Source organism: Schistocerca serialis, chromosome 6, assembly GCF_023864345.2.
Source record: "Schistocerca serialis cubense isolate TAMUIC-IGC-003099 chromosome 6, iqSchSeri2.2, whole genome shotgun sequence".
Taxonomy (NCBI): domain Eukaryota; kingdom Metazoa; phylum Arthropoda; class Insecta; order Orthoptera; family Acrididae; genus Schistocerca; species Schistocerca serialis.
This window is the reverse complement of record NC_064643.1, coordinates 646204576-646781291: the sequence shown is the minus strand read 5'-3', so window position 1 is coordinate 646781291 and position 576716 is coordinate 646204576. Positions and strand designations below refer to the sequence as shown.

General features: G+C 41.5%; 2 protein-coding genes across 2 annotated transcripts; one reads left to right on the top strand and one right to left on the bottom strand.

Annotated features, from left to right (window-relative positions):
- Positions 1-227059: 227059 nt before the first annotated feature.
- On the top strand, positions 227060-232762 carry LOC126485011 (spermatogenesis-associated protein 17). Its single transcript, XM_050108616.1, has 3 exons — positions 227060-227093; positions 227166-227789; positions 232689-232762. Exons 1-3 carry the CDS (start codon positions 227060-227062, stop codon positions 232760-232762), a joined length of 732 nt encoding a protein of 243 aa, XP_049964573.1.
- Positions 232763-293328: 60566 nt separating this feature from the next.
- On the bottom strand, positions 293329-563092 carry LOC126484625 (NFX1-type zinc finger-containing protein 1-like). The gene is made up of 15 exons (XM_050108209.1): positions 562939-563092; positions 518296-521872; positions 507079-507162; positions 492714-492985; positions 474845-474988; positions 450835-451024; positions 447621-447900; positions 440804-441125; positions 422451-422708; positions 410847-411075; positions 405672-405834; positions 369561-369672; positions 361691-361908; positions 345957-346228; positions 293329-295601 (listed from the first exon to the last, which is right to left on the bottom strand). Exons 2-15 carry the CDS (start codon positions 521834-521836, stop codon positions 294904-294906), a joined length of 6783 nt encoding a protein of 2260 aa, XP_049964166.1. The 5' UTR covers positions 521837-521872; positions 562939-563092; the 3' UTR covers positions 293329-294903.
- Between the last annotated feature and the right edge of the window lie 13624 nt (positions 563093-576716).

The following is a 576716-nucleotide window of genomic DNA, read 5'->3' as shown; positions in this document are numbered from 1 at the left end:
TAAAAGAACAGCCTAAGCAGGGAAGTAACTTCTGGAGTGGCAACTCCTTCTGTTTTGTCTGAATATTATGGCCTGAGCACCTGTGTGGCGTCATTTGATGCAAACAGAACAAGATTAGTTATTACTCATTTTAATGTTTAATATACATCTTGTAGCCGTGATCTCAGTGACGGCTGGGCACAGTGGAATCTGCTGTCCTCATCGGCAAACTCGAGGCTACCCAGGGTTTGCTGCATAAGCCCAAAGCACAAGCCCGGCAACTTGTGGCCTGGAAGATTGCCCGAACGCTGATCCATGGGCGCTTCTCATGTGTCAGATCCCCTGCGAAGGAGGGATGGCCGTGGTGCATGTGCGGCTGATTCACACACAGCCCTGAGAGTGTTCCTCTCTGGTCACAGCCCGCGTTATCGCATCAGATGGACATTGGTGTTAGGTGCTGTGATGTCTGATGTCATGATGTATGCTGATGCTGGCTTGACGATTTGGTGGGCCCTCTGGTCCGTACGATGACGAAGTATCAGAGCAGCTCGGGCTCTTACCTGGAGTGGTGTTGGTTGATGCAAGGGCGATACATCAGTGGCAGCTTCTATCCTGGACTCTGACGTCAGTTATCCATGCTTACAGAACTGCTGTCATTACGGCAGGTAGCGAGGGTATGACTGGCACAGTGTGACAATACAGGAACAATCTTACACAAAATGTTACAATAAAATAACCAGAGAATCGAGTGCAAACGACATGGATGCCAGCGATCCATCTGATTGACTATTTCTAAGCTAGCTAGTTGGGGTATATATATACTGAACTGAGGAGAGCCTTTGCAGTGCGATGCCATTCATGATGACCAAATCGGTCCAGTTTATTACGAGTGGTCAGTCGTTACTGCCTCTGCTACATTTGCTCGACCGGTTTGTTTCAGTACCATAACTGCTCCGTCAGGTCCCTGCGTTTTATCTAGTATATCTTACTTAATGTCATGAGGGCAACGATTCCAGTTCGATGTGCGCAGGTCTTACACATTTCCGCTCAGCTCGCTCGCACTCTGACACAGAAATGTCGATATCGCACTCTTGGTGACCGACTAACCATATTGAAACGTTTATGCCTTGCGGCTGCCTTATGCTCACACATCTCTGTGTTGAAGCAATGCTGTGCTGTGGGGACTTAGAAAATTTTCTACTCTCTCATTTCCTCTCATCTCAGTGGCGTAACACAGTATTAAGTGGGAAATATAGATATATACTTGTATCATAGCCCTCTACGTATCGCTTCTGTATGGACAGCAAAAATGAGATTGGACTTATTACACCACACACAGACCCATTTAAGGAGTCTTTCTTTCTGCGCTCAAATGGAATGACTAGATGGCCTAATATGTACCCTCGGACATGCACTTTACAGTGGTTTTCAAAGTATGGATGTAGATATTGTGTCAAAGGAAAGTCAAGCAATGGACTTAGCCATCAGTATTCTTTTCAGTTTGCCAGTACCGCTAATTATCCCAAAAAATTTCACATATCACACCGGTTTCTGCAAGTCGTTGCCATCGACTGATGCGCCATGAATAGTCCCACAAAGTTCGTCCAGAGCCACAGAAAGTACCGGGTGATCAAAAAGTCAGTATAAATTTGAAAATTGAATAAATCACGGAATAATGTAGATAGAAAGGTACAAATTGACACACATGCTTGGAATGACATGGGGTTTTATTAGAACAAAAAAAAAGTGCAAACGTTCAAAAAATGTCCGACAGGTGGCGCTTCATCTTATGAGAATAGCAATAATTGGCATAACAAAGTAAGACAAAGCAAAGATGATGTTCTTTACAGGAAATGTTCAATAGGTCCACCATCATTCCTCAACAATAGTTGTAGTCGAGGAATAGTGTTGTGACCAGCACTGTAAAGCATGTCCGGAGTTATGGTGAGGCATTGACGTCGGATGTTGTCTTTCAGCTTCCCTAGAGATCTCGGTCGATCACGATACACTTGCGACTTCAGGTAACCCCAAAGCCAATAATTGCACGGACTGAGGTCTGGGGTCCTGGGAGGCCAAGCATGACGAAAGTGGCGGCTGAACACACGATCATCACCAAACGACGCGCACAAGAGATCTTTCACGCGTCTAGCAATACTTTTTTTTTGGTTCTAATAAAATCCCATGTCATTCCAAGCAAATGTGTCAATTTTTACCTCTCTATCTACATTATTCCGTGGTTTATTAAGTTTTCAAATTTATACTGACTTTTTGATCACCCGGTATTTATGTATACATGAACAACATCACAGTGATTAATACAATTTTACCAAAATGTAGGTACAATTCACTGCAAAATATGATTTCATATCTTCAAATTACATCAGCAGGTTTTCTTGGACGTAGAATTGAAAAATTACTTCTGCATTGTAAAGCGAGCACAGGTGACACAAATAATGTTACTGATTGATTTCTGCACGCTACTCGACCCCGAGTTTTAACTTTCACATTGTGCGAGACAATGGTACAATTTTTCGAATTAACACAAAATATACAGAGCCGTGTGAATCGACTCGGTTGGGTATCGTACTCACGCCTCGCTTATGAAGCTCTCCTTGGAGACGAGTCCCTCGTGGGTAGTGGGCGGCGAATCGGAAGCTTTGGCTAGTCCCAGCGTCACCATGCCTGCGGAATAAACAGTTGTCTAATTTACTGTATTCTGAACACAAGATGGATGAACACTGCACACAAACCAACAAAACATTTACATGGAGCTTCCAAATCGGTTGTCGTCGACCGGATTCGCAAACAGCTTCTGGTTGGTTATGCAAACCCATTATCACCCATGTAGACGCTTCACCGTTTTTGAAACGTGCTTGAGTTGTCAGGTTCTTAACTTGCTTGCAGAAATGTCGGATAAGCTAGACAGAGTCAATTGGTGCAGAGTGAAGGAGAAGGAACATATTGGATGAGCCAAGAATTTATCCATTCCGTATATTTAACTGAAGTTAAATAGTCATTGTGCTGACGAAACTAGGAACCAGAACAGCTAATTTACAGATGCCGTTCGTCGAAATCAACTAACAATCGGTATTTGACAAAATCGATTCAGGTCTCAACTCGTAAGCGAAAACAGGTTTTCGACATTGAGTTTCAGCCTTCCGTAATTTACGTTGAATGTAACTACAGTACAAGACACCGACGCTATACCAGTGCTGAGGCAGGGAGTGGGATTAATCCTAGACGGGACCCAAAATCTGCACTACGGAACGTTCACCAATGGTACTTTTTGTCAGAGCCTTTTGTAGGAATGAGCTCTGATTGTTGTGGTGAACGAGTGGTCTACCAAAATGAAACTCGCTCCCTATCCGCCCAAAACAATTTGTTCCCCCGAGGATGGTGCGCACATGGAAGATTGTCTGTGCTACTCTACGTAAACGCGAGAGCTTTAATTTTTTCCTCGTAGTCACTGAACAAGACTGAATTGCTGTACCGATAGTGAAGCCCTTCTGCCTGCAGTACTAAACACAATTTTCAGCAGAGGCAATGCTACAGCCAGAACACCAGTTTCACCAGCAATACAGCAAGAGGCAAATCTAGAGCAATATCGACACACACAGTATGTAAGAAAACTTCTATTGACAAAAAGATATGTAGACCAGCACTGTTTGTGACTTAATTTATAACAGAAGAATACGTAGGAAGCACAAGCAAGAATACCTCACACACACATGAACGCCGACTCTGCTGTGCGTGAGATGTGCTTGTTTGTGTGAATGAATGGTGTGTGTTTCTCTTTCTTTTTCTGACGAAGGCTGCGGCTAAAAGCATACGTGTAAGCATCTTTTCACTGTGTCTGTCTGCAACTTAACATGCCATCTTAATGATAAGTAGCAATCTATTTTTCCTGTTTTGTTGACAAATAGAAGGTAACATCAGATACAGGGTAACCTAATGGAAAATTTCTTACAGGCAGATTTTTGTCAGATGTAGAGGATTTCTTATGAACTGGGATGGGATGTTTTCAGGATTATATGCTATCTGAATTGCCATACTATATGATAAGAGATATTTTTGTTTGTATATGCTTTTCAGTACACTATGTTCATGTGAATTGTGATAGATAATAACTATGTTCATGTCCTTCACGTTACGATTGTTTTGCTGTTCCTTGTTCTAACAACTTTTCTTGTCCAGTGAACAGGTCAATGACACTTTATTTCGCTATGGTCACTGTACACAAGCTTAACAGACTGAACATATTTAGTAGAAATTTGGTATACCAATGCTTATTTTAGTGTATCTTTCTAAGGCCTTATTGTTTCAACTTATACGTTATATGTGAGTTACATTGAGTGTGTCGTTCTTAGATGACAATTGCCGATAGGCAACTGCGAGCACATTTTAGCATTCTTGTATTTGACAGGAACACTAGTGACGTTTCAATACAATGTTTGTTTTACCAGGTTCAACAGCAATTTTGTGCATAAAACATTTGTTCCCTCCCTTTATCCATTTTCCTTATTAGTAGTTGAGTTCAAGAATTCTATAGGGAATAGTATTCAGATTTATAATTGCTGTAGATATTCAAGTACCTTACGGGTTTGCTGCCGGGTGACGCCGTCGACCATCGCCGATATTTCGACAGGAACACACCCTGCCATTCTCAAGGCAGAACTGCAAGGAGGAAGCAATGTGCAAGGGAATTTAATACGTCGGTTCACAGAGGAGAACCAAGGAAGATATCACACACAGAACAAGTAACCGCAGAGTCAACGCACAACCAAAGATAACCAACATCAGAAACATCGATAGTGACTATTAATCAACAGCTGAGGTAGCACTAATTCCGTCCCTCTGTCTTTTGATGAGAGACAGAGCCGGATTCCAAGCAGCATTTAAACAAATTTCACCATCTCTGTTTATAAGGTTGCTTGATAGTTTGATTTCAACAGCTTCCTTAATAACATTATCCCAAATAGCTGGACGTTCAAGCCAGAATATCCGTGTTGTTGTATTCCATAGGATGACTGGTGTCAAGGCAATGTTCTGCAATAGCGGATTTGCTCCGCTGTTGTAGGCGTGTGTGACGCGTCATCCTCTGCTTTGCGGCGTCATACGGATAAAGTATGGATGGGCATGTGGTCTGCACTCCGCTCTCCCGGCCGTTTTGCAAACTTTCCAGACCGTGAAGTACTACTCGCTCATGTAGCTCCTCCGCTGGTATCAAAAAGCTAAGTGCACCCCATACCAGTTCTCTATCAAGGAAAAATCCTTGGCAGTGCTGGAAATCGAACCTTGGCCCTCTGCATGGCAGCCACCTAAGCTGACACTCAGCTACAGAGGCTGTTTGAATAGCAATAACGGTTTTCCTAAATCGCTTAAGGGAAATGCCGAGGCAGTTCATTTGAAAAGCACAGGGTTGATTTCTTTTTCTGCACTTTCTCAGTCCGATTTTGTAATCTGACCTCCTTGTCTTCTGGAGCACCAAACAAAATCCGTGAGCTTAACTGTCCTCATGTGCTGGAAATATAAACATCAGCAGTGTCACAGACCCACTCTGTCAGACACTGAAGGGTGGTTAGGAATTTAACCAAAGACATTACCCCTCAATCTCGGAAGCCTAAGTGAGACTTCGATACATAAAATACGCAATGAAACTGAAACGCAAGCCGCTGAAGCAGCATCATATGAAAACACTTATACCATGTTGGAACCTACACGACACTAATTTATTTTTTGTATCATCAGAAAAAGTTTGTAATAAGTTCTCGGACACCAAACGCTAGTGTCCAGTAGAAGATCTTATAAAGCACAAATTTTGATGACAATCTGCATAATCTATTGCCAAATCAAATTACTTATTCTAAATTCATGAGAAAATCTAATTAAGCAATAACAAAAAAAAATGGTTCAAATGGCTCTGAGCACTATGGGAGTCAACTGCTGAGGTCATTAGACCCCTAGAACTTAGAACTAGTTAAACCTAACTAACCTAAGGACATCACAAACATCCATGCCCGAGGCAGGATTCGAACCTGCGACCGTAGCGGTCTTGCGGTTCCAGACTGCAGCGCCTTTAACCGCACGGCCACTTCGGCCGGCTAAGCAATAACAAAATAATAAAAAAAATTAGGGAAAGAATATCGCCCGCAAAAAATAAATCAAAAATCCTGGCTCTTCTATCTGCTTTACAAGTCTGAAAAATTCAACATATAAATAAAAGTAATAAAAATATTCAGTCCTAAACACAAAGTAAAAATTATTTAAAAAATACTTTCATGCTAAATAATCAACTAATGACGGAAGCTGGATAAACTATCGCAACCAAAAGATATAAAAGTAAGTTTAATAAAATATACGAATGAATAAACCCGCGTCCCAAAAATAAAAGCTATAGGTATGCTTGTGAAAACAGTTCTAGTACATTTAAGCAAAATTTGGTAATAATACCAACAGTACTATATTTACTACTGAAACCTAACCAAAATTCAGATTCGTCTGCAGCTACATCAAAAGGGGTATGATTTGTCTCTTCGAAACAAGAAGGAAAAGGCGAAGGAAAAGAAATAATAATAAATCAGGACAGAATTTGCTTCATATGTAATAGTTCGAGGAACAGGAAGCAAACAAGTAAAGAATAATTTGACTCTCTGATGAGGGGTAATCTGGAAACAAATAAATTAAGTGAATCACAAATATCAGCCATAGTGTACATTGCTGTGAATGGAATGCGATAACACAATATTCTTTACTTCAAAGCAAAATACATTGACGAGCTAAAAGATTATGACAGTTGCTCCCGCCGGCCGGTGTGGCCGAGCGGTTAAAGGCGCTGCAGTCTGGAACCGCCCGACCGCTACGGTCGCAGGTTCGATTCCTGCCCCGGGCATGGATGTGTATGATGTCCTTAGGTTAGTTACGTTTAAGTAGTTCTAAGTTCCAGGAGACTGATGACCTCAGATGTTAAGTCCCATAGTGCTCAGAGCCATTTGAACCATTTGAACAGTTGCCTCCCCTCAAGATTGAATATCATCCAATCATGTTCCGAGTCCGTGAGGCGGTAAGGAAAGAATATAAGCATATGAGACATGAATGGGGAATCATTATAGCGACGAAAGGGCCACAAAGGAGGAAACCCACTGACATATACGACTTTGGCACAGTGAAGACCGTTATCACCCAGTGCGTGGGAACGAGCATATATGACGTTTCGAGTTCGCAGTTCGCGTACTACTGTCTTGAGTGTCTATGGAAAGTGGCTGGATGGTGGTGAAACGTTTGGGCGACAAGGAGTTGGACTTCAAGCCTCATCACAGAACGTGGAGGCAGGAGATGCATTTCATCTGTAGACGGAGATCTGTGGTAGATCTGGCGACCGAGTACATTATTGGAGCCCGCCCGGCTAGCCGAGTGGTCCAACGCGCTGCTTCCGGGAACGGGAGGGCGTGCACGTCCCCGGCACGGATTCGGCAGGCGGATTAGTGTCAAGCTCCGGTATGCCGGTCAGCCTGTGGATGGTTTTTAAGGTGGTTTTCCATCTACCTCGGCGAATGTGGGCTGGTTCCCCTGATTCCGCCTCAGTTACACTGTGTCGGTGATTGCGGCGAAAATACTGTCTCCACGTACGCGTATAACATAATTACTCTACCACGCAAACATTTGGGGTCACATTCGTCTGGTATCTGGTATGAGACGTTCCCATAGGGGGGCCCGGGTCCACTGAGGGCCGAACCACACAATAACTGTGGGTCCGGTGTGGGGCGGCGGTGGGGTGGGTGGACTGCTGTGGCTTGTTGTGGGGTTGTGAACCACCGAGTGCTACGGCGGGACGAAGCCTCTCCATCGTTTCTAGGTCCCTGGTTTAATACAAACATGACACAATACGTATTACTGGAGGAGACATCAGTGTTTCGGAGCACACAGTTCATCGCATATTGTCGAATGTGGACCTCTGCTGCAGACGAGCCCTTTGCGGTTCCATGTTGATGCAACGACAACGTCAGTTACGACTGTAGTAAGCACGGGATCATCTAGATTGGACCAACGATCAGTGAAAACGTGTTGCCTGGTCGGGTATTACGCATCGATAGCACACTATCGGCGTTTTTAAGTTGGCAACTGAATTGTGACTTTCCGTCAGACGTCGATAGTGGTCGCAGGATCTGGTGGATCCGCTGGAGCACGTCCACTGAGCTGTGCCTCCAGCAGCTCCGTATACGAGTGCTCTATGCTGCCGCGATGTAGAATAGCCGGCGACAGCCACTCAGCCCACTTGCACCTGGAGCTCTTCGTATGATATCATCGTTCATGCTTATTTTAGGGAGCCTCATCCTTGTAGATATTGTGGCAGCTGCATTCTGATTCTTGTTGCCTTATTTCTAATGAGTCTTTGTATGCTTGGAGGAATACAAGTAAGTCTTCTATTTGCCATGTTGACTTGTTCGCTACTAATTTCCGCCGCTGTCCAGCTTTCCTACGACACAGTTGCCGCACCACTCTTAGCTCACCTCTCCTTACCATTGTATACAAAGTCATACACCACAGGATAAATCACGTTTCTTGTTACTCCGGGTCGACGATTGTGCCGAGGCGAACACTGGCTCTGGACGTGCACCATGTTGCGGACTCAGGTTGCTGAGTGGAATATTATGCTGTGGAGGACATTCACCTGGGCTCCCATCAGACCTGTGGTAGTTTTTTATGTCCACCCAACGGCGAAGACATCTTACAGCAGGATAACTTTCCTGTCACAAGGCCAGAATCGTGCTGCAGTGGTTCAAGGCGCGTGATAGTAAACTCACGTTGATGGGTCGGTCACCAGATTCACCCGGCTTGAAACTGGCAGAGCACATCTGGGATGTTATCGGACATCAGCTCCACACCCACAAACAACCAGCCCGTAATTTACTGCGTGATCTGCGCTTATAAATTTGGTGCCACATACCCACGTCAAATTCATGCCACGCAGAATCGCTGCTGCGTCGCATTCCAATAAGCTATCGAGGAGGTGGTCATAATGTTTGGCTCGTCAGTGTATAATCCCCGTACGCACGTGTGGCGTTCGGGTGAATAACTCGTGAGGAAGAGAGGCCGCAGAGGCGCACCTGTCCGGAACTGGTCGACGGTGAGCGCGCCGCGGCGCTCGCAGTCCAGCGTGTTGAACAGCGTCTCGACGTGCTGCTGGCCGAACAGCAGCGGAGGCGGGCCGCGACCCTTCCGGAACTCGTCCAGCCGCGACGCCAGCTGCTGGATGAACGACAGCGGCTGCTCTGCGAGCACACAACCACACACAGCCCCTCGCGACACTCTCGCTTACTAACTACTCCACACAGAAATCTGCCAGTAGAGTACAGCCTTCGTAGCTGAGATCACTACAGGTCCCCACAGACGATACTATTCGTAGGACTGATACCGGGGTCCACCACTGGGCTGACTCTACACGCGCTCTCATTCCATCGTAGGTCCTCTGTGGTTTACCTGAAATGGCCAACGATAAATTTTAGACTTTTTGTTACTGTACCGCTGATAATGTAATATCGACTTCAGGTTTTCATAGCATCGCCTCGAAAATGTCACAAATTGGTTAATGTGTTCACTTGTTTTGATGAATCAACGCAAATAACTTTCGTGTTATTGTGTCAGTTCACAAGAGAACATGCCGTACGTCCATGACATGGATCGAAACATCCGTATGCTACTGAAATGCATTGCCAGCTGAGTATCACAGAAGAAGTTTGAAAAACCCTTGCCATGCCTTTGTTTTAACCGCCAAATGTTGAGGTGGAACTTCACAAGAATCTTGAATGCCCTATATTGCAAGAAAATTGAAAATTTATGTTATTGCATGTTGTATGTATGTTAACCAGGGGCCTAGAAACGACAGAGAGGCTCCGTCCCCATCGCAGCCACAGAGGTCCACAACCCCACGACGGCTCCCGTAGTCCATTTCACGCCTCCGCCGCCCCACACCGAACCCATTGTTATTGTGCGGTTCGGTCCCCAGTGGACGCCCTTCCCCCGCAGGGAACGTCTCACACCAGACAAGTGTAACACCTATGTTTGCGTGGTAGAGTAACGGTGGTGTACGCGTACGTGGAGAACTTGTTTGCGTAGCAATCGCCGACATAGTGTAACTGAGGTGGAATAAGAGGAACCAGCCCGCATTCGCCGTGGCAGATGGAAAACCGCCTAAAAACCATCCACAGACTGGCCGGCTCACCGGACCTCGACACAAGTCCGCCGGGCGGATTCGTGCCGGGGACCAGGCGCTCCTTCCCGCCCGGAAAGCCGTGCGTTAGACCGCACCGCCAACCGGGCCAGCTATGTTATTGTTGTCGTGTTACTCACTAATAAGAATGTGGGTATTAAATGGGATATGCTATTTGTACGAGGGGCATTCAATAAGTAATGCAACACTTTTCTTTTGAAAGCAGGTTTTTTTTAATCAGGAATCCAAAACACCGAATTATTTTCCACTCTTTCGGCTACAGAACCCTGTTTTTCAACAAAATCTCCGTTCAATGCGTCGGCCTTATGGCACCTTACTGGGAGGGCCTGTTCCTTTATGCCCATATGGCACGACTGCACTGGTCAACGTCGGAGCCAAAGTCTTGCTGCATCAAGCGAGCGAGGTGTTTCACTGTGATCCGTCGATCAACTTAAATGAGGGTGTCCACAAGTTCCAACATTGCAGAAGTCACAGCTGTGTATGGCAGGCTGGTATGAGGGAAATCGGACAGATATGTGCGACGTTGTAGCGATGATGACAGACGCCTCACCCAATGACTCACCATGGTTTTGTTCATTGCCTGGTCTCCATGATTACATGCAAAGCTCTGGTTTTCCGGGAAAAAAAATCAATGACAGCTCTCTGCTCCGCTACCAGGCGCTATTTTGAAAGGCTACGAACAGGGCCGCCACCTGTCAGAACTTCATGAAACTACAGGGTCTGAAGCGGCAATATTCCACGACGGCCCGCTACAAATTCCGCGTTTTTCAACCGAAACTGGTTGAGGAAAGTAGTGTGTTGCATTTCTTATTGAACGCTCCTCGTACGTTTGGCTCAAGGCCAACATGAATTTGGCCAAATGTATAATACAACTCTTGAGTGCTTTAAGTAAAAAATCTTCAACTTAGGATGCAATACATCACATGAAAACGAAACTGATTTACATCGTTAAGACAGAGTCGTCTAACTTAACGAATGGTATTATTAGATGAACCCTAGAAAGAGAACTAAGGAAAGAGGCATCAGTAGGATGGAGAATGACAGATTTCCAAAAATGCTATTGAAATAAAAATCGACCAGATGAAGGAAAATAGGGAGATCCAAACCAGGGTTTAGAATAATGTCTGTTACGTATGTGTAACAGACAATGCCTAATACATGCAGATAAGGATGATTGTTGATGATGACCGCTCGACTGTTCTGGTCAGTTCTTTTGTTGTATGTGAACCAGCGAGGATGGCTACTGCTCTTTCACACAAATAAAAATATCGGTTTATGATAATTGTACTGTTTAGAAGAAAGAAAGGAAAGTTTGACAGAAACATCCATATCTGAAGAGGCTAAATTATACTCAAAAACATCTTTAAAAAGATGGCAAGCATAGTTTTATGATGGAACAAGAGAGTAGGTATAATGTAACATATAAATAATGTTGATCCAAAATGTGATGAAATCGATAATTTTTTATGGATAACACAAGACGAGACACTGAAACAGGTAACACATTTGTGAGAAAAGAGGTGACAATTGAAGAGAATTGGAAGCCACTTTAAGATACTTAGCTAGTGCAATTTACTGTCGAGATATGAAGTACTGTGTTCCAATACCACTGCTGGTGGTGGCATTACACTGAGGTGACAAAAATCAAGGGATACCTCTCAATGTCGTGCTGGACCTCCTTTTGCCCAGCACAGTGCAGCAACTCAACTTGGCATGGACTCAACATATTGTTCGAAGCCCCTGGCAGACATGTTGAGCTATGTTACCTCTAAACCCATCTGTAATTGCTTAATGTTACCAGCGCAGGATTTTGTGCACGAACTGACCTGTCGATTATGTCCCATAAATGATCCATGGGATTTATGTCAGGCGACCTGAGTGTCCAAACGATTCATTTCAATTGTCCAGAATGTTCTTCAAACCAATCACAAACAGTTGTGACCCGGTGACATGGCATATTGTCATCCGAAAAAGATTCATCATTGTATAGGAACATGAAGTCTGAAGTCCATGAATGGCTGCAAATAGTCTCCAAGTAGCCGAATTTAACCATGTCCAGTCAATGATCGGTACAGTTAGACCGCAGTTCATTTCATGTAAACATAGCCCCCACCATTAAGGACCTACCACGAACTTGCACAGTACCCTTTTGATAACTTGGGTCCATGGCTTCATGGGGTCTGCGCCATACTAGACCCCTACCATCAGCTCTTACCAACTGCAGTTCGAACTCATCTGACCAGGCCACAGATTTCCAATCCTCTAGGGTCCAACCAATATGGTCACAATCCCAGGTGAGGCGATGCAGGTAATGTCGTGCTGTTAAGCAGCGCACAAAATGCCATGGCCACTAAATGTGCAGTCGGCTGCGGACGCGTGGGGAGAGCGGCAGTGGTGGGAGGTCGCTCAGAGTGCTGTAGGGGAATTGCCGAGCGCTGGAGGGGAAAAAGTGCCGTTATAAATTGAAGACTACAAACACATTTTTTGTTAATATTAAATGGGCCCCTCCACGCCCACACTTGTATGGTGGCCATTCAGAAAGATCTACTGTCACCTCTGCTTTTGTTAGTGTCTAAAATGAATTCCATCAAAAATGCAGTGATATCTTTTCGCCTGGCTGTTAACTATTTGCAACTTTCAGAGAAACGTCATGAATGGCGAATTTTTGAGTAAAACCTACCCATTTCTCTGGTTGCAATGTCAAAATTTGCTTCTTTTGCAAAGCACAGTGGAGTTTACACTGTGTCCCCTCACTAACACGTCATGCAGATATAATTGCGAGAAAATTCTGAAACAGTGGTTTAATAAGTTTATTAAGTGAGGAAATGAGGAAAACTAAGGTCAGTAGCTTATGAAAAAGCACATCCTCGGTACAAAATAAATGCGTAATGTCTTCACTTATTTTTGTTCCAAAACCTGTAGCATTTCTCGTTTCACCAGTTATCGATGGGTCTTAAAAATAACTTTCTTTCACCGGAAATATCTAGTTATTGGAGTAACACAGTAGATAAAAATGTTTCAAATGGCTCTAAGCACTATGGGACTTAACATCTGAGGTCATCAGTCCCCTAGACTTAGAACTACTTAAACCGAACAAACCTAAGGACATCACACACGTCCATGCCTGAAGCAGGATTCGAACCTGCGACCGTAGCAGCAGCGCGGTTCCGGACTGAAGAGCCTAGAACCGCTCGGTCACAACGGCCGGCACTACAGTAGATAAAAACTATCATGTAATAACGATATGGTAAAATACTCTCCTCTTTTCGTGTTATCATTTCCCAAAATCTCATTTCGATATCTGAAACTGTTTATGTAATATGAGGAATGTCGTGGGTATTTCACAATGGCTTTATCTCTGGCGCGGCTCAATCGCAAATGAGTGTGCTATACCAGATCAATTTTCTCGAGATTGCTGACAGATGCCTCTACCCAAGTCTAAAGAAAAATTCAATACGTTAACTAAAAAAAATGGTTCAAATGTTTCTGAGCACTATGGGACTCAACTGCTGTGGTTATCAGTCCCCTAGAACTTAGAACTACTTAAACCTAACTAACCTAAGGACATCACACACATCCATGCCCGAGGCAGGATTCGAACCTGCGACCGTAGCAGTCGCACGGCTCCGGACTGCGCGCCTAGAACCGCGAGACCACCGCGGCCGGCAACACGTTAACTAAATTTCATACATATTACATAATATGCATGAAACGCAAAATCATAGCGACCTCTATTTTTCATTACACACTTTTCCGAATTTCGCGTAGTGTCTACTTTCACATAAATATCACAATAACTATGACCATTAACGAAATGATGTGCACATCATCATGAACCTGACAGCTAAAGCTATAAGTGAAGTAAAAATGAAATGCTTTTACCTAATAGTTTCTGTAAAATCGTTTGAAAAAGATTGCAGGGTGCGCGCCTCGATTCTGTAATCGTTGACAAGCTGAAAGGCTGGAAAACTCCTCGGCCTCCGCTTCTGAACAAACGACCCAGGGCTTTGGATGAAAACTGCTCACTGAGCACCGGCCAGCGACTCCTGTGCAAGCTATAGCAAAGGCACTCGCGTCGGTCGTCTGCTGTCATAGCCCATTAACACCAAATTTCGCCGCACTGTCCTAACGGATACATTCTTCGTACATCCCATATTGATTTCTGTGGTTACTTCACGCACCGTTGCTTGTCGTTTAGCACTGATAAGTCTACGCAAACGCCGCTGCTCTGGGTCGTTAAGTGAAAGGCGTCGGCCATTGCTTTATCTGTGGTGAGAGGTATTGCCTGATATTTGGTATTCTTGGCACAGCCTTGACACTGTGGATCTCGGAATATTGAATTCCTTAGCGATTTCCGAAATGGAAAGTCCCATTGTATAGCTCCAACTACCATTCCGTGTTCAAAGTCTGATAATTCTCGTCTTGTGGCCACAGTCACATCCGAAACGTTTTCACACGAAACACCTGAGTGCAAATGACAGCTCCACCAAGGCACAGCCCTTTTATATCTTGTTCACGCGCTACTACGGCCATCTGTTTATGTGCATCTCATGATCTTGGCACCTCAGTGAATTTTCTGCTTCTGGGACAACAAAAGCGTCCATCAACAGAGAGAAGTGGCGGGAAGTCAAGCCGACCGCTTTGGTTGGAAGGTCTGTTCAGGTTTGGTTGGGAGGTCTGGTCAGACTGACAACCTGATATTGGGATCCCTATTATTCAGTGCGGTAGCGTTCTCGCTTCCCGCGCCCGGGTTCGATTCCCGGCGGGGTCAGGGATTTTCTCTGCCTCGTGATGACGGTGTTGTGTGATGTTTGCTCAGAGCCATTTGAACCATTTTTGAGCCTATTATTCAGTCAGCATATTAGTCTAAGCGCATCACGATAACTTGACTTGACGCGTTGGAGCCGATGCGGGCTGTGAATCTTACCACCTGTATGGCTGCAATACATGGCTAAAAATCCGCAGATAACTGGATTTCACCACCAGTATTGTAATGACAAGCGAGTCTCTGGGTAACTGCTCACAAACTGTTCTTTCGCTAATTGATGATCTATACAAAAATTATATGACGATTAAGGTAGAAGTAGGAGGTTAATGTAGGTATTTATTTCTGTAGTTTCATGTTGACTCAGATGTATTCACGTGATATTTGAATAGTTGTTTTCACGTAAAACCGTGGCGCACACCCAAGACAGGAGGTCCGCGACAGCCAACCAACTCAACTGCCCCGCCCATCTTCTTCCGCTCAGTGTTCTACAGGAACATACGTCGCTGGTTACAAGGACTCTACGATCTTCACGTTACTTAATGTTAGACGTGATGTCATTAAAATTTTAAAAAGGGGATAAAACCAGAAAATTTTTTGTAAGAAAGATGGGGTAAAACAAAAAAGTAGGGAAGAGATATATTGTGAAAACGCCAATGTGTATTGTTTAATTTAATACAAGAAATTATTATAGGTTGTTTCCAGAGTACTATTTCAAGACATATAGTGTGGGGACTAGGGCGATGCTACTTCACCAAAAGTAACAGCAGTCGGAGTTACGGTGCGAGCTAAGAAGTGGTGGTTAGCTTTAGAAAACGAAGGTTAAACGTCTTAGACAAAAAAATGCTACCGTTGTAATTAAAAGTTTTCCGATAAATTATGAAAGAGTGACACTGATCTGCTTCTGTTGTCAACATAAATATATTTTGCTCTCATCAGCGATATTTTTCTGTTTTGCATAATGCCGGAAACGAAAAGTTGTAGGCCTATAATAAATGTACAGTAATTTATGAAATCAGTAAATATCTAGGAAATTGTTTTAAACCTTTTGTTTCTAACATTTGGCCTTTACTCAGGTGTTTAATGCGAAATTAGAAAGTGGAGGCTGCTCGAACTTTTAAATCACGTTGGTGTCGATAAGTGATTTTGGTCGATATACACTCCTGGAAATTGAAATAAGAACACCGTGAATTCATTGTCCCAGGAAGGGCAAACTTTATTGACACATTCCTGGGGTCAGATACATCACATGATCACACTGACAGAACCACAGGCACATAGACACAGGCAACAGAGCATGCACAATGTCGGCACTAGTACAGTGTATATCCACCTTTCGCAGCAATGCAGGCTGCTATTCTCCCATGGAGACGATCGTAGAGATGCTGGATGTAGTCCTGTGGAACGGCTTGCCATGCCATTTCCACCTGGCGCCTCAGTTGGACCAGCGTTCGTGCTGGACGTGCAGACCGCGTGAGACGACGCTTCATCCAGTCCCAAACATGCTCAATGGGGGACAGATCCGGAGATCTTGCTGGCCAGGGTAGTTGACTTACACCTTCTAGAGCACGTTGGGTGGCACGGGATACATGCGGACGTGCATTGTCCTGTTGGAACAGCAAGTTCTCTTGCCGGTCTAGGAATGGTAGAACGATGGGTTCGATGACGGTTTGGATGTACCGTGCACTATTCAGTGTCCCCTCGACGATCACCAGTGGTGTACGGCCAGTGTAGGAGATCGCTCCGGGTATTGGCCCTGTGTGCCTCGGTCGTATGCAGTCCTGATTGTGGCGCTCACCTGCACGGCGCCAAACACGCATACGACCATCATTGGCACCAAGGCAGAAGCGACTCTCATCGCTGAAGACGACACGTCTCCATTCGTCCCTCCATTCACGCCTGTCGCGACACCACTGGAGGCGGGCTGCATGATGTTGGGGCGTGAGCGGAAGACGGCCTAACGGTGTGCGGGACCGTAGACGGTTGCGAATGGTCCTCGCCGATACCCCAGGAGCAACAGTGTCCCTAATTTGCTGGGAAGTGGCGGTGCGGTCCCCTACGGCACTGTGTAGGATCCTACGGTCTTGGCGTGCATCCGTGCGTCGCTGCGGTCCGGTCCCAGGTCGACGGGCACGTGCACCTTCCGCCGACCACTGGTGACAACATCGATGTACTGTGGAGACCTCACGCCCCACGTGTTGAGCAATTCGGCGGTACGTCCACCCGGCCTCCCGCATGCCCACTATACGCCCTCGCTCAAAGTCCGTCAACTGCACAAACGGTTCACGTCCACGCTGTCGCGGCATGCTACCAGTGTTAAAGACTGCGATGGAGCTCCGTATGCCACGGCAAACTGGCTGACACTGACGGCGGCGGTGCACAAATGCTGCGCAGCTAGCGCCATTCGACGGCCAACACCGCGGTTCCTGGTGTGTCCGCTGTGCCGTGCGTGTGATCATTGCTTGTACAGCCCTCTCGCAGTGTCCGGAGCAAGTATGGTGGGTCTGACACACCGCTGTCAATGTGTTCTTTTTTCCATTTCCAGGAGTGTATCATCATCCTATACTAACGTAGCATTATCCTCACTGGTATAAACGTAATAATGTATGTACACGAGTAGGTAGGGCGTATTATTATTATTACTGTGTGTGGAGAGGTCTACACAAGGTGAAGGAGAAGATTAGTGTTTAACGTCCCGTCGACAACGAGGTCATTGGAGGCAGAGCACAAGCTCGGATTAGGGAGGGATGGAGAAGGAAGCGGCCGTGCTCTTTCGAAGGAACCATCCCGGTATTTACCTTAAGCGATTTAGGGAAATCACGAAAAACGTAAATCAGGATGGCCGGATGCGGGTTTGAACCGTCGACCTCCCGAATGCGACTTCAGTGTGGCTACACAAGTGAAATGGTTAACTTTCAAATAGAAATTTCTACTAGATTGTCGCCGACCACGAGTCATTACCAGAGATCAATATTAGTCGATCTGTCTGTCACTGAGAGTACGTAAAACTATAACAGTACACAATACGAAAATAATCTTTGTAAGCAACGCAATTTATTTTGAGACAAGTCTTCAGCTACCATAACTAATACATCATAAATTAAAAGCCAGTTATGCCCTCTATAAACTAAATCATGATAGTAAGAAGTGCCCATGCTGCAGATGGTGTACCTCATGCACAGACATAAAAACTTTAGCATTCTCAAAAGTGGAAACAATAACGGGTGAAAAAGTAGAAGCTGTGAAATTATTTCATTTCACATTTCCTAACAAAAAATGTTATAAATGAATGTAAATCCATTTACATTTGTTTCAGAAAATTGAAGACTTCTTGACGATAGCAAACATTAGGCTACCTAAGCATGTTTTGAGTTGTCAGGCGGGCCTTCTCCGATAACATAAGGAAATCTTGGAACATGAATTTTTTAACTAGTATGACACTTACCAGGCTCCTCCACCAGGAGATGGCCTATGAAGAAATGGAACAGCTCGTATATCTTCTTCTTCTTGAGATAATCTTCCGCATGAGCCTGGGCCTGAGACAGTGCCTGCCAATAAAGCAAAACGCTTTCATGAGGATAGCCAATCTCTCACAGAGAGAGTCAAAATTACGTGAGATACTACAAACAGCACTCTTACTGCACCAAGGTATTCGTGAAGACATGAAATCTTGTGGCGGTGATGTAGGCATACTATAATGGCTTGTGCGATGCCCAACATAGGGTTAGGTAGTCGACAGCACTTGAAAGTGGCGGAGAAAATTCGCGGGCTTAGTTCTTGCCGCAGTTCGCTTTGATGCTTTATTTATGAGACCAGTTATACCAGAGTGGTACGGGAATACCTTGTATTCTCTACTTATACTGAGTTTGTTCATCTGCTTGAGGATACCCTCTTATAACATGACCTTCGTGGAGTAACTACCGCCATAAAGTGACGTGTTATCAAAGGTAATGCATCTGCTCATAGGTGACGTTGTCTGCTACACCGAATTACTAAATGTGTTTAAAATATCTTGAAAAGGAAAAAAGAAAAGAGTAATGTGCCTATAAGTTTATCATATGAGCAAGATAATAAATTAAATTCGGTCTGAATTGACTGTAAGCACTATGAGCTGGATCTGTTATAGAACATTCAACCGTATTTGTGTATCCACACATGGTAAATTGCGAATTGAAAGTTCAGTAGGCTAGATGTATTTTCGTTCACGTCTAACCATAACACAACACACACTCTAGGGCAATCATTCACCTTTCGATGATACACAGGTTGTAATCACAGATCGAAGCTGAAAGTGCTGACTGTAAGGCACGAATAAGAGTTTAGAATAATTTACAATTTTACAAATACACTTGAGAATACTCAGACATCGCGCCCATGAAATTAAGCAATTGCATTCTACATGTAAAAAATGATTTAGAGTTCCATTAGGCAAGAATCGCGTGAGTATGGCCAGGACGTATACTGATAATTCATGATGGAAAACGTAAACTGTGGATATTTTACGATCTAGTATCAAAATAAAGTTTATCAATAACCGAAGCGTGCTGCCAGTAAATTTGTTTTGGTGTTCATGGTGTGTTGGCGATAGCACTCTTCAGTCTCAACCGGTTTGAACACGCTCCTGTAAAAATGCTTTCACGTTTTTTCACAGTAGGCAATTCACACAGCAATAGGATTTAAGATATTAGGCCTTAAGGGAAGCGTTGCTACGTCAACCAAAGCGCGTTTTGCTTTGCTATCGAGCACTGTCTCGCTACAAATCCAGACTGCAACCGGCCGTCTGGTGCCCGTCCATGCTGACGACGAAGACCTCATCACGAAAAACAGCGCCGGCCGGGATGACCGAGCGGTTCTATGCGCTACAGTCTGGAACCGCGCCACCGCTACGGTCGCAGGTTCGAATCCTGTCTCGGGCAAGGATGTGTGTGATGCCCTTAGGTTGTTGTTGTTGTTGTGGTCTTCAGTCCTGAGACTGGTTTGATGCAGCTCTCCATGCTACTCTATCCTGTGCAAGCTTTTTCATCTCCCAGTACCTACTGCAACCTACATCCTTCTGAATCTGCTTAGTGTATTCATCTCTTGGTCTCCCTCTACGATTTTTACCCTCCACGCTGCCCTCCAATACTAAATTGGTGATCCCTTGATGCCTCAGAACATGTCCTACCAACCGATCCCTTCTTCTGGTCAAGTTGTGCCACAAACTTCTCTTCTCCCCAATCCTATTCAATACTTCCTCATTAGTTATGTGATCTACCCATCTAATCTTCAGCATTCTTCTGTAGCACCACATTTCGAAAGCTTCTATTCTCTTCTTGTCCAAACTATTTATCGTCCATGTTTCACTTCCATACATGGCTACACTCCATACGAATACTTTCAGAAATGACTTCCTGACACTTAAATCAATACTGGATGTTAACAAGTTTCTCTTCTTCAGAAACGCTTTCCTTGCCATTGCCAGCCTACATTTTATATCCTCTCTACTTCGACCATCATCAGTTATTTTGCTCCCCAAATAGCAAAACTCCTTTACTACTTTAAGTGCCTCATTTCCTAATCTAATTCCCTCAGCATCACCCGACTTAATTAGACTACATTCCATTATCCTTGTTTTGCTTTTGTTGATGTTCATCTTATATCCTCCTTTCAAGACACTGTCCATTCCATTCAACTGCTCTTCCAAGTCCTTTGCTGTCTCTGACAGAATTACAATGTCATCGGCAAACCTCAAAGTTTTTATTTCTTCTCCATGAATTTTAATACCTACTCCGAATTTTTCTTTTGTTTCCTTTACTGCTTGCTCAATATACAGATTGAACAACATCGGGGAGAGGCTACAACCCTGTCTTACTCCCTTCCCAACCACTGCTTCCCTTTCATGTCCCTCGACTCTTATAACTGCCATCTGGTTTCTGTACAAATTGTAAATAGCCTTTCGCTCCCTGTATTTTACCCCTGCCACCTTTAGAATTTGAAAGAGAGTATTCAAGTCAACATTGTCAAAAGCTTTCTCTAAGTCTACAAATGCTAGAAACGTAGGTTTGCCTTTCCTTAATCTTTCTTCTAAGATAAGTCGTAAGGTCAGTATTGCCTCACGTGTTCCAGTGTTTCTACGGAATCCAAACTGATCTTCCCCGAGGTTGGCTTCTACTAGTTTTTCCATTCGTCTGTAAAGAATTCGTGTTAGTATTTTGCAGCTGTGACTTATTAAACTGATAGTTCGGTAATTTTCACATCTGTCAACACCTGCTTTCTTTGGGATTGGAATTATTATATTCTTCTTGAAGTCTGAGGGTATTTCGCCTGTTTCATACATCTTGCTCACCAGATGGTAGAGTTTTGTCAGGACTGGCTCCCCCACGGCCGTCAGTAGTTCCAATGGAATATTGTCTACTCCGGGGGCCTTGTTTCGACTCAGGTCTTTCAGTGCTCTGTCAAACTCTTCACGCAGTATCATATCTCCCATTTCATCTTCATCTACATCCTCTTCCATTTCCATAATATTGTCCTCAAGTACATCGCCCTTGTATAGACCCTCTATATACTCCTTCCACCTTTCTGCTTTCCCTTCTTTGCTTAGAACTGGGTTTCCATCTGAGCTCTTGATATTCATACAAGTCGTTCTCTTATCTCCAAAGGTCTCTTTAATTTTCCTATAGGCGGTATCTATCTTACCCCTAGTGAGATAGGCCTCTACATCCTTACATTTGTCCTCTAGCCATCCCTGCTTAGCCATTTTGCACTTCCTGTCGATCTCATTTTTGAGACGTTTGTATTCCTTTTTGCCTGTTTCACTTACTGCATTTTTATATTTTCTCCTTTCATCAAGTAAATTCAATATTTCTTCTGTTACCCAAGGATTTCTACTAGCCCTCGTCTTTTTACCTACTTGATCCTCTGCTGCCTTCACTACTTCATCCCTCAAAGCTACCCATTCTTCTTCTACTGTATTTATTTCCCCCATCCCTGTCAATTGCTCTCTTATGCTCTCCCTGAATCTCTGTACAACCTCTGGTTCTTTTAGTTTATCCAGGTCCCATCTCCTTAAATTCCCACCTTTTTGCAGTTTCTTCAGTTTTAATCTACAGGTCATAACCAATAGATTGTGGTCAGAGTCCACATCTGCCCCTGGAAATGTCTTACAATTTAAAACCTAGTTCCTAAATCTCTGTCTTACCATTATATAATCTATCTGATACCTTTTAGTATCTCCAGGGTTCTTCCATGTATACAACCTTCTTTCATGATTCTTAAACCAAGTGTTAGTTATGATTATGTTGTGCTCTGTGCAAAATTCGACCAGGCGGCTTCCTCTTTCATTTCTGTCCCCCAATCCATATTCACCTACTATGTTTCCTTCTCTCCCATTTCCTACACTCGAATTCCAGTCACCCATGACTATTAAATTTTCGTCTCCCTTCACAATCTGAATAATTTCTTTTATTTCATCATACATTTCTTCAATTTCTTCGTCATCTGCAGAGCTAGTTGGCATATAAACTTGTACTACTGTAGTAGGCGTGGGCTTCGTATCTATCTTGGCCACAATAATGCGTTCACTATGCTGTTTGTAGTAGCTTACCCGCATTCCTATTTTCCTATTCATTATTAAACCTACTCCTGCATTACCCCTATTTGATTTTGTGTTTATAACCCTGTAGTCACCTGACCAGAAGTCTTGTTCCTCCTGCCACCGAACTTCACTAATTCCCACTATATCTAACTTCAACCTATCGATTTCCCTTTTTAAATTTTCTAACCTACCTGCCCGATTAAGGGATCTGACATTCCACGCTCCGATCCGTAGAACGCCAGTTTTCTTTTTCCTGATAACGACATCCTCTTGAGTAGTCCCCGCCCGGAGATCCGAATGGGGGACTATTTTACCTCCGAAATATTTTACCCAAGAGGACGCCATCATCATGTAATCATACAGTAAAGCTGCATGCCCTCGGGAAAAATTACGGCTGTAGTTTCCCCTTGCTTTCAGCCGTTCGCAGTACCAGCACAGCAAGGCCGTTTTGGTTATTGTTACAAGGCCAGATCAGTCAATCATCCAGACTGTTGCCCTTGCAACTACTGAAAAGGCTGCTGCCCCTCTTCAGGAACCACACGTTTGTCTGGCCTCTCAACAGATACCCCTCCGTTGTGGTTGCACCTACGGTACGGCTATCTGTATCGCTGAGGCACGCAAGCCTCCCCACCAACGGCAAGGTCCATGGTTCATGGGGGGGGGGGGGGGTCCTTAGGTTAGTTAGGTTTAAGTAGTTCTAAGTTCTAGGGGACTGATGACCTCAGAAGTTGAATCCCATAGTGCACAGAGCCATTTCAACCAACGAACAACAGCTGAAAGCTAATTACCAGCGCTGGTGCACTATGTTCAGTATTCAAGTAATCAATAAGATGGGACTGAAAGCATGCTCCTCAGCTTGTACGTAATTTTTCGATATCAGTCCCCCTTGGTATCCTGATTTGAATAGTTTCTTATACGTCGTTTGTACCTATAGTCTACTAAAAAGTGAACTGACCTCTTTTGCATTATACAGTATTCTTGTTATGAAGGAGACTTCACTCAAACCAATCTTTAATAATACGTAAATAATTTAATCATAACGAAACACTCACTCCAGTTACAACTGTCTTGCATAGGGTGTCCGGAAACGAATAAAAGAATGAGTAAATCTAAAACTATTACTTTGAAGACCACAAAAACTCTGGCTGTTGGCATATGAACAGATGTTTATGTAATAATCAAATACGAAGCCAAATAAAGACCTTTCCTCGCTGCTATACGAGGGTAGATTTAAAAGTTCTCGGAATCCCCACGAGAGGGTTGGGTTGGGTTGTTTTGAGGGAGGAGACCATACAGCGGGGTTATGGGAGGAGACCATATAGCGATGTCATCGGGCTCATCGGATTAGGGAAGGACGGGGAAGGAAGTCGGCCGTGTCCTTTCAAAGGAACCATCCCGGCATTTGCCTGGAGCGATTTAGGGAAATCACGGAAGACCTAAATCAGGATGGCCGGACGCGGGATTGAACCGTCGTCTTCCCGAATGATTTTCCACGAGAGGTCAGCGCTAGCGCAACGAGTTGTTCACGTGAAATTCATTGGACTGTTGACTGTAAACACGTGCCACGTCACTGCTCTTGGAAGAGAGCTGTGGCAGTGACGTGGCTCTGTTGTTGTTCTCGTGTAGTGATTTGCGAAGATGGAAAAAAATCGAGATTCGATCAGTGATTAATTACTTCGTAAAGAAAGGTATGAAAGCAAAGGACATTCATGCAGATTTCCAGAATACACTGGGGGATTCTGTCCCTTCATATTCAACTGTTTCCAAGTGGACAAATGAATTTAAAGTTGGTAGAGAGAGCGTAGATGACGATCCGCGCAGTGGTCGTCCAAGATATGTCACTACATCAGAAGTCAATGCAAAAGTGCACAAAATGGTTCAAATGGCTATGAGCACTATGGGACTTAACATCTGTGGTCATCAGTCCCCTAGAACGTAGAACTACTTAAACCTAACTAACCTAAGGACATCACACACATCCATGCCCGAGGCAGGATTCGAACCTGCGACCGTAGCAGCCGCGCGGTTCCGGACTGCGCGCCTAGAACCGCTAGACCACCGCGGCCGGCTGCACAAAATGGTCATGGAGGATCGCCGATTGAAAGTGCGTGAAATTACTCACGCTTGCCAGATGTCATCTCAAAGGATATATTACATTTTAACTGACGAATTAGAAATGCAACCTGGGTGCCGCGATTCTTGACGCGCGCCCGCACACCCGCCTTATTCACCGTCAGCCTTCCATCTCTTCCCAAAACTGAAAATTTTTCTTGGTGGACGGAGATTCACTTCAAACGACGAATTGATAGCCGAAGTTGACAACTATTTTACAGGCCTGGAGACTAGGTTGAAAAATATAAAAAAATTCAGTGATGTAAGCACTTTTTTTCTATTCCGTTCCGAGAACTTTTCAAACCACCCTCGTACTTTTCAAAAGACGCTATTCAAGAGAATCACAGTGAAAATACGTCGGTTGTTGACAGGAAGCGTAATGATCGGCTGTAGGAAGAAAAACAATCCGAAAGAGAAAATTTCCACCAACAACATAGAAATTTCCCGCATGGTGGCGTACGCAATCATGGGTAACGTTGAAACCTCAAAATTCGATATTTGAAGTGGTGGTAATATGAGGAAACTATATTCAGCGATGGTGAAAAGTTTCAGGAAACCGTCCGGTAACTATTAGTGAACGTAGTTGTAAATGTAGAAAAGAAGCGAGTTCTCATTTCAGTGTCGTATCCATAGTACCATCATTAAATATCATGTATTATAGCTCACTTGCAAAGTAATGGACATGCACTCAGTTCCATCCTTCTAATTGCGTGGTTTCTAACTCATCGTACATAGTATCTCAAATACAAACGACACACAAACCATAATTTTCCATCCTGCTGCAGATGTGCCTCAAGTATTTGTCCTATCCCTACAACTTTGTATAGCAACGACCCGAAACCATTCTCTCTATATACGCACTCTAACACGCTGATGACAACGCCTTCCTTACCACCCGTCCTGCCCTCCTTGCCTCCCTGTGATCCCGCAAGCTCCACTTGAACAACTTTACTCGTGTAATCCAGCGGTACCTCTCTGTCAACTCTGCAAAAACTGAATCAATACTTACAAGAAAAGCCAAGCTATCGTTTCGACTGTGCAACCTCTCCCTTACAACGAACAACCGTCTAGACACACTAACTGAGGCGCTAAAATACCTTGCCGTTACACTTGATCAAAGCTAACCTTGAAACCCCGGCTACTAACGATTCAAAAGATAGCCCAGAATCGACTAAAACTATCAAAGCTACTAGCAAGTCAAACACGGAGACTAAATCTCACGACCGCCATTCAGACGTACAGGATCATTACCTAAACAATGCTCACCTGTGCAAATGTTGCATGACTCCAGCCTATCGCAAATTTTACTGTTGGGTGCGGACCCTAGATCGATATGCACTGTGCCCCACTTTCCACATCAGACAACATTCTCTCCGCCATATCCTGTACCAAATGAAAAGATCCCACACCTCCACAAACACAACGAAAACATTCCCTGTACTGCTTTTCTCGAAAACTGAAGCTCCGACACCCTAAGGTATCTGCAGACAGCTCTACATCAACATCGACGCAGATACTCCGCAAGCCACCGTGCGTGGCCTGGCGGAGGAGTTTTAAAATGGTTCAAATGGCTCTGAGCACTGTGGGACTTAACATCTGAGGTCTTCAGTCCCCTAGAACTTAGAACTACTTAAACCTAACTAACCTAAGTACATCACACACATCCATGCCCGAAGCAGGATTCGAACCTGCGAGCGTAGCGGTGGCGCGGTTCCAGACTGTAGCGCCTAGAACCGCTCGGCCACAACGGTCGGCAGGAGGCTTTCTCAAGAATTCTGTATTGTTGCAGCTCCTGTATCAATACATCACATCTTCTGTTAGTCGACAAACACAATACATCATTTCCCGAAGTAACTTAATCTCTTCCTGGCCGCAGACCATGAAACCATCCCTGAGTTCTATCCTACTTATCAGCAATAACTCATACAATACAGGCGTTATGAATTACATTAATACCAGTTATACTTCGTGGTACATTTTATACATTCGCAGAGTCGACACAGCCCCTACGTGTATCACAACTTCTAACGCTGGATACTTTGTGTCTGCCTCTCAACTGCACGGTCCTAACTGATTTGTTTGTCGTACGCCCCACATTGAATTCTGTTGTTATTGCACCCAATGTTACTTTTCTATTGGCACTGACAACTCTATGCAAATGCCGCTCCTCTCGGTCGTTAAGTGAAGGGCGTCTGCCACTGCGTTGTCCGTAGTGAGAGGTAATTCCTGAAATTTGCTGTTCTCGTCATCCTCTTCACACTGTGGATCTTGGAATATTGTGTTCCCTAAAGATTTCTCAAATGGAATGTCCCATGCGTCTAGCTCCAACTACTATTTGCGTTCAGATTCTGGTAATTCCCGTCGTGCGGTCATAATCACGACCGAAACCTTGTCAGATAAATCACCTGAGTACATATGTTAGATCCGCCAATGCACTGCCATTTTATACCTAGTACAGGCGATACTACCTCCATCTGTATATGTGCATATCGCTATCGCATGACTTTGTCGCCAAAATGTATTTACAAAGTGCTCACCAGCATTGTGTATAAACCGTTGACAGCGATGTGGAAGTCGTAGAACACCCTCAGCAGCACCAGTTGTGTTGATACTTCGAGTGGAGCGGTCTATTGCCCGACGAATATCTGTAGCAGTTTTGAAGCGAATGCCATGAAATGCTTCCTTCATCTAAGGAATCAAGTAGGGCTTAAATCCAGGGAGTGTGGTGGTGACACAGCGCTTTCCAGCACCACCGATCGAACAAATCTGTCAAATCTTTCGCCATACGCATCTGCGGATTGTCCTGCAAAATGATAGACTGGTCTTGCATAAAATGTCACCAACTCTCTTCTCTGAGCTCATCGTAGGCTGCGTTCCAAAAATGAACAGCCCCGTGGGGATAGTTCGCCTTATCGAAATCAGATAGATTACAAAATGACGTCGGCTACGCGGAGCGCCAAGTTTTCCAACGACAGGATAGCTTGTGACTACGTAAACTTTCCCGGCGCTCTCACAAAGTAAAGTAAAAGTGACAAAAGCAGGCAAAAAGCACAAAGATATGAATCGCTACGGCGAATGTACCTCTGCCAACCAAGTCATTTTTCCATTCTTGGTATCAGATAAAACAGGATTTCACGTTTTACTTAAAGGCTAGCCCTCGTCTTGATTTATATTATCCGCCAGACTCATTTCAATTGATTCCTTTAACACACCGTTCCAGTAGCGAGACGCAGTAGCAACTATCTGTCTCTCATAATACGTCATTCCGTGTCCCTCGGTTAGACAGAGTTCTACCGCCGCAGATTTCTCAGGTTGTAGTAATCATGTGATGCGATGGTGCTCAACATATCTGTCGTGAACGGTGCGAATCGTCTGGCAACTATACTGTGCGTTTTCCCCAGTGAGAAGGGAAACTGTAAACAATGGACTTCCTCAGTCTTCTGGGTTTGCTGCGGCCCGCCTTGAATTTCTATCCTGCGCTAACCTTTTCATCGCAGAGTAGTACCTGTACCCTACGTCCTCAATTATTTGTTGGATACATTCCAGTCTTTTTTCTCCACTACAGTTTTTACTCTCTTCAGTTCTATCTAGTGCCATGGATGTTTACCCTGATGTAACACATGTCCTGTCGTCCTGTCCTTCCTTATTGTCAATGTTCCCAGTATCTTACTTTCTCGCCGCTTCTACGGAGAACCTCCTCATTCTCTGCTTTATTAGTCCACCCAATTCTCAACTTTCTTCTACATAACTACATCTCAGACTCTTCGATTATCTTCTGTTCGGTTTTCCCACTGCTCATTATTCGCTACCATACAATGCTGTGCCTCCAACGTACATCCACAGATATTTCTTCCTCAAATTAAGGCCTATAGTTGACACTAGTAACCTCCCCTTGGCCAGGAATGCACTCTTTGGTTTAGTTTCCTTTTTGTGTACTCCTTGCTTCATTCAACATAGGTAATTTTGGCATCTTGAGGTTTCGGGTATACCGCCGGATATCAGCGTTGTTCTTGCACTATGCTTCGATAACGTGACTCGTTAGCATCATATGTTGCTGCCTGAGACTGCTCATCTAGGTCACTGATGACTGAAATGACGGTCCTGCACCCAGTACTAGCACAGGATGAACACCTGCGTGCTATTCCTGCTTATCTTCTCTGATTGATTTGTTGTGGTCTCTCTTAAAGAACGGTCACTATCTGATCTGAAATCTGAATGAAACAAAACAAACGGTGATGAGCATCCAGCTTAGGTGCTCATCGTTTTCTTCGTCTTTCTCCGCTTCTTAGACGTCCTTACGAGCTACCGCCGGAAAGGCTAGTCTGTGGTGGTGGTCTCTTCATTTTCTCGCTCAGAGTTGCAGAGAAACTTCTCCTCTTCTCGAAAAGTCTCCTCCGCAACGTTAACAATGTGCTCGCACACGGCCGGGGTAATAACGACCCTAGCGTCGATTATCTTGGAGGGTTACGGAGAGAGGAATTTGAGCAGTGTCTCTTAGTGCTCTTAGGTGAAAGGATAGGGATGATGGGGGAACGGGGGTCTATGTTGATGGGGAGGGATGAAAGGGTAAGGATTGAAATGATGGGGATAGGTTCCGTCCCGCAGCAATGCGGCAATATTATCTAGCAGTGGTCCCACACCGCCCTTGCCCGGAGAGGAAGGCAGGTGGGTGGTGGCTCTGCAGTTTGCAGCGACGACGAGCGGGCGGCTCTGAGATCAAGATAGGGCGACACCACATGTCGCTTTCCAGATGAAAGACTGACTTCGAGAAACCTTCGGTAACGACTGCATCATCTCTCGGCAGTTTCAAGGCGTGTAGCGTTCCAGGTCCCCTAGCCTCAATCCACGTGGCTTCTAGATGTGGGCGTATCTGAAAGATCGCGTCTATTGGGGATGTATCCGGACTCTTCCTGATGTGAAGGTTAGCATACGACGACATATTGCTCTGGTTACAATGGATATGTTGCGAGCAACTGTTACAGATGGAGCATGTTGCTGAGTCAGGAGACCACACTGAACACATGTTATAACTAATAAACATGCCAGAACTACCGTTATCTTGTGTTTGAACGTTCCTCTTCCTTTCATGCATCCACACCATAATCTGACCGCTACCAGCGCCATCTTGTCACCTGGTGGTAGAAAGTGGAACTATTTTTTTGGCAGCATAACCCCGAGAGCGCACAGATTGATGAACGCACCTACGATGTTCCAGCGTCCCGCGATGTATACATCCTGTACTACAGCACCGTCAGTTTAATTATAACCACCCTGTGTGTGCAATGAGTGAGAATTAAATGAAGTTTTATGGTGGGTGCGCCGGCCGGAGTGACCGTGCGGTTCTGGGCGCTACAGTCTGGAGCCGAGCGACCGCAACGGTCGCAGGCTCGAATCCTGCCTCGGGCATGGATGTGTGTGATGTCCTTAGGTTAGTTAGCTTTAATTAGTTCTAAGTTCTAGGCGACTGATGACCTTAGAAGTTCAGTCGCATAGTGCTCAGATCCATTTGAACCATTTTTATGGTGGGTGCATCTCATCCAGTGGTACTAGAACAATAGTGAGTTGAGGTACATGAATTTAAGGACTGTTGACCGCCAGTTTGGACCTTCCAGAGCTGGGCCAGATCAAACTGCTGCTATGGTTTGGCGTCAAGCGTGTTTATATCCACTGCTGACGTAACGATAACAGCAGTGGACGCTAACGTTACGTTGTTCTAACAGTCTCTATTTCTGTGAATTTAAACTGATTTAAACTGATGGTGGGTATTGATTTAGATAATGTAATAGGGGAAGATATAGTATCAGAAGCTACACTACTGGGCATTAAAATTGCTACACCACGAAGATGACGAGCTACAGACGCGAAATTTAACCGACAGGACGAAGAAGCTGTGATATGCTAATGATTAGCTTTTCAGAGCATTCACACAAGGTTGGCGCCGGCGGCTACACCTACAACGTGCTGACATGAGGAAAGTTTCAAACCGATTTCTCATACACAAACAGCAGTTGACCGGCGAGGCCTGGTGAAACGTTGTTGTGATACCTCGTGTAAGGAGGAGAAATGCGTACCATCACGTTTCCGACTTTGATAAAGGTCGGATTGTAGCCTATCGCGATTGCGGTTTATCGTATCGCGACATTGCTGCTCGCGTTGGTCGAGATCCAATGACTGTTAGCAGAATATGGAATCGGTGGGTTCAGGAGGGTAATACGGAACGCCGTGCTGAATCCCAACGGCCTCGTATCACTCGCAGTCGAGATGACAGGCATCTCATCCGCATGGCTGTAACGGATCGTGCAACCACGTCTCTATACCTGAGTCAACAGTTGGAGACGTTTGCAAGACAACAACCATCTGCACGAACAGTTCGACGACGTTCGCAGCAGCACTTACTATCAGCTTGGAGACCATGGCTGCGGTTACCCTTAACGCTGCATCACAGACAGGAGCTTATGCTATGGTGTACCCAACGACGAACCTAAGTGCACGAATGGCAGAACGTCATTTTATCGGATGAATACAGGTTCTGTTTACAGCATCACGATGGTCGCTTCCGTGTTTGGCGACATCGCGGTGAACGCACATTGGAAGCGTGTATTCGTCATCGCCATACTGTCGTATCACCCGGCGTGATGGTATGGGGTGCCATTGGTTACACGTCTCGGTCACCTCTTGTTCGCATTGACGGCACTTTGAACAGTGGACGTTACATTTCAGATGTGTTATGATCCGTGGCTCTACCCTTCATTCGATCCCTGCGAAACCCTACATTTCAGCAGGATAATGCACGACCGCATGTTGCAGGTCCTGTACGGGCGTTTCTGGATACAGAAAATGTTCGACTGCTGCGCTGGCCAGCACATTCTCCAGATCTCTTACTAACTGAAAACGTCTGGTCAATGGTGGCCGAGCAACTGGCTCGTCACAATACGCCAGTCACTACTCTTGATGAACTGTGGTATCGTGTTGAAGCTGCATGGGCAGCTATACCTGTACACGCCATCCAAGCTCTGTTTGACTCAATGCCCAGGCTATCAAGGTCGTTATTACGGCCAGAGGTGGTTGTTCTGGGTACTGATTTCGCAGGATCTATGCACCCAAACTGCGTGAAAATGTAATCACAAGTCAGTTCTAGTATAATATATCTGTCCAGTGAATACCCGTTCGCATTTCTTCTTGGTGTTGCAATTTTAATGGCCAGTAGTGTAGTAAGCAGACGCTCTCAGTGATAGAACCACAAATGCGCCTACTACTGAAAAACTAACCATAGATGTGGATAAATTGATACGAGATAGTAGGTAATAACTACTGCAAACTAAGATGAAAGAAAACACTGTATAAAATTTAACACTACTGAACTGTAGCGTTCTTACAGCTCGTTTTGTGTACCATGTGATAGGCTTTACATAATAAACGATAACAGAAAAATGTACAGAGCCGTTTACTGCGTCTCGTGTTACACTGCTTAATTTAGAAGCTTAGACGTAGCGACGAAAGGATGGGAGACGTCTGGAAAGTGCCAGGAGTCAGCGGTGTGACTAGGCTTCTCATTAAGGAATTCAGGACAAGGCTTGTCGGGGAAATGGAGTCGCCAAGTAACGTGACGGGTCAACATCAAAGCGCGAAAAGACGCTTCACAAGAATTCAGCACAAGATGTTCTAAATTCTGCACCGAGGCACGAGAAAAAACAGCTCAGAGAGTGAGTCATCTTTAGAGGTAACATGCACGCGATGGAAGTGAAGAACTCGAGGCGCGGCATCGTGAATGTGGCTGTTTCCATCCACTCGATGATCGTCACTGCAAAGTCAGAGTAAGACTGCAGAGTAGTGAAGAATGTCCACCGTCCCGTGCGTTACCCACGTTTCTGCATTTATTCCTTCTAGATACCGTTTTCTGTAACTGAAATTTAGTGACGAAACTCCGCTACTCTCGTGACTAGACAAATCCAATATTGTTACTGTACACGTGCATCGTATCGTCGTCGTTCCCGAACTGTTTCAGTGGTACCGTTTTAAAATTGTCTTGTAGTTTCATTCGATGAGGGGTGCCACTACAATATTTTCATCCTGAAAATGCTCATATGAAGGCGAACCTACGCATTAAGCGTAATGCATACACAGACCCAATACTGAACTGGGAGACGAAATGGACTACAACGGTCAAATCGATACATCGTAGCAACGACCACTGACCTTGGCGTACCGACCACCCTGGCTCTTGTTTAAGTTGGCAAATACTGGCCTGATTCTATGTTGTAGCGCAAGACACACTACACATAAACAGAGTACTTAATACACATACGCAATTTGCAGGAAGAGGTCACACAAGATTTTCGAAAGAACTGTGTTAACGTGACTGTGAATACTGGGGTATAGAGCCATATATTGAGAATGTAGGGAAAAGTGACGTAAGTTCCAAATTTGCCCCTCTTCGTTCATAACAGCCAAGACGTGCTTCAGCACAAATAAAATGGTTCAAATGGCTCTGAGCACTATGCGACTTAACTTCTGAGGTCATCAGTCGCCTAGATCTTAGAACTAATTAAACCTAACTAACCTAAGGACATCACACACATCCATGTCCGAGGCAGGATTCGAACCTGCGACCGTAGCTGCCACGCGGTTCCAGACTGAAGCGCCTAGAACCGCACGGCCACACCGGCCGGCCAGCACAGATTTTAAGAATGGAATAAGTAATTTTTTTACGGGAACGATGTACTTTTGTAATGGCATTCGAACGTTGAAACCATGTGTACAGTGATACAAAACTACTTAATGTTGGAGTTGAAATATTCGGAATCGGCTTTTGCGGTGTCAGTTCCGCCAATGGGGGCTATCACACAAAGTTCTACGTTGTATCTAGCCTTTCGACCGCTTACTTCTTTCCACAAAATCTATCACTTTAACAAGAGTATGATCTGAAATACTTTTGATAAACCCCTTCTGATACGTTAGAAGCTAGCATATAGTTCCATTTACAACAATCGCAAGTTTGTATTTTCGTAGTACAAAGTATGGCCAAGAAGAAAACCTTTTAAGTAAGTAACGTAGCCCTGTCTTCTTGCTGCATGTAAGACAGAGCGTGCCATGTGTGTCCCACTTCGCTGTGTTTACATCGCAGTAGCCGATTCCACCACACTTAACATTCAATGAAGGGCGCCTGAAATAGTATGCAGACCGAATACATACTAAGCTAATAAACTCCGTCTGAACAGGCCTTGGAAGGCCCGACGGTACCGACCAGCCGTCGTGTCATCCTCAGCCCACAGGCTCACTGTATGCGGATATGGAGGGGCATGTGGTCAGCACACCGCTCTCCCGGCCGTATGTCAGTTTACGAGACCGGAGCCGCGTCTGAACTACTGCAGTGCTTCCTCACTGCAGCGAAGAAGGATGGGCTGCCGTGCCCTTTCAAACAAAACAACCCGGCATTCGTCATAAGCGACTTATGGAAAGAGAGAAACATAAATCTGCGTAGCCTGATGGGAATCTGAACTTCCGTCCTCCCGAATAAGAGAGCAATGTCCCACTATCGTGGCGCCTCGCAAGCTCAGTTTATTTGGAATACTGTAATTGGGCCCCTAAATAGTCTACTACGTATCTCTGTGCAGTAGAAGTAGTTCCAGACGACCACCGACCGCAGTTTCTTAATGCAAAATGACATTTTTAGGCAGTCGACAAGTTGGGATCTTCTGTGAAGAATCTCAGTTACGACTCATAAAAAAGAGACCTCGCGGACAACAGCACCCGACATTATCTTGCTGCTGTGGAATGTGGTTGAGTTCAAATATTATATAAGTGATTTCTGGCGTTCCCCAAGATGGTGTTATAGGCCCTTTGCTGTTCCTGATCTATATAAACGATTTTGGAGACAATCTGAGCAGCCGTCTTCGGTTGTCTGCAGATGACACTGTTGTTTATCGACTAATAAAGTCATCAGAAGATCAAAACAAAGTGCAAAATGATTTAGAAAAGATATCTGAATGGAGCGAAAAGTGGCAGTTGACCCTAAATAACGAAAAGTGTGAGGTCATCCACATGAGTGCTAAAAGGAACTCGTTAAACTTCGGTTACGCGATAAATCAGTCTAATCTAAAAGCCGTAAATTCAACTAAATACCTAGGTATTACAATTACGAACAACCTAAATTGGAAGGAATACATAGAAAATGTTGTGGGTGTAATGGTACTTGAATTACGTAACCATTACGGCACCTAACCTCAACCTCTCGATACCAGCAATATTCTACTGTGTTTCTGTAAAATAGTTAACATATTTCTGTGACAACATTCAGATTTGATTTCATTAATGTAGAGGTACTTCGATACATCGATATGTATATATAGCAATGATATTATTTTTTGTGTATTCTTTCTTTTGTCACTATGATCATTGACGTACTTGTAACTCCGTTTTTTGGGCGCGTAAGCGGTTATTAGAGTCAAGCTTTGGTCGTCATGTTAAAAAGACGCAAATTGTAGTCAGTTTATGAAATGTGAACTTTAACAGTGAGGAAGATATTTTCAAGTATGTTTTATATTGTGAAGTGATGTTTTGGAACGAGTTACGTGATATTGCAACAAAAGTAATAAAAAAGAAGTGTAACTTAAATTCGTAGTGCTGATTACTTTTTTACATCACCATTGTCCTAACTTGGAAAGGTTTAATCTTCAAGAATGGTTTATGAAACACATCTATAAACTTTTGAATATCGCAGAATAACACCTAGGCCTCTTTGCACCCGAACTTGGAATCATCACTACCTAGATTTTCGACGATTGAGCCATGAGTTCACAACGAGACTAGCGTGGGAAACACGAATAGATGAGTGCCTAGTTTAGCCATTATTTCAAGAAATGACTACTAACTGTGCTCTAATGACACCTGCCACATAATATAACTTTGTTGTTGCCCGAAAATGCAATATTTAGCAGCGTGAGCAACACTACAATCATAATTAATTTTTGACCTTTATTGTGGTAGGGTTGTCAGATATGGAAGGCTAACAAAAGACTGCGTTTTATTGGCAGGACACTTAGAAAATGTAACAGACCTACTAAGGAGACTGCCTACACTACGCTAGTCCGTCCTCTTTTAGAATACTGCTGCGCTGTATGGTATCCTTACCAGATAGGACTGACGGAGTACATCGAAAAATTCAAAGAAAGGCAGCACGTTTTGTATTATCGCGAAATATGGCAGAGAGTGTCACAGAAATGATACAGGATTTGGGCTGGACATCATTAAAAGAAAGGCGTTTTTCGTTGCGACGAAATCTTCTCATGAAATTCCAATCACCAACTTTCTCCTTCGAAAGCGAAAATATTTTGTTGACACCGACCTACATAGGTAGAAACAATCACCAAGATAAAATAAGGGAAATCAGAACTCGCACAGAAAGATATAGGTGTTCATTCTTTCCGCGCACTATACGAGACTGGAATAATGTATAATTGTGAAGGTGGTTCGATGAACCCTCTGCCAGGCACTTAAATGAGATTTGCAGAGTATCCATGTAGATGTAGATTTTTCTAAATATTTTGGAAACGTTAGGGTAATTGGAAGTCATTTCGTTCTTAACATGTAACCTCGATTTTAATTCCGAAAGACGTGTTAAAACTCAGACACAATTGCTAATCCTTCCTTTAAAGCCACTTGTAAAGCCACTAATTTTCCTCATGTTTAAGCTGTCATTACCTACACGGAGACATGCAGTTCTCGTATTTGTCATTTGTTGTCATTAGTACAGTTGGGCTAACTGACAACTTCTGCACAGCACATTTACTTACTTACGAAATTTGTCGACAACCAATCATAACTTGCAAACAACAATAACATTTATAAATATAATACTATAATGCGAAATGACTTACACTGTCCATCACACAGCCTTAGCGTGGCAAAGGTATGAATTAGGTATTAAGCCATAAATATCTTTTAACACTTACCCTGGACATAAAGAATCTAGTAGAATACAATGAATTTCAAACGCAAACTTAAATCATATCTGCTGGACAACCCCTTGCTTGACAACTCTTACGTCTCGACAGAGGGTGAGCATTAATAAAACCAACAAACTGGGTTCCTGACTGGAAATGGGGGAAATATTGTCCTATGAACATGTGTCCGGAAATGCATTGTTGCCACGGTAGATGGCACCGACGAATGAACGTTCCTCTGACCATGTGCCGTGTGTTGCTTGTGTGTTGCAGACTGTGTCATTGACGTAGCGTAGTGTAAGCAGCAAAATGATCCGGTATTTATGACGGGAACAAGCCGAGATGATTTCTGTGAACGGCCAAGCAGATGGAAGCGGTTGAGAGGCAGCACGGCTATACCAAAACAAGCACCCTTGCAGACACCAACGACATCACACAATATTTCAAGCCCTTTAGGGCGTTTCTGTCATCGTGGATTCTTTCAGACAGGTGAAAGTGCAGGGAGGTGGCGGACTGCGCGTTCACCATATTTGGAGGACCAGATTCTACAGGATATTGAGTAAAGAAATTACGGAAACAGACTTGTGAAGGAGGGAGCATCATCACAGGTTAACGTAAGTACGAGATAAGCCATTGCAAATGTGAAACGCTGGTACATTAATAGCCGGTGTAACTCCCAGAATGTTAAATGTAAGGATGCAAAGGTGCCTGCACTGTAGCGTACAGCTGCCAGATGTCAGTTGAGGGGTGGAGTTCCATGCTTGTCGCACGTAGTCGGTTAATACAGGGACGGTTAATTCTGTTTGTGGATGATACTGGAGTTGTTGTCCGATGATGTCTCGTATGTGCTCGATTGGAGATAGATCTAGTGATTGAGCAGGCCAAAGCAACACATCGATACTCTGTATAGCATGTTCTGTTACAACAGCGGTATGTGGGCGAGCGTTATCCTGTCGGAAAACATCCCCTGGAATGCTGTTCATGAATGGCAGCACAACAGGCCGAATCATCTGATTGATGTACAAATTTGGAGTCATGGTGCGTGGGATAGCCACGAGAGTGCTCCTGGGTCATACGAAATCGCATCATCTACATCTACATGGATACTCTGCAAATCATATTTAAGTGCTTGGCAGAGGGCATCCCAGACCATAACTCCAGGTGTAGGTTACGGGCTTTGCAGGACACAAATCCCGGACGAGAAACCTGTGGGCTTTCAAATAATAATAGTGCGGTGGCCCTCAACTATGTACCCTCCGACTCAGAGTTGAAATATTAAATGTTTTGGCTGGTTTCGTTGTCTAGGGGCTGGGATACGTAGTTGCCGCATTACAAGCCAAATACTGCTGAGTCTGCAGTATACAATATGAATATACACATGAATCGAATGGTCGAAGATTCCTATCACTTGACAATTGCGAATTTTGAATGTTATATAGAAATTTATAAATGAAAGATTGCAATTAAATAAATTCTGCAGGTACTATTTTAACGACTTTAAATGATGGGCACGTTTGCAGAAGTACCTTTAAGAATGCCCTTTATTACTGTAAAGCACTTATTGGTGTCGATGGTCCAGCAATTAAATAAAATATAAGTTGAATGACAGGGAAACAAAAGATTCCTACTTCACGTAATGAGTTACGAACAACAACATAGCTTGCAAGATATTCACTTCCAAACGCGTACTACGTCTTCACTGCAGAACCCACAGAAATCTCACAAGTACACAAGTCGGCACTACGAAAAATTACTCCCTCTCGCGACCACGCGCAAACTGCTCCTCTCCAAGTCTTTCCCGCGACCATGCCTCGTCGCGCCGTACCGTCCAGGACCCTCCGTGTCCTGGCCCGTCCTGTCCCTTGCGCCGCACTGTCCAGAACTGCCTTGTCCTCCCTCGATACGATGCACCTCCCCCACTTCCGTAGTGTCTCTCCACGTGTACTTTTTGGAACGATCGCTGTGATTGGCTACGGTGCTCCCGCCCTGTCTCCAAGCCAATGCACACTCACACACATAATGAAACACATTCTAAATACTGGATTTACATTTAAATACCTCCCCATGAACCATGGACCTTGCCGTTGGTGGGAAGGCTTGCGTGCCTCAACGATACAGATAGCCGTACCGTAGGTGCAACCACAACGGAGGAGTATCTATTGAGAGACCAGACTAACGTGTGGTTCCTGAACTGCCTGTCCAGAACTGCCTTGTCCTCCCTCGATACGATGCACCTCCCCCACTTCCATAGTGTCTCTCCACGTGTACTTTTTGGAACAATCGCTGTGATTGGCTACGGTGCTCCCGCCCTGTCTCCAAGCCAATGCACACTCACACACATAATGAAACACATTCTAAATACTGGATTTACATTTAAATACCTCCCCATGAACCATGGACCTTGCCGTTGGTGGGAAGGCTTGCGTGCCTCAACGATACAGATAGCCGTACCGTAGGTGCAACCACAACGGAGGAGTATCTATTGAGAGACCAGACTAACGTGTGGTTCCTGAACTGCCTGTCCAGAACTGCCTTGTCCTCCCTCGATACGATGCACCTCCCCCACTTCCATAGTGTCTCTCCACGTGTACTTTTTGGAACAATCGCTGTGATTGGCTACGGTGCTCCCGCCCTGTCTCCAAGCCAATGCACACTCACACACATAATGAAACACATTCTAAATACTGGATTTACATTTAAATACCTCCCCATGAACCATGGACCTTGCCGTTGGTGGGAAGGCTTGCGTGCCTCAACGATACAGATAGCCGTACCGTAGGTGCAACCACAACGGAGGAGTATCTATTGAGAGACCAGACTAACGTGTGGTTCCTGAACTGCCTGTCCAGAACTGCCTTGTCCTCCCTCGATACGATGCACCTCCCCCACTTCCATAGTGTCTCTCCACGTGTACTTTTTGGAACAATCGCTGTGATTGGCTACGGTGCTCCCGCCCTGTCTCCAAGCCAATGCACACTCACACACATAATGAAACACATTCTAAATACTGGATTTACATTTAAATACCTCCCCATGAACCATGGACCTTGCCGTTGGTGGGAAGGCTTGCGTGCCTCAACGATACAGATAGCCGTACCGTAGGTGCAACCACAACGGAGGAGTATCTATTGAGAGACCAGACTAACGTGTGGTTCCTGAACTGCCTGTCCAGAACTGCCTTGTCCTCCCTCGATACGATGCACCTCCCCCACTTCCATAGTGTCTCTCCACGTGTACTTTTTGGAACAATCGCTGTGATTGGCTACGGTGCTCCCGCCCTGTCTCCAAGCCAATGCACACTCACACACATAATGAAACACATTCTAAATACTGGATTTACATTTAAATACCTCCCCATGAACCATGGACCTTGCCGTTGGTGGGAAGGCTTGCGTGCCTCAACGATACAGATAGCCGTACCGTAGATGCAACCACAACGGAGGAGTATCTATTGAGAGACCAGACTAACGTGTGGTTCCTGAACTGCCTGTCCAGAACTGCCTTGACCTCCCTCGATACGATGCACCTCCCCCACTTCCATAGTGTCTCTCCACGTGTACTTTTTGGAACGATCGCTGTGATTGGCTACGGTGCTCCCGCCCTGTCTCCAAGCCAATGCACACTCACACACATAATGAAACACATTCTAAATACTGGATTTACATTTAAATACCTCCCCATGAACCATGGACCTTGCCGTTGGTGGGAAGGCTTGCGTGCCTCAACGATACAGATAGCCGTACCGTAGGTGCAACCACAACGGAGGAGTATCTATTGAGAGACCAGACTAACGTGTGGTTCCTGAACTGCCTGTCCAGAACTGCCTTGTCCTCCCTCGATACGATGCACCTCCCCCACTTCCATAGTGTCTCTCCACTTGTACTTTTTGGAACGATCGCTGTGATTGGCTACGGAGCTCCTGCCCTGTCTCCAAGCCAATGCACACTCACACACATAATGAAACACATTCTAAATACTGGATTTACATTTAAATACCTCCCCATGAACCATGGACCTTGCCGTTGGTGGGAAGGCTTGCGTGCCTCAACGATACAGATAGCCGTACCGTAGGTGCAACCACAACGGAGGAGTATCTATTGAGAGACCAGGCTACCGTGTGGTTCCTGAACTGCCTGTCCAGAACTGCCTTGTCCTCCCTCGATACGATGCACCTCCCCCACTTCCATAGTGTCTCTCCACGTGTACTTTTTGGAACGATCGCTGTGATTGGCTACGGTGCTCCCGCCCTGTCTCCAAGCCAATGCACACTCACACACATAATGAAACACATTCTAAATACTGGATTTACATTTAAATACCTCCCCATGAACCATGGACCTTGCCGTTGGTGGGAAGGCTTGCGTGCCTCAACGATACAGATAGCCGTACCGTAGGTGCAACCACAATGGAGGAGTATCTATTGAGAGACCAGACTAACGTGTGGTTCCTGAACTGCCTGTCCAGAACTGCCTTGTCCTCCCTCGATACGATGCACCTCCCCCACTTCCATAGTGTCTCTCCACGTGTACTTTTTGGAACGATCGCTGTGATTGGCTACGGTGCTCCCGCCCTGTCTCCAAGCCAATGCACACTCACACACATAATGAAACACATTCTAAATACTGGATTTACATTTAAATACCTCCCCATGAACCATGGACCTTGCCGTTGGTGGGAAGGCTTGCGTGCCTCAACGATACAGATAGCCGTACCGTAGGTGCAACCACAACGGAGGAGTATCTATTTAGAGACCAGACTAACGTGTGGTTCCTGAAGAGGGGCAGTAGCCTTTTCAGTAGTTGCAGGGCAACAGTCTGGATGATTGACTGACCTGGCCTTGCAAGCTGGCTGAAAGCAAGGAGAAACTACAGCCGTAATTTTTCCCGAGGGCATGCAGCATTACTGTATGGCTAAATGATGATGGCGTCCTCTTGGGTAAAATATTCCGGAGGTAAAATAGTCCCCCATTCGGATCTCCGGGCGGGGAATACACAAGAGGACGTCGTTATCAGGAGAAAGAAAACTGGCGTTCTACGGATCGGAGCGTGGAATGTCAGATCCCTTAATCGGGCAGGGAGGTTATAAAATTTAAAAAGGGAAATGGATAGGTTGAAGTTAGATATAGTGGGAATTAGTGATGTTCGGTGGCAGGAGGAGCAAGACTTTTGGTCAGGTGAATACAGGGTTATAAATACAAAATCAAATAGGGGTAATGCAGGAGTAGGTTTAATAATGAATAAAAAATAGGAGTGTGGGTAAGCTACTAAAAACAGCATAGTGAACGCATTGTTGTGGCCAAGATAGACACGAAGCCCATGCCTACTACAGTAGTACAAGTTTATATGCCAACTAGCTCTGCAGATGATGAAGAAATTGATTAAATGTATGATGAGATAAAAGAAATTATTCAGGTAGTGAAGGGAGACGAAAATTTAATAGTCATGGGTGACTGGAATTCGACAGTAGGAAATGGAAGAGAAGGAAACGTAGTAGGTGAATGTGGATTGAGGCTAAGAAATGCAAGAGCAAGCCGCCTGGTAGAATTTTGCACGGAGCATAACTTAATCACAGCTAACACTTGGTTCAAGAATCATAAAAGAACGTTGTATACATGGAAGAACCCTGCAGACACTAGAAGGTTTCAGATAGATTATATAATGGGAAGACAGAGATTTAGGAACCAGGTTTTAAATTGTAAGCCTTTCCAGGGGCAGATGTGGATTCTGACCACAATCTATTGGTTATGAACTGTCGATTAAAACTGAATAAACTGCAAAAAGGTAGGAATTGAAGGAGATGGGATCTGGATAAACTGAAAGGAATGGAGGAAAGAAATACAGTAGAAGAAGAATGGGTAGCTTTGAGGAATGAAATAGTGAAGGCAGCAGAGGATCAAGTAGGTAAAAACACTAGGGCTAGTAGAACTCCTTGGGTAACAGTAGAGATACTGAATTTAATTGATGAAAGGAGAATATACAAAAATGCAGTAAGTGAAGCAGGCAAAAAGGAATACAAACGTCTCAAAAATGAGATGGACAGGAAGTGCAAAATGGCTAAGCAGGGATGGCTAGACGACAAATGTAAGGATGTAGAGGCTTATTTCACTAGGGGTAAAATAGATACTGCCTATAGGAAAATTAAAGAGACCTTTGGAGAAAAGAGAACCACTTGCATGAATATCAAGAGCTCAGATGGAACCCCAGTTCTAAGCAAAGAAGGGAAAGCAGAAAGGTGGAACGAGTATATAGAGGGTCTATAGAGGGGCGATGTTCTTGAGGACAATATTATGGAAATGGAAGAGGAGGTAGATGAAGATGAAAAGGAAGATGTGATACTGCGTGAAGAGTTTGACAGAGCACTGAAAGACCTGAGTCGAAACAAGGCCCCGGGAGTATACAACATTCCATCAGAAATACTGATAGCCTTGGGAGAGCCAGCCCTTACAGAACTCTACCATCTGGTGAGCAAGATGTATGAGACAGGTGAAATACCCTCAGACTTCAAGAAGAATATAATAATTCCAATCCCAAAGAAAGCAGGTGTTGACAGATGTGAAAATTACCGAACTATCAGTTTAATAAGTCATAGCTGCAATATACTAACACGAATTCTTTACAGACGAATGGAAAAACTGGTAGAAGCCGACCTCGGGGAAGATCAGTTTGGATACCGCAGAAATGTTGGCACACGTGAGGCGATACAGACCCTACGACTTACCTTAGAACAAAGATTAAGGAAAGACAAACCTACGTTTCTAGCAATTGTAGACTTAGGGAAAGCTTTTGACAATGTCGACTGGAATACTCTCTTTCAAATTCTGAAGGAGGCAGGGGGTAAAATACAGGGAGCGAAAGGCTATTTACAATTTGTACAGAAACCAGATGGCAGTTATAAGAGTCGAGGGGTATGAAAGGGAAGCAGCGGTTGGGAAGGGAGTGAGACAGGGTTGTAGCCTCTCCCCGATGTTATTCAATCTGTATATTGAGCAAGCAGTAAAGGAAACAAAATAAAAGTTCGGAGTAGGTATTAAAATCCATGGAGAAGAAATAAAAACTTTGAGATTCGCCGATAACATTGTAATTCTGTCAGAGACAGCAAAGGATTTGGAAGAGATGTTGAACGGAATCGACAGTGTCTTGAAAGGAGGGTATAAGATGAACATCAACAAAAGCAAAACAAGAATAATGGAATATAGTCGAATTAAGTCGGGTGGGGGAATTAGATTAGGAAATGAGACACTTAAAGTAGTAAAGGAGTTTTGCTATTTGGGGAGCAAAATAACTGATGATGGTCGAAGTAGAGACGATATAAAATATAGACTGGCAATGGCAAGGAAAGCGTTTCTGAAGAAGAGAAGTTTGTTAACATCGGGTATAGATTTAAGTGTGAGGAAGTCATTTCTGAAAGTATTTGTATGAAGTGTAGCCATGTATGGAAATGAAACATGGATGATAAATAGTTTGGATAAGAAGAGAATAGAAGCTTTCGAAATGTGGTGCTACAGAAGAATGCTGAAAATTAGATGGGTAGATCACATAACTAATGAGGAGGTATTGAATAGAATTGGTGAGAAGAGGAGTTCGTGGCACAACTTGACAAGAAGAAGGGACCGGTTGGTAGGACATGTTCTGAGGCATCAAGGGATCTCCAATTTAGCATTGGAGGGTAGCGTGGAGGGTAAAAATCGTAGAGGGAGACCAAGAGATGAATACACTAAGCAGATTCAGAAGGATGTAGGTTGCAGTAAGTACTGGGAGATGAAGTAGCTTGCACAGGATAGAGTAGCATGGAGAGCTGCATCAAACCAGTCTCAGGACTGAAGACCACAACAACAACAACATTTAAATAACTCGGAATTAAATAAATATTCCTACAGCTGGACCATAAACACGCTCTAACACATATAATTAAATACATAAACAAATTAATAAACACATATCAAAGGAATAGAAACAAAAGTTAGGCCAGTAGCCTAGAGTCTCTGTGCTTTCTAAAACACAGTAAATATTTGACCAATTTCTTCATGAATGGTATATATCGAATATAAACAAAGACATAGACGAATAAATATATTTATAAGCATGCTGCTACCGTATTTTCGTGTAAATGTGGAGAACGTATGGCCTGACGCGATCGATAGTAATCGGCCACTTTAGGCTCCAATAACTCATTTACTACTCAAGTTACATGCCTGTAATTTAAACCAATTTAGGTTTACACTAATAGCTTTCTAAAGACACATCGATCGAGAAAATCGGATGAACCGTTTAGATTTTGGAAATTCGTAGCTGGGTGTTATTTGCATAATTTATCGTCAGATACTAAACTTTGAACTAATAAAGAATTAATAAAGATATTGAAAATCTGATTACACCATCAGAATCGTCGTGCAAATGATGGTAATGTACCGGCCGCGGTGGTATAGCGGTTCTGGCGCTGCAGTCCGGAACCGCGGGACTGCCACGGTCGCAGGTTCGAATCCTGCCTCGGGCATGGGTGTGTGTGATGTCCTTAAGTTAATTAGGTTTAAGTAGTTCTAAGTTCTAGGGGACTTATGACCTAAGATGTTGAGTCCCATAGTGCTCAGAGTCATTTTTGATGGTAATGTACATGTTTCTTTTTGAGGCATCATGATTCATCTGGCTACTATTAATTTCTATACAAACTGTGAAATGTCTGCCATGATGGTTTGACAAAGTCCGCCGTCTTTGGCACTCTCTGCATACAAGTCTCTTACATCGACACAGCGTCACCCCGGCTGACGTTCGGCACCACGCAGCGGCCGACAAGCCGCGGCCCGCCGAGAGGCCCCAGCGCGGCCACGCCAACTCCGAACTTAGAATATTTTCAGGGCGCCACAACTCGCCCGTTACCTCACAAGGTCCAGTGTGTCTAGCACACTGACTGGTTGGTTGCAGGCGCTCACCTGGCCTCCTCCTAAACAACACAGTCATCACTGGTACCAAATGAGAACCGCTTACACGAGAAGGCACAACAGACCCCACTCTGCCCTGCATGATCTCTCGTTTGACATCACTGAAGTCGCAAATGGCGGTGGTTTGGGGTCCCTGGAATGTACGAGACAGGGAGCCTGGCTTAGAACTGTCCTTGAAGTAACCGGTTTGTAACATTTCGTTGTGTCACTGTGACCCCAACAGCTTCTCGAACTGCTACTGTAGACGTAGTGCAGTACGCCACAGCCAGAAGCCGAACACATCGGTCTCGGTAGTTCCATGTGGCCGCTCGGTGCCCGATCTTCTTGCGACCGTACCTTCCCGTGACCATTGCTGACAGCAATCATGTACAATGGCTACATTCCTGCTAAGTCTTTCTGCAATATCACGGAAGGTACATCCACCTTCCTGTAGCCCTATTACACGACCTCGTTCAAACTCATTGAGCTGATGATAATAGTGGCTTCGTCATCTCAAAGGTAGTCTTGATAAAAATCAACTCAATACGTCCAGTCTCAAAGGTAACTAACACCCATGACAGGAGGTAGTATTGGTAGAAGAAAAGTTCCTGTCTCCGAAAACCAATACCTGTTCAGATATGGGCCAATCTATCGTCTCATTCTTATCTGCCTGTTATGTAGAAGAAGACAGTCTAGGTTAAGAGGACCAGCTTTGCTCACGAAGCTTCAACGAAGCTTACAGTTTACAGCACTACACCCAGAACTGTGTGTGACGCACTGGTTCTGAGTTGAGTAGAAGGGCTGACTCAGAGACTACGAGGTTCTGTGAAAGCTAGGCCGGACTTCCTGGACTTGCGCCGAAGGGTTGCGAACTGCACGATCCTCCTAATGGGTCAGGAATGCACTGCGCATCAGAGGCTGATTTTCAGGCAGCTGACTGTGTGCGCGGTGCACACAAGCTATTTTCTTTTCTTTTTTTGTGTAGATTATATGACTCTCAGTCCAGTTCAGATGACGAGAGCTAGGAGGGGCCTGGAAGCATCAGCATACGATCCAAGGAAATACCTCCAACAAACGAGAGTATTAAAATCTTAGTGATTAACGTGCTAAGTATTCACAACGAGTGCCAGAGTTTGGAGCACTCATAAAAACTGTGGAGCTCACATAACACTAGGCAGAGAGAGTCGGTTAAATCCCGAAACCGATAGCAATGAGATTTTTGGGGAAATTTTGAACGTATATCGAAAGGATGGGCAAATGGGAAATGTAGGTGGTGTATGTGTCACATTAGGTCAGAAATTCAAATCCACTGAGGTACAAATTGAAACTGCATGAGTCGTTGGGTAAGACTCAACGGTGGCCATAAATGTAAGAGATTCGGATGCTTTTATTGACTACCTGAAAAAAAAAAACACAACAAACAGAGCTGACCTCTTAGTGGATGTCTGCATAGAAAATGGTATTAGTGCCCACAGTAATTACCAAAGTACAAAGGTAACTAAACCAAATAGACGGGTTTATATTTTCAGCAAACTACATAAAGAGGATATAGTGTCCATCGCACTAAGAAACTGGAAACATTTAGATTTGGAGAGGTGCGTGTAGAAAAACTTGGATCAGGTTTAGAAGAACAGTTGATCATGCATTTGCTATAGATGTACCTAACAGAACAGTTCATCATGGAAGGGGCTGTCCATGATATACAGTCACCGCAAACAAACTTCGAAAGAAACAGACTACTACATAATACGTATAAAATAGAGCAAAGGGCTATAGATACGGAAATGTTGAATCAAACGCGTTTGCCTGTGTTTGAAGCCTTCAGCGATTACCGCAGCAGAATATTGTAGATCTCTCATAAAACCCACAGAAATTCTAGACGTATATCAAAAGTCGGTACCACAAAAGTAAGTGTCCAGAACAGCGATGTCCAAAGCGGCGCCTCCAGGGCCGTGGTGTCCGTGATATGTTCTCCTGACGCTTTTCAGAAGTAAATTTCTATTCCGACGCTTTCTAACACGAAATCAAATTTCAGGACAAAATTGTTTTTAGTACAGTCAAAGCTGTACTCATTACTTTCCTGAACAAATATTAGACCTCAATTGTTCAGAACTGCAGACACAGTCATTTTAGTCCAACAGAAGCCTTGTTGCAAACATTGTTGTTTGTATCGATGGCTTATTCTTGTGCAGTGTTTTTGGACGCGTTGCTAACTCTGGCTCCTTTTTAGTACCACTTAGCTGGCAAACGAGTGACTTAACTGGGGTCCGGAGCCCGCATCTCGTGGTCGTGCGGTAGCGTACTCGCTTCCCACGCCCGGGTTCCCGGGTTCGATTCCCGGCGGGGTCAGGGATTTTCTCTGCCTCGTGATGGCTGGGTGTTGTGTGCTGTCCTTAGGTTAGTTAGGTTTAAGTAGTTCTAAGTTCTAGGGGACGTATGACCACAGCAGTTGAGTCCCATAGTGCTCAGAGCCATTTGAACCATTTTTTTGGGGTCCGGAAGTACAGCTTGTTTCACAATCATTTAGCTTTGTTTCTGGCTTTCGTTTTCTTGACTGTAGGAAAGCACTGAAATCCATGGTGATTAAAAAAAAATTAATTGCATTCATCTAAAATTTCAAAACGTGTATTAACATCCCCCGAAAAATATTATTAGAAGAATGAATTAAAAAGGACAACAAAGCAAACGAAAGCTACGTTGGTATAACAACGAAGTACAAACGGCATAGCTGAAATCGGTAAAGTATCATAACTTCATAATAATGAAGGAAGCTGTTCTAAGTAAAGCAGACTTTTTATTTATGCGGGATAATTCAGAAAAAAATAGGCCGGCGACTGAAATGAGGAAAGGACAGCGAACTTTTCTTCAGTGCAGTAATTTCCTAAGTGTCAGCCTAATTACAATGTACATATGATTTGCATGAAGCAATACTAAGTACAGGTTTCATGGGCACACATTAATGTTCTAATTAAGACCCATAGTATTGCACATCATCCGTTTTAAACTTTTGAAAATGCGAGTCTACTGTTATCAAGGATATGTAATTCAAATGATGTTATACTTTTACAGTGTACGTATTACCGTAATGTCCAGTAGATTCCAAATTAAGAAAATATAAAACAATTCTTGTTGCTGTCTACACTTGAGAAGCGATGTACCCAGTTTAGATATGAAATTTTATTATTTTTATATAATCTGACATTTAACAATAGCTGCTGACTTCATTATTTACTGTTACACAGTGTAATTACTGTAAAAACGAAACTGCACGATTACACACACACTTTTCAGAATGAAATTTTCACTCTGAAGTGGAGTGTGCGCTGATACGAAACTTCCTGGGAGATTAAAACTCTGTTCCCAACCGAGACTCGAACTCTGGACCTTTGGTTTTCGCAGGCAAGTGCTCTACCGACCTTCTTTTTTTCATTTTATTCGGTATTGTTCGTTGCGTTTAGTCTGGGCGGACGTCACAAGACATCCGTTGAAGTTAATCGTTGATTCCTTTAATCAGTTTTTTATTACAGAGGACGAGCTGTCCTCTGACCGAAGATGCCGAACTACCGTGCACCGATTGAGTTACCCAAGCACGGCTCACGACCCCTCCTCACAGCTTTAATTCCGCCAGTACCTCGTCTTCTACCTTCGAAATTTCACAGAAGCTCTTCTGTGAAGGCAGGAAGTAAGTATAGGGCGAAATAACACTTGGGCCGGCACGGTAGCTCAGCGTGTTCGGTCAGGGAGTTAGGGCAATACCAAACAAAATGACATTGAAAAGAGAGAGAGAACTCGCTGGCATCTGTAATTAAAAGAAAAAAAAACTGAGTGAAGGGATCAACAACGAACTTCAACGGATGTCATCTGACGTCCGCTACGACCAAATACAACGAACAATTACGAACAAAATGCATACAAAAGCCTGTAGAGCACTTGCCCGTGAAAGGCAATGGTCCTGAGTTCGACTCTCGGTTTCGCACACAGTTTTAATCTGCCAGGAAGGTTCACACCTACTTTTATTTGAGTTTTTTACTGGCTTCTTTCTGTAGACACATTTAGCTTATTTTACTTTGGAGAGTTGACGAAATTTTTTTTTGGCACTCTCCAGTTTTAAATCGGGAGCCAGTCATCCCATTTACATGGGGCTCCCAAAACCAAATTTCGTTAACCGATTTCCCAGTACAGCTTTTGGGTGGTAATGTAAATACTTCAAAATCGATTCAAGAAATCCTCTTCTGCTTGCCGGTTTTCAATAGCGCAGTCGATTTTCACAACCGGTTTTGAAACGCGCTCGGGCTGTCATGTTGCGTCTTGTTTTTCCAATTTTTCGGCTAATATGAAGGGAGTGGCTTTTTGAAGGATAAGTAGAAATATTAGACTGAAGCTGTTTACACCTCACGTAATTGAAGATAAATAGGGACTGTGCTGACTAAATCACAAACTGTGACAGCTGTTTTCCAGGTGCCATATTTAACTGTGCTAGCAAATCCGCTTCAGGCCTTCACATGTAAACGCGACAGCGAGGAATGGTTTTCGAAATTAGGCTTTCGTTTTCCGGAAGATGTGTTGCATGTAAACGTAGTGTGTGAGCGTACATTCAGTGACATGTCTTGTGCGTGATCGATTATTCTTAATGGCTAAAACACAAGAAAGTCGCAGTTTTAACAGTGGTTCGGAGGAGCACTATTGTTTTGTCGAATTCAGAGGAAAACCCATTTTATTGTCTAATAGTAAAGTGTCTGAGCCCAAGAGAAGAAAAGAAGAACGTCATTTTTCGACAAATCACACAAACTACTTTCCTGTTAATTCTGGATTACGAAAACGTGAAGTTAAAGATTAAAAATCTAAATTAACATAGCAGCAAAGTGTGTTTACAGAGCCAGCTTAACAAAGTACTAACGTAACAAAGGCATCTTACAAAGTCTTATATTTTAGCGATACAGGTAAAAACATATCAGTGGCGGGGAAAGTAGTTTAATAAGCAATGATCAGTGCAGTGGAATCTCTGTTCGATGGTCACAAAGATTAATCTAAACGTACGTTTTCTATAAAATGACTATTTGTCATACCAAACTGTTACTAGCTGTGGTGAATAAATATCTAAAAAATGCAGAATCGCAGTTATATCACGATCAGCAATGATGTGTATATTTTTCGCTCCAGTTTGATGAAAGCACTGGTATTTCCGATACTGGACCGTCGTGTTCATTTTTTAGCGTGGTCTGTCATGATTTCACGGTTAAGGAATTTGTTAAAGTGTTCCAATTTCATGAACGTACTATCGGAGAAGATGTATTTAACGCATTCCTAAAATTTACGAATGGTGGCAACATTCCACTCCATGAACTTGTTGCTGCAACAGATGGGGCGTCTTTATTGACTACAAAGATTAATTGGTTTCTTGCTCTTGCTGCTCAAGATGATTCAGTTCCAAAATGCCTTTCTTATCGCCATATTATGCACCAGGAAGCTACATGTGCAAAGGTACTGAAGTCATGAAAATTGCAACTAGTCTAGTAAATTACATCCTATCGTCTTCTACGCGTCATCGATTGTTCGGAAATCTTTTGACTATTTCAGACTAACTGAGTACCCAGCGTTTTCTGGGTATTTATTAATTCAGGTTTTCTATTAGTCCATCTCCTCCTTGCCCTTTTCTCTGTCCTTCCCCTCCTCCCTCCCTCTACGGCAGTCTACTCCATCCCCCTCTAGTTTAGTCTCTCTTCCTCTTTCTCTCTATCTAATGCTCTCTATCTAAAGCCTTTTCAGTAGCCTTTTCAGTAGTTGCAGGGGCAACAGTCTGGATGATTGACTGATCTGGCCTTGGAACACTAACCAAAACGGCCTTGCTGTGCTGGTACTGCGAACGGCTGAAACCAAGGGGAAACTACAGCCGTAATTTTTCCCAAGGGCATGCAGCTTTACTGTATGGTTAAATGATGATGGCGTCCTCTTGGGTAAAATATTCCGGAGGTAAAATAGTCCCCCATTCGGATCTCTGGGCGGGGACTACTCAAGAGGACGTTGTTATCAGGAGAAAGAAAACTGGCGTTCTACGGATCGGAGCATGGAACGTCAGATCCCTTAATCGGGCAGGTAGGTTAGAAAATTTAAAAAGGGAAATGGATAGGTTGAAGTGAGGTATAGTGGGAATTAGTGAAGTTCGGTGGCAGGAGGAACAAGACTTTTGGTCAGGTGATTACAGGGTTATAAATACAAAATCAAATAGGGATAATGCAGGAGTACGTTTAATAATGAATAAAAAAAAGTAGGAGCGCAGGTAAGCTACTACAAACAGCATAGTGAACGCATTATTGTGGCCAAGATAGACACGAAGCCCACGCCTACTAAAGTAGTACAAGTTTATATGCCAACTAGCTCTGCAGATGATGAAGAAATGTATGATGAGATAAAAGAAATTATTCAGGTAGTGAACGAAGACGAAAATTTAATAGTGATGGGTGACTGGAATTCGAGAGTAGGAAAAGGAGAGAAGGAAACATAGTGGGTGAATATGGATTGGGGGAGAGAATGAAAGACGAAGCCGTCTGGTAGAATTTTGCACAGAGCATAACTTAATCATAGCTAACACTTGGTTCAAGAATCATAAAAGAAGGTTGTATACATGGAAGAATCCTGGAGATACTAGAAGGTATCAGGTAGATTATATAATGGTAAGACAGAGATTTAGGAACCAGGTTTTAAATTGCAAGACATTGCCAGAGGCAGATGTGGACTCTGACCACAATCTATTGGTTATGAACTGTAGATTGAAACTGAAGAAACTGCAAAAATGTGGCAATTTAAGGAGATGGGACCTGGATAAACTGACTAAACCAGAGGTTGTACAGAGTTTCAGGGAGAGCACAAGGGAACAATTGACAGGAATGGGGGAAAGAAATACAGTAGAAGAAGAATGGGTAGCTATGAGGGATGTAGTGAAGGCAGCGGAGGATCAAGTAGGTAGAAAGACGAGGGCTAGTAGAAATCCTTGGATAACAGAAGAAATATTGAATTTAATTGATGAAAGGAGAAAATATAAAAATGCAGTAAATGAAGAAGGCAAAAATGAATACAAACGTCTCAAAAATGAGATGGACAGGAAGTGCAAAATGGCTAAGCAGGGATGGCTAGAGGACAAATGTAAGGATGTAGAGGCTTACCTCACTAAGGGTAAGATAGATACTGCCTACAGGAAAATTAAAGAGACCTTTGGAGAAAAGAGAGCCACTTGTGTGAATATCCAGGGCGATGTACTTGAGGACAATATTATGGAAATGGAAGAGGATTTAGATGAACATGAAATGGGAGATACGATACTGCGTGAAGAGTTTGACAGAGCACTGAAAGACCTGAGTCGAAACAAGGCCCCAGGAGTAGACAACATTCCATTAGAACTACTAACGGCCTTGGGAGAGCCAGTCCTGACAAAACTCTACCATCTGGTGAGCAAGACGTATGAGACAGGTGAAATATCCTCAGACTTCAAGAAGAATATTATAATTCCAATTCCAAAGAAAGCAGGTGTTGACAGATGTGAAAATTACCGAACTATCAGATTAATAAGTCATAGCTGCAAAATACTAACGCGAATTCCATACAGACGAATGGAAAAACTGGTAGAAGCCGACCTCGGGGAAGATCAGTTTGGATTCCGCAGAAATGTTGGCACACGTGAGGCGATACTGACCCTACGACTTACCTTAGAAAATAGATTAAGGAAAGGCAAACCTACATTTCTGGCATTTGTACACTTAGAGAAAGCTTTTGGCAATGTTGACTGGAATACTCTCTTTCAAATTCTAAAGGTGGCAGGGATAAAATACAGGGAGCGAAAAGCTATTTACAATTTGTACAGAAACCAGATGGCAGTTATAAGAGTCGAGGGGCATGTAAGGGAAGCAGCAGTTGGGAAGCGAGTGAGACAGGGTTGTAGCCTGTCCCCGATGTTATTCAATCCGTATATTGAGCAAGCAGTAAAGGAAACAAAAGAAAAATTCGGAGGGGGTATTAAAGTCCATGGAGAAGAAATAAAAACGTTGAGGTTCGCCGATGACATTGTAATTCTGTCAGAGAAAGCAAAGGACTTGGAAGAGCAGTTGAACGGAATGGACAGAGTCTTGAAAGGAGGATATAAGATGAACAGCAACAAAAGCAAAACGAGGATAATGTAATGTAGTCGAATTAAGTCAGGTGATGCTGAGGGAATTAGATTAGTAAATGAGACACTTAAAGTAGTAAAGGTGTTTTGCTATTTGGGGAGCAAAATAACTGATGATGGTCGAAGTAGAGAGGATATAAAATGTAGACCTGCAATGGCAAGGAAAGCATTTCTGAAGAAGAGAAATTTGTTAACATCGGGTATAGATTTAAGTGTAAGGAAGTCATTTCTGAAAGTATTTGTATGGAGTGTAGCCATGTATGGAAGTGAAACATGGACGATAAATAGTTTGGACAAAAAGGGAATAGAAGCTTTCGAATTGTGGTGCTACAGAAGAATGCTGAAAATTAGATGGGTAGATCACATAACTAATGAGGAGGTATTGAATAGATTTGGGGAGAAGAGGAGTTCGTGGCACAACTTGACAAGAAGAAGGGACCGATTGGTAGGACATGTTCTGAGGCATCAAGGGACCTAAAATTTAGCATTGGAGGGCAGCGTGGAGGGTAAAAATCGTAGAGGGAGATCAAGAGATGAATACACTAAGCAGATTCAGAAGGATGTAGGTTGCAGTAAGTACTGGGAGATGAAGAAGCTTGCACAGGATAGAGTAGCATGGAGAGCTGCATCAAACCAGTCTCTGGACTGAAGACAACAACAACAACAAAATGCTGCCCCTCTCTCTGTCCATCTCCTCCTTCTCTGCATTTCGCAGAGCGAAGAAACATAGTATCCTATGACACATCTGGAATCTGGCAGCTCATACAAATATAAAGTTTAAACGGTGCACGTAGAAGCCTGATAGTACTGGGAAATAACAACCAATCTGACGGACAGTTAAAGGTTTATTAACCGTTTACCATGGTTTCGACAAATATAAATATGTCTTCTTCAGAAGGAAAATGGACGTGACGTCCTTCGCTTGCTACTTTGGGTTGGCTGGTTGGTTGATGTAAGAGGGGGGGGGGGGGCGGGGGGAGGGGGAAGAGGGGGGGAGCGGGAAGGTAGCAAACTGCTTCGTCATCGGTTCCTTGTTCCTATAAACAAGTCCACGAGGGAAGGAATAAAAGAAACAAGACTTATCGCACCAAACGTGGAGAAAACAAAAACCACAACAACTCAGAAGGACAATAAATACCAGAATGTATAAAATAAGAAAAGAAAACCACAGAGAAACGCAAGATACGGGCAGAAGGGATTAAAACAGTAGAGACGACCGTGGCTGACTGATCACAAGAAAAGGATAAGCCAGTCACTCTGCAACACATCACAACCTTCAGCCTAAAGGCACGAGGGTAGAGAACATAGATGGTTCAAGGACATGCGCTAAAAATTAGATGGAACGATAACCCCACCTCCCCCCTTACGTGTATAACGAAATCTAAATCAGCCGATGAAGAGTTGTCAGCTAAAGCTAATGGTAACGAGTATGGTAACTGAAAATTCCGTCACAAGACAGCTGAAGCAGGACAGTGCAACAGAATGAGGGCCACCGTCAACCAGCCGCTGCACCGACACTGGGGTGGGTCTTCACGGCGGGAGAAGATAGCCGTGGGACAGCGAAGCGTGGCCGAGGCGGAGCCGGCAGAGGACCACACAGTCCCTGCGAGATGCCCGCATGGAGGGCTTCCACACATCCGTAGTCCCCCTGTATTGACCGACCAAGTGCAACAGGCATGGAACACTCCACTCCATAAACTGACATCCGGCACCTGCGCAATATAATGTAGGGACGATTGGGAGCTTGCATTCAACATTCTGGCGGTTATACCGGTTATTAATGTACCATTATTTCACATTTGCAATGACTTATCTCGCACTTATATTAACATGTGATTTTGCAATGTTTATCACTTACATATGTTGTCCAGACAAATACATTCCCCAAACTTGATTACTCTGCATTAATTATTTTTTCGGTGTTGCGTTTCTTTCTGTCTGTGTAGATCGATTCTCTCGAATGCATTCACGTAAAGAATCGTACAGCTTTATTACAGTCCCAATACCGGCGTCAACACTTTGCAACAACTTATTTGTGTTTCACTGTGACTGAACTGGTCCATATGTGTACTATTGGGAGTTGAGTTTCCTTCACTTCATCTACAATATCGCTGGCCAAAATCTGTCATTATCACAGTTTCCAGACTCTGTAGACTTTCCAGTCGCCTCGCATTTAAGGGATGCCTTTTCATTTTCATCAACCTAAATAACATCCAAAGCTGATATTATTTCTATCCAGTTAACATTGAGACTACAGCAGGAGTCGTGACGCCCTCAGCGGCATGTTTCCGCAGGTCTTTGTGCGGAAACCGATTTGTTTAATTTTGACCCAGCGAGTCGTCGATGCAGAGAAGAAAACGTACATTTGTTGCAACAGACGGAAAAAAGCCGTTTTGATGACAACACTCTTCTACAAACGATCCTACTACGTTAAAGTACTAAGCTGCGCGCGGTATATAAACAGCAAGAGCACGGGGACCAGAGTAAAAGCCATATTGCTTGTACTGTCATATGATTGCATAAATGAATGTCCAAATCTTGTTTACTTGATAAATTTAGTAATGAGTCAGCCAATTCTTCTGTTTCGTGCCATGAATTTGGGATAAAACAGACAACTCTTTCAAAACGAAATCCATCTTTTGATAAATGCATTATAACAAAAGATAGCTGACTCGCGTGGGTAATATCAGGGATAGACTCTAATATGGTGGAAAAATATTCAGGTTCCTTCATCTCATCTGTAATGTACTTCACCACTCTTTCTTCACAATTTTGAAAAGGAAGAAATGATTAGCTACCTTTTCCGTTGTTATGATGAAGTTCTGCATGTTTAGCTAGAAAAGGATCGAATTCTGCTATTAGCTGTGGTGCCATCTCGAAACTTCCGCAGTGTGTTGACCCAAATTCATAGTCCTGAAAGAACGGCGTCTTTCGTTAATGAAAGTAGTCGTGATTTATAGATTTCTCACGCAATTGCTTTTCGTTATGGATGAGTCAGTTGTATTTACAGCGAAATTTCTCCTTCAGAAAATGACTGACCGTAAATCAACTATAAGATTTTTTGCAATCATTGGGCGTTATTGCAGAATCTTGCAACTGCAGTGTTTGTGGAAATTATATGGTTTTGACAAAGGTTTCATTATCACGCACGTCCGACGAATACATGTGGAGGTGCAGAAATAATAATATATGGAGATCCATATGCAGGGGGACATGGTTCGAAAGATCGAGGCTGAATTTAGAAGTAATAGTCATGTTAACCTACCACTTTTGCTATCAATATTCTTGCAAATATGTCATACAAGAAGCAGGGGTTTCGTGTGGCACTGTAGTTGACTGGTTTTCATATTGCAGAGAAGTCTGCGGGGAATTTATTAAGTATAGTTGATCACTGGGGGGGGGGGGGGGGGCGACGTTATACACTCCCGGAAATGGAAAAAAGAACACATTGACACCGGTGTGTCAGACCCACCATACTTGCTCCGGACACTGCGAGAGGGCTGTACAAGCAATGATCACACGCACGGCACAGCGGACACACCAGGAACCGCGGTGTTGGCCGTCGAATGGCGCTAGCTGCGCAGCATTTGTGCACCGCCGCCGTCAGTGTCAGGCAGTTTGCCGTGGCATACGGAGCTCCATCGCAGTCTTTAACACTGGTAGCATGCCGCGACAGCGTGGACGTGAACCGTATGTGCAGTTGACGGACTTTGAGCGAGGGCGTATAGTGGGCATGCGGGAGGCAGGGTGGACGTACCGCCGAATTGCTCAACACGTGGGGCGTGAGGTCTCCACAGTACATCGATGTTGTCGCCAGTGGTCGGCGGGAGGTGCACGTGCCCGTCGACCTGGGACCGGACCGCAGCGACGCACGGATGCACGCCAAGACCGTAGGATCCTACGCAGTGCCGTAGGGGACCGCACCGCCACTTCCCAGCAAATTAGGGACACTGTTGCTCCTGGGGTATCGGCGAGGACCATTCGCAACCGTCTCCATGAAGCTAGGCTACGGTCCCGCACACCGTTAGGCCGTCTTCCGCTCACGCCCCAACATCGTGCAGCCCGCCTCCAGTGGTGTCGCGACAGGCGTGAATGGAGGGACGAATGGAGACGTGTCGTCTTCAGCGATGAGAGTCGCTTCTGCCTTGGTGCCAATGATGGTCGTATGCGCGTTTGGCGCCGTGCAGGTGAGCGCCACAATCAGGACTGCATACGACCGAGGCACACAGGGCCAACACCCGGCATCATGGTGTGGGGAGCGATCTCCTACACAGGCCGTACACCACTGGTGATCGTCGAGGGGACACTGAATAGTGCACGGTACATCCAAACCGTCATCGAACCCATCGTTCTACCATTCCTAGACCGGCAAGGGAACTTGCTGTTCCAACAGGACAATGCACGTCCGCATGTATCCCGTGCCACCCAACGTGCTCTAGAAGGTGTAAGTCAACTACCCTGGCCAGCAAGATCTCCGGATCTGTCCCCCATTGAGCATGTTTGGGACTGGATGAAGCGTCGTCTCACGCGGTCTGCACGTCCAGCACGAACGCTGGTCCAACTGAGGCGCCAGGTGGAAATGGCATGGCAAGCCGTTCCACAGGACTACATCCAGCATCTCTACGATCGTCTCCATGGGAGAATAGCAGCCTGCATTGCTGCGAAAGGTGGATATACACTGTACTAGTGCCGACATTGTGCATGCTCTGTTGCCTGTGTCTATGTGCCTGTGGTTCTGTCAGTGTGATCATGTGAAGTATCTGACCCCAGGAATGTGTCAATAAAGTTTCCCCTTCCTGGGACAATGAATTCACGGTGTTCTTATTTCAATTTCCAGGAGTGTAGTTGAAGTACATGAGTCACATTTTGGAAAGAGAAAGTACGAAAGCGGGCATGAAGTTGTTGGGCTTTGGGTTTCTGTATAAGTAGTTTCTGGAAGGATTGTGCAGATGTATTTAGGGTCGTGCAAAATCGTACAAAGGAAGTGTTGACATCTTTAATAGAAGAATATGTGGAAGAAGGTTCCGTAGTCATGTCGGATGGGTTTGCTTCGTACAAGAGGTTGGGTGAAGGGGGTCATCATCATTTGGCGTGAATCACAATATTAAAAGTTTACAAGACGGGGCATGTACCAGTACTATCGAGGGGTATTGGGGAGCTGTAAAATCTGTTGTCGGGCGGGAAAAGAGAAGGATTTCAGTGTTGCAAAGGCCTTTTGGATGAATAGTGTTGGAGGAAGAGTATTCCTAAAGGGTATTGTGTATTTCTTGCATTTATGAAAACAGTCAGCAAAATGTACAAGCCTCGTTTTGTTAGTTAGGTGTTCGTGGGTCTGATACTTTTTTCTTGTTTTACGTTGCGTTTTTTTTATGATGCTGTACTGCGCGACTGCTACTTTTTTGGTTTCTCTGGGGGGAGGTTTTTCTGTCGTTTAATATTTTGTGGTTACAATGGTGGACCGATGGGGGTTGATATGTCTTTGCCGGGGGGGGGGTTGTGTGATTGACTCGTGATATCATATTTTTATTATTTTAAAATATTACGTCTGGTTGAGGGCGGGTGGGGGTGGTAGGGAAGAACTAATTTGGGTGGAAACTCTTTCGTGCCTTGCAGTTTGTGTTTCTTATTAACTTTTTTCAGTAGTTGCAGGAGCAACGGTCTGGATGATTGATTATTCTGGCCTTGTAACACTAACCAAAACGGCTGTGCTGTGCTGGTACTACGAACGGCTGAAAGCAAGGGGAAACTACAGCCATAGTTTTTCCCGAGGGCATGCAACTTTGTATGGTTAAATGATGATGGCGTCCTCTTGGGTAAATTATTTCGGAGGTAAAATAGTCCCCTATTCGGATCTCCGGGAGGGAACTACTCTGGAGGACGTCATTGTCAGTAGAAAGAAAACTGGCGTTCTACGGATTTGCTCAGAGCTTAGCTTAATCATACCTAACAGTTGGTTCAAGAATCATGAAAGAAGGTTGTATACATGGAAGAGGGCTGGAGATACTGGGAAGTTTCAGATAGATTATATAATGGTAAGACAGAGATTTAGGAACCAGGTTTTACATTGTAAGACATTTCCAGGGGCAGATGCGGACTCCGACCACAATCTATTGTTTATGAACAATAGATTAAAACTGAATAAACTGCAAAAAGGTAGGAATTTAAGGAGATGGGACCTGGATAAACTGACTAAACCAGCGGTTGTAGGGAGTTTCAGAGAGAGCATTTGGGGACGATTGACAAAAATGGGGGAAAGAAATACAGTAGAAGTAGAATGGGTAACTTTGAGAGATGAAATAGTGAAAGCAGCAGAGGATCAAGTAGGTAAAAAGACGAGAGCCAGTAGAAATCCTTGTGTAACAGAAGATATATTGAACTTAATTAATGAAAGGAGAACATATAAAAATGCAGTAAATGAAGCAGGCAGAAAGGAATACAAACGCCTCAAAAATGAGATTGACAGTAAGTGAAAATGGCTAAGCAAGGATGATTAGAGGGCAAATGTCAGGATGCAGAGGCATCAGTTTAATAAGTCATGGCTGCAATATACTCACACGAATTCTTTACAGACGAATGGAAAAACTGGTAGAAGCCGACCTCGGGAAAGATCAGTTTGAATTCCGTAGAAATGTTGGAACACGTGAGGCAATACTGACCGTATGACTAATCTTAGAAGATTGATTAAGGAAAGGCAAACCAACGTTTCTAGCATTTGTAGACTTAGTGAAAGCTTTTGACAGTGTTGACTGGAATACTCTCTTTCAAATTCTGAAGGTGGCAGGGGTCAAATACAGGGAACGAAAGGCTATTAACAATTCCTACAGAAACCGGATTGCAGTTATAAGAGTCGAGGGGCATGAAAGAGAAGCAGTGTTTGGGAAGGGAGCGAGACAGGATTGTAGACTATCCCCGATGTTATACAATCTGTATATTGAGCAAGCAGTAAAGGAAACAAAAGAAAAACTCGGAGTAGGAATTAAAAGCCATGGAGACGAAATAAAAATTTGAGGTTCGCCGATGACATTGTAATTCTGTCAGAGACAGCAAAGGACTTGGAAGAGCAGTTGAAAGGAATGGACAGTGTCTTGAAAGGACGATATAAGACGAACATCAACAAAAGCAAAACGAGGATAATGGAATGTAGTCGAGTTAAGTCGGGTGATGCTGAGGGAATTAGATTAGGAAATGAGACACTTAAAGTAGTAAAGGAGTTTTGTTATATGGGAAGCAAAATAACTGATGATGGTCGAAGTAGAGAGGATATAAAATGTAGACTGGCAATGGCAAGGAAAGCGTTTCTGAAGAAGAGAAATTTAACATCGAGTATAGATTTAAGGATCTGGAAGTCGTTTCTGAAAGTATTTGTATGGAGTGTAGTCATGTATGGAAGCGAAACAAGGACGATAAATAGTTTAGACAAGAAGAGAATAGTAGCTTTCGAAATTTGGTGTTACAGAAGAATGCTGAAAATTAGATGGGGAGATCACATAACTAATGAGGAGGTATTTAATAGAATTGGGTAGAAGAGGAGTTTGTGGCACAATTTGACCAGAAGAAGGGATCGGTTGGTAGGACATGTTCTGAGGCATCAAGGGATCACCAATTTAGTACTGGATGGCAGCGTGGAGGGTAAAAATCGTAGAGGGAGACCAAGAGATGAATACACTAAGCAGATTCAGAAGGATTTAGGCTGCAGTAGGTACTGGGAGATGAAGAAGCTTGCACAGGATAGAGTAGCAAGGAGAGCTGCATCAAACCAGTCTCAGGACTCAAGATCACAACAACAACTAGAAATGACTTCCTATATAGATTACTTCTAGTTACCGATTCCAAATATCCGATGGTTCATTACTTAGATAGTTTTTGCAGTACGTGTGGAAAATATAATACAATATCTGCACTCGTAATTCCTCTCTTAAGTTTTGCGAAAAAGTTAGTAATTTTGGAGACAGTAACTAGACTGACTTATATATGAGATCAATTCCATTTACCGATTCCATCTATCCGAAAGTTCATTACTCTGATCTTTATTTTTCCAGTAGTTATCTCAAATGTGATGACATTTTTCAGCTCGTAATTGCTCTCTGACTTACCGCGAAGCAGCTACAAGCAACATTTGTTAATTTTTAATGGATTTCCTGGTTTGTTTAGGATTTACGGTGTTCGTTTCTCCATATTTTAACCGCGAAGCAGCTACAAGCAATATTTGTTAATTTTTAATGGATTTCCTGGTTTGTTTAGGATTTACGGTGTTTGTTTCTCCATATTTTACGTTATTAACTCTTATTTCTTATAACTCGCTTTATTTCACCGTCGTTCTGTTCTACTTTTAATTTCTCCCCGCCCCAAACCCCAACTATCCTGCGCTTCTCCCGTTTGATTCAATAATCAATAATAGAATTTTGGAATAGGACGATTTCATCATGCGCTATACTGTAATACAGTTTATGGTCCTCTGTGCTCCTCCACTCGCATAAATTATGATAATAATTCTAATTAGACACCAATTCTGTACACTCCTGTCCTTATTTATTTCAGTTATCTTCAACTCCTTTACATGTAATTAGTGCGTAAATAATAATCGCGTCAAATGTATTATTTTAACGCATACTATATTCGTTTGTTTACGAGTATGATCAGTTCCCTTCACAGATTGCCGATATGCAGCATCTTTGCCATACGTATGACGTCATTGGTCAAAGCCGACGGCTGGAATCGGACACTATGTTCAGCTGAATTTTCATCGGGGCTGACCGTTTTTCCAGTCATTAAATCCCTCATTAGGTTTTGCAAACAATAAACATGGGGCACAAAACACATTACCCTTGCTCTGAGACCATACTAAAAATAGTCTTTGTTGTATCTCATGATCCTCATCGTTATGAAAATCAAACTTTTAATTACTTCGGAATGTAAATATATTGCCTGCAAGAACTACTGAAATCACAATCCATATTCTCTGTCACATGGTCTTGCTTAGCAATACAATCGCCAAGGAGTTCATTTATTATCCAGTTCTCCGCATCGCCGTCAGAACCTTAACCACTATCGCCGTTCGCTTTATATGCGTCATTTGCGTCAACTGAAATGATTGTTTCTGCGCTATTATTATTGTTTTAAGATCAGGAACGCCTGAATCCAATAAACCGCACCCTGCACTATTTCCGATACCGCTCACCAGTAAATCACCACATTTTTAGATTCTGATGTTTCTACACTCGAGCTCGGGCTAGAACTAGCTGGCTGTTTTTTTTTTTTTTTTTTTTTTTTTTTTGAAATAGCACACCGGTTTTTGCACTCTTTCTTAGTTTCCTCTTTTTTTTATTGCCTTTTCTTTCGTGAGTTGCCGGTACCGAGAACCATTTACTTTTCTCTAACTGTCACTGACTTTAATTAGTACTAAAATATATACCACAAAATATTAAACAACTGCTCTGTTTCAAATTAAACTTAACTGCCAGCCAAGCGAGCCGCTGTTCGAATAGCGGGTGGTCTTTCTTTTCTTTGCATATTGAATTTTAAGTTTGAATAAGTATTGTTGATTAGTGATAGGACACTGTCAAGAACGTCTCCCATAAAAAAACTTAACTGCGAGCAACGATGTTTGCATTCGTAACGTATTTCACATAAGAAGGCACGAAACTGAATAAAGTGAATAACGGTCACATTTTCACGACGTAACGTCATTACTAAAACTAAAGCTGTCCTTGTTCCACTGTCCGACCAGACCGTTCATGAAATTTGAGCTGATTGTTGCCAATGTTATTCATATCCATTTCATTGTCAGTAAAGAACGTATTCTCTTTTCAAGAATTGTAAATAAAATGTTTTAAAAAATAGTAATAACTTATAAGCCACGTCTTAAAGTCCGCTGCCCCGTAAAATCGGCAGCCCTAGGCAACTGCCTAGTCTGCCAGGCCCAAATATGCCACTGACTGATATGTGTAAATACGCATCTGATTGGGTGTGTCATAACATTTCGGTTGTCCCCGTGTTATAACTTGCCTGTTATAACAGAATGCCGTTTTAAGGCAAAGGCGTAATCAAGATTTCTCATTCTGGGTGCTATTTGTTGTAATTAAATGTCAGTTAATGATACATTGTCTGTAAAAGCCTTAAGAAAATTTTGTGCGAATAGTTTTAAAGCGTTTAGCTCTACGCTGTCGTCCTGTGATCAGAAACATGTCATTGTACAATCGAAGAAAATACGTTAGTAGCTAGGTACATACCATTTTATTTTTCATCTTCACTTTCCTAACACATCTGGGAGTTTCTTATTTGTGTAACAGAAGTATGTTACGCAGTATTGGATATTATTTTTATGTAAGAGTGTGCTATCTGAGAAAAGAGTTCCTTCTGTTTGTGACTAAACTCCGATTAAAGAAACAAAAGATGAAAATTGCTGCGAGTGAAACAACCAGCAGTGACATTTATATTTCTTCTTGTCACAAACATTTGATCGTTTCTTCCGAATATGTCGCGATTTCGGAGGGCGTCCTTAGGTATGAATTCCAGGGTACAGCTTTAAATGTTGAGAGTAAAACGAGAAGCAATGGTATATGTATTCTTGTCTCTCATATATATTTGGCTGTTTATTTTCGAATATGTCGTGATTTCCGATGCTGTGGTTAGGTAAGAACCTAAAAGAAAAACTTAAATTGCTGCAAATAAAACGAGCAGTAGACATATTTATAGTCTTGCTTTTCACCATACTTAGCTGCGATCGATCCCTTGCCAGCGCATCGTGAATTTGTCGGTCAAGGCAAAGATAGCACCACATTGCCGTAACGTGAAGGCTTTCCGATTTCAGCCGAATGACAGACGTACTTCCAATTTTTAGTCAATCGTTCATACTTCATAGAGAACACTGAAATCAATCGCACGAAACATGGAAGAAAGGCAGAGGCCTCTATCTAGGATTTTACCGAGAAATGTGAAGTGGGTGTAGTGATATGTGGAAGCAAATGTTCCTCAAGGGACGCCCTAGACTGTACATGACTACTAAATCCAGTTCCATCGCAGCATAAATATGAAGCACCACGCCGAACTGTCTCTGAAAGAGCTTCGAAATCAAAAGGAGCATAACGCAAACAGGAGACAAGTATTTTTTTTTCGGCCCAGATCCTCATCAATAAAAATGACCACGTACAATACACTTAGGATCCCCACCACGGCGGACTGAAGACATCGAAACAATTCAGAGCCATGCTGCTAAATTTGTTAACAGTAGAATCGATCAACACGTGATTATTACGAAAATATTTTATGAATTCAAATTGGATTTCTGAAATGAGAAGACGTTCTTTTGGAAACGTTATTGAGGAAGTTTAGAGAACTGCCATTTGCGACAAACTGTAGAAATATCCTACTGTCAACAAACTGCATTTCGCATAAACAACGCGAGGACAAGGGAAGACAAATAAGGGCTCTTACGAAAGCATGTAGACGCGAAGTCAGCGTAATTGTATTAATCTCACAATCCTCACAGTACTTACCGCGTTTTCTCCCGATGTTGTAAGATCCATATTGCAGTAGAACTGTATAAATGATCTCAACTAGGAATAATTTATCAGAAACTGTTGCCGCGAATTAAAATTTTGCCTACGATGGCGTTGTTAATCGAACTGTGACACCCAAAGAAGTTCCACTTCCCCTGTAGCAACAATAACAGCCAGAGGAAATAAATTGTATCTCTGTCTCTGTCTTTTGACTTTCGCATTACTTTCAGCAATTCTGGATATAAACTTGAATCCACGCCGTGAAGTACACGGCAGTTTGTACAGTCACAATTATGGTTTTCACATTTTTATGTTAATTTCCATTCTTGCACTCCTAGTTTCTATTTCATATAGACTTTCGCCTAAGGTATATTTTCATATCGTAGGAATGTATGTTCATACCAACAAGAACTGCTCAAAATAGTGAATTTAAAATAATATTAATAATTAGTTTTACTGTTGCTAAAAGACGAAAATGTATTAGAAATGGTGACTAACAGCCAGGAAGAAAGGTTAGTGATGCCAGTAGGCAGAAAAAGTACTCAGTCCTGTTTGAAATGTAGTGTTTAGTGTACAACTTACTCTCAACACAAAGAGTTTAGAATTCCAAGTTTTTGTCGGAATTCATTCTGATCGAAAATACACTACTGGCCATTAAAATTGCTACACCACGAATATGACGTGCTACAGACGCGAAATTTAACCAACAGGAAGAAGATGCTGTGATATGAAAATGATTAGCTTTTCAGAGCATTCGCACAAGTTTGGCGACGGTGGCGACACCTACAACGTGCTAACATGAGGAAAGTTTCCAACCGATTTCTCATACACAAACAGCAGTTGACCGGCGTTGCCTGGTAAAACGTTGTTGTGAAGCCTCGTGTAAGGAGGAGAAATGCGTACCATCACGTTTCCGACTTTGATAAAGGTCGGATTGTAGACTATCGCGATTGCGGTTTATCGTATCGCGACGTTGCTGCTGGCGTTGGTCGAGATCCAATGACTGTTAGCAGAATATAGAATCGGTGGGTTCAGGAGGGTCATACGGAACGCCGTGCTGGATCCCAACGGCCTCGTATCACTAGCAGTCGAGCTGACAGGCATCTTATCCGCATGGCTGTAACGGATCGTGCAGCCACATCTCGATACCTGAGTCAACACTTGGGGACGTTTGCTAGACAACAACCATCAACACGAACAGTTCGACGACGTTTGTAACAGCATGGACTATCAGCTCGGAGACCATGGCTGTGGTTACCCTTGACGCTGCATCACAGACAGGAGCGCCTGCGATGGTGTACTCAACGACGAACCTCGCTGCACGAATGGCAAAATGTCATTTTTTCGGATGAATCCAGGTTCTGTTTACAGCATCATGATGGCCGCATCCGTGTTTGGCGACATCGCGGTGAACGCACATTGGAAGCGTGTATTCGTCATCATCATACTGGCGTATCACCCGGCGTCATGCTATGGGGTGCCATTGGTTACACGTCTCGGTCACCTCTTGTTCGCATTGACGGCACTTTGAACAGTAGACGTTACATTTCAGATGTGTTACGACCCGTGGCTCTACCCTTCATTCGATCCCTGCGAAACCCTACATTTCAGCAGGATAATGCTCGACCGCTTGTTGCAGGTCCTGTACGGGCCTTTCTGGACACAGAAAATGTTCGACTGCTGCCCTGGCCAGCACATTCTCCAGATCTCTCACCAATTGGAAATGTTTGGTCAGTGGTGGCCGAGCAACTGGCTCGTCACAATACGCCAGTCACTACTCTTGATGAACTGTGGTATCCTGTTGGACGTGCATGGGCAACTGTACCTGTACACGCCATCCAAGCTCTGTTTGACTCAATGCCCAGGCGTATGAAGGCCGTTAATACGGCCAGAGGTGGTTGTTCTGGGTACTGATTTCTCAGGATCTATGCACCCAAATTGCGTGAAAATGTAATCACATGTCAGTTCTAGTATAATATATTTGTCCAATGAATACCCGTTTATCATCTGCATTTCTTCTTGGTGTAACAATTTTAATGGCCAGTAATGTATTTGTAATTAAAGATGAGTAAACTCCAGTGGTGGAACCATTATTACCTTACGTTCTGATTTGTTACATATGTACGCAAATATTACGTGCTGTTTCTAAATCATTCGGTGAGCATTGGGTTCCCTAGTTCTGTATCGGTGGAAGCCCCAACACTTGGGGCCACGAATGTTTTGTGTTCAGTCGCTGATAACTTCAGCAAACCAATATTGTTTTGTTGTTTTTGTTTTGTTAGCACTGTATTAGCCATTGCGCTGTGAATGTTAGTGCAATGTGTCACTGGATAAAGAAGACGGAGTCTTGTTCCGTTCCCTCTCTTCCGAAGCTGTATCTGATTTTAAGCTAGTAGAAACATGCAGATTTTGGTCGTCTGGCTTCTGCAGGGCTACAGTTGTTATAGAAAATTAACGATATACATATTATCTGTGTGGTAGCATATAACACTTCTGACAACTTCATCCAAAATTCTTGAAAAAATAGTGTATTCAAGAGTAGCTTCGCATATTTGTAAAAATGAAGTACTAACAAAATGCCACTTTGGCCTTCAGAAAGGCTTTCCAACAAAATGTGCTATACATGCTATATCAAATATTAAACGCTCTGAACAGCCTAGATTATCCACTATCACTTGTTGTGGTCTCTCAAATGCTTTTGACTGTGAAAATCGTGAAATTCTTCCAGATAAGCATAAGTATTGTGGTATGGGTGGGGGCAGTGCACAGATGGTTTGATCCATATTTAACTGGAAGACTGCAGAAAGTTCTCTAACTGGGGAGGTATCAAGATCAGTGTCCCATAGGGTTCACTCTTGGGTCACTTATTGTTCTTAATATATATTAATGATTGCCATTCTGTATTCATGAAGCTGAAGAAATTGTAAATGATGTCTTTCACAAAATTATTGAGTAGTTCTCTGCAAATGGACTCTCACTAAATTTTGAGAAAGCACATTGTATACAGTTCTGTACCGTAAATGGCGTACCACCATAGACAAATATAGACTCTGAACAGAACTCTGTTGCCAAGACAGAATATTCAAAATTTCTGGGTGTTTGCATTCATGAGAAATTGAAATGGAAGAACTACAGTAGTGATCTGCTGAAGCACTTGAGTTCATCAATTTATGCTATTAAGGTTATTGCAAATTAGCTTACTATGCCTATTTTCATCCACTGCTTTAATATGGCATCAAAATTTGGGGAAATTCATCATTATGAGAAAAAGTACACATTGCACAAAAGTGTGTAATCAGAATAATAACTGGAGCCCACTCAAGATCAGCTTGTAGACGTTTATTTAAGGGACTAGGGAGATTTACAGTACTTTCACAATAAATATATTAACTTATGAAATTTGTTATTAATAACCCATCCCAGTTCAAAAATAGTAGCATACTGCATAGCTACAAAACTAGAAAAAAGATGATCTTCAATATTCTGAGTTAAATCTGAACAGAAAGGGAAGCATTATTCTGCCCCAAGTCTTTGGTCATTTACCAAATAGCATTAACCAATTAGCATTTAAAAATAAATTAGAAGAATTTCTGAATGACAACTCCTTCCACTCTATAGATGAATTTTTAAATATGAAGCAGTAATTATTACTTTGTATAAAGAAACCTTACGTTAAACTGACATGTTTACATCATTATGAAATGTATTCGTGATCTATGGAATATGTCTAATGACGCCTCGCTTGGTGTAAGGAGCATAAACGTTAGACGATCGAACCGTGGAAAAACATTGTGTGGAGTGACGAATCACGGTACACAATGTGCCGATCTGATTGCAGAGTGTGGGTATCGTGAATACCCGGTGAACGTCATCTGCCAGCGTGTGTAGTGCCAACAGTAAAATTCGGAAGCGGTGGTATTATGGTGTGGTCATTTTTTTTTTTTTTGCGTGGCACTATGGCAGCACAGGCTTACATTGGCGTTTTTAGCACCTTCTTGCTTCCCACTGTTGAAGAACAATTCCGGGATGGCGATTGCATCTTTCAACACGATCGAGCATCTGTTCATAATGCACAGCCTTTGGCGGAGCGGTTACACGACAATAACATCCCTGTAATGGGCTGCCCTGCATCGAGTCCTGACCCGAATCTTATAGAACACCTTTGGGATGTTTTGGACGCCGACTTCGTGCCAGGCCTCGCCGACCGACATCGTTACCTTTCCCAGTGCAGCACTCCGTGAAAAATGGGCTGCCATTCCCAAAGAAACCTTCCAGCGCCTGACTGAACGTATGTCTGAGAGTGGAAGCTGTCATAGAGGCTAACGGTGGGCCCACACCGTATTGAATTCGAGCATTACCGATGGAGGGCGCGACGTACTTGTAATTCATTTTCAGCTAGGTGTCCGAATAATTTTGATCACGGAGTGTAATATGGTGCTCACAATAAGACAGCGCGTTTCCATTGTCGAATGTTATTGGAACAACAATTCGTGGAAAACGCGTGGGGAACGTTTATGCAGGAGTTTAAGATTGGAAGTGTTTTGGCAAAACGTTCAGCAAAGTCTACAATGCAAAACATAGAAACAAGACGAAGTGAAAATGGGCTCTATAGCGAATAAAAGTCGTAACTATCTGAAAAGAATTAGAATATCAGAAAACATGGCTCTAGTGAAAGAAAACCTGGAACAAAGACCAACAAAGAGTCAGCCTCTTTTATCTGTGCAAGTGGGAATTAAGAGGGCGTAATGTTGAAACATTGTCAAAAATGGTCTGCCATCTGTATCCTTACAAGGGAACCTCCCCATCGCACCCCCCTCAGATATAGTTATAAGTTGGTACAGTGGATACGCCTTGAAAAACTGAACACAGATCAATCGAGAAAAGAAGAAGAAATTGTGTGGAACTATAAAAAAAAAATTAGTAAAATATACAAACTGAGTAGTCCACGCGAGGATAGGCAACATCAAGGACCCTGGGACTGCAGGAGCGCCGTGGTCTCGTGGTCGGCGAGAGCAGCTACGGAACAGAAGGTCCCAGGTTCAAGTCTTTCCTCGAGTGAAAAGTTTAATTTTTTATTTTCAGTATATGTGACAAACTCTTATGTTTTCATCACTTTTTTGGGAGTGATTATCACATCCACAAGAAAACCTAAATCGGGCAAGGTAGAAGAATCTTTTTACCCATTCGCTAAGTGTACAAGTTACGTGGGTCGACAACATTTTCCCGTCATGTGACGCACATGCCGTCACCAGTGTCGTATAGAATATATCAGACGTGTTTTCCTGTGGAGGAATCGGTTGACCTATGACCTTGCGATCAAATGTTTTCGGTTCCCATTGGAGAGGCGCGCCCTTTCGTCTACTAATCGCACGGTTTTGCGGTGCGGTCGGAAAACACAGACACTAAACTTATTACAGTGAACAGAGACGTCAATGAACGAACGGACAGATCATAACTTTGCGAAAATAAAATTTTTGTCGAGGGAAGACTTGAACCAAGGACTTCTCACTCCGCAGCTACTCACGCTAGCCACGGGACCACGGCGCTTCTGAGCTCGTAACCTCCTTGATGTTCCCTATCTTGCGCATGGACTACTCAGTTTGTATATTTTACTAATTTTTTTCGTAGTTCCACACGACTTCTTCCTGTTTTCTCCATTGATCTGTGTTCAGTTTTTCAAGGCCTATCCACTGTGCCAACTTATAACTAAATCTGAGGGGGTGCGATGGGGAGGTTCCCTTGTTAGAAATTTACTGTTGTGCGTGAGTTAAGGCGTCCCATTAAACTTCCACGCGTAGAGTTCTCCTGGTAGTTTCTGAATGAGGTGTAATCAGGACTTCTGGATCCTCATTTTCTTGTTTCTTCAGATGAGGCCTGGTTCAGCCTGTCAGAGTGAGTGAACTAATAGAACATGCGCCATTACACATCAGAAAATTCCCATCAGTGCTCTGAAGAGCCGCTGCATTATCTCAAGGCTGGTGCTTGGTGTGCAATATCTGATATCAAAACACGATTTTTTCACGAAATTGTTAAAGCTTGCCGGTATGTATAGAAACTGTTTGTCCACGTGTGAATCAACTAACAGAAGATGAATTTTCAGCAACAGATCACACCGAGTTGACAACCTTGCCACTACTGCATGAGGGCGCTCCGTGAGCAGAGGACAACCAGCAGAGGCGGTGGAATCTCCTGCCAACCTAGATCGTCTGATCTCTCTCCCTGTGATTTTTACCTTAGGGCAAATTGAAGGGTCCGTGTTACCCAGTGGCTGTCACACACTGAAAGAGCTACAGCAGAAAACTGAGAACACAACTGCTGCTATACTTCAGACCACATGTTGTTACGAGTGTAGGTAGACTGGCTGGGTTCTGGGACAGAGTAGGTCACCGATGACGCCATTGATGATATCGTCAATGAGTCATCTGATTTCTTCACTCTCCCCCATCCACACCTCCGACAGACTGATGGGAAATTTAAAAATAGCTGGGGTTTTTCCACATTCCTATCACATCACTGTGGAAGTGTGGCTGTTGTCGTAAGTGTAAACTGACAGCAAATTAAAAAATCTAAGATGGCATATTGTTGGGCTGAAATTCAAGGTGGCTGACCTGAAATACTGGGAGAGGCTCTACGATGTCAGACTCCAAGACGGCGATCCCAGACAGCTGACCTGATACACTGGGGGAGTCTCTGTGACATCAGATTTCCCGGGGTTTCCCCCTGGGATAAGGGCCTATGGTTCTGGAACAAGGTGCAAAAGCATCTCCTTCTCCCCCTGTGCCAGTTATAGAACAGCATGTGTTTGTTTTCTCCTCCTGCAGGTCCAGGCCTATCAAAGAATATCAGTCTGCTGATTTATTTAACTTGTTTTCCTAAGCTACTGTTCACTCAGAGGAGTATGGTTACTTATAGAACTCCTGCTCACAGATACAACATCAAGAATTAAGTTTCAAGGCGAAATTTCTGAACCATTCAAAATCAAAACAGGAGTTCGACAAGGTGACGGACTGTCCCCAATTCTCTTTAACTTGGTTTTAGATAAAGTAGTAAAAACATGGGAAAACACATTAAAAAACAGAGGCACAAAGGGTATAAGCATGGGCCAAGGAAAGAACAAATTTGAAGTAAAATGTTTAGCCTTTGCGGATGATATGGCATTGATAACTGAAAAACGAACAGACGCAACAGTTATGCTTGATATGTTACACGAGATTGCTGAAAAGACTGGGCTAAAAATATCCTACGAAAAAACCGAGTATATAGAACACAAACATAATACAGAAAAGTTTATGAAAACAAAGTATGGAAAAATTAAAAGAGTTGATAGATCCAAATATCTGGGGGAGTGGATCCAAGCCAATGGACTGGATAACACAACAAATAAAGAAAGAATAAAAAAGTTGGAATTTGCATATAAATTAACACAAAACTATTACAATAAGAAATCAATATCCATACAAGCAAAGATTAAACATTATAATTCAGTTATTAGGACACAAGCAACATATGGATCAGAGTGCCTAACATTGAATAAGAAAGGCGAATTAAGAGAACTAGAAAAAAGAGAGAGAAAAATATTAAGAAAAATTCTAGGTCCTGAGAAAAATAAGGAAAACAGTTGAATTAAAAGGAGAAATGAAGACCTATACAAAAACACAGAAAAGATCACAGATACAATGAGGAAGAGACGGCTAAAATTTTATGGACATTTAAAAAGAATGGAAGAAACACGAATTACAAAGAAAATTTTTAATTACGTTAGTAAGCTGAAAAACACCGTAGGATGGATAGAAGCACTAAAGAAAGACGCCAACAAAATAGGTGCTACAGAAGAAATAATACGTGACAGGAATAACTTTAGGCTACTTATAGAAAACGCAAACTATGAAGAAGATGCGCCAAAACCTCGACCCAAGAGAGTGTGGACAGATGAGCAGAGACGAGCAGTTGGCGAGAAAATGAAGAAGTACTGGGAAGAACGGAAGAAAAAGAAACACCATAAGTCTTACGTTGTATACGGTCCATAGCTGGCCAAATTCATAATTAAAAAAAAAAAAAAAAAAAAAAAAAAAGAATTCATGCATACTGCTTCTCCTAAGTCCAGTTCCTCAAAGTTGGAACTTTCCAGTTTATACCTTTAACATCAAACTGGAAGGGAAAGAGCCGTGCAGACACGTTGCTATCTCTGCAGCCCCCACGCCACCTCCGCCACCGCATTTAGTTAAGCTACGTAACGTACCAGAGAGCCCTATCTGATGCTAGGGACGATTTACACAGAAGGTAGTTCAGCATGGTAATTACAGCAGTGGCGCACACAGGAACTGCTCGAATACGCAGCAATTAGCCTGCCTGTACGCTATACATTGCCGGGTCATTCACCGAGCGAGGTGGCGCAGTGGTTAGACACTGGACTCGCATTCGGGAGGATGACGGTTCAATCCCGCGTCTGGCCATCCTGATTTAGGTTTTCCGTGGTTTCCCTAAATCGCCCCAGGCAAATATTGGGATAGTTCCTTTGAAAGGGCACGGCCGACTTCCTTCCCCGTCCTACCCTAATCCAATGAGACACATGACCTCGCAGTTTGGTCTCTTCCCCCAAACAACTCAAACCCCAACCAGGGTCATTGACTTTCATGTCGGTTTCCAGATTTCAGGCATATCTGCAATGCTACCAGCAGCGATCGAAATTCCATCGATAAGGTCTTCTACTGTTTACACAATGGTTTCATACAGTAGCTATTTTATGTGCCCCCACAGGAAAACATACTGACACATGAGGTCAGGTGACCTGGGTAAACGCGATACAGGGTCACCTTGGCCTATCCTTCGATTCTCGAAGATGGTTTCCAGATGATTCCTCACATCGATACCGGAATAGGCTGGCGCCCCTTCATACTGGAAGTACATGCTTTCTGTTTTAACATTCAGAGATACATCCAACCAGCCTAGCCAACTACCTCTCCACAGAGGAGTTTTGAATGTCAACACACATTCCCACTCAGCGATACTGAAGCAACAGATTAAGGCAGTACCACTGAAAAAATTTTCCCCAACGTTACAAGTACATGATGCACTATGAAAAACTTATACAAATGGGATAGTAAATCGGTAGATGTGATGTACATTTTGGGTCAGGAACTAACGGTTAGTACTGCTGAGTAACTAATTTACCAAACAGTACTCCATATGAGTGAAGTAGTTGTATCTTTACCTGTAGTTACTCATATTTCAGGTACTTGGGCTGTGCACAGCTCTGCTTAAAAAGAAAAACTCGATATAGTCACAGCACCAAGCCGCACACGACAGCTTTTATGCCCCACAGCTAATTCGCTGCATATCATAACCTGTAGCTGTGATCCTGTAGTCAAATAGGCTATCCATTGGCTAGAATTTAGAGTAAATAAATCACACAGAAAAACGAAATAAAAGTTAAATGAATAATTTAATGCCGGCCGAAGTGGCCGTGCGGTTAAAGGCGCTGCAGTCTGGAACCGCAAGACCGCTACGGTCGCAGGTTCGAATCCTGCCTCGGGCATGGATGTTTGTGATGTCCTTAGGTTAGTTAGGTTTAACTAGTTCTAAGTTCTAGGGGACTAATGACCTCAGAAGTTGAGTCCCATAGTGCTCAGAGCCATTTGAACCAGCCAATAATTTAATAACAAGGGTTCTATTCAAACGTCTGTAATTGATGTAACGACAGAGAATTGTGCTGAATTATCTTTATTCAGTAAAGGACACCTCAAATAAACAGGAAGTGGTCCTACAACATTCAGTTAACATTCAGACAGAAAACACGAGTACCCTTATCAAATGCAGTAAAGTCACGTTGAGAGCATCACGAGAATGGTAGCAAAATCCCCAGACTAAATAATCATCAAAAATATGCAAAAACTAATTCTGTTTCACAATTACAATACATTAAATATTCACCAGATCAAAACAGTTCGGAGTTCAACACAATAGTTCACAACTTAACACACATGATACAAAGATAAATAACTCGTTCTCTGTCTCTCCTCAGTTCCGTAATACAAGTAGAAAAAAGTTAGAGTCCTACTATGGAGGACATTCAGACCTATCAAAATATAAAGTTCCTTCAGAAGTTAAAGTGTGGTAGCGACCATTCATCTCCCAGAACCAAACACCTCTATGATTGAATATCCCTCGTTACTACAGGCAGGGCTACCTCCTTCGAGCACCCGACACAAAGTGTCCAGAATCGCCGCTCTCTTGAGCTCTTCACTTGAAGAGTCTCAGTCTCCACTTGACTCTAATAGTGTTCCGCTGCTGTCCGCTTTTCCATTGGCTGAAGGCCGTCCCCACCAAAAATACGTCATTCTTACGTTCTACAAACATGATTTGACTCATCAAACTAAACTCACGCTAAACTAATATATTACAACAATATTTAAGGAAAATAAATATTATAAAGATCGGTCACACTCAGACCGTTCACAACTACGAATAAAGGATTGCTCGTAAGTTCAAATGGTTCAAATGGCTCTGAGCACTATGGGACTTAACATCTGAGGTCATCAGTCCCCTAGAACTTAGAACTACTTAAACCTAACTAACCTAAGGACATCACACACATCCATGCCCAAGGCAGGATTCGAACCTGCGACCGTAGCGGTCGCGCGGTTCCAGACTGAAGCGCCTTGAACCACTCGGCCACACTGGCCAGCCGATTGCTCGTAAGTAATTAAGCTAGTATGCGCTCACGTTAAACGACAATGAATTGTCTTTAAACATTATTTAAACGATTATTCATGTCTTCTTGACAGAAGCGTATTTTGGTTTACTTTTCAGTTATGGTGTCTGCTAATGCATACGATTTGCCACTTTCAAAGTATCTCAGTTTTTACTGTAGTACTTTCAATCCACATTTAAATAAAGTTACTGGCAAAATGGAAAACTGTTCATTAAAGCTGGCCGGGGTGGCCGAGCGGCTGTAGGCGCTTCAGTCCGGAACCGCGCAACTGCTACAGTCGCAGCTTCGAATCCTGCCTCGGGCACGGATGTGTGTGATGTCCTTAGGTTAGTTAGGTTTAAGTAGTTCTAAGCTCTAGGGGACTGATGACCTCAGAAGTTAAGTCCCATAGTCTCAGAGCCTTTTTTTGTTCATTAAATAAATACACAAGAAAGACAAAACATAAGGTATTCATGTTGTGTTCATTTGCTGTGAAGTTGTGGCAGATTCGTTGTTCTGACAAACACTTGCGTAATGAAACAGATATCAAAGACGTCATAAATCAATGAATACAATAGATACTGATCCACAGATTACAGGGATTATAGCTCTAGTGCAATTCTATCCTCTGAGATACCTTATGTTGAAATCAGTTTCGAAGGTCATTCGTTCACTGTGAAGTATTAACTTCAGTAGTTTTAAAGGTACTGGAAAATTGTTGTGTCATTCGATACACTTCATTTATCTGAGAGCGCTGATGTATTCAGATATGCATTAATATGTAACTGTGATTTATTGTCGAAGACTAGATATCCATTATTTAGCCATCTTTAAGATTGCCTGACAGTTCAATTTTCTTGGAGCATTGTCTGTCCTCCAAAGCGATTGTCCGTCGCCAAAATTCCCTGTTCTAGGATTAACCCACATCTGGTACTGTGCTGACGCAACCGGTTCGCATGGAGCGCCTAGCCCTGAGCCCTTCAGCCTGCTGGCGTTCAGCTTCATGTCAAGTTACCTTTCCTCATAGCAGTTCTGGGCGGCTGATCAGCTCTCCTACATATTACGAGGGTCACTCCAAAAGAAAGGCACGCTATTTTTTTAAAAAATCCATCGTTTATTCTACATGTTTGAAAGTTTTGCAGTGTGTAGATACATCCTTTAGGAACAATATTTTCATTTATCCACATAATTTCCATCCCTCTCAACTGCCTTACGCCATCTTGCAACCAGCGCATGTATACCCGCACAGTAAAATTCTGGACCAACCTGTTGGAGCCGCTGTTTGGCAGAGTGCACAAGGGAGTCATCATCTTCAAACCTTGTTCCTCGAAGAGAGTCTTTCAGTTTCCCAAAGAGATGATAGTCACATGAAGCCAAGTCATGACTGTGAGGTGGGTGTTTCAGTGTTGTCCATCCGAGTTTTGTGATCGCTTCCATGGTTTTTCACTGACATGTGGTCATGCATTGTCATGCAACAGCAAAACACCCTGCTTTTGCCGATGTGGTCGAACACTACTCAGTCGAGCTTGAAGTTTCTTCAGTGCCATCACATACGCATCAGAATTTATGGTGGTTCCACTTGTCATGATGCCCACAAGCAAGAGTCCTTCGGAATCTAAAAACACCGTAGCCATAACTTTTCCAGCAGAACGTGTGGTTTTGAATTTTTTTTTTCTTGGGTGAATTTGCGTGGTGCCACTCCATTGATTGCCTCTTCGTCCGTGGTGAAAAATGATGGAGCCATGTTTCATCACCTGTCACAATTCTTCCAAGAAATTCATCCCCACCACTGTCGTACTGTTCCAAAAGTTCGCTGCATACCGTTTTTCTTGTTTCTTTGTGAGCCACTGTCAACATCCTGGTAACCCATCTGGCATAAACATTTTTTAACGCCAACACTTTCAGTATTCTGCAAGCACTTCCTTCCCCTATCCCAACGTAGCGTGACAATTCGTTCACTGTGATGTGTCTGTCAGCAGCCACCAATTGGTTAACACACTGCCTATTTTCTGGAGTGTGTGCCGCTGCGAGGACAATCCTCAATATTGCTGTGCCCGCTTTCATCACGTAACCTGCTTGTCCATCGACTAACTCTACTGTGATCGACAGCAGCATCTCCATACACCTTTTTCAACCTCTTGTGCATGTTTCCCACTGTCTCGTTTTCACAGCACAGGAATTCTATGAGAGCACGTTGCTTCTGACGAACGTCAAGTGTAGCAGCCATCCTGAAGACATGCTGTGACGGCGCCACTCACGGGAACAGGTTGAACTAAGTTTGAAAACAAGCGGGAAGGATGTATCTACACACTGTAAAACTTTCACACATGCAGAATGAAAACTGTATTTTTACAAAAAATAGTGTGCATTTCTTTTGGAGTGACCCTCGTAGTAATGTTACACACCTCAACTTAATATAGCACATTAGGTCGCTAATTTTGAACATTTAGTCGCACCAAATTTGACATACTTCATGATAAATAAATATATAACAGTTATGACTAGAATACCCTGCATGTATGTCAGAACAACAGTGTAAGTGTTTTTGTGATGGTGTTTGAAATAGCATTTACCTCCTGGGATTTGTCATAACATCTTTTCAACACACATTTATTATATCTAACACAAATTACAGAAATTATGGCATATTAATTAAATGCCCAAGTAAACACACTGTTTTTATGTAAGTTTCGAGTCAGCTCGATCCTTGAGAAGTTTTCATCGCTTTTGCGTTCATTTGATAGCACTTTTTTGCTTTGACCACATCGTAGCATTTCACCATCACCAACACAACACACGATCGGTGTTCTGGCGTCGAAGTTTGGATGTTTCACAATCCAGCCGCTTCTGCAGAATTTCTTAACCCCTGACCATGGACTGCGCTGAGACATGCGTCAACCCGCCATTACCGTCAGTGCTGAAGGATGATAGCCGCGTCCGCAGCTCGTGGTCGTGAGGTAGCGTTGTCGCCAGGGTTCCCGGGTTCGGTTCCCGGCGGGGTCAGGGATTTTCTCTGCCTCGTAATGACTGGGTGTTGTGTGATGTCCTTAGGTTAGTTAGGTTTAAGTAGTTCAAAGTTCTAGGGGACTGATAACCATAGATGTTAAGTCCCATAGTGCTCAGAGCCATTTGAACCATTTTTGATGATAGCCGCCGAAATGCGACTGTGGTATAGTTACCAATCATCACACCGCTTGCCGAATCCCCATAGATCAGGCATTAAACGCCTTCCTCAGTAGAATCGATACAAGCGAAAACTGACTTATTGCGACAGTTCAAACAATCTGTCCGTGCTCCCACTAGGAAACAAGTCGTTCGTGTTATGAAATTCGTTGGGCAACTAACACTTTATCATTTCTCTGCAAATTTACCGCCTCTAATTAGAAACTTTAGAAGTAATGCTGTCCTGTGCGGGTATCGCCCATTTCACTTTACTTTCAGCTCCGCAGATAACTGCATTCTAATTTCACCACTATCCTCTTTGCACAATAAAACGCTTATCCCTAAAATTATTCTCTTAAACGTATTACGAACTTGTCTCCAAAACTTCACATTTATGAATCCATTCAGAGCCCTTCCAAAATAGTGTACATTACATAATCAACCTAAGTAATATACCCCCAAAAACTTAGTTTATACTTTGCCTGTAACTACATGTTCTACTCCCACAAGCAATTTAAACATTAATGTGATCTCATGACGTCCACGCACTAAATTTTATCCGAACAATACTAGCAAATAAACTACATTTATTACATGGCAAGCCTATCCAAAATACTGCAAGTTATACACATAAATAATCCACTGAAATTTTCCCCCTAATGTTACATACAGAGAGTTCATATTTCCTCTTTCGTAAATCATGAAACTTATTCACGGTCTTCCGATCTCCTCACAGAATGATTTTTGCGGCCGATATTAGCTCACTCCTTGCAGTAAGTTGTGTTTCCATACGTCTCATGTACAACTTAGATTCGCCAAAAACAGAAATATCCCCTCATAATTCTTAAAACTACACATCAAAATAGCTTGTTTACATATTATATTTATACAAACCCCTTCTTCATTCGCAAGGTGCTGCTCTACCACTGTTGCCTCTTATAGCATTCTTCTCGCCAGTGAGGTTACCTTTTCAATCTCACCCTTTTTGCATTTTTTGAACTAAACAAACTCGAGGTCGCTTTCCTCGTTCATCGACGGACTCTTACTTTTACAGACAAAATTTGTGACTACCACTGAAACACCGCTATTAGATTCGAGAAACGCTTACTTACTTTCTTCATGAACATCCTTCATTTCACTCAGAGGATGCACATCCTGCAGTTGACCCCTCTTTAAACAATTCTCCCTCAACATATAATTTTTAACGGCCCTTCCTTTTTCTTCCACATTTATGGCACACATTATAATTTCAGAACAACCCTCAATTTCATTCTGCGTTACTAAATTTTCTTATATACCTCCAACTCATCTGCAAAATTTAAATCGCGCTCAAAATCCTTTGCCTTATCATCCTCGTTAGCATCAAATATATTGTTCTTTATCTCTGAAATAACGAGCAATAACTGCAACTTTCAGATGGCTCTAAGCACTGTGGGACCTAACATATGAGGTCATCAGTCCCCTAGACCTAGAACTACTTAAACCTAACTAACCTAAGGACATCACACACATCCATGCCCGAGGCAGGATTCGAACCTGCGACCGTAGCAGTCGCGTGATTTCGGACTGAAGTGCCTAGAAACGCTCGGCCACCGCGGCCGACCGGGCTGCAACTTTCTCACAATTTAAAACTACATCTTCCTTACACAAAACCTCACATACTCACTTGTTTCCGCCGAATCACTACAAACTTTATCACAGTTAACTCCATTAAAATCCGCCGAAAACTCATAAGATTCACCACTTGAAACAACCGTTACAACCGTCGATACATTATAGAAATCTCCTCAAAGAACTTCTTTAACCTCCACCGACACACCACACAAAATGCCACTACTGCATCGCACATCAGAATTCGCAGTACACTAGAATTCCGTCAGATTCGGAACTTCTTCTGCATATGTAAAATTTTCACTCCTCTCATCTTTCTCCGACACGTTGCCTTCTGATCCACTACGTAACTTATTACGAGTACTTTCACATTCATCCTTCCACATAAAATCATAATTCATGCTTTCATCAAGAACTATTGCTTCACTTCCATCAACACAAATAAACACACAAACTCCTTCTTCCGTGATATCTATATCAGTAGCCTCAACTTTCGCAGCTTCAACCTCTAACACATCACCTTTACTTCCATTTAACAACACATCACCCAGTTCTTCCGATTCATGATGAAATTCATCACTAGCTCACAAGACTATTGCTGTTCCGTTCACAAACGACCGCCGATACACCACAAAATTCATCTCCAGCTGAAGAGACTATTGCTTCGCCGCCTTCACCGATATCTTCACGTATTTCCGTCGATAAAACGTCTACATTAATTTCACCTACGTGAATAGGGATGGACCAGTCTGCGATTTTCCGATATCAGTGATTTCTGTGAGTGCTACTTTTCGGTAATTGCGATTCGTAACAGCGATTTGTCGTAGTTAAGAAACGCAGTTATCGATGTCACAACTCGTATCCATCCTCTTTCTCTGCTATTTTTGCTATTCCTGCGATTAGCGCGATTTCTGCAACTTACGTGATTTCTGTGATTTCCGTGCTTTACGCGACTTCTGCGATTTATCACTGTAGATGTTACACAGTGGCTAGTCACACGGCAGAAGTGAACTGTGCCAATGCAACCGAAAAATATATTCTCACCTGTATGAAATAGTATCATTAATATTTCCAACCATTCTTCCTCAGTTGTTATACAGCTCACCCACAGACGAAATTTCATCTCAACAAAACAATCAGTAGTAAGTACCTATGTTTTACCTATGTTCTTTCTTTGGCTTTTTTTATATTAATGGAACAAGTGTGAAAATATTGGCAGTGTGATGTTGAGAATCATAACGCAAATTACCGCACAGTACCATTAGAGTTCACGTTTAGAATACGGATTCTAATCAAGTTGTTACGTTCACAAGTATCTGAACCACATTGTCAGTCACTCGATATGGCGATAATTCAAAATATCTGTGACAGCAGAGCTGGAAAAGTTGCCACAGCGTCTATACACCGTCTTCGTCAGATGTCAGGTTAGTTTCTAAGTTTGTAAATGAACGCAGGGGGAAAGTGTGAAACCTCGCCACATTCAACTGCTTTCATTGCCAGAAATATTAGCAGTTGTACAATATGAATTATATTGCTAGTAATTAGCAGCAGTATAAAGTTTAATAATCCTCTTGACTTTCCAGACGCAGTTCCCATTTCGATTACTGGCTGCTCTACATTCCCATCCACATCTAGAAGCCATAATCGTGAAGATTCAGAACGACTCTTGAAGAATTCGCAGCATAAAAGAGTCACATAAGTGTGAAAAATGAATATTGGTGCAGTGTCATTGAAGTTATTATGTGATTTGAAAGGAATGAAAAATAAATGTGAACTACACTGTGAGTGAATTAAGATAATGGCAATTCTGATCTTCTTCAGTGCGGATGCTCTTACATTGCGCAAACTCTTACGGGAATCGGTAGATTGACTACCGCGAGTAGTGAGTATTGTGGGGACTACAAATATAGTGTGTAGCCAGTAAGTTGGAAGTGTGGGTCTCACAGGGAGCGTGCCAGAGGTAAGTCCCTGCAGTCGCACTACCCTCTGTGTCCTCCGTGGCTGAATCGGGTAGAGCGTCTGCCATGCAAGCAGGAGATCCCGGGTTCGAGTCCCGGTCGGGGCACACATTTTCAACTGTCCCCGTTGATATTTATCAGCGCCAGTAAGCAGCTAATGGTTTGGATTTCATTGTAATTTCATTCTTCGAGAGCTGCAAGGTCACGAATGGTATCGGAGAGCGGACATGTCCGAAAGAACAGATAACATCTTCACATATTCACGTACTTTTTTAATGTGCTCAACAAAGGTGCTTGGGTGGCACTGTGAGTGTTGCTGAATTAGGGGTCTTAGAGGGATCCTTTTACCGTTTTACATGCAATGTATCCGCAGTTGCGAATACGGGCAGCCAGCAGCTTTATAATGGAATGACAGCAATGAAACTTTGCGCCGGACCAGAACTTGAACCCAGATTTCCCACTCATCCCGATCAGTCACCTTACCATTTGGCTATCCGTGCACGACTCACGGCCGTACCCAAACTTCCACATATCGCCAATGATGTGTTTACAGCCTGTATTCATACATCCATTATTTATGCTTCCGTACAGGGGAGCCATTTTACTTGACAGTCGCTTGCCAAATATCGGCGGATAAATACGATATTACATTGCTTGTGTTGTTCGGTCGGACTTGCCTGGATCTGGCTACACCTGGCAAGCGACTTTTAAGTAAAATGTCTCCCCTGTACAGGAACATACATAATGGATGTGCGAGTACAGGTAGTCGACACATGGTTGACGACATAGGAAAGTTTGAATCTGGTCGTGAGTCACATGTCAATGTTGCTCCTGCGGGGTGGTCTGGGGCGGCTTGCCACGGTTCACGCGGCTCCCCTCCCCCTCTTCGGAGGTTCGAGTACTCCCTCGGGCATGAGTGTGTGTGTTGTCCTTAGCGTAAGTTAGATTAAGTAGTGTGTAAGCCTATGGACCGATGACCTCAGCAGTTTGGTCCCATAGGAACTTACCAGAAATTTCCAAATTTCCCTCCGTGATCACGCCACAGCAGTGTGCGAAACAGGCAGGCTTAAAAGTCATAAACACTCTTTGCTGCTTAGGATCACGTTCAGATTTCGTCGAATGGCTTTGAAGGGTCCCTGGTGGTTCTACCCAGTGTACTAGAGCTAAAACTGCCGTCGCATTACAGTCCTAAAGGGTCAGATCACGTTTAAGGGAACACTGTGCGTGAAATTCGTTGAAATTTGACATGTTCTGTTTTTTACTCCTTAATGTAACTTTCCTGAACATTTTGATATGTAATACATTAAAACCAGACAATTGTGAGAGCTTCAAATAATAAATTGAATGTTGACGTGTGACTGTCAAATTTCGCGGCTACGCATATACTGCCACAGTTGAGCAGTCAGATCTTGGGAACCACACTACTTGAGCGTGTAGGACATGTCAAGAAAAGGATGGGAACACGTCTGCGTAACCTAAAAACGAAGCTGGGTAACAGAAAACTGTCTGATGGCAAGACAATAAACTGTGCTGGAAGACTAACGGACAAAGTAATTGGTGAATTACTGGAGTATTATGGGGAAGGCATGAGAGATAACTGTGACAATTTAGAGAAGATGAAAAGAGCTGTATGGAGCACTTTATTTCATCGAATATCAACCGATGAAAAGCCATGTCATGCTTTGTGTCCACCTCCACTAAACACTTGGCGTAAATATAGGCAAGTTGAATTTTCTGGCATCCTGCAACATTTTACACATAAACATTCTCTTCCTTAGGTAGTAATGGAGGCAATCAAACCTATTTACAGAGATCTGGCAAATCCTGAGCTACTAAAGACGTGTTTACATGGGAAGACCCAGAATGTGAATGGGTCCTTCAATAATGTTGTGTGGTGCCGTGTGCCTAAAAATGTATTTGTTGCCCTTATCAATCTAAAGTTAGCAGTGTCTGATGCTGTAATAACTTTTAATGGTGGGAACTATGAAAGACTTATGGTTCTGGAGAAGTTAGAGGTAATATTTGGACAGAACACAGCTAAAGAACTGCGGGAACTGGATGAGCTTCGTGTACGTGAAGCAGAGTTAGTTGCACAGCAAATGACAAAAGACGCAAGAAAGAAAAGGAGGAGGCAAGCATTGGGCTGTTGTGACACTGAATAAGACACAGACTATGGACCAGGGCAACTCTAGTGCATAAAAGACGCAGAAATGTAAGTCTGTATAAGAATTTGTAATAAAAAAAGTTTAAACCTCAATATCTCTGAACTACATTTTTGCAATAAATGACCCGTTTTCTAAAAAAGTACTGATGGTACGGACCTGAAATTTTCACAACATGCCAAGTGTGAGATTCAACTCATATGGAACTGACTAATTAACATGTCGTGAGTTGTTTTGTTTTATGTTCATTTATTTACAAAATTCTGTCAAAAGGGTTAGTATTTGAAAAAAAAGATAACATGTCCCCCAATACAATTTTAGTAATAGTTCTAGTTCACTGTACATACACTACTGGCCATTAAAATTGCTGCACCACGAAGATGACGTGCTACAGACGCGAAATTTAACCGACAGGAAGAAGATGCTGTGATATGCAAATGATTAACTTTTCAGTGTATTCACACAAGGCTGGCGCCGGTGGCGACGCCTACAACGTGCTGACATGAGAAAAGTTTCCAACCGATTTCTCATACACAAACAGCAGTTGACCGGCGTTGCCTGGTGAAACCTTGTCGTGATGCCTCTTGTAAGGAGGAGAAATGCGTATCATTACGTTTCCGACTTTGATAAAGGTCGGATCGTAGCCTACCGCGATTGCGGTTTATCGTATCGCGACATTGCTGCTGGCGTTGGTCGAGATCCAATGACTGTTAGCAGAATATGGAATCGATGGGTTCCGGAGGGTAATACGGAACACCGTGCTGGATCCCAACGGCCTCGTATCACTAGCTGTCGATATGACAGGCATCTTATCCGCATGGCTGTAACGGATCGTGCAGCCACGTCTCAATCCCTGAGTCAACAGATGGGGACGTTTGCAAGACAACAACCATCTGCACGAACAGTTCGACGACGTTTGCAACTGCATGGACTATCAGCTCGGAGACCATGGCTGCGGTTACCCTTAACGCTGCATCACAGACAGGAGCGCCTGCGATGGTGTACTCAACGACGAACCTCGCTGCACGAATGGCAAAACGTCATTTTTTCGGATGAATCCAGGTTCTGTTTACAGCATCGTGATGGTCGCATCCGTGTTTGGCGACATCGCGGTGAACGCACGTTGGAAGCGTGTATTCGTCATCATCATACTGGCGTATCACCCGGCGTCATGGTATGGGGTGCCATTGGTCACACGTCTCGGTCACCTCTTGTTCGCATTGACGGCACTTTGAACTGTGGACGTTACATTTCAGATGTGTTACGACCCGTGGCTCTACCCTTCATTCGATCCCTGCGAAACCCTACATTTCAGCAGGATAATGCACGACCGCATGTTGCAGGTCCTGTTCGGGCCTTTCTGGATACAAACAATGTTAGATTGCTGCCCTGGCCAGCACATTCTCCAGATCTCTCACCAGTTGAATACGTCTAGTCAACGGTGGCCGAGCAACTGGCTCGTCACAATACGCCAGTCACTAGTCTTGATGAACTGTGGTATCGTGTTGTAGCAGCATGGGTAGCTGTACCTGTACACGCCACCCAAGGTTTGTTTGACTCAATGCCCAGGCGTATCAAGGCCGCTATTACGGCCAGAGGTGGTTGTTCTGGGTAGTGATTTCTCAGGATCTATGCACCGAAATTGCGTGAAAATGTAATCACATGTCAGTTCTAGTATAATATATTTGTCCAATGAATACCCGTTTATCATCTGCATTTCTTCTTGGTGTAGCAATTTTAATGGCCAGTAGTGTAGAAAGGTGCATTCAATAATTATGGAAAATTGTCAGTTGGTGTCTTAAAAAGTTCCCATGATAATGGGTCACAAAATTCGATGATTTAACATTGGCGGCATAGGACATACAATGTCCCCTTAACGGAGTTGTAGCTCCACGATGTCGTTAGAGTAAGGATGAATCGTTAGCAGTGCCAACCGTTTCCGACAGCGTCGTCCTATAGCTCATTGCACTGCTAACTGTCATTTTCGACTACTAAATGTGTGGTAATCAACGCCCCAAGGGGACGTGTGGTTTCATTGACGGCCTTCATGTCAACTGTTGATGGCCCTTCGTGCCGACTCTGAGCGGCAGTGTTTTCCTCGGCATCCCACAAGAAAACCGCGTGATTTCGAGACTGAGTGTCGCGGTACCGACCAGCATCGCAGAGGAGTCAAAAGAAGGTTTGAAATGTTGATACGTCCACGATGGCGTTGGGCAGAATTGTAGCGAAATTTGGTGCCAATGTGACATCATTAATCAACATTACAGCTCACATGAACTTCTGAGATGTAGCCTTTTTTCGCATGTGTCTACACCTTGCTGTATGAAGCGTCGACCAGCCCGAGGCTGACGTCATAGGAAGTCAGGTTTTTGCTTCGTCACTGACGAAGATTGTAGGCACTTTTGAGCGAAATCTCAAACTTTCGCATCGCAGCGGAGGACAGTCACGAGGTTTCGAAAAAATGGTACATTTTTTACACAATGTATGTGCCCCGGTACCCAGAAGAATGTGTTATTTTCTTGCCTGTACAGTGTAAGGAATCCTGGAACATGCGTACGTCCACAGAATAACTCAGTCATTACGAAAAGTATTGGGCATTCATGTTTAGTTTTACGAGGCGAGTGCTGGGACGGTTCCTCGGAAATGTCCGCCGCCGATTTCCTTCTCCACACAGGGCCATCTGAACTTGTCTCTAATCATGAGATGAGGCGTTAGAGCCATATCTTCCTTCCTGCTGTTGGTCTATTATAATTGCTTGGATGTTTGTTACTCAACCGATTCACTATCTGATATAGTTAGTTAGGTAGTTACGTCTTCCATTGATCAATCTCACGGTAATCATTATGATGTGAAACGTGTCAAGTGCATAAGAAATGCACACATGAATCAAGGTTCTTTTTTTTAAGCTTGAAGTTTTTATTACTACAGCATTCCCTTAAAAGTCACAAAATGCATATATTACACCTATAGATTTATTTATTCCTATTCAAGAAGGAGTTGTCAAGGAGATACGATTTCAATTTATTTTTGGAACTATTACTGCTGTCTGACATTTTATTTCATCACGTAATTTATCGAAAAATTTTACAGCAGCATATCCTATCCCTTTCTGTACCAAAGACAGGTTAAGTAGAGGATAGTGTGAGTCTTTCTTCTGGTATTATAATCATGAATGTCACTGTTGTTTATTAACTCGTTCATGTTGTCGAGAACAAATTTCATTACTGAGTAAATGTAATCTGAGGCTGTTGTAAGTTCTTAACCTTTTAAACAGATATGTACAAGATCTGCGACTATGAACCCCACATATTATTCTAATCACTTTGTTTTGTGCAGTGAATACTTTTTGCCCAAGTCTTGAGTTACCCAAAAATATTATTCCGTATGACATCAGAGTGAAAGTATGCAAAGTATGTTAGCTTCCTAGTTTCTATATCCTCGAAATTGGCAAATATTCTGATTGCAAAAGTTGCTGAACCTAATCGCTTTAGGAGATCCAAAATATGAATTTTCCAATTAAGATTCTCGTCTATACGTACACCCAAAAATTTAGTATGTTCCGCCCTGGCTACTGACTTCTGTTGATGTGTTACATTTATTGAAGACTCTGTAATCCATGCAGCAGAAAATTAGATGTACTGTGTTTTTTTTAATCTTTTTTCAAAGTTCAGAGCAAGCCCATTCGCAGAAAACCAATTAATAACTTTTCAAAGATACTATTTGTATAATTTTCTATGGGAGTTTCTTTTACTGGATTAATAATGATGCTTTGTATCATCAGCAAACAGTGCCAGTTTAGCTTCTTGTTTCAGATAAGAAAGGAGATCATTAACATACATCAAGAACAGAAGGGGACCCATGATCGAACCCTGTGGAACACCTAATGTAATTTTACCCCAGTTAGATGAGGTGGGAAACTTCCTTAAATCACGTAAACCGGATAAAGGAACTTTTTGCTTCCTGCTCTGTAGATATGACTTAAAGCATTCATATACTGTTCCATTTGTATCCTAGAATTGTAATTTAAGTAACATAATGTCATGTTTCACACAATCAGACACTTTGGATAAGTCACAGAAAATTCCTATTGATGACATTTTCCTATTTAAAGACTCCATTATGTGGGCAGTGAAATTGTATATTGCTGTTTCAGTGGAACAGCATTTTTAAAATCTGAACTGTGATTTACTAAGTATCTCATTTCTATTGAGATAGATAATCACTCTTGAGTACATTCCTTCTCGAAAGTTTTCGTAAATGCTGTAAGCAAGGATGCTGGCCGATAATTATTGACGTCTGTGGTGTCCCTATTCTTGTAGAGAGGCTTGACAGTGGCATCTTTTAACCTGTCTTCGAAAATACATTAGTTAGTGATTCATTACGTATGTGACTCAGATTTACACGCGCTCTGCAAGACGCACTGTAGTAGCTGCTGTAGTGGAAACCATCGCGACTGACAAATTTTCAAGAGCATTTATTCAAATGACAGAATCAGTTAGGTTTTTTTTTTGACACTGTTTCTGGTTTTGGCAGTTAGTCCGTCGTATTTATAACATGAGATGTGGCAGCAGCATTTCCGTACCTGAGTTATTAAAAAAATGTAGGAGAAAACAGTCGATAAACTACACAAGTTTTCTGTTCGGCCATCGAGAAGCAACCGTCTTTGTGATGTGACTAATGCTACTTGACTAGAAAGTTAACACAAATTGTATTGATCTGCATCTGTCGTGACAACTTTCGCATTTTACATACATATCAATTAATTTGCAAAGAGTTGAAATCTGACGAACGTTTTTCGCATTTAGTAAGTAGGTGACACATTCTACTTTCTGATCAACAGCCCAGATGATAGATGTGAATAACGAAACACAGCTCGGAATTGCGGCAGCAGCGTTGCAAGTCTCGAAGATGATCGATACTGCAGAACGTAAGATAAGAAGCGCCCTGAACCTAGCTTCAACTTAAAATCTTGACTTGTTTTGTTCGTTGTTGTAATCTTAAGCTTCCTTGTATTTGTCGCATTTTTCTACAATATACCACATAACTTACCCACTCCATAATTTACTGGCACTTGTGCATAAAATGCGCCAAGTAAGTACGTTCAAATCTTAAATATTATTACCTGTTGTAAAGTTAAAGACGGATAAAGAAAAGCAGGGAAAAAATAATGGAAAAGACTATAATATAAATCAGTAATTTGCTGAACGACGTAGCTACAAATCTGATTTTTTTCGGAACACTGACAATGATATTGGAGTACTGTGAAGCCATTTCGCAATAATGCAGCATCATAATTGGTTACAGCAGCCACTCGATAAAACGATTAAGTGTAATACAAAACATGAATAATGACGACTGTCCCTCCCTATTCCATAGACTGGTGGCATCTGAGCCGTAACACAACCAGGCGAAATGCCCGTACAGTTTGCTCTTCAAAGCATTAAGCCCCAGATCACGTAAGAAACAGATTGACCGTCCTTACGGCGGAACAGGCAACCGTAAAAATAGTTTTCCCGTCGGTCAACAGATGTCACAGGCGACGTTACAATGCTAACTGACCTGTCCATGTCGCGGAATTGGCAACGCTGTATTTTCGGTGACGTGAATGACGCTGATTTGCGTTCGGCTAGAGCGCTGCGCGTGAAATGCATTCGTCACACTGCTGACTGTAGCTCATGATCGGCTGTGGTTTTTCCCGAGTTTTCAGTCTAAGAATGTAGATTAGCTCCTGTAATTCTACAAACCAAGTTTATTTCTCACAATCATATGCGAAATGAAATAAATGAAAAGTAACACACAAACATTTCTCGCGAGTTACTGTTTAAATGCAGACTGTATTGCAGTCGCAAGTGTTTTACACTCGCCTTCCGTGCGGTCGATTTCCTCTTTGCTATACAGCTCTTCTGATACGGATTATGGTGGTAAAAAAGATCTCCACGTGCAGGTTAACACTAGAAAGTTTTCAAAATCCGCACTCGGTTATGATGCGAATTAAGGCTGGACATATTTCAGTGACAGTCATTTCAAATTTAAATTCTTTTACTTTGCATGTACCTTATCGTAAATGATATAAGAGTGGCACAAAACGATGAATTTTAGATTGTTGTTGAAAGGGGCTGCAAACGCGGTAATACACAAGTGAAAGCGTGGTTTTCGACCATATTTTGGCGATGTCAACTTTGAAGAGCCACAGACGGCAAACCATACTTATGTTAAAAATTTACTTTGTACAGTTTAAAGATAACCCGCAAATATTCGCAACAGACACAGTTATTACTGGGGATATCCGCACTCGCGCAGACCTGTTACTATAAGTAGTGTTGTTTTCAAGTCAAAGCTGTGAGAGGATTATTAGTGCAGAGATTAAAAAAAATTAAAATAGGCAGCGCCTATAGTTTGCATGTTATGCTCGTTCTCTTCTATTCTCCTCCCTTCATTCCAGTATAAACGCTTGTTCACAAGTATAAACGAATGGCAGTGAACATTGGCGAATTATCTATGAATACTCGTTTGCACGAGTGTAAACGATGTTTTACACTCGTTCGTTCTAGTATATACCAGGATTTAGAGGGACCGATGATCTAGCAGTTAGATGACGGCTATTATACATTTATTTCACTGTTGCGATTTCAGCTCTAGGGCCATTTTCAAGTACCAAGGGAAAGGTCTTGTAAGGTAATGCTTCTTAAATTGTTTACCAAATGTTGCCACACTATGCTCTGCATTTTGTAATCCATATGTTATATTGGTTTCAGTTTTCACATTGCACACAAAAATGCCTCTACACCCAAAATTACGATAGTGAAGTGAATGAACAGTTTTAAAAAAATCCAAATCGCAGCAAAGTTTTCATTTAAAAATTATATGATATGATTCTTGTACAGGAAGGGCTGCCACGTTATATCGAATATAACATCGACAAAATTTGAATAGGATCGAATGCTTATGGCTCTTTATTAATTCTTACTCGTAACTGATTTATTGATTTACCTGAATTTAAAATCCACTCGCGTAACCTTTCTTTATCTTTGACGGGAAATCTGAACATTTTTAGTTGAGGATTTGTTCGGCGACTCCTTCCACGGTTGATATACTCGTAGGTCCTCGGTATGTCAGAAACAGCTGTACTTCACAGACGCCAAATAGTGGAAAGCTGCACACATTTGGCCAATGTTGCCACATATTTCACAGAACGGAGTGCCATCTAGTGGTTGATTCCAGAAGTAAGGGTGTGACGCTGTTGCCGCCTGGTGGCCGTTCCCTGACAAGGGTTGCCTGCTAGACCAAGCGATCGGGCAATCTGTTTCTTACGTGATCTGGGATTAAGCCTAGGCTGACCAGATTTTAGAGCGAACAAAACTGGGACAGTTGTGTTTACAGTTAACTTCACACTACATTTATGCTCACCTTTCTTGTCAGTTATGGTGATATTTTGAAAATGATAATGTCCCTGCTTAATGTCAAGCGCCGGCATGAAGATCCAGAACGTAACCGCACAGTAGGCTGTGAGAAGACGCCAGCCAATAGTACGCTGACTAGGACCGCACCACGACAGGAGCGGCCCCTATCCGAATAGGATATAAGCGCCGCTCCTGATAGCCCCGGCCGGACACTAGTAGACCAGGACTAGAAGAGAGCACTACAATAGCCGTAACTTATGAACTTGTGTGACCTGTTACTAATTGTTTACATGAATATTGTATAAATTGAATGACATTGATTATTTGCATGTCGCCAGTTGCTTGCAACGAGTCCTTGTACATCAAAGTTAAGTATTGTCAGTTCAGTTACTGTAATAAACTCCATTAATATGATTTGATTGAATGTTGTCTAGCTATCCGAGAAAACAGCTTCCTAGGACACCAGAGATAACACGCCTGTGGAGCAGCTGAGAACCTCAAGGTAAAATTGTACTTTCATTTTATGAATTTGAAAGGAAAATGTAGGTATATTACAAATCAATAAAGTTGTTGTTGTTATGGTCTTCAGTCCTGAGACTGGTTTGGTACAGCTCTCCATGCTACTCTATCCTGTGCAAGCTTCTTCATCTCCCAGTACCTACCGCAACCTACATCCTTCTGAATGTGCTTAGTGTATTCATTTCTTGGTCTCCCTCTACGATTTTTACCCTCCACGCTGCCCTCCAATACTAAATTGGTGATCCCTCGATGTCTCAGAACATGTCCTACCAACCGATCCCTTCTTCTAGTCAAGTTGTACTACAAACTCCTCTTCTCCCCAATTCTATTCAGTACCTCCTCATTAGTTATGTGATCTACCCATCTAATCTTCAGCATTCTTCTGTAGCACCACATTTCTAAGGCTTCTATTCTCTTCTTGTCCAAACTATTTATCGTTCATGTTTCACTTCCATACATGGCTACACTCCATACAAATACTTTCAGAAACGACTTCCTGACACTTAAATCTATACTCGATGTTAACAAATTTCTCTTCTTCAGAAACGCTTTCCTTGTCATTGCCAGTCTACATTTTATATCCTCTCTACTTCGACCATCATCAGTTATTTTGCTCCCCAAATAGCAAAACTACTTTACTACTTTAAGTGTCCCATTTCCTAATCTAATTCCCTCAGCACCACCCGACTTAATTCGACTACATTCCATTATCCTCTTTTTGTTTTTGTTGATGTTCATCTTATATCCTTCTTTCAAGACACTGTCCATTCCGTTCAACTGCTTTTCGAAGTCCTTTGCTGTCTCTGACAGAATTACAATGTCATCGGCGAACCTCAAAGTTTTTATTTCTTCTCCACGGATTTTAATACCTACTCCGAATTTTTCTTTTGTTTCCTTTACTGCTTGCTCAATATACAGATTGAATAACATCGGGGAGAGGCTACACCCCTGTCTCACTCCCTTCCTAACCACTGCTTCTCTTTCATGTCCCTCGGCTCTTATAACTGCCATCTGGTTTCTGTACAAATTGTAAACAGTCTTTCGCTCCCTGTATTTTACATCCTTCAGAATTTGAAAGAGAGTAACGTTCTTTTCTTTAAAAATAAAAAAAGATTGATAAATTCGTTACAATTGCCTGGATGTATTTTCTGCAATGCTTACTTACTATTTTGAATAGGCATACTTTGTTAATCTTGAAAACTGTGTAATGTTATCAATCAGTAATCAGATACAAAGTATACATATCATCTTAAGATTTACCTTTGCTATATTTATCAGAAGAATGAATTGACTGTAGCAGTTTCTTGTTAGAAAGTAGGTAATCATAAAATTCGGTGCAAGATAGATTGAAATGAGTTTTCACAATAACAATAGCTGTCATTGTATCAGAACTAGCACTACCATTTTCATCATGCCAGCACATGCTAATCAAACTAAAAATCTTTTTTACTGCAGCATTTGTACCTACAAGATGAAACGCAAAGTTAACCATTTTCTCTACATTTTCCAAAGAAACATTACAATCTGCACAATTTTTAAATGCTGTAGTCCATCTTTCTTCTAGAGGCACTTTTTTCCTTACTCAGTCACTGATGTGCTGATCCATTATGTTCTTAACATGTTCAAATTCATCGAATAATGAATTGTCATTGTAATTTATTAGCTATTACTGTGAGAACACGAAGGTACAAACGCATTATCAACAAATGCTTCACTTTCGGTTCTAGCACTACAATATTCAGGCCTGCAAAAAAGCTTATGAATCAAAGGAGTACAGTCGTTTGACGGTAAGCTATGTCTGTGACAAACAGCATGACACACAAACGTGCCCTCTTCAGCAGCCTGTCTTAATTCTGGCTTTCCTGGAGTGTTTCTGTTAAAAAAAAGAATTCATCTCTCTGCTACTTGCAGATGCCGATGACGCTTCTTTGTGCCTCTTCTTTTGGAGATGATCATGCATGTCACTTCTATTGCAGCGACCCATTGAAGGACCGAACTGCATAACGTACATTCAGCTCTATCGTTTGTCACTTTCTTTAATAGCCAGGAATTCTTTTTGTAACGTTTCATTAAATGAAAACTTCCACATTGGTATTTTCACCTGACGCCGCCCTTTCTAAGTTGAATCTTCACATTCAGTGAATGACAATAGTGGGTAGTAACTTTGACAGCACAGTTGATCATCCGCCAACTTTCACTTCTAAATCAGAACTGTTGTCAGCTTTTCGAAAAATCGATAGACTTGAAATTTTGTCACTGCCAACAATGCGCAGCCCTTTTGTTTGACTGCAGACTATTAAGGTAAGCCTGCATACATGCCAAAAATTATTCAATAAGCACTGCTAACAAACTCCTCATCGCTCACGTTCAAAAAATTAACTTCCAGTCCCCTTCAGAGAAATAGTTTAAGTGATGCTCCTTTATACCTCCCTTGGTTTTGGTTTTACTTGTCTCGAGGGCCGTAAAGTGGCATGTCGGCAAGTTAGGAGCGGGGATGGGTAATACCTGCTTTTTTTCTTTAGGTATAAGACGAATTAAAGAAGTGCTGCATATACTGTGAAAAACAGATATTTCTATAACGTTTAACTTCTAGGAAATTTGTTTTTCACACATATTTAATTAAATGAGAAATTTTATTGCACGCAGTATGTTTCTCGATTAAAAACCGAATGATTTTGTCGAGACACCGAGACATTAATGTTAAAGACGAAAGTGTCTTGGCAAAATCGGGACGTCTGGTCAGCCTAATTAAGCCAGGTTCATTCCATATATCGAATGGAAATTAAGACTCCAGTGAAAAAAAGTGTACACTACACACGGCACTTTTATACGGGATCAGTCAGTGCTGGTGATGTAATGGCTCTGAAACTTTGCAGAATGCTTTGCGCCATAGCGAAGTCGCGTGACCTAGGAGGCATTCTGTTTTGGCGACAAAAATCCTGTTCGGCGCGTCGTCTGAATGCTCACTCCAGAGATATCTCAGCTCTGTGCCCGAGTCCTTGACAATCGACACTAGCAAAGCTGACTGTGGGATACCAGCAATAAACATTTGCTTCTTCTGATGATGGTTCATCTGCATGATAAATGTACAGTTCACACCTACCTACTTGGAAGAAGATAAAGGATCATTTTCAACTACATTGAAGATTGTTGAGGGATCTATTGATAAGTTATCCGAGGTCTCCGGTCACTCGTTACAGAATAAAATGCAGTTATGATTTATTCAGTTTCTTACCCTAATTACATTTGTCTCCGTGAAAATGCTTTCACCCCGTAATAAGCAGTCAGGGGCCTAAGTATAGTCATGGCATCCCCCTTCCCTTTCCAACACGGCTAACATCGTCTGTCACAGCCAGTCCCCCCCCCCCCTCCCCACCCATACACACACGTTTCTCCATTACCCTGGGAAGTGTCCTCCAACTTGAGCCAAAAAGAGCGAAATACGTAAGAAAAATTTTGAAAGAAAAATCTATTTTATTTTAAATACTTCGGTAAAGAGAAATATAATCCTAAAAATTTTCTCCCTGTTTACCCACACATGAAACAACTATTCGTTGTTGCATCACTGCACATAACAAATACTGCACGCTACCCAAAGTAGCTTTTAATTAAATACAAAGCCAACTTGTTACTTTCAGAATAGAAACATAAACAACTAATTAATAAAAAAACCGAATGATGTCACCAAAACTCAAATGATATCTAAAGCTGTACTAAAAGGCGAAACAGAAATGGAGAATTTCAGACATATTCATAAGCTTGAATATAAAAAACAAAAACTTAGACTGTTAACCAAATTTAATGTTTTAGTTAAGTGACAACCAACAGCCCTTAAAGGAATTGAAAAAAAATGCATTCTTAACCATCGGCTGTTTATTTTACGAACCTATAAATCTACTGGCTTCGGTCATGGTCCATCTTCAAAGAACATAAATTACAAATAAATCAGTTAAAAGCATATTTCATGTCCCTTTTACGCGGTACAGCATCAGTCTGCCATAGTGAAAATCCACAGCCAACAGTCAAATACAGCACTTGCAGCAGGAAGGAACACTCTTCACAGTGACTAATGTGTGTGGACATTAATCACTGTGAAGCATGTTTGATACTGCTATTCTGTATTTCACTATTGATTGTTGTTTTTCATTATGACAGCTTTGAGGATTTGTGAGCCTAAAAGGAACATGAAATATTCTTTTACCTGATCTGTTTTCACCTTACATCCTGTGAAGGTGGTCCATGACCACAACCAGTAGACACACAGGTTTTTAAAATAAGCAGCCGATGGTTAAAATGCATTTTTTCAAATGCTAACGAAATATAATTGCTTAGTGACCTAAATTCTTGTCTTAGTTGATTGAGATTTTCCTCGTTCTCGTTTGTGCCAAATATTAGACTACATTAGAAAAATCAGTATTTCCTACTCTTTCATTTTCTACACAACTTACACAGTATCTCTTCATCTCTACTCTGCGAACCACTGTGAACTACATGACACAGGATGCTTTTTCTGAACCGTAAGTTTTAAGTCCTCCCCAACACCCCAACCGTGAACCGCGGATTTTGCCGCGTGGGCTTACTTGGAGGCCTCAATGAAATAGATAGCTGCACCGTAGGTGTAACCGCAACAGAGGGGCATAGACCAGAGAAACATGTGGTTCCTGAAGAGGGGCAGAAACCTTTTCAGTAGTTGGAGGGACAACAGCCTGCATGATTCACTGATCTGGACTTGTAACGTCATCCAAAACAAACTTGCTGTACTGGTACTGCAAACGGCAAAAAACAGGGAACTACAGCAGTTATTCTTCCCAAGGGCATGAAGCTCTACTGTATGGTTAAATGATGATGGCGTCCTCTTGCGTAAAATATTCCGGAGGTAGTATGGCCCCACATGCAGACCCTCGGGCAGGGACTACTCACGAGGATGTATTCATCAGGATAAACAACACTGGCATTCAATGAATCAGAATGCAGAATGGTAGGTCCCTTAATTGGGAAGGTAGATTATAAATTTTAAAAAGGGTAACAGATGGGTTGATGTTAGATATAGAGGGAATTAGCGAAGCTAAGGGAGACGAAAATTTAAGTGACAGGGGGCTGGATTTCGGTAGTAGATAGTAGCGAAACAAAGAGAAGGAAAAATAGTAGGTGAATATGGGTTGGAGGAAAGAAACGGAAGAGGAAGCCTCCTGGTAGCATTTTGCACTGAGCATAATTTAATCATAGTTAAGAAAGCAGAGGCACACAGCAATTAGGAAGAAAGGAACCCAAGGAAAAATTTGGGGAAGCAATTAAAGTTAATGGAGTAGAAATGAAAACTGAGTTTTGTCAATGATATTGTAATTCAGTCAGAGACTGCGAAGGACTTGGAACAGGAGTTGAATGGAGTGGAATGGACAGATTAGATTAGATTAGTACGTGTTCCATAGATCATGAATACGACACTTCGTAATGATGTGGAACGTGTCAGCTTAATAAAAGGTGTCTATACAAGATATTACATTACACAAAATATTACATGACACTTAATTTTTTTGGTGGGGGGTGGGGAAATTACCCACTTACTACATCCAAAAGTTCATCTAATGAGTAGAAGGAGTTGCTATTCATAAATTCTTTTAATTTCCTTTTAAATGCTATATGGCTATCTGTCAGACTTTTGATGCTATTAGGTAAGAGACCAAATACTTTTGTGGCAGCATAATTGACCCCATTCTGAGCCAAAGTTAGATGTAATCTTGAGTAGTGAAGATCATCCTTTCTCCTAGTGTTGTAGCCATGTACACTGCTATTACTTTTGAATTCGTTCGAATCGTTAATAACAAATTTCATAAGTGAATATATATACACTCCTGGAAATGGAAAAAAGAACACATTGACACCGGTGTGTCAGACCCACCATACTTGCTCCGGACACTGCGAGAGAGCTGTACAAGCAATGATCACACGCACGGCACAGCGGACACACCAGGAACCACGGTGTTGGCCGTCGAATGGCGCTAGCTGCGCAGCATTTGTGCACCGCCACCGTCAGTATCAGCCAGTTTGCCGTGGCATACGGAGCTCCATCGCAGTCTTTAACACTGGTAGCATACCGCGACAGCGTGGACGTGAACCGTATGTGCAGTTGACGGACTTTGAGCGAGGGCGTATAGTGGGCATGCGGGAGGCCGGGTGGACGTACCGCCAAATTGCTCAACACGTGGGGCGTGAGGTCTCCACAGTACATCGATGTTGTCGCCAGTGGTCGGCGGAAGGTGCACGTGCCCGTCGACCTGGGACCGGACCGCAGCGACGCACGGACGCACGCCAAGACCGTAGGATCCTACGCAGTGCCGTAGGGGACCGCACCGCCACTTCCCAGCAAATTAGGGACACTGTTGCTCCTGGGGTATCGGCGAGGACCATTCGCAACCGTCTCCATGAAGCTGGGCTACGGTCCCGCACACCGTTAGGCCGTCTTCCGCTCACGCCCCAACATCGTGCAGCCCGCCTCCACTGGTGTCGCGACAGGCGTGAATGGAGGGACGAATGGAGACGTGTCGTCTTCAGCGATGAGAGTCGCTTCTGCCTTGGTGCCAATGATGGTCGTATGCGCGTTTGGCGCCGTGCAGGTGAGCGCCACAACCAGGACTGCATACGACCGAGGCACACAGGGCCAACACCCGGCATCATGGTTTGGGGAGCGATCTCCTACACTGGCCGTACACCACTGGTGATCGTCGAGGGGACACTGAATAGTGCACGGTACATCCAAACCGTCATCGAACCCATCGTTCTACCATTCCTAGACCGGCAAGGGAACTTGCTGTTCCAACAGGACAATGCACGTCCGCATGTATCCCGTGCCACCCAACGTGCTCTAGAAAGTGTAAGTCAACTACCCTGGCCAGCAAGATCTCTGGATCTGTCCCCCATTGAGCATGTTTGGGACTGGATGAAGCGTCGTCTCACGCGGTCTGCACGTCCAGCACGAACGCTGGTCCAACTGAGGCGCCAGGTGGAAATGGCATGGCAAGCCGTTCCACAGGACTACATCCAGCATCTCTACGATCGTCTCCATGGGAGAATAGCAGCCTGCATTGCTGCGAAAGGTGGACATACACTGTACTAGTGCCGACATTGTGCATGCTCTGTTGCCTGTGTCTATGTGCCTGTGGTTCTGTCAGTGTGATCATGTGATGTATCTGACCCCAGAAATGAGTCAATAAAGTTTCCCCTTCCTGGGACAATGAATTCACGGTGTTCTTATTTCAATTTCCAGGAGTGTATATTGTGAGGCTACAGTGAAGATCCCTAGCTCTTTAAAATAAGTGTCTGCAGGATGATCTTGGATGAGCTCCAGCAATTATTCTTATTACACGCTTTTGTGCAATGAACACTCTTTTGCTCAATGATGAGTTACCCCAGAATATGATGCCATACGAAAGCAGAGAATGAAAATGGGCGTGGTAAGCTAATTTACTGAGATGTATATCGCCAAAATTTGCAATGACCCTAATAGCGTAAGTAGCTGAACTCTTGAAAGGTGGATATAAGTTGAACCTCAACACAAGCAAAATAAGGATAATGGAATATGGTCGCATTAAATCACATGATGCTGGGGAAAGCTGGTTAGAAAACGAGACACTAAAGGTAGTAGATGAGTTTTGTTTTATAGGGTAGCAAAATAACTGATGATGGTCGAAGTAGAGAGGATATAGAATGGAAATAGGAAATGGCAAGAAAAGCATTTCTGAAGAAAATCGATTTGTTAACATTGAAAATAGACTTAAATATTAGGAAGTCTTTCTGAAGGTATTTGTCTGGAGTGTAGTCTTGCTTGGAAGTGGAACATTCAGACAAGCAGCAGACAATACAAGCTTCCGAAGTGTGGCGCTGCAGAAGAATGCCGAATATTAAATGGGTAAATCATGTAACTAATGAGAAGGCACAGAATAGAATTGGGGAGAAAAGAAGTTTGTTGCACAATTTCGCTAAAAGAAGGGGTAGATTAAAAGGACACGTTCTTAGACATCAAAGGTTCGCTAATTTGGTATTGGAGGGAAATGTGGGGAGTCAAAATTGTAGAGATGCCAAGAGATGAATATAGGGTGCATCAAAAAAAAAATCATGCGATTTGGCATGTCTATGTTTCTGAAACTAATGAACATATACAATGAATCTTGTTTTTTGATAAACAGAGAACTCAGAAAGTTTTTTTCATACAGTTTCGTAGGTGTTCATTACGCCCCCTTGAGATGCACGGCGTATGCCAGTGCAGTATTCAAATCGGTCCCACACTTTAGCGAGCATGTCTTGAGTTACAGCTTCCACAGCTGCTGTAATGCGCTGTCTCAGCTCATTCATTGTTGGTAATGGAGGCACATAAACGGAGTCTTTTATAAACCCCCACAAGAAACAATCATGTACAATCAGGTCCGGTGACCTTGGAGGCTAGTAATGTAAGGCTCAATCATTTGGTCCAATGCGACCGATCCATCGTTCAGTAGTCCTTTGATTTAAAAATTCCCGCACTTCCAGATGCTAGTGTGGCGGTGCCCCATCCTTTCGGTAAATGAAGTCGTTCGAATTAGTCTCGAACTGTGGGAAAAGAAAATTCTCAAGCATATCGAGATATGTGCTTCCTGTAACTGTTTTCTTGACACAAAAAAACTGCACAAAACACATTAAATTTTGGAGACTCCCTGTCATGTTGTACAGCTTCATGTGGTTGTTCTGTACGCCACATGCTCACATTATGATGGTTCGCCTTTCTATTTAAATGGAATGTTGCCTCATCACTAAACACTAAGCGTGGAAGAAAACTGTCATTCTCCATCTTCCCAAGAACGAAATTACAGAACTCCACATGTTGTTGTTTGTCAGCTTTATGAAGAGCTTGCAGTAGCGGAATTTTGTATGGATTCGTGTATAAACGTCGACGCAACACACGAGAAACGGACATGGGGGGGGGGGGGGCATGTTGAACTGTCGAGGTGGATGCATTCGACGTCTGTGTCAGACACTCGGGGACGGCCCGGCGATTTGCCTTTACACAAACAATCTGTTTCTCGAAATTGTTCATGCCTTCGTCTATTGCTAGGTGCAGGAGAAGGATGCACACCATACCTGGTACGAAAGCCACACTGAACAGTTATTACCGACCCGCACTGCGAAAAAAAGAATGCAAAGCGCTGTCTGTTGCCCCGACACCGTATTTACTAGAACTGAAGTGGGCATACACCGGTGCACCTAGCGGGAATCCTGTAAAACTCGAGAGTTCGCTCTTTCCAACAGTGCGTTGTTCACGCACATAACTCAAATAACATAATAGCTATGATTTTTTAAAAAAATCGGATGATTCTTTTTGATACATCCTGTATAGTAAGCAGGTTCAAAAGAATTATTTGGAGAGGAAGCAGCTTGCACAGGATAGAGTAGAATGGAGAGCTGCATCAAACCCGTCTTCGCAATGAGGACCACAGTAACAACATTTGCACTTAAACTCCATTTGCGGATGGAGCGCGGGAAGAACAAATACTTCTGTGCGATTTGTTTCCATAATTTTGTCCGCACGATCTCTACGAGATAGACATGTGGGGGTGATGAATATTCGAGGTTTATACGCTAAGAAATGACTCTTTGAGTTTTTCGTGAACGTTCTTGACACACGTAGGGCGAATTGCTTAGGGTCCTGCCACGAAAGATTTTTCAACATTCCCGTTACAGTCTCTGACCAGTGACCATTCGCGCCGTTTTGCTGTTACTGATAATATTTCCAAGTCGTATAACCATTCTTGCCTCATTGTAGAACATAAATATTTTTAAAAAAGTATTCTTAGCTTGAAACAGCAGCGGGTTCTTTAGATACAGAGGATGGCTTTAAATAAAGTTCAAATCAATATCACCTGTGCTGAGAATGAAGAGAAACATCATGAGAACATGTCGCTGAAAACTCTGCAACATCTTTGTCGCAGAGGGTCGTCAGGAAAAAGGGGCAGATAGCCACGTATGCGTCTATAGCGTACATCACCCCTCAAAACCAGGTACTCAGTTGGGAATTGCATGAAGACTTTGCATTCTTACATTAGATAAAATTCGTTTGTCAGGTAGTTTACACTTAATGCCCCATCTTTTACGAGTGTGAAAGCTCCGTGAAGTAGTTTGTCGTATGATCCTTTGACGATAGCTAATTCTGACAGCAGCCGAGCGATATAACGGTAATAATACACCAGTCTCCCTTTCCGGAAGACGGCGATTCGTCCGCCCATTCACAGTTAAGAGTTTTTCAACGATTTCGCCACAAATCGCTTCAGCCAAATGCTAGGATGGTTCCTTTGGAAAGGATAAGACCGGTTTTCTTCCTGGAACTGAGTTTGCGCTCCGTTTCTAACGACCTCATCGTGGAGGAGGCGTTAAAACCTAACTGTCGTCTTTGTCACAGCGCCGTTCCTATGAAGTCATATGCAACTGAAACGTACATAATCTTAGACTGCAAAACCTTAGGCGGCGTATTAATCCTTTCCTAGTGGTTTATATTGAATCTTGAAAGGGAAAAATGATGTTTCTTGGACCTATTGCTGCACTTCGTTCGTTACACTTCTTACTCTTAGGAAATACGTTTGTCAGAATCATAAGGACGTCAATGAATCTCTCAGTATATAGACGGTTTCTTATCTGCAAGCTCAACACGCTGGATTTGGAGCCTTTGGCGTTATCTTGAGAGTGTTCACGGCACAAATTTATTAATCCTGCCGCTGTAGCATACTGTGCCAAAAAATACGTAGACATTCTCAACTGTTTCGAAATACTGGATAGGTTCATGATTAGCCTCTGTCGCGACAGCGTCTTTAAGGACTGAATGTAAATAGTGATTTGATCCCTATTTTGCATATCATTTGTACGCAACTCATGACGAATGCTCCGTCACAGTCTTGGTCTTTTTCACATCTAGACCCTTTCGTTCTGTGTAATCAGTTACATGATGTTCATATCCTAATGCAGACAGACCTTTGAGGTCAATGGTTGGCATATCTTTAGTTTAGACTCATTTACAAAAAATGGTTCAAATGGCTCTGAGCACTATGGGACTTAACATCTATGGTCATCAGTCCCCTAGAACTTAGAACTACTTAAACCTAACTAACCTAAGGACATCACACAGTGAGAGGCACCCACATGCCTTGCTCATACTGTGGCATCAAGCAGTCAGGCCTGCAAGATGAGTGGTCTGCCAAGCGAGTGGATTCATTCTTATTTATCGAGTAACATGAACTCTCGTACTCACAATTAAGTTACAAATTATCCTCCTGTATGAATAATACGCAACGGAAACGCACATCTGCACACATTGTAAATTCGGGACATCATGACAACATACAATTCGAAGGAAAAGTCCACCAATCTTTTTCTTTTCACTATCTTATTTATTCCGATAAATTTTATAACCTAAACACACAAATTCTATAACCTACAACAATAACACATGAGAAATTCCTCCCAGTGGGCATGGCTTTACATTGGTGAATCTCTATATTATGGTCTCGTAATTATTTAACGCTACAGTGCACTTTCTGGATAGGATGGTGGATCTTTTATTATTTCTCACACTTCGACTCTCACAATCATCATCACGAAACTTTCCTCCAGACCGAGCAGTACAAAAGGATCACGCATAACCCACTAATCTTTTGAAACTACCTCGCTACTCTCCCATGCAAACCACACATACCCAAATTACATGACATACACCACACTACAATATGAAATACTACACAGGGAATAGTCACAACATTATCACTTTCAGCTTTCCCACTTCAATTAACATTTATCCCAGTTTCACACGACACTGCCCCACTTCGTAATTCTACTTTCCTACTATGAACTCTGGAGATATTTGCACGTCTTCCTGTGCAATGCAAGCCAAGTGGCGTCGCTGGATAGACGGCCGACTCACCTTGCTTCTCTCTGAGTTTGAATCTAGCGTCACACAGAATCATATCACGCAAAGTAATATTAAGAACGTATTCATCACACACGCGAGTCCTCAACTGATACCATGGACGAGTACTTCTCTTTATCCTTTGTCTCATACACAGATTGAGACTCACACAGTACTCACCACGTGGAAGTACTCACCTCTAATTTCAAGTCCTGCACACGCTATTTCTTAAATATTTCAACTTATTGTACACACGCTAGTAATTCAGCTTATCTTAAGCACACGGAAGTATTTCAACTTATTGCTACACGTGGTTTCATTGTGACCGTTGGTCACTTCCGAAGATTACTACAATCCCATTAATATTACCTGCCTGACATTTAATTCTCCCCACAAAAGTTCCTGAAATAGAGAAATTATTATATCAAACTACTCTTAATTATTCCACATGCATACCATGTCTCCACTCTTATGTGTTTACGGAGCACAACTAAAACAGGTCTTAACAGCACAAGATCCACCGGCAGAGTGCTGAAACATGGGCGTTCTCCAGGTCATCTCGCACCTCTGTCGAGGTGGGGGAAGACCATGCTACCGTATTGGTCAGCCACATTTCAGGCGCTCAAAGCTCCGGTAAGTTTCATCTCTTTGGTTCCACCAAAGGTGGCCAAAGGATCGTCTCAAAGATGATCATATATTCACATTCACTACCTGCGGTTAGCAGACAACCATACGTTCATTCATTTCACAGATCTCACCAAACTGGATGTAGGGATTTATTTTGTGGGAGTGCACATGTGATCAATTAAATAAATAAATTGTCATTCTTTCCCACACTGGTATCCGGCTTCGCTGTATTAATTGAAATTGAGTTATTTTACAAAAAAAAGTGTTGTTCTGACAAAAATAAATGAAGTATGTTGTACCTATTTTCGATGTCGGGCGGTACTGTACCCTTTCAACAACACCCAGTCATCACGAGGCCGACAAAATCCCTGACCCCGCCGGGAATCGAACCCGGGAACCCGTGCGTGGGAAGCGAGAACGCTACCACACGACCACGAGCTGCGGACGACTCATTTACAAAACGGACTTTCGTTATAACATAGCGAAAGACTTCCCTTGACTGATCGATTTTACTACAGTTTCCACTTTTCCTTTCCATTCTCATTTTTCTTCGTTTATTCCTACTTTTTCTTTTTTAAGTTTTGGAGAGGCTTTATCGCCGGGGGCATCGCCTTTGTCGTCCCAACCTAGTTACGCCACTAATCTAGTCGCTAGACAGTATCCTTACTGTGTGGTGGTCGCGTTCCGCGTATCCTCGTAAGGACAGACGTAGGGAAAAATGCATTCTTGTACTGAAACATATATATCTCTAAAAATATTACAGCTAAAATAGTAAAACATGAGACTAGTAAGTGCAAAGTAATGTTCGGTATTCTGTGCAATTTTTGTTTGAAAGTGTGCATCGACATACATTTTATAAGGATTTGAATTTTTAATTACCATTGTTTTTACAATTTGCCTTTTTTCTCAAACTAATCAAGCAGTAAAACTGGAGTTTCACAGTTTACACCTGCATAAGAGGCTAATTAAACGTATGCAACAGATTTTTGTTTAAGGTCATTGTCGCTTTGAAATTAAATTTTCAGTTTTGTGTTACCAAGGACTTCACCATTTTTCTCAAATTTTAAAGGGGAACTTTTCTCCAAGAAAAGATAAAGGAAAAGTGCTACACTGGACTGTTCAGTGATTCTTAAGAATTGTGCCAAATTTCAAGATGTTAGCTTTTATAGTCCCTGAGAAAAGGTACATTATAGCTCAAAAAAGTCAGTTTACTGCATTTCGCATTTAAAGTTTTTATTTCAATTTTTGACGATATTGCTATATCTCAAGTGACTGATGCTGTCAATCTCCATAACCTTTTAATCGTCTTCCTGGAGTAATCTCTTCCCCTGCTTCTTTTGCGTAGCCAACTTTTGCATCCTTTTTTCTGCTGGCTGAGCTTTGTCCATTCGCGCTTCATCCATTCATCTGAGTGTCATCAGTGTGAATACTTCTGGATGGAAGCCTAGTCTCTGCAGGCACTTAATCCTACGCATATTTCTACTATTGAACACTAGACGGACACCACATGATGCTATCTTCACAACAGCTGAGGACACAAATACTGTTTTTGGACTAAGCGTCCATAGAAGGCCATTTTAGCTCTCGTTTGTGTTTTCCCATGTACACATTTATTCGACAGTTCAGGATTGGCTAGGTGCCTGCAAATTAGTTTTACAACATCTTAAACAGGAAGTGGCAAACTCGTCTTTGTACGCAGCATCATCAATTCCTTCATTAAATTTCTTCTTCGATGAACTCAATGACTTTGTGAAAAATTGTTCTTACACTTAGGAGCAGCTTCATTAACACTGTTACTTAAATTATCTGTACCTTTTACACGTGAAATTTGACGTTTCCTCACTTTTTTTGAATATGCTTTCACTGTTACGACCCATTTCGAGCAAAACTGGATGATATATGCAAAACTAAAGCCTGAAATAAGTTTGTAGCACGTCCTATTTTTTTTAAAAAAAAGCATGTTGTAAACTAAGGAACAAGCAAAGGTAATCTTTCTCACAGCCATCTAGACTCATTTGCAGTTTGTTTCGATTGTGTGAACGAAAAATTAACGCAAAAAAATTCTACCGTAAAGAAGGTGTGGATCACAACATAGGAAGAGGGGCGTGGCAGGCGCAGACGCTCCAACAAACTTTTTTAAAACAAATTTCTAACCAGAATTCGATTGTGAAACTTTGCGATGTTTTTGTTAAGGAATCAATCTAACAAATTACGCATTTTTTTCGCAATTTGGCCCTACATCTGTCCTTAATCAATCTATCGCGATGTTACGCAGTTCTCAATAATGTTGTGTCCCTGTAGCGGCAGGAAACGTTAGCGACAGCCCCGGACATTTGCACAAGCCCCGCCCATTTACCCCCCTCCACACCTACCCCCCACCACACCAACCAAGAGCGCATCAATATGATCTTTGGTAGTCCTCGTCGGTGTCGTGTTTTTGTTCGTCGTTTTTTGTTTTGCCGCGGTTGTTGATACTAGCAGTGTTGTGCTGTTAGTACTTCTTAGCAGTTTGTGTAATTCTGACAAAATGAAACATAGATATGCACTCTCAATAAAGTTATCATACACAAGGTACCTAATCCTGACTGTTATGCCCAACTGCTGTCAAAACTGATACCTATCAGACATTAAAGTACGATAAGATGTGTTGGAATGACACTGACGAAATTATGTACATATGTTTAACAATAGGCAGCTCTAAAGCTCTCAAACACTGAAGAAGAACTCAAAGTAATCTCGTATCTGCTATAAGCAAGCAGTCATAAGAACTCACAAGTAAAAATTCACCCATTACACAGGCAAATATTAATGAAGAATGTCACTGTATAAATATCTGACTGCTTGCATTACGCACTTCTACATTATCCCACTCTTATATTCTTTAGTCTTAATGAGGTAATCAGAAACAAACCAAGACATCGACTTTTCCTTGTTTATGCACAACATTGACTTTAGACAATCGAGATAATGGACAGCATCCTTGGCGATACTACCAATTAATATTTCCCACCAGAATTTCTTACACTACGCGATGTGACGGAAATTTGCGCTCACTGCAGTTAATAAATATATTTTTTGATCTAGTGCAGATGAAAGCTCATGAAATAAAAAAGACAGTGTGGATACCATTTTTATTTTTCTTTCTTATTGATGATTTTTCAACTCGCATATTCAATTAACATATTTCTAATTCTTTTCACAATGGTACCGGAAAAACTGTATTTCGTACTAACTACTGATTTCCTCCCTTGTTGTGACTGGCATATCTGTGATACTTTGATGTTGGAACATGAGGCAGATCATGGGCGTAGCTTAGGATATGGATTGGTGTGGAGGGGGGGGGGGGGGCGATTGGGCGGGACTTGTGCACCGTCCGGGGCTGTCGCTAATGTTACGTTGTAGCGGCCATCGCCGTTGTTCAGCAACAATTTGAGACGAGGCCACCGGCGGTCGTCATGAATGTGTCTCTCCCCACTCATCACAGTCTTACGGACACAGTATATTGCAGTAAAAACGTGGAGCACCAATAACAGTCAGAAGGTAAGCTGGCAACAAACATTTGAGTTTCTTCAACCCCCGCACCCAAACCAGGCGTCAAATCGATTGCACCTCCTGTGGAAGCAAAACATAAATTTTCACAGCTGTACGTGTTTAATGAACTGCACTTATATTCAGAGTAATCTGAGTTACAAACGAGTCCTCCAAAATGTTTATGTAGGTTTGTCTAAAACAGTTTGTGTTGGAAGAGCAAGAATTTTATAAATCTTGTAATTACAGGAACATCAGAATACTATCAATTATACATCGTCCTACGAAATTTCCGTTCCGAGTAATTTCTGTTTTCGCTCGTATAGACTGTTCGACAAGTCGAGAGTGGCAACATGGTTTTTTGCAACACATTTTTTCCATGCACATATCATAAGAAATAATACGCTTTTACAAAAATTTCTGACAGTTATAGTCGAATTTCAAACATTAAGCTGTCTTTTGGTCAAAAAACTAATTACCTTTTTAAATCATAGATGTCTTATAAGCGGAATAATATGCGATTTGAAACTGTTGTTTATACTTACGTGTAATTAAATAAGGTGCTCAGGAGTCGCCGTTGTGCCAGTGCAGTTCGTGTCCTCGTTCCCAGTACAGTGCTCCCTCATTTTCTTGGCTTCTTGTCTCGCTACTACTGAAACGGTGGATGTCACTGGAATTAGAAGTGGTAGTATATTGATTCTTCTTGCCGCCAGATTTACTGATCAAATGATGCTGAGTGCAGTAGACCTAACACAGTAGTCGTAACTGTTTAATACTGAATTTCATTTCAGTGATAAGTAATGTACAGCAGTGACTGTCATTTGTACATGATACACAGTGGTTGAGCCCGCAGTTTTGTGCTTCCTCATCTGATACAGATATTAGTCGTCCACTCTAGGAAGACTGTCAGAGCAGTGGCTGACTGGAAGAGCTGTGTGGACAGAAGTCGAAAGAGTGTGTATGACTTTGGAGTGATATTCACTTTTTTTCGGTCGCTACCAATCAGCTTTCAGTACTCTGTGCAAAGAGTGTCTTCGTTAAACGTATCAATAAATTTTAACCTTTCCAAATTCCATTACATATAATACTTCTCTAACCTTCACCTCTACGCGTTACGACTGTTTTAGTTTACGAGAACACAGATACACTGAACTCAGAGTCGTCTGCTAGTTAAAGTTGTCTAAATGATTCGGATTTCAGAGTGAGATGCAAAAGCAACTTTGATTATTTCTAGTATGGGAAAATACAGCGATTGACTGATAGATTTTGGTAGTCTTTCGTATCACGTTTCAATTTTTTCTGTACCAGCCTAATTACGCCCTGTACCCGGTCTCTTGTAGGTGCCCATGTACAGATGCAAACACAGATACTATACTAAAGAGCCAAAGGACCTGGTACACCTGCCTAATATCGTGTTGGGACCCCGCGGGAGCAGCAACAGGACGTGGCATGGACTCGACTAATGTCTGAGGCAGTGCTGAAGGGCATTGACACCATGAATCCCGCAGCGCTGTCCATAAACCCTGAGGAGTGAAGATCTCTTCTGAACAGCACGTTGCAAGGCATCCCAGATATGCCGGATAATGTTCATGTCTGGGGAGTTTGGTGGCCAGCGGAAGTGTTTAAACTCTGAAGAGTGTTCCTGGAGCCACTCTATAGTAATTCTGGTCGTGTGGGGTGTCGCATTGTCCTGCTGGAATTGCCAAAGTCCGTCGGAATGCACAATGGACAAGAGTGGATGTAGGTGATGAGACAGGATGCTTACGTACGTGTCGTATCTACACGTATCAGGGGTCCCGTATCACTCCAACTGCACACACCTCACATCATTACAGAGCCTCCACCAGCTTGAACAGTCCGCTGCTGACATGCGGCGTCCATGGATTATGAGGTTGTCTCCACATTCATACACGTCCATCAGCTCGGTACAATTTGAAGCAGGACTCGTCCGACCAGGCAACATGTTTCCAGTCACCAATAGTCCAATGTCGGTGCTGACGGGCCCAGACGATGCGTAAAGCATTGTGTCGTGCAGTCATCAAGGGTACACTAGTGGACCTTCCGCTCCGAAAGCCCATATCGATGATGTTTCGTTGAATGATTCGCACACTGACACTTGTTGATGGCCCAGCATTCAAATCTGCAGCAATTTGCGGAAGGGTTACACATCTGTCATGTTGAAGGATTCTCTCCAGTTGTCGTAGGTCCCGTTCTTGCAGGATGTTCAAATGGTTCAAATGGCTCTGAGCACTATGGGACTTAACATCTATGGTCATCAGTCCCCTAGAACTTAGAACTACTTAAACCTAACTAACCTAAGGACAGCACACAACACCCAGCCATCACGAGGCAGAGAAAATCCCTGACCCCGCCGGGAATCGAACCCGGGAACCCGGGCGTGGGAAGCGAGAACGCTACCGCACGACCACGAGATGCGGGCTGCAGGATGTTTTTCCGGTCGCAACGACGTCGGAGATTTGATGTTTTACCGGATTCGTGATATTCACGGTACGCTCGTGAAATAGTCGTACGGAAAAATCTCCACTTCATCGCTACCTTAGAGATGCTGTATCCCTTCACTCTTGCGCTGAATTTGCGGGAGGGTTACACATCTGTCATGTTGAAGGATTCTCTTCAGTTGTCGTAGGTCCCGTTCTTGCAGGATGTTTTTCCGGTCGCAACGACGTCGGAGATTTGATGTTTTACCGGATTCGTGATATTCACGGTACGCTCGTGAAATAGTCGTACGGAAAAATCCCCACTTCATCGATACCTTAGAGATGCTGTATCCCTTCGCTCTTGCGCTGAATTTGCAGAAGGGTTACACATCTGTCATGTTGAAGGATTCTCTTCAGTTGTCGTAGGTCCCGTTCTTGCAGGATGTTTTTCCTGTCGCAACGACGTCGGAGATTTGATGTTTTACCGGATTCGTGATATTCACGGTACGCTCGTGAAATAGTCGTACGGAAAAATCCTCACTTCATCGCTACCTTAGAGATGCTGTATCCCCTCGCTCTTGCGCTTAATGTAACACCAAGTTCAAACTCACTTAAAGTTTGAAAACATTTAATTGTAGCAGCACTAAGCGATCTAAGAACTGCGCCAGACACTTGTTGTCTTGTATAGGCATAGCCGACAGCATTGCCGTCTTCTGCCTGTATTTGAATGCGCGTGCCTGTATGAGTTTCTTTGGCGCTTCAGTGTAGAATACTCGGCAGGTCTCACAATGTGTAGGCGCGCCACTGACGTCAGAATGAACCTGGCCAGCACTCAGCTGCTCGCAATAATTGTTATAACGTATTGCGTTGTAATTGCGTTTACGAGCGAAACCAAAATTGTTTATGGCAGTGTAAATTTACGTGACGGGCGATTGAGTTTAGAATTATGGCATAATTATCAGTGTATTGAGTAAGCTTTTAAGAGAAAAATAATGGTTTGCTGCGCTCGATCGCCGGTTGTACTAACCACAGCAGACAACTAAATAAGTTAGAAATCAAGTATCATATATTTCCTAAAAAGTATGAAACGAAACGAAAGTAAATAAATGCTTGTAAACCTGCAGATTTCTTTTGAGTTTAAAATTCTCGTCACCTATTCGGATTTTGAAAGGGATTTGAAAAGTGAACTGTTGAATATTGCTTCGAAACACAAAATGAAGACTGATGCTGTTCCAAGTCTACATGTACCATCCTCCGGTACTGATTTAGGGGGTAGTAATGAACCTAATAATGTGGGAAATATTCGGGCACAAAAACGAAGCTATCGAAAAAAGTAGAATGTTTCACCAACTAATGGTGAAATTTCTACTAGACAAAACATGAACCGTGAAAAGAAATACTGCTGTAAGTGCGACAATGAGTGCTTACGTCGACAATTAGACATTATGGAAACAGAAATAAAAGACCTTAGGGAAAACAACGGAGATGTGCAGGATCGTCTCTCTCGATGCGGGGCTGAGTTACATGAAATTAAAAAATGTGATTCAGGGCTCCTTTTCTGACCGTCAACAACAATTGGTTCTGAAAGGACAATGGGCTAACGGGTCATCTGAAGATATTGCAAAGGCGGCGACTTTACGTTGCCTATCTTATAAAGTGTTATATTTTGTCAGAGGCGTATTGAAATATCCTCTTCCTAGTGAAGTTACTATTAAAAACAAGACAGGGAATTTAGCGATCCACCAGGTTTTATGGATTTAAGCCTTAGTGTTATGAAAACTCAAAGCTATTAACAAAATTTTAAAAAGACGTAGTTGGGAGGCTTTCCACTAATATATTAAAAAACTAGAATCCAGCCTAGATTGCGAAAAATGCACCTAGTGTTAACCTAGGTTTCGGCGTAGATAACTACACCTCCTTCAGAACCATAAAACCCACAAGTGCCTAAGAAGACCATAGCTATACATTTATGCAGTTTATGGCGGGTCATGGCCCATCGAACATAGGCCGGAGTGAGGTGGAGCGTACACCATTAAGTAGTGGTTTTGGCTTTGTACATACGTACTGTTTGTGTTTTCCTTTTTTGCGTTTATAAATGTGTAGCTATGGTGTTCTTTTAATCATTGATAAAGGTCTTCTTAGGCACTTGGGGGTTTTATTGTTCTGAAGAAGGTGTAGTGATCTACGCCGAAACCTAGGTTAACACTAGGTGCTTCTTTCGCAATCGAGGCGAGTTTCTAGTTTTTTAATATATTAACCAACGATTGCTGACGCGTTGCGATGCTGAAGGTTCTTTCCACTAATATTTCACTGACCATAGAGAAAACAGTTGAACTAATATCACTGTAAGAGTAATACATTAAAATCTGGAAATCTCGAGTACCTGCGTATAAGCCAGACGTGTGTGTGTGTGCATATAAGCTTAAATGCAGTGCGGCGTGGCGGGAGGGTTCAAGGCGACGTCAGAGTTCACAGACCGCCTGCGAGTGTACTCCAGCATCCGTGGAGCAAAAGTTCTGTGATGTGGGTGCAATCGCCACGCAACAGCTCAGCATAGCTCCGTTGTGCCACTGTTCCAGTGGCTTCAGTGAAGACATACATGAGGAGCATATTGGCCAACCCTTCCCGAGTAAACCGGTCCATAATAATTGTGTATTGCTCTTAACGTACAACTATCACTTCCGGGAAAACAAACCCGACGGAAAACTGAGCAATACTGGATGCGAGCATGAGCGTGAAAAGTAAAGTGGGCAGTACTGTTAGATGGTAAGATTAGATGCGATGTACTCTCTGTTCCGTAGGTCCAAAGCGAGGAGATTCTCAAGTCGGCAGAATGTGTCGTAAAACAAGGATATATAACGCCCTCTTCTTTTTTAAAAAAATAAAAAAGGGGTGGGTGGGGGCATGCTAACGTCTCCTCCACAGCCCCAAGTGAAATGGTCCTTACGGGTGTGGGAAAGTCAAAAAATGTATGTCAACAAAAAGTGTCATGAGTGAAGTTTGTTTCCAGACAGCACAAGAAGCGCATACCGTCGACGTCTGCACTATTGGATACATATTTTCAGTCAATAGTTGGATACTTTCAGTCAATACAGGTACAAAGATAAATGGAGGCTAAAATATCAAACGAAATGCAATTACTATGCTATGAGGCACCGTAAACCACACATTTCTTTTGAAGTCAGATACCAGTTTTCATAGATTTAGCTTTAAAAATGTTTTAATGTAAGCAAATATTTTCAAAAACACTGAAACACGTATTTTTTTACTTCCAATTGGGAATATTTCCAACTGGGAAGCCAAATACAAATTTTCTTAAATTTAGCTTTAAAAATGCTTTCATTATAAAATATTTTCGTAAAAATTTTCATCCTCTCTTACACTTCCTTTGGTGCTGAATTTTCAAATTGACTGAATTACTCTTTTATATTATATGAAGGGTTAATCATCTAAAACTAGCACCGCAGATATTGCGGAAATAGAAACTGCTATTGATGTACGGTTTTCACACAATGGATTGGAGTCAGGGGCTCGTATTGCTAGCCAATAAACAGATTGTAATAATTCTTAGAAAGTATATTTTTTGTGGAAACACACACTTTTTAAATTAGAACAATGCCTATTAACATTAGCACACTAAAGGTAGAGTAAATAAGAATGTCAGCGGTCTTTGTTTGCAGGATTCTAGTCCGCGTCGTTTAAGAGATATCGTATTTTGAAAGTTTCCACACCGACACTTGCTGCTGCCATTCAACCCGCGTAGTTGCTAGGTTCAAATGGTTCAAATGGCTCTGAGCACTATGGGACTTAACTACTGAGGTCATCAGTCCCCTAGAACTTAGAACTACTTAAACCTAACTAACCTAAGGACATCACACACATCCATGACCGTGGCAGGATTCGAACCTGCGACCGTAGCGGTCACGCGGTTCCAAACTGACGCGCTTAGAACCGCTCGGCCACAGCGGCCGGCTAGTTGCCAGGCACGATGTTATGTTTGCTTGCAGTGTGCTTGTGTGCTTCTTCATTGCATTGTGACTTACTAGTCAGTGTATGACAGCTCAAGCAGTAGGTTGTGAGTTGACTATGAGATGTACCGATGCAGAAGAAGCCAACATGCTCATGGTGCATGGGGAGTGTGGGAAGAATGCAGTCGTTCTTGTACGCCATATGCGGCAAGCTATCCCAATAGACATTAACCATCTCGCCAATTTTAATCTTCGTTGATCCGTTATGGACCATGGGACAACCTCTGGCATGTATTTCTTGATGCAATAATTTACCAACAGTCTGTGTCGCCTGGCCACCAAGGGCTGTTGCATAACGATTTGATTCACGGATCCAGTTACATGGCTTCTTCCGTGTATAGCGATTTTACGACTATGATGTGCGGGGCCTGAAGATGGCATCAATGTAATGCTGAAACTGGTAGCACGTAAGAAGTTCATAAAATAAATTTCTACAATACATACGGCTGTTGTTAAATTATTGCATCAAGAAATCTCGGCAATTGGTTATCAACCTTTTCAACCAGTTACGTGAAAGCGGTAGTGTAGCACCTAGACAACGTAACAGAGTCCCGTGTTTCATAGATGAAATGCCGAATGCGCACAAGTATTGCAGCCTCGTAACAGACCATCATCTACGGATGCCACAAGACGTTTCTCTGCAGACTAGGAAGAACCTGTAGTTGCGAAACGATGCCTACAGTATAAGATCAAGAGCCGCTCCAGATTTCAAGTTTCTGTCCTTAGCGATTTGGGCTGGGCTATGATGAGGCAGTCAGTCGGTGAGTCAGGACGTACTGACTACAAAATGTCTGTTTTTTAGAAACGCTTTTCTTGCTGCTTCCAATGTGTATTTTATATTCTGTGTAATTCGGTCACCGTCAGTTAATTTGCTGTTCAGATAAAAAAAGTCACCTACTACTTTTACTGTAGCATTTCCTAATTTAATTCCACCACAATCATCAGATTTCATTTGACTATATTCCACTGCCCTTGTTTTACTTTTGCCGATGCTCACCTTATAGTCTCATTTTAAGACAACTGATCTTCCTAGCCACAGTTAAAATTCCAGTCTCATCAGCAAACCTCAGATTTTTAATTTGTTCTCCCTGCACTTCAATTCCCTTTGCAAATTTCTCCTTGGTATCTTTTACAGCTTGCTGAGAATACGGACTGAATAACATCGTGAATCGTTACAACCCTGTGTCACTCCATCCTCAGATACTGCTTTCCTTTCGTGTCTTTCGGCCCTTATAAAGCAGAATAGCTTACAAACACTCTAAGACAAGAAACAAAAGTCGCACTGCGACGGAATTATCCGAATGGGACTTAAATCGGTACACGTGATGTACATGTACAGACGAACAAATGATTACAAATTCAGAAAAATTGAATGATATGTTCAGCAGAAAGAGATTCACAAACTGAGCAGGTCAATAGCGCGTTGGTCCACCTCTGGCCCTTACGCAGACAGTTATTCGGCTTTGCGTTGATTGACAGAGTTGTTGGATGTCCTCTAGCGGGGTACTGAGTCAAATTCTGTCCAGTTGGCGCATTGAATCGTCATAATCTCGAGATGGTTGGAGAGCCCTGCCCATGATGCCCCAAACGTTCTCAATTGGGGAGACATCCAGCGACATTGTTGGTCAAAGTAGAGTTTCTTAAGCGACGAAGATAAGCAATAGAAGCTCTCGCCGTGCAAGGGCGGGCTTTATCTCGCTGAAATCTAAGCCCAGGATGACTTACCATGAAAAACAACAAAATGGGGCGTGAATATCGTCGACGTCTTATAAGGATGCTACGGATGACAACCAAAGAGGTCCTGCTATGAATATGAGTGGCCCCAGAACATCAGATTGTCGGGCCGTATGGTGGGCGACAGTCAGATTAGTATCCTACTGCTGTCCAGGGCGTTTCCAGACATGTCCTTCCTGGTCATAGGGGCTAAAAGGCTCTGAGCACTATGGGACTGAACATCTATGGTCATCAGTCCCCTAGAACTTAGAACTACTTAAACCTAACTAACCTAAGGACAGCACACAACACCCAGCCATCACGAGGCAGAGAAAATCCCTGACCCCGCCGGGTATCGAACCCGGGAACCCGGGCGTTAGGGGCTAAATTCGAAGTGGAACTCATCACCGAAGACAATTCGACTCCATTCAATGAAATCCATGACGTGTCTGGAGACGCTCTGGACAGCGGTGGGATACAAACCTGTCACTCGCCAGCCTTATGGTCTGACAACCAGAACTGATGGTTTGTGGTGCCATTTCATTTCACAGCAGGACACCTTTGGTTGTCATCCGAAGGCACCCCTACAGAACTTCGATACGTCGACAACTCTTTCCGTTCCATTTTGTTGTCCTTCATGTGAAGCCATCCTGGGCTTATATTTCAGCAGGACAATGCAGTCCCACCCGCACATGGAGACAGTTTCTACTGCTTGTCTTCGTGCTTGCCAAATGCTACGTTGCCCAGCAATGTCGACGGATCTCTCCCCAACTGAGAACGTTCTTAGATTTGATTTGATTCAGTTTTCGTTCCATAGACCCAAAAAAAGAGATGATTCTCGTGGGTGTGGAACATGCCAGAAAGTATAACATAAAAACATAAAACATTTGAATATAATACTTACTACCCTAATCATTTGTCAGCAGATAGTCGAAATAGGATCATACAGTGCAGTAAACTGGAACAGCTAATATTTACAGAATTAACACGCTGTCAGAATGAAACACTGTTATGCACTATTAATACATTTATCATACACAAAATACCTAATCTTGACTGTTGTGACCAAGTGTTGTCAAAACTGAAATCTAACAGACATTTTTACTTAAGCTAGCGTAACAGTCTCTGTTAAGATACTCATCTATGGAGTAGAAGGAGTTGCCTATCAAAAAGTCTTTCAAACTCTGTTTAAAGCGCACTTTATCTGAAACCAAGTTTTTAGTGGTTTCTGACAATTTATTGAAAATGTGTGTCCCTGAATTCGGTATCCGCATCCAGTGACGCCTATGAACTGAGGATGATATAGCGGCCGCTCAGTACCGTTGGCTCTTAATGGCCTGTTCGGGAGGAGTTTAGCTTTTTTTTAGTTTAGTGTTCCTGAATATTGGACCCCTTTTTGGACCAACGCAAGTGATTTTAGGTCTTTATGTAGATTGTTCTTATTCCTAGTATTGATACTATGCATTGAGCTGTTGGTTGGAAATATTTACTGGTCTGGAATGCTACCTGCAACAAATTTCACTAAGGAATAAATATACTGAGAAGCAGCGGTTAGAATACAAAGTTCCTTGAACAGGTTTCTACAAGATGTTTTTGAATTTACGCCACAAATGATTCTTATCACACGCTTTTGCACCACAAAACCTTTTGCTCGATTTGATGAGTGGCCCCAGAACATGATCCCATATGGCATAATAGAATGAAAGTAAGCAAAGTATGCAAGTTTTTTTATATTTATATTTATATCACCTACATCTGACATTATTCTCACGGCAAATAGACTTGTTTAGGCGCTTAAGCAGTTCTGTGGTATGCCCTTCCCAACTGAATGTATTATCGAGTTTTAATCTCAGAAATTTAACACAGTCAACCTCTTCGATCTGCATGTCTTCATATGTTATACTCAAGCTGGAAGGCAATCTCTTACAGGTTGCGAACTGCATATAGTGGGTCTTCTCAAAGTTTAATGACAGTGAATGAGCTTTAAACCACTTATTAATGTAAGTGAAAATTTGATTAGCAGCTATTTATAAATCTGTACTTGACTTGCTACTTATCGCAATGTTTGTATCATCTGCAAACAAAACAAACTTAGCATCTGGCAATGTAACAGGCAAAACGTCATTAATGTACACAAGAAAAAGCAATGGACCCAAGATGGAACCTGGAGGAACACACATGTAATTAATTCCCAGTTAGATGTAGACTGACTGCTTACTGCACAGGTATTTCGCAATGACTCCCTTTGTTTCCTGTTAGATATATAAGACTCAAATCATTACGCAACATTGGCGGTGACACATAATATTCTAAGTTACTTAAGAGAATGGTGTGGTTCACACAGTCAAAGGCTTTTGACAGGTCACAGATAATGCCAGTAGACTCTAATTTATTATCTAATGAATTAAGTACATTCTCACCGTAAGTGTAAATAGCTTTCTCTATATCAGAACCTCTAAGAAATATATATTATTTGCTGTCACATATATTATATATTATTTGTATTCCTCTCGAAAAAATCATCCAATTTTTCTGAAACTGTTTGTATATAAATGTACAGTCCATTACCGATTTCCGTCCACCTTTAAAATTTCAGAGAGGGTCTAAACGTTTTTCTAAATCTACAAATGCTAGGAACGTAAGTTTACCTGTCTTCAGCCTATTTTCTGAGATACGACGTAGGGTCAGTAGTGCCTCGCGCGTTCGTACATTTCTCTGGAACCCAAACTGACCTTCCCCAAGGTCGGATTCTAGCAGTTTTTCCATGATTTTTTAAATTGATGGTTGAGTAGCATTCCATAGTATTCACATCTGTCAGTACCCGCCTTCATTGGAATTGGAGTACACCGTACTCTTGTACGTCCACACTGAATACTGTTCAGTTGTATGGGACATGCGTCAGACTAGCAGGGGACACCGAGCGCGTCTGTAGAACGCCGGGTGGAAATGGCCAAGGCTTAGAAAATGTCGAAGCAGTAAATAAAATAATTCTTCAGCTCCCTACCTCAATATCCTGTAGAGATCGCGCATATAAACCTACGCTACTAAAATCTAGCAAAGAGGCGTGCAAGCAGTCCGTGGATTCGAGCAGAAGGAAATATCCTCTGTACGTAATTCACAGTGATTCGGAGAGTGCAGATGTAGGATCCAGCAGGTAAGAAATGCAAACAACACAGTACCGCCGCAGCGGTTTCCTCTAGATTACTGCGCTGATAGTGACTTAACCCATCAGTTATCTCCTTGTGACGGCTCCCTGCCTCGTGACCCGTCTGCTGATCCTCGAGACGCGTGACGGGTGTCTGCAGCGTTACACACTCGTTTATTGACACTCACCTCCGCTCTGCATCCACGTGAGTTATGCCGCACCTAGTGTAACAGTGCACACGACGGCGATAAATCCCTGCTTCATCTCCAGACACGTCATCTGCAAATATGTAGTCAGCAATTTTTTTATACACGATGTCTTTCCTCTTCTATAAAAGAGTTCTAGATCTTACTGTACATTAGAATGCTGCTCAGACATTAATTCAATGATCAATGTGGAGAAACATGCCGGCCGGAGTGGCCGTGCGGTTCTGGGCGCTACAGTCTGGAGCCGAGCGACCGCAACAGTCGCAGGTTCGAATCCTGCCTCGGGCATGGATGTGTGTGATGTCCTTAGGTTAGTTAGGTTTAATTAGTTCTAAGTTCTAGGCGACTGATGACCTTAGAAGTTAAGTCGCATAGTGCTCAGAGCCATTTGAGCCATTTTTTTGGAGAAACATCTATTGAAATTGTAATCGAGCGGAGTACTGTGGCAGTGGACCTATTCTTCGCATCATAAATTTAAGTGTCAGGAAGTCGTTTCTGAAAGTATTTGTCTGGAGTGTAGCCTTGTATGGAAGAGAAACGTGGACGATAAATAGTTTAAACAAGAAGAGAATAGAAGCTTTCGAAATATGGTACTACAGAAGAATACTGAAGATTAAATGGGTAGATCACGTAACTAATGAGGAGGTATTGAATAGAATTGGAGAGAAGAAAAATTTGTGGCACAACTTGAATAGAAGAAGGGATCGGGTGGTGGGGCATATTCTGAGACATCAAGGGATCACCAATTTAGTATTGGAGGGAGACGAAGAGATGAATAGACTAAACAGATTCAGAAGGATGTAGGTCGCAGTAGGTACTGGGAGATGAAGAAGCTTGCACAGGATAGAGTAGCATGGAAGGCTGCATCAAACCAGTCTCTGGACTGAAGACCACAACAACAACAAATGGTTCAAATGGCTCTGAGCACTATGGGACTTAACTTCTGAGGTCATCTCTCCCCTAGAACTTAGAACTACTTAAACCTAACCAACCTAAGGACATCACACCCATCCATGCCCGAGGCAGGATTCGAACCTGCGACCGTAGCAGTCGCGCGGTTCCAGACTGTAGCGCCTAGAACCGCTCGGTCACCACGGCCGGCAATAACAACAACTTCATTACAGCGGTATATTGCCGCTCCTTAGGCAAGGCCATTATTTAACTTCCCATTTTCCACAGAAAACATGCACAGATGAGATTTTGCTAGAGAAAATTGTTATCATGTAATGTTATTATGTTGAAACGCAGAACGAAGTGGAAATATTTCAAATATTTTTCACCACAAACAGTGTCGCTTTTTGCAAAGCACTTTTTTTTTTAATCGCGCTGTGGATTTGGAGTGTGCGAATATTTCATCACACACTTTCTGTGTAGAGGTCGAACTCTGCCCACAATTACTATGTTCTTATACCCTAAATGTGTTTGAAAGGTTTAAAGAGAAAGCCCACTTTTATTTGGATGGGTTCGTCAATAAGCAAAATTGGCGCATTTGGGGGACTGAGAATGCGCATTTCGCGATCGAGGAGTCTCTTCACCCTCAACGGGGGGCTGTTTGGTGCGCAATGTCCAGTCACGGAATAATCGGTGCGATATTCCTTGGCGGCAGGATGACTACCGAACGGTACGTGAAGGTTTTGGAAGATGATTTCATCCCCATTATCCTTAGTGACACTGATTTTGACAAGATTTGGTTCAAGCAAGACGGAGCTCGACACCATCGAAGCAAGAGAATGTTTGATGTCCTGGAGGAGCCCTTTGAGGACCGCATTCTGGCTCTGGATTACCCAAAGGTCACTGCCATGGGCCTCAATTGGTCGCTATACTCTCCGTATCTGAACGCATGCGACTCTTTTTTGTGGGGCTACATTAAAGACTAGGTGTACAGCAATAACCCCAAAACCACTGCAGGGCACAGAACAGCCATTCAGGTCATCGGCAGCATCGATGTTCCGACACTTAAGCGGGTCGTGCAGAATTTCGTTATTCGTCTGCGCCACGTCATCGCGAAGGATGGTAGGCATATCGAACATGTCATAACCTAAATTCGAATGTCTGTAGTGAATTTTTCATGTTGAATAAAGTGTGTGCACGCCGTAGTTTGTAACTGATTTACGTGTTTTTTGCGTATAGTTCAATAATTGTCACCCCATACTCATTTTACAAATATGATGGAAATGTTACGATAATTACAGTGAAGTTTGTAATGTGTTTGTCGATTGTTCTCCAGGCATCCAATCACCATCTTCACAACGTATTCGCAAATGACGTTAAAGATTTGAAGAGATTTGGGGGGGGGGGGGCAGGCAGAGCTTCCTCTTTTAGCTAGGTAGAAGTCTGTCACTACAGAAGAGAATGTTATTGCGCAATGTTTTGTGTAATTACCGACAAAATAAAAGCGTCCAGGGAGTATGGAACAGCAGGAAAGAGCCTACAAAGGATTCAGAAAAAGTTGAAACTGAGACCCTATAAGCCTTCTTTACTTCAAGGCCTGATTGAAGATGATATGAACAACCATATGGAAGTTGCGCACAATCCGACAAGAAGCTGGTCTCAAGTTTTGCAAAAGCATTCTGTGCAGCGACGAAGCGACTTTTAAGGTGAATGGCAGGGTAAACAAACGCAGCTGTGTGTACTGGGCTTCCACGAATCTCGACGTGGTAATGGAGACAAAGTTAAGCTCTCGTGGCCTGTATGGGTATGGATTATCGGCGATGGGCAGTCGGGCCGTATTTTTTTCATAGCACTGCCAATTCTGAAAATTATATACATATGCTTCGACAAGTGTTGTTAGAGCTGGAAAATAGTCCACTTTTTGAGCATCTGCAACTGATGAAGTAAATGTCAATATGGCAAAAAATGGGATTATCGTGAGAGACTTTCTAAATGAAAACTTTGATAACTGGATTGGCAGAGGGAGTACTACTGAATGGCCTCCAATTTCCCCAGATATCACATATATGGACTTTTGAGTCTAGGATGTACTAAAATATGAAGTTTATTCTGTCAACATTCGTGACACTGAGCATTTGAATTATAAATACATTCAGGATTTGAAAAATTACAATTCCGGAAGATTTGCGACAAAATTCGTAAATCTGTGTTGAAAAGATGCAATGTTTGCTTAGAACAGCGAGGAAACTACTTTGAGCGTCTTTTGTAGCTTCACTGAACTCTACACGTATTTCTGTGTAGATAATCAATTTGCATTTTCATTAGTTTAGTATTATTTCGTCAAAAGCATTTTTGACATCTGATTTATAGCCCTCCTTGAATTTTGACTAAAAGCTGAAATACATTGCTCCACACAAGATTTGCATCACTTGGACATAGAAAAAATCGTGTGCGGTCAGTCTGAAGCGGAGCAGAAAATAAAAGAAGAAGTCTTACGAAATTAGAAAAAGTCTGTTTTGTGACTAAACAAAGCATTTATTAAAATAAAGGGACTCTTTTCATAAGATGTACGTCTTCGCACATTCGTAAAATCAAAATCTCGTGATGGGTAACATTCAGTACCATGTTGCTCCGCTCTGTTGCGTGATAAAAGGCGTGGATACTCCTTGGCATGATCGCTACAAGGTGGTTTAGACGTCGGAGCTCATCTCAGTCCCAAACGCGACTGCGGTCTTCCAGGGTCGTCTGTTACGTGACACACTGAAATTTCAACTGTTCCCAAGCACAATGAGTTGCGTACGGGAAAGCACAGGCAACAGCCATCCATTCGACTGACTCCCATCTCCTGGAGGAAGACATTCACAAAGAGGATGTGGTCTGTTGGTGCGATATCGTCTTGAAAAACGAATTCGTCGCTGAAATGTTGACAGTAGAGCTGGAGAATCCTGTTGCGATTATCCACAGCCCTCAGCAACCCGCAGTAGTGATGAAAGACATCTGACACCTGTACAGGATGCCTGGCCAAAACTTGACTGACCCACTTTTATGCTGAGGTTCTGAGATTGCACACCTGGAACATGCACCAGTATGTGCCCAACTCCACACTCTTCTACCACTATTTTCTGGAGTCAGACAAATCCTGCACTAGTTGGTGAAGAGAACTCGATGCATTCTGGGTGTTACCTTACCCACTTTCTTCACAGAACACAGTGCCTGAGGATTTTCACTGTTGTTTATAACACAAGTCTAGGGGACAAATTTGTTTTGAGAAGACAGTTGAGTACTGTGTGGGTCGACACAGCCCTGGCAGTTGCCTACAAAAACCCGGTATGCAGGCTGTTGCCTGCTCCCTGGGTTACCTATGAGCCACACTCTCTAGGTAGCGTCCATCAGCTGATGTCACTTCAGTTTTTTTGTGTCGCACGTTGGTGGATGAATGCTCCAATGACGTCTCTTTGGTTTACACACATTCCACAGGCAACTTCTCATGTTGGCAATCCATCTTAGTGCAAAGTGTGATTGTATGTAAGTTCCTAGCTTCAAATGACCTTTCAAGCCATGTTGACAGCGGGAACAGCGCTCACACGGGCCAAGTTGTCCCGTTCACACAGCGCACTCTGCCGAATCTGAGACTCCAGGTGTTCCGGCGTAAGATCAAGCGCCGGCACATCGGCCTGGCACGTAACAGCAGAGAAGGCTGTGAGACTACCTCAGTCAATAGAACGCTGACTACGATCGCACCGCGACAGGAGCGGCACCTACACGAAGAGAATATCAAGGCCTAGCCGCGACTGCACTAGAAGACAGGCACTAGAGGACGAGCTGTGACTCGTGATCTGTATTAGTTGCTCACATGGAAATTGTATATATCGAAGAACATTGATTATTTGCATGTCGCCATTTGCTTGCGACCCATCTTTGTAAAAACGCAAAGTATTATCAGTTTAATTTACTGTAATAAACTCCATTAATAACATTTGCTTGAATGTTGTCTCGCTATCTGAGAAAACAGTTTCTTACAAGGGAACCTCCCCATCGCACCCCCCTCAGATTTAGTTATAAGTTGGCACAGTGGATAGGCCTTGAAAAACTGAACACAGATCAATCGAGAAAACAGGAAGAAGTTGTGTGGAGCTATGAAAAAAATTAGTAAAATACACAAACTAAGTAGTCTATTTGAAGATAGGCAACATCAAGGAGACTCTTGAGTCAATAAGCGTCGTGGTCCCGTAGCTAGCGAGAGCAGTTACGGAACGAGAGGTTCTAGGTTCAAGTCTTCCCTGGAGTGAAAAGTTTAATTTTTTATTTTCAGTTTATGTGACAAACTCTTATGTTGACGCGAAAATTTCTTTTGTGCTTTGCTGCCGCCTTCATTCTCTCTTGTCTTTACTTTCCAGGGGCGTTTACTTGCTTTAACAGTCTCTTTTGCTACTCAATGTTTTCAGGCGGGCGTTACAGAAATTTTCTTTGCTTTTGTACTTACTTTTCTTGCTTGCCTTGTCTCTTTCATGCATTTGTTTCCTCAAAATGTCAACTCCACCCAACCCACCCCCTGCCCAGGCGCCACAGCTGCCAGCGTTAGATGCAACACAGCTACTGCCGATGTTTCAGTTCCACAGCCCCATGAAGTGCCCTGGTAATTCCTGGAACAAAAGCACACATCCTGCCAGCGTTGTAATTTCAACGGCAAAACAATGGCACGACAGCATGCTTTCCAATTTCTGTATCATCGCTGAACCACCCCTCCACTACTTTGTATCATATACTACATTGCAAATGTAGATATACACTACTGGTCATTAAAATTGCTGCATCACGAAGATGACGTGCTACAGACGCGAAATTTAACCGACAGGAAGAAGATGCTGTGATATGCAAATGATTGGCTTTTCAGAGCATTCACACAAGTTTGGCGCCGGTGGCGACACCTACAACGTGCTGACATTAGGAAAGTTTCCAACCGATTTCTCATACATAAACAGCACTTGAGCGGCGTTGCCTGGTGATACCTCGTGTAAGCAGGAGAAATGCGTACCATCACGTTTCCGACTTTGATAAAGGTCGGATTGTAGCCTATCGCGATTGCGGTTAATCGTATCGCGACATTGCTGCTCGCGTTGGTCGAGATCCAATGACTCTTAGCAGAACATGGAATCGGTGGGCTCAGGAGGGTAATACGGAACGCCGTGCTGGATCGCAACGGCCTCGTATCACTAGCAGTCCAGCTGACAGGCATCTTATCCGCATGGCTGTAACGGATCGTGCAGCCACGTCTCGATCCCTGAGTCAACAGATGGGGACGTTTGCAAGACAACGATCTGCACGAACAGTTCGACGACGTTTGCAGCAGCATAGACTATCAGCACGGAGACCATGGCTGTGGTTACCCTTGACGCTGCATCACAGACAAGAGCGCCTGCGATGGAGTACTCAACGACGAACCTGGGTGCACGAATGGCAAAATGTCATTTTTTCGGATGAATACAGGTTCTGTTTACAGCATCCGTGTTTGGTGACATCGCGGTGAACCCACATTGGAAGCGTGTATTCGTCATCGCCATACTGGCGTATCACCCGGCGTGATGGTATGGGGTACCACTGGTTACACGTCTCGGTCACCTCTTGTTCGCATTGACGGCACTTTGAACAGTGGACGTTACATTTCAGATGTGTTACAACCCTTCATTCGATCCCTGCGAAACCCTACATTTCAGCAGGATAATGCACGACTGCATGTTGCAGATCCTGTACGGGCCTTTCTGGATACAGAAAATGTTCGACTGCTGCCCTGGCCAGCACATTCTCCATATCTCTCACGAATTGAAAACGTCTGGTCAATGGTGGCCGAGCAACTGGCTCGTCACAATACGCCAGTCACTACTCTTACTGCACGTTATTACGGCCAGAGGTGGGTGTTCTGGGTACTGATTTCTCAGGATCTCTGCACCCAAATTGTGTGAAAATATGATCAGATGTCAGTTCAAGTATAATATATTTGTCCAATGAATACCCGTTTATCATCTGCGCAGTTTTAACGACCAGTAGTGTATGACTGCAGTACATCCATTCATTGTTCTCCAACATATACACCAAAGTATACCAGACAGCGCCCTATACCGATCCAAGGGCGTACCCAGGATCTGAACTGGGGGAGGGGGAGTGGAGGGGAGGGGGGGAGGGGGGGCAGGTCATACTAGTCTCAGGAAACAAGGACGCGAGACAAGATACAGCACTTCTTATTAAATAAAACAGTAAACCAGTGAAAAACTGCATTTAGTAAACATTTTAAATACAAGAATGCACTTGTACAATCCGAGAAAACAAGCAGCATTTCTTGACAACATACAGCACTTCTTATTAAATAAAACAGTAAACTAGTGAAAAACTGCGAATATCTTCTAGGGTGGGGGGCAGCTACCCCCCCCCCCCCCCGCCCCCTCTGCCCCTCGCTGGGTACGCCCATGTACCGATCTACATGTTTCTAGCACTTTGATCCTAGCGTATAATTTACAATTATTACAATTACGATTGCCCATGTTTCCTTATGCAGTTGGGAGTCACAGAGCATTCTCGCATTCTTAGCGTAAAGTTTGAGATTGAAACATCTCCCCGCATTGTCTTTGATCAAACCTTCCTGCAACAGTGTCATGGGAAACAGAGTAAACGTACTGTAACTGTAGAATATGTGGTTGGAGGAGACTGGACGCATTCGAGTACAGTGCTATACTATACCGTCCAACCAGGAAAAAAAATAGTACATTTGCGCTAGGTGTTAACAAGTGTACTACATTTAGAAGCACTTTTAGAATAGGTGACGGGAAATGACATCATTATAGCATGAGCAGAAGCTAAAAAAAACCGATAAAATTACGGAAAACGGCGAGGAAAATGCATATAAATTGAGGGGAAAATACGCCAAAATGCTGGGAAAATTGAAGGGGCATTTGCATGTATTTTGCTTGGTGCAGGAAAATCCTTTACATGGGAACGAGTATGTCGCAGTAAGAAGAATACGAGAAAAGTTGGCATGGAAGCAACAGAAACAAGGGGGACTGTCGTTTTTCGTCGGCAGCGATAAGATGGCTGGAACAGATTGTTTTAACTTGGAGGACCGCCAAATGTAGAGTAATAAATTTGTATATGTCGGATCACAAGCCGAGGTGTGACCCCAAAGTTATCGGCAACTGCCTATTAGATTTTTGTGAAGCATCCTTAGCCAAAGAGCGTTGTATGAACAGCTGTGGGATCGCTTGTTTGACTCTGTGCAGGTTGTTTAGGTGTTTTAAACCTTAAAAAACAGCATTTACAACGTGTTTCTCTGTGCTCTCCACCAATCACAAACTTGCAGTGTCGACTAACAGATACCTTACAAACAGTTGCTGTATAGTCTTTAACAACATTCTGCGGTATGCCTATTCAGGTAATAGTGATACATGCAAGTTGACTACTGTCTTTGATGCTTTACTGGAAAAGAGAACCATCTGCCTCTAGCCTGAATTGTATCTGCGTTAAAGGATGACAGAAGGTGGATGGAGTGATCGCTTGAGATGGCTCTGTAACGAGGTGTGGGTTAATGGTAGACTGACGATGCTTTACAGGGAAAGGAGATGTTGCTGCGGTCATTTATCGCGTATTTAACCATTTTTTCCGTTGTTCAGTTGTGTGATATAACCTACGTTCGACTCGTATACAACAGCATGTTCTGTGTGTGACTTAGAGCACTATCTACCTGCTATCGTTAAAGGCAAACCTCTCCATACCACGGTCATCAGAGGACTTCCAACTCATTAGTGGTGAAACATGTCCATTGTTTGAAAACCTGTTGCAGTACCCTCCTCCAGGTGAACGAAAATTTATGCGATGTACTCCATTCCCCAGCTGTATCTTGTACATAAATCGGGTCTTCAGTTTCATACAGGTACAAATGGACTGTTTCTATACTTTTCATGTTCGTCCTATCCAAAGTGCAAAGTGCATGCACGTGGATCATCGGGGAGAGGGCAATTTTTAGTAGATTGGAGTATAAGATGGGCAATATTTTGGTAGAAAATCCAACAGCACATGGGTATGTCAGCAATATGACTGCATACATATTGAAAACAGTGGAAAAATGTGAAAAATAGCATAAAATCGATATAATTCAAGAAAAACCTAGTATAAGCACGAAAAATTGATGTGAAATACGTAAAAATTGTGGGAACTACTGTAACATTACGAGTCAAGATAGCTGTAACGGAACTTGAATAGCGTAAAGTTATCGTTAAAAACGCACGCCACGCGATTTGTTACGATTTGGTCGGTCATAATAGTAGTAACATGCTTTTGAATACAATTAAAATATGACGGCGATATCTGTTTAGTGTTATTGGAAATAATATGTAGTAAATTAATGAGTAAGATAGCCGATCCTATAAGAAGAGGTAAAATTGGGCATATTAAGGTGTTTTACTTTATATCGACTAAGCCGATGATACGGTGCCTTTTTTTTTGTCCGTTTACTCTTAGAAAAAAAAACAAGTAAAGAAGTGCTAATTGTGCGTTGTGAAAAATATAGGGGCGAATTTTAAATAGCTACAGTGTATAATCAGACTAACAAATGGACATTCAGTTACGAGAAATAGCGGATAGCGAAGTGTGGTCATTAAACTGAGCACACCTACAGGGCGGTCAATTCCGGGATAAGTCTATTCGCATCTCACGAGGGACGCGGTATTGAGACCGATTTTTTTTTTAATTATATCGTGGAGAGCGGGCTTCAATTTATAAAAAGGAGAAAAGCTGTATAATTATCATTGACTGTTGGTGTCAAGCAACCAACACTGTTCATCAAAGGGTTTCGGTGAATGAGTGGTGAATGCGAAATGAAACTGTGAACGAAGTTATGTTAAATAAAGCTGAAGAGACAAGACAGTTTGGTCGTATCTGTTATTATTCCATAAACTGTAACATTTCTTCTCGTTGTACGAAGCCTTTATAGACGATCGTTATGACAATTTGCTTTGAAGGGATCTCGTTACGAGTTAAGTTTTGGGGACCTGGTCAAGAGGGGATAGTTCGTAGATCCTAACTACTGCAGCTATTCTGGAATCAGGTGCTACCGTGACTGTTGTGTGTTGTCAATGGCTTAAGGTCATCATATCTCATGCTCTAAGATCGACGCGCCTTTCCTCTTGGTATAACGGTGTCTCACGGTAACAACGACAACGCCGAAGGCGAAGGAAGATACGGTAGACTACGATGAAATGTATAAAATCGCGAAAATGTAGTAAAATTACGGCAAGTGACTGAGAATACATAAAACTAGACAGAAATACCATGAAATGAGTACTGAGCAAAATCAACAAAACTGCGTGTTCTGGAGGAGGAGAGTAGATTGATGCTACATATACACACCTTAACAGTGGAGAGAGGAGGTATTCTAGAGACGTGGCGTCGAGGCGAAATAGCAATATAACCTGCACATGAGCAATATAATAGATAACATCGGACAATGACTTCAATGTGCAAGAGCAAGGTTAACAGTGGCGGTGGTGCACTGCGAGAAGACTGTTACATCTCTTCTGGCTATTGATCGTGGTGTTTATTATTTTCTTGTAATATGTCACTATTTCTTTGTATGCATTTCGGCTGCCCCCAATCATTTTACAGGACTGCTGTGAACATCTCATAATTTCCGAACTGTAATTGAGTTTGAACTTCGTAAACAGCAGGCGTCATACACCTCTGGAAAACTATGTAATGTTTGTGTTACAAATAATCGGCGTTTTCTTTGGTATGCAAGGTACCAGTTTTATCACTTTACAGTTTTTCACCGTAGTTTATCGTGGAGAAACTTGCAGGTAGAATGTATTAGGGGTATTCAAATGAAACCCGGTCACTAGTGTAAAGTAAAGGTAACGATTTTATTAACTCAAAATTGTAGTTATACACAGTATACATACTCAAAAATAGTCGTCAAAACAGTTGACTCATTCATCCCATTGCGACACTAGCCGGTCGATTTCATCCTTGAAGAAGCTAGTAGGCCGCTGTCGGATCCAGCCCTGGACCCAGTCACAAACCTCGTCGTCCGTTGCGAATCGATGTCCGCGAATAGCTTTTAGAGGTCCAAACACATTAAAGTCATACGGTGAAAGATCGGGACTGTATGGCGGATGTTCCAGCGTTTCCCACCGAACCTGCTGCAATGTCGTCTTCACCGCATTGGCCGTGTATGGGCGGGCATTACGAGGTGCATTCAAGTTCTAAGGCCTCCGATTTTTTTTCTCCGGACTGGAATGAGAAACATGCGCATTGTTTTAAAATGAGGCCACGTTCATTGTCTATGCGTCCCAGAGAAGGCAGCACCGTACGACAGATAGAATTTTACCGCCAGCGGCGAGAATGGGAACTGTTTTAAATACTTAAAATGGCGACGTTTTCCTTACTTGAAAAGCGTGCAATCATTCGTTTTCTGAATTTGCGTGGTGTGAAACCAATTGAAATTCATCGACAGTTGAAGGAGACATGTGGTGATGGAGTTATGGATGTGTCGAAAGTGCATTCGTGGGTGCGACAGTTTAATGAAGGCAGAGCATCGTGTGACAACAAACCGAAACAACCTCAGGCTCGCACAAGCCGGTCTGACGACATGATCGAGAAAGTGGAGAGAATTGTTTTGGGGGATCGCCGAATGACTGTTGAACAGATCGCCTCCAGAGTTGTCATTTCTGTGGGTTCTGTGCGCACAATCCTGCATGACGACCTGAAAATGCGAAAAGTGTCATCCAGGTGGGTGCCACGAATACTGACCAACGACCACACGGCTGCCCATGTGGCATGTTGTCAAGCAATGTTGACGCGCAACGACAGCATGAATGGGACTTTCTTTTCGTCGGTTGTGACAATGGATGAGACGTGGATGCCATTTTTCAATCCAGAAACAAAGCGCCAGTCAGCTCAATAGAAGCACACAGATTCACCGCCACCAAAAAAATTTCGGGTAACCGCCAATGCTGAAAAAATGATGGTGTCCATGTTCTGGGACAGCGAGGGCGTAATCCTTACCCATTGCGTTCCAAAGGACACTACGGTAACAGGTGCATCCTACGAAAATGTTTTGAAGAACAAATTCCTTCCTGCACTGCAACAAAAACGTCTGGGAAGGGCTGCGCGTGTGCTGTTTCGCCAAGACAACGCACCCGCACATCGAGCTAACGTTACGCAACAGTTTCTTCGTGATAACAACTTTGAAGTGATTCCTCATGCTCCCTACTCACCTGACCTGGCTCCTAGTGGCTTTTGGCTTTTTCCAACAATGAAAGACACTCTCCGTGGGCGCACATTCACCAGCCATGCTGCTATTGCCTCAGCGATTTTCCAGTGGTCAAAACAGACTCCTAAAGAAGCCTTCGCCGCTGCCATGGAATCATGGCGTCAGCGTTGTGAAAAATGTGTACGTCTGCAGGGCGATTACGTCGAGAAGTAACGCCAGTTTCATCGATTTCGGGTGAGCAGTTAATTAGAACTTGAATGCACCTCGTATCATGGAGGAGGATAACGCCATTGAGCAACATGTCTTGATCTTTCGACTTCATTGCTCGTCTAAGGTTCTGTAAAGTGGCTTTTAACGCTGGGCATTGATGGTGGTTCCCCCTTCCAGGAAATCGACAAGCAGTGGGCCCTTGTCAGCCCTTGTCACCAAAAAAGGACATCATGACCTTACCGGAACTGATGTGCACGGCCTTTGATTTCTTTGGAGGTGGTGAAGAAGTCACATGTTTCCACCGCTTGCTATGACGCTTGCTTTCCGGTTGAAAATGGTGACACCATATTTCGTCACCTGTGACAATACATTCCTCTTAATGATGACGATGCAGATGACTCAAACACAGCGCCATTGGAGTATTGCGCTGTTCGGCGGTCAGTTGGTGCGGAACCCACTGCGCACAGATTTTTCGAAAGCTTAAGTGTTGATGCATTATGGTGTGGACAGTGCCCACATTAATACCCAGTAACCGATGGATCTCGTCCACTGTGATTCTGCGGTTGCCCAAGACTGAAGCATTCACTTCCACAACCATTTCTGGTGTGACGGCATCATGAGCCTGTCCAGGACGAGCATCGCCTTGCAGTGACTCGCGCTCCTCAAGGAATCGTTCGCGCCATTCCAAAACACGTGAACGACTGACACTGTACTCACCATACACAGCCTTCATCTGCCGATACATTTCGCGGCCTCCGACTCCCTCCGCCGCCAAAAATCGAATCACTCCTCATTGTTCCTGCTTACTTGCCTGCATGTTCGGTAGTGGACAACAACTTGTGTGACCACTTTCACTTCAGCGTGAAACCACACTGGCGCTATGCAACATCAAACAGTGTGCAGGAGTCAGTCTCTGTACCAATAGGTGGCACCACCATAGCCGCAGTTACGTGGTGCCACCTTATGTTTAAGCCAAAGGTAGACGCACTGACCAGCTTTCATTTGAATGAACCTCATATGTCATGCACTGGGAATATATTTCCTACATTGGAATATTGACAGCGTTGCATTCCACATTACTAATAGGTCAGAAACCACATGGCTTTAACATTATAGCACGTTTAGGTGCAGAACCATGCAGCCTTCGGAGTGCATGTATTTATGTTCTACTGTCACTTCTGTCTTACCGATATCTTCTTGTTACTGACCCTAGACACCACAGTGAAATGCCCACTAAACCCGCTGGGCAGAACAGGTAATAGGATTGTGGAAAGGGCCAAGGGTTGAGGTCAGTTTCTGCTTCTAATTGTCATTTATTTTAATTTAATAACCTTTACAACCAAAGGGACTGTGCAAGCTGGTGGTGGTTCCCTAATGGTGTGGGATGTGTTTAAATGGAATGGACTGGATGGCCTCGTCAAAAATTTGGAAATTTGTGGTAAGTTCGTATGGGACCAAACTGCTGAGGCCATCGGTCCCTAGGCTTACACACTACTCAATGTAACTTAAACTAACTTACGCTAAAGACAACACACACACCCATGCCCGAGGGAGGACTCGAATTTCCGACGGGAAGAGCCGCGCAAACCGTGGCAAAGCGCCCTAGACCACACGGTTCTCATCAAAATGAACCGATAATTGACTCGAAATGGTTATGTTCGGATAACTGGTGACCATTTGCAGCCGTTCATGGACTTCATGTTCCCAAACAACGACAGAATTGTTCGTGACTGGTTTTAAGAATATTCTGGACAATTCGAGCGAGTGATTTGGTCGCCCAGATTGCCCAACATGGAACTAAATCTAGAGGTCAGTTCGTGCACTAAATTCTGCGCTGGCAACACTTTCGCAATTATAGACGGCTACAGAGGCAGGATGGCTCAGTATTTCCGTAGGCGACTCCCAACGACTTGTTGAATCCATGCCACATTGAATCGCTGCACTACACCGGGCAAAAGGAGGCCCAGCGCGATATTGGGAAGTATCCCACGACTTTTGCCACCTGTAATATTAGTAATTTTCGCCTCACAAACATTAATATACGCTCAATAGTAAACGCCTGATGGCCTAAAGTTATCGAACAATTGTAAAGTAAAAGAAATGAACCATCGCATAGCAGCGACAGAATCTATTATTCTTTATCTTTGCCATTCTTGCGCGGTGCCAGTAAATCGCTATGTACATGTATCGATTAATGGTATAAAAAAGAATTCTGTTGTTTCAAGACAAATGAGGCTTTTGGCGCCTCACCTTTTACTGTTTGTATTCCATGAGAGGCGGACGCGGACTTGCTGCGTTCCGCAACTGTATTTTACACTCTGTGTGAAAATATTGAGTGAAAATGCTAAATGTTATTTTTTTTTTTCAATCAGAAAGCATGTAGTTTCTGGTAACAGATTACGAACAGACAGCATCAAGAGGACATTTTGACTGTTATGTATAAAGTATTTAACCACAATGGTCATCTATTGTAATTTAATATGAATAGGTACGTAGCATTAAAAAAACGTGTGTTAAAGATAAGTGTGCTTATTTTAGTAAATTAACCTTGATGATTCCATCTCCTTATTTACCTGAATGATAATTATTTTGTGTTACTTCATCACCAGAAATTACGATCACGCTGATGGGCCGGACGCAGCATGAGGCAGAAGGAACATTATCGTTTTCCTGTTATTTCTGAACCAACTTTTTTGTGTAGTGTTGCATTTCTTTTAAAGTCTATAAATCTTCTGGTCCCTTAGTGTTGATCCGGGTATGACTACATCGCGACTATAAAAAAATACACAGAAATGATAGTGTTTCTTCCGAGTGATCTCAAATATATATATATATATATATATATATATATATATATATATATATATATATCAATATGCTGCTCTTATTCAGGTATTTAATGGTCAACGTATGTTATTATAATAGCGTAATAAATCCCTTATTCTGTTGCCAAGTGGCCCACCAAAATATTCACTTTTTCGACATTAAAAGAAAAGTAACAATTCTTTTTATTTTCGTCCCCCAAGAGCAACGCTACACACCTCAGTATATTTGTGGCAGTTCATGTATACACTGAACAGACACTAAAAAAAAGTGTGTTCAGGTATCCTTTACCAAGAGTTACAAGCAGAAAGTCGTATTATGTAGACATAGGCAGCACATCAGCTACTTCCATTTTTATCATAAACTGCGAATGAATTGTTAATTTTTTAATTTAAAAGTGCTGCCATAATTTCCGTTCTCTTTTGTTTCGTAAAAATAATAGACAGATCCTTCTGAAGCTAATGGAGTATTGTACTTCATTGCTGCCAAACTTCGTAAAATGTTTCCCGGCTGGAGTTGGTGCCGTTTTGCAGCACTACCGATGTTCTGCGACAATAACGAGAACCTACCATATAGACCAGGTGGGGGTAGGTAGGCCTCGCACACTGCAGGTAAACGAGTACCGTCTAATAGGCCACGCCAAACGGCAACAGCTACATGTTCGTCGCAGCACTGCTGTTCCAATTATGTAATGTGTTTGTTTCTCATTTCTGTCAGCGTTGTTAGTATTTAACAGCACGGGTCGCTTTTCCCATTTTCTGTAATAAAGCAATATTTCAAAGCAATGTAAATTTTAAGAATAAATATCATTCGATTTTTTAAAGTATTATTCAAAAACAAATTTTAACGCCGCTGCTATGGCTAATTTATATACAGGTTTTTTAACCTGATTATTTGTTAGAAAACGGTTGTAGTCGGGACCAAACAAATACCGAAAAATACGGTTATTCAGAACTAAAACACCAGTATCGGTTTTAACTGGTCGACTTTTCCTATCTCTGCAACGCACCCGCTGGCACAGCCACGGAACCTGTCGCCGTTCTCAACGATATCGACGGACATCCAGCCCGCATCAGCCTCACAGTCTTCGGAATCTTCAGCAGCGCCACTGTTGCCCCCACCTGTGCTGCTAGATGGACGTATCTCCAGTTTTTCCGCTGATGTTCGCCACGGCTCAGATGGCAAATGTCAGGATGCGGGTGCGCCATCGCACAGCATCGAATTCCATTTCCTACGTCGTTGCCCACTCTCACACGGTATGCGACCGACGGTGAGCTGTTTTAGGGGGAGGGGGAGGGGGAGGAACGCAGCATCGACGGTGTCTGTGTCGACCACACAAGGTGCGCTGCGCTCCGACCGTACTATTCTGCTGAAGATCCATCATTGAAGCCTTAACAGGCGTTGCAGGTTCTCTGGGACTCCAGGGAATTATGAAATTGTAGTAACTTTCGTATTTGTTGATCAGCAAGCATACCCTGTTCATTACTTTCCTATGGTCGAAAGAGACATCGCGTGCTAGGCGACTGCAGTCTGTTAACGAGGCAATGTAAACAACGAACTTACGAGTCCCCGGGACTCTGTGACGCAGTTAGTGTAATCTTTCTGGTTTAGTGAATATGTCCGCGAATCTCCGCGAATTCAGATAATGTTAAAGCTACAGATCCCGACTTTGATGAATGTGTACTAAAATGGATTGAGGAATGTGATGCTGACTGTTCAGATCAAGATGGCGATCCCGAGAGAAACAAAAATGGTTCAAATGGCTCTGAGCACTATGAAACTTAACATCTGAGGTCATCAGTCCCCTAGAACTTAGAACTACTTAAACCAAACTAATCTAAGGACATCACACACATCCATGCCCGAGGCAGGATTCGAACCTGCGACCGTAGCGGTCGCTCGGTTCCTCACTGAAGCGCCTAGAACCGCTCGGCCACACCGGCCGGCCGAGAGCAACATTAACATCGAAAATGCTGTTCCTAGTAATCACGAAACAGAAAGTGAACTTCCTGGCGATGAATTTTATGATGAATATGAGACGCAAGATACACAAAGTGAAGATGAAAATTATGTGCATTGCAAATCTACAAGACTTATAATATTTTACAGCTTTCCTACAGAAATAAATGTATGCTCTATTCCTATAGTTTATACCTTACCAATGTGTTTTCGATAAAAAAAAAAGTTTTTGTTTGTCAGTTTTTCTTGGAACATACACTACTGGCCATTAAAATTGCTACACCAAGAAGAAATGCACATGATAAACTGGTATTCATTGGACAAATATATTATACTAGAACTGACATGTGATTACATTTTCACACAGTTTGGGTGCATAGATCCTGTGAAATCAGTACCTAGAACAACCACCTCTGGCCGTAATAACGGCCTAGACACACCTGGGCATTGATTCAAACAGAGTTTCGATGGCCTATACAGGTACAGCTGCCCATGCAGCTTCAACACGATACCACAGTTTATCAAGAGTAGTGACTGGCGTATTGTGATGATCCAGTTGCTCGGACACCATTGACCAGACGTTTTCAGTTGGTTAGAGATCAGGAGAATGTGCTGGCCAGGGCAGCAGTCGAACATTTTCTGCATCCAGTAAAGGCCCGTACAGGACCTGCAACATGCGGTCGTGCATTATCCTGCTGAAATGTAGGGTTTCGCAGGGATGGAATGAAGGGCAGAGCCACGGGTCGTAACACATCTGAAATGTAACGTCCACTGTTGAAAGTGCCGTCAATGCGAACAAGAGGTGACCGAGACGTGTAACCAATGGCACCCCATACCATTACGCCGGGTGATACGCCAGTATGGCGATGACGAATACACGCTTCCAATGTGGGTTCACCGCGATGTCACTAAACACGGATGCCACCATCACGATGCTGTAAACAGAACCTGTATTCATCCGAAAAAATGACGTTTTGCCATTCGTGCACCCAGGTTCGTCGTTGAGTACACCATCGCAGGCGCTCCTGTCTGTGATGCAGAGTCAAGGGTAACGGCAGCAATAGTCTCCGAGCTGATAGTCTGTGCTGCTGCAAACGTCGTCGAACTGTTCGTGCAGATCGTTGTTGTCTTGCAAACGTCCCCATCACACTCAGGGATCGAGACGTGGCTCCACAATCCGTTACAGCCATGCGGATAAGATGCCTGTCATCTCGACTGCTAGTGATACGAGGCCGTTGGGATCCAGCACGGCGTTTCGTATTACCCTCCTGAACCCACCGATTCCATATTCTGCCAACAGTCATTGGATCTCGACCAACGCTAGCAGCAATGTCGTGGTACGCTAAACCGCAATCGCGATAGGGTACAATCCGACTTTATCAAGGTCGGAAACGTGATGGTACGCATTTCTCCTCCTTACACGAGGCATCACAACAACGTTTCACCAGGCAAGGCCGGTCAACTGCTGTTTGTGTATGAGAAATCGGTTGGAAACTTTCCTTATGTCAGCACGTTGTAGGTGTCGCCACCGGCGCCAACCTTGTGTGAATGCTCTGAAAAGCTATTCATTTGCATATGACAGCATCTTCTTCCGGTCCATTAGAGAAGACGAAGATCTCATAGTTTTACCGGCAGACAAAGGCAACGCAACGGTTCTTCTGTCACGTGATGACTATCTGGGAAAGATGGATCTCTTACTTGAAGACTCAGCATACAGAACATTGCAGGACGACCCAACTGAACGGATAAAACGGAAGACGCTTTCACTGCTGAAGAAGAGTTTTTTACCTGACGACGTTCTCAAAAAACTTCGTCCTGGTGCTGCCGTGCCACGGAGATTATACGGTCTACCCAAGATTCATAAGAAAGGGGTCCCGCTTCGTCCGATCGTGAGTAATTTGGGTGCTCCTACCTACAATCTAGCCAAGTATTTAGCATCTGTTCTTGGCCCTCACGTCGGTAAATGCGAACATCACATTTCCAATTCTATGGTGTTTATTCAGAGATTGAAGTCCTTGTCTCTTAGTCCCTCGGATTTACTTGTGAACTTTGATGTCGTGTCGCTTTTTACCCGGGTTCCTCTGGAAGAATCCTTGCAATTAATTGGTGAGAAACTGGATGAGGAAACAACCAGGCTTTGTCGCCACGTGCTGACGTCAACGTACTTTTTATTCAATGACAAATATTTTGAACAGACTGACGGAGTGGCTATGGGGAGCCCATTGTCCCCAATAGTCGCCAACCTTTTTATGGAAGATTTGGAGGACATGGCGCTGAAGACGGCGTCCTTAAAACCAACCTGTTTCTGGAGGTACGTTGACGATACGTTTATGGTGTGGCCTCATGGTAGAGAAGCTCTTGACCGCCTCCTAGATCATTTTAATTCCCTGCATCCTAGCATCAAGTTTACCATGGAGGTGGAAAGTGATGTGCAGACAATTCGGACCATTCAGGACAGATGTGTTGAGCGTCAGCGGCACACACGGCTGCTTCAACCTGAGAAATCTGCAGTGGCGGAGCACTGTCTCACCGAGGGACACAGAATGCTCTATGACGAGACACAAATGGTTGCCCCTGCATCTCGCTATTGGGACTGTGTTTTAAAAGAATCCATAGAGATTCGTTTATCTGACAATCTTATTAATAGAGACAAGGGTTATCTTTTAAGTAAGACTTGGGACCCGGTGTTACCTGACGTCAAAAAACAACGGTCTGCGTTTCGATCGTCGGAATAACAATTTTTTTAATTTTGGACAGCGATATCTCGAATTCGCCTATTTCCACCACTGGCGGCGCGGTATGTTTACTCCGCTAGAGGGCAGTTACGGCACCTTCTCGCGCACGCGTTGTGGGTCTTCTGCGGCCTATATAGGGGCCGCAGCTTGCACTGGGAACACTCGCTGAGTAGCAGTCGAGGGTTGAGCATCGCTCCTCTCACTCGCGTACTGTCAGCCATAGGCCCCCGCTAGTACGGGAGTACAAACAGAAGTGTTCTCCGGCTCTGTTTTTATTAAAACATTGACGGGCACTTGCGCCTAGGTCTTAGCACGGACGGCACTTGCAGAAAATTTTGCATGGCGTCGCCTGGCAGAGTTGTCGTGTCTTCTCGCCGTTGTGGAATGTCGAGCTTGGGTGGCGCCTTGGGGTCGCGGCGGTCTCTTTCCGCCGACGACACGAGGCGCGCTTTCTTGTTGCCGCGGGCCGCGCGGCCGGCCATCTCTAGCACCTCGGCTGCCGCAGAGTCAGTCTCTGCCCCCCCCCCCAAGAACAGGGAAAATGTAGGCCAGGACCTGGAAGCGGGCCGCGGAACCACAGAAATGTTTTCCGCCGCCCCCGTTCAGAACTCCGCGTCTGCCATCGTAATAGTAGGGTCAGCAATGCCACCGGAAAACCTAACGGTGACAACAAAAGTGGCAACTGACAATAACCTGGCAGCAAGCCCCCTTTCCGCTACCGACATGGCAAAACTACATAAAACGCAGACAGACAAATACATCGTCAGGACCTGCGATCCCGCCCCTCCCTCCCCTATCCTCAGCCCTCTCCTGCTTGCCAACGGCTGTGGCCTCCTTGCTGAACATATCCGCAGCCTAAATGGCAAGCAGAAGCCCAGTCAACCGACTAAGATCCTCCCCAAACCCGCAACTGCCACCCAACCCCCTACCCGATCCCAGTTCCTCAAATCCCCCCCCACTCAAGTCCACCACATCCAAACAAAGGCGTGTAAGGAAGGACAAGAAGGAGAATCACTCCAAGGGGAAAAAGCACTCCACCACCCCCATCCCAACCACTTCCACACCCTATGAGGAGCCAGTGCCCCCGACAGCACCTGTCGTCGTCCTAGGAGGGGACCAGGAAACACCGGCACTGGAAGGGAACCGCATAAACGGGCAGGATTCGGATGGTTTCGTGCTGGCGAGGAAAACCTTTCGCCAGCCGAGGCTCCCGCCGGCCCGGGGAGTGGAACCCACCCCGAATAGGTTCCAGGCGGTGGCCGATGAGCCAGAGGCACCACAAGACACAACAACACAAACAGAAAATCATGTCACCCACCACCTCCCTCCGATCGTCGCAGAGTTCACTCAGAACTACGAGGAACTCTACGAAATGTTAAAAACAGCAATCGGGGGAGGCAATTTCAAGGCGAAACCTGCTGGTGGTGACAAAATAAAAATAACATTACTTACACTCGAGCACTACACCACAATAAAAACACTTCTGAACAGCAAAAACATACCCCACTACACTTTCCCCACAACAAAAACACGCAATAAAAACATAGTCATCAGGGACCTACCAAGACGAGTGGCCCCCCAGGCGATCAAAACAGACCTGACTGCCCAGGGGTACATCGTCAAGGCGGTCCAACAGATGGGAAACATAGGGAGCAAATGGCCCCTGTATCAGGTGACACTGCCGGACGTCCCACAAAACAAAAGGGACATTAAGATGATCCTGGCGGTCCCTGTGACCACTGAACCACTGCGCCGCAAAAACAAGACGGTGCAGTGCTTCAGATGTCAGGGCCTCAACCACATTGCGGCACACTGCTCCATGGCAGTGAGGTGCAGAAAATGCGCCGAGGCCCATGACACACGAACGTGCAACATGAAACACACGGACCCGCAAATAAGGTGCGCGCTGTGTGGCAAAAACCACACAGCGGGTTACCAAGGTTGCGAGGTCCATAAAAGACACACACAGCAGGCAAAGGGCGCAAAGGCCGCCCCCCACACACGAAAAGAAAACTCCACGAACCCATCCAGACCAAAACACGACAACACACACAGACAAGGCCTGGGTAAAACCAAGGCCAGACACACCTAGGGCAACATATGCAGAAGTGGTTTCTCCCCCGAGGAACCATGAAAGCATTGCCCAACCACCACAACACCAGACACCAACACAAGAACAACATCGGGAAATACACAGCAAAAACGACCAGGTCCACCTTGACGGAGAAGGCCCTGGGAAACCCCAGACACACTTCCCCCCCATGGATCAGTTGTTAGGCGTAATGGTGCAGACCATGAACCTCGTCATGGAAATGATGAAGGAATTCAGGGAAGCCCAGAAGCAGAACACGCAGATCCTCGCTGCCCTTCAGGCAACAGTCCAGCAGTCGCTCCCCTCTGCGACTTCCTCAGTAGCATCAAAACCCCATCATGGATAGACGACCAAACATCCAAGGCCTGACTATGTGCGTCTTTAACGCAGACGGCATTGTCAATCAAGAGGTCGAGTTCAGAGAACTCATGAAGGAGTTCTCCATCGACATATGCATGATGGGGGAAACCCACCTAAAACCGGGAGTAAAAGCGACAGTTCCCAACTACATTAGCTACCGTAAAGACAGGCCAACCCAAGGCGGAGGAGTGGCCATATATGTAAAAAGAGGGATCCCCCACCACCAGGTATTCTTACCAGCTACCAACAAAATCGAAGCAGTGGCGGTGGAAGTAACCACTGCCACTGGACCCCTAACAATTGTTGCAGTCTACCGACCCCCACATGACCAGATTGATGAGGGAGACATAGCTGCTCTAGGGCAAATTGAAGGCAAACTCGTAATAGGGGGAGACTTCAATGCCAAACACCCTGACTGGAATTCTAGAGTAACCTCCAGAGCAGGCGCCAAGCTGCAACAACTAGCGCGCGCCCACCACTTCGAAACATGGGGTCCAGTCGAGCCCACACATTTTCCGAAAAACGGAAGCAGGCCCGATGTGTTAGACATAGCTCTCACTAGGAGGATCGCAGGATTTGTGACCGCAAGGACAATCAACAGAATGTCCTCCGACCACAACCCAGTGATTCTAGAAGTCGATGTGGGAGAATGGGTAGCACTCCCACGGTACCAGACGTCTTACAAACGAACAGACTGGGAGCGATACCAAGAAACTGTCGCCTCTGATATCGCTCGCGCTCCGCCACCTACTGCCGAAACAGTAGAACAAGCGCTACTAGACTTGACAGGCACCATCTTACAGGCAGCGGAAGAGGCCACCCCACCACAAAGGGATGGCCCTCCACCGCAAATACAGCTCCCGGAACACTTACTAGCTCAAATCCGTCACAAGAACAGAGTGGCAAAAGAGTGGAAGATCACCAGAAATCAGGCCACCAGGAGGCTGCTCAATCGTCTACAGAGAGAACTGAAGGTAGCGCTCAATGAGCACAGAAACCAGCAATGGCAAAACCGCCTCACAGCTCTCAAAGTAGACGATCATACACTTTGGCAAGCAACCAAACAATTCACAAAAAGACGCGCTAGGATGCCGCCACTGCACGGCGAGCGGGGATTGGTCTACAGCAATGCTGAGAAGGCCAACGCCCTCGCCGACTCCTTCGAGAAGCAGTTTCAAACGGCAGAACCCGAGGATGAAGAGCATGAAGAGGTAGTCAGTCGTCAGCTGGCTGTCTTCCTCAATGCTGAGGAGGACCCAGAGGACGAACCCATACTTTTTGCCCCCGAGGACGTGGCAAGAGTAATCAGGTCCCTCCCTACAAAAAAGGCGCCAGGGCACGACAGTGTCACAAACCAGTTAGTCAAAAAACTCCCACCCACAGCGATCACACACCTCGCGAACGTCCTCAACGAGATTACTCGTTCCCGTGAGTTCCCAGCTTGCTGGAAACATGCGGAAGTGGTCGCGATACACAAACCAGGAAAAGACCCTCTATTCCCGCAGCACTACAGGCCGATTAGCCTCTTGCCAACTCTCAGCAAGATCTATGAGCGCCTCCTGCTAAAACCCATGCAAGAACATATTACCAGAGAGCAAATTCTGCCGGATTTCCAATTTGGATTCCGGCAGAACCACTCTGCCCCACAACAGGTCATGAGAATGGTTGAAGCAGTCACAGAGGGCTTCAACCACAGAGGCTACTGCGGGATAGTGCTACTAGACGTAGCCAAAGCCTTTGATTCAGTATGGCATAGAGGGCTACTCTACAAGTTGTACTCACAAGGGTTTCCAGGGAGCATAGTTCAGCTAATCAAGAGCTACCTCACGAATAGGACTTTCTCCGTCAAAGTAGAAACTGCCACCTCCACCAGAAGGCGTATTCGTGCCGGGGTGCCACAGGGATCGGTCCTGGGGCCCGTATTGTACAGCTTGTACACTGCGGACACTCCAACGGCCCCCCTGGTGCACACCGCGCAGTACGCAGATGACACAGCCTTTTACACGAGAAATGCGAACAAGGACCTGGTCATTCGTAGGCTACAAAGGGTTTTAGATGACACAGAAACCTGGGCCCGTCGCTGGCGCATCACCATCAACTCGGAGAAGACGCAGGCAATGCTGATTACCCGCAGGCTCGGAAGGCGCGAACCTCCTCAACGTCCCCCCCTCCGCCTCCACCTAAATGGAACCCAACTCCCCTGGCGCAGAACCGCCAAGTACCTTGGTGTAACCTTGGACTCTCGTCTTACGTGGAAACCCCACATAGACGAGGTCCACAGGAAGGTCTGCGCCAGAATGTCCATCCTATACCCTGTCCTGAACACAAACAGCTCCCTTCCCTGCCCAGTAGCAGTAAACGTTTATCAGGCCCTGATCCGGCCAGTAATGGAGTATGCGTGCCCTGTCTGGGGATACGCGGCGAAGCAGCACCTGGACAAACTCCAGAGGCTGCAAAACCGCGCCCTCAGAAGGGCACTGCATCTACCTCTCGGATTCCCCACAGACGACCTGCACGCCGCAGCCGATATCCCACTCCTGAGAGAGCGTTTCCAGGATCTGGCAAGGGCCTTCTATGAAGGTACTTCCAGATCCGGAAATGCACTCATCCACTCCCTTGGTCGGTATGACATGTCCCGCGATAAACACAAGCGCCCTATGACGATCTTCGACGATTAAGTCGAAGAGAAAAATCCCAATACCCAATCCCTAATCCAGTTCCTTCCCATATATCACCAATCATCTCGCCTACCTCAGGCAAGTCCCAGATACACACACAACAATTCATCACATATCACAGACACCAAAAATATATAGAAAAATCACACACACATGTACACAGGGGAGTAAAAGCCAAAAGGCTACAAACTCCCCCTCACACTTCCCCAGAGAGGGGAAAGTATTAGATGAGTGCAGGCAGGCAGGCAGTTGCACTGGGAAGTCAGTTCCGGCGAGTTCGTGCACCAGCACTCTCACCTGAAGATGGCGGCCAGATGGACCGCGGATATATTGTCATGAAGACGTTATGATCCGGCTGCATACCCGAGAAGAATATTATCAATTATTACGCCGGGAAAGCCTTCGTAGCCACTATCGAACACTATTAAGGTAAATAATTGTTTGTTCTCTATCAAAATCATTCATTTGCTAACTATGCCTATCAGTAGTGAATGCCTTCAGTAGTTAGAATCTTTTATTTAGCTGGCAGTATTGGCGCTCGCTGTAATGCAGTAGTTCGAGTAACGAAGATTTTTGTGAGGTAAATGATTCGTGAAAGGTATAGGTTATTGTTAGTCAAGGCTATTCTTTTGTAGGGATTATTGAAAGTCAGATTGCGTTGCGCTAAAATATTGTGTGTCAGTTTAGTGATGATCAGAATAAGTAAAGAGAAAACTGTCTGAGTACGTTGAGTTTTGCTCAGCTGTTTGAAAATCAAATAACGTAGACTTTTACCAGCACAGTCTTTATTTACGTACAAAGGGGAAGTTTCAATTGTGTCCTCTGCTCAGACTCACCCAGTGCCCTTCAAAGTCTCTGTGCGCTGTACACCGCCCATCCCTTAGTGCAGTGGGTCCAGGAAAACCATCACTTGCTCACTCTTGGTGGAGCCAGTGTGATGTTTCTGTGGGTCCCTGGTCATGTCGATCTGCCAGGAATCGAGGCTGTTGACGCTGCTGCCAAGGCGGCAGTCCTCGTACCTCAAACCGCTAGTTCCTATATTCCTTCCGATGATCTCTATGTTGCCGTCTGTCAGGAGGTGGTGTCCCTTTGGCATCGCCAATTGTTCTCTCTTCACGGGAATAAGCTGCGGCTTATTAACCCTAGGACGCCCAAGCTTTTTTTTCTAACTTGGATGCCTAAGCGGGGGGTTCGGCGACCCCACGGTTATTTAATAAGTTTACTGACGAAAAATTACAACTTTCAAAATGGTTTATGTATTTTAACTAAGGCATCGGTTTATAAACGTTGTTAAGTGTTGTAAATATTGGATTGAGTGAATAAAAAATTGACATACTACAATACAAAATACAGATGTGTTCATGCTACTATGAGTCCTCAGCTTCAAAGCAAGAGACACATTTCACAATTTTTTCGGAATGTGTATTACACACATGTTTATGACACTGTCCACAATACTGTTTTGGTTTACTTAGATTGTTGCTTCTTTTTTTTTTTTTTTAGATTTTCTTACACAAATATGGCATCGACCTTTCCCTGCAGGAGGCTGACGTGCTTCTGTTGTCACTTCTTTGATTTTCTTTTGTAGAATAGTCTCCACTGATTGAACAATTCGGTTAGATAACCCTCTTGCTTTGGCACTTCTTTCTTCTACCTGCAATTTAACTAGTTCCATCCCAGCTTGCAGAAGATAAAGTTTCCGTTTGTCGTGTTTGTTTTCATTCCATCTTGGATGTTGCTGGATGAATATGGTGGTTGCATTGATAGCACAAATGTCGATGAGAGAGTAAAATATAGATAGAGGCCATCTCTTTGTTCCCCTCTTGCAGGTGTACATACGCGCCATTTGATCAATGGTATCAATTCCACCTTTAGTGGAATTATAATATGCATTTATCTCGGTTTTATTCTTCTCTCCTCCAACAGTGTCTTTATCTTGGTGCATAGTTGACAACATCAGTAAGTTTTTACTTGGTTTCGTTTTTGCTGTGTAGGACACCAAAGTTACTGGAGGCCTACGTGTTGGGAATTGCACTAACTCACTGCAAGTTTACAAGATAAATAACAGCTGAGTGACATCAACAATCACTTCCTCTGAAAGTAAACCGATTGTTGTGAGTATCAAGAATACCAACCAACAAGAAACTAACTTGCATTGTTCACTACTAAGGGAAATTTTCTATAGCATGGAAGCCTGAGGGGGGGGGGGTTGGACCCATAGTAAGTTTATTTACTTTTTTCTTTCAAAGCAGGAATTTTCTATAAAATATATTGACACCAAAGTTTCATTAAATAGCCAGCAAACAATAACTCAAAGGGAATATGTAGTATAAAAGTTACTTGGGCAAAAGCAGGGGACATAAAAAAATTATGGGTTCAACGAACCACCCCCCCCCCCCTTAGGCGTCCTAGGGTTAAGCCTCTCCCAATGGCTTGAACAACCTCCTCTCGGCCCTTCCTCCAGGAGGAGGTAATTTTAACTAGACCGCGTATTGGGCACTGTTGTTTTAGCCATCGTCATTTGATAAGTGACGCTGCCCCACCACTTTGTACACATTGCGGCCAAGTTTTAACTGTCCGCCACTTCCTGACAGAATGCCCATTTTAACCGTTTACGCTCCAGCTTGGGTTTGCCTTCTGAGTTGTCGGCCGTTTTAGCAAATGACGCGCTGGCTGTCGACCGCGTTTTACTTTTTATCCGCCACAGCAATATGGCGAAGGCTATTTAATTTTTAGTTTTGGACCTCTGTTTCTGTATGGTGTCTTTTTTAACCCTTTCTCCAGGTCCATGTTTTTAGCTGTCTTCTCTTATGTCACTTCGGACTGATGTATAGTCGTTTCTTAACTCCTCTCTGTCTTCACGTTCTATAGTTTTGACTGGGGCGCGTATGACTCCAGTTGTTTTTTGTGTCCCAAAACAAAACAAAACCAAAAACGCCTGTTAAGAGTTAAAAACGTCGCCGGCAGGTTGCCCACGGCAAGCTATGGTGTCTGCAGGGCCCAACGTATTCTGATGGATGGATTCCACCAGAGGACGCCGTCTTCGCATCTATTTAACGCGTGCAAATGTATTCGTGTGCGCCTCTTTTTAAGGAGCCACACAACGAGTTCTGCCCTCAGATCTCGGAAGACTCGAAGTGAGACTATTACGAACATTGCACCACACTATTCAAAATCAAGGTCTGTGCAGCAACAAACATATGAGAGACATTGGTGGAACAGATACTCACAGTGATTCAAAGTTACGTATGTATTAATTTTCTGTTGTTGTGGTCTTCAGTCCAGAGACTGATTTGATGCAGCTCTCCATGCTACTCTATTCTGTGTAAGCTTCTTCATCTCCCAGTACCTACTGCAACCTACATCCTTCTGAATCTGCTTAGTGTATTCATCTCTTGGTCTCCCTCTACGATTTTTACCCTCCACGCTACCCTCCAATACTAAATTGGTGATCCCTTTATGCCTCAGAACGTGCCCTATCAACCGATCCCTTCTTGTAGTCAAGTTGTGCCACAAATTTCTCTTCTCCCCAATTCTGTTCAATACCTCCTCATTAGTTATGTGATCTAACCATCTAATCTTCAGCAGTCTTCTATAGCACCACATTTCGAAAGCTTCTATTCACTTCTTGTGCAAACTATTTATCGTCCACGTTTCACTTCCATATATGGCTACACTCCATTCAAATACTTTCAGAAACGACTTCTTGACACTTAAATCTGTACTCGATATTAACAAATTTCTCTTCTTCAGAAACACTTTCCTTGCCATTGCCAGTCTACATTTTATATCCTCTCTACTTCAACCATCATCAGTTATTTTACTCACTAAATAGCAAAACTCCTTTACTACTTTAAGTGTCTCATTTCCCAATCTAATTCCCTCAGCATCTCCCGACCTAATTCAACTACATTCCATTATCCTCGTTTTGCTTTTGTTGATGTTCATCCTATATCCTCCTTCCAAGACACTGTTCATTCCGTTCAACTGCTCTTCTAGGTCCTTTGCTGTCTCTGACAGAATTACATGTCATCAGCAAACCTCAAAGTTTTTACTTCTTCTCCATGGATTTTAATTCCTACTCTTTTTAATACCTATCTTACCCCTAGTGAGATAAGCCTCTACATCCTTACATTTGTCTTCTAGCCATCACTGCTTAGCCATTTTGCACTTTCTGTCGATCCTATTTTTGAGACGTTTGTATTTCATTTTGCCTGCTTCATTTATGGCATTTTTATATTTTCTCCTTTCATCAATTAAATTCAATAAATCTTCTGTTACACAAGGATTTCTACTAGCCCTCGTCTTTTTATCTGCTTGATTCTCTGATGCCTTCACTACTTCATCCCTCAAAGCTACCCATTCTTCTTCTATTGTATTTTTTTCCCACATTCCTGTCAATCGTTCCCTAATGCTTTTCCTGAAACTGTACATATTGTAAATAATTGTGTTGATGGTTTATTCATGTATTAAGTGCTCACAGTGATCGAAAGTTATGTATATATTAATATTCTGTAAATACTGTAAATAAATGTGTTGATATTTTATTCACTAATTATATGTTTGGAGTGTTCACGGCCTGTCCAGCTGCCTCTCACCAACTACAGACACAACATTATAAACTTACCGAAGGTAAAACAGTCCCCCATTCCATTGTCTAGGCGCGGAATATTCAGGAGGATGCCTAATCAGGAGAAACGAAACTGCCTTTCTATTGGTCGGTGCATGGAATTTTATATCTCTTGATCTGGTTAGCAGGGTAGAGAATCTAAAAACTGAAATGCATGGGCTGAAGTTAGGTATAGTGGTAGTTAGTGTAGTGGCAGCAAACACAAGACCTCTGGTCACATCAGTACATGGTGATCAACACAAGATCAAATAAGGGTAATGCAGAAGCAGGTCTAATAATGAATAAGAAAATCGGAATATAGGTAACCTATTATGATGAGCATAGTAAACACATTATAATAGCCAAGATAGACATGAAACCGACACCCACCATAGCAGTTCAAGTTTATATGTGTGCTATTCCCACGGCTGATGAAGAGATTGAAACAATGTATGATGAGATAGAAGAAATTATTCAAATAGTTAAGGGAGACGAATATTTAATAGCGATGTGGGGACGGGAATTCGATAGTAGGAAAAGGACGTAAACGAAAACGATAGGAGAATGTGGACTGAAAGAGGAAGCCATCTGGTTGCATTCTGCACCGAGCGCAGTTTAATCGCTACTAATACGTGGCTTAAAAATCATGATTGAAGTAAGGGTAAGGAAGACAACAGAAGAAGAACCGGCCGGCCGGAGTGGCCGAGCGGTTAAAGGCGCTACAGTCTGGAACCGCACGACCACTACGGTCGCAGGTTCGAATCCTGCCTCGGGCATGGATGTGTGTGATGTCCTTCGGTTAGTTAGGTTTAAGTAGTTCTAAGTTCTAGGGGACTTATGACCACAGCAGTTGAGTCCCATAGTGCTCAGAGCCATTTGAACCATTTTGAAGAAGAACGGATAGTCTTCAGGGATGAAATAATGAAAACAGCAGGTGATGGAATGAGCAAAAATGTAGTTCCAAGTAAAAATCATTGGATAACTCAAGAGATAATAAATTAATTGAAGAAAGAAAATATAACAATGCAGCAAACGAAACAGGCAAAAGTGAATGCATACATCTAAAAAAATGAGACTGATAGGAGGCGCAAACTGGCAAAGCAGGAATCATTAGACGAGAAATGCAAGGCTGTGGAAGCACGCACATGAATGGAAAGATGGATGGTGACTATAGGAAAATTAAAGAGGGGCAGCTTTATGAATGTCAAAAGCACAGGTGGCAAGTCAGCACTAAAGAAGGGAAGGCTGAAAAGTGGAAGGCATGCAAAGAGGTGCGTATTAAGGAAACATACTCGAAGATAATATTATATAAAGGGGAGTGGGAGTAGATGAAGATGAGATGGGAGATATGATGTTGGGAAGAGTTATACAGGACGCTGGCAGACCTAGGTCGAAAGAAGAGTGCTGGAGTACACGTCATTCCGTACAGTTATGGGATTCCTTGGGTGAGCCAGCCATGACAAAACTTTTCCACCTTGTATGCAAGATATGACAGACCAAACACCATCAGAATTCAAGAAGAATGCAACAATTTGTACACCAAAGAAGATAGATACTGACAGTTATGAATAATACCAAACCATCAATTTAATAAATCATGGTTTCAAAATACTGACACCAGTTATTTACAGGAAAATGGAAAAATTGGTAGAAGCCAACCTCAGGGAAGATAAGTTCGGGTTCCGAAGAAACGTAGGAACACACGGCGTCATGCTGACCCAAAATTTATGTTTGAAGATAGACAGAAGAAAGGCAGACCTACGTTTATAGCATTTGTAGACTTACACAAAACTTTTGATAATATGGACTGGAATAATGTTTAAAATTCTGAAGGTAGCAGCGATAAAATCCAGAGAGCAACAGGTTGTTCACAACTTGTAGAGGAACCAGAGTGGAGTTGTAAGAGTCCAATTCAAATCGTTCAAATGGTTCTAAGCTCTATGGTACTTTATATCGGAGGTCATCAGTCCCATAGACTTAGAACTACTTAATCCTAACGAACCTAAGGACATCACACACATCCATGCCCGAGGCAGGATTCGAACCTGCGACCGTAGCACCAACGCGGTTCCGGACTGAAGCGCCTATAACTGCTCGGCCACAGCGACCGGCCTGTAAGAGTCAAAGGACAGGAAAGTGGAAGCAGTAATTGAGATGGGAGTGACACAGGATTGTAGCGTATCCTCAATGTTATTCTGTCTGTACACTGAGCAAGTACTATAGGAAACCAAGGAGAAATTTGGAAGAGCAATTAAAGTTCAGGGAAAAGATATAAAAACTTTGCGGTTTGTCGATGACGTTGAAATCACGTAGGAGATGCAAAGGACTTTGAAGATCAGTTGAACTGAGTGGATAGTGTCTTGAAAAGAGGTTATGAAATGAATATCAACAAAATTAAAACAACGGTAACGTAATGTGCTCGAACGAAATCAAGTCGTGCTGAGGAAATTTTAAGAGGGAATGAGACACAAAAAGTAAACGATGATTTTTGCCATTCCAGCAGCAAAATATCTTATGATGGCGGAGGTAGAGAGGTTGAAAAGAGCAAGACAAGCGTTTCTGAAAAAGAGAAATTTGCTTACATCGAATATGAATTTAGGTATTAGGGAGACTATTGTGAAGGTATTTGTATGGAGGGTAATCTTGTATAGAAGTAAAACGTGGACGATAAACAGTTTAAACAAGAAGACAATGCAAGGTTTTGAAATATGGTTTTACCGAAGAAAGTTGGAAATTATTCGAATAGCTTATGAGAAGGTGCTAATAAAAGTGAGGAGAAAACAAAATATGGCGCAGCTTGACTAAAAGAAGGAATCGGTTGACAGGTCAGACCGTGAGGCATCCAGAATTTGTCAATTTGCTACTGGGGAGGGAAGGGTGAGGGTGGGGAGTAAAAATTGCAAAGAGAGATCAAGGTGTGACTACAGTGATCAGGTTCAAATGGGCGCAGGTAGTGGCAGTTACACAGAGGTGAAGAGGCCTGCACAGGATAGACTTCCCTTGTGAGCTGCATCAAACCAGTATTCGGGCTGATACCATTTTTTTTTTTTTTTTTTTTTTTTTTTTTAACAAAGGATGGGGCCCCTCCACGCCCGCACCAACGTGGTGACCAACACAAAAGTTCTATTGTCACCTCCGTATGCATGTTAGTTTTGAATCAAGGCGTCACAGGATGCAGGCTGTGATGTTATCCATGCGTCTGGGTAAGACTACTCATTAACATGGTCCATCAGGAGATAGAAGTGGTCGAAAGCGATCGAAGGGTAGCGGTTGTAAGAGCAGAGGAAAAAAAGTGCCAAGGCCAGTGCCAAGGGAAAAAAACCTCTGCGACAGTAGGAGGGGTAGTAAGGGCAGTAGCGGCTTGCTATCTGCGACAGTGCATGCAAGGTGTGGTTGTGTTAGTTCGAGGTATCGTGCATCGTTACCTTTGTCGTTGTTGGAGCTTGTTGCGGCGCTTGCTGCAGTTGCTGCGTCCCTGCAACAGTTCAAGGTCGTTGTGGATTAGTGGGCGATCGGTCATAGATCGGCTCACGGACTGTGTAGGGGGGTGTGTGTGGCTGGTTTGCGTGCTGTGTACAGTACGGTTTCCCTGCGGTTGCCTGTTTTTCGGCTAGTCGCACATCTGGGTTTCCAACAATAACTGTGTTGCAGGGGCTCGCCAGTACTGTCGTGTTAGCGTTCTATAGACCATAGATGTTCAGTTCCTAGCCAGTAATGTCTTTGGTCTGTTATGCTTCCATCTATGGTTGTGGTCGTAGTTACCCAGAGAAAGGATAAACGGGTTGCGCGAGTGTCTCGTGTTATTGTACAGTCGTGTGGAGAGTTTTTGGAATACCTGCAAGATAGTATCTAGCCGGTATTCCCGGTGAAGGTCCGCGATGCGTGTGTAGCGCGGAGCGTTGCTTATGATTTTGAGTACTTTGTTCTGTATGAGCTGCAGACGGCGCAGACGAGTTGGCGCAGCGTATCCCCAGACAGGGGCTGCGTACGTCATCAGGGGTCTAATAAGTGTCATGTACATGGACCTAGGCACCCTCCTGTTTAGTGTGCTACGCCTGTTAAGCATAGGGTAGAGTAGTTTGAGCCTCGCGTTAACTTTGTTGGTCACGTGTTGAATGTGGTCCCCCCAGAGTAGTTTCCTGTCCAGCCAGACACCGAGGTATTTGACCTTCTCGCGGAAACGTATTGGGCGTGTGTGTAGTGTTATTGGGTTGCAGTGCTGATGTTTGCGCAGTTGCTTCGGTCTTCTAGTGAACAGAACGGCCTCGCACTTGTCGACGTTTACTCTAACACGCCATTTCACCAGCCAAGGCTCCGCCGTTCTGAGTGCGGTCTGTAGTCGTGAGTTAATGTTAGACGGCTTCCAATCTTGCGCAAGGATGGCAGTGTCATCCGCGTAGATTGCTACCGTCGTGTTATGTGTAGCTGGGAGGTCGTTGATGTAGAGGTTAAACAGTAAGGGCCCTAGGATACTTCCTTGGGGTACTCCTGCCTGTATACCATGTCGTGTCGATTGTTTGCCCTGCACGTCGGTGTTGAAACTCCTGTCCGTGAGATATGAGTGTATGAGACGTACGAGCCCGTCGGGGAACCCTGCGTCACTGAGTTTGCGTATTAGGCCGTTGTGCCATAGACGATCGAAAGCCTTTTCGATGTCCAGGAACACCGCCCCAGTTGCCTTGCTTGAGTTGTATCCGTGTGTTACGTATTCAACGACGCGGAGGAGTTGTTGTGTTGTTGAGTGGTGATTCCTGAAACCGAATTGCTCCGGTCTCAGGGTGTCGTTTGTGATGCAGTGCCTGGTGAGTCGTTTTAATATTACCTTCTCAACGATCTTGCTGAGCGCGCTCAGTAGACTGATGGGTCGGTAATTTTGTGGGAGGGAGTGGTCTTTCCCCGGCTTCCTGAACATCAGGACCTTGGCCGTCTTCCAAAAGGCGGGGAAGTGTTGGTGTTTGAGTATGGCATTCGTAATGTGTGTTAGGTAGTCTACAGCTTTGTCCGTGAACTCCTGGAGGACACGGTTTTGAATGCCATCGTGACCAGGGGCCTTCCTAGCGGTGGTATGCATGATGGCCCATTTGATTTCTGCTGTACTAGCTTGTCGGATGTTGTTGCGCGCTGGTTGGGCCAAGATGCGTGTGACCTCCTGGTCCGTATCAAGTGTGAACGCTGGGTCTGAGGGATCCAGGTTCGGTGTGAATGACGCCGCGAGTGTGAGGGCCATCAGTTCCGCTTTTTCTTCCGCAGAATATGCTGGTCCGTCTGGCCCTTGTAACGTGGGGGTGTACAGTTTCTCCCTGGTGAAGTGTCGGGCTAGCTGCCACACGCCAGGCCGCGTGGTGTCTAGCCCTTCGAGTTTCTGGTCCCACTGTTGTGTCTTGAATGTTTGTATTTTTTCCCGGATTATACCCTGGAGCCTGTTAATGTGCCGTTTGAAGTGCTGGCGCCTGGTACGCTGCCAGTGTCTCCTGAGGCGGTTCCTCATTGAGATTAGGCCCAGGATTTCCTGGGGCAGGGCAGCACTGTGTTGTTGTGGCGTGCGGATTGGGCTGATACCATAACAACAGAAACATATAAATAGATGATCAAAAATCGCATGTCTCTCTCACAAGTCTATAAATAAATGTGAAAAACAGACGTACTCACAAACACACACACACACACATTATTTACATGAACACATACATAGTCACAGAAATAACAGTTGAAAGCAAAACCTGAGAAAGTTGGAAACACAGAAACGAACAACACTCTAGACACAGAAAACGGAAGTTAAAGTGCTATGTGTTGAAAACAGTGAAAAACTTTCAACCAATTTGTCACATGAGAGAAAGCTGTTTGGCTTAAAAATCATTTTATTATAAAAACGTCAATGAGATGTTTTAAATCTATAACCTATACGTGCAAACAAAAAAAATCGTGCAGTATTTGAGGACACCCACTGAAGACGCCTTGTAACTAAGGCGAAGCGCGTCTGCGTGCGCAAGATAAATGAAAAATAAGTTACTATGCAGCATGCAAGAGGCGTGCTTGCTATTAACGCAGATCTTATTAACACAGAGAAAGTTCGTTTCTTCAAAACGATTACACGCTGTACATAAAATATTACTGACGGGCTTCAAGAATCTGTGTGTTCACTTAGAAATGAAATTTCCATGCCATACATGAAGCAAAGTAATCTTTGTCATTCCTGTGCCCTTATTAAAACTTATCTCTCCGGCGCCAGCATGGAATTTCTGCTGCATTCCTGTTGTAATACCTCCTTAAGAAACTTAAAAAAAAATTAATACTAAGGATTGGTAACTCGAGCAACAAACATTTTCCTAAGATACACGTTGGCCTTTGCAAAGCCTCTGCGTCAGGATTAAATGGCCTCTCCTGTGACATGGTGATCAATCACTTGCAATTCCAAAGACAAGCCGCATACAAAGCCATTACACTGTAAATGTGTTTTGACGTAGTCTGTGAATCAGCCAGTCGCTTGACCTCGTTCTCAGAAAAACTGCACGTGGTTAGAAATTCAACAAGTAGCACATACGCAGTCGCGTTTTTTTAAATGCAATAACTAAGTTTAACTTGAAAGAATGTGTTAAGTTTGTCAACGACGCGAGTTTGGCTGTAACCAAAGACAACCGATACTAACGTGTTTTGTGCTGTTGGCACTATTTGTACTGATTCAGAAATACTTCCTTTGTTTTGAATGATTTCTTGATATGGCTTAAAATGCTTCATAGCTCTGACGTTTTTCTCTACATCGCGTTTCTCCAAGTAGTAACTAATACAAATGTGTTCTTAAATACGATTTAGAAACGCTAAATTGCACTTTTGAGGCGAGAGAGGATCCTACTGAAAGTAGTACCTGCCTTGTTTCAAAGAAATTTATATTATGAAGAAAATGTAAATAGAGCTTTGTATGTTGTTTTTTTTTTTTTAATGTGTGTGAAATCTTATGGGAGTTAACTGCTAACGTCATCAGTCCCTAAGCTTACACACTACTTAACCTAAATTATCCTAAGGACAAACACACACACCCATGCCCGAGGGAGGACTGGAACCTCCGTCGGGATCAGCCGCACAGTCCATAACTGCAGCGCCTTAGACCGCTCCTTTGTATGTTTGTAAGACGCAAAATGTTTTTCCACGTCGCGACTATTGGGATTTCAAGTAACAACTGCAGACCATGTAGCAAGTATGCGAAACAAAATAAATTTAAACTAAACGTCGTTTACTCTTAACTCCAATTTACTAAATACTTTTCAAACCTGCGTCCAGCCATACTGATTTAGATTTTTCGTGATTTCCCTAAATCGCTTCAGGCAAATTCTGGGATGGTTTCTTTCAAAGGGCACGGCCGACTTGCTTCCCTAATCGGATGGGACCAGTGACCATGCTGTTTGGTTCCCTCCCCCTAACCAACCAACCAACTAAACCCCTGTAAAATTTACAATTACAGTCGGACATGAAACAGGACATTTTATACTATTTTGGAAGTTTTTGAAATCTAATAATTGTACGTAACAAATGCGTAACCTATAAATTATGGCTTCCTTAGACTAAAATATGGAGTAGTAATCTTTACGATGGTCTAGTACGTGTATCAATGTGACATTTTCCCTTTAGTATTCTAAGGTTAAATAACTACTTTTTGTGGAAGAGGTATGCCTGTGTGTCTCACTCAGCGCCCATCTTGCATTCCATTGTTAATGTTGTTACTGGCTAGAAATTTGACGGTTCTGTTGGCTTGCTATCAGTGTGTGTTGGGTTCCAGGTTCAGACTCGGAATCACTCAGATCTGTGCTGAGACTGTTGACAAGGCTTACCACTGTCCACGTGGCTCGTTAGACACTTATGGCCCTAATAGGCTACTGTACCGTGGGTAGAGATGATGATGATGATGATGATGGTGTTGGTTTTTGGGGCACTCAACATCATGGTCATCAGCACCCGTGCATGTTCCATGTCTTTCCCTTTCCAGTCTCGGCACTTCCCGAATGATGATGAGGACAACACAAATACCCAGTCCCCGGGTGGAGAAAATCGCGACCGGGCCGGGAATCGAACCCGGGACCCCATGATCCAGAGACTGCAGACGTGGGTAGGGATGTCAAAGGCCCTGCCACCACGTGGGACAGGTGAAAAAATATTGGGAGTAGTCGACAGAGAGTATCTGATCAGTGGTTTCAGACATTTTGCGCCTCCATTTTACTACATGAAGACAGACAACAAGATCCTTAGAAACTCAATTGGCTCTGCTAATTTTTGTTTTGGGACATTAAATAGCAGAACTTCGGAATACGTTGTTTGGTTTATGGAGACGGACGAGTACACTCTCTGATCACAAATATTCGGACACACCTATGATATGCGGAGTTGACCACCAGATGTCACGAGAAGAGAGCCTGCCGGCATAAAGAGAAGCTTGTTTTCAATTGAAAAGCAGCAGCAGCAGAATCGTTCTATCAGGAGATGTCAGTGACTTCGAAGGTGGACTAGTAATTAGATGTCAACTGAATAACAAATACCTCAGGGATATTTTAGCTCTTCTAACGCCTCTCAAGTCGACTCTTGGTGATGAGAGTGCAAAGTGGAAAAGCAAAGGAGCAATCATAGTTAAACCAATATCAGACAGACCTCATTATACGGACAGTGACCGTCGAGCCCTGCGTAGGGTGGTTGTAAAAAAATCGTATTAAATCGAAAGGAATCACTCACGAGTTCCAAACTGCTACATTCAGTCAGTTAGCACAATCACTATGTGTACGGATTTAAAAAGGAATGGGGTACGTCGGTCGAAAAACTCCTCAAAAGCCGTACATGTCTGCAGTGGACGCTAAGCGACGACTGGAAACGAATGATTTGGGGTGAAGAATCACGCTACGCCCTGTGGCAATAGGATGGAAGGGTCTGGGTTTGGCAAACACCTGGAGAACGTCAGGTGGCGTCGTGTGTAGTGCCATTAGTGATGTGTGTAGGAGGTGGTGTTACGGAATGAGAGTGTTTTTCGTGGTTAGCTTGTGGTCACATTATTGTACGAAATACGGAAGGAAGTGGCCACGTATTACAGAAGTGCATCCATTGTTTGTAAAAGCACAAAAATGCACCCTATCATAAAGCAGCTTCTGTGAGGCGATGGATTGTGGACAATAACATTCAAGAAATGGACTTGTGTGCCCAGAGCCCCTATCTAAATCTAATGGAACACTTCGCTCAAACCCCAGCGTCCAGCATCACAGTCTGCTATGGTTACGGTTCTTGAGCAAGAATTAGCTCCCATTCCTCGACAGGCATCTCACTAAAAATGTCCCCCGTAGAGTCGAAGCTTTATTATTTTCAGCCATAATGGCTATATTTGTGAACCGTGACTGTGTGGGATAATTGTTGATTTCTAATTTCTAATGGATAGCTCTGAAGGATGAAGTAATGAAGGCAGCAGAGGATCAAGTAGGTAAAAAGACGAGGGCTAGTAGAAATCCTTGGGTAACATAAGAAATATTGAATTTAATTGATGAAAGGAGAAAATATAAAAACGCATTACATGAAGCAGGCAAAAGGGAATACAAACGTCTCAAAAACAAGATCGACAGAAAGTGCAAAATGGCTAAGCAGGGATGGCTAGAGGACAAATGTAAGGATGTAGAGGGTTATCTCACTAGGGGTAAGATAGATACTGCCTACAGGAAAATTAAAGAGACCTTTGGAGAATAGAGAACCACTTGTATGAATATCAAGAGCTCAGATGGAAACCCAGTTCTAAGCAAAGAAGGGAAAGCAGGAAGGTGGAGGGAGTATATAGAGGGCCTATACAAGGGCAATGTACTCGAGGACAATATTATGGAAATGGAAGAGGATGTAGATGAAGATGAAATGGGAGATACGGTACTGCATGAAGAGTTTGACAGAGCACTGAAAGACCTGAGTCGAAACAAGGCCCCAGGAGTAGACAACATTCCATTGGAACTACTGACAGCCTTGGGAGAGCCAGTCCTGACAAAACTCTACCGTCTGGTGATCAAGATGTATGAGACAGTCGAAATACCCTCAGACTTCAAGAAGAATATAATAATTCCAATCCCAAAGAAAGCAGGTGTTGACAGATGTGAAAATTACCGAACTATCGGTTTAATAAGTCACGGATGCAAAATATTAATCCGTGTTCTCTACAGACGAATGGAAAAACTGGTAGAAGCCGACCTCGGGGAAGATCAGTTTGGGTTCCGTGGAAATGTTGGAACACGTGAGGCAATACTGACCTTATGACTTATCTTAGAAGAAAGATTAAGGAAAGACAAACCTACGTTTCTAGCATTTGTAGACTTAGAGAAAGCTTTTGACAATCTTGATTGGAATACTCTCTTTCAAATTCTAAAGGTGGCAGGGATAAAATACAGGGAGCGAAAGGCTATTTACAATTTGTACAGAAACCAGATGGCAGTTATAAGAGTCAAGGGACATGAAAGGGAAGCAGTGGTTGGGAAGGGAGTGAGACAGGGTTGTAGCCTCTCCTTGATGCTATTCAATCTGTATATTGAGCAAGCAGTAAAGGACACAAAAGAAAAATTCGGAGTAGGTATTAAAGTCCATGGAGATGAAATAAAAACTTTGAGGTTCGCCGATGACATTGTAATTCTGTCAGAGACAGCAAAGGACTTGGAAGAGCAGTTGAACGGAATGGACAGTGTCTTGAAAGGAGGATATAAGATGAACATCAACGAAAGCAAAACGAGGATAATGGAATGTAGTCGAATTAAGTCGGGTGATGCTGTGGGAATTAGATTAGGAAATGAGACACTTAAAGTAGTAAAGGAGTTTTGCTATTTGGGGAGCAAAATAACTGATGATGGTCGAAGTAGAGAGGATATAAAATGTAGACTGGCAATGGCAAGGAAAGCGTTTCTGAAGAAGAGAAATTTGTTAACATCGAGTATAGGTTTAAGTGTCAGGAAGTCGTTTCTGAAAGTATTTGTATGGAGTGTAGCCATGTATGGAAGTGAAACATGGACGATAAATAGTTTGGACAAGAAGAGAATAGAAGGCTTCGAAATGTGGTGCTACAGAAGAATGCTGAAGATTAGATGGGTAGATCACATAACTAATGAGGAGGTATTGAATAGAATTGAGGAGAAGAGGAGTTTGTGGCACAACTTGACAAGAAGAAGGGACCGGTTGGTAGGACATGTTCTGAGGCACCAAGGGATCACAGGGTGTCTACGTGGACAAGGAAAAAAAATTCCCGGATTTTTCCCGGATTTCCCGGTTAAAAACAGACTTTCTCCCGGATGACAGTATATTTTCCCCTATCACTCCTTTGAATGGTTATGGTTTTGTACACGGGCGTACAATTTCCCGGCACTTTAGAAAATGAAGCTCAGAGAAAAAGACACGTTTTGGAAATATCTTTGATGTGCAGCAACATGTACGCTGCGTATTTTCGAATTACGAAAACATACATTAGAAAATCCACCAAACACTGTATGTTACTTTCTGAACCATTGAAACCGAGATTTGGATGCGCTTTTGTAAGCCGTTCGTAACTCATGTCACGTGATCTCGCCAGCCGATGACAGAGGATATTCAGAGCATAGGACACGTGATGTAGTCAGCCAGTAGCAACATCAGTGTTAAGTAGCGCGCCAAACAGGGTAAGTTAATAGTTTAAATTAATATACATAGTGTTGTTACAAGAAAAGAAAAGCTTTCACATGAAATATGGGTCTCAAGCTGCAAGAGAAGCTAAGCTTTCGCATATATTGTTGATCTTTTTTGCGCGTGTTACACTTTAAGAGATATTATACAAATGTGCCTGTAAAATTTTTAATAATGACATAAATGTCTGATCTTCAGGGTTCGAAATGCTTCTAAATGGCTCGTCATCAGACACCTGATTTTTAAATGAGAGTCAAACGCTTTGTGATTTAATAAATTCACGGTCCATTCTTGTACGTAGTTCAACTTACGTAAAACGATATTTACTTTGAAAGTAACGCTTTTCAAACCACCAATCGTAATATTTTCCCGCGACCTATTACAAATAGGTTCGTTTCAGCAGTTGCCAGAGAGCTCAGGTAACAGGCGACACCGAGCTTGGGTAGATATCATGGCGTAGGAAGCCCGTATGTACGTACGTGTAAAAGATCATCAATGAAAAATGATACTGCAAGAGCATCGGAATTTCGTGAACCATATTAAAATGTGCACATTTAAAGTGCATACTTAAAGGCACACTCGTAGTTCCAGATTCCCAATGAAGTACCGTAGACCCCGACCTGATATTAAGCTTTTAAGTGTGGTTTTCAGGATGTAAATTTTCTTGGAGCACCAGTACTGTATTATATCATGTTTGGTTCTTTATTATGGCATAATGCCATACGTGCAAGAAAATGAAAACGTGCACTTGAAATGCAGCGAACAGTTGAAACTACCCATTACTGTGGAATTAAACATTTCGTTTCACATACATTGACTGCCTCTGCGGAAAAGATTAGCAAAAGTCAAATTTCTTTAGCAAACAGACAAAAATAACTTCATTGTTCCGCAAGGCGATTAATGCTTGACTGTCAGAAAGGTGGAAATAAAATAAAATCTGAAACTAATGACATATTTCAGCCTTTAGTAATTATGTGAATGTGTTTTAATTCACTTGATAGCTCCCGGCCACGGATATCCGTTTTGTTTTCATTTGACGTGAGAGTAAACGAAGGGGAATCAGCAAAATCACTGAACGCAAACACGGGTCACGTGGAGACTACCCACTATAGCTCAGATTGCTCTGCGCATCAGCCCCGGATCTACGACATTTGCGAACCGGGTCAATACTAAAAAAAATCGAATTTTCAAAATATGTTCATCTTGCAGCGCACACCTTTCTGAAAAGTCTGAAACATAAATCGCATGTATTCGAGGAAATGTAAGACATATTATTTGGTCTTAAGTATGCCCAAGTGCAGTTCCATGCCTCTTCATAAAGCATTTTTCTACTGCACGTCCAAACTATATTCAGGAGAGTGGAAATTGAAATGTCCTGTGGTGCCTCTCCTGCTCCCAGTCGGCCGGTTTGGCAGCTTGCCTCTCTTAAAAAAAAAATCTCGCAATTAATAGCGGATGGGATTATTTGTAATCGAGAGAACAAGAACTCTTCGGAAAATCTGAACTCTTCATTGCCCATTAGTTAATGACTTGCTGTTTTGTGTGACATAAAATTAAATATAGGATATATAAAACCAATACTGACAAGAGATAAGCAAGAAATTACACATTTCTTCAAACCTTAACTCCTAGCATTTTTTTCTCTCTAATCTTGCTACAGCTTTACATGGCGTGTTTTCCTTTCTGTGAAAGAATCTTTTACCTCATCAAAGTTTGTCAAACGTTTTGCTGCATGGAAAATCGAAATGTAGTTATCTAATACTGAAAAAGCTGTTAATACAAATAATACCCAAGACTGCTGTGGTTTCTCGATCTGATTACGTCTATTTTGTCACTGTCTGCTAGATAAAACAAAATAGGCCTTTCTAATACGGCAGCAATTTTATAACACACCAAATAAACGAGACTGTTTTGGCACAAATGGTCATTTTTATAACACGACAGAATATAATCCAATAAGTATCAATATCAAATGCCTATTAGGTCTACTACAAGAAAAAGCTTTATGTTAGGAAATAGTTTCACGTTTCATTCATATGCGCCAGCTTCTCTAGCATGAGATCGAAAACTAGTATTACGAAATTTTTATATAAATTTGGAATCGTCTTATTCTTCCATAATTCGTGTGATGTCCTCGTTTCTTCTCCGTCCTCGTTCTAACAAACAATCCTGGCATCACCAATTCTGTAGCCGATTAACTTCACTAACCCTGCCAGAATCACTACTTTAGTTCTCCCACAATTATTCTCGGGTTAGGCGTTGTTACGTGTTCGTACAAGACGTTTTCGCGTTACTTCCATAATAGAACTTTAGCGGCTGGTAGCCGGGGACTGTACTACTGATCCTTACTAGTGTAGCGATCTGGCCAAACATTTTCTGTCAAAACTTCATTTTCTTGGACACACCGAGAAGATAATACATGAACTTTCTCACCTGTTATTCCTGTCAGTCGTTTATTTCCATTCTGATAGTATGAATCTATGGATTTCGCTAGTAATTATAACAACGCTGATCATTCGCACACCCAATCAGCCACATAATCAGACAGCGATTGCCATTCATCCATTCGGCTTTACTCCACTCAGCTCGTATAGCCCCGTCCCCTTTTGTCTGTGGAAAGTTTATTTCTAGATGCGACGAGGATTCTACTGACAGAGACATCACGTACACTATGCATGCATTCAAAAGTCAGCTTATGATTCATTCAGAAATCAACTTAAAATGCGTTCAAGTACCAACAGAGAAGCGTTTCAAAATCATATGACTAATTGATAGGCAAACGTGCGCTGGATGCTAGGTGCTTTGTGAAACAAGTTTTTTTTCCCTCAAGAATATGCATTAGGCGCCCCCTTTTCCCGGAAGTATCTAGCTGCTTGCTGCGACTGCTTGCACAGCCAACAGCCACATTCCTGTTGACCGAAGCGGGAGAATCTACTACTTAAACATGACTCTACTGCGCATGCTCATGAGCCCGCGCGTCAACTGCTAAAACTAATCGAGTGTAAACAGTTGCGACTTCACGCTCATTGGAGGCAATTTGTTGTTATGAAGCACTGCATAGTCTTCCTAAAGCCTTTGACACATTTTCAATCGGCAGACGCTTGCATGAGCACTTGTGTCGTCGTTGTATATGGCGCATTTCCTTTGCAATTTAAGTTATTTTCGTTTTTTTCTCTCGTTTATGTTTTATTGTTGAAGTATTATTCTGCAGTAGCGGTATACAGTAATATCCTTTGTTAGTGTGTCGGTTCTTACTAGTCAAAATTACAAAAATTTAACTGAAAACTAAAACAATGAAAAATTCCCGGAATTCTAAAAATATCCCGAGTTTTTCCCGGTTTTCTCCCGGATGAAAAAAATCCCCGGTTTTTCCCGGATCTCCCGGTTGTCCCGGGTCGTAGACACCCTGGATCACAAATTTAGCATTGGAAGACAGCGTGGAGAGTAAAAATCGTAGAGGGAGACCAAGAGATGAATACACTAAGCAGATTCAGAAGGAGACCAAGAGATGAATACACTAAGCAGATTCAGAAGGATGTAGGTTGCAGTAAGTACTGGGAGATGAAGCAGCTTGCACAGGATAGAGTAGCATGGAGAGCTGCATCAAACCAGTCTCAGGACTGAAGACAACAACAACAACAACAATTTCTGCTACCAGTCACTTTTTATTTTATGTTTAATCTAACATAATACAACGCGTTTCGAACATGTTCTGTTGATTTTCAGGCGTTTATACATACATATATACAGAGAAATGTTACTTAAAAAGAAAGTCTTAAACTAGATTTATCTAGAACTCTTTGTCCACTGTTTGTTACTGTAGCGGCTGGTGTGGCATTTGGGGGGGAGGGGGGAGGGAAGGGGGGCAGTGTATGGCTAGAAATCGAAATCAGTGATGTCTTCTGCTGGTTTTCATCCTTGTGGTTGACTATGTATGATATCACAGCCTGTATAGAATGCAGATAGATTTGCATCAGTTATGTGTTACGAAAATAGTGTGAAAGGCTTTTATATGACAATTGATCACTTACGATTTCATCATCTTGCTGCTTCACTTGCATCACTGATGTAATGGCGGAGCCTGGCGGACTGTAGCATGTGAGTCTGTATCGATTAACTGGGTTTTGTATCGATATTCTTGGTACTGACAGATTTGTAGTCAGTTATTTACATTGACATATCTTGAATCTATTAAGTTAGAACTGGCTTCGGACTGTTGAAGAATTTTGAGTTTTTGAATTTGGTTATTTCATTAAGAATGTTATCTCCATGCTTTGTATTATGTATGAAAATTTCCATTTCTTCCATGATATCCAATCTTTTACTTTTTCCTATTTTGTGTAAAATTTCGAGCTTGTCTTCGGTTTTCAAAGAGTGGCCTGTGTCTTTAATGTGAGTTGCTACTGCTGATTTGTTACATTTATCAAGCCTGTAGCAGTCTAAATGTTCTTTGATCGAGTTCTGAAATTTCTGCCTGTTTGGCCGATATAATATTTATTACATTGGCTGCAGGTAACATGTGTCTGATGGTATTAAATTAATTCTAATTTCGTTCTAGACGGCTGCAGGTCATCAATGGTGTCTGTTCTTTCGGACACACATTCCCCGAACTCTTACGGGACTTGGTAAGAATGTCTTCCACGAGTAGTGAGTGTGTTGAGGTGGGACACTACGAATGTAGTGTGTGGACATACAAGGTGAGAATGTGGGTCTCGCGGGAGGCGTGAGCGAGATAGTCCCTGCAGTCGCACTATCCTGTGTGCCCTCGGTGGCTCAGATTGATAGAGCGCCTGCCAACTAATCAGGAGATCCCGGGTTCGACTGCCGGTTGGGGCACACATTTTCACCTGTCCCCGTTGATATATATCAACGCCCGTCAGTAGTTGAAGGTATTAAATTAATTCTAATTTCGTTCTAGACGACTGCAGGTCATCGATGGTGTCTGTTCTTTCGGACATGCTCATATAAGTATACTATGACAAATGGTTCATCCAGCTGTACCCCACACACATTCACTACTTACAAATAAATTATCCAGCCACTCACACAATCAGGTGGGTCCCAGGCCCATCCCAACAGATGAACCATTTGTCGACATGATGTGGCAGCCTTACTTTCAGCTGCAGTGCAGATGAACCTTATGACCTTACAATCGAAAGGCGCACCATATGCAGAGCAGCGCCAGCGCCCTCTGGCAGGAACCTCCTGTTATCCTCAGTCTGAGAGCCTTTGAGGCTACATGGTTCACACTCTTAGCCAACCAACCCTTAGATGGCACCTGCATCTATGTGATATGCATACGTTTTTAATGTGAACTCTACAAACTCCACAATCTGTGAACCATTTGCTTCATCTTTTAAAAGGCCGATAACCTTCTTATTTTGATGTGTTATTCCATAAGGATTATCACCTGCATATCCAGACGTGTTGAATGCTTTGGGATTGTAACTAATTGCTTCATATGAACCTTCTTATTTTGAGGTGTTATTCCATAAGGATTATCACCTGCATATCCAGAAGTGTTGAATGCTTTGGGATTGTAACTAACTGCTTCATATGAACTGCAGCCTTTCACACAGTAGATGAAACTGTCTGTATCCATATAAAGTAATTTAGGATCAGGGAAGTTTGGCTTCGCAAACCCATAATGCAATCGGTACATGTGGAGTTTGGAGAGGGCCAGAATACACATACCAATGAATTCATGCTACATACCCTTCACGAAAATCTTTGCCAACCTCACAGCGACTAGTTATTCTCTGAAAATGGTGGCCTGCTTGAAATTTGGCCTGGAGATGTACTCTCTTGCGCCAAAGTGAACCCCAACGCCGTCAGGAAAATAAATGAATTTCGTGGTGTTCTCTAACATTTTCAACTTTTTTCACGAAAACTGAATTGGTCATTAATTTGTAAACATCTTTTTCTAAGTCACATGTCGCAATAGGCCTTCGCGGTGTTCACACGAACCTCCATCCAGTGATGCTGCTCGGAGGAGATGCTTCGGGTGATTTCAACACGCTCCATCTCCAAACTGAAAGATTACTGGAGGTCTCTGTACAACACAGTACACCTCCGCTTACTCCCCAGTGCTGTCATCACCTTTGGGACAGAGCCATTACGAGGGACTACGCGCTCTGGAGACAGTGGACAGCCACTACGCACATCATGTAATTGCGTGATATATGTCACTTCTGCCTTGCGGACATATCCCTCACCAGAATCAGCAGATACATTTTGGATCTTATCTTTCAATCTGACGTTTTCGTCTTTGGACAGCCATCAGAACGCACGAAATGGCAGTTTGTTGCAGGACATACCCATAGCGGTTGTTCACTTCCAAGTAATGGATGTAAGTTGAATTGTCTGATGGCCTGCACTCCTCCTAGCTCATTCGCGGGTTATTCGTCTTGATATAACTGTGCACACCCTAGCAAAATCCTCCGAAAATCCTACATTGGAAGAAGAGCAGCACGTCAAAATCGATCAACAGTTCGATGCGTACACTTCTTAACACTGCGTCGTAGGAAAGTCCTGACTCGATGTAATAGAAGACAGGATCCAGAGAGCATGTGCCCGGGCATACAGCCCAAAATTTTTCAAAAATGTCTGCGAGCATTTGTATACTAGCGTTCAAGTACTATATAGGATATACCGCTGCCAAACTTTCACCACGTGCTCACATTCTGGATCCATTATAGCAGTGTCTGTTAGTTTACTGGAGAATGTGCTTATGTCAGGTGAGTGGTTTCGAGGCATCTCTCCATCGAATCCAGGTATTCATAAGGAACTATCCCCTTCCTCGTTGCAAGCTGGATCATCAGGATATACGACTCCGGTGATGTGCATGTCTTCCTGTCGCATCGTTTCAGAAAATTTCTGCCGGCTGATGTGGCCGAGCGGTTCTAAGCTCTTCAGTCTGGAACTGCGCGACCGCTACGGTCCTAGGTTCGAATCCTGCCTCTGGCATGGATGTGTGTGATGTCCTTAGTTCTAGGGGACTGATGACCTCAGATGTTAAGTCCCATTGTGCTCAGAGCCATTTAAAATTTCAGAAAATTTCTGAAGAGACACATGCATGAAATATAGCGAATTCAGAAAGTGGAGAGTCATTTCCTGTGTGATTCGCTTGGAAAATGAAATATACTTTCCAACGGTGTCAGGAACGATACTGACATTATTATCTTTCCAGCCGAAATCACCCAAGTTCTCAACAAGAAACTGAGCATCGTACCCACTCAAATTATGGAAGAAGAGGGGTATGTGCCGTCGCAGTTTGTCTTTCAAGTTGCACGCGTAGTGAGCTGCCCTGTGGAACTTCCCTGTTAGATGGAGTGGTCTCTACGAGGAGTTTCCACTTTTCCATCCAATAACAGCCCACAAATATGGCACTCAACTGCTGCTCGTATAAGCCATCATTCTCCTGTGATTCGGTCATGGGAACGTTGCTGCGATAAATCCTATCAACCTCCCACGCAAGATTTTTGAGCTCGGGGAGCAGCCATCTCGCATCTGACCTGGAAATTTATCACTAAAATGATCTGAAAATATCGATAAAGTGGCATAAATATTAGGTGTAGCATCCACGGCTTCTTTGTCGGCCGTACCAGGCGCGCAGCAAGCCGTCTTTAGCAGTGTGGCTGCCTGTGACGGATTGCTCGAGGGGGCGGCGGGGAGGGAGGGGGCGCCCCACACACGCGCCATCACACGGCGCTAAATTCACCCCCCACCACTCGCGGCGACTCAGGTTGACCGGCACGTCATTTTAAGCAGTAGCAGTTCAGATCTCTGCCCAGACTCAATGAATCATTGAACTCGTCTCAACCTTACTACTGTAGATTGCAGTGAGGAAAATTACACTGACGTATATATATATATATATATATATAAGTCAGCACCAGAGAAGATCGCACAGGTGACGCCGCCTACTGGGCCAGGAGAGCCGTGTACTTGCTTATCGCTGCGTACAATACATTACACGTACTCTCTACGAATCTGAAGAAGTGCTACTAAATATTAATCGATCTTTTTTATACTTAGTGTACCAAATTCTATGGATAACAGAGCTACACTGCTAAAAATTCAAATCAATAACTTCAATACTTTCGGAGATATAAATTTTTACCTGAAACGCATAATAATCGTGCTGACATTGTGAAACTGAGTAGGGATTGTAATGTATTCATCTATAGTATCAATTGAAACGACAACCATGATGATGGGTTCATATAATCTATATTTCTGGAGTTTTCTTTAGTTTCATTGCCACAGATTTCTGACGTAATTAACAGTATACTGTAAAATTATTATTTCATTGTGTTTTGGCTGTGTGAGTCTTCTGGAGAGACTGAGAGATCGAATGGACGATGTACGTAGAGTGAGAATGTGATATTTTATTAAATCTGTGTAAATGTAAGCGTGAGAAAGTTGTTGTGTAATATGGGAATTTGTGACTATGTGCGAGTTAGTCTATTAGTAATTTATTTTGTGGAAAGGATCATATTTTGTGTTCATTAAATTTTATCTAGTTTCGGAATTACGTGATTTCTAGTCTAAATTACTTGTGGTAATCTGACTGGCTGACATTAGAAATACCGCGAATATAGAAGTGCTCCAGATGATGTGATTGGTTGCTTAATATACTAGCCAATAGGAATTCAGCATTTCCCGCGCGTTGGAGTAGGGTTTTGTGCCACATCTCTTTGAGTCGATACACTCGCTCGGGATCCGTCTTCTGGTTAACACCTATGTTAAATAGCGCTGATCAAATTTGCACCTAAATGAAGAAATCCGCGCGTTTGGTCGGTTCTCGTGTAGTTGATGAAAAGCAACTACAGTGCTGACTATTTTGAGCACGTTTGACCTTTCTGAGTAATTTATTTTAGGAGAAAACTCCGTGTGGCGTGGTTTGTGCAAGTTACGAGACATTATTGGGAACCCTTCTGTGCCACAAGACTACTGAACGACTTATTGTGTTAACTTGCAAGTAGTCGTGGGTCAGTGACTGTTTAGGACGTTTCAAATATCGGGTCGGACTAAAAATATTCTGGCTGCTTTTGAGTGTGAACTTGTTATAGAGACAGTCAGTAAAATTGCATAATTAGTGTCGGGATATTAAATGAGGACTTGATAGCCATTTTCTGTGTTTTAAAGACAATAAACCTGGTCACAGGAAAATTTTAGACATTTTTCAGACAAGTCATGCAAGAACCCCGAACGCCCGGTTGTTGAGCTTCCAGATGCTGCCCATGAACTGGAGTTATGTGGGCTTTGGTTGGTAGGTATTTAGCTGACTTACGTCAACGCTCCTTTCATCGGCTAAACCAGTATCTGCCGTCGCAGAGTGAAGGGCCACACAACCTGAAACCTGATCGTTCTAAGTTCATTCAGTGAGAGAGCAACCCGCCCCAACACACACTCTCCATCATGTAGATGTTTTAATGCTGAGGGGAAGGTGATGCAAAGACTACAGGGTGCGTCAAAAAAATGTATACACACTTTGAACTGTCATAGACAATTTATTTCCCGTTCTACAGGGTTAAATATCTGTGAGAAAGTAATGTTATGTTTCTTCAACAGGTGGCAGCAGTGGCAAGGAAGCAACTGCAACATGGCGGACGTGCGTTTGAGCTTTGAAGCGTGAGACGTGAACCGTGATTTAAGGGTAGCATAATTTGGTCGGATGAAGCCCAATTCAAACTCAATGGAACTGTCAATAGGCACAATTGTGTGCACTGGGCTGAAGATAACCCTCACATTACAGCTGAAAAGGCTGTGAATTTGCCTGGTGTAAATGTGTGGTGTGGTTTGTCTGCAAGGGGACTCATTGGACCTTTCCGTTTTGAAGGTACTGTTACTGGAGAAACGTACCTAACAATGCTTGCTGACTCCATATTCCCTGCCATTCGTGCATTATACGGTAATGATGAGTTTTATTTCCAACAAGATGGCCCCCCCGCTGCACTATCATAGGGACGTACGAGCATACCTGGATCACAATGTGCCAGGCCAGTGGATAGGACGCAGGGGACCAATCGAGTTTCCTGCACGCTCTCCAGACCTCACGCCATTGGATTTCTTCTTATGGGGCACAGTAAAAGATGAGGTGTACAAACGTAAACCACGTAACCTGGACACACTTTGGATTGAGATTCAGGCGGTGTGCGCAGAAATCTCATTGGACACTTTGGTACGATGTACGGAATCAGTGGTGACTCGTACTCAGAAATGTATTGATGCTGAAGGCCACCAGTTTGAACATTAATCACATTTGTAAAGTACATTTATTTTTCCAATTGGACTTTAAGCTTTCCATTTCCAGAAATTTAACATTGTAGAACGGGAAAATAAATTTTCTATGACGCTTCGAAGTGTGTATACATTTTTGACGCACCTTGTATTACTTGTATTACAACGAATCCACTAAATAAACTGCCTACACTACGCTTTTCCGTCCTCTGCTGGAGTACTACTGCGCATTATGGGATCCTTACCATACATGACTGACGGAAGACATCGAAAAAGTTCAAAGAAGTGCAGTTCGTTTTGAGCTGTCGCGAATTAAGAGAGAGAGTGTGTGTCACGGATATGATACGCGGTTTGAGGTGGCGGACATTAAAACAATGGCGTGTTTCGTTGTGGTGCGATCTTTTCACAAAATATCAATCTCCACCTTTCTCCTCCAGCTATCATTGCCGCTGGATTCCAGCCGGCGACCAAATTACAAGCTCTGTTTTTAACAATGGTTGCAATTTTTTAATACCTGAGGATAAGACGACACTGGCACTGTCGAATCTTGATATAGGCACCGTAAGTAAAACTTAAATGAAAATAAAAGGCGTAATTTGTGTCATAGCTATATGTTACATTGCAGTGTAGCTGAGAAAACAAAATTATCTCCAACGGAAATAAACATCAGCACAAATACGACAACACTAATAGCTCACTGACGTCTTTTTACGTCTATTGCCACAAGTCATTATCAGATTATAGCATTTAACTGATGAAGAAAGCAAGAGAAAAATACAGCAAGGGTAAAAAATTTAGCCACGGTACTAGCATTAATTTTGTCGTTGTTGTGTTACTATAGAACAGTGATCGCCAAACCGGTGTTAGCGAGCTGATAGAAGCGCGCGGGGACGTTTTCGATATGTCGGGGTGACGCTCAGGTTGGTTAACCTGGGTTGTTCCACTGAGCCCCAACCGCATTCGCGACATGAAGTGCTTGCTTCTTCTGCGCAATAGTTTGTCAAGAATACTACATCGTTAGTCTCATACTTGATCGTATACTCGTGAGGCTATGCACGTTATGTTTTTAGTATGTACGAGGGTGAGTCAAATGAAAACCTTAAATTTGTAATAACAAATCGAAATTTCGCTCCGTTATCCTGTAAGTTGGTAAGCGTGCTACAAACAGCGTGCAGAATGGCCTGTAGGTGGCAGCATAGTGCAGATGCACACATACCGTCGCAGTATTAGTATAAAGATGGCCGCCCCACTTGCGACTTGCACCAGGGAAGAACAGCGTTCTGTTATTCGGTTTTTGCTTAGCAAAGGTGTGAATCCTATTGAAATTCATCGACGAATGAAGGTTCAGCGCATGCAAGTGGACATTTAACGTGACCATGTACAAATGAAGCAAAATCTGAAAAATTGCATCATTATTAAAAAATTAAATACAGTACGGTACTTGGATGACGAAAAATGTAAAATAAAATTTCCGTTTCTATAGGCACAGTATTCTGGATTTCAGTACTTGTGAACAATGCGTAGCTCAAAACGGAAGAAAGATAAGAAAGATTACATGTCACCAAACTCCGGACGTTGCTAATAAGTTATAATAAAATGAAATGATGCTACCGGTTGACTGAGAGATGAAACTGCTAAATGTGTACACAGTTCTATTAAGGAGGATATCTGCGGTGAGCGTTCCGTTTCAGAAATTTAGCCTTCCTAGGGAAATCAGAAACGGCTACTGGCATGATAAAACACATTAGTCAAAGGGTTATTCCTTAAAAATTCTAATAACGGTTAACAGCTGTCAGGCGCTAGTATAAAGCAACACATTGTGTTATATTTCTTTTAATTTGCTGAAGGGGTGTTCGTTTGTACTGTACGACCAATGATCGGATCTAGTCGGTAGAAGTAGGGCGTCGTCGGCATTGGAACTTCTGCCAACATGTGTGACATAACAGTGGTTGGCGATAACGAGCGACTGTTGTACAGCAGCCTTCATTTAACTGGCTCCGTAAACTTTAAATCCGAACATTTTTAGGTTAGGCTTTACCGTGACTGTTACTGACATTAAATGAAACAACAAGTTTACTGTTACCAGTCACCGTTTTATTTTTTCCACGACGCGTTTCGAAGGTTTAAACCTCCATCATCGGGTAGATTTACATTAGTTAGTATTACATATGTGTGTATGTTGTGTTACGGCTTTGGAGGAACTTGTAGCACTGCCTAGTGGAAAAACAAGACACTATTTCAGAATATGGTTTTGGATTCACACTTTCACACAACTATTTTAAATTTAACAATAAAATCTACAAACAAACAGATGGTTTGGCAATGGGCTCAAATCTTTCCGGATTGTTAGCAGAAATATTTATAAGTAACCTAGAAGACAAAATCTTGAATTCCAATCACCACCTCCTCAACAATATCATCTACTACTACAGATATGTAGGTGATATCATAACTTTAATCAAAGGAACTAAAGATGACATCAGTGAGTTGAATCAGTTTTTCAACAACTCCCATGAAAGCATAAAATTCACAGTTGAACACCAAAAAGATGACAGTATAAATTTCCTAGACCTTACCATTACAATAAAGAATAACAGACATCAGTTTGAAATTTATTCGAAGCCTACCACAACACATACTACAATCCACAACTCCTCTTGCCACCCCGCAGCACACAAAATGGCAGTATACCGGTACATGATTAATAGAGCTAGAGCTATCCAGCTACCACTCTCAGAAGATAAATGTGATCAAGAAATTGAAATAATAAAACAAACAGATATTGAAAATGGCTATAACAGCTCCATAGTAGACACTCTAAAACACTCAATAATGGCAAAGCAATCACAACACAAAAAACAAAAAGAAAATAACATCTCCCATACAATCCCCTTTCTGGGTAACATTTCATACCAGATTGCTAATGTCTTCAAACGGAAAGGCATAAGTATATCCTTGACAACAGACAACAAGATTGGACAGAAGTTACCCCACAACATCGGCACACGAGACCCACTTCATCACACAGGTGTGTACAAAATTGAATGTTTGGACTGCGACTGCTTCTACATAGGCCAGACAGGCAGATCATTTGAGATAAGGTTCAAGGAACACATGGCAGCACTAAAAAACAAAAAGTACCACACATCAGCAATAGCTACCCACCTACATGAAACAAAACACCATGTTAACAACACAAGCATTAGCATCCTACACATCCAACCAAAAGGCAGGAAACTAGACGTCCTTGAAACACTCCAAATATACAAACACTCCAAATATACAAACACCAAATGAAACAACCAGAATCCATCTTAAATGACAAAAATGACAATATTTACAATAGTATCATCTCTGTTTTCAGCAACTGCCCACACTCTTAAAATACACACACACACACACACACACACACACACACACACACACACGTGTGTGTGTGCACACATCCTAATATTTACCATAAATATTGACAGCTGCCAAGAGTACAAGAGATTGACCTCATTCACAGATAATCCATCACACCAACAGCTTGTACCCCTTGTCAGCTTAAAACTGTATGTACATCAACTACTGGCACAAATGTATATTTATCTGCATACTTTATAACATTAACCAGTGTATTACCCCAACCTTTAGGCAGCTAATATATGCAACATGTAATCTTAAGACTCCTTGCCATGCAAATGTCTGCTCTCATATAATCACTCCTTCCTCTATCTCTATCTCTTTCTCTCTCTCTCTCTCTCTCTCTCTCTCTCTCTCTTTCTTCCTTCTAAGAGTGTCATCTATGTATGATTTTACTGCTGTTGCCAATATGATCATTGTAATTCAAGCCTGTAACATTTTACCTAATTGTTATTAGCAAGTATGAGGTTTAAGCCATTTTAACATTTCACCTGATTGCATAAACGAGTACGAATGTTTAGCTGTTTTAACCTTTCAAAATTGGATTTATGTACCACCTGAAGTACACACACATATATTTGACACCTCAAAACAAACACCTGCAGATGGTTTAAACGATTATTCTGTAATTATGTTGTTACGATGTATTTTCTTTGCACTTTGCGATTATGTCTTCTCTTCTGCTATATGAACCTTGCACCAAGCTGATTCCAGACGCCATATTTGTTTACAAATGTGGCAGTATACATGTGAAGTGTTACGACAGAAAAAGGAACCTGTGACCACTGGAGGTGGTAGAGTACCTCTAGTTTACTTATTAAAGTTTACCATTAGATATCAGTTTAATTTTTTGTCAAAAGTATCCAAAACCATATTCTGAAATAGTGTCTTGTTTCTCCACTAGCCAGTGCCACAAGTTCCTCCAAAGCCGTAACACAACATACACACATATGTAATACTAACTAATGTAAATCCACCCGATGATGGAGGTTTAAACCTTCGAAACGCGTCGTGGAAAAAATAAAACGGTGACTGGTAACAGTAAACTTGTTGTTTCATTTAATGGTTCCGTAAACACTACTGCAAATAAGCACCACATCTGAGCACGAATGTCTGCTGTGTAATGCATTTGCAAGAAACCCAAAGGAAGGAGAGAAGATTAGGATTTACGTTCCATCCTTAATGAGGTCATTAGATGATGATGATGATGATGATGATGATGATGATGATGCGTGGTTTGGGGAGCGCTCAACTGCGCGGTCATCAGCGCCCGTACATGTCCATTTTTTACACAATCCAGTCTAGCCAATGTCACGAATAATGATGGTGATGATAATGATGATGATGATGAAATGATAGGGACTACACAAACACCCAGTCCCCGGGATGAGAAAGTCCTCAACCCGGCCGAGAATCGAACCCGGGACCCTGTGACCCAGAGGCAGCAATGTTAGGCATGTTAGGCACTAGATCACAAGCTGTGGATGAGGCCATTAGAGACGGACCACAAACTCTGATTGTTTCAAGGATGTGGAAAGAAATCGGCTGTACACTTGCAAAGGAACCATTCCCGGATTTGCGTGAAGCACTTAGGGGAATGACGGAAAATTTAAATCAGGATGGTAGGACACGGATTTCTACATCTACATTTATACTCCGCAAGCCACCCAACGGTGTGTGGCGGAGGGCACTTTACGTGCCACTGTCATTACCTCCCTTTCCTGTTCCAGTCGCTTATGGTTCGCGGGAAGAACGACTGTCTGAAAGCCTCCGTGCGCGCTCTAATCTCTCTAATTTTACATTCGTGATCTCCTCGGGAGGTATAAGTAGGGGGAAGCAATATATTCGATACCTCATCCAGAAACGCACCCTCTCGAAACCTGGCGAGCAATCTACACCGCGATACAGAGCGCCTCTCTTGCAGAGTCTGCCACTTGAGTTTATTAAACATCTCCGTAACGCTATCACGGTTACCAAATAACCCTGTGACGAAACGCGCCGCTCTTCTTTGGATCTTCTCTATCTCCTCCGTCAAACCGATCTGGTACGGATCCCACACTGATGAGCAATACTCAAGTATAGGTCGAACGAGTGTTTCGTAAGCCACCTCCTTTGTTGATGGACCACATTTTCCAAGCACTCTCCCAATGAACCTCAACCTGGTAACCGCCTTACCAACAATTAATTTTATATGATCATTCCACTTCAAATCGCTCCGCACTCATACTCCCAGATATTTTACAGAAGTAACTGCTACCAGTGTTTGTTCCGCTATCATATAATCATACAATAAAGGATCCTTCATTCTATGTATTCGCAATACATTACATTTGTCTATGTTAAGGGACAGTTGCCACTCCCTGCACCAAGTGCCTATTTCGCAACAATTTTCTAATGCTGCAACTTCTCTGTATACTACAGCATCATCCGCGAAAAGCCGCATGGATTCGTCGTCCACCCGAATACGAGTCCAGTTTGTTAACCACTGTGCCCATGTTCATCTTCTGGCTTGGCATCATCTATATCCAAGCTATGCACGTGAATTGGGTTGCCCGGAGTCTGCCTCTCGAATTTTGGTAGGTCCCGGAGTTTCACAGGGAATGAGATGCTTTTGAGATTATAATTAACACAGGCATTTAATGTTCTGTATCTACCTGTAGGCACTGCATTTGTCGGGTAATTTCTATTGCCAGCCATAAGTCACCACGCAAAGCAGAATTAATCTCTCTTAGAAGTATTCTGGACATTAAAACTTTTATTGTTTTTTATTTTTATTTTTTATTTTTTTAGCGCCAATGTCTTCCAGAAGAGCAATGAAACTGGGTTCTACATTAAGTGAATCAAAATGGCTCTGAGCACTATGGGACTTAACATCTATGGTCATCAGTCCCCTAGAACTTAGAACTATTTAAACCTAACTAACCTAAGGACATCACACAACACCCAGTTATCACGAGGCAGGGAAAATCCCTGACCCCGCCGGGAATCGAACCCGGGCGTGGGAAGCGAGAACGCTACCGCACGACCACGAGCTGCGGACTAAGTGAATCAAAAATATACATGTGTACGTGAGTACTCGACAGAGTGCCTTAGCAAATCCCCTTTCCTGCATTTCAGAAAAAATGCGTCTAGTATGACACGCTTGGTAAATGCTACAGACCACTCTGCGATTAACTCGCCCCACAATATCACACCACTAGCCCACTAGCCTCCCGAATTTGGACGATGCTCCCTTCCCCAACTGCTTCACTGCCCTCCTTGGGGGGGGGGGGGGAGGGTGCTTGAGTTCACAGTACAGAACTGCCTTACACTTAATTACGGGAAGTCATCGGCCACTGACAGATCCAGGGAGATCCCTTTCCAAAATGGCTTCTCAGGCATTAAGGAAAGTCTCAGGACCTCGATATCCTGGATTAGTGTTGCCAATGCGAGCCTGTAAGATCCTGCCTCCAAAAGTGCTAGCAACCACAGACTAGTCCAGTGAGGGTGTGTGATTTATATGATAATCCATAACAGAGTGCGCTCTAGGCTTGCTGCAGTTGGGCCCAGAGCGATGTGGTGCTGTCCAGTGGCGATGACTGTGGTTATGTCCACGGTGCAGAGAGCATAGTTGCCTTGGCAAACAAGCTGGTGTCATCAGCCGATACCACACTGATGTTGACTGACATGGCTGCGCTTGTGTTTTCGGGCACAGTGAGGATCGTCAAACGACTGGGCTGGGCCAAAGACCTCATCACTTCATGTCAAGTCGCGGTGGTGATGGTGGTGTTCCAGGCGCGAGCCAGAATCCACACACATTGGCCACATCTGCAACTAGAAACGTATTTGTAAGTATCATGCATAAAAACGTTGTATGCAGGTATCTATGCTTAAAAGTATGTGTAAAAAACGTATTATTGCAGAATACAAAGAACTACTATTTCGGTATTTGTCACAGACTGCGGTCTGTAGTGTACAGTTATTCCACTGGGCTGCAGTTATCCACTCCCATCACAGAAACGTCGTTGTAAAACCCTCCTGGAAGCCGTCTGCCATCTGCGGCTGCATCAATGAACCCCACCAAATCGTCTAACGTACACTCATTCATTCTACATCTACAACTACGTGATTACTCTGCTATTCACAATAAAGTGCCTGGCAGAGGGTCCAATGAACCACCTTCAAGCTGTCTCTCTGCCGTTCCATTCTCGAACGGCACGCGGGAAAAACGAGCACTTAATTTTTTCTGTGCGAGCCGTGATTTATTTTATTTTATCATGATGATCATTTCTCCCTATGTAGGTGGGTGACAACAGAATGTTTTCGCAATCGGAGGAGAAAACTGGTGATTGAAATTTCATGAGAAGATCCCGTCGCAACGAAAAACACCTGTGTTTTAATGATTGCCACTCCAATTCACGTCATGTCTGTGACACTATCTCCCCTATTTCGCGATAATACAAAACGAGCTGCCCTTCTTTGTACATTTTCGATGTCATCCGTCAGTCCCACCTGATGCAGAGTGATGGCCCGCTCCTATCTGCAACAAAAGAAGAAGAAATTAACCATTATGTTGTAACTATAACGAACACAATCGTCTAAAATACATACCGGTAGGATCACTAGAGTCAAATCAGGAGCGCTTATTAGCTCCTTAAGAAACATCGTCATAACCGTTCCATTTCAGTGCTTCATCTCTGCCGATGCTAACGGCGCTGTTGTTGCTACTAAGAGGTTCTCCGATTGGAATGACTCTACATCACAAGCAGAACTTAAGAGCCGCCATACTGCATGGAATTAAACTTGTCAAGCTTGGAAATTGACCCCAAATAATGAAACGTGTAAGGTCATTCACATGAGTGCTAAAAGGAACTGCTGAAGACGAGTTCTTTACCTGACGACGTTCTCAAAAAACTTCGTCCTGGTGCTGCCGTGTCACCGAGACCGTACGGTCTACCCAAGATTCATAAGAAAGGGGTCCCGCTTCGTCCGATCGTGAGTAATTTGGGTGCTCCTACCTACAATCTAGCCAAGTATTTAGCATCTGTTCTTGGCCCTCACGTCGGTAAATGCGGACATCACATTCCCAATTCTATGGTGTTTATTCAGAGATTGAAGTCCTTGTCTCTTAGTCCCTGCGATTTGCTTGTGACCTTTGATGTCGTGTCGCTTTTTACCCGGGTTCCTCTGGAAGAATCCTTGCAATTAATTGGTGAGAAACTGGATGAGGAAACAACCAGGCTTTGTCGCCACGTGCTGACGTCAACGTACTTTTTATTCAATGACAAATATTTTGAACAGACTGACGGAGTGGCTATGGGGAGCCCATTGTCCCCAATAGTCGCCAACCTTTTTATGGAAGATTTGGAGGACATGGCGCTGAAGACGGCGTCCTTAAAACCAACCGTTTCTGGAGGTACGTTGATGATACGTTTATGGTGTGGCCTCATGGTAGAGAAGCTCTTGACCGCCTCCTAGATCATTTTAATTCCCTGCATCCTAGCATCAAGTTTACCATGGAGATGGAAAGTGATGGAAAGCTTCCGTTTCTGGATGTTCTGGTGTACAGAAAGGATGATGGGACACTGGGACACAGTGTTTATCGAAAGCCTACGCACACGGACCGTTACCTGCATGCTTCTAGCTGTCATCCATCATTCCAGCGTACGGGGGTTCTGCGGACGTTGGCGAGAAGAGCTTATGCCATTTCAGATGAAGAAAGCTTGACACAAGAATTTCTCCTTGACAATTCCTTCTGTTCCGTAGAAGAATTTCTATTGCTGTATTACTGTAATTTGTAAAAGGTAGTGGGTAGGAATTACTAACTCACATCTGTGCATCAGTTTCCTTTCGAAAAACAAGTAGAAGAACACCTTACAAATGTTCAGAGTGTAGCTGTGTATACAAATTAATTTGCGATGTGAATGTAACATGTCCCGTTCCATACATATCATTACAATCTATTGTGCAAAATCATCTATGGAACGTGTAACTATCTTTCTGAATTTTGACGGTCATCCGCCACCACGCCACTGTTTGGAAAACATCCACATGTTGCTCTTCTGAAGACGAAACGGTTTCGGAAACTCCGAGCAATTTCTCCTTGCCTTGAAAAGATGCTATTATTGCCAGTCTACATGAACATGTCATCACCTTTAGAGTACGTGGAGCTGTAGCTTCTGCTGCGGCTGTTGCTGATTTTTGCTGGACGACGACACACGACTTTTCACCAGCACCACTACTTTCGCTAGCTGAAGTTAAACCCATCTGTCTTTGGTGCACCAAGCAGATAAGCAGCAAATCATTGTTCCTTTTCTTCAAAATCCTTTTTTTGGTATCGGTTTCCAATGGATTGGGATTTAGTACTCTTCCCTCCTTCTGTTTTAGTTTTTTATCTGCACAAACCATGTAACCCGTTCCCCCTTTGGCGTCGAAGCATTAGGAAATTCTTATTTTCTTCGTCTTTCATAACGAGCCATGACAGAGAATCATCCGCAACTTCCAAAAATATTTGTTTTCTTTTTTCCTTATCTATAGTTCTAATTAAATGTTACTGCAAACCTCTCCATTCAACATAAAGTCTGAATAACATATCAGTGAAGTGGCCAGATATTGTAGTAGGAATTCATGCTTTCTGCCAAAAAAATTTGAAACTCTCTGAATCTCCAAGCTTCGCTTTCCTTTGCTGTAGGCTTTACAAGAGACTGTAAAGGAAAAGTTTAGAAATTACAGTTTCGAGGGTAGTTTGGCTCCATAATACAGGAATGTGTATGGAGTGAGCACTGTGATTCACAGTATAGAATTTTTGTCTCCAACATACATCGTCTATAGAGTCATGTAACTATGGTGCTGCCTAGGGTTTGCCCGTAAAAGCCATTAGATTACATCGATAATACAGACAGTTCCAGCTCAAAAGTATGAGCTGTTCTGTTACATGCGTTTCAAAGGCATCTTAACAATGTGCATTCGATATCGAAAGTGACTTGGTTTAAAGCTTTTCAGAGACAAAAATAAGAGCAGTGTCATTGTTTGCGATAAGTGTTACAGCTCACGTTTGGAAAATTCTTCTGCTGTAGGAAAATAAGAGGTAGCCATGGATAGTTTTTAGGTTTTGTACTCCACTTGATCGTATTGCCCAGTCTCTGCTTTAATAAATCATGCAGTGGTGTTATTGCGAAATGGCATCGTGTTATGCCAAAGTCAATGTGTACTAAAAAATGTCAAAGTTGGAGCTGTGAACTCCAGCAAATTACCGATTTATCCCATTTGGAAATATTATAAGGGATGAAATTCTTCTGTTTTTCCCTTCTGGAGCAACGTATTTAATCTTAGGTCATTTTATGGCAACTAAATTATAAATTGTAGATAATCATTCTCCATAACATGAGTACTGTACTAGCACTGCAGTTTCCTTTCTGACTACTTTGAAATATGCATAGTTGTTTGCAGATCTGTATAATCCGGAGTTAATGGCTCAGACAATTGTGTATAAATCTAATATACAACAGAAAATTGCTAGAAATATGTGTACATTCAGCGGATCCACTGTCAGCACGCTCCCACACTATCGAATTGATCTAAAACTTGTCTCGTAAATATACGACGATCCAGCCACATAAATTAGGCCTGCGATATCAATACACTTTCTCTCAATATTTTCAACACACGAAGTGGTTCTTCCTGATATATTAACTGCAATTAGATCTTTGGAGTTCTCATCTGTGAAGAGTAACTTTTCCTCCTTTAACGCATTTCGATTTGGACGCTTAACAGCAACGATTACTACACGTTGCTAATAAATAAACCTGTGAAAACAGAGACAATATGTAGATTATTAAAGTTTCGTTGTTAGTGCAAAATCTAAGGAAACATTGCCGTCCACAAATAAGCGATTACTTTTGTTTGACGTTGGCAAGACAAGCACATGCTGTGCTCACTCCACTGATATCCCTGCTCTGTGTGTGGCTCCAGCTGATTTACAGGCAACGCAGAAAAAGAAAGGCAACTTAGAAATGTTATCTTAATTTGTGGGATGGATAATCGGAAGAAGCTGATGGCATTTTACAAGTCTAGGAAGAATACATTATAAAAGTACGTTCGCACTAGAAGCACAAATTATTTGAAATAGCATTTGAATAATCATCCACGAAATAATCATTTTTGGTTACAAAATAATTGAACCAAGTACACTGCATAACAAAACTGCTGAAGGTATAAAAACTCCAAAATAATAATAATACCGTTAGTGTAAGTCTGATAAAAGTAAGAAACATCAGATAATAATTCGCATCCCATTTTTTTAATATTACATTAGCAATTGCAAACTGCATGCCAGTGCGCATAAGGATTGGGTATTAATTAAATTAATGTAACTTGCATTAATTTCTGTCATTAATGTATACAAGTGATTATCTGAAAAATTACTTTCTGGGTGAAAATTTCTGTACTTCGTGGCCTTTGGAGGACGCGTTGCAGCTATTTCGCTCAGCTAAAATTTTTTTTTTTTTTTTGTAACAGAATAGTGGAGTGGCATCTAAACTGTTGGAAAGTCCAAAAAATAAGGACCGCCCTAATGGGCATCCATGAGATGGATACTCACAGCGTATAGTGGTCGTGGATGAGTACGTTAATGGGACGTAATTGAGTTCACTGTCCCTTGATTTTTTAGTCCAGTTCCCTTTCTCGCAACACGACGGCTGTGGTGTGAGAAGAACATTGGCGGTGCGCACTGGCAGTCGCAGCTTAGCATCTCCACGTTGTCAGCTGGAACCTTATCTGGGACTTCTAAAGACGTGTCGAAAAATCCAGTGAGCAAAATGTCGCGGACAACTGTTGATTGATGAGAGGCTTCACCAAAGCCGGGATGTGTGGAGTTAACGCGCAGTGAGAGCAACAAACACACCGCGAACATGGCGTCGTTTCACGTGAACCGCAACACGTCAGCGGTGACACAGTCACTAATCGACTCTGGAAATTAGAAGATTTCGCTCTGGATTCTAGAAGGTTTCGCAGAGGATAGGCACGCGTACTGTCAATACTCCAACAGTGAAAGATTGCCTTATGTTGAACCCTATTTTACATTAGAACAGATACACTATTCATTAACAAAACTGCACAATACCTTGCTGACCATTAAAACTGCAACACTTGGCTGGGTAACAAATAAAGAAATTATACTTATCGAGCACATACAGTACAGTAGGAAGGAAACATTATTCAATTTATAGGTGATTTGGAAGCATACACGGCGCAAATTTAGTATTCGCAACTGTCAACTCTGGTAGCCATAATAGCACTAACCCAGTTGGTTATCGAGTCAAAATGAGCTTGCCTACCAGATATGGATGCGCCATTCCATGTTGCTTGCTGGTAGGTGCTGGCACTCCAGTCTCGCGGCAGTCTATGACAGTAAGTTTTCAGTGGCTAAGAGATGCGGAGAATGTACTGGCCAGAGCAGCCGTAGAATACCCTCCCCTGTATGAAGGTGGGTCAGGACAACACGAGCAGCCTGTGGTCTTGCATTAAGTTGTTGAAAGATCACATCAGAGACCCTTAATATAGGGCACAGCCACCGGCCTTGTAACACATCAGAAATGTAATTGCTGCGGTACACTGTACTGGCGATGTGAACCAGAGGTGATTGCGTTGTATACCCAATGACACTCCTTACCATCACACAAGATGATACAATGAATGAAATATGTAAGCGTTCGTTCTCCTTGGAGCCTTTACACTCGCCGGCCGGAGTGGCCGAGCGATTCTAGGAGCTACAGTCTGGAACCGCGCGACTGCTACGGTCGCAGGTTCGAATCCTGCCTCGGGCATGGATGTGTGTGATGTCCTTAGGTTAGTTAGCTTTAAGTAGTTCTAAGTTCTAGGGGACGGATGACCACAGCAGTTAAGTCCCATAGTGCTCAGAGCCATTTGAACCATTTGAACGTTTACACTCCTGACACTGTACAAAGAAGCGTTACTCATCTGTAAAGATGATGTGGTGCCACTCCTGCGTCCAGTATTATCGTTGGGCGCAACACTGTTGCCAAGTCTCTCTCTGTTGCTCCACCAAAGGAAGTCGCAACAGCGGTCACCGCATTGACAGAACATGGTGCTCCAGACGTCGTCGCAGTGTCCAGTTGACTTCGTAGCAATGAACTCATAGATGACAATGGATTAGTCATGTAAAGACACGATTTAACACAAGGAAAGCCGATTGGAACCACCTAGGGAATATTTGCTACTCTCCAGAACCGGTGGAAGTAGATGACAACTTTCTTTCTTTCACTTGCGCCTTCGTCCCGCAATGTTCGCAGGGTCGGCGTGGTTACAACGGATTTGGCAAGGTTAATTTAAAGGGGTGGCCAGATGCCCTTCCTGCCGCCACCCCATACCCCCCCCAGGATGTAATCAGTGTACCTCAGCTTCTGCATCTAGTGTAAACCATGAAATAGTGCGGAAGTGTTACAAATGTCTGTGTGTCGTGTAACTGAGGTGGGATGTTGGGACCAGCCCGGTATTCACCTAGTGGGATGTGGAAAACCGCCTAAAAACTACATCCAGGCTGCCCGGCACACTGGCCCACGACGTTAATCCCCGGGGCGGATTCGATCGGGGCCCAGTGCGGCTACCCAAGTCCAGGAAGCAGCGCATTAGCGCTCTCGGCTAACCTGGTGGGTTGGAAGTAGATGACAACGTGGACACAAAATCTCAAGGAACCCTTGAAAGGAGCAAAAACAGTCATAAGACAAACAGGCTGGATTTCACAAGTACGATGCAGTGATGGTCTCCAAAGACTGAGAACAACTCAGAAAGGCCAGAAGATTCCACGAGAAAGGCCGCACTGCGGAAGAAAGAGCTTGTAGACTGGGCAGATACAGATACCTTACGCAGTAATTTAAAGACAATCTGCGGCAGGCAAAAATAAAGAGCTGGAAACGATTCGCAGCACAGAACCTACATCTTGACCTATGGCGTAACCCATATAAAATCGTCTGTCAAAAGATAAAGTCTCTGACAATGTTATCAACTCTAAAACGAAAAGACAGCTCCATGAAAAAAAATTGGCATTAATATGCACAATTACTGGTGAACACTCTCTTTACAGAAGACATTGCAGAGGCCGAATTTGATGAACAAAGAGAATTGCGGATGAAAAGTAGGGAGATGGTATAGTTTTTCCATTTTCGGAAGAGGAGTTGAGGAAAGAGATCCTAAAACTGAAAAGGACTAAGTAACTTCATCCTGATGGCGTCGCTGCTGAAGTTCTACGTGTCTTTTATAGGCATACGTTTTTAGTGTGCCAATTCTATAACACATGTTCCTTTCATGTGTTCTTCTGACAAAAATAATGAAGTATGTTGTACCTATTTTCAACGTCGGGAGGTACTGTACCCTTTCAGAACGTCTGTTAATTCATTACACAGTGGTGCTGGCAAGCTACGCTCGTCGTCACTATTATTTCTCAGTTTACTTTGGAGCCTAGTGTTACGTTTTTCACACACCATTATTGTCAGAATATTTCACACGATAACACAGAAAAACACAATTTGAAGAGCAAAAATAAGAGAACACTTTAACATAGCACTGAAAATAATAGCTAGTTAATTGCAAGCGCAGCTGCGAAATACTTGGTGCAAATTAACATGCATGCCACAACAACAATGAAAGACTGCAACTACAAAGGAGATTCTCTTTACAATTACGCGCTAGCAATAAACAAAAGCTACACTAATTACACAAACTACAAGAAAAAATCAGAAGATTCCAGTGAGGTATCCTCGGCTAAGGGTCGACATATGAAACGTCCCCTTTGAACAATTGTACGTGACTGTGCTTAACCTGACACACAATATTTTTAGCGCAACGCAATCTGACTATCAAAGATCCCTGCAAAAGAATGTCCCTGAGTAACATTAACCTATACGTTTCACAAATCACTTACCTCACAAAAATCTTGGTTACTCGAACTACTGCAATACATCGAGCACCACTACTGCCAGCTAAATAAAAGATTCAAACTACGGAAGGCACTAACTACTGATAGGCATAGTTAGCAAATGAAAGATTTTAATAGAGAACAAACAATGTATTTACCTTAATAGTCATAATATATATAGCAGTTCATGACAAATTTCAAAACTCCGCCATCTCTCTCCCCACACCCACCACTGCTGGCGGCTCACCTCCAACTGCGCAACGCTACCGCGCTGTTAACATCCAGCTGCCGCTGCCCAACACTACAATGGCAGACAACAATGCAAACTAGCCACAGACTGCACACAGAACAGCCAGTGATTTTTATACAAAGGTGGCGTTACCAATAAAAAAACCTAAACAGCCTACTTACAACACTTTTATTTTAGTACAAAGATCGAATTTTCGTTTGTGGTCAGAGACTTTGATAAGCAACGTGTATGTGTTTTGTACTTGAAATCTTTTTGTATTTGGTAAATAATTTTATTTTCGTGTAAATACTGTATTTTCGAGATATCGAACTTTCATCTCTATGTGGAACCTTGTCCACAATTGTCTTTGATCATGTTTAGTTGTGTTTATATTTCGTATTTGCTGCATTGCGAAGTTCTGGTTGTGTATTACGTAAATATGCAGTTTAAGTGATACAACATTCCAATGATCTCTTCAGAATGCACCATTTTCAGTATTATATTCTTCCCCTCTAAAATGGAGCTTGGTGAGGTGAAATATTACTGAAAAACTCCTAAAAACATCAGGTGAAGAAAGTTCATCTTTATACCACAAGTAACATATTATAAAGTAGTCCTAAGATCTATTTTAAATGTGGAAATACTGTAAGCTACATTCTTTATGTACTTTGACAGACTTTTAGATGTGAAAATAACATTGTGACACTTGACTTCAACATTATTTTGGTGATGAAGTTTATGTATTTTTGACATGCATTTTAGATGTGGAATAACTGTGAGATATACCTTTTATGTATTTTTGTCATACACTTTAGATATGGAAATACTGTAAGTTACTTTTCCTCCTAAAATGGTGTTTGATGAGTTCATTTTTGTTCATAGCCTCATTTAGGCCTAGAATGAAATGTCAGTTACCTGCATAGCATATAATTTTACCCTCATATTTTTGTACAGGTACAGAACAATTTAGACATGGAACTAGCATTATGACACTTAATTTGAGAGTTCAGTCACACTGTAGTCGTCAGGTGAGATGTGGCAATAACATTGTAACACTTAACATAAATATTTTGTGCATTGCTGACCTATTTTTTCATACATTTTAGTCCTGGAAATAATGTCAGTTACACACTTCACATATTCTGACAGGCTTTTTAGCTGTGGAGTTAACAGTGTGACACATGATGTAAACATTGTATATGGTGGCAGACTGATCTGTAGTTTAGCCCAACGTCTAGGTTAGGTTGGGAAGTAACAGTTTGGTTGTGAGTTAGCAAAGCCAACGAATTTGAAAGGAAAAAAAAACCTAATTGTGATGACAGACTGATCTGTAGCTTAGCCCAAGGTCTACGTTAGGTTGCAACTTAACAGTTTAGTTGTAAGGTGGCGAAGCCTAATATTACAGAAAGGCTTAGTTGACAAGGGATTTATATGTTATGTATATTTTTTATAAAATTTAAACAAATAATCTAAACAATGCTGGTACATTAGTTAGTCTGGTAACTGCCAATACTACATATTGCTGAAGGGTCTATGTCAGGTTGTTTGTGGTGATGGTGGTGGCGGTGGTGATGGTGAAGAAAACTATTCTGATGCAGAATGTACTCGTGTGATTCGTTTTATTTTTCTTCCCCTTCTTCGACTTCATGTGCTTGCAAAGTAATTTGCATCATATTTTCTTCTAGATATGTATGGAACCATTTAGCAGGGTGTGAAGCTTATTGTCAGATCACAACAGAGGATTACTCTATTGAGAATACCATTTATACGTTCACTCACCAGATTTTACAAGCATTAAATAATAAAACAGCACCAAGTATTATTTTCTGCGACCTCTCTAAGGAATTTGACTGTGTGAGTCACAGTATTCTCCTACATAAATTGACATTTTATGGGATTAATGGCATAGCCAACAAGTGGATAACGTCATGTCTAACCAAATGAATGCAGAAACTTAGTAATTCAAGCTATATAGTCCAGGGATATCATTCTGACTGGGGAGAAATCACTTACGAGATTCCCCAAAGTTCAATCTTAGGTCCACTACTGTTCCTCATACATGTAAATGATCTTATGTCTAGTATACAACAAGCAGAATTAGTTCTCATTGTAGATGACCCTAGTATTTAATCAATCAAAGCATATGTGCAGAAACAGAAGAAATGGCAAACAGAGTTCTTAAAAGTATCATTGACTCGTTTTTTATGAATGGTCTCACCCACAATTTTAGAAACAAACAGTGTATTCAGTTCTGCACATCTAGCGGTACTACACCAGTGATAAGTATAATAAATAGAGTAAAAACTTCAATATCCTTAGGAGTCCATATTGATGAGAATGTTAATTGGAAAAAATACATTTTGGAACTCCAGAAACAACTTAGTTCAGTCGCTTTGCGCTTAGAATCATTGCATATCTTGAGAAGAGATATCACTAAGTTCACATGTTTTGAATATTTTCATTCAATAATGTCATATGGAATAATGTTCTGGGGTAACTCATTTCTAAGAAAGAAAGTCTTCATTGGGCAAAAATATGCTGTAAGAATAATATGTGATGCTCAAACACAATCATCTTGTAGACATCTATTTAAGGAGTTGGGCATTTTGACTACTGCTTCGCAGTATATTTATTCCCTCATGAAATTTGTTGTAAATAATCCACTACAGCTCAAAAGTAACAATAAGGTGCATAATTACAATACCAGAAGGAGAAAAAATTTTTGATCGCTTTCCCAGTGACATAAAAAGTTTTTAAATGAATTCTGGTCGAAAAGTAAGCAGGAACAGGTTACGCAAAGCATATTGATGATGCCAAATTGTAACGAAGGTGGTATAAGAGATCCAGTGGCGTGCTATCAGGAAATGCTGAGACTAAATAGGTATTTGGATGTGCCATACAAACCTGGGGAGTTCATAAGGATCTGTATAACGAAGTTGCCAATGAAATTGCACAGAGATATAGCGATAGCAGGCAGAGGCTAAGACGATTCTGCGTCATTTCAGCACTTGTTGCAAGAATTGGATAATGAGAGCAATATCGTGAACGGAGACACGACTCATAGGTCAGATAGTGTCGAGGATAGGAACGGCAGAAACTATCAGAATGACAGGAGAGCATGGAAACCAGACATTTCATTCTTGTCATAATGGATTGAAGGATAGGAGAAACTAATCCAACATATCAGCCCTTAGCATCTTCCCTTAAAACACATGCAGCTGGCACTGAAAATTGTCTATGTAGCAGACATACTCTACTGATATGTAGGAATGCAAATACCATACTTCTGATCAGAGAATAAAACACCAGTAATGGAATCTGTTAGGCTGGTATCTCAGAGCAAAATTTGCAAATTTTTATTTGGAACACTAAAGTAAAAGGACTGTTTCCTCAAAACAAACCAGTTGCTAAAATGTTATGTAATAATGCCAATGAGTCCAGTATAATTAGTGCAATTTGACTATTGCAGGTACTTAACACGTAATGTAAAAAGTAAACATTGTGATGTGTATGGAATAGGGTACGTTTATACTGCTGTTACAGGTAACATCAGTAATGTGATCGAAGTTTTTAAATTAGATGCCATCTGATCTATAGTATGTCATAGTCGTGGAGACAGTTATAATGAGATGCTGCGTATGGTTGTTCGGAATCTGGTGTTAGTGAATGAGACCACTAGCACCAAAGTTTCTAACACTTGGGCTGTCCCATCTCTCCCAGCTTGTATATTCTCTGCACACATTTGATTTTCATGTAAGCACAGATTCCTAACTAGCAAATTCTTTACGGTGTATAGTGGACCATAAAGAGTGAGGCGTATTGCCGATGAAAATGCTGTACTGATTGAGACGATCAAGGGAAAAACAATCGCGTGGGCTTCATCACATTTCTAACATCAAATTATGGAAAAGTGAAGGATAGATCGAAAGTAGGCAATTTATGGTAGATAGTCAGTGTATTTATTTGTGGTGTGTAACGTTGTGCAGGGTCAAATCGAACATAACAATTTTCAGGCGGGATGTCAGGAAGTATGACGGAATAGACTGGTCGAATGAGCCATGAACAGGAGTCGACAGAGTGGTGTATGTACGTGTTTTTTGTCATATGAATAAGGATCAAGCAGAAACGGCGTGATGATTAATGAGTGGATAAAGATGGTAGATAGAGAAGCGACGTGCTAAATAGTAGGGGATAAAGGTGATATATAAGGAGTGAAGCGACATGGAGCAGTGTGATTAATAAAGAGAGATTCGACGCGATAAAACAGTGGTAAATAAAGATGAGTAGAATTAATAATGTGGAGGTGTCTTAGATGTATGTTACAGAGAGGCCTGTGTATGCTGCAATAGAGATTGATGCCAATGGCGAAGGAAGACCAGGAAATGATGGAGTAATGGACGGATGGAGAGCCGAAATACGAATGAAGAGATGAGGACAACTGCACAACGTGAAAGGACATAAAGGGAGTATGAGATCCAGATGGTGAACGTTGTGGAATACTGACGTAAGATGTAATATAAGTGTAAATCTAATTCTTACCATAAGATATGCAATTTGGCAAAAATAATTTTTGTTGTTGTTGTTGTTGAAGCCTGGTACCAGTATAACTAATCAAAACAATACCAAGAAGGTGTACAGTTATTTAGCAGAATGAATAATTTGTGTATTTTTTGTTCTTAGATGAAATGTCGCAATTCTAAGTGATATTTAGCAGGAGGAATAATCGGTGAAGTGAATGCAGAGGTAAGCCGATGGAGAGAGGTGCCAGAGTGAAAGGACGAATTCAGAGACTGGAAAGCTATCTCCGAAACAGCTTCATGTGTTATGTGGTTGAGTATAAGGGAGCAAAGGTATGGAATGTTGTCGTGAGTGTGGTGGTGTTAAGGTTAGCTGACTTCTAGACCTATTCTGTTAGTGTATTAATGGATTGAATGAGAAGGAAAATGTGATGTCTGGTGAGTGAGAGTCGTAGAGTAGTGTGATCAATGCGCACACTCCTGTAAAGTGGATGCTACCGATCCATATTGTAGTTTTAGAATCAACAGTATCTAATATTTCCACTGTGATAGGGTGTTAGAGTAGCCTACTATTTGATATTGTAATTATGAGCAGTATAGATTGCTTATTACTCCTTTTGTTTTTTTTTACACTTTCATGTTTTGTATGAGGGACGACAGGTACAATGAATAGCACAAGTGTGGGCTGTATATAGAAAAGGGATAAATGTTGATGTTGTATGTGTAGAAAACTAGGGGGTATGATTTTCTGTTTTTTTAGAACAAAGATTCTTTTATTAGCAATGTATCTAATAGATCATACATGTAATCAATGAGTATTTAAATATATCCTTTTGTCTGTAATGTTGCGAGATGCACGGAAGGGCCTGACTGATTGGGTGTCGTAACGCCCATACCGCTAGCGGGCCGAGCTGACGTCGCCATGGCGACGGGCGACAGAGCCGCGGCACTCCCCACACCACTGTCGGTCGGGGTACACTCCACGCGCCCGATTCAGCAGGTCAACGGCCTGGGGCGACACGCATGTACCACTGGCCATTCATAAGTTCCGCCACCCTTACGACTGGGGAAAGTATCCCGCGGAGGCAACAGCGGGTGGTTTCTTCTGCTCAACGGCGCGTGCAGCGGCGCCACGGCAGAATGGACGACGCGCGGCAGAGCCCGGCGGGCATTTGTTACCAGCAACTATTAACTAGTACTGGACTTTGGAGCCGTGAAGCAAGATGACTGCCCGTATGTCTCCATAAGGTGGAAAGTGAAAGACTGCTGTTCCCACGTTGTGAGTGGTGGAAAAGATTTTGTTGTTTTGTTTTGTCTTGACCACTGAACGGTGGGATCCATAAACCTTTGGCAGTGACTGGTTAAGTGTGCTTTGTGAATTGCATGTGGGACGCTTGGTATACTTAAAGAGGACAGTTGTCGTTTGGTGACTAATTATTGTATGAACGCAAGAAACTAAAGTGGGACATTGACATTTGCGTCTGTAGTAGGACACATTTCTTTAATTGGTGCGGGAATAAGTGCTGTTTGTTGGAACTTACGACTTTTAATTACACCATGAACTGAAAGGACAGAACCGTGGGTAATAGTAGTTGTAGGGCCATTTCTGGACAACCAGATCCGTGTGGATGGTACGCTGAGAGTGACTATGACATTTGTGTTTAATGTGAGTTACAGTTTACTGTTCAGTGCGTGTTCAAAATGCCGATTTGAGTGACTTAAAGACTTTCGTCCGGGTAACCATGGGAGAGCTTTGACACCGAGACAGTGTTTCTAGGGAACCTGTCAGCAACTTTTTTGACCCCAAGAAAATCACAGAATGAAATGATTCCGTGTGACTCGCAAGATAGGGAATAATGTATTTGTACTTGTGATTGTGTAAATTTTTTTATGTGTTTCATTCCTGAAGGGACAGCAAGTGTATTGTATTTCATTAACATTTGTGTTTAGAATAGTTAGTGGTTTTTTTTTTTTGGTTTGTTCTGGGTTATCAAGTTCACGTAGCATGTTTATTAGAATATTTGGTACAATGATGCTTTAATTATTAGCCAGTGGCGTAATACTAACGTAGTGGCTCTTGTAGCATTGATCAGTAAGGTTGTCACAGGGGACAAGAGTTTGCATTGCACAACAAATATCGGATTAATTGATGCATTTTGATGTCGTGGACAGTAATGATCTTGTTGGTGTGTTGACTGAAGCCACTTATTTTATTATCACAGTGGTGATATTTCACATTAAAGTGTAACGAAGGCTAGTCGAAATGCAAGTTCTTGTCGTCTAAATGTGTGACAACAGAGAAATGAGCAGTAGAGTAAGATACGAGAGCTACTGGTGGATTCAAGCACTTTATGCTAAACTATTTACTGCGTGTATTGATCAAAGTTGATGGACTGACTGGCTCAGCAGCAGGTATTTGTACTGGTGGACAAGGATAAGGTTAAACTCACTGTCGAGTAATTGTGGCAATTGCTTAGGTGATGATAGTTAATGAGGTATGACATGATGTCTTAGACGAACTATATTACGTAACCACTATGTAACTTGCGGTATATTTCATTGTTTTTCTTCTCAGTTTTATTTCTCTGTAGGTTTGATGTATATTTTAGAGTAATGGTATGGACCCTGACATTCTACGTGTAACTAGTGTACAAAATTTTTTCTTTTGTTGATTTTGTTTTGTATTTAGACATTGCCGTGTAAAGATTATTACAACGCAATTTATGAATGTCAGATTACTTGTTCTGTGTTTGGACAGTGAGCTACTTAAAATTTCATGAGTACAATTAGTATTTTTTTTTATTTGTCATAGAATTAGTGAAGTTTGGATTACTCATAAAAATAACGAAGATCCCAGTAACTAAGCAAATTTTTATCTCAATATTATTTTTTATTTGTGTGATGTAATATTTTATTTGTCATGTGGATTGTTGCAAACTTGCATGTGTACGTTACTTCGGATTGTGGAGAGTACAATAATGGAACAACTGTGTCAATACTTTGGTAAAGTAACAGTATTTGGTCGTCTATTTGAGGTCACCAGGGGCTAAGGTCTCCTCCTGGTTATTTTGATGACTTCCTACGTTTGTTCTAATACAGCTTTCTTAAAAAAATGTTCGGAACTACCCTCGCATTGCAAGGATAGTACCGTGCCATTTTTTTCTGCATGGGTAGCCGGTGGTGAAAGGGTACAGTACCGCCCGACATTGAAAATAGGTACAACATACTTCATTATTTTTGTCAGAAGAACACATTTTTTTTGTAAAATAACTCAATTTCAATTAATACAGCGAAGCCGGATACCAGCGTGGGAAAGAATGACAATTTATTTATTTAATTGATCACATGTGCACTCCCACAAAGTAAATCCCTACATCCAGTTTGGTGAGATCTGTGAAATGAATGAATGTATGGTCGTCTGCTAACCGCAGATAGTGAATGTGAATATATGATCATCTTTGAGTCGATCCTTTGGCCACCTTTGGTGGGACCAAAGAGATGAAATTTACCAGAGCTTTGAGCGCCTGAAATGTGGCTGACCAATACGATAGCAAGGTGCTTCCCCCACCTCGACAGAGATGGGAGAGGACCTAGAGAACGGCCATGTTTCAGCACTCTGCCGCTGAATCTTGTGCTGTTAAGACCTGTTTTAGTTGTGCTTCGTAATGATGAAAGAGTGGAGACATGGTATGCATGTGGAATATTTAAGAGTAGTTTGAAATGATAATTTCTCTATTTCAGGAACTTTTGTGGGGAGAATTAAATGTCAGGCAGGTAATATTAAAGGGATTGTAGTAATCTTCAGAAGTGACCAACGGTCACAATGAAACCACGTGACTAGTAATAAGTTGAAATACTTCCGTCTGCTTAAGTTAAGCTGAATTACTAGCGTGTGTACAATAAGTTCAAATATTTAAGAAATAGCGTGTGTACCATAAGTTGAAATATTTAAGAAATGGCGTGTGCAGGACTTGAAATTAGAGACGAGTACTTCCACGTGGTGAGTACTGTGTGAGTCTCAATCTGTGTATGAGACACAGGATAAAGAGAAGTACTCGTCCATGGTATCAGTTGAGGACTCGCGTGTGTGATGAATATGTTCTTAATGTTACTTTGCGTGATATGATTCCGTGTGACGCTAGATTTAAACTCTGAGAGAGAATCAAGGTGAGTCGGCCGTCTATCCAGCAACGCCACTTGGCTTGCATTGCACAGGAAGACGTGGAAATATCTCCAGAGTTCATAGTAGGAAAGTAGAATTACGAAGTGGGGCTGTGTCGTGTGAAACTGGGATAAATATTAATTGAAGTGGGATAGCTGAAAGTGATAATGTTGTGACCATTCTCTGTGTAGTATTTCATGTTGTAGTGTGGTGTATGTCATGTAATTTGGGTATGTGTGGTTTGCATGGGAGAGTAGCGAGGTAGTTTCAAAAGATTAGTGGGTTATGCTTGTTCCTTCAGTACTGCTCGGTCTGGAGGAAAGTTTAGTGATGATGATTGTGAGAGTCGAAGTGTGAGGTATAATAAAAGATCCACCATCCTATCCAGAAAGTGCACTGTAGTGTTAAAAATACACTCCTGGAAATTGAAATAAGAACACCGTGAATTCATTGTCCCAGGAAGAGGAAACTTTATTGACACATTCCTGGGGTCAGATACATCACATGATCACACTGACAGAACCACAGGCACATAGACACAGGCAACAGAGCATGCACAATGTCGGCACTATTACAGTGTACATTCACCTTTCGCAGCAATGCAGGCTGCTATTCTCCCATGGAGACGATCGTAGAGATGCTGGATGTAGTCCTGTGGAACGGCTTGCCATGCCATTTCCACCTGGCGCCTCAGTTGGACCAGCGTTCGTGCTGGACGTGCAGACCGCGTGAGACGACGCTTCATCCAGTCCCAAACATGCTCAATGGGGGACAGATCCGGAGATCTTGCTGGCCGGGGTAGTTGACTTACACCTTCTAGAGCACGTTGGGTGGCACGGGATACATGCGGACGTGCATTGTCCTGTTGGAACAGCAAGTTCCCTTGCCGGTCTAGGAATGGTAGAACGATGGGTTCGATGACGGTTTGGATGTACCGTGCACTATTCAGTGTCCCCTCGACGATCACCAGTGGTGTACGGCCAGTGTAGGAGATCGCTCCCCACACCATGATGCCGGGTGTTGGCCCTGTGTGCCTCGGTCGTATGCAGTCCTGATTGTGGCGCTCACCTGCAAGGCGCCAAACATGCATACGACCATCATTGGCACCAAGGCAGAAGCGACTCTCATCGCTGAAGACGACACGTCTCCATTCGTCCCTCCATTCACGCCTGTCGCGACACCACTGGAGGCGGGCTGCACGATGTTGGGGCGTGAGCGGAAGACGGCCTAACGGTGTGCGGGACCGTAGCCCAGCTTCATGGAGACGGTTGCGAATGGTCCTCGCCGATACCCCAGGAGCAACAGTGTCCCTAATTTGCTGGGAAGTGGCGGTGCGGTCCCCTACGGCACTGCGTAGGATCCTACGGTCTTGGCGTGCATCCGTGCGTCGCTGCGGTCCGGTCCCAGGTCGACGGGCACGTGCACCTTCCGCCGACCACTGGCGACAACATCGATGTACTGTGGAGACCTCACGCCCCACGTGTTGAGCAATTCGGCGGTACGTCCACCCGGCCTCCCGCATGCCCACTATACGCCCTCGCTCAAAGTCCGTCAACTGCACATACGGTTCACGTCCACGCTGTCGCGGCATGCTACCAGTGTTAAAGACTGCGATGGAGCTCCGTATGCCACGGCAAACTGGCTGACACTGACGGCGGCGGTGCACAAATGCTGCGCAGCTAGCGACATTCGATGGCCAACACCGCGGTTCCTGGTGTGTCCGCTGTGCCGTGCGTGTGATCATTGCTTGTACAGCCCTCTCGCAGTGTCCGGAGCAAGTATGGTGGGTCCGACACACCGGTGTCAATGTGTTCTTTTTTCCATTTCCAGGAGTGTAATTACGAGACCATAATATAGAGATTCACCATTGTAAAGCCATGCCCACTGGGCGGAATTTCTCATGTGTTATTGTTGTAGGTTATAGAATTTGTGTGTTTAGGTTAGAGAATTTATCGGAATAAATCAGATAGTGAAAAGAAAAAGATTGGTAGACTTTTCCTTCGTGTGTGCGCCATTCATATTCAGTGCGGTGGCCACGTGTTGACAAAAGCCGTTAAATAAAAGACAAAAAGAAAATGTGGTATTGCCAGTGCGTAGTGTGCAGTCAGAGTTCTGTAAATTACTGATAGTCAGATATGTGTTTCCGTTGCGTATTAATGATATAGGAGGATAACTTGTAACTTAACTGTGAGTACTAGAGTTCATGTTACTCGATAAATAAGAATGAATCCACTCGCTTGGCAGACCACTCATCTTGCAGACCTGACTGCTTGATGCCACAGTATGAGCAAGGCACGTGGGTGCCTCTCAGTTCAAAGTAGTAATTTGGTAACTGTGCATAGGGAAATGGAGCGGGCTGCAAACAATGGTGTAAACAGTGAAACAGGTAGTGAACAGGGAAGCATTATCGATCGATCGCTCGGCAACAGCTCGCCTCAGGAATCCGAAATGACAGGACACAATTTTGCAAATACTGTAGATTCAGGTTTTGCGTCCTCACCGTTTTCTCAAATGAGTGAAGACACATTTTCCGCTTGTCAAAATGTGAATGTTGCCGGTGCAAATTCACTGCTGAAAAGCACTGAGGAACATGTTTCAGACACCAGTGCATTGTTATTACAATTAATGCAACAAATGGGACAAAAGCTTGAAAAGTTAGACGCAATGGAACAAATTCAGAGACAAACACAGCAACAGTTAGACACAGTGGAGCAAAATCTTAAAAAGTTAGACACAGTGGAACAAAATCTTAAAAAGTTAGACTCATTGGAACAAACTCTTGAACAAACACGTCAAGATTTAACTACTGAGTTACATAACATTGAATCGAAATGTCAAAAAGTCTGTAATGACGTAAAAACTCAAATTTGTGAGCATTTTCAACCTATTTTTTCGCGGCATGAAAATGCATTACAGAATCATGAAGCAGCCATAAAAGAACTGCAAACTATTGTTCATGAAAATCATGAGACCTTGCAAGCTAAATTTGACTCAGTTGCATCTACCGATTCGGTTACGCAGCTTGCAAAAACTCAGGAAAACTTAAAGGACACAGTAGATACTCTGAAACTTGGTTGAGAAAAACACACTGAGGAAATAAGTACACTATCGGAGAAAGTAGCCGAACTTTCGGATCAGTTCACTAACTTATCTGCAAAGGTAGATGATGATCTGAATGACACAAGACCTGCAGCCATCACTGACACTGAAGAGTATGAACAAATTAAGAAATTGAAACAAAATCAGAATCAAATTAATACGCAATACAAAAGAGAAATCCGGGAAGTACAAGATCAGTTGGCACAAGTAATACAAAAATTACAAGTTTCAGAGGACACTCGCGCTCCAACATGGGAAGAGGGACTTAGAAATACGGAAAAGACGCAAAATAATAACACAGGGCATTTCGGAAGTTATGAAAGAAACTGGCAATGTGCACCGAATTTTGAGATGGAACCGCCGACACGACCTAACAATGACCGATATCCGACTCGCCGACACGATGATTTTGACTATAAGCTGTTCATTACTACACGTAAATTCAAAACATTTAAGAATTCTGGCAACGACATTCATCCACAAGCATGGCTCCATCAATTCTCTCATTGTTTTCCTCCCAACTGGTCGTTAGAACACAGATTAGAATTTATGTGTGGCTACTTAGAGAATGAACCAGCTGTAAGAATGCGATCGGTCATTCACGATTGTCACAGTGAAGGAGAATTTTATCATGCCTTCCTCTCAGCGTATTGGTCTCAAGCTACACAAGACCGAGTAAAACATGGCATCATAATGATGAAACATTTCGAACAATCTGAATTTTCCAGTCTTGTGAAATATTTTGAAGACATGTTGCAAAAGAATCAGTATCTTTCAAACCCATACAGCCCCTCAGAACTCATCCGCATTTGCTTAATCAAATTACCTGAACATTTACGGCATATTATTTTAGCAGGACGTTGCAAAGAAGACATTGAGGCTCTTCAGGGACTGTTACAAGAACTGGAAATTGACACTGACAATCGCGGAAAGCGGAAACAGGAACACAACAATTACAGGTCATATCCGTCGCAATTCCACAATGAAAGAAATAATAACTGGACGCGAGAAGCCTATTCTCACAACACAAATCGTAAACAAAACAGACACCACCCATATGACAACCACTGGCAGAGTAATACCAGTTACAGAGAAAGATCGCATTTCCGTAGTAATGAATATGACAGAGATTACCATAGAAACAGACAATATGGGAACAAAAACAATTATTATCAAGGGAGACAGAATAACTTCAGACGCAACAGTTCAGCGCGCAGTTACGATTCAGGGAGAAATTCTCCACCACATGACCGACAGACAAGAAGCTACAGGAACTACCGACATGACGACAGACGATATAAACATAACGACAGACCTGAATTTGATCAGAACTGGCGGGATTCAAACAGAGCTGGGCCCTCTCGGCAAGGCGAATTTGTAGAAGTTCGGTCTCCTAATCCCAATAACAACGCGCGCCAACAAAGAGACAGACAATGACTCGCACCGCAGGCAGCCGCGCGCGCCGGCTGGCTCAGAGAAAAATTACATAGACGCTAACCTTGAGAAAAATTCCAGTATTCTTTACCGACGTATACCACATGATAATTGCGTTGAAGTTGAAACTCTGCGTACTAGGATGAGTAAAGGTTTACACCACATTTCACATGTAAAACCGTTTATTGAAAGATAATCTGCTTTTTAACTTTGTCTTTGCCATAAAACTTTTCACTTCACATTTCTAGTATGCTTTGTCAGACTTAAGAAACTGTAACATGCAACAATGTTTGAAGTTAAATATCCAGTCAAGAACCAAGAGAACTCATTTAAACAGAAATTACGAATGCATTGTTATTGTGAACAGATGACACAGTGTTATTGTGTGTGTGCATTCTTGCTTGTTTGTTGCATGATTACATAACGACTATAAGGCTCACATACTTAGAACATTTACCAGTACTGCTAATGAGATTTTAATGCAACATTTTGGTTTACTTGAAAATACATTATGGATTCAAGGTGCTTTCTGAGAGATACCAGATGACACAGTGGTTAGTTTATTTGACAGCTACACGACTGTATCACGACGCTACTAATGTGTGACACAATTTACCTTGTTGCTTTTGCGGTGTATCTGTTTTATATCTGCACAGTTTTTCTGAATTCTTCTGGAAAGTAAAACATATTTTAGTAGTAACTTTTGTGGTACAGCTACAAGGAGACAGCCTTTTCTGTAGCACAACAATATGCTACAGCACAGTACTTTCTTCATCACGGCAATAAGCGTAATAACTAAGATATCTATACTCAAAGCATTTCACTTTTGTTTATCATGAGGTAAGTACATTGGCTTCTGCAGAACTTAGCTTTCGGAGGACAATAACTACGACACTTCAACATAGATTATCATACAGCAAGACGCACATTTAGCGCTACAGGACATGTATTTGAGTGATTAATTTTGTACTTAAATCATTTATTTTTAAAGATATTTGAAGTACAATAATACAAAGGTTTTCCGTAATACATTTCATTCCATTGTTGTAATCTGTAACACCTGAGGGTATAATTACATTAATCCTCAGGGGGGTACACGCCTACTTTGTGTACCATGTGTTTGGCAAGCACAAGGAGCCCTAGCTAATATGGTATTTGCTTATACAACTTTACACATCAGTACCATATTTCTCTAACACATGAATTACACAGCTAGCTGATCATTTAACTGAGAGAGACAAACATTTTTTTACTACGTCAGTGACAGATGTTCACGCAAGTACACTGCTGGATAATTTCGTACTTATGAAATTGTATTTTGTCTGTACTTTGTGAAATGCTCATATTTTTCGGAACCATTGTGATACTATGTATTTGGTATGGGATCATGATTTTTGAAGTGCATTTGAGGCAGATGACACTTTTGACATGAGCAGTGAATTTTTTTAGGTTTTGACATTATTGCAAAAAGCTACGACGTTTTTGAGATTTGACTGAGGTGTTATGATGTTATTATTACGACGATGATGTGTTTTATGTTGTTGAGGAATGTTTATTATGCTACATATTTCTCATGATGAAATATCGAAGAAGTGTCGATGAATATGTATATGTATAATGAGGTAAGGAATAATGAGTAGTGGTTAGGGACTCTGATTTGTGGAACAGGATGTTGGCAACCAATAATCGTACTTTAAGAGTTATGAAATGTGTGTAAATGCTTGAATGTACCACAATGCCGACGAAAATTTTTTGGACACTGTTATATTTACAGGATTTTGTTTCTACACATTTGTAACGTAAATTTTCGACCGGTGAAATATTTTTATATGAGACTGTCACTGTGGCGGAAACTGCCGTCGTAAATATTTCAGCAAGAAAGGTAAGTGACCTTGGCGTAATGCGTTTTGGGCGCCCAGCTGAGAGGTAGACGTCTGACAAAAGAAAGCCATTAGGTGCAAAAAAAAAAAAAGGAGGCCAATATCCTCGCTATTGACATTCCTTTGTAGAAAGCATTGCAAATACGACATGCTCGAACTTGAAAACATATGATTACACTGTGGGGCTCTTAATTTATGATATTTACTGAAATGAAATGATGAGAAACATTTTATGTCTATTGTCTTGCTAGTTGAAAGATTGTTTACTGCATTATGAAATGCCATATGGCTAGTGAATGACGTTTGACGCCTTGCTTTGCCCATTTTGTTTAATATCTAGTTTCTAGTGGCACTGCAGCATTGGTTAAAATAAAATTTTGTAGATGTACTAATATTAATATTTTCTGTCTACAGATCGAGTAAATAATAATTTTTTCAAAAAAATGAGGGAGCACAAAAAAGACATTTACCTTCACAGGAACTGCATTCATAATTTTCTTTACAAGTACTTGGTAATTTATTTTTGTAGAAATAGTTGTGGTGCACCACTTTAATTACATAGACATTAAGATGTGAATAGACGTTTCCCTTACACGCATTGTTGTGTTTAGTGTACTATTTTTTCTGCTTGAGCTCTGTCATGCTTAGGTATATGTTATAGCATTCACTGCTGCTGTTTGCCAGGCATAGTGCTACTGAATTTTAATTTGTGTTACTCTGCAAAAGCCAGTTTACTACCGATTTATTTTTCTTGTTTGTTGCTCATTGCCTCATATTAGTTGTAATATTGCAATTGCTCTGCTAATTTATCCTGCTTGCTTTAGCATTTGTATTTTTTTTATCATTGCTGTTTGCGTTAATTGTTTTGTGCTGCTGCATTGCCTCGTCCCTTAGTTTAGCATCTGAGCTCAGTAGATTTAAGTTAGCTTAAGAGAGGGTAGACTATATAAGAGAATGAGTTGCGATGAATTGGAAGAAACGCATTGAGAAGATATAAGAAACAGATTTAGCAAAAATGAGTATTGTGCACTGAGAAATAATTATTTTGAAAGAAATATGAATAGAATACAGAAAGCAGGTATAGACAGGACTTTTTGGGAATAATGATGAATGAAGGGAGATCTCCAAGAAGTAAAGAAAGTTTTGTTTGCAAAATACTGCAGTAAAACAAACCCTGTCCTTTCCTTTTGTATTATTATGCTATGTGTTTGTGTACCCTTGTGTATTTCTTCTCTTCCTGTCTCTGTGTACTGTTTCATAGAAATTTTTTTCTGTTCTTGTACTAAGCTACATTCACTATGATGAGGAATACTGTTATCCTCAAATATAATTTGCATTTATAATATGTTATTTTCTTTGTAAAGATGTTTAGACATTATTTATTCTGTTCTGTTCTCATGTGTGAAGTTGATATTCCGAAAGTTATTCTGATCTTTCATCTATGTACTCATGTCATAATTCCTGTCACACTGATGTATATGTTTATTTCTGTTCTTTTGTAAAGCCCCTATTACTACGAATGTTATCTGTATTATTATGTTTTTAATGATGTATTTTGTACCTTTGTAATTGTATTCTTATGTTATAAAATTGTAATTGACACCAGTTCATCATATTATTAACTTGTAAGTTACATTTCACTGCACACGTTTCTGTTGGTCATAATATATGGACAATATGTGAGAAGTAGGGACTGTTAGTGTTTGCACGTGTGTTAATAATTCAGCAAGGGACTGGATAACAGCATTGCTGGTTCTAAGGACATTCCAAAAAGTTTTGTGAGTACACAAGTGGTGGTTTATGGACTTGCTGTATTGTCCGCAAGACTCTTCGATGGTGATTGTGCACCTGCACAGTCGCAACAGATGGTTGCTGGCCGTCTCTACATGGACTACAGTGGGTCTGCATCTTTGATGGCCCACCAATACCATTATTTCTACAAGGACTGCAGTGGGTCTGCACCTCTGGTGACCCACCAATACCACAATCTCTACCAGGACTACAGTGGGTCTACTCTGTGATGACCTACCTACCAATACTCTTCAAAACTTCGATTGACTCTGCTGTGGGTTTGCTCAGTTGTGGCCCATTACTTGTCTGCACGTCAAGAGTCAGCACTGTCTTTCCGTTGGAAGGAGAACACTACTTCTTCAAGACAGCATGGAAATCCACTACTTCTGTGTACATTTTCTTTTACTGCTCAGACTTTGAGAAAAACACTGTTATTTTACTGTGATGAATCAGGACTGTCTTTATAGACTGTGAGGAAATTTTAGCTTTTGACCAACATTGTATCAATAAGTGTGTGCATTTGATATCTTTGTTATTGTAATTATGAAAAATTTTATCAAATCATTATTGGCCACTGCCCAAAACGATTTGTAAAATTTTTTGTGGGGAGCATGGGGGCTATGTAAGTAGGCTGTTTAGGTTTTTTTATTGGTAACGCCACCTTTGTATAAAAATCACTGGCTGTGCTGTGTGCAGTCTGTGGCTAGTTTGCATTGTTGTCTGCCATTGTAGTGTTGGGCAGCGGCAGCTGGATGTTAACAGCGCGGTAGCGTTGCGCAGTTGGAGGTGAGCCGCCAGCAGTGGTGGATGTGGGGAGAGAGATGGCGGAGTTTTGAAATTTGTCATGAACTGCTATATATATTATGACTATTAAGGTAAATACAGTGTTTGTTCTCTATTAAAATCTTTCATTTGCTAACTATGCATATCAGTAGTTAGTGCCTTCCGTAGTTTGAATCTTTTATTTAGCTGGCAGTAGTGGTGCTCGATGTATTGCAGTAGTTCGAGTAACCAAGATTTTTGTGAGGTAAGTGATTTGTGAAACGTATAGGTTAATGTTACTCAGGGACATTCTTTTGCAGGGATCTTTGATAGTCAGATTGCGTTGCACTAAAAATATTGTGTGTCAGGTTAAGCACAGTCACGTACAATAGTTCAAAGGGGACGTTTCAGTGTGTCTGTTATCAAAATACATAAAGATTTCGATTAGAAAACACATGTGACACTACTGTCCTCACTTAATTTTGGTGTAACATTTTTTAAAAATACATATGGCTTACATATTGGCACTACTGATATAACTTGCTGTGTTGATACGCTTATTTCGATCTTTGTACCACTCTTTAAAGAAACAAAAAAGTGTTTGTATTATTTATCAAAATACTTAAAGTTTGTTGTGTAACATGACATCACTGCAGATCTTACATACGGCTTTAAGGGCACTTTTTAGCGAGAATAGTTGGATCTTTTCACCAAAGTAAACAAATTTATTCCTATGACTGATCTGTCGGTATTATTTTTTCAAAAACTCGTCTTTGCTTTGTTAAAACCGATATCAAAGTCAGCTAAACATTATAGTGACTCCTTCTGCTGACAATGCTAACTTATTCTGTGACACAGTGGAAAGAACATGACACTTTGATGAAATAACATATTGAGTGGTAGTAATTCATATTTGTAGAAGTAGGAAATGAGGGTTGCTATGCCTGCAGCTACTGACTTTCAATTACTTTTCAAAGTCATCTGAACATTATAGCAACTCCAAGCTATAGCATTAACTTTATCTTGTACTCATCTGCTGACAATGCTAACTTATGCTATCACATATTGGAGACTAAATGACAATTAGGTCTCCATACATCATCATTTTCCAGCAATATTGCAACACATTGCCCCCATACATTGGCATATTACAACAAAATTGTAACAAATTACCCTATACATGGACAAATCACAGCTAAATCGTGACATATTACAGTAAAATTGTAAAAACGTTCCCATGCTCACAATGTCACAGAAAAATTGTCCCTGTTATAGCAAAGCTGTAACGAAGTCCCCCATACACCGATTTGTTACGATAAATTTGTACCAAGTGATGTACACATCGCCATTTTACAACAGAATGCTCCATATATTACCATGTTATAGATAAGCATCAACTGCCATTATCCCTTGATCATGGTTACTACCATCATTACCCCTGATGCTACTGTCATGCAATGAAGGTCAGTTGACATATGGTGACTCCCATTACTCAAGGTATCATTGTGAGGAAACGATGTTCATTTGACATATGACAACTGCCATTACCCTGGATACTGCTGGGGCCATTATGGGCAGTTGACATGGTGACTGCCATTACTCCAGGTGCTGTTTAGGGACTATGATAGTCAATTGTCATTTGGTGACTGCCATTACCCCAGATATTACTGTAAGGCAATGATGGTCAGATGGCATATGGTGACTACCATTACTCTCAGATACCACTGTGGGGCAATGATGGCCAGTTAATGTATTGCATACATAACCTTTTAACTGCAAAACCACAATACATGTATTTGCTAATAATATTCATAGTAAATAATCCACTACATTTTGAGAAAACAGTATCTGTCTGGGCAATACTGTGTGCATACCAGGCGGGTATTATGGGCTGCTGCCTCTCCAGGAGGGCAGAGTGAACAGCTCACGCCATCATAACTGACTGAGCTGTTTAAAACACTAACCTCCCACAGCCTGGGCTATTTACATAGTAGCTCCACACAGCCTCCACAGTGTCCAGAGGCGCCAACCTCGCCATTAGGGAGCTTGCCTACCGTAGTAGAGAGTGCTGTAGTCTAGGCACCACTTTCTTATGCCACATCACATGCCCATTCAGTATCACACTGGTATCCGTCTGCTGCAGAGGGTTTAGGCTGCCACCAGACCATGCTGCAGGCTGTAACACTCTGGGCTTCACGCTAGTCATACAAGCAGCTCACCGAACAGTGTCACCATCCTTGCCATAAGCACCTGTTGCTGATGCTGTAGATGCTATGCAGGACACCATACACAACACCCAGGTGACACACCACAATGCATGTGTTCCCACTGGTAGCTAACATCTTTGAGCCATCACCTCCAGCATCCACTGATGCTTGACGCACTGGAAGTATCATTTTCCCACCGACAGTTATCATCATTGAGATACATCTCTGGCACCATTGATGCTCGCTGTCCTGGAAGTATTCCATAGTTGAAGGTACATTCCGAGTGCCAGGTCGGTTGGATCCTAGCCTTGATCATCCTTAGTTCCTTCTGCTCTGCCACCTGCTATGACTCATGGACTAAAATGTGTAGAACATCCCAAGCAACCGCAAGGAGTGATATTTCTGGCTGTACTTTAGTAGTGTGGACAGTTGTCCACAGACACTGTGTTTGAGATGTGTTTCTTATACCAATAATAAACAGTTGCACATTTAATTGGTAGTCCATACCACTGCTCGGCCATAGGCAAAACACATAGAGGCAAGTCTGTTTCTCAAGTGTGTTGAGGCGTGTTTAGTGTCAAAATGTGTACCGTTCTTATCTCCTTCACTCATCCAGCATATGTAGCTGGTGGCATTAAGACTCTTCTTCACATTACCTGATGGTGGTTCTGTGTTTGTTGGAGCTTAGTTCATTTTATTTGTTGGTAGAAGTTTGTAGACTAAACTGACAATGAAGATTATGTTTGGAGCTCGTCCAAAATTTTCGTCTGCTATATGCAAGACAGGTGGCATCGTTACTTGATTTCAGTACTGTGTATGTTGAGGAGATGTCATCGGTTGTGTTGCACTGATTTTGTAATTGCTCTTGTTACAGTCGATGCAGCACACCACCTAATTTCTCCTGCAGTGGTCCATACATCCAGTTACTGCCTGTCCTTGCCATGCCCACACTGTTGCCCACTCTCATGGGCCTTCGATAATGTCATGGAGCAATCGCTGGCGTTCCTAGTTCACCTAGAACAATATTTTAAGGCCTTCATGATATGTTAGGACGCCCATCATCAATCATTTCTCCTCTTCTTGTCCGGCACTACAGCGTACATTATCCTTCAATCCCTTAGCCCCAGGATATATATATATATATATATATATATATATATATATATATATATATATATATATATATCATTGGCCGTCCTCGCCTTAATTATATCTGTATGTGACGACTGTTCTTTTTGGACACGCCCGATCCGGGACAGATACACCAGTGTCTGACGTAACGAAAAGAGCAGTTTCTCGCACCCGCACAAGTAAGGAGCCTCAGGTGTTGTCTCTGTGAACGTCACCTCAGCGGGCAAGCTCCAGGGGGTTGGGAGGGGGGTGGGGGTGGTTGTGGTGATGGTGAGGGGTTCCAAGCTACTCTGTGTTTATGAGCAATCCCCAGCCCCGAGGCCGAGCAAAGGCCAGGGAAGGAACATCCCTACGTTCTGGAGAGTGGTTTGAACACATAACAATCTTATGCTTTCCTAAAGAAACACAGGCTGCAGAAAAATAAGAGCCTAGTGTCGGGCGCAGTTTCTTACTTTCGGAGGACCTCTGATGCGAGGCTAGTTGCTGGCGCAAAAACGCGCGGTTGGTAAAAATGTTTGTTACGCCACGAAGATGGAGTAAAGCAGTAGCTTTTTTGAGAAGTAAGGCCAACTCGTAAAGTCATTGGTGTTTCAATGTGGCGTGCTTTCTTCGTGGGATTTTTGTGCAACAAGGAATCACGACAATGCCTGGCTGAGTGTTCTTATTCAGTGATTGGTGGACGTTTACTATATGGTGGGAAGAAAATAGCAGACTGTGTGATCCAACTACAATATAGAAGAGTTGGTTGTGGGACGGTGACGCAGATGAATCGAAGATTTCATCAAGAGGCAAGGAGGCGTGGATCTGGTGCGCATCTTGGCCGCAGGTCACTGTCCAGAGTTCGTGTTGGGGGAAGCACGAACCTCGCTCGCCCTGCACCGCAGAGATACAGACATGGCTGCATCTTTCTGGACGTCTCACGCTGAATATTTATGGTGAGCATTATTAGCAGCACGAGCATCATAGGACAACCCTTGGCCTGCATTTGCTCAGGCCATTTCAGTTATCTGTGTCAAGTACAGCATTGCTTTAGTAGATCCACGCATTCCTCACTCTGTCAGGCCAACAGTCTTTGTATTTGTTGGAATAGAAGCTTGTGAGTCATTTTAGGAAGTCATTTGCTTCTAAAGGGCACGTTGTCATTGACCTTCATGTAACACTGAAAACCAGCAAGTTTATTTCGTGTCACTCGTTATAACAGATGAAGTTCTTTCATGATCAGATGCGTTTATTGTATGTGTCCAATTGAATAAATTAATGCGTTCATTTGAAATGCGTTTCTGTTAACACCTTCCATTAATATCAAATTTAGTAGTGTGCCATTCTCCACTTTAGGAACCCAAAATAGCCGGCCAGTGTAGCCGAGCGGTTCTAGGCGCTACAGTCTGGAACCGCGCGACCGCTACAGTCGCAGGTTCGAATCCTGCCTCGGGCATGGATGTGTGTGATGTCCTTAGGTTAGTTAGGTTTAAGTAGTTCTAAGTTCTAGGGGACTGATGACCTCAGCAGTTAAGTCCCATAGTGCTCAGAGCCATTTGAACCATTTTTGAAGCCAAAATATGGCATTAGTCAGCGTGTATGGCTCTTGATTAACTTACTCGGGTAGGGTAAACATTTTAAACACACAGGGGGTTTTGCAAGAAGTTTTATGCAATTAACAAATGTTATCCACTCAAGTGCAAATTAAAATTAATTTTTTGAATGGTTTATTCGTTATTCCTCTTCCGCATGTCTTTACAAATGACTCCAAAAAGTTTAGTTGTTCTACGATCGCTCGTTTTTCATGGGGGCCTTCTCAGTAGAGAAGTTTGATTAAAACCACCCTGTATAACTGAAAACGCTGAAAAGTATGCATGTGAAATCATTCAGACCCGGAGAGTGAATGAAAAGATTCATAACTGACGTAACCATCAGAGGTTTGTGTCAGTTGGCTATTAAGTGAAACGACCTATACCCAGAGAATGAGTGAAAAACATTCATATAGATGACGTCGTCACAGAGAATAGTTTCATTCGGTTGTTCATTCTACTGAAGGAAAAAAAAGCGATTAGCCAGGTGGTTCTTAATACCATTAAGGTGCACCATGATGTACAGGCAGGCCCGTATTTAAAAAATGTTATGCTCATGGGCCCAATAACTTTTTTCTCTCCCCCCCCCCCCTCCCCCCCCCCCCCCGCCCCCAACACCAAACTTAGTCAATTTTGAAAAACATTTAGCAACAAAATTATAAACACGTTATTTAAAAAAAGAAGTCTACAAAAAAGGATAATATTGTGTGGAATTATGGTAATTGATTATTACATCAACAACTTTTTTCTTGCCATATTATCAGCAAACACATTTACCACATTTTCAGAGTCCAGTTTCACAGTCAGATCATTTTTACTGCTAATACAGCCAAGTGATTCAAACGATCTTGAGGCTGAGAAGCACGCAAGTAGTTCTTAACCCTTCCAAGAACTGAGAAGGATCATTCAGCAGAGCAGTTCGTTGCTGGTGCGGTCAAATAAATTTGCAGAGCGATTCTGTGTTTGGATAAATATCAAAGAGATTTTTGTGAAAGGAAATTGTTGAATGGAGACACTGTGCACGCTATTACTTTATTTACTCACCCAGTCAGGGATCACTTTACTGTGCACCATGTAAACTATTTGAGGATTCATCTCAGTCCGCTACAGGTGGCTTTAGTGATTGGAAATACGCTAATCAAAGGGTAACTGAACATGAAAATTCCAGTGCACATCGCGATTGTGTTGTAAGTTTCAGGCAAAGGGGAAACACTCTATCCAGAGTTGATAAAAATTTATTACTCAGCTACAAGAAGAAGTAAAGTATTCGAGAAATTTACTACAGAGGGTGGTGGCTGTAGTGAAAAACTTTCCTCAGTGGGATTGCCATTTCGTGAAGATGAAGATCAGCTTGGTTCCTTAAGGAATGGCAATTTTATGTGTTTAGAGCTGATAGCAGAATTTCATCCATTCTTAGCAGCTCATACAGCTAAATATGAAAACCAGGGTGAAGGAAACACCTCATATTTATCATTTAGCACTTACGAAGAAATAATTAGCATTTTATTTAAGACTGGTAAAGAAGGACCATTCTCTATCCAGAACTCAAAAGGAAGCTTTTGAGAGGACACATTCTGTTCCAAAAGAATCCTCAATATCCCCTGAGTAAATACGCTGCAGCTGTTTTGCAGCCTTATAGACTTCATCAGGGTCCATTTTCATCCAACTGGATAAGAAAGAGAACTTTTCAGAAAACTCTTTGTAGACACCAAGACGATCATTGAGCTTTGCGGATAGTCTGTTCAATACAATTAAATAATTGGTCTTCAGTATGTCACCTTCAGATTTGTAAACCACTGTTTCATTTTCTGACTCAGAGTCTGAGTCGTCAAAGAGATTTTTTCGTTTCTTCGCACGTTTTTCTCGAGTTTCATGGACTTGCAGAAGATGTTGCGTGGTCAGGGTGGTCTCCAGTTTTCTCTCTGCCAACTTTTTGTACGCTTTAAAAGATTTAGTCATCTCATCTATGAAAGTCGGAAGTGAAGCATAAAGTTTCACTACTGCAGATATCTCAACTTCTCCTGACTGTAGTGCTGTACTCACTGCACTGAAACGTTCCAAAATACTCCCCCATATTGTTGCCATGAATGCAATATTTTTAGAGTTAAGTTGCTACAATATCCTTGTTGCTTCTTATTTAATAACATCTGTCTCGGTTTTCTCTTCAGAAATGCATTTTAGGGGTCTATTGACTGCATCTCAACTAGCATTTAAGCTTTTGCAGGCATCTTCTCGAGCTGACCATCTTGTAATGCAGAGAGACTTTATCAAACTCAAGCTTCCATCTTCGAAAATTGTCTGTAGATTTTTCCAGCGTTGTGCAGATGTCGAAAAAAATTGTAAATCGTTTGTAGCACGTCAAAAAATGTAGCCATTTTACAGCATGTGGCTACCCTTGATCCTTCCAGATTCAGGGAATGAGTGGAGCAGGGGATAAAAATTGCCAAATCATTGAATGGCTTGATTTGGGCTTGTGGGCTAGAGTAGATCCCTGCCACATTTGCAGCATTTTCGTAGTTTTGGTCACTCCATGGGAGTTGAGGAACATAAATACAGCATCTTCCAGTTCTTTCCCAATGTGTCCAGCATTTCTCATAAATTCCACAAACGGCTCTTGTGGTTGACCATCTTTATTTACGTATCGTACAATGAAACTTAACTCATAACAATGTGAAACATCAGGTGTAGAATACACAATAACGGAGAAATACTTTGCATCAACTATCTCCTGCATGATTTTTCTGTGACAGTCTTCCCCATAAGACTGATAATTTCTTCGTAAGTGCTAAATGATAAATACGAGGTGTTTCATTTACCCTGGTTTCCATATTTAGCTATATGACCTGCTAAGAATGGATCAAATTCAGCTGTCAGCTCTAAACACATCATCAAATTGCCATTCCTTAAGGAACCAAGCTGATCTTGCTGTGGAATTCTTCGTACGTTTGTTATCAATTTCAGATTGACGATCGTGAGCCTTTCACCACAATTGCTGCTGCACTGTGAATTATCTGTAGGTGTCAAGTTCGCAAGAGAGGAAGAATTTGCAGGTTGATAATCTAGTCCTTTGCTAACGAAAAACGTTTGTAACTTTGGCGTTTGATGTAATACTTCCTTTTCCCCCTTCCTCTTTCATTCAACTAATTTTCTGCGGCCTGCCCCACTGAGACGTTTCCTACCATCCATATTCACGATTACGTAATGTCAAAACTTCACCAGATTAATGAAACGGGGGGAAAATACACAAAAACAATAATAAAAGCACCAAACTGAAACTAAGCCACATCAACGCTACATATGATGCGCTTGTGCCTTGCCACACAGAAACCATGCATAGGCAGTGCTGTCAATTGCGTGATGTTGAGATCACACCCGTCTACCTATGATTTCCCCTCCAGATTCATTCGAGTTAAGGTATCACAAACAATCGAAACTGTTGCGCTCGTTTCGATTCCTTTGCAAACTCGAACGCTTTTTGCGTGTTTCGTAGTTTGGCCACCCATAGCGCTAACTGACACCTCTGCTTGCTTCAGAAAACTATGCTATGTGCATGCGCCATGATCTCTTTGTGGCACGGTTTTAAATGCTTTGGAACCACCAGAAGAACATCGTCTCGTCAGTAGGAGACAGTTTCGGCCATCCATTAGCCACAAATAAAATAGCAAATGATCCGTTAGAAACCACAGCAACTGGGGAAAAGGTGCAATCGAACGCATTAGAGCAGTCTAAACGGTTTCGAACTAACTCGAAAGAACCTAATAATAATTCCCGCAACCATTGCAATGTGTTTTTTTTTTCTGCACGCATAAATTTGTATGCTGAAAATTTTGCTGCCTGTAAGATTTTGCAGCCCCTAAGAATTTGCCGCCCGGGGCCATGTGGCCCATGTACAAATGCGGGACTGGGTGCAGACACTGCCCATTAGGTTGGTCTCTTGCACACTTCGTATAGGTGACAGGAAACGAACAGTGGTAAGCTACATGCCCTGCTTCATGGCAGTGGAAGTACTGAAAAAGACCTCACATTTGCTTCAGTTGTTTATTTGATTTAAAAAATCGACTGAACGAAAAAGCAATAGACTGGACCTTCGGTTGTTAAAACCAGTTGGTTGTCCCAATCACTATGGCGCATCTTGACATGTGGGCGCTGCCCACTGGGATGGTCACTCACACATTTTGCACAAGCACTGGGAAGCAAACAGTGGCAAGCTACATGGCCTTCCTCCTGGCAGTGGAAGTACTGTGGCAGACCTCACTTTTGTTTCAGCTTTCCCACTGTGACAGCGGTGGCAGACACCACCATCACTTGAAAGACTTCTCAGTTCTCTGGATTATCTGGGAGGACAACTAAGACAAACAGTGAATCTTGCTGGATCCTGGGAGATTTGACACCCGTCACAGTACGCACGCCAAATCCGACGTTTTCCTGTTCTTCACGTGGGTGATCTACATTCATGCTACAGGGGAAGCCATGAAAGACCGCTTTCCATAAGAAGTGTCAGCATGGGTTGTGCCGTGGTTGGCAAGCCGCTCGAGGTTGGCTCTACTTCCTCCTGCGAGCCATGGTACATCACTAGCGAGCGAGGTGTTTATCTAGCGAGCGCGAAGCACGATATGGAGGGTGACAGTTACGGACCAGAGTCGGCGGGCATGTTGTGGCTATCACGTCGGCGTGTGATTCGCGTCAGATAGACACGTGACTTTGGAACCCTGGCTAGCTTGTTGTATGCTAAGGCCACCACGATATCAACAGGTTTCCTAGCAGATGATTGTTCAGTGGATATACTGTGAAAATGCCTGTACTCCGGTGGTGCACTGTAGTAATACTGTTTTGCAGCTTGTGAAATAAGTGTAAAGTAGAAGCTTATGTGAAGATTGTACTCTGAAGGGTTGCAAAACTGTGTTTCCCGGAAGCGTAAAACTCCCATAAACTAGATGCATTGGACTTTCCATGATGTGTTGAAGTTTAATCTGTTTCAGCTCACGTATTTTACTGTGGTTTGTGCTTGTATCAAAAGGTCATGCCATTTTGGAACCAATGTAATGTGATGTGGCGACATTTAGCTAAACAGACCAATCTACCATTGACGAAATTCAAGAAGGCAATTACTAAAGGCACTTTCTTGATAAACTTCATCTAATCCTTCTTGAACTTCTGCATTGCTAAAGTGTGTCTATTTTAACAGTGTTTACGTTAATATATATTTGGACATCGATAACCTTCAGGAGTTGAAATTAGTGACCTGTTACAAACTTGGCTCTCAGGCAAGAGCTAACTGCAGTAGTTGATTGCTAAGATATCCATTTTTCTGCATTCTATCTCTGAAGGTAAATTTAAGGGGTTGTCTTCTTCTTCTACATGATCAGACCCAGTGGACCACACGCTGCTACAAGTTTCCTCCTCCATTGTATTCTGTCCATTGCTGCTATCCGCCCTCCGTCCACACATATTGATGTCTGGTTTAAATCTTCATGGAGGCCATCCCTCCAACACTTCTTAGGTCTCCCTGGGGGGTCTCTTTCCTGTAGCTGTGAAATCTAGGAGTTTCCAAGGCCATCTGTGATCTTCCATGGCTGGCCCACTGCATTCGTTTGGCTTTGACGGTTCCTGCTACCTTGGGCTGCTGGTATAGTTCCTCAAACTCTTGATTGTGTCTGATCGTCCATTCCCCAGTGTCTGCATCCAGAATCGGACTGAAGGTCTTCTGAAGCACTTTTCTCTGAAAAACGAGGAGCTTATGGAAGTCCTGTTTCCGGATACTCCATGTCTCACAGTCAAATAGAACAACAGGCTGGATCAGGGTTTTGTATAGTGGAATCTTGAACTGCCTGGAGAGATATTTGGAACGAAGCAGTTGTGCTAGGCCTTGGTAAGATCGGTTTCCTGCTCGTATTATGGCATTTATCTCTGCTTTACATGACGAGTTCTCAGTCAAAAGTGCCCCTAGGTATCTAAATTCATGCATTCTCTTGTACGACTGGTCTCCCACGTGCAGTGATTGTAGATGACCAGCAGTCTGACTTTGACCACGCATCATAACGAGGTACTCTGTCTTGGCTTCATTTATGTTTATCCCAAATTTGGTGGCAGCCTCCTTGAATGATCTGGTCATTTGCTCCAACTCCTCTTCAGGCCTAGGGAGCAAACAGATGTCGTCTGCACAGGCTAAGTATGTCAATCTCTTTCCTTCGATTTCAATCCCTTCGTTCTCTTGGAAGGTCTTGTGTACGATCTTCTCGAGGGCGAAGTTGAAATTAAGGAAATTTAATGGGTTGTGCTAAAGTACACCTCAGCTTGGAATTAAAAAATGTATTTTGCTTCATGTAAGGGATCATTTTCATCTGAAATGTATGTGCTCAGGTGGAGAACTGAGTGGAGTGTCATTATGAGCTGGGTGCTTGAGTACATAGCGTTCTCATGAACGTGATTTGTAATCATACTGAACATTGTGTGCTTGTGTAAACCTGTCTATTCTAGAAATTTGCTTAGGCATGTGACACCATAGCACATGCGGAATCATAGAGAATTGTGACGGCCATCTTGTACGGGTTTCAAACTGTGAAAGTTGACTATGTATTCAAAGTTCACATCCAGTTATGATTCTGGAATAATTGTATCAGTGTGCCTTTTATTGGTTAAGTTTGAAAATTTTATATTTATCTGTTTACAACAAATATGTCGTGTTTAAACTTGCACCCAAGCTCAATCAATCTTTGCGCCCTTTCCTAAGTGCCAGCATCCTGCCACAGAGTGTAGAACGGCAGGTGCCGCGCCGCCACCAAACTCGTAGACCTCTGAAAATCTTCCATGAAAGAAAGAGATTCTCTGATCAGGTCAGCTCCCACAGACTTCACTGTGATCACTGTAATCGTCCACTGCTCGAGGCGCTGCACGAACCCTCTGTAGTCGTCCTTCAGCTGAAGAACGACTGGCGGTGGCTTTGGTTTGGACGATTAACACTGGGCACTTCTCAGGACATGTCTCCTTCTTGGGCAGCAGTTGTGGTGTCCGGATGTCCAGTCTGTGTCTGGACACCCATCTCGACGTCCGACAGCGCCTGGAAGAGGCTGCCGGTTGCTGCTGGCGGGGCATTGGGCATCTGTGCCCTTGCAAAAAGTTACTGGCATCATAGTACCAAAGTGTTGGCTCTTAACTTTTCTAAGCACTCGTAATTTGCTTCCGTTCTTGCTTCTAATTTTTCCTTGTTGTTGTAGTTGTGGCCTTCAGTCCAGGGATTGGTTTGATGCAGCTCTCCATGCTACTCTATCCTGTGCAAGCCTCTTCATCTCCCAGTACCTACTGCAACCTACATGCTTCTGAATCTCCTTAGTGTATTCATCTCTTGGTCTCCCTCTACGATTTTTACCCTCCACGCTGCCCTCCAATGCTAAATTGGTGATCCCTTAATGCCTCAGAACATGTCCTACCAACCGATCCCTTCTTCTTGTCAAGTTGTGCCACAAACTACAATTCTTCCCAATTCTATTCAATACCTCCTCATTAGTTATGTGATCAACCGATCTAATCTTCAGCATTCTTCGGTAGCTCCACATTTCGAAAGCTTCTATTCTCTTCTTGTCCAAGCTATTTATCATCCACGTTTTACTTCCATACATCGCTACATACCATACAACTACTTTCAGAAACGACCCCCTGACACTTAAATCTATCCTCGATGTTAACAAATTTCTCTTCTTCAGAAACGCTTTCCTCGCCATTGCAGTCTGCATTTTATATCCTCTCTACTTCGACCATCATCAGTTATTTTGCTCCCCAAATAGCAAAACTCCTTTACTACTTTAAGTGTCTCATTTCCTAATCTAATTCCCTCAACATGACCCAATTTCATTCGACTACATTCCATTACCCACGTTTTGCTTTTGTTGATGTTCATCTTATATCCTCCTTTCAAGACACTGTCCATTCCGTTCAACGTTCCAGGTCCTTTGCTGTCTGTGACAGAATTACAATATCATCGGCGAACCTCAAAGTTTTTATTTCTTCTCCGTGGATTTTAATACCTACTCCGAATTTTTCTTGTGGTTCCTTTACTGCTTGCTCAATATACAGATTGAATAACATCGGGGATGGGCTACAACCCTGTCTCACTCCGTGCCCAACCACTGCTTCCCTTTCATGCACCTCCACTCTTATAACTAACATCTGGTTTCTGGACAAATTGTAAATAGCCTGTCGCTCCCTGTATTTTACCCCTGCCACCTACAGAATTTGAAAGAGAGTATTCCAGTCAACATTGTCAAAAGCTTTCTCTAAGTCTACAAATGCTAGAAACGTAGGTTTGCGTTTCCTTAATCTGTCTTGTAAGATAAGTCGTAGGGTCAGTATTGCCTCACGTGTTCCAGCATTTCTACAGACTCCAAACTGATCTTCCCCGAGGTCGGCTTCTACTAGTTTTTCCATTCGTCTGTAAAGAATTCGCTTTAGTATTTTGCAGCCGTGGCTTATGAAACTGATAATTCAGTAATATTCACACCTTTCAACACCAGCTTTCTTTGGGATTGGAGTTACTACATTCTTCTTGAAGTCTGAGGGTATTTCACCTGTCTCATACATCTTGCTCACCACATGGTAGACTTTTGTCAGGGCTGGCTCTCCCAAGGCTATCAGTAGTTCTAATGAAATGCTGTCTACACCCGGGGCCTTGTTTCGACTCAGGTCTTTCAGTGCTCTGTCAAACTCTTCACGCAGTATCATATCTCCCATTTCATCTTCATCTACATCCTCTTTCATTTCCATAATATTGTCCTCAAGAAAATCGCCCTTTTATAGACCTTCTATATACTCGTTCCACCTTTCTGCTTTCCCTTCTTTGCTTAGAACTGGGTTTCCATCTGAGCTCTTGACATTCATACAAGTGGTTCTCTTTTCTCCAAAGGTCTCTTTAATTTTCCTGTAGGCAGTATCTATCTTATCCATAGTGATATATACCTCAACATCCTTATATTTGTCCTCTAGCTATCCCTGCTTAGCCATTTTGCACTTCCTGTCGATCTCATTTTAGAGACGTTTGTATTCCTTTTTCCTTTTTGCCTGCTTCATTTACTGCATTTTTATATTTTCTCCTTTCATCAATTAAATTCAATATTTCTTCTGTTACCCAAGGATTTCTACTAGCCCTCGTCTTTTTACCTACTTGATCCTCTGCTGCCTTCACTATTTCATCTCTCAAAGCTACCCATTCTTCTTCTAGTGTATTTCTTTCCCCATTCCTGTCAATTGTTCCCTTATGCTCTCCCTGAAACTCTGTACAACCTCTGGTTTAGTCAGTTTATCCAGGTCCCATCTCCTTAAATTCCCCCCTTTTTGCAGTTTCTTCAGTTTTAATCTACAGTTCATAACCAATAGATTGTGGTCAGAGTCCACATCTGCCCCTGGAAATGTCTTACAATTTAAAACCTGGTTCCTAAATCTCTGTCTTACCATTAGTATAATCTATCTGATACCTTCTAGTATCTCCACGCTTCTTCCATGCATACAACCTTCTTTCATGATTCTTGAACCAAGTGTTAGCTATGATTGAGTTATGCTCTGTGCAAAATTCTACCAGGTGGCTTCCTCTTTCATTCCTTACCCCCATTCCATATTCACCTACTTTTTTTTCCTTCTCTTCCTTTTCCTACCATCGAATTCCAGTCACCCATGACTATTAAATTTTCGTCTCCCTGCACTATCTGAATAATTTCTTTTATCTCATCATACATTTCATCAATCTCTTCGCCATCTGCGGAGCTAGTTGGCATATAAACTTGTACTACTGTGTTAGGCGCGGGCTTCGTATCTATCTTGGCCACAATAATACGTTCACTATGCTGTTTGTGTTAGCTTAACCGCATTCTTATTTTTTATTCATTATTGAACCTACTCCTTCATTACCCCTATTTGATTTTGTATTTATAACCCTGTATTCACCTGACCAGAAGTCTTGTTCTCCTGCCACCGAACTTCACTAATTCCCACTATATCTAACTTTAACCTATCCATTTCCCTTTTTAAATTTTCTAACCTACCTGCCCGATTAAGGGATCTGACATTCCACGCTCCGATCCGTAGAACGCCAGTTTTGGTTCAAAAATGGTTCAAATGGCTCTGAGCACTATGGGACTTAACATCTGTGGACATCAGTCCCCTAGAACTCAGAACTACTTAAACGTAACCAACCTAAGGACATCACACAGATCCATGCCCGAGGCAGCATTCGAACCTGCGACCGTGGCGGTCACGCGGTTCCTGACTGCAGCGCCTAGAACCGCACGGCCACACCGGCCGGCAACGCCAGTTTTCTCTCTCCTGATAACGACGACGTCCTGAGTAGTCCCCGCCCGGAGATCAAAATAGGGGACTATTTTTCCTTAATGAATTTAATTTCTTCACTAACTGAAGCCCTTCCGCTTCTACTTGCATTTCCCTACATTTCGACAATAAGTGATCATATTGCTGTCGGGGAATACTATACTCGTTTCATTTAACACACTGTAAGGCTGGTAAATCCCTATGTACTTCCAATAATTCCCAAATGAACGTCCGTTCCGCTGATTTAGAACCCATTTCCACTTCACGAAACAACAAACGCTAGCTCCTCCAGCGATCCCATTCGGCTCCCCGTATACAATGGTGTGGTCTGCCTACATGGAAGTTAATTGCACACAAAGTGGCATTAGAATTTATGCAAATCTTGAACGACAGAATATGAATCTGTTGGCATTAACGTACGCAAGAAGTTGGAGAAGATGGACAGCACTCAAATTGTTTACGACGATTGTCGAGTCAGTGATCCACCTCCTCTTGGATGAGCGTTAGGCGCTCAAAGGCTGCGCCACGGTCCACGAACGGTTGCGTTGTTCATTGGCTAGCACCCTTGCCGCCTCTCGACACTTCCAGCTCCTTTCTGATAGCTGCGGATAGCGTTGCGGCGCATCGGGGAGCACCTGTGTATGGCACGCATCTGTCGCCTCCTTGTGGACGGTCCGCCACACCATTCGCTACATCGCGCCCGCCAGCACACTTCATCTCAGCTCAGAAAGACGGGACGGAACTGCGCGCCACAAAAATGTGACTACTGACTTTGGTGTGCCGTGTAGCCAGGCTTATACACTGGTCTCGGCAGAGAGCCTCGCTAAAGCGCGTTTTACTCGAGTGAATTTCTGGTGAAAATAGACTACTCGAAGTGTGTGTGCACCTTTCGTGTCTGCGTGTAAATCAGCAGCCAATCACGCGGTGAGTGTGTCTATGACGTCAATCAATCGGTAGATGTAACGTAAATGTACAGACTAACAAATGATTACAGTTTCAGAAAAAAATGGATGATTTGTTGACGAGAAAGAGCTTCACAACCTGAGCAAGTCAGTAACACGTTGTTCATCCTCTGGCTCTTATACAAGGAGTTACTCAGCTTCCATCCACATCTACATCCACCTGGATACTCTGCAAATGACATTCAAGTGCCTGGCAGACGGTTCATCGAACCACCTTCACAATTCTCTATTACTCCAATCTCGTATAGCGCAAGGAAAGAATGAACACCTACATCTTTCCGTACGAGCTCTGATTTCCCTTATTTTATTGTGGTGATCGTTCCTCCTTATATAGGTCGGTGTCAACAAAATATTTTCGCATTCGGAGGAGATAAATTGGTGATTGGAATTTCGTGAGAGGATTCCGTCGCAACGAGAAACGCCTTTCTTTTAATGTTTTCCAGCCTAAATCCTGTATCAGCGATGTACTCCGTCAGTCCTTTCTGGTAAGGATCCCACATTGCGCGGCAGTATTCTAAAAGAGGACGGACAAGCGTAGTATGTCTGTTACATTTTCTAAGTGTCCTGCCAATAAAACGCAGTCTTTGGTTAGCCTTCCCCACAACATTTCCTATGTGTTCCTTCCAATTTAAGTTGTTCGTAATTATAATACCTAGACATTTAGTTGAATTTACGGCTTTTAGATTAGACAGATTTATCGTGTAACCGAAGTTCAACGAGTTCCTTTTAGCACTCATGTGGATGACCTCACTCTTTTCGTTATTTAGGGTCAACTGCCACTTTTCTCACCATTCAGGTATCTTTTGTAAATCGTTCTACAGTTTGTTTTGATCTTCTGATGACTTTAGTAGTCGATAAACGACAGCGTCATCTACAAACAACCGAAGACGGCTGCTCAGATTGTCTCCAAAATCGTTTACATAGATAAGGAACAGCAGAGGGCCTATAACGCTACCTTGGGGAACGCCAGAAATCACTTCTGTTTTGACTTTCCGTCAATTACTACGAACTGTGACCTCTCTGACAGGAAATCACAAATCCGGTCACATAACTGAGACGATATGCCATAACTACGCAATTTTACTACGAGCCGCTTGTGTGGTACAGTGTCAAAAGCCTTCCGGAAATCTAGGAATACAGAATCGATCTGAAATCCCTTGTCAATAGCATTCAGCACTTCATGTGAATAAAGAGCTAGTTGTGTTGTTTTTCACAGGAACAATGTTTCCTAAGCCCATGTTGACTGTGTGTCAATAGACCGTTTCCTTAGAGGTAATTCATAATGTTCGAACACAATATATGTTCTAAAATCCTGCTGCATATCAACGTTAACAATATGGACCTGTAATTTAGTGGATTACTCCTATTACCTTTCTAGAATATTGGTGTGATCTGTGCAACTTTCCAGTCTTTGGGTACGGATCTTTCGTCGAGCGAACGGTTGTATATGATTGTTAAGTATGGAGCTAATGCATCAGCATACTCAGAAAGGAACCTAATTGGTATACAGTCTGGACCAGAAGACTTGCTTTTATTAAGTGATATCAGTTGCTTCACTATTCCGAGGATATTTACTTCTACGTTACTCATGTTGGCAGCTGTTGTCGATTCGAATTCTGGAATATTTACTTCGTCTTCTTTTGTGAAGGCATTTCGGAAGGCTGTGTTTAGTAACTCTGCTTTGGCAGCACTGTCTTCGGTAGTATCTCCATTGTTATCGCGCAGAGAAGGCATTGATTGTTTCTTGCCGCTAACATACTTCACATACGACCAGAATCTCTTTGGATTTTCTGCCAGGTTTCGAGACAAAGTTTCGTTGTGGGAACTGTTATAGGCGTCTCGCATTGAACTCCGCGCTAAGTTTCGAGCTTATGTAAAGGATCGTCAATCTTGGGGATTTTTCGTCTGTTTAAATTTGGCATGTTTGTTTCGTTGTTTCTGCAACAGTGTTCTAACCCGTTTTGTGTACCAAGGAGGATCAGTTCCGTCGTTTGTTAGTTTATTTGGTATAAACCTCTCAATTGCCGCCGATACTATTTCTTTGAATTTAAGCCACATCTGGTCTACACTTATATTATTAATTTGGAATGAGTGGAGATTATCTCTCAGGAAGGCGTCAAGCGAATTTTTATCTGCTTTTTTGAATAGGTATATTTTTCGCTTATTTTTAGAGGATTTGGGGATTACAATATTCAATCTCGCTACGACAACCCTGTGTTCACTAATCCCTATATCGGTTTTGATGCTGGTTATTAACTCAGGATTATTTGTTGCTAAGGGGTCAAGTGTGTTTTCACAACCTTTCACTATTCGCGTGGGTTCATGAACTAGCTGCTCGAAATAATTTTCAGAGAATGCGTCAATAACGCGTTGTTCATCCTCTGGCTCTTATACAAGGAGTTACTCAGGTTTGGACTGATTGATAAGACTTGTTGAATGTCCTCCTGAGGGACATCGTGCCAAATCGGTCAACTGGCACGTTAGATCCTCAAAATCCCGAGGTGGTCGGAAGGTCCTGTCCATAGTGCTCCAGACTTTATCAGTTGGGACAGATCCGGTGACCGAGCTGGCCAAGGTGTGATTTGGGAAGCACGAAGACGAGCAGTGGAAACTTTCGCCGTGTGCGGGCTGGTGTTACCTTGCTGAAATGTATGCCCCGGAGAGATTGCCATGGAGTACAACAAAACTGAGTGTAGAATATCGTACATGTGCCGCTGTGCTGTAAGGGTGACGCGGATGAGAACCAGATGGGCCTGCTGTGAAAAGAAGTGGCACCCCAGACACACTCCTGGTTGTCGGGCAGCACGGTGTGCAACAGTCAGGTTGGTATCCCACCGGTATCTGGGGCGTCTCCAGTCACTCTTCACTGTTCACCAGGGCTCAGTTCCAAGTAGCACTCATCACTGAAGTCAATGAGATTCCAGGCCGAAGACGTCTCTGGAGACCCCACAGACAGCGGTGGGATACCAACCTGACTGTCGCCTACAGTATGGCCCGACGACCAGGAGTGATGGACTGGGGTGCCATTTCTCTTCATAGCAGGATCCCCTTCGTTCTCATCCGCAGCACGCTTACTGCAAAGCGGTACGTCTAAGATATTCTGCACCCCATTTTGTTGCCCTTCATAGCAAGCCATCTTGGGCTTACGTTTCAAGAAGGTAATGGCCGTCCACACATGGCATGAGCTTCTACTGCTTGTCTTTGTGCTTGCCAAACCTACCATGGCCAGCATGGTCACTGAAACTATCTCCGACTGAGAACGTTTGGAGCTTAATGGGCAGGGTGCTGCAACCATCTTGGAAATTTGACGGTCTAACGCGCCATCTGGACAGAATTGGCACAATATCCCTCACTCTGTAAATCAGTGCCAAGACGAGTAAATGCTTGCATAAGGGCCAGAGATGAAACAACATGTTATTGACTTGCCAAGTTTGTGACGCCCTTTCTCTTCAATAAATCATCCAATTTTTATGAAGTTATACTCATTTGTTGGTTCTTAGATTGTTTTCAGAGCGTATATTACTTACCAGCAAGCAGTACGAATCAAAATTCCGGCTCCATGTGCAATCTGAAACTGCTAGAGTGCTACAATGATCTCTGCACAGCCAGTTAACAACAATTAAAAAACCACAGGCGCAGAACAATCAAGAATCACTTGTTCCGTTTTTCGATTAAGGTACTTTTGCATCTCTAAGAAATTATTTGCAGTTTACATTCACTGTTAAAACTTTCGCCTCTCTAAAGCGAAAATTGTCGGTCTGTGAAAACCGTTTATTGTTTTGAAAATAAAGTGCTAGTTTTTATTAACTGTGCATTATTTACTTGCAGATATCTGTTTTTTAATTACTTGAATAAAAGTGTCTATTTACCTTTAAAAATTCTTCATTTAGTTATGTGTAAAATAATCGACAAGTTTGTCGTGTTATCTAATAAAACGACGTTGCAGAAATTGAAGTAGAGAACTAAACGTCTTGAATTACCATCCAGTTGCAGGCAACGGAACGTGGCTGCCAAACGTTCACGTGGAGGTGAGCATGCAGCCAAACGATATCTTGTTTCGGTGTCATCGGCGTAATTAAGCTAAAATTATTCGAATGTGCCATTGTCCATCCATAAATCATTATTACAATCAGCAAGAGCATTTTCACGGAGGTGGTGACGTAATAGAGGCATATATCCATAACGATATCTAATCTCTCGTCGCCTTTTAAGCCATACCGCTATTCGTCTCTCTTTATGCTTTTATAAGCTCAAATAAACATATGCGGCACAAGCAGCAGCACGATCTTTAACTTTCTTGAGGACATGATATTCAAAACTACACACTTGCAAGCGTAGCACACGACTGTCAACGCCTATATTAGCTTGGCACGTGAAGAAAAAAGAAAACGGCACACTCCACGCGAAGATAGGCGTTACTGTGGCGGACACTACAGTCACACTTCGACACCTAGCCCTGGAAGTCTCCCCCCCCCCCCCCCCCATACCACGCCCACCGCTTGAGTACTCCAAGCGCGTGCTTTTAGAATTGATTCAAATGACTCAGAGCCCAATGCGACTTAACATCTGAGGTCATCAGTCCCCTAGAACTTAGAATTGCTTAAACCTAACAACCTAAGGACGTCACACACATCCATGCCCGAGGGTAGCGGTCGCGCTGTTCCAGACTGAAGCGCCTAGAACCACTCGGACACAGCGGCCGGCTTTAGAATTGGCAGTTCGCAGAGGGCGTGTATACGAAACTATTTGGTACGTTGCTTGCATAGTAGCGGTTCAGTCGTAAACAATATTTCAATCTCTACAAGCTTATTAGTGATCGACTGTACAATGTTCGTACACATAATACTTTATTCTACTTTCCTGGCGATTATTACTCATTATTATCTTAAGTGGAATCATTGTCACATTCCATTGCCGCTTATCTGTAAAAATAATCAGAGCTAGAATCCGATGTTTTCTTAATTCTTGTGGATCTTCAAATCTTCGCTAATGTAGGCCCAGATCTTTCTTTCGATGTTTCAAAAATGGCTCCAAGCACTATGGGACTTAACATATGATGTCATCGGTCCCCTAGACTTAGAACTACTTAAACCCAACTAACCTACGGACATCACACACATCCATACCCGAGGCAGGATTCGAACCTTCGACCGTAGCAGCAGCGCGGTTCCGGACTGAAGCGCCTAGAACCGCTCCGTCACAGCGGCCGGCCTTACGATGTTTCTCCCAATTTGTGTGCAGGTTATAAGTGTAGATCTTGGTTGCTGGAAGCTGCCTCTTTGGTTCATCTCTTGCTGCTGGTGTTTACCCGACTCGTAGTCTCTCGTACATGTTTTCTTTAGTTGCAATGGCTAAATGAAATGAGCCTCGCCATTTTTATTTTCCACCTATAACTCAACATGCTTGAAGGACTTGAACGTGGCTGGTTCTAACGTATCGTCCGGTAAGATGGCCCTGCTGCTAGCTATTTTGTATTCATCTCATAGTTCCGAAGCGAAATAAATTTACTTCAATTTTTGCTTACCTATAATAGCTTTCCTGGTTGTTTTATTTTGGCCCTTCATGAATATCTTTATATGATGCTATGTTTCATTACGTAAATTACAGTACTGCATACAGGGCAGTCTCAAAGATTATTTAATGTTTTATTCGTTGTAGAAGTCTTTGCAAACAACGTCAAATACAATATCTTTGAAATTTTTATTGTGATGTGTTGGAACACCACGTACATGGTGTGAGTGTATAGTCATACTGAAGTTGGCGTTCGCTACAGGCATCGTGATTAGAAGCACATTAAATTCTGAGATTTCATATACCTTGCACAAATTTTCTTCCTATTCGTAGTACGAATCGCAGTACATCGTTGCTTGAACATAATTTCAGCTACCGCAGTTTAGTACCGGTGCACTATGGCATCTGTTTTCCCTTACATTCAAGACGCAAGTACAATATATAAAGAGATCCAGAAGAGAGAAGATGAAGCTGAAGAAAACAGAAGAGCTGAATATGTTTCAGCTTTAACTATTCAAAAAACAGTGCGCGGATTCCTAGAAAGACAGCATATTCGTCGGTTAAATGCTGCTGCAGTAACTATTCAGAGACACTGGCGCGGGTATGTTGGCAGAAAATTGTATATGCATCTCCTCCAGAAAGCGGTAAACGATATGTACTGGCAGCATTACTGTACATCGGCAACACAAATACAGAAAATATGGCGAGGTTATGTTGTTCGAACACGAATCTTCAATTATTACGAGTTCAAAGCAAGAGTTAAAGAGGCGGTAGAAAAGGACGCAGAATTACTCGACAAGATGCAACAGAATAACGACAGATTCGAAACAGCGGTAATGGATGTGCTTGAGAATGAAGCTAAGCAGTGGGTGCTGTTTATTTTGTTTAAACTACATCATTTGGTGAGAACTACCAATCAACGCGGTATATATAGTAAAAATACAGGCACAGAACTATCGGCCATTGAGAAACAACTTAAAAGTCTTTCTTATACAAAATATGTGAAACTTTTACGTGCTCAGAGGAAACAAGCCAGTAAGATGATTTCATCTTCACTCGCCCTGAAGTATGGAATTGATTATGGCAAAGAAATTGAAAAGCTGCATAATACCAGCGTGATTCGTCAGGGTAAATACGAAGACCCCTCAAACAGAATTAAGTGTGTTCAACCTAAAGTTAACCGATTTTCTTTTCCACGCGTCAGATACAATGACAATCATCTAATTATGAAGCAAGCCCAATACCAACCTGCGAAGTTCAATCTCAGGGAAACTGATCCTGCCAAGAACGTGTGTGACAACGATTTCGTCAATATTTTACGTCCAATAGAATTATTTGATAAAATTAAGGTGTACGATAAAGATTCCTTTTGCCCCTTAACATGTGCTCTGGAAATTTTCTTAAAGAGATGTAATAATTCTTCTCCATGAAAGATACAAAACTGGAAACCTTAAGTCAGTTATGTGCTTTATTGTAGAATTAAGGCTAATGTATTGTCACAGTAGCACTACTGAATGGTGCAATTACGAGCATAAGTTTTTGGGAAGCCTGTATTTCTACCGAAACCTCTTGTCGTTCTACTTTGCGTCTGTGTCACCGAAGAGACACAGTTTCCTAGTTCATTATGAAATGAGTAAAGGATACCCTGGTGTGATGGTCATTTTGCCATGATTACTGTCGTTTTTTGTACCAGATCGTTAATGATTTACAGTTCAACAGAAACCTCTCATGTGAAAAAAGAAATTAAAAAATATGTATAAGAGGAAAATTACATGGCTATCATTACTGTACATCACTCATCATATGAAAAAATGACATTTAATACTCAGCTATCAATATTTTGCTATTCATACCTACTTGCTTTCTAACAAGCCTTTGTTATTACTAGTCACATAAAATTGTGCATCGCAAATGCTGGAAAAAATAAATTAAGGATATTTCACTATAAACGCAAAGATGTAAATCCAAAATAATTTGGGTCAACAGGAATATTAGATACTAGTCTTCGGTTTTGACCAGTGAAGTAATGTTAATGACAGCTGTGATGCGACATTTTGGTGCGTATTGTTACAGTTCGGTTGATAGCAAAGCCAACGAATATGGAAGCAAAACACCTCGTTGTGCCGACAAACTGATATGTAACTTAGCCCGTTTGAAAAAAATTGCCACCGATATCACTTTATAGTCGCCATGTTGTTTACGATATATGTTCCATGTTCCATACGCCACTGATCAAATCCGACGACAAGTAATATCAGTGCTGTGATGGGACATTTTGGTGCATATTGTCACAGTTCGGTTGACAGCGAAGACAACGAATATGAAAGCAAAACACCTCGTTGTGGTGACACACTGATGAAAAAAATTGCCACAATGTTTACGACACATGTCCCATGATTCATACGTCACTGGTCAAATCTGACAAGTAACGTTGTAATTCTGCACGTGAGACATTGGCAAAAAGACCTTAGTCAGAATAATGACTAGAAATGGTGTGGCTAGGCTCTGTGGTAGACCCCCGAACGTAAAAATGCTTGCTGTTTTTTTTATAGACCCATGAGCAAACTATTATGCGAAATAAATTATGTCCTGACAGTAGTTATGTCAGTTGTACATTCACTAATGTCACAAATACCGGTGATTAATAAATTTATACTCTTAATGAAGTCAGTGAAAAGAAATTCTGAATCACCACTTCGTTATACAGCTGACGGAAAGTAATAAATAAATTCAGTATATTTTCAAAGAAGCCATACCCTTTTTACGTTTACAGTGACAACTCATTGTGGCAACGGCGAATCACGTATTTTTTAAATTTTATTTTTACTTCAATTACTATTGGAACAAATTGGGAACCAGTCTAGTACAAAATCATGTTCATTTGGTCCCCTGTGAACATCCATGACGTCAAACAGAAATCATCAATAATTTTCTCGAAACTCACAAGCAGATTATTACTATGAACAACGTATTGTGAAAATCACAATTTAGGTTTCTAAAATGTACTTCATTCATTAGACAATAAATTAGAGGCTACTAAGTTTATTCATGATCTCTCAGATGTATTTGTTTGCGTAAATCACAATATCCTTTTACGTAAATTAGAATACTATGAAGTCCTAGCAGGTTCATCTATGTCCACATTCTGCAAACCTCTGAGAAGTGCATGACAGGGGGTACTTTCCGTTGTCTCACCTATTGCAGTTGCTAGCATTCCATTCGCGTATGAAGTGCTGAAAGAATGACTGCTTAAATACCTTTGAGCATGTTGGTGTAATCTTTTCTGTGCGTTCCCTACGAGAATGATTCATAGGGTCTGTACTAAATTCCTAGATTTTTCACTCTTCAGGCGATCGGAATTTTGTAAGTAAACTTTCATAGTATAATTGGTATCCATCTTAAAGCGTCTGTCAATCCAAGTTTTTCAGTATGTTGCGATGTTCTGCTATGAGTCAAAGAACCTGTGATTTCTTCGAATATGTTCAATACCATATATTCATCCTATTTGGTATGTGTCTAACACACTTGAACAAATTATAAGACGGGACCCGCATTGTAAGATTGCTGACCTTGTTGAAAGGTTGCCTCAGAAGTCTTATTCTTCTTCCAAAGCCCAATGTAGATTGTTGGGAACTCTGAATACTTTTTAAATGACTTTACGCAATACCATCAAAGTAGCCTTCCATTTTATACTTGTTTACTTTTGCAGTCCAAGTCGATTGTGATCGGCTTTTACATATAAAACTTGATACTTGTGTTAAGAGGCAAGTAAGCCACATAGACTTTAATGAATTTAAACTAAAGCGGCTGCTAGACGGTCAATACTTTTGACACCATTTCGAGGATGCGCTATGGTATTGAGAACATCATAAACCTTGGAAATATACTGCGCTGCCTCGAAATACTGTGGCAACAGCGACACATGGATATTTACGGTCTGCGCGCGTCTGCCACCATGAAGGTGGATTCACTGTATTTAATAATTCAGAAATAATCATAGAGAAACTGAACTGTTTCGTGTACTCAAAAACACTCGCTAGCACATAGGCTACATGTGTTGTAATGATTTTGAAAAAATATCGTTTAGATACCATTAATTATAAAATTATGAAAATTTGGTGTTTTGCTTTAATTCTCGCACTCAGTATTAACAGAAAACCTGTGAACTGTAACGGCACGAATTTAGAACCATCACGAAGGCATTTAAAACATTATACAGATTGTTTCCTTATATTGATCATGGATTTACGGATACGACATCCTCCGCATGCCCTCACTAGCCGAGATAAGAGATTTATTATTACCACGAGATTCTAGTGATTCTCGATGCAAATCTTTTCACTTCATTATTTGCGATTGATAAGCATAAGGGAAATAATTTACAGGTCATAGAACGAGAGTAAGGTGTGGATGAAGCACTCCTCAGGCAAGAAAATGGAAATTTTGCCATCTTGTATAGCAGAAACAGAATATATAGACTGTAGCATATGATCACTAGGACGGTCTGGGGACTGTTACGAAATCCCATGGTGCTACAAAAATATGAAACTGATTGTGAAACCCTGAATGTTCAAGCTATTAGCCGGCCGAAGTGGCCGTGCGGTTAAAGGCGCTGCAGTCTGGAACCGCAAGACCGCTACGGTCGCAGGTTCGAATCCTGCCTCGAGCATGGATGTTTGTGATGTCCTTAGGTTAGTTAGGTTTAACTAGTTCTAAGTTCTAGGGGACTAATGACCTCAGCAGTTGAGTCCCATAGTGCTCAGAGCCATTTGAACCATTTTTTTTTCAAGCTATTAGACCAAAATTGTATTGTGCTCTGTTACTTCAAAAGTTGTGAACTAGGATATCCATCGTACATCCGTGACCATGTGTGACAGTGCATTCGTATCAAAGACTCGGGCCGCATTTAACCTTGTCTAGATGAGAGGTATCGTCTTTGGGAGTTACTTAAAACACTTTTGAACTCTGAAGCCATCCTGCACCACAACAATGAACGTACACATAATAAAATGTGTTTCAAACTTTGAAACATTCTCCCAATTGGGTTTGCCAATAGGTAATAAACATATCGATCAATATTTACTATTACTTACAGGAAAATGGTAGGTGGTTTCTTGAAACATTTCCGTTTCTTATGTTAAATCATAATGTAAAAACGTCAGGTGTAAGTAGCAACAATGTAGACAAGTTTTTAAAAAGCTATAAAAATAATTTTGCTGTGAAATTATTTTATTATATTATTAATTACTGTAGTAGAATGAAGGACTGAACACTTCCGTCACATGCGGTGGCAGCTATGGCGCTTTAAATTGCTTCACACTATTGATGACTACAGAAAGCCACAGCCACCAACATTTCTTTTTTTTTTTTTTAATCTGATCAACAAATCCCTTTGAAACTTCCTTCTTTGAGCCTTCATTGCACTTGAGGGACACTACAATAAAATAAAATCACATTTGCATTGTCAAATTCTGAAAAATTATATAATGTGACTTTTTTCCTCGGCGATATTTATTCTCAATTCTCGAGCATTACTGTACTGTAGTCAACGCAACAGTGATCATCTTCATCAATACTTTTGAGTGAAAATGAAACATTTGTAGTTGTTCCAAAGTACCCCACTAATGGGCACAGAATTATGTTTAAAGAAAGAAATTTAAACAACCCTGAGGAGGTAACAAAGAATTATCAATGTGATATCATCAGAAACAGGATAGTCTATGCATATGTTTTCATGAAATTGCCAGGAATTTCATATGTTGGCTCGTAGAAAAAATTTTTCAAAGAAAAATTTTCAGGTCTAAAATCGTCAGCAACATAAACGATATGTACAGATGGTAACTTGATTCATTTATCTCAGTTTCTGGCTGAAGTTACTGTTAGTCGTATGTTGGTTCAGAATCATACACAAAACAGTTAGGTATATTACCCACACGACGATGGCAATATTAGAAACAAGATAACTGCATATCGTTTCAACTTCCCCCACTGTTTCAAGTAACCCTATTTTATGGAACTTATTTTTAGATCATATTGAAAAGAAGAAAAACCATTTCTTACTATTTGATCCTATAACAAAATCTGAAGTAAATTCTGAATGATCTGCACACACACGTAACGTCATTGGTTATGTAAGTACATAGATGCAATATTCACAACAAATATGTAAAGCGCATTCCCCGAGTTTTCTTACAGATTGAGCCAAAGTTCAGACACTTAACAATAAGTACTATAAGCGGAAATGTACCAGGTCATGCATAAAATCATGTAACAGGACATTTCGGCGTTGCCTCCGTTCTCACATCATTTCTTATAACAAGTGTGGAAACTGTCCGGACTTTTTGGGACAAAAACCGATAAAGATACGCCTAGTAACACTAAAATATTGCTGATTATACCACAATCCATGAAAAAGAAAAATTTACTTTGGTGTAAAAATGTTAGCTTTGTCATCCTTTGACTCTCTCTTTCATCCAAATAATTTCTGATTTGGCCTATCTTATTTCAAGCATGCACTTGTGTCTATGGAACTTTTCACATACTACCACACACACAAGTTTGAACACGTCAACATTCATTAGCAGACACAGGATTTTTTTTTGGTCAGGATGTCGGTCGGTTCTGTCGGATGATAGGATGTTTCATTACCCCTTTGTGGATCGGCGGTTAGTCGTTTGACCGAAAAGTCGCTTTATTTTGGATCGAAGCGGAGGTCATCCTCGCATCTACAAATGCGCCCTTGCTCACTCGTGCAGCATTACTGAGTAAACTATTTAATTCAGGACGAGTAGAATGTTCATGTGCAAGGTTACCTATGTCACACAGACAACAAGAAGCTTCCAGATGAATTTAGGATCCAAGGTATACATCGCCCTACTCACCGATGTAATGCTTCATTACGACACTGTCAGTAGCTACTTTCTTTTAAACAGAAACTGTCATATGTAACTAAAAGAGCAATTACACAAAGGCTCTTCTGATTATACCATCAATGATTCTGTGGGAAGTATCAGAATTGTGAGAGATATTGACGATTATCAAAACTCAATTTCCAGCTTCAAGGCCAGCCCCAATTCACGCGCGGTTATGTGTAAAAGAATTCTGGCGTTCGATCGGTGTCCTGCTAAGCGTGTGAAAGTGTGAACGATTTCCAACATTAAAAAAAAAAAAAAAAAAAAGGAACCTACATTTGTGAAGATACGTGTCATCGTTACTTACAAGCGAATAGTCAGACTTGTCATGCCGAAACATGTATTGCCTTTTTTTAGCACTGTTATTTAACTGTGCAAAAGATTCGTATGCAGAATTGTAGCTGCTGACATGGACTGGAAGTCACCGGAAAATATCACGAACATGGCTGTGTTTTCTGCTTGGCGCTTGCAGCGACGGCTGGCCACCCCTGGAAATGGCGAGTCGCGAGCGTTGTGCTCATGGTCAGGAAGTGCGGCCGGCTTATCGCGGCGTTCTCTAAAGAGGAACATCGCTGCACGGTTTTGGTGGAAAGGGGAAACGAATATTCGCTTCTGTGGCATGCACGTCCTTTTAATTTCTGGTACGTATTTCGAAACATACCGTCCTGAAACTGGTTAGAGATGTGAAAGATGTGCTGTACATGTTCATCTATGCTCCACAAGCCACTTTACGATGAACATTCAATCTCCCGTCACAGGTGATGGCGAACCCTGTAAACGTTTTGCTGCTTGCCATGGATATATACCACAGACGCCAAATGAAGCAATCAACAGAAAACACGCGTGAAGACTGTGTGTTGTGCGACATGGTTGTTAAACTTCTAGACGAGCATGTAAATGGCGCAGACTTGTGGCTAGAAACAACTGAAACACTCGATATTGCAGACTGTGAATCTACAGACGGCGAAGACACCGACGAAAGTTGCACTCATGAAGGCTCTTCGAGTGATAGTGCCACGTACCATCATCAATTATCTCCGAAAGTAACACCAGCAACTACAATTACCTAATCAGACAAAGAAAAAGCGGTGACGTATTGGTTGATCGAAAGTGGTAAGAAACGCCTACGTATCAGTACTGTTCAAAATAAGTATTCTGAACGTGAATTGTATAGATGGAAAAAGGAAGTCGCTGGACGACGTAAAAGTCGACTGGAAATTGCGACGGAGATAAATGCGCGACTTTTTGAGCCATTTACCGATGCCAGGCAACAGTCATGTAGTGTCAGCGATACAACTTTGGGTGATTGGGCATTAGATTGCCAACGCGATAGGCGCTAAATAATTTACAGCTTCTCAAAGTTGGATTAGTCGCTTCAAAAGATCACATAAAATTGTAGCAAGAAAAATAACAAAATTTGTATCGAGAAACAGGCCGGAAAATGAAGTGACACAAATCGAAATGATAGAAGCTTTTCTTACGAATGCAAAAAATAAGATCGCTAGTTTTAGTGAACCGTACGTGCACAATGCAGATCAGTCAGGTTTTCAAAAAGAAATGCGTGCGAAAAGAACACTGTCATTCAAAGGGGAAAAAGATATTGAGGCGATTGCGCAGTCCACGACTGCACTCACCCATTCATACACTAAAATGCCTATAATTAGTCTGGATGGTTCACTGCTGCCTAAACTATATGTGTGTGTCTTCAGGAACCAACTGGACAGAGAAAATTATTGTGTGCAGATCACTGCAATTTCCTGTCTATCACTGTGACAATATTGTCAAGCTGCAATCAGTAGTACATTATCAATTTTCCACCCCACGGTTTCAGAATTTGATTAAATATGCGTGGCACCCCTCGAAATATACTGATACTAGGCCTGATTCATTCCTAACACCAGCCCAGTTTTGTCTACGGACATCTAACAACGTCTATGATTCGCAGGGCTGTCATATGTCGTATTTGCTAGTATGTTCTTGGTGCACAGAAAAAGCTATGTTTTGAACATTGTATCAATATTTCGCATTTTTGCGATAATTACAAGAAATAAAATTTGGACGTCTTCTAAACCGTAGATTTATTTGTGTCTCTTTCATAGCTATTTGGAAAGAATGTTGTAGATAACATATCAGCCATATTTGTCAACGAATGTTTAATTATCATACGATCGCTTTCACTGGGGGGAATCAGCTCTCTGACTGCTGTGGCAAGAGAGCGGCGCGTAGCTAACGCCACCTTGTTCCTAGATGGCGTTGGTATAACGTAGCGAGAGAGGTCAGGGTTGTACAAGAGGCAGTTATAAGCGCGGAAACCATGCGACAATAATGTCTTACTTCATAAAATTGTTTACAGGCTTCCAGGTCATGTCAGCAGCTAAAATTCTGCATACAGACTTCTTGCAATGTTAACTCACAGTGGTAAAAAAAGCAACACAGGTTTCGAAATGACAAGTCTGACCATTCCCTTGTTAGTCCTTTTCATTTCAAAAGACCCAATTTTACAGTGATATACAAAATTTGAAGAAAAAGGGTGTTGTAAACACTTCCAGCGAACCGAGACGCTCTTGTCAGTTCTCCTCATGGAGCCTTATACCTCCATGGTTCTCCTCGTGCCAGAGGCAGACTGCCTCAGATCGGCGTGCGCACTGCAGCGCCACAGCGGCACGAACCCGAAGCGGTTAGCAGTCGACGCAGGCACTCTATTCTTCACAGAACCGAAAAGTGTGGTTAGAGTGTTTCAAATTTCGTTGACCACATGCTTACATGATTGCATGATAACGATAGGATATTGACTGTGTTCTGGAAACTGTCATAAATGTCACATTATGTCATTTTATTCTCATTCATAGCGATATCTTGTTTTGTATTTTACGTTTGGAATATGAGTTAGGAATGGAGTGCAGTACCACACAGTTCAAACAAAAATTCATGGAGGTACATTCAGTCATTGAAGGCAGTTTGAAGGCGTTTCGCTTCTTTTATTTGTGAAGATACTTCACAAATGAAAGACGCTTCACAAATAAAAGAAGCGAAACGCATATGGCAATAAGCGAACTGCCTTCAATTAGTTGCTTGGATGAAACATACCACTATGAACCTGAAAAATGTTTAAGAGAGTGTCAAAGAATAAGAAGATGCATAGAAGGTGGTTGTAACTCGCTCCTAGAGATCCAAATGATGAAGTAGCCTACTTCCCTATATGATACATCAACGATTTAGTTCTTAAAACAAAATTTAAAATACGCCTTTTCGAGAGCGTGTGGCGAGTGCAGCTATTGAAGTTCTTTGTAGTTTATATAACATGCATCTGATGAATCAAAATGTTTCATATACGGTGGTATAGTCCAGTGTGCGATTTGCAGGGGCGGATGAGGGGGATTTCCCCCCCTCTGCATCAGACCATCCCCTCCTCTGGTTTTAGTTTATGCATCCCAACCTGGGATGTTTATTTCCCACGCACTGGAGTAAAACTTGACATACAATTTAAATTTGTGGAGCCGAACACTGAAAGTTTTTAATAAGTCTTACTATTAATATGTTTCAGTTTTCTATCATCAGAATAAGTACAACTTTTCACAAATGTGCCTCTACTTTTTGAATTCCCCTCGTATAACTGTACCCGTATGTAAACGATTTTGTAAATAAGCTTTACCTATAATGTACATTTAAAGATATAACGAGGGATGGATTTTCTGATAGTGCATACGCATCAATAGTGAGTTTCGGCATTAACATCCATTTATAAATACACTCCTGGAAATGGAAAAAAGAACACATTGACACCGGTGTGTCAGACCCACCATACTTGCTCCGGACACTGCGAGAGGGCTGTACAAGCAATGATCACACGCACGGCACAGCGGACACACCAGGAACCACGGTGTTGGCCGTCGAATGGCGCTAGCTGCGCAGCATTTGTGCACCGCCGCCGTCAGTGTCAGCCAGTTTGCCGTGGCATACGGAGATCCATCGCAGTCTTTAACACTGGTAGCATGCCGCGACAGCGTGGACGTGAACCGTATGTGCAGTTGACGGACTTTGAGCGAGGGCGTATAGTGGGCATGCGGGAGGCCGGGTGGACGTACCGCCGAATTGCTCAACACGTGGGGCGTGAGGTCTCCACAGTACATCGATGTTGTCGCCAGTGGTCGGCGGAAGGTGCACGTGCCCGTCGACCTGGGACCGAACCGCAGCGACGCACGGATGCACGCCAAGACCGTAGGATCCTACGCAGTGCCGTAGGGGACCGCACCGCCACTTCCCAGCAAATTAGGCACACTGTTGCTCCTGGGGTATCGGCGAGGACCATTCGCAACCGTCTCCATGAAGCTGGGCTACGGTCCCGCACACCGTTAGGCCGTCTTCCGCTCACGCCCCAACATCGTGCAGCCCGCCTCCAGTGGTGTCGCGACAGGCGTGAATGGAGGGACTAATGGAGACGTGTCGTCTTCAGCGATGAGAGTCGCTTCTGCCTTGGTGCCAATGATGGTCGTATGCGTGTTTGGCGCCGTGCAGGTGAGCGCCACAATCAGGACTGCATACGACCGAGGCACACAGGGCCAACACCCGGCATCATGGTGTGGGGAGCGATCTCCTACACTGGCCGTACACCACTGGTGATCGTCGAGGGGACACTGAATAGTGCACGGTACATCCAAACCGTCATCGAACCCATCGTTCTACCATTCCTAGACCGGCAAGGGAACATGCTGTTCCAACAGGACAATGCACGTCCGCATGTATCCCGTGCCACCCAACGTGCTCTAGAAGGTGTAAGTCAACTACCCTGGCCAGCAAGATCTCCGGATCTGTCCCCCATTGAGCATGTTTGGGACTGGATGAAGCGTCGTCTCACGCGGTCTGCACGTCCAGCACGAACGCTGGTCCAACTGAGGCGCCAGGTGGAAATGGCATGGCAAGCCGTTCCACAAGACTACATCCAGCATCTCTACGATCGTCTCCATGGGAGAATAGCAGCCTGCATTGCTGCGAAAGGTGGATATACACTGTACTAGTGCCGACATTGTGCATGCTCTGTTGCCTGTGTCTATATGCCTGTGGTTCTGTCAGTGTGATCATGTGATGTATCTGACCCCAGGAATGTGTCAATAAAGTTTCCCCTTCCTGGGACAATGAATTCACGGTGTTCTTATTTCAATTTCCAGGAGTGTAGCTGTTTAACCATGCGTAACGCCACGGTCCAAGCTAGTAACATATATAATTCTATTAACCCCCTAATAAATCCCCCCCCCCCCCCCCCACTGGTAAAAGCACAAATCGCACCCTGGTATAGTCTAAAAATATTATGGCAGGTATCTCTCATCTCTGTCTATTATTGTTAAGGATTCGATCGCAGATAAATACTTGTGATAAGCAAGAGTATAAATACACTCGGAAATCGCTACATATTCAGAAAAAATGTTGTGTTATTTGTGACAAGAAAAAATATAAATGTCACTGTCAGTTGTTCCACGGACAGCGATTTCATCTTTCATTTCTTAAACGTATGGTAGTCACGAAATCGAAGATACTCATTACTGAGAAAGCGCGCTCTTATGTGTAAATAACAACGCATATTTCAGAAAAATACTTAACTTTGATAAGAAATGAAGTCTCAGAATGTGTTAGTAACTCGAAGAGGAAAAAGAATATCTTGACACCCAGCAGAGGGCAGACCTATGACCTTTGACACTGCAGTTCGTTGCCTTACCCACTTAACTACAACTCTTGCCCTAAGCGCCTTATTCCACATAATTCCAGTTGAGGCAGAGCTGACTTCGTTGCGAAATGATGCGGACGTAAGCCGTAAATGCATGAAATTTTGGAAGGTTTCCTCTATCAGACTTCACAAAATTCATTTCCATTGTTACTTAAAAGTTTTAAGCGCATTTCGATAATTAATATGTAAACCATTTGCAGAAAACAGTGCACGAAGTCACTAGTAATTTCAGCTAACACCCATGTGATATATGCAAGGAAAGCTGACATTTTTAAATTTAATAATTTTTAAACTCTTAATTACATATAAATAAAAGCTATTTTGTGAGAATATTAACCAAAACTGTTTTATGATGTTATAATCATTCACAGTAACAACAATACAAACCATATTTCTAACAAACGAAAACAGTCTATTATGAACTCATTTTCCACTTGGATGTGCACTGGTGATTCTTCAGTAACACAATCACTAATTTGAAGCTAAATAACAAATTATAGGTGTAAATAAATCACACCAAACCGAACGAGTGGGCCATACCGAAACCTAAAACCTCTCAGTACAGTCGAAAAATCGACGGGAGGACCGATCGGTAATGGGTCACAGAAGCTTACAGGTAAAGAAACGAAAATGTCGTCACTACTGAGGCTAACCTGCTGCACCGATCGGTATGAACGATACAGAATAGTGCCCCTGTTGTGCGTCTACAGTCTACAGCCCAGAACTCAATAACCCTAGCAAAAATAGAGAATGAATCAATCCAGAATTTTTTTTTATTTTCATTCCATCAAGATCTCAAATTTTCAGGCTAGTTCACTTAGGGCGTCTACTTGGCCTTCATAAAAGTAAGTTCAGTAAACAATCATGTTGTTGTTGTTGTGGTCTTCAGTCCTGAGACTGGTTTGATGCAGCTCTCCATGCTACTCTATCCTGTGCAAGCTTCTTCATCTCCCAGTACCTACTGCAACCTACATCCTTCTGAATCTGCTTAGTGTATTCATCTCTTGGTCTCCCTCTACGATTTTTACCCTCCACGCTGCCCTCCAATGCTAAATTTGTGATCCCTTGATGCCTCAAAACATGTCCTACCAACCGATCCCTTCTTCCAGTCAAGTTGTGCCAAACAATCATATCTTACCTAAAATAGAATCATTTTGGAATACTGTTGTAACTACTATTGCACGACTACTGTAATACTTAACTTATATATAAATGCATAGGTAGCAGCACTGGCGAATGCAATGTTTAAATTGCCAGGTCAATTTTGCTTAAATATTGCCTTGGAGGTTGTAGGTCTTACCACACCCACAAGTACGGAAATGATGGACGGTTTCAGATACACATATCACTAAACCTGTAGTCAGGAAGGGGGGGGGGGGGTGGAAAAACACTGATCAAAATCTATACACCCTACATTAAATTACCCAAGCAAAGTAGAACTAGGCTACAAATACAACTGAATGATGAAAGACGAAATGAGAAGCAAATGCACAAATTTAAGACAAGTGTGCAGAAAAGCGTGTAACAATGTTAAAAACAAAAGCAACAAATACAAAATACTAAATGTTTCTGTGAAACGCAGCATTTTCACATGAAGTCATAAAAAATTAAATGCTGCATGCAGAGCAAGAACGGTAGCGCAATATCCTTAATTAATACTTTAGAACAGCACAAAATATGTTTACACAAGATGCAAATTAGATTAGGCCTACATAAATAATACCTCAGCATCCAAATAGAAAGCAAGCACTTTTAAACAGCTTATTTGCTAAACTGTTGTAATACTATCTTAAACCTTGGAAGACAACTAACATAGTGCCCAGGTCAGTACTGTAATGTAAATGCTTTTCCGAACACGACAGTTCTAGAAAATTATCTCTAAACGAAGGTAAGCTGTCATTTGGCAGACCAAGATAATGAGGATATTGCCCAACGACTTCTCGATGCATGTATGCTCTACAGGCATCATAAGAACAGGTTATACGTATTTGTGACCGGGTCCATTTTAATTGTGTCTGAAAAGAAACTGGCGCATACATCTGCATAAGGCTCCAAGCATTTTTCTAATGCTGCACCAAAGTTGGTATCAAACCTGTCGCCTATGTGCCTACAGAAAGATATGCCTCTATCCAGCCATTCGTACTAAAAATCCTTTGTAACGAAAATTTCCTCAAAATGGAAGAAAAACTTCGCATGCAGATGTCCCCATGCATCCAGGACGTCATTTATAGGAACTTTCTGATGTTGCACAGCCAGTTGTATCTAACCTCAGTCGACGTGCTCCAAGGTCTAACCACCAAGTTGCTGTGAGCTAAGAAAAGACGTTTTAGGCTGCCATTGAACTCTACATTCACAGTACAGAACGGCATTAAACACGTATTGATACCACAAATATTTTGGAGGCAGATGCGGTTTTTCGTCAATTTTACACCCTGATGGAAAAGTGGAAACGGTGGTGTCATCACGTGCTACTCATCTGTGTGCGAAATTGTGCGAGATTTAGACCGTTGATTTATCTGAACAAATTATTATTTCTTTTTTCGCATTGCTCACAGGCCCACGCGTGGTCTGAAATTTGCCAAGCAGTATAGGACAGGGTGAAGTGGTTCAAACGGCTCTAAGCACTATGGGACTTAACATCTGAGGTCATCAGTCCCCTAGAACTTAGAACTACTTAAACCTAACTAACCTAAGGACATCACACACATCCACGCCCGAGTCAGGATACGAACCTGCGACCATAGCACCAGCGCGGTTCCGGACTGAAGCGCCTAGAACCGCTCGGCCACAGCGGCCGGCTATGACATGGTGAGTTTTATACATTCAGAATGAAACCATTGTTTACTCAACCTACAGTGAATCATCTTATGATACCCAGAGTCCGGCTGTTTACACAGACAGTACAGCCGAAAATCTACTGAATCAAATGGACGCACCTACTTCGAGCGCATGGAAAATTCAGCAAGATGTTCAAATGTCTAAAGCAATTAATAGTAAAGCATGCACTTTTTTTACCGTCCGCTTGTACCCTAGAGCTTGGGATTCATTCCTCCCATCAAGTCAACAGCACAGCATGAAGTAATCAGACCTTGCTTACGAAACCTAGAAGACAGTGCGGCAGACCATTCAAGAAATTTCACATCAGAAGCAACAGTCACAGTCAACAACGATACACCCTAGGAAAACAATTAGTTCCTTGTACCTCGTTTTTGGCTCCGTAGATCCAGACACGTTCAACCTCTGTCCACGGTAAATGCTTATACGATTGCCTAGCGTCTTCAGAGTGAGTATGTATTTTCGAATGATATAATCTGCACAACCGAGGCCTGACTTCCGGAAAACAAGCGTGTCTGGCGCCTTTTTCATGGTCTGGAGGCTGAGACCGACCAGAACCGAGTAAAAATTTTGAAAATTGTGGTAAGTTCCTTTGGGATCAAACTGCTAAGGTCGTCAGTCCTGAGGCTTACTCACTACTTAATCTATCTTGAAGTAACTTAGTCTAAGGACAACACACACATCCATGCCCAAGGGAGGACTCGAACCTCCGACGGAGGTAGCCGCGTGAACCGTGGCAAGGCGCCCAAGACCGCACTGCTACCCCGCGCGGCAGAGAACCGAGTCTCATCAACTCTCGTCCCATAATAGAGCGCAGAAGGTAATCACCATTTCTTATATTCCTTTCTTCCGCAACAGAAAGTCTGAGATGAAACAGATCTTTTTTTCCGGCAGTAAGACCTTTTGTGAATCCGTCAGACCCTTTATCTGTCCCATGGATTTCCAACGCTTCTCAAAAACGATAGTGCTAGGGAGACGCGCGGAAACAACAGGTTTTCTCAAACGCTCGTGCAGCTGGAAACAATTTCCAGGGCCAAAGTCTACAAGTCTGAAAGATTTTAACGAATCGACTTTATTTTCACCACATTTTGCAAGTTTAGCGCTGTCGACTGAAATACACCACCCAAGTCAGCCATCTTACCAACATGATCAACAGCCAAAGACATATCGTCTTTCCAGACTCGACCTAATTCTCGCCATTCACCTAACTAGCGCTTCATTGATACAAATTTTTCATTGAAATCCCTGTAACTTAATTTGCTTGTCCAGTCAACATACTCTTAGCGAGTTTTAGCATTTTGGAGTACATTTCTGTACAAGTCAAGGGTAGCTTAGGCTTGGACAGTGTGACAATCTTGACAACCGTATCATTAGGGTCCAACGGTAATGGGTCGTAACACTACTTTGCCTATTAAACCATTCAACTAATGGTTTTTTTGAAGACTTATTGTGGGAAATATGTGCTTACACAGCAGACCAAGCTGACAGTAAAAATCGGAAGAGCAGGCACAATATACACACATAAAAAAGTTTTGCATCATCTCGATTCCGAGAGTTCCGGAACCTGTACAGAAAATTGGAACAGAGATCAACATAAACATCATTTCCGCCCTTTTTAATGCTCATGAAAACCATATATTGCATATTGTACCACCACACAGAGAGACCTCCAGAGGTGGTGGTCCAGATTGCTGTACACACCGATACCTCTAATACCCAGTAGCACGTCCTCTTGCATTGATGCATGACCGTATTCGTCGTGGCATACTATCCACAAGCTCATCAAGGCACTGTTGGTCCAGATTGTCCCACTCCTCAACAGCGATTCGGAGTAGATCCCTCAGAGTGGTTGGTGGGTCACGTTGTCCATAAACAGCCCTTTTCAATCTATCCCAGATATGTTCGACAGGGTTCATGTCTGGAGAACATGCTGGCCACTCTAGTCGAGCGATGTCGTTATCCTGAAGGATGTCACTCACAAGATGTGCACGATGGAGGCGCGCATTGTCGGCCACGAAGACGAATGCCTCGCCAATATGCTACCGATATGGTTGCACTATATGTAACAAATACATAGCACATACTAACTAATTATGTATATCGGACTGCTCTCTGCGCCAGATTGTCAGGGACTGACTGTTTTGGGAAGCGTGTATTTCTGTCGAACACCATTTATTACTGTATTTTGCATCTGTGCCGGCCGGTGTGGCCGAGCGGTTCTAGGCGCTTCAGTCCGGAACCGCGCGACTGCTACGGTCGCAGGTTCGAATCCTGCCTCGGGCATGGATGTGTGTGATGTCCTTAGGTTAGTTAGGTTTAAGTAGTTCTAAGTTCTAGGGGACTGATGACCTCAGATGTTAAGTCCCATAGTGCTCAGAGCCATTTGAACCATTTTTTTTTTTTTTTTTTTGCATCTGTGTCACTAAAGACGCACACATGCCCAGTTGACTACAAAATGAGCAAGGATACCCTGATGTGATGTTCATTTGACCATTATTGCTATTCCGCTGTTGTGCCAGTATGTTAATATGATTTACAGTTAAACAGAAAAATCTCATGTGAAAGAAGAAATTCAAAGATACAAGAGGCAAGTAATATGGCTTTCAATACTGTGCATCAGTCATCACATGAAAGAATTATAGCCAGTTCTAGTTAGTGGCAGGGGGAAAACAGTTTCACCGCACAGATGTTTAGGAGCAGCAAAACCTTAAATTTTAATATAGTTCCAAGAAGATGAATTAAACAAGACAACGTTTTTGTATATACGAAGAAGTGTGAGTATAAGTTGGAAAATACAAACCACTCATAAAATCTAGTGTCTTACAGGAAATTTTCTACGGTATTGTGGAACAGCTGAAAAATGTAGCGCTATAGTTGGTCACCACGGCTGTGTCTTTCAAAATGCTGATTGCTGCTGGTAGTGTTGACAATTCTACGTTTACCCTGCGCCTATGTAACACTTGGAATCTAGTTCCGTCGGGTTTGAAAGCCTCTAAACAAGCGAAAAACTTTGTAACAAAGAAATAAAGATAAATGTCAGCGTATGATGGCGTAACAATTTCTTAAATACCTACAGGGGGTACTGCTGAGAGAAACATTTCGTACTAAACAGAGAAAGAATAAGTAAAATATGCACAACCCGACACATGCGTAGTATTTTGAATCCAGACGTGATCAAGGGGCGATTACACGTGAGAAGGTGTATGGGATTTTTCCCCCATCAGTCCCTCTCCCTTGAGTCTATCATTAGTTACATTGCTTTTCTTCTAGTCACGGACCTCTAAATTAATTTTTTCTGCTTTGTCTGTAGCTTCTTTCAAATTTTCCCTTATTCCCTTTCTTTTCTCAGTGTTAAAGCCATGCTCAAACATAAATTACTATTTATGCCTACGAGAAAACCTGTCAAACCTTAAGCAGCAGAAAGGGCTTCAGTCCCAATGCGTGCACGAGGAAGACGGTATGAGGGTAGATACAGCAACAATCAATGTAATGGTTGTAAATTACCTTAACATTGTTGGGAAAGAACCAGAGCTCCAAGCACTAACAGAAAGCACGGAAGCTCAAATCATTGCAGGTATCGAAAGCTGGCTGGATAAAGCCAGACGTAAGTTGAACTGAAATTTTTATAAAGCACCTAACGGTCGTCAGGAAGGGTAGATTAAATACGTTGGTGGTGGCGTGTTTGTCTGTTTGAAGTAGCTTATCTTTCAGCGCAATTGAAGTCGATACATCGGCGAAAATATATTTTTAAAACCGGCGGTAGGTGCAGAACATCGTTAGAAAATGTACTAAACGCTTTCTCCAGCAATTATTTCGAGCAATTTGCTCAGGAACCTAGTCAGTGTAGAAATGGTTGTGAATACAAACCTGACCTCTTGGTAACAAATAATTCTAGGCAAATAGGGAATATCATCACAGATACAGGGGTTAGTGACCCCAAGGTCGTTGTAGCGAGAAAAAAGCAGATAAAAATTCTCATGACGACAGTCTCCACTTCCTCCCGACTTACTAAGTGCATACCAGATGTGGCTTAAATTCAAAAATATAGTGTCCGAGGCAGTTGAGAGATTTATACCGAATAAATTAATAAAAGATCTTACTGATCCTCCATGTACACAAATTATATCAGAGCACTGTTGCAGAAGCAACGAAAAAACCATGTCAAATATAAAAGAACATGAAATCTCCAAAGATTGGCGATGTTTTACTGAAGTCGAAACTTGGTATGGATTTCAATGCGACATGCGTTTAATAGCTTTCACTGTTAAACTCTGTCTCGAAATCTGACGGAAAATCCAAAAAGGTACTGGTCGAATATAAAATACACCAGCTGCAATATACAATCAATACCTTCACAGCGCGACAGCGACGGAAATGTTAGCGATGACAGTGCCACTAAAGAGGATTTATTAAACACAGCCACTAAAGCGGAGTTATTAAACACAGTTTTCCGAAATTCCTTCACCAAAGAAGACGAAGTATATATTCCAGAATTCGATTCAAGAACAGCTGCCAACATGAGAAACTTAGAAGTACGCTGACACAATAGCCCCATACATTGCAATCATATGCAACCGCTCTCTCGACGGATGATCTGGACCAAAAGACTCGAAAGTTGCAAATGTCACGCCAGGGCTCAAGAAAGCAAATAGGAGTGATTCGCTGTCTTACAGACCCATATCGTTGACTTCAATTTGCAATAGAATTTTGGAATATATATGGTGGTCGAACATTATGAATAACCTCGAAGGTAACACACAGTCAACACAGATACAGAAAATATTGTTCCTGTAAAAGACAACTAATGTAGCTTCTTATTCGCACGATAGGGGATCTCAAACTGATTCCATGTGTCTAGATTTCCTGAAGGCTTTTGATAACGTTCTTCACAAGCCACTTCTAATCAAATTGCGTGTCTACGGAATATCGCTTCAGCTGTGCGACTGGTTTCGTGATTTCCGGTCATAAAAGTCACAGTACGTAGTAAGCGACGGAAAATCACCGTGTAAAACAAATGATATCTGGAATTCCCAGAGGAACTGTTGTAAGCCCTCTGCTGTTCTTAAATTATATGAGCGATTTAGGAGACAACCTGAGCAGCTCTTTTCGATTGCTTCTAGATGATGCTGTTATTTACCGTATAGTAAAGTCGTCAGAAGATCAAAATCACTTGCAAAATGACTTAGACACGATATTGTATGGTGCGAAAAGTGGCAATTGGCTCTGAATAACGAAAAGTGTGACGTCATCCACATGAGTGCGAAAAAAAACGTTAAATTTCGATTACACGATAAACCACATTAATTTAAAGGCTGTCAATTCGACTAAATACCTAGTAATTACCATTACGAACAACTTAAATTGGAACGACAACATAGATAATGTGTGGAGAAGATAAACCAGAGACTGCGTGTTAATGGCAGCCGGCCCCGGTGGCCGTGCGGTTCTACGCGCTGCAGTCCGGAGCCGCGGGACTGCTACGGTCGCAGGTTCGAATCCTGCCTCGGGCATGTATGTGTGTGATGTCCTTAGGCTAGTTAGGTTTAAGTAGTTCTAAGTTCTAGGGGGCTGATGACCTAAGATGTTAAGTCCTATAGTGCTCAGAGCCATTTGAACCATTTGTTAATGGTATAACACCTCGAAGACACAACAGGTCTACTAAAGAGCCTGCCTCACTAAGCTTGTCCTTCATCCACTAGAGTATTGCTGTAGGGTTTCGGTTCCTTACCAGAGAGGATTAACAGAGGTCAACAAAAACGTCCTAAGAAGGGCAGCTCGATTAGTACATATCATCGCGAAATAGGGGAGAGTATGTCATGGATATGATAAGCTAGTTGGGGTTCAGTCATTAAAACGAAGACGAGATCATTTCATAAAATTTCAGCCGGCCGCTGTGACTGAGCGTTTCTAGGCGCTTCAGCCCGGAATCGCGGGGCCGCGACGGTCGCAGGTTCCAATCTTGCCTCGGGCGTGGATGTGTGTGATGTTCTTAGTTATGTTTAAGTATTTCTAAGTCTAGGGGACTGATGACCTCAGATGTTAATTCCAATAGTGCTTAGAGCCATTTGAACAAAATTTCAATCATTTATTTCTTCCTCTGAATGTGAAAATATTTTATTGTCGCCAAACTACACAAGGAGAAACGTTCATCGTAATAAAATAAGAGAAATCTGAACTCGTACAGAAAGATTTAAGTGCTCATTTTTCCCACGCTCTGTTAGAGAGTGGAACGGTGGAGAAGTAGTCAGAAGATGGTTCGAAGAACCCTCCTCCAGGCAGTTAAGTGTGAATTGTAGAGTAATCATGTAGATCTTGGAGACAAAGCAACTAAAATGCATTGCACGAACTGTTCATCCAGATTCGTCGAATTTCACACTGTTTGCGTTCCAAAAACTTCGCAAGTCTTGTAAATCTTCGTTTCCGAATAAAAATAATTGTATTAATCATTGTTTTGCCTCCTTAACTTTAATAAAATTGTTATAGTTGTTAGCCAGGACAGGCTGACTCGTATTTAGCATACAACTGTTACTTTTCACTATAATAAATGAAAGCGCTTTGAATACTGCTTGTTTTGAACCATAAATTATAGTCGTGGTGTGTCGGAAACCATCCTTTCTCGACATTTGACCATAGCCGTCTTTCCTTTATGTACTACGGACGCACTAAATGGGCACTGGCGATTTACACACTTTTTCCAACCAATAAAGTGTTCATATGTAAGTCATTCGCTCTCCTGCGACGTAACACTTTGTACAGCAGAAGCGATGGCGATACCGTTTACAGTCTAGTACTCAGTTGTACTGGTTGCTACAGGCCCCCTCTGCTCTTCGTTATATACTGCGAGTGACATAATTTAATTTTGGTTGCATAATTAAATTTGGAGTTAAAACTCAACATGTATTACACTGTAAACGTTTCACTTCTGTTTCACTCACTGGTGCCTCACAGTGGGCACTGGTCTTAAAGACGTACGTACATCAAAAAGACGTTTGAAACAGTGGGACAGCTGAAAATAAGACGTCATGCATGAATGACATTGCGTAAAAGAACACTGCGGTGGTAGGTCGGGGGGAGAGGGGGCGGCGCTTGAAAATTCCGCACGAGGTGGCAAAATCCCTGGAGCGGCCCTGGAAAAAATATGTCATTTGACATGCAACTGCCTTACTACTCATATCCACTTACCCTCCAACAGCCCTTTGTTTTTAGTAGTCGGCACACAATTCTGCATCCCAGATGTCCGCAAAACTAAATTAAGGATATTTCACACAAAGATGTAAGACCAAAAAATTTTTGGTCAAAAGGAATATTCGATACTAGTCGTCAGCTTTGACGACTGAAGTAATGTTAATAGCTGCGGTAATGGCACCTTTCGAATTGTATTTTCACAGTTTGGTTTGTAGTAGCCGAAGCCAACGAAAGTGGAAGGAAAAAAGCTTCGGGTTGGCGGCAGACTGATCTGCAGCCAAGACCGAAATCAAGGTTGGGGTTGAAGGTAACAGTTTGGTTGCGAGTTGGTGAAGTCAAAGAAAGTGAAAGCATAAACGCTGATCATGGTGACACATTGGTCTGTAGTTTAGCCCGGGTGAAAAAACTGCCGCTCATATCACCTTATGGCCGCCATGTTGATTACGACAGTTCAAGCTGACGACAATTAATGAATATTGCACGTGAGACGTGGAAAAGAACTCCTTACCTGGTCAGAACAATGACCAGAAAAGAAGGAATGTTGTGACTTGGTCGGGGTAGGACCCGTAACATAGAAATGCTTGTTTATTTTTTTGATAAATGAGCAAACTGTTACACAAAATAAGGAGTGTCCTGACAGCAGTTATGTTAGTTGGACTCTTACTACTGCCACAAACACTTGTGATTAATAAACGTGTGCTTTTAATGACGTTCGTGAAAAGAAATTCTGAATCATCAGTTCACTAGACAACTGAGGAAAGGCAATGCATAAATTCAGTAGATTTTCAAAGAAGCCACACCTTCTTTCTGCATACAGTGACAATTCACTGTGCCGCAATTGTGAATCACAAATATCTATTTTTAAATTTGTTTTGACTTTAATCACTATTGGACTAATTAGGGAACAAGTCCAGTACAACATAAAATCCATTTGGTCCTCTGTGAACAGCTATGACATCATATAAAAATCATCATCATCATCTTTTTGAAACTTACAAGCAGCTTCTTACCCGTCTGAACATGAATAACGTAATATGAAAGTCACAGTTTGGATTTCTAACCGGCTTAGATACTCAGAAGCCCACTAGTGAAAATGTACTTAATTCGTTAGACAATAAATTACAGGCTACAAGTTTATTCAAAATCTGTTGAATATGCTTGTTTCCGAAAAACCACAATTTCCTTTTGAGTAAATTAGAATTTTATGGAGTCATGGCAACTTCATCTATATTCATATTCTGCAAATCTTAGAAAAGTGCATGATAGAGGGTACTTTCCATTGTGCTTTCTTCCTTTGTCGTCCATATATGGAGTGCTGAAAGAATGACTGTTTTAGTTTGTAATTTTTTATTTAGCCTGCAGATCATACATTGTGTAGAGAGAAGCACATGATGATATAGCATAATTCGAAAATTAAGGGGAGATGATACATGGTTAAAATTATTGTGACAGTGATATTATAATGATAGAAATGTTCATATAATACATATGTAATGCCAAGAAACAGAAAAGAATGTAGGTGGATACCTTGCGAAAAATTCAGAATTGCCCAGTATTACGAAATAAGTTCACATTATTAAGAGAAAGGAAAATATAAGCAAATAACATGGAAATTCAAAACTATCATATACATTTAAAAATTCATTACTAAAATAAAACAGGAAAGGCAACACACTCCTGTTTTAAAATGTTCAGAACATGGACAGAACAAATAACATGAAAATTGGAAAGTATACATTAAAAATACAGTACAGAATGGAAAACTCACTTCTGTATTACAAAGTTGAGGTTTGCATATAAATACATAGAGCAGGGACAGAAAAAGTAATAATTTAAACACAGTTACATTGTATATAATGAGATGAGCTTTGAAGGAGAAGCTGGCCGGGGTTGCCGAGCGATTCTAGGCGCTAGAGCCTGGAACCGCGCGACTGCTGCAGTCGCAGGTTCGAATCCTGCCTCGGGCATGGATGTGTGTGATGTCCTTAGGTTAGTTAGGTTTCAGTAGTTCTAAGTTCTAGGGGACTGATGACCTCAGAAGTTAAGTCCCATAGTGCTCAGAGTCATTTGAACCATTTGCACACATTAACAGCATTTGTAAAGTGCCAGCTGTCTTTGTGTGTCGCCTATAAGCGAGCGGTAGCCGGCGGCCGATGTGGCAGCACTGTAGGGAGTGGTAGGGAGGGGCATATGGATGGACTAAGGTGTTGTGGAGGTTGAATTGGTGTTGAAAGACTCCTTTAAGAGGGATGGTGATAGATAATCAAAGCCCAGATGGAAGATGTGGTTCAGTTGTTCCAATCTGGGGTGGTACTGGGTGATGAAGGAGGCACTCCTTTCTACCTGTTTCTTGGGGATGGTGGAAGGATTTGGGGCTTGTGGGGAAATGGCATGGGAGATTTGGTTGTGGACTAGATCTAGGGTAGGTCAAGGGGACAGTGCCTGCCTGTGAAGGCCTTGGTGAGACCTTCAGCATAGGATGTCTTGGCCCTGAGTCTAGACCATGAAAATATCATCAATGGACATGAACCAGACTAGGGTTAATCGTTTTCAAAGGCTAGGAAGATGTCCTCTTGATGGCCCTAAACATGTTGGCAGAGGAGGGTGCCATGTGGGTGCCAATGGGTGTGCCACAGATTTGTTTGTATACCTTTCCTTCGAAAGAGGTAATGGGTTAGGATGAAGTTAGTAAGGTGTATGAGGAATGAGGTAGTAGTTTTGAAGTCCAAAGGACACTGTGAAAGGTAGAATTCAACAGCGTCAAGCCATGGGCATGAGGGATATTGTTGCATCAGGAAGTAGCATCAACAGTGACAAGTAGGGATCCAGGAGGTAAAGAGGTGGGGATGGTGGGGAGTCGTTGAAGGAAGTGGTTGGTGTCTTTGACATGGAAGGCTAGGTTACTGGCAACTGGCTGGTGGTGTTGGTCAATGAGGGCCGAAATTCTTTCAGTGGGCTACAATAGTCTTAATACAGTGGGGTGTCCAGGATTGCTGGGTTTGAGGATTTCTGAGAGCATGTAGAAACGGTGTGCAGCATGTCATAGCGATGAGAAGGTAAATGGATTCAGGGGAAGAGTTCTGGGAAGTACCTAAGGCTTTAAGTAGGGTTTATGCCTTCTGCCAGGTAGTCACAACGATTCATAGCAACAGTGGTGAAACCTTTGTCTGCAGGTACGATGATTAGGTCAGCATTTCTTTTCAGGTTGTTTAGTGATTCAATTTCAGAGATGTGATGTATGTAGTAGGGATTGCACAGTAGGAGTGTCTTGTGAAAGGAGTAGAGGTGGTTCAGGGAAGCTTGTGCCATGGAAATGTGTTTTTGCAGTACCAGATTTATGAGGGCTAGGGACTGATGGAGTCTGAAAAGGTGGAGGTCATTGTGAAAGGAGCAGCGGAATGCAGAGAAAGGAAATGAACAGGATGTGGGACTGGGTTTTAGTCAAGGAAAAGGAACTGGTGCAGAAAGATGGAGCAGGAGTCCATTGTGGCAGGGATGGGAGACGGGAAATGGGAATGACATGGAAAGGGGCAAATGAAGGTTTAGATGGTTGTGGGATGAGCTGACAACAGAAAACACGCTTAAAAATACGCACTGATATGTAAAAGAACTCACAAACACGTAAAATTCGCAAAAATTCACGAAACTACGTAAAAATACGCACAGATAATTGGTTTTAATATTTAGTATTCTCCTCATAGATCTGAACGTATAATACGATCTACTGTAGGCAAACGAGCCTGACTGTTGTCGCAGCAACGCAGTTCGGCAACGTGGACTTTGTTTACCCGCTCTCTGATGCCGTGCATATGCAGTTCTCACCCCTCCCGTGCTCCACCTCTATGCACGGAAGCGTTGTCTTCTGTGATGCAAGCTATAGTCCAACTGTATATCACTCCCAATCCCAACCCCTTGTCACAGGGATTATAAAAAACGTGGGGAAAAGAAACAGATGAAGTATGGAAATATGCATGTGTTGGAATAAGGGCAGATAGGGGGAAGAGGGACTGGTTAGGTCGAGATTCACAAGTTCATGGGTAGGTGTGGAAAATAAAATGGGAGAATTATGGAGGAAAGATCAATAGGAATAATTATAATTTTTGGTGGGAAGAATCTGGACATCAGATGCTGCACCAACAATCCATGCAGTCACATACCTGTGTATTGTGCACGGACGAGATTGTTGATAAAAAGTGGCTCTGAAGTCAGAGGGTATGCAGTTTGGAAGGTGTTGAATAAACACAGGAAAGAATAGGTATTGAGAAGAGTAGTGCTTTAGAGAACAGTGACACAGGAAAACATCGCAGGATTGTGAGATGGAAGAAAATCCGTTAGGCAAAATCAGAGACAATGGACACGATTAAACATCCTGCCCCCGCTCCTCCACCCAACCTTTACAACAGCCTAAAGCCCGCGTCATGTTGGAAGGCGGCCCAATTTTCATTCTGCGCATCCCCCTCTAGTAATCACTGCCAGCCAATAATAATCATTCTATTTCGGAGCGGCTAGCAGTGAGTTACAGCTAGACGGTGAGAACCTCGGTCCTACATGCTGCACTGTTGCCATATTTCGCTATAGCCAAATTATTCATTCAACTAGTAGTTTTCTTCTTTTTTTCTTGTACTGTATTAGTGTGAATGTATATCTGTAAATGTTTAAGTGTGGTTAAAAAAAGCCAGGTGACGGCAATAAATGTGAAGCGCTTCACAAGCAGGCGAGGGGTATTACTTATCGCATTTATAACTTTTTCAAATGTGAATTTGAAAACAGGTCTCCTACTGTTGACAGCTGAAGACACAAGGACGGACTCCAGAACCATGTGGTGTCGGCAAGAGAAATGTAAAGAAAATTGTAAACGAAAGGGTCAGTGCTGTAGGAACCGTAAAAAGGTTGGTTTCGTGTCGCCTGGAAAGCACTGAAATCGCAAGGAACCTGTAAAACAAATGGACACAAATGGATAATTTTAACAACGATGTTTTAAAGTGCTCCATGTGAATGATAAATGCCTAACATCACAAAAAAGAAAAATAGCTTCAATGGTAAACGTTTCATCAATGTAAAGAATTTTAAAAAGACGTTGGTTCCTGATATGTTAAGGAGAGAGTTTTTAGTTCAAAAAAAGTGAGATAGGTGCAGCACGGTACTACATCTCATATAAAATTAGTTCAAAAAAGTGACATAGGTGCAACACGGTACTACATCTCATATAAAGATCCACGATAAAAGTGAAGGAGGTAGTTCAACAGTGTATTATCTTGATGAAACATGGGTCAACTAGAATCATTCCAGGAAGATCTGCTGGAAAATGAGTGATGGTACTGGCAGTTTTAAAGTTTTCATAGGAATAGGTTCTCAAATAATTATTGTGCATGCTGACTCTTCTTCTGGTTTTGTTTCTGAGAGTAAACTTGTATTTATGCGTAAGAAAAATAGTAGTGACTACCATTCGAAAATGAACGCTGTCAGTTTCGTGATGTGGTTCACAATTCTTGTCATACCTTGCGTCTAAGTTGGTCATTGACAGTTATAATTCAGCTGTTCCAGAGAAAACACCAAGTATAAACACCAGAAAAGTGACTATTTTTCCCTGGCTTAAAAATAAAAATATTAAGCACAGTATAAACCAGACTCGTGCCGATCTCCTGCAACTCATTAATTTATACAAGTCACATGACAGGATGTGCAAACTTGACTTCCTTGCACACAAATGGGGTCACACAGTATCACTCTAAATGTAGCCCCAAGGAATTAATTCGGGCAAAGGATAAGGCTATGTGGGCGATAACATTCACTGAATCGCTTGTGCATGAGGCAATAGACAACATCCCACCAGTAGCGTGGGTACATCCGTGCGGCATGCTGAAAATCTTTGGAAAGAATAATTTGACAGGGAAGTGATGATGGATATAAGCCTTGAACCTATCATGGTAAATTTATAATCAGATTGTTCGGAAACAGACTAAAATAGTAGTGATGGTGGTATTATGATGTAGACTTTGGAACAAAGTAGTAATATTTATTAGCTTTAAAGACTCGTGGTTTAAAAAATGTGTTCGTCAACATATCAGTTGCATGCATAATAATCGGGACTTCCTAGCCTTTTTGAAGACTTTGTATCCTTTGAATTATACAGACTATAATGTTCAACATATTGCCCAAGGAGAAATTAAGCTTCTCCCAACACGTTGTACCTCTAATAACACACGAGAATGCAGCTGGATGAATTCGTCATAAGTCCGATATTTCCACATGTAAACCGCTGTCATTTTCAAGGAACGAACTGGATAAGGCCCTAAAATGACAGTAACTGTTACCGGTCGAGGTAACGGTGGTTTTCGATGTTATTGGTCATCATTCCCTGGAGTTATTCGCAGATGATGATTAATTGTTTGCTTGTTAAATGGATTATAAATGCGGTCTCTCTCTGTAATGTCGAACGAGTTAGTTTATACTCATAATGCCCGTTAACAGCGAAAAATATGACAACTTACTGACCATTTTTCGATACCCTTTTCATTAGTCTTTCCTACCACTAATTCTTTTCTACACTCAGTGATTACACTTAAACCGGCCGGGGTGGCAGAGCGGTTCTAGGCGCTACAGTCTGGAACCGCGCGACCGCTACGGTCGCAGGTTCGAATCCTGCCTCGGGCATGGATGTGTATGATGTCCTTAGGTTAGTTAGGTTTAAGTAGTTCTAAGTCTAGGGAACTGATGACCTCAGATGTTAAGTCCCATAGTGCTCAGACCCATCTGAACCATTTTTTGTGAATGAATTTGCGTGTTTCCTTTTCTGAAGAAGGCTTTGGCCAGAAGCTAAATGTGTAACTGTATTTTTTTTGTGCCTGTCTGCAAATCAACGTTTCATCTTTTCACAGATATTGTTATTTATAAGGAAGTTTTACATGATAATCAAGTTAGATCTACACAAAACATTACACTGGTAAAATGATTCTCAAAGTACAGAAATGTAAGGTTGTTCATGTAATGAAACATAAAACTATACAAGCATTTAACTGCATGATTAATGAGTTACTATTAGAAATCAATTATATCATACAAAGGGCTGGTAATAACAATGTGTAGAGATATGTAATAGAACAATGGTAACACCAGCTCAGCTGTAAGCAAATGAATTGGATTACTCCAATCTATTGATAGGCTACTGAGAACTTCCAACATTCTTAAGAAAAATTCAATATAGCTCATGAGGACCAGCTTAGACCCAGTACCAGTTATAGGTTGCCTATCTGACGACTTCTACTGCAATAAAATGTTTATCTGCAATATTTCGCTTCATGACTGACAGAATTTAAAATGCTGCCATAATGTACTCATTAAAATGCATAATCTTTTCGCAAAATTGCGAAAAATTTAGAATTTTTAAATTATGTAATGTATTAGATTGATTCTTTAAGAATAACCTCGCAAAGTTTCATAATCGAATTCTGACTAGAAATATGTTTTAAAGAAGTTTGTTTGGGCGTCTGTCCCTGCCGTTCCCCCTCTTTCTACGCCATGATCCACACCTTCTCTACATTAGAGATTTTTTGTGCGTTAATTTGTCGTTCACTCAATCGAAACAAACTGCAGATGAGTCTAGACGGCTGTGAGAAAGATTATCTTTGCTTGTTCCTTTGTTTACAACATTTTTTAAGTATATGTCCTACAAACGTATTTCATATTTAGAGGTAAACCGATTGTGAGTAAATTAATTATTCATGAAATCAGACGAAACATTACACAAAACAGTGTAAATAAGTGCATTGCTATGGAATGGCACAACCCAGCCAAACAGGACCTCAAACAGCTACTGCTGACAAGCCAGGGAAACTTGCAAACCCTGCTGGACAGCCTGGTAGCTCTAAATCTCCCTGTACGGTCCAGCAGGAGAAACTACACCCTAATATCATACAGCGGAACCCTTGTAGTCTTAAAGACAATCAGTCTGGTAGGGTGACACGTCCATCAAGTGCTCAACAATCCAAACCCACATTCAAATTAATTCAGCAGAACTTTCAAAGTCTTAGCAATAAGCACATTGAGTTGGATACCATTGCAGCAATTGATAACCCTAATGTTTTAGATATAAGTGAACACTGGTACGCAGATGAGCTAATTAGTGTATGTAAGCCACTCTCCATGTTCTTTTGCTCTGTCTTCAGTAGAAAAGAGAAACGTGGCAGTGGGGTAGTTATCTTCGCAGCCAGCGGTAGTAATTATAGTGTAACAGATGTAAGTGCTTTCAGCATTGAAGATGTAATAGAACTAGCAGCAATTAATTATAAGTGGAGGAAAGAACTTAATTATTATAGACCTATACAGACCTCCATCTGGTAGCCTAGATGTTTTCTCTGATGTTCTTAATGGCTTACTTGGTGACATTGATAGTAAACAATGCCAAAAAAATGGCTCGGTTAACATAATAGGCTGTGCGGTTCTAGGCGCTACAGTCTGGAGCCGAGCGACCGTTGCGGTCGCAGGTTCGAATCCTGCCTCAGGCATGGATGTGTGTGATGTCCTTAGGTTAGTTAGGTTTCATTAGTTCTAAGTTCTAGGCGACTGATGACCTCAGAAGTTAAGTCGCATAGTGCTTGGAGCCATTTGAACCATTTAACATAATTCTAGCTTGAGATATAAACATTGACTTGCTGTCAAATGACTCTATATCTAAAAAACTAATGCTAATACTAGCTCAATTTAACTTAACATTCCTGATAAATGAGTATAAAATCACGCATTGAGAACATTATAACTAACATGTCCCACTTTACATGCAGTGTATCAGTTCTGAAGCTTGCCATTTCTGACCACCACACAATACAGGCATTGGTAGAAGCTGAAAATCCTCATATCAATAGAAAAGAGAAACAATATGTGACAAAAAGAATCACCAATGATGAAAATGTTAAAGATCTCAACAGTTTGCTGAAAAGCGCTGCTGGAAACTAAAAGTAAATATGTAGCCACAATGTCAAGAAACTCTACTAACTCTAGTTTAGCTGTTTGGAAAGTAATAAATAGCTTTAGGGATTTACAACGATCAACTAGTGATTTTACTATAAACCATAAAGGGCATACCATGAAATGTCAATGTCAGATTGCAAATGTTTTTTAATGAGTACTTTTCCTCTGTTGCAAAATCTGTCAGTGACCATTTCAAGAATCTTCAGTATAGATATAAGGGCATTCCAATCAAACAAAGCATATACTTGGTCCCAACCAATAGCAAGGAAATCAGAAAAATAGAAAAGTCATTAAAAATACAAAATCAGCAGGTTATGATGGATTGTCTACCAGTAAACTGAAAAGATGCATAGACAACATATCTGATGCGGCCACAGCAGTAAATGACGTAGCTGCATCAGGTTGTTTCCCAGATAGTCTAAAGATAGCACGAGTAACCCCGATTTACAAGAAAGGTGATAAATCTAAAATTGAAAACTACCATCCCATTTCAATCTTACCTGCATTTTCTAAGGTACTTGAGAAAGTTATTTATACCAGACTAATGACATTCCTGAGTCAACACAATTTAATATTTGAAAATCAGAATGGCTTTATGAAAAACAAGTAAACTTCAGTAGCCACAGCACAATTTGTTGTGGATTGGCAAGACAGCCAACCCACTATGGGAGGAAGCCGAAAGGAACGCGTTTTAGCTCACACAGGCTGGCGTGAGGTCTGGAACAGGTCAAAGGAATGAGACTAACAAAAAACGTACGTAGCTGCTGGAATACTTAACTTTAATCCATAATTGGTGAACATCGCTCTTGACGGTACATGTTTTACAGCATCAATAGTAACTGGTAATGGCGCCTTGCTAGGTCTAGCAAATGACGTAGCTGAAGCCTATGCTAACCATCGTCTCGGCAAATGAGAGCGTAATTTGTCAGTGAACCATCGCTAGCAAAGTCGGCTGTACAACTGGGGACAAGTGCTAGGAAGTCTCTCTAGACCTGCCGTGTGGCGGCGCTTGGTCTGCAATCACTGATAGTGGCGACACGCGGGTCCGACGTATACTAACGGACCACGGCCGATTTAAAGGCTACCACCTAGCAAGTGTGGTGTCTGGCGGTGACACCACACAATTAATAGACAAAATAATAACTGCCATAGAGAACAATGAGTATGTAACTGGAGTGTTCCTTGATCTAGAAAAAGCTTTTGATTGTGTCAACGTCACCATATTACCTGACAAGCTGTGGAACCTGAGTATTAGAGGAACTGGCTATGAACTAATAAAATCGTATTTGAGCAATAGACAACAATTTGTCTTGCTTAAAACAAACAGTGGGTCTTTCAAACCTAAAATTACTGATATCAAATATGGAGTGCCTCAAGGTTCTGTCTTGGGACACTTTCTTTTCTTGATTTATGTTAATGATATACAGTATTGTTCTCCTAACTGTAAAAAAAATATTGTATGGAGATGAAAGATCAATTGTGTGTAAACATGAAGACTATGACAGTCTGGAGGTGCTGTGCAACAGTGTAACTAATGAAATAGTCAAGTATTTCAATGAAAGACATCTAAATGTAAGTGCTTCAAAGACTGCAATGATGGAATTGAACACAAGGAAACAAATATAATTTGGCATGAAATTATCCATAAGAAATGGCATTTTAAAAAAAAAGAAAAATGGGCGAAGTTCTTGGGAGTTACGATCCAGGAGAGCCTCAAATGGGACATGCATATCGATTCCTTAGCCTGTAAGCTGTCAAAGAATGCATTTGCTATAAATATGATTGGCAAATATTGTAAGGATATGGGTGTACTAAAAAGTGCTTATCATGCCCTATTCTCATCAAATTTAAACTATGCCATAGAAATATGGGGTGCAACAACTCAAGCCAACCTAAGCACATTATTAATACTACAGAAAAAGTTATCAGACTTATGTGTGGTGCCAAACCTAGAGAATCATGTCGGAATCTGTTCCCAAAATTAGGTGTGCTTACCATTATAGGTTTATACTTATTGAAAGTTAAATTGCTCATGAAAACAATAAATCCAAATTTCAACTGTGACCTGCACCAGTACAATACAAGGCAAAAGTTCAGATACCATGTAAATAGCCACAGAGCAGCTTTATATGAAAAAAATGCACTTCATGCTGGGCTGAAGCTAGCCAATGCCTTACAAAAAAATCTCACAGTCCTTTCTACTAACAAATTAAAAGAACAGCTAAAGAGAATTCTAATTGAAAACCCTTTTTATTCCCTAGACGAGTACTATATCTATATGAAAAGTGCTTCATAAGTATGTCAAGCTCATAGATTTTAGTAACCTACAACTAATATAATGTTGATAACAACAATATTTGTAATATTGTGATTGTATATTACCAAACGTAAAATGCATCAAAATGTAAAATTTAATAGTACAAACAAATCTTTAGTTTGTAATTTATAAACTGATGTATTCAGAAGAATAATCTGTATGATATCCTGAAGCTGTATTATTTCTAGGGATTGTATTTTATGTTGAATAAATATTATTATTATTATTATATAGCAACCTATTTTGCTCGAAATGTATCGTAACAGTGGACACATATTCAAAAACGTGACGAAATTTTGAGGCATGTCCAGTGTTCGCTAGTGGAAATGTGGATAGGATTAAATGCCTGGAGAGACTGGGCTTCCATCCAAGTGCGTTCACACTGAAGATACTTGAAAGGGCAATTCCCCATCAAACCCCCCACAGATTTAGTGCTAAGATGGCCCAGTGGATAGATCATCAAAAACTGAACACAACTCAAGCATGAAAACAGGAAGAAGGTATACTGAATTGTGAAAAAAAGGCAAAATAAAAACAGTGAAAAGTTCAAGTTTAACAACTGCAGTATCGACAATTATTGAACAAACTGAGGATGTGGTTAGGTGATTATGGTGGTGGACCATAAACAGGACGAGCTGTATTCAAAACTCACTTATGTCGTTTATTTTCATTCTATTTTTTTTTCACAACATTATGAACTGTCCTTCTGGTCATTGAAATGTTTGTTCTCTTTCTGTAGTCTTGGCCGTTGTCATACTGTACATTGGTTATAGAATATGAATTATGTGGTAAGAATTTTATTCGCACAAACTAAGTTGACTCTCGGTGCGGTGGCTGATGAGAGCAGCCGTAAAGGCATTTTCCATTTGGTATCGCTACCATCGACCTCCGCGCCAAGTGTCGACTTAGCTTGCAGGTACAGTACGTTACTGTCACAAATAATTGTGATGAACATGAGTGCACGCGAGATACCACATAGACGTCTCACAGAAATCAAAACAACAAATAAAGTAATGTGAACTATGCTACAACAAAGGAATTCTAGTGTCAAAACTTCCAAAATGGAACATAACTTCAAAAACGTTTTAAAAGTATATTTTGACAGAGCACAGAGAAACTGTGTGATTGTGAAACTGTTGCATTCATTTGTTGCTACTTATGTGACATACTATTATATTTTCACCATTACCTAGTCCGCTCCCGGTAGCTGAGTGGACAGCGCGATGTACTGTCAATCCTAAGGGCCCAGGTTCGATTCCCAGCTGGGTCAGAGATTTTCTCCACTCAGGGACTGGGTGCTGTGTTGTCCTAATTATCATCATTTCATCCCCATCGACGCGCAAGTCGCCGAAGTGGCATCAAATCGAAAGACTTGCACCAGGCGAACGGTCTACCCGACGGGAGGCTCTCGTCACACGCCATTATTATATCATTACCTAGGGCGTGATGATTCATATGAACACCTAAGTTGGGCAAGGAGGCATATCTCACTCACTTACCAGGCGTGCAAATTAGGTGCATCAATAACAGATGCATATCATATGACACACGTACTGTCACTAACATCTGTCACTAATGCCATGGTCCGGTGAAGGATTTGGTTGACTTATCGCTTTGTCATCAAACGTTTACGGTTCTCATTCAAAAGCCATTACCTTTCAGATGCTTAATAACAACAACATTGACATGAAGGAGTTTGTGCACGGGTTACCCGCTTGACAGTCCAACACTGGGACTATTTATTCATGACGTTGTCGCTGTTTTGACCTCCTCTGTATTCTACTTATTGTCTTTGCACAGGTCACAGTTTCTATTTTGCTTGTTTTCCACAGTTCAGTACACCTTCTTCTTGTTTTCATGTTTGGTCTATGTTCATTCTTCGACAGGATGTTCACTGGGCCATCTTACCACTAAATCTCATGAATGTGAAATCGGGAGTTGCCCTTCTCAGAAGAATCGATGAAGCGCGACTGGACAAAGCTCAGGTAGCAGAAGAAAAAAATGCCAAAGTTGGCTAGGCAAAGGAGGCAGGGGAAGAGATTGCTCCAGGAAGACAAGGAAGAGAACAAAGATTATGGATATGGACAGCGTTAGTCACTAGAGGTATAGTAATATTGTCAAAAATTTAAATAAAAGCTTTGAATGCTAATTGTCATAAACTGACTTTTTTGAGCTATAATGAACCCTTTCTTAGGAACTACAAAAGCTAACATACTGAAATTCGGCATAGTTGTTAAGAATTACTAAATAATCCTTTGCAGCACTATTCAATTATTTTTTCTCAACGGAGACGTCCAATGCCACCTGTCTGCTTTGACCCGTGATGTAAGGGTGTTGTGGTGTGTGACTTCATTACGGCATGGACTTTAGTTTACAAGTTAGTTATGTTTGTAGATGTCGCCTTGTTGTGTTACGGTGGAATTGGTTATGTTTGTTAATGTCATTGTGTTGTTTTTGATGGTGCCCCTCTGCTGGTGGTGGTGGTGGTGTGTGTGAATGGTCTGAGTGTTATGTAGTGTATTGGGTTCATTTGAGCTTTGGTGTTGGTAGAGCGGAGTTGATGGCAGTGTCTGTGACTGAAGGTTTGAAATTGTTTTCAGTGAGTTATCAATTAATTTTTTTTGTCTATGTGTTTGTGTTTTCGATAGGTGTCAAATGTAGTGTCTGCTGAGAAAATATGACATTCGCGAGAGCTCCAGCATCTCGGACCAGGGACGGGTACATGTGGCAGTGTCGAAAGGAGAACGTTTGGCGCTGCGCTAGATGCGGTATCAAGTTCGAGAAATCTACATTGGCCATGAGAGAGATAGTTTTGATAACTTACTATTTTTGTCATAGGACCTCTATTAGTTTTTGTGCACATGAGACTGGAGTGAGTGAGAGGACGGTGTTAGATTGGTTTTCTTTCTGTAGGGAAGTGTGTTTTGAGTACGTAAGGTATAGGGGTTAGTTGGGTGGGCCAGGGCTGGTGGTTGAGATAGACAAATCACAGCTTGGGAAGAGGAAGTATGGGAGGGGTAAGTCTATGGCTGGTTTATGGGTGTGGGGGTCAGTTATTTTGTTATTTCGGGGGGGGGGGTTGCTTTTTGTGTTTTCAGTGTTTTGGAGGGGCATACTAAGAGGGAATTGGTGGGGTTCATTGGAGAGTATATTGAGGAGGGGAGTACTGTAGTTTCAGATGCTTTTTAGGGCGCAACGGAAGCGTCTGATTCCACAAGTCTGCTTTGAAACGTGACGTAAAGGTGTTGTGTATGACGTCACTATGGCGCGGAGTTTGAGTTGGTGGTGTTTGTAGATGTCGTCTTGTGTCTGTTGGTGATAGTAATTGTTTTTTGGGACTGTTTGTTGTAATGTTCTATGTATTTATTGTGTATTGGCTCTGAGCACCATGGTCATCAGTCCCCTAGAACTTAGAACTACTTAAACCTAACTAACCTAAGGACATCACACACCACCCAGCCATCACGAGGCAGAGAAAATCCCTGACCCCGCCGGGAATCGAACCCGGGAACCCGGGCGTGGGAAGCGAGAACACTACCGCACGACCACGAGATGCGGGCTATTGTGTATTGAATGTCTTTTAATTTACGTAGGGATGTTTGACTTTTGAATTTTTGAAGTGTTGTGGTTTTGGTTTTGTTTTTCGTAGTTGTAGGTGTTGGTTTTTTCGTATCAATAGTTGTGGTTGATCCATAAACGTCAAGGAAAATGACCGATTCCAATCGTTTTATGTGTAGGTATTGGTGTTTTGGTATCCTTAGCAGTGGTCAAGGGAAATGTCTGATTCAAATTTCCGTAGTTTTTGCTGTAGGCGTTGGTGTTTTGGTCAAGGGAAGCGTCCGATTCCTACAGATTTTGTAGTTATTTTTTCGTTCGTCTTCTTGTGTGTTTTGGGAGCGTGGTTTGTTTTCTTTTACTGTTATATTTAGCTTATCCCCTCCCAATAAACCCCAGTTTCCCGCGGTTGTCCCGGTAGTTTGATTGTATTTTAGGAGGAAGATGTTATTGTCTTATTTATACATATTTCCGTGTTTGTTGCCCTGTGTATGTAGTGACATCATAGGCATCATATTGGAGACGCTTAGAATAGCAATTTCCGCCATATTGATGACGTCATGCGTCAAAGCAGACGGGTGGGATCGGACACATCCGTAATCCCTGAAATTTCATGAGATGATCCCGTCGCAACGAAAAATGCCTTTTTTAAAATGATTTCCACTCCAACTAACGTATCATGTCTGTGGTGCTATCCCCCCTACTTCGCGATAATACAAAACGAGCTGCCCTTCTTTTCATGTTTATGTAGTGACGTCATCGGCGCCATATTGGAGACGCTTATAATGGTCATTTCCGTCATATTGATGACGTCATGGGTCAAAGCAGATGGGGGGAATCGGACGCTTCTGTAATCTCCTCTGAGAATACCTCTCCCTTAAAGTTTGAGAAATATAGAGCAGTCACACAAAACTGAAAAATTAATTACAAACCAATTATAACCTTAAACAAAAATCTGTTCCACACATTTTATTAGCCTCTTATGCAGATGTAAACTGTGAAATTCCAGTTTCATAGCTTGGTTAGTTTTCGAGAAAAGGTACATAATAGAAACAATGGTAAGGCATAGAATTTCAAGTATTACGTTGTACACAATAGTCTCAACTTTACTATTTCAGCTGTAAAATTTTTGGTGATATATATGTTTAAGTACAAGAATGCATTTTGCCCTACTTCTGTCCTTAACACAACAAACGAAGTATTAAAGTGGAAAACTGTACGTTCGTCTTGAGGCAGTGTAACTGATGGCACGATCATACCCACACTATATTCATCCATTATTTAAGAAAGAGAGCACTTAGCGACTTCCAGTAAACTCTGCCCATGATTTCAAACCTTTACAAATCATCTTCTCACTGACACCCCCCCACACACTGAGAAAGTACATGCAGTCAAACTTCAACATCAGGTATGACATTTTAATTTATTACGTCTTCACTGCTAACTCTTTTTGCCTCACAGTTTGCAGACAGTTTCACCATATACCACTGAATGTACCTATAAAATTATATCATTGTGTGACATCATAAACAAGGAAGATGCATGAAAAACTATATTCTGCTTAAAATGGAGCGCAAATTACCAAGACTTTATTCATCCAGCTTTTCGTAATGAGAGCACTTAGTGACTTCGAACAAGCTTTAACCACGGTTTCAAACCTTCCTAAATTTTTCTCACTTCTAGAATTAAAGTCAAATATTTAACACATTAACTCATTCACAAAGTAATTAAATATTTGAAGGCGTTTTACATGTGGGAGTCTGATTCTTTAAAGAATCTGGGGTTTAATGGTAGATTTTAATTTCCATATTCCCTACACAAATGGGCTTGGAAAAAACCCATACTTTATAGCGATTCGCTGAGAGTGGCTGGAGATGCAGACATGAGAGTCTTGATTAGTTTATCTATGTGTTAGCTCAGTTTAAGGTTATAATATAGCCGGACCCAATGTAAATTTGTAGTGTAACAATCTTCATTGTGAACAGACTTCCACTTTTACACAACATAAAGTCTTTAAAGAAACAGCACCACATAAGGGTCTTTTTGTTGATTTTTCAGTCACTTAGTATCCTCAATTCTAAGGATACCTGCTGTTACCATGGGAATAATGAATTGTTAATTTTTAGAACTAAAATGAGGCTGAAACAATATCACATAAGACAAGCATGTAAATAGCTGTAAATTCTGCCTAAGTGAAAAGAATGAAATATTGCCTAACTGGAACACAGTGGTTATGGTAAACAATACTGAGTAATAGCAAATGCACATCCACAGAAAGAACATTATTTTTTATTATTGTTCATTACTAATTCTTGTCATAGCTTTATTTCATGGAGATGTTTAGTAATTCACAAGACAATCTTTTTTCTGTGGAAGAATTTGTTGCTCATCTGAAAATAAAAAATATGAATGCTTGACAGTGATAAGAAAAGAGTTATGTTTTCTACATATCATGTTGGCAATTCCCAAAATTGTGTCTTAACAACTCAGTTGCTTTGTTGTAACTGACCCTTAATTATTGGGATTTATACCAGAATGCCAAACTTTGACCATTCTGTGCTGAACAGATTTCTTTCATAGATTTTAAAATATCAACTTAATTGGTTATTCTGTGCTGAACTGATTTCTTTCATAGATTTTAAAATTTCAACTTAATTGGTCATTCTGTGCTGAACTGATTTCTTTTATAGATTGTAAAATATCAACTTAATTGTAGGTTCTTCTGTAAATTCATAATTGACAACAGGAGTATGTGTACTGAAACAATGCATAAATAAGAGTAATTAATGCTATATATAATGATCTTATTCGTTTTTCCTGAACCATCCAACGAAAAGGTAATTTTTGTTGTTACTGGTGCCATCCTTGTTGAGCACAAGTTAAATGTAGGTTGAAGCAGAATGTTAGCTTAAGGAAAAAAGATGGCTCGTGATCAAATCAGAATAGGTAAAGAAGAATTCTGCTTCTAGGTAGCAAGATATCATCCCAGATAGGATAAAGTATGCAGATGTGAAACAACTATTCAAGAAAGGGGAAAAAACCGATTCTTCTAAGTACCGCCTGATTTCCCTTTTAACAAGTTTCTCCAGAGTTCTTGAGAAACTTATATATAAGAGAATTTTGGAGCACCTGAACATCCACAAGGCTCATAGCCATTGTCAATTCGGATACCAAGCAGACCTGTCAACTGATGATGCTACACGGGCTGTTCAATAAAGAATTATCATAATTTTTTTTACAACATACCTTTACTCACCCTCATAATTTTGATGGTCCTTCTCAACGTAGTCTCGCATGAATGCGATGCACTTGTCCCAGCGTTTCGGTCAGCCTTCAAATACATGCTGGAAACCATTTTTTGACTGGTCCTTCAAAATCGTCTCTGCAGCCTTGCACCACTGCTTCTGATGATTGATAATCCCTCCCACGAAGGCGTCCCTTCATATCAGGGAATAGAAAAAAGTCCGGACTATAGAGAGGGTGAGGGGTTCACTTCACATCGATTTTTGCAAGATATTCAGCAACAACATTAGCAATATGTTGCCACGCATTATCTTGGTGCAGCATCCCGCCTGCTTCACGGAAATGTGGTCTTTTGCACCTGATATCGACTTACAATGTTTTCAGGACATTCCTATAGTATTGTCCAGTTATTGATGAACTATTCTATGGACATCAACGAATGAGATTACTGCAAATTTCCCAGCAGAAGCAACCACTTTTGCTTTTTGGGGGTTGGTGATGAAGGAGATTTCCACACTGAGGTTTGCTGTTTGCTCTCAGGATCAAACTGATGTAGCCAAGTTTTATCAGCAGTGATGACATTTGAAAGAAACACAGGATCTTCCTCTAACGTCAACTTTAACTGCATGCAGACATGCAAATGTTCTTTTGTTCAGGAATCAAAAGTCTTGGAAACCATCACGCACAAACACGTGTCGTGTAATTTTTCTGTCACCAACATGTGGGTGGAACCAAATGAAATGTTCAGTATTTCAGAAAGTGATCTTAAGGCAATTTGTTGATCCTCTCTCACAATGACAGTAGCAGTGTTGATGTTTTCTTCCATAAAAGCAGTAACTGGAACACCGGGTACAACTCAGCTGAAGATTAGTTGAGAAAAAAGGAGAATTTCAAAGCCGAGTATTGTTCCTCAGGAGTTGCCTACATTGCAGCGGTAGGTGATACTGAACATGTCTGACCTTGCCTGCCTCTCACAGGTGGGAACCAGGAGTGAAACTACTATGGCGTGTTTGTTGCACATTAAGCTAACAGAACATCATAAGATTAAATTTTAGCACGAGAAATTATGACCATAAAAATTATGATCATTCTTTATTGAACAGCCCTCGTATATTTGCATTTACCAGTAATGTTTTAGAAGCACTGAACAATAGATTAGCTTAAGTTTTGTATTTTGTGATTTAACCAAGGCCTTTGACTGTGTGAACCACGAAATCCCCCTTTCAAAAGCTGTCTATTACAGTTTACGTGGCACAATGGGAATGTGGCTTCGATCATACCTAACTGATAGAAAGCAGAGGGTATCGCTTGATCATAGAGATGGCACAATAGCCTCATCTGGTTTGGGGACAGTAGCTACAGGAGTGCCGCAAGGTTCTATGCTGGGCCCCTTGCACTTTCTTATTTGTATTAGTGTCCTTCCACCCTCCACAAAAGCAACTATCCAATTTACTCTCTTTGCAGATGATACATCTGATCAAGATATGTATTGTTATATGTACTAAGCATAAATGACACACACGATTACAGCAGAGTATATCTGCTGTTGGTAAACGTTGTTTGGATACTGGTCACCCTATGTTATATAACAAACCAAGATATTGGCATGCACGTCCAGCTATTGGGATAGTGTTATTAAGGAAGCTGTTGAGAATAAATTAGCGGGCAACCTTGTAAACAGGGATGGAGGTCCAGAATGAGATTTTCACTCTGTAGCGGAGTGTGTGCTGATATGAAACTTCCTGGCAGTTTGAAACTGTGTGCCAGACCGAAACTCGAACTTGAGACCTTTGCCTTTCGTGGGCAAGTGCTGTACCAACTGAGCCACCCAAGCACAACTCACGTCCCGTCCTCACAGCTTTACTTCTGCAGTACTTCGCCTCCTGCCTTCCAAACTTTACCGAAGAGTTCAGAGTCTCAGTCCGGCACACAGTTTCAGGGACGGAGGTTTTTGTTTAAGCTCTGCTTCGAATCCTGCTCTCTCCCCTGTCAAAAAACAGAGGGACAGTGTCAATATTACCTCACCTGCTAGTTCATAGTCTTTCGCTATCAATACCTCTGACTGTGGTCATCTTTGGTGGCACTAGTGTTTAGTGTGTGTGTGTGTGTGTGTGTGTGTGTGTGTGTGTGTGTGTGGTTCCTGAATTACTCCAAGAACCAAGGTTTTAAATTTGCTTGTACATCACTGTCCGTTGCTGTTTGTGCCTTGAAAATGGCGGTGTGTATCCCACTGAAATATCGGCGGTCACTGTAAATATTACCTGGCTGAATTCTCGTAAGTTGTTTGAAAATTTTATACGCCAGGAGAAACTCAGGAGTCACATTGTTTACCTCTAAGGGGAGAAAATGTAACGGTGTTTACGAAATTTGGATAAACTTCGTAGCTGTCGAGTTAGACTGCGGTGTGCTTTGTCTTTTTTATTGAGGTGTCGTAATGAAAATCATGTCCCAACATTTGCTAAGGTTGTCCACCATATTAATTCTCCTGCCGCCAATCGCATCAAGCAACGTTCTGGCTTGGCTCTTGTGTGTGAAAGGATTCGTTTTACTCATCGACGTTTGGATTCTGTTTCCAAACAATTGTTTCATTTCCATTGAATAGTTGCTTCGAAATTGTCTGATTTCATTTGGGATTGGTCGACGGTGCCTCATGGACTCAAGCTGATTGGGGATACAATTCTGTTACTGCTTGGCAAAGTTTCCATCGCTCGGAGTCTGATTTTATACCTTGACGTTCTGTGTTAAATCTCTCAGACAAATCTTTTGACAACGCAACCTTATCCTTGCTAGGGAAGGGTTTAAATTTTGCACCCACACTGAAGAGTTCGCTAGTAGTTGATTTTATTAGTTCAATTGAACAGGCAGCTTGCGAACTACCTCCTGACAGGAGGTTAGGAGGGATGCACTTCGTGTGTTGACTAGGGCTCATCCACCCAAAAGTAATGTCCTCGTAATAGCCGCAGAGAGGGCTGCTTTACACACTCTCAATGTTGATACTGACATTGTTATTTTACCTGCACACAAGGGCAATGCCTTCGTTGTTTTGAACAAACAAGATTATGTACAAAAGATGCAATGTTAATTATCTGACTCAGCATATTGTAGGATTGATGCTGGCTCCATGAAAACTGTTAGAGACAGACCAACAGCCTCCTGAAGAAAAGTGGTTTGGCACAGGATACTACCAAGAGACTTAACACCTATAGTGGTGTTTCCCCTAGGTTATATGGCCTTCCAAAGGTACACAAGGAAGGGGTTCCTTTCCGTCCTATAGTGAGCAGTATTGGCGCTCTGGCACATCGTGTAGCTAACTGTCTTGCTTCTCTGTTAAGCCCACAAATTGGTCGCCATAAACATCATATCAGGAACTCAGCTGATTTCTTATGTTGTTTGGAGGGCATGCGATTGAATGACTCTGATATTTTAGTAAATTTTGACGTTGCCTCTCTCTTCACTCAGGTTCCTCTGTTTGATTCGTTGTGGTTAATTGAGGTTAGGTTTAGTGTTGAATTAACTAATCTCTTTCGACATGTGTTTACATCCACTTTCTATTTAATGACCAGTGTTACGAGCAGACAGATGGAGTTGCGATGGGTAGCCTGTTGTCTCCTGTAATTGCAAATTTGTTTATGGAAGACTTCAAGGTACGTGCATTGGAGTCAGCACCTTTGAAACCTGCCTGCTCCTTCATAGATGTTGATGATACTTTTGTTGTTTGGCCTCATGGTACAGAGAATTTGAATGCCATTTTAGAACATCTGAACTCAATCCACCTGAACATTTGATTTACGATAGAGGTGAAAGAGGATGGTTGCCTTCCCTTTCTTGGCATTCTGGTTAGGAGGAAGGTTGATGGATCATTGGGACATGTGGTTTACCGGAAACATACTCACGCTGACTTGTATTTACAGCCTGATACTTGTCACCATCCAGCTCAGTGTGAAGGGGTTCTTCGTACCTTGGTACACAGAGCGCGTGTCATTTCCTACACTGAGACTTTACCAGCTGAGCTGGCCCATCTTGCAGCTACATTTCGTCAGAAGGGTTTTAGTGAAAGACAAGACTGAAAATGCGTTGCGCTATTGACCAAGTGTGCATGGGATGACTGATAATAATACTGAGTCGACAGCTAAGTCTTCTGCCTTTTTGCCTTACACAGGAAGCACTTCCAACAAGATCGGTTGTATTTTACGAAAATACAATGTGAAATGTGTTTTCCAACCTCCATCTAAAATTAGAGTGCGTTTGGGCTCTGTTAAGGATGATCTTGGTTTGCGTAAGGCGAGTTTATATCGTATTCCTTGTAGCTGTGGCATGGCGAGTGTATATCGTATTCCTTGTAACTGTGGCATGGCATACATTGATCAAACTATCAGGACCGTGGAGGACAGATGTACTGAGCATAAATGGCACACATGATTACAGCAACCAAGTAGAGCTGTTGTTGCTGAACATTGTTTGGGTACCGGTCACCCTATGTTATAGAAAAGTACCAAGATATTGGCATGCATGTCCAGCTATATGTTATTAAAAAAGCTGTTGCAATTAAATTAGCGAGCAACCTCGTAAACAGGGATGGAGGTTTTTGTTTAAACTCTGCTTGGAATCCTGCTCTCTTCTTTGTCAAAAACAGGAGGACAGAGCCATTGTTACCTCACCTGCTAGTTCGTAATCTTTCACTGTCAGTACCTCTGACTTTGGTCGTCTCTAGTGGCACTAGTGTTCAGTGTGTGTTTGTTACCTTTCCTGAATTACTCCAAGAACCAAGGTTTTAAATTTGCTTGTACATCGCCTGCCTGTCCATTGCAGTTTGTGCCTTGAAAATGGTGGGGTGTTCTGCCGAAATATCAGCGGTCGCTGTAAATATTACTTGGCTGAATCCCAGTAAGTTGTTTGAAAAATGGCACATTCTTAAATAAAACAAACTAAAAAAACTGAAAAATTCATTGTCAGACTTACTAATTTGCCATTGCATTACTACAAGAAATTCTCCTCCAACTGGTACCTTGTGCCTACAGAACAATGCTAAATACGTCTTTACAGACTGCATAGAAAAATCTGAAGTGAAGAGTTTTTCTACCTTTAGCTAGAATTTTGAAGAGAATAACCTTAGCCTATTTTCCCCAAGGAATATCAGTGCACTATGTGTTGCATTTACAAGTTCGGTAACTTGAGGGAAGACATCTTGAAGCACCACAGAGAACAGAAACGGCAGCCAAGGCGCCAGAAAAAGGGTAATGCAGATGTAACAGCTCTGCTCTGTGTACACCATGGAATTATAGACCACGGAATTAGCTCTTTATTGGTATGGCAAGAGCAGTTCATTATAAAACAAAACTGATTGGTCATAATTTTAGTGTTCAGTCTGGAAAGTCGTGATGAACTGTGCTACTGGATAGATAATGCTGAAGAAGAGAGTGTTGCAATGAAATTTGTAGTCTGTATCATGGACACACTGTCTAGGCCAATTTAAGGAAAATCATGTACAAGTCATTTTGTGTTCGAATGGCTGCACGTATCAGAAAAGGAACATGACATGAGCAAATTATCTTCTATCATTAGCAACTGGAAAAGGAGCATTTATTACACAGAAGTTATCGAAGAAAGGTCATACCCAAGATGGAAAGTGAGACAGTCCAAGTTCCAGATTAAATGATATAAAGTTACACATCCTAGGCACTATGTCTTTTGATTTAGAGAGCAGAGAAGAAACTATAATCTTATCGAGTTATTAATCTAAAAGTTGTTAAGTATGAGAGAGGACAATCCCCATGACTACATGGCAATCCAACTTCAGTGCCTGGCAGGCCAGGGATCATTGACCAACTTTCAGTCTATTCCTCAATTGTTCCACTCTCAAACAGTGCACTGTGCGATGGGGCGATAAATAAAGAAGAAGTACGGTTGCAGAGTGTTCACACGAATGTGCATATACAAATGTTGTTTTGCTATCACGTAAGTCTCAGCGGATGATTTCCACACTTGGTGCATTAGTACACTGTTCCACACCCGCATATTAGTTATAGTTTTTGAATTAATATTCATGAGTGCAGTTTATGCTAGGGAACAAAAATTAGGCGATTGTTATAGCAAAATCAGTTTTTTACGACACAGTTCAATCACTATTTATTGGCGTTGTCCTTATCTTTCACACAATGAAATTAGCACTCGTGAGACGGTTTAGTTTTACTTTAATAATAATTTGACTCCGAGCCCCCAATAGCAGTAATGTAGGCTGCTATAAACGAAACTTATTCAAATAATTCGAACAGAACCACAAGTCCCACTGTCCTCTTTGTTCTAGCAGTTTTGGCGCGAAATCACAGATCGTCATATGTTCACTTACGCCGATGTATACCTCGTAATTCGCACTCACACAAATAATCGTAGCACTTCCAGTTCACCAAATATATGCTTGCACACTTGCACCATTAAACAATACTCTTTGTCGAAATAAATCGGGGCGAGAAGAAATTCTCAAACGACCACATCGGCCACCCTCCAAAACGACTGACCAACGACTCATCCTGGCCAAGACGGCCGCTCGCTTATATAGGCTCGGACATCAACCCCCTGGTTATTTAAGTGCCAATCTCACCAGTTAGGGTTACAAATTTTGATACATACATCCCTCGACAGCAATAAGTACACCATCGCAACCGCGCTAAAACGTACATCTTATTTATTATGTTATATTAATTTCTGGGATTATTCTATCGCCCGTAAATCAAGTTTTAGTTTCTGCAAAATTTCGCCACTTAGCGCAAATTTGTTTGTTTACATGTGTGCTGCAAAGTTTTAACATAGAACTGTGTATAGCACCGTTTCTAGACGTAATCTATAGTGATCTATACATTGTGCTGCTCAGAATCTTCATATTCATAATAATTAATTAATTATGGGCGATAAATGTTAATAATAATTTGCAAACAATGAAAACTATTGCAGATTAAGTGTATAGTATAATTTAACTAGTTTAAAATACGTGAGATGCCACCCAAAATATTATATAGTGCCCTTCTCGCACGTCGTGAATTTTCTATTGAATTTTACCTCAAACTTCGTTTATTGCTCTTTATGGACTTAATTATTTATGAATCTTAACATTTGACTACGACACTCGATCCGGTATGACGAAACATTTTTTATGAGTGATCGCTATTCCCTGTAAGTTGGTATTTACTATTTTTATTAATCTTCCAGTATTCGTGACATTAACCGATTATGAGGTTACTGTAACTTTTGCGTCTCGTGCCTTGAAATAAAGATCAATCTTTCAGAAGGTGCATATAGCTGACCACAATCCACTGCCGCATCGCTCTTCGCCGTAAGTTACATAGTTTTCGCGTAATGCGCGAAAAACCAAACAATGTCCCAAGCTGCGGGCCACATGGTCGCCCGGCGGCGGAGACCATCCCACCGACCGTTGCAAATCTCGCGCAGGCGCGCCACGCTCTTCCACGAATCGCGCACCATGTAGCGCGCTCGCTCTCCACAAAGGAATCCTTGCATACTAGAAATCTTCATCTAGTAACGGAGGTTTGTACCGTCACAACTGGGAGAAGTAACACTTAAATCTTTCTGTGGGAACTCTGATTTGTCTTATTTTATTACGATTATCATTTCTTCCCCCCCATGAACCATGGACCTTGCCGTTGGTGGGGAGGTGCCTCAGCGATACAGATGGCCGTACCGTAGGTGCAACCAAACCGGAGGGGTATCTGTTGAGAGGCCAGACAAACATGTGGTTCCTGAAGAGGGGCAGCAGCCTTTTCAGTAGTTGCAGGGGCAACAGTCTGGATGATTGACTGATCTGGCCCTGTAACAATAACCAAAACGGCCTTGCTGTTGTGGTACTGCGAACGGCTGAAAGCAAGGGGAAACTACAGCCGTATTTTTTCCCGAGGACATGCAGCTTTACTGTATGATTAAATGATGATGGCGTCCTCTTGGGTAAAATATTCCGGACGTAAAATGGTCCCCCATTCGGATCTCCGGGCGGGGACTACTCAGGAGGACGTCGGTTAGGTAAGTGTTGTTTAACGTCCCGTCGACAACGAGGTCATTAGAGACGGAGCGCAAGCTCGGGTTAGGGAAGGATGGGGAAGGAAATCGGCCATGCCCTTTCAAAGGAACCATCCCGGCATTTGCCTGAAACGATTTAGGGAAATCACGGAAAACCTAAATCAGGATGGCTGGAGACGGGATTGAACCGTCGTCCTCCCGAATGCGGGTCCAGTGTGCTAACCACTGCGCCACCTCGCTCGGTCAGGAGGACGTCGTTATCAGGAGAAAGAAAACTGGCGTTCTACGGATCGGACCGTGGAATGTCAGATCCCTTAATTGGGCAGGTAGGATAGAAAATTTAAAAAGGGAAATGGATAGGTTAAAGTTAGATATAGTGGCAATTAGTGAAGTTCGGTGGCAGGAGGAACAAGACTTTTGGTCAGGTGAATACAGGGTTATAAATACAAAATCAAATAGGGGTAATGCAGGAGTAGGTTCAATAATGAATAAAAAAAATAGGAGTCTGGGTTAGCTACTACAAACAGCATAGTGAACGCATTATTGTGGCCAAGATAGACACGGAGCCCCAGCCTACTACAGTAGTACAAGTTTATATGCCAACTAGCTCTGCAGATGATGAAGAAATAGATGAAATGTATGACGAGATAAAAGAAATTATTCAGGTAGTGAAGGGAGACGAAAATTTAATAGTCATGGGTGACTGGAATTCGTCAGTAGGAAAAGGGAGAGAAGGAAACATAGTAGGTGAATATGGATTGGGGGGAAGAAATGAAAGAGGAAGCCGCCTTGTAGAATTTTGCACAGAGCATAACTTAATCATAGCTAACACTTGGTTCAAGAATCATAAAAGAAGGTTGTATACCTGGAAGAATCCTGGAGATACTAAAAGGTATCAGATAGATTATATAATGGTAAGACAGAGATTTAGGAACCAGGTTTTAAATTGTAAGACATTTCCAGGGGCAGATGTGGATTCTGACCACAATCTATTGGTTATGAACTGCAGATTGAAACTGAAGAAACTGCAAAAAGGTGGGAATTTAAGGGGATGGGACCTGGATAAATTGAAAGTACCAGAGGTTGTAGAGAGTTTCAGGGAGAGCATAAGGGAACAATTGACAGGAATGGGGGAAAGAAATACAGTAGAAAAAGAATGGGTAGCTCTGAGGGATGAAGTAGTGAAGGCAGCAGACGATCATGTAGGTAAAAAGACGAGGGCTAATAGAAATCCTTGGGTAACAGAAGAAATATTGAATTTAATTGATGAAAGGAGAAAATATAAAAATGCAGTAAATGAAGCAGGCAAAAAGGAATACAATCGTCTCAAAAATGAGATCGACAGGAAGTGCAAAATGGCTAAGCAGGGATGGCTAGAGGACAAATGTAAGGATGTAGAGGCTTGTCTCACTAGGGGTAAGATAGATACTGCCTACAGGAAAATTAAAGAGACCTTTGGAGAGAGGAGAACCACTTGTATGAATATCAAGAGCTCAGATGGCAACCCAGTTCTAAGCAAGGAAGGGAAGGCAGAAAGGTGGAAGGAGTATATAGAGGGTTTATACAAGGGCAATGAACTTGAGAACAATATTATGGAAATGTAAAAGGATGTAGATGAAGACGAAATGGGAGATAAGATACTGCGTGAAGAGTTTGACAGAGCACTGAAAGACCTGAGTCGAAACAAGGCCCCGGGAGTAGACAACATTCCATTAGAACTACTGATGGCCTTGGGAGAGCCAGTCATGTCAAAACTCTACCATCTGGTGAGCAAGATGTATGAGACAGGCGAAATACCCACAGACGTCAAGAAGAATATAATAATTCCAATCCCAAAGAAAGCGGGTGTTGACAGATGTGAAAATTACCGAACTATTAGTTTAATAAATCACAGCTGCAAAATACTAACGCGAATTCTTTACAGACGAATGGAAAAACTGATAGAAGCGGACCTCGGGGAAGATAGTTTGGATTCCGTAGAAATGTTGGAACACGTGAGGCAATACTAACCTTACGACTTATCTTAGAAGAAAGAATAAGAAAAGGCAAACCTACGTTTCTAGCATTTGTAGACTTAGAGAAAGCTTTTGACAATGTTAAATGGAATACTCTCTTTCAAATTCTGAAGGTGGCAGCGGTAAAATACAGGGAACGAAAGGCTATTTACAATTTGTACAGAAACCAGATGGCAGTTATAAGAGTCGAGGGGCATGAAAGGGAAGCAGTGGTTGGGGAAGGAGTGAGACAGGGTTGTAGCCTCTCCCCGATGTTATTCAATCTGTATATTGAGCAAGCAGTAAAGGAAACAAAAGAAAAATTCGGACTAGGTATTAAAATTCCTGGAGAAGAAGCAAAAACTTTGAGGTTCGCCGATGACATTGTTATTCTGTCAGAGACAGCAAAGGACTTGGAAGAGCTGTTGAACGGAATGGACAGTGTCTTGAAAGGAGGATATAAGATAAACATCAACAAAAGCAAAACGAGGATAATGGAATGTAGTCAAATTAAATCGGGTGATGCTGAGGGAATTAGATTAGGAAATCAGACACTTAAAGTTGTAAAGGAGTTTTGCTATTTAGCGAGTAAAATAACTGGTGAGGGTCGAAGTAGAGAGGATATAAAATGTAGACTGGCAATGGCAAGGAAATCGTTTCTGAAGAAGAAAAATTTGTTAACATCGAGTATAGATTTAAGTGTCAGGAAGTCGTTTCTGAAAGTATTTGTATGGAGTGTAGCCATGTATGGAAGTGAAACATGGACGATAACTAGTTTGGACAAGAAGAGAATAGAAGCTTTCGAAATGTGGTGCTACAGAAGAATGCTGAAGATAAGGTGGGTAGATCACGTAACTAATGAGGAGGTATTGAATAGGATTGGGGAGAAGAGAAGTTTGTGGCACAACTTGACTAGAAGAAGGGATCGGTTGGTAGGACATGGACATTGGAGGGCAGCGTGGAGGGTAAATATCTTAGAGGGAGACCAAGAGATGAATACACTAAGCAGATTCAGAAGGATGTAGGTTGCAGTAAGTACTGGGAGATGAAGAAGCTTGCACAGGATAGAGTAGCATGGAGAGCTGCATCAAACCAGTCTCAGGATTGAAGACCACAACAACAACAACAACAACAACATTTCTTCCTATGTAGGTGGGTCTCAACAAAAAATATTTTCTTTTCATTCGGAGAAGTTAGGGATCGAAGTTTTTGACAAGATCTTGCAGCCATGAAAAATGCTTCTATTCTCATCACTGCCATCCCAGCTCATGTGTCATATGTGTAATGCTCCACGCCTATTTTAGGCTGATACAAAATGAACTGCCCTTCTTTGAACTTTTCAATGTCCTCTGTAAATCCTATTCCCATACTGCACAGCATTGCTCGACCTGGGGACAGACAAGCATCGGGTAGGCATTCTCTTTACTACACCTGTTGCACATTCTAAGTGTTCTGTCTTTGGTTTGCCTTCTCCACATTATCTACGTAATTGTTCCAGTTTAAGTTGTTTGACATTGTAATTCCTAGGTTGTTGTTGTTGTGGTCTTCAGTCCTGAGACTGGTTTGATGTGGCTCTCCATGCTACCCTATCCTGTGCAAGCTTCTTCATCTCCCAGTACCTGCTGCAACCTACATCCTTCTGAATCTGCTTAGTGTATTGGTCTCTTGGCCTCCCTCTACGATTTTTACCCTCCACGCTGCCCTCCAATACTAAACTGGTGATTCCTTGATGCCTCAGAACATGTCCTACCAACCGATCCCTTCTTCTAGTCAAGTTGTGCCACAAACTCCTCTCCCCCCCGCCCGCCCCCCCCCCCAATTCAGTACTTCCTCATTAGTTATGTGATCTACCCATCTAATCTTCAGCTTTCTTCTGTAGCGCCACATTACGAAAGCTTCTATACTCTTCTTGTCCAAACTATTTATCATCCATATTTCACTTCCATACATGGCTTCTCCATGGATTTTAATACCTACGAATACTTTCAGAAACGTCTTCCTGACATTTAAATCTATACTCGATGTTAACAAATTTCTCTTCTCCATAAACGCTTAACTTGCCATTGCCAGTCTACATTTTTTATCCTCTCTACTTCGACCATCATCAGTTATTTTGCTCCCCAAATAGCAAAATTCCTTTACTACTTTAAGTGTCTCATTTCCTAATCTAATTCCCTCAGCATAAGCTGACTTAATTAGACTACATTCCATTATCCTCGTTTTGCTTTTGTTGATGCTCATCTTATAACCTCCTTTCAAGGCACTGTCCATTCCATTCAACTGCTCTTCCAAGTTCTTTGCTGTCTCTGACAGAATTACAATGTCATCGGCGAACCCCAAAGTTTGTATATCTTCTCCACGGATTTTAATACCTACTCCGAATTTTCCTTTTGTTTCCTTTACTGCTTGCTCAATATACAGATTGAATAACATCGGGGAGAGGCTACAACCTTGTCTCACTCCCTTCCCACCCACTGCTTCCCTTTCATGCCCCTCGACTCTTGTAACTGCCATCTGGTTTCTGTACAAATTGTAAATAGCCTTTCGCTCCCTGTATTTTACCCCTGCCACCTTTAGAACTTGTAAGAGAGTATTCCAGTCAACATTGTCAAAAGCTTTCTGTAAGTCTACAAATGCTAGAAACATAGGTTTTTCCTTTCCTTAATCTTTCTTCTAACATACAACGTAAGGTCAGTATTGTCTCACGTGTTCCAATATTTCTACGGAATCCAAACTGATCTTCCCCTAGGTCGGTTTCTACCAGTTTTTCCATTCGTCTGTAAAGAATTCGTGTTAGTATTTTGCAGCTGTGACTTATTAAACTGATAGTTCGGTAATTTTCACATCTGTCAACACCTGCTTTCTTTGGGATTGGAATTATTATATTCTTCTTGAAGTCTGAGGGTATTTCGCCTGTCTAATATATCTTGCTCACCAGACGGTAGAGTTTTGTCAGGACTGGCTCTCCCAAGGCTGTCAGTAGTTCTAAAAGAATATTGTATACTACCGGGGCCTTGTTTCGACTCAGGTCTTTCAGTGCTCTGTCAAACTCTTCATGCAGTATCATATCTCCCATTTCATCTTCATCTACATCCTCTTCCGTTTCCATAATATTGTCCTCAAGTACTGGGTGATCAAAAAGTCAGTATAAATTTGAAAACTGAATAAATCATGGGAATAATGTAGATAGGGAGGTACAAATTGATGCACATGCTTAGAATGACATGGGGTTTTATTTGAACCAAAAAAATACAAAAGTTCAAAAAATGTCCGACAGACGGCGCTTCATCCGATCAGAATAGCAATAATTAGAATAACTAAGTAAGACAAAGCAAAGATGATGTTCTTGACAGGAAATGCTGAATACGTCCACCATCATTCCTCAACAATAGCTGCAGTCGAGGAATAATGTTGTGAACAGCACTGTAAAGCATGGCTGGAGTTATGGCAAGGCACTGGTGTCGGATGTTGTCTTTCAGCATCCCTAGAGATGTCGGTCGATCACGATACACTTGCGACTTCAGGTAACCCCAAAGCCAATAATCGCACGGACTGAGGTCAGGGGACCTGGGAGGCCACGCACGACGAAAGTGGCAGCTGAGCACATGATCATCACCAAACGACGCGCATCTGTCGGACATTTTGTGAACTTTTTTTCTTTCTTTTTTTTGTACTAATAAAATCCCATTTCACACCAAGCATGTGTGTCAATTTTTACCTCTATATCTACATTATTCCGTGGTTTATTAAGTTTTCAAATTTATACTGACTTTTTGATCACCTGGTACATCGCCCTTGTATAGACCCTCTATATACTCCTTCTACCTTTCTCCTTTTCCTTCTTTGCTTAGAACTGACTTTCCATCTGATCTCTTGATATTCATACAAGTGGTTCTCTTTTCTCCAAAGGTCTCTTTAATTTTCCTGTCGGCGGTATCTATCTTACCCCTAGTGAGATAAGCCTCTACATCCTTACATTTGTCTTCTAGCCATCCCTGCTTAGCCATTTTGCACTTCCTGTCGATCTCATTTTTGAGACGTTTGTATTCCTTTTTGCCTGCTTCATTTACTACATTTTTATATTTTCTCCTTTCATCAATTAAATTCAATATTTCTTCTGTTACCCAAGGATTTCTACTAGCCCTCATCTTTTTACCTACTTGATCCTCTGCTGTCTTCACTACTTCATCCCTGAAAGCTACCCATTCTTCTTCTACCGTATTTCTTTCCCCCATACCTGTCAATTGTTCCCTTATGCTGTCTCTGAAACTCTGCACAACGTCTGATTTACTCAGTTTATCCAGGTCCCATCTCCTTAAATTCTCACCTTTTTACAGTTTCTTCATTTTTAATCTACAGTTTGTAACCAATAGATTGTGGTCAGAGTCCACATCTACCCCTGGAAATGTCTTACAATGTAAAACCTGGTTTCTAAATGTCTGTCTTACCATTATATAATCTATCTGATATCTTCTAGTATCTCCAGGCTTCTTCCAGGTATACAACCTTCTTTCATGATTCTTGAACCAAGTGTTAGCTATGATTATGTTATCCTCTATACAAAATTCTACCAGGCCGCTTCCTCTTTCATTTCTTCCCCCCAATCCATATTCACCTACTACGTTTCCTTCTCTCCCTTTTCCTACTCTCGAATTCCAGTCACCCATCACTATTTAATTTTCGTCTCCCTTCACTATCTGAATAATTTCTTTTATCTCATCATACATTTCATCAATTTCTTCGTCATCTGCCGAGCTAGTTGGCATATAAACTTGTACTACTGTGTTAGGCGTGGGCTTCGTGTCTATCCTGGCCACAATAATGCGTTCACTATGCTGTTTGTAGTAGCTTACCTGCACTCCTATTATTTTATTCATTATTAAACCGACTCCTGCATTAGCCCTATTTGATTTTGTATTTATAACTCTGTATTCACCTGACAAAAAGTCTTGTTCCTCCTGCCACCGAACTTCACTAATTGCCACTATACCTAACTTTAACCTATCCATTTCCCTTTTTAAATTTTCTAACCTACCTGCCTGATTAAGGGATCTGACATTCCACGCTCCGATCCGTAGAACGTCGGTTTTCTTTCTCCTGATAACGACACCCTCTTGAGTAGTCCTCGCCCGGAGATCTGGATGGGGGACTATTTTACCTCTGGAATATTTTACTCAAGAGGACACCATCATCATTTAACCATACAGTAAAGCTGCATTCCCTCGGGAAAAATTATGGCTGTAGTTTTCCCTTGCTTTCAGCCATTCGCAGTACCAGCACAGCAAGGTGGTTTTGGTTAGTGTTACAAGGCCAGATCAGTCAATCATACAGACTGTTGCCAATGCAACTACTGAAAAGGCTGCTGCCCCTCTTCAGGAACCACGCGTTTGTCTGGCCTCTCGACAGATATCCCTCCACTGTGGTTGCACCTACGGTACGCATTCATGGGGGGAATTCCTAGGTATTTAGTTGAAATGTGTGATTTATCGTATAACCAAAATTTACTGGACTCCTTCTAGTACTCACGTGGATGACCTCATATTTTTCATCATTTAATGTCAATTGCCATTTTTTGCATTATAGAGATATTTTGTCTAAATCATTTTACAATTAGTTTGATCTTCTGATGACTTTACTAGACAGTAAATAACAGCATCATCTGCAAACAATGTAAGATGGCTTCTCAGACTGTCCCTAAATCATTTATATAAACTAGAAACAGCAGAGGGCCTCTAACACTTCCTTAAAGGAACGCCAGATATCATTTCTGCTTTACTTGATGACTTTCTGTGAGTTACTACGAACTGTGACATTTCTGAGTGGAAATCATGAATCGAGTTGCACAATTAATACTGGCATGCAACTTGATTAGAAGCAGCTTGTGAGGAACAGAATCATAACTGTTTCAGAAAGCTATAAATATGGAATCAATTTGAGATCCCCTGTTGATAGCATTCATTACCTTGTGAAAATAAAGAGCTAGTAGTGAACCACTAGAATGATATTTTCAGAATCTGTGGCGATTGTATGTCAACTTATCGTTTTCCTCGAAGTAATTGATAATGTTCCAGCACAGTGTATGTTCCATAGTTCTACAGCAAATTGATATCAGTGGTATGAGTCTGTAATTGAGCGGATTACTCCTACTTCATTCCTTGAGTACTGGGATGACCTGTAGAACTTTCCAGTCTTTCGGTTCAGAAATTTCGGCGAGCAAATGGTTTTATATGATTATTAAGTATGGAGCTATTATATCTGCATCTTCTTAAAGGAATCTAATTGGTATACAGCCTGGACCAGATGACTTGCCTTTTTAAGCGATTTAAGTTTTTCTGAGCGTATCTGTTTCTAAGTTACTTAAGTTGGAAGTCATTCTTGATTTGAATTCTGGAACATGTACTTCGTCTTATTTGGTGTAGCAATTTCGGAAAGCCATATTTAGTAACTCCGCATTGCTGCTGTGAGGTGAAGGTACCGATGTGTCTTGCCACTGGTGTACTTCACATGAACAGAATCTCTTTGGGGTTTCTTCCAAGTACTGAGATTGGATTTTCGTTGTGGAAATTATATTAAAATCATCTCACACTGAAATCCACACTAAATTTTGAACTTCTGTAGGACTTCAGCAATCTTGTGGATTTTATGTTCTTTTAAACGTGCAAGCTTTCTGCATTGCTTCTGTAACAGTATTCTGACCTGTTAAGTGTATCATAGGGGTAACTTCTATCTCTTACTGCTGATAATACAACTTTCTTTGAATTTAACCCACATCTGGTCTATAGTTAGACAGAATGGGAGCTGACTGTCAGGATGGTGTCAAGCAAATTTTTATTTGTATTTTTAAATAGATATATTTTGTGTTTATTTTTGGTGGATTTGGATGTTGCGATGGTCAATATTGCTACAACGATCTTGGGGTCACTAAAATTCATATTCACCATAATGCTCCCAGTTTGCCTGAGAAATTTAAAATAAGCCTCAAATCGTCTTTGAACTGTTCAACAACTGTATCATCTGAATCGGGAGGTTATTAAAAGGAACCAATTTTAAGTTTATTACGGTGTTAAATATAATATCTATCCATACCAGTCCTGGATCCACGATATTTCCGAACAGGGGCAAAAACTTGACAGTGCCCCCCCCCCCCCCCCCGGCCATTAGAGCGTTTGGCATAGTACGTAAAAAATACAAAAAAATCGATTTTTCAAAAATATGTTCGTTTTGTGCGCCCATCTTTCTGAAGAGTTTGATATATAAAACAGTATGTTCGAGGGACTGTACGACATGTTATTTGGTCTTAAGTGCACCAAAGTGCAGTACCACGCTTCTTCAAACAGCATTCTTCTATCTCACGTCACTGTATTTCGCTCTGCGGAATTCAAATGTGTGTATTTTGTAATAGAAGCCTTTAAATATATATTCAGGACAGTTGAAATTAAAAAGTGCCGTGGTGTCTCTTCTACTCGCAGTCTACCTGACCTACTGCCAGTTGGTCGATTTGACATCCTCCCCCCACCACCACCACCCACCCACCCTTATAATAAAAAACCTCACAGTTATTACGAGGTGGGATTATTTGTGACCAGGAGAATAAGAACTCTGGAGAACAAGAACTCTGCAGAAAATTTCCACTCTTTATTGCCTATTTGACATAAAATTAAATATAGGAAAAATAAAACCAGTAAAGACAAGAGACAAGCAAGACAGTACACATTTCTTCAATCCCTAGGCCCCAGCATTTTCTTCTAGCTACTCTTGCTGCAACTTTACACGGCGTGCTGTTCTGTGAAAGAAACTGTTACCTCATCAAAGTTCGTCAAACGTTTTGCTACACAAAAAATCAAAACGCCGTTGTCTTATACTAAAAGGAACTGTTATTAGGAATAGTACTGAAGAGTGGTGTGTGTCTCGATTTGATTACGACAATTCTGTTACGTAACACATGCCAAATAAGCGAGATTGTTTTGGCACAAATTGTCATTTTTATCTACCTCATTTACATAAATAACACGATAGAATATAATTCATTAAGTATCAGTATTAACTGCCTAGTAGACCTATTAAAAGCAAAGAGTTTTATGTTAGGAAATAGTTTCACATTGTGCTCATATGCTCCAGTTTCTCAAGCATGAGATCCAAAAGTAGTATTAGTAATAGTAGTAGTAGTAGTTGCTGCTGTACGAAATTTTTATATAACTTTGGAATTGTCATATTCTTTCATATAATTTGTGTTACGTCTCGGTTTTTTCTCATTCCTCGTTCTAACAAACAATTTTGTCATAGCTAATTCTGTAACTACTCATGCTATTATCAAAACTTATTCTCCTGTTAACTTCACTACCCGCCAGGGTTGCCAAGCGTGCTAACGCGCTGCTTCCTGGACTCGGGTAGGCGCGCCGGCCTCGGATCGAATTAACGACGAGGGCCGGTATGCCGGCCAGCCTGGATGTGGTTTTTATGCGGTTTTCCACATCCCACTAGGTGAATACTGGGCTGGTCCCCACATTCCGCCTCAGTTACAGGCGTCGCAGATATTTGAAACACGTCCACACTATTTCGCGATTTACACTAGATGCAGATGGTTGGGGTACACTGATTCCATCCTGGGGGGTACGTGGTGGCAGGTGGGAGGGCATCCGGCCATCCCTAACACTAACACTGCCAAATCCGTTGTAACCACGCCGACCCTGCGATTACTGTGGGCCTATGGCGTAAGCGAAAGAAAGAAATTCTCCTGTTAACTTCACTAATCCTGCCAGAATCACCGTTTAGTTAGCCCGCCATTTAAGGTGAATTGACACTTGCCAGAAGGTCAACATCATGTTTTTTAACGTCGACGGTCAGAGGAATTCTTGAGCATTCGCACTACACAGCACATCAACGTCGAAAGAATGTCGTGACTTTACAGCTCGTACATACGAGTCAAATGAAAACCTTAAATTTGTAATAACAAATTTCACACTGTTATCCTGTAAGTTGGTACGTGTGCTACAAACAGCGTGCAGAATGGCCTGTAGGTGGCAGCATAGTGCAGATGCACACATACCCTCGCAGTATCAGTATAAAGTTGGCCGTCCCACTGACGACTTGCACCAGGGAGGAACAGCGTTCTGCTATTTGGTTTTTGCGTAGTGAAGGTGTGAAACCTATTGAAATTCATCGACGAATGAAGGTTCAGTACGGTGATACATGTTTGTCACAGCAGTAAGTCTACGAATGTAGTAGGAAATTCGCAAATGGAATTCGCAAATGGTGTGAGTTCAGTACAAGATGCTCCTCGTCCAGGTCAGGCACAACGAGTTGCGACTCCACAGAACATTGCAGCAGTTGAAGCCATAGTGAAGGAAAACCGCCGTGCAACACTGAATGACATTGCAGGTTTACAGATTAGTCATGGGTCAGCACACCACATTGTGCATGATGTGCTCCAGTTTCACAAAGTGTCTGCAAGATAGGCGCCACAGCAGCTGACTCCTGAAATGAGAGAATGACGTGTTGATGCTTGTGAAGAACTTCCTCGGCGCTATGAACGAGGTGATGGCTTCCTTGCAAGAATCGTTACTGGGTACGAAACCTGGGTTCACTTCCACCAACCGGAAACGAAGAGAGCGAGCAAGGAATGGTGCCATTTCTCATCGCCAAAACCAAAGAAGTTTCGAACAGAACCATCAGCAGGGAAGTTTATGGTGACTCTCTTTTGGGACGAAAAAGGCGTCATTTTGGAACATTACATGCCTGGAGGTACCACTGTCTCCAGATCACCTAAAAAAAAAAAATTAAAAAAAATCATCTGCGGCCTGCAATCAAATCAAAGTGACGTGGATTGTTGTCAGCAGCTGTCCTTTTGCAACATGACAATGCAAGGCCTACACTGCCAATACAACAGTTGTAGCAATCACAGGCCTGCATTTTGGGTGTCTTCCTCATTAACCATACTCACCAGACCTTGCCCCAGGTGATTTCCGTATGTTTGGACCACTCAAAGACGCAATGGGAGGAAAGAAGTTCCGTTCTGATGAAGAGGTACGCCACGCGGTACATGAGCGGTTGGGCGGACTACCAAAATAATTTTTTTCTAAAGGAATTTATGCACTTTGTAAGCACTGGAGGACTTGCATTGAGCGTGGGGGAGATTATGTTGAAAAGTAATACAGCTTTGTACCACTTCTGCACAATAAATAATATTTTTAAAAAATTTAAGGTTTTCATTTGACTCAGCCTCGTAGAATACGCACCAGAGGCGCTATTTCTCAGTTCATGGTACATCTTCGTACCAGAATTAGTTTAAACACAGTCTAATATGTTAGACTATGTTTTAAAGCACTTTGCAATGATTGCTGTTACACTTGATGATGAGGAACAGACAGCAAGAAGTCTGGATCCGAAAAATATTAAAAAATCGAGACTGTGAAGGAGAACACTCTTTATAAGGAGCTTTTTTACCTCTTCAGCAAGATACAAATAAAAATTACCTAGAGAAATTCAAGATTTTGGCGTCCAACATCATCTTGACAAAAGCTGATGGTTTGGCTACAATATGTCTAGAATGCGCCGTTTTAGTGTACTAATATAGTAGTGTCTTCCAGCACATATTAAGATCTTTTCGCAATAGCAGTCAGTGGGGAATATTTCCGTATAGTTCACACTGTGTACTTAATGTATCAGCTGCTCGCCAAGTAGGCTACACTATGGCCCATCGAAACATTCTTCTCGAGAAGTGTGACATGCCGATGAAGCTCCATAGATGGCGTGTGTGAATGCCACCATTTGAACCGCAGAGGAGAATATTTTGACGTGATGAATGTAACAGTGACGTTCTGCTATGTGTGAATCCACCTTTATTCTCCGGCTAGGAGTTATTGCGTGTTCGTACAACGCATTTTCGTGCTACTCAGAGAATAGAAATTACGCGGCTGCTAACCGGAGACTGTACAACTTACGCTTAGCAGTGTAGCGATCTGGCAAAAAATTTCTATGAAAATTTAATTTTCTTGGACACACCGAGAAGATAATATGTAATCTTCCTGTTAGTCATTTATTTCCTCTCTGCTAATCCGAATCTATGGATTACGCTAATAATTATAACAACGCTAATCATGCGCGCACCCAATCGACCACATAAACGAACAGCGACTAGTGTTCGCTCTTTCGGCTCATCTTGTGTAGCCCCGCCCCCTTTTGTCAACAGGAAAGTTTTTTATTTCTTGAAGCGACGGGGATTCCCCTGCCAGACACATCACGTACACTATGCACGCATCCAAAAATCAATTTATGATTCATTCAGAAATCAACCAGATTGCTCAAAAACCAACAGGGATGCTTTCACAATCATATGAATATCGATAGACCAATGTGCGCTGGATGCTAGGCGCTTTGTGAAACAGTTTTTTACTTCTTCAAGAATATGAATTTGGCGCCCCCTGAAATGGCTGCCCGGGGCAGGTACCCCTGTCCCCCACCCCAATATGCTACTTGTAACAGCAAAATCACCCCATCACCAACATTATTTTCTCAATCCTTTCTGAACAATGTCGCATACTTCGTACAAATTTCAGCTTAACTAATCTTCAGCTTTGGACACCTTTCAGTATCTACAGTTTGTTCTTCAAAGCTTTCTGTTCGTGCATGGAGCTGATTCTTTCCCCAACACAGCTATGACAATATATTTTTCACTGAGAAAGTGTACTACAATTGAGGTGTTGAAATAGGGGCAGGTAGTACGTAACAAAAATTAAATTTTTTCTGCAGAAGGAAATAAGCTATTTGTGATTACTCTGATACTTCCAAATTGAAGAAATCCACTCACGCAACATACTGTAAAATCAATTTTAACGATTAGTCACAGTGTGGTTGATAAATTCATAGTTCCTACATTATCGGAATAGAAAGTTCACACCATCAGCGCTCCTTTGCAAAAGTCTTTTGCTACGCACAAATTTCCCTGCAAGATGCACGATACTTTTTGTCCAGAAAGTGCATCATTGACAGTGTCTTTCTTTTTTGCCACATTGAGAACAACTCTTCTCCCTGGGACTTCAAACTCTGAAGACTGGTGATGGCGCTGATAATGACTTGATGCCTTTTGAATATGTTACATTCCTTCCACATTTCAAGCTGGCTGCACGACTGCCTTGTTTTAAATAACTGGAAAATAATCTCTTGAAGTTCGTATCCAGTTGAGAGTTCTTATTTGAAGAGAGATTCGTACTAAACATTTATCAGCTTCAGCAGCAACGTCAATAAAGTCTTCTGGTTTAATTTTAAATATTTCATAGGGCTTAAAAGCTTTGGCACTTTGAATCATTTCATCTACTTCTTCTGGAACCATAGTGTTACACTTGTGTTTTTCGCTTTTCAATTATGCCAAATTCCCTGTCACAGGGCATCTATGAATGTCCAGAAATCAGGAATTTTAATTCCACAGAATTGGAATAGTTCTTTGCAATGGCATAAAAGCATAAACATTAACATTACTTGATTATTATTCTTGCCTGCAACTTTACCATACCATATCTGAAAATTCTGATTTGCAGTGATACAGGAGGAAAGAACTTTCAGACAGAAGAAATGACACCATTTCCACCACATCCACCAATGCCCTCAAGCCACAAGCACATGACATTTTGTCCTACATCACCATGGTGAAAGCATAACTATAATTTTAAAGTTGCTGACAGTAAAATATGTTGGAATGTATTAATGAAGGGATGAAAATAGCTTGTTGCATGTTGGTACATGTGGGTGGTGTGCTGGAGGGCATACATGATTCGATGTTGTCAACAGTTTAGACTTTTGTAGCCTTTTCCGCTTTGTGTAGGTGTAGTTCACTATCACTTCCAAGCAACAAATGTGGGAACTTGGTTGGTGCAAAGTGGACTTACTACCTTCTCTGAACTGTGAGCTCTGTAGAGAAGCCATCTACCAGGAATATTTCAAGCTGTTCTAATTGTCATTGGACAAACAGCTTTCTCTGTGCTGATCGCCTTGGCTGTTATTTTATCCACGGAAGGGGGAGAATTTTTGGCACTTACTACCTCCCCCATGTCAATGCCTCAATTGTAGAATTGATTCATATTCCATATTGTTGCCAGATATCTCAATTATGAGCAATGGAAAATTCAGGTAATTAACTAGGTCTTTTATTTTTAACTACATAGAGAAATATTTGTAGCTTGTGATTAAATGGGAACAGGAAGAGCTGCAAAAATAATTAATCTACTACGGTATAACAAAGCCAAAAACAATGCAGTAATGTATGGACGGTAGGGTAATACAGAATCCAGAATCAATAATCAGCTATGAAGGGTCATCAACAAAATACAACTGTACACGGAATACACATTTATGAAGCAGAATCAGATCTGAGACCTGCACACAACAGCCAGTTACACTACAGTGAACGACATATAGTACGTTATAGTATTATTTGCTACAGACGCTGTTTAAACAAAGAGTGGCAGAAAAAAATCTTGGAGAAGGTTGCTTACCCAAGCTGTAAAAAGAAAGAATGAAAAGCAAGAACAACAACTTACATGTGTTCTCCTTAAGAAGTGCCACAGCTATTCTGACAGCAACTTTTGTAAATGAACCTCTTCTGGGAAGCTGTTAACTCAGCAGTGTCATCTTTTATTACTGCTGAAGGAACTTGTGATTTTTTTTTTTTGTGAGGGGGGGGGGGGGGGGCGAGAGGAAGACTATGAAGTAACCATATTAGGAGTGCAAGAAGTATATGGAGCAAGTAGTTTCCAGTTGGGTGAGCTGGTATGGCAGTAAAGTGCATTCTTGGAAACCGAAAGGTCACAGTATCAAATTCAGTTGGACCACAGATTTTTTGTCTGCCTTGAACCTAGTTTTCAGTACTTGATGATGTGAAGATTCACAAGAAATGACACATGGTTCCTATTCCACATTAAACTGTATATTCCCTTTCCCTGGTTCGATAACTAGTGACTTGCAAGTTGCTGAAATGACACGCAATTGGAAGTCTTGCTTTAGGCCACTGAACCATGCAAAATGTGTGTCATTTCTCATCACCTAGTTAATAAACAAATAATTAATCTTTATACAACTGTCTGTTGTCACCATTTTCACTACCAGAAACAACCTAAAAGTATAAAGTTGCACAGTACCCTTATTTAGTGTCTCTATAAAAGATTTCATCCATTTTATTTCTAAATTTTTTCATCTCTTATGTAAAATTCATGTTTTGCTATTTCAATAGCAATTCATAACTATTGTTATATGATCGGTATCACTGTGGTCAAGTAGATTTTTAGGTAGGGAAAAAAAAAAAAGAGAGATAAACAGCAGGTAATTAATTTTACTGAGGAAGCAGCAACTTCCAATTTCCACTATAATCAACACTATGTAACTATTAAACTATCTTAATTATTAATGCAGATTCTAACAGGTGCTTTAATTTGTTAATGCCTAACCTGATTCCTTCTAGATCCCTGATGTTTACCTTTCATAGTGGGATATGGAATATGAAATGCTAGTGCGATACAGGACTTCAGGTTAGTCATCAAAATTTGCAGAGTAATTTTCGTGCTCAGGTTGTACCAAATCTGCAGAATCACCACTATCAATTAGAAAGAAGTTCTTCATAGTGCAAATTGTTCAAACATTCCAACTGGATCCACAGTCATATACTTTTCCAATCATTTCTCCTTCACATAAGGAAATTTGTATCTGATGGGAGACAATGATTCTAATACTAATTAAAGGACTCTCTACCCTGCTTATCAAAGAGTTCCAAGCCGTTTTTAAATCTACTGGGGAGAAAAAAAGAAAGTGGACAAGGTGCATTCCAATAAGTTCTATGTTAGCTTGAATCACCATGACAATTTCAAGACTGTATCCTGAAAGGTTAGGTGATGTTTTCAATACCAGATTTTTTGCAGATTTACTTGTTCGTTGGTATTGGAGAGTTCAGCTTACCTGCACAAGTTATTGACATGATGATGCCAATTTTGTGTGTGTGTGTTTTTTTTATTACCTGTATATAGTGTTGGCATATTGGATTTTTGCAGAAGGTTTTGTATGGGTGTGTGTGATAGGAAAGGAAATGTTGCTCTTAACCACATAGATGAGGAATTGACTCACAGACAGGCACACTGAAAAGGTTGCTACACATTTAAGCTTTTGTCAAAAAAAGTCTTCTTCATAAACACACACGTGCCCACATCCATGAATACTGTGTCTGGTCAAAGCGGCAGTAGAGAATGGTCGTGTGTGTGTGTGTGTGTGTGTGTGTGTGTGTGTGTGTGTGTGTGTGTGTGTGTGTTTTTTCTCTATTTGTGAAGGATTTTTTGCAAAAAGTTTAAACATATAAGTCTAATAATGTGTACCACCCAAGGGAATCAAGACCAATTAATTTATTAGCTCCATCAGCTAAGTAGCCAAGAAGAGAACTAATTAGGTTTGCAGTGTTATCTACTTGCAAGCCTTAGCATTGTTGCTGAGAAGCTCCATCTTGTGAAGGAATGAATGGTAGGTGTCATTACAGCAAGCTGTAGTCAAATCACCCTGAAATGGCACATGGTTTTAACAGCCACATGATGATCAGCATGCACATGATTGTTGCATATTGACTTTTCCATTTTATTTCAATATATTTTAACCACATTCATTTCAAGTAAATCTTTTTTGGGCCCTAAGAACCTAGTCATTATACACCTAAATCTCAAACCAACCACTCAGTGTGAAGTCAAGTCACAATGAGCTGTTTGATCAGCCTGTTAATGTGCTATCAACATTCAAACTTTTTTAGTATGGTTCACATGCTTGATTTACTGTTTAACGGGAAAACCATAAGTGGAAAATTACATTCTTTATACATTTGCTGTGATATTCACATGGATCCACAATTACAGTATCTGCATGAGTTTTATGCCAATAGGAATTAGTGAATGAATGACAAGTATTCACAAACTTTATTTCACCACATTTACATATATTTTACACCAAAAATATAGGTGTTATACATTGCTTTACTTGTATTTCAGTAAGACAGAGACAAAACTGACAAACAGGAACAAATTATTGAATGTATTTTTGACGTGTCTGGAGTGCAGCAGTTGCTTAGACGTGACCTGACACCAGAGACATGACTATTATTTTATTATAATTCAGTGATATTGGGTGTATATTACCTGTGAAAATGATTTGTAACAACAGTGATAGTCTGACTGCTAAATTCTGAGAAAAACAGGTTCAGCTGTGCAAAATTGAAGCTACAGTTGTCACAAATGGCACATACACCTAACATAGTGTAAATTTCAATCACAGACATTCTTGCTGTTCCATTTGCCAATATGGCTTGGGGTATGAAGCCGCACACAAAGAAAACTGCACAAGTAACAGTTACATACCTCGAAATTGAAAATATGGCAGAAATAAGGGTCAGCTAGTTGCCTTAAAACAATATGGATGGCAGCATAGCATATTGGCATCATAACACGAATGTCAGGAAACAAAATTACTGTTTCAATGAAACAGAAAATCCCTATCAGCTTCACAAACATCCTGTACATACCACTGACGATAAAAAATGGTTCAAATGGCTCTGAGCACTATGGGACTTAACTTCTGAGGTCATCAGTCCCGTAGAACTTAGAACTACTTAAACCTAACTAACCTAAGGACATCACACACACCCATGCCCGAGGCAGGACTTGAACCTGTGACCGTAGCGGTCGCGCAGTTCCAGACTGTAGCATCTAGAACTGCTTGGCCACCCCAGCCAGCACTGAGGATAAAACATCGTATGCTATGTACCTCCAGAATTTGTCAAAGAAACTAGCAGAATGGGTACATTGTAATGGACTATTACTTTCTGATGCCTCCTTCAATACAAAGTGAGTTCCACTGCAACATCCAAGTTAGTTGCATACTATAGGAAATGTGACTCCACTGTCAAATATATTTTCTTAAGTTTATTTCAAGCATTTTTGTAAATTTCAATTTTCTCATTTGATTATGATACCCTATAAACGGAGGAGAGCCTCAAAGATTTTACATGTATGCACAGTTGCTTAACAACATCACTGTTGTCATATATTATAAACATATATCATAAACTATTATAGTCATGACATTCATAATAACTATGTATATATTATGATTCATACACACCAATTCATGAACATCACACATTGTTTTCACTTTGTTACATTGCAAATACTTTTTTCTATAGTATCTCATCAACAGACCAAATTCAAAATAAATTACTGGAAAAAAAATCAATGGTTCCTGCAATTCACTGAGCAGTGGGACCCACATCAGAAAAAAACCACATGATAACTAATCACAAACATATACCCTCCAGTTGATAACAGTGTGCAATCACTAACTTCATAAAATACAATAAATGATGAAATTCCAGTTTTGTGACAATTTTAAACATGTATCAGTGTGAACAGTCACTTTGCTGGATAACTTTGGATTTTTAAGTATCCTATAAAACTCTGTAACAAAAAAGCATAAAATTTCAATTCATCTCTGTTGCAACCTGGTTAGATGAAAGCAGGGTATGTCGTCTCCCACCAATTTTTTCTCCACATTCATTACACCTAGATACCTGCATTGCTCGTCCACACTCTGTAATCACATAGATGTGGCCATTAGGACATTTATACCAGTGACCTTGCTTCAGATTCAAAGCTTTTACAATCTGTTGCCTTTCTTGTGTAGGTAATACAATAGCATTGTTCAGAATCCTGTTAAGATTTCCCAATGATTGTCTGAAGATGGTGCTTTGATCTGTTGTAAATTTTTTAACAGAACACACGGTTTTTCGAGCTATATCGTACTGATACTGTACATGAGCATTATTGCAGTGCATTTTGTACATTTTTGTGCTTTCTAAACGACAGAGGTGTAGGAACAAACTGAACCTGTTAAGTTCACAGTTAATATCATTAACCTCTTGATTGCTTAAATATCTGCCCCTGGATTCCATGATATTCATGAGAAACAGCACTTGTTGTTCAACCTTTGTGATGGAGTGGCTGTCTAGACCTCCTGATGCATATCTCATGGTCATGACAATTTCTTGCATGAACTTTATGTGCAGTTCTAATGACTCCGTATCCATAATACTCAACTGATTGCGGCGTTGTCCTTGGACTGGCAGCATCTGCTGTTTCAGGTTATCTAAATGCTGTTTCAGTTTAGCTGAGCCTATTACTGAAACAACAGAAACACACTAAATTAATGTCTAAATATGGTGATGGAAAGTTACTTATGAAATACATAGGGAAGGAGAAAGGGTAATAATTCACAGTACAGTTACATGTTGAGTTGTTGACAGGCACATAATCAAGACTGAAAATGTTGCTAAGCTTTCAGACAAAGATCAAAGGTAACTAATAACGATACAGATTGTGAACTTTCCCAACTAAACAGTGAGTTGATATATTTACTCCTACCATAATTTACTAAATTAATGTCTTTTATCCAGGGTTAACCCACTTAATACTATTTCTATAGATCCTTCATTATTGCTAAAATGAGAAAGGTATCAAGAGACAGAATGCTGGCAAATGTAAGCTCTGTATATGAGTGATCAGAAAAAAATTTTTGGTGCACTCAGAACATAGTATCTACATCTAATTACATACTCTGCAAACTACTGTGAAGTGCACAACAGAGGATACTTAGCATGGGGCAACATGTTAAGAGTTTCTTCACATGTCAATCGTATATGGAGTGTGGGAAGAATGACTATTTAAATACTTCTAGGCGTGCTGCAATTTATCTAGTCACATCTTCACTGACCTCAGAGGAGAAGTACCTAGGGCACTTAAGAATATCTTGTTAAATAGGCTTTTGTGGGATAACTGTCACCCATCTTCAAGGGTCTGCCAATTAAATTTTGTAAATACTCCCATGATGCTCCCTTGTGAGTAAAACCCGATACACAGTTACCTGAAAACCACAAGAAACCAAAGAGGGTCCCAGCAGACGGGTCTAAATGTCAACTAAGCAGAAGAAACATGGTGCTGTCTTGCAACCTAGAAGAAAATAACAATGGCCATGGAAGCCTGCAGACTTACATAAACATGTGACTATCTGTGCCACCCTTCCCTGTTAGTTCTACTTGACAATGTCATTTTATTTGACTATCTGTGCCACCCTTCCCTGTTAGTTCTACTTGACAATGTCATTCTATTTCATATCTCTACATACTGTTACACACAGGTTAATTGATTTCCATTGTGACTCATTGATATTACTTGTTATATGATACTAAATGTTTTAGTTTTGTGAAGTGCGCATTTATATATTTTTGAACACTTAAAGTTTACTGCCAATATTTAAAATACTTTGAAATCTGATCAAGATCTGACCAGATATTTGTACAGCTTTTTTTTTCAGACAGTACTTCATTACTGATAACTGTGTCAGAAGTTACTATTAATGCTGCCTGGTGTGTCACTAACAAACAGCATGAATAGTAAGGCTCTCACCACACATTCTTGAGGCATTACTTCTACTTTTGTCAGTAACTCTCCTTCCAGGATAACATGCTTTGTCCTACCTGCCAAGAACGTCTTAACCCAAGCACAAATTTTGCATGGTGCCCTTGACAATCATACTTTCATAGATAAGTGTTGGTGTGGTACTGAGTCAAATGATTTTCAGAAGTTAAATATTACTGCACCTACCTGACTGCCTCTATCCATTAATTTCAGGTCACGTGAGAAATTCAGAGGTTGTGTTTCTCATTATCAATGTATACAAAGAAGGGCAGCACTAACAGTCACAGGAGAGTGTCATGGAGATGCTGGAAAAGTTGAACTGACAAGACACTTGAAGATAGGTGCTAACTATTCTTTGTAAGCCTACTTACAAAGTTTCAAGAAGCAGCTTTAAGTTAAAAAAAGAGAATATATTACAACCCTCTACATTTTGGTCCCATAGGAATCGCAACGATAAGATTATTCTGTAACAGCTCGCACAAAGGCATTTAAGCAATTATTCTTCCCATGCTATATATATGAAAGAAATGAGAAGCAGCCCTGATAATGGGTACAATGGCAACAACTCTTTATCATTCACTATACAGTAGTTTGTAGAGTATACATGTATCTGTAGCTCAGTAAGTGACTGTAGTTTGAACTCACCCAAATTTGGACTTTGAAGTCATAAAACATAGTTTTTTAAAAGCTAATTATTGTATCATCCAAATACATCCCTGACACTTTGCCTAGCTGCAGCCAGCTCATAAAATGGAAGTTGTAAATGGAGTGAGTGAACATGGAACTACAGATTTTGCCAACAAAATGCTATTACGGCACAACCTGATATATCATACATCTGAGAAGGAGGTATTGCGTATGGTATTTAGATTCCAAAAGTTGGGAAGGTAGGGATGATTATGTATTAACTGACTATAAAGCTGTAAGTGATTTCAAGATCCTGATTAATGAGGAACACCATGTCCCTTCAGAAATTCATTTACAATAAACAACACGTAAAAGGGATTGAGAACAAGGTGGATGATCTGTCCTATCTGGTGCTAGATGAGGGTGAATACAGGGAAGAAAATGAATATTACGGAGTGTTCAAGACATTGTAAATAAAAGGTTCCGAAGATGAAAACAAAATTAAATTTAGCTACAAAGAAACACAGACTTCAGAAAGGGGATCCAACATTAAAATTAATATAGTAAATTGTGGCTATAAGGGATTTACGTAGTTACATCATCACAAAATTTAACAAGATGTTTTGTTTCAGCAGAAAGATTTAGACAAGAAATATTGAAACTTTCAAGGGGTAGTCATAACATTTTAATCACCACTTAAGTAAGTACAGAGTTACTTAATAAATTTTTGTTTGTTTGCAGGTACATGTCTGCAGTCCCCGTACACTTTTCTAAACTTAAAATAGAAGGGGACGCTGACCCTGGATATTTTTAAGAGCACTTGCAACATCACTACCAGAAAGTTGGGTTGACACAAAAGAGGTAGATTTTGTTGTTAGCTACCTAGAATGGGAAGCTGTGTAGGAGGGAACAGCTCTATCGGAAGATTCACTTAATGAAATGACTTTGAGGGAAAATTTAAAATGAAATATTGGTCATCAAGCACACAAGAAATATCAGAACTTGAGTTGTTGGATCCACAGTGGCAGTTGGTGCAGTTATAAGAAGTGTATAAAATGGAATTTGACAAGGTCAATGTACTAAGACTGCCACACAGAGAAAAACTCATTTGGTGAAGGTTAGTTCATAGTTTACCTCAACAGTCGCAAAATGAGATATGGTATCACAACTATACAAATGCTAATGAACTTTTGTAGAAGGGATCAAGGGGACTATGCTCAAGGGAAAATCTATCTATCACACAATAAGAATGGAAATCAGTATTGTCCACAATTTTAACGCAAAAGTGAAAATAATTACTGTAAATTAAGAAACAAAATAACAGAGTCAATAACAAATTTCGTATTAGAAATCAACCATTTAATCCAACAAATACACAATGAATATGCACATAGATCAACAGCCAGACTTTTTCCAGATCTATCATAAGAAGACAACACAATTTCTGGAGCAGGGACAAGCTTTAGAATGTGCAAATAGAGCTTTAGGTTCTCGTACAGAACAAGTAGAGGCATACACATGTCCAGAATTTACTCCATTTACAACTTTCATATTATGAGCTGTCTGAGGCTAGGCAAAGTGGCAGACACATCTTTGGATAATACAAGGATTTGCTTTTTCATAATCTATTTTTTACGGTTTCGAAGTCCTTGCTGCATTCATGTACCTGCTTCCATGTGACATTTTTTCTTTTAACAGGCGACATAAATCTGGGCGAGTTCAAACTACAATCACTTCTGAGCTTCTACAAATACATCTATACTTGAGGAACAAAGAAGGGAACATGAAAAGGAAGATGTATGACCTATTACAGCTGGCAAAATTGTTAGAATAAAGGGGGATGTTCATTTACATACAGGTAGCATATGAAAAAAATGTTTTCATGTACTCTACTACCACTAACAGGGATGTATGTCAGTGGAATTAAAGGAAATAAAGGGAACCAAAAAACATGAATTGGAAGATTCAGTTAGTGTAGCAGCAGTAGTAGTAGTAGTAGTAGTAGTAGTAGTAGCAGCAGTAGCTTTATTCATCCGTAGATCTCTTTTGACATGGATATAGGACATGTCAAAGTATTTACAAATTTAGATCAATTTAGATGAATGTCTTTCACAATTAATACATATACTTCCTACTAAAGAATGCTTGTAATTCCTAATTTAAATGGTTGATGGATAACAAAGTTTTGTTGGATTCTAACAGAAAAGGGGCTGTATGAAAAGTAAATGGACAACTAATATACCTTTCCAAAATAATTTACTGGAGGTTAAGGAAGAATGACAATGAGTGAAGCATGTAAATGCATAAAACTGCAACCAGTCACTTTGTTGAGTAGTCATTTATTATTCCATGAAGCAGTTTCGAACCTTTTCAGGTTCATCTTCAAATGGTTTCCTGGATGTTACATCATTATTTAATGCTGCGTGCTGGCGATAACATGAGAGCACAAATTTTTCTTGGTTTTAAAAATAAAGTCTATGCTCATAAATACAGCTTCAGTTCATTACAACCACTATAACTTTTATACATATTACATTTAGCTAAAATAAACAAAATCTACTCTTACTAATATTCCAGATCAGTTTAATGTAATAATGGAAATAAGTCAGCAGTTCATTTGAAGGTTTGTTATTGTTTTAAATTTAAATACAAAGGTCATGGTCATACAAAAAGCTGAGTCTCACTGCAAATACTGTAATTCTGTACTATTTTATTCCTGAGCATTCATATTAATCCAATCTTGATTATAATATTTGCTCATAAATTCGTACATTAATATACGAATGGAAATAAGACATCAGATGACTTGAAGTTTGTTCTTGTAGTAATTTATTTATTTATTTATTTTATTTTGTGTTCTCATGTTATCGACAGTCTGATTAAAATATTTGCCCTTATAACGACTTTAAAGCATGTAAACAAGAATAAACTACATCTCTGAGCAAAGTAGGCCTATGCTATATCTTTTTGGCAAGATCTTTGTAACAAGCAACAGTTGTATAGCACATGCTGGATGCTGGCAAAGTTTCACTGTCATAGTGTAAATGAGTACAGATTGTGTAAAAGTGTGTTAAGTGATGCATCAACTGGCCATCGAAAAGTACAAGACTAAATTTTGCATTCATATCGACAGATAAACAATAGTCAACATTAAAGCATGTTCCCTCTTCTTGTCACAGAGCCAGCACGCAGCACTGTGCTAAAATAATGATGTAACATCCAGGAAACCATCTGAGGATAAACCCTGAAAAGGTTCGAAAACTGGTTCATGGAACTATGTAAAAAAGTGACTGGCTGCAATTTTATGTATTTACATTCAATTAACAGTCACAGGTTCTAAAACATCTAGAATAAGTAGTGAAGTGTCTTCATCTGGTAGCATCTGGTGGTAATGGTGATGCAGATCATCAAGAACAGGCTGAACAAGGATTACTGAAAAATATGGTATCAAAACCTCTAGAATAAAATATTTTGACTTAAGAACAAAAGGCTCTACTAAGCAATATCTTATTAAAGTGTAAGAATGTAGTTTCAGACAAACCAGTTATAATTAAAGAGTACTTACGTAAGTTTAAGGTAAAGGACAATAAACTTTTTTCTTAATACCTTATCCCCATCCAACGAGCCTTTGGGCTGCAGTTCGAAAATAAATTCAAAAGATGACTGACTATGATGTTACAGAATGTAGTTTTAGGTTCCTTTAACTATTAGTGATAGACTATTTAGACACTGTGGGAGGCTTTCACTTGGTTTTGAATGCCAGAACACTCAGAGACTGAAATACATGGACTTGCAGCTACAGAAGAGTTATTTATCTAAATGTGAGAAAGCTAGGTTGTTTATCTCAGCTAAATAATCCAGATCAAATACTGCCTTCCTGTTCACAGGTAAATCTTACCAATTTCAGATATTAACTTTTGGATTAAACATTCCAGTACCAGTTTTATTTAGGTTTTAGACAGGTCTTTGAACAGTGAATTATTACCTGATCTAATAATGTGCATAGACAATTTACTTCTAATTTTAATTCTTGTGAAGATCATTGTAAACTACTAATGTGAACTTTAAGCTGATTAGAAGAAAAAGGAATAACAATAAAACTTTCTAAATCGCATTTTGTGAGACAAGAATTAACATTTTTAGGCCATACAAAGGGTACTACAAAAGTTTTGCAATACGACACAACAATAAGCCATAAGTGGCTGATTGTTGCTGTGTTCTGAGAATACTTCATACTAACATTGCAGCTGCTGTGCCAAGTCTATGGGTGCAGTTGTTAACTAGCAGGGTTAGTTCGAAGTGCTTGCTATGGCATCATGGTCGTGAGTGAGATTCGGGCAGTTTTGCGGTACAACTTCACGCACAGTTTAAGCATAGACTAGTGCTTTGAAGAAGTGACCCTTGCACTCTGTATCCACATTGTACAACCATATTCAGGTACAGAGAATTCCAAACATGAAATTTCACTCTGGGTTATGCTGGGAGGATGGGAAGATCACAATCATCAGTTATGGAGGAAAACATTGGTGCTAAAAGGAAAATGCTAGACGAAGACAGGTGAGTAATCTTTAAGCAGATAGAGGATACCTTGGGGCTAAATGCACCAGCAATTCGTTCAATTCTGCATGATCACTTGCAAGTAAAGAAACTTAGTTGTGTCTGGGTGCCGCATAGACTGACAGAACAGAAGATGATGCAACATGCGACTTAGTGCCAGGAGATGTTAAAGAAGCTTTCGAGTTACAATCTCAGTATGTGAATAACATCATGACAGGTGACAAGACTTGGCTGTACTACTATGATATGCCAACTAAGACTCGACTTAAAGATTGGGTATTTGAAAATGACCAACACACTCGTAGCTGTCAGAAAATCTCGATCAGAAGAAAATTATAACTGTTCCTTTAAAATTGAGTAGAATTGTGGAGCATGTGATACACTGAGCAGTGCCTGCCCAAAGTCAATCAATCTTTGAAGAACCTGTGATCAAAGTCAAGAATGGACACTTGGTTCCTCCATCATGACAAGCTCCAGCTCACCGTGCCAAAGCGTGCACCGAATATTTGCAGAATATAGGGCTGAAACTTCTTGAGCACCCTCCTTACAGTCCAGAACTTGCTGTTCGGACTTTGCACTGTTCCCGCATGTGAAACTGAAACTCAAAGATGGGCAGTTTTTAAGTGATGAGGACCTTCTGAGGGCTTGGGACAGTGAGTGTGCCTTATTCCCTACAGAAACCTGGGAGAACTACTTTAGGGATTGGTTTCAGAGGATGTAGAGGTGTATTCAATGTGGCAGAAATTACTTCGAATAAACACATAAATAAAGCTGTATTGCAAAACTTTCCTATCACCCTTTGTATTATACAAATTACAGTAATAAAACCTGATCCTGAAAGAATAAGAGCCTTCAAAGATTGTTCCAAAACTAAGTGTCAAATAGTAAAGTGCATTTTTACGTTTAGCTGGGTTCTTAGCATATTTGTAGAATATGAAAATGAGAAGCTAAATGGGTGTCGGATGATGGAATTGTCAATAATGTTAAGCAAGTCCTACTGGATGCTAAAATTTTGTGTCACCCTAAAATGAACAAAGAGTTTTAAGTTGATCACAAACATGTTGCAATACTGTCTTGGGTATAAATAGTTCCACAGAGAATGGGACCCAGAAAGAAGTGAACACCAAACTATGGAATTTGCTTGTTGCAGTCTCAATAAACACGAGTTGTATTATTCAGCAACAGAGAAGGAGCTTCTAACATCTTGAGTCTGCAAAAATTTCCAACACTAACAGGGGATTCTATGTTAATAATACACACACACACCATCAGGCTTTGTCGTTCAGGATGAAAAACAAGAATATAAATTGGAGATTAATCACATTAAAGGCTGACAAAAGGTGGTCCCTGATGCACTGTGTCAGTTACCACTTGGTATGACTAATAAATACAGAACTGAAGGATCTGGAGTCGTATTTAGAGTTAATTTTATGTCAGTAAATTATTGAAATAATGAGATAAGATCATTGGCTCAAAAATGCAAGATAGGTTGAGATCAGATAAATATTGTGGTCCCATAATTACATCTTGGGAACAAGGAACATTATCTCAAGAGGAGGAAACAAAATGTTTACTACAGGAAAAAGAATTTATTTGGAAGATAAACTAAAATTCAAAGGGCTGTAGAAAGTGTATTCCTACTACAGCAGTTAATGACTTGTGTGTTATACTTTAGGTTAGGTGCATTTAGGAATACATTTGTGTATTAGACATGTAATTGTGTCCTAATTTCAAATGCTACAGATAAAAGTAATGGAAATTCTACATATTATTTAGCATGTCAGAGGTTGAAGGAAGTGAGTAAAACTTGAGTATGAAGATGTCCAATAATACTTAAGAGATTAAATGATTTAACAGCAAAAGTTCTATTTGGGCCTTTACCAAAAGGTAGTATGAGAGTTGCTTCCTTTTTTGTAGCTATAGATTATTGTAAATAATCCAAATTCTATTCCACTAAATTAATAAATACTGTCACAGTAATAAATTGTTTAAAAAGTTATTTTATGGATACTGGAAAACCTAGGTTACTTACTGACAATAGATGGATGGATTCATTTAAAACTGTAAACAGTGAGGTCATCGGCGCCATTTATTGAGGTCACAGTACTGCCGTATAAGTAGCCACTGTTGTTAAAATGAAAAGTAAAAGCCGACTAACTACAGTCCCAGCCATAAACAGGTTTCTCAAACATTCACCATTATATCTATTCATACTGCCAACATACATGATAACTCTCCATGCTACTCTGTTCTCTGCAAGCCTCTTCATCTCCTATCAATCAATCCCTTCGTTTACTTAAGTCATGCCACAAATTTCTTTTCTCCGAATTCTAACCAGTAACTCCTATTAATTATGCCATCTACCCATCTGATCTTCAGTATTCTTCTGTAGCACCACATTTCAAAAGCTTCTATTCTCTTCTTGCCTCAACTCCTTATTGTCAACACTTCACTTCCATGCAAGGCTACACTCCTGACAAATCCTTCAAGAAAAAACTTCCTAACAATTAAATCAATATTCAATGTTAACAAATATCTCTTCTTCAGAAACCTTTTCTTGCCATTGCCAGCCTACATTTTCTATTCTCTCTACTTTGGCCATCATCAGCTGTTTTGCTGATCAAACAGCAAACTCATTTACACCTTTCGGAGTCTTATTTCCTAATGTAATTACCTCAGTATCACCTGATTTAATTCACCGTAACTTTCATTACCCACATTTTGCTTTTTTTAATGTTCATCTGATATCCTCCTTTCAAGACACTGTACATTCTGTTCAACAGCATTAATACAAAGGTTGTCCAGAAAGTAATGCACCATTTTTTTTTTCTTCATCAATTCTTTATTGAACATTAAGAGAATTACACGCATGAATGAATGGTGTTTTATCTACACACACTACCTTTCTGCATAATCTCCATCCCATTCTATGGCCTTGCTCCAGTGCAAAACAAGGGCATGTATACCCCGTCGGTGCCATACCAATCATTGTCCTGGTAGAGGAGCCAGTGCTTCACTGTGTGAATCACCTCCTCATCGTCCTCAAAATGTCTTCCAAAAATGGCATCCTTTAATGGCCCAAACAACTGGAAGTCCAAGGGAACTACGTCCAGGCTGTAGGGTGGACGGCCTAACACTGTCCAACCCTGTTTTGCGATGTGTTCAGTTGTTCTCAGACGAGTGTGAAACTGAGCATAGTGTTGCAGCAAAACATCTCCTGGGTTGCTGTGGTGCTGAAGTCGCTGTAACCATGTCTCAAGTTTTGTTAATATGTTGACACATGATTCTGAATTAATGGTACCACTTCTTGGCATCACATCAATGAGGATCACACATTCACAGTTCCAGGACATGTTGATCGTGACGATAAGCAGTTGCTTTGAATTTTTTCTTCTTTGGGGAGTGGAAATGGGGACAGTCCATCGACTGTCGTTTAGTTTTGGAATCAAAATGGTGAACCCATGTTTCATCACCTATCAGAGTCCAGGACGAGAAGGCGTCCCCCTCAGCTTCAAAACGTTGCAACAAATTCAGACAAATGCTTTTTATGTGTTATGTGATCCACCATTAGACACTGCCAGACCCATCTTGCACACACTTTTGAATATCCAAGAGTGCGGATAATTGCATCCACACTTACTTTGCTAATTGACAGATGCAGCACCAACTGCCGAGTTGTAATGTGTCTGTCCTCATGAATGGCAACATCAGCTCACTGCAACATGTCAGGTGTGACAGGCATGGATGGTCTCCCCAACCGCTGCAAACTGTGGAGCTGCACCGAAACACCTCCTGATGACCTCACCCTCTGTGCCCTGTGACTAACTGTATTTCTGTCGACAGCAGATGCTCCATAGATTTTGTACAAGTGTTTGTGAATATTCCCCACAGTTTCTCCCTCTGCAGAGAGAAATTCAATGACGGCACATTGCTTGTACTGTACATCACCTACAGGCGCCATTTTGAAACTGTCCTGCAGCTTCGTCATAAGTGATGGAAACTTGGTGCACTCATTACTTTCTGTGCAACCCTCATAATATAATGAACTGCATTAACATATCAATTTATGACATAAATATGGCAGGTTGATAGTGTATCTACTAGGATGAACCAATCACCTAGAATCACTTTAAAATCTCTGTCCAATTGAATTGGGCAGGAGTCCTGTGTGACCAAAATGTCAAGTTTTCTTGCTATTGTCACATCATTGTCTAAAACTGAGGGTAAGCCCTCATTAGACCAAAAGCCTTCCTCGTATCAGCATCAAAAACACACACAGTGTTAAAACATGATGCTCCATGAGGTGATGCCACGAGCACTGCATTCCAGCAGATTTTCTTGCCACACGAGAGAAGCATGTGCTGAGTGGGCAGTGTCCAACGTGAAGACAAGTGAGCACCATTTCATGCCTTCTCCGAGTTAAAAGGATGCGCACCATGGTCGAACAGTTCATCTGAGAGCATGTTGTTAGCAAAAATTTTAAGAAATTTCTAGCTTCAGAAGGAATAAGACATACTAAACTTTCTAAATACTATCCCCAACCAAACCCATCTTAAAAGAGTTGTGATGGAAATTTGCCAACTTTGCCAGACATACTGTACAAGCCAACCTACCTGGGCATAACTGATACCTGAATTCCAAGTGATTTTAAATGAAATGCCTCATTTAACTGCTGGGCTTTCGCCAGAAGAGATATTTAACAGGAATTTTATAGGAGAGCCTTTATCAAAACTGTTGAAATGGTCCAAGGGTATAACTGAAGAAAAGGGATAATATTCACAAATGTATAATATGCAAATTAAGCCACGAGACACAATGATCTTACATCTGCAACTTCTAATATTAAAATAAGTGATATGGTGTTTGCTATGGCTGATCATTCAAATTCTGATCTAAAAATGGAGACTAGTAAGTTTTTTTTTTTCGTAAGTATGAAGGACCTTATTGAGTGTTGGACATTCCACATCCAAAGAAAAATTTTCAAGAGATCTGTCATCTGAAAATGGTAAAGTCTGAAAATGATAAAGGACTGTATAACACTGATATGATAAAAATATCAATAACCCACACAAAGTCCCTCAGGGGTTTCATATTATCTGTGAATTTGAAGTTGACACCTACAAGGTCTCAAGTCAACCACTGTGTTCTTTCATACTTCGTTTTCTGTACAATGACCCTACCCTCTTACTATTCTGTGTACTCTGCTTATAACTTTTTTGACTATTACCATCTATCTATATAGGCTTCATAACTGTGGCTTCACTAACAGGTTGCAGTGTTTAACAGAGAGAAGGAAAAAAGTAAGCTTGTGTTACAATAAAAAGTCAAGGAACACTTTCTAAAAGAGAATGCATAATCCACACTAGTTTAAAACAGCAGGTTCTTCTTCTTCTTCTTCTTCTTCTTATGCTGATTAGGATTGTCCTTGTTTGTATGCCTCATTCCAGGGATGTCTGGACCAACTGCTGTCCCATCTCTTGGGTGGTCATCCTGGTAGTCATTTCCCCTCACGGTTGTCCATGTTTACCAATTTTAGCTAGTCTTTTGGGGTCCATCATTTCCACATGATCGATCCAATTTTTTTAAAAATTGTCTTCACCCATTTATTTATATCTTGTATTCAAAATTGTTCCCTAATCCGTACATTTGTTCTTTTGTTCCATATGGTTACACCTTGGATCTGTCTTACTACCTTCTTCATTTTCACTGGCTTTATTGTTTGTTTTATCCTTTTTTTTCTGCTGCATATGTCATAACAGGTTGCACCATTGTTGTACATATTTTTATTTTCCCTCGATTGTCATGAATTTGTTTCTCCATACAGTATTTTGCAGGCATAAAGCTACCTGTACTGTGTTTGTCACTTGATTTTTCACTTCCAAGGTTAATGTCGTTGTAGCTGGTAATAACAGTACCTACATAATTAGAGATCATCACTCATTCAACTGACACCATCTACTTTTAATTTACATAGATGTTTCTGATATTACTATACCTTTTTAGATGAGATTTCCATGCTATATTACTTAGCTGTTTTATTAAATGGGTGGAGTAATCTTCGTAAATTATCCTCATTATTTGCTGTCAGTACAGCATCATCAGCAAGCCATGTAACATTTACTACTTTGTTGTTTAGTTTCTTTCTTATGGCATCAATGATGTGGACCACTTACAAGTGGACTTAATAAATCTCCTTGTCTAATTCCTTTATCTAGTATGATCCTGTCTGTGTTTTGCTTCTAATTTTATTACTTGTGTATGTATCTTTTATGACTTCCATTAAACCCAATGGTACACTCTTGTCAATTACAGTTTGACTTAAAATCCTTTTTCGTAATCCTATCAAAGGATTCAGACAAGCCAACATAGCACACATACCTAAATACTTGCTTTTTTCTGCTATTTCTGTATCATTCTGTATTTTGTCTCTAATTATTGATGTTAACAGTTTTAAGGTGGTATCATGCAGGGTAATTCCCTAATACTTGTTTATCTCCCTTTTCATACGCTGGAACTCTAATACTTTTCTTCCATTCTCTTGATATTCTACCTTCCTTCGTGATACTGTTAAATAAAATATGAAGTTGTTGATATAATACTTACCTCCCATATTTAATCAATTCATTATACATGCCACCTGGCCATGGAGTCTTTCTATTCTCAAGCTTTTTTATTACAGTTCACATTTCCTCCAATGAGAAATCTATATGATTGTCATTTTCTGTGCTCTGATTATTCGTTATATTTCCACCTTTGTTATGTCCTTACACTGTAAAATAATTTTTCCACTGAATTTTGATTACATTTCATATCTGAATGTGTTCATTAATATCTTTCTTCTGCTTAATTAAGAGCATCCACCATAATTTCTTTTGTGATCCATAAGGGTCTCATCCCATACACTTTGTATATGCTTCCAATAATCCTTTTATTTTTCAAATATCTGCGTTCACCCTATTACAAATGATCTAATACCCCATGTAACTATATTCACTTAGACCGGCTTTATATTTTAGAAATGTTGTCTTCCTCTGAATAGCTCATTCTTTAATATTCTGGTTAAACCATGGTGTTCTGCATGTAGTACTGCCTCCTGTCACATTCAACACCAAGGTGTTGAGACCAATTTCAGGGATCTGTTGGGGTGATGCCGGTGGCATCCATTCTGTAGAAATGACACATGTCCATCCTCTGCCAGTGAAGTACCCCTCCCCTCAGAGGAGTCCTGGTATGGGGGATGGACAGTGTATTTGTCTTTGTGGGCCTTCCTTCTTTTCTTCCGTGGTCTCAACATTCTGAGCCTCTTTTTCCTTTCATACTTACCTCTAGCCACATCCATATGTCCTTTTGTATGTCTTCCTGGCTAGAAAGGTACTTAGAAGATAGACTAAAGAAAATATGCCACCAGCTGGTTTAATATTTCCATTTGCAAAGTACAATATATGTAATAATGGAGTTTCAATTTTAGAAAAGTACAGGAGAAGGATATGAAATATTTAATTTTAAAGGCAAATTCCAATGTTGTGCAAAATAATAATAATAATAAACCCTTGACTGAGTAGCAGAAGGTTAAGAAAGTTAAGTAAATAGGAAAATATTACAGATATGAAGAGAGACTGAATGTGTCTGTCTTAGACATAACAGATGTCAAAAAGACAAATGAATTACAGTCTAAAAGCCACACGTAAGTTTAAAGAGTGCTAAGCATTCAGAATATAATTTTAGCAAGATTAATGCTCAAGACAAAAATAAAACCTATTACAAAATGAAGTGGTAGCCCGAGTCTATTATCTACTCAGGAGAGATCTACCGTATTTACTCGAATCTAAGCCGCACTCGAATCTAAGCCACACCTGAAAAATGAGACTCGAAATAAAGGGAAAAAAAATTTCCCGAATCTAAGCCGCACCTGAAATTTGAGACTCGAAATTCAAGAGGAGAGTAAAGTTTTAGGCCGCACCTCCAAATCGAAACGAAGTTGGTCCATTTTAATATGAGTCGAATGAATGACGATACAACTACAGTAGTTTGGTTCGAGTCGTAAGCTTAGCAGTTAAGTTTTACAAGGTAGCCATTGCTATGCATCAGGCGCTCCGTCCGTATTGATAAGGGTATCCTTCCTTTTTCACATGCTTCGTCTGGTTTGAATTGATTGCTTATTTTTCTTTGATCTGATAAGTGCCATTTTCTTTGTTAAAGGTGTTGACGTCACTCTAAGCTGAAAATGCATTACTGTACAGTGTCATGCATTGTTTGTCGCATTCTGATAGTGCGTGTTCACGGCCGGTCGCCGCTCACGGCATGGCTTGCTTTTCTGCGTACTACCGTGGCTTAAAAGAGAGAGAGGAATTGTCTCATTAGCGAAACAATGGCAAGAGACTGCTATTTGTTGTTACTTACACTGCTGCTTTCTTCGGTAATGATCAACAAGAACCAAATAATAGAGCGTATGATAGAAGATGTTCTGAACGAGAGTTTAGCGAAAATGTTTCCCCGTTTTAAAATCTTTGCAGACGCCGCTTTAGTACATTACATTACATTACATTCTGCACAGAAATTAGTCATCTTAGATTTAAAAATCTAGTAAATTGCCGTGCTTCATTTCTGACTGTATCACTATTAGCCATAAGAAGAATACGAATATAAACATGACATGATATTTTTGCTGACACAGAAGTTTTGGCGCCAGTATTCATCTTTGTGCCTGCAAAGCAAGCCTGTGTAACGCTACATATTTTCGACGGCAGAAGTTAGTTGTGGCGGCACCTACCAACATTTTTCAGAACTTCCGCTTACTTTGCACTCGATTCTAAGCCGCAGGCGGTTTTTTGGATTACAAAAACCGGAAAAAAAGTGTGGCTTAAGATTCGAGTAAATGCGGTATATTTGAAGACTCATTCTTGTAACTTTGTCACAAAAGCAATTTTCTGTCCATATAGTGTACGAATCATTAAGTTTCAGATGACAAACACAACATTCTTACCATACTGTGTACAGTTGGCATTACCGATAAAATATTTGTGATGATAAAGACATGCTATGTACTGGGTGTTTATACGGTGCAGCTAATCACAGAGATCCAGTGCGGGCTGTAATTATCATATGGTAGTGGAAATTGGGAGAGATGCTAATGCGTTAATGCATCAACTCTGTTGGTGTTGCACTACATAGGCAACATACCAGCTCCCAACAAACAGATCACGCAAATTTTACCTATGAGGCCTCCTACGAGATCTGAGAGGCTGATCACTCTCCATCACTGGCATTGAGCTGATCCTAAATCCTGACAACCAAGAGACTGAAGTTTCCCATGATGCCTCTCCCTATGTATGCATACACACCTTTTTCAATAAACAAACCATTTGTGTGTTAAGTATGCATTCTTATTAACTTTGTGTAAGCTAAGAATTATATCGTTGACTATTGATAGTCGCCTAATGCAGAGCAACAGTGTGGAGTAATGGCGTAGCCTTCATGGATTTTTTTTTTTTAAAGGGCACACAGCTACAGTGGTCATTAGCGCCCAGGCTAAGTTATGAGTGCACTGTGAGGCACAAGGTTAAAACAGCAACTAAAAAGGACAACACTATAAAAGGCACATGAACAGGCAAGGGATTAAAAGAAAACAGCATAATCAAATGTCCTTAGACAGGTGTGTCAAGTGGATAAAACGAAGAACGCGAGCAGCTGCTCCTGGGTCATCCACTAAAATTTCATCCAGAGTACATGGAAGGCAAAGATCAAAGCACAGTGTATTAAAATTCGGACAGGACATTAAAATGTGGCTTACTGTCAGCAATTGCCCACATGTCAGAACGGCGCCGGCGCAGCCGTCAGCAGATGGCGATGGCTGAACTGGCAGTATCAAATTCGTAACCAGGCCAAAAGACCTCCTCCCAGCGAGAAGGGCGTGAAGAGGTCGTCCAAGCCGTGGGGAGAGGTTTCAAGGCCTGAAGCTTGTTTGCAGAAAGTGTAGATCAATCGGCATGCCACAGCGATAAAATGCGCTGACAAATGACCCTCGTAAAATCAGATGAAGGCACATAACAAGAAGCTGTCCGAGGCTGGAGGACTGCAGCCTTGGCCGCGGCATATGCAGCTTCGTTCCCAGGGATACTGACATGGCCAGGAACCCACATGAAGGTAACCGGAGAACCGTCATCCGCCAGCTGCTGAAGAGAGTGTTGGATCCGGTGCACGAAAGGGTGAACCGGATACAGATCACTGAGACTCTGGATGGTGCTCAGGGAATCAGAGCAGATGACATAAGCAGAATGTCGGTGGCGGCGGATGTAAAGAACAGCCTGATAGAGGGCAAATAGCTCAGCTGTGAAGACCGAACAATGGCCATGGAGCCGGTATTTGAAACTGTGTGCTCCGACAATAAAAGAACACCCGACACCATCATTGGTCTTAGAGCCTACTGTTTAATGAAGATCGTATTAATGAACTTCAAACGCAGTTCAACAAACCGCGAGCGGTATACCGAAGCTGGGGTAACCTCCTTTGGGAGCGAGCTGAGGTCAAGGTGAACGCGAACCTGAGCCTGGAGCCAAGGTGGCGTTTGGCTCTCGCCCACTCTAAAGGTTGAAGGGAGTGAAAAATCAAGGTGCTGAAGGATGCAACGAAAGCGAATTCCAGGGGGTAGCAGGGCAGATACATACAACCCATATTGACAGTCGAGAGAGTCATCAAAAAAGGAACGGTAAGATGGGTGGTCGGGCATTGATAGTAGCCGACAGGCATACCGACAAAGCAGTACATCGTGCCGGTAGGTTAGTGGCAATTCACTGGCTTCAGCGTGAAGACTCTCGACGGGACTAGTATAGAACGCTCCGATCGCAAAATGTTACCCCCAATGTTGTATAGCGTTGAGGCGGCGTAAGATGGACGGCCGTGCAGAGCTCCCATAATCCAGCTTTGAGCAGACGATCAACCGATATAGGCGAAGTAGGGCGGTTCGATCCACTCCCCACGAAGTACCGCTGAGAACACGGAGAACATTTAGGGAACGGGTACAATGGGCAGCCAAATATGACATGTGGAGACCAGCTACGTTTCCTGTCAAATGTAAGACCTAAAAATTTTGTTGTCTCCACAAATGGGAGAGCAACGGGACCAAGATGTAAGGACAGTGGGAGAAACTCTTTGTAGTGCCAGAAGTTAATACAGACAGTCTTCTCGGCAGAAAAGCGGAAGCCATTGGCGACACTTCAGGCGTAAAGACGGTCAAGACAACGCTGAAGACAGCACTCCAGGAAACATGAACGCTGCGCACTGCAGCAGATGGTAAAATCGTACACGAAAAAGGAGCCTAATACATCAGCTGGGAGGCAATCAATTATTGGATTGATCGCTATGGCGAAGACAGCGACGCTCAAAGCTGAGCCCTGTGGCACCCCATTCTCCTGGCGACAGGACAGAACCCACACATACCCTGAACTTTCGATCCATTAAAAATGCAAGAATAAAAAGAGGGAGGCGACTGCGAAGGCCCCATGTATGCATGGTGCGGAGAATGCCCGCCCTCCGACAGGTGTCGTAAGCCTTCTCCAAATCAAAGAACACAGCCACTGTCTGGCGCTTCCGCAAGAAGTTATTCATAATGAAGGTCGACAAGGTAACCAGATGGTCAACAGCAGAGTGGCACCTACGAAATCCACATTGTACATTGGTAAGTAGGCGTCGAGATTCGAGCAGCCAAACCAAACAAGAGTTAACCATTCGTTCCATCACCTGGTAAGGGAAATGGGTCGATAACTGGAAGGCAAGTGCTTGTCCTTCCCCGGCTTAGGAATCGGGACACAATAGATTCGCGTCAGCATGTGGGAACATGACCCTCAATCCAGATGCAATTGTAAGTACGAAGAAGAAAACCTTTACCCGCAGCAGAAAGGTTCTTCAGCATATGAATATGAATAGAATCAGGCCCCGGAGCGTAGGACCGTCACCGGGCAAGTGCATTTTCGAGTTCCCGCATGGTGAATGGGGCATTATAACTTTCATGATTCGAGGAGCGGAAGTTAGGCGGTCTTGCCTTCTCTGCCTGTTTTCGGGGAGGAGGGCAGGGTGGTAATGAGTGGAGCTCGAAACCTCGGCGAAAAATCGGCCGAAGGCATTGCAGACGTCCTCGGGCCACAAGAACGTCATTCACGACCATCAAGCCAGAAACTGGTGAGTGGACCTTAGTGCCAGATAGCTGGTGCAGGCTACCCCAGACAACAGAAGAGGGAGTAAAATGTTGAAGGAGCTTGTGAAAGCAGCCCAACTGGCTTTCTTGCTTTCTTTAGTAACACGACGACACTGCGCACATAACCATTTATAATTAATACAATTCGCCATCACAAGGTGGCATTTAAAGGTGCGTAAAGCACGTCGACGAGCACGTAAAGCGTCTCTACATTCTGCAGTCCACCAGGGGACCGGTACGCGACGTGGAGAAGAAGTGGTATGAGAGATGGAATAATCAGCAGCATTGAGAATGACTTCCGTGAGGTGTGCAACCTGACTATCGCAGCTTGCGAAGTTTTGATCCTGAACTGTCGCCCTGGAAGAGAAGAGCCCCCAGTCTGCTTAGGAGATGTTCCAACTAGTTGAGCATGGAGATGGGGTATGATGCAGGAGATGGATAACATAAGAGAAGTGGTCACTCGAATACGTATCAGAAAGAGCGTACCACTCAAACCGGCGTGCAAGTTGGGTAGCACATACATAGAGGGTCTAAATGGGAATAGGTGTGAGTTGTGTCCGAAAGAAAAGTAGGGGCGCCAGTATTGAGGCAGACAAGACTGAGGTGGCTGAAAAGGTCTGCTAACAGGGAGCCTCTCGGGCAGGATGCTGGAGAGCCCCAAAGAGGATGGTGGGCATTGAAGTCTCCAGTCAACAAAAATGGTGCAGGTAGCTGAGCAATAATTTGCATCATGTCTGCCCTAGTAACGGCAGACGATGATGGAGTGTAAACGGTACAAATGTTAAAGTGGGGAGAGTAATTCGGACGGCAACTGCCTGCAGATCGATGCGCAATGTGATGGGATCGTAGTAGATATCATCCCGGACCAGCAGCATAACCCCTCCATGAGCCAGAATACCTGCCACAGGGGGTAGGTCAAAACGCACAGAGGCATAGTGTGCCAAGTCAATTCGATCGCATGGGTGGAGCTTCGTTTCCTGGAGAGCTACTACGAGCGGACAGTGCAAGCGTAGCAGCAACTTTAAGTCCTCTCGGTTGGAGCAAATGCCGCAAATATTCCAATGAAGAAGTGCCATCGTGAGAAGAAAAAGGAGAAGCAAGAAGGGGTCACCTCGAAATCTGCTGAGGGCCGCTTTTGAGCAAGCACTGCTGCCGCTATCAATAGGCCGAGTGTCACTGCCCATTTTCTCAAGAGGTTCATCGGCCACCCTGTGAAGATGGCCGGGAGGAGGAGCTTCCTCCGCTGGTGAACGGCCAGATGTTCGGCTACCAGCGGTGCGGCCAGGCGAAACGGATGACGGCCTGGGGCGGCAACCGCTGGGTGGCGCAGGGGAAGAAACGTGCCGAGGTGGAGAAGGAGAACTTTGCTTCCTATGAGCCTTCTTCGAAGGTCGTTTAATCGAAGTACTGGTCAATGGCTGGGAGTTCAGGGCACGTAGGAAGTCTTCACGGGACGGTTCCTTCTTGAAGGCCCGTGCATCTGACTTCTGGGTCTTAGTCTTGGCAGAGGCTGATGAAGGTGCTTGTGTCTTAGGGGTGACGGGAGGAAGAGGAGATGTTGACCGGGCGATCTTGGCACTGGCCGAACAGACGACCATAGCGCTAAAGGTCAGATCGCATGTCTGCGTCGACACCTCCCTGGTAGGCTGAGGAGAGGTGAGGACAGTACCGTATTTCCCCGCTGGCAGCAGTGTGGGCTTCCTATTAGCAAATAGCTTGCGAGCAGCCGAGGTGGACACTTTCTCTTTGACCAGAATTTCCTGTATACAGCGTTCATCCTTGTAGATGGGACAGTCGCGGGAGGACGCTACATGGTCACCCTGACAGTTCAGGCAACGAGGAGACGGAGGTGGACAGTCACCCACATGGGTGTCCCTGCCACAAGTGACGCATTTAGCCGCATCAGAACAAGACTGGTGGGTGTGATTGAAATGCAGACACTGGTAGCAGCGTGTAGGTTTCGGGACATAGGGGCGAACAGAATTAACCTCGTAGCCCGCTTTGATGCACATCGGCAGCTGAACACTATCAAAGGTCAAGAAAAGTGTCCGGGTTGGTACAAGGTCATTGTCTACCTTTTTCATGACCCTATGGACAGCCGTCACGCCCTGCTCAGCGAGGAAAGACTGAATCTCCTCGTCAGTCAATCCGTCGAGTGATCTAGTATACACCACACCACGCGACGAATTCAGGAAACGTGTACAGGAGTGTGGCCCGAAGGAGTTTATGTGCCTGAAAGGCGCTCTCAGTTTCTAACAAAGTACCGTTATGCATTCTGGTACAAGACTTGACAGGTCCGGCTATGGCATCTACGCCCTTCTGAATAATGAAAGGGTTGACAGACGAAAAATCCTTTCCGACCTCAGATCTAGAAACTACGAGGAACTTTGGGGCAGGCGGTAGTACTTTTGTCACTGGTGGCTGGTCAAGTTTTCGTTTTTGGGCAGAAGTCGAGAGAGAAGAAGAAGAAGAGAAATCCATTGCGGAGGAATCCCCCATGATTTCCAGGGTGTCCGATGGCGCGCTCCTTCCTTGTAGGGAGCCTCTCAGACGGCGCTCCCACTTTAGGTGGATGTTTACACCTCAGGTCACATCTCCCGAGATACGGACGGAGGGACCAATCGGCATGGTCGAAAGGTGTCAGCTCAGGCAATAACCCCTCCCTGGGCCTGGCCTTTACCGGGGGGTACATGCGTGCCTTACTTGTCTACCCAGGGCGGGTAATTACGCATTACTCCGTCACCGGCTACGCATGCGAACACGTGGGTCGGCCTTCAGGCACGCACAGGGAGGAAAGAAGAGGAGAAAAAAAGGGAGAGGGAGAGAAAGTACAGACTGTCTCAAACGCCGAGGCGGAGACCATAGGGTGGACAAGAAGGTAAGGAGAAGGAGGCAAGGAGAAGAAGGCAAGGTAAAAAGTAAGGAAGACAGTGAGAGAGGGAGAAGGACAAAGAAAGGAAACAAACAAAGGAAGGAAGAAACCAGAATAAGCAAAAAACCAAAATGACCACAAATATAAGACATGGAACCGTCCGGCACCGGACGCAGGCACAAACTATCCCCTTGAGGGGGAGGGACTCCTTTTAGTCACCTCTTACGACAGGCAAGCCTTCGTGGAGTGTGAGTGGAGTGTTGTGTTGATTCCGTGGCTGAAGCACATATCTTACAAGTTATGGTGAAGTAATTGAAAATGTTTGCCAAACAAGTTTCGAGTTTCAGTGTTCACGAGGCAGTATCAATATTTATCAAAAAGGTACTGTTTCTCAGTTTCTTATGTCGAGTTGGGAGAACAAAACTCAACCACATCGCGATGGTTAGGACAAATAATGTGGACTGGTATGATACTAACTGCAAGTTCTAAGTGAAAGAAACACATATTGTTTTGACTGGCTGACTATCACGAGTGCAAGTACTATCTCGTTCGTATATCATACCCGAAATTTTATGGAGCATCCGTGTTGCGATTCAGTCATGCGCACACTTGTGTTATAAGCTATTGAATTGTTCAGTACTGTTGGAAGAACTGTGCCAATCGTAGACTGATAAAACATCTGTTGAACAGTGATTATTTTGTGTTCTATGCACCGTGTTTTTGCGCTGGATGCCATCATTTAGACAGCAACCTTATACGTGACAACGGACACATCCTTGGAGTACAGATACTGATTGTGTCTACTGTGGAATAATGTAAATTGTGAACAGTGCAGCCCCACCCTGTGCGGAATACAGTGAATTCTACCAGATCAACTTGGTATTGCTGGTTTGAGTGGCTCCTCTCCCTGCTAGACAATAGTTGCTACAGGACACTTCTAGCAGGCAGTGCAGAGAGCAGCAGATCAACCCCGCCACCAGGTACACGGGTTTAGCCACACGGTCGTTAAATATCCAGCCCCGTTCCTATGTCTAGAGATGTTGTACAGTCTCTAGTGTTATAGGCTAGCTTTTATTAGTACTGCCGATCATCCCCTTTTCCTCCCAGGTGTGTTACACTTGAATAATCCTAATCATGTCACCCACTTCCTAAACTGGCAATTCTGTACAATTATAATGCCATTAGTTACATAAACTAGGTGCTTATTAGTACTGCAATCTGCCTGCAGTTATTCAGTGGGAAGACCTATCAAACATGGCAACAAAGGTATACAGAAATTAATTACATTTGTCATTAGCTTTAAATATCTGCACTGCAAGTGGAGGCATCCCCTGAGCCTTCAGTTACTACTTTTGTTTAAATAACTGATGCAATTTAAAACAGTGCACAATCTGCCCTTCACAAGTGGCCACTGCTGACCTGTGCGTGGTGGGGGTCTTGGCACAAACTCGGATACGGCAAATTATTTCATGGCCCTCATGCAAGGAAATCCATACCATGAAAGAGGACAGAATACGCAATGGCAGCATATGGAAGAGAGAAAAGAGGCAAGAAAGCGTGTCTAAACATTCGCTCATTACATATAATAGTATTTTACATGCCGATGATTCAATGCATAGTGCTTGGACAACATATCAGAAAGCAGCTTCAGAATTTACTATTTTTCTGGGTAATGAGCTACAACTTTTATTCTGAGAGAACACATTTTAGTGCTAAGCGAATTTCAAAACAATAAATGCACTGGAATGCTAGATACTAGACTATGATAACAATCTATAGACATTTGATCTTCAATAGGGTTAAAATCAATAGCAAATAATGATAATGTTCATTTCACTGAATGGAATGTAAATAACCCAAAACCCAAGGACCCCAGCAAAATCTAATGTTACCACAAAAAACTGGCAAAACTTAAGTCCTAATTCCTGTACTGGGTGGGGCAAATAAAAAGTTTCCCAGAAGAGTGGATACGATTGGATGTAAATGTGTGCATATAACCACACCCCATGATGTGCACACCATGTGTATGCCTGCCACATGATCCACACTGGTTCAGAGCATAGCGCGGGTTGTGTCAAAGTGGAGCAGTGCAAAGCGGACAATGGTACTCACAGTGGAGCAGTGCGTCTTCATTGTGGAAGGTCAAGAGACAACAAAGTCTTGAAAATAGAGTCGTCAGTTGTTTGCTGAGGAGTTTAAAGATATCAAAGTACCAGCAAAAAGTGCCATGCAATGCTTAGTCCAAAAATGGTGTCAGGCAGGATCTGTTTCGAACAAGTCAAAAAACATTCTGAAATGTGCCCGCGCGTCAGGAAATGTGGTTGCAGTTCACCAGAAAATGCTTCAAAGCCCTATCAAATTAACCCAACACCTGTCGCAAGAGACCAGCATATCATGTCGACCATGCAATCGAATATGCCATATGTACCTGCACATGCATCTCTACTTCCTCCAGAAGCCTTAGCCCCACAGAAATATCGGTCCTTTCCGAAGGTCTCATCTTTTTACCCCACTCCCAAATTCAATCATGCAAGACTTGTTAAAGATCGTCTCTCCTCCTCCCGGTCCCTACAGTGGAAACACTTTTTCGCCACCAACCCTACTAATCAGACTCAACCAAAGACCAACGTTGAACCCTGCCCAACTCAGTTCGCTCCCACTGCCCCCAAATCACCCCCTGTTAACTTTCTAGAATTACTTACCCTTGAATCTTGCCTCACCATCATTCCCCAAATCCCTCAACATACAACTACACTTACATCTGCAGAAAGAACTGCACTTTGCCAACTAAAAACTGATCCTGACCTTATAATCCTACCTGCAGATAAAGGCTCCACCAGTTGTTTTGAACCACAAGGATTACCTGGTAGGACTCTGCCAGCTGTCAGATACATCCACCTACAAACCTTGCCACAGTGACCCCATTCCAAAAATCCAGCAGGATCTCCAGTCACTCCCCAAATCCTTAGGCCCATCCCAAAGCATCCCCCCCCCCCCCCCCCCCCACCCCCACTGCAACTCCGCACACTCCTACCTTTCACATGCTTCCTTTAAGTCCATAAACCTAACAACCCAGGATGCCCCATTGTGGCCGGTTACTGTGCACCCACTGAGACAGTCTCTACCCTCGTAGACCAACACCTTCAATGTATTACTCGGAAGCTACCCTCCTATATAAAAAAGATACCAGCCATTTCCTCCATTGAATCCCCAAAGTTCCTGTCCCTTTACCAACTGTGCCCTGCTCGTCACTATTGATGCCACCTCCCTTTACACCAACATCCCTAATGTCTATGCCCTTATCGCTATTGAACACTACCTTTCCCAATGCCCGGCAGATTCCAAACCAACAACCTCCTTCCTAGTTGACATGACCAACTGTATCCTAACGCACAATTACTTCTCCTTTGAAGGCATTGTTGTTGTTGTTGTGGTCTTCAGTCCTGAGACTGGTTTGATGCAGCTCTCCATGCTACTCTATCCTGTGCAAGCTTTTTCATCTCCCAGTACCTACTGCAACCTACATACTTCTGAATCTGCTTAGTGTATTCATCTCTTGGTCTCCCTCTACGATTTTTACCCTCCACGCTGCCCTCCAATACTAAATTGGTGATCCCTTGATGCCTCAGAACATGTCCTACCAACCGATCCCTTCTTCTGGTCAAGTTGTGCCACAAACTTCTCTCCTCCCCAATCCTATTCAATACCTCCTCATTAGTTATGTGATCTATCCATCTAATCTTCAGCATTCTTCTGTAGCACCACATTTCGAAAGCTTCTATTCTCTTCTTGTCCAAACTATTTATCGTCCATGTTTCACTTCCATACATGGCTACACTCCATACGAATACTTTCAGAAATGACTTCCTGACACTTAAATCAATACTGGATGTTAACAGATTTCTCTTCTTCAGAAACGCTTTCCTTGCCATTGCCAGCCTACATTTTATATCCTCTCTACTTCGACCATCATCAGTTATTTTGCTCCCCAAATAGCAAAACTCCTTTACTACTTTAAGTGCCTCATTTCCTAATCTAATTCCCTCAGCATCACCCGACTTAATTAGACTACATTCCATTATCCTTGTTTTGCTTTTGTTGATGTTCATCTTATATCCTCCTTTCAAGACACTGTCCATTCCATTCAACTGCTCTTCCAAGTCCTTTGCTGTCTCTGACAGAATTACAATGTCATCGGCGAACCTCAAAGTTTTTATTTCTTCTCCATGAATTTTAATACCTACCCCGAATTTTTCTTTTGTTTCCTTTACTGCTTGCTCAATATACAGATTGAACAACATCGGGGAGAGGCTACAACCCTGTCTTACTCCCTTCCCAACCACTGCTTCCCTTTCATGTCCCTCGACTCTTATAACTGCCATCTGCTTTCTGTACAAATTGTAAATAGCCTTTCGCTCCCTGTATTTTACCCCTGCCACCTTTAGAATTTGAAAGAGAGTATTCCAGTCAACATTGTCAAAAGCTTTCTCTAAGTCTACAAATGCTAGAAACGTAGGTTTGCCTTTCCTTAATCTTTCTTCTAAGATAAGTCGTAGGGTCAGTATTGCCTCACATATTCCAATATTTCTACGGAATCCAAACTGATCTTCCCCGAGGTCAGCTTCTACTAGTTTTTCCATTCGTCTGTAAAGAATTCGTGTTAGTATTTTGCAGCTGTGACTTATTAAGCTGATAGTTCGGTAATTTTCACATCTGTCAACACCTGCTTTCTTTGGGATTGGAATTATTATATTCTTCTTGAAGTCTGAGGGTATTTCGCCTGTTTCATACATCTTGCTCACCAGATGGTAGAGTTTTGTCAGGACTGGCTCTCCCACGGCCGTCAGTAGTTCCAATGGAATATTGTCTACTCCGGGGGCCTTGTTTCGACTCAGGTCTTTCAGTGCTCTGTCAAACTCTTCACGCAGTATCGTATCTCCCATTTCATCTTCATCTACATCCTCTTCCATTTCCATAATATTGTCCTCAAGTACATCGCCCTTGTATAGACCCTCTATATACTCCTTCCACCTTTCTGCTTTCCCTTCTTTGCTTAGAACTGGGTTTCCATCTGAGCTCTTGATATTCATACAAGTCGTTCTCTTATCTCCAAAGGTCTCTTTAATTTTCCTGTAGGCGGTATCTATCTTACCCCTAGTGAGATAGGCCTCTACATCCTTACATTTGTCCTCTAGCCATCCCTGCTTAGCCATTTTGCACTTCCTGTCGATCTCATTTTTGAGACGTTTGTATTCCTTTTTGCCTGTTTCACTTACTGCATTTTTATATTTTCTCCTTTCATCAATTAAATTCAATATCTCTTCTGTTACCCAAGGATTTCTACTAGCCCTCGTCTTTTTACCTACTTGATCCTCTGCTGCCTTCACTACTTCATCCCTCAAAGCTACCCATTCTTCTTCTACTGTATTTATTTCCCCCATTCCTGTCAATTGCTCCCTTATGCTCTCCCTGAATCTCTGTACAACCTCTGGTTCTTTTAGTTTATCCAGGTCCCATCTCCTTAAATTCCCACCTTTTTGCAGCTTCTTCAGTTTTAATCTACAGGTCATAACCAATAGATTGTGGTCAGAGTCCACATCTGCCCCTGGAAATGTCTTACAATTTAAAACCTGGTTCCTAAATCTCTGTCTTACCATTATATAATCTATCTGATACCTTTTAGTATCTCCAGGGTTCTTCCATGTATACAACCTTCTTTCATGATTCTTAAACCAAGTGTTAGTTATGATTATGTTGTGCTCTGTGCAAAATTCTACCAGGCGGCTTCCTCTTTCATTTCTGTCCCCCAATCCATATTCACCTACTATGTTTCCTTCTCTCCCTTTTCCTACACTCGAATTCCAGTCACCCATGACTATTAAATTTTCGTCTCCTTTCACAATCTGAATAATTTCTTTTATTTCATCATACATTTCTTCAATTTCTTCGTCATCTGCAGAGCTAGTTGGCATATAAACTTGTACTACTGTAGTAGGTGTGGGCTTCGTGTCTATCTTGGCCACAATAATGCGTTCACTATGCTGTTTGTAGTAGCTTACCCGCATTCCTATTTTCCTATTCATTATTAAACCTACTCCTGCATTACCCCTATTTGATTTTGTGTTTATAACCCTGTAGTCACCTGACCAGAAGTCTTGTTCCTCATGCCACCGAACTTCACTAATTCCCACTATATCTAACTTCAATCTATCCATTTCCCTTTTTAAATTTTCTAACCTACCTGCCCGATTAAGGGATCTGACATTCCACGCTCCGATCCGTAGAACGCCAGTTTTCTTTCTCCTGATAACGACATCCTCTTGAGTAGTCCCCGCCCGGAGATCCGAATGGGGGACTATTTTACCTCCGGAATATTTTACCCAAGAGGACGCCATCATCATGTAATCATACAGTAAAGCTGCATGCCCTCGGGAAAAATTACGGCTGTAGTTTCCCTTGCTTTCAGCCGTTCGCAGTACCAGCACAGCAAGGCCGTTTTGGTTATTGTTACAAGGCCAGATCAGTCAATCATCCAGACTGTTGCCCTTGCAACTACTGAAAAGGCTGCTGCCCCTCTTCAGGAACCACACGTTTGTCTGGCCTCTCAACAGATACCCCTCCGTTGTGGTTGCACCTACGGTACGGCTATCTGTATCGCTGAGGCACGCAAGCCTCCCCACCAACGGCAAGGTCCATGGTTCATGGGGGGGCAGCTTGAAGGCATTATCTACAAACAAATCCAGAGTACAGCTATGGGCACCCGCATGGCACCATCCTAGCCAACCTATTCATGGGCCGTTTATAAAAAGCATCCCTGAACACCCAGAATCCTAAACCCCTCACCTTGTTCAGATTCACTGACGACATCTTTGCAATTTCCTCCAGAACCTCAACAACTTCTCCCCCATTTGCTTCACCTGGTCCTGTTCAATACAAGAAGCCACCTTCCTAGATGTTAACCTACACCTCAAGATAGGTACATCAGTACTATCATCTATATCAAACCTACTAACCGCCAGCAGTACCTTCACTTCCACAGCTGCCATCTGATACATACCAAGAAGTCCCTTCCGTAAAGCCTAGCCACGCATGGTTGTCGCATCTGCAGTGACGGGCGGTCCCTCTCGAAATATACAGAGGGTCTCACTGAAGCCTTCACAATCCATAATTATCCTCCCAACCTTGTACAGAAACAAATCTCCCATGCCTTATCTTTCCAGTCTTGCACCACCTCACAAAGTCCCTCTGTCCAACCACAGAGGAGTATTCCTCTTGTAACTCTGTACCACCCACGACTGGGGCAACTGAATTACATTTCCCCCCCCAGTGTTTCGACAACCTCTGATAGTGCCGTGAAATGAGAAACGTCCTGCCCACTATCCTTCCCACCCCTCCCTTAGTAGTATTCCGCAGTCCACCGAACCTACACAATATACTCGTCCATCCCTACCCAACCCCTGCTCCCAACCCCTTACCTCATGGCTCATACCCCTGTAATAGACCTAGATGCAAGACCCGTCCTACACATCCTCCCACCACCACCTACTCCAGTCCAGTCAAACATCACCTATCCCATCAAAGGCAGGGCGACCTTTGAAACCAGTGACGTGATCTACAAGCTAAGCTGCAAACACTGTGCTGCATTCTATGTGGGCATGACAACCGACAAAATCTGTCCGCATGAATGGCCACCAACAAACTGTGGCAAAGAACCAAGTCGACAACCCTGTTGTTGAGCACGCTGCCAAACATGACATCCTTCATTTCAATGATTGCTTCAGAGCCAGTGCCTTATGGATCCTTCCCACCAACACCAGCTTTTCTGAACTGCGCAGGTGGGAACTTTCGTTGCAAAATATCCTACACTCCCTTAACCCTCCTGGCCTCAACCTCACCTAGTCTTTGCCCTCTCCCATGAAGCTCCTTCTATGTTCCCATTCCAGCACCACATAGCCCCCATCCCTCCATCGCACCCAGTCTTTTTATTTCTCTCCTTTTCCGCACCCCCCCCCCCTCCCCCTCCATCTAACCTCCTGACTGCTTGTAGCTGCCCTACCCTCTTTCCACCTCGTCCCTGCGTGCTTCCCAACAGCACATCAGTCTGCCATCCGTACCCTACTATCCCTCCCCCTCCCCTCCCTAGCCTCCTCGGCAAATGCCGGGATGGTTCCTTTGAAAGGGCACGGCCGACTTCCTTCTCCGTCCTTCCCTAACCCGATGAGACCGATGACCTCGCTGTTTGGTCTCTTCCCCCAAACCAACCAACCAACCTAGCCTCCTCCTTACCCCCACCCCGTCACTACTCCCATCATGCACAGGTGCTGCTGCTCACAGTGTGGCCTCAGTTGCCTGAGACTGCTATCATGTGTGTGTGAACTGCATTTGTGTGTGTTTGTCGTCTAATTTTGACGAAGTCCTTACTGGCTGAAAGCTTTATTTGTGACACTTTTTTTGTTGTGCCTATCTGCGACTCGGCATCTCCACTGTAAGGTGAGTGGCAACTTTCTTTTTCACAATGCATGGATCCGTTCTTTATGTCTGATGAAGCTTGGTTTCCTGTCTGCATGCCGCAGTATTGGTCCCATCTTCTTTCATCACAAGCTGACTTCAGTGCGTTTCATTGCCAATATTTTGAAACCATTTGTGGCAGCATTAATGGAGGAAGAAAAGACCTACAGTTATTTTGAACAGGATGGAACAACTGCCCATACAGCCAGGCAAACCTTGGAGCACGTTCACACAATCTTCACGTCTTCACAGTTATTTTCAACAGGATGGTTCAAATGGCTCTGAGCACTATGGGACTTAACATCTGTGGTCATCAGTCCCCTAGAACTTAGAACTACTTAAACCTAACTAACCTAAGGACATCACACACATCCATGCCCGAGGCAGGATTCGAACCTGCGACCGTAGCAGTTGCGCTGTTCCGGACTGAGCGCCTAAGCCGCGAGACCACCGCGGCCGGCTCAACAGGATGGAACAACTTCCCATATAGCCAGGCAAACCTTGGAGCACATCACAATCTTCACACCTGCCAAAGTTCTTAGCAGAGATCAGTCCGGCCGTGGCCCTAGCTGGTCACCTGGTCTGTCAAATGTGTGGGTACTTTATGTGGGGAACCCTCAATTCTAAAGTGTATCGCAACAACCCCCATAGTCTACAAGAACCACAGCAGAAAACTTCGGATGAGACTGCAGCAAATCTAGTAGATGTCCGTCTTCAGCAACTTGCTGACCAGGGCCCAAAAGTGCCAAGGGATGTATGGCTGTCACTTTCAACATCTGCTATCGTCAGGTTAGTACTATTATTTCCAATCCTCTGTTGTGTTTCTTTGTGCCCTGGGAACTCTGTTCTCCAGGTCACTTATTTGTCCCACCCAGTGTGACACTTAGAGGAGTGACAAGTTTAACACAATTTTAATTAAGTTCACTTTCAACTAACACAAGAAATCATGCTGATTTTCTGATAAAAAGACAATGAAATTGGCATATTTTAACAGCTCAAATGAATCAGCAAACAAGTGTATACAAAGTGTTTAGAGCCTATATGGGTAGTTGTTACAGTAATACCCACAGCTTGTGTAATTTTGTGGGTTTTGCAATGACAGATCAGGTGCATAAGGACACCGATAATGCTGGCCTAGGTCAATTAATTTCAAAAGGTTGGTACATAACGATGTACGCTGGAGAGCATCACCTTAGGTGTAACTACAGTGTTTAAAATTTTTTGAGTGGGAGGTCAAGGAAATCATAGAAGTTTTGCAGGTGTTTGGAAACTTAGCATTATACTATGTATTGTACATGAATTACAGCTTGAATTTCGCAAAACTTTTCTGTGATTTTTTGCTGGTGACTTTGGTTTTTGAGTTATTTGCACCTCAGATGTATAAGTAAATTCAGGTACCCTTGCTGTTTGTGTTTTATGTTAATGACCTTGCAGACAATATTAATAATAACCTCGTACACTTCACAGCTGATGCAGTTATCTGTAAGGGAAGTTCTGTCTGAAAGGAGCTGCAGAAATATTCAGTCAGACTTGGTTACAGTTTTGAAGTGGCGCAAAGATAGGCAACTTGCTTTAAATCTACAAAAAAAAATAAAATTATGCACACTCTATATATATATATATATATATAAAAAAAAGAAGAATCGGATGATTATAATATCAATGAGGCACAATTGAAACCTGTCACTTCATAAAGAGACTTTGGTGGAACAATTTGGGGGGAAATGAAATGACACAATGAAACACATTCAAACATAGGCAAAGTAGGTGGCAGACTGTGGTACATTGGTGGAATACTAGGAAATGCAATTAGTTTACAAAGGAGACTGTGTACAAAACACTCATGCAACCCACCTTTGAATATTGCTTGAAGATATGGGACCTCTATCAAATAAGACCAACAGAGGATATTGAATGGTACAAAGAAGGGCAGCATGAATGGTCATCAGTTTGTTTGACCCATGACATAGTGTTGTGAAGATGCTGAAAGAACTAAACCGAGAGACGTTTGAAGACAGACCATGAAAACTTACTTAGGAAGTTTTTAGAATCAACTTTAACTGCTGAATCTAAGAATATGTTACAGCCCCTTACATATCACTTCCATAGAAGTCATGAAGACAGGATCAGAGACTAATTACAGCACATACAGAGGCTTTTAAGCAGTAATTCTTTCATTCTTCTCACGCTCCATATGTAAATGAAACGGGAAAAGGCCCTAATAACTGGTACAATAGGACATACCCCCTGCCAAGCACTTCACAGTGGTTTGCAGAGTACAACCTGTAGAAGTAGAGAAGTTCTTGACAGTTGTGTATGTGGACTTTCAACTGCAGTATCATGTTTAGAGACTTGTGAAATTTTAGCATAGCTTTGCTGTCTTTGAAAAGTTGCTCACAAGTTATTTTTTGATCTTTAATAGCAACATGGTGAAATGGAATAAATACATTCTTGATCAAACTCATGAATAAATCTGTCATTGCTCTCACAGTATTAAGCAAGAGTTCCTTAAGCATTTTAATTTCTGAACAAACCTCAGATTGAGTTATGAACATTTCTTCATTTCACCAACCATAATCTGGCCTGCAATTTAATCAAGTTATAACAAATAAACAGGACAATAACAGTGTAATGCAACAGATAGGTGGTCATCCCTCGGACACATATGAAGCCAATGAACTTTAAAAATTGATTGTATGCTTAATTAAGCCCTTTTACAAAGAGTGTAGAGAAGAGACTGCAGTGCACTGCACATTTGGTCTTCTGTTCTGGACTAGTTTGTGAAACAAACTGACTTGGTAGGCAGTGTAGGATTTGGTGACTGTAATGACAGAAAGCAGCAGCAGTACAGACATCAGTAAGCAACATTTTCTGGAGCATGCTATAACATCCCTGAGTGGCTCCCAGCACAGTCAGTGTTCCAACATGTCCAGGAGGTGACCAGTAAGTTCAGAACACTGCAGAACAATGTGCTGTCAATGGCAGTAGCAGTGGCAGTGGCAGGAAATGGCTGGAAACATGCATGAGCACTGCATCTATTCTCTTCACCAGGGAACTGAATGAGACAGTGGGGATGAGTTGTGGGTCGCTGAATAACATTTGTTATTTTTCTGTGATTTTGTTACCCACAGCGATGGAGCATAAAATAAAGACGTCACTTAGTTACTGCAAATATGTTGCTGGTGGATGCGAGCCCTTGAGTCCACAAAAGCCTGATGAATTAGGAAAAGTATCAATGACCTGAATGTTTAGTTCAATGCTAAACCAATTAAACGTCACTCTACATAATCTTTAAGTATCTGAAAAATGATGTGTACAGTTCAATGGATGATTTGAAAAATTAACTGGTATAATTCAGTGAGTAATCTTAGTTAATTTGGCTAATACAATGAGCAATTTGAAAAAACGATATGGACAATTCAATGTGTCATTTGAATACTGAAATAGACAATCAAATAGATAGTTTGAAAAAGATTTAATAAACAAAATAGATGACAAGATTTGGGAAACAAGACGATAAAATTGCTGATCTGCATGTTACGTTTGATGAAAACAGAACAGAAATTTCTGTCCAGGGTTGAAACAGTGATAACTGAACTGAGGAGAGAGATTGATCTGAACAAACAGAAGTGTGATTCAAGTGTAGTAGAGACAAAACACGCTTTAGTTGAAATCGATGAAAGGATTGTGGTTTGTAATGACAAAACCTGATCTGTTCTGAGAAGCAAAACTGCATGCTCAGCTGGTACTATGAGGTAGGGGATAAGAGAAGAGGTGAGTGTCAGAAAAAACGCTGAACTATTTCATAATTTAAAAAAACTCTGAACTATTGAATACTTACTAATTGTTCAAACAAAGTTTTTAATTAGGTAGTACCTAATTAAAAATTTTGTTTGAAACAAACTTAGTTTATCTTTGACATACAAATCGCGCTTCAAAATGAACTTTGACAGAAAACTCAACTTTAAAAAGGAGATTGCCAAAGCCACTACAGAGGGAGTTATATACTGCCCGGCTGACTGTTGATAGTTTCTTAGACTTTATTGAGATAATGGACCACGCAATGAGTCATAGACACAACTAGGTACATAATCGGAATAATAGCCAAAGAAACCAGAATGATAAGTTGGGATAAGAATTGAGACATAATAATAATAGAAACAGGTATACTGATAGGAACTGGAGAAGCAACAGAAGGAAGATTTAATGAAGGAAATAAGAAAGAGAGCATTAGGAAAATAATAACAGGAATGAGCACAGGCAGATGCCAGATAATAGGCAGGAGCGTTATGAGCCTAATAGGGGGTAGCAGCAAGGACAGCAGTTGGGAAACATGGAACTGTTCCAACTGGGTGGACCAAAAAATTGTCATATGAGCTGGACCAAGAGATGGAATTTTATTTTATTGATAAAAATAATTAAAGGTAGAGTTCATAGAAAATTAAAAGCCAGGAAGAGGAATTTCATATTACAAGATTGTGTAATAATGAAATTAGTAGTAATATGGATACTGCCCTCCAATGCTAAATTTGTGATCCCTTGATGCCTCAGAACATGTCCTACCAACCGGTCCATTCTACTTCTCAAGTAGTGGCACAAACTCCTCTTCTCCCCAATTCTAATCAATACTTCTTCATTAGTTATGTGATCTACCCAACTAATCTTCAGCGTTCTTCTGTAGAACCACATGTCGAAACCTTCTATCTCAAGTAGTGGCACAAACTCCCCTTCTTCCCAATTCTCATCAATACCTCTTCATTAGTTATGTGATCTACCCATCTAATCTTCAGCATTCTTCTGTAGAACCACATTTCGAAACCTTCTATTCTCTTCTTGTCCAAACTATTTATCGTCCATGTTTCACTTCCATGCATGGCTGCACTCCATACAAATACTTTCAGAAACGACTTCCTGACACTTAAATCTATACTCGACGTCAACAAATTTCTCTTCTTCAGAAATGCTATCTTTGCCATTGCCAGTCTACATATTTTGCTCCCCAAATAGCAAAACTCCTTTACTACTTTAAGTGTCTCATTCCCTAATCTAATTCCCTCAGCGTCACCCGACTTAATTCGACTACATTCCATTATCCTTGTTTTGCTTTTGATGATGTCCATCTTATATCCTCCTTTCAAGACACTGTCCATTCCATTCAACTGCTCTTCCAAGTCCTTTGCTGTCAGTGAGAAAATTACAATGTCGTCGGCGAACCTCAAAGTTTTTATTTCTTCTCCATGGATTTTAATACCTACCCCAAATTTTTCTTTTGTTTCCTTCACTGCTTGCTCAATATACAGATTGAATAGCATCAAGGAGAGGCTACAACCCTGTCTCACTCTCTTCCCAACCACTGCTTCCCTTTCATGTCCCTTGACTCTTATAACTGCCATCTGGTTTCTGTACAAATTGTAAATAGCCTTTCGCTCCCTGTATTTTACCCCTGCCACCTTTAGAATTTGAAAGAGAGTATTCCAGTCAACATTGTCAAATGCTTTCTCTAAGTCTACAAATGCTAGAAACGTAGGTTTGCCTTTCCTTAATCTTTCTTCTAAGATAAGTCATAAGGTCGGTATTGCCTCACGTGTTCCAACATTTCCACGGAACCCAAACTGATCTTCCCCGAGGTCGGCTTCTACCAGTTTTTCCATTCGTCTGTAGAGAACACGGGTTAATATTTTGTATCCGTGACTTATTAAACCGATAGTTCGGTAATTTTCACATCTGTCAACACCTGCTTTCTCTGGGATTGGAATTATTATATTCTTCTTGAAGTCTTGAGGGTATTTCGACTGTCTCATACATCTTGATCACCAGATGGTAGAGTTTTGTCAGGACTGGCTCTCCCAAGGCTGTCAGTAGTTCTAATGGAATGTTGTCTACTCCCGGGGCCTTGCTTCGACTCGGGTCTTTCAGTGCTCTGTCAAACTCTTCACACAGTATCATATCTCCCATTTCATCTTCATCTACCTCCTCTTCCATTTCCATAATATTGTCCTCAAGAACATCGCCCCTGTATAGACCCTCTATATACTCCTTCCACCTTTCTGCTTCCCCTTCTTTGCTTAGAACTGGGTTTCCATCTGAGCTCTTGATATTCATGCAAGTGGTTCTCTTTTCTCCAAAGGTCTCTTTAATTTTCCTGTAGGCAGTATCTATCTTACCCCTCGTGAAATAAGCCTCTACATCCTTACATTTGTCCTCTAGCCATCCCTGCTTAGCCATTTTGCACTTCCTGTCGATCTTATTTTTGAGACATTTGTATTCCTTTTAGCCTGCTTCATTTACTGCATTTTTATATTTTCTTCTTTCATCAATTAAATTCAATATTTCATCTGTTACCCAAGGATTTCTACTAGCCCTTATCTTTTTACCTACTTGATCCTCCGCTGCCATCACTACTTCATCCCTCAGAGCTGCCCATTCTTCTTCTACTGTATTTCTTTCCCCCATTCCTGTCAATTGTTCCCTTATGCTCTCCCTGAAACTCTGTACAACCTCTGGTTTAGTCAGTTTATCCAGATCCCATCTCCTTAAATTCCCACCTTTTAGCAGTTTCTTCAATTTTAATCTACAGTTCATAACCAATAGATTGTGGCCAGAGTCCATATCTGCCCCAGGAAATGTCTTACAATTTAAAACCTGGTTCCTAAATCTCTGTCTTACCATTATGTAATCTATCTGATACCATCTAGTATCTCCAGGATTCTTCCATGTATGCAACCTTTTATGATTCTTGAACCAAGTGTTAGCTATGATTAAGTTATGCTCTGTGCAAAATTCTACCAGACGGCTTCCTCTTTCGTTTCTCTCCCCCCAATCCATATTTAGTCACTAGGTTTCCTTCTCTCCCTTTTCCTGCTCTTTAAATTCCACTCACCCATGACTATTAAATTTTGTCTCCCTTCACTACCTGAATAATTTCTTTTATCTCATCATACATTTCATCAATTTCTCCATCATCTGCAGAGCTAGTTGGCATATAAACTTGTACTACTGTGTTAGGCGTGGGCTTGGCCACAATAATGAGTTCACTATGCTGTTTGTAGTAGCTTACCCTCACTCCTATTTTTTATTCATTATTAAACCTACTCCTGCATTACCCCTGTTTGATTTTGTATTTATAGCCCTGTATTCACCTGACCAAAAGTCTTGTTCCTCCTGCCACCGAACTTCACTAATTCCCACTATATCTAACTTTAACCTATCCATTTCCCTTTTTAAATTTTCTAACCTATCTGCCCGATTAAGGGATCTGACATTCCATCATCATTTAACCATACAGTAAAGCTGCATGCCCTAGGGAAAAATTACGACTGTAGTTTCCCCTTGCTTTCAGCCGTTCGCAGTACCACACAGCAAGGCCGTTTTGTTTAGTGTTACAAGGCCAGATCAGTCAATCATCCAGACTGTTGCCCCTGCAACTACTGAAAAGGCTGCTGCCCCTCTTTAGGAACCACAAGTTTGTCTGGCCTCTCAACAGATACCCCTCCATTGTGGTTGTACCTACGGTACGGCCATCTGTATCACGGTGACACGCAAGCCTCCCCACTAACGGCAAGGTCCATGGTTCATGGGGAAGTTTGCCACTTTAATGTCATATAAAAATTCATAATCTAAAATAGCTATGATACGAGATAAAATAAATGTGACTGTGATAAGATGGATGAATATGTGAATGGCAACATGAATGATACTGAATTAGATGCATTGGAATCATCTCCTGTTACAGTTGGTGTAAGTTGTGTGAAGGTGGAGGATCCTGTGTCAGATGTTTTTGAGGATGGAGATGTACAAGAAAGTTGATGCTCTAATAGTGACGTTAGTTGTGTTCAGATACACACTACACACACTGTAACAGAAATTTTCAGAAGTTTTGTGTGGTTGATGATGCGGATACAGTGAACAGCACACTGTAGTCTGGTAGTAATAATATTAAAAATGTTGGAAGTAGTGGTGGTGAAACTGAGGTACAGGAACACTCCTGACTAATGCCACAATTATGGATACTTTTATATTCCTACACAGTGCACTTTAAATGCATTACACAGCTTCCTAAAACAGACTCAAGCATGAATGATGTATATATGATTTCACGTATCAAAAGTATAGGCAAAAGTGATGATCTGAAACTTTTTATAAGAACTGTATTCCTTTGTTACTAGAACAAAACAACAAAATTTGATTACCCTTGGTGCTTAGCAAGGTCATGTAAGTGAGGTTTCTCTTTTAAATGCTAGCAATACTATCTGTAGTCTATGAGAAAACTTTTATTAGTTTATTAAACACAAAAATACTGTAAAATTTCCTGTGACAAGGGAGAAAATAAAAAAAAACTCAACTAGGTTTTACAGTAAATCAGTGAAGAAAGAAGTTATATTAGATGTCTATGTGGGAGGAAAACAATATAATCGAGCTTTTCTTGCAATCTGAATTGAATGTTAATGTATTTCTAGGTATAAATAGTTGTGAAAACAAGAGGCAAGCATTTGCTGCAGACACAAAACACTTGAACTAAGTGCTGGAGATGGCAGGGAAAATGAAATTTAAATGAATACTCGGAGGAGGGAACTTGGTGGCTAGTTTGTGTGTGGGTCAATGTGAGGAAACTTATTTGTCTTGTTCAAAAGTGTACATGGTGTCAGTATTCTGACAGAAGACACAGAAAATAGTTGCTGTTTGTTATTAGCTAACTGTTATTACAATTCTGTACTTAAATTTAGAATATGTACGATGGCGTTGATGAAAATTCTGAGTTAAAAGAAAGAGTGAGGGATACAATACATATTTTTAGTAATCACTACATCATAATCAGTGCAAGTCCTTGCAGATGGTTTGAACAGTTGATATGTTACGACGCGAGTAATTGAGTTGTTATTATGTACTGAAAGTTCTATTATGAAGTTAGAGGACTCAGAAATATGACTGGACCCAGGCTTAAATGCAGTAGGTATATGAGAAATTATAGATGTCAAATCAAGTGAACCTTTGCATGTTTATATTTACTGAGATTTGTCTTGTTGTAAGTAGTTGCCAGGTTAAGGTTATATTTTAGAATGTAAATAAATAAAATGTTGTGTGACTAGGGCCTCCCATCGGGTAGACCGTTCGCCGGGTGCAAGTCTTTCGATTTGAAGCCACTTCGGTGACTTGCGCGTTGATAGGGATGAAATGATGATGATTAGGACAACACAACACCCAGTCCCCGAGCGAAGAAAATCTCCGAGCCAGCCAGGAATCGAACCCGAGCCCTTAGGATCGACATTCTGTTGCGCTGACCACTCAGCTACCAGGGGCGGACATTTTAGAATGGGGTAAGGTATTTATTTACTATCTAGTGTTAAGTATGTTTTGTTTAACTTGTAGGGAAGTTGTTTGCTAAGGAGAATTTACTGGAGCCAATGGTAATGAATGGGAATTTGATGATTTAATTTTTAAACTGCAGAATCAGGAATTTGTTTAAAGTGCTTGTGTTTACTTACTTTATCACGGCATGATAAGCAAGCAATAGGAAAAACGGGAATCTTACATTTGTTTGATGTTGCAACTGATGTAGGGTTTTCTGATCTATTTCTGGGTGGGGGGGGGGGGGGTGACTTTATGGATGCACACCCAAATTTTGGTGCTTGAGGAATGACTATGCAAGAGTGGACATGTCAGATGATTATATAATTTTTTATTACGAGTCTGAGTCATTAATGATTTATTGTTGTTTTGTATCCATTATAATAATAATCAATCCTTTCACCTTTGTTCGATACTTCCAGCCAGGAATGGTTTTGTCATTTACAATGTGCATAAAAATAATGGTTTTGCAATTTTTTATTTACAGTGGGTAAGTACAGGTGCTGAGATGAAAGCTTGCACATGACACTAATTATGGAAAATCTATGTATTCTGAGCTACGACTACATTTTGGATGATGATGATGATGATGATGATGATGGTGTCTGGTTTGTGGGGCACTCAATAGCGCAGTCATCAGTACCAGTACAAATTCCTAATCTATACACAAACCAATCTAGTCACTTTCACAAATGATGATGGAATGATGCGGACAACACATACACCCAGTCCCTGGACAGAGAAAATCCCCAACCCAGCTGGGAATCGAACCCGGGACCCCATGATCCAGAGGTAGCAACGCTAGCCACTAGACCACAAGCTGTGGACAACAACATTTCGGTGGGACAGGCTTTGGATGTTATGTAGTTTCTTTGGTTTAAATTCTTTTATATCTGAAAGCCACAAATAGTTGTAGCAAGAATGTGAAGTCTGTGCTAGCATTATCCCACATGAACACTACTAATTTATTTGTATTTGTCAGTGTTTTCTCTGGAATTATGGTTTTGATTGTGACAAGTCTGGACAGCAAAAGGGATGGGTTCAATTTGACCGGTCCCTGGCATATTGATGAGCGTCTCATTATTTTCTTTGATTTTTGCTAGTAAACAAATTGTCTGGCTTGCAGGAGGGATTGTAAAGGCACTGACGTTTAGGCTGCACCTACAGTAAGTACGGGAGTTACCAGAGAAGATAACAAAACGTATAGTAACAGAAGTATATTGTACTGCAAAAAGATCTGTATAAGTGCTAGTAGAACTCTCACACCGAGGTTCTGTATACAGATAGTTCACCCATCTCAGAAAAAGAGAATCTAAATGATTTTTTCGTGTTATGTAATCATAAATTAACAATTTTCAGATTTTTTTTCCATTGCTTGTACGGAGAAACCTCGCTGCTTGCCAAATTTCATGATTCTAGGGCAACAAGAAGTATTCTACAAGTCTTGGTGAGCGAGTTTCCAACAGAGTACAATAAGCTTGTTCCCACAGACAATTGTGAATCTCAGCCACATATGTAGCAGCTCACTGAAACGGGGCATTTTTCCAGATATATTGAAATACGCTAGTGTCAAACCATTGCATAACAAAGGGGATAGGTCTGATGCTAACAACTACTACCCAGTCTCACTTCTACCAGCTTTATTCAAAATTCTTGAAAAAGTAATGTATTCAAAGAGTAGCATCACATATTTGTAAAAATGAAGTATTAACAAAATGTCTATTTGGGTTTCAGAAAGACTTTTTAACAGAAAATGCTCTATATGATTTCACTGATCAAATATTAAATGCACTGAATAACCGAACATCAACCATTGGGATATTTAATGACTTGCTACTCTCTATTCATGAAGATGCAAAGCTAGTTCTTTTTGCTGATGATACAAGAGTAGTTATCACACCAAACAAACAACAATCAGCTGCGGATATTGTAAATAATGTCTTTCAGAAAGTTATTAAGTGATTATCTGCAAATGAACTCTTACTAAATATTGAGAAAACACATTATGTACAATTCTGTACAGTAAATGGCATAACACCATGGATAAATATAGACTATGAACAGAAGTCTGTTAGTAAGGCAGAATATTCAAAATTCCTGGGTGTGTGCATTGTTGAGAAACAGAAATGGAAGAAACACACCGATGATCTGCTGAAATGGTTAGGTTTATCTACTTATGCTATTAGGGTTATTGCAAATTTTGGTGAAAAAACATGTCAGTAAATTAGCCTATTTTGTTCACTGCTTTCATATGGAATCATATTATGGGATACCATTAAGAGAAAAAGTATTTGTTGCACAAAAGCGTGTAATCAGAATGATATCTGGAGCTCACCCAAGATCACACTGCAGACATTTATTTAAGGAACTCGGGATATTCACACTACCTTCGCAAGAAATGTATTCACTTATGAAATATGTTATTAATAACCCACCCCAGTTCAAAAATAACAGCGACTTGCATGACTACAACATTAGGAGAAAGGATGATTACTCTGAGTTAAATCTGACTTTGGCAAAGAAAGCGGAGAACTATACTGCTAAAAAAGTCTTTGGTCACTTCCCAAAAAGCATTAAAAGTCTGACAGATAGCCAACCAACATTTAAAAACAATTTAAAAGAATTTCTGAATGACAACTCCTCCTACTCAACAGATGAATTTCTAGATATGTAGTAGTAAGTGGAAAAAAATTAATTATTTTGTGCAAAGAAAACATAAGTTGAAGTGACACATTCCACATCATTACGAAATGTCATAACCATAATCTATGGCACAAGTATTAATGTATGTACGAAATGTCATATTCATAATCTATGGAACAAGTATTAATGTATGTATGTATACTGTGGCCATTTACAATTATTATTATTATTTTTTTTTTTTTTTTTAAAATGTGTTTGCCGGCTAAAACTCGATTTTTACTCATTATAATGTCCATATGCAAACAACAAAAGACAGTGTACTAGATTTTCTCATAAAAAGACAATGAAACAGGTTTATTAACAGCTCAAAGGAATCATCGCTTAAGTACGAGTCATGTTAGGTGTTTAAGAGATGTAGTTTTCATAGTAAAATGCCAAGTATGTAAAATTTTGTGGATTTTGCAATGGCAATGAGACTATAAGGACAGTGGAAATGCTGGACCTGGTCAGTTAGCTTTGATAGGCTGGTGCTTAATGATATATATGCTGACAAGAAGCATGTCAGTTGGGACTGAACTGTTTCAAATTTTTTGGGTTATAAGTCTAGGGGCTTTTACAAAAAAAATGAAATGATCGTGTGGCAATGTTGGCCAAGAGACCACATCCAGGGAGGTTCAGCCACCAGGTGTGCAAGTCTTATTTCAGGTGACGCCACATTGGGCTACTTGCGAACCTGTGATGACGACAACACAACAAACAGTCCATGAGCGGAGAAAATCTCCAACATGGACGGGAATCGAACTTAGGCCCGCTGCATGGCAGGTAAGCTAAACAATTGGGTGGGACTTTTAGAATTTCTGTAGGAGTTTGGGAACTTTGAGACGTTCTTGACATATACAATCGGGGACTTATAACTCTGAATTGCTGTGTCGCATTTAGAGACTTGTAAAATTTCAGCATAGCTTCATTGACTGAAAAGTTATTCACAACCGGTCTCCTTGAACAGCAACACAGTGAGCTGGACTTAAAACATTCTTGATCAATCTTGCAAATGAATCTGTTGTTGCTCTCACAGTGTCCAAGCAAGGGTTGAATAAACATTTTAATTTTTGAATACAACTCAGCTTGTGTTAAGGACATGTATTCATTTCACCAACCATAATCCTGTCTACAATAAAATGAAGTTATTGGAAGTCAATGGAACAGTAACAGGGTAATGCAACAGATGTGAGGCTGTCCCTAGATACATACAAAGCCAATGAACATTAAAATTCTGTCACATACTTAAACCATTTCACAAAAAAGACAGAATGTAGAGAAAGACTTCAGTAACTCACAGCACTATCATACACTGAGATGTTATGGAAAAAATATTTCAAACAGACTATGAGAGTCTAGTATAGCACACAAAGCTCTACCAGGGTGACAGTCAAGGCTAGATGTTACCCCAATGATGAACCTCTATTATTTTGGTAACTGTCAGTGCTATTTTGTTTTTACACATGATCATTGTTGTCACAGTCATGGATACTCATGATACTGTGAGATAAATCATAATAAAACAATTTTTCACTAAACATGTGGTGAAACATGGACACAAACAACGTCCGCTGCCATCTTGTCAACCTTTATGTCAATCAAAATTTCTCGCAAACACATCAAACTGCACCGTACACAGCCAAATATTTGACAAGCATAATTTTTTAACAAAATGTTTTATCGTTTATGGAATCCTTAATACTTGAAGGTGTTGGCAGAAGTGCTAACCCTCAAATTCAGTAAGAATTACACTGATCATTTTATCTGTTGTAGATTTCAAATGTAGCACATGCTGGTAACAAGTAGTTCACTATGTATCACCAGAAAGCACTATCTATTATATCAACTGTTTTGCATTAGTCTTTGAATTTAACCAAGCACATATCATCTCAAAGTATGCTCTTTTGGGGTAGCACTGTTAACTGACACCTTATTTTCATCTTGCACCTTTCCAATTTCTGATATTATCGTGAAACTACACCCAAATGAAATGATTGCCTTTAATGACATAACACTTTGGTTTTTGTTGTAAAATGTTATAATTTACATGCATGGGTTAGGAAAGATTGGGAATTAAACTTATACACCTTCAGGAACAGTTGTCAATAGATGGCTAAGTTAATTCAAAACAAGGTAGGGGGATTATAAACTTAATATTTTCACACACGCGAAGCGGAGGCACATGTTGCATTTACAAGTCAGAAAAAAATATAGGACAGTAATGGGACTTCAATTATTATGTGAAACACTTTCAATGTTGTGTATGTTTGGTGTAATTGTTAGCAACTTCAGGAACCCCAAATTACATTTAACAACTAGCGATTTGAATTTTTATTTACGTATAAGAAGTGTTAATACGCAATTTTATTTAGAAGTCTTTATTTCGAAGTACCCGACCACCCCCAACCCCCCCTCGCCCAACTTACCATTCATTTCCCAATTCATAATGAAGCAAACTTGATGACTAAAATTCCTAAATGTACTGTATGTTAAAATTAAGGATCTCACAGATTCTCAAAAGGAAATGTAGGACAAGAGTAACAATCAAAAATATTAAAAATTATTTATACTTCCTAACAAAATGGTGAAGCACTTAGAAGGGGAGGGGGAAAGTAAATGAAACTTACTGTGTTGAGAGGATCGCAGTGGTTACAAACAGTATGACATTGTACCCCTCTGGCCTGGATGCATGTACTGAGATTCCGTTGGGACAGGGTCATAAAAGCCAGGTGTCATGAAAGCCATTGCATCTCAACCTAAGGCAAGCTGGCCCGCAACTTTAGTTAAGTGGTCCTTTATGTCTTACTGGCACTGGGATGGAACTGACGTTGGAGCTCATCCCACACCTTCTACCAGGGGCAGATCTGGGGATCTTGCTGGCCACACAGAAGAGTGCCTTGTGTGAACTTGCATTGTTCTGTTTATAAATGGCACCACAATACTGTCACATGAGAGGTAATGCATGAGGAAGCAAGATGACTGATGTGTCATTGTGCCATCAGGGCTACCCCGACCACTATCAGCTGCAACCTGAAGTCGTACCCAATGACTCTTCACACCATGATACTAGGTGTAACACTGCTGTGCCTCTTCACTGACATGGTCATCCAGGATAGTGCACAAGCACTATTGCAAAACATAGTGTGACACCATTCATCACCAACCCATCCTTTCCAGTCACAGTTCCTCTCCAAATGCAGTCATAGGTAAACGACATTCTACGCACGCAATGGTAATTCCTTAGTTAGGCTGCTGGTAGTCTCCAACCAATGGTGCAGGATGTCAGAGAATGTTGCAGGGAGTCCATTGCTCATTCTCAGATGGCAAGCGCAATGTAAGGGTTTACGATGTGCTCGGTGCACAATATGATGATCCTCCCTCGTTGCAGTCAAACACAATCACAACAGATGCAGAGTATGCCGTAGCATTCCAAATACCCCACAAATCTGGATATTGAGTTCTACCATATCTTCCTTCGTCGTCGGCGTTGTCGTTGTTACCGTGAGGCACCGTTATACCAAGTGAAAAGGCGCGTCGATCTTAGAGCAGGAGATATGGTAACCTTAAGTCATTGACAAGACACAACGGTCACGGTAGCACCTGATTCCAGAATAGCTGCAGTAGTTAGGATCTACGAACTACCCCGTCTTGACCAGGTCCCCAAAACTTAAATCGTAACGAGATCCCTTTATAAAGACTTCGTACAATGATAAGAAATGTTACAGTTTATGGAATAATAACAGATACGATCAAACTGATTTGTTTCTTCTGTTTTATTTAATGTAACTTTGTTCACAGTTTCATTTCGCATTCACCACTCATTCACACTCTGATGTGGAGTATATGCAAGTGTCTGAACCTTTAACTCCCAAGTTCCATGGAAACCCTTTGATGAACAGTTTTGGTTGCTCGACACCAACAGTCAATGATAATGATACAGTATTCTGTAATTGACTCTTCTAGTTTAGTCACCGCCCTCCAAGAATGTTTGTTAGGCGTAACACAGTTACACACTTTTCTCTCCGGTCTGCTATTATTAAGGGTTCGCGTAAAAGTTAACGTTTTTCTCCTTTTCATAAATTAGAGCCAGCACTCCGTGATATAATTAAAAAAAGTCTCAATACCGCGTCCCTCGTGAGATGCTTATAGATTTATCCCGGAATTGACCGCCCTGTAGGTATACTCAATTTAATGACCACACTTCGCTATCCGCGATTTCGTGCAACTAAATGTCCTTTTGTTACTCTGATCGCATATCATAGTTATTTAAAACTCGCCCCTATATTTTTTCACTACGCACAATTAGCACTTCTTTACTTGTTTATTTCTAAGAGTAAACGAAAAAATGACGCCGTATCATCGGCTTCGTCGATATAAAGCAAAACACCTCAATATGCCCAACTTTGCCTCTTCTTATAGGATCGGCTCTCCCCATGAACCATGGACCTTGCCGTTGGTGGGGAGGCTTGCGTGCCTCAATGATACAGTAGTTGCAGGGGCAACAGTCTGGATGATTTACTGACCTGGCCTTGTAACACTAACCAAAACGGCCTTGCTGTGATAATACTGAGAACGGCTGAAAGCAAGGGGAAACTACAGCCATAATTTTTCCTGAGGGCATGCAGCTTTACTGTATGATTAAATGATGATGGCGTTCTCTTGGGTAAAATAGTCCCCCATTCAGACTCCAAGAGGACGTCGTTATCAGGAGAAAGAAAACTGGCGTTCTACCGATCGGAGGGTGGAATGTCAGATCCCTTCATCGGGCAGGTAGGTTAGAAAATTTTAAAATGGAAATGGATAGGTTAAAGTTAGATATAGTGGGAATTAGTGAAGTTTGGTGGCAGGAGGAACAAAACTTTTGGTCAGGTGAATACAGGGTTATAAATACAAAATCAAACAGGGGTAATGCAGGAGTAGGTTTAATAATGAATAAAAAAATAGGAGTGAGGGTAAGCTACTACAAACAGCATAGTGAACTCATTATTGTGGCCAAGATAGACACAAAGCCCACGCCTAACACAGTAGTACAAGTTTATATGCCAACTAGCTCTGCAGATGATGGAGAAATTGATGAAATGTATGATGAGATAAAAGAAATTATTCAGGTAGTGAAGGGAGACAAAATTTAATAGTCATGGGTGAGTGGAATTTAAAGAGCAGGAAAAGGGAGAGAAGGAAACACAGTGGCTAAATATGGATTGGGGGGAGAGAAACGAAAGAGAAAGCCGTCTGGTAGAATTTTGCACAGAGCATAACTTAATCATAGCTAACACTTGGTTCAAGAATCATAAAAGAAGGTTGTATACATGGAAGAAACCTGGAGATACTAGAAGGTATCAGATAGATTATATAATGGTAAGACAGAGATTTAGGAACCAGGTTTTAAATTGTAAGACATTTCCAGGGGCAGACGTGGACTCTGACCACAATCTATTGGTTATGAATTGTAGATTAAAACTGAAGAAACTGCAAAAAGGTGGGAATTTAAGGAGATGGGATCTGGATAAACTGACTAAACCAGAGGTTGTACAGAGTTTCAGGGAGAGCATAAGGGAACAATTGACAGGAATGGGGGAAAGAAATACAGTAGAAGAAGAATGGGCAGCTCTGAGGGATGAAGTAGTGATGGCAGCGGAGGATCAAGTAGGTAAAAAGATAAGGGCTAGTAGAAATCCTTGGGTAACAGAAGAAATATTGAATTTAATTGATGAAAGAAGAAAATATAAAAATGCAGTAAATGAAGCAGGCTAAAAGGAATACAAATGTCTCAAAAATGAGATCGACAGGAAGTGAAAAATGGCTTAAGCAGGGATGGCTAGAGGACAAATGTAAGGATGTAGAGGCTTATCTCACGAGGGGTAAGATAGATACTGCCTACAGGAAAATTAAAGAGACCTTTGGAAAAAAAGCGAACCACTTGCATGAATATCAAGAGCTCAGATGGAAACCCAGTTCTAAGCCAAGAAGGGGAAGCAGAAAGGTGGAAGGAGTATATAGAGGGTCTATACAGGGGCGATGTTCTTGAGGACAATGTTATGGAAATGGAAGAGGAGGTAGATGAAGATGAAATGGGAGATATGATAGTCCGTGAAGAGTTTGACAGAGCACTGAAAGACCTAAGTCGAAACAAGGCACCAGGAGTAGACAACATTCCATTAGAACTACTGACAGCCTTGGGAGAGCCAGTCCTGACAAAACTCTACCATCTGTATTAGAGGTGAAATTCCCTCAGACTTCAAGAAGAATATAATAATTCCAATCCCAAAGAAAGCAGGTGTTGACAGATGTGAAAATTACCGAACTATCAGTTTAATAGGTCACAGCTGCAAAATACTAACATGAATACTTTACAGACGAATGGAAAAACTGGTAGAAGCCGACCTCGGGGAAGATCAGTTTGGATTCTGTAGAAATGTTGGAACACCTGAGGCAATACTGACCCTGCGACGTATCTTAGAAGAAAGATTCTGCGACGTATCTTAGAAGAAAGATTAAGGAAAGACAAACCTACATTTCTAGCATTTGTAGACTTAGAGAAAGCTTTTAACAATGTTGACTGGAATACTCTCTTTCAAATTCTGAAGGTGGCAGGGGTAAAATACAGGGAGCGAAAGGCTATTTACAATTTGTACAGAAACCAGATGGCAGTTATAAGAGTCAAGGGGCATGAAAGGGAAGCAGTGGTTGGGAAGGGAGTGAGACAGGGTTGTAGCCTCTCCCCGATGCTATTCAATCTGTATATTGAGCAAGCAGTGAAGGAAACAAAAGAAAAGTTTGGAGTAGGTAGTAAAATCCATGGAGAAGAAATAAAAACTTTGAGGTTCGCCGACGACATTGTAATTCTGTCAGAGATAGCAAAGGACTTGGAAGAGCAGTTGAACGGAATGGACAGTGTCTTGAAGGTGTATAAGATGAACATCAACAAAAGAAAAACAAGGATAATGGAATGTAGTCGAATTAAGTCGGGTGATGCTGAGGGAATTAGATTAGGAAACAAGACACTTAAAGTAGTAAAGAAGTTTTGCTATTTGGGGAGCAAAATAACTGATGGTGGTCGAAGTAGAGAGGATATAAAATGTAGACTGGCAATGGCATGGAAAGTGTTTCTGAAGGAGAGATATTTGTTAACATTGAGCATGGATTTAAGTGGCAGGAAGTTGTTTCTGAAAGTATTTGTATGGAGTGTAGCCATGTATGGAAGTGAAACATACACGATAAATAGTTTGGACAAGAAGAGAATAGAAGGTTTCGAAATGTGGTGCTACAGAAGAATGCTGAAGATTAGATGGGTAGGGTAGAGCATATAACTAATGAGGAGGTACTGAATAGAACTGGGGAGAAGAGGAGTTTGTGGCACAACTTGTCCAGAAGAAGGGATCAGTTGGTAGGACATGCTCTAAGGCATCACGGGATCACCAATTTAGTACTGGAGGGCAGCGTGGAGGGTAAAAATCGTAGAGGGAGACCACGAGATGAATACACTAAGCACATTCAGAAGGATGTAGGTTGCAGTAGGTACTGGGAGATGATGAAGCTTGCACAGGAAAGAGTAGCATGGAGAGCTGCATCAAACCAGACTCAGGACTCAAGACCACAGCAACACTAACATATAGGATCGGCTACCTTACTCATTAATTTACTACATATTATTTCCAATAACACTGAACAGTTATCACCGTTGTATTTTAATTGTATTCAAAAGCATATTATTATTATTATTATTATGACCAACCAAATAGTAAAAAATCGCCTTTATTCATGCAATATGCATTAATATACAGACAGGACCGAAAGATCAATCTCTCTACCGTAACCAATAGAGGCAAATACGCTATTCAAGTTCCGTTACATCTATCTTGACTCATATTGTTACAGCGTGATGTAACCAGTTGGAAAAAACGTACACCCACAATTAGGCCTGTTTCAATCTCTGGTCAGGTATTGGTAATGCTGCCTCAGGGTGAGTATATTGCACCTCTATGCCCTTCACACCACTTGTATACCCAACCAGACTTGTAAACAGTACAATGAATCCTGACTTTTAATCACTTACATGTCCACCAATGGTGCATATGTGTATGAAGTTTCAATGAGATCCAAGTACATTTTCTGGGTGCTACACTTGCTTTGTCAGGCTGTATTACTGCACATCTGTTATCGCCATGAACTTTTAAGTGCCAGTAGCCATTTCTGATATGAAATCTATGTCCATAATATAATTCTTAAACACTGTTTGCCACTATTTTAAGCCATGCTTATTCAAATACTGTACCTACCATATGGTGAGTGCTGCATAAGCTGCGTTATCTGATGAAGAAGCATTGATCGTTTGCTTTCTATCTCACTCTGTATTCCAAAGACCTTTGCTTTTACTTTACAAATGTCTTCCAATGTTACCTTTACATCATTCAAGTACCTCTGAGTTTTTGTAATAGGTGTTTTACAACGTGGGCAGACTTTTGTTGTAATTTCGTCTTCTGATTGTTTCAGCCAGGTTTCAAGAGCTTTTGATTCAATAACATGATTACAGTCTTCCAGCAGAACAAATCTGAAACAAAATTTCTTATAAACACACTAATTACCTTCATATGTGCCCATAACAATGTAATTAGAAATAGCGAAATGCTTGGTTTAACAGTTCCTCTGCAGTTAAGATGCTTTCATATTTCAACTACGAAACAGTATTACCAGGAGAAAAAGTGATAAAATTTGCTTTTTATAAATCAAGTAGGTTTTTTTAAGTTTGCAGTGACAAGACAGTAATTCTAATAAAATGGCAGCATATGATACTAGTAATATTAGATCAGAAGACCTAACTAAATTTACTATTCCTTGATGCTTCGGGATCTCCTATGAACCTACCCATTCTTCCAGTTAAAATGTACCATAATGACCTTTACACCTGAAATTGATGTAGTTCATTCTCGCTAGTTACTTGGTCTACCCATAGATCTTTAGTATTATGCTGTACCATCGCATTTCAAAACTTTATACTATCTTTCCTCTTGTCTCTACTCTGCATCATCCATTTCACATCCATTCTAGACAAAAGTCAGGAGAGAAAATCGGAAAAGACTTTTTACCTACAATATTATGAAAATACAGACTGCTACTCAGCATAGTGGAGATGTTGAGTTGCAAACAGTCACAGTAAAAAGACTGCGAAACAAGTAAGCTTTCAGCCAAAAGGCCTTTTTCTGAAGTACACACACGTACACACACACACACACACACACACACACACACACACACACACACAAATGTGAACACAACTCAACACACATGACCACTCGGCCAGACAAGAGGTCATGCATATTGTGTGTGTGTGTGTGTGTGTGTGTGTGTGTGTGTGTGTGTGTGTGTGTGTGTGTGTGTGTCTTCATACATACTCTGCAAGCCACTGTATGATGCTTCCTAGAGCATGCTTTGTACCACTAATACTCATTTCCTTTCCAGTTCCGCTCGCAAACAGAGTGGGAGGAAAACAAGTGGCTTTATGCCTCCCTATGAACCATTCTTCATGGTCCTTACATTCAATGCATGTTGGCAGCAGTAGAATCTTCCTGCAATCAGCTTCAGATATAATTTCTCTAAATTTTCTCAAAAGTGGTCCTTGCAAAGAATGTTGACTTCCCTCCAGGGATCCCCATCAGAGTTCCCAAAGCATCTCCATAACATTTCTGTATTAATCAAACCTACTGATAACAAAACTAGCAGCCCGCCTTTGAACTGGTACAGATCCCGAAAACTTGAGCTATACTCAACCAAAGCTGACTATTCGCCTTTTCCAATACAATCTTCTCATGCTCTCATTCCCTTTCATAAAGCTTTGCAATGTTACGCTAAGATATTTAAATGCTGTTACTGTGCCAAGCAGGATACTACTAATGCTGTATCCAAATATTATGGGTTTGTTTTTCCTACTCAACCACATTAAATTACATTTTCACACATTTACATCTAGCTGCCATTCATCACACCAACTAGAAATTTTCTCCAAGTCTTCTTTTATCTGTTTACAGTCACTCAACTTTGACATCTTCCTGTACAACACAGCATCATCCACACACAACTGCAAATTTCTGCCCACCCTATCTGCCAGATACACAATAATAGCAGTCTTATTACACTTCCCTGTGGCACTTCTGCTGATACCCTTGTCTCTGATGAACACTCACTGTCAAGGACAACATACTGGTTCTATTACTTACCAAAAATCTTTGGGCCACTTACATACCTGTGGACCTTTTCATATGATTATCTTAAGTAAGAGTCTGCAATGGGGCACCTTTTAGAATGCTTTCCAGAAATCTAGAAATATGAAATCTGCCTGTTGCTCTTCACCGATAGTTCACAGTAAATCTTGTGAGGAAAGTGCAAGCCGAGTTTTACATGACAGATGCTTTCTAAAACCATGCTGATTCATGGACATAAGCTTCTTGGGCTCAAGAAAATTTATTAATTTGAACTGAGAATTTATTCAAGGATTCTGCAGTGAACTGACATTATGCATATTGATCTGTAATTTCGTGGGTCCATTGTTTTACCCTTCTTTTGTAGAGAAGTCACCTGCACTTTTTTCCAGTTGCTTGTGACTTTCTTCTGGGCAAGAGATTTGTAACAAATGCAAGCTAGGTAAGGGGCCAATGTGATAGAGTACTCTTCTCTAAAATCAAATTGGGTTCCATCTGGACCTGGCAACTTATTTGGGTTCAACTCTTTCAGTTGTTTGCCTGTGCCTGAGATGCTTATTACAATGTCGTCCACATGGGAGCCAGTCTGATCGTCATATAACTAAGTTAGTACAATTCTCCTACGTGCATAATTTCTTAAATGCAAAATTTAAAATTTCAACTTTCTTTTGCCATCTTCAATTGCCACACCAGATTGGTCACTGAGTGACTGGATGGAAGCCTTAGATCCACTTAGTGATTTTACATAGGACCAAAATTTTCTCATGTTCTCTGCCAGGTCTTTTGTTAAGGTGAAACAGTGGTAGTTGTTGTATGATTTGTGCACAGATCTTTTTGCAGATGTATGAATCTCTACTAACCTTTCTCTGTCATCATTTGTGTTTTCTCTTTTGAACTGAGAGTGCAACAGCCTCCGCTTCCTCAGTATTTGCCAAATTCCGCTGTTTAACCGTGGTGGGCCTTTTCTGTCCTTAATCCATTTACTAGGCACTTAGTTCTCCAGATCATAAGTTACAACTGCTGAAACTTTGCCCGTAATTCCTCTACATCCTTCATACTGAAACTGAATGATGTCAATTAACTGTCTAAGTGAGATGCTAACAGCTGCTTATCTGCTCTTCCTAGCAGAAACACTCTCCTAGCCTTTTTGACAGATTTATTAACTTCTGTAACCTTAGTCGCTATAATGACATCACAATCACTAAACCCCCATCTTTACATTGACATATTGACAAGATCCAGCCTGTCTTCAGCTACAAGTCTAAGATATTTCTATTGAGTGTGGGCTGCCAAACTAGTTGATGAATACAGGTTTTCAGAAAAAGTGTTCAAAAGTACTTTGCACAACTATTCATCTGTACCCCCACCCCCAAAATATGATTCATCTGCACGCTAGTCTATACTGGGTATTTTAAAGTTGTCTCCAACTAGTACTGCATGATCTGGGTACTTACGTGCTACTTGCTGTAGATTTTATTTGAATGGCTCTAGAACTGTCACAGTGGAATCGCATGTCTGGTAAAAACATCCAATAATTAACTTGGTTTCCCTAGAGCTGTTATACACCAACAGGGAACTTCACTGTCACACTCAAATTCAACCTCTGTAGACACATTTTCCACCTAGACAACAGGTGTTGTTGGTGCCAATATGAGCCATAACTTGCAGATGACTGGACACTGCACCCTGCACACTCAATAGCCATGGGCAAGGCCACCTCCACATCTCGGATGGGGCCCCGTGGCAGACATACAGGGTGCACACTGGCTTTCTTTGCAGCCCTGGATACTATCTTCCTAAAGGGCTCCATAATGCACCTAACACTGGAGCTTCCGATAAGTAGCAAAGCCCTAACCATGTGTGCTAGCTCAAACCCTGCCGAAGGAACAGCATTCACTCATTCACGGGGCAAATAGGTGGGGGAACATGGCCAGTCTTCACATAGGCCCTCTGCCCCAAGCGACGCAAACACATTACCAACTTGCTACCCTCCTGATGTGCCACAAACGGGCACTTGCCCCTGCCCTCTGCCTAGCCTTCCACCTGCACCTAGCTGACCTCCCCTCTCTCCACCTTGACCACGTATGCCACTAAAAGCAGCACTTGACTGCCCCCCACCCCAACTCTGCTCCCCCTCACCATCCCAGCAGCTTCCTTACCCCATCACTCAGACTGCCTTTTCCCATCACGCGCAGTTATTCACAGTCAGCAGCCAAAGAGTGGTCGTGTGTTCACCAGTTGGGTTCGCGTGAATGTGTATGTTGTCTAATTCAGAAGATGGTCTTTTGGCCGAAAGCTTACTTATTCAGTAATCATTTCGTTGTGCCTGTCTGCAACTCGGCATCTCCTCAAACAGAAAAACACACACGAAATTTCAAGAATACACTGCTAGGAAAACACTGATTCTGGGTGGCTAAATTGTAAAAATATCATCCTTCTAGTGTATTCCTTTTCAATCTATTAGTTATTTACACTTTCCACTAACTACTACAAATAAAATTTCCACTGAATAGTATAATACAACGTACCTTATTGCATGAACATACACAATATACTGTCTGTGTAGATATCTCCATTACACACACACACACACACACACACACACACACACACACACACACACACACACACACACACAAAAAAAAAATTTTTTTTGCTCTATACTTCCCATGCTAAATGAAATGGGTATTATGAATCTGGATGGAAAAGTTATGGAGCACTGGCTAAACTTTATTTGATGATTTCAAACACCACTTTACAATCTAAAGTCCATTTCAATTGTCTATTTTGTTTCAAAAGTCAAAATAGGTGGGATGTATTTAATGCTGATTTTGCTAAAAACTTTCTGTAGAAGCCTACTATCCCTAGGTAAGATTTTAACTGTTTCTTACTTGTAGGTTCACAACATTATCTTATTCACACTAACTGAAGAGAATTTGGCATAATTTATTTTGTGTTTAAGATAGGTCACAGAAATTTCACTTCTGCCCTTCCAAATTGTGATTTAGACAACTTAATAGTAATTCTTTGTTAATGGAATTTGGTTAATAGCTGATCTACAGCATTGAAGCGCTCTTACCAAGACTGGGATAATATGACTAAATAATTGATGAAAATTAATATTCTTTTTTTAAGAGACTGTTACCACTTTGTGTAACATTCCTGTAAACACACGCACGTTAAACACAAACGACAGATATTATTTACAATGTAATATAGCTTTGAATAGAAATGCTGTACATTTTCAAGATTCTGTGGATAACGGTATTGCCAGTAGCTCATATTAAGTCCATTGTACGGACATACCTGGCTCCTGAAAACCTAGTTCATAATTCACCTACACTACTGGCCATTAAAATTCCTACACCATGTAGATAACGTGTTACAGACGCAAAATTTAACCGACAGGAAGAACACGCTGTAATATGCAAATGATTAGCTTTTCAGAGCATTCACACAAGGTTGGCTCTGGTGGCAAGACCTACAACGTGCTAACATGAGGAAAGTTTCCAACCAATTTCTCATACACAAACAGCAGTTGACCAGTGTTGCCTGGTGAAACGTTGTTGTGATGCCTCGTGGAAGGAGGAGAAATGCGTACCATCACGTTTCTGACTTTGATAAAGGTCGGATTGTAGCCTATCGCGATTACGGTTTATCATATTGCAACATTGCTGCTCGCGTTGGTCGAGATCCAATGACTGTTAGCAGAATATGGAATCGGTGGATTCAGGAGGGTAATACGGAACGCCGTGCCGGATCTCAACGGCTTCTTATCACTAGCAGTCGAGATGACAGGCATCTTATCCGCATGGCTGTAACGGATTGTGCAACCACGTCTCGATCCCCGAGTCAACAGATGGCGACGTTTGCAAGACAACAACCATCTCCATGAACAGGTCGACGATGTTTGCAGCAGCATGGACTATCAGCTCGGAGACCATGGTTGTGGTTACCCTTGACGCTGCATCACAGACAGGAGCGCCTGCGATGGTGTACTCTAATGCATGACCGCATGTTGCAGGTCCTGTACGGGCCTTTCTGGATACAGAAAATGTTAGACTGCTGCCCTGGCCAGCACAATCTCCAAAGCTCTCACCAATTGAAAACGTATGGTCAATGGTGGCCGAGCAACTGGCTCGTCACAATAGGGCAGTCACTACTCTTGATGAACTGTGGTATCGTGTTAAAGCTGCATGGGCAGCTGTACCTGTACACGCCATCCAAGCTCTGTTTGACCCAATGTCCAGGCGTATCAAGGAGGTTATTACGGCCAGAGGTGGTTGTTCTGGGTACTGATTTCTAAGGATCTACGCACCCAAATTGTATGAAAATGTAATCACATGTCAGTTCTAGTGCACTATATTTGTCCAATGAATACCCGTTTATCATCTGCATTTCTTCTTGGTGTAGCAATTTTAATGGCCAGTAGTGTACAATTGGAGCCCTGTCCCTTCCTCCAATGCCAACTGTACTTACAGTTACGGTGTCTAACACTAAACTGACGGACCCATCTAGGATCTTAACTACTACTTATAGGTCGTAGAAACAACTATCAAAAGTTTATATAATATCCTGTTTTTCCACTTTCCGTTCATACTGCATCCTAGGGTAAGATTCAATACAGAAAAGTTCGTGTGATTTTTATCTTTAATGCACATATAAAATCTTTAATGACCCCTGGTTATGTTGAAAAATTCGTTTTGGGTTTCTGCAACAGAGCATCTTATTCAAGTTTACTGAGATATGTAGAGTGCCTATGTGAACTATATCTTCTTGTTCATTGTCAAAGTACTTATGTTGGGAATTATTTCTGCAATTATCTAAAAGTGATGCTTCTGCAATTGGTCTTGCTTCCAATGCTTGTGACATGGCCATTTCCAATCACAAGGGTACCTTCTTTATGATTTCTCCATAAGGAAAGGACATCTTACCTTCATAAAAATCTGTAAAAACATTAGTTTCTCATAGCCAATTTATACCTAGTAAAATAGGAATATTTAGTCTCCCTAACAACAAACATTGTACATTTGGAAGTGTAATTAATAATACTAAGCTTCACAAATAATTCTTCCCTGAAACTTTTACCCACTGTTCCACAAATTGCAACTATTTCAATTCCAGTAACTGGTAACATTGGTAACTTCTGTAATAGATAATATTCTTCCAGAAAATTCTGGTCAACAACAGATGTATCATGTCCAGAATCTAAAATAATGTTGGCAAAAACCACTACTATGTCACGACTTATTCTAGGTTTAAAGTATTCTTTCACTATTACTTCTCTTTCTTCTGTTATACTGGCCAGTCACATTTATGTGACTACCATCCATGTTCAACATCAGCTTGCAATAACAACTTACAGACAGCAAGTGACAGCACTAGCTGTGGACAGTTCATAAAGCATGCTGCAACTGCATAGTCATCACCGTAATGAGGAAACAGTGATTTATCCAATGTCCAAAAGGGCACAATCATTGGCTTTTGGGTCAAGGGCAGAACCATTTCCAAAATGCCAGTGTTCTGTCGACCTCAAAACACACTATGCATGGCAAAATAATGCTATACAAAACTGCTTCAAGGCAACAGCTCTGCATCACAAGCCACAGATGACAGGGGTGACCCATAGATGACGGGTGAACGATGGCTGTGGAGATGTGTATGGGCAATAGAAATGCAACTGCTTACTAACTGGTCGCCAAGCCGAACCGACAGTGTCTCCTTAAAGACCATTAGTGAACACTGCTGTGTATGAACATTGCTAGTATCTTTGTTGCTTCAGTGATCTCATTACATGTGCAAGTTCTGTCTCACGTGTAGGAAAAGATATTCCATTACTTCTAGTGAAACTATAACCTTTTTTTGTCAATGTTTCATTAACTTCTGAACTATATTTACATAAACAACAATTCATGAAAAGATAAGATAGCTACGTATTGTAAAAATAACATGTTAAGTTGCAGATAGGCACAATTAAAAAGACACTTACACATGCCTTTTCTGCCACAACCTTCATCAGAAAAAGGGAAACGCACACCTTTCATTCAAAGAAGCAAGCACACCTCACACACTCATGACCACCAACTCAGGGAGCTTGGGCCAGAATGCAACTATTACTGGCCCGAGCTGTCGGAGTTGGCTTTCATGTGTGCATGATATGTGCTCGCTTCTGTTAGTAAATTGTGTGTATTTCTGTTTTTATGATGAAGCCTGAGGCTAAAAACTTACGTGCAAGTGTCTTAATTGTGCCTGTCTGCAACTTAACGCTTCATCTTTACGGTAAATAGCAATATATCTTTTCCTATGTTGTAGATACTCCTACCTGAAGTTGCCATTGTTTGCTATATTTACAATGATGCAGATTTAAAATGAAACACACTTCACATTGATCACTCACTTCTGTCACTTGTGATCTAAGTACTATGTTGCCACTTTCTGTCTTATTTGATACATTCCTGTTTTTTATGTGTGACCATACTGTCTTAGAAATATATGATTAAATTCCAATCTCATGTTCAAACAATCCAGATTTTCCTTGCTCTTAATATCTTGCTATATTCTGTTGTCATCTTGCTATATTCTTTCTTTTCATCCCTGTACATTTCTCACTCTGCTTGACTTTGACATTTCCAAAGTCTTTCATCCAATTTTTTAAAAAAATTCTCTAACTTTCATGATTTCTCTGGTGATCTATTTCTTCTTATATTTTTCATTTATTGTTCTGCAGACCTTTGGACACAAGCTATGTTTACAAGGTGACGTAATGTTGAAATTAAAGTTTTCCAGCTTTCCTCCGCATCGTTGTGATATGCAGCTTTCCAGTCTTCTAACCAGAATAACAATTCCATTAAGTTGACAATCTTCAGTCTACAACTACATTTCCAGTTTCAGTTTCAATTTTCTTATTCTGTACTTCAGTTAACTGACTATGGTGATCTGAAATGACTGTGTTAATTATGTGTACTTCCAGTTTATATGAAGGTACATTTGCAAAAACATTATCGTGTCTGATGATGCAGTGCTCTTCGGTGGGCTAATTACATGCAACTTCATATTACATGTGTTTACAACATCATAAAGCATTTTGTACAGATGCTCCATTTCTATGTACTTATATGTAGGTCATCAGCTATGTTGGATATAGGAATTCTTTAATAGCTTTGCCACGTAGTATAGGCTGTTCCAAAATGAATATCTGGTTTTTAAGGCTTTTTAGCAATTGTTACATTCAACTTAGACATATAAATAATAAATCAAATGAAAGACAAACTCAGTTTTGTTTGTATACCTGTGTGCATGTGCTGTTTCCTGTGTCTTCCATTAGAACGCTCTAGCAGTGAAGATGGAAGATGATGACAAGCGAGTCTTTAAGGCATACCACCAGAAATCAGTTTGGAAGGCTGGTCACAAAGCACCAATTCAAGTGCTGACTGAGTGGAGACTGAAAGAGACACAACTATGTCCTTATAATCTGCAGTTGTTATAAGTTTTAAAGCCTACATTCTACAGGCTGTGCACCAACTTTGCTAACAAAATATTGCTGCATGATGAAGATTTTCTTGATTGTGTCGTCTTCAGTGATGAAGGGGAAATGTGAAAACACACAATGTGCACATCTGGGAGCCAGCAAATCCTCATGAGATGATACAGCTCAATGGGGCTCCCCTAAATTGAAGGCTCTTTCCTGAAGTGGAAGAAGCTGAACTACAGAAATTTATAAAGATGGCGCCCCGCCTCACTGGTATAACTCAGTAAGTTATCGGTCAAACAACGTTGTACCCACTTCTGGCATGGCTGCAAGGGCCTCGTTGGCACAACTTTTTTCGCATGGCTGCCACGTTCACCCAAAAAGGAACCATATGATTCTTACCTATAGTGGCTGATAAAGGATCACATGTACATGCCTCCACTAACAGCTAATGTACCCAACTTAAGAAACACTACTGAAGCAGTTCTTGCAATAATTACTCCACACACACTGATCAAAGTCTAGGAAGAACTCTCCTATCAACAAAATTGTGCTGTGTGATGAATGGTACTCACACTGAACAGTTGTAAGAAAAACTGTTTTTAGATGAGATGCTCTTTCATTTTATGTATTATATATAATCATAAGGTGAACATAATAATACTATGAAGCCTTAAAACCCTGATATTAATTTAGAAACATCTAGTACTTCAGGTTCTATTACGAAATTTTTTATCCTAGAGCTTGGAGAGCAATATACCATCAGTGTGACATTGTTCTTAAGTTTCGATGCATCCAAATCACACATTGCGGATATTGTTTAAGATGTCAGTGGAATTCACAATGTGATGCAGGGCACAGCAGCATGTAACATGAAAATACTGTAAGTCACATGATAGCTACTTTATAGTGTGTTGGAACTATCTGCCCACTGCATGCAAATTTATATCATCAGATCAGGTGGCTGCTCTATGGACCTGAAAGATGTCACCCAATCTTTCGTTAATCTAGACACCAACATCCACATACAAAAATCAATTGAGATGGCTTCTAAACATCAGATGTAATTAAGAGGTGGATGCTTCCACATCTATCTTACTTGTGTTTCTGTGATATGCCCCATATGTGGTTTTGCATTGTAAATCTGAAGCCTGATACCTTTTCTTAACTTTTCTGGCAGTCTGTTTACAATTAATTTTCCCCAGGTCTTCATAATTTTTTATTACAGAGTTTCACAAATTTCAGACAACTTGAATGTAAGACTATAATACAATATTTTTCTTCTTATATTCCCAAGCATTGACTGGTGGCTTGCCTCCATTCATTTGACCTAGGTTGTGGTTTTTGCGATCAGACAGGAAATTTTCAGAGCTTTATTGGGTCATTTGGCATGATTTTAGTACACACATATTAAAGAGAAACTTCAGCATTTTATTATTTCTGACTTACAGAGGTAACGGTCATTTTTTGCAACAGGAGGATTGGCTATTTCTATTTTACTCTCTTCTCAATTTCAAAAGTAGTAAGGGACTAATTATACAAAATTTCATGACCATTCACAACTATTACTAATAAGCTATGTGCAGAAAGACATACATGAATATTGCCCTGACAACACATTTATGGCTTAAAAGGCCACTCTGTAACAACACTAACAACGTTGTCTGTGATCAGTAATGAAATTGAAAGTACTACTGCCAACAACTTGCAACTACATAAGTCAAACAAGGGATCTTTCGCAGTTAAGGGCAACTAATTTTTAGATTCCGCTGTTCAAACTTTTCAAGCTGTCATATTTATACCAAAAGCACGGTTCTCAATTCGACAATTCAAGTATAATCATACTTGACCCGCCCAGCTAGCCGTGCAGTCTAATGTGCTCCTTCCGAAGCATGAAGGCATGCCGGTCCCGGCACCAATCTGCCCTGTGGATTAGTGTCGAGGTCCAGTATGCCAGCCAGCCTCTGGATGGTTTTCAAGGCGATTGCTGTGTGAACACTGTCTCCATGTATACGTACACCATAATTATTCTACCACGCAAACAATATATTTGGGGTTACACTCGTCTGATATGAGACGTTCTCGGGGGATGGGGCAGGGGTGGGAAGGCCACTGCACAATAACTCTGGGTTCGGCGTGGGGCGTCGGTGGGGTCGGTGGACTGCTGTGCGGGGTTGTGAATTACTGAGGGCTACAGTGGGACAAAGCCTCTCCGTCATTTATACAGGGTGTATACGTGGACAAGGAAAAAAAAAATCCCGGATTTTCCCCGGACTTCCCGGTTAAAAATACACTTTCTCCCGGGTGAAAAAACACTTTTTCCGTGTTAAGTGAAAATTTTCCCTGTGAAACTTATCAGTCCTTTGAAAGGTTATGATTTTATACACGGCCATTGAATTCCCGGCACTTTAGAAAACGAAACTCCGGGAATAAACCAACAAAATGATAGCTGCGTATTTTCGTATTACGAAAGTATACATTGGAATTCCACCAAACACCGCATGTTACTTTCCGAATCACTGAAACCGAGATTGAGATGCGCTTCTGTAAGCCAGTTATAGCTCATGTCACGTGATCTCGCCAGCCGATGACAGCGGATATTCAGAGCATGGGACACGTGACGTAGTCAGCCAACAGCAACATCACTGTTACGTAGCACGAACACACGAACAGAGGAAGTTAATTGTTTAAATTAGTATACAGTGTTGCTACAAGAAAAACAAAGCCTTCATATATAATATTGGTCTCTAAGGTTAATAAGCTGCAAGAGAAGCTAAGCCTTTGCATACAATGTTGATCTTCTTTGCGCGTGTTACACTTTAAGATATATCACACAAATGTGCCAGTAAAATTTTTAATAGTGACATAAATGTCTTATCTTCAGGGTTCAAAATTCTTCTAAATGGCTCGTCATCAAAGAGTTGATTTTTAAGTGAGAGTAAAACGCTCTGTGATTTAAGAAATTCATGGTACATAGTTCAACTTACGTAAAAGGATATTTACTTTGAAAGTAACGCCTTTCAAACCACCATTCACAATATTTTCCCGCGACTTGTTAGAAATAGGTTCATTTCACCAGTTGCCTGAGAGTGCAGATAACACGCGACACCGCGCTTGTGCAGCTACCATGACGTTGGAAGCCTGTATGTACGTACGCATAAAACATTGAAAGATAATACATTATGTCATAAAAGAAACATGACATCAGAGGATACTCCAAGAGCATCGGAATTTCGTAAACCATACTTAAATGTGAACTTTTTAGGTGCATACTTAAAGTGCACTTTCCTATGGCCAGATTCCCCGTGAAGTAGAGCTCGACTTGATATTAAGTTTTTCAGTGTGGTTTTCGGGATTTAAATTTTCTTGGAGTACCAGGACTGTATTACATCGTGTTTGGTTCTTTATTATGGCATAATGACAAACGTGCTAGAAGATGAAAACGTGCACTTGAAATGCAACGAACAGTTGAAACTAGCCAGTACTGTGGAATTAAATACTTCGTTTCAAATACATTGACTGCCTCTGCGGAAAAGGTTAATAAGAGTCAAATTTCTTTAGCAAACAGACAAAAATAACTTCACTGTCAGGAAAGTTGGAAATAAAATAAAATCTGAAACTAATAACATATTTTAGCCTTCCATAATTATGTGAATGTGTTTTAATTCACTTGATAGCTCCCGGCCACAGATATCCGTTTTGTTTTCATTTGACGTGAGAGTAAACGTAGGAGAGACAGCAAAATCACCAAATGTAAACACCGGTCACGTGGAGACTACCCACTACCACTAACTCAAGACTGCTCTGCGCATCAGCCCCTGATCTACGATATTTGCTAACCGGATCAAAAAAAAAAAAAAAAAAAACGACGAACTTTCAAAAATATGTTCATCTTGTAGCGCACATCTTTCTGAAAAGTCTGAAAAACAAAACATATGCGTTCGAGGATATGTAAGACATGATGTTTGGTCGTAAGTGAGCCAAAGTGCAGTGCCATGTCTCTTCAGACAGCATTCTTCTATCGCACGTCAATGTATTTCGCTCTGTGGAATTGAAACGTGTATATTTTGTAATGGATGCCATCAAACTATATTCAGGACAGTGGAAATTGAAATGTCCTGTGATGCCTCTCCTGCTCCGAGTCAGCCGGTTTGACAGCCTGCCCTCTAAAAAAAATCTTGCAATTAATAGCGAATGGGATTATTTGTAATCGGGAGAACAAGAACTCTTCAGAAAATTTGCACTCTTTTTGCCTATTAGCTAACAACTTGCTGTTTTGTGTGTCATAAAATTAAATATAGGATACATAAAACCAATAAAGACAAGGGCCAAACAATAAAGTACACATTTCTTCAATTAGCTCCTAGCATTTTTTACTACCTAATCTTGCTACAGCTTTACATGGCGTGCTTTCCTTTCTGCGAAAGAAGTATTACCTCATCAAAGTTCATCAAACGTTTTGCTTCATGAAAAATCGAAATGTAGTTGTCTAATACTGAAAAAACTGTTAATACAAATAATACCCAAGACTGGTGTGGTTTCTCGATCTGATTACATCTATTTTGTCACTGTCTGCTAGATAAAACAAAATAGGCCTTTCTAATACGGCAGCAATTTTATAACACACCAAATAAACGAGACTGTTTTGGCACAAATGGTCATTTTTATAACATGACAGAATATAATTCACAAAGTACCAATATCAAATGCCTATGAGGCCTACTACAAACAAAAAGCTTTATGTTAGGAAATAGTTTCACATTTCATTCATACGCACCTGTGTCTCAAACATGAGATCGAAAAGTAGTATTACAAAATTTTTATATAAATTTGGAATTGTCTTATTCTTCCATAATTTGTGTGATGTCCCCGTTTCTTCTCCTTCCTCATTCTAACAAAGAATCTTGTCATCACCAATTCTGTAGCTATTCCTGCCATTGTCAAAATCTGTTCGCCGATTAACTTCACTAACCCGGCCAGAATCACAGGTTTAGTTATCCCGCGATTATTCTCCGGTTAGGCATTGTTACGTGTTCGTACAACACGTTTTCCACGTTACTTCCAGAATAGAACTTAAACGGCTCCTAGCTGGGGCCTGTACAAATGGTCCTCACTAGTGTAGCGATGTGGGCAAAAATTTTCTGTCAAAATTTCATTTTCTTGGATACGCCGAGAAGATAACACGTAATCTTTCTCATCTGTTATTCCTGTTAGTCGTTTATTTCCATTCTGGTAGTCTGATTCTATGGATTTCGCTAGTAATTATAACAACGCTGATCATTCGCAAACCCAATCAACCACATAATCAGACGATTGGCATTCATCCGTTCGGCTTTACTCCGCTCAGCTCGTATATCCCCGTCTCCGTTTGTCTGCGGAAAGTTTATTTCTAGATGCAACGAGGATCCTCCTGACAGAGACATCTTATACACTATGTATGCATTCAAAAGTCAACTTATGATTCGTTCAGAAATCAACTTAAACGTGTTCAAAATTGTTCAACATGGATACGTTTCAGAATCATATGAATAATCGATAGACCAACGTGCGCTGGATGCTAAGCACTTTGTGAATCAAGCTTTTTTTTCCTCAAGAATATGAATTTGCCGCCCCCTTTTCCCGGTAGCATCTAGCTGCTTGCTGCGACTGCTTGCACAGCCAACAACTACATTCCTGTTGCTAGAAGCGTGAGAATCTACTGCTCAAACGCGACTCAACTACGCATGCACAACAGCCCGCTCGTAACCGCTAAAACGAATCTGTTAACAGTTGTGACTTCACGCTCATCGGAGGTAATTTGTTGTTATGAAGCATTGCGTGGTCTTCTTAAAGACTTTGACAGATTTTGCTGTTGGCACACGCTTGCATGAGCACTTTGTATCGTCGTCGTATATGGCGCATTTCCTTTGCAATTTAAGTAATTTCCGTTTTTTTCTCTCGTTTATATTGTTGTTGAAGTGTTATTCTGCAGTAGCGGGATACAGTAATATCCATTGTTAGAGTATCGGTTTTTACCAGTCAAAATTACAAAAAAATAACAGAAAACTAAAACAATGAAAAATTCCCGGAATTCTAAAAAATTCCCGGGTTTTTCCCAGTTTTCTCCCGGATAAAAAAATTCCCAGGTTTTTCCCGGATCTCGCAGTTGTCCCGGGTCGTATACACCCTGTTATAGGCCCCAGTATAATACACGATAATCATACTCTCTTCCTCATTTCCATTTATTTTCCAATTCTGCTTCCAGTGTGCACAGCAATAGCACAGAAATGTCACAGAGAGGAGGGGGGAGGGATGTATCAAAGGAAGGAAACAAGGTAAGAAAAAGCACATCTTAAACTGAAAAACATACCTTGCATCTCTGTCTGCCTCGTGGCCAAAAAATATGGTGGTAACTTCACTGTGATTACAAATGCGGCAAAGTGGTGGGCAAGGATCACCACAGAATCCAATACAGTTATGTCCACATTTAAGTTTCAGCTTACACGGTTTGTAACAAGGTTTGCGGTCACACAGTTCGTGACACTGACGTGTGCATCTCAGGTGTTCACACTGCCAACCACATTTCTCCTGTTTATGTAAAGACCACAAGAAAAGAGGGTTATTAATATGATAAAGATATTTGACAGATAAAAAATATTACTTTGAGAAAAAATTGAAAAATAAATGATATTAAGCAAATAAGAGGGTAGTTTGAAAAGTTCTTAGAATGGAATAGAAGGCAACAAAATAGCTTAATGAAACATTATTTTTCAAAGTAGTCTCCCTATACACTGATGCACTTGGTCCAGTATTGTTCCAATGCCTCGATTCCATTATGAAAATTAGATTCCTCCAAACCTGCAAAATACCTGACAAATGTGAAGGAAGATAATCTACATCCACCGAGGCGAATTTTCAGCTTGGGGAAAAGATGGAAATCTGATGGGAGCAAATTACGCAAATATGGCTGGCGTGGCCAATAATTTGTATCTTAGTTCACGCATCTTTGCCAATGACAACACCACTTATGTTGCGTGCGCATTATCTTGATGAAGAATAACTTTCTTCCTTACCAAACCTGGCCGGGTGTGCATTATCATGATGAAGAGTAACTTTCTTCCTTGCCAAACCTGGCCTTTTTTCATGTATCTTTTGCTGTAGTTGATCCAGGAGGTTAGCGCAGTATTGTCCCATAACTGTTTACCAGTAGGAAGGTAATATATCAAATTCCTCTCGCATCACAGGAAACTAACACAATGTTCTTTCCTGCTGACTGTAATACCATTTCTTTCTTTGGTTGGATATGTTTTCACTGCTCTGACTTGATTTCTCTCTGTGATGTAGTAGTGAACCCAAATTTCATCTGTCATCACAAACCAGTGCAAAAAAATTTATTGGATGTGCTGAAAATAGATCAAACATTTTTAATGAAATTTAAAACAGCTGGTGGATCATAAAATATTGATCACTTGATGTTACTGGAACGTTTTTGTTTTTCAATTACAGATTTCGGGCACTGCCCATACTCAGACCTGTTAATAAATAGTTGCAGAGGTTTCTTTTTGTTATAAGTGCACAGATACACAGGCATATTAAATTATAAATGAGTGTATAAAAAGGGTCTAAGTTACATTGGAGAAACTCCTTAAAGATAACATACCACTGAGAACAAAGTGAATACAAGGCTTTAAAACCATTGTCAATTGTAAACAGACATAAAATGATGACCAATGATTGTCTTTGAGAGACTTTTGTAATCTCACTTCTAAATTTCTAGACGAGTAAATGTACCAGCTACAGCTCTGCACAGGTAAGCTCGCTAATGTTGGATGGTGTAAACATATAGGTTCTATTATACGTAAATGTGGAGATGTGATCAACTGTATTATCATATACAATGTTTGTTTTCAAAACCAGAGAAGTGTATAAAATGTATTGTATGCCATACCTTTCATGCCAACAAATACGAGAATGCCCAATCTCCCCCCCTTTGGCTCAAAATGCAAAATGGGTTTTCAATATTTTTGAGGATCTGTTACAATAGAAAGATGAAAAAAATGTGTTCTTACTTTTGTCTGTGTACAACAATTCTATAATGTACAAATACTTTCATTTTATAAGAGAAAATAAAATCTTATGATACCTGCATTATTTGTGTTTTTAATAGTTTTAGCTCGTTTCTTAATAAATATTACTTTTAATTATTTGTACTAGACCTGTGTTTGCCTATTTGTTGGCATGAAAGGTATGACTTACTATACATTTTATACACTTATCTGGTTTTGAAAACAAACATTGTATAAGATAATACAATTGATCACACCTCTGCACTGATGTATGAAAGAACCTATACACTTACACCACCTAGCATAAGCATGCTTACATGTGTGGAGGTATGTGTTACATATAGTCATCTACAAGTAATGTACAGTGAGGTTAAGAGTTTCTGTACGACTATTGTGTCTTCATGATATGTTTATTCATGATTTAAATGGCTTTAATGCATTGTATTCACTTTGTTCTCGATGTATGTACTCTTTAACAAGTCTCTACAGTGTAGCTTTGGCTCGTTATAACGTCAAGTTTAACACATATATTTCAGAACGACACAACACATATAAGTCACTGAGCAAGTTGACAAAGCAAGACATGTGAACAAGGTAACATTCAAATAAGCACTGAGTCCCAGTCTAGCGACCGCTGCTCGGCTGGCCGCTTAGGTGGCGCAGCTGCTGCATGGCTGGCAGACAGCGCCGCACGTGGAGGACGCGCGTAATTGTGCGGTGGCGCTTTGAATGATCGGCGAGTCACAACACTTTTCCCCACTTTGAAATTATTGCACTGGTCTTGATGCAGGTGTCCTGGAGATGGCTAACGTCAATGGGCGTTGTTTGACTCACCGTAAAGTCTCGAGGAGGAGGCTTCCCGTACGGACGGAAGTGTCCCTGATGATAACAGGTCGAGATGACAGGAGACGTAGGGGTCGAATCTGCTGGGGCCCCATGCACCAATCTGCCCGTTGCGGCAAGTCCAGTTGATATGACAGGAGACATGGGCGATGTGTTGGCGTCCGTTGGAGGAGGAGGCGAGTAGATTTGCTCTGACAGAGAATGGTCATCCGGTTCCTGCATGGGCACGTCTCCTGGTGGCGTCCGTTCTCGTGCTGGCATCGCGATGACGGTGAGAAGGCTGCGTTGTGAGTATTGAGAGATGCCAAGATCCCGAGTGTCAGGTAGAGCCAAAGGTGGTGTAGCGGCATTCGGAACAGGTGTTGCTGGCACACGAGGCCGAAGCTGGTCCGAATGACGCACTGCAACACTGTGTCCGTCTGGATTTCATACAGGCGTCTGTCACGGTGTCTTAAGATGCGGCCCGGGCTCCATTTTGGCCGCCTGCCATATCCCCGTACCCAGACGAGGTTGTCGGAGGTGAACCGGCCAAGTGAAGGCACCTGCGGCCGTGAGGTGGAAGGCCGCAGAAGATGAAGTAGCATGCGGGGCTGTCGGCCATGTAAGAGCTCAGCCGGGCGGTGGTCGCCCATGGGGGTGAAACAGTAAGACGCCAGAAACTGGAGAAGTGCGCCATCATCAGCAGCAGAAGAAGTCAGAAGTTTCCGCATCTGAGCCTTAAATGTGCAGACCAGTCGTTCAGCCTCACCGTTGGATTGTGGATGGAACGGCGGGGCCGTGACATGCATAACGCCGTGACGAGCACAAAAATCCCCAAATTCGGAAGAGGCAAATTGTGGATCATTATCAGTAACACGAGTAGAGGTGAGGCCTTCCAAAGAAAAAATGCGGGCGAGAGCACTGGTGGTTGCCGCGGTGGTAGGCGAGTGCAACGGACAATGAAAGGAAAGTTAGAGTAGGCGTCCATTACGAGGAGCCAATAAGTACCTAAAAAGGGTTCCGCAAAGTCAGCATGGATGCGCTCCCAAGGCTTCTCAGGCGAAGGCCACGGTGACAAAGGTGACTTCGGGGCAGCGGCCTGTGACGCACAAGGGCCGCAGGCAGCGACCATGTGTGCTATTTCAGAGTCGATGCCAGGCCAATACACATGACGGCGCGCCAGAGATTTTGTGCGACACACACCCCAGTGCCCTTGGTGAAGGAGGCGCAAGACCGAAGCACGCAAAGATGCAGGTACCACAACACATGGCGAAGCATTGTCAGTGGAGAGGAGGATAACACCATCCCTAGCCGTGAGGCGGTAGCGCAAAGTGTAGTAGTTCCGCAACGGATCAGAAGTCTTAGTGGACGGGCGATCTGGCCAACCCTTCTGAATACAGCGTAAGACCCGGGAGAGGGTAGGGTCAGAACCTGTAGCAGCCGCCAGCCTGTCCCCTGTGATGGGGAACCCGTCCACAACCCGCTGCTCGGCAACATCCAGGTGGAAACACAAAAGTTCGTCCCTATCGAATGCCTGATCAGGACCCATGGGAAGGTGAGACAGAGCATCAGCATTTGCATGTTGAGCCGTTGGCCGGAAATGAATCTCATAATTGAAACGAGACAAGTAAAGAGCCCAACGCTGGAGGCAGTGTGCAGCCTTGTCGGGAAGTGACGTTGATGGATGAAACAAGGAAACAAGTGGTTTGTGATCCACAACAAGATGAAATTTTGAGCCATAGAGAAAAACACCAAACTTACGAAGAGCATAAATAATAGCCAAAGCTTTTCTCTCAATTTGAGAATACTTCTGTTGGGCATCTGTGAGCGTTTTGGAGGCATAAGCAATGGGTTGTTCCGAACTGTCAGAAAAACGGTGCACAAGGACTGCACCGACCCCGTATTGAGAGGCGTCTGTGGCAAGAACAAGATGTTGGCCAGGTCGATTGGTAGCCAGGCACGGGACCTGTTTCAGCAGTCTTCCATTTCTGGAAAGCCACTTCGCATGACGCAGACCATAGAAAAGGCACGTTTTTATGCAACAGGCGATGCAACGGCTGAGCCACCGAAGCCGCAGACGGTAAGAACTTGTGATAGTATGCTATTTTCCCCAAGAAGGCCTGCAGTTCCTTAACAGATGTAGGGCGAGGAAGGGCATCGATCGCAGCGACAGTTTGCTGAAGCGTACGAATACCATCCCGAGAGAGTTGAAACCCCAAGTACGTGATAGATGCCTGAAAAAATTGTGATTTCTGAAGATTACACTTAAGACCGGCAATCTGTAAGACATGAAAAAGTGTGCGGAGATTTTGAAGATGTTCTTTAGTGGTGGAGCCAGTGACAACAATGTCATCCATGTAATTGATACACCCAGGGACAGGGAGCAATAATTGTTCCACGAATTGCTGAAAGAGAGCAGGGGCGCTAGCAACCCCGAATGGCAAGCGTTGGTATTGATAGAGGCCGAAAGGCGTGTTAAGGACCAGAAACTGCCAGGAAGCAGTGTCGAGAGGAACTTGATGATAAGCTTCTGACAGGTCAATATTAGAAAAATACTGGCCTCCAGCAAGTTTAATGAACAGTTCTTCAGGACGGGGCATAGGGTAAGTGTCGATGAGGCATTGAGCATTTACAGTGGCTTTGAAATTGCCACAGAGACGAATATCACCATTTGGCTTAGCAACGACGACAGGAGAGGACCACTCACTGGAAGTGACAGGAAGCAAGACCCCTGAGGGACAAAAATGTCGTCGACAAGGGATCCAGTTGAGCATAAGGAATAGCATCAGAGACAATATTGACGGAGTCATCTATGGAGAACCCAAAAACGCGAAAGGCATCGAAACCAAAAAGATTTTCTGCATTGCTCTGGTCGACCACAAATATGGGAACAGTGGGAACGATGGATTTGTAAGATACCTCAGCAGTAAACTGTCCCAAGAGAGAAATCTTCTGTTTATTGTACTTCTGTAATTGCCTAGTGACAGGTGACAGGAGTGGAGAACCCAACTGAAGATACGTCTGAGAATTAATTATAGAGGCAGCAGAACCGGTATCCACTTGCATCTCGACCAAGAATTTGGACAGTGAGGAATAACTTCCCTGAAAGGGAAGAAGTACAATTGACAGACAACACAGAATCAGAATCAGCGTCATGTTCATGAACATCATGTATGCGGTTGGATTTGCAAACGGAAGACACATAACCTTTCTTTTTGAAATTGTGACACACAGCCCAATGTTGGGGACAATCCTCACATGAATGTTTCGTAAAACACCGTGGACATGATGGAAGTTGCCGGGGGTTTTGCTGCAGTTTCTTAGCGGGTTGTTTGCGGCTAGGCTGAGGCTGCGCGTGGGAGCGCACTGCGGCCACGTCGGCCGGCGGGTACGCGCCGCACGCATCGTCAACAGCGCACAGAGGTTGTATTTCCCCGACATCACCTCACGCCTCTATTTGCGCCCCAGCGGCACGAGAAATTTCGAAAGACTGCACAATGGAGAGAACTTCATCTAGAGTCGGATTCGCCAACTGAAGGGCACATTGCCGAACTTCTTTGTCGGGCGCCGACCGGATAATAGCATCCTGTACCATGGAATCGGCATAGGATTCTTTGTGAACGTCAGTAACAAATTGACACTTTCGACTGAGGCCGTGAAGTTCAACAGCCCAAGCACAACAGGATTGATTCGGTTGTTTTTGACAATGATAAAAGGCAACACGAGAGGCTACCACATGCGTTTGCTTTTGAAAATAGAGACAGACAGAAGTGAGCACATTTCAGCAAAGGACAAAGATGCAGGATCCTTCAAAGGAGCCAATTGCGACAACAACTGATACGTTTGAGGTGAAATCCAGGAAAGGAACAGAGACTTACATGGTTGTTCGTCCATGACATGAAATGCCAAGAAGTGCTGTCGAAGACGTTTTTCATAATCAGACCAGTCTTCCGCCGTCTCGTCGTAAGGAGGAAAAGGAGGTATAGCCAACGACGAGAAACGCCCCGCATTTGACACCGCGACGAAATCGCGAATCGCCGCTGTTAGAAGCGTTTGCTGTTCAAGGAGATTTTGCAATAGTTGCTCGACAGTAGCCATGGAATCCTGTGGGTCAATGGTGGAAAGGAAAAATCCACTACCTCGTCGCCAATTGTTATAACGTCAAGTTTAACACATATATTTCAGAACGACACAATACATATAAGTCACTGAGCAAGTTGACAAAGCAAGACATGTGAACAAGGTAACATTCAAATGAGCACTGAGTCCCAGTCTAGCGGCCACTGCTCGGCTGGCCGCTTAGGTGGCGCAGCTGCTGCATGGCTGGCAGACAGCGCTGCGCGTAGAGGACGCGCGTAATTGCGCGGCGGCGCTTTGAATGATCGGCGAGTCACAACAGCTCCTTTAAACACGTTTCTTATTTAATATGCTTATGTATCGGTGTCAACTTGTAAATAAAATACATCTCTGTTACTACTTATCTGCAGATCATCTGAAGGTGGGCATCACCTGAAACACATAATGCAAAAGTAAAAATGTTCCAGTAACATCAAATAACCTTTATTTTATGAGCTACCAGCTGTTTACAGATCTTTTAATAATTTTTTTTTTTAATAGCCACATGCTCCTATAATGACTTTGTCACATTCAAAAGGTCAAAAATTGTTAGGACATTTCCATTCTGATGTATTTCTGATCCTGCAGCACCAATCTAGTAGCAGATAATTCTCTCATACTCAGTTCCAATGTTAAAATGTGATATGACTGTTCAGATGACATCAGTATAGAATCAGAATTTCTTACACTTTCAGCAGGAAATCCCCCACAACCATTTTATACACTTTTGCAACAATTTTTGGGCAGTGGCACATCTTGTCTGCCGCTATGCGGATCGGATCATCATCTAAGTGGACCTGATCAAGTTTAAAGTTTTTTGTCCACTTGGCAAAAGTTAAATATAAAGGGGCTGAATCCCCCAGTGTGTTCTGAAAATTATGACAAACTTTCTTTGCTTTGATACCTTTCTTTATGAAGTACTTAATCACTGTTCGATTCTTTATTTTTTCCATCTTCACAAATCACTTCACGGGCCCAACAACACACACACATTCATACCACAGATCTCTACCCAGAGCACTGATGCATCATATGTTCACTCATGAAGGATGACCTGTTATTACTTCTGAGTCTCACTGTGCTACTGCTGACAGCTGGTGGCAATTCTGCGAACTTTTCAAACTACACTCATATGACCCCATAAAAAAATATCAGACTTAATTTTTTTTAGTTCCATACTACTGAGCAAGCAGCTCCTGTCATTAATGCGAATGTGGATCCTCAGCCAATACTTACTCTGCATGGTGTACAAGGCTCACCACATTGGTTTGCACATTTTGAATGCCTGCATCTGTGGGAACATTTTTTTGTGCATGGTGGGCAACTCTGAGAGCACGGGACAGGGCACCTAAAAGATTGAAAATATATTTTTAATACAAAATAATTCTTTTTCAGAGGGGGAGAGGGAGATGAAAGAAAACTCATTGGTAAAATATTACGAAAAGTCACATCATCAATTACTACTTAATATACATTAAGAAATTTATTGTGAACAGACAAAAGCTCATGTGCAACACCTCACAGCACAATTACAACGTTTAAACCATCTAGTTCTAGTTGTGAGTGAGCCTTCAGTGCAGCATCACAATATAAATGACAAGTGATCTACCTGATAGATAGTGTGCTATTTTTCCATCTGCAGAGAGAGAGCGGTGGCCAGGTGTGTGTGCGCGTGTTAAGTGGGAGGGGGGGGGGGGGCCTTTTTTGATGAAGGACTTTCTCCAATAGCTTATCCAACAGTCTGATTTTAAATGTGCCTTTCACTGTTCAATGCCTCCTCTATGTGGTGAGTAGTAATCTATCCTAATTCATATTGTTTCCAACTCGGATTTTACACAGTTAAATTACAATTTTGATATTTTACGGATTGGCAATTTTGGTGTCACCACAGTTGTTAGCCACTAACACAATACTCTATGGTATCCACATTACTAGAAGTTTATTTCCAGAGAAAATGTTAGTTTTGTGAGAGATTTGTGTGTAAAGTATTAAACTATACAGAAGAAGAAAGCACTGAAATCCTAGCTTAACAGGCAGTCAATAGTGTACTTTTAGGTGTGGTTTTGCTTGTTAAGTCTGGGGAGTTTGCTACCTAAGTATGGATTTTATTTTAACTATTGCCACGAACTGTGGTGTACACATTGTGGTACAGAGGTTAGCAACACAGGCTGGTGTAATGCACATTGCTGGTTCAGACTACGTCCAGCAATTATTTGTTGTTCAGTGCTCATCATTTCCGAAAGGTTCTTAAAATACCTCATGCTGTAATGTTTGTATCTTTGGAATATTATATGGTTGTAAAAATACTAGCATTCTGGAATATTCTATGTTTGCATAAATACACTGATAAGCCAAAACATTATGACCACTGCCCACCATGACACTGGATGTCTCCTGGTGGCATTGCAGGCATGTGACTCGGTAACAAAAGACAAAAGTACGTAAGCGGAGCAGACAGAGACGGAGGATCACCCAAGCGAAGATGTGGGCTGCAAATGGGGAAATCCATTGAGATAAACGACTTCTGACAAAGAGCAGATTATTATTACGCAGACCCTATGAACGAGTATCTCGCAAACGGCAAAGCCGATTGAATGATCATGTGCTACTGATATGCACATCTACGGAAAGAGGTACAAGGACAATGAAACTACCACAGGGCACTAAATGGTTGGACAGCCATGACTCTTCATAAAACGTGGGTTTCAGAGGCTTTTCTGCTGTGTAAAGTAGGATAAATGGTGATCTGTGGGACCTCTATTGAAAGAGCACACTACTGGTGCACGCACAAGTGTTTCGGAGCACACAGTTCGTCGTATACTGTTGAATAAGGAGCAAAGCAGCAGACCACCCCTATGTGTTCACATGTTGACCCATGACATGGTGAATTATGATTGCAGTGGGCATGGGACCATTGGGATTTGACAGTTGATCAATGGAAACATGTTGGCTGTTCAGGTGAATCACATTTTTGCTATTAGGTCTATGGTCGTCCCCACAAATGCCATCATCGAGATGAATGCCAGCTTGAAATGTGCAATGCACCATGGACACAGGCTGCTGGGAGCAATATTATGCTATGAGAGACATTCTCCTACTTCGTTTACACGGGACCTGTGGTAGTAATCACTGACGGCTGCAAACCATCTGCATCCCTTCACACTTTATGTCTTCCCCAACGGCAATGTCATTTCTCATCAGTATAATTGTCCATGTTGGAGCCAGAACCATGCAACAATGGTTTCATGACCATTCTAGTGGAGTCACATTCATGTCTCAGAGACCAAATTCACCTATGAAATCCATCTGGGTCGCTATCGGGCGCCATTACCGTGTACGAAAACAGTGGCCTGCTGTTTACACAAATTACACAACCTGTTCATACACATCTAATTAATGCCACATACCTCCATAAACCTACCAAAAAAACTGTTGGGTCCCTAATATGCAGAATTAGTGATGTATTTTAATCCAAATACAGACAAACTATTAAGCACACGGTCATAATGTTTTGTCTCAGTGTTAACAGTACTCTCCTTCTTGGTCAGTTGTGTGTGACTGGTCTGAAGAGTTTCTAGTAAATAGAAAGCAGCACATCATGCTGAATGGAGAGAAGTCTTCAAGATGTAAAAATAACTTTGAGCATGCCCCAAGGGAGTGTTATAGGACAATCACTTTTCACAACATATATAAATGACCTACTAGATAGCGTTGGAAGTTCCTTGGGGCTTTTTGCGGATGATAAAATAGTATACAGAAAAATCACGACACTAGAAAACTGTAGCAAAATATGGGAACACTTGCAGGGGATCAATGCTTGGTGCAGGGATTGACAACTGACCTTCAACATATTGTTCGACCAATACTTGAATATTGCTCATCAGTATGGGATTTGTACTGATAGGATTGGTAGAGGAAATAAGAGTAGATAAAAAACTTTTCATTACAGGTTCATTTAGTAGATGTGAAATTGAGGCATTTTGCATCATGGTACCGTGTATAGTTAAAGTTCCAATGGCGTATATTTCTAGAAGAGTCAACTGCTATATAATTTCCTTCTATGCCTTATCTCAAGAAAAGACCACGGAGATAAAACCATAGGGATTTGAACCCACACGGAGGTCAACCTGCAGTCATTCTTTCCGTGAAGCATGTGTGTCTGGAACAGGAAAAGGGGACACAGATACACGAAGTACCCTCCACCGCAAATTGTATGGGCATTCTTTAAATATCTTATGTATGTAATGTTTGTATGCCTGGAATATTCAATGGTTGTCTAAATACTGGCATTCAGGAATATTCTATGCTGGTATACATAATTGCACTCTCTTTCCATGAGGTCAGTTCCATTCTTGCTGTACTTTGGAGTCTAATAAGCATGCTTTCAGTTCCAAGTATTGTATTTCATAGCTGACATGCTTTTCAGATTTGGGCCTGATTCTGGTTATGACGATCTATTTACTGGAGATTATCAAATAAAGAGCAGTACGATGTTACAGATAAAGAAGGCCATAGGCATCAACATTTACACCGGCAAAAGATATATTGTACCAATTCTTTTATTGTTAGAACCAATGAAATTTAACATCAATCTTACGAGTTTGTAAGTCATGAGTTGTAAGTTTAAGTGGGTAATGTCATCTCTGTAAAACATGGAGCCATTTAGGTAGCCTACTCTCTCTCTCTGGAAAGATGCAAGGTATTTGCTAAAATTAATGACGACCTTGTCTGCCTTGTCTCATGGATAGATCACGGTCGACAGTGTAAAGACTGGCTTCACAAAATGTGACACTACGTGTAAGTTCGAATTAAGCTAATGACAATGACTTCGTGTCGTCACTGAAAAAAATTTTCACCAACGAGATTCAAACTTAGTGTTTCTGCATCAAGAACAACTGCTGCATTTGAAAGCTCAGCTGAAGCGTTAAGTAGTTTGCTCAGTAATTAATTTATACTCATAGATGATATTCAAATTACACAAAAAATTGTTCCAAATATCATAATCAACAAAAATGATCTAGCAAAGCACTTAAACATGATAATGTTCATAGATTCAAATCACATATTAGCCTGCTTCCTTCCTATCACAACTGTGAGCAAGACGGACATCCTTTCTAAATTAAGCAAACACTTCTTGCAATTTGCATAGTATATTATTCTCATCAGATTATTAGAAGCACAATAACTTATCTGGAATTATATACAGTGGAAGCAACTGACATCAAGAATAATTACACATTTCACAACTTCAAATGCTTGGTGTTCTGCAGTTTATACAGACTAAGAAAATATAATTAGTTGATAGGAAGAATTAATATGCATCAGATTAGAATTAAGTGATCTTCAATTTCATTAGAACACATTGACTTTAAGATCTCCAGCCTTATTTTTAGATGCATGTGTTCACATTAAAGAACAACAACAAACCACTGCATACACAATAATATGGCATTAGTTACAAATTATGTGTTAACTTCCTCGACCTCTTCCAGAAAATGTGCATAAATTACAATTTCATATATTCACAGGCAAGAAACATTCATACAACAATATTGTTGAATCTATGTATTCTGAGTACCTTCTGATGGTGTTGGGAAGCGGTTTACATACTAGATTAACAAAAAAATTTATAACTGTGTGTGTGACACATTTCAGTGTCCTTATATGCCGCCGAGCCAGAAACGAAGTTAAAACCTAGTGATTAAATGGGGTAACTTCATAAAACAACACAGAAATGTAAGTCATACCAGTTTAATTGATAGTGGGGTCTCACTATCAAAGCACTGTAGAAATTCATTTAACAGCCCCACATTACATGCTGAGTAGCCAATTAACAACATGGTATCATTTCACATAAGGGCAACGCATCTATGAGACATTCCATCCGTGAAAGTTAAACAGACATTATTTCCTGTACACTACATGAATTTTGTGATAATGGGCTAAAATTAGGTGTGTTGCTTAACTGTTTGCCTATGACTACACAAGTCACTAAAACCAACCAGAAACCATGATGATTCACACACAATAACATCATCTGCTCTTGATATGCGTCTACACCCGTTTTGAAAAGTGCAACATTCAGACGAAACACAAACACAAATAAAAATGGTGTTATCATGTAAAATGGTGAAGTACTATCGAAGAAGTACTACAGTTTGATCAAGCTGCAACGTGCTGGCAACAACAGTATTATCACACACTGAAACCACTGTAGATCAGTGCATTCCATATTTTACACATCATCTTCCATATAAAAGCCAACTGCACAAAATCCAGAGACAAATACACCAAACGATACAATAATAAAATAATGTCAGAAATTATGTTGGGCACTGGTGTTTTAAGATCCACTCTCCTTTAGTCATTCAGCTGAGAGAAGTTGCAGATACACTGTGGAGAGAGGACTACAAAGTAATTCCACATTGAATAGCATGAAACAGGTATATATTTGGTATCCTAATTATAAACTACACAGAAGAGCCAAAGAAACTGGTACAACAGACTAGTGTCATGAAGGGGCCCGCGAGCACGCAGAAATGCCGCAACATGATGTGGCATGGACTAGACTGATATCTGAAGTAGTGCTGTAGGGAACTGACACCACAAATCCTGCTAGGCTGTCATAAACACGTAAGAGTATGAGGGGGTGCAGATCAGAGGCTTCCTTTACCAGGATACAGATTAGCTGGCCATTTTTTCAAGGAGTTCCTTGCAGGGAGGAGATGGGGGAGTGGCTATGTACGTAAAAAACAGTATTCCATTTTAGTCAATAGACATATCATGGTACTGCACTGAACAGATATTTGAATGTAGTGCAGGGGCAGTTGAATTTAGTAAAACTAAACTTCTAATTGTTATTGTTTGTAAGTCCCCTAACTCTGACTTCAGAGTATTTCTGCTCAAGCTAGAGAGGGTTTTTGATTCACTTTGTAGGAAGTACCAGAAATTAGTTATATGTAGTGACTTCAATATAAATTTTGCATATGATGGTGCAAGAAAAAGGATGTTGCTAGATCTCATAAATTCATATGATCTGAATCAGACTGTGTTGTTTCCAACTAGGGTGCAGAGGAACAGTAGCACAGCCATAGACAATATTTTTATTCATTCATTACTGGAAGGGCATTCTGTAGTGAAAATGTGAATGGCCTTTCAGACCATGATGCACACATTTCAACACTTAAAGGCTTTAGTACTCAAACAAATGCCACATTTAATTACAAACTATGTAGGAAAGTTAATCCAACAGCATTTGAGAGTTTTCTAAACCTTGTCAAGGAACAAGAGTAGCAGGATGTTTATAGGGGTTGGTAACATAGATGACAAATATAATGCTTTCCATATAACATTTCTCATCCTCTTTGAGAGTTGCTTTCCATTAGAACAATCTAAACGGGGTATTAACAGCAATAGGCAGCCCGGGTGGCTGACTAGTGGAATAAGGATATCTTGTAGAACAAAGTGGCAATTATATCAAAATGGTAGAAATAGTCACAATCAAGCTACAGTAGCCCATTACAAACAGTATTTTAAGGTGCTTAAAAACGTTATTAGGAAAGCAAAGAGTATATGGTATGCAAATAGAATAGCTAATTCACAGGATAAAATTAAAACCATATGGTCAGTTGTGAAGGAAGTGTCTGGTCAGCAGTACAAGACTGATGATATAGTGAGTTCGCAGTAAAAATATTTCTGTTACTGATAAATCAGATATACTTAAATTATTTAACAATGATTTTCTGAGCATTGCTGGTGAATTAAATAAAAATTTAGTTTCTACAGAGAATCATACGACTTTCTTGGCAAATGCCTTTCAGAGATTGATGTCTGAAATACTCCTCAGTGATACAGACAAGAGGGAGACAGAGTCAATAATTTAATCACTGAAGATTAAGGACTCTCCTGGTTATGATGGAGTGCCTAGCAGAATAAGAAAGTACTGTGTTGAACATGTTAGTTCTGTATTTAGCCATATTTGAAATTTTTCCTTTAGGAATGGTCAGTTTTCTGTACAATTAAGTACTCAGTAGTAAAGCCGCTCTATTAAATGGAGGAAAGGGACGATGCAGATAATTTTAGACCTGTTTCTACACCATCAGTGTTTGCAGAAGTTATTGAAAAGGCTATGTATGTATGGATAATTGATCATTTTATGTCACATCATTTGCTATCGAATGTACAGTTCAGCTTTAGAAGTTGTTTAACAACTGAAAATGCTATATTCTCTCTTCTCTGTGAGCTACTAGACGAGTTAAACAAAAGGTTTCAAACACTTGGCATATTTTTTTATTCACCTGAGGTATCTGATTGTGTCGATCACAAAATATTGCTCCAGAAGTTGTACCATTACGAAATACGGGGAGTAGCTCACAATTGGTTCACTTCTTACTTTAGCAACAGAGAGCAAAAGGTCATTATTCACAGTGTTGAGAATGGCTGTGATGTAGGGTTTGAGTGGGGTAGGGTCAAGTGGAGGATGCCCCCAGGGATCAGCGTTGGGGCCACTCCTGTTTCTTATTAATATAAATGATATGCCCTCTAGTATTACAACTAACTAAAATGTTTCTGTTTGCTAATGACACTAGCTTGGTAGTAAAGGATGTTGTGTGCAACACTGGCTCGGTTCCAAATAGTGCAGTTCACGACCTAAGTTCATGGCTTGTAGAAAATAAACTAAAGCTGAATCACAGTATGAGTCAGTTTTTACACTTCATAACACACAATTCAACAAAACGTGGCATTTTAGTTTCACACAATGGGCATATGATCAGTGAAACCGAACAGTTCAAATTACTAGGTGTTCAGATAGATAGTAAGCTGTCATGGAAAGCCCATGTTCAGGATCTTCTCCAAAGACTTGATGCTGCTATTTTTACTATTCAAATGGTATCTGAAGTGAGTGATCATTTGACACAAAAATTAGTCTACTTTGCTTATTTTCATTCACTTATGTCATATGGTATTATATTTTGGGGTAACTCATACCATTCTAAAAGGATATTTTTGACTCGGAAACGGGCTGTTCAGGCAATAAGTGGTGTAAGTTCACAAACCACTTGATGACCCCTGTTCACGTGCCTGGATATTTTGACGCTGGCCTCCCTGTGATGTGACTTACCAAAAGAAAGTGCTGGCAGGTCGATAGACACACAAACAAACACAAACATACACACAAAATTCTAGCTTTCGTAACCAACGGCTGCTTTGTCAGGAAAGAGGGAAGGAGAGGGAAAGGCGAAAGGATGTGGGTTTTAAGGGAGAGGGTAAGGAGTCATTCCAATCCCGGGAGCGGAAAGACTTACCTTAGGGGGAAAAAAGGACGGGTATACACTCGTGCGCACACGCACACACACATATCCATCCACACATATACAGACACAAGCAGACATATTCAAAGGCAAAGAGTTTGGGCAGAGATGTCAGTCGAGGCGGAAGTGCAGAGGCAAAGATGTTGTTGAATGACAGGTGAGGTATGAGTGGCGGCAACTTGAAATTAGCGGAGATTGAGGCCTGGTGGATAACGAGAAGAGAGGATATACTGAAGGGCAAGTTCCCATCTCCGGAGTTCTGACATGTTGGTGTTAGTGGGAAGTATCCAGATAACCCGGATGGTGTAACACTGTGCCAAGATGTGCTGGCCGTGCACCAAGGCATGTTTAGCCACAGGGTGATCCTCATTACCAACAAACACTGTCTGTCTGTGTCCATTCCTGCGAATGGACAGTTTGTTGCTGGTCTTTCCCACATAGAATGTGTCACAGTGTAGGCAGGTCAGTTGGTAAATCACGTGGGTGCTTTCACACGTGGCTCTGCCTTTGATCGTGTACACCTTCCGGGTTACAGGACTGGAGTAGGTGGTGGTGGGAGGGTGCATGGGACAGGTTTTACACCGGGGGCGGTTACAAGGGTAGGAGCCATAGGGTAGGGAAGGTGGTTTGGGGATTTCATAGGGATGAACTAACTAAGAGATTACAAAGGTTAGGTGGACGGCGGAAAGACGCTCTTGGTGGAGTGGGGAGGATTTCATGAAGGATGGATCTCATTTCAGGGCAGGATTTGAGGAAGTCGTATCCCTGCTGGAGAGCCACATTCAGAGTCTGATCCAGTCCCGGAAAGTATCCTGTCACAAGTGGGGCACTTTTGGGGTTCTTCTGTGGGAGGTTCTGGGTTTGAGGGGTGAGGAAGTGGCTCGGGATATTTGCTTCTGTACCACGTCGGGAGGATTGTTGCGGGATGCGAAAGCTGTTTTCAGGTTGTTGGTGTAATGGTTCAGGGATTCCGGACTGGAGCAGATTCGTTTGCCACGAAGACCTAGGCTGTAGGGAAGGGACCGTTTGATGTGGAATGGGTGGCAGCTGTCATAATGGAGGTACTGTTGCTTGTTGGTGGGTTTGATGTGGACGAACGTGTGAAGCTGGCCATTGGACAGATGGAGGTCAACATCAAGGAAAGTGGCATGGGATTGGAGTAGGACCAGGTGAATCTGATGGAACCAAAGGAGTTGAGGTTGGAGAGGAAATTCTGGAGTTCTTCTTCACTGTGAGTCCAGATCACGAAAATGTCATTAATAAATCTGTACCAAACTTTGGGTTGGCAGGCCTGGGTAACCAAGAAGGCTTCCTCTAAGCGACCCATGAATAGGTTGGTGTACGAGGGGGCCATCCTGGTACCCATGGCTGTTCCTGTCCCATGCACCCTCCCACCACCACCACCTACTCCAATCCTGTAACCCGGAAGGTGTACACGATCAAAGGCAGAGCCACGGGTGAAAGCAGCCACGTGATTTACCAACTGACCTGCCTACACTGTGAAGCTTTCCATGTGGGAATGACCAGCAACAAACTGTCAATTCGCATGAATGGACACAGGCAGACAGTGTTAGTTGGTAATGAGGATCACCCTGTGGCTGAACATGCCTTGGTGCACGGCCAGCACATCTTGGCACAGTGTTACACCGTCCGGGTTTTCTGGATACTAACACCAACCTGTCAGAACTCCGGAGATGGGAACTTGCCCTTCAGTATATCCTCTCTTCTCATTATCCACCAGGCCTCAACCTCTGCTAATTTCAAATTGCTAATTTCAAGTTGCCGCCGCTTATATCTCACCTCTCTTTCAACAACATCTTTGACTCTGTACTTATGCCTCGACTGACATCTCTGCCCAAACTCTTTGCCTTTACAAATGTCTGCTCGTGTCTGTGTATGTGCGGATGGATATGTGTGTGTGTGTGTGTGTGTGTGTGTGTGTGTGTGTGTGTGTGTGTGTGTGCGCGCGCGTGCGTGTGAATACCTGTCCATTTTTCCCTCTAAGGTAAGTCTTTCCGCTCCCGGGATTGGAATGACTCCTTACCCTCTCCCTTAAAACCCACATCCTTCCCTCTTTCCTGATGAAGCAACCGTTGGTTGCGAAAGCTTGAATTTTGTGTGTATGTTTGTGTTTGTTTGTGTGTCTATCAACCTGCCAGTGCTTTCGTTTGGTAAGTCACATCACCTTTGTTTTTAGATATATTTTTCCCATGTGGAATGTTTCCCTCTATTATATATCTTATTAACAATGTTAGCTTATTCCCAAGAATAAGCAGCTTTCACTCAGTTAATACTCGACAGAAATCAAACCTACATTTGGAGTGGACTACCGTAACTCTTGTGCAGAAAGGTGTGCATTATACTGCTGCATTCATTTTCAATTGGCTACCACTCGAATTCAAAAATCTTAGCAGTAATCCACATGCTTTCAAATCGAAACTGAATAGTTTCCTCACAGGTCACTCCTTCTATTATGTCAAGGAGTTCCTTCAAAAACTAAGCTGATTCTTGTCACATTGTTGATTGCTTAAACTTATGGACTGACTTTTTTCGGGTTCATAAACATTTATTTTTATCTGATGTTACTTTTATGTTGTAATTTCATGTACTGACACATTCCATGACCTTAGATTTGCTCCCAAATTTGGTCCTACAGAACTTGGTGTGTAAATAAATAAATAAATCTCTTCTGAACAGCAGATTGCAAGGCATCCCAGATATACTCAATAAAGTTCATATCTGGGGTGTTTGGTGGCCAGCAGAAGTGTTTAAACTCAGAAGAGTGTTCCTGGAGACACCCTGTAGCAAATTCTTGACTTGTGGGGTGTTGCATTGTCCTGCTGGAATTGCCCAAGTCTGTCGGAATGCACAATGGACATGAATGGATGCAGGTGATCAGACATGATGCTTACGTATGTATCACCTGTCAGAGTCGTATCTCGACATATTAGGGATCCCATATCACTCCAACTGCGCAAGTGCCACACCATTCCAGAGACTCCACCAGCTTGAACATTATGCAGGGTCCATGGATTCATGAGATTGTCTCCATACCCGTACATGTCCATCTGCTCGATACAATTTGAAACAAGACTCATTCAACCAGGCAACATGTTTCCAGTCATCAACAGTCCAATGTCGGTGCTGGCAAGCCAAGGCGATGCGTAAAGCTTTGTGTCGTGCAGTCATCAAAGGTACACGAGTGCACCTTCAGCTCTGAAAGCCCATATCGATGATGGTTCGCACACCGACACACGCTGATGGCACAGCATTGAAATCTAAAGCAATATGCAGATGGATTCCACTTATGTCACGTTGAATGATTCTCTTCAGTTGTCATTGGTCTTGTTCTCACAAGATATTTTTCCAGCCACAGCGATGTCAGAGATTTAATGTTATGCCGGATTCCTGATATTTACAGTACACTCGTGAAGTGGTAGTATGGGAAAATTCCCACTTCATCGCTACATGCTCTGCCATTGTAGCAGCAGTAACTGATCTAACAACTGCACCAGATACTTTCAGTCTTATATAGGGTTTGCCGATCACATCTCCATATCCTTCCTCTTTACATTTCATCTCTGTATTTGAATACAAATGCCTGTATGAGTTTCTTATGGGGCATCAGTGTATATCAACAAAAATAATGTTTTAAACATAATGTAACTGGATAGATAAAAAATCACCTCACCAAGTGGCAACAGGAGAACACGCATTTAAAGGCACAGAAATTTGCAACCTTTTGGAGTCACTGCCTCCAAAAACTTACAGATTTCTATTACCTTTAGATGTGTGTTCTACTGCCACTGCTTTATCTGTCAAATTATGTTATAACTATAATATCCAATTTGAGTGAAGCAACTTGTCTAATTTAACATAACTTAATGCTCCCTCTGTTGGCTTACCCCGAAACAGAACTTACATTCCCTAATGTTATCTATTATTGAGAATATACATGAGCAATGAACAGGTTTTTCAATAGACTGTATGCATTCAAGACCTAAATAATTAAAGAATTAGAAAAAAAGAAAAAGAAATTAATCATATCAATGTGTCATATATTTTTCTTAAAACCCTATCTCTCTGTCATCAATTGTCATGAAATAAAACGCACCATAAAAACATAGAGATTAAACACTATATGTATTTTGGGTTGCTCCCACCTGACCTGTCATACCAGTGATGCACAGCCCCACTCACAAAGTGGCCAGCCACAGAATATGTTTGCTGGGAAATGACCTTGTGCCCATGTGCTATCCCTCAGACCCTAATCAGATAAAGGTGTAGCATACAGAGAATAATTTTAGACTACAAGAACATGTAAGGAAGTATTTTAAAATTTTCCATTTCTAATGACTTCATTGTTGATAGGACATTATACGCTACTCTAACTTCCCATTTTAAACTTTGAAACACACATGACACAAATGTTGTTGCTTATAATTACCAATAAATATTAAAACAACACAGAGCATTTCTACTAGCCACAATGGAAAGTCATGATCCAAACTATGGCAATAAAATTGTAGACATAAATGTCTTGTAAATCAATGCATGCTCAATTTAACAATATATCCATAAGCTTTGTAATGAAGACAGTCAAGAAGGTCTCTCTCTCTCTCTCTCTCTCTCTCTCTCTCATATGTAGAGGGAAACATTCCACGTGGGAAAAATATATCTAAAAACAAAGATGATGTAACTTACCAAACGAAAGTGTTGGTATGTTGACACACACACACACACACACACACACACACACACACACACAAAATTCAGCTTTCGCAACCCACGATTGCTTCATCAGGAAAGAGGGAAGGAGAGGGAAAGACGAAAGGGTGTGGGTTTTAAGGCAGAGGGTAAGAAGTCATTCCAATCCCGGGAGCGGAAAGACTTACCTTAGGGGGAAAAAAGGACAGGTATACACTCGCGCACACACATATATCCATCCACACATATACAGACACAAGCAGACATATGTAAAGGCAAAGAGTTTTGTGTGTGTGTTTGTGTTTGTTTGTGTGTCTATCAACATACCAACACTTTCGTTTGGTAAGTTACTTTATCTTTGTTTACATATACATATATAAAAAGAACGTTCCTCTCCTGTGCCAACCTTTTCATCTCAGATTAGCACTTGCAACCTATGTCCTTAATTACTTGCTAGATTAGCTCCAAACTCTGTCGTCTTCCTCTACAGTTTTTATCCACTACAGCTCCCTCGAGTACCATGGAAGTAATTTCCTGAAGTCTTAGCAGATGTCTTATCATCCTGCCCCTTCTTCTTGTCAGTGTTTCCCTTATATTCCTTTCCTAGCCAATGCTGCAAGGAACTTCCTCATTTCTTAGTTATTCAGCCCACCTAATTTTCAACAATCTTCTGTAGCACCACATCACAAATGCTTCGATTCTCTTCCACTCCGGTGTTCCCACAGTCCTCAGTATCTGAGGAAGAAATTTGTGGGAATGTACGTTTGGGGCACAGCATTGTATGGTAGTGAAACATGGACTGTGGGAACACCAGAGCGGAAGAGAATCGAAGCATTTGTGATGTGGTGCTACAGAAGATTGTTTGAAAATTAGGTGGGCTGAATAACTAGAAATGAGGAAGTTCCTTGCAGAATTGGCTAGGAAAGGAATATAAGGGAAACACTGACAAGAAGAAGGGGCAGGATGATAAGACATCTGCTAAGACTTCAGGAAATTACTTCCATGGTACTCGAGGGAGCTGTAGTGGATAAAAACTGTAGAGGAAGACGACAGAGTTTGGAACTAATCTAGCAAGTAATTAAGGACATAGGTTGCAAGTACTAATCTGTGTTTGATACTAGTAGACTTATCTTGGTCAGGAATCTCCTTTATTGCCAGTGCTAGCCTGCTTTTCATGTCTTCCTTATTCCATCCATCATGGGTAATTTTGCTGCCTAGGTAGCAGAATTCCTTAACTTCATATGCTTCACGATCCTAAATTCCTATGTGAAGTTTCTTGCTGTTTTTATTGCTGCCACTTCTCATTACTTCTGTCTTTCTTAGATTTACTCTCAACTCATATTCTGTACTCATTAGATTGATCATTCCAGTCAACACTGCCTATGATTCTTCTCCAGTTCCACTAAGGATAGCAACATACCTGTGAATCTTATCACTGATATCCTCTGACCTTGAATTTTAATACCATTCTTGAACCTTTCTTTCATTTTTACCACTGCTTCTTCAGAGTATAGATTGACAGTAGAAATGAAAGACTACATCTCTGTCTTACACCCTTTTTAATCCGAGCACTTTGTCCTTAGTCTTCCAGTACTGTTTCCTCTTGGTTCTTGTACATATTGTATATACCCATCTTTCCATATAGTTTACCCCTATTTTTCTACAAATTTTGAGCATCTTGCACCATTTTACAAAATACTTTTTCCAGGTCGACAAATCCTATAAAAATGTCTTGATTTTTCTTCAGTCTTGCTTCCATTGTCAACCACAATGCCAGTTATTATTCTCAGCAAATTGGGTCATGAGTTGTTACTTTGATTGTGCAATAACTCACACTTGTCTGAGCTATGTGGATGATGTTTTCCTATGAGTCTGGTGCCAGTCTCATATATTCTACACCAGAAAGTGGAGTGTCATTTCGTTGCCACTTCTGTGTCTATATCATCTCAAATATACTGACTATATGGCACAGGTTGCATTCATTAGAATAAGTTTACATTATCTACCATTCACAAGACAACTTTATTTATAAACAATTAAATGCAAGCTTTGTTGTGATATAACACACACACACACACACACACACACACACACACACACACAAAGAAGGGTACAGATTTAATGATTAACATATTCTGAGTCTTATCTGCTTATTCAGCAGACTGTCTGTGTTTATTATTGAATGACTACAAATTTCTGTTTCCTTTAGAATGTTTTATTGTTCTTCCTTTGTCCAGTATGTGGAGAATACGTAAGTTGTCTCGGGTATCTATAATTGTGTGTTTTACAATTTCAGATGTTCTGTGAGGGTAGAGTGATTACTGTTGTCAACAGCTATATGTTTATTGAATCACTTTTTTAACACTCTGCCTGTTCCTCCTATATGCAGTTTATAACACTTGGTACTTGTAATCATGTATATATCTGACTGTGAAACTGTAACAACCAAAACAATCAATTACTGAAAAAATTATTTAATTGGATAGATAAAAATATCTACTCACCAAGCAGCAGGAGAATACATGCATAAAAGATGGCTGTAATTGGCAAGCTTTTGGAGCCAGTGGCTTCTTCTTCAGGCAGAAAGGTTGAAGGGGAAGGAAGAGGGGTAAAGGAAAATGACTGGAGAGGTCTAGGAGAAGGGGTATATTTCGGGAAAGTCACCCAGAACCAATTGTCAGGGGATACTTACTGTAGGGGATGAGAAGAAAAGACTGATTGTTGGGGGTTACATCAGACGAGATTTGGACAAAGGATCTACCAATGCGGTACTTGACCAAAAGGAGTAAACTAGTGAAGGTCTACCTACCTGACACCTCTACATATAGAATCTGCCATCAAGATCCCATCCCTACACCCCCACCTTTTACTTTCTTCCTAAGATCCATAAACCGAATCACTCTGGCCATCCTATATTTGCTAGCTTCAAAGAACCCACTGAACATATATCTGCCTTAGTTGATCAACACTTGCAACCCATAGTAAAGACTCCCTTCCTACATCAAAGATACCAACCATTTCCTAGATCATCTGAAATCCGTGCCCATCCCACTCCCACCATACACTTTTCTTGTCATCATTGATGCCACCTCCCTCTATACCAACATCCTCCAAGTACATTGTCTGTCTGTCCTCAGTCAGCACACACCTGCTTCCAAACCTGTGACATCCTTCCTACTCATCTTAATCAACTTTATATTTACCAGCAATTACTTCACCTCTGAGGGGTAGACATACAAACATATCAGGGGTATGGCAATGGGAATGAGTATGGCTCCTTCATATGCCACCCTCTCATGCGTCGCTTGGAGGGGGCTTTCCTGGGATCCGTAAGCCTTCAGCCCCTGGTTTGGATTAGATACATTGATGACATCTTTGCCATACGGACTCATTGTGAGGCTGACCTGCTGAAATTCCTGGAATCTCTGAATACCTTCTCCCAGTTAAAATTTCACATGGTCCTTTTCTGAATCCCATGCCACTTTCCTCTATGCTGATCTTGTCCTCACCAAAGGCCAGTTAGACACTTTCGTCCACATTAAACATCCCAACAAACAACAGTACTTACATTTTGATAGTTGCTATCCTTTCCATGTCAAACATTCCCCCATACAGCCTTGGCATCCAAGACAAACAAATTTGTTCGGATGCAGACTCTTTACCACAATACACCACCATTCTCACCTCAGCCTTCACTGCATGTAATTATCGAACCAACCTAGTTAAAAAGCAGATTTCCCAGGCCATCACATCTTATCCTGGTATTTTTTTTTTTTTAAAAAAAAAAGAAAAGAGCTTCGGAGCAGACCATTGGTGAATCAGTATTATCCAGTCTGGAATGAGTTAATGGCTTCCTAAAATCATGCTCTGAAATGAGATCCATTCTGTCTGAAATTTTGCCCACCACCCCTAGAATAAACTTCCGTTGCCTTCCCAATCTCCGCAATTTTCTCGTCAGACACTATACTCCCTCTGCACCCATCTCCTTACAATATGGCTCCTACCCCTGTGACCGTCCCCACTGCAAGACTTGTCCTATGCACCCTCCTACCACCACCAATAACAGCCCTGTAACTGGCAAAACTATCAAAAGAAGAGCCACCTGTGAAATGACACATCATATACCAGCTGTATGGGCCTTCTGCATCGGCATGACTGCCACCAAATTATCAATTAGGATGAATGGGCATAGGCAACTCGCAATATCCTGTTGCAGAGCATGCTCTATAACATGACATTCGTGACCTCGGTGCCTGTTTCACCACACGTGACATCTGGTTTTTTTCCCCCAGACACCAATTCCTGAGAACTCCACAGGTGGAAACTAGCACTACAACGTGACCTTGGTTCTAACCATCCACCTGGTCTTAATTTATGTTAATTTCCTCTGTCTCAGCATTTCTTCACTGTAACTACTCATTGCTTCATTCCGTTTTAGTTTTCTACATCTTTCATTGTCTATCTTTACCATTTTACACCACCCCCTTCCACTTTTGTAGCATACGATGCACTTAGCTTTTCGTCTTATTAACTCATGCATGATGTTTGAGCAGTAATCTCTGTCTGCATATTATCCTATCTTCCACCTTTAAGTTCTCAGGTTTTCAAATCTCGTCCTATGCAGTTCCAAACAATCAGTCCTAAGTCTCTCCTGACCCGCGGTTATGGGTGACTTTCCCGAAATCTATCACCCCTTCTCCTAGACCTCTCCAGTTGTTTTCCTTAACCCCTCCTCCTTCCTCTTCAACCCTTCTGCCTGAAGAAGGAGCTCCGAAAGCTTACCAATTACAACCGTTTTCCTTAACCCCTCCTCCTTCCTCTTCAACCCTTCTGCCTGAAGGAGGAGCTCCGAAAGCTTACCAATTACAACCATCTTTTATGCATGTGTTCTGCCACCACTAGGTGAGTAGATTTTTTTCTATACAATTAAATGACTGTGAAAAGTGTGTTGGATTTCTGTAATAAGTTAAGTACTCTCGAAGATAAAGTTTTATTTGTGCAAATTAGTACTTCTATGTTGGATCCAAGAAAACCTCTTTTGATCTGTTCAGGTATGTACAGTTGCTGTGCACTTTGAAATTTTACATTTCATGTCAGCTTTTTGAAGAGTAATTTCTCGATGTATACTTAGGCACTTTCTTATCATTTCTCTATACGAGTTTCCCATTATTATAAGGTTGTAACCGTTGTTGCCTTTAAGAATATTTAGTTTTTGTTATATCATTTTCTGCAAGGGCAATTTAACTATCTAAAAAAAGTGGTTTTGTAGATTTCAGGATGTTCATAATTTTTATGAATGATCACGTCTATTGTGCTTGGTTTTCAAGCAATGTTCGCTAGATTCCAAGCAGCATCACACTGCTGTTTATAGAAATTATTCTCTAACCGGAAATAGGGTCAGCTCCAGTAAGAAAATTCATATACTTAACATACTGTCATTCTACTGGAATGTAAAAGTTGTTTTTTTTTATCTGCTTAACTGTATCCTGTACTGGTATATCCATGTATAAATTGACCACATCTAGCGAGACCCATACTTATGAGCATCCAAGCTGGCAGATGGCTGGTAATTACAGTTCATTCCTGATCTCTCTCTCACACACACACACACACACACACACACACACACACACACAGCCTCTCTAGCAGATGTATCTGTTACCTGTCTCAGCTGCACAGTTCACACTTTAGTAGGAGAATGGATCTTAAATAACCATGCACAATGTAATTTTTAACCTTATTTTCCTACTACATTGTTCAGTTCATGTCTTTAAATTCGCCAGAGTTTTGTCATATGGCCTTTTGGATGGAGGATGATGTGTATAATACAGTACACACTTGGATCCAGTGGTTACCCAGTATGACCCCCGTGTTGTTGCAATGCCAGAGTGTTAGAACTTGAGCAAACTGTTGTATCTCTTCAACAGTACTTCGTCATTTTACGTGACAGTACCATTCCGTTTTGTGTTTGTGTATCCAGTAGTTTTGATGAAACAAGTTAAATACAGTTGTTTCATTTGTCACTGTTGTACATGCTATTGTGTTCTAAAAGGCCAACAACACATCTAATTTTAGATTGTGACCAAATAGTTCATGTAGCACACATAGAATAGTATCAATTTCACCTGTCACAATGGAACATCTCATAGATGCAGTGCCCCTATGTGGCGTGTTGTGTATGAAGTGTAACTATGGGCCTCATGGAAAAAGGGTGACCCAGCTGAGTCACACAATTTGACTCTTAGTCTGATCACAAGGGATTGTCATTATTGCACGCGTTGACCACGTAGGCTGACGTGAGGATCAATGAACTATACTTAATGGGATGTATCTGGAACATCTTAGGTGACTAGAAGTTAGTAGACAGAAATACAATTAAATACTTAGCTTTAATTCAGCATCAGTGATGAACGTTGATCTTGACTTTGTAAAATAATATTTACAAGTGCAGTTATAGACTGAACTGCGAATACTGCTTTACAATTCTGATTGCTTCCCACATATAGATCAATTGGCAATGCATAAACTGTATGTGGCACCTGGCTAGGTCATAGCTACGGACTTAGCTGAAGGCTATGCAAACTAGTGTCTCTGCAATTGAGATCTCTGAAGCTATAACGAGTGAACCATTCCTATTAAGGTTGGCTGTAGAACTGGGCAGTGTGCTAGCTTATCTCTTAAGACCAGCCACGTGGTGGTGCTCGGTCTGCTAGCATCGACAGTGGTGACTCGCGGGTCCGATGTGTACTGATGGAACACCACTGATTTGAAGCCTACAAACTAGCCAGTGTGGTGTCTTGCAGTGACACCACAACATGACATCCACGTTGTAATTTGGGTGCTCACAGCCTGTAACATGAGACTGTCAGATGGATTTATACTTCACTCTTGACAGTCGGATTCACCATAGTGTTTCAGAATGGTAAAACTTTTACATTTTTTCTGTGCCTTTTAGAATAAGAAGTTATCCTGTTTAATCATAGGGTTTCATCTTTGTTTCTGGGGCATAAGTACATGACAACAATTAACCATTGTGAGGTACAACAGAAGAGGTCATGTCCCACAGGACCAGTTATTAGGGTTTCTTCCCATTCCATTCATATTTGGAGCATGGGAAGAATCACTGTTCGAATGCTTCTGTGCGTGCAGTTATTGGGGTTGTAGTACAGTATATTCCTAGAATCACCATTTAATGCTGGTTCTTGAAACTTTGTTAATAGACTGTCTTGGGATGCTGTATGTCTCTCTTAGTGTCTTACAGTTCAGTTTCTTCAGTAATTCTGTGACACTCCCCCACAGATCAGACAAACATGTGACCATTCGTGCTGGTACAGGTCCCACACACTTGAGCAATGTTCTAGAACCAGTCACACAAGTGATTTTTAAGCAATCTCCTTTGTGGACTGATCGCACTTCCCCAGTAATCTACCAATAAACGGAAGTCTACCACCTGCTTTAACCACGAGCACAATTTTACACTTCTGAACAGTTAAAGCAAAATGCGAATCTCTGCACCACTCCGAAATCTTATTGAGACCTGGCTGAATATGTGTGCACCTTCTTACAGGTAGTATTTCATTATAGATAACTGCATCATCTGAAAAAGGTCTGAGGTTGCTATTAATACTGTCTCCAACATGAACAGCAAGTGTCCCAACACACTTTCTGGGGCACACCTGAAGTTACTTTTACGTCTTACGATGACACACTGTCCAAGATGACAAGCTCTACCTAAAACTTCTCAATAGTGCCACGAATTCCACTGATACCCCATACGATTGTACTTTTTACAATAAACATAGTTGCGGTACTGATTGCCTTGAGCCAAAGCTTTCAGTATGCCATGTAAGAAAAGTAAGAGTTTGGTTTCACATCATCAATGTTTTTGAAATCCATGCTGGTTGGCTCTGAGGAGGTCATTCTGTTCATAATATGTTTGAGCTCAGAATATGTGGTAAGTTTCTACAACAAAACAATGTCAAGGATATTGGACAGCAGTTTTGTGGACGCGTCCTACTACCCTTCTTGAAGACGGGTGTGACCTGTGCTTGTTTCCAAGAACTACGCACTGCCTTTTGTTCAAGGGATCTATACTAATTCAGCCGCCAAGTCAGCATAAAATCTGACCAAGATTCCACTGGGCCCTGGAGCTTTGTTGAATTTCAATGATTTCAGCTGTTTCTTAACACCACTGACACTAGAGATAGTGGTGTTATAGTTGGTGCACGAGAGTTGGGACACAGCATCTACATCTACATCTACATTTATACTCCGCAAGCCACCCAACTGTGTGTAATGGAGGGCACTTTATGTGCCACTGTCATTACCTCCATTTCCTGTTCCAGTCGCATATGGTTCGCGGGAAGAACGACTGCCTGAAAACCTCCGCGCCTGCTCGAATCTCTCTAATTTTACATTCGTGATCTCCTCGGGAGGTATAAGTGGTGGGAAGTAATATATTAGATACCTCATCCAGAAATGCACCCTCTCGAAACCTGGACACCAAGCTACACCGCGATGCAGACCACCTCTCTTGCAGAGTCTGCCACTCGAGTTTGCTAAACATCTCCATAACGCTATCACGCTTACCAAATAACCCTGTGATGAAATGCACCACTCTTCTTTGGACTTTCTCTATCTCCTCTGTCAACCCGACCTGCTACGGATCCCACACTGATGAGCAATACTCAAGTATAGGTCGAACGATTGTTTTGTATGCACCTCCTTTATTCATGGACTACATTTTCTAAGGACTCGCCCAGTGGATCTCAACCTTGTACCCGCCTTACCAACAATTAATTTTATATGATCACTTCAAAACGTTCTGTACGCATACTCCCAGATATTTTACAGAAGTAACTGCTACCTGTGTTTGTTCCACTATCATATAATAGTACAATAAGGATCCTTCTTTCTATGTATTCGCAATACATTACATTTGTCTATGTTAAGTGTCAGTTGCCACTCCCTGCACCAAGTGCCTATCTGCTGTAGATGATCTTCCTGCATTTTGCTCCAATTATCTAATGCTGCAACTTCTCTGTAAACCACAGCATCGTCCGCGAAAAGCCGCATGGAACTTCTGACATTATCTGCTAGGTCATTTATATACATTGAGAAAAACAATGGTCCCATAACACTCCCCTGTGGCACGCCAGAGGTTACTTCAACATCTCTCCATTGAGAACAACATGCTGTGTTCTGTTTGCTAAAAACTTTTCAATCCAGCCACTCAGCTAGTCTGATATTCTGTAGGCTCTTACTTTATCAGGTGACAGTGCAGAAGTGTATCGAACGCCTTCCAGAAGTCAAGCAAATTGGCATCTACCAGCCTTCAAGGTCCGGGCAATCGCAGAGGGTGGGCTTATTGGTAGTTGGGAGCTCCAATGCGCGTAATGGGACCCCTTAGGGATATGGCGGCCAAGGAGGGGAAGAAATCCAGTGCGCACTCCGTGTGCATTCCGGGTGGAGTCATTCCTGATGTGGAAAGGGTCCTTCCGGATGCCATGAAGTGCACAGGGTGCAGCCAGCTGCAGGTGGTGACACATGTCAGCGCTAATGACATGTGTCGCTTTGGATCTGAGGAAATTCTCTCTGGATTCCAGCAGCTATCTGATTTGGTGAAGGCTGCCGCTCTTGCTTACGAGATGAAGGCAGAGCTCAGCATCTGCAGCATCGTTGACAGAACCGACTGCGGACCTTCGGTGCAGAGCCAGGTGGAGGGTCTGAATCAGAGGCTCAGACGGTTTTGCGACCGTGTTGGCTGCAGATTCCTTGACTTGCGCCATAGGGTGGTGGGGTTTTGGGTTCCGCTGAATAGGTCAGGAGTTCACTACACTCAGCTGGCGGCTACACGGGTAGCTGAGGCTGTGTGGCATGGACTGGGCAGTTTGTTAGGTTAGAAGGCCTCGGGAAAGTACGGGGTGGGCTGCAATCTCAAAGGCTGCATGGCAAATACAGGACATGCTTGGATCAAGGAACAGTCGGAATTGTAGTTGTAAATTGTTGTAGTTGTGCTGGGAAAGTCCCTGAGCTTCAAGCGCTAATAGAAAGCACAGAAGCTGAATCGTTATAGGTACAGAAAGCTGGCTAAAACCGGAAATAAGTTCTGCAGAAATTTTTACAAAGTCTCAGACAGTGTTCAGGAAAGATAGATTAGGCAGAATTGGTGGTGGAGTGTTTGTGTCTGTCAGTAGTGGTTTATCTTGTAGTGAAGTCGAAGTAGATACTCCGTGAGAATTGGTATCAATGGAGGTTATACATAACAGCCAAACTAAGTTAATAATTGGCTCCTTCGACTGACACCCACACTCCGATGATATAGTTGCTGAACAGTTCAGAGAAAATTTGAGTCTCGTAACAAATAAATACCCCACTCATATGGTTATAGTTGGTGGGGACTTCAACCTTCCCTCTATATGTTGGCAAAAATACTTGTTCAAAACCGGTGGTAGGCAGAAAACATCTTCCGAGATTGTCCTAAATGCTTTCTCCGAAAATTACTTTGAGCAGTTACTCCACAAGCCCACGCAAATTGTAAATGGTTGCGAAAACACTCTTGACCTCTTAGCCACAAACAATGCAGAGCTAATAGAGAGCATCATGACTGATACAGAGATTAGTGACCACAAGGTCGTTGTAGCTAGGCTCAATACCGTTTCTTCCAAATCCACCAGAAACAAACGCAAAATAATTTTATTTAAAAAAGCGGATAAAGTGTCACTAGAAGCCTTCCTAAGAGACAACCTCCATTCCTTCCGAACTGACTATGCAAATGTAGATGAGATGTGGTTCACAGTCAAAGATATAGTAGCAACAGCAATTGAGAGATTCATACCTCATAAACTGGTAAGAGATGGAACTGATCCCCCATGGTACACAAAACAGGTCCGAACGCTGTTGCAGAGGAAACGGAAGAAGCATGCGAAGTTCAGAAGAATGCGAAATCCCAAAGATTGGCTAAAATTTACAGACGCGCGAAATTTGGCATGGACTTCAATGCGAGATGCCTTTAATAGGTTCCACAACGAAACATTGTCTCGAAATTTAGTAGAAAATCCAAAGAAATTCTGGTCGCATGTAAAGTACACAAGCGGCAAGACGCAGTCAATACCTTCGCTGCGCAGTGCCGATGGTACTGTTCCCGACGACTGTGCCGCTGAAGCGGAGTTATTGAATGCAGTTTTCCGAAATTCCTTCACCAGGGAAGACGAATGGAATATCCCAGAATTTGAAACACAAGCAGCTGCTAGCATGAGTTTCTTAGAAGGAGATACCTTAGGGGTTGCGATGCAACTCAAATCGCTTGGTACAGGCAAGTCTTCAGGTTCAGATTGTATACCTGATTAGGTAACTTTCAGATTACGCTGATACAATAGCTCCCTACTTAGCAATCATATACAAGCGCTCGCTCACCGATAGATCTGTACCTACAGATTGGAAAATTGTGCACATCGCACCAGTGTTTAAGAAGGGTAGTAGGAGTAATCCATCGAACTACAGACCTATATCATTGACGTCGGTTTGCAGTAGGGTTTTGGAGCATATACTGTACTCAAACATTATGAATCACATCGAAGGGAACGATCTATTGATACATAATCAGCATGGTTTCAGAAAACATTGTTCTTGTGCAACGCAGCTAGCTCTTTATTCGCACAAAGTAATGGCCGCTATCGACGGGATCTCAAGTTGATTCCGTATTTCTAGATTTCCGTTAAGCTTTTCACACCGTTCCTCACAAGCGACTTCTAATCAAGCTGCGGGCCTATGGGGTATCGTCACAGTTGTGCGACTGGATTTGTGATTTCCTGTCAGGAAGGTCGCAGTTCGTAGTAATAGACGGCATATCATCGAGTAAAACTGAAGTGATATCAGGTGTTCCCCAGGGAAGCGTCCTGGGACCTCTGCGGTTCCTGATCTATCTAAATGACATGGGTGACAATCTGAGCAGTTCTCTTAGGTTGTTCGCAGATGATGCTGTAATTTACCGTCTAGTAAGGTCATCCGAAGACCAGTATCAGTTGCAAAGCGATTTAGAAAAGATTGCTGTATGGTGTGGCAGGTGGCAGTTGATGCTAAATAACGAAAAGTGTGAGGTGATCCACATGAGTTCCAAAAGAAAACCATTGGTATTCGATTACTCAATAAATATTGCAATTCCCAAGGCTGTCAGTTCAACTAAGTACCTGGGTGTTAAAATTACGCAACTTCAGTTGGAAAAACCACATAGATAATATTGTGGGGAAGGCGAGCCAAAGGTTGCGTTTCATTGGCAGGACACTTAGAAGATGCAAGAAGTCCACTAACGAGGGAGCTTACACTACACTCGTTCGTCCTCTGTTAGAATATTGCTGCGCGGTGTGGGATCCTTACCAGGTGGGATTGACGGAGGACATCTAAAGGGTGCAAAAAAGGGCAGCTTGTTTTGTATTATCATGTAATAGGGGAGAGAGTGTGGCAGATATGATACGTGAGTTGGGATGGAAGTCATTAAAGCAAAGACGTTTTTCGTCGCGGCGAGATCTATTTACGAAATTTCAGTCACCAACTTTCTCTTCCGAATGCGAAAATATTTTGTTGAGCCCTGTCTACATAGGTAGGAATGATCATCAAAATAAAATAAGAGAAACAGAGCTCGAACAGAAATGTTTAGGTGTTCGTTTTTCCCGCGCGCTGTTCGGGAGTGGAATGGTAGAGAGATAGTATGATTGTGGTTCGATGAACCCTCTGCCAAGCACTTAAATGTGAATTGCAGAGTAATCATGAAGATGTAGATGTGATATTTTCTGGGTCTCGTGAACAAATAAAGCGAGTTGGGTATCACACAATCACTGTTTCCGGTCAATGTTGCCTCCTACAGAGTAGATTCTGGGTTTCCAGAAATGACGATACGCGAGCAAAAATCATGTTCTAAAATTTTAGAACATATTGATGTCAGAGATATAGGCCTATAGTTTTGGACACCTACTCGATGACCCTTCTTGAAAACTGGAACTACTTGTGCTCTTCTCCAATCATTTGGAACCTTCCATTCCTCTAGAGACTTGCGGTACACGGCTGTCAGAAGGGGGCAAGTTCTTTCGTGTACTCTGTGTAGAATCGAATAGGTATCCCGTCAGGTCAAGTGAACTGTACTTTGTTGAGTGATTTCAGTTGCTTTTCTATTCCTTGGACACTTATTTCGATGTCAGCCATTTTTTCGTTCATGCGACGATTTAGAGAAGGAACTGCAGTGCGGTCTTCCTCTGTGAAACAGCTTTGGAAAAAGGTGTTTAGTATTTCAGCTTTATGGGTCTCATCCTCAGTTTCTATGCCATTATCATCCCAGAGTGTGTGTGTCTTTTTTTTTTTTTTTTTGGCGCAAAACTGCTACGGTCGTCAGCGCCCAGTCTGTGACTTAGGAAAAGGCAGAAATGGGAACGAAACTCAAAAAATTGGAGAAACTAAAAATAGAAGGAAAGCTTAAAAAAACCACTAAAGAAGGGGGTTGTTGCCCCAAAAAAGAGCATCAAATGACTGACGTCATCTCACTGGCACTAATAAACTCGAGAACGCGATCGACTGAGCGCGTCTCATCTGCTAAAATGGACGATATTTCAGGCGACAGCTGTAGACGGACGCGTAACGGAGTAAAATAGGGGCACTTAAGTAAAAGGTGTCTTACCGTCCACAGCTGAGAGCAGTGGGGACAGAGTGGCGTAGGATCACCACTTAAATGATGTCGATGGCTAAAAAGACAGCGCCCTATCCGGAGTCTAGTTAAAATTACCTCTTCCCGACAACGCATTCGTGAGGAAGAGGTCCAAGCACAGGGAAGAGCTTTCACTTCCCACAATTTATTATTGGGAAGTGTCGTGTGTGCCATAAAAGAACAACACGACGACATAAAACACTCCGTAGATCGGCGAAGGGAATCGTGCAAATAGCTAGCTGAAGAAGAGAGACTGCAGCCTTGGCCGCTATATCAGCCACCTCATTTCCACAGATACCAACGTGTCCTGGGATCCAGAGGAACGCCACAGAGACGCCCCCCAAGTGGAGCAAGTGGAGGCAGTCCTGAATCCGGTGGACCAGAGGGTGGACAGGGTACAGAGCTTGAAGACTGAGGAGAGAGCTGAGAGAATCTGAACAGATAACATACTGTATCCGCTGATGGCGACGGATGTATCGGACAGCCTGGAGAAGAGCATAAAGCTCCGTAGAATAAACCGAACACTGGTCGGGAAGCCGAAATTGATTTGGGGTGTCGCCAACAATATAGGCACTCCCTACACCTAACGGTGTTTTCAAGCCATCTATGTAAATAAATGTGGCTTCCTTCATTTGTGCACATAGAGCAGCAAATGCCCGACGATAAACAAGAGAAGGGGTACCATCCTTGGGAAACTGACAAAGGTCACGGAGCAGGCAGGTCCGTAGACGGAGCGAAGGCGGTGCTGTACCCCAAGTTCTCAAGATGGTTTTAGGAAAGCGGAAGGAAAGAGAATGGAGCAGTTGACGGAAGCGGACTCCTGGTGGTAGTAGGGAGGAAGGGCGGCCAGCATACCCTACATCCAAAGAGGCATCGAAAAAAATGTCATGAGCCGGATTAGCAGGCATGGAAGACAGATGGTTAGCATAACGACTCAGAAGGACTGCTCGCCGATTGGACAGTGGAGGTTCAGCAGTCTCAGCATAAAAGTTTTCCACAGGGCTGGTGTAAAAAGCTCCAGACACTAAACGTAATCCACGGTGGTGGATAGAGTCAAGACGCCTAAGAATAGACGGCCGAGCAGAGGAGTAAACTATGCTTCCATAATCCAATTTCGAGCGCACTAAGGCGCGACAGAGGCGGAGAAGGACCACTCGGTCCGCTCCCCAGGAGGTACCATTCAGGACACGGAGGGTGTTGAGGGATCGCAGAGAGCGAGCCGAAAGATAGGAAATGTGGGAGGACCAGCACAGTTTCCTGTCAAACATAAGACCCAAGAATTTAGCGACGTCCGTAAACAGAAGGTTGACAGGTCCTAGATGTAAGGAGGGTGGAAGAAACTCCGTACGACGCCAAAAATTAAATCGTCCACAAAGAGGGAGCCTGAGACATCGGGAAGGAGACAGTCCATAATGGGATTTATGGCAATGGCAAACAGTACAACACTTAGCACGGAGCCCTGGGGTACCCCGTTTTCTTGGGAGGAAGTACAGGAGAGAGTAGTGTTCACCCGCACTCGAAATGTGCGCTCTGCCATAAATGCGCGAAGAAAAAGGGGCAGCCGACTTCGAAAGCCCCAAGAGAACAGTGTGTGGAGGATGCCTGTCCTCCAACAGATATCGTATGCTCTCTCCAGATCAAAAAAATATTGCTACTGTTTGGCATTTCTGGAGAAAATTGTTCATGATATAAGTGGAGAGAGTAATAAGATGGTCAACTGCAGAACGATGCTTTCGGAAACCGCATTGGGCAGGTGTTAAAAGACTGCGGGACTCCAGCCACCAAGCTAAACGGCAATTCACCATATGCTCCAAAACCTTACATACACTACTCGTGAGAGAAATGGGGCGATAGCTAGAGGGGAGGTGTTTGTCCTTTCCAGGTTTAGGAACAGGAAAGACGATAGCTTCCCGCCATCGTCTGGGAAAAGTACTGTCGGTCCAAATTCGATTATAAAGGCGAAGGAGGTAATGCAGACTATGGTTTGATAAATGCAGCAACATTCTGATGTGGATACCATCCGGTTCTGGGGCGGAGGAGCAAGAAGAAGAGAATGCACGTTGGAGTTCCCGCATGGAGAAAACAGTATTATAGCTTTCGCGATTTTGAGAGGAGAAAGCAAGAGGTTGCACTTCCGCTGCACGTTTCTTCAGGAGAAATACTGGCGGGTAATTTGAAGAGCTTGAAATCTCAGCAAAGTGTTGACCCAATGAGTTAGAAATTGCGACGGGGTCCACTAATGTATCATGCGCGACAGTGAGTCCAGAGACCAGGGAGAAACTAGGCGCGCCAGATAACCGTTGAATCCGACTCCAAATTTCCAAGGAGGGAGTGAAGGTGTTAAATGAGCTAGTAAAGAAGTTCCAGATTGCCTTCTTGCTATCGTAGATGACGCGACGGCATCGCGCACGGAACTGCTTATAGCGGATACAGTTGGCCAAAGTAGGATGGTGGCAGAAAACGCGAAGAGCACGTCGTTGCTCACGTATTGCGTCACGGCATGCCTTGTTCCACCAAGGAACTGGGGGGCGCCGGGGCAATTCGGAGGTGCGTGGTATTGAACGTTCCGCAGCTGTAAGAATAACGTCTGTAATACGTGTGACCTCATCGTCAACGCTAGGAAAGTGACAGTCATCAAATGTCGCTAGAGACAAAAAAAGTGTCCAATCGGCTTGGGCAAACTTCCAGCGTCGCGGGCGCATATATGGCAGTTGAGGCTGCAGTCTAAGGACACATGGAAAGTGGTCACTCGAGTGTGTATCATCAAGGGCAAACCATTCGAAGCGCCGAGCTAGCGGAACAGTACCGACCGAAAGGTCCAAATGAGAGAAATTTGATCGTGGAGGCAGACAAATATGTAGGGTCCCCAGTGTTGAGGCAAACAAGATCCGCTTGGTGGAAGACGTCTAGCAATAGTGAGTCACGCGGGCAAGGATGTAGAGATCCCCAAAGCGGATGGTGGGCATTGAAGTCCCCAACCAGCAAACAGGGGGGTGGAAGCTGACCAAGAAGATGGAGGAGATCAGCTCGTGCCATTGGTGTGGATGATGGAATGTATACAGTACAAAGAGAAAAGGTGTATCCAGAAAGGGAAAGACGGACAGCGACAGCTTGGAAGGAAGTGTTTAAGGGGATTGGGTGATAATGGAGAGTATCATGCAGAAGAATCATAACTCCTCCATGTGCTGGAGTGCCTTCAACAGAGGGGAAATCAAATCGGACGGACTAAAAATGGGGGGGGGAACAAAGCGGTTGTGGGGACGCAGCTTTGTTTCCTGAAGACAGAAGATTACTGTCAAGTAGGATGGTAAGAGGACCGACAATTCATCCCGATTGGCTCGAATGCCGCGGATATTCCAGTGGATAATGGACATAGCGTGAACAGAAAATGGAGGGATGGGACCAAGGTTGCCGTCAACTCAACGACTGCTCAGAGCTTGCGACCGACAGCATGGAACAGCATTCAGCCGAAGGCAGAAGATCCTGATCCATAGGTTGTTCAGGAGCAGCTCCTGCCACCAGCGATCGGCCGGTTGATCGGCCGCCAGCAGTGCGCCTCGGCGACACAGAAGACGGCCGAGGGCGGTTACCACCAGGTGGTGCTGTAGATGAGACACGCCTTGGCGGAGGAGAGGAACTGGGTTTCTTAGTAGCCTTCTTGGAAACATGATGTTTAGATGAAGGAGGAACCGATGGTTGTGAAGTTGGGGTATGTAAAAAATCTTCACGAGTATGCTCTTTTTTCGAAGTCTTGGTGTCTGACTTTTGGGCTTGAGATTTAGCAGAACCCGATGAAGGGTGAGCCATAGAGTGAGCAGGCGAAAGTGGGGAGGTTGAACGGGCGATCTTTGTGCTCACCAATCTGACGACCATGGCACTAAAGGTGGGATCACAAGTCTGCGTGCCTGCCTCCTTTGTTGGCCGAGGAGAGGCAAGGACTGTGCTGTATTTTCCTGTCTGAGGCACAGTGGGCTTTCGTCTGGCGAATAATTTTCGAGCAGCAAAGGTCGACACCTTTTCCTTCACTCTGATTTCCTGAATGAGCTTTTCGTCTTTAAAAATGGGGCAATCTCGAGAGGAAGCAGCGTGGTCACCCATACAGTTGATGCAATGAGGGGATGGAGGTGGACAAGCATCCTCATGGGCATCCTTGCCACACGTAACACGGATTGGAACAGGACTGGCTGGTGTGATTGAACCGCTGACACCGATAGCAACGCGTAGGGTTTGGTATGTAAGGGTGAACGGAAATTATCTCCTAGCCCGCTTTGATTTTCGATGGCAGTTGAACTTTGTCAAATGTCAAGACGACAGTACGGGTTGGAATGATGTTGGTGTCAACCCTTTTCATGACTCTATGAACAACCGTTACCCCCTGGTCAGACAGGTAGTGTTGAATTTCCTCGTCGGACAATCCGTCGAGGGAGCATTTATAAACGACCCCACGTGATGAATTTAAAGTGCGGTGCGCTTCCACCCCGACAGGGAATGTGTGTAGCAGTGAAGTACACAGCAGTTTTTGTGCCTGGAGGGCACTGACTGTTTCTAACAACAAGGTGCCATTTCGTAATCTCAAACAAGACTTTACAACTTTACAGAACCTGCAATTGCGTCGACACCATTCTGAATAATGAAAGGGTTGACCGTGGAGAAGTCGTGACCTTTGTCAGACCAAGAAACAACAAGGAACTGTGGCAACGATGGAAGGACTCTCTGTGGCTGAGACTCATTGAACTTACGCTTGTGAGCAGACATAGTAGAAGAGGAGGAAACCATTGCGAAAGTATCCCCCATGATTACCATCGTCTCTGATGGCGCTCTCCTCCCTTGTGGGGGCCCTCTGAGGGCACTCCCGCCTTAGGTGATTGTTCACACCTCAGGTCACACCTCTTAAGAAACGGACGGAGGGACCAATTGGCACTTTTGGAAGGTATCAGCTCGGGTAATCACCCCTCCCTGGGGCTGGCCGTTACCTGGGGGTACATACGTGTCCTACTTGTCTACCCGCGGCGGGGAATTACGCGTTACCCCGTCACCAGCTACACATGAAAATGCATGGGTCAGCCTTCAGACACGTACAGGGAGGAAAAAAGAGAAAGGGAAAAAACAAAGAAAGGGAAAGGAAAGAAGAGAGGTCTCAAACGCCGCAGCGGAGAAAAGGGTAGAGAGAAGAGGTAAGGAAAAGAGAAGGACAAAGGAAGGATGAAGACGTGCAAGCACAGAAAGCGAAGAATGTGTGACTTTTTCGAGCGTCCGTCTCCGGACGTAGGCACAAAACATACTCGCAGAGGGGGAGAAAGGGAAGGAGAGAGGCCGAGGTGAGGGGAGGGGTGGGGGGGAAGGGGGCGGGGGTGGCGAAGATGGGGGATAGGGAAGGATGTGGAAAAGGAAGGTATGCAGCCCAGAAAGGAAGGAGGGCCACATTAGCTCGGGGTCCCGTGCTCGCTACGCACGTATCCACAGTTTAGCTTCTGTCTGACAGAGATTTTGGCTGCATTTACATTTGCAGTGAAGCTCTCTTTGCTTTCGCAGCAGTTTCCTAACTTTGTTGTTGAACCACGGTGGGTTTTTCCCATCCCTCACAGTTTTACTCGGCACGTGCATGTCTAAAACACATTTTATGATTGCCTTGAACTTTTTCCATAAACACTCAAAATTGTCAGTGTCGGAACAGAAATTTTTGTTTTGATCTGTTAGGTAGTCTGAAATCTGCCTCCTATTACTCTTGCTAAACAGATAAACCTTCCTCCCTTTTTTATATTCCTATTTACTTCTATTTCAGGGATACTGCAATGGCCTTATGATCGCCGATTCCCTGTTCTGCGCTTACAGAGTCGAAAAGTTCGGGTCTGTTTGTTATCAGTATGTCCAAGATGTTATCTCCACGAGTCGATTCTCTGTTTAATTGCTCGAGGTAATTTTCGGATAGTGCACTTAGTATAATGTCACTCGATGCTCTGTCCCTACCACCTGTCCTAAACATCTGAGTGTCCCAGTCTATATCTGGTAAACTGAACTCTCCACCTAAGACTATAACATGCTGAGGAAATTTACGCGAGATGTGTTCCCGATTTTGTCTCAGTTGTTCTGCCACTAATGCTGCTGAGTCGGGAGGTCGGTAAAAGGAGCAAATTATTAACCCAGCTCGGCTGTTGAGTATAACCTCCACTCATAATAATTCACAGGGACTATCCAATTCTATTTCACTACAGGATAAACTACTACTAACAGCGACAAACACGCCACCACCAGTTGCATGCAATCTATTCTTTCTAAACAACATCTGTGCCATTGTAAAAAGTTCGGTAGAATTTATCTCTGGCAACTATGCAGCTTCGACAGTTTACAATTACAATACCGATTGCTGCTTGGTCCCCGCATGTCCTGACTTTGCCCCGCAGTCTTTGAGGCTGTTGCCCTTTCTGTACTTGCCCAAGGCCATCTAACCTAAAAAACTGCGCAGTCCACACCACACAACCCCTGCTACCCATGTAGCTGTCTGCTGTGTGTAGTGGACTCCTGACCTATCCAGCGGAACCCAGAAACCCCACTACCCTACAGCGCAAGCCGAGGAATCTGCAGCCCACATGGTCGCAGAACCGTCTCAGCCTCTGATTCAGACCCTCCACTCGGTTCTGTACCAAAGGTCTGCAGTCAGTCCTGTCGACGTTGCTGCAGATGGTGAGCTCTGCTTTCATCCTGCTAGCGAGACTGGCAGTCTTCACCAAATCAGATAGCCGCCGGAAGCCAGAGAGGATTTCCTCCGATCCATAGTGAGACACATCATTTGTGCCGACATGAGTGACCACCTGCAGATGTGTGCACCCTGAGCCTTTCATGGCATCCCGAAAGACCCTTTACACATCTGGAATGACTCCCCCCCGGTATGCACACGGAGTGCAAATTGGTTTTCTTGCCCTCCCTTGCAGCCACATCCCTAAGGGGCCCCATTATGCACCTGACATTGGAGCTCCCAACTGCCAGTAAGCCCACCCTTTGCGACCGCCCGGATCTTGCAGACTTAGGGGCAACCTCTGGAACAGGACATGCAGCCATGTCCGGCCGAAGATCGGTATCAGCCGGAGACAGAGCCTGAAACCGGTTCGTCAGACAAACTGGAGAGGCCTTCCGTTCAGCCCTCCAGAATGTCTTTCGCCCCCTGCCACACCTCGAGACGACCTCCCACTCTACCACGGGTGACGGGTCAGCCTCAATGTGGACAGTATCCCGGGCAGCAACAGCCGAAGTCCGATGGGGGATGCGTGGGACGAGCTGGCCGTCCTCGACAAACCCCTGTCCGGACCCACACAGTGAAGCCCATTGGCAACAGCCTCAAGCTGTGTGACCAAAGCCAACAATGCCTGAAGCTGGGAGTGAAGGGATGCCAACTCAGCCCGCACCCGAACACAGCAGTCGCAGTCTCTATCCATGCTAAATACTGTTGTTATAAGAACGTCTGAACTAATCTACAGAGAGCACAAACAATTCGATACAAAATTTAAACGGTTATTAAAAATACAAGGCTGCCTAGTAAATGTAGTAATGCTGCTACTTGCGCACTGCCGACACACTGCTCGGTGGCAGAAGGCTAACTGGACTGTCAGTAATGTACAAAGAGTATTTGAAAGAAATAAACAAATGACAGACGACTACACGACTTTACACATCACAGATATTAAAATGCAAATCTGCCCTGCTAATTACGAAACTACACATTGATTTGACGGATTTAACCAAGCAAGTGCGCTAAGAACCCTCAAACAAATTTTCAACTTGACTACTACACTTATATGAACGCTAAATAAGCCATTTGCTGCTACTTGCGCACTGCTGACACACTGCTCGATGATGCCCCCATGTTCATTTCATGAATGTACCGTGAATATCAGGAATATGATAAAACATCAAATCTCCGACATCGCTGTGGCCCGAAAACAGGACTAAGAACAACTGAAGAAAATCATTCAATGTGACAGAAGTGCAACCTTTCTGCAAATTGCTCCATTTTCAATGCTGGGCCATCAACAAGTGTCAGCATGTGAACCATTCAACAAAACATCATCGATATCAGCTTTCGGAGACAAAGGTACACTCGTGTATCCTTGACTGCACAACACGAAGCTTTACGCCTTGCCTGGGCCCGTCAATACCGACGTCGGACTGTTGATGACTGGAACCATGTTGTCTGGTTGGACTAGTCTCGTTTCAAATTGTACTGAACAGATGGACGTGTACAGGTATGGAGATAACCTCATCATGAACCCTGCATGTCAGCAGCAAACTGTTGAACCTGGTGGAGGCTCTGTAATGGTATAGGCTTGTGCAGTTAGAGTAATGTGGGACCCCTGATACGTCTAGATAAGACTCTGACAGGTGAAACGTACATAAGCATCCTGTATTATCACCTGCATCCATTCTGTCCATTGCGCATTCTGACAGACTTGGGCAATCCCAGCAGTATTATGCGAAAACTTACATGTCCAGAATTCCTGCAGTGTGGCTCCAGGAACACTCCTCTGAGTTTAAACACACTCCTCTGAGTTTAAACACTTCCGCTGACTACCAATCTCCCCAGATATGAAAATATCTGGGACGCCTTGCAACCTGCTGTTCAGAAGAGACTGCCACCCCTTCCTCATACTCTTACAAACTTATGGACAGTACTGCAGGATTCATGGTGTCAATCCCCTCCAGTACTACTTCAGACATTAGTCGAGTCCATGCCACATTGTGTTACGACACTTCTGTGTGCTCGCGGAGGCCCTACACGATATTTGGCTGGTGTACCAGTTTCTTTGGTCTTCAGTGTATTTCCATCTTCAGTGGGGTTCCTAACTATCTGTTCTAAATAGTTTTCAGAGAAGGCATTTTGTAATGGTACACAAGCTGTCTTATTCCAGCCACTAACAAAACTGTATTTTCCCAATTAATTGTTGGATGATTTAAATCTCCACCAATGAGTAGAGTGTGATTGGAGAACTTCTGTACAAGTGAACTACGGTTTTCTCTAAAGGTTTGTCACACACATCAGTCTGGTGGACGATAGAAGAATGTAAATATCATTTTATGACAAACCCTGTTACTGTGTCTTGCCCAAACAATCTCAGATGAATCTTGTTAATTTGAGGTTTAAGCTGACTGTCAACACCTTCACATGATATTCAAAATATACAGATTGGACAATATGTTTTACAAATGTTTCTTTCCTGTGAATATATGAAAATGTAATTTATGTACATTTTTGGTATGAAAGTAAGGACAGTAACTGATTTCACAACCAAAACAGATCAAGGAAATTAATACTTAAGTAATACATAATACAACTGTATTATGCATACACTTGTTTGGTGTACCTCAACAGGTACACTGAAAGATGAGGCTGGAGGGCTACAAATCGATAAAACTGAAACTCATTTAATTGTAGATTGAGATAAATTGATTAACTCTCTCAATTTATATTATGGATACACTTTAGCAATTCTGCTAACAATGGAAAGTTTAATTCAAATTCTTGGAAACTTTCCTGTTTTCTTCAAATCACGGTAACCGATTTTTGACCGTATAAATGAAAATTCCTACATGCATACTTCAGAAACAATGAAAACAATATAATTTACTTGGAATTGTAAAACTTACTTGTGTCCACATATCAAAATTTTTTCGCACTCTTTAGTACATCTCAGGTGAACCCGACCTTGGAAGCATTCTGAACAGGTTCCAGAACATACATGTCCACAGTCCAGAAGAGCATTGCATGCTTCACTGCAAAATGCTGAAACTTCTCCTAGCATTACAATTTCTGGGGAAAAAAAAGAAAAAAACTGTTCATCTTAAGAGAAAGTATTTCCAGTTAGTTGTATTTATATTCCACAGATCATAACTGCAACCTCTCCCTATGCTGTGGAACAAAGCAGTTTTTTCAGTGAAAAATTTGGCAACACACTGGTCACCTACACAACAGTCATAAGCTATTTTCTTTAATTAACATATAGTGAGTTGCTCTCTCTCTCTCTCTCTCTCTCTCTCTCTCTCTCTCTCTCTCTCTCTCTCTCTGTGTGTGTGTGTGTGTGTGTGTGTGTGTGTGTGTGTGTGGGCGGGGGGGCAGGGGGGGGGGGGGGGTCTGCGTTCCCACACTGAGATATTACTACACGGAATGGAAAGAGGTGTCAAGCAAATATTACTTCAGTTTGTGTTCAAAGTGTATTTTATTATCTATTAGATGATATTAGCTATTAGATAAAGCCTGCATAAGATAGACTAACATGGAGAGCTGTATCAAAGCAGTCTTATGATTGAAGACCAGAGCAGCAACCCAGTATGTTACATTAGCCCAAAAAATAGCCCTGCAACACACCAGTACCATGCATACTGGAAAAGCAGCTGAACTAAGGTGAGTCCTTTGTCTAGCTAGAGGACACACACACACACACACACACACACACACACACACGTGCCCAGTACAAAGCGCTGGCTGGTTGCATCCAGCCAGTACAATGTAGGGGCACAACCATGAACCTGCTGCCTCTCCTATTGAACAATAATTCAACTTTCTTGTGATGCTATCTTGGTTCACACATTTAAAATTATTAGTTAGGTCACAAAATATCTCCAGCAATCATTATTGGAAATTTTTTGTGACTTAACTATTAATTTTGAATGCATGAACCAAGATAGCATCACACAAAAGGTGAATTATTGTGGAATAGGAGAGGCAACATGTTCAGGATTGGATCACAACCTGAATTTTAAAGTGTTTGCCCTATGATTAATGATTCACCTTAGTTCAGATAAAGTAAGATGGTTTTGGTAGAAAGCATATTATCAGGAGGAGAGGAGACCACTCTCCTGATAGCAGAAGCGAAGAGTCATCAATAGGGTGCCCAGTACAATGCGCTGGCTGGTTGTGTCCAGCCAGTACAATGTAGGGGCACAAGAGTGTGTGTGTGTGTGTGTGTGTGTGTGTGTGTGTGTGTGTGTGTGTGTGTGTGTGTTGGTAAGGGGGGGGGGGGGGGCAGCAGGTTCATGATTGGATCACAACCAAATATTTCCAATGATGATGATTTCTGATCTCCCACAAGTCCAACCCCTCATCGAAGTCATGGGAGATGGGCAATGGCATAAAGCACATTCAGGACACACAGGGACAGGAACAAAGGTGCGCACGTTAGCAGTTAAAGGGTTAAACACACGTTGGAAGAGAAAGACAAGGTTGCGAAAGTGTGATTGGAACAGAGGATTGGGGCAGCTGAAACTAGGAGGGTGAAAGAAGAGTTCTGTCAAAGGAATAGCTTGCTGGTTAGGAACTCTTTGTTCAGGAAAGGAGAGAGCCACAAGATTACTTGGTACAGTCAAGACTTAAAGAGAAAGTCAATAGGCGACTACTTCTTGCACGATAGTAAGATGAATAGGAATATCATTGACATTAAGGTAACACCACAATAAAAAAAGATGGAAAGAAACACCCTGGTGGAATGATAAAACAAGGGATATAGTACAGAAGAAGAATAGAGCCTTTAGGGTATGGTTCCACAAGAGAACAGTAGAGACAAGAGAAGAGTATGACAGACTATGCTCGAATGGTGAACAAAAGTGGACAAGATATAGAGAATTAAGGAAGAACTCAAGAATATGTGGAAGGAGTATTTTGAAGAACTCCTGAACCCGAATGGAGATCTGGATGAGGAGGAACAAGCCGAGGAGAAAAGAAGAGAAGAACAGCAAACAGAAAAAGACCTTACATGGGGAAAAGTGGAAGAGGCATTGGGCAAGATGAAGGGAGGGAAATCACCAGGTCTGGATGAGCTAAGTGCAGAGATGGTGAGCGCAGCAGTAGAGGTGGGGATACAATGGCTATATCGAGTAATGTAAATTGTGTGGCGACAGAAGATGATCCCAGAAGACTGGAAGAAGGGAATAACTGCCCGATCTTTCAGAAGGGAAATAGAAAAGAGTGCAAGAACTATCGGGGGATAACATTGACGAGTCATTGTGCAAAGATCTTTGAGAAAATTTTGGAAGCACTAATTCGGGCAAAATTAGATGGAAGAAATAGAGAAGAGCAACATGGCTTCAGAACAGAAAGGTCCATGGTGGATCTAATTTTTGCTGTAAGACAACTGCAGGAACAGCACTATGAGTATGGAACAGATCTACTAATGACCTTCCTGGACACTGAAAAAGCATATGACAGCGTACATCGAAACAAATTGTGGAAAGCCCTTTAGAACAGAGCAGTATCAAAACAGATTATTTGGAGGATAAAGCAGATCTACCATGTAAGTGTGAGCTGTATGATAGCGGGAGGAGAGAGATCAGCTTGGATTGAAAAGAAAAATGGCTTGAGCAGGGAAGTGCACTTTCACCATTACTCTTCATTGTAGTGATGGATGATATAATGAGTACAGTAGCAAACGAAATTCGTGAAAGGAAGATGAAAGCTATGGTGTTTGCAGATGATCCGATGATTTGGGGGAATAAGGAGGATTAAGTACAAGAGCAGTTGGACTTATGGGAACAAACAGTACAAGAATATGGGATGAAATTTAGTATAAGTAATATTGAGATGATTATAACAAGAAAGAAGGAGAGAGGAACAACTGGAGTAACAATGGGGTGGGGGGGGGGGGGAGGTGGGGGGGGACGACTGAAAAGAGTGGAGAGTGTCAAGTACCTAGGAAGCCTGATACAGGAAGATGGAAAAAACGACAGAGACATAAAAGAGCAGGGGAGAAAATCAGAAGCATTTTGGAAGAGTGTCAGAAGCCTGATAAGGAGCAAGAATGTACCCCAAATCAGTAAAAAGGTTATATACCAGTCATACTATGTCCTGATCCTGACATATGTTTCAGAAACCTGGGTTCTGAAAGGAAGAGAGAAAAGCAAATTACAAGTTAGTGAGATGAAATTCTTGAGAAACAATATTTAAGAAATTAGAGGATCAGGGAGTTAATGAATTTGGAACCATTACAGGAGGAGATAAAGAAATCAAGGCTGAGATGGTATGGACATGTTAAGAGAATGGAGAAGAGAATACCCAGGTAGATACACGGGATTAAACTGGAAAGAAAGAGACCAAGAGGAAGACCGAGAGACAGACAGCTGAAAGGAGTAGAGAAATGCGTCCAAAAGAAAGGAGAAGACTGAACCAAGGTGAAGACACAGAGATGGTGGCAAGACAGAAGACGACGGAGAAGCCTATGTTCCATAGAGACCCGGCCAGAGGCTGGAAACTGTCCAAGATGACGATGATGATGATTTCTTACAAGACAAGATAAGGCTTGCATTTTGTCCATGAGTGGGTGTCATATTGTGTAGTTAGCTGGGCATCATTTGCAAAAGGGAGGTACCCAGGTGTGAATCCCATTTTTAATTTGTCGTATAAAATCAATTTCTGCAGTAGTGCCTTTAATATATCATCTGTCATTATAGATATACGCTATACAGTTGACAGTTCTTTTTGAAATCCACACTGTTTGGTACTGAAAATGTTTTTCTGTACAAAGATTATTAACTTGTGTTGCACGTGACAACTGTAAGAATGCTCAGAACAATGATATATATCTTTAATTATTAACTATTTCTGTAGGGACCATCAAGGACAATTTGATTGATGAATGTTCATTGTTTAAGAGTTGTTCTCAGAAACATAATAGTTGTTGAGCCTATGTTTTGGGCAAAGTCATTAGAACTTTTAGTGATCACATGCAAGTTATTTTTTTGTAAATTTGTTAAAAGTGTTACTTAAACTGAACACCACTTGATTCATCTAAGCTCTTACTTGTACATAATCTTAACAGGCTTGCCTCAATTTTGATACTTTATTGTTAGAACAATATCCCAAATTTGACAACCAGACAGCATTTTATCATCACTCTGACACAGAATCTTTGTCGAGGTTGACAATATTAGAAACTAGACTATAAATAGAATGCATCTGGGACTTGCAGAATTACTGTATCTTCTTTCTTCTAGTGCTTGTTTTGTGGCTTCTCCCACCATTTCTGTGCTATATGTTATTGTTAGTGAGGGATCCACCCAACTTCAATGCTGTCTCATAAAAACTAACTTTTACTTTGATATGATTACTTCCATGTGTCATACTGCAATCACATTTTCTTTGTTTTCAAAATGCTTTCCAATTTTCTTGATATTCTTAGCTCTTCTCATTCACTTTGAATTTTCATGGTCCTGTCAAGAAACAGTCTATTCTCTTTCATTAGACTGTGGACAACTTCAGTTAGAAACGTACTGTTTTCAATATGGTTACTTCCAACTGCATGTACAAAACAACAATTGTCTAAATATTTTGATCATGAACTTCCATTATTTTTTATATGTCTCACAGAACACACATAACATTGTACAGCACCAGTTTCTTTTGTGTTTTAGCTGTAGTTTAAAATATAGAACAATAATTTGTACAGAGTTTAGAAATTTTACACATTCTATAAACACAATATGCATTGCCTAAAGCCACAAGAAATGACCCCTGTGGCCCCAAATGTTTCTAATAACGAGCAGTTCACGAGTGACAATATCCAATTTAAAATGAAAACTCTCCAGTTTCATTTTATTTTACATATCCATGCACAAAGTTTGTTAACTGATAGATCAAAAGTTCGCAGAAAAAAAATTAAGTAAGGGAAACAGTGAAGTACAGACAACTCTAGGAATGAATTTTTATAGTGTACCTTTTGATGTAGTGGCTAAAAAGAATTTGTTAATGTTATTCTCTAAATAATACTCCAGAAGACACAGGGAAGGATCAGATATCAAAAATTATAAAAGTAATACTCAAAGAACACGATTTACCTGGTTTATTCATGTGACATGGAACAGTTAGCTTATGTCCACAAGCTCCTGGTTCAGTCCTCTGAACCCTTACATTACATGTGGTTGTACAGCTCTGCCCACACATTCTAGTACACCTATGGCCACATGGAAGCTGTCTCTCACAAGGGCTTTTACATTTATTGGGTTTTGGAGCAAGTGAACACTTCTCCATAACAAAATGCCCACATTTTTTAATTTTCTTCTGGACCTGTCAATTATACAGCACATTTCATAAACTGCCATTCAAGAAAAATTTAATATTCATTAACTGAAAAGGTTCTGACCCTTAATCTATAAACTTTTGAGATACAAAACTGGATGGAATATTTCCTATACAAATGTGGGAAAGTAGAGAGTGGTTTTCATTGATTCCCGACGAGTGAAACTGAAGATGTTCACAAATCATGTTCCCAGTGATGATGCATTTGATGATATTTGATTTTATAATTACATATTTCACTATATTACATGTTTCCACATGTAATGTTTCCCCTGTGACATTCTCTCATGGGTCAAACAAACCTGTGCCTATTTGTGTTGCCCTTCTCTGGTTTTTATGCTACATAAAATTACGCTACTGTCTCAGAGGGCTATTAGAAAAATATAAATGTGTGTGAAATCTTATGGGACTTAACTGCTAAGGTCATCAGTCCCTAAGCTAACACACTACTTAACCTAAATTGTCCTAAGGACACACACACACACACACACACCCATGCCTGAGGGAGGACTTGAACCTTCGCCGGGACCATCCGTTCAGTCCATGACTGCAGCGCCTTAGACCGCTCAGCAATATTCAAATCCAACCTACTGTAACTCTTTAAGACATTTATAACCACATCCATACTCTACAAACCACTGGGAAGTGCATGGAAAAGGATACATTCTATTGCACCAGTTATTAGGGTTTCTTCCCATTCCGTTCATGTATGGAGCATGGGAAGAATGGGCGCTTGAATGCTTCTGCGTGTACTGTAATTATTCTAGTCTTGTCCTCATGGTCCTTATAAGAGTGATGTCTAGGAGGTTGTAGCATACTCCTAGAGTCATTATTTAATGCCAGTTCTTGAAACTTGGTCAGTAGACTTCCTTGGGATAGTTTATGTCTGTCTTCAAGAGTTTGACCCATGAGAGAGTCACAGGGATGCTGAAGAAACTGAATAATCAGTTTCTTCAGCATCCCTGTGACACTCTCTCATGGGCCAAACAAACCTGTGCCTATTATCTTTTCACTTTCCTCCCCCCCCCCCCCCCCCCCCCAAGTTAATTGCAATAGAGTACTAATTCTCTCTTAAATGAATGTATACTGTACTGGGTGACAGTGCAAATAAAAAAAAAAAATTAAATAAAAAAAAAAGAGAATATTACGAATGTTTGTGAAGTTAACTGCAGGACTTTTCCTAACAAAAATATTGAAGATTCTCTGAAAATAATAATAAAACCTGTGGAGGCCCGGGAAACGAATAGGCCTCCGGTACGTTCTGCCAGACGTAAAATGCGACGAAAAGAGCAAACCACTAATAGGGCTAACCCCCTTGTAGTGCGATTAGTTGGTTCAGGACAGAACTAATGAATCCAGACAAAAAGAAGCAGAAATTACAAGCATTGGCCAAACGACTTAGGAGATACAAAAAAAGTGAAAATAGAAGGAAACAAAATCAAACATTCAACACAAACCAAAAGAAATTCTACCAGACAATAGATAACACACACATTAAAACAGACAATCCACCAAACATAACAGACATGGAACACTTCTGGAGCAACATATGGTCAAACCTGGTACAATATAACAGGCATGCACAGTGGATACAAGCAGAAACAGACACATACAAGATGATACCACAAATGCCTGAAGTGATAATTTTGCAACATGAAGTCCCCCAAGCAATTAATGAAAGCCCCTGGAAAAGATAAAATAGCAAATTTCTGGCTAAAGAAGTTCACCTCAACACACTCACATCTAACTAATCCAACATGCTAAATAATACAAATTATGGATATCATATTACTGGAACATACCAACACAAAATCACACATTTGCTATACATGGATGATCTAAAACTACCGGCAGCAACAAATCAACAAGTCAACCAATTACTAAAGATAACAGAAGTATGCAGTAATGATATAAATATGGCTTTTGGAACAGACAAATGTAAGAAAAATAGCATAGACAAGGGAAAACACTAAACAAGAAGATTACATATTGGATAACCACAGCGACTGCATAGAAGTGATGGAAAAAACAGATGCCTATAAATATCTAGGATACAGACAAAAAATAGGAATAGATAATACAAATATTAAAGAAGAACTAATAGAAAAATATAGACAAAGACTAACAAAACAGAACCGACAGCAAGAAACAAGACAAAAGCTATAAATACTTATGGTCTACCAATATTGACCTACTCATTTGGGGTAGTGAAATGGAGTAACACAGACCTAGAAGCACTCAATACACTTACACAATCACAATGCCACAAATATAGAATACATCACATACATTCAGCAAGAGAAAGATTCACATTAAGCAGAAAGGAAGGAGGAAGGGGATTTATCAACATACAAAACCTACATTATGGACAGGTAGACAATTTAAGAAAACTCTTTCTAGAAGGAGCAGAAACTAGCAAAATACACAAAGCAATCACTCATATAAATACATCGGCTACACCATCGCAATTTCATAACCACTTCTACAACCCTTTAGATCACATAACATCTACAGATACGAAGAAAGTAAATTGGAAAAAGAAAACACTACATGGCAAGCACCCGTATCATCCAACACATGGCTAAGAAAATGCAATATATACAGTGAGACGGAAGGATTCATGATTGCAATACAGGATCAACCACCAGATATTACAGCAAGCATATTATTAAAGATCCCAATACAGCAACAGATAAATGCAGACTTTGCAAACAACAAATAGAAACAGTAGATCACATCACAAGTGGATGTACAATACTAGCAAATACAGTATACACCAGAAGACATGACAATGTAGCAAAAATAATACATCAACAACATGCCATACAACATAAACTAATAAAGCAACACATTCCCACATACAAGTATGCACCACAAAATGTACTGGAGAATGATGAATACAAATTATACTGGAACAGAACCATTATAACAGATAAAACAACAACACATAACAAACCTGAAATCATACTCACCAACAAAAAGGAGGAATTAACACAACTAATCGAAATATCCATACCCAATACAACTAATATACAGAAGAAAACAGGAGAAAAAATTGAAAAATACATCCAACTGGCTGAGGAAGTCAAGGACATGGGGCATCAGGATAAAGCTGACATTATACTCATTATACTATCAACTACAGGAGTCATACCACACAATATCCAACAGTACATCAACGCAATACAACTACATCCAAACGTATCTATACAACTACAGAAATCTGTGATTACTGATACATGTTCAATTACCTGAAAGTTCCTAAATGCAATGTAACATATACCATACAGTTAAAAGTAAGTCACGCTTAATCAAGGTCCGCGTCACTTTCCATTTTTAACCAGACATAACGTCTGAAAAAGGAAAGATAATAATAATAATAATAATAATAATAATAAATGTAAATATTATATAATATACATAAATATTATTATTATTTATTATTATTAATATTATTATTATTATTATTATTATTATCGATTATTCCCATTTAAAAGAGCGTTGAACTTTGATTCCTTTATGCTGATTGTTTATGTTTCTTCTGAGCCCAAATTTTCTTCATGTGTTCACTGTGTTGTTTCTTTCGCTCCATTGTACATTTGCATCCTGGTCTCTTCGGTGTTGTGGTGTGAAATTTGTTTTTTGATTGTGTTCCTGAATTCAGTTCTATTTTCTGCATCATTTACTGTTATGTGTGCTTGTCTGAGGTCCTCTTCAACTTCTTTTATCCATTTTGTTTTTCCCCTGCCTGAGTCGATGACTTTAAGAATTCGCTCTGAAATTCTGTCTTCATTCATCCTGTGGATATGGCCGTAGAACTGCATTCTTCTTTTCCTTATTGTATCCATAAACTTGTCTGTGTATTTATATAATTCTGATGTTGGGCTCTTCTTCCAGATTCCTTGCTCTTGTATCGGGCCAAAAATTTTCCTGAGAATTTTCCTTTCTTGTTTCTCTATTTCTTTGATTTTAGTTTGCCCACCTATTTGTGTTGTTTCGGATGCTTACAGTGCCTCCGGAAGTACAACAGTGTTGTAGTGCCTCAATTTTGCGTTAATGGATATGGACTTTTTGTTATTATAGTTCCACGTGAGTTTATATGCTTTCTGTAGTTTTTTTATTCTTTCCTCATTGGCCTTTAGGTTGATCCCTGATGGCTGGATGATTTCTCCCAGGTACTTAAAATGTGGTACTTGTACGATTTTCCCATGGGTTGTCACAATAGACAATTTGTCTTGTGGCACTCTTTCTATGTACTGGGTTTTCTCTTATGAGATTTGCAGGCCAGTTCTTTGTGAAATTTCGTGTAACTTCTCTATGGCATTAGTGGCTTCTCTTCTATTATTTGTGAGGACTGCAAGGTCATCCGCAAAAGCTAAACACTTCCCATTGAATCTATTATCTTTTCTAATGCCAATTTGGATTCCTTTGACTTCTTTTTCCCCATGTCCTGATAATTTTTTCAAGAATGATATTAAAGAGTAATGGTGAAAGTCCGTCACCCTGTCGCACTCCAGTTTGGATTTCAAATGGTTCCGAGATATCCCCCATAAATTTAACCTTGGAGACTGCGTCAGTTAATGTTTCCCGAATGATTGCCTTTGTCTTTCTGTTAATGCTGAATTCTTCCAGCGTCTTGCAGAGTGCTACCCTGTCTATTGAGCCGTAGGCCTTTTTAAAATCTACAAAAGTGACCACTGTGTTTTGGATGTTTATTATTATTATTATTACTATTATTATTATTATTAATATTATTATTATTACTGTTATTATTTTCGTATCTACAGCAATAGAGATTCACTGGAGGAAGAATTATTCTTCTGAATCTCGGCGATGCCGATCGCGTAACTTCACAGCTGTGGCGATTGACAATTTAGTATTGATGGTTCTGCATAATCTCAAATAAAAACAGGAGGGGAATGAAAAGGGCAGCAGATCCTTAATTGTTGTAGCAAGACTAAATGCACGTCCAGGCTACTGAATGTTGCTTTTGAGAAAAGACGGGAGTGTCACTCGTCACTGGTTATCATCCAAGTTGTTATAAATTCGATGCAGGCGCTTGAAATTATATTCACCACAGGATGTAAATCTTGCTGGTAAAACTTAAAGCATATATAATGTCCAATGTGAAGTGTCGTGTTTTTAAAAGAATGAATTACCTTTTCCTGTTTTGTTGTCTTTGGTGATGATTATATTCACTGTTTATTCATCAAGATGAACTCTTTCGAATTACAATGATTTTTAATCCTTCCACCTTTTCTTTACAGACACCAAACTATAAAGTCACAATTCTGATTGCAATGGCGGACTATCCCTTTCATACAACAATATATACCTCTCTCTACTCCCCCTACCCCCTAGGAAGACAACGACACCCCCCCCCCCCCAAAAAAAAAAAAAAAAAAAAAAAAAAAAAAAAAAAAAAAACCTACTACTTCCAAATCGGCTAACAAAGCCAGAGATACAATGCACAACAGTCCATTTTTAGCATTTAGTTTTTAACACATAAAACAATGTATAGCTTTTTAGTCTGTCCAGATCAGACATAAAAAACAATTATGCATTACATTTCAAAACATATGCGAAGTAAACATTTGGCCACTACCAGGTTTAAACAAAATTTAAAAAATTCCACTGCGTTGACACTTGCACAACTTTCGCACATGCGTCATAAGACAGAGAATACAATGAAATATCAAATTCTCTTGACATGATACTACACTATTTGTGTTTCCCTTCTCTGTATCCATTCAATATCCACTGTTACGTCCTATTTGGCACGGGTCCAACACACTTGGGCTATGTTCTAGATTGGGTCACATGAATGATCTGTAAACAATCTCCTTTGTAGACTGATTGCACTTCCCCAGTGTTCTAATGATAAACCGAAGTCTACACCCTGCTTTACCCACAACAGAGCATATGTCATCATTCCATTTCATATCGATACAAAGTGTTACACCCTGGTATGTGTATGAGTTGGCCGATTCTAACGACTTGTTGATACTATAGTCACAGGATACTACGCTTCTGTCGTTTTGTGAAGTGCACAATTTTATATTACTGAACTTTAAATCACGATCCCAATCTATGCACCACTCAGAAATCTTATCAAGATATGACTGAATATTTATGCAACTTCTCTCAGATAGTACTTCATTACAGATAACTGCATCATGTGCAGAATGCCTGACTTTACTATTAAGATTGTCTGCAAGGTCATTAATAAACAACACGAACAGCAAGTCTCGCAACACACTTCCCTCGGGCACACCTGAAGTTACTTCTACATCTGATGATGAGTCTCCATCCATGTTTGCTCCACAACAAAAAGCCCTGAATCCAATCACAAATATCGCTTGATACCCCATACGACTGTACTTTTTACAATAAGTGTAGGTGTGGTACCGAGTCAAATTTTTCTTGGAAACCATGAAATACTGCATGTACCTGACTGCCTTGATCGAAAGCTTTCAGTATTTCATATGATAAAAGTGTGAGTTATTGACGTATTGTGTTCAAGATACCTCATTATGTTTGAGCTCAGAGTATGTTGTAAGATTCTATAACAAATCAGCGTCAAAGATATTGGATTGTAGTTTAGTGGATCGCTTCTTCTATCCTCCTTGTAGCTGGGTGCTATCTATACTTTCTTCCAACTACTGGACATGGTTTTTTTAAGGGATCTACGATATAGTTAGTAAAGGGGCTAACTCGGCCACAAATTAAATATAGAATCTGATGGGGATTCAATCAAGCCCTATAGCTTTGTTCAATTTTAATGATTTCAGCTGTTCCTCAACACTACTGACACTAATACTCAAGTCACTCACCTTTCTGTGGTATGAGGATTAATTTGGGGCAATTTAGTGGGTTTTCCCCTGTAAAGGAACTTCTGAAAACAAGAGTTAAGCATTTCAGCTTCTGCTTTGCTACCCTCACTGTCAGCTCCTGTCTAATTCAGTAGGGACTGGACACTAACTTTGCAGCTACTAACAGGCTACAGTACTCACTGGAGGCTTCACGCATTTCCCTCTTGACAGCCAAAAATGTCTCATTCAGCAGCTCTCTACCTACAATCTTATGCTTTGTGTTACACCTATTATGCAGTAGTCTCTGTTTCTTTAGAAGTTTGTTTATAGTGTCTATATACCATGAAGGATGCCTCCCATTATGAACTATTCAACTGTGTACATATATGTGCATGGTCAACTATTCTTTTAAACTTGAGCCATAACTCCTATTCATGCTGCTGCCCTCTGCTAGAAGTTTCAAGTTCCTCATTGAAATATGACACTACTACTTTTTTACCTAGTTTACTGAACATATTTATCATATCTTTCTACGTCTTTTAGCTTTGTACTTTGATAATCATTTTTGCCACAACCGCACCATGATGATCAATATCAATGTATGCATAGTGATGTTCACACAAATAACAAAGCAGTGCAGTCATCTTAGAATCAGATGTTATTGATGCAGATGCAATATATTTCAACAATTCAATTCATATATGTATAATTAATCTATTCCATTTTGTTACGATTACTACCCTTGTATGACAAATGGCTACACATGGCGTTAAAAATTAAAAAATAAATAAAGCATACAAGTAAATTTATTGTGACAAGTGTACGAAACAGTTGAATCTGCAGGTCTGATTTTCTCAATGCACTTCTTTGCTATGTGTGGTGTACAGGGGAGGTGAAAAGATCCAGGAGATATTAATACATTAATAAGAAAACACATGAGAAATCAAACACAGAAACGACTCGCTTGATCTTAGAGCATTGCGTAAGGCTAATATCGCAACAACGTTGTCGCACCTATCATAACAACATAGTGAAACACAATCAGCAAGTACAAATAAAACAAGTACATGCTCTCTAGAATTATTGACTGTATAAAATTCTGTGGTGCTTCCAAAAAGACTTTGAGAGGGCGTGACAAGACAGAAACATTGAAAAATCCTGGTGTCTTTTTGGGTTTAATAGTTTTAATTTCTGATATTGACAGTGCAGGCAAGAACATGTATCGTATGATAATTTTCTTACCAATGTATCAAAATCCATCCAAAACAGCTACTGGACTATATGTTGGAAACTTTCCATGAATTTATTTTGGAAGAAATGAAGCACATCGAGTTTTCTGCTATGATAGTGGATGAGTCAACAGATATTTCAGGAAAGACATAGTATTAGTCTTGTGCTATTAAAAGAGTAGTCTACCAGGGTTTTGGAGATTTTTTGATCCTGAAGTGTATAGTGCTACTGCTCTAACAACATACATATTGAATGTTATAGATATTTTGTTCAAAGATACAACAGGCAATATTAACGCACAAATATACAATAGTGAAGCTGTAATTAGTTGCTGTAATATTGGTGTGTAGGCAAAAATTAGAACAGTGGATCCTAATGCTCATTACGTGTATTGTAATGTTCACCAATTTAATTTAACAATGGAATGTGCTGTTTCTCAAAATCAATTGGTGAGGGTGTTCTTTGTACATTTTACAGGTTTTCAGCCTTCTTTTTAGGGTCACCAGAATGATTGCCTGCTTTAGAGGCACAAAGAATTCTCAGTGGGTCAGTTACTAGATGTAATGGAGTGACATTCTTGTCGGTAAAAAGCTGTACATTTTGTGCCTGTTGTTCTCTGTTTACGAAGACTGCCAACTTTAGTTTTTTAACCAATATTGTGTTACAAGTTTTATGTGCCATAATTTTATAGCACTCATCAATAATAAGTCTCGTATTAGAACATGACTATCTTTTTAATGTGGTTTTACGAAAGACTTTTACTTCTGTGTTTCTTTTACACCAGTGGACATGATCGAAATGAAGAAGTAAATTTGCATTTGTGTGTTAGCAGTCCACTGCCTTCATAATAATCAAATAATCAAAAATCAGTGGCTGAGTGCTGACACATACAAACGAACAGGCAGCTTTTCCTCTTTGTCCCGATCATGTCCAATGGTATAAATAAAACACAGAAGCAAAAGGCTTCCATGGAACCACATTAAAAAGATATTCATTTTTTAATGTAAGACTTATTATTGGTGATCATTGTAAACCTGTGGTAAATAAAACCTGCGACACAATTTTGGTTAAAGCACTAACGTTGGCAGTCCTCATAAACTAACAACAGGCAAGAAACCTACAGCTTGTTGCCGATGAAGGGGTAACTTGGTTCAAGGACATGCTGGGTGAAAAAGAGGGCAGTAATTGTCATCATGTTATGGAGTATCTTGAGGAGGAATGTTCATGTCTGACATTAGTTCATAACAACCTAAGACTAAGCACCTAGTGCGGATTAGCACATTTCATGCGGAAGTAACGATTCGTGAAAGCCCATTAGAGAGACAGCCGTTGTCAGAAGTGGTGTTTACTACTACTACTACTACTACTACTACTACTATTGTTACTCCTTGATGCTACAGGCCTTGAAGGGCCTTGGAGTCCCGGACAACCTCTGCCCACTCTTCTCTGCTGGCTGCCTTGCCTCTACATCTTCTCACTCCCATCCTTCTCAAGTCCTACTCCACGTTGTCTAGCCATCTGGTCCTTGATCTGCCCCTTATCCATGCCACTAAATACCAGTTCATGTGCCGTTTCTGTTACCAAGGCCGTTTATCTGTTAAATCCATCTGGCTTTCTTTGTCCTTAGGTTCCGTAACAAGCTTTCTTTCCTCGGGTGAGGTTGTTAGCCTCACACCCAACCCCCATCTTGGAAGACCTGGATTTTTTTAGGGTTCATTCCCCTAGGATGGTTGGCTTCCCTATACCTATAGAGGCCCCCCACCCTATGTTGCAGGACACATTTCGTCTGTCTCCTCCGTCCAGACCAATCTGGCTTGGGTGACCCTACCAGTAGCTACGATACCGCTGGCACAGCTCTCAGCTTCATCGGAGCACGCAAACCCTCCTGCCCGCCACTGAAGGTGCTTACGATAAGGCGGTGTTCCCTGGGAGGGAAAAGTGGTGTTTATTTGTTTAAATGATTGTGAAATTAAATTAAAGCTGTTGTATTACAATGCAATAAGCAGAAAGAAGGTTGCTACAGTCACTATTGTTAGCTATGATCATAGTGACTCAACATAGTTTGCATGAAAATCCTGCTTACTGCGCTAATGTTATATTACATGATCAATAACTTTGCGTTGTTAAAGCACATGACAATCTTGAAGAAAACTTAAAATGCAGGAAATGTTGTAATATGGAATTGTTAATTATGGGAAAGCACTGTACTGAGAGAATAATGTTGGGACTGAGAAAATTTAATGTAAAAAGAGGGAAAATCTTAAATGTGGGAACATAAAAATGAGGTTTTACTGTATTTACCCATTTTCATGACATAAATGTGTACGCATTTAGTGTGTTGGTATTACATCAGAATCTGGGCTCTAGTCAATGTTTATCATTAGACCGTGTAGCCACATTTTCATTCTCTCTTTTCATCTTTTGTCAAGTTTCAGGCTGAAAAATAAACCAGACACTAGCCCCCATGCTTTCACAACACTAACAAGCTATGTAATGTATTTCAGAATAATGTGCATGTGGTTAGACCACTTTGAAGTCGGTCACATCATGACAAACTGCTATACTCATTAAAGTACAAAACAAATTTTGACAGCTTTTTAATGAGACACATAAAAAATAAAAGTGTCTTTTATCAAAGCTGTCAAGTACAACAAAGATCTTTCTATGTCATTGCTTGCCAGCATAGATTATGTACATGTCTGTGCATACTTAGATAAAGAACACAGCTTAAAGTCTGCCTTTATTTTTCAAAGAAGTAAACACACTTTTACTCAACTGAGCACAACTAGAAAATGACACATGTATGACATCAACTGTGTTGTCCTACAAACCTATCCTATGATAGATTTTACTTACTAAACTTTTGTCACTAGTTAACTGCAAAAAGATTGAGAACAATAGTTTTCTTTCTTTCAGATAACATTTGACTTTCACATGTTTGATGACCCTTACAGTTATAGAACTGTTGTGTCTTTGCCTTGTTGTATCAGTTAACTTATAAAATATTGAAGAATTTTTCACAGGGCTGGAACAGCACAATACGTTTACAAGCAGAGATTATATGAAACATAGCGAGGAAAATGTTTACAACAGATACTGGCTAACACCAAAAGCCATTTTGTACATCATACTTCTTTCAACTATTACAAAACACGTTCTGCAATACAACAAGAATGGAAAAGTGCAGAAATGAACAAATTGTGTAAGGTGGCACTGTCCTTCCCTCTCTTGTTTGAGAAACGAAATGTGAATGCCATCAAACTGCATATTCATCTTACATGTAACTCAAATAAAAATACGTGTAAACAAAATATTACAAACCTCCACTTGACAGTTCCCACAGGGTTCACCACAACGCATTTTGCATGGATGTCCACATGGTAGCTTTTTCGTACAATTCATCTGACATTTCACTTCTTTCGGGTCTTGTTTGCATGGAATCTCCACTAAATGATTGCAAGCAAGTTTCTGTTTTACATTAACAATACAGGGAGAACAGTCTTCATAACATAATTTCTGACACATATGATCATTTCTACAGCCAATGTTCTTTCGTCCACATTTTTTCCTGCACTGGTACTGTAAAGAGAGAAAGATTTATAGTGGCACCAATTACGAAAACCTCATCATAAACATAGCAAGCATGACATAGGCGCATTTGATAAAAGAACACAATTAATATGCTGGTATTAATTTCACTGTCAACAACATCCCCCCAAAAAAAATCAATACAACTATAATGTATGTGTGTGTGTGGTTTTTTTTTTCGCGCGCGCCCACACACACACACACACACACACACACACACACACACACACACACACACACACACACACACACACAGTATTCTGTGGATTTTCAGGTACGGTGGTCAATGAAACAACATTCTGGAAAGTGTAACCAAAGCTGGTAAAAGACACACCAAGTGAGAATTGTGTAAAGTTAGTAACAAAAGAGCCATATCAACCTAATCAATAACTCTTATTTCTCTTTTACCAAATTGTGTTCAGTACATATACTATTTCATAACCTATGTACGACTCGCCTTTCTATGTGAAGAGATGCAACAATTGGTCCAATCCTCTGAGGATAAACACCACTAGATGTGTATTCATTGATGAAATGTGCTGCACTTGTTGCAAACACTCACGTCACAAGGCTTCCGGGTGTACAGCACCAACATGTCCCTTTTGTAGAGCGATAAGACATAAGACAGCAAACTCTCCATGTTTATGGCATCGCTCGGCTAACCAAATAGGTTAACAAGGTGTTTGAAGGAATGTGAATATGGAAAACATGAATGGGAATGATTCTGCCACTGCCCCTTATTCCTCTTCTGCAAAGTGAATCCAGTAGGAGAGGTAGGAGCTTTCAAGTCATAAATTTAACTTTGCAAAGTAAATTCAATAGCAGACAGTCTATCTTTATGAATAAATGGTCATTAAATCTACTTGCACATAAGAATTAACATTACGATGTTGAAGACTCTGTGGATTGAGGGGAAAAAAGGTAATTTAACCAACAGGTTCACAAAATGCGGAACTGGAAATGGATGGAAGGAAGCGAAAGTTGACACTGGAAGTGGTTTGGAAGCATGACCATGATTTTGATATTATTTTAGGCAATGATTTCTTATGCCCTTTTTAAGGCGTAGTTAACTTCTGAACACAAGAATTTCAAATTGTTCTGACAACCCATGAACTACAGCAGGGGTGGGCAGGAATCCCACATGTGTGCAGTGCCCTTGCACGCGTGCAGTTAACATGTGTTCTGCGTGCACACAGGGGCAAGCTGGCCACCCGCTTCTTTCCCTTCCCCATCATACCGTCTCTCCACTCCTTCCTCTGTAATGAGTTTTGTTTCGTAGCTTGCTTTACTGAATGAAGGTATAAGGTTAGTAGGAGTGCTTGAAGGAAATCATGGTTTGAAAGAGTACCTATTATCTACGATACGTTTTATTTAATTATCACAGGTGTAGGTTACAATACATTTAATGTCTGGAACAATACATACAGACAAACGCAAACAGTTACGTAAATTTTCATAACAGTAAAAAAATCTCTCACAAATGTATGTCGAGCCAAACATTGACATTATCTCCACGGCTTCACGATGGAGACGAGGAAACTGTTGCTGTGGAAAGCCGTGATAAAAGTCAATTATACGTTTTGCCAAAAGGAACTTGTCTCTCAGATGAGAATTACAATGTAGATCTATTAATTCCATTTGCAAATTTGGATTAATATTGTCTAAAACATTTGTAAAATTTTAATCAAATTAGGCATTCCAACAGAAGATTCTAGGCCTTCCAACAAATCAGCAACAAAAGTGTGCTGAAAAAAAAAATTAATAATAATAATAATAATAATAATAAATAAATAAATAAATAAATAAGAAAAAAATCCAGAATCAAAGTATAGTTCTGATATTGAAGTGATTCTGAATTACAAAACCTTATACTGATGTCCAGCTGTGTTTTCTGTGCAATAGTGTTTAAACTTTCATCAAATCCTACAACTATATCCTCACAACAGGTAAGTAATGCGAGGAATTCTTTAGTAAAATGGGGAGCAACATCACAGAACATCAGTCAACATCATAGAACATCAGTGGATATATGGATGCACATTTCAATGAACTATGGAATGAGATATAGTTTACTACAGTATGAAGACAACAAAGTAGTTCTGACTTGGTAAAATAATCTGATAACATGAATGACTTCAGTGACGTTGATGTTTCAGCTTTCAGTGATTTTATGTCAATTGTAGAACACAGAGGTTGAAGTATTTTCAGGGCTACACACAATCATAGTACTTGCTGAAAGCAAAAGCTCTAGTAGGCTTATCACACATACTTAACGTAAGAAGTTTTGCATTTTAACATTTATAAAGATATTAGTATGAGATAATGCATCTCAAACGGAACAACCTCCCCCATGCCAGCCAGCAAGGATCCCGAAAACACTGATTGTGCAAAAGTCAACTCTCTCTTTCCTCATGTCATACTGAAAGCTTTGGATCAAGGCAGTCAGGTAGATGCGGTATTTCTTGATTTCTGAAAAGCATTTGGTTTAGCACCACATCTGCAATTATTGTAAAGTACCATCAAGTGGGGTACCAAGTGAAAATTGTGACTGGATTGAGTATCGTTTGGTAGGGAGGATGCAGTGTGTTATATTGAATGGAAGGTCATTGTCAGATGTAGAAGTAACTTCGGCTGTGCCCCAGGAAAGTATATTGGGGCCATTGCTGTTCATACTGGAGATTAATGACCTTGTGGACAATATTAATAGTAAATTCAAACTTTTTGGAGATGATGATGTTATCTATAATGAAGTACTGTCTGAAAGAAGCTACATAAATGTTCAGTCAGAACTTTATCAGATTTCAAAGTGGTGCAAAGATTGGGAACTTGGTTGAAATGTTCATAAACATTAAACTGAGTATGTCACAAGAAGTAAAAACATTATGTCCTATGATTATAATATCAACAAGTCAGACAGAATTGACCAATTCCCGCAAGTGCCTAGGTGTAACATCTTGCAGGAATATGAAATGGTATTTTCACAGGCTGTCGTAAAGGTAAAGTAGGTGGTAGACTTCAATTTATTGGTAGTATGCTAGGAAGTCCAATCAGTCTACAAAAGAGACTGCTTGCAAATCACTTCTGTGACCAGTTCTAGAATGTTGCTCAAATATGTGGGACCCACACCACACAGGACTAATAAGGAATAAGGAAATATTGAATATGCACAGAGAAGGGCAGCACAGATAGTCAAAGATTTGTTTGATCTGTGGGAAAGTGTCACAGCAATGCTTAAGCAACTGAACTGTCAAGACTTGAAGAAAGATGTAAGCTATCCTGAAAAAGCCTACTGTAATGACACATTCCGACACAGAGACATACAATACCTTAAAGGCTGCGCCAAAGATTAAATTGAGAGGCATGTAGGTTATAATCTTTGTAATGTTCACATTGGATTCTCTTTTGTTTCATACTCCAAGAAGGAGCTAAGGGACACTTTCGATTGTTGCCTCGTGGAGGATGGACGTAATTTTTGGTGTCTGCGGAAAGGCAGCCATATTGTTAGTAATTATGGTTTGTGCGACGAGCAGAGCAAGTCTTATTGTCTTGTGAATAAAAAATAGTGAGAAGTATCGAAGTGTTACGAAAATTATTTAAAGCAACGTAGCATTGTATTCCTTGGTTTCCACCGTCTTCGTGAAGTGAACCGATGCCGATTTAGGAAGATACACACGGTCAACAAAGAGAAGAACTTCGATGGCGACTGACGAATTAATATTGTGGCAGAAGGACTAATTCTACGTCTAAGGTGAGAACTCTGATTAAATCAACGACGTAGAATTCAAAATGCAATTAATCGGAATGGTAAATTATATTACAGGCATATTTCACGCAGCACTGTATTTGTCCACATTCAAGCCGGTCAATACAATCCGTAAAAAAGCCTTTCAAAAATTCTAAAGTTAAAAAACACAATAAAATCAAAATTTTTTTTATTTATTTCGCCACACTACCTACAAAGTTTCAAGAATCAGCTTCAAGTGATGACTCTAGGAATATACTGTAACCCCCTAAATATTGCTCCCACAGTAATTGCAAGGGAAATGTTAGGTTAGTTACAGTAAGCACAGAGGCACTGAAACAGATTACAGCATGTACAGAGGCATTTAATCAATCATTCTTCCCATGCTCTATACGTGAATGGAACAGAAAGAAACCCAAATAACTGGTACAATGGGACACTGGCAGAAGTAAAGCTGTGAGCACCGGGCGTGAGTCGTGCTTCGGTAGCTCTGTTGGTAGAGCACTTGCCCGCGAAAGGCAAAGGTCCCGAGTTTGAGTCTCGGTCGGGCACACAGTTTTAATCTGCCAGGAAGTTTCATATCAGCAAAATTGATTGGATAGATAAACTTGCATGTGAGATGGTCTTTGAAATAGCTGCCATAAGAATAAAGCTCAGATATAGCAGTTTAATAATAGCTAGCCTGTACAGATCCCCTAACAGTAACATGGAAGAATTCTTTTGCCATTTAGAGGAACTTATTGATAAACTCTCACCTCATAAAAAACAGACTATAATAATAGGGGATGTGAACATTGACTCCCTAACTAATAGTGTAAGTTACCTTAGATGTATTGATATATTACAGTCCTATAATTACAACCACGTGAATTGAACACCAACAAGAATTACAGGTGACTCTCAGACATATATTGACCATGTTATTACAAACTTAAGTAAGGAGGACCTTGTAGTTGGAACTGTTGAGAACCACATTTTGGATCATAGTGCATTAGTCCTAGAGCTTCACACTGACAAAGAAATAGTATCTCATAAGGAACAATTTACTTATAAAAGAAAGCTTGAGTATCATGCATTAACAGAAAAACTGACACACAAACTGGTATCAGGTAGGCCTATATGAACAGAAGACATTAATGAAAAGAGGGAATTATTTTATACAACATTAACCCATTGTCTAAATCAAGTATGCCCAAGGGTCAAAATACTAAAGAAAACTGACAGTTCCAGGAATCTTAAACTCCCCCCTAATGTGATGAAATTAAAGAATGATCTATATATTCTTTTTAAAGACACCAAACTGCAGTACTTTCAGTCTAAATACAAAGCCTGTAGAAAAACCTATAGGGAAGCACTTTAGACATTAAAGGCACAGAAGTATGCACAACAGATGAGTCAATCCTGTAATGTTAGCAAAACAGCGTCGAATATAGTAAAGGAAAGTGGGAGGAATGACAAGGCATTGGGTAACAACATAATAATAAGGGGAAATGAAAAATTGGTTAGTGACCCAAAAGATGTATGAGAGAGATTCATAGATCAAATTAGTAAGATGAGTAAGGAGGATGTGATCAACCCACCGCAGGTGCTAAATCCCAGTAATGTCAGTAATTCTTTCTTCCTGAGGTGTGTTACAGAACAGGAAATCCTGAGAACCATTTCCAACTTAAAAGCAAGTATATCTGGTGGCTGGGATGACATCTCAGCCAAATCTCTGAAAGAATGCAGTAATGAGTTAATAAAGCCACTGCAATATTTAATAAACAGCTCTTTCAGACAGGGGTCATTTCCTGACTTGTTAAAAGTCACCGAAATAAGACCAGTGCATAAAAAGGGAAAAACTACTGATGTACAAAATTATAGGCCTATTTCATTGACATCAGAACTTAGTAAGTTGTTGGAAAGGCTATTTCTTGATCAAATGGAATCATTTTTCTCTAAGTACAATATATTAAAAAGTTCTCAACACGGTTTGAGGAAGGGCAGGTCTACAATAACAGCCATAGCCACGTTTACTCAAGCAGTATTGAATAAACTTGATGATGGAAACAAAGTTATTGGCACTTTTCTAGACCTATCTAAGGCTTCTGATACTGTAAATCACTCCATTCTTCTACATAAGTTAGAAACTTATGGGGTCAGAGGAGTGGCATTAGATTTGTGAAGATCGTACCTTGCTGACAGGAGACAATGTGTTAAGTTGTATCATACAACCGAGGCACTTACACAAACAGTAAAATCATCTTATAATATTCTTAATTGTGGAGTCCCTCAGGGAAGTATTATTGGGCCTTTTCTGTTCATTGTGTACATCAATGATATAATAATTCCAAAAAATGCAGACCTTGTGAATTATGCCGACGACACCTCCTTCATAAGCTGGGGCCCTACAAAACAGCTAGCAGTGCAAAATAATATGAAGAACACAAGCCTCATCACAGAATATATGACTAAAAAAAATTGGCATAAAATAAGGAAAAGACAATTCTAATGGAGTTTATGCTAAACTACAAATCAAGACAAGTGTATACTGAGCCAGAGTCATCAATTGAAACAACTGATAAACATAAATTCCTGGGTATTATAGTTGATGAACATCTTACATGAAAGGAGCACAACAGCTACATGTGTAAAAAAATCTCTTGTAATACCTACCAGCTAAAACGCCTTTCTAGCATAATAGCATCACCAGTCTTAAGACAAATCTATTTTGGTATTATACACTCCCACCTACAATACGGTATTGAGATTTGGGGTGGGGCACCAATGGTATACGTGGATAGGGCTTTTAGAGCCCGGAAGAGAGCAATTAGGATAATAGCGAATATTAGTAAACATCAATCCTGTAGAGAATACTTCATTAAGTGTAATATACTAACAGTGTATTCATTATATGTTCTAAGGACTATACTGTTTGTAAAAGAAAATATAGAGCACAGTATAATAAATAGTGATATCCATAGTTATAATACAAGGAAGAAAGAGGATTACCACATAAAATTCAGAAATAAAAAAGGAACTGATCATAATCCATTTTCTGCTGGAAAATTTTTTTTTTTACAACAGACTGCCAAATACCATAAAAATGTTAAGGGGAAACATATTTAAAATAAAATTAAAGCAGCTGTTAATTGCTAAATGTTTGTACTCCATCAAGGACTTTTAATGTTGTATGTATTTTATTTCTACTACTAAACTATGTATGTACTGACTGACTATGTCCACGACTGTGAAAGTTATTATGGACAAATAAACCATTATTACTCTGATTCAGTTCCTCATGTACCTGCCAAAAATCCTTCAAAACACAATATGTGAAAATAATATGATAAAGATGCGCAGCAATTCATCTTCAAAAAATCTAGTACTACTGTTATTTTCACATGATGTGTAATCTGAATCATCCTTTCAATCATCTGCAGACTCGTCAAGGACTTTGTAAATCATTTGCTCCAAACTTGTTTCCTCCTCACTGCACGTTTTGAAACATAATCAACAAAAATCACACAAAATGCTCAAAACAGAGACAACTTAAAATCAGCTAACGCCCACGACACAAAAAACAAGAAGAAAGATTTTAAAACTGAAGACTTATCTGCTGATACCACTACTGCCATCCAGCAATCACAGCAGAAACTAAGAAGTGTGTAGACCACACAGAAGTTTGTGGGAGGTGTAAATATACTTTCAACAGCACAGAAAATCATAGTAACTGGCTTGACATAATATAATGGCCACCTTCACATTCCCTTTTCCCGCAAGCACCACAATAGTACGTCAGCGGCACGCTATGTGTTATAAGAAAAGAAAATATTGACTTTGTTATTTACTATAGAACAGTAATAATAGAACAGAATTTTTTAAATTTCAAGAGTTCGTTTGGATTTCCCAGCTTTTCAAAGTTATGTAAGGTTCACAGCTAATTGCCTGTTTTCAAGGATTGCTAGCCACCATGTTATTGCATCTATGTAGACAAGAGAACAGTCAATAATGTCACAAAATCAGGTAATTCACCCCTTCCAGGAACAGATGACACTCTTGCCCATATTGGCAGATAAAAATTCTTCACCAGCTTCGATAAGTGCTCTGAATACTATCCAATTCCTATAGCTACAAAAGATCAGGAAAAAATAGCTTCTGATGCGCCTTCTAAGCATTACATAACATTGGGATGCCCTCTGGACTCTGAAACACTCCTGTTACATTTCAATGTATTGACAATTTACACATGTCTAATATACCTGGATGACACAACTGTCTTTTCAAGTATGATGAGAGAACATGCTGAGCAACTAAGAAATGTTCTAACTCATGCTAGAGACATTAATCTAAATTTGAGATTAGAAAACTGCAGTTTAGCGCCATCATGGGGGCACTTTCTATACTATAGAATTTCGGAGGAGGTATTGAACAAAATTGGGGAGAAGAGGAGTTTGTGGCACAACTTGACTAGAAGAAGGGATCAGTTGGTAGGACATGTTCTGAGGCATCATGGGATCACCAATTTAGTATTCGAGGGCAGTGTGGAGGGTAAAAATCGTAGAGGGAGACCATGAGATGAATACACTAAGCAGATTCAGAAGGATGTAGGCTGTCGTACATACTGGGAGATGAAGCAGCTTGCACAGGATAGAGTAGCATGGAGAGCTGCATCAAACCAGTCTCAGGACTCAAGACCACAACAACAACAACAACAACAACAACAGAATTTCAGTAGATGATGTAAGACAATACCCACTCCAACAGACACAGTGAACAATTTTCCAGCACTAAGGAATGTTATAGGATTGCAATTTTGTGTTAACATATTACAAGAGTCGTTTTTAAAGTAAGAACAAATTTGTAATGAAGTAAGAGAAAGTTTATTTATGAACGTAAATTGTATCACAAACTATAATTATACTTTTTTTCACTTTTCAACAGTTGGCTTGAACGTTTAAACATTTGTCAGGTCGGGGCATCAGCTTCTGGATCCCAGCATCAAAGAACTCCACCTCCTGACCATTCAAACAATTAGTAACAGTTTCTTTCAACATGTCATTTCCCAAGCACTTTTCACCAAGAAATTCCTTCTGTTTTGGACACAGATGTAAGTCTGATTGTGCTAAGCCAGGGCGGTATGGTGGATGATCCAGTAATTCCCAATGAAACTTGTCCAGTTATGTCTTTGTTCTACGCACAATGTGAGGCTGAGCATTGTCATGAGGCAGAACAGAGCCGCTATAGAGCACTGCCTGCCAGTGATTTTGAATATCATGCCTAAGCTTTTATTGTCATTCCTCTTGGCAAGAAGTCTAACAGAAGAACGCCTTTCCGGTCCCAAAACATTGTGGCTATGATTTTCCGTGTTGAAGGTTCTTGTTTGGATTTCTGTGGTTTCATCAGGGAGTTTGAATGATGTCATTCACTGTATTGATGTTTATTCTCAGGAGTGCTGTGCACAATCCACGCTTCATCACCTGTCACAATGTGACTCATCACAATCCTTGTGATAGTGGTCCAAAACGGACAAAAAATGTGCCATTCACTTTGTTTTGTGTTCTTTTGTCAACATTTTGTACACATTTCTTTGTCGTGAAGTTTGTCAGTAAGACTGTGAAAAACTGCTGATCTTGAATTTTTGCGAAAATTTCTGATGCAGATGTCCAATAGAGCAGTACCTGTTTTGTGAATGGCCTCATCAAACTTTTGTGTCAAGTTTTCAGTCGTGACAGTGGGCTGCACAGATCGTTTTTCATCATAAACATTTTGTACTTTCTGCCTACACAACTTACACCCCGTCTTATTATTCATTACATCTGCACCATAATCTACAAAATGCTTCTGATGAATTTCAGCAGGATGAACTTGTTTCGCATTTAACAACCAAATAACTAAGCACACTTCATAATTGGCAAGATTACCAAGTAACACGGCAAAAAGTGAAGCAGTACAAACCATAACAACTGACAGCAGTAGAGACGGGAAATGTAATGGCGGCGTAGGGAGAGACTGGTCAAAAGTGGCTGACCATGAACAGATGTCAAGTGACAGAATTTGAGGACACAATGCCCTATTGGTTGTCACTTTAAAAATGACCCTTGTACTATTCAAGTGACAGAATTTGAGGACACAATGCCCTATTGGTTGTCACGTTAAAAATGACCCTTGTACTATTATCATTTCAGGTAGAACTGTGTAGCCACCATGAAACTGCTCACAAAGTTACTGTAGTTACTGTAGAATGGAACCCCTTTTGTCTGAATAGCTGAATGTGAGAGAGCCACGTTAAAAGTGAAAGAAATTCGTACAATTTCACCTGTCTTGCGTTATACTGATTTTGAGCTAACTTTTATCCTGTCACAATAATATTACGAGAGGGAAAGTGATACTCACCATATAGCGGAGATGCTGAGTCGCAGATAGGCACAAAAAAAGACTCTCACAATGACATCTTTTGTGTGTGTGTGTGTGTGTGTGTGTGTGTGTGTGTGTGTGTGTGTGCGCGTGCCCCCCCCCCCCCCACACACACACACACACACACACACACACACACACACACACACACACGACTGAAGTCTCAGGCAACTGAAACCACAATGCGAGCAGCAGTGCCTGTGCATGAAGGGAGTGGCAACTGGATGGGGGTAAGGAGGAGGCTGGAGCGGGAAGGGGAGGGATAGTATGGTGGCGGGGGCGGACAGCAAAGTGCTGCAGGTTAGACTATGGGCAGGGGAGAGGTGGAAAGGTGAAAGGTGGAAGGGGGGGGGGGGGAAGTAGTGGAGAATGAGAGAAATAAAGAGACCGAGTATGGTGGTGGAATGACAGTTGTGTAGTGCTGGAATGGGAACAGGGAAAAGGCTGGATGCATGAGGACAAAGGTTGAGGACAGGAGAGTTATGGGAACATAGGATGTATTGCAGGGAAAGTTCCCACCAGTGCAATTCAGAAAAGCTGGTGTCGGTGGTAAGGATGTAAACTACTGGATATTCCTTCCAGTATTATTATGCTGACACAGCATTACATGGTGACAAAGTTTATTTATTACATTGCAGCCAAGCTGAAAATCTAATCACCTACACTACATAACACAGCTGTGACTGTAACAAATAATCAGTTATAATTTCCCACCTTTTGCTACATTTCTCTTTAGACATTATGTTTGCCCTTACATATCCTTTAAAAAATTGATGAAAAACAGCTGTACATTTGTTTCAAGTATTATACTCTTATCTGCACACATCAAAAAAAGTTTTGCATCACCCGGTTCCCAGAACTCCTGAAGATAGACGTTGACTGTGGATATTATATCACAGTCACAGTCCCTTTGACTGTTCAGAGATGTCACTAAACCCGCCCAAAGATGTAAACAACCATGCATAAGCAGTGCCTATTAGACAGAGGGGGTCCGACAGCCCATCAGTTCCGGTCATTTCACCAAGAAGACGGCTCCTGTGGTCTGTAGTTGAATCATGCCCAAACAGTCAATACCGCGGTTCCATCGAATGTGCATTGTTACTTTGTACCAGGAAGGCCTCTCAACGAGGGAACTGACCAGGTGTCTCAGAGTGAACCAAAGCAATGTCGTTCGGATATGGAGGAGATACAGGGAGACAGGAACTGTCTATGACATGCCTCACTCTGGCCGCCCAAGAGCTACTACTGCAGTGGATGACGTCTACCTACGGATTATGGCTCGGAGGAACCCTCACAGCAATGCCACCGTGTTGAACAATGCTTTTCGTGCAACCACAGAATGTCGTGTTATGGCTTAAACTATGCACAATAGGCTGCATGAGGCACAACTTCACTCCCGACGTGCATGGTGAGGTCCATTTTTGTAAACACGACACCATGCAGTGCACTACTGATGGGCCCCAACAACATGCCGAATGGACTGCTCAGGATTGGCATCACGTTTTCTTCATCGATGAGTGTCGCATATGCCTTCGACCAGACAATTGTCAGAAATGTGTTAGGAGGCAACCCGGTCAAGCTGAACGCCTTAGACTCACTGTCCAGCGAGTGCAGCAAGGTGGAGAGTCCCTGCAGCTTTGGGTTGGCATTATGTGGGGCCGATGTACGCTGCTAGTGGTCATGGAAGGTAGCTGTATGATACGTAAATGCCATCATCCGACCGATAGTGCAACCATACCAGGAGCATATTGGCGAGGCATTCGTCTTCATGGATGACAATTCGCAACCCCATCATGCATATCTTGTGATTGACTTCCTTCAGGATAATGACATCGCTCGACTAGAGTGGCCAGCATTTTCTTCAGACATGAAACCTATCAAACATGCCAGGGATACATTGAAAAGGGCTGTTTATGGACGACGTCACCCACCAACTACTCTGAGGGATCTATGCTGAATCTGAGGGATCTATGCTGAATCACCGTTGAGGATTAGGACAATCTGGACCAACAGTGCCTTAATGAACTTGTGGATAGTATGCCACGACGAATACAGGCATGCATCAATGCAAGAGGACGTGCTACTGGGTATTAAAGGTACCAGTGTGGACAGCAATCTGAACCACCACTTCTCAAGGTCTTGCTGTATGGTGGTACAACATGCAATGTGTTGCTTTCATGAGCAATAAAAAGGGAGGAAATGATGTTTATGTTGATCTCTATTCCAATTTTCTGTACAGGTTCCGGAAATCTCGGAACCAAGGTGATTCAAAACTTTTTTGATGTGTGTATTAGACATAATCAGTGACTTCTATCTCAACATCACTTTTTTCATTTGTAACCTTATCCACCATTTTTATTTAAGATATGTTGTTCATAGCACATTTTACATAAAGAAATAGAAGTTTACGACGCTATTCATCACAACTTTCCTCAGTCACATGCAGTAAATTAATCTCCAGGGTTATTTTGTACATTGTTGGTTTTAGAGTCCGCATTGTATTAACTGACCAACCAGGCTTCTGCCATTGAGTTTGTAAAGATACAAGAATGTTTTTCATCACAGTACTGTAATATCTCTCTCTCTCTCTCTCTCTCTCTCTCTCTCTCTCTGTCTGTGTGTGTGTGTGTGTGTGTGTGTGTGTGTGTGTGTGTGTGTGTTGTCCAATTTTGACAAAGGCCTGTTTGGCAGAAAGCTTTGTTTGAAAGCATTTTTGTTGCACCTGATACTCAGCATATCCGCTGTATGGCGATCAGCACCTATCTTTTTTCATACTACTGTCATTATTCCATCCTGGATATTTCATTGTTTGATATGGAATTTAAAGGGTCAGAAAATGACGCTTCAGACACGACAGTGTTAGTGAAGTTACGACAGATCAAGGAAGTGATTCAAGTGATGTTAAGTTTTTCCAGTATCAGAAAATAGAATGAAGTCGACGTAACAACAGAACTGCCTCCCACACCTCCAAGATTTCCATTTACTAGACTGTCTTCAGACTTCAAACAAAATGACACTTAATATGTGATGCGATATATAAAGAAAGTAATTGATGTTAAGTTGGTCAATTTTGCAGTCACTTAAGACTAACAGATATGCTCAAGATAGACACGAACAGTGATGAGATTTGGGGTAGGTGAAAGACTATTAGAGTTCTGTCAAAGGAATGGCTTGCTGATTGGAAAATCTTGGTTCAAGAAAAGAGAGAGCCACAAGATTACCTGGTACAGCCAAGACGTAATGAGAAAGTTAATAGTTGACTACTTCCTGTAGAAAGACATATAAGGGTATGGATGCTGAAGCAGGAAGAAAGCAGGCTACAGTGCCTACAAGTCGTAAAGGAAAGGATGAACCAAAAACGGTAGAAGAGGAATAGGATAGATTCAAGGGAACATCAGTAAGTGCGGCGGAAGCAATATGTGGGAGGACAGCAATAAAAAGAGATGGAATGATGGAATGATAAAACAAAGGATATAGTACAGAAGAAGAATAGGGAGCATAGGGTATGGTTCCAGAAGAGAACAGTAGAGACAAGAGAAGAGTATCAGGCAAGAAAGAAAGAAGCAAAAACAGTGGTGGTGGAGGAAAGAAGAAAGTGGATTGAACAGTGGACCAGAATGATGGAGGAGGATAGTGAAGGTTCAAAAAAGGTGTTACATGGGATGATTAAAAGTAAGAGGAAGAACGGTATGACAGATTATGCTCGAATGGTGAACAAAAGTGGACAAGATGTAGAGAATAAGGAGGAACTCAAGAATATGTGGAAGGAGTATTTTGAAGAACTCCTGAATCCGAATGGAGACCTGGATGAGGAGGAACAAGTCTAGGAGAAAAAAAGAGGAGGAACAGCAAATAGAATAAGACCTTATTTGGGGAGAAGTGGAACAGGCACTGGGCAAGATGAAGGGAGGGAAGTCACCAGGTCTGGATGAGATGGCGAGAGCAGCAGGAGAGGTGGAGATACAATGGCTGTATTGAGTAATGTAAATTGCGTGGAGACAGAAGATGATCCCAGAAGACTGGAAGAAGGGAATAATTGTCCCAATCTTTAAGAAGGGAAATAGAAAGAGTGCAAGAACTATCAGGGGATAACACTGACGAATCATTGTGCAAAGATCTTTGAGAAAATTTTGGTAGCACGAATTGGGCAAAATTAGAAGGAAGAATGAGAGAACAACAACATGGCTTCAGAACAGAAAGGTTCATGGTGGGTCTATTTTTTTTCTGTAAGACAACTGTAGGAACAGCACTATGAATATGGAATAGATCTGCTAATGACCTTCCTGGAAATTGAAAAAGCGTATGATAGTGTACATAGAAGCAAAGTGTGGAAAGACCTGGAGAACAGATGAGTAGCAAAACAGATTAGTTTTAGGATAAGGCAAATGTACCATGGAAGCGTGAGCTGTGTGAAAGTGGGAGGAGAGAGGTCAGCTTGGATTGAGCAGAAAAATGGCTTGAGGCAGGGAGGTGCACTTTCACCATTACTCTTCATTTTAGTGATGGATGATAAAATGAGTTCACAGTAGCACAAGTAATTGATGAAAGGAAGGTGAAAGCTATGGTGTTTGCAGATGATCTGATGATTTGGGGGAATAAGGAGGATTAAGTACAAGAGCAGTTGGACGTTAAGGGAACACACAGTACAATAATATGGGATGAAATTTAGTGTAAGTAAGATTGAGTTGATTATCACAACAAGAAAGAAGGAGAGAGGAACAACTGAAATAACAATTGGGGGGGGGGGGGGGGGCAACGATTGAGGAGAGTGGAGAGTTTCTAGTACTTGGGAAGCCTAACACAGGAAGCTGGAAAAAACGGCAGGTAAATAAACGAGTGGGGGAGAAAAGCAGAAGAATTTCGGAAGAATGTCAGAGGCCTGATATGGAGCTAGGATGTACCCCAAATCAGTAGAAAGGTTACATACCAGTCATACTATGTCCCGATCCTGACATTTGCATTTGACATTTAAATCAGAAACCTGGGTTATGAAAGGAAGAGAGAAAAGCAGAGTCCAAGCTAGTGACACAAAATACTTGAGAAACATTACTGGAGTGACAAAGATAGACAGGTTAAGAACTGAGAGGATCAGGGAATTAACAAAGGTGGAACCATTACAGGAGGAGACAGAGAAATCAAGGCTGAGATGGTATGGACATGTTAAAGAGAATGGAGGGAAAGAGGATACATGAGATGAAACTGGAAGGAAAGAGACGAAGAGGAAGTCCGAGGGACAGATGGCTGACAGGAGTGCGGAATGCATCCAGAAGAAAGGAGAAATCTCAATAACAAATTGAAAAATCTTTGTATTCCAGAGATGAATGGCACCAAAGCCTGGAGCCTCATGTTATATACATGGAGATTAGGTTGGGTTCAATATATATCAATAAAGAGGATTTGGAAGACCTACATATTGTGAGAGTCCAAGTCTGTCTAAGTATGGTCTATAATTATATTATATACATGTAAGGGCACAATTTCAAATAGCACTGACCCTAATGAAACCCCTTCTCATCAAAGACTACTGGCTTACAGCTGATAATTTCTACATCTCTCCCCAACTGGCAAACCACCTTATTACAAAGAAAACTGACATACATGGCTTGTGCGGCCTTCTAGGAAAGATATGCCATTAAACTATCACTGTAAGAAATTTAAAAAGTGAGATATTGTTGCTTTTAAGAGGTTAAAGTTATAGCAAACAAGATGAAACAGGCAGCACGATGTGCCCTATTTTGAACATTATGCACAATGCAGAAATGAAAAATAAATAAAATATCATACAGACACAATGGGAGGAGTGGCTAAAGTTGATCAACATATAGCAAACAATCCATTAACACAGAAAGGAGTGAAAAAATACTACCAAAAATATTTGTCAAAGTACTTGAATTGGTTCTCTGGAATACATTCAGCTTGTACAAGAAATCTGGAGGCACAAAGAATGCTCTTGATTTTCATGTGGCAGTGACTGAGCAGATGAAAGCTGAATATCTCTCCAAAAGCACATGGCCATACATCAACAATCACTAATACCATCTGTCTAACTGACCATCATGTCCCATCATTATCCCAGCTACTGCAAAGAAGTAGGACCCTACCAGAATCTGTGGGATGTGCAGCCAAGTTCAGGATGCAAATGAGAAGAAAAATAAGAGGGAATAGCAATATATGTGGGTGTGTGAAGAATGTGATGTACCTCTATGTATTGTACCACACTACAGAGCCTTTACACAGTCACGAACACAGGAAGGTGAATGTTGTGCAAGAGTGTATTATCATAATTTTTATTGTTTATCAAAAACACTACAAACAGTTTTGAAAGATATTCAAGTAACATATTTTGTCCTAAGACATTTTATTCTTTGTGGAGTTATTTTATAAACATAAGTATATTTGGGGTTTTAATATAACCTTTTTTTAACATTCATTAATTATCCTTTAAGTGAATAATTCAATTAAGTTTGAAATTCAGCAATAAAAAATTGTAAATTTTCGCACATACTTTTACAGACTTGGAAGAAAGATGGGAAAATGCAGAGGACTGTCACAAAGTATGACGCCTTTTGCGAGACATCAGCTGTTGAAAAACTGGATATCCCACATGAGAAAGGAAGCGGGGAGCTAACAGATATTATGCAGCTGCACAAAAAGCAAAGTTGGAATCTGAAGAAGTATTTTCACAACAGCAATTCATCAATCCATAAAGCAACAGTGGCAGCTGACATTAATTACAAACCTTTCAGTCTAATAGAAACATTTGTTAACTGTCACAACGTCTACATTAATACGAAGATAATAGGCTGGCTCATAAAAGAAATGCCCAGGAAATACCTCATCTAGGATAATATTGATTTGCAAGCCTCAAACAACTGGTTGACCTATGCCAGTTTACATGCAGAAACTTATGGTTGTCTAACACTGATACAACATCCAGGTAATAACAAGGAGCTGCTGAACATACATCGTTAAAGAACAAGGAACAGATGATAGCAACAGCAAGTATTGGGAGGTCACAAGGAGACAGTATCACACATTACATCCAGATGTAAAACCTTGGCACCCACAGAATGTTTGAAAAGGCATGATGAAGTCGGCAGAATAATCCACGAAAAGTGTCAATTAATGAAAGAGCTTCCTTGTTACTTAAAGGAGCTGCTGAACATACATCCTTAAAGAACAAGGAACAGATGATAGCAACAGCAAGTATTGGGAGGTCACAAGGAGACAGTATCACACATTACATCCAGATGTAAAACCTTGGCACCCACAGAATGTTTGAAAAGGCATGATGAAGTCGGCAGAATAATCCACGAAAAGTATCAATTAATGAAAGAGCTTCCTTGTTACTTAAACCATTATTATTATTATTATTATTACTATTATTATTATTTATTCCTGACATAACGATAATGAAGAAAAAGGAAGCATGGACCACCAACATTGCTATTGCAGGCACCAGCAGTTGAAGAAGCTTTCACACTTGAATTTCAGTGGCTCTAGTATGTCAGATTGTAAAAGTGGTCCTGGTGGTTATAGGCACACTGGGCATTTGAATACGATTGACAATGATGAAATATCCGTTGCCACTTACAGAAAGCCACTATGAATTTCTTTATTCTTTGAGTAAGTGACCCAAGTGATGAATACTTGGGACACGTTAAAACTGTGCCAGACCCAGATACTTGGCTTTCACTGTTGGTGCGCTAGCAACAGTAACTAAATTTCCACAAGGTCCTCTCAGTCTTACATATTCTTTACACTGCGAATGGACCTGCAGCACAGTTTAATAATACTTAACACAACATCAACACAGTGGCAACCTGACTTGATAACATTTCCGAAACCACTGGTCTCTCACTGGCTGCACAGTGGAGACATTGTGACAGACGGACACAGCACTGAAAAATTCTTATGGGCACCAGAACATGACACTTTTCATACTTACTCTTAAATGATCTGGATCATGATTGATGTGACATTTTCTAAGGCACTGGTGTCCACATCGTAAGCGGTTCTCGCAAGGATGTGGGCAGACGATTTTTTCTGCTTTCTGGTGACAGGGCTTCACAGTTTCGTGGCCACACGGAAGCTTAATAAGAACGCTAACTGTGCATAGCTGCTTAGCTGCATCTATGTTGCCCTCCACTTCTAGAGTATGGCCACAAGGCAATATCTTCACGACTTTATTTCCACAGATGCCACAGACACCACACTCTTCATAACACTGTTTCTCACACTGATGACCAAACTTGCAGCCTGCTGGTGATCTGAAAATGTGAAATAACAAAGGATGACAGAGACTGTTACACAGAAACTGTTTTGATGTAACCGGTTACAACTAACAATTGACAGAAACAGTCATCAATTATACACAATAATGACCCTGAACCTTTGAAACAGATTTACTGGAAACTCTGCATCACACCCACCCTGTGAAAACAAACAGTGGTGACTAATTCACATATTTATGATTGGAATTTTCAATTAAAAGTGAGTGTCCTTGTGGTTGCAGGACAACAAACTGTACACGATGTTGTTCATGCTCATGTCAACAAACCCTTGGCTGTATCTATATGCTAATCTGTACTTGCTAATATCAAATGGTGTTGCCTTACACCAACTTGGTAAGATAAAAACACACATATCTGAAAGAAAAAAAAAAGAACTGTACTGACTTTCAGTATTTGTGTACTTCTAACAACATATGATAGCTCGCCGTTTCCCTTTTGTTTCTGAAGTTTGAAACTCTTTGACTCATTTTGAAATATGGTAGTTGATAAAGGTATGCACTGAGCATTCCAGTTCTGAGAATAAAATAATTTTTAAAATTTTACCACATTTTCAGTAATATTACAGTGCTTTATTTACAACAAGTGCATTTATTTTGCTAGTGGATTAAAGACGAAACGTCCATTAGGAAATTTCTATCCTCTCTCTTTGGAAATATCATTACAAGTAACTAATGAAAGGAAAGAAAAAAATTGCAAATGCCAGAGATTCTGCCATTTGGATTTGAGTCTTGCAATATTTCACACAGAGGACATTTGAAACTATAAAATAATTATAAATGATTATCAGATTTACAATCACTTAAGGAACACACACACACACACACACACACACACACACACACACACACACACACACACACAGAGAGAGAGAGAGAGAGAGAGAGAGAGAGAGAGAGAGAGACTGACTTATATTTGTGACAACAACCAGGTATTTTCAGTAATCAATTTTGTTCAAAGGATAAAATTAACCTACAACAGACAAAAACTGTAGTGCGAACATCCAAGCCTTTTCAAAATTCTACAACCATCACAAAACTAGAGGAGGACTGTCTTATGGTAGCCTGAAACCGGTCATGATTGAGCCAATAAAACTATTTACAACTGAAGCAGTGTATTATGTAATTCTATGGTGCTTAGTTGCAGGTGTCCTGTTAACCAAATTTTATACAATCCTTAGCATTGTCCCCAGAACTGATCACTTGTCGCTGGTTCAAAGTTGGGTGGAAGGCTTGAGGCATACATCATGGACACTCTGTAACAAGCCCTTACTTAAACTTCCAAGATTTAAACCACAATGTTGGGGGCAGTAGGATCCCACTAAATGGCCCATGTGTGCACTACGCATCAAATGCGGCTAACATTGCAGCTAACTGTGTGTCAGATGCACTAAAATGTTTGTTAGATCAGGTGGCGCTCCATCAAATTCAGTTCATGATATCTGTAGGAGAAGCCCCTTCATTCAGTATTAGTATAAAATTCGAAGATATGCACCAACATCTCCTCCCCCAAAACTAAAGTATTGAAATGCTAGTGGTCAAGTGCTAAAGCATTCAAAATCAAGTGCCAGGGCACATACAGAAAGCAAGTACAGTGCACTGGCTAAACTCTTAAGCTCACAGTAGCGAGATTTTTGGAATGAATCTGAGTGCATATCTAAAGGACTGGATAATGGCACATAGAGGAGACTTCAATCATCTTTTATTTATTGGGAAAACATGTAAGAGTGCAGATAAGCTGTGAAACAATACCACACACTTTACCTGAAAGCTACTCAGAACAAAGAGTTCAGACTCCCAATCATGATGGGAAAATATTGCATCTAATGGCATCTTTGAGAATGTAAACACTGAAACTGTATCAGAGGCCATTAGACACTTGCACTTTGTATTAATTTACACACTCAGTAGACTAAACAAGTAGACAGTAGGGACATGTCTCAAGGAGGAAACTGAAACATTTATCTCGGGGCAGAGGCATGTCAGAGAACTCAGGTTAAGGTTTAAAAGGAAGTTGATCAACTACTGTATACTGTTTATATACATACCTAGCAGAGCGGTTTGTGATAGGGGGGGAGAAGAGAGAGAGAAGAAAGAGAAACTTATAAAAGGGAATGAGACTACTACATATGAGATGCAATGCAAAGCACAGAGCTATAGACAGAGAGATGCTAAACGAAATTCATTTGGCTGTCGAAAGGGCAATGCATGAAGCTTTCGGTTACTGCTGTAGCTGAATCGTATCAAAAGATAAATGACAATCTGAAGAAATTCCGGTCATATGTAAGGACTGTCAGTGGCACCAAAGATGATGTCCAGATCCTCAAAGATAACACGTGAACTACAATTCAGGATAGCAAATCAAAGTAGAAATCCATTTTCAGATGTTCCTTTACAAAGGAGACTCTGCGAGTACCACCCAATTTAATTCGCTGCAAAGAAGAGTGAATATAATGTCAAGGTGGTCAGAAACAACTGAAATTCAACAAATCACCAGGGCCAAATGGATCCCTACCAGAATCTATACAGAATTTGCAGCTGTGAATTAATCACTCTTTTAACCATAATGTACCGTAGAGCCATCAAACAAAACACTGTGCTCAGTAGTTAGAATATAGGGACAGATACTGGCCATCTACAAGACAACTAGCAAAAGTGACTGACTAAACTGTTATCTAATACCACTAACATCCATCTGTCATAGAATCTAACTTATAACATAGTCTGAGCTCATAAACATTGACCTTGCAGAACACAATGCCAGCTTTACTCGTATGACGCCATGAGAGCCACAAATAAAAAAAAAAAAAATCTATCAAGTGCATGCAGTAGTCATTAATTTCCAAAATGCATTTCCAAAATGCATTTGACTCCATACCATACACAAGCTTGGTAATGAAAGTAGAATAATGGGAGGTAGGAAGGGGGGGGTGGGGTGAACACAATTTTTGAAAATATCATGTAACTGAATTGATGAAAATTCTACTCACCAAGCGGCGGCAGGAGAATATACATATAAAAAGTATTAAAGTTTGCAAGCTTTTGCAGCCAGTAGCTCCATCTTCTGGCAGAAGGGTTGAAGGGAAAGGAAAAGGGTGAAGCAAAAAGCTGGTGAGGTTCAGGAAAAGGGTAGAGTTTGGAAAAGCCACACAGGACCCTGGGTCAGGGAATACTAACCTGATGGGATGAGGAAGAAAGACTGATTGTTGTGGATTGCACCAAGCAAGATTTGAAAACATGAGAGCTTAAAGGTGGAAGATGGGGTATTAAACAAGACAGAGATTGCTGTCAAAACATTGTGTATGAGTTAATAAGAGAGAAAAGCTAAGTGCATTGTATTGAGGACCCGCATATGGCAAGAACGCACAGCCCATTGCTTCGTCTTCATCCAGTCTCTCTTCTTGTGGTCTGTCTTCAGAGCTCTCCTTATTTGTGTCGCACTGTATCCATTTTTCTTGAAGGTGTCGTTTAGGTGTTGCAATTCTCCTGGCAAACTTTCCTTATCACGGATGGACATGGCCCTGTGCACTAAGGTGTTGAGTACAGCATTGCATTGCGCAGGGTGGTGGCAGCTATTGGCGTTATGATAGAGGTCCGTGTGTGTTTTTTTATTCTATACACTGCGTGTCCCAGCGTGCCGTCCATGTTTCTTGTGATCAGGATATCTAGAAAGGGTAAGCTTCTGTTCTCTTCTATCTCCATGGCAAATTTGATATTTCCATGTATACTGTTGAGACGTTAATGGAACTCTAGCAGTTTGTCCCTGCCATGTGGCCAAACTACAAAGGTATCATCAATGTACCTGTAGCAACCTTTCAGCTTGTGTTTAGCAGTATCCAGTGCTAGCCTTTCGAAGTGCTCCATGTATAGGTTGGCTATGCCTGGTGCTAGGGGGAGCCCATAGCTACACCATCTATCTGTTCGTAGAACTTCCCACCACACTTTAAATAGAACACTGCAAAAGAGCTTGACGAGATCCTCCTCAAAGTGTTCTTTGAGTAAAGCCAGGGAGTCTTCTACTGGTAGTTGTGTGAATAAGGATGTCACATCAAAGTTGACTAGTAGGTCTTCATTTTCCAGCCGCATTCCCTGTAGTACTTTCACAAACTCAGCCGAGTTTTCACATGGTGTGGTCCGTAACCCACCAAGGGTTTTAGCATCTGTGATAAATGCTTAGGAATACCATATGTCTGCGAGTTAATAGTGTTTAAAATAGGTCGTAATGGGACACCTTCTTTGTGGACCTTTGGGAGGCCATACAGAGGTAGTGGTGCCGGTGCCCTCGGGTAAAGCTTCCTGATGATATCCTTCTCTAGTCCCGAGTTGTTGAGCATCTCAACAGTCTTGCGGGTCACTGTTGTGGTGGGGTCCTTCCTCAGTCTTTTATAGGCAGGATCTTGCAGGAGGGCGTCAATTTTCAGCCAACAGTCTTCGGATTTAAGCAGCACCGTAGCATTGCCTTTGTCCGCTGCCAAGACCACTGTGTCCTGGTCCTCCCTGAGTGCCTGTAGCGCCTTTCGTTCCGCCACCGAAATGTTATTCTTCGGCATCTTTGCTTTGTCTAGTACTCTGCAGACATCTCTTCTCACTTCTTCTGCAGCTTCTTTAGGTAGTCTCCTTGTGGCTTGCTCTACCCCACTTATGATGTCCCATTTCGGCAGGGTGTTCGGAACTGGGGTGAAGTTTATGCCCTTGGACAGCACCTCTTGTGTCGGCCCATCCAGTTCTTTATTTGTTAGATTAATGACCACCTTGTTTGTTAGGAGATGGTTTTTCTTTCTGTTGTCGTGCTTCCAGAAGATGAAGGAATTTCTTGCACTGCCTTTCGGTGGCTTTCTTCTTGGACCATTCGCCATTGGCAAAGGTATTGCCTTCTATCCAGTCCCAGGTGTGTTCTGGGCGACAGGAAGCCAATCGGAGGTGTAGAGAAAGCAGACTTCTAGCGTTCTTGTCGAGTTCCAGTCTTGTGACCCTGATGTGTTCTCGTACTAGGGCCGCGCTCGCCTGTCGTAAGATGTGTCTCGTCCTGTTGGTATTGACAGGATGCCGCAAGTTGGCGAACTTAGGCATCACTTCTTTATCCCGACATCGGAGTAAGAAGGCCAACCTGCTGAGCAGCTTTCCCTTCACGCTCCGTAGCTTCTGCAGCATCTTGTAACTGCAATGTATAGCCTCCCCGTAGATGTATGTTATATGTGAGTGCTGGCTTTCTCAGGGAATTTCATATATTAAGTCTCCACGGGTTGTCAGCCGAGTAGCATCATCGTCTCATAGCAACGTTTCGATGGAATGTGTCTCCATCATCTTCAGGACAAGTGTCGGGATATCGTCGGTCGCAGGCTTATATCTCTGCTGGACCGCTCTCCGCTTCCCGCGGCCGGCCAATCACGCACCCGCGGAATTGCCCGATACGCCTGGATCGGCCAGTGGTGGGGGGCACGCGTGCACAGAGTTCAAGTCCCGGTGTGCACAAAATCGGATGCGAATGTGGGATGCAACATATAGTACAGACGTAGCGTTGCATCTCACAGCGCCGCAGTGAAGACATTAGGCATGTACGCTTGGGTCAGACCAACAAATCTACTGTGGCGGAACATAGTACTAACGAGAAGCACACCTTCGATTTCGAGGACACAAAGAAAATATGCAGTACAAATGGATTTTGGGACTCAGTAATCAAAGAGTCCATAGAAATACGGTTACACGACAACCTAATCAACCGCGACAGTGGCTACCATCTCAGCACAGCCTGGGAGCCTGCAATCAGGAAAATCAGAGAAGAACGTTCCGTTCCACCAAGGGCCGCGGACAGAGCAGATTGAGATGGACGCTGGGACTCAAACCCCGCACACGTGTCGCCCCCCCCCCCCCCCCCCCCACCACCACCACCACCACCACCACCACCACCACCACCACCACCACCAGCCGATCCAGGCGCATCGGGCAATTCCGCGGGCGCGTGATTGGCCGGCCGCGGGAAGTGGAGAGCGGTCCGGCAGAGATACAAGCCCACGACTGACGATATCCCGACACTTTGCCTGAAGATGATGGAGACGCAGTCCATCGAAACGTTGCTACGAGACAACGATGCTACTCGGCTGACAACCTGTGAAGACTTCATATATGAAATTCGCTGAGAAAGCCTGCACTCGCATATACAATGAAGATGAAATGGAGGTGGGCTAGACTTGTAGCCACGAAAACTGATTGTAGTTTGACCAAAGAAATACTTTGCTGGATTCCAAGAAGTAAGAAAATAACCACGCCTATAGCCAAATAGTAATTTAATAGATGGCATTAAAAAAGAACTGTTAGAACAACGTGGATGCAAGCACGTAGTGTAGTGGAAGGCTGAAATGCACAGGATAGTGTGGAAGAGGCTTTCACTCAGCACTGAATTTCAAATGGATGGTTTGATTGAGATAATATTGTAATGGATAAATTGACTTTTTTAATACATTGTTGTCATACATACCTTTCACACAATTTTGTGCACCTGACCTTTGAATGATCGCGGTCCTCTAAATGGCAAGAAAGGGGACAAGTATGGCCACATGGCAATCTGTCATTACACGGAAGCTGACATCCTTCCTCCAGCAAGCTCACAAAATCACTTGCCGAAGATACATAACTCAGCTGTTCACTATGAAACTTGCAGTGTAGTGCAAGGCTGGGTCCAATAGCTGCCATACTCTTGAATGCATTGTTTATTTTTTTCCATGTATCACTAACTGAAGTAAAACAGTCCATGTTGCCTGTAAACAAAAATCAATATTGCTTGCTATTGTTAGCTGCCATTAACATTAACTTATGTGTATTATAGGAAGCCTTCTTAAATCAAATCCTACCGAGGTCTCTATATTTTTGAGGTTTGTTGCTATACTACAGTAGAATCATATTACATGATAATTGTTAGTTAAGATCACTGTATCTATGTTTAGTTCTGTGAGAGTGGAAAAGCCCCATTTCCTTACAGATGTATCTACAAAGCTTTAAGATTAATACTACGGTATATTGATAATTTTCACTTATGGACCGTCTGACAGCAACTGAATAAAACACAATTTTAGTGCCATACGCGTTTCGCCTTTATTTTCTGCAAGGCATCATCAGTGGCCTGGAATATGTACATATGTTAGCTATTTTATTTACATTTTTGTCACTGTGCCTATAGGTTATAAACAGTTCTGGTGGTTGGTATTTCCTATTAAGTAGTAATGTTTTGAACCTGTAAGTACAGTTCAAAACATTACTACTTAATAGGAAATACCAACCACCAGAACTGTTTATAACCCATAGGCACAGTGACAAAAATGTAAATAAAATAGCTAACATATGTACACATTCCAGGCCACTGATGATGCCTTGCAGAAAATAAAGGCGAAACGCGTATGGCACTAAAATTGTGTTTTATTCAGTTGCTGTCAGACGGTCCATAAGTGAAAATTATCAATATACCGTAGTAATACACGCAACTGAGGAGGACAGGAACACAAAAGTTGAAAATGTCTTTAAGATTAACTATTTAGGGTGGACTCTAAACCACAGTGTCACTTGGCCTTTTTTCATATACACGAAGCACTGTCAGAAGTGAGGTCCACATTAATCATCAGAAGGACCTTCTAGAGCTGACTGAGCATTATGCGTTTGAACAAGTGCTTGATATTTACATATAGGGCTACTAAGACTGTATATGCTGCACAAGATATGCAATACACATACAACATTTATTTATTTTTCATGCACTAAAATCCTTGTTAACTTTTGATGCTTGATAATGATATACACTCGTTAGAATGGGTTCTGCAGGAATTTGCAAATACCAGGTGCCCAAAAAGGAGAGAGCAAAGTAGTTAATAACATACCAAACAGGTCATCATTTTATCCCATTTGTTATGTCCCTGAACTACATAATGCTACAGCAAAGCAACACAAGTAACCTTTCTGAAATACGTCCACAAGAATTCCCCTAAGAGAATCAAAGGTCAATGAACCAGTTTCATTTACCAAGTTCGTGACATCAAACTTCTTTAAAAGTTTATAGACTGCAATGTAACGTGGTTAACAACACATAAAAGAAATGTTGTATCAGTTTAATAATGAAACACTATTCAATTATTTCAGGCTTATAAATAGAAATACACTATAACCCAACTGTTACATTCCCAGAATTAATGTTTTCCCACCAATCATGACTTCTTTTATCACTCCCATCAAATTTCCCATGTCCACTACGTTAATTTGCACCCCATTTCGTGTTAACATATTTGTAATTTTGCCATTATTTACACTTTATGAATTAATGTTTGTGGAGAAATTGACATGAAATGAAGCTGTTATGGAGTTGGTTGTCAAGTAGTGTTTACAAACATTACGAGTTTACAGTTTCTTGACATCAAGGCACTCTGCCCATTGTCAGTGGGTCTGAACCGGTAAATGGCTAAAAGTCAGAACAATTCATGCTGTATCTCATGCCACTGCCAAGCTCTACTTGGAAGTAACTAGGTTAATTTGAATAAAAAGATCATGACGAATCACAACAATTTCCATGCTGTCTTCACTGCACATACAGAGCCTTGTGATTTTTATTCTCGTCATGACACCTTTGTCAAACCGCATTTAGCACGTTTTGTCATTTGATCACTTGTAGTGATAATCCACATCTTTGCTCATTTTGCATTGCTCAATGTTTTTGGTTTCAACACAGTACCAATTATGTATTTTTTTCATGCTTAGCAGACAAGTTTCAAGAATTTATTCTCATAATCAAATGCAGTATTTACAAGTATTTTTTGTGATGTTTCACAAACAAACAATGAGAGTGATAGTTTGTGTGTGTGTGGTTTTCTCAATTAATTGAGGATACACAGTACCTGATAACCTCAAAAGGACAACTATGGTGTAAGAGATGGTAAACAACACACATACAATCACCAAGCAAAATACTTACATAAATATTTGCACTTCACAATGAGAAACATTTTTGAAACACATCACTAAGCATGAAAAAATTCGTAACTGGTGCAGTGTTTCATTATTTAAATAATGAATGACAGGTGTAGTATTTTCAAAAGCATAAATTATGATTCACAATTCCAGTTACATCAGCAGTTTTATATTAGATAATAAACAAGTCCCTGACTAGTATTTGGATGCCTATTATGTACATATATCACATGTAAAGTGCAAAAATGGGAGGATCCTACACGTAACTTTTACAGCTTAAAACATTATTTCCCACATTTTAAGTTTTCCCGTATTTTACACCATTATTTGAAGTCCCTTGAAAAATGTAACAGAAAACTTTGGAATAAAATGCAACAGCCAGTTAAAAAAAACTGATGCTAATATGCAGCAACTGCTTTTGTAACAGTCCAGGTCTTTTGGACAAAATTTCCCCCTCATCCCAGCCATGGAGCAGCTACTACGTGATACATTCAGACCATCTAATGATACCTTGTTAAGAAGTCACAACTGATTACAACACCATTTGTGTGACTAAAGGCTGAAAAATATGATAAAATAATTTTGTTTACAAGATGGTCGCTGTGTTTCCCTAAGGCAGTATTCTTAGTCTTTGACAATTCTTTAAATAAAAAATACTTTTTTGGTGTATTATTTATAAGCCTGAAATACAAATGCGTAGAGTGCTACTTAAGAGGGATGGTGAAGAGTGAATTCTGACTTACCAATGATGTAAAATCCTTTCCTTGCTCTGGAAAGGACGCCAGAAATTCGGTTTTCTACCTTCCAAAAATCAATATTACCATCCTTATTGCTTCGCACTAGTGACAATAAGATGATGTCATTTTCTTCACCTTTGAAATTGTCCACACATACAATTCTTACTTCTTTTATCAGTGAAGTTGACTTCAGCTTCTAAAGGGAAAGAAATTGACAAAATAGTATAGAAACGTTCATCTGCATTTTTACATACTGTGAGTCACTGTTCTTGTAGTAAAAACAATTAACACCAATTGCAAAATGGAAAAAAGAATTTGACTTCCAATGATGTCCCAGTAAATGTATAGGAAACCCTTTAAGATAAGAACAACTGTAGTGACTTTAGGAACTTAAGATGGTTTGTAAGCCAAATACTGCCACAGTAATTTTTTTAAATTTTTTCCTAGAGTGATAAGAAATTTTCTTACGAAACACACCAGTGACATGTTAAGAGAAAGAGCAGTCTTATATGAGAGGCAGAGTTTTCCCCACTTGTGCCTCTGGGTCATTTTACAAAGACAACCAGTCTCCTTGTATTCTATTATTCAAGACACTTCCGAAACTAATAAACATCCTCTTTTCTTGCTGCTATGGAAAAAAATCTACATAAAAAAACATGAGCGATTTCCCTGCAATTTGCAAATTATAACATTATTCCTACTCAGCTGTAGTCTGTCCACATATTTTCACTACTTCTTGTTACTTTTTTTACAATACTACTACTATGCCATGAACTGTCAGCTGAACACAATATTTCCACATCCATAAGGATGTCATCTGCCAGTATTAACTTCACAGCAGTAAGGAAACCATATGGGATACCAAGCTACTGTAGAACCATTTCGATGCACAATTTAACATTTGTTACCTGAAAACAGTGAGTGAATGAACTGTCGATGGGAAGATGCATATTCAAACATCCAGAAACAGTTTACAGTGGTGCAAGATCACACCAGTCCACAATACTGCTCACAGATTACCCAGAATGTTATTCACTGCTGTTTTCTCTCCAACTGGACATTCCAGTTGCACGATATGTCTTGTATAGTGTAATATATTGTCACAATTTATAAAATGAAAAATTGGATGTCACAATTTATAAAATGAAAAATTGGATAATGTGAAAAAATAAATAAAAACAAAATAAATACCAGTTCAGTCCCAGCAAAATACTACACAATTTCATATATTTACTTTCTTTCAACATGAAACAAAAACCAATCAACTCTTCATACACTTGTATACCTGCTTTCAGCTGTCACAAATTCATCCAGGTATATTAGATTATTTATTTATATCTAAAAAGAAAGATGATGAGACTTACCAAACAAAAGCGCTGGCAGGTTGATAGAAACACAAACAAACAAACACAAACATACACACAAAATTCAAGCTTTCGCAACCAACGGTTGCCTCATCAGGAAAGAGGGAAGGAGAGGGAAAGACGAAAGGAAGTGGGTTTTAAGGGAGAGGGTAAGGAGTCATTCCAATCCCGGGAGCAGAAAGACTTACCTTAGGGGGAAAAAAGGACAGGTATACACCCGCGCGCGCGCACACACACACACACACACACACACACACACACACACACACACACACATCCATCCGCATATACACAGACACAAGCAGACATTTGTAGATTATTTATTTAGTTAGGCCAAACAAAGCGAACATCGGTTGCTACTGCTGCTATTTGGTCTTTGGGTACTGCCACTGTGAAAACACTCAATCAGTTTTTGAACTTGAAAACTTCTGTGTGTAAAACTATGAATTGAGTGATGAAGAAATCAATACAAAACATACCACTATTTCACTTAAAATGAAGGTTGAGTTGCTTAAGGCAAATAAAGAAAAATGGAGGTCAAGAATGGAAATCTGTAATAGTCAGGTTTTGCTAATATTACACTGTTGGCAATATTTCAATACACAGACGAAACAACAGCAATCTTTGAGTGCATAATCTTTCACCCAGGCAGAAAACTTGAGAACAGCTAACAAAAAGACGCGAAGACTGCATGTTTTAGGAGTTGCAAAATGTGCTTTTCCTGTGTAAATTCTTGTTGGTATCAACACCTATAAATTTTGAAATTTCTATCCTACTTATTATTTCCTCACCATGCACTACATTGATCCAGTACCCCTAGATTTATGAACTCCTACCTCAGTTCTGGTGATTTCTGCACAATATACTATACCAAGTTAACGTACGTGTGTGTGTGTGTGTGTGTGTGTGTGTGTGTGTGTGTGTGTGTGTGTAAGCAGGGGGGGGGGGGGGGGGGGGCAGGAGGATTTCATGAATTTGAACTGACTCTCTCATACTTCATTCAGTTTCACATGACTAGCATAAATTTCATTTCTATCAAATTCTTCATAATTTATATCACCATTATTACACACACAGTGTGCTAAGTTATATGTACTTTTGACTGTCTTCATGTTTTAATGGGAGATATGCTGTTTGTGAAACAAAGGACAAACCGGAGCAATATTCCTCCACAGATTGTTGTTTTACTTTGTGTGTGCCATCTTATTTCAGTAAGGTTGATGAGTAAATTTTCCAGTAATCCAAGGAAAAAATTGTATCTATGGTGGGCCAGATCTGTTGTCTCCTTTCAGAACTTCTTACCCACATTAAACTGTTGTAGCTCTGACTGCGAATCTTAAAAGTTTAGATAAATCATTAAATCTGTTTGGAGTAAAAGACACTGTTTCATTACTGACTTACCCTATACTAAATTCTAATTTAATAAAACACAAAACTGTTATTCACTTTCATGGCAATTAGTAGCCATCATCTGTCAGCCTTCGTGAATTATTTCCCAGTTCTCCCCAACTAATTTTTAATGTTTATCACAAGAGCACTTGACTTTAATATCTAATCATTGGTAGTTTCAGAGATGGTGTGATTATTTCAATAACTGAACAGAATAAAATCAGAGGAATACACCAAGAATGTTGAAATAATCTAAAAATTTGTTTTACTGTTTTGTGTGTTTGTGTCCTCTTACTAGAAGAATGTGACTTCACAGGCAGTGGTATCAAACCCAGCTTGAAATAAAATTTATCATTAAATCCCTTAACCGCCAAATCTCTGAAAAAAGAATACTTCCAAAGTTATCACACTTCATTATTCATCTGTATTTACACGGATATTCTGAAAATCACATGTAAGTGCCTGGCAGAGGGTTCATCAAATGACCTTCACAATAATTCTCTACTACTCCACTCTCGAACAACAAGCGGAAAAAATGAACAGCTATATCTTTCCATGCGTGCTCTGGTTTCCCGATTATATGATGACAATTTCTCCCTATGTATGTCAGCTTCAACAAAATATTTTCACATCCACAGGAGAAAGTTGGTGACTTAAATTTCATGAGAAGATCCTGCCACAATGAGAAATGCCTTTGATTTAATGATGCCCACCATGACACTCTCTCCCCTGTTTCTAAAAAAAAGTGGACAGACAAGCATAGTGCAGGCAGTCTCTTCACAACATGGGTTGCATCTTTGAAGTGTTCTGAGGATAAATTCCAGTCTTTCGATCGCCTTGCCCACAACGTTTTCTGTGTGTTCTTTCAAATTCAAGTTGTCTGTAATTGTAATTCCTAGGCATTTAGTTCAGTTTGTTGTTGTTGTTGTTGTTGTTGTGGTCTTCATTCCTGAGACTGGTTTGATGCAGCTCTCGATGCTACTCTATCCTGTGCAAGCTGCTTCATCTCCCAGTACCTACTGCAACCTCCATCCTTCTGAATCTGTTTAGTGTATTCATCTCTTGGTCTCCCTCTACGATTTTTACCCTCCACGCTGCCCTCCAATACTAAATTGGTGATCTTTTGATGCCTCAGAACATGTCCTACCAACCGATCCCTTCTTCTAGTTAAGTTGTGCCCCCATCTTCTCTTCTCCCCAATCCTATTCAATACCTCCTCATTAGTTATATGATCTACTCATCTAATCTTCAGCATTCTTCCGTAGCACCACATTTCGAAACCTTCTATTCTCTTCTTGTCCAAACTAGTTATCGTCCATGTTTCACTTCCATACATGGCTACGCTCCATACAAATACTTTCAGAACGACTTCCTGACAGCTAAATCAATACTCGATATTAACAAATCTCTCTTCTTCAGAAACGCTTTCCTTGCCATTGCCAGTCTACATTTGATATCCTCTCTACTTCAACCATCATCAGTTATTTTGTTCCCCAAATAGCAAAACTCCTTTACTACTTTAAGTGCCTAATTTCCTAATCTAATTCCCTCAGCATCACCCGACTTAATTCGACTACATTCCATTAGCCTCGTTTTGCTTTTGTTGATGTTCATCTTATACCCTCCTTTCATGACACTGTCCATTCCGTTCAACTGCTCTTCGAAGTCCTTTGCTGTCTCTGACAGATTTACAATGTCATCGGTGAACCTCAAAGTTTTTATATCTTCTCCATGGATTTTAATACCTACTCCGAATTTTTCTTTTGTTTCCTTCACTGCTTGTTCAATATACAGTTTGAATAACATCGGGGATAGGCTACAACCCTTTCTCACTCCCTTCCCAACCACTGCTTCCCTTTCGTACCTCTCGACTCTTATAACTGCCATCCGGTTTCTGTACAAATTGTAAATAGCCTTTCGCTCCCTGTATTTTACCCCTGCCACCTTCAGAATTTGAAAGAGAGTATTCCAGTCAATATTGTCAAAAGCTTTCTCTAAGTCTACAAATGCTATAAACGTAGGTTTGTCTTTCCTTAATCTTTCTTCTAAGATAACTCATAAGGTCAGTATTGCCTCACGTGTTCCAACATTTCTACGGAATCCAAACTGATCTTCCCCGAGGTCGGCTTCTACCAGTTTTTCCATTCGTCTGTAGAGAACACGGGTTAGTATTTTGCATCCGTTACTTATTAAACTGATAGGTCGGTAATTTTCACATCTGTCGACACCTGCTTTCTTTGGGATTGGAATTAATATATTCTTCTTGAAGTCTGAGGGTATTTCGACTGTCTCATACATCTTGTTGATCACCAGATGGTAGAGTTTTGTCAGGACTGGCTCTCCCAAGGCCGTCAGTAGTTCTAATGGAATGTTGTCTACTCCCGGGGCCTTGCTTCGACTCGGGTCTTTCAGTGCTCTGTCAAACTCTTCACACAGTATCATATCTCCCATTTCATCTTCATCTACCTCCTGTTCCATTTCCATAATATTGTCCTCAAGTACATCGCCCCTATATAGACCCTCTATATACTCCTTCCACCTTTCTGCTTCCCCTTCTTTGCTTAGAAATGGGTTTCCTCTTGATATTCATACAAGTGGTTCTCTGTTCTCCTAAGGTCTCTTTAATTTTCCTGTAGGCAGTATCTATCTTACCTCTAGCGAGATAACCCTCTACATCCTTACATTTGTCCTCTAGTCATCCCTGCTTAGCCATTTTGCACTTACTGTCGATCTCGTTTTTGAGACGTTTGTATTCCTTTTTGCCTGCTTCATTTACTGCATTTTTATATTTTCTCCTTTCATCAATTAAATTCACTGTTACCCAAGGACTTCTACTAGCACTCGTCTTTATACCTACTATGTCCTCTGCTGCCTTCACTACTTCATCTCTTAAAGCTACCCATTCTTCTTCTACTGTATTTCTTTCCCCCATTCCTGTCAATTGTTCCCTTATGCTCTCCCTGAAACTCTGTACAACCTCTGGTTCTTTCAGTTTATCCAGGTTCCATCTCCTTAAATTCCCACCTTTTTGCAGTTTCTTCAGTTTTAATCTACAGTTCATAACCAATACATTGTGATCAGAGTCCACATCAGCCCCTGGAAATGGCTTACAATTTAAAACCTGGTTCCTAAATCTCTGTCTTACCATTAAGTAATCTATCTGAAACTTGTCAGTATCTCCAGGCTTCTTCCATGTATACAACCTTCTATTATGATTCTTGAACCAAGTGCTAGCTATGATTAAGTTGTGCTCTGTGCAAAATTTTACGATTCTTGAACCAAGTGTTAGTTATGATTAAGTTGTGCAAAATTCTATCAGGTGGCTTCCTCTTTCATTTCTTAGCCCCAATCCATATTCACCTACTACGTTTCCTTCTCTCCCTTTTCCTACAACCGAATTCCAGTCACCCATGACTATTTAATTTTCGTCTCCTTTCACTATCTGAATAATTTCTTTTATTTCATCATACATTTCTTCAATTATTTCGTCATCTGCAGAGCGAGTTGGCATATAAACTTGTACTACTGTGGTAGGCGTGGGCTTTGTGTCTATCTTGGCCACAATAATGCGTTCACTATGCTGTTTGTAGTAGCTTATCCGTACTCCTATTTTTTTATTCATTATTAAACCGACTCCTGCATTACCCCTATCTGATTTTGTATTTATAACCCTGTATTCGCCTGACCAAAAGTCTTGTTCCTCCTGCCACCGAACTTCACTAATTCCCACAATATCTAACTTTAACCTATCCATTTCCATTTTTAAATTTTCTAACCTACCTGCCCGATTAAGGGATCTGACATTCCACGCTCCGATCCGTAGAACGCCAGTTTTCTTTCTCCTGATAATGACATCGTCTTGAGTAGTCCCCGCCCGGAGATCCGAATAGGGGACTATTTTACCTCCGGAATATTTTACCCAAGAGGACGCCATCATCATTTGATGATAGTTGAATTTACAGCCTTTAAATTTGATTGATTTTTCGTGCAACGAAAGTTTAATAGATTCCTTTTAGCACTTATGTAGATGACCACACACTTTTCATTATTTAGGATCAAGTGCCAATTTTTGCACCGTAAGATATCATATCTAAATGGTTTGGCAATGGGTTTTCACCTTCTGATGATTTTAACAGACAATAAATGACAGCATCATCTGCAAACAACCTAAGACAGCTGCTCAGATTGTCTCCTAAGTTGTTTATGTACAGAAGGAACACCAGAGGTTTCATAACACTACCTTGGGGATCGCCAGAAATTGCTTCTGTTTTACTCGATGACTTTCCATCAGTTACTACGAACTGTGACCTCTCTGAGGAAATCACGAATTCAGTTTCATAATTGAGACAATATTCCATAATCATGTGATTTGATTACATGCCGCTTGTGAGGTACAGTGTCAAAAGCCTTCTGGAAATCTAGACATATGGAACAAAGTTATACCCTTCGTCAATAGCACTCTCAACACTTCATGTGGGGAAAGAGCTAGTTGGGTTTCACAAGGATTTCTAAATCTGTGTGTCAATAGACTGTTTTCTCAAGGTAATTCATAACATTCAAATACAACATACGTTCGATAATCCTGCAGCATATCAACATTAAAGATATGGGTCTGTAATTTAGTGTATTAGTCCTATTGTCTTTCTTAAATATTGGTGTCCAACTTTCCAGTCTTTGGTACCATCTTTCATCAAGTAAGCAGTTGTATATTATTTTTTAGTATGGAGCTATCGCATCAGCATACTCTGAGAGGAATGTAATTATTATACAGTCTGGACTAGAACATTTGCTTTTATGAAGTGATTTAAGTTGCTTCACTACTCCGAGGATATCCATTTCTGAGTTACTCACATTGGCAGCTGTATTTGATTTGAATTCTTGTCTGCTGGAGGAATTTTGGAAGGCTGTGTTCATTAACTCTGCTTGGACAGCACTGTCACCAATAGTATTTCAAATGCTATGGTGGTGGTGGTGGTGGTGGTGGTGGTGGCGGTAAGGTCCTATGGGACCAAACTGTTGAGGTCATTGGCCCCTAGGCTTACACACAATTTAATCTAACTTAAACTAACTTATGCTAAGGACAACTCACACACCCATGCCCAAGGGATGACTTTGACCTCCGAAGGGAGGAGCTGTGTGAACCATGGCATGGTGCCTCAGACTGCACGGCTACCCTGCACAGCAGTTGCAGTATTCAGTCTCACTACGGCAACCCTGTGTTCACTAATCCCTGTATCCATTTTGATGCTCACTAATAGCTCACTATTATTTGTTGCCAAAAGGCCAAATGTGTTTTCACAACCATTTATTAATGAAGTGGGCTCATGAACTAATTGCTCAAAATAATTTTCAGGGAAAGCATTTAGCATGTTTTTGGATCACGTTTTATGCTTGCCTCCAGAATTTAAAAATGTATTTTCACCGACATATCGAGGGTAAATTAAAGTCACCACTAACTATAATTGTATGAGTTAGGTAGCCTACATGTTCGAAGTTAGACTCAAGTTTCCTTTGAATGTTTCAGTAATTGTACGTCAGAGTTGGGAGCTCGGCAAAAGCATCCAATTATTAATTTATTCAGATTGCTAAGAATGTTGCTAAGAATAACCTCTGCCCACATTAACTCACAGAACTAACTACCTACTTCAATTTCGATACAAGATAAACTGCTTCTAACAGCAACAAACACGCCACCACCAACTGTGTTTAGCCTATTCTTTCTGACAACAGTTAGGGTCTTTGCAAAAATTTCAGCTGGACTTATCTTCAGCTTTAGCCAGCTTTCAGTGCACATAACAATTTGAGCATCAGTGCTTCGCTTAGAGCTCTTGTTCTTTCCCAACACAGCAACGACAATTTGCAACTGTTATACCATTGGTTCCTAGATCTACATTCTTCCTGTGTTTGACCTGCTTCCTTTGAGACTGAAGAAGCCCTTTTTGTGTTTCCCTGAAACCCTCTACCCTACAAAACCACCCAGTCCATGCCACACAGCCCCTGATACCCATATAGCTGCCTCCCACATGTAATGGATGTGTGACCTAGCCGCCGCTACCCATGTAGCTGCTCCCACATGTAATGGACTTGTGACCTATTTAGCAGAACCACTTGTGACCTATTTAGCAGAACCCAAAACCCCACCACCCTATTGCACAAGTTGAGGAATCTTGCAGCCTACATGGTCACAGAACAGTCTGAGACTCTGATTCAGACCCTCCACTCGGCTCTGTACGAGAAGTCTGCAATCGGCCCTGTCTGCTTTCATCTCAGGAACATGACTGGCAGCCTTCACCACTTTTGATAGCTGCTCAAAACCAGAGAGTATCTCTTCCAATCCAAAGTGATACACATGATTGGTACCGATGTGAGCCACCACCTGCAGATGGCTGCATTCTGTGCTCTTCATGGCATCTGGAAGGACCCGTTCCACATCTGGAATGACTCCACCTGGTATGCACACGGAGTGCACATTGGCTTTCTTTCCCTCCACGACAGCCGTGTCCTCGAGGGGACCCATAACGCACCTAACATTAGAGCTCCCAACTGCCAATAATCCCAAACTCTGGGACTGCATGGACCTTGCAGGCTGAGAGGTTTCCTCCGAAACAGGACAAGAGACTGCATCTGGCTGACAGACAGTGTCAGCCACAGACAGCACCTGGAATCTGTTTGTCAGACTAATAGGGGAGGCATCGTGTTTGGCCCTCCCCGGGAAGTCATTCACAGCCTGCCATCCCCAAGACAACCTCCCACTTTACCAAGGGTCAGGCGTCCACCTCAGTGCGAGCAGTAACTGGGCTGGCCACAGGTGCAGACCACTTGGCCGACTCAAGGCTTGTGCTGGACATCCGTTGGATCCCCCTGGCCCACCCATAACAGTGATGCTCATCCAATGCAGCCTCAAGCTGTGTAACCGCAGCCATCACAGCCTAGAGCTGAGAGCAAAGTGTCACCAAGTCGGCTCTCATCTGCACACAGCAATCATAATCCCTATCCATACTGACGAACATGAAAAACTACATCTCACTGACAAACGAAGGACTATCGACAACACCTGCTATGGAACTCTACTGTGGGTGCTGTAGGAAGTGCAAGAAGTGTGTCTAATAAATCAGGTTAACACACTGAGATTCAAAAACTAAACTACCTACCAAAGCACACAGGTGAGTCTAAATAATTCACTCCAGATTAGGAACTTGTAATAAACCACAAAATCTATTTACTTTCTGACACAAGCGAAGACACGAGAACACACGAGAACTGTGTTTATTCAATATTAAATTTGCACACAGAAAATCAAAAAATTCGCTCCTGGTTATGAACTCATAAAATGTAAAAAAATCCTTGTTGCTGCTCTGTCCAGGCCAGTGGCTGCTGCCTGACTGGTTTTACGAAAATGGACGAAAATAAATAATAGTAGTACAGGTAACAACTCATGATATAGCCGAGGTACTTAAGAGTCATCAATAGGAACATGAAACGTGACAAAAATTGATGTTGCTAGTTTTGGATGAATGTTTCTTCATAGATAATATAATTCTTACACACCTACACACATACTAACCAAATTACTGCAGCTCACAGAGTGAGGATTCATTGTGTGGAAGAGGTATTTAAAGACTGACATACATAAAAATGTAAAGGTCCTATAAAGATGTGATGTCTGTCCACTGGTTCTAACAATAATTTGGTTTAATGGTACTTTTTGAATGATACACTGTGTACTCATGTGGTGAATTCAATAGTTTCATGTAAAATTTCTGTGTTCATAATTTTGCTGCTTAGGAATTTCTTAATTAGTGGCTTAATCAGATAACCAAACAACTATTAAAATCAGAAAAAATAGGGCAATAAAAGTATAACATCAAATATGGGAAACAAACAAGGTTTGAATGATGAAAGTATTTAAAGATGTGGTAAAACTTATTGTGGATATTTTCTTAATTAGTAAGTTTTTGGAAAAGTTAAAGTGGTTGCTGAAACATGAAATTTTGACAATTCAACAACTATGTCAGTTTCCTCTGCTTTACTGATTAGTTCGTGACTTTCTTCTGGCTACATGGGATTGTAACAAATTCAATTACTGATGTATTTCCAATGAAGATGTTGTATTCAGAACTAACCACGCTGTGGGAATAACAGTTGTTATGTACAAAGTGGCTCCAGAATTGGGATGGCGAATTCACCCTGTTTTCAGCTTTGACGTGCTGCATACATCTTACTAAGCCATAAGCAGATGCATGAAACCATTCTGCAGGGCCGTACGGCTGTGAGCCACAACGCAACAGATGAGTTCATTCAAGCAGGCTGCCTGCAACAGTACACTCACAGAGCCACCACTGCTCCCACTGCAGCTGCACGAGGCCAACCAACCTCGCCTGTCTCCTCTGCCACCTTTGCACAAGGCCACGTCACAGGTATAATGACACAGCACCACCCTAACAATAGGCGTTGCCACTGTCTCACTGACCAACGCTGCCGTGCCTTTTACTGATCAACAAATGCAATTCGTGAGCTTTGCACCGCCAGGGTCCGACTCTGCCCAAGAGATGCCGCCTAAGACTTTTTGTTTGTTGCAATGTGTGTAGTTCAATGTGATGCCCACCAACAGTCCACAGTGACATCTGGAGTTGGATCCTGACATACAAGCAGTGGCGGCTACTGTGTAGAAGCACAAGAGCATGTGGACACCCAAACTTTCAACACCTTGCAGATTTATTGGTTAGTTTTCTTTGAATGCTGTTAAATGTGACATAGATGCTGTAATCTGAAAGATAAATCACTTACATCTACCACGCTACTGCTCTACTAGATTCCATGAAACTTGGCATCTGGGTTGCGAGCATACATTCAGTTGTGCACATCTTAAGGAGCTTTTGTGTATGCGCAACTCGTGTGATGTAATTGCCTTACAGGCCAAATATGTACCGATTTGATAAACAAAGTGGACGGTACACGATGTGCGCAGCTAGCCCCTGCCACTCAACTATAAGTTTACATCAGTGCCACCAGGTAGTGGCACACAGCGGCATAGATGATAGCACATGCCTCAGATATGCTAATTCACTCACTATATAGTAAAATTAGATTGGATGTCAGTATATGTCAAAGTTGTACTAACAGTAAACATATTTTGTATGTTTCTGAATGAGTTATAGAATATTAAGTTACAAATTGTATCAAACTAATCCATTTGAGGCGGTGAGAATCATAAGGGCCTAAAGCACATCAGCGTTGATTGTGAGGCTGTAGCATTTATTCATGCTTCTGACACCTGTTCATCTTGTGGTGAGTCACTTTCATCTGTGCTGTAGACCCACAGTGTGGGTATAAACTGTCACAGAAAGCTGTCTCACTGGTTTCTTAAATGTGGGAGCAACAGCGGTGTGCTTTTGACCTTTGTGGCTCTCAGCACCTCATTTGTATTCTAGTCAAGTGACCCTGCTGGTAGACATTACTACTAATTGAAGCATTTCCACAAATAGCAGTTTGTGTTCGGTGTTGGTTGTTTACTGTGCAGGGATTGACTTTTGTACTCGGTGTAAAATTGAACTATGATGAATCTATTCTAAATGCTAACAGAAAAGTAAAGCTATGAGAACAGGTCGTGAGTCGTACTTGGGTAGCTCAGCTAGTAGAGCACGTGCCCGAAAAAGGCGAAGGTCCTGAGTTTGATTCTCGGTACAGCACACAGCTTTAATCTGCCAGGAAGTTTCACATCAGTGCTCAATTTGCTGATACACTTGGTATCCACGGTTGCAGGTGACACACAGGTTAACCTCACACCAATGGTAGGCATTGTGCGTATTGAAGACACACTCAAGAGTGAATGCTGCTTCTTATGGCCATATTATGGTGTTCACAAAGTCAGCGGCAGCTTCCTGTTCTTTTTGGAACCATTAAAAGTATTCACAAAGCACGTTGCTAGTCCTACTGGTAACGTAAGGCCCTAACAAAATGTAATGGACCTGAATGAGGCGAGAATAATACTTGGTACTAATTTATGGTACCATTGGAGAAGGATATAAGAAAAACAGGTTTCGCATCTAGTAAATGAAGTGGTGCGAATTAATTCACGCCCACGACCTGGAAAGTGCTGCTTTAAAAGCTCACCAATCTTCTATTTCTGCGACTGTAGTATGTAAATGCAAATGTTTTCTAGAGGACGCGCTCCAGTTGTGGTTGACGATTAAGATGCCAGTTACCATACCAACTGGACTACATTTACTAAATTAAAAACATATGCCTCAAACCAGAATCAAACCACTGATCTCCTGCATGCTAACCCAAAACTCTATCCACTGCACCAACTACACAGGACAAGTAACATGTGCTGACAGAGGTATTTACCATACATGTGGTTACAGTGTTGCCAGATTGCCACCCTTTAACATCCTTTTTCTGCTGGATGTACTCGCTGGATGAAATTTTGTGAGGGACTTTTTTTTTCTATCGCTGACATGTAAGGAGTCGCGCTGCAAAGCCCGAGTGTGTGAATTTCGCTTCACCCTGTATAGTTCTCACCACTGTGTGATAGAGTGAAGTTATGTTCAAAGTTCATGGAATTTGAAAGCTTGTATTACAAAAGTGAAGACTACGAGCCTTCATTGTGTAGGAGACTGCCGTATTGTTTTGAAGAAATCTGCAGCTATGAGATCCCATTCTTCGCCAAACCAAACCACCTATTGTTTGACTGCTGCTGAATAAGAGCAACACAGCACCGCTCCATGATATTGCTCACCAAATAGGCACTGGCAGTGCTATTCAGTGTCTTTCGTGGACCCCATTTTTTCTAGGAAGGTATTGAAAACAGTTTCTCATTTCTCAAATTCAACTGTTCCACTGGTAGAATTAATGCAACCTTTATTCCACTGTATAAGAATCAGCTACTTGTACACCGTCCCGTACACTCTTCAGGTTTCAACTGTTTGTTGAAATTGGAATTTCACTCCCTACGTATACCGAATAATGCTACAAAATAGCAAACATCTATTCAGAGCTTTCTGTTAGTACATAACGAACCTAAATCTCAGTTCCCCCCACAGCTGAAAGGAACTTGTAATGCCATTATCTAAACATTTCTGTTATTTATCCTGAAATTTAACTTCTCTCTCCATGCACTCCCTACCTAATCAGTTCTTCTGGATACTAACAATACTGAATTGATGAAGTCCTTGAATTAGTTGATGTGACACGAGCACCACCAAATCTCACTAGCTTGAGCTACTGCCCATATTAAGACATTCTACAATATTTTACATAACTGAACTGTTCACGCAGTGGTTCCCGTGCTCATGCTACTTGCTACTTTAATGCCGAGAATGACTAGATACTGGTGTTTCAAGTGCAATTTTATGTAGTAGGACAGACATAGCCACTCCAGCTGATCACGTGCCGTGGCCAAGTTCCACTGTAAAAGTTATGACAGCTTTTATTTTATTGATTGGCGACTCCATGGAGTGTTCTGTGCACCACAACCAGATAATGGATATAATTGGAAGGACAAACGGCATTGGTCGTATTTTTTGTTGTTTTATTATCCGCAAAATCGATTTTCGGTTGCTTAGTGACCATCCTCAGTGCTGTAATATACAATTAAAATTTTTGGGCACTGGTAACAACAAGCTTAGAACAATCACATGTGCCTACAAATTTTAATTGTATATTACAGCACTGAGGATGGTCACTAAGTGACCGAAAATCGATTTTGCGGATAATAAAACAACAAAAAAATACGACCAATGCTGTTTGTCCTTCCAATTATAGCTTTTATTTTATTGTAATGTTGTGATCTCACTTGGGATCGTTTTCTTTAATTAAAACTATTACTTTGTATCTGTCCTATGAACTGCTTGGTTTTGAGACTTTCAAAGAGTAGTTATTATTATTATTATTATTATTATTATTATTATTATTATTATTATTCTTTCTTTTCTCAGACATTATGTCTGGTCAAAAGTGGAAAGTGACGCAGACCTTGATGAAGCGTGGCTTCCTTTTAACTGTACGGTATATGTTATATTGCATTTAGGAACTTTCGGGTAATTGAACATGTATCAATAATTACGGATTTCTGTAGTTGTACGTATAAGTTTGGATGTAGCTGTATTGCATTGATGTACTGGCAGATATTGTGTGGTATGACTCCTGTAGTTGATAGTATAATTGGTATAATGTCAACTTTATCCCGATGCCACATGTCCTCGACTTCCTCAGCCAGTTGGATGTATTTTTCAATTTTTTCTCCTGTTTTCTTTTGTATATTTGTTGTATTGGGTATGGATATTTCGATTAGTTGTGTTAATTTCTTCTTTTTATTGGTGAGTATGATGTCAGGTTTGTTATGTGGTGTTGTTTTATTTGTTATAATGGTTCTGTTCCAGTATAATTTGTATTCATCATTCTCCAGTACATTTTGTGGTCCATACTTGTATGTGGGAACGTGTTGTTTTATAAGTTTATGCTGTAAGGCAAGGTGTTGATGTATTATTTTTGCTGCACTGTCATGTCTTCCGGGGCATTCTATATTTGTTAGTATTGTACATCCGCTTGTGATGTGATCTACTGTTTCTATTTGTTGTTTGCAAAGTCTGCATTTATCTGTTGCGGTATTGGGATCTTTAATAATATGCTTGCTGTAATATCTGGTGTTTATTGTTTGATCCTGTATTGCAATCATGAATCCTTCCGTCTCACTGTATATACGGCCTTTTCTTAGCCATGTGTTGGATGCGTCTTGATCGATGTGTGGCTGTGTTAGATGATACGGGTGCTTGCCATGTAGTGTTTTCTTTTTCCAATTTACTTTCTTCGTATCTGTTGATGTTATGTGATCTAAAGGGTTGTAGAATTAGTTATGAAATTGCAGTGGTGTAGCCGATGTATTTAAATGCGTGATTGTTGCTCGTTCTAGAAAGAATTTTCTTAAATTGTCTACCTGTCCATAATGTAGGTTTTTTTATGTCGATAAATCCCCTTCCTCCTTCCTTTCTGCTTAATGTGAATCTTTCTGTTGCTGAATGTATGTGATTTATTCTATATTTGTGGCATTGTGATCGTGTAAGTGTATTGAGTGCTTCTAGGTCTGTGTTACTCCATTTCACTACCCCAAATGAGTAGGTCAATATTGGTATAGCCTAAGTATTTATAGCTTTTGTCTTGTTTCTTGCTGTCAATTCTGTTTTCAGTATTTTTGTTAGTCTTTGTCTATATTTTTCTTTTAGTTCTTCTTTAATATTTGTATTATCTATTCCTATTTTTTGTATGTATCCTAGATATTTATAGGCATCTGTTTTTTCCATCGCTTCTATGCAGTCGCTGTGGTTATCCAATATGTAATCTTCTTGTTTAGTGTGTTTTCCCTTGAGTATGCTATTTTTCTTACATTTGTCTGTTCCAAAAGCCATATTTATATCATTGCTGAATACTTCTGTTATCTTTAGTAATTGGTTGGGTTGCTGATTTGTTGCTGCCAGTAGTTTTAGATCATCCATGTATAGCAAATGTGTGATTTTGTGTGGGTATGTTCCAGTAATATTGTATCCATAATTTGTATTATTTAGCATGTTGGATAGTGGGTTATTATTATTATTATTATTATTATTATTATTATTATTATTATATTATCATTATTGTGTCAATCTGGTTGGTTGGTTAGTTGGTTTAAAGGCGGGAGAAGGGACCAAACTACGAGGTCATCGGTCCCTTGTTCCTAATAAAACAATGCCACAAGTGTGAGATAAAAGAGACAAAACATATAACACAAACTAGAAAGAAAGGAAAAGCCACAAGAATGAAGGGAAGGCAATGAACACTAAACGGAACAAAACCGGGCAAGGAAACAACAGAGAGATACTAGAAACAGAAGAGAGTAAAACATGCAAGCAGATTACAGTAGCTGACCAACCACGAGAATAAAAAGGGAAAGCCAGCCACTCTGCAACATATTAAAACATCCACCCTAAAAGCACTAGTGTGGAGGACACACAGGGACAAAGGACATGCGCTAAAAACTACATAGAAGTATAAAACCCACTCTCACAGATAAAACGTAAAACTAAAGCTGCTGTGGAGGCATTGTTGTCCAACACCGAAGGCAGGGTGCTGGGAAAGTTAAAAGTCTGCCGCAGAGCGGCTAAAAGTGGGCAGTCCAGCAAGAGGTGGACAACTGTCATTTGGGAGCCACAGCGACACTGAGGTGGGTCCTCGCAACGGAGTAGGTAATCATGTGTTAGCCATGTATGGCCAATGCGGAGCCGGCAGAGAACAACTGATTCCCTGCGAGAGGCCGACATGGAAGACTTCCACACATTCATAGTCTCATTAATGACACGCAGTTTGTTGTGCATGCTATTATGTGCCATTCCGTCTCCCAAAGCTGGAAAACCCTGTGGTGTAAGACAAAACGCAGGTCAGCTTAGGAGATGCCTATCTCCAGAAGCGGTTTTCGCTCGCCTGTTTGGCCAGCCTGTCGGCAAGTTCGTTGCCGAAGATTCCAACGTGTCCTAGGATCCACGGCATAGGTGGACTCCTGAATGGACGCTACCAGAGGGTGGTGAGGAGCACAAGATATGGACGCCAGCTCTGCAGTGAAAACACTGCAGCCAACTGGCAACGAGTGCTGCTCAATATGTCCTCCATGAACATATGTGAAGCCTACGTGACCATCAGCCATTGAGCCGTGAGTGTAAACCACTTCAGAGCCCCAGAACACGTCAAGAATAGAGAGGAAGTGACAGCGGAGAGCGACGGGGTTAACAGAGTTCTTAAGGCAATGCAATAGGTCCAAATGAAGCTGCGGCCGAGGCATACACCATGGAAGCGTACATGAACGGACTGCAAATAGAGATGGTAAAGGGAAGGAATCCAGTTCGGAGAGAGGGGACCGCAAACCACAATCGTTAGCCCCGATCTGGGCTGCTGATGCGGGAGGTGGACTGCTGCGGGCATGAAAAGGAGATAGTAATTGGGATACTCAGGGGAACTATAAATGTGTGTTGCATAACTGGTGAGCAGTTGCGAATGTCTGATCTGCAGTGGAGTGACACCAGCCTCCACCAGTACGCTGGTCACTGGACTCGTCCTAAAATCCCCTGTCACTAATCAAACCTCACAGTGGTGCACAGGGTTGAGTAAATGCAATGCTGAAGGTGCTGCCGAATCATAAACCAAACTCCTATAGTCAATTCGGGATTGGACAAGGGCCCTGTAGAGCTGCAGCAGCGTACAGCGATCTGCACCCCAATTGGTGTTGCTCAGGCAACGGAGGGCATTGAGGTGCTGCCAGCACTTCTGCTTAAGCTGACGAAGATGAGGGACCCACATCAATCGAGTGTCAAAAACCAGTCCTAGGAATTGATATGTCTCCACTACAGTGAGTGAATCGTCATTAACGTAAAGTGCAGGTTCTGGATGAACGGTACACCGTCAACAGAAGTGCATGACACACGACTTTCTGACTGTAAACTGGAAGCGGTGGGCTAGAGCCCATGACTGCGCCTTGTTGATGGCTCCCTGGAGGCACCACTCAGCAACAACAGTACTGGAGCAGCAGTAACAAATGCAGAAGTCGTCTGCATACAGACTGAGGGCCCAACAGCTGCTGCTAGGCTGTTAATGGCCACTAAAAATAGAGAGACACTCGATACACAGCCCTGCGAGACTCCATTCTCCTGGATATGGATGAAACTACGGGAGTCACCAACTTGGACACGTATAAGTACAGAGCAACAGGAAGTTTTGAATAAAAATCGGGAGTGGTCCTCAAAGACCCAATTCAAACAATGTGGCAAGGATATGATGTTGTCAAGTCGTGTCGTATGGTTTACGTAGGTCAAAAAAAGTGGCAATCAGGTGTTGCCATCTGGAAAAAGCTGTTCAGATAGTTGGGAGAAGTCCAGGGCTGCAAATTGATAAATCAATGGCCAAGTAACTACCATGAGCCACACTGAAATGTGTGGCGGCCCCAGTATTTAAGAGGCAGAGGTCGAACTGAGACAGTAAAGTTTCGACATCTCTGCATGGACCAGTAACCACGGTGCCACCCCACAAGGGGTTATGGACATTAGAATCTCCCAGAAGTAGGGTAGGTATAGGGAGTTGATCAATCAGTGCAGCTAATACATTCAGGGGTACTGCACCATCTGGAGGAAGATATACATTGCAGACAGTTATTTCCTATGTCTTCCTTACTCTGACAGCCACAGCTTCAAGAGGGGTTTGAAGGGGCACATGTTAATTACAGACTGAGTTTACAACATAAACGCAAACTCCACCTGAAACTAGATTATAGTCGCTACAGTTCCTGTAATATCCCTTATAGGCGCGGAGAGCAGGGGTCCGCATTGCTGGGAACCAGGTTTCCTGGAGGGAGCACGGGTCCACATTGCTGGGAACCAGGTTTCCTGGAGGGAGCACATGTAAAGCTTAACAGTTGCCATAGCTCAGCCAGCAGGTGGAAAAAACAGTCGCAATTCCACTGGAGGATGACATCGTCAGACTGGGAAGGCATGGAACATTCAATGAGGCAGTTTATGCCACAGAGCCACCTGTTGCCACCGATTTATTGCCTGAGCAGTCTATATCCATTGTGTCTGAGGGTCTGGCGAGATCTAGGTCCTCAGCAGACGCCAAAATCTCCACCCCATCCTCAGCCGCAGAGCTTGTAGGTAGCGGTGGTGTGGGTGCCACCGCAATTTCCTTGGTCTTAGGGGTTTTCTTTTTGGATTTCTCTCATTGCTCCTTGGGTTTCTCTGGCTGGGAGGACTTCATTGGCTCAGCGAAAGAAGCTGAAGAAGACTTACGCTTCTCCTGCTTAGAAGTGGAGACGGATGTCTCTGATGGTTGGGGATGGGCAGGGGGGGGGGGGGGGGGGGGGTTGCTCCAGAAGTAGGTGGTGCAGGAGCAACAGGGAGGGAAATGGCCCCCACCATCAAGGGGGCAGGTGTAGTCTTCCGGCTCTGAGAGGTGACCTGGGTTTGCGGAGCTCATGGTGCCAGAACTGTTTTAGCGGCGGTGTGAGACGATGCCATACACACAGGATGCAGGCGTTCAAATTTTCTCTTAAGCCTCAGTGTAGGTCAATCTATCAAGGGTCTTGTACTCCATGATTTGCCTTTCTTTTAGAGAATCCTGCAGTCAGGCGAGCAAGGCAAATGGTGCTCTTCACAGTTGACAGAGATGGGAGGCGGGGCACATGGAGTATTGGGATGTGATAGGCGTCCACCATCTCGGCATGTGACGCTGGAAGTACAGCGGGAAGACATGGTCGAACTTCCAGCACTTGAAGCACTGCATCGGGGGAGGGATATAGGGCTTTACGTCACACCGGTAGACCATCGCCTTGACCTTCTTGGGCAATGTATCACCCTCAAAGGCCAAGATGAAGGCACTGGTGGCAACCTGATTATCCTTCGGACCCTGGTGGACACGCCGGGCGAAATGTACACCTCACCGCTCTAAATTGGTGAGCAGCTCTTCATTGGACTGCAAAAGAAGGTCTCTGTGAAATATGATACCCTGGACCCTATTTAAGCTCTTATGGGGCATGATGGTTACGGAAACATCCCCCAGCTTGTCACAAGCGAGTAACTCCCACGACTGGGCAGAGGATGCTGTTTTGATCAAGACTGACCCCGATCTCATTTTGGACAGGCCTTCCACCTTCCCGAACTTGTCCTCTAAATGCTCAACAAAAAACCAAGGCTTCATCGTCATGAAAGATTCCCCATCAGCTCTCAAACATACAAGGTACTGGGGTGAATAACATCTGCTGCCACCCTTGCCTGACGTTCCTCCAACGGTGTGGCCACGGAGGGGAACGATTTGAGATCATACTTCTGTGCATTGAATTGGAGCTCGTGATCGCTTAGAGACTACTGGTGTTTTACCACCAGCAAGAGATGATGAACTACGCTTCATAGTGTGTCATCCGTCCTGATGCCACCCACTCCGACCAGGGGGCCTCCCCACGGGCACCACCCAGCCGCAGTAAAGGACACCTGGCAGGATGGCCATTGACGGAGGTCCCGATGCCCCAGGGGGATGGGCATCTACCCCTCGGCATACGTGGGAAGTTAATGGCGCAGGCATCACAGGGCTACGACCAACAGGGTACATGGCGGCCCCACCACCAATGCAGAAATTGACACTGCATAGTGCATCGTGGAAAATGCACCCAGGGAGGTGACCTCGCCCGAGAGATGGAAAATGGGCAGGACTGCAATGCAACGATGAGAAAGTGGGCTAAAGATCTCAATGCACAATGGACACAATGCACCTTGTAAGGCGCCCTTCCCAAATTGGCTCGCTCTTTGGAAAAATTTTGAAGAATGGAGGTCAAATCCTACAGGAGACCATCACATAAAGCCTGAAATGTGTGAAACTCCGTTTAGTCGCCTCGTACGACAGGCAGGAATACCTCGGGCCTATTCTAACCCCTGGACCCGCAGGGGGGATTGTGTCCATTTGATGTTGTTTTACTATCATGGGTTATTCTTACCATCAATCTATTCAACTGATTTGGACTTTATCACCTCACTTGTGCAATCACATAAATTTGGATCGAAGGAATCATCCTCAAGGTGTTTGCTGTAAATGATGTATTTCTTGTTTATAAGACATACCAATAGAATGAGAAGCATCATTTTTTGCTGTCATCATTGTATAATTTTATTAGTCAAAGTTATTTCACTTCATACATCATTCTGGCTGATGCTCAGAAATATTTAATCAGGTAGCTGACATGGTTTGTTTGTTTGACTTTTATTGGGCCAATTAGATAGTTACAACATTACTTACAGGCCATAATCATTGGTGATGATGACCTCTAAATAAATATGACTTACAATGCTTCCATTTCCCCTGATTACAGCTAAAACAAACTGTTGTGTACCAAAATTCTGTTCCATGATTCCGATCTGCCTTCTCATCAGGTTGGCAAACAGTGCCACCTGGTTGGCTACCCAGTCACTGTAAGGACACTGGGCCCTGCCCTGTTCTAAAACTGACCAAACCCAGTCTGACGAGGAAGTGTTTCAATGTCAGCATTTTATTCTATTAAAAACTACATCTGGACCATTACCTTCTCTACTACTGCTACAAATCTAACCATCCCGACTTGTACACATGTATCAATCCTTGTAGTACAAGCGTTCCAGTTGTTTGTACTCCTCAAAGCCATCTCTGAAACCAGCTCCAGCTACCTTTGTAATGCTGTCGCTGTCATAGTCCAGTGTCAATAACTGCAGTCAGACCATGGTGACATAACAATTATACTCAGATTCAAGGTTTTAGTTGTTAAATAAAGTTAAAATATTGTATTGTTAAATGAAGATCAAATATTGTTACCCCCTAGATTTACGGCCCCACTGCGATCATAAAGTTAAATGGCGATGAACTCTTTCAGAGAAAGGGGAGGAGATGTACAAGGTGCCCCAAATGCAAGTAATTTTCATTATTTAAATTTTACAAAGAGTCCACCTACATTGCCCATTGCCTTTCAGCTGATGTTGAGAGGGGAGGGAACGTACTAGATATACCCGGGCCCCAAATGCAAGTTCCCCCCCCCCCCCCCCCCCCCCCCCCATTGCCTTTCAGCTGATGTGACGACAATCGACAGGTTCATGTCAGAATAGACCAAATCATCGCCAGCAAAGCTCAAAGCTGCCTTGCCAGACAAATCAGTCATCAGATCACTCGACCCGTGAGACTGAAGGCTCCCGGAGCCATGACTGAAAAATCTCTCTCTCTCTCTCTCTCTCTCTCTCTCTCTCTCTCTCTCTCTCGTTCTGAGCTGCCACCTAGAGAGGATACTAAATGGCTTAGTTCATTCATCTTTGCATTTCACTCCTGCTTTCAGATGGGTCTGGGGCTACTGGAGTTATCTTCTCTCATCATCCTGGCAATCCTGGGATGTACAGTTAAATTAGGATGTATATAATAAGATTACCACATTTATTACGTAAATATGAATTTGGTATTTCTGTACATGCCACCATTGTGGAATTATTTGAAAGAAAAGAAATAAATACTACTAAAAAGAGCAGAATGGCAGTTGGATCAAATCCACGTTGTTACACTTCAAACTGTGCTCTCAGCCACAGCTTGGGAGAGGCCATTCAATGGAATGGACAGATGCTTGATAATCGTGCCCAAATAAAATACTGTGAAGAAGTTAAAGAGAGCTGCTACATGATATGGCTGTTTTCACATATGGCCATCCCTCTAATGGGAAAGGACCTCTCTATGATGGGAATGGAATAGGATGTGCTGGATGAGTGCCTGAGATGGGCCTTGCTCCTGGATGTTCCACGGGTTCCATGTGTTAAGAGACTGGGAGTTAAGATGGGATATATGGATGTACCAGGACATTTTATAGTTTGGATGAGCAGTGAATACCAATTTGGCAGGGACAGAAAGGATTGGAAGCTGGATGTTCATAATTTTATGACCAAGGTTGTTGTTAAGTTTCTACTGGATTATCAGTGGAATGCTCCTTTGCAGCTGATTTGTGGGGATGGTCACAACAGGATCAGTGCACGTGTGATATGTTGTATCCATATAATGTGGCAATCTGGGACAATACAGTCATGATGGATTTGTGTGAATGTGTATGTTTATTCTATTGATTCTGAAGGAGGATTTGTCTGAAAGCTAGCAATGTCATCAGCTTTACTACTCAGTGAACACAAGTAACTAATTTTTAAGTTATTTCCCCATTCATTATATATTCATGCCATTTAAATCTGTTTAATTATTAAAATAACCATCTCATGACATCAGTAGGGAATGCATTTTATGGGCAGGTGCTCTTGCAATTAGGCTGAGAAATTACAGAAGGAAATGGAACAGCTGCCAGCCAATGGCAACTAATTGTCATGAAACTAACAGTTTTTTGTCAAAATTTAATTGTGTTTTTCTGTAATCTTAAACAGACTTAATGCTTTATTTGAACTTCAAGATTACTAGGCGCAGCTCGCACAGATTAATCTTTGTAAGATGATGTGGGATCAGGCTTCAGTTATAATATGTATTTCAATTTGGGCTGCCACAAATTTCATAAGTTTTTGTGATTGGGATGAAATAATTTATTATTCATATATATAATTTTCTGGAAATCTAATTTAAAACTAATTCAAAACTGTACTATTCTTCAAAAATAGCAAGCTTTATTGCCCTTTACTCTATGCTATTCTACTAATCCTTTCAAAATGGCTGTAGTGCCAGGAAAAAATACACACTATAGGATTATGTAAAAAATTTACCTGCTGAATATAAAACACCTGAGCCACATATGTTGTTAATATAGTAATATTTTCTGGAGAATGTCCCTGTAGAATGAGGTGCCTGCAGAGGGCAACAAGGAAATCTCCTTCATGTGGGTTACGGTAGCTCTTTAAGCCAGGTACCTAAAACAAAAGAAAACTCCAGATGCCACAAATTCCTGCAATATTCTTACAAAGACATTCAACAAACATTTATTGGTTATTACAAAGAGCCGTTATCATTATCAATTGGTATTTCTCTATAAGAATGCCCTCAGCTTTGTGGTACAGTGCTTAGAAGCCCTGCCTCTAGATCATGGGATCCCGGGTGTGACTCCCAGTCGGCTCAGAGATTTCCTTCATTTGGTAACTGTGCGTTTGTGCTGTCCTAATCATTTCATAACATCTCCATCACAACAATATGCAGCTTGCTGAAGAAACGTCAAATAGAAAGACTTGCACCAAGTGACCAAACAACCCTAGACATAGTCTCAAGGCCAATAATGCCTTATCACCATTTCATTTCTTTCTCAATAAGAATAAACACAATTACTTTTTTTGCTGGAGGTTTGACTGTTGAACCTCACAAAACAGAATTTGGGAAAGGTAAAACAGTATTTCAATAATCTAGATTTAGAAATGCATACTAAATAACGAGAGACAAGAGGTACACAAAAAACAATCAATAAAAAACATGTTTCTGCTCTGTGAGATGTGATGAGAGAGTATTCCAAGAAATGTGATGGTTTTGTGGAAGTTGTACGGCATCAAGACAGTGAAGATACTTGTGGTGGGAACACAGTAACAAATCATACAATGAAGACTTACACAACTGGTTGTATTATTTACTGGCTGCTATGCTGAACACACATATGCAGAGCTCCAGCAATCATGCAACAGAATGTAGGCAATTGATGTGATGCCCCTCAAATGGTCACACCTCATGTATTCACCTGAATATTCCGGTAAGAGGTTACTTGGGTTGACTAATTTCCCAATGCAGTCAGTATAACCAGTCTGTTGAATCGCTGTGATTTCCAGTATTTTCACTAGGCCCTTTTTAGCATAAAAGTTTGCTAATTACAGAGTTCCCAAATAACTAGACACATAGTTGCAACAATCATGCACCAGTCACACCTCATGGTCCCTTCAGTTCAAGTCCTCCGCTGAATACTGTGGAGCACTTTGCCAGCTGTGTGTTCAACCCCTGCGCCCTCACTGAGAGCTTCCTCTGTACTACTTTGTGGGGTGTTGCCTCTGACACCCATGTCCGAGCTATCGGCTAACGAGACACCACATATATGGACTTCTACTCTACCACAAGTGAAGACTGCAGGGCACATCACATATTGCAAATCAAACCACCAGGTCATCACAGAGTGCCACCTCCACTGTGCGTCGTCAACTTCATCACGGATTCTGAGCTCTCTGTCTTGCAGGACTTCAGTCTACCACTGACTGCAGCCACCTACAGCCATTACTAGGACATTCCAGTGTACAGTGACTGAATAAGCTTGCACCTAGAGACTATAACTGCGTTTGTTCATAAACTAAATGAAGTTTCATTGTTCTGGGTAAATGGGCTCGCACCTAATAGCACGTCACTCCCACTAGGTCGTGAGCAAAATAAGACTAAATATAGAAAAAGAATAGTAAAGTTCTGGAACGTGGATCTCAGTGAATATAACACTGAACAGTTCGATGAGTGCTGTATTTCAGTAATGGATATGGACACATACAAGACAGCAGTTCATAAAGACTGTAAGTCCCAAACAATAAATATTTTAAACTTCATTAAACAATCAGAAAGGGTAGAACAACCGGAAAGTGATTGTTTTGTAAAATCCACATTCAGAGTTTGCATCTGGCAGTTCTGGTCACTGCACTTTGATTTGCTGACACCCAGGTTTGGCTTGCCAACCCCCCCCCCCCCTTCCCATACCCCTCCCCCACACATACACACACATGTGCACACTAAGATTACCAAAAAGAAAAGGAGAACATAGTGCAGCAGTGACTGATACTCTAAATCCAACTAGCTTTCATGAAATACATGTGAGCACCATAGCAAATGGTTTGTCTGATTGGTTTGATGCGACCCTCCATGAATTCCTCTCCTATGTGCCACCATTTTCATCTCAGAATACCACTTGCAACCTATATCCTCAATTGTTTGCTGTATGAATTCCAATCTCTGTCTTCCTCTACAGTTTTTACCCTCTACTGACTATGATGGTCAAACAGTATCAATAAAGCATCGATAGTCAATCAAGTGAGAGATAAGACAAGAAAACCAAAATTTCACAGAATTGTAAATGCCAACTCAGTTCCAATATTCAGGGAAAATTTACAGAAAAAAATGATAAGTTTACTATGTACATACAGTATATGAGAAATTTATTCATTTCCTAAAAATATCCCTACAAGATTGTGATGTAACATCCAATGAAGGCTTTCACGACTGGATGGTATTGTTGATAATTCTTCCGGGTTATATGGCCGTGGTCCATGGAATTCTTCTATTCCATATGTTTCGTCCAATACTACGTTGGACATCCTCAGAGGTATGGCTGGTCCTGCTGGTCGGCAGGACTCAGCAGGACCAGCCATACCTCTGAGGATGTCCAACGTAGTATTGGACGAAACATTAGGAATAGAAGAATTCCATGGACCGCAGCCATATAACACGGAAGAATGTGATGTAACGAATCAGCAAAGTTGACAATACTTTTCTTGGTATTTTCCCATAGTATATGCTGTACATAAATAATATCTCTATGCAAATGCCCTAACATGTATCATGAAATGTTTTTCATGCTGTATTCCAATTAAGTGTATTGTGCCTTCAAAGTAGGTTGTTTAAAAGCTGGTGTGAATGACTTCATTAATGCTGAACTGTTACCTTCAATGCATTTTTTGTTCAATATATGAACATCTTTACTATCTGATAATCTTTCTTCATGTCCCACTAGACATAATATGCTCCACATACTGTGAATTTTTGTGCAGAAGACACATATCAACCGGGTGATAAATTATATTTTTCATGTGCCAATGAACAACAGATCCCACAAGTAATTGTTTTCTGTAATACCAATGTTGTGTCCATGCAGTTAGCAATCAAAACATGGAGTTAGGAACGGATGATTTTATCTTCAAGCAAATGAATAGACCTGTAATGTATTCTGGTAACTTGGATAAACTGAAGATGAGTGCAATGGAAACATTCTGGCAAAAAATGTGCTAAAGCCCGTAACTAACAGTCAAAGTAGGTGTGTTATCCACTGGAATATAAATGGTTTAAACACTGATGCTTCTAACAATAGAAGCTCCAAAATAGATGAATTGGAAATCATTCTGTCAGAATCTGCAAATATTAGAGTTGTTTGTTTAAATGAGCACTGGTTTACTGAGGACACAATTAAAATTCTAAACCAAATAGGGAACTTCTAATTAGCAAGTAGCTCCTGCAGAAGGAACAAGTCACTTGGAGGCTCATGTACACTTCTACATAGTGATACAAATTATCAGACCAGAAACTGTTTTAATTATTTAAATGAAGAATGTGTGTTTGAGAGCTGTTGTGTAAAAATAGCGGACTCACTAGAAAATGTTATAATAATCTCAAGAAACAGAATTCCACGAACATCTACAACAGAACTATTCTTATCTAAGCTTCAAATTACACTACAAGACCTTTGCACAGAAAAAAATGTAATAGCTACTGATTTTAATGTCGATATCACATGTGATAGTAGCCGCACTTCAACATTCACTGACTTAGTAAAGAAATATGGTTTCAAATTGAATTTCTTAGAATCTACCAGAGACAATGGGCAATCGGCAACATGTATTGACAAAGTTCTAACTAATTATGTATATGAAGATGTGTATAAACTTTGTCTAGATCCAGGTATTTCAGATCATTGTGCATTGTTCATCGAACTGCCACAGGCAACAGGAACATTTCACATATGAGAACTCATATGAGCAGGAACTTTAGCAAAGAAAACTTGCTGACATTTAGTGATAAGCTAAAAGAGAAAACATGGCCTGTTGATCATTGTAACTGCACTGACAAAAACTTTGCAAAATTCGTAAATTGTTTTCTTGGTGCCTTTAATGAAAGATTTCCACCTAGGCTCTGCAGCAATAAAGTAACAAATAAAGTAAAGTGGATTACCAGGGCATAGAAATTTCCAGTGAAAGGAAAAGGCAACTACACAGAGAACTAAAATATAATAAAGATATTGATTTCATTAAATATGTTAAGACTCTATAAAACCATATTTAAAAGAGTTGTCAGGGCAGCAAAACAACTGGCAAATAACAGGCTAACTTTAAATCATAAAAATAAGACAAAGGCTGTGTGGTCAGTCATTAAATCTTGAGTTAGATGTTAAGGCCTGTAACCAAGAAATTTCAAAAATTGACATTGAAGGCAATACTACTGTAAATCCAACTAAAATACCAGAGTACTTTAATGATGAATTCTTTACAAATGTAGTCAAGTCTGATGTAGATTTAACAGATTATCACAACAAAGTAAATCTCTTTGGCCTAGGTGAAAACACCGAAAACCTTACAGAATTCTTCTGTGGAGGATGTAGAAAATGCTATTCTAACATTAAGAAACAAAAAATTTGCAGACTGAGTTGGAATACCCACCAAAGTTATTAAAGTGGTACACAATAGAATTGCAAACCCACTAGCTCAAATAATAAATCATTGTTTTGAAGAGGACTGTTTCCCAGAGGTACTGAAATATGCTGAAGTCAAATCACTCTTCAAGAAGGGATCAAGAGAGATCATGGGAAATTACAGTCCTATCTCGATTCTCCCAGTCCTATCTAAAATATTTGAAAAACTTCCTGTAGCAGAAATCCAAAACTTCATTGCAAAATATACTGTTATTCTAAACAATCAATTCGGTTTTCAGCAGGGGAAAAACACCATAGATACAGTAAACAGTTTCATTGAGAAAATAAGTACATCATTAGACAAGAGAAATAAAGTGGCAGGAATTTTCTTCGACCTCACAAAGGCGTTTGATTCTGTAAACCATGCATTGCTTGTTTACAAACTCGAAAAGTATGACATTAGCGGCAGTGCCCTACAATGGCTCAAATCCTACTTATCTTACAGAAAGCAAAGTGTTAGTATTTCTTCAAATGGTGAATATTGTTTATCTGTCTGCAAAAATATCTCAGGGTGTTCCACAAGGCTCCATATTAGGCCCAGTCCTATTTCTCTTCTACGTTAATGACTTACCGTTAAATATCAGTTCCCCATCACTTCTGTTCACAGGATGATATGAGGCATGATTTTTAAGTAGTACCGTTTTGAAATTAATGTTATTTTTACATGAAAGTGTGTAACTTAACCTACTTTTCTACATAATTTCCGTCAATATTGAGGCACTTGTCATAACGTTGTAACAGTTTTTGAATACCCTCCTTATAGAAGTCTGCCGCCTGACTTTTTAACCACTGCACGTAGGCCACCCATGTTTCATCTTGAAGAAACACCTGGGCGGTCAGCATCTTCCACTGTTTTGACTTCGACATGAAGACTCTGACCACCCAGGTGTTTCTTCAAGTGCAGGAACAGATGGCAGTCACTGGGTGCAAGATCGGGGCTGTATGGAGAATGATCTAGAGTTTCCCATCGAAAAGATGTGATGAGATCTTTGGTCTGATTCGCCACATGTGGACGGGCATTGTCTTGCAGCAAAACAATGCCCCTGCTCAACTTGCCACATCTTTTGTTTTGAATTGAATGGCGCAGATTGTGCAATGTCTTACAGTAAGCTGCTGCATAAATTGTCTCATTACGAGGCACAGATTCCACAAGCAATACTCCTTTTCTGTCCCAAAAAAACTGTGCACATGATTTTCCGGGCAGAATTTGTTTGCTTAAAGTTCACTTTTTTGGGTGAATCTGAATGCCCCCATTCCATGGACTGTTGCTTTGATTCTGGTGTGACGTAGGCCACCCATGTTTCATCTTGAAGAAACACCTGGGAGGTCAGCATCTTCAAGATGATGACGAAGTCAAAACAGTGGTGATGCAGTGGTTAGCAAATCAGGCAGCAGACTTCTATGAGGAGGTTATTCAAAAACTGGTACAACGTTATGACAAGTGCCTCAATATGGATGGAAATTATGTAGAAAAGTAGATTAAGGTACAGGCTTTCATGTAAAAATAAAATTATTGAGATATCTTAGCACGTCTTGTTTAAATTTCAAAATGGTACTTACTTAAAAAATGCACCTTGTACTTCTGTCTTAGTTGAAGATCAGAATTCAGAAAAAATTCCTAAATCTGTGATCAGTACCCTCAGTACCTTAGAAACTTGGTTTTGCAGCTCAATGGGTTGAATCCAAACATATCTAAGATTCATGTGATGCACGTCACAACCAAACAGTCAAAATGTGTGCAGACTAAGATTGTACACAACAACCAAGATATAGAAGAAATTCTTAGGTTTAAATGTAGATAAAAATTTGAGCTAGCAGGAACACATTGAATAGCTGGCAAACAAACTGATCAGCTTTGCGTTTGCAATGCAAATATTATCAACTGCAAATGACATGGACACACGAAAAGTAGCATAAACAAGCAGCTACTTCGAATCCGTTATTAGGTATGGTATTGTTTTTTGGGGTAACTCGATAAACATAGTGCAGACACTAAAAATACAGAAAAAAATCATATGAAATATGTGCACTGCAAATCACAAAGAACCATGTCTACCATTATTTAGAAAACTTAAAATATAAACTATGCCATCCGTATACATATATGAGATTATTACATTTCTGTACACCAGGCATGAATTATGCCACGCGTAAGTGCAACTGCAGCCTTCACAATTTTCTTAACAGTAAGGGATTTTGATTCTCCAAATGTTCATAGAGTTCTTATGACTGCCTTGTTTTTCTTCTTCTAATGTCAATAGTTTCCATTAGTCAGTTACTGCATTTTCATTCTACCCAAATGGAAGAACTGCAGCTAGTTTCTCTGCATTTTTGTATTAGTAGTTTAACAACATTCTTCTCTTTTAAAGAACTGCTTTTGTGCTGTGGTATGAACTGAAGACTGTATTTATCAACAGCTGACCATAGTTCTAAAAGTCTCTCTCCAGGTGGTTCTAATGTCACCCATCTAGAGGAAAATTCTGACAGATTTTTAAAATTGTCTTCCATTAACTTCACATCATTTGGACGACATTCACAATATGGAGATTAAGAATCGTTTAACCCAGGGAATTATCAATAGCATTTTCTAATTTTTCAATCCGTCATGCACATAACACATTTACAGTTAAAAATTGAAAAATACAGACTAAAACTGACCAATGCGAAAAATACTGATTTTACTGATCATTTTCCATTCTTGCTCTTTCTGGAAATGGTTCTGCACATTTTTTTCCTACATTCATTGTCTGGAGTATCGTTTTTAATACACACATCGAAAAAAGTTTTCCATCACCCCGGCTCCCAGAACTCCTGAAGATAGGCGTTGACTGTGGATATTGTATCACAGACACAGCCCCTTTGACTGTTCAGAGATGTCACTAAACCCGCCCAAGGATGTAAGCAACCATGCATGAGCAGTGCCTATCAGCCAAACAGTTCCAGTCATTCCACTAGGAAGGAGGTACGCGACTCGTGTTGTCTGTAGTCCAACCATGCCTAGACGGTCAATACAGCGGTTCAATCACGTCCACACTGTTACTTTGTGCATGGAACGGCTCTCAATGAGGGAAGTGTCCAGGTGTATCAGAATGAACCAAAGCGATGTCGTTCGGACATAGAGGAGAAACAGAGAGACTGGAACTGTCGATGACACGCCTCACTCAGGCTGCCCAAGGGCTACTACTGCAATGGATGACTGCTACCTACGGATTATGGCTCGGAAGAACCCTGACACCAACACCACCATGTTGAATAATGCTTTTTGTGCAGCCGTAGGACGTCGTGTCAAGACACACACTGTGCGCAACAGGCTGCATGATGTGCAACTTCACTCCCGACATCTATGGCGAGGTCCATCTTTGCAAAAACGACACCAGGCAGCAAGGTACAGATGGGCCCAACAACATGCTGAATGGACCGCTCAGGATTGGCATAATGTTCTCTTCACCAATGAGTGTCACATGTGCCTTCAAGCAGACAATCATCGAAGACGTATTTGGAGGCAACCCGGTCAGGCTGAACGCCTTGTACACACTGTCCAGCAAGTGCAGCAAGGTGGGGGTACCTTGCTGTTTCAGGGTGATGATATGTGGGGCCAACATACGTTGCTGGGGGTCCTGGAAGGCACCGTAATGGCTGTACAATATGTGAATGCCATCTTCCAACCAATAGTGCAACAATATCGGTAAGATATTGGCGAGGCATTCATCTTCAAGGATGACAACTCGCGCTCCCATCATGCACATCTTGTGAATGACTTCCTTCAGGATAACGACATCACTCAACTACAGTGGCCAACGTGTTCAGGCATGAACCCTATCGAACATGCCTGGGATAGATTGAAAAGGGCTGTTTATGGACGACATGAACCATGAACCATTCCAAGGGATATACGCTGAATCGCCGCTGAGGAGTGAGACAATCTGGACCAACAGTCCCTTGATGAACTTGTGGATAGTAGGCCACGATGAATACAGGCATGTGTCAATGCAAGAGGACGTGCTACTAGGTATTACAGGTACTGATATGTACAGCAATCTGAACCATCACCTCTGAAGGTCTCGCTGTATGGTGGTACGACATGCAATGTGGCTTTCATGAGCAATAAAATGGGCAGAAATGATGTTTATTTTGATCGTTATTCCAATTATCTGTACAGGTTCTGGAACTCTCACAACCAAGGTTATGCAAAACTTTTTTAGATGTTAAAGCAAATCTACTGAGGAAATACATTCCTCACCTTTATGTCCAGCACTTTTTCCAGCTTTTTCAAAATTTTCATGTTTGTTAAATTTACAACCTTTAGACCTCTATTCTTCATTTAAGTTATTTAATTCTCACATGATATCCAATGAGTTTTAAAACAAAATGCACCCATCAGCTATAAATGTTGTAATACACATCATGAAAGATGATACAAGCAACAATACAAACTAAAAAGTTCTGGAGCATCGAAATATAATAGAAAGAATTATGTTTGTCTGTTTTCTGCTTACACAGGAAAGTGTCACCTGGTTGCATGCTTTCCTGGTATTCCTGTCTTTTGCACTGATATTTTGGTCCTAACTTCATGTTGGTTTGCAGCATTACACATTTCATGACATGAAATACACGCCCACATCTCGTGGTCGTGCGGTAGCGTTCTCGCTTCCCACGCCCGGGTTCCCGGGTTCGATTCCCGGCGGGGTCAGGGATTTTCTCTGCCTCGTGATGGCTGGGTGTTGTGTGATGTCCTTAGGTTAGTTAGGTTTAAGTAGTTCTAAGTTCTAGGGGACTGATGACCATAGATGTTAAGTCCCATAGTGCTCAGAGCCATTTGAACCATTTTTGAAATACACGCAAGTCCAAAAAACCACCACCTTGAACAACTAGAGACATGACGATTATATTCACAAACTAGAGACATGACTTTTATATTCACAGGATATGTGCCTAGTATGTTCTGCAGAAATGATTAGCATTTGAACCATGTCAGCCCGCAGGTTCAAGGTCAAATTTGATATCGCAGAGCAACAGCATCTTCCGGTAAAATTTGCCCGGGGCTCTTGCTGTTGCTACAAACTGAAGGTAATGGATCAGTGTGACTTAAGCAGATGTGCATGATGCCTCGCAGATGTATTCACGAATCGTACTGTCGAATCAGTGAGTTTGAAGGAGGGTGCATTATTGGCATCAGAGAATGTGATGCATCCATCTGAGAAACTGCTACTCGTGTGGGACGAAGCGTTTCGGCAGTGCAATGGGTGCATGCAGAATGGTTCACAGAAGGCTGTAGAACATGATGAGATGGGTCACGTCGCACCGACACAGACCCCCCCGCCCCCGAGAGGATCGACACCACATCCGAATGGCATTGCAGTACAGATTTGCATCCTCCTCGGTTCTGGAGCAACAGTGTAACACATCTACACTATCAGGGATAACAGTCCATCTTCGTTTACTACGGCCCGAGTTACGTTCACATTGTCCACTTCTCTGCCTACTTTTGATGAATGTGCAGAAAAATACTAGACAGCAATGGTGTATGGAATGACATCACTGAGGAAAGGAATGGCACCGGATAGTGTTTTTGGACAAATCCAGGTTCTGTTGGTTTCAAAATTATGGCCGCATTTTGGTTCCCTGAGCACAGGGCGAGTGGTATCATAGGGATTGCATTTGCTTAAATCCTACAGTGCCATCTCAAGGCCTTATGGTGTGTGGTGCTATACCACAAAATGCCATTCACACCTTACACACGTTGATGCCCTCACACACGGAATAAGTTATCAGAACCTAATGTGGTGCATACTAGACAAATGCTGAACGGAGTTGACTGACATGCTAATCATTTCTGCAGAGCATACTAATGTACATGTCCTGTGTATATGAAAGTCCTCTCCCTAATCATTTGAGGTGTTCTAATTCTTCTGAACATGAGTGTAAAATGCGGTCACATCCACACGGAAATGAATGATGTTTTAAATCAACACAGATTTTGAATACCTTTAGTAATTTAAAAAGCAACTACAGACACTATGTCCACACAAATGAAAAAATTTAATAATTATTGCCTGCTGCCTTCATAATATTCTAAGAATTGTTTCCTTGAAGAAAAAAATTTCATGTTTTTGTTCGCCCAAGTTGGATTCTGAAAAACTATCAACACAAAATTTAACACCTTTAAATGACTAGGGGTGGTTTTGAAAATATCAGCAGTTTCAGACAGTCCCATTTCACAGTTGACAGCTACATGGCTTGGGTGATCTTGAGCTCCACATTAGAACTGCACCTGTAGTATGAACTAAAGACTACGAATGTGTTAAACCAACACAGAATCAAAACAACAGTTAATGCAGTGATACGACTGACCTCAAAGAAAACAAAAAATTCAAGCACTTTTATTACCTCATTTGAAAAATGATGGCTACCATTTTCTTGGATCAAAAGGGCACTGTTTAGTTAGATTTCATGGAATGTGGATCTACAATTAGTTGAAATGTATTACAGAATGCACATCAGACTGAGTTGTGCCATCCAAAGAAGATGGCACAGGAAACTGTTCATCTTGGACAGTCACCTTCCACAGCAAAATGTATCCACACATCCACTACCAATACTCATGATGTGATTCAGCATGTCTGCTGAGAGATTTTTTGACCATATATCCTACAATCCCAACCCCACACCCAGTTGCTATTACCTCTTGCATTTTAATGATACCATGATAATCAACAGTTTAAAGGTGACAAGTAGGCAATCACTATAAACTGGTTCATCTGCCAGGCGGAGAAATTCGTAGTAGACAGTTTGCAGAAGCTGGTGCAAAATTATGAAAAGAGTTTGGAAGTTAATGTGAAATACGTGGAAAAGCGAAGTACGTTTGTAGAAAGCTAAAACAACCAATAGAATATTTTCCTAATGAATATATGTTTTTATGATCAAACAGCCAATATTGTTTCAACGGACCTCATATTTTAGTGGGTATTAGGACGCGTGAATGCAAAGCAGATGCAGCAGTTAAGGAGATGTGCACAACACCCATAATGATAAAATACGAAGTCCTTGTACTCACTATCGTCTCAGTGCCGAGGGGCAGGACCGTGCACCATTGCGAGGTGTGGCTGCAAGTCGCAAGATGGTAAAACGTAGCTGGTAAAACACAATATCTGGTGGGGCATTGTTCCTTTCTGACACGAAGATGAAATGCAATCCTCCTCAAATACCTCCAGATTGGACACTGCCCTCTGTTGCAGGGATTCCTCGTCTAACTTGAGCATCAACGATGTGCAATGCTTGTGGAGCATGGTTATCTACACTCAATTTTAAAATGAAATAAGTTCATATATCTGTTTTGGCATGCTCTACATTTTGAGTGATTACATTCCAAGTGTCGAACTTTGGGTAAATTTTTATCTTTCTCCAATGCCTTCCAAATATTGTAACAAAATGTCACGGTTTCACTTGGAAAAAACAGTACTGAGGATTGAGAACACTGGTGACTTTCCATGAAGTATATGATACAGTCGCATAGCTCTACACCTGAAAATTTCTAAATGTTCTAGAATCTCATGTTTTATGCATTTAGCAACCATGGATGCTGCCATAGGCGCTTGTGTGCATCAACAGCACAGATGGCCATACCGTAAGTGCAATCACAGTGGACAGGTATCTGTGGAGAGGCCAGACAAACATATGGTTCCATAAGAAGGGCAGCAGCCTTTTCAATTGTTAGAAGGGCAACAGTCATTCATACATTATGTTCCACAGAGCAAATCAAGAAATAGTCAAGGTATACAACAACAAAAGCCTCAGAAATCATAGAACCTTAAATTGTGTACTATACTAAAAATAAGTTACCACAATACTACTTAATGCTATTCATGCCTATGCTACATAATTTTAATCAATTCAAACAGAAAGAAAACTGCTGCTTTGAAAAAAGCCACTGCCTCAGTTTTACCACATAGCTACTGTTGATCTGCTGTCAGCATCTTAATATTTACTACATTTACTTCTAAGTCTTGTTTACAGTACATTACTACTCATCATGCAACTTTATAACAAGAACTGCTGCTTGCTGTATAGCTAAAAGAACCTCACTCAACTCCTGCATGTAGATATTCAAATCATTTGAAGATAAAGTGGCTAACAAGGCAAGTTTTTCTTTTGAAGTGATAGGAAGTCCTCATTTATTGCTTTATATTAGACACGTACTTGTTGAAAATCTTACCATTAGTGTACATAACTCCATTCTGCACTATGGACAAGGAAGCAATGTCTGTACGGACTTGCTATATTGGCACTACAAATGGCTAATAGCTAGGGGAAACTGCAGCCATTATATTCTACACCTAAATGGTTTAATTATGATGCCATCCTCTTGGGAAACAATTCTGGGGGTAAAGTAGTTGTCCACTCAGTATCTGACAGAGACTACTCACACGCACTTGCACATACACACTGTCCAAGAGATACAGGATTTAAAAACTATGAAACAAACTGTCCTAAAGAATGAGTACAGCACATACAAAATACATTCATTTTATAAAAAAAAAAATTGTACAACAGAATGACACACAGTGCTTACATCACTCCACAAAACTAACCGTAACAAGAAGATTAACAATAATGTGGAATTTTCTGGCATTTCTCTCATATAAAACAACTAATGTTAAAAACAACATAAATTTAGTTTTTCTTTAAAAATAACACTTTACATATTAAACACAAGAGCTGTGGCACTGTTTGCAAACCAACAAATTGCACTTGAATTTATCTTTTCAAGCTTGAGACAAGTTCATTCGGGTTATCAAAGCCAACTGTGAAGATTCTTATAAAAAAAAAAAAAAACTGAAGTGCCTGTCTGCAACAAGAATGCAACAACATTACAAATCCGCATGGCACTTGGGATCTAGCCACATAACACTACTACCATGTAACGTATGTTGGCAACAAAAGCTATACTTAGTATCAGGCTATGGAGTAGAATTACTTCAAGCAAATTTCTTTGATCACATAGGACATTTATTTTTAATGTTTCCATTCTTCACTTTGCTTATGCTGTGTGTGCAATGAAACAACTTAAAGCAATATCACAATGGACCACCAGTGAAGCAGATTCTCCCAATATACAGGTATTTTATGTCACTGTAGTCTACTTTTTTACTAGCGTTTGTAAGGTTCCGCCCCCCCCCCCCCCCCAATCTGCATAAAAATGTAACCTCCCTCTGCTGTGATTATTTCATTCCTTATGACAAGCCTCACATGAATCTAGGAAACCTTGATAATGGAGCTTTCACTCTGAAATAACTATCAGAAACAAAAAACCAAAATACAGATGGCTGACAATCTTTTTTCATAAAATATATATCTTCCATAAAAGCAGGGAAGGAACAATTAGTTCAAATGGCTCTGAGCACTATGGGACTTAACATCTGAGGTCATCAGTCCCCTAGAACTTAGAACTACTTAAACCTAACTAACCTAAGGACATCACACACATCCATGCCTGAGGCAGGATTCGAACCCGCGACCATAGCAGTCGCGCGGTTCCAGACTGAAGCGCCTAGAACCGATCGGCCACACCGGCCAGAAAACAATTAGTAAATTACTCAATTTTGTTTTAGCAGCTATATGTAATTTACTTTATGTTGTTGTTGTGGTCTTCAGTCCTGAGACTGGTTTGATGCAGCTCTTCATGCTACTCTATCCTGTGCAAGCTTCTTCATCTCCCAGTACCTACTGCAACCTACATCCTTCTGAATCTGTTTAGGGTATTCATCTCTTGGTCTCCCTCTATGATTTTTACCCTCCACGCTGCCCTCCAATACTAAATTGGTGATCCCTTGAAGCCTCAGAACATGTCCTACCAACCGATCCCTTCTTTATGATCTACCCATCTAATCTTCAGCATTCTTCTGTAGCACCACATTTCTAAAGCTTGTATTCTCTTCTTGTCCAAACTAGTTATCGTCCATGTTTCACTTCCATACATGGCTACACTCCATACGAATACTTTCAGAAATGACTTCCTGACATTTAAATCAATACTGGATGTTAACAAATTTCTCTTCTTCAGAAACGCTTTCCTTGCCATTGCCAACCTACATTTTATATCCTCTCTACTTCGACCATCATCAGTTATTTTGCTCCCCAAATAGCAAAACTCCTTTACTAATTGAAGTGTCTCATTTCCCAATCTAATTCCCACAGCATCACCCTACTTAATTCGACTACATTCCATTAGCCTCGTTTTGCTTTTGTTGATGTTCATCTTATACCCTCCTTTCATGACACTGTCCATTCCGTTCAACTGCTCTTCCAAGTCCTTTGCTGTCTCTGATAGAATTACAATGTCATCGGCGAACCTCAAAGTTTTTACTTCTTCTCCATGAATTTTAATACCTACTCCGAGTTTTTCTTTTGTTTCCTTTACTGCTTGCTCAATATACAGATTGGACAACATCGGGGAGAGGCTACAACCCTGTCTTACTCCCTTCCCAACCACTGCTTTTCTTTCATGTCCCTCGACTCTTATAACTGCCATTTGCTTTCTTTACAAATTGTAAATTCCCTTTTGCTCCCTGTATTTTACCCCTGACAGCTTCAGAATTTGAAAGAGAGTATTCCAGTCAACATTGTAAAAAGCTTTCTCCAAGTCTACAAATGCTAGAAACGTAGGTTTGCCTTTCCTTAATCTAGCTTCTAAGATACTTCGTAGGGTCAGTATTGCTTCCAGTGTTCCAATATTTCTACGGAATCCAAACTGATCTTCCCCGAGGTCAGCTTCTACCTGTTTTTCCATTCGTCTGTAAAGAATTCGCGTTAGTATTTTGCATCCGTGACTTATTAAACTGATTGTTCGTTAATTTTTACATCTGTCAGCACCTGCTTTCTTTGGGATCGGAATTATTATATTCTTCTTGAAGTCTGAGCGTATTTCGCCTGTCTCATACATCTTGCTCACCAGATGGTAGAGTTTAGTCAGGACTGGCACTCCCAAGGCTGTCAGTAGTTCTAATGGAATGTTGTCTACTCCCGGGGCCTTGTTTCGACTCAGGTCTTTCAGTGCTCTGTCAAACTCATCACACAGTATTGTATCTCCCATTTCATCTTCATCTACCTCCTCTTCCATTTCCATAATATTGTCCTCAAGTACATCACCCTTGTATAAACCCTCTATATACTCCGTCCACCTTTCTGCTTTCCCTTCTTTGCTTAGAACTGGGTTTCCATTTGAGCTCTTGATATTCATACAAGTGGCTCTCTTTTCTCCAAAGGTCTCTTTAATTTTCCTGTAGGCACTATCTATCTTACCCCTAGTGAGATAAGCCTCTACATCCTTACATTTGTCCTCTAGCCATCCCTGCTTAGCCATTTTGCACTTCCTGTCGATCTTGTTTTTGAGACGTTTGTATTCCTTTTTGCCTGCTTCATTTACTGCATTTTTTATCTTTCTCCTTTCATCAATTAAATTCAGTACTTCTTCTGTTACCCAAGGATTTCTACTAGCCCTCGTCTTTTTACCTACTAGGTCCTCTGCTGCCTTCACTACATCATCTCTCAAAGCTACCCATTCTTCTTCTACTGTATTTCTTTCCCCCATTCCTGTCAATTGTTCCCTTATGCTCTCCCTGAAACTCTGTACAACCTCTGGTACTTTCAGTTTAGCCAGGTCCCATCTCTGTAAATTCCCACCTTTTTGCAGTTTCTTCAGTTTTAATCTACAGTTCATAACCAATACATTGTGATCAGAGTCCACATCTGCCCCTGGAAATGTCTTACAATTTAAAACCTGGTTCCTAAATCTCTGTCTTACCATTATGTAATCTACCTGATACCATCTAGTATCTCCAGGCTTCTTCCATGTATACAACCTTCTTTTACGATTCTTGAACCAAGTGTTAGCTATGATTAAGTTGTGCTCTGTGCAAAATTCTATCAGGCGGCTTCCTCTTTCATTTTTTAGCCCCAATCCATATTCACCTACTACGTTTCCTTCTCTCCCTTTTCCTACTACCGAATTCCAGTCACCCATGACTATAAAAATTTTTATCTCCCTTCACTATCTGAATAATTTCTTTTATTTCATCATACATTTCTTCAATTTCTTCGTCATCTGCAGAGCTAGTTGGCATATAAACTTGTACTACTGTAGTAGGCGTGGGCTTTGTGTCTATCTTGGCCACAATAATGCGTTCACTATGCTGTTTGTAGTAGCTTATCCGTACTCCTATTTTTTTATTCATTATTAAACCGACTCCTGCATTACCCCTAACTGATTTTGTATTTATAACCCTGTATTCACCTGACCAAAAGTCTTGTTCCTCCTGCCACCGAACTTCACTAATTCCCACTATATCTAACTTTAACCTATCCATTTCCCTTTTTAAATTTTCCAACCTACCTGCCCGATTAAGGGATCTGACATTCCACGCTTACTTTATATTAACAGTTAAACATTAGTTTTTGGCATAAATAAAAAAGCAGTTGTAAATTCCAAGAGCAAAAAACAAAGTGCTAGCCAAAACCTTAGTGTGATCTATATGAACAATAGAAAATAGAACAAATACTTTTCATGGCAGGAAAGGGAAATAATGGTCCGAGTTTCATTAGCGGGCTCCACAGGAGGTAGCTAATCTCTAATACAAATTGTGTAGGCCATATATCAGATTTGACTGATTGCAAAGAGGATGGATGAAACATTAGGGTTTAATGTGGTGTCGGCATCAAGGCCACTAGAAATGGAGTACAAGCTCAGACTGTTTCAAAGATGGGGAATGAAATCAGCCAAGCCCTTTCAGAAGAACCATCTCGACATTTGCCTGGACCATTGTAGGAAAATTGTGAAAAATCTAAATGTGGATGGCTGGAAGCAGACTTTAATAGCCATCCTTCCCCATGAGAGTCCAATGTGCGAACCAACGTGCCACCTCCCTCAGCCAGACTGACTTGACGTACTGAAAATGTTCTAAAGGAGGGGTGGATAACTTGTTGACGTGGAAGCATTACGGAGTGCTCAATAAACTCCAATATGACTTTAAAAAAAGAAGGAAGGAAGAAAGAAACTATGGCGTGCAGCAAATGAGAACCTGTCTTCACAGAACATTAAAAATAATACACAACTATTCCGCCACTCATGGCACACAGCTTAACTTTATAAGATGATGCACATATATTTCACATACCTCTTCTTCTGTCTGTTGATGTGTTATAAAAAACAAGTTGCCTACAACTCCTGCAATTTCTTCATATTTTTTAACAGAGGTGTGAGTTTTTATTGCAGGATATATAGCAGGCACTAAAAGTCTAACAAACTCTGATCGCATGCGGTGCTGAGTCTTTAAGATCTCACAATGTATGCCATTGTTCAACATTCGTTCAAACAATGACAGATCTAGGTTATACTTTTGACGCAATTCATAAACAGATGTAGAAGCTCGTAGTTGCAAACTATCTCCTGCAACATAATAAAGTTAAAACAAGTTTCAGCTATTTAATAATAAACATAACTGTTTGAACTATAAACAAATACACGTCAGAACATTTTACACAGAGTACTGTCAACAATTATATTTTTAAGAATGTAAAGTTCTAAGAGATATTTCCTCATCTTCAACACCAATAAATTACATGTTTTCAACCAATTATTTTGAAGTCAATCTTCTTACTACACGTCAAGACATAAATAAAGACATTAGTCACACAAATGTTAGATTTTATAATTTTAGGTATCTTCATTATGGTTAAGAGATGGAAGGTCCAGTCTGAGTGAAGAAAAAGCTTACAATACACAGGGAAGGAGCAAAAAATTTCTTCTGTACATTTCTCCTCAACATTTATAGTCCAAAACCAGGTGAAGCTTACTTCATATCAATATTAGCTCCTATGAAGTTTGCTTCATTCGTGATTTGAGAGAGTAAAAATAGCTGTCTGTGTGCCTGTGTTCATTCCCCAACCTCTCTTATATTATTCTCATGAATGCTACATGTGATGGAGGCAGAAGGCTCTGATTTGTTTAGAAGTTTAGCTATACATTAGGCAAATGACACAAAATCAGCAGAAAATTTGTGTTTACATTAATCCCCTCATCATTTACTTCATCTTCATTTTCCCAGCTCGAGGATCTGAGAACCCCTGGACTTTTTAAGACTATTTCTTGTAATATAAGAGGGAAGCAATGATGGATGGAGGAGAGGATGATGGACACAGTGTGTGGAGAGGGGATTGAAAGGATTGGTGATGAGGGTGACAGATAGCAGGACAAAGGTGGTGAGTGGAAAGGGAGAGGGCGAGAAGAGGGTCTGGAAAGAGGGGAGGTGGAAAGTGGGAGTGTGTTGGTGGGTGGAAAGGGGGGATGCTGAGGGAAGCAGTAGTAATGTTAGGATGGAGGACAAATGTGGAAGAAGAGTTAAAAGGATGAGCAGTGGGGAGGGAATGGGGAGTGGGAGGGAGGGTGGGTGGATGTAAACTTCCATCTAGTAAATTTAATCAATTTGTGGCAATTATTAAATTAATATTTTTAAATGTTAGTTATTACGATTTTAGTTCTTACACTCACACTGTTCAAATTATGATTCTACCTCTCATATTCATAAGTCCCTTTAAGACATTTTTGTTGTTCATGATATTAAATAAACTTCAATATGTTTAATGTGACCTTGTATGTCATATCCATACTACCACCCCTAACTCACCAGACTTCCACAATGTTAACCTTCAGATATGCCTACAGCACACGCTACGCTGGAGGTCAAAGAGAAACAACGGCAGAAGAAGGGGTACACCGCACCTGGCTAAGGTAAGTGGTCTGCATACAAGGGCAATGGGAATAGAGACCAATGCAGGTTTAGACCAGGGAGAATAAGAGACAATAGGATCTGTTGGAGGGACAGTTCTCTACAGCAATCTCCAAGAACTGGTGCTGAAGGGAAAATCCAAATTGCACAGGAATAAGCAGCATATTCAGCAGCTGAGTTGTCAAGATTCTGGCAAGCCTCAGATTAAGCAGGTGTAACTCTAATATTCACATAGACATTTGCACAGTTAATGGCAGCACAGCTGGTATATGATACATGGTGTACTTACTTTTACACATGGCTTAACATCTCATATGAAAAGATAAGACTGTCTCAAGGTTTACTGGACTTCTCAGGTACCTGCTTATTTTCATTAAAAATGGCAGCTAACAGTTAACTGGATCAACTAATTGCTGAATGTGATGCACATCGGAAGATCAGTGTCTTCCAACAGCTGGTATAACATCAATGGCTTTTGAATTATTCAGACCTCCCACACCACCTTCCAAAGCACCAGCACCACTGAACTATCAGTTGGAAAATTTCCTTAAGGAAATCCTCCATTCTCACAACACCGCTGGCCAATATCTCTCATAGTCACCTTCCTTAGCTGTCCTTTTCCCTCTCCATAACCATTACAATTTCATCTCCTTCCTTATCCCAAAACATTCCTCCCCTGCACAGACTTTAATTGTGTTTTGCGCAATGCTGCATCAATGTGTCCACCCTGCAGTCGTGTCACACTCTGACAAAACGTGGGGCGATGTGTAGGTCGGCTGTGTCGTCAGCCACATCTTCAGACCAGTAGGTGGATAACAGTGTGCTGAAATTCCTTAGCATCAAGGTGTTCCTTCTGCACTATGACGTGATGTAGGGATTGGACAAAAAACTGCAGTGTCGCTACATAGTATAAAGTGAAACCTGTAGCAATTAGTAGGAAAGGTGCCGTGTAACATTAACATCAATTTCATTACGTCACCGAAATCCAACAGTCCCTCTCTTCCGTGCATCCGTGAATTTGTACTCCTCTATACCCTTTTGCACCCCATCTTCATCCCTCCCAATCACCCCCCCCCCCCTCCCCCTCCCTTTTGCATTTTGCCTTTCCGGTCAACCAAAAACAATGTCAGTCACAAACGGGCAATTTTGTGTGTGTGTGTGTGTGTGTGTGTGTGTGTGTGTGTGTGTGTGTGTGTGAAATGGAAAAGGGTCTATTGACACACAGCCAACACAGGTTTAGAAAACATCATTCTTGTGAAACACAACTAGGTCTTTATTCGCATGAAGTGTTGAATGTTACTGACAAGGGATTTCACATTGATTCCGTATTTCTGGATTTCCGGAAGGCTTTTGACACTGTACCACACAAGTGGCTTGTAGTGAAATTGTGTGCTTATGGAATATCGCCTCAGTTACGTGACTGGATTTGTGATTTCCTGTCAGAGGGGCAACAGTTCATAGTAACTGACGGAACGTCATCGAGTAAAACAAGTGATTTCTGGTATTCCCCAAGGTAAAGTTATAGACCCTTTGCTGTTCCTTATCTATATAAATGATTTGGGACAGAATCTGGGCTGCCATCTTAGGTAGTTTGCAGATAACACTGTCATTTATCGACTAATGAACTCATCAGAAAATCAAAACAAATAGCAAAATGACTTAGAAAAGTTATCTGAATGGTGCGAAAATCAGCAGTTGACCCAAAATAACAATAAGTGTGAGGTCATCTACATGAGTGCTAAAAGGAATCCGTTAAAACTTTGGTTATGCGATAAATCAGTCAAATCTAAAGGTCATAAATTCAACTAAACACCTAGGAATTACACTTACGAACAACTTAAACTGGAAGGAACACACAGAAAATGTTGTGGGGAAGGCTACCCAAAGATTGCGTTTTATTGGCAGGACACTTAGAAAATGTAACAGATCTACTAATGAGACTGCCTACACTATGCTTGTCCACCCTCTTAAAATGCAGGTGCGCAGCGTGGGGTCCTTACCAGATAGGACTGACGGAGTACATCAAAAAAGTTCAAAGAAGGGCAGTACGTTTCGTGTTATTGCAAAATATGTGGGAGAGAGTCACTGAAATGATACAGGATTTGGGCTGGACATCATTAAAAGAAAGGCGTTTTTCATTGTGACGGAATCTTCTCACAGAATACCAATCACCAACTTTATCCTTTGAAAGTGAAAATATTTTGTTCACACCAACCTACATAGGGAGAAATGATCTCCATGATCAAAATTAGGGAAATCAGAGCTCATACGGGAAGACATAGGTGTTTGTTCTTTCCGCACGCTATACGAGATTGGAATAATAGAGAATTGTGAAGGTGGTTCAATGAACCCTAAACTATTGTGAAGGTGGTTCAATGAACCCTCATGTTAAATGTGTCTCTGAGCCACACATCAATCACCTGTAGTTGTGTGGTCACCTTTACACATTTTAATTTATTATTTCAATCCTGAAATTTCTATTTACTAACTATTCATATATCTTATTATAGGGATGTTTTAATTGAATAACATGTAGATTATTTTAACATGTGATTAATATTAAAATTATGCAACAATTCTACAATGTCAACTTCTCCGGAGAATGTGGATCAATGGTAAATTAATCATATATACATTCACTGCTCCATGTGGGATGATAGGTTTTATAGTCCTTGTAGGACTCCACTGGCACAAATTATTTATGACAATTATGTTACTCTACATAGACGGAAGCAAAATATACTGCACAATTTACTTGTCAGAGTCATCTTTTACTCTAAACTACCATGAAACTTAATTTTCAGTGAAGTTTGTCACCCATTCCATCATAACTGCTTGGCTCCCACCCAAGAATATTACAAGGAGTACTGCTTTTGTAATCATTTACGCTAACTTCACGAATTTTCCGTTTTCATTAACTGTCGTTTATTGTTTAAATTTTTTTAATAAGGAGACAAGTAAACCATTTCCTGTGAGTTACATGTGTATATCCTTTTAATCATTTCTGTTGTATCTTATGCTGAGTAGTTGAGTCTCCTATCAAAGATGTTTGAATTATTAAAACAAATCAGTCAATGAAATGGTTAAACAAATAGACTCAAAATGACATCATATGAACATTTCCCAACCATGTATGATAGGACAACTGGATGCCTGATGTTACTAAACATACTTAACTAAAATGTGTTGTCCAAGGCATTAAAGGTTCCTGGTGAGAAAACAAAAGATTATTTAGCCTACGAGTACATTTATTTTTCAATGATTTAATTATAGTGGTATTGTTAAGTGTGCAGAAGAATAACAAATCTAGTATACATTTCCTGAAGTAGATTCTACAGAACTGAGAACTTACAATGTAGATTCTCGATAGGCCGCTAATGCTGGCCTTTTGAGCTCACACAGTTAATTGTTTAATTTATTTGTTACACGTTCCGTAGATCATTTGAACAATTCTCTTTTCGAAATGATACGGAACAGGCCAGTTTACAGGATATGTGTATATGATTACTGTTAACACTGAAGAACATATTTTTTTAGTCCTCTTCGTGCACTACACTTGAAAACTTTGCTTTATTCATCCATGTAGTACAAGAAGTTGTCTATAAGCAATGATATTAGGCTAGATATAAAACCTGTTGTTCTAACAGTCAGTCATTTTACATTATCTGGCAAACGATGAAAATCTTTGTTGCACCTATTGAACTAGTTTCTGAGCTACTGCCAGCTTCAATAACAGCTAGTAAAGATCATTTTTTCCTCTAGTGTTCAGGGTATGGACATAACTATGCTTCTGAAATTGTGATGGATTATTTATGATGAATTTCATTAGCGAATGCACATTCATCTTCAGAGGAAAAAAAAAGAAACAGATCACCTTGAATGACTAGAGATAGGACATTCTTATTCACAGCACATGTACATTAGTATGCTCTGCAGAAAAGATCAGCACTTGAACCATTGCAGCCCACAAGTTCAAAGTCAACATCGATATCGTGGCGCACCATCACCAACCAGTAAAATGTGTCTGCAGCTCCCTTTGCAACTATAAACAGAAGGCAGTGGATCTGTGTGACTTGAGCAGACATATGCGCTAACTGTACCATCCATTCAGTGAGTTTGAAAGAGGGTGCATTATTGGCATCAGAGAATGTGATGCATCCCTCCAGGAAATTGCTGCTCGTATGGGATGAACTGTTTCGGTAGTGCAAAGGCCATGTGTAGAATGGTTCACGGAAGGCTACAGAACATCAAGAGATGGTTCATGTCACTTCACCCAGGCCAACCCCTGAGAAGATTGAAACCTCATCCAAATGGCATTGCATGACAGGTCTGTGTCCTCCTCAGATCTGGATCAACAATGGAACAGCGTAACACACCACACATTATCAGGATTGACAGTCCATCGCCATTTATCACACACAGGTTATGTGTGCGTCATCCACTTCTTTGCCTACCTTTGACATATGTGCAGAAACATGCTAAACGGCAATGGTGTATGGAACAATGTCACTGGGGACAGGAATGGCATCAGGAAGTTTTTAGACGAATCCAGATTCTGTTTGTATGAATAGGATGGCCGCATTCACGCAAGTGCCAATTCAAGGCCTTATTGTGTGGGGTGCTACTGGGTACAACCACAAATCACAAATGGTTTGTTTCCAGGGCACTGTGACCAGTGTGACCTACCTAAATGACATCCTGCAGCACACAGCCATAACCTTTCTGCACAAAAACCCAGATGCCATTTTCAGCAAGACAATGCATGACCACATACTGTTGCATGAACACTTGCCTTTTTGGTGTCACAGGATGTCAGCCTTTTGCCCTGGTCCCCAGATCACCATACTTGTCACCAACTGGAAATGTGTGGGATATGGTGAAATGCAGTAAATGAAGCAGGCAAAAAGGAATACAAACGTCTCAAAAATGAGATCGACAGGAAGTGCAAAATGGCTAAGCAGGGATGGCTAGAGAACAAATGTAAGGATGTAGAGGCCTATCTCACTAGGGGTAAGATAGATACTGCCTACAGGAAAATTAAAGAGACCTTTGGAGATAAGAGAACGACTTGTATGAATATCAAGAGCTCAGATGGAAACCCAGTTCTAAGCAAAGAAGGGAAAGCAGAAAGGTGGAAGGAGTATATAGAGGGTCTATACAAGGGTGATGTACTTGAGGACAATATTATGGAAATGGAAGAGGATGTAGATGAAGATGAAATGGGAGATATGATACTGCGAGAAGAGTTTGACAGAACACTGAAAGACCTCAGTCGAAACAAGGCCCCCGGAGTAGACAACATTCCATTGGAACTACTGACGGCCTTGGAAGAGCCAGTCCTGACAAAACTCTACCATCTGGTGAGCAAGATGTATGAAACAGGCGAAATACCCTCAGACTTCAAGAAGAATATAATAATTCCAATCCCAAAGAAAGCAGGTGTTGACAGATGTGAAAATTACCAAACTATCAGTTTAATAAGTCACAGCTGCAAAATACTAACACAAATTCTTTACAGACGAATGGAAAAACTAGTAGAAGCCAACCTCGGGGAAGATCAGTTTGGATTCCGTAGAAACACTGGAACACGTGAGGCAATACTGACCTTACGACTTATCTTAGAAGAAAGATTAAAGAAAGGCAAACCTACGTTTCTAGCATTTGTAGACTTAGAGAAAGCTTTTGACAATGTTGAGTGGAATACTCTCTTTCAAATTCTAAAGGTGGCAGGAGTAAAATACAGGGAGCGAAAGGCTATTTACAATTTGTACAGAAACCAGATGGCAGTTATAAGAGTCGAGGGACATGAAAGGGAAGCAGTGGTTGGGAAGGGAGTAAGACAGGGTTGTAGCCTCTCCCCGATGTTGTCCAATCTGTATATTGAGCAAGCAGTAAAGGAAACAAAAGAAAAACTCGGAGTAGGTATTAAAATTCATGGAGAAGAAGTAAAAACTTTGAGGTTCGCCGATGACATTGTAATTCTGTCAGAGACAGCAAAGGACTTGGAAGAGCAGTTGAATGGAGTGGACAGTGTCTTGAAAGGAGGATACAAGATGAACATCAACAAAAGCAAAACAAGGATAATGGAATGTAGTCTAATTAAGTCAGGTGATGCTGAGGGAATTAGATTAGGAAATGAGGCACTTAAAGTAGTAAAGGAGTTTTGCTATTTGGGGAGCAAAATAACTGATGATGGTCGAAGTAGAGAGGATATAAAATGTAGGTTGGCAATGGCAAGGAAAGCGTTTCTGAAGAAGAGAAATTTGTTAACATCCAGTATTGATTTAAGTGTCGGGAAGTCATTTCTGAAAGTATTCGTATGGAGTGTAGCCATGTATGGAAGTGAAACATGGACGATAAATAGTTTGGACAAGAAGAGAATAGAAGCTTTAGAAATGTGGTGCTACAGAAGAATGCTAAAGATTAGATGGGTAGATCACATAACTAATGAAGTATTGAATAGGATTGGGGAGAAGAGAAGTTTGTGGCACAACTTGACCAGAAGAAGGGATCGGTTGGTAGGACATGTTCTGAGGCATCAAGGGATCACCAATTTAGTATTTGAGGGCAGCGTGGAGGGTAAAAATCGTAGAGGGAGACCAAGAGATGAATACACTAAGCAGATCCAGAAGGATGTAGGTTGCAGTAGGTACTGGGAGATGAAAAAGCTTGCACAGGATAGAGTAGCATGGAGAGCTGCATCAAACCAGTCTCAGGACTGAAGACCACAACAACAACAACAACATGGTGAAATGATGGGTGCAGTGCTCTACCCCCAAGGCCAATGATCACAGATGAACTTTTGAACCACATGAATGCAACATGGATGTCTATACAACAGAATGCCATTTACGTCTTATACTTGTTGATTCCATCACGGATGGAACAAGTTATCAGGGCCCATGGCAGATCCTTTGCCTGCTAGGCAACGGGACACATGCTGAACCGAGGTGACTGAATGCTAATTATTTCTGCAGAAATATGAAAGTCCTATGTCTAGACGTTCGAGGTATTCTGTTCTTTCTTAACATGAGTGCATGTACTTTGGTTGTGCCTAACTCCTTTAAGAGATACCTACTTGATGACCAAAGTGAATGTTATATATTAATCTTGCAGCTCACTTTTGTGCAATACTTTCTTTCTGTATTAAGTGGAAATATGCAAAATGTGTCAGGAGTTTGATCCATGCATTTTCAAGGCTAGCAATTATACAAAGAGCAAAAGTAACTGAACATAAATTGTTAGAACAGCTCAGTAACATGATCTTTCCACTTTAAGTTTTCATCAATATGAGCATACAAAACTTTGGAGCACTCTACCCTGTATATTGGTTCCTGTTCATATGCTGCTTCATTTGTTGGCAAGACTTTATTTTTTGTAGGGAACTAAATATAGTGCAATTTCTCACAATTTTGAGGGAGGCATTTTTACAGACCCAGTTGTGACTCTTTGTAAAACATCTTTCACAAACCCTTCTGCTGCTTTCTCTCTAATGGGATTTACTATAATACTAGTATCATCTGCAAAAAGTATCAATTCTGCTTGATGAATGTTAAGTGGAATGTATTTCACATAAATAAGGAAATAGAAGAGGACTCAAAATTGAACACTATGGGTCTCCCTTTGTGGTTTCTCTCCAGTCACTAAAATTTTCTATTCTTCCAACACTGTCTGAATTGTTAAGCACAGTTTTGTGCAATGTGTTTGCTCAGTATGGTTCAAACTCATTACTTATGTGTAAAGCCATCAATTCCCTCAAACATAAATTTTTCTAAAGGAGTAATGTGATCTATGCTTTCAAACACATTGGAAAGATAAAAAAAATGCCAACTGTGATACTATATTATTTACCGCTTGTAAAGTTTGGTGAGTGTGTACATAGTGCTGTCAGACAAGCAATCCTTATGAAATTCCAAGTGAGATATGGTAGTACATTGTTTCCACTTAAATGTGAAAGTACTCAAGTGTATTAGTTTTTTGAACATTTAGGAAAATGATGCCATTACGGAAATTCAATAATAGTTATTTTTGTGTTTCTTGTCACCTTTCTTATAAATAGTTTTATCAAGAGCATATTGTGATGTCTGGAAAAATTCCCCGTGCCAGTGATGCATTATATATATCACTATGGATATTACTTATTATGTTAGAACAATTTTCCTGAATTTTGTTTGAAATTTCATCAACTCCATATGAGCTTGCATTTTTCTAGAATTTTTTATAATTCTATCAATTTCAGTGAAGGATACTGATGCTACTTCAAATAGTTGCCTAAATTTTATGAAATGACATTTTAATATATTCTCTTGCTTCTTCAACTGAACTACTTTTGCTGGTACATTTAGGAAGTGCTTGTTAAAAATATTTGCAACTTGTGAATTATCAGTCACAACAATGTCATGTAGTTTCACTGTTGTGGTATCATGTATAGTGGTTGTCCTGTCTCCAGTTTTAACATCCCACAGTTACATTCTTATTATCCACATTATTACTTTCTGTCAGGACACACATATTTCTGGACATTTTAATGACTTTCGATAAAATATTACAGTATTTTTAGTAGAATGCAAGCAATGTCAGATCCTGGCTTATTTTGGCCGTTTTATAGGGTAGTCAGAAACAGTCTGAAAAGATTGTAAGAACATTGCAGGGTAGGTATGGCTGAGAAATAATTTTAAGTAAAAAAATCCTAGACTTGTGACATTTCCAAGTTAATTAGGTTTGACGTTAGCCAATCATGCCACAGAACGTGCAAATTCAAGCAGCCTGCCAGACTCAAACGGCACCAGTGGTTCTCATTGTATAAATAACAGTGCTCATCCTTTCACTCACGTTTTCAGGAACGCTACTTTCAAATATTGACATTCCATGTCAGCTCATCTAGACCATCCCACTCAACCATCTCAGATTTTACTGAAATTTTATGTGAAGATTTGCACATCTCCACAAGTAACGCTGCTAAAGTTTGATGTTTTTCGCAACAATACCAGACAAGAAATAGTCATTTGTTTGACTCCATCCATGCATTCGCACAGAGCAAGCATGAATTTCTGGCAAATTTGAGCTGTTATATCTCAGGCAATATTCTGTTGAAAAAATGAAATTTGGCCATCTTGTACAATTTTTTTGTTCTCTTAAGACTAATAATGAAAAGCGATATTCAGCAAGCAAATTTTAGGCCAAATTGCCCAAAAAAGTGTCAAAGTTTGGCTTATATCTCAGGAATTGAAAGTATGACAAAGGTGAAACCTGGCCTATACTAATCTAACAACACAAGGTTCTCTAATATAAAGTTTCATTTATGTACCACTTTCCAATATTGAATAAATCCAGTGCAAACTTAAAACATTTTGTAGAAAGGTCAAAAATGTGGCATTTTAACCTGATTTTGCAAAAAAAAAAAAAAAATTATTAAACTCTCCAAACTGGACTCATTAGAAAGACCATTGTTTGAACTACAAATCAAAGTGTATTTGATTATCCATTACAGGCTAACAATGCTAGACACTCGGAATAAAAGTTGGGTGCGAAAATCACAGCACAAATCAATATAAAATTTGACTCTTTATATCTCATAGAGTAAATGCCTTCTGATCACAAAACTTAATACGCAATAGATTGGTAGCATAATGACGTGGAATACAGAATTTCATTCACCTAGTATTTTGCAAAAAACTACAAATTCATCAAAAAGATGATTTTTGTGAACTGGTGAAAATTGGGTGAATTTGACACTCCTTTTATAACTACCATTTTCTACTAAAGCTTCAAAAACCAGTTTCAATTGAAACAACGTGTTTTAAGGACACCCCACCCCTCCAGAACAGTGGGTTTAATTTATTTTTGACAATGGCTACACTGCAACTCACATTGAGGCAAAGTTACAAGAAAAAATGCACTGCAAATTAAGTCTTAACTTTGGCTTATTATACCTCATTGATTAAAAGGCATGATAAAGACAAAACTTGGGACACAACAATGTACCGACATTTCCCACTGTAAAAAATATCATTCACATACTGCTTTCCAAATTTCTACAAAATCAATTGAAACTTGATTTCCGTAAAAATTACAAAAATAGATCACATTCAACTTGCTTTTTGAGAATTTGATTTCCATAATCAATTTCAAACTAATCGTAGTTGAAAGGGGTATTTTTTAAGCATTCAGAAAAGCGTGTTTGATTTTCCAATGGGCACCAACAATACCTGAAAATGATGAGCAAATATGGGGGATTAGACCACAGCAACAGGCTACAATGCATCAACCTATTGTCTGTGTTTAATTGCATGTTGTTTCTATTTTCAAATGGAGAAGTAATAGCACACGATATTGTGTTGGTCCATGGTGACACTGTAACTATCCGTTCGAGAACATGATGTGGCAACCCCATCACCAAAGGGTCACGCAATACCAGCCGTGAGTTGATTTCCTCAGCCTGTTTCCCACATCCGTAATTTTGTTTCTTAATTTAGGTTCCAAAGCCTTGTGGTAGTACCTGTCTCCTTACAATGCCATTTGCTATTATCTCTCATAAATGGAAAGCAAGTAATATCAATTTTGGTTTTAAACTTCTCAATATTTCAGCTTACATTTTTCGAAACTTTTGAGGCACTTTCTGCAGTACATTTTCTGGAAATTGATGCTGTCGGCGCGATGACGATATTGAAAGCAAAGAGACCATGGAAATGAGGTGGGGTTCTGGTAACCAACAAGCTTTCTGTCTTTCAAGCCAATAAAACGAAAAATCTGGGCCTTGAAGATGCATAAATTTCGTCAGAGTATCATTCTGTTCCACTGATATGTCAATAATGTTGCCAACACTCAATTCATCATCATACATACAAGCAACGTAATGGCCACGTAACATCATTTTCGCATCCAACTTTGATTCAAATTATCTAGCATTTGGATAACCAAATATACTTTGTTTTGTGGTTCAAACCATGGTCTTCCTAATGAATCCAGTTTGGAGAATTATTAGAACACTGGGTTTTACAAAATTGGGTCAAAAATACTGTGTTTTTGACCTTTTTACAAATCTTAAACTTTGCACTTAATAAATTCAGTATTGGAAAGTGGTACACAAATGAAACTTTATATCAGAGTGTCTCCTGTTATTAGGTGACAACATATCAAGTACCACATTCGTCATACCTGTAGTCCCTGAGATATACCAGCCAAACTTTGACACTTTTTTGCACACCATACTTTTCGGGTGATTTTGCCTAAAATTTTCTGGATGAATATCACTTGTACAATTATTTTTATTATTATTCTTGAGACAGTACATAAAGTTGTACAACATGGCAAATTTCATTTCTTTCAACAAAATTTCGTACGAGATGTAACAGCTCAAATACACCAGAAATTCATGCTTGCTCTGCGCAGTATTGCGTACGAAGTCAAACAAATTACTATCTAGGCCAGTATTACTGTCACGAATATTAAACGTTAACAACGTTTGTTTGGGATGTGTGCAAACGTTCACATAAAATTTCATAAAACTGTGTGATGGTTGAGCAGGAAAATGCTCCAAAATTAGGCGATTTTATGTGGACTGACCCTATGGCATACACAATTTCACATTAGCATCTTTTTCTACACATGCCTCATCCCAAACTATGTCTTAACTTATTGTTAAAACACTTAACCCTGTTCTCATTATTAACCCTCACAGTTTTGTACTAACATGCCTCAGGGCTCTAAGGTGCTAAATTGTTTACTAATTGCGCATAATGATCAGACAGTCCATTAACAATTCAGTACACATTAATTTTTTCTGCCAGTGCACTGTTTATAAAAAACAAATTATCAATCAAGGTCCTGCTACCTTGCTGTGAGCAAGTTGGAAAATTTACTACTGAACCCAGACTGAAGCAACCAAATAATGATTCCATTTAATTTTTTGTATCACAATCTTTTAGGAATTCTAAATTGAAATCTCCACGAAGTACTAACAGTTTCTTCTTGCCCAACAAGTAACTAAATAAAGCATCTTTTCTTATAAACAGCTGAAAAATTGCCTAGTGGGGAACTGCTACAATTACAAGGGATGTATTGTTTAACTTTTACACATGTTGCAAATCCTTTTTTCTGGTTAACTCTACACGAAAATGTTCCTGGTATATAATACCCAATATTTAACTTATCTTTCCCCACGGTGCGTTCAGAAAAGAACACAAAAATCAACAATTTCTGAATTTTCCACTCATCTACAAATTCCAGACGCTCATCTGTCTTACTATTTCAAGTCCCTATGTCCTGATGAAACAAGCTAATTTCACTTTTCTTGAAACCAATACATTTTTCTTTCAAGACAATCTGAGTTACCTGAGTAACTCAAAAAATGTGCCCCGACTCCAGTGCTAATACACTGATTAATGACAAACAAAAAAGTATAAATACTTCACTATAATTTAAATTATATATATATAAAAAAACAAAGATGAGGTGACTTACCGAACAAAAGGGCTGGCAGGTCGATAGACACACAAACAAACACAAACACACACACAAAATTCAAGCTTTCGCAACAAACTGTTGCCTCATCAGGAAAGAGGGAAGGAGAGGGGAAGACGAAAGGAAGTGGGTTTTAAGGGAGAGGGTAAGGAGTCATTCCAATCCCGGGAGCGGAAAGACTTACCTTAGGGGGAAAAAAGGACAGGTATACACTCGCACACACGCACATATCCATCCACACATACAGACACAAGCAGACATATATATATATATATATATGTAATTGACATACCTATCATGATGAGATGCTGACAATGACTTGTAAGAAAAACTGCAATTTGTGATTCCAGTATTTCATTTGCTTCTTCTACAATAGCTGCGAACAAAGGTTAAGTAATAAATCATACCTCACAATGACTGCAACAGAAATTACACGTGTAATCTAAAAATCCAGACAAAACTACCATGACAAAACCATCTGCATCAATCAGTTGCTGTATTTTTACTCTAAAATGAGAATGAAGTTCAATAAATATGTTAATGAACTGCAAATTATTTGTTTCACATTTGCTAGTAACACGATTACAGTACAGGAGACACATCAAAAGTACAATGTAATTTCATAGTATACAGTCCTACGCTTTATGAGAAGTATCAGCATTTTAATAAGAATTTGCTCAATAAAGATGAACAATCAATTATATCCTGTACAAACTATCATTTTGTCCTACATAAAACTCCCCCTAATGGAATGTTTGTGGAATCTCTTGGCTTTTCATTAGTTTTACAAATTTTCAACCACCATTTATTGTGAGGGAGGGCATCTGGGCATTCAAAATTTTACAAACTTTGAGCATGGAGCACAAAATTGCAAGTAATACTAAAGTCTGATTCTGTCTGTATATGTGCAGATGGGTGTGTGTGTGTGTGTGTGTGTGTCTTTCTGATCCCGGGATTGGAATGACTCCTTACCCTCTCCCTTAAAACCCACATATTTTCGTCTTTCCCTCTCCTTCCCTCTTCCCGATGAAGCAACCGTGGGTTGTGAAAGCTTGAATTTTCTGTGTTTGTTTGTGTGTCTATCAACATACCAACACTTTCATTTGGTAAGTTACATCATCTTTGTTTCTAGATATATTTTTCCCACGTGGGGGCACGGTGTAACACTGTGCCAAGATGTGATGGCCGTGCACCAAGGCATGTTCAGCCACAGAGTGATCCTCATTACCAACAAACACTGTCTGCCTGTGTCCGTTCATGCGAATGGACAGTTTGTTGCTGGTAATTCCCACATAGAAGGCTTCACAGTGTAGGCATGTCAGTTGGTAAACCACGTCAGTGCTTTCACACGTGGCTCTGCCTTTGATTGTGTACACCTTTCAGGTTACAGGACTGGGGTAGGTGGTGGTGGGAGGGTGCATGGGACAGGTCTTACACCGGGGGGCAGTTACAAGGGCAGGAGCCAGAGGGTAGGGAAGGTGGTTTGGGGATTTCATAGGGATGAACCAAGAGGTTACGAAGGTTAGGTGGAAGGCGGAAAGACACTCTTAGTGGAGTGGGGAGGATTTCATGAAGGATGGATCTCACTTCAAGGCAGGACTTGAGGAAGTCGTATCCCTGCTGGAGAGCCACATACAGAGTCTGATCCAGTCCCGGAAAGTATCCTGTCACAAGTGGGGCACTTTTGGGGTTCTTCTGCGGGAGGTTCCGGGTTTGAGGGGATGAGAAAGTGGCTCTAGCTATTTGCTTCTGTACCAGGTCGGGAGGGTAGTTGCAGGATGCGAAAGCTGTTTTCAGGTTATTGGTGTAATGGTTCAGCGATTCAGGACTGGAGCAGATTCATATGCCACGGTTCAGGGATTCAGGACTGGAGCTGATTCATATGCCACGAAGACCTAAGCTTCCAGATTACGCTCCCATACTTTATTTACTCAGGCTTGTCTCACATTTGGCATTACCCCCAAAGGCCTCACACTTAAAGTTCCTATCTCTGGCTGTATCCCTTCTTTCCATCCGTCCCTATATCAGTTCCAAACTGAACAATCCATAGCCCTCACCCGCCTAATCCTTCACCTACAAATCAACTCAGCCAATGAACACACCCGTCAACTCCTATCTTTAATAAAAGTCTTCAGTCTTTCCTCTCCCACATCCACACCGGCTGTTCAGAGCATCCTCCTACAGGTCAACCGCAAATTAGAACAGCATGCCACCCTCCACCTCAAAAAACTATCCAATCTTCTGGTTTCCCACCTCCGGATAGGCAACTCACTTACCCTTCACAACCTTTCCAACAAACCTCAACCTCCTCTCATTGCACACAGGCCAAGTCTCTCCCATCTACTCAATCTCCTACTTCCAGCTCCACTCCCCCCAAAACCTCAAAATTCTAATCAACACAATCTGGAACCACAACACCCCAATTCAGTAGTTAACCTTTCCTCCAAACCTCTCTCCCAATCTGAAACCTCTATCCTATCCAAAGGCCTCACCTTCAGCCCTACTCCCAGATTCAACCAAACAGCCCTCGTCAAAGGTTTACTGTCCTACACTCTTACTCTCTGCTGGAAATATAACTTTGCCACGAAGAAAAATAATCCTAATCCTACTCCTAATGATCCAACTCCCCAAGACACTATTCAAATTGAAACCTGCCTGGAACAGTTCCGTCCTCTGTCACAGCGGGACCCACCTCCTCTTCCTCAAAATCACCCTCTCCAAACGTTCCAGAAATTTCTCACTTCCAGCCTTGCCTCTCAATGCTTCTTGAAAAACCTTAATCCTACTCCCAACATCACCACTGCTGAAGCCCAGGCTATCCGTGATCTGAAGGCTGACCGATCCATCGTCATTCTTCTGGCTGACAAGGGTTCCACGACTGTGGTACTTGATCGTCGGGAGTATGTGGCTGAGGGTCTGCGTCAGCTTTCAGACAACACTACAAACAATATTTGCCCAGGTAATCCCATTCCTGATGTCCAGATGGAGCTTCAAGGAATCCTCAGAACCTTAGGCCCCTACAAAACTTTTCACCTGACTCCATCAACCACCTGACCCCACCGACACCCCGCACCCCTACCTTCTACCTACTTCCTAAAATTCACAAACCCAAACATCCCGGGTGCCCCATTGTAGCTGGTTACCAGACCCCCACAGAACGTATCTCTGCCTACGTAGATCAACATCTTCAACCAATTACATGCCGTCTCCCATCCTTCATCAAAGACACCAACCACTTTCTCGAACGCCTGGAATCCTTACCCAATCTGTTAAACCCCCGGAAACCATCCTTGTAACCATTGATGCCACTTCCTTATACACAAATATTCCGCACGTCTAGGGCCTCGCTGCGATGGAGCACTTCCTTTCACGCCGATCACCTGCTACCCTACCTAAAACCTCATTCCTCATTACCTTAGCCAGCTTCATCCTAACCCACAACTTCTTCACTTTTGAAGGCCAGACATACCAACAATTAAAGGGAACAGATATGGGTACCAGGATGGCCCCCTCGCATGCCAACCTATTTATGGGTCTCTTAGAGGAAGCCTTCTTGGTTACCCAACCCTGCCAACACAAAGTTTGGTACAGATTTATTGACGACATCTTCATGATCTGGGCTCGCAGTAAAGAAATCCAGAATTTTCTCTCCAACCTCAACTCCTTTGGTTCCATCAGATTCACCTGGTCCTACTCCAAATCTCATGCCACTTTCCTCGTCGTTGACCCCCATCTGCCCTATGGCCAGCTTCACACATCCGTCCACATCAAACCCACTACCAAGCAACAGTACCTCCATTTTGACAGCTGCCACCCATTCCATATCAAACGGTCGCTTCCCTACAGCTTAGGTCTTCGTGCCAAACAAATCTGCTCCAGTCTTGAATCCCTGAACCATTACACCAATAACCTGAAAACAGCTTTCGCATCCTGCAACTATCCTCCCGACCTGGTACAGAAGCAAATAGCTAGAGCCACTTCCTCATCCCCTCAAACCCGGAACCTCCCACAGAAGAACCCCAAAAGTGCCCCACTTGTGACAGGATACTTTCCGGGACTGAACCCCAAAAGTGCCCCACTTGTGACAGGATACTTACCGGGACTGGATCAGACTCTGAATGTGGCTCTCCAGCAGGGATACGACTTCCTCAAATCCTGCCCTGAAATGAGATCCATCCTTCATGAAATCCTCCCCACTCCACCAAGAGTGTCTTTCCGCCTTCCAGCTAACCTTCGTAACCTCTTGGTTCATCCCTATGACATCCCCAAACCACCTTCCCTACCCTCTGGCTCCTACCCTTGTAACCGCCCCCGGTGTAAGACCTGTCCCATGCACCCTCCCACCACCACCACCTACTCCAGTCCTGTAACCCGAAAAATGTATACGATCAAATGCAGAGCCACGTGTGAAAGCATCCACATGATTTACCAACTGACATGCCTACACTGTGACGCCTTCTATGTGGGAATTACCAGCAACAAACTGTCCAGTCACATGAACGGACACAGGCAGACTGTGTTTGTTAGTAATGAGGATCACTCTCTGGCTGAACATGCCTTGGTGCATGGCCAACACATCTTGGCACAGTGTTACACCGTCCTGGTTATCTGGATACTTCCCACTGAAACCAACCTATCAGAACTCCGGAGATGGGAACTTGCCCTTCAATATATTCTTTCTTCCCGTTACCCACCAGGCCTCAACCTCCGCTAATTTCAAGTTGCTGCCGCTCGTACCTCACCTGTCATTCAACATCATCTTTGCCTCTGTACTTCCACCTCGACTGACATCTCTGGCCAACCTCTTTGCATTTACATGTGTCTACCTGTGTCTGCATATGTGCAGATGGATGTGTGTGTCTGTGCGAGTGTATACCTGTCCTTTTTGCCCCCTAAGGTAAGTCTTTCCGCTCCCGGGATTGGAATGACTCCTTACCCTCTCCCGTCAAACCCACATCCTTTCGTCTTTCCCTCTCCTTCCCTCTTCCCGATGAAGCAACCTTGGGTTGCGAAAGCTTGATATTTGTGTGTGTGTTTGTCTGCTTTTTATTGTCTCTATCAACATACCAACGCTTTCGTTTGTTAAGTTACAGCTTCAAGATGATGTAAGTTACCAAACGAAAGTGTTGGTATGTTGATAGACACACAAATAAACACAAACACACACACAAAATTCAAGCTTTCGCAACCCAAGGTTGCTTCATCAGGAAAGAGGGAAGGAGAGGGAAAGACGAAAGGATGTGGGTTTTAAGGGAGAGGGTAAGGAGTCATTCCAATCCTGGGAGCAGAAAGACTTACCTTAGGGAGAAAAAAGGACAGGTATACACTCGCACACACATTCACACACACACACACACACACACACACACACACTCACACACACACACACACACACACACACACCCATCCGCACATATACAGATACAGGCAGACATTTGTAAAGACAAAGAGTTTGGGCAGAGATGTCAGTCGAGGTGGAAGTACAGAGGCAAAGATGTTGTGGAATGACAGGTGAGGTATGAGCGACGGCAACTTGAAATTAGCGGAGGTTGAGGCCTGGTGGGTAACGGGAAGAGAGGATATACTCCGGAGATGGGAACTTGCCCTTCAGTATATCCTCTCTTCCCGTTACCCACCAGGCCTCAACCTCCGCTAATTTCAAGTTGCCGTCGCTCATACCTCACCTGTCATTCCACAACATCTTTGCCTCTGCACTTACGCCTCCACTGACATCTCTGCCCAAACTCTTTGCCTTTACAAATGTCTGCTTGTGTCTGTATATGTGCGGATGGATGTGTGTGCGCGCGCGCGCAAGGGTATACCTCTCCTTTTTTTCCCCGTAAGTCTTTCCGCTCCCGGGATTGGAATGACTCCTTACCCTCTCCCTTAAAACCCACATCCTTCCGTCTTTCCCTCTCCTTCCCTCTCTCCTGATGAAGCAACCGTGGGTTGCGAAAGCTTGAATTTTGTGTGTGTGTGTGTGTGTGTGTGTGTGTGTGTGTGTGTGTGTGTGTGTGTGTGTCTATCAACATGCCAACACTTTCGTTTGGTAATTGGTAAGTTACATCATCTTATATATCAACATGCCAACGCTTTCGTTTGGTAAGTTACATCATGAGGGCAAGTCAAATAAGGCACTCTTTATCTTCTGACACATTTATGTTAGAATAATGGAGATATTTTGATTACTGTATGAAAAAAATGCACACAACCAGTTGCATACAAACATAACCATCTGGCAACAATCTCTGCCCAGAACTTACTTTCATGAGATACAGATTATACACGAGTTGATAGCTACAATTAAAATAGAACATGACTCTCCTAAAATTTGGAACATCAGGTTCCTTCATTAGGGAGATAGAAGAAGTTGACTGCAGAGATTAGAGAGTGCATTTCCCTATACGATGTGACTGAAAATTCAATTGATACTCCTTCCGTAAACTGCACCTGCGGCATATGCAGGTTTCACAAAACCAGCTAATATATCGTATATAAGATGACTTCTAGTCTTCTTTTGTGTCTCAGTAGTATCGTATGTATCATATAAATGTCACTTTCAAAACCTAGATCCTACAAATCACATCAAAATTAAACCATCTTTTCATGTTGATTGTATCTGTGCTTTGCATAATTTCGACAGTATTACCCTCATAAAAAAACCTCAGAATTCACGAATGCCATATTTACATTTTGCAGTAAATCGCCATTTGCGAGTTACTGTTACTGTCATGTACATTGTAACTGTCATAAAGTGTTACATTTAGATTTCCCTTTCAACAGGAGATTACATTGTCTGCATTTATCATTAGTTTCCTCTATTGTAGAGTTTGTTGACGATCATAACTTCAGGGAGGGACAATGATCCAGGCACTTTAAGAGAATTTGCAAATTTTGTTACAGAATTTTCTCTTATCCTAACAGAAATATCTTTGTTGGATGTACATCACTTTAGTTTTTAGAGGAAATTGGTATTCTTTGTACCACAACAAACTCCAAAATTAAAAGCATTATACTTGGTTTGAAGTTATTTATTATTCTGTAACACATTACACCAGCCACAAAGCAGCACCACTGTGGATGTTATGCACAGAATGAGTTATTTGTTATCCCTCTGTGTGCTGACATGTGATCGGAAGCTGTAGTGTTTTGGAACGGCTGCTGATAAACATGCACAACAGATACCAAAGGTACTCCCAGCACTAACCTGTCCTGTTGAGCTTGTTTCCTCTACAGAATTTAATATTGTGAATATAATAGAGGGAAACATTCCACATGGGAAAAATATACAGAATTTAATACTGTTATTCACTTACTATGTGTGCTGTGTCAATGGTAGGTATAGTGGCTCTACAGAGAAATCGAGCTTTTACACTCATCACTTAACCATCAACTTCATGGTACTGTCCTCAAGTGAAACTGAAACCAAACTGTTGAGATATACTTCAACTGTCAGAAAGCTACTGTATACCATGTTAAGGGAAGGCTAATTCAAAAGAGTGAGTGTCTCTTAATCACTGTGAGTTCAAACGTAAGGTGGATAATGGGATCCTTCAGGGAATGACAGCAATGAAAGGGAAGAATTATGTAATGCCTTCAGTGCTTATGTCTGGAGACCTCATCCAACATCTTTAACAGGGTAGTCTGGCAGCTACTGGGTAACAGTGTGAAACCACACATATTGTCTGTCCTCTACGATGCAAGGTCATATTTCTCCTCTATGGTGCAAGATAATATTTCTATCATTCCATCAACTGTCAGAGATAACTGCGAACACCAACCTCCCTCACTGGGTTTTAACGGAACTCACAATCTGCAGCATTGTTCTCAGAATTGATTGAGGTCCCCTGGGTTGGAGTCCAGTGGAAGGTTTGAACTAGAGACTTCTAATGTTCTGTGACAAGCTAGGATCCTGCTATAGGGGCTGGGTACACCTACACATCAAATGATGCGACCCAGATTACTCTGATAGCTGACAGCGTGTGGAGTGCATTCAAGGGCTATTTAGATGGGCAACTTTTGATCGGATCAGCTGTAGAGACCAGGAACTATTAGTGTAAAATCTGAAGAAATGCCACCTTCCCCCTCCCTTTTTTTTACAGACAAAAGTATTAAAAACCAAGTGATCAACTACCATAGTACTTGCAACAACATGCCAGTGTTCGAAGTGTCCCTAAAAAGCAGTGAGCGCACATAATACTAAGTAAACTGAAATTTGTGGCAATCAGATTTTTGGGGTAAATCTGAACTTGTACTGAAATGATAGGCTAATGGGAAATGGAGGTGGTATATTTCTTACAGTTGACAAGAAAATTGAATCCACAGAGATAAAAATTGAAACAAAAGACATAAGTGGGTGCTTTGGTAGTGCTAGTGTTAGTGCAATCCATTTCTTTCATTGACCACCCTTTGCTAGTCTGTCACAGTACTATCTGTCAACAGAAATCTGTCTGTCTCCTCCTATGGACTCCTCACAGGTGCACCACAGCCTGTTGATTCTCATTTTATTGTCAGGTTGGAGCTTAATCTCTGCTGAAATTCTTGTTAGTTGTATCTTTCCAACTGCCTAACAAACTCACTCAGAATGAAGCAGACTAAAAGCTCGGTGGATGTGAAGTATCTTTCCATGTAAATAATATACCTGTAAAACCTAGTTTGCCAATTTCATCACAACTTTCTCTCCAATATTTAAAATATCATAGCCTTCCAGCATTTTGTCACCTTTTTCCCCATAAATACAAAGTTAAGCCTTCACCATCACTTGATGTTTTATCAAGTACAGATAGATTTCCAGCAAAGTCATTGTTAATTGGATAGATAAAAAAAATCTACTCACCAAATGGCAGCAGAACACACACATAAAAGAAGGTTATAATTTAGGCAAACTTCGGAGCCAGTGGCTCCTTCATCAGGCAGAAGGGTTGAAGAGGAAGGAAGATGGGTGAAGGAAAAGGACTGGAGAGGTCTAGGAAAAGAGGTAGATTTCGAGAAAGTCCCACAGTACTGCGGGTCAGGGGAGACTTACCATCCAGTCATGTAAGTCTCCCCTGACATGTGGTCATTATGTTAATTTCGAACACAGCACAAACAGCTGCTGTTTTGTATTGCTTCCAAAGTAAAAGTGTTTCTTTCTAACAGACTAAAGAAGCAGAAATTTATTTCAAAACTTGAAAAATGCACTGCTTAGATGCCACATCGAGTCACTTTTAACCTGCGAAAACAAGTTGTGCTTGCAGTTAATGCATCAGTAATTGGACTAGGGGTAGTTTTATCTCACAAGGTTGGAAAAACTGCATGCCCTACACATTTATGTCGGAGACGTTGAACAAGCCCCACAGTCAGCTGGAAAATGAAGCTTTAGCCATCATACAATATGTCACCAAATACCTGCATTGTAGAAATTTCTCTCTCTTCACTGATCATAAGCCACTGGCTGCTCTTCTCATCCAATAAAAGATGTGCCTGATCGTACTGCACAGAAGCTGCAATGATGATCATCACTTCGTTCCAACTAACAGTCTTTATCGCTCTAAAGCACAACAAGTAAACATGGACACGCTGTCTCACTTACTTATGGGAAGTGTTCTGGAATTTGATTTAACAGAGGCTTCTTGTCTTCAAACTAATCAATTTCATTCACAAGCGCTGTAAGTTTCTCCCATCGATTATCAATGGATTGCACTAGCACTACCAAAGCACCCACTTCTGTCTTTTGTTTCGAAGTTATGCCTCCAACAATTGTTTCAGACAATGGTCCGCAGTTTTCTTTGTTGGTGTTTCAGCAATTTTGTCTACAAAATGGAACTGAATATATACGTGCGATGCTGTCCTCTCCACAATTGAAAGGTGAAGCCAGGCGATTTGTTCACACTTTCAAGACTCAACGTCCAAATTTCATAGTTTATACTTGAGGGAAAACACGTTGCTTTTCGTTTCTGACCACCTATTGCACTATGCCCGCTCAGGATGCTTCCCGCAACGCACTGCTGCAACCCTTTTAACCCCTCAGTTTCCAATGATAACTTCGCCATGTACCAAACTAAATTCTGTTCTCATGATTTTTGTAATCCTGCCAAAGATTTTGCCATGTACCTGCCATTCACGTAAAGGGATCGGCAACCCCTCGAACACTGAAGCATCACAGGTTTGGATACAAACACGGTGTTGGCTCCCTAAACTGTGTCGACGACGGCAACAGACAGCAGGACAGGGGACACCAGAAGTCTTCCGTGAAAGGGACCTATTTCCTCCACCGTGTCACACGTGCAGAACTGGATCTGCATGAATGCCTCCACGCTTTGACTATATAGGGTGGTGCAATCCGAAAAGTCGGCAGTTCACTCCACCAGAGTTCTGGACCAATTCTTGCACAGGCTCTTAGCAGTCCATCAGTCATAACCCAGACAGAGTCAACCTCAGTGAGAGACCTACAATTTTCTGGCTATATCCAAAAGATGTACCTTTTGGCCGATTACACTTACAGTGAGAATACACTGATATAGCACAACACTTAATCTCAACTGCTAGCCAGGAATTGTATCTTATAACTGCTAGCAAGTAAACCAGTTTGTACGACGAACAGTTCACAAATTGAACTATCGCAGCACTACTGAAGGACTCGTGGCATTACCAAAGTTTTATATTTCTCATGCTTAACTTTTACATACTGTATTCAGGGTGTGTACGCAGGCAGGGACGGGGGGGGGGGGGGGGGGGGGGGGGGGGGGGGGGGGGGGGGGGGGGGATAAATTGGTATTTCCCAGTTAAAAATACACTTTCTCCCAGGTGAAAATATGTTTTCCCCAAGTGAAAGTACATTTTTTTTCCATTTTAAGTGACAATATATTTTTCCTCGGAACGGGTAAAATTTATCAATCCTTTGAATGGTAAAGGTTTCATACACCAGCATAGGACTCCCCGGCACTTTAGGAAACAAAACCCAGCAGAAAACAATGTGTTTTGGAAAGATCTTTAATGCGCAGCAACACGTACACTGCATATTTTCATATTACGCAGGTATAAATACAAATTCCACCAAATACAGCAAGGTAGCTTCCGAAGTTCCTCTGAAATCTATATACTGCGCTATGTGATACACTTCTGTCTACCAATCGTAGCTCATGTCATGTGATCTCTCTGGCCAATGGCAGCAGATATGGAGAGCACAGGATGTGTAATGTAGTCAGCCAATGGCAACATCACTAAAACAATTAAAAATTCCTGGAATTCTAAAAAATTTATGGTTTTTTCCCAGATGAAACAATTCCAACATTTTTCCTGGGACCTGTACACCCACTGTAATCAAATGTGCTAATATTTTACTCATTTTGCAGATGTTTGATGTGTTAAGCTACCTCATAAGCTACAGACACAACAAATTTAACTGTACAAAAATAACAGGACCTTCATTTTATTCACCGCTGTGTCAAGCAAATTACATATACTCATTTTTATCTAAAAGATAGAAAAGATAGGCGTCAACTGTTGGCCTCATCCATATGGCACTTACCTATTTTACATTCCAGTCTCTTCAGCAGAGGCTGAAACTGGGCAGCTGCAGCTGTAGTTATGCCAACAATGTCTGAATTCAAGAGTAGCTCATAATCTTCCACTGCTTTAAACTCCTCAAATTTCTTCGATTTCGAAATAACATCTGACGCTAATTGCTGTAATTCTTCCAACAGTCTACATTTCAGTGTTGAAACCCACTGCCTATACAGAGACCATCGAGCTGCTGAGTCTATGGCCCACAGATCTGACAAATTATGCAATGGGTCCAGTTTCTCATTCAACTTTTGATCTGCCAGCAGACTGTTCTGAAAATATTTCAACTTAACTGTAAGTCTTCTCAACTCTTCCTCATATTTCTGCACTGAATTGAACACACCTTCTTCACTTGATTTTTCCCTTATATTTCTTATGGTCTCTCTTAATACATCAATAGCTTCTTGTGAGGCCTTGAAATCCAAAGCAAAATTTATAAGCTCAATTGACTTTTTCAGATCCACTTCTAGGCCTAAGTCGTCATCAGTTTCATCAGGCAGTGTAATGTCACACGTTATGTTGTTGCTTCTGACACTGACAGTTTCTTCCAAGGAATCAATATAAGCTGGTGTTTCTGTCTCATTAGCTGAGGTAGTAGAGATCCCTTCTTCTAGCCATTTAAGGAATAATGAATTGTCTACTTGATTAATATTGTTTTTGAATGAGTTAACATGTACTTCTGACATACACGACTCAAGTGATGTGATGGACAAAATACCACAATTGCTATCTATAGCATTTATGTCACGCTCCAGTTTCTTAAATGAGGAAACAACAGCTGATAAACTATTTCTCAAGTGACAGAATACGTGATAGTTGGGACCACGTCTTTTAATCAATTTTTGTTTTTCTGCAAGGTTTAATTGGGTAACCTGTTCATTCATGGTTTTCCCTCCAATGCGAACTATATTTGGAGTAAACTTCAAGAAGCCTTCCATTAACTGATCAAGGGTACGATCTCGAAGACAAATAACCAGTATTGGTGCTTTCTTGGAGTTCCACGCTTGTCTGTTCTCAAGAAAGGTTTTCATTATTTTAAGACTTAAAAACTTTTTGCCGGTTCCAGGTGGTCCTTGAATGAGAACAAATTTCTCTGTCAGAGCTGTTCGAAATGCGCTGTATTGAGACTCATCTAGTTGAAGTTGAGATGCCTTTGGCCAAGATTCAATATCTGTGGCAACAACATCTTTTCCATCGATTTTCAGTAGTTTGGATCTCCCATTCTGTGCATCCCACAGATATTCTGGAGGCATTCTCTGGTTCACAACATCGATAATATACTGTGGCATTGGAAATTCATTTACTTGCATTTTCTGCAAGGCCTTAAGTGTATGGAAATAAGGCTTAAAGTTTAACTTCAATTCTATCATCACATAAGGAGAGCTATACATTTCATTATTTCTACTTTCTTCCATATCTAAACAGCAAACAACTACGTATCCTTTTTTTAACATGAAATCGTAATTACACATCACAGTTGCAAATAATACATTTTTAAAATTATTATTTGAGAAACAGAGAAGAGAATCACTCCGCAGCATTCCACAACTGGTCAGTTTAGCCTTTTCCATATAATTATCGGGGTCAAAGCTCACTATATGGCCTATTTTACCTCCTACCATTGTCCACCGTGTGAAGTACACTTTCCTGTACAGTCTCAAATTTCTAAATCTTGGAGTTTTGCCTTTCCAAGGTCTGTTAATGTTTTCACGTAGTGGCCTTATCAAATCTTCTTTCAGAAGCCTAAAATGGACATCTAAGTAATGCTCTGCATTTGTATATGCTCCCTGCATTAAGATGGCTCGAAGGAATGGTTCTCGATTGCTCGTAAGCTCACTTGTTGTTGGGAGAACACACAGTTCTCTGAAGTTAGTTGCAGAAAGTTCCTCAGCTAGGTTTATTTCTTTCTGCAGCCCTTTTCTCTCATTGTCTCCAGACAGTTTGATTTGGTTTTTCAAATCTACAAGGTTATTGAATATATCATCAGTGTAAGATGCTCCAAGATACTGAGCTGAAGTCTTAATGGCAGCATCAATTGTAGCCAACATCGCTAGCTCGCAACCAGTGTTTGGAATTAATTCCACTACAGTTGCATATAATTTTATTAAATTATAAATAAAAGTTCTTAGATGAAGTTTATCACTTTCATTTTGCTTTGGCGATAAACTAGACAGATATAATGACAGCTGCTCATGAAAGCCCAGTGAACAGGTCTCGGAAAGAACTGCAACTTTCTTGTCAGATAAATTAGTCTTGCATATGTTGGCAAGCAATTTCACTACCAACACCAACCAATCTGGTTTCAAGTTGTCTTTCAGCAGCTCATAAAATCCGGAGTGTTTATTTGCAAGAACTATAACTGCCTCTTCAGGATCTCCATCTACAAACTCAAGCAACCGATGATAACCAATGAAATATCTGGGTTCGGCACATTTCTGCCTCAAGTCACAATTTCCTACTTTGTTTTCATTGTAAAATCCCTTGTTCAAATAACTGCCACTTTGACCCTGTCTTGTGTCTCCCACTATTGTTCTTGAACTGTGGCTACCATGACTTGCTCGACTCTCTGCACTACTATAATTATTGTTCTGTGACTGACTGCTCTCAGTAAGCTCTGAACTGAGGGAACTAATACGTTGTTGCCATTCATGGTCAGAAATAACAGTCTTTGACACATCTGCACTTTGTTCTTTTACAAGGTCTTTTGACCGGATACCCTCATTCTGCTTGAGTATGTTGCCTGTCCCTGAAGAATGTGGCTGAATCACATTTATCTTGGTAGACTGTCCATTTTCTCCCACTAACTGTCCCCGAGATGAGCAGTTAAAATTTTCTTTTATAGATTTCTGGTAATCTTCCTTTTGTTTGTTGGCCATCACAACAGAAGGGATTACACGTGCCATTGGAACTTCTGAGTGAAGTTCACTGAAAGTAGGTGCTGAAGGTGCAAAGTTTGCCGTCAATGACTTCCCTGTAACATTCTGAACTTTGGGAACTTGACTGTTTTGTGTTGAGCTTTGTGCTCCCACAAATTTAGCTGCAGGAAAAGGACGGGATAAAGTTTCATTGAACCCATCAGACGGACCTTTTGCAAGATGCTGACTGCTCTTTACAGGGATGTCACTAACTACTTTAGTTGCAGCGTCTCTGTTAAATGATGACATCGGCTCTTGCTGGTTGTGGACATGATGCACTCTTGCTTCTTCTGCCAGTTCTGACTGCAGTCTCTGGTAAGGATGGTTTAAGTCTGGCTCAAAAGACTGAGTTTTACCAGCTACTGGTTTATTTAGTCCTGTTCCTGTTCTTGTATTAGATATTGTATCTGCAACACTACTCTGTGCACTGTAGACAGTATTTCCTGATGTTCTGTTTGAAACAACGTAATGAGTTGTGTGTGGAAAAGCTGATCCAAATTGCCTACTGTTATTTACTTGTGTGCTACTGGGGACACTATATTGTGCAGTATGTCCACTATTTGAGCTGGGTCTTGTGTTGTTATTTCCCATTCTTGCAAACTGGTGCCAGAATTCTTAGTCAAACACCTGAAAAAGAAGGGAAAAAAATAATGCAAAGTTTAAAATGACAAACAGGGATTTTAGAAAATCATGAAACTTATTTTATAACAGGCTGCAACTTGGTATAAAGAGCATAAAGGAATTGAGAATTTTCAAAAGAAACATGATAGAACATCTTGTCTCTGCAAGTTGGCATAACGTGAAAACACTTGGGCAATTTTATAGAACAAAAATAAATTAAAATTGGGAATGGTGTAAGACACTGCACTGCTTCAAGTAGAAACTAAATTCCTGAGAAAGGAATAAAATAAGACCAACTGCAGTGCTGAAAATACAGAAGGGAGTGGACTGACTAAGTGGAAAATTGTGTATTCTGATATTGTGCATTTAGTGAAAGTATGAGTTTAAACACAGCTTTTCAGTTTGTATAAATGTCTTAGTGCTGTACTGCAGTAAGACATACACATATAACATCTGCTCTTCTTACATCTGCAAAATTGTTATGTAAATTAATGCAGGCTATTAGTATTTATCATTATTACATATACCTTTTTTTTTCTCTTTTGATGTGCCTACATTGTCTGGTTACTGTTGATTATCTGTAATCAGTATTACTCACAAAATTTTGTTTTTCTGAATGAATGTTGAATTTGTAAGAAATTTTGTTTATTCTATATAAAACTTGAAATGTGATGATGTGTCTAATATCATTGTAAAATATTATCCCTAGACAAAAATAATTGAAACTAAAATTTTACAACACTGTAGTCAGGAAACTTGCGATCTGGTTGTTACGTCTTAAATGCAAATTGAGGCTGTAATTCATAGGGTTAATAATAATAATAATAATAATAATAATAATAATAAGAGATTTAATCATAATTAACTTTCCCTGCTGGCACTCATGATTCTCTTTTTATTTATATGTTGCATGGTATGTTTCAGGAAATAATTCCAATTTTCAAGTGTGTATTCTGCGTGCTATGGCATAGGCATATGCCACTGAAGTTTGAGTGCTCAAAACTAATAGGCATTTGACTGTGTGAATCACAGCATTCTTTTAAGTAAATTACAATATTATGGTGTCACTGGTAGCACTGCAAAATGGTTTCAGTCATACCATACTAATAGAAAACAAAGGTGTCATTACGTAACACTTCAGCAGTAGGCAATCAGACATCATCTGACTGGGAAAGAAATTACATGTGGTGTTCCCCCAGGTTCCATACTAGGTCCACTACTGTTTATTGTGTATATTAATGACCTGTCATCTATTACATTACCAGATGCCAAGTTTGTCTTATTTGCAGATGATAAAAACATTGCAATAAATAGTAAATCAAATATAAATTTAGAAAGGGCAGCTAATCAAATTTTTACTGACGTTAATAAGTGGTTCATGGTCAATTCACGGCCATTAACTTTGAAAAGACCCACTATATGCAGTTCAGAACTTCCAAGAGATTTCCTTCTGGCGCGTGTATAAAATATGATGACATGGAAACAGGAGAGGTTGAGAGTAAAAATTCTTGGGATCACAACTTGATAATAAATTCAGTTGGGAGCAACATACTAACGAACTGCTAAAGCGCCTAAACAAGTCTGTGTTTGCAATGCAAATGATGTCAGACATAGGAGATATAAGTATAAAAAAACTGGCATATTTTGCTTATTTTCACTCCATTATGTCATATGGTATCATATTTTGGGGTAACTCCACACAGAAAAAATTTTTAGAGTACAGAAGCGTATCGTAAGAGTAATGAGTAGTGTAAATCCAAGAACATCATGTTGAAACCTATTCAAAGAATTGGGCGTATTAACCACAGCTTCTCAGTATATTTATTCCTTTATGAAGTTTGTTGTAAATAATACATCTCTTTTTCTAACTAACTGTTTAGTACACAGTATCAATACTAGGAATAAGGACAATATACATAAAGATTTAAAATCACTTACTCTTGCCAAGAAATGAGTCCAATATTCAGCAATGCATATTTTCAGTAAGTTACCAGCAACCATTAAGAGTTTAGTATCAGACAAGGCACAATTTAAACATAATTTAAAAGAATTTTTGGTGGCCAATTCCTTCTACTCCATCCATGAGTTTCTCAACAAGTGCAGTAGACCATTTTAATGAAAATTGATTATACTTTAATTTTTGACAATACTTGGTTGTAACACCCAAGTACTACCTACTGTGTGAATCATGGATGTATGGAAAGCAGATGTAAGTCTTAAGTCTGTAAATAGGGAAGTTTAATTTTAAATCTTGTACATAATCTGACAGTTCTTAACTGAGGATCACTGAAATTAATAATTTACTTTAATTTTTGACAATGCTTGGTTGTAATAGCCAAGAAACTAGCAAATGTCTCAATGGTGGATTTAATGAAAGCAGATGTAAGTATTAAACCTGTAAATATTAAAAGTTTAAATTTAATTCATATACATAATTTTACTGTTTATTTACTGAGGATCATTAAAATTATTTAAACAAGTTTTTCTAATTACATTTTTGTAATGTGTTTTATCTGACATGTTCCACACCCAGGAGGATTCCCTCTTTTATGGGTCTATGGAATGAATAATTAATCTAATCTAATCTAATCATTCACCCCTAGAAGCAGCAGCAGCTGCTGTGTAAGAGCACATGAACACCGAAACTTTTGATACTTTTTGCAGGTTTACTGGCTATTTTTCTTTGAATGCTGTTAAACATAATTTAAATGCTGTAATCTGAAATATATGTCACTTAAATCTAAAATGCTTGCCACAGTGCTATCCCCCTAGACTCCACGAAACTTGGCATCAGAAGCATAAGCACACTGTCGGTTGTGACATTTTAAGGAACTTCTGCGCATGCACAACTGGCATGATTTAATTCCCTTATGGCTCAAATACATGTGGATCACATAAACAATGTGTTTGGGTTATGGCGTGCACAGCTAGGCCTTACCACTCAATCACAAGTCTACATCAATCCCACTAGATCAGGCTGTTCCAACTGAGCTCCAGGGAGCCGGAGCGCTCACTGCGGCAGCTCGGAGCCCGCGTGGAGGGGGAAAGCGAACTCACTGCCCCCTGGCCGCATGCAGCCGTAATAATCCGTGCTCAATGACAGCTATGACTAGCCGCGGGAGCTCTGTACCTCTATTGGAGGATACCTTTCTATTCATTGAGAGGGATGGCCGACCGCAGTGTTTTGTATGTCATAAAGTATTTAATTCTGCGAAGAGGTACAATATACAGAATTAAATACAGTCAGGTAGAAGGCGTTGCACGCAGAGAACTGGTAGCCAGGCTTAAGAACGACATACCAGTAGATGTATGTTTAAAAACGGATTCGTAATACGGAGGGTATTCAAAACATGAAACATAGTTCGTGTTCTGTAATGCACCAAGAGGCACTGTGTGCTGAAACAGTAGAGCTAGGTGGTGTAATGAAAGATGTCGTGAACTGTGTGAATTTTGTGCGTCGTCAAAGGATTCCTGAAAGATGTGGAAGCGGAGTATGGGGATATATCTTATCACAATACAGTTCGTTGGCTGAGTCGGGGAAAAGTTCTTGACGTTTTCTTTGCCATTAGTGAGGAAATACCCATTTTCTCGAAATGAAAAGGGAAGAAATGCGCTGTCTGAAAGATATAAAATGGATATCAGACCTGGCGTTCCTAGATGACATAACTATGCATCTGAATAATTTAAATCTGTCATTGCAGGGCAAAGGGCAGCTAATCATTGACATACACGACCAGATCAAAATGTTCATGGAAAAGTTACGTTTATTTGAGAGACAGATGAGTAATGGACATCTAACGTTCTTCAATCATCTTGCTTCTTTAAAACTACCTGATGGTACTACTTTCTGCGATTACCAAGCAAAGTTAAAGCAGCTCATCACGTCGTTTGAAACACGATTCCGAGACCTCACTAGTTTGGAAATGGAACTTAAGGTATTCAGCACTCCTTTTTCAGTTTCCACCGATGACTTGTCATCGTCGCTTCAATTGGAGATTATTGATTTGCAAAATTCAACTTTGTTGAAAGAGAGGTACTACATCACGTTGTATTTGTCACGATGGTAGTGTTCATTACAGAAAAAACATTTCCCAAACTTCACAACAATGTCGCTCAGATCATATGCATGTTTGGATTTATGTTTTGATGTGAGCAGCTTTTCTGAGCAATGAAAACAGTTATAAAGTAAGGAACGATCGCTTCTTCAGGATGCAACAATGAAGGCCATCCTCCGCATTAACGCTGCGAACACTTTGACGCCTGATATTTCCGATCTTGTAATGAAAAGAAATTTTCAAACTACAGAGGCCCAATAAATTTAGTATGCAATTTCTTGTAAAACATTTGTTTCTTATTTATTTCCTGAAGATCGTATTTCCTGGTGTAGCACGTCACCACGTCTTAGCAGATAAGAGTGCGAGGTTTTCGATCTTGTAAGATGCAGCTGGCACATCAAAACCCTTGCCTTGCCGCCTGCCTCAGCCAGCCGTGCCACGTGCCGGCCCACTTGACTGGTCACAGCGAGCGACGCGGCTCCCTGGAGCAGGGAGCGCTCCGCGGCTCACAGCGGAGCCCACGAGCTGGAAGAGCCTGCACTAGATGGTACCACACTCCATTCACTTGGCCACTGGCATAAATCCCATTAGATGGTAGCACACTCGTCAAATATGCCAATTCCCTCGAGAAATGGTGAAATTAAAGGGATTACGGAAGTGTCAGATTCCACCTGTCTGCTTTGACCCATGACATCATCAACATGCAAAATGGGTATTCTAAGCTTCTCCAATACGGCACCTATGACGTCACTACATACACACAGCAACAAACACAAAAATATGTATAAATAAGACAATAATCTCCATCCAAAAATTCAATCAAACTAACAGGACAACCGCGTGAATTGGGGGTTTTAGGGTGAGGACAAGCTAAAAAAAACCATGATCATAAAAGATAAAATGACGAACAAAAAGAAAAGAGAAAAAAATTACAATCCGCTACACCAACAAAATCTGCAGGAATCGGATACTTCCCTTGACCTATATAGCCCTACCACAGGTGACGATACCAAAACACTAAAACCTACAAATAAAACTACGAAAATTGAAATCAGATATTTCCCTTGACCTATATGGGTGATGATACCTAAACACCAACAGTTACAACTAGAACTACGAAAATTGGAATCGGTCATTTCCACTGACCCTGATCACAACTATTCATACCAAAAAACCCAACACCTACAACTATGAAAAATAAAACCAAAACCAAAACATCAAAAATTCACAAATAAAACATCCCTACATAAATTAAAGCACATTCAGTAAACCATAAATACACTAAACATCATGACCCTGACCACAACTATTCATACCAAAAAAACCCAACACCTACAACTATGAAAAATAAAACCAAAACCAAAACATCAAAAATTCACAAATAAAACATCCCTACATAAATTAAACACATTCAGTAAACCATAAATACACTAAACATCATAACTCGAGAATAGACAAAAAAAAAAAAAAAAAAAAAAAAAAAAAAAAAAAAAAAATTGCTTACCACCAACAAATTCTGGCACTGCAAACGAGGTCAGCCACACACACCCCCCTCTCCACCCCAACCCCCACCACACATGCGCACAAATTAAACATCTTACCACATTACAAACAACAAACCAATAACACCAAACGAAAAAAAAAAAAAAAAAAAAAAAAAAAAAAAAAAAAAAAAAAAAAATGATAACTCATTTAAAAAACTTTCAAACCTTACGTCTGGAATTACAAACACTGCCAACGACTTCACACATTCAACACCAAGGCTCAAATGAACCCAATACCACACATTGTACTCAGCACATACACACATCTTCAGAGGGCACCATGAAACACAACAAGACGACATCTACAAACACAACCAACTCAAACACCGTGACGTAATGACGTCACACGCCATAACACCCTTACGGCATGGGTCAAAGCAGACGGATGGAATCGGATGCTTCTGTTGACCCAAATTAAATTGGACGTCAGTATATGTTATAGTTATACTGGCAGGAAAATCTATTTTGTGGGCTTCTGAATTACTTGTAGTATACTAAGTTTTGGATTTTATCATACAGTAATCCTTTTCTTTTCCTAACAGGAGAGTGCACCAGTTTAGTTGGTTTCATTTACCTGTAATCAGGTGACTCTGTTGGTAGCCATTACTACCTGAATTCAATCATTTCCAGAAATGACAGTCTGTGTTGTAGTTGCTTGTGTACTGTGTGGGTGACAGTACAGACAGGAAACAGTGAATCGGCTGTGATTGCACAATGCTATGATGAGCTGTTGTTATGAGCGGAGGCATTAACGGTGTTCAGGCAAGGATTAAGCAGGTATATGGTAGGGCTTATTAGGTTCACTGCTATGCTAATCAATTTAATCTGGTCCTGCAAAAAGCTGTATCTATAAACAAATCTGCTAATTTTTTTTTTTTTTTGCCCGATCTCTCCAGCTTTCCAGCTTTTTTCTTCCAGTCGCCCCACGGAACAAGTGTGCTAGACAGAGTTGTGCAAACTAGACTACCACAGATAGGAGCTACAAGATGGATGTTTAACATTCTGGTAGTCAACACAGTTAAAGAGAACAAGGAAAGTCTCATTAAGTGTTTAGAAGAAATTACCCTCCCTGATCATGCAGATGACAAAAACCAGACGAAAAGTTACAACCTCCCCTCCAATTTGAAAGACCCTGAGTTCTTATTTTGGCTAGAAATTTTTTTTTGTGGGATTATGCCACATGGAGACATACTCTTCACAAAACTACAACTTGGAATCTTGAAGCAATAACCGCTAAACAATATTATTGGACACTGAAGATGTTATTACAGGAATAAGAAATACAGCCATTTAAGAAATTTTGTCATCTTCTGAACAAGAGATTCAGAAGAAAAGAAAATCAGAAAATAAAGTAGCAGGTGTGAAGGAAGTTTGTGACGCCATAATAAGTCGTAAGAATGGAAGATTTTCATTCACTAATCACCTTGCGACAGAATTGTTAGAGGTGAGCTCATTTTCGCTATTTTTGACCAATTTTCATGTGGGAGAACTTAACATTATTGCTGAAACGTACCCATGGTCATCGAAAGCGCAACTGAGAACAGAGCTAGAAGTACTCTAAAGCAGAAAAAGTTTTCAACAAGCAAGTGGTACTGTTACAATGCTGCAGCATCTACTACACAACAACTGGAATCTAGACACATTTCCACAGTTAGTGAACTAATGAGGATAATTGTAACAACACCTCATCCAACAGTTGAACCTGAACATTTTTTCTCAACAATGAAGAAGGATAAAAATCTTTCTTTGAAACACAATGACAGAGAACAGGCTTTTGGCACTGGCAATGCCTGCAACTAAGAAAAAGTTTGTGAATCATAATAAAGACTTCAATCATAGAGTGATCGAGACATCTGCGTGATTGAAAAACAGACGCATGGATTTTCTTTACAAACAGGCAATATCAGTAATGATTACATACAGTTTTCTCTATTTAATGTGTACCTACAATGCAGCATAGTATGTATTAACATTAACTTTTGTGTGGACTAACAGAAAGATATGACATTTCATTAGAAGAGGTTATGCAGTTTTCCTGCTTCAGAAACTGAGACTTGGCGAATGACAGAGAGTAGCGAAAGCTTATATAAGGGGCATTCAAAAAGAAATGAGCCGGAGGCATAATTACAGAAACCAGTACCTGTATGTTAGCAGTATTGACCCTGGTTATTGACACACTTGTCCTACTGTGACACAAAGCAGTGAATGGCTGTCTCACAAAATTCCCGGGACTGCGATGTTAACCAGTTCTGCACGTACATCTGCACGTCATCGTCCGAGGTGAATCGTTTTCCCCTCAGAGCCTTTTTCAGGAGACCAAAAATGGCCCCCTTCTGATTCACTCCCTGCAGCATGGGACAACAAAAAATGTCCAGCGTTACTAGCAAACCTTGACCACCCTTCGCCAAGCGATCAAATCAAAACAACCAGGCAATCTCACACGTGAGGTCGTTCTGCTCCACGAAAATGCAAAGCCTCATACGGCCAACACAGTCGTGGCACTCCTGCAGAAATTCAAATGGGAGGTTGTCGGCAATCCTCCATACAGTCTGGACCACTTTCCTTGTGATTACGCCATTTTTGGTGAGAAGCCTCAAACTAAGTTTAAAAAGCAAAAGTAACAAAGAAATTCTATTCTTTATATGTGGGACCATTCGTTATCATAAGTATGCCTCATCCTAAGGCAGTTGTAACTACGAAAGTAATTTTGCAGAAGAAGAAAGGGATGTACAGTATTCAGGAGATGAAGTTGTTCATACCCAAGTAAATCGAAGCTCAAGTTGATTTACAAACTTCAAAATGTACATTAAAGGAAATTTCAATTTAAACTTCTGAAGACATACTGGACATATGGATGGATAACATATAGGCCTTTTTGTAGATGAAAAAGGTAAAAATAATGCATAGCTGACATTTTTGGAGATTATGAGACAAGCTCCGACATATGCTTACACATGGTGAGAGAGAGAATATTGCACTTAATTTCTAATACCATTGTTTGTTGTTGGTAGGAGAATACTGTATGCATGTGCCCTGGCTAAGGGGTGGCAATAAGAGTGATACAGCATGATATACATGGGTGTGGAGGTCCAGTTTTAATCTTAACATGGAGTTTAAGGATGATCAATGAACTAATCTACTTTATTACCTTTAAAAGGGTTTAGCTCTGATGGAGGTGTTTTATGGTTTGTGTATAAGAGATGTATGGAAGTGACAGCTCAGACAGTGTGTGTTCACATTCTGGAAACCAGTGTATCGTTTAGTACTTATGTAAGGAACTAGGAAGTATCCCTTATGACAAGAAACTCTGTTTTTTGGGATAACAACTCACATAGCCACTGCTGTTGGGACAATTTGTCAATGTTATTACTAAAAGATTGAAAGAAGCATAAATTCTTCTCAAGTCTCTCTCCTATGTAAGCCATGTTCTAATGTAACAATGTCCTTTCTTAACGTAATGTTCAGAATTTAGGTAACTTTTCTGAACTAAAATTTGCATACAACTTTTTAGTTTCATGCTCTAGTACGATAAGTTCTCTAGGGGGTATATTTGCTTTATTATCTACATATATGACGTTTATATTTTCTACAGGGCAGCCACAGTAAATGTAAGTTTGGTAGTGTAATATCACCAGCTGACTTACAGTCTACATGGTGAATATCAGATGCATTTATATAGTATTACTACTTTATATGAGTAAAAGGATAAGAAAAAAGTAGCAGCGAATTTACTCACACTCATTAGCCAAGATGATGTATGCCTATGGATAATTAGTGTGTGAGGCCCTCATGATCTCCTAAAGTTTCTCACAGACAATTTGTCAGTCTACTATAACAAATAGCTGTCACATACTTGCAGGACACTGGACATTTGGATCAAGAACCCCTCAGCAGTTAATTGTAATAATTGACATGGATCTTTTGACAAAGATGTCATTATTCTATACCATAATTTAACTAACTCAATCAGCAAGACATTACAGACACATTGTTAAGGTGAACACTTTAATTATAGCTATAAAAAAGAGAATAATTTTATGTTAATATCACACTGAAAGAGGATTCTTTGATCTGTTTCTTTAAACAGACTGTCAATCTAGCAACAGAGGTGTCACGTATATATGAAAAAAAGAAATGTATAAAGTATGCAACGGTTTATGTAATTTTATAAATATAGAATTACTTATACTCACTCATTCATAAGGACAGCGGATAAAAGGATGCAGAAATTTTGAGACTTAAAATTCTGAAATATGCATGAATCACACAAAAATTTCTACTACTCCCTTGATAACATGTATGAGTGAGCAAACACGTAGAGTTGTAGCATTATTTCTGGTACTGATTCGTGTTATATGATGTTATTCTGAAAACTCATGTTTCACTTATGTATTAAAGATATTTATCTCTGTTTTTGTGTACACTCTGCTTGAGGTATTTGTTGGGTTACAGGTGGCGCTGTGTGCAGCAGCCAGTGATATGACATCAGAGCACCAGCAAGAGCAAGAGCAAGAGCAGAAAGACCTTGTTGCCAACCACAGCTCAAAGGAATATGCCCAACAGTACATTCAATGGATCCTAATGAACAATGCTAAAGAAGAAAATGTCGAACTTCATCATCATCATCATGTGTTCTGCCAAAAGGCAGGTCTTCACACGGTAGTTCTAAAAATGGCTCTGAGCAGTATGGGACTTAACATCTTAGGTCATCAGTCCCCTAGAACTTAAAAACTACTTAAACCTAACTAACCTAAGGACATCACACACATCCATGCCCGAGGCAGGATTCGAACCTGCGACCGTAGCAGTCCCGCGGTTTCGGACTGAAGTGCCTAGAACAGCACGGCCACAGCGGCCGGCTACGGTAGTTCTCCAGGCTGTCCGGTCTTCTGCCATCCTCTTCAGGTCTGCACAATTTCCTCTTCCCTTCATGTTGTCTATCATCTTGTATCTCCTCCTTCCTCTCAGTCTTCTCCCACAAACCAATCCTTCCAAAGTATCTGCTAGCAAGCACTCCCTACTTAACAAATGTCCCAACCAGTTCTTTTTCCTTTCTCTTACAACCTTCAGCAGATATCAACTCTCACCAAACCTTTTCAATACTCTTTCATTACTCACTCTTTCCATCCAGCTTATTCTCTCCATTCTCCTCCACATCCATATCTCAAATGCTTACAACTTTTTTTTTCATCCTCTCAACTCAGTGTCCATGTTTCTGCCCCATATTGTGCCACACTTGTCTGCAGTCTCTAGATGGATCTCTCTTTATGACAGCATCACAAGAGACATCATATGTTATGTGACTGAGTCCCAAAATAATGCAATTTGTTTATGAGAACTCCAGTCTGACAACTGAAGCAGAATGGGTAAACAACTGTTTTGTGTGATGAACTATGTTCAAGAACTATATGTGTGTACTGCAACATTGTCATGGTCACAGATGAAAACGTTATCACTTACAAAAATTCGTGCAGCACCCCCACACTACTTGCACATTGTCATGCCAGCTTATGTTTAAGTTACAAAATTTAAAAGCCATTTAACTTTCTTGCACTATGCCACTTCCCTCATTGTCGCCTACGATTGGCAACTGCTGGTAGGTAGATCTGCTCCCATACTGCTCTGGTTCGTTCTACAGCACACATCTCGAGTCTGTTTGTTTATTTACGTGGAAAGTCAGTATCGTGCCAGAATAATGGGCTTAGTCTTCAACTAAGTACATACATACTTTCTGAAGTAGCAGAATGTTCTTAAACAGTGTGATAGGAGTATCATTCTAGCATTCAGCAACTCCTTATTATCATTTATTTGTAACAGAGTAACACAGCATTGTTTGAAGTGATGGAATGTGAACTGCTGAGGTTCATATTACTGTAAAACTGTCAATACTGCTAAGTATTTCAGTATAATGATGATAACTTTTTACTTTAGTCATTGAGTGTAAATATTGGGATGAAATGGAAGTTTATTTGTAGCTTCAAGAGATTTAAAAATACTCTTGACAGTGTTTATATAAGCATTATCATTGAGTAATGACTGTTCTGCACAGCAGTACAAAGTATGATTAAAAATTTAAGCACAATACTGGTAAAAGAACATAACTCTCAGCACTTGTTACCTATCAGAACCCTGAAAATAAAAACATTTTGGAAGTCTCCAAGTAGAATTTCCCACTTTGGTGTTTAGAAATGCTAACTTGCATGCAAGGATTCTGGGGAGATGCAGGAATAAGAAATTGATGGCTGTAGCAACCCAGCGTAACAGACTAAAGACAAGGGAATATATAGTGACGTCGCCACAACAGTTTGGTTCCCGTGTTGGCTTTTTGGCTGGAGTAATTGTCCACAGAGTGAGGTGGTGCAAGATATCTTTGTATATTATGTGTATTGTGGAATCTAAGGTTTCCTTCCACAAACAGCTCACATTATTGTCAACAATTAGGAGAAACAAGAGGAGACTCAAGCCTAAAAGTCACAGACTAATCTATTTTGCAAAATAAGTTACAGGGAAGAGAAAGCAAGAAGAACCCAAGAGGGGAATAATTGGGTTACACTGCAACCCTGTTAATTAAAGTTCTCTGTTCTCCTAATGGTGGTACAATGTCACACACAATGGCTCACAAACTACGAGGATGATCACATATTGCCACACTGCACCCTGAATTTCAGTCAGTGTTGTCTTGCTGCTACCTGAAATAACTAATTTAAGGCTGCAGGGTCATATTGTGTATGATGATTGGTAACACGCAATGACTTTAAATCAATGTTCATTCATTTGAAAAGAAAGTTCAGATCACCATTTCTAACCATCTGTTCACTGCATGTTTGAGAGAGACAAAAATAATTGTGAAGGAGATAGGTAAACAATAACAAAGTATTCATGTATGCCACCAGAACCATGTTCACTGTAACTCCAAATCATTCCATAATAATATGTTCACTGACATTCAGTTGTCTTCCAGAAAATTCTTCACACTTGCTAATGATTTACAGACAGCTTGAGCCCCACTATAAAAGTTCTAACATTCAATACAAAGGAAGCAAAGTTAAATGTCCACAGCTGCTTCTGAAAATAAAAAGCTTTCCAAACAGCCGGGGAATATCTGAAATGTACCATTTAGAAAAAGTCAAGGATACTAAACCAACATCCACAAAAAATTCACACTTGTGGGACATGGTTCACAAACAAAATAAATTTATGATTCAATGGTCATAAAGTTTTAACTATCAACAAAAAAAGATAATTACATCAGTTAACTATATTTCTGAAGTGGTAATTAAAATGTTATGACTACCCCCTGTAAACAAAAATATTAACAAACAGTTATTGAGATACAATGCTTGGTCAATGTCAAAATGTGTGTTTCTGTGCTCTTCGCATCATTCTTTGATATTTGTGTGGCTAATATTACTGAAGATACACACATTGGTATTGTGAATATGTGACAAGCAGTACGTCAAGTATTTAAGTGGACCAGAGACAAACAGGGAATCATTCTACAGATGATGTGTGTCACAAATGGGTAAATCCACTGACATAAGCAATAAGCAATATAGAAGAAGGGCTTATTGTTACAGCCGACTGCCATGGAATGAGCGTCTTGGAAATGGTGAAGCTGAATGGCAATAGTTATGCGTTCTACTGTCATGAGCGTCTAAGGAAAACGGCTGATGAAGGGTAGTAAAACCACATGCAGGTGACTAGGTCTATATTTACATCTACATGCATACTTCACAATCCACCATATAGTGTGTAGCGGAGGGTACCTTGTACTGCTGTTAGTCATTCCCTTTCCTGTTCCACTTGCAAATAGAGCGAGGGAAAAAACAAGTGTCTATATCCTTCCATACAAGCCTCCATTACTGTTACCTTGTCTTACGGTGTTTATATGAGATGTTAGGCTGGAGACAGTACGATCTTACTGCTATCTGTTGCCAATGCTAGTTCTCTAAATTTTCTCCATAGTGCTTAGCAAAAAGAATGTTTTCTGCACTCCAGGGATTTCCTTTTGAGTCCATGCAGCATTTCCATGATACTTGCATGTTTATCGAATCTACTGGTAATGAATTTAACAGCATGCCTCTGCACTGTTTTGATGTCTTCCTTCAGTCTGATATGCTGGAAATCATACATCCTCTTAACAGTACTCCAGAATGGGTCACACTAGTATTCTGTATGCAGTCTCCTGATGAGCTACAATGACCTAGAATTTTCCAAATAAATCAGAGCCTTCCCTGCAATCGAGCTTACATGTTCTTTCCACTTCATATCGCCTTACAACATTATGCCTGCATATTTAACTGACATGACAGTGTCAGGCAGCACACTATCATCAATGCTTTCAAACATTGCAGAATCCTTTCCCACTCATATATGATGGTCATTTAGAAAGTTCTGCACACTGTAAGATAGAACTGAAGAAAATAATTTATTTTACAAAATATCTTTACAAGCCTTCCACACAATACTTTTACAAGCCTTCCATATAATCTCCATTCTTTATTACAACAGCTTCAAACGTTTTGGCAACTCCTGTATTTCGAATAGCACACCTACACTATTGAGTTGCCCGATTACTCAGCACACCTCACTGGAAGTTTCGTCAATTGTATCAAAACATTTTCCATGAAGTTGCTCTTTCAATTTGGGAACAAGTCGAAGTCTCCTGGGCTCATATCAGAACTGTATAGTGGGTGGGGAAGTATTGTCCATCCATATTTGTCAAGCGTTTCTCTCACTGCTAGGGAAATATGAGGTCTTTAATTATCATGCAAAATGAGGTCACCAGCTGCATGCATGTCAGACCTTCTTTGACGAATTTCCTGGTGCAAAATATTTTGCAGAAACAGCTTGTAGTATGCGCCTGTTATAAACATCCTCCTGGGGCACTCTATTTGAACTATGACTTCATTCATGTCATACGCAAAGACCCTAATCAGTTTCACCTTTGATTGCTGGTAGCAGAATTTTTTGGGCATCTGGAGAGTCTTAATTTTCCTAGTGTGGTGATTGAGACATCAGTTCTGGCTCAACATCTCATATCCAGGTTTCATGAAGTGCAATAATCCCTTTCAGAATCTGTTCTCCTATTTGATAACAATGAAGCAATTCCTCTGTGATTCTTTTGCAATGTGCTTTCTGCTCTTTGCTCAGAGCGTGTGGAACCCATCTGGCAACAACTTGTACCCTTAAATTTTCAGTTACGATTCTGTAAACTGAAGTGATAGTCAGTCTGGCCACTTATACAATTTCCTCTTTTTTTTCATCTAACCTCTCTAAAAATGTCTTTAACAATAACCTGAGAGGTGTAGTCTGTTGCAGTTGATGGCAATCCACTTCTTGGGTTGTCCTCAGTGCAAAACCAAATATCACGGAAAAAAGGGGACTACCATGATACTAAACCAGTCCCTTGCACCTTTCACAAGGCATTGCAAATTTCCATTGGTTTCTTTTGGCATAGGAAATTGATTTTTACATAGGAACACTGGTTACTCCATGTAACCTGACCTGATTTAGTTTCCCCTTCCTTATATTTTTTCACATTTAGAACAAGCTGCCACTCGTCATGCTAAATACAAATTCTATCCAAGTTATCGTGTTTTCCTACACTCACTCAATGACAACACTTTCCCGTCCACTACAGCACCATCAGCGAACAGTCGCAGACTGCTGTTCACCTAGTCCAGCATAATGTTGAAGTACATACAGAACAAGAGTGGTGGTGTCACACTTTACTGGAGCACACTTGACAATACCTTTGTCTCCAATGAACACTTGCCCCCCCCCCCCCCCCCCAGCAAGTATACTGGTTTCTATTGTCGAAAAAGTCTTCAAGCCACTCTCATATCTGAGACTCTATTCCACAAGCTTGGACCTTCACATACAGTCTGCAGTGTGGCACTATGTCAAACACTTTCCGGAAAGAAAAGAATATGGAATCTGTCTGTTGCCCTTCATCCAATGTTCACACACTGTCATGCAAGTAAAGGTCAAGTTTTGAATGAGCAATGCTTTCAAAATTCATATTGACTTCTAGATCAAAAATTTTCTCTTGCCAGAAATTTTCTTTTTTATAATCGAACTCAGAATATGTTCTAGAATTCTGCAGCAGACTGACGTTATTTTGCAGATCTGTTCTTTTACCCTCCTACATACAGGAGGCACTTGTGTTGGATGTCCACGTTTCATCAGGTAACGTGGAGTACAGAGCTTTGCCTGCTCCATAAACCAATATACACAGCAATCTGTGGTAGATCGGATGACAGAGTACAGAGCACACCAACAGACACTGTTGAACACGGGACTCTTGAAGAAACCTATTCCTTATGGCGCTTAACACTGGAGCCAAACAATGTGTGTCCAAGTAGTAGACACATGCACAAAGTACAGTTCTGTTCAGGAAGGTGCATGGAAACTCGAGCAATAAATCATACATGGAATGAACAACAAACATCACTGTAAAATAGTTATATTGAGCATGCTCGACTTATAAACGGAAGATCCGCATGTAGTGCAGTGGACAGTGTTGAGATGCACAATTTTAAGTCTCTGTACCAAGTTTTATTGTGCCTGACCAAAGTTAGAAGTTCCACGAAGCTAACTGTCCAAGTTGTGACTTGAAATCTATGAGGTGAGATAAACATCGAATAGCGATGTATGTCACTGCACTGCGAAGTGGCTCCACTGGCATAATCGTGGACTACACCTGTTGAGCCCCGAAGAATAACTGGGGTGTCACTGGCGAGCAACTGGAACCCCCATCGCAGATACTGCCTCTATACGTGGTCCAAGTCTTGAACCCTGGTGGTGCTGCCGCACAGGGGGCGTTGGTCTGGTGTCGCTCTGTGTTGGATGGTGCCCATTGCAGTTGCAACCGTTGGTGGACAGCTGCTGCACTTGTGCTACCATCTTCGGAGTCTTTGTTGATGATGGCCCCCTGTGTGGTACTGATTGTGCAACAATACCACACTATCCTTCAGCACCCAAAAACACTGTCAATTAAGATTGTGGTGAGCTTGGGATGATTAAGACTAGAGCATGGATCAATGGAAACATGTTGCCTGGTTGGATGAATCACATTTCTCGTTACACCAGGTCAATGGCCACGTCCGGATATGCCACTGTACACTACTCAAAACATTCATACCACCACAGGCAGAGCCCAGTAGGGGCAGTATTGTGTCTTGGGAGAACATTAACCTGGGCTTCCACGCAACATGTGGCCGTAATCTATAGCAACATCATAGCTGTGACTATCGGAACATTACTGCAGATCACTTGCATCCTTTATGCTTGGCATCTTCCCTGACAGTAATCGCACCTTCCAGCAAACTAATTATCAATGTCTCAAGGCCAGAATTGTACTACAGTGATTTGAGGTGCACAGCAGTCAACTCACCAACTTTGCCTGATATGAACCTGACCGAACACCTATGGGACACTACCAGGCAACAGCTCTGCACCCACAAACTACTGACTCATAATTTACGGGAGTAACACGATCTGTGCCTAGACATCTGGTGCCAAATACATCCAGAAACCAACCGACAACTTGTTACATCCATGCCAAGCAGCATCGACATATTGCACGAATGCAATTCCCATGGTGGATTAGTATGATATTTAGCATGTGGTCATTAGTGTGTATTCATCATGGATTCAGACAATAATCTAAAAGTAATTTCATGTAACTGACATGCTGAGTTGATTAGCAGCAATCATAATTTATTGTTAGTACAACTACGTTTAACAGAAGTACTCTGCAGTGGCTGCTTGACTATGTTTTACAGAAATAGTTTGCTGCAGCTGCTTCTACCTGTTAAAATATAATGGGAATCAGTTTACATCCCTTGAGGCTCTTCTTCAAGGTGAGATTTATGGAACATAATGTGAGAATGAATTAATGTTCATTTGAAGTCATACCCAAGCCTGTACGCAGATTCAGCTCTAAAAGTGTCTGGGGGGCCCAATCACACACACACACACACACACACACACACACACACACACACACACACACACACAGGTATGTGCAGCTATATTAACTCTAGCATGTGTTGCTCACTGGTGTGTTCCATCACTGGGTTGTCAACTCTGCTCTTGGCCACAGCACAGCAGTAGCCATTTATTTGTATGGACAGCCAGTTGGCAGTCATGGACACACACAATGCTGTGCAGAAATTGCAGCAGAGCCGGTACAAGACATGGTTGCTTATACTAGTGGCACTGTCTCTGATAGGACTAGACTAGAATGTCCTGGGTGGGTGAATTGGGCAGCTCCAGCACCTGGGTCTTAAATAGAGATATGGCAACACTGCAATGTGTGGGCAGTGGTAGCAGCATAGGATGTTGTGAAAGCTGGGTGGGTGGCATAATACCAATTTAGGAGAGTTGAGAAGGACTGTGGATACGATGCCTCTCATTTGGGGCAGAATAAAAAAATAATCGAAGTCATAGCAAAAGAAATGATTCTGTGGCTCCAGTCCAGAATTATATTGGATGATGGGGAGATGCTCCTTTGCAGTTAGATTTGGCGTGTGTGAAGATTGTGGACTATGTTTTGGTGATAATGCCTGTCTGTGAAGACCTTTGGGAGATCTTCAGCGTACTGGGTGCAGCAATTTTCATCACTGCAGGTAAGTCACCTAAAGGTGACCATGTGATGAAGCAAGCTGGGATAATTTTAATTCACCTCTTGTTTTGCCATCTGCCTCCTTAAATTCATTTTGTTACTTTTGAGTAATTACTATAAACATACGTGAGCATAATCTGCATTTTCATAAAAGAGAAAGATTGGCCCTCAGTTATAAGGTAAATAACACCCGATCTAATTTTGTGTTTAGTTTTATGCATGTAATTTATTTTCTAATTTATTTTGGCTATTCCTAGTTAGTATCTTTTGTTATAGGACAAAATCAGTGATTGTTTCGTAACTTACAATTCTACTGTTGATGTATAAACAAATAAGTTCTGTAATAATTGTAAACATTTGGAAAATGAAATGCTAGTAATATTAAAGTATCTATTTGGCTCTATTCGAAAACATGTTAGCAAAGCCAGCCCTTAATTAATTCCAAAGTAATTAACAGTTTTGTCAGGAGTATTGTTTACATAACTATATTGGTTAATTTCATGATTTAAACAAATAATTCAGCTTAACCCTTGTAGTAGGAGAAACTGTTAAAAGGAATGAACCTTTCAAAGTGTTCGGTTAATTTAACGGGTCAAATTTTAATTGTAATTTCTGTAAATTTAACTGAGAACAACGTGTAGTTTCAATACAGATTACTGTGATGATACGTAAGGACCCGATTTTTTATCACGAGACAGTCAGTTCATGGCCGAGTTTCAGACGAGTAACCTGTGCTGGTTAGAACGACAACAATGCTTCAAATTAACTGTGGATCAAGTGTAAAAAAATTTGGCTGTGTGTAAAAACAGGGAGAGTGTCTGCTCCATATCTACCTCATTAATGTTCCAGAACTGTGAACTTTGTGGTTAGGTTTTGCTGCTCGTAGATGTTCAACAGGAAAATATTGTAGCAGTATGTGGAGTTTCGCCTGCTAACTATTGATGAGGCTTATCAAAAGTTAAAGAACAGTGCACTGGCCATACAACTATGTATTATTAGGGGGTTGTCATCAGTGAAATTAAAGTACTGTAAAATGTAACTGTGCATATGTCAGCTACATCATTTAAAGCAGTCAGTGACAGAATCCACAAACCATATTTTTGGACAGTGTAGCAATGCAGTACATTGAAACTGAGGACAAACGAAATGAGAAAATAAAAAGCAGGTGGTGCCACCACAACCAGACCATATGGGAACACTGTAACAGATGACAGCTGTCAACAAGCAAGTACTGTCGATGGTTAGCGAGCTTTATATTGACAAAGATATGGATGGAGCCACCACAGACATGGAGGTCAAAAGCTTGATGCCCTCTGATGCTAGCAGATGACACCAACTAGGCTGACCTGGTGTTACATTTTGCCCACCATGAAGATCGAAATGTCGCCTCTAAGCAGCCAAATTAGGGCAGTCTATGAGTAAGTAGGCCACCATCAGGCGGGCTTCGTATCAACAGTGAGGGGGATCCTCACATCTGAGAATGTGGCCGTGGGTCAGCCAAGTATGGCCAATGAGGAGTCTACAGAGGATGACAGATTCCCTGCGAGAATCATGCAGGGAAGACTTCCTCATGGTCATGGTGTCATTAATTGTACTCCTTTGAGGAGATCAGGGCACCCCATTCTGAGTTCCACATTTCCAGCAATCAAAAGGTGCAAATGACCGAAGGTCTGGTTCTGGGGCCACCAGTTCCAGAATAGGCTTTCTGGTGCCTAGCTTAGCTAACTGGTCAGCTTGTTCATTTCCTGTGGGTCCAACTGAAAACCACTGGCCACCAAGCTTCATGGAGGTCTGAGAGAAAATCCTGGATAGCCGTAACCAGTAGGTGAGGAGAGCAGCACCAGTCTTTAGCCTGAAGGCTGCTAAGGGATTCACTACAGAGTAGTGATGCTCTTGCCAGTGCAAGAACGAACATGGCCTTGGGCTAATTTAATATCCATCAATTCTGCAGTGAAGACATTGCAGCCACCTGTAAGGGAGTGAAGTTCACTACACTGTGCGTGTGTGTACGCAAAGCTGTTTATCTGTCGACTGTTGAGCCATCAGTGAATACCGCTTCCCAAACCGGATATTTCTCAAGGACAGCCAAGAACAGGCGGCAAAAAATCATGGGGTCAACAGAATCTTTTTGACCAAAGAGGAGACTTCCGAGGCAAATCTTGAAGTCGGGGCAAGAGCCGTGGGGGCAGATGTGTCTCCCTGACCAGAGGCGACAGTGGAGGAAGTTGCAGTTCCAAACAAGGACACTGGAGGCAATCAGCAATTGTAAACCCTGTTCTGGCTTACCCTTGGGAGAGGTGAAGCTCCTCCCAGGAAAGAGGACATAGTAGTTGGGATGCTCAGGGAAGCTACAAAGGCGTATAGCGTAATTCAGCCTGACAGGTAATGGATGGACTTCAGTCTTGACTAGTAGGCTGTTCACACGTCAGTTCAGAAGGCTCTTGTCAAAAGTCAAACCCCACAATGATGAATGTGGTCTAGTATCCGCAACGCTGAGGGTGATTCTAAAACTTATGCAAGACTCCCATAATCAAGACGGGAAAGAATCAGAGCTTTGTAGAGGCACAAAAGGGTGATCTGAACCCTAGCTAGTGTTACTGAGGCAGTGAAGTTTATTGAGGTGTTGCCTGCACTTTCGCTTAAGTTGGCGAGGTGGGGAAGCCACCTCAACTGGAAAATGAAAACTAGTCCCAGAAAGTGGTGTGTGTCAATACAAGAAGTAACTGATTATCTAGATAAAGCTCTGGGTGTGGGCGGGCAGTACGATGATGACAGTTGTGCACAACATGAGTCTTGGTGGCTGAAAACAGAAAGCCATGGGTGAGAGTCCGTGACTCCACTTTTCATATGGCACCCTGTAGGCGATGCTCAGCAGCAACCGTACTGGAGGAACGATAATAAAAGCAAAAATTGTTAGCATATAAGGAGGACAATGCCGAAGACCTCACAGCCACCGCTACACCATGGGTGGCCACCAGAAAGAGGGGGATCATGTCGTGTCATAAGCCTTCTGTAGATCAAAAAAGACAGCAGTGAGATGTTGACGAGGTGCAAAGGCCATCCAGATGGTGTACTCCAAGTGAACGAAAATATCAACAGTGTAGCGGCCTCGGCCTCTGCGAAAACTGTCTGAGATGCAGCCAGAAGGTCCCAAGACTCAAGGATCCAACACAGTCGCTTGCTCACCATACGTTCAAGCAACTTACAGAGAACATTGGCAAGGCTGATTGAGCAGTAGCTGTCCATCTTACTGTTCTTACCCAGTTTCAGTATCAGAACTATTGCACTTTCTCACTACTTAGATGGGCAGTCACCCTCATTCCAGATACTTAAAGAGGGGAAGGATGTGACACTGACAATCCACTGAGAGATGTTTCTGTGGTGTCACCACCAGACACCACACTTGCTAGGTGGTAGCTTTTAAATCTGCCGCGGTCCGCTAGTATACGTCGGACCCGCGTGTCGCCACTATCAGTGATTGCAGACCGAGTGCCGCCACACGGCAGGTCTAGAGAGACTTCCTAGCACCCGCCCCAGTTGTACAGCCGACGTTGCTAGCCATGGTTCACTGAGAATTACGCTCTCAATTGCCGAGACGATAGTTAGCATAGCCTTCAGCTAAGTCAATTGCTACGACCTAGCAAGGCGCCATTTATCCTTTGCTATGTATCTAATGACGCATATACTGTATCAACAAGACCAATGTTCACCAATTGTGGATTAAAGTTAAGTATTCCAGCAGCTACGTACTTTTCTTTATAGTATTCATTACGTATCCTGTTTCAGACCTCACGCCAGCCTGCGTGAGTATAAGCGCGTGCCTTTCGGTTACCCGTCACTGTGAATTGGCTGTCTTGCCAGTCCACAACATTTTCAGCATTTGGTTTACATGCAGTCTCGCCCTGGGACCATGCGTGGACAGTGGGCTAGGACACAGGGTAGTTCCCATTCACTGAATGGAGCATTATATGGCTCCAGGTGGTGGGTAGCAAAAGATAAGTGCATTTGCTCCTCCTGCTGTTTTATGAGCCAAAAGGTGGGATGGCAGTTCCCAAACACAGATGCACAAGCATAATGATAAACAAAATTCTCGGTGACAGTGTCTGTATAAGTATAAATGGTGCTACCTAAGGAGATACTTAGTACACCAGCAGGGACTGAAAATCATAGAATCGTCTGATCTTTGCCCATACCTGTGATGGAGAAGTACGTAATCCCATGGTGGAAACATACCATTCCCAGGATTCTTGCTTTTGTCATTTTATGTGGTAGCAGACATGGGCACAAAGCTGTTTAAAAGCAATGAAGTACTCCAGTGAAAGGTGCCACTTATGGCGTGGGAAAGCCCACCTACAACCTGCAATGGCTGCAGCAATATCTGGGGTCCACCAGGGCACTGTCTTCTGACAGCGGGATCCCGAGGAAGGGGGGATAGCCTGGTTGACTCCAAAAGAATGGCTGCCATTGTATGCTCAACAGCTGCATTGATACTGCCTTGTGATGGAGAGCAGAGATGAATCCATCCCAGTCAGGATTATGGAGAACCCATTTGGGTATCCAGGGAAGCAATGCTGAGGGAGGGACAGGAAGCTCAGGAAGCAGTCAGAACCACATTTCTCATTGTGGGCCCTCCAGTGGGTAGCTGGTAAAAGTCCAGGACCACAAAAGGAAAGATCAATGGCCATGTGCCCACTGAAGTGTTTGGGGGCACCAGATTCAATAGGCAAAGATCTAGTTGTGCCAGTAAAGTTTTAATGTCTACCACAGCCAGTGTTCACTGTTTTATCTCACAATAGGTTATGGGCATTGAAGTCACCAATGATTAAGAATGGTGGGAGTCTGAGAGAGTTAAGCAGATAGTACACTGTGGGACACATCATCATCATCCTGACGTAAATAAACATTGCAGATCGTAAAATTCTGCTGTGCCCGGACCCAAACAGCCACACTCTCCAATGGAATATCAAGAGGCACAAGGTCACTGTGTATAGTGCCCGTACCCAAACAGCCACACTCTCCAATGGAATATCAAGAGGCACAAGATCACTGTATATAGAGTCCACCTCTCACGGTCAGTTTGATTCTTAAAATAATCTACTTGGCAGCTATAGCATAAGATCATATCATTTGTCTGGGATTTAGATACTCAAACTTTTTTCTGGTCTCTAGATATGTGAGTTTGTCCAGGGTCTGATAATCTTGGATTTCCTTCTCACACTTAAAAACGGAGCAATATGCTGAGCAGAGAAAAAGGAGCTCACTGCAGTTTACACAGATGGGGAGAGGGGCACAAGGAACGTTCAACTGCGAACACAGGCGGCGGTGCAACGGAAAGACATACGTACAAACTTCACACACTTAAAGCATCTCAGAGGAGGAAGAATGTAGCGTTTCACACCGGTAGACAATCACCCTTAACTTCTCAGGCTACGTATCACCCTAGAAAGCCAAGATGAAGACCCCAGTAGGAAGTCTGTTATTCCTTGGCCCCATACGCACACGATAAATGAGGTGCATAGCCCATCGCTCTAAGATGGACCGCAGCACATCATCAGATTGCAGAAGATCACAGTGAAAGATAACACCCTGGACCGCACTGAGAGTCTTGTGGGGAGTGACCGTCACAGGAATGTCACCCAACTTCTCATAAGAGAGCAGTGCCTTGTGACTAGGCAGGAGATGGCGTTTTAATGAGGAGGGAACCGCTCTTCATCTTAACAGATGCCTGCATTCTCTCGATGTTTCCAACAAAAATTAGGGCTTTGTCACCAAAGAGGTGTCCTTGTCAGTCCTGGTACAGAGCAGGCATTTGGGAAATATTTTTGCTCCTGCATTCCTCTCACGATGTGGCAAGGGAAAGGAACGCATTGGGGCCTAGTTTGTTGAATTGTATATGACCTTTCCATCTGAAGAGACTGTTGTGGCTGATTGACCACCAGCAGGAGGGAGCTTACGTCACTTCATACGCGAAATATCCACCTCAATGCCACTCACTCCAAACAAGACTGTCCTCACAGGCACCACCCAGCCACAGCAACAGCTACCTGGCCAGTAATCTGTTGCCGAGGGTCCCTGGGCCCCAGTGATGATGGGCATACACTCTACGGCATACGTTTGGAGTGTGCAGTGCAGACACCAGCAGTAAGATCCCTGTAAGATCCCTGTGTGGTCAGGGGGCCACCATTGTGCAGGTATTCGATGACAACCCCACAACGGGATGGCTGTTGTGCTCAGTTTTGGGTGTACTACAACAGGAAAGAAGTGTAATAGGGTTGAAGGGCAAAGATGCGGAGTATACACCACAGCTGGTGACCTTCCCTGCACAGCACGCACTTCCGAAAAATTCGGACAAGATAGCAGGGCAAACCAAATGATGGGAACCATATAACCATTCATGGACGGTGAAGATACAGCCAGAAGTGAAACTAGAAATCAAGACCAAAATTGTGAACCAAGTCCAAGCCAAATCTGCACCAAAAGGACAATCCGATGAAAAGTCAGAGAAAGTGATAGTCTAATTGTAGGTTTGCAGCACAGAAAGGCTGGGGGACTGTTGTAGCCAAGCATGTGCTCACGATGAGTGGTGAGCCCCCTAGTGGGGTTCGCAGCACAGAAAGAGGAAGTAATGCTGCAAAGGTTCGGGGCCCGTAGTAGCCAAGCATGTGCTCACCGAAGAGTGGTGAGCCCTACGGGGATGCATGGTCAAACTGTCAAAAGTTAGCTTTAAAGCTGCAGAATATTACTCACAAATATTAAATGGAAAAAAATTAGAACCCAGTGGCCCTGGATAATAAATGATACTTCAAACAGGAGCTAAACTCTACAGTAAAAACATACTAACCAGGTTTATCTGGAACTAACTGGATCCTTAATGACAATTTTTATAACTACTACCTGATGTCAACATGTTACCCTCCAGCTTTACCGTTTTCCCAAATGTATTTACATTTACATTTGTAAGATATTTATGTGCTAAATTACGTATGATGTTGAAACTTGCCAGCACATTGGTTGGTTTAGAGGAGGGGGGGCGGGGGAGGGGGGGGGGGACCAATCTGTGAGTCATCGGTCCCTTGTTCCTGGTAAAATAATTACACAAGGGCAAAAAGAAAAGAAAGGAGATGTACAGCACAATAACAGGAGAATGGAAGAACCAGAAGAACGACACGACAACCAACACTACTTTGGACAAAAAAGAAAAGAAAACCACAAAGAGAAGCAAGAAACAGGTAGACCACGAGAATAAAACGGAAAAGCCAGCCACTCAGCAACACATTAAAACACCCAGCCTACAAACATTAGAGTACAGAACACAAAGGGACAAAGGACATGTGGAAAAACTTATACAGAATGATAAAACCCACCATCTCGTATAAAACGTAAAACTAAATTAGCCAATGAGGCGTTGTCAGCTAAAATTAATGGCAACGAGCCACATAACTGAGTCCATCGCAGGGCAGCCAAAGAAGGACAGCTCACCAAGATATGGACCACTGTCAGCCAGGCACCACACCAACACTGAGGTGGGTCATCACGGCGCAGGAGGTAGCCGTCTGTCATCCCAGCGTGGCCAATGCGGAGCCGGCAGAGAACCACAGAGTCCCTGTGAGAGGCCCATGTGGAGGTCTTCCACACAATCTTAGTCTCCTTAATGGCACGCAGTTTGTTGTGAGTGCTGAGGTTATGCCATTCCGTCTCCCAAAGCTGCAAAAACCTTGCGATGTAGTATTAAACGCAGATCAGTTGCAGAGAAGCCGAGCTCCATAAGCAGTTTCCGCATAGCCTGTTTGGTTAGCCTATTGGCAAGTTCATTGCCTGGGGTTCCAACCTGACCTGGGGTCCAGACAAACACCACTGAACGAGTGGACCGTTCCAGGGCATAGATGGACTCCTGGATGGTCGCTACCAAAGGATGATGAGGGTAGCACTGGTCAATAGCTTGTAGGTGGCTTAAAGAGTCAGTACACAGAAGAAACGACTCACCAGGGCACAAACAGATATTCTCAAGAGCACGAGATAGAGCCACCAGCTCAACAGTGAAAACACTGCAGCCACTGGGCAAGGAATGCTGTTCAATATGTCCTCCATGGACATATGCGAAGCCAACGTGATCATCAGCCATCGAGACGTCAGTGTAAACCACTTCATGGCCGCGGTACATGTCAAGAATCGAGAGCCGCAGGGTTAATTGAGTCATTAGGGACATGTGAAAGGTCCAGGCAAAGCCGCGGTCTAGGTGTACACCATGAAGGTGTACATGAATGGACCTTGAGTATAGGAGGTAAAGGCAAGGACTCCAGTTCGGAAAGAAGGGATTGGACACGAACTGCAAATGAAGGCCCTGAACTGGGCCACTGATGTAGGAGATGAACCGCCGTGGGTGGGAAAAGGAGACGGTAATTCGGATGTTCAGGAGAACTACGAATGTGTGCAACAAAACTGGCCAGCAGTTCTGCACACCTAACCTGCAATGGAGGGACTCCGGCCTCCGCCGGGACTCTGGTCACCAGACTCATCCTAGAAGTTCCTGTCGCTAGGCGAATGCCACAGTGGTGCACTGGGTCGAGTAAATGCAACACTGAGGGCGCCGCCAAACCATAAACCACACTCCCATAGTTAAGGCAGGATCGAACAAGGGCTCCATAGAGCTGCAGCAGTGAAGAGCGATCTGCACCCCAGTTGGTGTTGCTCAGGCAGCGTAGAGCACTGAGGAGCTGCCAGCATTTCCACTTAAGCTGATGAAGGTGAGGTAGCAAAGTTAATCGGGCATCAAAAACCAGTCCTAAAAATCAATACGTCGCCACTATAGTGAGTGGATCATCATTAAGGTAAAGTTCTGGGTCCGGATAAACGACACGACACCAACAGAAGTGCGTAACACATGACTTTGCCCCGAAAACTGAAAACTGTGAGCTAGAGCCCATGACTGCGCCTTGTGGATGGCTCCCTGTACACGCCGCTCAGCAAGAGCCCATGGCTGCGCCTTGTAGATGGCTCCCTGTACACGCTGCTCAGCAACACCAGTACTGGAGGAGCAGTACGAAATGCAGAAGTCGTCTGCATGCAGAGAAGGTGAGACGGACGGCCCTACAGCTGCTGCTAGACCATTAATGGCCACTAGAAATAGAGATACATTCAACACAGAGCCCAGTGGGACCCCATTCTCCTGGATATGGGGGGACTATCGTAGGCACCAACTTGGACACAGAAAGTACGAAGCGACAGGAAATTTTGGATAAAAATCGAAAGCAGGCCTTGGAGACCCCACTCATATAATAGGCCACGTGACTCCAGGACCCAACCCAACTGCTGACACACCGTACGTTCCAGCAGCTTACAAAGAACGTTGGTGAGCCTGATTGGTGATAGCTATCCACATCAAGCAGGTTTTTACGGGGTTTGAGCAACAGAATGATGGTGCTCTCCTACCATTGCAATGGAAGGCCACCATCACACCAGGTCCGGTTGAAGATGACGAGGAGATGTTGCTTGTAGTCAGATGAGATATGTTTAATCATCTGACTGTGGATCCGATCTGGCTCAGGAGCAGCATTGGGGCAATGTGCAAGGACACTGAGGAGCTCTCACTCTGTAAATGGGTAGTTATAGGATTCACTATGGTGTGTATTGAACAAGAGGACTTTCTGTTCCAGCCGCCATTTGAGAGTGCGAAAGGCTGGGAATAATTCTCAGATGCAGAGGCTCGAGCAAAGTGCTCAGCAATTGAGTTTGCGTCGGTAGATAACATGCCATTTATGTTAACACTGGGATAACATGTTGAGATCTGGAACCTGAAAACACGTCTGACCCTCGCCCAGACTTGGGAAGGTGACATACGGCACTCAATGGTCAAGATGTATCTCTCCCAGCACTCTTGTTTCCGTCGTTTGATAAGTTGGTGAAAGCGGGCATGGAGCCGTTTAAAGGCTATGAGGTGCTCCAGGGAAGGGTGCCGCTTATGCCGCTGTAGAGCTCACCGACGCTCCTTAATTGCTTCAGTGACTTCCGGCGACCACAAGGGGCTGCCTTTTGCTGGGGGCACCCGAAAGAGCGAGTGACTGCATTTTCTGCCACAGGAAGGATTGTTGTAGACACCTGCACAACCATCACATCGACATTCCCGTGTGGGGGATACTCAACGGTGACAGCAGAGGTGAAAGTTCCCCAGTCCGCCTTGTTTAAAGCCTATCTGGGCAGGTATCCATGGGCCTGATGGAGGGGCAGTGGCAGGAAGATGGGGAAATGGTCACTACCACACAGGTCATCATGTGCTTTCCAGTGGATAGATGCGACAAGTCCTGGGCTGCAAATTGATAAATCAATGGCCGAGTAACTATCATAAGCCACACTGAAATGTGTGGTGGCCCCAGTATTTACGAGACAAAGGTCAAACTGAGGCAGTAAAGTTTTGACATCTCTGCCTGGGCCAGTAAGCACAGTGCCACCCCACAAGGGGTTATGAGTGTTAAAATCTCCCAAAGGTAGGAAAGGTTTAAGGAATTGATCAATCAGTGCAGATACTACATTCAGGGGTACTGCACCATCTGGAGGAAGATATACATTGCAGACAGTTATTCCCCGCGTCATCCTTATTCTGACAGCCACAGTTTCAAGAGGGGTTTGAAGGGGCAGTGTCACTACAGACTGAGTTTAGAACGTAAACGCAAACTCCATCTGACACTCGATTATAGTCACTATGGTTCCTGTAATATCCATTATAGCCGCGGAGGGCAGGGGTCCGCATTGCTGGGAGCCAGGTTTCCTGGAGGGCAATGCAAAAAGCAGGTATAAAGCTTAAAAGTTGCTGTAGCTCAGCCAGATGGCTGAAAAAAATGTCACAATTCCACTGGAGGATGGCATCATCTTGAGACTGGGAAGGCATGGAACAGTCAATGAGACAGTTTACGCTTCAGGGTCACCTGCTGCCACCATCTTATTGCCTGAGCAGTCTATATCCATTGTGTCTGAGGGTCCAGCGAGATCTAGGTCCTCAGCAGACGCCAGAATCTCCACCTAATCGGCAGATGCAGAGCTTGTAGGTGGCGGTGGTGTGGGTGCCACTGCAATTCCCTTGGTCTTGGCGATCTTCTTTTTGGATTTATCTGGCTGCTCCTTGGGTTTCCCTGGCTGAGAGGACTTCACTGATTGTCTCCAGGACTGAGCATGTGCGTAAAGAACTATAATCATATTTCTCACTAGCATAAACCTAGGAAGGGAGTGACCCAAGGCCCATGGGACCCCTTCCTAGTGAGAGGATCAAAGAAGACTTACGCTTCTCCAGTGCAGAAGTGGGGACTGATAACCCCAATGGTTGGAGGGGGAGGGGAGGAGGTGTTGCTCCTGTAGTAGGTGGTGCAGGAGCTACAGGGCACCCCACCATCAAGGGGGCAGGTGTAGTCTTCCAGTTCTGAGAGGTGACTGGGGTTGGCAGAGCTGATGGTGCCAGAACTGTTGTAGTGGCGCCCTCACTGAAGGTCACTCCGTCCAGGGTCTTGTACTCCACGATTTTCCTTTCTTTCTGGAGAATCCTGCAGTCAGATAAGCAACGTGAATGGTGCTCTCCGCAGTTGACACTGATGGTAGGCGGGGCACATGGAGTATTGGGATGTGATGGGCATCTGCAATCTCGACATGTGACAGCGGGAAGAATATGGCCGAACTTCCAGCATTTAAGGCACCGAATTGGGGGAGGGATATAGGGCTTTACATCACAGCGGTAGACCATCACCTTGACCTTCTCGGGTAATGTATCACCCTCAAAGGCCAAGATGAAGGCACCGATGGCAACTTGATTTTCCCTTGGACACCGGTGGACACAACGTGTGAAATGTAAACCTCACTGTTCTAAATTGATGCGCAGCTCTGTCACTCTGCAAAAGAAGGTCCCTGTGAAATATTATACCCTGGACCATACTTAAGCTCTTATGGGGCGTGATGGTTACAGAAATGTCCCCCAGCTTGTCACAAGGGAGTAACACCTGTGACTGGGACAGAGGACGCCGATTTGATCAAAATTGACCCAGATTTCATTTTGGACAAGCCCTCAACATCCCCAAACTTGTTCTTTAAATGCTCAACAAAAAACAGAGGCTTCTTCATCATGAAATATTCTCCATCAGGTCTTGAACGTACCGGGGCGAATAAGGTCCGCTGCCATCCTTAGCGTGGCGTTCCTCCCATGGTGTGGCCAGGAGGGGAACGACTTGGGGTCATATTTTGTAGCATTAAAGTTAGACTTTGCCCACTTAGAGACTGCTGACAGTGGACCACCAGCAAGATGACGTACTACGCTTCATGGCGTGCCATCTGCCCTGACGCCACCCACTCCGACCAGGGGCCCTCCCCACAGGCACCACCCAGCTGTAGCACAGGCCACCTGGCAGGATGGCCATTGCTGCGAGTCCCGATGCCCCGGGGTGGCTGACATCTACTCCTCGGCATTGTGGGGAGTTAACAGCGCAGGCATCAGTAGAGAGATCTCCATGTGCTCAGTGGACTACAACCAACAGGGTACACGGTGGCCCCACCACAACAGACTGGCTACCGTGCTGGATATCAAGTGCAACCAAGCAAACAAGTCCATTATCATCATCAGCATAGAAAACGATACTCCACAGTTGATGGAAAAATATGCACCCAGGAGGGTGACCTCGCCCAACAGTTGGAGAATGAGCCGAAGTGCAGATCCTCGTTGACGAAGGGTGCGACAGGTCTCAGTGCATGATGGACACGATGCACCGTGTAAGGCACCCTTCCCCGATTGGCTTGCTCTTCGGGAAAATTTTGAAAAATTGAGGTCAAAACCCTACAGGGGACCATCACGTAAAGGCTGAAACGTTTGAGACTCCTTTTAGTCGCCTCTTATGACAGGCAGTAATACCTCCGACCTAATCTAACCCCCGGACCTGCAGGGGCCTTGCTGGCAGATTAAAACAGTGTGCTGTACCGAGATCAAAAATCAGAATCTGCACATTTCGCGCAGGTGCACTATTGAGCCCTGGAGACTCCAGTTCATTTTATCTCTGTCTGCCCAGTGCCTTCTTTCACTGATGCCCTGACAGGCAATACAAATTTAACTTGCAGTTTTCGTAGATGATCACTCGCTCAGAGAATTTGAAACAAGCCAGCACGACGTTGTGATGTGAGGTCGGACAGGAGGAGTGCAGCAAGATGTCATCACACTTGGGTTTTCACGTGCAGTGGTTCCTTCAACCATTAATTATGTTTTTACCAAGATCCGACTTGTCACTCCTTGGGTAGAGGCAATCACACTGCCGTATCGACAGTGTCGTCATATGGAGTTCTGTGGATTTGCACTTTCCTGTTTATCTATGCTGTGCAGACCTGGAAACTTGCAGTTTTGCCCTCATTGTTTCCGTGTATGCAAGAACCATTACTGGAAAATTTTGCAGTCAGTACTGTTCACCCTCTGATATCTGTGTGTCTCTGCTGTTGATAACTTATGAATCATGGGAACATTTTAATTTATAGTGATAAACCATGGCTGCAACTGTGTTGCACCTTTGCATTATTTCATTGGTGGACTATGTATTATGTTATCTGACTGAAACATAACACCAATCAACTACTGCTAATCAACTCAAAGCTTTGAGATTCTACTCTTTTACTACTACTATTATGTAGTGACAGGGGTAATCCACAGCATTACAAAAGTGCCTAATCTTCACGTATATTGTGCTGCACTACCCCATATGCAAACTATGCTCACATGTATGGCACTGTTTTAAATATTTGCATTACAAATAAAATTCAGAGCACTGGCAGTCTGTTTCAGACTTATGTGTTGTACACACAATGGACATGTATATGCCACTTCAAGTACATGAATCTTTACATAAAATCAAAAAGTAAATACAACGCAACCCATTAAAATTACAACACCCTGAAGAAAGCATACAATAAATATTGAAATTTGCATGAAGTCTGTTACAGGCCTAGATATGCAAATAATTACTATTTCAGGACAACTGCACAAAATTGGCAGTCCAAGACATTTTCTTTGGGATTATGACAGAGTGATTTAGAGGATCAATAAAACTGTGCCCAATGGTAAACAAGGAAGGAACATAAGTGTGCAGAACTGTGAAACATGAGTATTGTAATCATGTAAGATGGAAGTGTTCTCAGACTGCTTAAAATATGTAGAAACCATGAATATTGCAACATTATGGTAATTTGTGTGCCTCATTGATACATATGGCTTTACCATTGGCACAACCACATGGAGGAGTATTTTGGGCAGCCAGAGTAATGTACGATTCCTAAAGCGGAGCTACAACCTTTTCAATTGCTGCAGCGACAACAGCCTGGATGATTGACTGAAATGGCCTTGCAACATTATCCAAAACAATCTTACTATGTTGGTACTGTGAAGGGCTGAAAACAAGGGGAAATTACAGCTGCTATTTTTCCATATGGCATGCAGCTCTATTGTAATATGATGGTAGCCCATTCTGAGATGATCCTATGACCCTGGCACAACTGCAGATGCTGCAACCCCCCCCCCCCCCTTACAATTACCATTTCCTTTCTGCAATTTTTTACTCACACACACATAGGCAGATGCTTCAGCAGTGCAGGCAATGATCAGCAGGAGAGTGAACTTTAGCTCTTTATAGGGATGACAACTAACAATTCCAGCAATATCAAACAATGGAAACTTTAGGTTGGGATATCAACATTGTAGGAAAATGCAGATTGCTACTTACCATAAAGATGGCCCATTTTAAGTTGCAGACAGGCACAATTTTTGGAGATTATATTCAGGTTTTGTTCCACAGATCTCATTTTTTGGGTCTATGGAATTAAAACAAACTTATCTGGTCCGAGCTGCTGCAGTTGGTGATCACGTGCACCTGAAGTGTCATTGCTTTTATGAACAAATGATGTGTGTTTCTTTTTCTGAAGAAGACTGTGACTGAAGGCCTGTGTGTCTTCATTGTGCCTGACTGCAATTCCCACACTATCATTAATCAGCCACAGAAGGCTGATCCTTTAATTATTTTTTATACACACAGCAAATCGAACCAACCTAAAATTGGGAGCAGAAAAAGTAATGGCTGGTGGTGCAAGTAAATTACATAGTCTCTCCTCCTTTCTTGCTAGCTTTCGCCACCATGACATCTTGCTGCAGTTCTCAATCATCATAAATTGATGAAAACTGGAACCCTTCAGTCAAACAGCATATTTGCTTCAGCACCCACTCATCGACCTTTGAGACCCCACATATCATAGGGAAATAACTGCAAGAACTCTACTGTTGAAGATAAGCCAATTGTGTACGGGGCAGTTGTGTCAACCGAGTACTTTTTACCACATAAACCACATTAACGATAGGTGTCTGTTCGCTAGCAGTCATTTCTTTATGTTGCTACTTGGACAAAATGATACTGTAGAAATGACACTGAAAATGTCTTTTTTCTGGACAGTTAGTGCCCCCTTTCCACCAGCCGTCTTGGCAGGTGCATATCTCACTACAACCATAATTAATATCTTGGATGACGGCAAACTCTTACGTAAGATAGACCCACACTCAGATCACTGGCAGGGATTACTCAGGATGATGTCGTCATCAGGAGGAATAAAAGTGACATTCTCCGGGTTAGAGGATGAAATATTAAATCCCTTAATCTGAGAGGCAGGCTCGAGAATTTAAAAATGAGAGGGTTAGCTTGAATTTTGATGTAGTGCAAATTAGTGAAGTGAGGTGGAAGGTGGTCAGTTGTGTGCAGCTGTAAATAAAAAATCAAATAGGAGTAGATCTAATAATGAATAAGAAAATAGGAATGTGGGCGAGTTACTATGAACAACATACTGAACACATTATCATAGCCAATGCAGACAAGAAGTCATCACCAACCACAATAATAGTAGTTTATGTGCCCACTAGATCCACAGATGATCAAGATATTGAAAGAATGGGGCAATTATATTATTTAGACACTTAAAGAAGTTGAAAATTCAATTGTGATGGTGTACTCTCATTTGATAAAATTAAGAGAAGGAAAAGTAGTAGATCAATGACTGGAGGAAGGAATGATAGGGGAAGACACCCAGTAAAATTCTGAACAGCGCATAACTTAATACTTGCCAACACTTGGTTTAAGAATCGCGGAAGGCAGTTTTATATGTATAAAAGACCTAGAGACACTGAAAGGTTTCAGACTGATTATTTTAAAGTAAGACAGATTTCAAAACCAGCTTTTCAGCTGCTTATGAGCTTTAATTAATTTATTGCTTATGAGCTTCACATTAAGAGCTTGAAAAATTACAGAAAGGTAGAAAATTATGGACATGGACACAGATAAATTGAAAGGCTCAATGGTTGTGAAGGGTTTTGAAAGGGGGCATTCCAGTCAGAGCTGCCGGTAGTAGCGGTCATGTGTGCACAAAGTTTGCTTGCTTGTGTGAATGTGTGTGTATTTTCTATGCCACAGAAAGCATTGGCCAAAAGAAATAATCTATAACAGTCTTTTCATTGTGCCTGTCTCCGACTCAACATGTCGTCTTCAAGGTGAATAGCTATTTATAGTTTGCCTAATATTGTTGATGTTCCAATCTGGAATTTCTATGTCTTGAAAGGGAGAATTAAGAGAGGAATGAAATAGTGAAGGAAGGACAAGAGCAACTAGGCAAAATGGCAAGAAGTAGAAGAAATCACTGCATAAAACACAATATATTGAATTCATTAAAATGAACATAAACAGTTTCAACTGCAAGAAACCTTTATTTTTGTAGTTAACAGTTTCAGTCAGTTTTTGACCACCTTCAGACATCATACCATGATGATAAGCAGTGGCGCAAACACAGCAGGCTTCACAACTCCACAAAGGTCAACTGCTCACATGTGGGACCCTCTCGCCTTGAGGATGGAGTGTTCTGCCTATCTTTCTAACATTCCCCAAACCTCCGTGAGAAAAAAAATAAAACTATTACTGAAAGCTAGGATAATGTTGTACACTTTCTTAGAATTACTAATTTTGTAACTCCTGCAGTCTTCAGATTTATTTTATTTACTGATCCAGGAATCGTCTCTCAATGATAAAAGGATTTTTCAGCACAATAAAATGAAAAAAAGATAGCTCAGAATATACATTCAAATATAATGTGTAAATATGCTTTTACAAGAATAGGACAGGTGGTCAGCAGTGGACTTGCTGAAGGAAACATACCACCAGCATCTGCCTGAAAGGATTTAGGAAAACCACACATAGCCTGCACCAGAATGTAGACAGAGTTAACTCCCATCCTCCCCAATGTGAGGTCAGTGTCTTACATTGTGCTGTCTTTAGGATGGTCTATGGTACAATGTTCTCTTGATCATACACAATTTAGATTAGATTAGCTTCAGTTTTCAATCCAAAGACCCAACAATGTAATGATTCTTGAGAGTGTGGAACTTGTCAGAAAGAAGGCCTACAAAATAAAAAATACATAACATCTAATATAAACTCACTTCCCTGATCATTTGTCAGGAGACCTTCAAAATATGTGAATACATTAGCTATAGTAAACTGGAACTATTAATATGTACAGAATTAATACACTGTCATAATGAAACACAGTTATGCACTTTTAATAAATTTATCATACACAAAATACAATCTTGACTGTCATGATCAAGGTGCATCAAAACTGAAATATAACAGTCATCTTTACTCAATGTGGTATTCTGGTCTTACAGTCCCTGTTACGGTACTCATCCATAGAGTAGGAGGAGTTGATAGATGTCTTTCAAACTCTGTTTAAACAGTGCTTTATCTGAAACCAAGCTTTTAATGTTTGCTGGAAATTTATTGAAAATGTGTGTCCTACATAGTGGACCCCTTTATGGACCAAGGTAAATGATTTTAGGTCTTTATGCAGATCGTTCTCATTCCTAGTACTGATACTATGTGTTGAGCTACTGGTTGGAAATGGACATTACTTTGAACAAATTTCATTAAGGAATAAATATACTGAGAAGCAGTGGCTAGAATACCCTGTTCCTTGAACAGGTTTCTCCATTATGTTCCTGAATTTACACCACAATGGAGACTTATTACGTGCTTTTTGCACTCTAAAAACATTTGCTCGGTTTGATGAGTTACCCCAGAATATGATTGCATATGTTACAATAGATTGAAAGTAAGCAAAGTATGGAAGTTTTTTTATATCTCCCATACCTAATATAATTTACATTGCAAATACAGACTTGTTTAAGTGCTTCAGCAATTCTGTGGTATGCTCTTCCCAACTGAATTTACTATCAAGTTGTAAGCCCAGAAATTTAACATGCTGTCAACCTCTTTGATCTGCTTGTGTTCATATGTTGTACACATTGCACCAGATAAAATACAAGGTAGTTATCGTAGGGGCCCCATGAAAAACACGTCGTCATAGAACAAGAACAATGAAACTTTGTGGAAACATTTGTAAGGAATGTGAAAGAGAAATAATGAATAAACCATTGAAAGAAATGCCTTTTAATTTCCACACAGAAGTGTAATGTTTGTTAAGTGCATATTGTGTTTACACTTCATGTTACAAGCAGTGTCAATATGATGGCAATCTGTACCCATGACAGCCTGGAACCACACTACAGATTGCTCTACTGCAGCTCAAAATATCTCAGGTAGGATGTTGGCTGTCTTAATACAGCTCGCGTGCTGCTTGCAGATCGTACACTGCATCCAGCATTCTCAGTCATGGCAACAGACCATCAACAATTTGTGGCACGATTGGCTGTCGGCCTCTCTCTGGGTCAGTTAGTTTTTGAACTTCTGAATCATTTTCTTCATGCCCAGTGCAGAAAGAAGACCTCATCATATTCCTTTACGCATCAATACTTGTTTAAGTGGAGCAGCAGTACTGCTGTTGTTTTGATTAAACAGCTTTATGAGTAAATTCCTCCTCATCTTGTCCACACCCATGTAGACTGTCTGCAACCTGAGATTTGTGTTTCAACCCTATGTCACCATAAAAGTACCTTACGACCAGTCCTGGCACTAACACACCAACAACTCAAGTCCTGCAGCACACAGCGTGAACATCATATATATAAAGTTGGGTACCCATACAATACATAGCAAAAGTTTAATTAAAACCACTTTGTAATAAAATATAGTTTGTCACTATGAGCACAGAAACTGTGGCTAGTACATAACTAGTTACACTTCATGTATCCATTTCCACTTGAATGTATGATCTAACAACTGTTACATTCCATCCAAGAGTTTCCATTGTTTGAATGTGTGGTCCGGAAGACAAATACAGTTTTTATAGTTTAAACAAATTTTCAAATAATGTGGTGTGCTAAGATTTAATATCTACTGATTGGTTAAATACATCCTAGACTTTTCTTATATTTGCTGCAAATGCATGAGAGAATAACTTCACTGATCCACATTAGTACAGTGGACTTTTCGAACCATACTTACAGTATGGAGTGACTGTGTGGGAAAACTCAAACAAACAAGAGACAAACCAAGTGTTCACATTACAAAAACAAGCAATTAGGACCATTTTAAGAAGAAAGACCTCTGAAACGTGCAGAAACTATTTCAAGAATTTAGGTATCTTAACTTTTTCATCGTTGTATATGTACAAAACAATAATGTACATCACAAAAGGTAGTGAGGACTGGATTACAAATGCTAGTGTACACACCCACAATACAAGAAGGAACAATGAAGTACGGAGCATACCCCACTGACTGGCAATGCTAGAGAAAGGACCCCAGTACCTGCAAGATAGTGTACTTCACAATGACTTTCCAAAGAAACTTAAAGACTATCTCATTGAAAAAGAGTTTTACCGTGTTGCAGAATACTTATGCCATTAAATTTGTGTATATTGTTACTCATTATCAGTGATGTAAAAATGTAAGCTAAAAGTGATAAAGAATGTTAATACTTTGACATATCCTATATTACACGTACATTTACTGTACACAATGTAATCTTACAGGATCAAATAAATTCAATTCAATTCAAAGTCCTCTAACAGAATCCAATAAAATTGGCACCACAGCCAGGATCACGAACAGATAACTGCCACTGTTATTGTGGGTGTAGAATATTTTTACTCTCATTCATGCTGGACAACCATGAAGAATTATGAGTATGCATATATTTGATTGTTTTCTGCCCTCCATGCAATTCACCAATGTGAATGTCAAATTCGGTCACCTCTTATTATATTAGCTAGCTACCACACAAGAATTTGAATATTTCATAAAATTTGGTACACAATGCAGAACAAGTAAATGAAGTACTTATTCAGTGAGCATCAGCAATAAGAACATAGCGTAAATGTGGGAAGGAATGTTCTGATAGAATGTAAATAATTTAGGAGTAAAGGAGATCACTCACTCACTCACTCAATAGTAGAAGCACTGAGTCTCTCTCTCTCTCTCTCTCTCTCTCTCTCTCTCTCTCTCTCTCTCACACACACACACACACACACACACAGGCAGACCACAAAAGGAGAATAAAAACTTGCTAGTTTAAGAGAGTTGTTTGAAAAGCTAGCAAATTTTCACTTTTTTTTATGTCCCCCAATGGCTCAATGCTCACTCCGTCAAAGAGTTTACAGAATATAGTTTAAAGTACATAACTTTACATGGTGTAAAGTAAATAACTTTACACCTTGTACAGGCTAGACCTAGGAATTATTACAAGCACTTTCTTGTACCTTTACTCTCCATGGCATATGTAGCTAAAATTAAAAATCTTTTAATAAATGACAAAAAATTCATTTCATTTAGCCTTCACCTCGTTGTCTAGGGTACAAAGTGAGATTCTGCAAACTGGTGAGATGGTCTCTAACCGGCTACCAACAAACAAAAAATTGGAAAAGTCAAAATAAAACTGAAGTTTTGCTTTATTAGCCACTCTTGAAACAAATCACCTGTTTTTTAGGAATACAATAATCACTTTCATGATAATTCAGGTAATAATGCCCATACTAAACAGGTCTTTATGTTTATGGCTTTGAAGATGTTCTGTGATGAATAACAATGTACTGTACTGAAATAAAATATCAAGTTAGTAATAAAGGATGGACAGCCTCTCATATAACTAAGGAAGCAGTACCTATTTCAAAGTTTTCCTGTCAATTTCAGCATGTCTGAATTTATGTAGTGTGCCTACCTACCCATTTAGTAATGATTCAGAATATAAAGTATACAGAAATAAACATCAGGCTGTTCTACCTGTCAATTTGTTACCACAACCTTTGTTAACCTTTCACATACACTAGCTTCACCATGTTCTACCTGTCAATTTGTTACCACAACCTTTGTTAACCTTTCACATACACTAGCTTCACCAACCTGGAACCAAACTGTCACCTTTCAACCTAACATTGACCTCAGGCTGTGGTACATATCAGACTGTCACCAAAACCAAGACTTCCAGGGCATTCCAATACCACACTTGAACCATTTAATAGCTGCAACTCCCTCTTAAATTTATACCTTAACTTGTTTGATGCATGTTTGACAACTACTCCAGCCCCACACAATGATTTCTAAATATTTAAGCTAGTGAAAAACAAATCACAGTATCAAAAATTATGAGCACCTCACGATTAATGTAATATACAATCAAGCAAATGGTCTGCCAGTTTCACTGAGAAAATGTACATCATCTGTAAACAAACATGTTTCACATAATATTCAGATCCCAATCATGACCCACTTTAACATGCAAGTAACTATCCCTAAGGTTGTACTCCATGGTGGGATATGTGCAGTATAATGTATGAATGAATTAACATATTACTACATCATCATGTGTAGCTGACATTGATACTAAACTCCCAGTAGACACTACTGAAAAACAAGCCATAAACAGAACATGAGCTACTACATGAAGTGAATGAATATGGGAACATTGCATAGAAAAAAATGATAAACGAGACTACAAAATTACTAACTTAATGACAATTGATGACACATTAAGCTATGTTTCTTATAAAAAATGACATTGCCACTTCCCTATGAATTTACTGGTACTAGGTACTATATTCTTGATGCGTAGATGTCAATTTCATTCCCGAAGCATAACCACAATTTCTAAATCAGCAAAGAAAAATCTGATTCGTACCGTAATTCATTTTTCAAATAAAGTAGTAATCATTACTGCAATATTCAAGTACGATATCACGATGCACAATGTAAAACAACCTGTTACACATACTCGACGCTAAGTACAAGTAATTTGCAAACATATAATTATCTACTGAAATAATTGGTAACTTGCAAACATGTAATAATGTATTGAAATAATGTCTGCTAATACTGGTATACACAAAAATAACACAAAGACAAGTTTCTTTCGTAGAGACTACACTTTACGTTAAGCATGATAATGTTACGTAATCATTTGGTAAACTACAGCGTTTGTATAAAAACATAAGATTTGATTAAGTATACTGTTCGTTCCCGAAAGCCTGAGAGGGGACTGTCAGTGATCACTGCAATGTTCAGATTAGAAACAAAAGTGTCATTTGTAAAGAAACACAAACGAATACCGGTACGATAGAACAAACGTACAGCACTGGTTCTTGTTTACCTACTATACGCAATGTCCTTCATTACATGTTACAACACTCAGATACACGTGCAAACCAAGGTCATGTTGCCTACAATATGAAACGTATTTCCGAAAGAGAAGTCAGGATACTTTGTTCTCTAACAAGTAAGGTTTATACAGAAACAAAGGCAGTATCTATAAAATCGACTCTCGAAGTATGAATGTTAAATTATGCTAATAAAGTACAGTACACTGAGAATGTTCGCAGTGGAGGTAATCAATCAACAAATGCAAATTTTCTTACCTGCAGTAGGCTAGGATTTAACTACGATAACATCAAACTCTTGTGTACTGATATCGTATTTCTTTTGCTGTACTGGAATAATCAGAACTGCCCATTTGTTTCACTCTGAGCACACTGCACTGTAACCGCTCTGTTCGACCACAAACACAACACTGCGGCTGCAACACACATCGCCTCAAGATGGAGACGAACTTAACGAAGTAGGGGAAGTACAGCAATGACGTACCGCTACGCTGAAACGCAGTTATTACGCAACGCACAAAAAAAGCGTTCCACAATTTTTTATCCACTTTTCATAACTCTATACACCGGCTTACTTATTTCAACTTTATTGATTTTGTTCAACATAAAAAGGTGAACACGGTAATAAGGTCGGTATTATTGGCTCACAAGCAACGCAATCGATCTTAAGACAGTACCACGCGATGCTGAATAGTTATTTCATACACAATGTTCTCCCCGTAAGACAAATCGCTGGCTTTTCGTTACTTTGCAGCGTTATATGGGAGTTTCCACACGCTACATGGAGTGGCCGGAGCACAACAGCTAGCTTTCCTTGCGACTACGGAGGCCAGCAGTGGTCTGTTGTTTGTGTGACGCAGCGCACACAGTCCGCTAACAGATAGTGTTCAGAGTTCAGTTCTGGGAGCGGGCACAAATAATCGGCGACTTTACTTGGCAGGAATGTTCTCTTCTGACAATGAGGCCGGAAATCCATTCACATGTAGAGGCTGAAACGCAAGCAACTGAGAACAGGGCCGTTTCTACCAAAGCAAGACACGGCGGCCGCCTTAAGTTGGCAAAATTTTAGGGGCGTAAAAAATTAATCTCAAATTAAACAGCAAAAAACTGAGCAAATGAGGAGAAAAAATTAGAACACGGATTTGTTTTCAAAAGTATAGGGAACAGTTGCTTAAGTCTTTGCTCACGTTGACGCAAGTAAACACATTGTCTCTACCTATCTCAAAACTTAAGCCGGCCGCTATAGAGTCCGAAACGGAACCTCGATTCATTTCTGTCGAGCGCTGGAGCGGGGCAAGTGCTCTGTGTTGCCAAAAATTAGAGCAAGGAACCGATTGTCCAGTAAACGTACAATAATTCTGAGTGATACTTTTAATGTGAAATAAGTGTAAAATAAGAAAAAAATACTATCATCCTTCTGAAAATTTTTAAATGATGTTCATAGGGGGCAGCACATAAAAACCAAGTTACGTTTTCATTTCGTACTGAAATTTCGTTGTGATTCCGCACAAGAAAAAAATCTCAACCCAAAAACTTACTGTACAGAAGAAGGCATACTCAAAGTCCAGTAACTTCGCTTGAAGAAACAACTTTGTACTTAACAAAGGGTTTTTTACAGTTTGACTACCACTCAATTTTTTTTGTTTTTTTCCCCTTAGTGTATATTTTCCTCTCTTATTTTAAAGCCCCTTAGGAAAATGGAACTAAAAAAAAACCTAAGTGCCACCGCAACTTTTCATCCTATAACAAAAAAATCTGGTCCACTTCAGGCGTTGGCTCCTGACTAAACCTACCCCAGAGAGCTGCCTATATACCAGGGGAAATATGGGAAATCAAGGCTAGGGCTATCCTTACAAACAAAACAAAATCTTCCTTTTTCTCAATTTTTTTTTTTTGTTTATTTTTGTTGTGTAATTGATCAGAGGCCTTCTGCGCCCCTGGTAATATGTTGAGTGACGTCTTCTCGAAATTGATGTGTTCCGTTCAATTGTTCAGAATTGTTCATTGGTTCAAACAGGAAACCTTCTTCTCTCTTGGCTTAACACATTCCAGCTGCGAGAGGGGTCGTGGAAAGCACTCCCAAGGAAGTTCGAGAAATATTGTCTATATTTTGGGTGACGAAGAACGACATAATGACGGCCATTGAGGTATGTCCAAAAATCGAGTACAGAGTCTACAGTTTGTCCAAATAGATAGTTAATGGCATGTCCGCGAATCTAATTCACAACATTTTTTTTAAGACATCCGTTTAAGTTCGTTGTTGATCGTTGATCGATTAACTCAGTTTTTTTTTTATTACAGAGGGAGCTAACCTTCTGACCGAACACGCTGAGCTACCGTGCCGGCTTACTCAAACACTTACTGCACAGAAGAAGGCATACTCAAAGTCCAGTAACTTCGCTTGAAGAAACAACTTTGTACTTAACAAAGGTTTTTTTTTTTTTTTTTTTTTTTTTTTTTTTTTTTTTTTTTTTTTTTACAGTTTGACTAGCACCGTGAGCAACTCAATGGGCTATAAGCAATCACCTGTTACTAATTTCGGGCCACTGACTCCAGGGAACCAGGGAAGGGAAAGAACCAGTACATTTAGACAAACACAACATCCATGCCTCACCTAGATTCAAACACGGACCCATCTCGGAAGAATGATCCGAAGCCAATCGCTTAGACCACTGTGCCATCGAGTCGACCAATAAAATTTGTATAAGCCTCAACAGAAAATGCAAACAAAGCGTCATTTATTTGTTTAATCGCTAGAAAGTGGATGCTGAAAAAGATGAGATTTATTCCTCATTCTAAAATTATTTCAATTAAAACTGAAACGATATAATACTACGACTATCCAGAGAACCTAGTCTGATGCTTCGGCATGTCTTCCATCAGTATAGCGCTAAATTCAGGGAAAAATTTATTCGCACCAGAAAATAGTTTTATGCATATATAGTCCATTTCTTCCAATTAAATAAGTAACTGATGCCAAGTTTTGTTGCACTGGTATACTCGGCTTAGTTCTGTTTTAAAACGTTCAACACATTCTTCCTATTTCAATTACAGTAGAGCGTCGATTATCCGAAGTAATTGGGGGACATGGGTGTTCGGAAAACTGGTTTGTTCGGATAATCGAACTGCACATGTTTATTTGCCAAAAAGAAGTACTGTACAGTAAATTTATTCATAAAAACAGGCATTTCTTTTAGTATTACAAAGTAACATACAAAGGCAACTTCAGTAGGAATATATAGTATGTGGCACAGTTTATTAAACAAAAATATATACATATTACATACGCATTTTGCATGAACAATACACACAGTATACAAAATTAACGTTTAAAAAAATCCTTTATTTTGGTCTGTCTAAGCAAGCCTACACGCTTACGAGCAGCTAAGTCGAGTACTTTTTTCATTGCAGATATCTGAAACTGGTCACTTTCATCTTCGGATTCAGACCATCGCAAGGCAGTATCTAAACAAGTGAACGCCTCAGAAGCTATTGGTATACTTTCATCTTCACTTTCTGGAGCACTGATTGATGAGATGCTGGCGGCATCATCTTTATCAGTGACGATGTTTACAATCTCGCTGTCCTGCATGATTTGGTGTCCTGGATCTGCATCATCGATATTCATCCAGTCATGAACGTCTTCTTCATCACATTCGTGGCAATCTATTGCTTGATTTGGGAGTGAGGGGGATGGTGGATGGTAGGGTGGGAGAGTAACAGGTGCGAGCGAGTACTCAGTTCGGTTAAGTGGTCGTTCGGTTGACCGACGTTCGGATAATCGACGCTCTACTGTATTTTTGGAAGTTCCAAAAATTGAGGACCAAAAATAAGAAACTGAGGACATTTGTTTCCCTCCATCTGTTTTAAAGAAATTGAGGGCAAAACATGAAAATTGAGGTCTATCCCCAGAAAATCAGGACGTCTGGTCACCTTAGTTTAATGATTAAAAGAATAATAGGAGGTTTGCATTGTTGTGCCTTTTTGATGTTGGTAGTCACTGGGAGGGGGGCGGGGGAGGGGATATCGGGGAGACCGGTGGCAGTAAAGAGGAGGAGGCGTTAATTTTTCGTTTCTCGCCTAGGGCAGCAGAACACCTAGCAACGTCTTTGAAAGAGAAGTGTCTTGCTTTAGGGTAGGTCGTAATTTTTTTTAATTCCGTGCCATTTTAGAGACTCTTTGGCCCTGTGATACTTTATTTTCCGGAAATTAGCTGAGAAATGGAAACTAATACACCGGTACGTGGAACTGTAAACGCCTTTACTTTGAAAAAATTTCTTAGGGAGTGGGAGGGCAGGATCCCGCCCCTCTTATCCCACGGATCCCGCCTCGTCTTCGGAGAACGCGGCGACAACCAGACGGCAAACAGTTGCTACATTGTGTGTTTACTGTGTGTACTTATGTGGAAAAATTTATGATGAAATCGGAACAGCTCACTAATTCCTCTGTTACAGAAAAATCCTGTTTTATGGGATATCTACATCTACACACATACTCCGCGGATGGTACCCTGTATTAGCCATTTCCTTTCCTGTTCCACTCACAAATAGAGGGACGACTATCTATATTGCTCCGTACGAGCCATAATTTCTCTTATCTTCGGAGTCCTCACTCGGAATGTATGTTGACTGCAGTAGACCCGTTCTGCAGTCAGTTTCAAATGCCAGTTCTCTAAATTTTCTCAGTTGTGTTTCTCGAAAAGAACGTCACCTTCGCTCCGGCATTCCCATTTGGGTTCCCGAAGCATCTCCGTAATACCTGCGTGTTGTTCGAACCTACCGGTAATACACTACTGGCCATTAAAATTGCTACGACACGAAGATGACGTGCTAAAGACGCGAAATTTAACCGACATGCAGAAGATGCTGTGATATGCAAATGATTAGCTTTTCAGAGCATTCACACAAGGTTAGCGCCGGTGGCGACACCTATAACGTGGTGACATGAGGAAAGTTTCGAACCGATTTCTCATACACAAACAGCAGTTGACAGGCGTTGCCTGGTGAAACGTTGTTGTGATGCCTCCTGTAAGGAGGAGAAATGCGTAACATCACCTTTCCGACTTTGATAAAGGTCGGATTGTAGCCTATCGCGATTGCGGTTTATCGTATCGCGACATTGCTGCTCGCGTTGGTCGAGATCCAATGACTGTTAGCAGAATATGGAATCGGTGGGTTCAGGAGCTTAATACGGAACGCCGTGCTGGATCCCAACGGCCTCGTATCACTAGCAGTCGAGATGACAGGCATCTTATCCGCATGGCTGTAACGGACCGTGCAGCCACTTCTCGATCCCTGTGTCAACAGATGGGCACGTTTGCAAGACGACAACCGTCTGCACGAACAGTTTCACGACGTTTGCAGCAGCATGGACCATCAGCTCAGAGACCATGGCTGCGGTTACCCTTGACGCTGCTTCACAGACAGGAGCGCCTGTGATGGTGCACTCGACGACGAACCTGGGTGCACGAATGGCAAAACGTCATTTTTTCAGATGAATCCAGGTTCTGTTTACAGCATCATGATGGTCGCCACTGTGCTTGGCGACATCGCGGTGAACGCGCATTGGAAGCGTGTACTCGTCATCGCCATACTGGCGTATCACGCGGCGTGATGGTATAGGGTGCCACTGGTTACACGTCTCGGTCACCTCTTGTTCGCACGGACGGTACTTTGAACGGTGGACTTTACATTTCAGATGTGTTACGACCCGTGGCTCTACCCTTCATTCGATCCCTGCGAAACCCTACATTTCAGCAGGATAATGCACGACCGCATGTTGCAGGTCCTGTACGGGCGTTTCTGGATACAGAAAATGTTCGACCGCTGCCCTGGACAGCACATTCTCCAGATCTCTCACCAACTGAAGACGTCTGGTCAATGGTGCCCGAGCAACTGGCTCGTCACAATACGCCAGTCGCTACTCTTGATGAACTGTGGTATCGTGTTGAAGCTGCATGGGCACCTGTACCTATACGCTCAATGCCCAGGCGTATCAAGGCCGTTATTACGGCCAGAGGTGGTTGCTCTGGGTACTGATTTCTCAGGATCTATGCACGCAAATTGCGTGAAAATGTAATCACATGTCAGTTCTAGTATAATATGTTTGTATAATGAATACCCGTTTATCATCTGCATTTCTTCTTGGTGTAGCCATTTTAATGGCCAATAGTGTACATCTAGCAGCCGTCTCTGAATTGCATCGGTGTCTTCCTTTAATCCGACCTGGTGCGGATTCCAAACAGTACAACAGTATTCAACAACAAGTTGCACTAGTGTTCGAAATGTGGTCTCCTTCACCGATGAATCACACTTTCCAAAATTCTCCAAATAAACCGAAATCGACCATTCCCTTCCCTACTATAACCCTTACATGCTCGTCCCATTTCTTAGCGCTTTGCAACGTTACGCACAGATATTTAAATAACGTGATTCTGTCACGCGGCACACTACTAATGCTGTATTCGAACACTACCGGTTCGCTTTTCCTGCCATCATACTAACAAGGAACTGTGTCAAGTCATCTTATATCCCAATAGCGATTCTATCACACATCGCTGGGGGACTCCTGACGACACTCCTGTCTCTGATTTGAACACTCGCCCTGGAGGACAACGTACTGGGTTCTGTTACTTAAGAAGTCTTCGACCCGCTCGCATATCTGGGAACATATTCCAGTCTGCCATGGAGCACAGTGTCAAATGCTTTTCGGAAATCTAGGAATATGGAACCTGCCTGTTGCCCTTCATCCATAGTGTGCAGTATAACATGTGAGAAACGGGCGAGTTGAGTTTCGCACGGGCGATGCTTTCAAAACCCGTACTGATTCGTGGACAGAAGAGTCCGTGAAATGATGATTCTTAGTGGTAAGTTCCGTAGAAACTTTTCTGACAAGGTTTCTATATGTTTTCGAGGGTGCTGAATCTGAATTTTCAAAGTCCCACCAAAATTTCGACCCGGAAATGGATCAAAAATGAAAGAAACCGCGAAAAATGGAACTTTTTTTTAGGTTTTCCACCTATAAATCTAGAATAACGCAATTTTCGGCAAAGCTGACTCGGTATGTAAATGAAGAGAATAAAATTTGCCACAGAATAGGTCCGAGTGGCGTTTTTCGTCAGACCAACCGTACGACACGTAGCGCTTGTTGAAGTCAGCCCGATTTCAAAGCTTGGGAGATTAGCATTTTTTTCAGCAGAGCCGAACTGTCCAGTCACCTCTGCTGAAGTTATTTTTACTAGTCGTGTTATAGGGTCCTGTGGAAATGCATCACTCTTTGGTGTGGTGTACTGAATTCTCCCTATTTCATGCAAACGTTGTTTCCATCAAGAATTTGCAAGTTGTAGGCAGCATTGTCAAAGACAAACTGAAATGGGCCCAATTCCAATCCCTTTGCCATCATTGCTGACAGCTCTAAACGTACTGCATCTGCGTAGGAAGCACTGCATCCTAAAGCAGAAAGTACATCAACTAGTTTCCGAGAGCCGTACTTCTTTTAGATTAATGTGGCTACGCCAAATTACAATGGTGACAAGGATGGGTTGGGTCTGACAGTTGCCGCCATGCTGTGCACTATGACCATACTTTTGGTTTTCATTTATTCGCGTTTCCCCGCATCTTCTTCATCCCTAGTCGATTTGGACAGTATCAGGGACGAGGACCGCGTTCGACTTCGTGTAATTATTGGAACAATATTTTTAACAACAAGCTTACTTCGACATCGGGACGAGGACCTCGTTCTCTGTAAGAGACTGGTCTGGAGAGAGATTTTGTGGTATGTAAGTCCGCGACTGAATATCTTCAACAAGTTGGCCACACGTCGACGCTCTTCCTTTGGAGATTTTTGAGCGATACCAACAATCTGTAAATTTTGTACACATTGTTTCTAAAACAAACAACAGTTGATTACTTCGCAGATCGGGCAGTCACTATATCACTTCCATACTTTTTCAACAGTTGAGCTTTCACATTCTTGACGTCAGTTCAGCGGCACGTGTACCTCGCTTTTTTTTCGGTGCGACGTATTACTGAGCGTTCTCAGTAAGTTTCTGAAGTCTCTCGCAGCACCAGCTTGTACACTCACTACACTAGGTTCCGTCGACTGCCTGGGAGCCGGTTTTGTTGCGTCAGAAATTTTGGCGTAACAGCGGATACACACAAAAATAGTTTGTTTTGAAATCAAAAATCCGATTGAGCAGACCGAGTTTGACGGCCCTGGTGGCCGAGCGGTTCTAGGCGCTACAGTCTGGGACCGCGCGACCGCTACGGTCGCAGGTTCGAATCCTGCCTCGGGCATGGATGTGTGTGCTGTCCTTAGGTTAGTTAGGTTTAAGTAGTTCTAAGTTCTAGGGGACTGATGACCTTAGAAGTTAAGTCCCATAGTGGTCAGAGCCATTTGAACCATTTTTTAGACCGAGTTTCTTTTCGGTTGCAACCAGCTGCAACCCTCTTAGTCTGAGCAGCTATTAAGTCTTCTTTTGTGTGCCTTACCCACAATTTTGCCGTTCAGAAGGGCAGCTGTCCCATCCTTCCTCTTCTTACTTGCTTCAAAAACATTCTTCAAACCCTTTTCCAGCCTTAAGTGATGATGCATTTTTCCCAGTACGACTTTTTTATGTACGATTATTTCATACATTTAAACAGCATTTACGGTTCGTAAATACGCTCCAAACAACCAACCGAGGGGAAATCGTACGCACCTGCTGACGCAGGTCAACACACAGCACTGGCTTTCTCTTCGTCAGGAATGGGATGTCAGTGCCCTCTCAAAAACATCTTACCCCTCCGGCAAGTATAAACTACCAACCACTCCAATAACATTGTAACAGTACCGGAGGATGGGACTCGACAGTGGATGTGCAACAAATTTATGGTAAAGGCGTGGGGGGAGGGGAGGGGGGGGGGGGCACGTGCTCAGACGGCGCATCTCTTCAGATTTGAAATCGAGCTTACTTCAACACGCGCTTAACGTCTTACACGTGGTCTGACGAAAAAAGTCACTCAGACCTTCTTTGTGGGAATGTATCAGAATGGTTCAAATGGCTCTGAGCACTATGGGACTTAACATCTGAGGTCATCAGTCCCCTACACTTAGAACTACTTAAACCTAGCTAACCTAAGGACATCACACACGTCCATGACCGAGGCAGGATTCGAACCTGCGATCGTAGCAGCAGCGCGGTTCCGGACTGAAGCGCCTAGAACCTCTCGGCCACAACGGCTGGCAGAAATTGTATCACTTTTATTTTCATAAATAGTCATTTTTGTCTAAAACAGAGTTGTTTCCACGTTATAAGTGAAAACCCCCGGAAACGTCCCATTTCTCGTGGTTTTTTCCCATTTTTGACCTATTCTCGGGTAGAGATTTGGTGGAACGTCGAAAATTCGGATTCAGTATTCTCGAAAACAAATAGAAATCTTGTCAAAAGAACTTCTACACAACTTTCACTGGACGGATATACAAAAAGTCGCACTAGCACAATGAGCGCCCGGAGAATAGTGTACGCAGCTCTTACCAATGAATTTGAGGTCCTAGGCACAGAATGAGTAGTAGCGTGTTTATTAAAATCGTACAAGAAATGATTTGGAAATGTTACTTAGCGCTTGGAACATGTGTTTCGTTGTTAATTTTCCCACTACTATTTCACGGCAGAGTAGTACACTAATAAACAACATTTTAGGTGAACATCAAGGATATAAATGAGTAACCAGTAGTGATTGCATCTCTGACCATGATGCCTCAACTGTCATCTTCTTTTCGGGTTCCGTACCTTGATCGGAAAGAAGGAACACTAATATCAACCCCACCAAAATGCGGGCCCTCTACAGTTACGACCATTTCGAACTCACTGTGTCGCCCTATCGAATAATTCTGGCAGAAAACGTGAGTATGACATTTTTAAATTGTGTCCAGACGTTGGTACATATATATGAATAGAATAAGCTCGCTATGCAGTTTTTTTCATTGTGGTTTGTTAACTTTAGGTAACGAACTGATTGGGGCTCGGAAATTGATCATATTTGTTGTTAACCTTCGGTGAACAACGCGAAATGACAGGACATGTTCTACAATGTCGATTATTTCTGACCCAACTCATTTTTACGTGCAATGTGTCATTTTCAACATTTTAGGAATGCATAATATTTTTAAATACATACTTGTCCTCCACCACCTCCGTTTGATACACGCGCGTGTTTGTCGCTCTCGGGTTATTTTGACCCTACGTTGCAGAGTAAAGTTAAAAATGACAATTTCCTCTAGCAAATACGATCAAAGTTTGAATGAAATTGTATATTACTAACGAAAGAAAATCTTAAAAGGAGGGCAGTCTTTTCATTGAATTTCACTACAGTTTGAGTTAATTTTCAAATAGTTAGTTAATGCCTATCCACTCGAAGTCATGCACATGCAATCTGTTTGACACATTGTCTCTTTCTGAATAGTTGATTAGCCCTCCCAAATTTAATTTAACGTGAATTTGGTTTACTGCTCCTCTCACTTGTGATCATAAAACTCTACCCGTAATGTTCATACGTTCGACAGATATCGTGCAGCCATTACAAACGTACACTTGTCGATGAGAAATAACTATTAAATCCACAGAAACTTGGCCTATTCTTAATAATTAATGGAATCCTGGTGCACTAGAATTCATCGTGCTACAAACTATGCCCAGTGATCAAATCATGATGAAAATACTCGCGATTCGTTTCGCAGCTCTCATATACATCGGCCGTAGTCCATTAAACCGCTAAGTACGTAGATTCCTTTCTTCAATACAGCCACACCCAAGTGTTCGTCCCACGACGTCGATACCCGAACGCGTGCTAGCCATGCGGCAGCTCAAAGATAATCACAGGCGGAAGAAAAAATACACCACCTAGCCAAACGTGAGAGTACGCGGCACGCTCAGTACAGCCGAACATCACAAAGAGCCCTTTCAGGCGGACTGTGGAAAACTATTGCGGCTGCACGGTGTATGCAATGAGGGGGAAGCAGACACCTCAAAGTACTAGAGAGATAAAATGCAGAGGAAAGGAGTGGAAGTGAAGCTGCTGGAAAAGACTCGCGACATGCAGCGCACTTTGTTCCCCGCCAGCGTGCCTTATCTACTGAGCTGATAAGTGAGGCACGTGCCAATACGGCTGTAGCTGTTTTCGTGGAACGTCGCTACTAGAAACTTTGCAGACGGTCGATCGAAATGCACCACAGCAATGTGTGTTAAGGTGAATGACTGGACCACTGAGACATGTGCGGTGTAGTGGCGACAAGAACGGATAATTCATTCCACATGAACTAAAGTGTTCGAACAGCCATCTCTGTACGATGCAAGAACCCCAGATATGCAACAGAAAGCGTGTACGGCCTCATTAAGATACTCACGATCATGATCATCATCTTCGTAATCATTCGATGACTCCTGCTGGATATATCTGCCCTCCAGACTGTTCTATGGGTTATGGTTTCAGCGTATGCACCCATGACGCTCTTTCATCAACCCCCTTCCACATCTACATCGACATGGATACTCTGCTAATCACATTTAAGTGCCTGGCAGAGGGTTCATCGAACCACCTTCACAATTCTCCATTATTCCAATCTCGTATAGTACGCAGAAAGAACGAACACCCATATCTTTCCGTACGAGCTCTGATTTCCATTATTTTATTATTGAGATCGTTTCTTCCTATGTTGGTCGGCGTCAGCAAAATATTTTCGCATTCGGAGGACAGAGTTGGTGATTCGAATTTTGTGAGAAGAGTCCGCCGAAACTAAAAACGCCTTTATTTTGATGATGTCCACCCCCAATCGTGTATCATTTCAGTGACACTCTATCCACCGTTTCGCAATAATACAAAACGTGCTGCCCTTCTTTGAACTTTTTCGATGTACTCCGTCAATCCTATCTGGTAAGGATCCCACACCGCGCAGCAGTATTCCAAAAGAGAACGAACAACCGTAGTGTAGGCAGTTTCTTTGGTAGATCTGTTACATTTTCTAAGTGTCCTGCCAATAAAACGCAGTCTTTAGTTAGCCTTCCCCACAACACTTTCCCATTTAAATTGTTCGTAATTGTAATTCCTAGGTATTTAGTTGAATTTACGGCCTTTAGATTTGACTGATTTATCGTGTAACCGAAGTTAGCGGATTTCTTTTAGCACTCATGTGGATGACCTCACGCTTTTCGGTACTTATGGTCAATTGTCAATTTTTGCAGTATACAGATATCTAAATCGTTTTGCAATTTGTTTTGATCTTCTGATGACTTTACTAGGCGACAAGAGACAGCGTCATCTGCAAACAACCTAAGACGGCTGCTCAGATTGTCTCCCAAATCGTTTATATAGATAAGCAACAGCAAAGGGCCTATAACACTACCTTAGGGAACGCCAGAAATCACTCCTGTTTTACTCGATGACTGTCCGTCAATAACTACGAACTGTGACCTCTCTGACACGAAATCATGAATCCAGTAACATAACTGAGACGATATTTCGTAAGCACACAATTTCACTACAAGCTACTTGTGTGGTACAGTGTCTAATAGGCTTCCGGAAATCCAGAAATACGGAATCAATTTGAACTCCCTTGTCAATAGCACTCAACACTTCGCGCGAGTAAAGAGCTAGTTGAGTTTCACAAGGTTTTCTATTAGGTAGTCCTCTTCGAAACCATCAAAGAACTTCCATTGTTCGTCTACCGTATATTGTTCCTTTCGTTTCTCATAATCGATGTTTTGCCCTGGCTACTTTTTTCCCTTATCTACAGTTATATCTTCCAGTCCAATTTGTTATCTAATACATTTGTTTACTTTTTGTCTTTCCCAGTTACTGAAATATGTGTCTCCATTCCTCACTGATCAACCTTCAGCTTTTCAGTGCTTTTCACGATAAAATGCCACGTTTCACTGCCTCTTGTCATACCTGATAATGAGCTCCCAGACAAAATACGTTTTCCTCACCAGTACACCTTGCAGTTACTTCTCTTTCCGGTCACTGCAGTTAGCTTTATCGACAGTAACGTGTCTAATTGTTTGATTTGCTCGATTTACTCACAAGGGCCTACTGTGTAGCTGGACTGAAGCTTTTTGGTAATTCTAAAAATGTTGACAATTAATAATCACTCGTAAGGTTCCTCGGCGTAAAGCTTTTTTATTTGTTCTGTCCAAATATGTCTCAAAAAATGGCTCTGAGCACTATGGGACTTAACATCTGAGGTCATCAGTCCCCTAGAACTTAGAACTACTTAAACCTAACTAACCTAAGGGCATCACACACATCCATGCCCGAAGCAGGATTCGAACCTGCGACTGTAGCGGTCGCGCGGTTCCAGTCTGTAGCGCCTAGAACCGTTCGGCCACCCTGGCCGACCAAATATGTCTCAACGTTAAAGAATTTTAGCGACAGACTGAATGCGAGCATTCTTTCATCGGGTATTTATCACGCAAATCTACTGTTCCACAGCTAAATCAGTGACGTTCAATAACATTCACTATTCGATTATCACTTTAATTTTCGTTGTACAGCCGGCCGCTGTGACCGACCGGTTCTAGGCGCTACAGTCTGGAACCGCGCGACCGCTACCGTCGCAGGTTCGAATGCTGCCTCGGGCATGGATGTGTGTGATGTCCTTAGGTTAGTTAGGTTTAAGTAGTTCTAAGTTCTAGGGGACTGATGACCTCAGAAGTTAAGTCCCATAGTGCTCAGAGCCATTTGAACCATTTTTCATTGTACATAACTACACTAACTGTGATATTACTCAATGAATCTCAGGAATACAGGATACACTTTTTCTACGGAACGCATGGGAAATCGACAGCAAACAGAAATTCTAATTCGAAATGCATTTCGATGCATGTCCGGCCCATTAGCGCCGCTATGTTGCCAAAGCTGAAAAGAGTCCACGTTTCCCGTTTCCTTAAGCCGCATCCACACCTGCCGCGCTGCGTCACGCAAAACCAAGAAAAAGAGGTCCGCTGTGGACGTCAAGCACAAAGTTCTGCGCAACAGCGAAGAGGTTCTGCGCTTGTCGGTACA

Excerpts from the sequence above, each read along its gene's own strand:
- LOC126485011 (XM_050108616.1), top strand. The coding sequence starts at position 227,060 with ATGGCATCTGTTTTCCCTTACATTCAAGACGCAA. Across the intron at positions 227,094-227,165 it reads CCCTTACATTCAAGACGCAA|CTTTAACTATTCAAAAAACA; the intron begins GTACAATATATA and ends AATATGTTTCAG. Across the intron at positions 227,790-232,688 it reads TACCAGCGTGATTCGTCAGG|ATCATATTGAAAAGAAGAAA; the intron begins GTAAATACGAAG and ends ACTTATTTTTAG.
- LOC126484625 (XM_050108209.1), bottom strand. The coding sequence starts at position 521,836 with ATGGGAAATAACAACACAAGACCCAGCTCAAATAGTGGACATACTGCA. Across the intron at positions 411,076-422,450 it reads GTGGGAACTGTCAAGTGGAG|GTCCAGAAGAAAATTAAAAA; the intron begins GTTTGTAATATT and ends TATAATTGACAG. Across the intron at positions 295,602-345,956 it reads TATGCAGCACTCACCATATG|TAATAGGCTCAGCTAAACTG; the intron begins GTAGGTACAGTA and ends CTGTTGTTTCAG.